The following is a 463,625-nucleotide window of genomic DNA, read 5'->3' on the forward strand; positions in this document are numbered from 1 at the left end:
CCCATTGTCACTAATAGTGAACCATCGGTGCCCTACCTGATTCCACCTCCTCACTGGACAGATCAGAGCCCCAGAGAGGGCAGGTGATCACCCAAGGCAACACAGCATGGTGGTGGCCAAGCCAGCACTGGAACAAGGCCTCAAATGGCATCAAGCCATTTGACCATCTGGAAGACTAAAAATAACGTGTTTCAGAGTATGGGTTCTGGAGCAAGGCAGGCCTGAGTTCGTGTCCTCCCTCTGCAACTTTCATTTATTCAGCAAATATTCATTGAGCGTCTGACACATGCCAGGCACCCGTGCTCAGTGTTGGGGACACAGGGGGACCGGATTCACATGGCCCCCACCCTCTCACAGTCTGGAGGGCGAGACAGTGAACAAATAACCAATGAATAAATAAGATCACCCACTGTGGGAGAGCAAGGAGGGACATACAAGGGGTGAGGCCCTGAGACAGACAGGACAGTGGGGCAGGGGGTCCCCTCAGGGCAGTCAGGGCGGGCCTTTTTGGGGGGCATCTGAGCTGGGACCTGGACACCAAGGAGGACCAGCCACACAGAGACTGCTGCAGGGTGTCCAGGCTGAGAGCTCAGGGCAGTGAGGAGAAGTGACGCCCGAGTGAGCAAAGGAGCAGGAGGGACACGCAGGGAGAGGGCAGAGCCCCGTCAGGCAGGGCCTCGGAGGTCACAGCCAGGAACTCAGCTTCGCCCGCCGAGCAGTGGGAGGTCACTGAGGGTCTGAGCGGCTGGTGATGGGACCTGGCGTATTTTTTCAAGCGATCGCTCTGGCTGCCGCTGTTTGTCAGTCACTCGATGGCTCTGTGACCTTGGACAGGTCGCTTAAGCTCGTGGAGCCCCGATCTCCTCACCTATAAAGTGGGGGTGACAACGGTACCTGCCTCACCGGCCTCCTCGGAGGACGACAGGACAATCCACAAGGAGCACTTGGCAACGCGCCCTGTGCCTTCTAAGTGCTGAATAGAGCTTCTTTTGCTTTTTTTTTTTTAATAGATCTTTATTGGCGTATAATTGCTTCACAATACTGTGTTAATTTCTGTTGTACAACAAAGTGAATTAGCCATATGCATACATATACCCCCATCTCCCCTCCCTCTTGAGCCTCCCTCCCGCCCTCCCTATCCCACCCCTCTAGGTCGTCACAAAGCACCGAGCTCATCTCCCTGTGCTATGCTGCTGCTTCCCACTAGCTAACTATTCTACATTTGGTAGTGTATAAATGTCGATGCTACTCTCGCTTCACCCCAGCTTCCCCCTCCCCCCAACCATGTCCTCAAGTCCATTCTCTATGTCTACGTCTTTATTCTTGCCCTGCCACTATGTTCATTAGTACCATTTTTTTTTGATTCCATATATATGTGTTAGCATATGGTATTTGTTTTTCCCTTTCTGACTTACTTCACTCTGTATGACAGACTCTAGGTCCATCCACCTCACTACAAATAACTCAGTTTTGTTTCTCTTTATGGTTGAGTAATATTCCATTGTATATATGTGCCACATCTTCTTTATCCATTCATCTGTCGATGGACATTTAGGTTGTTCATTGCAGCACTATTTACAATAGCCAGGACGTGGAGCTTTGCTTTTTCACATCACCACGTCCAAAGCTCTCGTCCTTCACCAGCAGGATGTCGCTTGGCCTGAACCTGTTGAAACCATAGGTCCCTCCAATTCCATCAACACCACCCAGCCTCCCACTGCCCTGGGAGCACCACAGCCTCTGGTTCTTTCTACTCCCATTTCTTGGATGAGGCCCCCGAGGCTCACTGAAGGTCAAGACCGGTCTCAGTGCCCCTGAGAGTAGGAGGCCCGCGGACCAAGAGCCTTGGACGCCATCATCCCTGCTCATGTCACCACATCACAAGGTAGGTTCTGCCCACATAAAGACACCGTTATTTCTGCCCTGGGGGTGTCTATTAAGCCCCTGTCAAGCAGAGGTTGCTGGGGGCCCAGTGACAGGGAGCAGCCAGGCGCTGCTCTCAGTTAGGGCTTTGCAAATGGCCTTAGCGTCTGTCAAAGTCACGGCTCCATCTCCTGGGTGCCCGGGATATATAACATGTCCCAATCAGCGCCCGGCGGAGAGGCTGTGAGAAGTAATAATTGCCTTGGCAGGTTCCTACAGCCAGATTTATTATGACATAAAGAAAAAAATTTAGCTCCTGGCAGTCAATAGGCAGCTGGCCCCTCGGTGCTTGTGGAAATCCAATTTACTGGAGTGGGGCGGGCGGGGGCTTCTACCCCACATCTGCTCTGCCCGTGGCCCTGGGCAGAGCCAGGCTGGACCATTCGTCTTCTTGTGCTCCAGGCAGCCTCGTCTGAGAGGCCACTGCCTCTGACACATTTCACAGCATTTGAAAATCAGCGCCCAGGCCACAGATCACCCATTTGGTGTCGCATCAAGGGATCGTCTGGCTTTCAACGCCACCCAGACGGGCACAGAGCAGAGCAGTTAAAGGCCCGGGCTTTGGAGTCAGCCCGGTGCAGCCCGGTGTGTGTTCAAGTTCAAGTCCGGGCTCTGCCGTGCAATGGCTGTGACTTTAGGTGAGGAGATGCCTCCCTCAGCCTCTGTCTCCTCACCTCTAAAATGAAGGGGTAGTGGCCCCTACTTTGAAGAGCTGTCATGTGGATTAAGTAAGAGACAAAGCCTGCAGGTGCTCAGCGACAGGCAATGGTGACCACGTCTACTACCCAGAGACTTCAGTATCATGGTAAGAGATGGCATTTACTGAGGGACAATGATGTCACCAGGGACTCTGCTAGTTCTTTTTAAACAATTTTATCTCCAGACTTCACAACCAATCCTGCAAGTAGGTAATGCTATGTCCATTCTCTAGATTAAGAAACTGAACCTGGGGTGGTTCGGGGACTTGAGCAAGGTCACCAGCTAGGGGGATGTGGGAGCTTGGCTTGTTGATTCTGGAGCTGGTGCTTCTCCTAATACACAACCCACCCTCCCAGCTCCTCTGAAAGGTCAAGTAAGGCCAGACAGACAGGCAGAACCACACCACCCTCCCTCCCTCACGCCAACATTTCCTGAACATCAGCTCCAAGTCCAGCACTTTGCTGAGAAGTGGATACACTCAGATGGACACAGAAACACTTCCTGCCCTTAAGGAACTCAGCACCTTATGGAGGGAAAAGCAGGGCTGCTGACCCACTGCACAGAACACATATGTATCAGTTAGCTTTTGCTGCATAACAAACAATCCCCAAACTTACTGGCTTAAAAGAAAGAACAATTATCTCTTCCAGTTCTGGGAGTTGGTTGGGCAGTTTCTGCTACATTTAATCGTATAAGTACACTCACCTGACAGGTCAGCCAGGCTGGAGGGCCCAAGATGGCCTCATTCACCACATGTTGGTTCTTCTCCACATGCCCTCAAATCTCCCAGTAAGCAAGACAGGTTTCATTACATGGCAGAGTGCCAAGAGGGAAAAATCAAAAGCTGCAATGCCCCTTGAGGTCTAGAAGCCAGAGCTCACTTGATGTCAATTTTGCCACATTCTGTTGGTCAAAGCAAGTTATACTCTGTTGCTTGGCCAGTATCTATGACATACATTTGTGGCCCATCAGGTAAGGCTTAGTGGTCAGTTCAGAATGAGTGTGAGGGGGTCAGTTTCTGCCTTAGCTAAATGGGATCACAACTGTCTAAAAATTGTTTAATTCAGATCAAAGGATGTTGAATTGCGAGGTCATTAGAATGGGTCACATCCTTTAACCAATGGAGAAACTGAAGCAGAGTCAGCCAGTGTGTGAACAGAATCAGTACATCACAGAGCCAGTCTTCATATGAAGAAACTGAGACCCAGAAACAGGAAGTGTCTTCACCAAGTCCTACAGCAAGTTTGTGACAGAGCCAGGAGTGACTCAGGTCCCTGCCAACCAGTGCACTATTCCTCCCACTCCACCCCCTGAGGAAGCCAGAGACTGGGAATGGGCTGGACTCAGGCAGCTGGACAATCATCCCGACGAGATATGTGTCTGCTCTGTCCTATCTCTGTTGTGTTTTAAATGGAGCTCTTTCTGCACACCTGGCACCACATAGGCACTTAACCACTACCTCAGCTCATCATGATAGAATTGTCCCCATTTTACAGATGAGAAACCAAGGCTAGGAGAGGCAGCTGATTTGCCCAGGGTCTCACAGATGGTGGGGACCATCAGCCTGACACTGAAGCCTGAGCTTCCCATGCTGGACGCGAAGGAGCTCAACCTAGATCCAGGCCCCCAGGGGTTGAGAGGCAGCTCTGTGGCCCTCGGAGGTCTCAGGATAAAGCCCCCTGTCTGAGTAAGTGCTTCAGAGGCTTGGCTGGAGAAAGCAACAGCCAAGGTCCCTTGGAACCAGCTCTGCAAGTGGAAGGCCCCTGAACGATGCTCTGGTCCATGCCCCTCCCATTTTATGGATGGAAAATTCGAGGCCAGACCAGGGCCCTCCCGCCGCACTGGGAGGCTGGGGGCAGGTGAGCAGGCCCCAGTCAGGCCGGCCAGACACACATAAGGCTGCTCTGTGGCATTCAGAGAGTACGTTTATTTACAAAGCGCTTTACAAACATCAGCTTATGCCTCCCCACAGCCCCCTGCGAGGTAGGTCAGTAGTCATATCTACAGTTTACAGATGGGGAAATTGAGGCACGGAATGGGGGGGTGGCTTGCCCCATTTTAAAGAGACCTTCCCACACCCCCCTTAAAAAATAAACAAAAAAAGCATAGATCCTCCATCCCAAAATATACCTTCTTTCTCCAAACTCTAGGGGTGCTGAGCACCCCTGATTTAATAGCGTCCCAGTGGCCAGCCTCACCAGAAGCCACAGGGACCTCAACCCCAGGGGCTGTCATTCAGCCTTGCAGATTGTCACTGACCCAGGCTGAGCAGGACCCAGCCAGTGAGGCCTGAAAGTTATAGGCAGTGGGGGCTGAGGTGACTTCATTCTGCAGACATTGGGTCAAGCAGGGAAGGGACCCCACACGGGACAGGGTAGGGGTGGGCAGATCCTGGTTCCGGGAAGCTCAGAGCACATTCAGGGAAGCAGAAATGGAGGGTGGGGGGTGGGGATCATGAGCAAAATATCCCCGGGGCTGCAGGGAGGCAGCGGGTAGAGGAAGGAGCTGAAGTTCCCCCTGGGAGGACGAGTCTGAAGTGCCCACTGGCAAATGAGGGCAGAGTTCAGTCTCCCCAGGACCCTCAGGGGCTGGGCCAGATGGGATGCTAGATGCCAAGCCCCAGTGCACTCTCTACCCATGTCCAGCCAAGCTGGGTGGAAATCCTGGCCTGGCACTTGCTCTACAGGGCCTCACTCATCTCTGCCAAGGGCTGGGATGCAATCCAGGGGCTTGGGCTTGGGTCTCCCAGAGTCGGCAGTTCTGAGCCTGTCACTCTGCCGGGCAGCGCCAGGCCTCTCAGCAGGCCTGCAGGACCCCGCGGAGGTGGGCTGGGCTGCAGTCTTGCTAAGCTCCTCCTTGGCCCGCAGCCTGCCCACGGAGGTGCTGAAAGGCCCTGCCCACAGTGGAAGGGGGCACCAGGATGGCCCAGCGCCCACTCCGGTGATTTCCCTGTGAGGGCTGCAGCTGAGCAGAGCTGGGGGCGCGGGTCTTCCTCGTCAGTCCGGGATGGTGGGCCTGGCCCTGAGTGCGCAGTGGGTGCCCCAGGCCAGGGGCCCCTGCTATCTTGACTCCAGTCCCTCCAGGTACTCCAGGGCCACGTCATAGCAGAAGTGGTACTGATCCTGGGAGAGGGAGAGAAGGAATCACCAGCCTGGTCCCTCTCTAGTACTGGGGCGAAGGGGCAAGCATAAGCCCTGCCCCATCGATGGGGAGAAGGGGAGAAATGGGGGTAACATTTTGGCACCAGAGGACTAGAACCCAAGGCCCAACTGTGGGGGCCAGATAAGGGAGAGGGGTGCTGAGGGGCCTGGCCGGGCGTGGACCGGGAAGTTGGAAGTGGCTGGGCAAGGGGTACATGGCGCCTCACCAGGGTCTCCACCATATTGGGTTTGTAGTTTCTAAGCATTTTGGCAGCAAAGAAAACGTCTACCAGGTTGTGGCAGCGGATCATCTCCAGCACCGTGGCGCAGGCGCAGAAGGTGCCACTGCGGCCGCCCCCATTGCTAAAGGAGAGACACGAAAGATTTGGGGTTGGGCTTGGTGGGTAGAGCGAACTCAAGGGTGAAGGGCAGGGCAGGGCCAGGGAATCCAGAAGGGAGGGGCGGGGCAGGGAACCCAGATGGGAGGGGTCAGGGACGCCAGAAGGGAGGAGTCAGGGAGCCCAGAAGGGAGGGGTGGGGCAGGGAACCCAGATGGGAGGAGTCAGGGAGGCCAGAAGGGAGGAGTTAGGGAGCCCAGAAGGGAGGAGTTAGGGAGCCCAGAAGGGAGGGGTGGGGCAGGGAACCCAGATGGGAGGAGTCAGGGAGGCCAGAAGGGAGGAGTTAGGGAGCCCAGAAGGGAGGAGTTAGGGAGCCCAGAAGGGAGGGGTGGCGCAGGGAACCCAGATGGGAGGAGTCAGGGAGGCCAGAAGGGAGGAGTTAGGGAGCCCAGAAGGGAGGAGTTAGGGAGCCCAGAAGGGAGGGGTGGCGCAGGGAACCCAGATGGGAGGAGTCAGGGAGGCCAGAAGGGAGGAGTTAGGGAGCCCAGAAGGGAGGAGTTAGGGAGCCCAGAAGGGAGGGGTGGGGCAGGGAACCCAGATGGGAGGAGTCAGGGAGGCCAGAAGGGAGGAGTCAGGGAGCCCAGAAGGGAGGAGTTAGGGAGCCCAGAAGGGAGGGGTGGCGCAGGGAACCCAGATGGGAGGAGTCAGGGAGGCCAGAAGGGAGGAGTTAGGGAGCCCAGAAGGGAGGAGTTAGGGAGCCCAGAAGGGAGGGGTGGGGCAGGGAACCCAGATGGGAGGAGTCAGGGAGGCCAGAAGGGAGGAGTGAGGGAGCCCAGAAGGGAGGAGTTAGGGAGCCCAGAAGGGAGGGGTGGCGCAGGGAACCCAGATGGGAGGAGTCAGGGAGGCCAGAAGGGAGGAGTTAGGGAGCCCAGAAGGGAGGAGTTAGGGAGCCCAGAAGGGAGGGGTGGCGCAGGGAACCCAGATGGGAGGAGTCAGGGAGGCCAGAAGGGAGGAGTTAGGGAGCCCAGATGGGAGGAGTCAGGGAGCCCAGAGGCGAGCAGCAGGAAGAGAAGGTTAAGGGGGAGGAGTCAGAGGATAAAAGACTAGCATCCGAAGTGGAAGGTATCTAGGAAGACAGAGCTTCCAAGAGAAACAGAGCAGATTCGAGAGAAAGGAGGCCAGACACACTCCAGGAGAAAGACACTGAGACAAAGCCAGCGACAGAAGAGGGCTGCAGAGCATTAAGCGAAAAACCAGAGAGCAGGATGGAAAACAAACACTGGGAAGACCAGCCACCCCTAGTAACACAGATACACTCCCAGTCAAACCCATGGCCTCTCACACGGAGACCCTCCCATTCCCCCAGTCCCCAGCCCTCTCCCTCCACTGTTCCCTGTGACCTGGGGTGTGGGGTTCCTCTTGGGAGATGGGGGACAGACTAGGCCCTCTGTCCCCTTCTCAAGGGGTCTCTCCCACTAGAACCAAAAGCCCTCGAGGGCCAGGCCCTGCCTGACTCAGCTCCCTGCCCCTGTCCCCCATGTGCCCAGCCTGATACAGGGAAGGGTAAGTGCTGAAAGCATGAAGAAGTGGGAGGCAAAGAAGTGACTGCACCCAGACGTGAGCGAATCAATCAATCTGTGAATGAATGAATGAAAAAAGCTACATGCATGCAGGCATGACCAAAGACCAGAATTCCGTTGGTTTGAAAAGTATATTACCGTATCATGGGCTAAACTAACTATTCTGACAAGACTCTCTCTAATTAAATTGGCAAAGTCAAACATCACACAGAGAGCACTGGGCGGGTGTTCAGGATTGAGTCCACACCCTGGAAAGTGACTGGCTCCTCCGTGGAAGGCAGGGCCAGCCTCGCCTCGGTGGGCAGAGTCCAGGCTGCGCTGCCTGAGAGCTCAGGGTTTGGGTGGCAGCCCCGAGGCCCTCTCTCACGCTGGCCTCTGCCCCGGTCCCGTGGGGCCCTGACCCCGCCCCGCAGCTGAGGGAGGGCCGGCACTCACAGGCAGTGCACGACGGTGCGCCCGTCCCCGCTCTCTGCCTGCCACTTGTCCACCTCGGCCAACAGGTGCAGGAAGGCCTTCTTGGAGTCCGGCGTGTCCCGGTACGCAGACCAGCACAGGAACTGGAAGTGTCGCACCAGCAGGTGCCCCTCCTGCAGCTGGGGGTGCAAGCGATCAGCCAGGGGACATGAGTGCCAAGGGTTGCACGGCCCCCTGGGGACCTCAAGAGGGTCATTCAAAGCCACTCAGCCCCCACCCAGGTTCTCATCCTGGAGCTCCCAGATCACTCACCCGAGAGATGTTCTGCACCCGGAAAACGCGGGTCACCAAGTCCTCGTCCACTGTGCCTGACATGAACTCCACCTCCATGAGGCCATACTGCTGCCGGCCCGGCTCAGGCCAGTACTGCAGGCATGGCTGGGAGCGCGGGCAGAGGGAGCGGAGCGGAGCTGAGCAGAGCCGGCTGGGCAGCTGCCGCTCACACCCACCCCCAGACTTCCCGGGCTTGCCCGGGGCCCACCATTCACTCCAGACTCACCTTCAGTTCCCCCCACATCCCCCCGCTCACCCATCAGACCGCAGTGCACGCCCGCCCCAGTGCGTTTGTACTGACACACTCAGGTCAGCCGAGGCAAACCCTTTACAGTGGTAAACGGACACTCACTGCCGTGCCACTAGACAGCTACACCCAACACGCTCACCAGCACACACACCTACACGAAGTTGCCTTCTTCCAGGGACAGGCCTCAGATCACCCCCACCCACGCCAGCACCCCTGCCCCACGGCCCTCTCTCTTGCTGCCTCGGCCCTCCAGCATCAGCTCACAGACGTGAGGTGTCCCTGTGCTGCAACACAGCTCAGCACCCCGACTCCTGCCCCAAGATCCCTCCGTGCAGTCAGGGTCCTAAATGTACCCCCTCCAGGCCACAGACTCAAGACAGTGGAGGGACACAGGAGAAGCAGCCCCCACACATACATACACGGGTCCTCTGGGCAGCTGGTCCGAGGCCCCAGCTTCTAGCAGCCTTCTAGCAAGGCTCTTCCTTTCTCTGGGCCCCAGTTTCTCCACCTGTGAAATGGTCCCTAGGCTCCTCCCAGACAACACCATGCTCCATCTGCCTCCCTCTCTGACCACGAAGAGAGGACACTACCTTCCTCTTTTGCCTGGGGGCCTGGCAACTCCTTGCATTCAGGCCTTTACATGCTGCTCCCTCTCCATGGATCACTCATCTCCCACCTCTTCACCTAGTTAACTCTACCCTTCCTACACATCTCAGCTCAGATATTACCTCCTCCAGGAAGCCCTCCTTGATCCATCATCCCCCCAGGCTCCTGTCTGTCCCTGTGCCAGCTCCATGATAGCCCTCTCCCTCTGCTGTCATGATCAGTTTTTGTACCTGCTTACCCCTGGACCATGAGATCTGGGAGGGGCCGTGTGTTCTTCTGTTTCCCCAACAGGCTGACAGGGTGTGGCCCGTGAGGAAAGGTGGTTGAATGAATGAGCAAATGGGTGACCAGTGGATGACATCTGTGTGAGACTCCCTATGGGTCCTTCGCCTCCATCTTAGCAAGGGCAGGTCCTTGCCACATGGGATTCCCTGCCCAGGTGCTGGAGCCCATTACCCTGCAGTTCTAGGTCATTTATACCAAGCGCCTGACTTGCAAAGAACCCAGTTAACAATCTTCCCCAGGCAGCCATTAAGAGGCTGTCATGCTCATTTTACAGCAAATCTTCCTGGGCCTCCTGGGATGGGGACCTGGGGAGAGCGGGGGCCCAGAGATCTAGAGAAGATGGTCATGCAGGGTGGAAGGCTGGGCATCTGTACCTCCCAGGAGTTCCAGCTTTGGGAGCCCTGAAAGGAAATGAGGGTAGCTGCCCCTAGGCTGAAATCACTGACCAGTGTCTGGACCAACCTCAGAAGTGACTGTCACCCTCATCATCTTCATCCCTGCCACGTACTGAGCACCTGCTATGTGCTGGGCGTGACACAGTGCTAAGCATACGTCTCACATGGTCCTGACAATAACCCCTGAGAGAACAGGTGCTGTGATAGTCCCCATTTCACAGAGAAGGAAGCTGAGGCTCAGAGAGGTAGATTAACTTACCCTAGATCAAACAGTTAGAAGGTAAGGAGGCTGGAATTTTACTCTGCCTCGAAGGCCCCCATGATGAGCAGTTTCACTGAATGACTGAAAAAGCAGAGGCTCTGGGAGGAGGCAGCCCAGGGTAGGGGGCACAGCTCTGCCACTGCCCAGCTATGTGACCTTGGAGAAGTCACTTCACCTCTCTGGGTCTTAATTTTCTCACCTGAAGCCCATAAGTGCAAAGCAGAGTCCCTGGCATACATCAGATGCTCCATAAAGAACAGCTATTTTTCTCTAGTCTGAGCTCCGTTTTACAGACAAGGAAACTGAGGCTCTGGGAGGAAGTAGGACACATCTAAGGTCCCTACTCAGCAAGTAGGTGGCAGAGCTGGGTTCCAACCACTGACTTTTGAGATGTGTCCTTGAACACACTGAGGTCCTAGGCTGCAGGTAGCCAGCCTGCCCGGCCAGTGGGGCCCTCACCCAGGCGGAGTTGGACTGGTGCAGTTGGTTGAGCATGACGACGGAGGTGCACCCGTAGTCGTAGACCAGCCGCCAGAAGTCGGGCGTGGTGCTCTGCAGCGGGTGCAGGGTCACGATGAAGGCTGCGCTCCGCGTGTAGCTCTGCAGGGAAACCAGGACTCAGTGCCCCGACATTGCCAAGCCTCTGCAACAGACTGTCCTCCTGCCCTGCCCACCACAGCTCTGCCCCCCAAAGGACCAGGCTGCCTCCAGGGGCCCAATTTGGAGGCTGGCCAGCAACTGAGGCCTGAGTTGATGGGGTGAGCCCCCAGACCTCTAATGCCCAAGCCCATGGCCCCCAGGAGCTAAACAGCAAAAGATTCCCAATGGGTGGCAATGGGAGCTTGGGCATGGTAGGCAGAGGCTGGCCAAGCTTGCTCCCTGCCTCAGGGCCTTTGCACCTGCTATTCCTGTTGCCAGGAACAAATTTCCCAAGTGTATACATGGCTCTCTCCCTCACTTCTTTCTGGTCTTTGCTTAACTTCACCTCTTCAAAGTGGCCCTTATTACGAACTCATTAAAAATTGCCACACACATACCCCAAGACCCACATTAAATACTTCTTCTGCCTGGTTGTTTTTTGTAGAAATTACCAGCGACTGACATTCCATGGCATATTTGTTTGTTGACCGTCTCAACCCATTCCCCAAATACAAGGTTCAGGAAGGCAGAGATTTCAGGGTGTGGCCTGTGCCCAGAACTTTGTAGGGGTTTATAACTGATTCCCTTTGTTATAAAGCAGAAACTAACACACCATTGTAAAGCAATTATACTCCAATAAAGATGTTTAAAAAAAAAAAAAAAGATGTTAAAAAAACAAATAAATAAATAAATAAATAAATATTTTTGAATAAATAAATAGCTAGGTCCCTTCCAACTCCACGGATAAAAGGTCTGAGACCCCAACCCTGGACCCCAGACCAGTGACCGGTACTAACTCTGTTCCCTGCTCCCAACCTTGCCCCTCCAGGTGGGCTGGCACCAGCCTTCCCCCCTGTCAGTGCTCCAGCCCCACGTCTCCTCCTGGTGCCCTGCCTTGACCCACCTGTGCCATGTCCCCCTCCCTCTCCTGATGCGCTTCTCTCCCGACCCCCTCCCCAGGACTCACTGAAGGCTCCCTGACTGCCAGCTCCTGAAGGCCAGGCCCAGCCAGACTCCAAAACTCAGGCCTGGGCACCCAGTGGAGCTCCCTGCAGACTTAACCACCCACAACAGACCCCAGCTGGCCCCGAGATTAGCTCACTACAACCCAAGCATCAGGGCCTCCTGGCTCCTGGGACTCATGGTTCATGAGCCAATAGGCTTTGCATGGCTGGGATCAAGTGTGTGAGATATCATGGCCCCAGGGACGCTTCGCCACCTTACTCGCCCATTCCCATCCAAGGCCAGGGAGCCAATGTGACCCTCTCCAGCTCAGAGACTCTCAGGACCTCAGAGAGCCTCCTTTCCATCCCCCCATGTGCAGATGGGCACACGGAGGCCAAAGAGCTAGCTGAGAGGGAGGCCACAGATTCCTACGTCCCCACCCAAAGCTCGCCAGCACCCTCTGCCACCTCCCCAGGGCTCCGGCCCCCTCTCCCCTCACTCCCTTCAGTGGCTGGGGCCGCTCCCCCACTTGCCTTCAGCTCGTTCCAGGAAGCCCCTGGGAAGCAAGTGTGGGAGCTTTCCCTCCTTAGAGAAACCCTACTGTCCCCTGCACCTGCGTGCCGAGGGGCCGTGGCCAGGAACTGGGCCAAGAAAGGCCCATCTCCCTCGTCCCTGCTGTAGGGGAACCTCCCTCCCCACAGCTCTCATTTCCACGTGGAGGGACGTCCAGTGGTGACACACCTGGCCTCGGCCCACCTTCATGCACTCCTCCCATGGGCGAGTTTGGGATGAGGACCAAGCACGCTGAGCTCGGCCCCTCCCCTTCTTTTCCCAGGCCAGCCCGTCCTCAGAAGGTGTGCATTCAATTGCTGCTCTCCCTGCCGCAGTAAAGGCCCAGCCCTGATGCAGGGGGCACGCGTGGGGCTGTGGCCGGACAGCTGTGGCCGGGAGGACGGGTCTGCCTGCCTGAGGGGTGAAGGAGCAGCCGGTCCACTGAGCCACATCGCTGAAGTCACACTCTCCAGTGTCACTGGCTTTCTTAAAACGGTAACATTTTACCTCCACCTGCCTGGCCCCCACACCTCTCCCTCAACTGGGTCCAGTTTGGGAAGGAGTGAGGGGACACTCACAGACTCATCCCCCTCAGGTAGCAGCACCTGGGAGTTATTCACTGGACCCTAAAGCCCCTGCTCTGCTCGCAATGCCCAATAAAGGCGGTGGAGCCCCCTGAGCCGGGAGCAAGGGAAGGGGCTTCTAAACAGCTCCTGAGCCCTCAGACCATGGCCAGGCTGGGCCCAGGGAACAAGTCACTACTCCAGGCCAGGTCCTGGGCAGGCTCTAGCTTGACCACCCCAAGACAAGCTCCCCTGGCTCCAGATATCAAATCTCAAGTCCCAACCCCAAACCCTCCCAGCCTCCCCAGTCAAAGCCCTCGAATCACTCATCCTATCCCAGGCTCTGCCGGGCCTGACCCTGGAGACAGCCCTGTCTGAACTCCACCACCCAGACTTCTATTCAGGCCAAGGGTAATACCTGAGGCGGAGCACTGGCTCAAGTGCCCTGAATGGAAGATCCTTGGGGGAAGGAGGACCACACAATGGGCCTGGTCCCAAGAAAGGCAGAGGGTCCCCCTAATCAGAGCCCTCAGCTCTGTCCCCCTGGCTCCTGGACCTTCCCAGATGCTGCTGGGTGGGAGAGTCCCAGAGCCCACCCCACCCCCGTGCCCTCACGTCCGTCAGGGCTGCGTTGATGTAGTTGTTGGGGTCCCCGTCGGTGGAGATGAGGAAGGGCAGGCAGCGGTCAGGCGGCAGGACGTCCATGCTGCGGTTCTTGTCCCGGTTCCGGGGCAGCAGGGCGATGCTGCACTCCTCCACGTCCAGCGGCGGCGTGACCGAGTTCAGCGTCTACAAGGAGTGGGGAGAGGAAAGGGAGGTGACTCCTGTGTTTGTGGGGCCTCCTCCCACCCCATGAAGGAGATGGGGCTGGGTTATTAGGCCCATTTAATGGATGGAGAAACTGAGGTCCAGAGGGAAGGGAGAGAGGGAGGGATCCAGGCTCCCTGTCTCCACGACGCACAGGGCCTGGACAGAGCTCTGGAGACTGGAGTCTGACTCCTCACCACCTGTGTAACTTTAGACAAGCTACTGTATCTCTCAGCCTCGTTTTCCCTCAACTGTAAAATGGGATAATAATATGCCTACCTCAAGGGGCTGCTGGGAGGATAAGTGAGATAATATCAAGCCTGGCACATGCACAGCCTTCAATACACAGATGGCACCATGAGGATCATTACCAGGTGCTTGCAAGGAGCTAAGCCCTGAAACCCCACATCTTCCACAAAGCAGACTCCAGGGACCTGACACAGGTGGTCACCTTCCTCCATCACGGCCCTGTCAAGGGACACCTGGCACAATAGCAAGCCAGGGACTCTGGGTCACCTCCCCTACCCTCCTGCCTTCATGCCTCATGCATCCTGATTCACGGGGTCTCCATTTCTTCTCTTGTTCTTGGGGCTCCCTATCAGGGAACCCAGTCTCTCATGGTCCTCAGGGCTCAACATCCTTCTCCAGGAATCACAGAGAACATTTCCTGTGACATCACTCTATGCCAGTCCTAGAGCGCCAGGCACCCGGCATGTACCACCGAACCCTCACGGGAACCTTGGAGTAGAAAGGACATCTGGGGTCTCTCCGTACCCAGTGACCATGCTCAAACTTCTCTGGAGAACCAGCCTTCTCCCATCGCAGTCATGTGACATGGTGAGACTGGCCCTGCCCCCAGAACCAGGCCTAGGCCAATCAGTGTGCTCCATCTCTCTGGTCCCAGTGATCAGCTCAGAAACGGGCACATGAGAGTCTGGTTGGGACTTTTATTGGGGCTGTTGGGAGCACGAAGTGCCCTCTTCCAGAGTCTTCTGACAGCAAAGATAACGTAAGCCTGGCACTGTGAGGGGCCAGAGTGTGGGTCTGAGAATGAAGCCAAAAACAGAAGAAAGCAGAACCAAAAATGGACAGAGACTAAATCTTGGCATCATCATTTGAACCCCTGGATCCAGCCATAACTAAAGCTGCACCATCCTGACTTTTCATTTACAAGAGCCACTGAGCTGGACTTTTATCACTTGCAACCAAAAGAATCCTAATGACTACAAAGACTGCAAGGACAATATTAACTATTTCTTTTCTGGGTAAGAAAACTGTGGTTTAGAGAGGTAAAGTGATTTGTTCAAGGTTATTCACAGCTCTTAACTAGGTAAGCCAGGATTTGAACCCAGGTTTATCTGACTTCAAAGCCTGGGCTCTTAGTTTCTTGGATGCACTACGTCCTCCACTGTCTCTAAGTCCTTCCTAGTAACCCAGCTCTGTGCATCCTGCTTGGCCCTCGGTGACTCCTACAGCACTGAGGACCTCCCAGTACTACACACACGCGCACACACACACACACACACACACACTCACATACTCACAAACCACACCTATACACATACACTCATGCCCCACCTGGAACTCCTCCCGAAGCTGGGAGGAATTACTCTGAGGGTCAATGCGGATCATCTCCTTGTAGGTGGCCTTGAATTCGCTGACAGGGATGGTGGTCTCCCCACACAGGCAGGCCTCCAGGATTGCATCATGGATAAAGATGTACTGTTCCTGGAGCAGGAGACGAGAATATGAGGAACGAGGAGGGGAGCAGAAGTTAGAGATTTTAGGGTTGAGGCGGGAGGCAAGCTCATGTTTGAGGCCGGGTTGCTCTGAGGTGGAGTCCAACCACCTGTTACTACAGGTTGGACGCACTGTACCTGAAAGAACCTTCAGGGATGTTTGCTCACTTATCTCATATTTCATCCCCATAACAACCCTACGAGAAGCTCTGAAGGTGAGGGGACAGCCCAGGGTCACACGTCTAGTGAGGAGACAAACCCAGTAAGCATTATGTCTTGACTGTAGAACCTATGACCTTGGCCCAGTGCTGTTTGACGTCACCCAACTGAACACAGTGGAGCTGAGTTTGGGAAGACCCTAAGAGGCTGGCCAGCCAAGTTCAGGGATGGGAAAGAACAAGGGGACATCCTAGGACACCCTTCTGACACACTCCACCGGCTTCGAGCTCCTGCACGAGGGACACTCCTGCTGGAGGGGAAGTGGGGAGAGGGCTGCATCCCCACCTCAGTCTGGATCATGTTGACGCGCCGGGAGCAGAGGGTCTTCACGCAGTTGTAAATGTCCACGACGCCCTCACACTCCGCCATGTCCAGCATCACATCCAGAACGATGTAGCAACCTGTGCGGCCAGTGCCCGCACTGGGGAGAGAGCAGCCCAGGTCAGGTCGGGGCCTTGGGGAGGAAGCCCGGGACCACGCAGAAGAAGAGAAGAGGGTGCCTGGGGCCCCTGGCCATATCTACACCACACAGGGGATGGGGGATACAGGAGGAGCCAGGGACAAGGCTGCTTGGAAGAGTTCCGGTGAAATGTGATAGAGGACAGAGTGGGGGCTGGGCCTTGGGGAAGAACAGGAAAGAAAGGGTAGGGAGAATGCAGATGTGAAACCAGCCCAACTTAGCAGCTGTGACTGGGGGAGAGGAACAAAGGTGCTGCTCAGAGAACATTAATCCAAGAATGTTCTGGTCTCTTGGATGTCCCAAAATCTCCTGCACATCCTTCAAAGCCCTACGCACTCAAACCCACTCACATACTCAAGTGGATCCTCTAGCAGATGTCATGCTTTTGAGCTCCCAGAGCAATTTGGGTGGACTTTTATCAAAACCTTCCTTCCTGCTCCGTGGTCATTGTTTATGTGGCTGTCTCCCTCACCAACTGGGAGCTCCTTGAGAGCTGGGCTGGGTCGGACCCAACTCTGGGATCCTCACATTCAGCACCAGGTTGAGCAGAGTTGAGAGGAGGGGGGAGGACAAAGATGACACCAAGATCTCAAGCTTGAAAATGGCAGTAGCAAAGTGTCGGCCAAGACACACAGCCACCAGATCTCCTGTACACCGCTGCTGGGGGCTTGAATTAGTGCAACGACTTTGGAAAACTGTTTGTAGTACCTAGTAAGGCTGAACATTCACACAGAGCAATTCCACTCCTACGTACATACCTCCCTGGAAGGTGTGTGTGTGTCGGCCAAAAGACATGTAATACAATGTCCTTAGTAGCACTATTCATAATAGCTCAAAGCTGGAAATGCTTATCCACAGCAGAGTGGATAAATACATTGTGGTTTATTCACCCAGTGGAATAGGATACAATATGGATGAACCTTATAAACATAAGGTTAAGGGAAAGTCAGATTCCAAAGAGCACCTGATGTATGATTCCATTTATACAAAGTTCAAAAGCATGCAAAATGAATCTACGGTTTAGAAGTCAGGACAGTGATTGCTCTGGAAGAGAGAAGGTGGGTACAGACCAGAAGGGGACTCCAGGGGCACACTTGCTCAAAGGAAGCAAATGGAACTCAGTCCTGCCTGGTGCCTCGCCAACCCCTCACCCCCTCCATGTCTCCAGCGCCTCCTCGGCATCTGAGAGAAGGGCCTCCCCAGGTCTTGGGGAGCGCACGAGGGTGCCAACCCCGGAGCCAAAGCTCAAAGGGCAAAGGGCCCCTGGTGGTCATCCTCCCCTGTCCTCTGTCTCTGAGCAGGATGGACCCAAGCCCAGTCTCGTTTAGGGACCTCCAACAGCCCCATTCCCCGCCCCTCTTCTCCCCGGGCTTCCCGGCACCCCACCTGCAGTGGATGACAATGGGCCCAGCATCAGGGGGCGTGGAGGCCTTCACGCGCCGGATGAAGGCCAGCAGCCCCGTGGCGTGGTAGGGGACGCCGTGCTCCGGCCACGCCGTGAAGTGGAACTGGCGGACCTCGTGGCGGGCAGAGTAGCCTCTCTGGGGAGACAAGAGTAGTAACAGTCAGAGTCTCTGCTGGCGTCTATCAGACGCTTGCTGTGTGCCAGGCACTGGCGTGAGCATCTCACCACAAGAACTCAGTTCACCCCAACGAGACTCACGAGGTGGGTATTAATGACTCATTGTACAGGCAAGAAAACTAAGGCTCGAAAGAGGAGAAACCACTTGCCCGAGGTTAGACGAGACAGATATCATGCAGGAGTTGGGCTGGGATCTTCCTGATGCCCAACCTGCGTTATTAGTCACCCATCTCTACCACCTGGGTTACACAACAGCCCTAGGAGATCATTTTGACTCTCCGGGTCTTAGTTCGAAGGGGGAAAACTATCTTTCTTCTGAGGATTTTACAGACGATCAAATGGGACCATGATTAGGAAGATCTGGTCATCCCGGGCCCTGTGGCCTTTCATGAGTGACGTAACCACTCTGAGCCTCACTTTCCTTATCTGTAAAATGGGGCTAAGGGCAAAGGCCTAATCCCACAGAGCTTTCCAGGGCTGAAACAATATGTGCAACGGGCTTAGCACAGTGCCCAGCACAGAACAGGACCGGCACCTGGGCTGAGATCCTCATCATCCTCATCGTCTCGACTTCCTCTTGGAGTCGCCAGCAAAGACGGCTACCTTTCCACCTGTCCACGGTGCTCCCAGCAGTTACCGAGTAGCTGCCTTGCTGGGCAGGCAGCGGTGCCCTTCCCACCCTCCACTCCTGGGCTGGGGGAGGTGGGCTCTGCCCCACCTCTCAGGCAGCCTGGGAAGGGCCCCGTGACGACAGGAGACTCACCCGCTCCAGGGCAAAGCTGCGCACGACATACTCCGCTAGGATCTCCGTCTTCACCAGCGTGATCTTGATGTCCCCGTACATGTCCGAGTCCTCTGGCCAGTACCGCGAGCATTTCACCTGGAGTCCCCGCGGGGCAGGCTCAGTGGGCTCCTCACTGCCCCCGGCCCACCACACCCGTCCCCCACGGCCCCACTTACCCTGCCCACCTCCACCAGCTTGGTGATCATGACAATGCTGGAACAGTGCTCCTGCCATACCATGCGCCAGAAGTCGTAGACCATCTCGGGCTTCGGCCCTGGGGGCACAGAGGGTGCTTGTCCCTGAGGCCAGGTCTCCACCCAGGCCCAGCACACGGCGGCCCCGCACCACCACCCCAGGCCAGGAGACTCCTGAGCCCCAAATGGGGGCTTCGTGCTCACCCCACACACACCCCACCAACTGCCAACTCATGCCTGTTGGGCCCTGGGGGTGGGCATTATCAGGGAGGGGCTGCCAGGAGACCCCCCTCATCCCGCGCGCAACCCAAGAGGCAGAGCTAGAGAGCCACGGCACAAGTCTCCAGGTGGGATGGACAGATGGACAGCTGGGCAGGAAGACACAGCCAGAGGGACCCAGGCGGCCCCCAGACCAAGAGGCACAATCCACACCCATGAGGACCGAGTCTGGCTGGCCCTTTTGCATGCAGACAGACAGCTGGACCAGGAGCTACAAGTGGATGGTGCACATCAGGGAAACAAAAACACAAAGAGGGGGCGGAGACGGATGGCCAGATTCCAGACACCCAGTCAGAGAGTGGGGCTCAGACAGACAGAGAGACAGATGGGAGGCAGGCAGATAAGCAGGGAAGGCAGGAAGGCAGGCAGAGGGCACTCAGCACACTGAGGGGCACATGGGCGGAGTTGCCAGGTACCTTGAGTGGCTATGAAGTGGTTTGACCTGTGGTAACCCTGGAACAGGAGAAGAGGGTGTGTTAAGACCCCAAGGAGCAGCCCCTCACTTGCTCAGGCCCCCTCTGCCCTCCTCTCCCAGAAGCTGCACACCCCGCCCAGGGAACTGCCCCACCCTCCTGACCAGGGTGACCCTGTCCTCCCAGTCTCCAAGTAAGGAAGGAAGTACAGCTTAGACACCAGTGTCTTAGGTTTAAACCCATCTTTGCTATGTGACCCTAGGGAGGACACAACTCCTTTATGGGCCTAGAGGGTCTCCTCATTCATAAATTGGGGATAATTATCTGCAATCTGCTTACAACCCGGCTGCTGTTTGAAGACAAATAAATTTTGGGGTGACCCTGCCCTGTTCCTAAAGCCCCAGAGACCCTAAGCAACCCCAGATCCTAGGCTGGGTCTTGTCAGCTATCCCAGCCCCCTTCAGGGCAACCAGAATGGGCAATGTCCCCCCGCAACTACCCCAGTCACCCAGAGCTTGGGTGGCCAGATGAAGGCTTCAGATTAGGAGCAAATGAGCACAGGAGTTGCTCATGGCCCTTAGATAAAATGTGTTTTAAAATCTTTGAAATCAATAATAAAAACAATAACAAATAATTAAAATAATTATTTATTAAAATAACAATACATTTTTGAGGCCCTATTATGGTCACATACTGTGCTAAGCACTTTACCTACATTATCTCCCACAAAAGAGAGGCCAAGAGCTACTTCGTCCTCCATCCCCAGAGCCCTCAGGCTGAGAAGTGGAACCAGCCAGACTCCATTCCCACCCTGGGGCCTTAGCCACCCATGAGGTCCTGCCCACACGAGACACCCAGGGAATCAATGCAGGCAACACGGGACAGGTAAGAAGTACTGCAGGGCCGGTGCAAGAGAAACAACCAAGCTCGGCCACTTGCCTCCAGTTCACACCCTCAATACAGCTCCCAGCAAATCCTCTGGCCCCATGGGCTTCCCAGGCCCAAGGAGCCCTGGAGTCAGACTGCCAGAGTTCAAATCCCTGCTCTGAATAGCTCTTGCTAAGTATGTGCCCTTGGGCAAATCCCTTTACTTCTCTATGCTTGTATTATCACATCTATAAAATGGGAATATTTATAGCATTTACTTCCTTGGACTGTTGTGAGGAGTAAATAAAGTTACATATGCCAAGGGCTTGGCACCATGCCAAGCACTAAGCCAGTACTTAATCAGTAACAGCCATTCCTATTACTACTACTTTAAAGGCCAACGAGTACCCCTGAAGATCTAAATGGTGCGAATGTCAAGAATTCCTGGAGATCTAAATGGTGTGAACGTCAAGAATCCCTGGGCAGACAGTGGTTTACAACAGGGGTTAAGAATCTGAGTCTTGGGTCAAGTTGACCTGGGTCTCTGTTGCAACTCTACCAAGGAGCAGCTGTGTGATTCCAGGCACAAAGCGGGCTCTTCTCAGCCTTTACTGTGCACGCGAATCTCCTGGAGATCTTGTTAAAAGGCAGATTCAGATTCAGAAGGTCTGGGGCAGGGCCCAGGATTGTGCATTTCCAACCAGATCCCAGGTGGTGCCAAGGCTGGGCTTCAAAACACACTCTGAGTAGCCAGGCTCTCTAAGCCTCTGTTCTCCTCCAGAATATGAGGATAATAGCAAGACATGCACATGTTGTATACCTACACGTTCCCATGAAAATGACCAAAACATAGTCAACGTTACCAATAACAAAAAGCCTCCCCCCAGAGTCATTCAGCCCTCACTACTGGAACCTCTCTGGGTCTAGCCTAATTCCCTCCTGCCATCTCCCCAGCCACTGCCTCTGCTTCAAGACCTCAGGGGAGCTGCTGGGCATCTGGGGTCAGAGGGGCGCCCAGCAGAGGTGCTGCCAGGTCTGCCCTCCACACCCAGCCTTAGTCAAGCTGGGGACAGGCTACTCCACCTAAAACCGGTTTGCCTGAGAATCTCACGCGAGAGAGCCAGGGTCTCTTCTGATTCATCCATCTCTGTCCCGCCAGTGCCCAGCACACTGCCAGCACCCAATTGCTAGTCAGTATACAGCGAACAGCTGAACAAGGTTTTAGACAGATGGCCTTCAATATCTGCATATTAACTTTTTAAGTGCGTGCATGTATTACACAATTATATCACATAGAGGACAGTGAAATGGAAAGTTTTAAATGATCAGATGTTAAAGGAAGATAAGGAGACACCTTGAGCACACCCACTTTAGAGACCAGGATTAGAGAGCAGAGGTCTTCACACTCCGGGGCACCAGCATGTCCTAGGGGCCTGCTTGCACCCCTCCCTGGTGCCTCTGAGTGGCAGACACCCGTCCTTCCCTGGCATCTCTGAGTGGGTGGAGCTGGGAGACTGATGACTTGCACGGTGGGCAAGACCCCAGGGCATCCCGATGCCCCCGAAGGGAGAGATCCAGGGTCTCGTGTAAGGGTGGAGGGCTCAGGCTGGGTTTGAGCTAATCCGGAGCCGTGGGGCCATGAGTAAGCCACTCAACATTTCTAAGCCTCAATTTTCTCGTCTGCCAAATGCAGGTCCCAACTTTGCAGAGCGTGATAAGGATGGCATGATGTGCCTGAGGTGCCTGGCACAGAGCAGGTGCTCAGCCAGTGACACTCTTGTTAATGGACATTCGAAGATGAATTAAGCCAAGTCTCCTCGGGGCATTTCGTAAGAGTCTGACGATAACTAAATGAGTAGTGTGTTTTGTGGAGATTGAGACATAAAGTATTGATACAATGACCTATATTCACCACCTCCTAAGGGCGGCGCTAGGGCTGAGTACATCCACTGCCTTCTGTGGGCCTAATATTCCATTTAAGTTTAGCAACTTTACAAATAAACTGTTTAAACAAACTCAAAACAAGGCAGAGGGTGTCTAGAAGCACATCTGGGACAACTGTCATCTCCAGCAGACGCGACAGCCGGGACCTTACACTTTACATATTAGGTATCTCCATGCTGTCTGAAAGTCTAATGATGAATTGTATTTTTGCAATCATAAAAAAAGCAAGAAATATATTTGTAAAAGAAAAAAGAAGATAAAACAGACAAAGTACCCAAAAAGGAAAACAATCCCCTTGGGCATCAACTATTACGAAAATAATATGTATTAAAAGACAAATCAGAGGATTGCTAGATGAATTGGGTTTTTTTTAATTCTTAAAAGGCCCAAACACAGCACAATTTTTGAAAATAAAATACCCATACTGCTCCCCCAAAATAAAACATTCAAATTAGGGCTACATTGAGGGCAAAGTAGCGAGGGTTGAGTTTCAAGCAAACTGATCACAAAGGGATTTGAACACCAGGGCAACTAGTATTAAGGGGACTGCCCGGGGCCATCCTTGCTTCCTGGAAGGCCCTGACCCCCAAGCAGCACGGGCACCCAGGGCAGCTCCTCCCATCCCACCCCTCCCAGGCCTGCAAAAGGTGCGGCTAGTGAGGATTCATCAGGCATGGGGAGCCCGGGACAAGGGTGACAGAGGTGACAGCCGGTGAAGAACAGAGCCTGGGGAGACACCCGGAGGCACCCCAGCACTGCCGGCCCGTCTCAGGGCAGAGGAGATGGAGGGAATGGTTTAAACTGGGATCGTGTCGAATCTTCAGCCCTGGGCGGCCCCTGGCCAGGCTGCTGAAGTGGACGGTTGGTGTTGGGCGCACGAGTGGAGGGGAAGGAGGACAGAGACAGAGAGAGAGACAGCCAGAGACTGTGAGAGAGTCTGAGACATAGCCGGTCAGACAGACAGGAGGAGGAGGAGGAGGAGACGGGGAGAGAGATACTTACTTCACGGTTTATCCGAATCTTAATGATTCCAGTGAGGGAACAGTACAAAGCAAAAGAGACAGATATTAGGCCAGAGGCAGATGGAGGTGGACGGAGCACAGCAGTGGCCAGAATGGGCGATGCCAGCAGGGGCGGCAGAGCAGAGATGGGAGGGCTGGGCAAGAGAGGGGGAGGGGCACGTCCCTGCCGGGGCCCAAGGAGAAGCCGACGAGGACCTTGAGGAGACCGAGGCGAGGCCCCTGTCACCAAAACTGCCCAAGTCTGAGAGGCGAGGCCAGGCCCGGCCCCGTAGCCCAGCCAGGGGAGAGGATGGGAGGTGGGGGAGAAGGCAAGGAATTCTGGGAAATACCGGGTAGCGCATCTGGCCACCAGGAGGGAATGAAGACAAAGGAAAGGAGAGGTCACCTCCAGAGTCCCTGACTACCCGCCTCCCAGATACATGCCTCCTCCACCTCCAGCCGGTCATGCTGCTCCTACCTGGGCCACCCTTCCCTTCCCTCTCCAGCCACCCAAGGCAGAGCACAAGCCCTCTGCTTCCATGCAGCAGGCCACAGCTAACCCTGGCCCTACCACCACCTTGCTGTGTGACGCTGAGGAAGTCATTCCTCTCTTCTGGCCTGTGCTTTTCCATCCAGTCTGAATTTATTTCACTTGTACGCTTATGTGTCTCCCCAGCTAGAATCTATATGTTCACGGAAAGCAGGGACTGTGTCTGCTTGCTCACTGCTGTATCCCTGGTGCCCAGCACCGTGCCTGGCACACAGTAGGTGCTCAAAACATAGCTAACAAATGAATAAATGACTCTCTACCCAACTCGGCTCGCTGCAGGTCAGGGAGTCTGCTCAGGGTCCGACTCCTGGGCCTGTCCTGTCTCACCCTCATCCACACTTGGGGAGGAGACTCATCACCTCTCCTTCACACTCAAGCTCAGGCCCCTTGGCTGCCTGCCCTGTCTCTGGCCCCTCCCTCCGGTCCAGCCCGACCAGTTGCTGCTGTGGCTGGCAGGACAGTCTCATGGTTAGCAGCAAAGGCTTTGGAGACCCTGACAGGCTGAGATTTGAATCCCTTCTTTACCACTCCCTAGCTGTGTGACCTGGGAAAAGTAGCTTCATGTCTCTGAGCCCCAGTTTCCTCACCTGTTAAGTGAGGCCACACAATGCTAACTACTGCATAGGGTGGTGGTAGGGATTATATAAAATTAATTACTTGGTATAAAGTGCTTAGCACAGTGCTTGGCACACAGTACATGGTCAATAAACCTGAGTTATTTTTCTTAAAGTACCACTCTGATCATGGGTAAACACTTTTAATGACTCCCTGGTGCCCCTAGGGAAAAGCCCAAATTCCTCAGCTTGTCATTCGTGGCCTTCAGCCCAGCCCCTGTCTGCCTTCAGCCTCGCTGTGTATCACCAGAATCCCACCCCCAGCCTCTTGGCCCCTCACCGAGAGGGGATCCTTCCTCATATCTAGGCCTAGCTGTCTGCCCTCTTCCCTCCATTCTGCCTCACTGACACCGCCCCCCCCCCCCCACCATCTCCCATCTCTCAGGCCAACTCTGGCCTGCAGGAAGCCCTCCTGACAGCTGCCGCCCACCCTCTCCTCCCCTCGGCTGAGCTCCCCGGCACTGACTGCAGGAGGTGGGGGCACTCAGAAGCCAGCCACGTGAACCCCCATTTATTCCCTGACAGGTCCCGCCCTGCCTGGACAGTCAGCCTGGAGCGGGCAGGGCCGGTCAGCAGAGATGACGGGGCGAGGCACTCACGTCTATGTAGTTGGCATGAATGTAGTCGGCATCAGGGTCTCCCAGCATCGGGTGCAGTTTCACTCGGTGCCGATCGTCTGGAAACACAGAGCAGGTGGCCATGGGGTGGGCAGGGGCTGAACTGGGGAGCCCAGAGCTGAGGCAGTGGGGGAAGCTTCCTGGAGGCCAGAGGTGGGGCACAGGCAGGTCAGCCAGGGAACCTAGAGGCTCAGGGCCAACGAGTAGGCCCTTGGTACTGCTGGAGGCAGGGCAGGCCAGTGGTTAGAGTCTGGGCTGCAGCGTCAAGAAGGCCTGAGGTCCTGTGCTGCTCACACAAGTATATTAGCTGTGTGACCTTGGGCAGGGGGCTTAACCTCCCAAGCCTCAGTTTCCTTATCTGTAAAGTGGGGGTTCTACTACATCCACTTCACAGGGTTACTGAGAGGACTAAGTGAGATAACAGGTGTGATGCTCAGCACACAGCTTGGCATGAGACAGGCGCTCAATAAATGGCTCATGCTGTTCTCCTGCTTCCTGTTCCCTCCTACCCACTGCCCCAGACCCCAGGCCCTCCCCCAGGACTCACAGGCAGGCATGGGCTCCTGCCGGCCGCCCTTGACCTTGTCTTTCTTCTTTGTAGCATCCCAGCCTTCAAAAAAGCTCTGCCAGAAGGGAAAGTGGTAGTTAGTGAGGGAGGGAGCCCTATCCCCTTAAGAGAATGGGAGTGGGACCACGATAAGGGCCAGGTTCAGGGTTAAACTTGGGGCCTGAAATAAAGTCACTGTAAATTCCTTTGTAAGTGAGGGACTAAGTTCAATACCAAGCTGTGTAGGGGGAAGTGAGAAAAGAGGGAAAAAGAGGGTTAGAGTTCAGAGACATTTTAGAATGAGGGTCAGGTTTAGGGCAAATCCAGGTTTGAGCTGGGAAGAAGGTAAGGGTGAGGGTCAAATTAAGTCCAGATGGAGGTAGGATGGGATTCAAGTCAGAGTCCAAACGGAGCTTAGGATGACAGTCGGGGTCAAAGTCAGACTGGGATTTAGGTTGGAGGTCAGGGTCAGTGTTGGTGGTCAGGTTCATATCAGGAATAGAATAAGGATCCCGGCAGGGTCCAGATGGAGACTGAGATAAGTTTCAAGATCAGTTTTCAAGTCAGGGTTAGGATGAGAGTTAGAAACCAGGTCAGTCTGAGGTTAGGATCAAGGTCAAGGTCAAAAAATTAGGTTGAATTTAGGGACTGTCAGAGCATGGGTCCATCCAGGGCTGGGCTGAGGGCTGCCAGGGTCCACAGGGAGGAGCAACCAGGCAAGGCCTTGGCAAGGGGTCCTGGCTGGACTGGGGCCATGCACCTCATACTCCTGCTTGAAGCCGTAGCCCTCGGCCGTCTTCATCTGGTTGATGTGCTGCAAGAGGTCGGCCACACGCACCGCGGGATGCAGCTGTCCCGTGTGGTACGGGGAGCCCTTCCGGCCACACGGACGCCGCGGTGAGCCCCCCAGGAGGCTGCTGGCCTCAGTGACCCCACCACTGCGCTGGTCTCCTGTAGTCAGAGAAAGGGAAAGGGGTTTCTGATACACACGGGCCCCAGCCTGGGGAACCCCAGATGGACTCAGGGGGCCGAGGGAGGGAAGGGAGCACGGCCAGCGTGGAGGACGCCTGGGTTGTTTGCTGGAGCCAAGCAGCTGGCTGGGCCCACCCTGTGTGACCCTGGGTGGCCCCTTCGCTGCTGCATCTCAGTTTTCCCATCTGTAAAATGAGGGGATTGGTTCATATGAACTCAGAGGGCCCTTCTGGTTCAGCCCTGCCAGCTGTGATCCCGTGGTCCCCTCACCCCCCTGGGCCCACCCTTCTGTGACTTCACCTGCTGCCTGCAGGGGGAAGTGCTCAGCAGAGCCCATGACATCCCTCCTTCCTTCCCCTCTTCCAGGGAACAATCTGGAACATTGACAACTCCCAGCAATTACCCCCATTCAAAGATAAGCAAGTCCCGAAACTAGCTGCTGCTGCCACCCCTTCTGCAGATTAACAGGAAGCACCTGAATAGAGGCGTTTCTCCGCGTAAGCATTTCCATTGTCAGCCTGTGCGTAGGCTCAGCCCGTGGGGAAGAGGTGGAGAGGCTCACAGTGCCCCACGCGCCCCAGGAAACTGTCCTCTCCCTCCAGACCACCCACTCCCCGGCTCTCCTGGTCAGCATCCCCAAGGACATCCCACCCTGGTCCTTAGATCAGGTCCTGGGATTGAGAAAACAGTCCTGTCCAACCACACCCACCTTCCAACACTCACTCCCACACGCTGATTCCCTTCTCCTGGCCTGGGTGAGGTGCAGGGGCTTATTCTCCGCATGTCTCACCGCTGTTCTCTGCCCAGCGGGGCCCAGATGCCAGCCCCCTCCCTGCCCTGTGCCTTCACACATGCTTTTCCTCTGCTTCAAACACTCCCTCCTTTATGCCTGGTGAGCTCATATTCATCCTTCAGGTCTCAGCTAAAATGACCCTCCGTGGGGAGCCTTCTCTGGCTGGTGCCTGGCCTCTACTTCCTAGTCATGACTAATAGACAGAATGAATGCAGCACCGGGACGGACACCACAACCCCCCTCCTCTGTGCAGCTCCACTTCCCCAAACTCCAATCTCTGCCTCTTCAAATCAGGGAGACTGCAGGCCCTGCTTGGGTTCCCCTTCCTGTGCTGAGGTTTGAAAACTGCCTCCAAGTAGAAAGGTCATGCCAGGCAAGGATCACCTCATTTGTTTCTCTTCTCTCGGGAATCACAGTCATGAGGTGCCTGGCGCCCGATGTCTGAAAACAACTGTTTGATGTATTTTATCCAGATTTCTAGTTGCTTACAGCTGGAGGGCAAGTCATGTGCCAGTTACACATTCGTGGTCCAATGCCCCAAGCCCTTAGTTTTTCAGATAGGGAAACGGAGATCCAAAGAGGAGAGATTTGCCTAATGCAGTGGTTGTCCAAGTGTGTTCCAGAAAATACTGGTTGTGCCAGATGACTCAACGGTATTCCATTAAAAAGAAGAGAAGGAGGATGAGGAGGGGTTCTACGTTTTAAAGGAGTCAGTGAAATTGTTTTAAACAAAAATAAGTAGGTTTTTTTTCCCTGTTAAACCTCTCAGGGCTTCCAACAAGTTAGTGTGTATTTTAAATTTATTTATTTTTATTATTTATTTATTTTTGGCTGTGTTGGGTCTTCGTTTCTGTGCGAGGGCTTTCTCTAGTTGCGGCAAGCGGAGGCCACTCTTCATCGCAGTGCGCGGGCCTCTCACTATCGCGGCCTCTCTTGTTGCGGAGCACAGGCTCCAGATGCGCAGGCTCAGTGGTTGTGGCTCACGGGCCTAGTTGCTCTGCGGCATGTGGGATCCTCTCAGACCAGGGCTCGAACCCGTGTCCCCTGCATTGGCAGGCAGATTCTCAACCACTGCGCCACCAGGGAAGCCCAGTGTGTATTTTAAATCTCCAAGAGATGGAGGAAAATAGCAATGTTTCACCTCCCTCTTTCACCACGGAAAGCTTGTTTCATGAAACATCCTCAGGGGAACACAGTGTAATATGGCGATTAAGAGACATGCTCTGGAGTCAGACAGGCCTCAGATCAAATCCCAACTCTGCATGTGACCTTGGGGATGTTAATTACTCTCCAGAAATTTCCCTTTTCATATGACAAATGAAGATTAAAACTGTTACTCTCCAAGATGATGATGTAAATATTCAATAAGATAATGTGTATAAAGCACCCAGCCCAGTGCCTGGCACATGAGCACCTGCAGATGGAGCTGTTGACATGATTAGGAGTTTCCAGGAAAGGGAGGAACCTCTGGAGTCCCAGAAAGCCAGGGCAGCTGTTTGACAAGAGGTGGCCTTTCTGTCTTGGTCCTTCTCCACTGTAGGATCTTGGTCCAGGACCTGACAATTCTAAAGACCATCTACCACAAACACACAAGACAACCACAAAGGTGTCAAGAAAAAAAGATTTCTGCTGGCTCAAAGAACTCAGAGATGAAGGGGTCCTAAGTGTTCTTCGTGGAAACCATGCCAACAGCTCCATAGAGAGCTCTCCGGGTGGAGAATCCAATAGCTCATCCCAGAGATCTTGAAGGGTTGGAAGCCCTGATACAGCCTCACAAGTAGGCATGGAATCATCTTGCAATGGGTGAAGACAAGCAAAAAATCCCACTTGCTTGGGATCCAGACAGGAAGCCAGAGCCAAAGCTGGGTGGCTTCCAGCTGAGCCCGAGAGCAACACAAGATGTTCTACAAATAAGACCACCAGAAGACAAAGGATCATGAACAATTATGCTGCCATTAAGACCCTCCATTTCGTGGGGCCCAGAGAAGACAGGTCCTTACTCTTCTCACCCATGAATTACCATGGGATTTCACTCACACTCACACACATACACACACACACACACACACACACACACACACACACTCCCCCCCACTCCGCCTCTCCCATACACACACATACCCCAAGAACAAGCTTACCCACAGCCAGAAGCCCCTGAAAGGGAGGAAGAGAGGAAGGAAAGTAAGAGCCAGCCCTCAGCTTCAAGGTCACCACTCAGGGGCTCTCCCAGGCTCTCCCCAGCTCCACTATGATTGTCGGACAATTTTTGGGAGTAACCACTGGACAGCTGATGTTTTGTGGGGAGGGCTGAAGCCCAGAGGAAAGAACACTGGGTGTGGAGTCGGAGAAGCCTGAATTTGAATTCTGACTCAAGTCACTTGACCTCTCTGGACCTCAGTTTCCTCATTTGAAAATGGAGATCCTCAGACTTTCCTCAAAGATGGGCACTTTCCCCGATTCCCATCCACCCTCAGATGAAGACAGGCCACCGATTATACAATCTAGCAGCATATTATATTTTTCCTTCACTATTTGCAATTAGCAAATAACTTTAAAGAAACACAGTCTGTAATAATAGCTAACAATATCTAATATATTGAGTGCTTTCATATGCCTAGCATGATTCTTAAGTCATTCAATCCTTAGAATATCCCTATGACGTAGGTGCTATTGTTATCCCCCCTATTAAACAAGGAAACTGAGGCCCAGAAGGGTTAAGTTACCTGCTCCTTAAGTGGAAGCATCAGGATTCAAACCCAGGCCCATCTGACTCTGGGATCCTGTTGTCTTTCTCTGTTTTCCTCTCCTGATAAAGGGGCATTTGTGGTGTCAAATAAGAGGCACTTATTTGACGAACCATTTGGCCGGAACCCACTGGTTCCCACACTGGTCAAGAGCTCCGGATGGACAAGGGCCCAGAGGGTTTGAGGGTTTTCATAGGCAAGATCAGAGTCGACGGGGGCACATTCCAACATCTTGGGAACATCCCAGCTCAACATTTACTCAGCATGGGAAGTCCCTATTTAAAACTTCCATATTGAGGATACATCAAAATCAACATGGCTTTCTGTTCTAAACCACAAAACTCTGGCCTCCACTGTTTGGAAAGAAAAGAAGGAAGTGGCGGCTAGACCAGCATGGGGCATAAAGAAAGAGAGAGAAGCCTTGAGACTGAGCTCCAGTCTCCTGACTACACCTTGAGCTTCCCAGCCGTCACACCTTCCCCGTGTCCTGCATCCTACCTTCAGTGCCCCCGCCCTCCTCACCATCAGTCAAATCTCATCCATCTCAGCCGAAACCCTGACCTCCCCTGCCCAAAGGTATATCTTCTCAAGACTATGGCAGCACTAATTGTCCCCACTACCCCCTGGCAATTAGCCTGGTGTGGACTTCCCTGGGTCAATCTCATCTCCCCAACTAGTCAGTGAGTTCCTTGGGAGCAGAACCCGTGTTTCCTGCCTCACTGCATCTCTCCATAAGACTCAGCAGCAAGGCATGTGCCCACACCACCTGCACCTCCCACTCTCCCCAGCACCCACTTGAGTTTTCAGCCCAAGCAAACCTCTCCATGTCATCCTCTGTGCCCACCTCCATGCATTTACACATGCTGTTCTTCATGCACATTTGCCTTTTCCTTCCCATCTCTGCCGGTCCAAATCCTACGCGGTCCTCTAGGCCTAGCATGATACAGCAGAAACAGCAATTTGCAATTCAGAAAGAACTGAATTTAAATCCTGACTCTGCCACCTTCTGCTTGATCTGGACAAGTGATTCTCCTCTCTGGGTCTCTGTTTCCTCATTTGTAAGATGAAGGGTTGATAACAGCTACTACTGTGTGTGTAAATTTAATGAGGGAGGTCACAAAGAGAACGTGATGCATAAATGCATGTCAATGAATTTGAAAACATAAATGAAATGGACACATTCCTAGACAAACATAACTTACTAAAAGTGTCTTGAAAAAAACAGAAAGCTTGAATAGTCCTTTACTCCTTTAAATAGATTGAATTAAAAGTTTAAAATGTTTCCATAAAGAAAACAAAAAAAAGAGATTGTTTCACAGGTGAATTCCACCAAACTTTCAAGGAGCCAATTACTCCAATCTCCCATGATAAGGAAAAAAGAGAAGAGACCTCAATGCATTTTATAAGACAAACAGAATCTTGATACCAGAAACCAGACAAAGACAGTATAAAAAAAGAAAAATTATAGGCCAATCCCACTCGGGAATACAACTTTAGAATCTTGAACAATATTATAATTATACTGAATCCAATAATTCATTAAAAAAATTATGCATGATGACCAAGTTGAATTTACCCCAGGAATTGAAAGTTATTTTAACATTAGAAAATCTAAAAATGTCACTCACCTCACTAACAAACTAAAGGAAAAAAATATGGCATCATAGTAAATCCAGAAAAAAAAGCATTTGCTAAATTTAATGCCCATTTAAAATAAAATCTCTTAGCAAACTAAAAACCGAAAGGAATTTTGTTAATCTGATAAGACACTTCTTCCAAAAACCTATGGCAAACTTCATTCTCAGTGTTTTAATGTTAGAAGCATTTCTTTTAAAACCAGGAAAACAAGACAATGATTTCTGCTATAACCACTTCCATTTGAGGTTCCAGCCAGTGCCATGCAGAAAGATAAGGAAAAAAAGGATAAGAAACGAGAAATAAGAAACAGAACTGTCAATATTCACAGATCCTTTGTACTCAGGAAATCTGAATGATTCTACAGACAAATTAGAATTAATCAGAAAGTTTAGACCCTGAATAGCCAAAGCAATCTTGAGAAAGAAGAACAAAGCTGGAGATATCAAGCACCCTGACTTCAAACTATACTACAAAGCTACAGTAATCAAAACAGTATGGTACTGGCACAAAAGCAGACATATAGATCAATGGAACAGAATAAAGAGTCCAGAAATAAACCTACATACATATGGTCTATTAATCTATGACAAAGAGGCAAGAATATATAATGGGGAAAAGACAGTCTCTTCAACAAGTGGTACTGGGAAAACTGGACAACTACAAGTAAAATAATGAAACTAGACCATTTTCTCATACCATATTTAAAAATAAACTCAAAATGCCTTAAAGACTTAGGCATTTTTCCAAAGAATACATGCAGATGGCCAACAGGCACATGAAAAGATGTTCAACATCACTAATCATCAGGGAAATGCAAATCAAAACCACAGTGAGATATCATCTCACACCCATCAGAATGGCCATCCTCAAAAAGGCAAGAAATAACAAATGTTGGTGAGGATGTGGAGAAAAGGGAAGCAATGTTGGTAGGAATGTAAATTGGTGTAGTCACTATAGAAAACAGTGCAGAGGTTCTGCAAAAACTTTAAAATAGAACTACCGTATGACCCAACAATTCCACTTCTGAATATTTACCCAAAGAAAATGAAAACACTAGTTCAAAAAGAGATATGCACCTCAGTGTTCTTTGCAGCACTATGTATAATAGCCAAGATATGGAAGCAACCTAAGTGTCCAATGACAGATGAATAGATAAAGAAGATGTGCTATATATATATATATATATATATATATATGTGTGTGTGTGTGTGTGTGTGTGTGTGTATATATATATATATATATATATATATATACACACACAATGGACTATTACTCAGCCATAAAAAAAGAATGAAATCTTGCCATTTGTGACAACATGGATGGACCTGGAGGGTATTATGCTTAGTGAAATAAATCAGACAGAGAAAGACAAATATTGTATGTTTTCACTTATGTGTAGAATCTAAAAAGCCAAACAAATAGACAAATATAACAAAACAGAAGCAGACTCACAGATATGGAGAACAAATTAGTGGTTGCCCGAGGGGAGAGGGGTGGGAGGATGGGCAAAACAGATGAAGAGGATTAAGAGGTACAAACTACCAGTGATAAAATAAAGTAGTCACAGGGATATAATATACAGCACAGGGAATATAGTCAATAATATTGTAATAACTTTGTATGGTGTATAATCTATAAAAATATCAAATAACTATATTGTATACGTGAAACTAAGCCAACTATACTTCAATAAAAAAAAGAAAATTTATCAAGGTGTATGGATATAAGATCAACATCTATACATATAAAAATCAACTGCATTTCTCTATATGACCAATACTTAGAAATATGATCTTCTAAAAATGTATCAATACCATTTATGCTGGGAAAACTGGACATCCATATGCAAAAGAATGAATTTGGACCCTTATCTAAAACCATACACAAAAATTAACTCAAAAAAGACTAAAGACCTAAATGTAAGACCCCAAACTATAAAACTCTTAGAAGAAAACATAGGGCAAAAGTTTCATGACATCAGATTTGGCAAGGATTTCTGGGCTATGACACCAAAGGCATAAGTAACAAAAGAAAAAAAAAGACAAAATGGACTACATCAAAATGTAAACATTTGTTCATCAAAAGACACTATCTGCAGAGTAAAAAGGCAACCCACACTATGAGATAAAATATTTGTAAATCGTTCATCTGATAAGGATTAATATCCAGAATATATACAGAACTCCTAAAACTCAACAACAAAAGGACAAACAACCCAATTCAAAAATTCTCCAGATAAAATACACAAATGGCCAATAAACACATGAAAAGATGCCCAACATCACATCATTCAGCATTAGGGAAATGCAAATCAGAACTATGAGATACCATCTCACATCCATTACGATGGCTGCTATAAAAAAAAAACTGTCTTGAACAGAAAACAAGTGTTGGCAAGGATGTGGGGAAAACTGGAACCCTTGTGCACTATTGGTGGGAATGTAAAATGGTGCATCCACTGTGGAAAACAGTATGGCAGTTCCTCGAAAAGTTAAAAATAGAACTACTATATGATCCAGCAATTCCATTTCTGGGTATATACCCAAAAGTATTGAAAGCAGGGCCCCAAAGAGATATTTGTATACACCCATGTTCATAGTAGCATTATTCACAAGAGCTAAAACATGGAAGCAACCCAAGTGTCCATCAACAGACAAATGGATAAGAAAAGTATGTGTATACATACAATGAAATATTATTCAGCCTTAAAAAGAAAGGCAATTCTGGGAATTCCCCGGCGGTCCAGTGGTTAGGACTCTGTGCTTCCACTGCAGGGGGTACGGATTCAATCCCTGGTTGGGGGACTAAAGATCCCACATGCTGTGTGGCGTGGCCAAAAAATTTTTTTAAATAAATAAATAAAATATTTTTTAAAAAGCAATTTTAAGAAACACTTAAGAAAACAAAGGCAATTCTGAAAGACGCTACAACATGGATGAACCTTGAGTACATTATGCTAATTGAAATAAGCCAGTCCCTAAAGACAAGTACCGTATGATTCCACTTAATATGAGATAGAGTAATCAAAGTCATAGAGACAGAAAGTAGAATGGCGGTTGCCAGGGGCTGAGAAGGTAGGGAAAGGGGCGTTTAATGGACACAGAGTTTCAGTTTTACAAAATGAAAATCGATCCAAAGATTCAAAGCAAATTCATCCAACAAAGTTTTCCAAGGAACTTGAAAAGATGATTCTAAAATCTGTAAGAAAGAGAATGAGTGCAAATATAGCCAAGACATCCCTGATGAAGAACTAAGTTGGGAGGGCTTGATGTGTCAAAATCAAGACCTAGATAGCTAGTTTGCTATTGGTACAGGAATCACCAAACGGGCCGATGAAAGAATAGGGAGCCAAAACACAATCCGTATATGTATGGGAATGTGATATATGATAAGGGTGGCACTGCGAATCAGTGGTGAAAATACAAACTATAATACCTGATGCTGGGACAGCTGGTTTTCCCTATAGAAAAAATAAAATCCTTAATTCATATCACATACAAAAATCAACTACAGATGGATAAAGATTTAAATGCGAAATGCAAAATATTAAAAGTTTTAGAAAAAAGTAAAAAATATCTTATGACCTTGCATAAGGAAGAATTCTTCTTTAAGCAAGCACAAAAAATAGAAATCAAAAAGGAAAAGATTGATGAACTTGACTGAATTGAAATAAAAATCTGTTCATCCAAAGATACTATAAATAACCTGCAAAGATGAGCCACAAATTGGGAGAAGATATTTGCAATTCATAAGGGACAAATGAGTCTCATCCCAAATATATAAAGAACTCCTAAAAACCACTAAGAGAGCAACAGAAAACCGAACAGAAAATTAGGTAAAAGACATGAAGAGGCATTTTATGGAAGAAGAAACCTGAATGGCCAATGATGATTTGCAAATATATTCAACCTCACTAGTAATCAGAGAAATGTAAATTAAGACTATAGAGAATTACCATCTTATACAAACTAGTTTGACAAAAGTGAAGAAGCCTGGCAAATTTTGATCTTGATGTGGAGCAATGGAAACTTACACCCTGTTGCTAGGAGTGAACACAGGCAAAGACACTTTGGAAAACAATTTGACACTGTCTTATAAAGCAGAACAAGCACATACTTTATAATCTAGCAGTTCTACTTCCAGAATCTGCTGTGCAGGTGCATCTGGAGATTCATTTAAGAATGTTCACAGCAGCCTCGTTTGTAATAACAAGAAAACTAGGAACAAATCAAATGCCCATGGATGTCAGAATGAAGAAATAAATTGTGATATATTCATACAGTGGAAAGCTATACATCAGAGAAAATAAATGAACTACAGCAAAACATCCACCTGGGTAAATATTGGAAACATGGTGCTGTGTTGAAAAATAGAGAGCAATTTCATTTCTATCAAGCTCGAAAATGAGCAAAATTATATAATGCACTGTTTGGGGACACATGCACATATGGTAAAATTACTCCCAAAAAGGCAAGAAAGTTATAAACATAAATTTCAGGGGAATATTTACATGTAAGAGGGAGGTAGTGGATATGGGAGGGGCACCCAGATGACATTCAAATTCACCAGCGGGGTTCACCGGTGTTTGGTGTATTATTATGACTTTATGATTTTCATAAATGTTGTTTTTTGTACAAATCAGCACTAAGTAGAATAAAAAGATGTGTGATGAAGCAATTTATGACAAGCTCCTAGCATATACAGCTGACTCACTATACTCTCCCTGCAGGCCAGGTACAGCACTAAATGATGAACACACATTCTCTTATTTAGTCTTCCAGCAGCCCTACCAGCAGAGATGATCTTTATCCTCATTTTATACATGAGGAGGCAGACATCCAGAGGGATTAAGCCACTTGCCCCAGGTCATGCACCTAAGGGGATGTGAGATGCACACTGAGGTCTGACTCCCGAGCACTTCCTCTCACACAGCAGGAAAGAGACTGCTCTGATCCCACAGCAGCCCTCCCTCCTCTGAGTCCCCAGAACACTTCCCACAATTAACCTGTGAACTCGCACTCCTCTTAGATGAATCTGTGTCTAAGTCCTCAATTTTCCTAAAGCTCCTCCAGTACAAAGATAATACCTGTGCCTTCTCTGTATTCCCAGGGCTGGTGCTGGTACCCAGCAGGATGCTTAGTACTGTTGGTTCGGAGTGTTACAGAATCATCTGATGTGGGGCTCTGGGCTGTTGGCTCAGAAGTCTGGGGAAGGAGTGCCTGGGGGCCACGAGGAAGGGCCGGGCACTCACCCCGGGGGCTGTAGCCATGGCCGTCCATGAAGGAGAGGCCCAGCCGCTCATCTTCCTGCAAGGTGCTCTGGTCCGTGAAGCTCCGGTCCACGGCACTCATCATGTGGGTCTTCTCCTGGCGGTAGTTGACCGTGGCCTTGGTCATGTTCACTGGCTTCCTGCAGAGGAGGGGTGATGGGAGACATGGGTGCTCAGCTGGGCAGGACAGCAGCCAGAGGTGAATGGGGAGGCCTGGCAGTCAGGGGGCCTTGAGGCCAGGAGCCAGTCTAGAAGCATCTCTGGATGCTGAGGGGGCTCTGCCTCCATCCTTTGCCCACCAGACCCAGTGAGCTGCTGCCTCCCCCAAGAGGGACTGGGTAGGGTCCCTGTCCTGGGGACCTTTGCTGACAGCAAGGGATGGAACAGCAGTGGCCTCAGGCTGGGATCTGCCTCCTAACTCTCACTGGCCCCGAGGGCTCAGGAAAGGGGAGGAAAGTCACTCTGGGTGACTATTTTGGTGTCACAGCAGACAGTCACTGCACCCCAAACAAGGGAGATGCCTGCCCCAGCTCCAGCCCCAGCAAGCCCCATAGGTAACCTTCCTTCCTCCGTCCTCACCACACAGCTGCCCCGGGAACTCTTCCTCCTGCAATGGGGTTGGACTACACTCCTTCATGGCGAAGAGTCTGGCTAGTACTCGATCAGTCTCATAAGTTTTCACTGGGCACAGAATGACTCCAACCGTGACTTCTTCTTGCCCCCCAGAACCCCCAGGATGGTTCCAGCACAGGCCACACTAGACTTGTAAAGAAATCCACGCAGGGTCCCTATTCCCGTCACTGCCCACCACTCCATCCAGCCACCAGAAGCAGCAGAGAGAGAAGGCGAGAGGCCCCGGACCCTCCCGAGAGGACAGAGCTTCTGGAGAGCCCCTGGGCCGGGGCCACACACAGCCCAGGCCTGCAGCCCAGCTTTACAGATGAGGATGGCAGTTTGTGACCCCAGGGAACTCGGAGGAAAGTGGGAGGGAGAACGGGGTGGGGAGGCAAGGGCCACAGCTCCAAGACCGAGGGGCTGAGCAACGGGCAAAGGGAAAGGACTTGGGACCTGCGCTGAGACTGGAGAAGAGCCAGGGCCCCATCACAGGGAAGGCTCGAGATGAGAGAGCCGTTCACCTCTAGGCCCTACAGCATGCAGGGTGTGGGGCAGACCTGAGAGAGGACTTCCGGGTCATGCGGGCTCAGGGACACTGGTCATCCCTGGAGATGAAGAGGCCAGTGCAGGGATCCCCCAGACAAACAGGCAAACTCCACTCAGCCCCTCCTGGCTCAAGAGCCGCCTGGGGCCCAAGCGGGACAGGATGACCTCTGGATGCCCCTCCTGCCAGGACCTCGACGTCCCTCCTGTGCTAAGATGGCTCTGTGTCCACGCTGGGGACCAGTGCTGCCGGGCACTGCGGTGGGCGCGGCCTTCCCCGTCTGGACAAGAGATGGCTCAGCAGGCCCAGGCCTCCTGCTCCCAGCCGCACCCGCGGGCTCTGGGCATCACCCTTACTGTGGCCCAGGGCAGAGCCAAAGACCCCTTTGGGGACAGGTGAGAAGAAGCCTCTGTGGCTGTGACCTTGACCATCAACATAAGAGAGAAGGTGGAGGAGGAAGGGAGGTGAGGAGGGAGAAGAGAAGGGGCAAGAGGACTGACAGAGGAGGAAGAGAGTAAAGGGACAATGACAAGGAGAGAGAGAGAGAGGGAAGGAGACAGAGGGAGGGAGGGACAGGTCAGACACCAGCAACCACAGGGAAGACAGACAGAGGATAGCCCGTCAAGCTGGCTGAACAATGGTGCCCAAGGAGGACCCATCGCGAGCGGATACTGGCCTAGAAGGTCTGCAGCGGTGTACCCCAGGGCTCTGTTCCCACCCAGGCCTCCTGGTCCACTTGGAAGAGGAACCTGAAACACCAACCAACCAGATCCACAGACACAGCCAGGAGGGACACCTCGCACTGAGGCCTCCAGCCGATCTCAGGGTGAGACCAAGCAGATGCCACGTAACATGGACCCTTGGAAAAGTTCTGCATTTAGGTTCAAAATTAGCTGCAAAGTAGAGAGGGAGGGCGAGCTGCCTTGTCAGCAGCTCCTGGAAAAGCCGAGCTGGAGGCTCCACGTGAGTTGACGGGGGTGTGGTTGCTGGAAAAGCCAGTGTGATGGTGGGTGACTTCGATGCAAGAAGAGGGTCCAGGGAGGAGGTGAGAGACCACCGTCCCCTGGGCTGGCCCGGGGCCACCTGAGTCTGCTGTGTAAGGAGGGGACAAGCACAGGTAAGGGGAATGTTCTGGAAGGCTTGCAGGGTCAGCGATCACAGAGGCAGGAAACAGAGCAGCATGGACAGACCGTGGAGTCAGACGGGGCCTGGGTTGTAACCCCAGCTCTGCCTGTCCTGTGGCCTCTGATGAGTCCCTTAAACTTCCTGAGCCTCAGTTTCCTCATCAGTAAAATGGGGTGATCACAGTGCCTCTTCTCAGGGTTGTTGTGCGAATTCTGTGTGAAGAACTGAGCCCAGGGGAGGTGCCCAGGAAACGGTGGGTCTGAGGAGCTGGGGTCACCAGCTGGAGAAGGGCTGGTGGCACCCTGGGAGCCGCGTGCACCGTGCGGAGAGCTGCCATGTGTCTGCCCCACACACGCGCGCACAGAGCTGTGGATCCAGAGCGGGACCCGGGTGAGGACCTTCCTGGATGCGGACTGCGGTCTGACGTCAGGAGGTCCCACCCAGCAGGAGTGGCTCAAGACACAAGGGGCTGCCTCAGGGGCAAGAGGACACAGAGGCTCAGGGAGGTCGAGTGACTTGCCTGGGGTGGCTCAGCAGAGCCAGGTCTGAACCTGAGACTGACCACAAAGCCAGCGCTCCTGACCTCCACACAGGAGGATGACAGGGAGAGGAGAGACAGAGCAGAGGAGGGAAGCTCAGAGACAGGGTGGCCGTGGAGGAGGGGCTGACGCCAGGCCAGGCCGGCGTGGGGGCAGGGGCTCCCCAGGAGGGGCGGGGCTCTGAGGCAGGTGCGCTACTTACGGGTAGTAGGAGTAGGCATAGTGGTCTCTCCTGGCAGCGTGCAAAGAGAACAGCACAGGTGGGCCACGGTCCTTCCCCAGGCCGGGCCCAGGGCAGCACCCCCAGCAGGGAGGGGCCTGGTGCTTTCCGTGCTGGGGGCGGGGCTGGCCGGGGACCGACAGGTCAGAAGGGCCTTCCTTGACCCAAGGGCTGGCCGGGCTCAGTCTCTGAGGACCAGGACCCAAGGTCCCTTCTAGAACCTTCCCCAAGCCCACTGCTGGAGTGAGAAGGAGGTGGGGAAAGGGCCTGGAGGGAAGCAAAGCTTTCACACACAGTCATGCACACATGCGTTCACAAAGAGAAATGCACTGCACGCTCACATATGCAGACACACTCATATGGATACACACGCTTATACACAGAAACACAATGACACACTCATGCACTTACAAACACAGATATTTACACACATGCAGACACTCGTACACATGTATTCAAACACACACTGACACACACAGGTACATACACAAACACACGCTCACACACAGACGCCTGCGCTCACACACACGGACACCCCCACTCACACACTCAAGGTAACTGCCGCACTCTCCCCTGCAGACAGTCCCCACTGCGGTCCCCGTGCCACCCACCCCTGCAGGCCCCTCTGCCCTTGACGGGAGGGACAGCCCTCTGCAAGCACCTGTGCCTGGGAGGGAACGAGCGGCCTCGTCACCCACCCAGACTGCCCCTGGGTGCGGGGTCCATTAAAGGAGCCGGGTCACCCCCTCACGGGCACCCAGAGCACAGGGGGCTCAAGAGCCCTGACCTGACCGCCAGGCACCAGCAGCGAGGAGGGGGGGCAGGTCTGACTCCCAGCTCCCAGGTGGGGAAGCCGGGTCCTGGAGAGTCACGGTCTGCCTGGGGCTCTTGGGGGTCAGCGAGAGTCCAGAGCAGGCCCAGGACCCTGCCCCCAGAGCCAGCTCCCTCCTGCGGCCCCGTCCAGGCCCACTCCAGGGTCCTCCACTCACCCGCCCCACGTCACCCATCAGTGGGGAGGGAAGGGAAGGAGAGGGGAGGGGAAGACTGAGGCCCAGCCAGGGCAGGAGATTGGCTCGAGGTCGCACAGCATGTCACCCACCCCAGGGACAGAGGGGGGGTCCAGGGCCCTGAGCTGTTCACAGAGGCTCTGAGGGGAGGGGGGAGGGGCTGAAGGAGTGGTGTTCTTCTGGTCTCAGCTGAAATATCATGACTTTAAAAGAGCCTTCCCTAAGGAGTCCCCCACAGTCACCAACTACATTATGTCCCCCTTTACCCTCTCTCTGCCCCCCACCCCGACACCCTGGTCTTTTCACAATTTGTAATTACGCATTTGTGCTTTTTCTAGTTTAATGCCAGGCCCGCCACTTATAACCACAAAGCACAAGAGGACGGCATCTTGGTCGCTTTTGCCCACCACTGGATCCCCAGGGCCCAGGACAGTGCCCAGCACATTATATTCCATAGATATTTTATTGAATCGAGTAATCAATAAATGAGGAAAAATAAATAAAAGAACTCTACTTTTATGAGCTTCCATTTCCTCCTCTAAACAAGTGAGGTTAATAATAATCCCCCCAAGGCAAGCACGCACTCAGCCCTTCCCTGCCCCCTCCTTCTGCTGGGTTGGGAGGGGCGTTCAGGAGGACCCAAGTCCCCTGGGCCAGACCCTGGGGATACACAGCCAACAGACAGAACTTCCTCCACCCCCATGCAGCTCTCAGTCCAGCAGGGAAGAGAAATACTGAGCAAAGCGCTGCGAGCATGTGAATGAAGTGCTGGGGTTGGGGGGACCGGGGCAGGGAGGGCTGCAAAGGGAAGTGGGGAGGGTCTCTGGAAGCGGAACCAAGGGATCCAACCGGCCAGGGGCACCCCGGAGTTCCCCAGGGCAGGTGCATCCAGCCTCACTGTCCGCAGGGCAGGGCAGGATGGAGAAGCCGACACCTGCCCCCAGCGCCTCCCATAACCCCCACGGCAGGCGCCTCCTCCCTCCAACCAGGTGCACAGGGTCTAACTGGGAGCTGCCCTCCCTCCGCAACCTCCTAATCTGTCCATTACATCTGTACCCCAGGTTGATCTGAACACCCCCATCCCTGCCAGAGCTGCTCTGTCCCATGGCACCCCACAGTACAGACTAGGGGAGCCCCCAGGAGCACAGTGGACCCTGAAGGCCGGGTAGGATTCGGGGGATGCAGCGAGGTGCTACAGAATGGGACCGAATGGCTTTTAGAGGACCTAAGGAGGGGCGGGGGGGGGTGGGGGGGGTGGATCCTAGAGGCTTCCAGTAGCAGCTGCATAAAGTGGAGGGTTTCCTAGTGAGGCTCTGGCAGCATCTCTGACCCACCCTCTCCTGGGCCTGGCGCTCTCTTTGCAGGAGTGGCTAACGTCCCCTACTTTGCCAATCTTCCCTTGAGGGTAAATTTCTAGAGCCTCGAATACCACCTGCAACCCCCAAGATCTGACCCCTCCCTTACAGCCCTCTCTATCTGCACCACTACCCAGCCCCCAGGGCCTTGCCACTTACAGGAACCTATTGTGTGCCAGTTGTGGTGAGGCCCTTCACGTGCCCAGCCGTGAGGAGGATGGGCTTTGCAGTCAGGCCTGGGTTGTCAGGACCTGCCACTTAGCCAAGTGACATGGGCAAGTCGCTTAATGATAGTTTCCTGACCTGTGAAAAGGGACTTAGACCTGCTTCGTGGGTCAGAATCCAAGAAGGAAAAATTCTCTGATGTATTCCGAGTCCCAGAACAGTGCTTCGTACACAGTAGGTGCTCAATAACTCCTGTTCTAATGGCTGATGTGTATAGAACTCCTGGCACAGAGTAATATTCATTAAATGACAGTTTAAAATATTTTGTCTCAGGAATCTGTACAGGGACTACGGGAAGGGAAAAATCAGAGCCCAGCAATCTGGACTGGACATCCCCACGCCACCCCACCGGTGGCCTGCCCCACCCCCAGACTCTCTAGGAGAGTTTTTCTCCTATCGTTGCCTGGCCTCAGGCAAGGGGGCCCTGGCCAGTTCTCCCTCATCTCCCTGGATCCCGCTTATCTGCTCCTGGCATCCCAGAGACCCAGAGCCAACACACCCATGTGTGCCCAGCCTGGCAGCAGCAAGGGCTACAGAAGCCAGAACCCAGGCGGGGAGAGGGTGGAGCGGGCTCTGCCTCTGGCTCCCTGGGTGACCTCGGGCAGGTCCATGACCCCTTCTGGGCCTCAGCATCTCCATCCCTCAATTAAGGGGCTTGGACCACAGTGTCCTGGGGCTGCCTGGTGGGGAATGCGGTGGGGTGGGGAGGGAGAGCAAAGGGGTCTCAGAAGTCCCCACTCAGCTCCAACCCGAGGCTCAGCCTTCAGCTGCTCCATATACTGAGCTCCCAGGAGAGGTTTATTTGGTGTTTTGAAGATGGGTTCTGCTGCTTTTGAAAGACTGGAAAACCACGAGACTAGACGTCCTTGAGCTACATGGCAGCTCTCAGTTTCTGGGCTCTGAGCCTCTATAATTCTAAATTCTGAGATTCTCAGAATCTCAAATCCTGGATTTCTAAAACTCCAAAATTGTAAATCCTGGATTCTAAGATATGCTGGGATTCACTCTGCCCACTGCAAAATGCACTGGGAAAATGCATCCCTCACAAACACAAGGACTGGACCTTTGAGGCCCAGGAGATGGCACGGGCAGGAAGGAGGTCTCCTCTGAGTCACGGGCCCAGGAGGACTCCTCAGGGATCAACGGTAACAGAGTCCAGGGCAAGCTAAGCCCAAGAGAAGGTGGGGCCTGGGAAGAGCAGAGGGTCCTTGCTTTGAGTGGAGTGAGCCCTGCCCCCACCTCAGGATCAACACCACAAGCCCATGGTTAGGGAGACAAGAGAGCAGAAGACCTTCGGGGGGCTGAGGATTCAAAGTCAGGTTACCTCCACACCTTCCCCATCAGAACAGCCCAGCAGGCACAGGAGGGCGGTGCCCACGCCCAGCACGGCTCCTTGGCCTTGAGCCGGCAGTGAGTGCCCTTGCCTGGACAGTGGCACCTGGCACCAGCCAGAACTGGGCTCCAGCCAAGCCACTCTAGGGCAGCTCCATTTGCAGAGTCTCGGGCTTCCCCCGACCCGGCTTGGGTCCATTCACAGGCCTGATGCCCAGGCTGGCAGCCCTCCACACACCCGCCAGGAGACTGCCTGACCAGCCCCCAGCCTCCTCTCTGCTCACCAGGCCTCTGACGGAGAGAAGCCTCGGGTGGGCCAGGGCACCGGCCTCACTCACCCCTTTCGGATGATAATAATAATGGCCCCCAGGAGGAGGATGAGGACGGCAAGTCCCCCTGCACAGATGCCCAGGATGAGCCCCATCTCCTCCGACCTCTGGGACACCTCCAGGGGCTGTTTGCTTTCCTTGCAGGCAGCTGGGGAGAACAAAGCAGAACAAAGGATCAGAGGGGAGATCAGGACCACCTTAAGCCCCAAGGAATAAACCCGGCTGCACAAACAGGTTCACAAAGACATCTGCCCCTCATCCTCAGCATGTGTCCCGCCTTTCAATCAAACCCATCTCCTCATCATCCCTCACACCTTCCGCATTCCCGTGTCAGAGGCTTTACGTGCCCTGTGCCCCTAACAGGGATAGCTCCCTTCACCTCTCTGTTTGCTCAAATCCTCCCCATCCTTCAGTGGACGGGAGATGGAGGATGTGTGGGGCCTTCAGACCCCGCCCTTTTGCCCTCCTGGGAGGCAATGGGGGGAGAGAATTATGTACCCAGGGCATGGTTAGGGCATCTCAGGATGGGGAACCAACCACATTCCCCATCTGGGAGCAGGGACAATCCCTACACCACAGGGTCCATGCTGTCCCCACTTCTCCCCACCACAGGGAAGGGGGCAGATACAGACCTCAGTGTCCAGTACCCACCACCCCCGTGGCCCAACCATAATGGCTCACCCTCCTCCAGGCCCCTGCCAAGGCCCCTTCTGTGACCATGGCAGGATGAGGGTTTGTCCCCACTGCCCAGTCTGGAAGAAGGAGCCCTTGAGGTGGGGCATACAGGGAGCAAGAAAGGGAAATGTTTCCTGACCCCCAAGCCTGCCGGACCACCCTCCTCTGCTCCCACAGGCCTGGGGACCCAGGGTCCACCTCCCCAGAGCCCAGCAAGTAAGAAACCCGCTACTAAAGGACTGAACCCAGGGGGGACTTACCTTTCCTGGCAATGCGGATGCAATTCAGCCGGGTCTCCTGGAGGCACAGATGGGGGTCTCAGCACCGCTGAAGCCAAGACCTGACCCTCCCCAGAGGGAATCTTAGACAGCGTGTCTTGGGCCTGGTCAGGGCTTTTCTGGTGTGGACTGTTACTAAAGACACCCCACCTGGCAAGAGGGCCTGGGGGGAACCAGGGAGGGAGGGGCCAAGAGGGAAGGAGCCTGCAATAGGGTAATGCCTTAGGAAAGGGGGATGAGATAGGTGGAAACAGAGAAAGAAACAGCATGGGAAGAGGGCTGGTTGGGGGAGGCGCTCAGAAATGAGGGTAGGGCTTAGATCCAGGGGTCTGCTTAGGAGGGGGGCAGCCTGGGAAGGAGCGATCCGAGGAGGGCGGAGCATGGAGACGGGCAGGGCTTCAGGGAGGAGGCGGGTCCCAGGCCTCCTCAAGGTCTGGTGAAAGTGGGAACCTGAGATGGGCCCCCTCTGGAGAGAGAGGAGCCTGAGATAGAAGACCAGGGCCTCAGGAGGTGGCAGGGACCAGGCTGGGAGCTTGGATAGAAAAGAGTCTGGGGAAAAATGGTTCAGGAAGGGGGTACTGCTGGAGAGAAGGTGGCTGGGGTCAGGAGGGCGGGGCTCAGGTGAGTGGGCGGGGCTGGGAGTGGGAGGAGCTATCGGAGGGCAAGGCTCATCAGCGGGGGCGGGATCAGGACCAGGGTAGGGCCTGGTGGGGGTGGGTCTCTGGCCTCTGTAGCAGCCTGCTCCAAGGTGTCGCCAATCCTGCCCCCCAACCGCCCCCGCCACCACCCCGGCCAGCCCCTCACCCCCTTCAGGTGGCTTGTTGCCTGGAAGTAGATGAGGTAGGCCTTCCTGGGCTCAAGCGGTGGGTTCCAGAAGCCACGATAGGTATTGTTGTCACCCACGGTGAAGGGCATGGCCTCAGGCAGACTGCTGGCCGCCAGTTCAGCCCCGAAGTAGTGCACCAGGCCTCGGGCCAGCGCCGCATCGAAGGTCAGCGGCACTGGGAAGCAGTCCTGGCCGCCTGGCTCCCGCCGGAGTCTCCGAGGCCGCTCCTCCTCCACAATAACCTGGTACACACTGGACATGGGGAGGGGAAAGCGCAGTGGTCACGGTTGCCAGAGAACAGGGAGAGCCATCTGGTGGCTAAGGGCGTGGGCTTTGGGGTCAGGCCCAGGAGAGGGCCCATCTCAGCTCTGCCTCTTACTAGCTGGGCAAGTCACTTAAGCTCCCTGGGCCTCAGTTTCCCCCTCTGTAAAACGGGAGTGATTACAGGACTGTTACATAAGGTAGAGGTGAGGAAGGAGGCAAGTTTAGCAAGCAGCCAGTGCCTGTCAGTTGTTATTACTGTAACTAAGGCTGAAAGAATGTGAGCCCTGCTTAAGGGAACCAAGCCCTAAAGCCCCACCCTGACTCCTCAATGAGTCCTCCAGGGCCTGGGAACCCCAAGCCTCAGGCTCCAACCAGGTTCCCGACAGGTCCCTCTAGGCCACAATGAATTCGAGTAAGACATGATGCATTCACTCACCCAGAAAGTGTTTACTAAGCTCAGACATGGGCCCTGTGCTGGGCACTTGGGGGATGTAGGCTTCCTGGAACTGCCCTCCAGTGGGGGAGCCAGTCACTTAGCAGGCAAACGAGGTCACACTAACCCTACATCTCGAGTACCCTCCCAACCCGAGGCAGCCTCGAGACTGCAACTCTGAGCCTGCCATCTCCCAGTCCTGATGGCTGATTTGTGTTCCCTGGTCTGTATTCCCTCTGATTTGTGTCTCCTGATCCCGACTTGTGTGTTTCTATTTATTTTCATCACTTTACTGAATGGCCTTGCTGTGAACTCCTCCAAATCCTCTGTGGAACAAAGCCAAGAGTAAATAAATGAATGCTGACAAATTTAAATATTTCCAGTCCCAGCCTCGGTCACGTCTTGGCATGGGATACCCCATACTGACAGCCTGCACTCTGGCAAAGTAGAAATGCCTTTTCCTTGCTCTCCAGCTGTTTCTTTTGAGCTTCCAAGTTGGGAGGGAATCACCCCAGCACCCTGGGATTTGGGCCAGACAGGTTCATTCCATCACTAACAAGCCCAGGCCCTTCTCAACCCTCCATTTCCCAGGCTGATGTGAGGCCTCTCCTGGCCCGAAGTCCCACCAGGAGATGATAATAATCATGAGCCATGAACAAAGCACATCTTGATCTGGGATGATCCCCATGATGCACCTAAGGGAGGCTCAGAGGGGTGAAGGGACATGCCCAAGGTTGCACAGCCATCAGGCCTCTCCCCTTCACATGGTCCACCCCTCGCCCAGACCCAGCCTTGCCATCATCATCCCTGAGAGACGCTGACCAGGCCTGCTCACAGGATCCCCCAAGGGAAAAGGAAAGGAGAAGAAGGTGATGCTGGTTTCCCAACTCCTCCCAGATTCAGAGGCAAGAGGGCCCTGAGGCTCCCACAAAACGCCAAATGCCCCTGATATGCCCAGACTTTTTCCTGGGGTCTGGGAATCAGCCCAGGGCAGGCTTTGCAGTGGCAAATACAGGGGAGCCAAAGAAGGAGAAAAGAGTGGAAGGGGGGAGGAGTGAGGAAATGAGGGGGTGTCAAGGGCACCTGAGAAACCCACTGCCTTCTTGGGGGGCTTAAGAGGACCCTCCCATGCCCAAATGCAGGCTGTCACCCTCTCCCAGTGCATGAAACTTTATGGTAGGAGGGGGTGGACCAGAGGGGCAGGGAGGCTCTGTGACTTCAAGGAAAGGTACAGGCTTTGCAGACAAACCTGGCTTCCAAATCCCAGCGCTATCGTTTACCAGCTCTGTGGCCATGGGGGCTCGTTATTCAGGCTCTCTGAGCCTGTTTCCTGATATGTAAAATAAGGGTACTAATACCCACTCCACAGGCTGCCACGAGGATAACATGACTCATGCAGGTAAAGTCCCTAACACGATGTCTGGCTGACACGAAGTATGTGCACACATTCCACAAACACGCTCACACTCTTTCACATACACGCTCACACATCACACACACGTCACGTGTCTTCACCACACGTGCACACACACACACACACACACACATCTTGTCTCCAGCACCTTCTCCCCAACAGAAACAGCCACTATGGCATCAGCTTTCTCTGCAAAGAAGTGGGGAGGCCAAGCTCTTGGCCACTCCAGAGAGATGGCCCCATCTGGCTGGCTGCACTAGCCTTCCAGAAAGCCCATCTCTGTGTCTCCCTGGATGGGATCCTCCAGGGAAAATGCTGGGAAAAATAAGGCCCCCAGAGTTCACTTCTCCAAGGTGTCAGAAGGAGGCCCTCTGGAGAGGCCTAAGCAGTCCCCTCTCCAGGCTGGATGTTGTCCAGAGGTCTCATGACAGTCACCACCAGGCACCCTGTGGCCTCAGAGGGGAGTGACTGCAGGCGTCCTGCCTGCCCAGGATCACAGAATGTCCTCCTCCTGACACTCTGAACCCTTAGTGCGAGACTGAGGAAGGACAAGGGTGAGCTGGCCTGGGTGGGGACTCTGGGTCAGAGCAAGGGAGTCTTCCCTATGGTCCTGACCTCCCGCCCCTCCGTGCAGGTGTCCCCACCTGATGGGCGCCCCGCGGCCCTGCGCCGGCCTCAGCAGCACGGTGATGGTGTTCTCAGACTCGCCCAGCGGCGACGGCATGTCGGCATAATCAAAGCTGGGAGCTGGGGAAGGGGACAGGACATAAGCACAGAGCCTGGCCACTGGACCAGGAAGGTCAGGCCTCCAGCCTCCTTGACCCCTGTCCTCAGATCTCTTCCCCTTCAGCCTTCGCCTCCTTGTTCCCTCTGACCTGAGCTTCCCTGACCCCTGACCTCAGCCCTTGGATTCCACCGATCATCGTCTCTAGACTCCTCTGATTTAATGCTCCCCTGACCCCTGACCTCAACCTCTAAATGGTACATTTATCTCAGCAGGAGCCCTCCATCACCACCCCCAGGAAGCCTCACCCCCTACCCATGGAACCCTGAGACTCTGTGCCTCCTCCAAAGGGGCCAGGGCGGGTCGGGCGGGGCTTACCTGAGATGTTGGTGGTGATCTCGGTGAGCGCCGCCTGGCCGAAGCCTTTGCCCGTGCGGGCCCGCACGGAGAACAGGTAGGTGGTGCCCGGGTGCAGGTTGGAGAAGACGTGGTAGGTCTCATTGCGGAGCTTGGAGATGGTACGCCGTGGGCCCGGCACATTCACCGCCGGGTCTGACGACTCGATGCTCTGGTAGCTGATCTGGGGGCAGGATGGGCAGGTAGGCGGGAACAGGGATGGGGAAGGGCATCACTGGTCCCGTAGCCTCCCACCCATCATGGTTCAGGTGAGCTAGGGATAAGGTTGGGCAAAGGGGAGAAGCTTGGTGGGGGGACCGTGGATGCCCCTTAGTCCAGGCCTCTGGGCACCTTCGCCTGTCTCTTCTGCCTTCAGGGCCCCTGTCCCCATAACACATGGGGCACAGACCCCAGCCATAGTGGAAGGAATCCCGATGTTCACCTCTGTTCCTCCGCCCCATACACTTCCCTCTCCAACCTGTGGGCCCACCTTCCACCAGGGGCCCCAGTTGTAATAGGGTCCAAACCCACCTCATACTGAGTGATGAGGCCATTGGGTTCCTGGGGCTCCTCCCACTTGAGGAAGATCATGTCCTCCAGCGGAGTGAAGGTCAGGGACTCAGCCGCAATCCCGCCAGGCACTGCAAGGGAAAGGCGACATGGGGCAGGGAAAAGCAAGCTTTGGAACCAGATACCTGAGTTCAGATTCCAGCTTTGCTATTTCCTAGCTGGAATGCTTGGACCACTCAACCTCTCTGAGCCTCAGCTTCCTCATCTGTGAAATGGGGATGATAATAACACCTCCCTCACCAGAATTAAATGATGTGATGTACATAAAGCCCCAAGGCAAATAAATATCAGCACTCTCATATGGTTCAGCCTACGCCTGAGTACTCGAAAAGGGCAGCTGGCACTTTCATCACTGTGCAGGATGCATTTGGCAGAGAAGAATGAATGCTCCTATTTTGTTCCAGTTGAGTGGTTTTCAGAAAATATAGACATTTGCCAGAAAAATGAAAACAACCGCATTAGAATGGCAGGATTATGGGTGGAGTTGTTTTCTTGTCTAAATATTACTAATTACACAAACAATATGTTCAATGTAGAAAATCAAAATAGGCATAAAGAAAATTAATGGCACCTACAATTCCATCACCCAGAGATAAATACTGTCAACATTTCAGCAGAAGCCCTTTCAGGTACGGTTTTGTTTTTGTTTTGTTTTCTTTTAAGGTATCATCTTAACAGCAGGCTCAAGGAATTTCTTCTAGGAAGAGAACGACCTTTGTTTGGGAAAACACCTTGATAAACCCTTGTGGGGAAGCTGAACTCCTAAGATAGGGGAAAGCAGAAACCCAGATAACAATCAGGGGCAGCTCAAGTGCCTTGTGTTAAAATGAACAGTTAACAAGGTGACACCACTATCCACCCACCAAAATGATAAAAGGAAAAAGACAATTCCAAGTGTTGGTGAGGATGCAGAGCAACCGAAATTTTCACACACTGCTAGTGGGAGCATAAATTGATACAACCACTTGGGAAAACTGGATATATCTACTTATCATGAACACATATCCTATAACCTAGCCGTTCTACTCCTAGGCATAAACCCATCAGAAATGTGTATATCTACCAAAAAAAAAAAAAGAATCTACAAGAATTTTATTTGCAGCACAATTTAAAATAGTTGAAAATGACCCAAATGCCCAACAATAGTAAATAAGAAAAATAAATGTGGTATATTCACATAATGGACTATTCAGCATTGAGAATGAATTCTCTAGAACTGTACACACAACATGGCTGAATCTCTCAAGCATAAAGCTGAGAGAAAGAAGCCAGTCATAAAAAGAGTACACACTGTATGATCCCATTGATGTAATGTTCAAAACCAAGCAGAAATTAATCTGTGGCAATACAGGTCAGGATAATGCTTATCTTTGGAAGGTTGTGAGGGGGAGGGTGCAAAAAGGGGGGCTTCTGGGCTGCTGGTAATGCTTTTTATTGGTCTGGGTGTGGGTTATCCTGATGTGTGCCATCTTTGAGAATGCTTTGAGCTGACCACTTAAGATAAGCACACTTCCCGTAAGTATGATACTAATACTTCAGTGGAAAGTAAAAAATATTAAATAATGAGCAGTTATCAGAGGGAGGGGGGAGAAGAGGGACAGAGAAAGAAGAAAGAAAACCAAGTAACCCAAGTGAGGCCTGGCCAGGGGTGGGGGAGGGGGTGTGAAGCAACCACAACAACGTACCTAGCAGGGGGAGAGGGGAAAGGTCAACAGATTTTAAGAATTGAGCAGTCTGATATTCAGTTTGAGGTTACCTGAGAAGGGTATCAGTATATGCTACCCAAAATATGCCACTTGGTGTAAGGATCATTTTGAGCTGAATTGAGAAGGCAACGTAGGAGCATACATGAGAAAAAATTCTCTGCCCTCCCCCTATTTGCCTAAAAGTAGGACATAAATTTGTAAAGGTGCCCCCTTCCCCTCTCTACCAGGAAGGACAGAAGTTAATCACTGAGAAAACTAGACCCTTATCAGCCTGGAGGAATCTACCTAACAAACTTTACAGACTACCATTAGTTTCCCCATATATTTGACTTCCCCTAATTTGCTGCCCCTAGAAGCTCAAAGTCCTTTTCCTTTGTCTTGTCACTTCTCTAAAAATTCATTGTTCTTTTGTTAGGACACTATATAAGTCCAAGTTCTCACCACCCCTTTGAGTTACTCATCACTGAGTGCTCCCCTGTTATGAGTGATGCATGTGTTCATAAACTACTATTTCCTAGAAAGGAAAAGAATCCGAAAAAATATGTATATGTATATATATATCTTATATCTGAATCACTTTGCTGTACACCTGAAACTAACACAATATTGTAAATCAATTATACCTCAATTTAAAACTTTTTAATAAAATAAATAAATTAAAATAAAAATAAACTCTTGTTTGTTTTTCTCTTGTTAATCTGTTTTTTCTCCGTCTAATTTACAAGGCCCCAACCAATGAACCTAAGATGAGTAGAAGAAAAAAGTTAAGTTTTTCCTTTTCTACATTTGCAATGATTCAGGGTAAACCCCTCTAGTCCTCACTCCCATCCCCAGCAAATCCTCAGCGCATCAGTGCAGGGCATAGAGCACACACGTTGCCTCCGGTGAGTGGGGTTTTCTGGAAATCAAGGAAGGAGTTGAATTTTATATCTGGGATGCTGCTGTGCAGAACAGAAAACTTCATATGTGAGGAAGCAAAACACAAAACAAAACAAAAAACTATTAACCAAGGAGCTTGGGGTTACCTGGGATTTTACAGCGATCTGGAGAACGCTTTTGCTGGCATTAGAGTGTAGCTGTTAAGAAAAACAACTCTCAAACAGATGGCCAGGTTTGAAACCCAGCTCTGCTACCCATCTACTAGCTATGTGCCCTCATCTGTAAAATGGGAATGGTAATAGTAAATAACCAAATAGGGTTGTCGTGAGGATCATATGCATTAATATATGAAAAGCATTCAGAATAGTGCTTGACATACAGTAAGTGCTTAATAAATATTAGCTTGACGTAAGTAGAACAGTGCACCCAACTAGGACAGAACGCCTATTTTTTTCAAGTAGATATGGAACATTTATCAAAATTTAACCATATGTCAGGCCATAAAGCAAGGATCAAATTTCAAAAGACCAAAACTAGAGTATATACTCTGACCATAGTGGAAGTAAACTAAAAATCAATAACAAAAAGATAATTAGAAAAATCCCAATTGCTTAGAAATCAAGCAATGTAATTCTAAGTAACTCTTGGGTCAAAGAAGAAATCATAACAGAAATTAGAAAATATTTTAAACTGAATGATACTGAAGATAGGATATATCAGAACCTGTGGGATACAGCTAAAGCAGGGCTTAGAGGGAAATTTATAGCTTTAACTGTATATATTAGAAATAAAGAAATGCTCAGAATCAATGATCTAATAAGTTTCTATCTCAAAAAGCTAAAAGAAAAGCCAGTCAAATCCAAAGAAAGTATTTTTTTAAAAAAAGAAATAAAGAATAGAAAATATTCAATAAAGAAAATAAACTAGGCCAAAAGTTGGCTCTTTGGAAAGATTAATAAAATTTATACACCCTTACCATGAGAAACATGAGAATAAGAGAGAAGACACAAATTACCAATATCAGGAATGAAAAAGGGAATAGCACTATAGATCCTACCGATGTTCAATAAATATAATAAGATAGTATTATAACCGACTTTATGGCAAGAAATTTGACAATTTAGGTGAAATGATCAAACTCCTTAAAAACGCAGTATACCAAAACTGATACAAGAGTAGAAAACCTGAATATTCCAATATCTGTTTTGAAAATTAAAACTACTATTAAAAAACCCTGCCACAAAGAAAACTCCAGGCCCAAACGACTTCACTGCTAAATGTTCCCAAACAATTAAGGAAGAAATATACCAACTTAACCCAAAGTCTTCAGGGGAATAGATATCAGTATCATTACTTTACTGTTATACAGTCAGTTTAATCCTAAGCAAATAATTTCCTATAGCAATTTCAGTCTCAGACATGCAGCGTCTGTGGGAGGCACTGAGGACACTGGGAATAAGGGGGACTCTTACCATCCTCGTCCGTCTGGAACGTGACCTCCTTGCCCTCCTTGCGCCCCTCGGGGTTAGTGAGGACGAGCCGCACGTGGACATTCCGGTAGGGCAGTAGGTTCTTGATGGTGTAGCGGCTGACACCCTGCTCTATCTTCACACATTCCCGGATGGTCTGGTTGTGGCTGCTGCCCAGGGTGTAGTGATAGCACAGGGACACAGTGTAGGTGTGGCAACGTGTCACGTTGTAGCCCAGTGGTTCCCACTGCAGGGTCAGCTGGCGGGCCTGGATCTCAGCAAAAGCCAGGCCTTTGGGGGCCCTCATGGGCTCTGGGCAACCCAGGAAGCAGAGAGAAAAGGTAGAAGAAATGGGAAAAGAAGAGTAGATGGGAGAGAAAACATCATTCAGCTGACTGATATCAACCTTCCTTTGCCCCCAAGAGTCCAAGAGACCCCCCTAGAAGAGCAAACAGTGAGTAAAAGTGTGTTTGGAGTCAGGCGGGGCCACATTTGAATCCTGGCTCTGCCACTTGCAGCTGGCAACCACTGGCTAAGCTGCTTCACCTCTCTGAGCTTTAGTTTTCTCAATTGCAAAAGGGGATAATAGGCCCTACCTCATAGGATGGCTGTGAGGTTTAAGGTAATACATGCAAAGCATGTGCAATAATGGCTAATACACAACAGGCCCTCGAAAATTTTAGCTATAATTTTTTTAATAATACAGTTCACTTCCTATTTCAAGATCGTGCTGGAGGACGTCAAGAGAGTCTGAATCAACCAACTGCTGTATTTTCCTTAATTTATTAATTCCAAACTTGTTCTAAAACAGCTTATAGTAATATATATGATACAATAGTATAGAGAAGTCAGGATGATGGGGGAAATGAGAGGCAAATAGTTAAATAATGCCAGAGAATGTTAGGAAAATAGAAATGCATGTCATTAGGTTCTATGTGGAGCTAAAGATAAGATTCATATTAGGTGGTGAGTTTCCTGGCTGCCAAAGCAAAAAGGGAAATATAATGTTAGATGATGATAGTGATGATGATGATGATAATGGCTGTTAACATTTATTAGAGGCTTTGTATGTGCTAGGCATTGTTCAGAGGCTTTAAGATGCTTTATCTCATTTAATCCTCTCTGTAATCCAATAGACAGGTGTGATTATTAGCCCTGTTACACACATGTAGAAATGGAGGCACACAGGAGAGATAAGTAACTTGCCCACAGTCGCACAGACAGTAAGTGGTAAAGCTGGGATCCAAACCTGGACAGGCTGGCTTCAGAACCCACACTCTTAACCACCACTACCCCGCCTCCCCATGAGGAATTCACTGTCCAAAAAATAAAAATAAATCACACCAACGCCTCTGGAGAGGCAGCTACCCCAACACAAGGGAGGTGTATATTACTGTGCTTTACAGCCTCTTGATGATTCCATAAAACCGGAAAGTTATCCTCATTTTATAAGTAAAGAAATCAAGGCTTCTGAAGCAAAGCCAGGATGGAGCCCAGGGGGTCTCAGACCCCAGTCCTGCATCTGCATTGACCAGCTGTGTGATCCTAAGCAAATCTCTGGGCCTCAGTTTCCTCATCTATAAAATGATGGAAGAAGCCAAGATTACTAATGATCCTCTTCTCTCTTGCCCCCTGACTGTGCAGGTTCTGTGACACCTTCAAAGTTTCCCCAGTTAGAGGACCTCAGGACACACCTTAATGAACAGGAAAGAAAGCACTACTGCTTGGCCTCTTAAGATCATTAAGTATGACCCTATTATCATTTTTATACGATTAATTTGCTCAGGATGCTGTTTACAAAGATGATGCAAAGAGAAACATCAGGCTGCTCTTTACTTGGGAATGCCTGGGTAGGTGGCACAGCTTTAGACACTGGTCCCAAGGACAGCACAATGCAAGTTTGTTTCCGCCCAGGAGCTTTCCTTCCTTCTCTGGACCACAGGCAAGTGGCAGTGTCCAGTCATACATCAGACCACCAAAGAGAGATTTCAGCACATGCTAAGAGCAAGGCCCACCTCTTGACTTCTTACAGAGAGCCTGGCTCTCTTCTCCCCACAAACGAGGCAGACTCGATCCCCACCCGACAAAAACGTTAAAGGGCTGGCTCCCTGCTCACTGCAACCTGAGGGTTGCTGGCTGCAAGCCCACTTACCACACTTGAGTTTTCTCTCCCATTCCTGGCCCACAGAGATTTTCCTAATGGTTTTCTATATAGTTTTGTTTTAACCCATCGTTCTTATGTGTTTGGAGAGGAGTGGGAGGATTTTGTGTGTGCTCACTCTGCCATCTTGTTCAGAGATCCTTGCTTTATTCCCTGACTGTCTGGCCCTGGTCCTGGCTGCCCGATGTGTCCTGTCCCAAGGTGTCTATGTCTATGTCCATGTCCATGTCCATGTCCATGTCCATGTCCATGTCTATGTCTATGTCTATGTCTACTAAAGCCAAGTACCATGGCTTTATTTGCACTAGTGAGAGTGGATCTCGTTTCCCTGCAGCTCTGCTCACACCATCCCACCCCCGGGAACACCTGCTCTACATTCTTTGCCATCCTTCCAGGTTTGGCCAAAGTGCACTGCTTCCTTCACCATCCGGCAGCATTTAGAGAAGGACATGAAACGTTAAATATAAACCAGTAACACAGGCTGGGTCGGAACTATGACCAACAAGACTGTAAGTGTCCCATCCAAAAGGGGCAGCTGCCACTCAGTTCCAGGTGATGTCGCCATGCAGGACTACAGGCTCAGGGTTGCCAGATCCTCCCATTTCTTAAGAGAAGCCAGAAATTCCGATTTGTGTGTGTGAAATCTCCAGATTTTTAAATACTGGCAACCTACTCAGGTTTCTTAAAACCACTTTGCAGGGCACAAAATGGTAACCTCTAACTTGGAGGATGAAACTTTCACCCTCGTGCTTGGGTATCTCATTCTCCAACAGCTGTGTTAGCCCCCATCCGCCTCGCTAGAAGAAGGGGTCTTTGAAAAGAAAGCTCACTTTTCTTTCTCTCCCGACCCTGAACAAATCTGGGCAGATCCAGCGGCTCAAATAGTTTGTTGACTAAAGGCTGATATGTTGATTGAGGGGTGTGAATTCATGAGTCTCTCTGTGTTTCCAAAAACCATCTGGCACCCAGACACACTCTCTTCAGCTGCCAGCACACACTGGCAAAACAGAACTTGGGGACCTCAAAGCCCCATCTCTCTAAATTCCATATGGCTGTAGGTTACTCAGAGATCAAAGGTCAAAATGGGGCTTCCCTGGTGGCGCAGTCGTTGAGAGTCTGCCTGCCAATGCAGGGGACACGGGTTCGAGCCCCGGTCTGGGGGGATCCCACGTGCCGCGGAGCAGCTGGGCCCGTGAGCCACAATTGCTGAGCCTGCGCGTCTGGAGCCTGTGCTCCGCAACAAGAGAGACCGCGATAGTGAGAGGCCCGCGCACCGCGATGAAGAGTGGCTCCCGCTTGCCGCAACTAGAGAAAGCCCTCGCACAGAAACGAAGACCCAACACAGCCATAAATAAATAAATAAACAAATACTTAAAAAAAAAAAAAAAGAATGTCATTATTGTTCCTATAAAAAAAAAAAAAAGGTCAAAATGCACATTAAAACAAGAAGGTTAACAGTTAACATCTGTTAAATTAGGCCAAAATGTGTTGATTTTAATGATGTTAAGGAGGATTCAATAACCCTGAAACATTAACTGTTTCTTGAGGAAGGGGCTTTGGAGTGGGGTCGGGTGCTCCAGAGTTCAAATCCTATCATCTCCACCTCTCATTAGTTCTGTGACTTCAGGCAAGTGATTTAACCCCCTTTTGAACATCCAGATCCTTGACTAAAAAATGGAGATATAATAACACCTACTTTGAAGAGCAAGTGTGAGAGTTACATGAGATGATCTAACTTATAGTAGTTAATTAATTAATATGTACACTCTAAGGGTGAGATACACCCTTATATACAGCAGCACCCTTTATAGTAACAGTATAAATTAGTGCAACCATTTTTAAAGCAATATATGTCAAAGTCCTTTCTTAAACCACCCCGACTACTCGTCTGAAAGAAATAACTCAAGGAGGAAATAAAGCACGATAAGCACTAAATTTTTCAATACAGTATTATTCACAATAATAGGAATCTAGAGACAAATAGCCCAGCCATATGGAGACACTCAGTGGACTCCTACAGCCAATAAACATAATTATAAACAACATAACACATGTTAACAACACCAAGAAAAGGAAGCAGAATACAGAATGCTTTCTACATCCCAATGACAAGGGTGTGAAATGTGTACTGTAGGCATGTGGGCAGAGAGTTGAAGAAGGCAGGAAAACTAAAACAGCTGTTGGGCTAGGATGGTGAGATTTAGAGTGATTTCTTTTAAATGCCTTCTACTGACGTTATATTATTGTTTTTACATTAAATAATATTGTGGGAGCGGAGTTTCATGGGGACCAGGGAGATGACAACACAGCTGGCCAATAGCAAAACAACTATGGGCCAAGGTGCCTAAGCAAGGAGGGGTGGTGATGCCAGCGAAGAGAAGGCAGGGTGAGTTGTCCGGCTCCTGTCTGCCTGATCCCTGCCCCAGGTCCCGTCCCGGCCAGCCTATGTAAAGTGTTTAGCAGTGCTGGCACAAAGTGGGCACTCAGCCCACAATGGCAGCTGCTGCTGCTGTTCCTGATGGTGTGGTCGTGACGGTGGTGGTGGTTTCAAACACTAGACTGGAAGGCAGGACATTCAAACTTTGGTTCTGACTCTGCTACAGACTCACTACGTAGATTTGGGCAAGTGACTAAATCTCTAAATCTCAGTTTTCTCATCTGTGAAATGGGAACGAACAACAGCTGTCACCATAAAACATGGGTTCTTAACCCACTGTATGATCACAGGCAAGTGCCTTCCTCTCTCTGGGTTTCATCTGTACACTAAGGAGAGTAGAAGAGAGATTCTCTGTGGATCCCCGGCTCTGATTTCTTTTATTCCAAGTACTTGACCAGAACTGGCTTTGAAGAGTTAAAAACTCCATAGCAACAATAGTTGTCATTTACTGAGTGCTTACTGTGTGCTAGGCACTATACTTCACAGGCGTTTAATGCATTTGCATGCCATGACCTGCATTTAACCCAAAACACTGGAAGGTCCCACGGTTCAGGCTTCACTGCTTTTCTCTTTTCCGCCTACACTTATTCCCTAAAATCTAAGGACTAAATCAGGGGTTCTCAACCTCAGCATTATTGACGTTTCGGACTAGATAATTCTTTGTTGAAGAGGCTGTTTATACACTGCAGGATGTTCATCAGCTTCTCTGGCTTCCTCTACCCCTTAGATGCCATTAGCACCCCACCCCCAGTTGTTACAACCAATATGCCTCCAGACCCTGCAGATGTCTCCTGGGAGACAAAATCACCCCCCAGTTGAGAACCACCAGCATAAGAGATCTCATCCAGTCTCATGGATGTAAATACCATCTACACCATGTCTATACTGATGACTTTCAAATTTATATCTGCAGCCCGAACCTCTTCCCTGAGCTCCATACTCGTAAATCCATCCACCTGATAGATATCTCCACTTGAATAGGCATCTCAAAGTGAACATTTCCAACACAGAACTCCTTATCTACGGCACCGCATCTACTACACCTGCTCCTCCCGCAGTCTGCTCCCTCTCAGTAAAATGATAACTCCATCCTTCCAGCTGCTCAAGCAAAACACCTCGGAGCCAGCCTTGACTTCTATTTCCTTCTCTCACTGCACATCCAATCCATGAACAAATGCAGTTAGCTCTACCTTCAAAACAAACTCAGAAAATAAACCACTTTTCACCACCACCACCACTACTTCCTCCCAGCTCCCAGCCTCCACCACGTCCCAGCTGAATTGTTGCATAGCCTCCTCACTGGTCTCTCCTCTGGTCCCCTTGCCCTCCTGGAATCTATTCTCCACAAAAGGACCAAAGTGATCCTTTTAAACATAGTAAGTGATGTCATTCCTGCTCTCCAAACCCGCAATGGCTCCCCAGCCCACCCAGCATAAAATGGCTCTGAGTCCCACATCCCCAGCATGACTTTGACCTTCTCTCCTGCCAGCTCCCCTCTCAGTCACTAGACCACAGTTCTACTGGTCTGCTTGCTGCTCCTCACACATGCCAAGCACGCTATACAGACTTCCTTGCTATTATGTCTGCCTGGAATGCCCCTTCCCCCAGCAATTCCTCCAGCTTCCTGCGTGGCACTGTCCCTCACCTCCTTCGGGCCTCTGCTCAAATGTCACCTTCTCGGCAAAACGGTCCCTGAGCCTTTTTGAAATGACAATTCTCCTGCCCCCACACTCCATCCCCCTTCCTGCTTTAACCTTCACAGCCCTGGTCATCTGACCATCCATATATTTCACTTGTTTACTGTCTCCTCCGCCAGAATGTGAGTTCCATGCAGAGCTCCGGCAGGAGGAACTCACTCACTAGTGGCTTTTGTCTGTCTTGATCGCAGTCTTATATCCTTAGCAACTAAACAGTGCGTGACACATAATAGGCACTCAATAAACATGTCTTGAATGAATCTTCACACTTACCCTGTATGGTAAGGATTATTATCATTCCCATGTTACAAAACAAGGGGACTAAAGCTTAGGGAGGTTAAGTAACCTGACTCAGATCCCTCAGCTAGAAAGTAACTTCCACTGGAATACTCTTACCCAACACCCAAGGGTCTCTCTAAATATGGCATTAAACTATATTTTAGATGGTTCCCGGATCAGCTTTTTAAAATACTTAAGAATACTGATTGGCAAAAAATAAATAAACCTCAACCTAAACATGTAGCTTATCCAAAAATTAACTCAAAATGGATCACGGATTTGCATGTAAAACTATAACACTTTTTTTTTTTTTAAAGGAGAAAATTTGGGGGATCTAGGGCTAGGTAAGGAGTTCTTAAATTTGACACCAAAAGCACAATTCATAAAAGAAAATTTTGATAAATTGGCCCTCATCAAAATTAAAAATGGTTGCTCCGTGAAAGCTCAGGTGAAGAGGATAAAAAGACAAGCTAAAAGCCAGGAGAAAATATTTACAAACTACATACCCAAAAAAGGACTAGTATCTAGAATGTGTAAAGAACTCTCAAAGCTCAACAATATAAAGTGAATAATCCAATTAGAAAATGGGCAAGGACAGGGACTTCCCTGGTGGCACAGTGGTTAAGAATTTGCCTGCCGTATATACAATGGAATATTACTCAGCCATAAAAAGAAACGAAATTGAGTTATTTGTAGTGAGGTGGATGGACCTAGAGTCTGTCATACAGAGTGAACTAAGTCAGAAAGAGAAAACAAATACCGTATGCTAACACATATATATGGAATCTAAAAATTAAAAAATGGTACTGATGAACCTAGTTGCGGGGCAGGAATAAAGATGTAGACATAGACAATGGACTTGAGGGCGTGGGGTGGGAGGGGGAAGCTGGGGTGAAGTGAGCGTAGCATCGACATATGTACACTACCGAATGTAAAATAGTTAGCTAGTGGGAAGCAGCTGCGTAGCACAGGGAGATCAGCTCGGTGCTTTGCAATGACCTACAGGGGTGGGATAGGGAGGATGGGAGGGAGGCTCAAGAGGGAGGGGATATGGGGACATATGTATACATATGGCTGATTCACTCTGGTGTACAACAGAAACTAACACAGTATTGTGAAGCAATTATACTCCAATAAAGATCTATTAAAAAAAAAAAAAAAAAAAGGAATCCGCTTGCCAAGGCAGGGGACATGGGTTCAAGCCCTGATCCGGGAAGATCCCACATGCCGCGGAGTAATTAAGCCTGTGTGTCACAACTACTGAGCCTGTGTTCTACAGCCCACGAGCCACAACTACTGAGCCCGAGTGCCACAACTACTGAAGCCCGCACGCCTAGAGCCCGTGCCCCACAACAAGAAAAGCCACTGCAATGAGAAACCTGTGCACCACAACGAAGAGTAGCCCCTGCTCGCCACAACTAGAGAAAAGCCCGCGTGCAGCAACGAAGACCCAATGCGGCCAAAAATTAATTAATTAATTAATTAATTATTTTTAAACGGGCAAGGACATGAATAATTCACCAAAGAGGATATACAGATGGCAAACAGCACATGAAAAGATGTTTAACATCACAAGGCATTAAAGAAATGCAAATTAAGACCAGGATAGGATATTACTACACACCTCTCAGAAAGGCTAAAATTTTTTTTGAAAAATAATAATAATGACAGCACCAAATGCTGGCAAGGATGTAGAAAACTGGATCACTCATATATTGCTGGTGAGGATGTAAAACAATACAGCCTCTCTGACAGTTTCCAATAAAACTAAATATGCAATTACCATATGATCCATCAATTGTACCCTCAGGCATTTATCCCAGAAAAATATGAAAAATTATGTTCATGAAAAACTTGTAAATGAATGTTCATAGCAGCTCTACCTGTAATAACCAAAAACTGGGACCAGTTCAAGTTCCTTCAACAGATAAATGGTTAAACAAACTCTGGTATATCCACACCATGGAATACTACTTAGCATTAAAAAGGAATGAACTATTGATTTACACAACAACTTGCATGAATCTCCAGGAAATTACAATGAGCAAAAAAGCAAATCTCAGTGCCAAGACAATTCAATGGGAAAAGAACAGTCTTTTCAATAAATGGTGCTGGAACAAGTGGACATCTTCAAGTGAAAGAATGAGATTGGACTCCTACCTCACACCATATACAAAAATTCACTCAAAATGGATCAAGGACCTAAACGTAAGAGCTAAAACTATAAAACTCTTAGAAAAAAATAAGGGTAAATCTTCGTGACTTTGGATTAGTTAATGTTTTTTTAGATATGACATTGAAAGCACAAACAAAAGAAAAAAATAGATAAATTGTACTTCATCAAAATTAAAAACCTTTGTGCTTCAAAGGACACCATCAAGAAAACTAAAAGACAAACCACAGAATGGAAGAAAACACTTGCAAATATCTCTGATAAGGGTCTAGTATCCAGAACATATAAAAACTTTTACAACTCAATAATAAAAAAACTGAACTTAAAAATGAGTAAAGGATCTGAATAGACATTTCTATAGAGAAGACATATAAATGGCCAATAAGCACATGAAAAAAGTTCAATATCATTAACCATCAGGGAAATGCAACACCACAATGAGACACCCCTTCATACCCACTAGGACGGTTATAATCAGAAGACAGATAATGACAAGTGTTAGTGAGAATGTAGAGAAACTGGAACCCCCATACACTGCTGATGAGAATGTAAAGTGGAGTGGTTGCTTTGGAAAACAGTCCAGCAGTTCCCTAAATGGTTAAACATAGTTACCATACCATGTGTGTGTATATATATATATATATATATATATATATATATATATATATATATATATATATACATACACCCAGGAGAAATGAAAACATATGTCCATACCAAAACCTGCACTTTAATATTCATAAGAATACTGTTCATAATAACCAACAAGTATAAACAACGCAAATGCCTACCAACCGATGAATGGATAAGTAAATTATGGTATGTCTACAAAACAGAGTATTATTCAACAATAAAAAGTACTGGGACTTCCCTGGTGGCGGGACTTCCCTGGAGGCACAGTGGTTAAGAATACATCTGCCAATGCAGGGGATGCGATTTCGAGCCCTGGTCCGGGAAGACCCCACATGCCGCGAAGCAACTAAGCCTGTGCATCACAACTATTGAGCCTGCGCTCTAGAGCCCGCGAGCCACAACTACTGAAGCCCGCGCGCCTAGAGCCCACGCCCCGCAACAAAAGAAGCCACCACAATGAGAAGCCTGTGCACCACAAGAAGAGTAGCCCCCGCTTGCCGCAACTAGAGAAAGCCCGTGCACAGCAACAAAGACCCAACGCAGCCAAAAATAAAATAAATAAATTTATTTTTAAAAAAATACTAATGCATGCCACAACATGGATAAACCTTGAAAACTTGTGCTAAGTGAAAGAAGCCAGTCACTAAATACTACATATTGTATGATTCCATTTATATGAAATGTCCACAAAGAGGCCAATCTATAGAGACAAAAAGTAAATTAGTGGCTGCCTTGAGCTGCAGGAATTAGGGGGAAATGAGGGGAGGCGTGGACTGCAAAAGAATACAAGGTTTCCTTTGGGGGAGATGAAAAATGTTCTAAAATTGATTGTGGTGATGGTTGCACAACTCTGTGAATATACTAAAAACCATTGAACTGTACACTCTGAGTGAATTGTATGAGGTGTGAATTATATCTCATAAAGCTGTTACCAAATTAAAAAGCCGATTCAAAAGGTTATACACTGTATGATTTCATTATCTATATAACATTTCTAAAGTGACAAAATTTTAGAAATGAAGGACAAATTAGTGGTTACCAGGGGTTGGCGGTGGAGGAAGGGACAGAAATGATATAAAAGAGCAACGAAGGATCTTTAAGCTGATTGCACTGTTCACTATCTTGACTGTGGTGGTAAATACACAAAGCAACCAACACATTTGATAAACTGTATAGAACTAAATATACACAGATACACACAAATCAGGACAAATGAAACCGGGGAAGTCTGAATAAGATCTGTGGATTTTATCAATGTCAGTATCTTGAGTGTGATTTACACTACAGTTTTGCAAAATTCAGGAAACAGGGTAAAGCGTATAAGGAAATCTCTCTTATATTTTTTCTTACAACCGCATATGAATCTTCTATATCTCAATAAAAATTCAACAACAACAAAAACGCTGAAATCACAGAGTAAGAAAATTGTTCTGTTGTCAATTTCTCTTCTGATTAAACAATAAAGTCTCCCCTGGTGCAGGTGTGCCATTGCGCGTAACAGCTGCATTACCCTTTGAAACAAGCAAAAGCGGACTTCAGGCTCAATTGCCCAGACAAGAGAATCCAGCTAGAATTTAATAACACTTTTATTTTATGGTGTTTAGTTGTTTATTTTATCTAGATGATATAATGTAGAATTAAGAACACAGATTCTGAAGACAGCCGGTCAAGTGTTCCAATCCTTTACTGCTCTGCTGCTTACTAGCTGTGTGACTTTGAGCCAGTCACTTAACATCTCTGTTAATAATAATCTGTACAGAGGTTACAGATTTTACACCTCATCTGTAAAACGGGTATGACAAGAGTACCTAGATCATGGTGTCGTTCTGAGTTTTAAATCAATAAATGACACACACACAATATATGTATAAATGTCCATCACAAAGTGAAATGTTAGCTATCATTATTTTCTTTACCATAACTAGGATTGAGGGAAGGTCACGATGTTTTAGAAAGTTTTAGAAGCACAGATCGAGGCCATACTACCGCTCGGAATGTACCCTTCGCCCCTCGGTTGCCCTGAGTCCACACCCGAGTATCTGGAGAAGGGAGTGGAGCCAGGAGGCACCCACCTGCGCACTTGGTGCGGCTGACGAGGGGCGGCCCGGGGCGGCCGGTGCCGCCGTCACCGGGGCGCGTGAGCAGGACGCTGATCTCGTACTCCGTGTCGGGGTCGAGGTGCCACAGCTTGTAGGTCTGCAGGCTGACCGCGTGCACCTCCGCCCACGGGCCGCGCGCCATGCGGTACTCAATCTCCTTACGCACGATCGGCCCGTCGCCAATGATTGAGTTGGTGTTGAGCTGGATGATGAGGTAGGTGGGACCAGCGCGCAGCAGCTGCGGGGGCGCAATGGGGGTAGGGGGCTCTGCAAGGAGATGGGAGAGAGACGGAGCCCACGGATGCCGCTATGAATCCCTGGCCCTCAGCTCCTCACCCCACCACACCCAAAAGCCCAAGAGCCCCCCTGTTCCCCCAGGCCCCTCACGCAGCCCCCAAGCCCTAGACTAGACTGCCTCTCCCCACTAAATCCCCAGGCCCTAAGGAGCTCCCCACTCCAAAAGCTGACCCCGTCCTCAACCCTCAGCCTACACCCTCTCCCTCACTCCCTTCTGAATCCCCAAGTCCTCGCCTCCAAGGACTGACCGCTTGCCCGCTCCGGTCAACCCTAGGGCCCAATAGCCAGATCCCGCCTCGCCGGGCTCACACCTTGACCCAGTCCCCACGCGGGCCCACCTCTCAGTCACATCCCCTCACCTCCAGTCGGACCTGATCGCGGGTGAGATTGTGCCCCTCCCCAAGCCCCGCCCCGCGGTCAGACCACGCCCCCGGTCAAACCCTTCCTTCCCTACCCGTCCATGGGCCACGCCCCCTGACAAGACTCCGCCCCCTGGTAGAACCTGCGCCCCCACCCTCCGCTCGCCCCGCCCCTCGGAAGCCCGCCCTCTGCAAGCGTCCCCGAGCTCACCTTTGACGATCAGCTCTGCGAAGTTGGAGACGCCCACGCCACGCGGGGCCTGGGACACGCAGCGGTACAGGTCCTGCTCCGCGCGGCGCACGGCGGCCAGCGGGAAGGTGGCCAGGAAGCGCCGGTGGCTGATGTGCCTCACGCCGGCCGCGGGCACCAGTGCCCCGCTCTGCCGCTGAGCGGGGAGAGGGGCCAATGGGTCATGGGCGCCGGGGAAGAAAGGTCCAGATCTCGCTGTGACCCGGGCGAGGGGAGTGGTAAATGTCCCGGCCCCATTTAGCCATCCCTACTACACAGGGACATTTGGGGTTCCTGGAACCAGCTCTGCCACAGGAAGGTGTGGGTCTGATTAAGGGACTGTGGTCGCTCTGCCTTTGATGGAAGGTGTGGTTGGAGGATCCTGGAGCCGCTCTCTGTCCTCGGGGGATGGGGCACCCAAGAGGGCAGAGCAGAGCCTAGGGAGAGCCAGGACGCATGTGTATGGGTGCTGGAGAATAACGGAAGGACTCAGAATTCCGCAAAGGAGCCAGAACTTTTCATAAGAAGTTGGCCAAGGTCCCCCTGCACTCCCACCCCACCCGCCTCACCTGCAGAAGGAAGCGCTCGGCCTCCGCTGCTCTGCCAGCAGCCATGCACTGGAACGAGGCGTTCTGGCCCGCGTTGACCTCCACGTCGCCCAGGCGGGAGAAGTGCGGGGCCTTTGCTGCCGGAACAGAGCCTTGGCGTGAGCTGGGCTCGCGCCCCCTGTCAGCAGGAGCCGCAGCCGCCCGTACCCCTCACCCTGCACCCCAGTGGGCTGGGACTCACCGCAGGGGTAGCTGAGAAGCAGGATGTCATCTAGGCCCATGTAGCCCCTGCGGTCTGAGGAGATGAGGGCCTCAAACAGCACCTGGGGGAGGTGGGAGGGTCCCTGTCATGCTGACATCCCTCCAGCCCTGCCTGGGGAGATGCCCGCAAGAGCCCCCTTTCAGCTCTGCTCCAGCCCCATCCTTCTCAACAAGCAGCCCAGCTCACAGTTACCCCCCATACCAAACCAGCTTGTTGTGGAAGGGGGTGTCAGCACCCAGAGCTAACAAGGTCAAGGCCAGAGGTTCCATCCCAATCCTGGACAGTTACCTTCAAGCCACAAAACTTCCCAGCCAGACAGGGTTTCCAAGTCAGCACTATTCCAACTCACCTCGACCCCAACCATAAACTATTCCTAATAACAATGACCTCTGACACTGAACCAGACTGACCCATCACTGAAGAACCCAATGCTGACCACAGACTGGCCACTGACCTTGACCACAGACTGACTCCTGATGCTGAACACAAACTAATTCCAACCTTGGCCACTTGCTTACTCTGATCTCATGCTGACACCCCTCTACCCACACCCCCAAGCACAGACTGACCGCCGACTGAACCCAGCCCACCTGATATTCATTGGGCCAGAATGTGCTGACAGCCAGCTCAGCCTGGTGCCACTGGCGGCCGTGGGATCCAGTCATATTCCAGACGGCACTGCCCAGGGGACCCCCATTGACACGCACATAGATGCCCAAAGTGCCCGGGCTGTGCCCATCCCGGCTGTACAGGAAGTAGCTGAACTGCACACAGTGGGTGTCATTCTCACTCAGACTCTGGAAGATGACATGGGCCCGCTGGCCTGGAGCATGCTGGGAAGCATTGACCATTAAATAGGAGCCTGGAAAGAGAGGAGGAAGAGGCAGGAGCTGAGAACTCAGGGGAGGACCAGGGTCAGGTGGGCACAGAGGAGGAGGCAGAAACAAAGGACTCCAGGCATTTGGACCCATCTGGAGTCAGGGGCCTGAGTTCTGGTCCCAGCTCTGACTCACTGGGTAAGTCCCTTCATTTCCCTGCATCTGTTTCCCAAAGTAAAGACTTGGAGCAGCAAAAAAACACACAAATCTGGCTGTGCCAAAACCCCTTTCTGGCTCCTCACCTCACTCTTTACGACCTCAGTCCAAGCTTGTGCTGATCCACAGCTTTCCCCACATTCTGAGCTGTCCTGCGAGGCAAGGACTAGGACATTCATCTCAGGAGTCAAGAGTCCGGCACATGACAGGCCCTCAAAGTCCACCTCTTCTGAAGCCCTCCCTCTCCATCCCTCTATGGGTGTCTCTCCTGGCCCTTGGATCATTAATAAAGTATGTATCGCTCTCCCCACCAGCCTGTGATGCCTCAGGGCTCCGCTGCGTCCCCAGCACAGGTCTGCAAGCTGAATGAACTTACAGAACAGAGATGGAATGAAAGGGCTCTAACTTCCCTTCCAGCCCCCACCCCCTCAATCTAAACTCCTGGGATACAATTCTCTTGATTTCGAACCTAGAGAAAGGCAGCCCTGCCCCTTCCCCAGAGATCCAAGCTGTATGCTGGGAGTGAGGGAGAGGGGTGGAGGGGGAAAGGGGGCTGGACTCCTCAGGACCTGGCTGGGGGATTATGGCTTCCCTCCTGTGGGGAGAAGGCCCCAGCAGCTGCTAACGGGGTGCCTGCAGCCACCCAGGGCCGCCTCCCCCCAGGCCTGGCTGCCAGCCCACACAAGCCCATTCAGATCCCAAACCACGAGGCTCCCTGCCCCAGGAGGGCTCTCCAGGGACTCCGCTGGAGGGAACCGCATTCATCTCTGGGAGCCAGAAGCCTGTGAAGAAGGCAGCTCCTGCATCAGTCCTGGTGGGGTAGTAAACAAAACTCCAGGTCCCCATTCCCACCCAGGAAGGGGCACATCCCAGCCCCCACACAGGCTCTCTCGGCCCACTCCTCCATCCTCTCTCCTCTCCCTGGGAGCAGCTGTGTGTGCTCAAACTGACACTTTGTTCTTGCCTCTCCCTCCTGCTCCCTCTGCCTTTCTCTCTTCGTCCCTAGTCTTTTCTCACTCTGCATCCCTCCTCTTCTCTTTCATTTACTCCCTTCATCCCTGTCACCCCTCCTTCTCCTCTCTCCTGCTCTCTGACTCTGAGTGTGAATCTCCCTCCTTCCTCCTCTCTCCACCTCCAACTCTCTTGCCCAGAATGTGAGCACCAACACGGCAGAGAGACTGTCCATCTGGCTCACCACTGCATCCCCAGGATCCAGCCCAAGGCCCACACTACATACAAAATTTCTCTCCCCCTTTTCTCACTGGGTATGTCTCTGCTTGTGTGGGGGAGAGAGAGAAGCAGAGCCCACACAGGGTGGTCAGGACTCTAAGAGGTGAATTCAAATCAGCTACTTGTACCCGAATGCTAACCTGTACCAGGCCAAGGCTGGGCCCTGGGGATATGGAATCGGCCCGCTCGGCATCCTGCCACGGTGGGCACCTTGACAGATCACTGTCACACAGGTCAGACTTTGATACCTCCCAGGACAGAGGTCAAACAAGGAGCTGAGAGCCCTGTGAAGGCGGAGAGGAATGCCCCAGGGAGGGCACAGTGTGAGCAAATGCACAGAAGAGGGGAGGCAGGGGGGCCTCCGGGAGTCGAGGCGAGGGGCAGGAGCCCAGGCTGCGGAGGCTGCCTGTGCCGGGTCGTGGAGGGCCTCTCTCCTGCTGGCTTCAAGTCCTGGTCCCACAGTGAGAACCTTTGCTGCCCCTCCCACACACTCTTGACAGCAGATGCGATCTCGGCCATGCTGTGAGCTGAGATGCGATCTCGGCCATGCTGTGAGCTGAGCAGCAAAGGCCCTGGCCCACTACTGTGACAGGGCAAAGGGGAGGGGCCATAGGCTGTCCCATTCTGGGTCCCCTCAGCAAGCCCTTTTGGTCCTCGCACTATGCTATGTCCTCCGACTCAGCCTTCATCAGTAATAAAGGTGATAATTTGGCCTCCACCTGTCTTATCCTTTTCTTAATCCCCAGTTGCTTCTGTACCCAGTGAAGAGGGGTGCTGGTAGTTGGACCCCCTCAAATATCTCCAACAATAGCATCTAAGCATTAATTGAACCCTTACATGCCACCCCCATGTTATGTACTTTATAGGCATTATCTAATAATCCTATGAAATGGATTATTGTGCTCTCCATTTTATAGTTAAGGAAATGGAAGCTCAGAGAAGTTAGGTGACTTGCCCAAAGTCACACAGCTGGTAAAGTGATGAAGCAAAGATCTGAAGCCCAGCCTTCATGACTCTGGAACCAGTGCACTAGAGGCCATCATCAGGGTAGAAGGCCAGGACTAGAATCTACATAATTAGTCTCCTCTCAGTCCAGTGTTCACGACGCCAAATATTCCCCATCCTGAAACAGGGGCAGGGCAGGGCAGAAGTCGGGAAAGATCCAGGAAGAAAGGGGCAGAGGCAGAAAGGTTTTACACACATCCAGCCCCCAAGGTTACTGCTCTGTCAGCATCTTCAAGTCCTGGGAGACCAGGATTCAGAGGCTCACAGGGAGAAGAGAGCCTCCCTGAAGGTGGAGGATTTAGGAAGGCCTGGCAGGAGTAAGGTGGATCCTGAACTAAGCTGCCATAGGAGTAATGGGAGGTGGGCTTTATCTTACAGTTTGTAAGGGTCTTTGATTACTTGAACCTGCACCCATTTAAAGGTAAAACTACCTGATGTACACAATTGGTCAGGGTCCACAGAGCTCCATATTCAGTGTCATTTGTGTCATTACAGATGCCAGAGCAGATGGAGGCCCAGAAAGATTAGGTAAATGTACCCAAGGTAACACAGCAGGTGGGTAGCATGCCCCGGGAAGGAGACGAAGGGGGAATGGTGATTGAGAGTAGGCTCACCATGGGGCAGGTCCGCAGGAGCCCGGGTGCCAGGGTGGATCCTCACTTGCTCCCACTGGAAGTCATCGTACTGGGCCTGGCTGTACTCACAGGGCACTGCTGGGTCACTCGCCTCCTCGAAGGTGCAGCCGGCTGTGAGGGAAGGGCCTGCTTAGCCCAGGCTAGAGCAGGGCTGCTGGCCAGAAGGGCTCCTGGGGCTACCCTCTAGGTGCCCCCCACTGTCCCTTCCTACCCAGGCCCACCCTCATCCCCTCCGTCTCCTCAAGCCCTCCCCCCACTGCTCCCTCCCTCTAACCAAACACTCCCTCCCCCACCCTCTCCTTCTTTTCATTGTCTCCTCCCAATGCCAAGACCTCCCCACATTGCCCACCCCCCCAGTACTCCCCAGGACCCCCCACTGCTCAACCACCAATCAAAGACCCTCCTCAACAAAAACCAGTTATCATTACTATCCATTAAAGCCTCTCAACAACTCATGAGAGCAAAGCTAGAATTATCCCCACTTTACAGATGAGGAAACTGAGGCCCAAAGAGGCTGTGACCTCCTTAAGGTCACACAGCAGGTTAATGACAGAGGTGGGGTTTGGACCAAGATCCTCTGACTGCTGGTCAGTGTTCCATCACCTGCCCCTCCATCTTTGCAGAGAGGACAGACAGTGGGCCCCAGGACTGGCAGGGTCATGAATGCCCTAAGTCAGCCCTGATGGTATCTCCTTAAAAATAGGAACAATGTCCACTGATGACATCAGGCTTACGACAAGCCCTGCACAGTGCTAAATGCTTTAAGCGTGGAGTCCCATTTAGGCCTCGCCTTCTAAGGAGGTACCACTACTGTATTATTCCTACTTGACAGATAGGCTTAAGTGATGCACATTACCCAAAGTCACCAAACTGAGGTCTCTGCCTGCAGGAATGTGGCAGGCAAAACAGTCATGTGTGGACTGAGGACACATATGACTAGAGGAAGCAAATTCCCATGATTTGGAACCCATATGCATAGTTTAAGTAAGACAGGGATTGAAATGGATGTGAGTCCTTTGGTCGGTAATGAGGTCCATATATCTTAGCTGGCTCATCAAAGCCCTGAGTTGGACGTAATACACTTGAGAACACCACTGGTTCAGAAAGTAACTGCAAACAGGTCCCTGCACTCACTCCTGAACCTTCGTGTTTGGAGCCCCATCAGGGGTAAATGAAGGCATCTGAGACCCGGAAAAATGCATGGACAAGTGGCGAGGAAGCAGGCACAAATCGGGCCAGGCCCTGTCCTGGGTGCCTATCAGCCGCTGGTACTTCTCCCCACTTGACAGATGAGGTGACTGAGGCTCCGAGGGGTGAAGGGATTCATCCACAGTATACGGTGATAGATAAGCAAGTGGGCTTCGGCATCAGACAGACTTGGGATTGAACCTTGACTCTGCAATTTGCCAGCCCTGTGATGGTGATCCTTTCTCATCCTCAGTTTCCCCACCCACAAGTGGAGTTGTTGAGGTTTCAATGCGGGGGTCCACTTAGCACAATGCCTAGCACATGCAAGCACTCAGGAGCTAGCAGCTCTGCACCTGTTCCACCTGAGCCACCTGAGTAACAGAAGCAGGATTTGAATCCATGGCGGTCAGAGGCCGAAGTCCACATTTCTCACCAGAAAAGCCTTCACTATGAGAAGGAGCAAGTTTTAGCTGCTTCCCAGCCTCAAGAAGAGGAGGGACAAGAAACAGAGAGTAACTGGAGAGTGAGTGCCACGTGCCAGGCACAACGGTGGGCATCTGCACGCACTGCTGGTGACCTCACTTTCAGGAGGCTCTGCTGTTTCATCTGCAGCAGGGACTTCTCCAGGTTTTCGCGGATCATGTGAAGCAGCATCTCGAAATGCACAGCCAGGCACAAGGGGCTTGCCACTACTGGTGGGGGGAGGGGGTCTCCCTTTCCTCTTTATGGACCCCATCAGAGTGTAAAACAGTAAAATGTGGGCATATGGCTGGCACCAGGTGGATGGGATGAAATAACAGCAGCCTCTCTCCAGAGCTGGGGCAGGACGTTGGCTGAGCTCTTTGCCTCATTGTGTGAAGAGCCCTGGTCAGCATGTGCCCTATGGCCTGTGGAGGTGGGTTTTAACCCCATCTGTGCTGGGGAGGCCTCAGCTCTCCCCCTAGAAAATGATCCATAGCACAGCAGGGAGAGAGAACATAGCTAGTAGGGATGATCAGGGAGGGCTTCCTGGAGGAGGGGACAGCTGACTTCATTCAGCCTGAGCTGAGTCTGTGCCTGAGGGTCTTAGCCAAGGCCTCCCTGAGCCAGACAAATTACCAGAAAGGGAACCACAGGATCTAGAGTCTTGCTGGGGCTCAGGTCCTTCCTGTTCCTTCTCAAGTAACAAGGCAGCTGCCCCAGATGTCTCACCCATGGCCCTGCAGCGAGCCTGGGAATGCCAGCTCCTTGGCTTCCTCCCGTCCATTCTGAGCCAGGCCACGTGAGCTGCCAGGACTCCAGCCTGACTGACCTGGTCAGAGGGACCCCCAGACTGTCTGACCTTGGCCAGAGTAACCCTGAGACTGCCTGACCCAGGTCAGTGACCCCCAGACAGATAGACCTGAGCCAGAGTGGCCCCATCATCCTCCAGATGACCACGAGACCATCTGACTTCGACCAGAATGACCACCAGACTGACTGACTGACCCCAGACCAGCTGACCATGTCCAGAGTGACCCCTGACTTCCGTCAAAATGGAAGTCCTGCACCTGTCCCCAGCCAGGGTGATCTCCCCGGCTGACCATTCCCATCCAGAGTACCCCCTTCCAGAGGCAGAATGACTCCCTCTCCCTGATCCATGCCCATCCCCAGCCCTGTGTTTCTGGGCCAGGCCCATTCCAGCCACAGTCCTCAGGGCGTAACATCTCTGAGGCCAGGTTCTCCAAGGTGAGCCCCACCCCCACCTGCTCCCCAGCTCACCCTGGGATGGGAACAATCAGCCCTCCTGGATCCTGGGAAAAGCCTCATCACCTCCAGTCTGGATGGCTCAGGAGCTAGGAGTCCCAACGCCAAGTCCCCGCTTCTACTAGAGACTCAACTCCTGCTAGGGGCCGCCAGCCCAGGGGAAAACAAAAATAGACCAGACTTTGTGTTGAGAGCAAGAACGGTCAGGGAATACCTCTCGACTCCATCAACACAGACGTGGGCACAGACATGCACACACACATCAACGCCATCACAAGAGGGCTGCCACTTACCACCATGACCCCCTGTGCCACTGATTCCTCATAATAACTCACAAGGTCAGTACTATTATTATTCCTATTTTACAGGTGGACACCGAGGCACAGAGAGATGAGGTGGCTTGCTCAAGGCCACATCTTAAGTCCCAGAAGCTGGGATTTACACCACCTATCTTTATTCAAGGAGACTAGGCACAAACAAAGCAAGGCCCTGGTATTCTGCTGGCCACATGTGCAAATTCCGTTCCATTCACTGGACATTCATTCACTGACAGTACAAAGCAGGCCCCAGGTTGGCACTAGTAGAGGCACAAGAATGGTCAAGACTCTGCTCTGCCCTCAAGGACCTCCTAGTCTGAGTGGAGGTAAGGGAATGAGACAAAGCAGAGAAGGGTCAAGGCCACAAGGGGAGTCCAGGGGAGGAGGGTGGGTACAGGGGAAAGGCTTCCTGGAGGTGGGTGCATCTGAGCAGAGGGATGGAAGGATGGGTACCATTCTGGCCAGTAGAGATGGAGAGAGGGGCATCTGAGGTAAAGGGCCCAGCAGGAGCGAAGGAAGGTAGTGAGTAAACACAGCTGGTCCAGGGCACAGAGAGGAGCCTAGACTGGCCAAACAATGGTAGATAAGACAGGAGGGAAGGAGGCTGAGGCCAGATCACGGACAGCCAAGTGCCAGGGTGAGAAGTCCAGCCTCATTTTAAGGGGGCAAACCACACTAGGTATTTGAGCAGAGAAGCACCTGGATTCTGATGAGACAAGTGACACATCCTATAAGCCATGAGGAGGGCAGGTGTCTTCTCTAGATGGCAGGATCTGATCTGTAGGATCAGAAGTGGGACAAGCCATCAAGGGGTCTGGAGTCAGATATCAGGAACTGGTGAGGAAGGGGCCTCAAGTCCCCATCCTGGATGCAAATGGCACGCGCTCCAATCACACCGACAGAGATGCACAACACACACAGACACACACACACTCAATGTTCACATACACATACTCTCTCCCCCTAGCCTCGTCTAAGCCTTGGGGACACAGTCTCAGCTGGGCTGGGGACAGGGAGAAAACCAGACCCCTCCGTGGGTACGCCATCTCTGCCAGGGCCTCCCTGAGAGGGTGGGCTGAATCAACCCAGGACCCCCAGAAGCTCCCCCAGACTCAGCTCAAACTGGCCCAGCTACATTCCTCAGCTAATCTCCACAATCTGGCAGGCGGTTGCCTGAGCAACCGTCAGCCGCAATTTGGGAAGGCAGGATGATGGTTTATCCACATCCGGCTGGGCTCCGGATGGGGTGAGGTAAGGGGCAAAGCAACCTCTGCAGGAAGAGCCAGAGTGCGGGAGGGGGTCTCCCTGGAGTGAGGGTCTCCACCCCTCCATATGCTTGTACTTCCATATGCAGACCTGTGTGTGTGTGTGTGTGTGTGTGTGTGTGTGTGTGTGTGCACGCACACGCGTACACGTGTAAATGGCTGTGAGACTGATAGCCTGGTACTGACTTGTGAGCACCCGACTGGGAGGCAGAAGGCCTGGATCTAATTCCTGCTGAGCCTCTAACTTCCTGTGTGACCCTGAGCAGGTGGCTTGTCCTCTCGGAAGCCCTGCTTCCTCACCTGTGAAATGAGAATGGCGACCTCGGTGACCTCGAAGGCTGTTCCACCTCTAGAATTCTGATTCCATTCGTGTGAGCATGCATGTGGGCAAGAATAACTTGAAGGCAGAGAGAGATACTGTGGGGGAGAGGTGAGGGTGAGTGTGGCTCTCAAAGTGTAGGTCCCTCAGGCACTGTGCTGTGAAGTTGTGGGTGTGTGGCTGTACGTTTATCTGCAGAGCTATATGGGCACATTCAGCAGTAAGCATGTGCCTAAGGAGGAGGTGAGTGTACACGGCAGGTAGAGGGGAGTCGTGCGTGCGTGCGTACGTGTGTGCGCGCGCATGTGCACGTGGGCACCACAAGCGTGGAAGCACCAGACTTCCTCGCCACCAGACAGGGAATGGCGTTCTGTGCCAAGTGTGGCTGCCAGCCGCCATCGGTGTTTTCCGAAGACCCTAGGTAAACAGAGGCTGTTTGCAGTGAGATTTTTGTTCCCTTTGGTTTGTCAATAGAACATTCAGTTCCCAAGGGACAGCCCCAGGAGAAACAAAACTCCTCCCAACAGGTTTCAAATTTAGGGGCTGGCATCATACCCAACCCCTGGCATAGCCCCAAGCCTTGCCTGGGGAACCCAAATACAACCCCAAGGATAACACTGGTCTGTTTCACCGTCTGAAGCCACACCCCCTTTCTAGGTAGCCCAACCCAACCCTGGAACCAACACAGGCTCACCCTTGGCCATTCCTGCCCAACCCAGCCCCATCCCATGTTCTCCACCGCAAAAACAGCTCCGTCTCAGGCCTGTCTAACCCCTACCTCCTCCCTTCTTGAGATCAGAGACTGTCTCTTATGCCTCTGAGCCCCATCCCCAAGCCCTGTGTATAGTAGAATGCCAACCGTGGCTGGACTTACTGACCCCATGATCCCAGCTAGTCTGATCCAGGCGCAAGGACCATGACTCCAGCCCAGAGACCTGGCCCAGCCCACTTCACTGCTCTCCTGGCCCAGATCAACACAACCAGACCTTGGCTAGGGCTCCCCGGAGTTGCCCTCCAGAGCCCTGAATAATTGATGCGCAATTAACAAGGGCAGGGCTGGCAGCAATATGCCCACCTTTTAATCACCCAGCATTCAGCAGAGCTGCAACCAAGAAGAACACCCAGGGCCAGTCCACAGGGAGAGAAAGCTGAGCTGATATCCCCTACAGAAGCCAATACAGAACCCAGCGATGCCAACATCCTTCCATCTCTACTGAGAGTAGAAGGAAGCCAACTACAGCAGGGGAAACTTCGGCCAGGCTCACTCCCCATCTCCCGGATCAATATGCCCAGCAAATCCCAAAGTTAACAGCAGGGCTGCCATGTTGGTAGTGTAAGGGGAAGGCACAGGGCGGGGCCAGACTCCATACAGAGGCAAAGGGCTGAATGGAGGGTTGTTCTTTGCAGAGGTACAGCGGGCAAAGGGTACACAGACCCCTGTAGTGCAGACACCGTGAGTCATATAAAAACACAGTGCAGCGTAGAGAGGCAGAGGGCTGTGCACGAACACGTACAGTGCAAAGATCTGGACTTCCTAACGGTCCCGTGGCAAGAGAGGGCTACGTGGCTGCGGTGTGGCGTGTTGCGGGTGCAATGCAGCAGCTCCACTGTACAGAGGCGGAACGCAGTTATACAACGCAGGGAAGCAGAGAAGTGTACACAAACACCCACACAACACCTGGCACAGCACGGCAGCACTGGTCGGTGCCATGATGCAGTGGAGAGGTGCCCCATGCATCGTGGCCATGACCCAGAGCTGCACAGAGGCACGGTGCAGCAGTGAGCGCCTAGTGGTACATTGGGCTCGTGCTCAGCACCAAGGGATAGGTGTACGCAGGAACACCAAGGGGGTATGTCCAAGCCTCACTAGGCTTGGCACATAGTTGGCGCTCCATGAGTTCTCACTGAAAGGATGTCTAGTGGAGGCGTGCAGAAGATGCAGAGATAGAGGGAAGAGAAAGACGTGGTGCAGTGCAGAAGGAACTGCTGGGTGCTCGATACAGTCCCAAGGAGTACAGTAAGTGTAGACTTGAGAGCAGGGGTAGAAAGTGGCACCAAAATGGAATGTAGTAAAGACACCATGTGGAACAGGGAACTCAGTGCCAGAGCTCTGCATCTTGAAATCCAGTAGAACGCACACATCCCAACAGTGAACAGGTACAGTGCAGGGTAGAGGCCCAGGACAGTGACGGTGTGCAGTGCACAGACGCAACACCGGCAACTTGCAAAGGTAATGCCTGCAAAAACCCACGCCAGTCCCGAGCCCAGCAAAATGGCCTCAAGCTGCAGTGTAGCTCCTGACTCCTCGGGCAGTGAGCAGTGGGGGCCAGAGGAACACTGCAGCGAGGCCACCTGAAGCAAAGATGTTGCTCAACTGGGGCTGCCAACAGAAACCTGGGGAAGGACACCAGCTGACACCTCAGTGGCCATACAGGGTGAGATAACCTAGAGCACGGCGTTACAGCGGCAGTGGTACAGTATGACGGGCTGGGCCAGGAGATGCGCATCTCCAGTGCAGTGCAGTGAAGCAGTGGGACAGAAGTGCTGTGCCGGGCAAAGGGGCACTGTGTTTGTACAGCGCGACGGTGGACTGCAGACAGGCTGTGGCCGGCCATACCCGATGCAGTGCAGATGCCCCCTACAACAATGCAGTGCAGTTCAGAGAGGCCATGTGATGCAGATGCAGTGTCGTGGTAGCACGCCATCTGTTGGCACAGTGCGGTGGTGCGTTGCCAGGGACCATGCACAGTCCCAGGAGGGTCCACAAGCCCAACACAACATCATCATCCAAAAGAGTCACACAGCACAGAAGAGAGCCGCAAAGACACAAATGGCAGCGCAACTGCAGAACAGAGGTACAGCACGACGGGACAATGCGGGTGGAGCATACAGACACGCAGGAGAGTCCACACAGCCAATGTCATGTGGAATCCCACACAGCGCAGTCATGCAGCATAGGGCTGAGATGCAGTGCACTGCAAGGATGCAATGCAGTGGCCCAGTCCTGAGGTGATGGGTCCAGGACTCCCCAGAGAGCACACAGCCAGAGCAGTCCGGGGCTTTGATGCAGAGCAGTTCTTAGCGTGAGGTGAAGAGGTGGCACACTTCTCCCTATGATGCACTGGACAGCAGGGGAGCCGGGACCCCCAGAAGCCCTTGTGCCTACCGCTCTGCCCGGCTGGGCTGGCTACCCCATGGATTGGGGGTGAGGCCTCATCTGCCCTGCGGGCTTCCCCCCACCTCACCTCCCACTCCCAGCATCTTCCACCCCAGTGACTCTCCAAGGGCACAGGATGAAGCCACTGCCACCCGTGGGGCACACAGCCAGAACTGAGCACATTGTCCAGGTATTTCTATCTGAGCAGGGCCCCAGCACGCAGGCAGGAGAACAATGAATTCAGATTCTGCTGAAAAGCTTTTGGACAATTAAAGCACATCCCCTGGCCCACAGCCCAGGGCCAGGCAGTGTGGGGCAGGACGAGAGAGAGACGCAGAGGGAGACCTATTGGATTAGGCCCTGGCACAGGGTGGGCGGGAAGTGGAATGAACGGAGGGGAGGGGGTGAGAGGCGAGCCAGACCCGATGACCTGGATGGTCACTCCAGCGCTCCCAGCCACCATCACCCCTCCCAGGCCTGGATTTCATCAGAAGCCAAGAACAAACTTTTCTGAGCACACAGGATGCTGCACTCATACACACACCCTTAATAATAGTTTAGCACATACAGTGGCTTACCACATGCCAGAACCTGTTCTAAACGATACACGTATGTATATAAAACATATCCTCACAGCAACCCCGTGCAGTGGGTTCGTTCCATTATTATCCCCATCTCACAGATGAGAACACTAAAGGCCCAGAGAGGTCAAGTAACTTGCCCAAGGGTTACATGGCTAGCACTGGTAGAGTGAGGATTCGAACCCAGATGGTGTGGCTCCCAAGTCCGTGCTCTCCACCACCACACTCGAGGTACAAACACACAGGCACACATGCACAACCACAAGGGAGTACACACACACACATGCAAACACACACATACACACATAGACACATCCTGAGCAATGTATTTCCCACTCTCTCAGCTGAGACCCAACTGTCCTGTCCAGATAGGTTTCTGATACCTCCCAGTTGTCACCTCTTATCCCCCCTCAGCTGTCCCATATCCCCCTTCTATCCATCCCTCACCTGTCCCCCAACCCTCAGTTGTTCCCCCAACACCACCTGTCCCCTCATTCCCAGCTGTTCCCACCCCCCAGATATATCTTTATTGCAAGTAATCTCCCATCCCCCCCCCGTTGTCCCCCTCCCCCAAGTTGTCACTCCACCCCAGCTGTGATCTTGCTCATCAAATATCTCCAACACCCCTTCCCAACTTCCCTATCCCAATCCCTTCATCCTCTCCACCTATACTCAGCTCCCAAACCTCAGGGACCCCTCTAAGCCCCCTTTTCCTCATCCCTCCAGATTCACCACCAGGTCCTGGGGTCTGCACCCTGGGAATCTGCTCAAGACCTCCTGAATCATCCAGTAACAGCTATCTTCTGAGTTGTCAACCCCAGGGGTCCTCCCCAGCCATTCTTCAGGCAATGGCAGCCCCACCCAGGGCCAGCCAAGGGGGGATACCGGCCCCCAACCATGACTGCCCTCTGGAGCCCCAGCTCCACCCCCACTCCCTCTGAGCCTTCCCTGTGTACCCAGGGGTCCACAACAATGCAAACACTGAGTAGGCACATGCCATGTACAAGGCCCTGGGGACGGGAGATGACAATGACCCAGCCCAGCCCTTCCTCCCAGCCTAGTGGGGAAGGAGACGGAAAACACTGCAGCCCACTGACACATGTGCATGGTGGGAGAAACCTGGCCAACCGTATCGGTTGGCGTCTGGGAAGGCTGTCCTGGGGAAGTGACATCAGAGCTGGACTTCTGAAGGCTGAGCGAGTAGCCAGGCCTCCAGGAAGCAAGACGGGTGGGAGTGGTGTTCTCGGCAGAAAGCACAGCACGTGCAAAGGCAGAGAGGCGTGAAAGGGCCTGGCAGGTTCTGGGATCAACATCGGCCTGGTGAGCCTGGATCATAAGGCGGACGTGGGGAGTGGGGTCAGGGGAGGAGAGGCATAAACATGAAGCTGTCATGGAAAGCAGAGGCTGGGTCATACAGGGCCTTATCTGTCATGTTAGGCTTTGGTCCTTGGGTGCTGGAGAGTCTTCAGCTTAGAACAAGGGAGTGGCAGGATCCTATGCCTGCCTGAGAGGTCATTCAGATCCTGGGGTGGAAGAAGCACTGGCAAGTCGATGGCAGAATGGAGACCAAGGAGGGGGCTGCTGCAATCGTCCAGGCAAGAAATGATGGGGCTGGAGAGGAGGGGACATGGATTCAGCAAAACCTTCTTCAGTGGCCACTGAGCGACAGGCCATCCACTCCTTGAGGTGTCCGGGCCTCACTAAAGATGCTGTAGGCCTTGCACCTCTAGACCAGCACTGTCTATAGAATTTTTTGCTGTGATGGAAATGCTCTCTACCTTCACAGACTGACCAATTCAATAGCTACTAGCAACAGGCGACTCTTGAGGACTTGAAATCTGGCTGGTGAGACTGAAGGACCGAATGCTTATTTTAATGAACTGTAGCTAAGTGGCCACCATACTGAAGAGAGCAGGTAGAGAACATTTCCATCATTTTAGAAAGTCCTATTGGATAACACAGCTCTAGAATGACAAACCATAGAGAAGCAGAACCACTGGGGTCTCCTCCAGAGGGTGCTGGCATTGGAGGCTGTAGGGAGATGAGGAGGCAAGCCCCAGGGAAGGCGGTGTCACAGGCTGAGCTGGCACAGCCCCAGTCCCTGGTCCATAGCTGGGCACGGTCACCGGGACACTCCCCACCCAAACATGCATATCCCTTTCCAGGAGACGCAGACACCTAAATATACAGACACACAGACCACAGGGCACCCCACAGCCAAACTCACAAACACCTGGGTACTCCAATGCATGCGCACCCCACTGCCGGATACATAGATACCCCACACCCGGACACTTGGGTACCCACACCCAGACACCCAGGCACATGGGCAGCCTGGGCAGCCCCACAGCTGGACACAACACGGCTACACTCCCACACACCCATTAACCTGAGGACTCCCAGACACCTGGATACACCCACCTCTGGATCCAGAGACACTGGGATATCCTTATGCTGACACACCTGGTTCCTCCCACATCCTGGTACTGGGACACCCACACCCAGAACCTGAGACACCACCCACCCAAATAGCTCCACCCCCAAACTCCAGGAATCTGACACTTGGATACCCAGACACCCCAGCATCAGGCTCCCCAGGTTCAGACCAGCTTGTCGCCTCCTTACTCCAAATTCAGATTCTGCCACACAGGGTAACCAGATGGCTAGACTCCCTGAGAAGTCACACATGTGTCCTGTGCCCCAGGCTACAATCATACAATCACAACCACACACACACACACACACACACACACACACACTCTGACTGCCCAGATGTCAGAATCACACCTGCACACACCTCAGCCTCCTCCCCGAACCCCACCTGCAGGGGTCAACACAGGGGGCAGCTCTCCTCCCTTCCTGGGCTCACAGGCAGCCAGGACAGAGGCTGAGACAGAGGACAGAGTCTGCCCTCCTGCCGCAGGGCCCTCCCCTCCTCCCCAGACGCTCAGACTGACAGTTGGGACTCGATGCCTCTCACCAACTGCCGAATCTCCAGCACAAAGAGCTGAGACCAGGGGCCGGACAGGCCCTGCCAGCTGCTGGGGGGCAAGGGCAGTGGGGGTGGGGCTCGGGGAGGGGGCCACGGAGGACGGTGGCTGGGGGGAGGGGCTGGCAGGCAGAGAGTTGACCTCTCCAACTCACAGCTCCCAGACAACACTCTCTGCATGGCCTTTTCACACACAACACCATCCCCCAGCAGAATTTTCCAGATTCCTGGAGGGAAACCTATTTCTGTAATCTCTACTTTCAGTGGAGTCAGTGCGCCCCCATCTGGCATCTCCAGCTCAGAACCTGACCCACTGGACATCACTCATTCTTTCATGCTGGGTGTATTTACTCAGCAGGAGTGGGCCAGGCCTTGTACCTGGCACTAAAGATTCATAAGGGAACTAAATACCCAGTCCCTGTCCCCACAGAGCTCATGGTCTGTAAGGAAGAAAGGACAAATAAACTGTAATTACAATAATTACAGTGTTATGGAAAAACCTAATCAACCCCCACCCTCCCTTTTTAGGCTAGAAGGGGGAGTAACCAAGGAAGGCTTCAGAGAGGAGGTGATGTCTAAGCTAAAATCCGAAGGAGGAGCAGGAGCTCACCCAGTGAAGAGGTGGAGTTAGAGAGTTCTAGGGAGAAAATGTAGCTTGTGCAAAGGCCCAGAGAGGAGATGGCAGGAGTGGACATTTAGTGGGTATTAGCAAGTGGGTTAGACTGGCCACAGCATAGGATGCAAGGCAAGTAGTACAAAGCTGATGGGACTGGACAGGCAGGCAGGTGTTAGAGCAGGCAAGAGGACATAGGGGGAGGCACTTAACCCAGGAGGTAATGGGGAGCCTTCAAAGGGTTTCAAACCAAGGCTTCAAACATGTGTTTTAGGAAGATCCCTGACACTATGGAGGGAGGGGTGGAGGAAGAGGCTGGAGCCTTCCTGCCTGTGAAAGATGGATGAGGACGGAGAGAAGGGGACAGATGAGAGAGATCCTGAGATGGCATAAAGGTAGGATGCATCAGGATGCAGGGAGAGCAGCTTGGAGGAGGGAGAGGGTTAAAAGAGGAAGGAGGGCACAAGGTACCCCAGCAACTCTAGCTAACCCAGCCCTGCATGAAAAGCCACCACCCACCCCATTCTAGCTTAGTTGATGAAGGCATGGAAGGATGGCGGCATGCCTGGAGCAAGCAGGGTGTCCACCCTGGATTTCCCCTGACACCAGAGCTAGGAGGGAGGCCGTCCAGGAGCTCAGCACCTCCCCCAACTCTGGCCACTCGCACATCTTCCTGCTGAGTCCCTCCCCCACCCCCAGGGAGAAGGGCCAGCTGCCCAGACAAGCCTTTATTGCCCAATCTGAAACCACTGGGCAGCCTCTCCCTCATTCCTGCTGTCCACAACTCCAGCAACCAAAAGGACAAAATGAGCTAGAACACAGCAGAATAAATTACTGCCAGATTTGCACGGCTCAGAGACATCACCACCCACCCTTTGGGGGAGGGAGACTCAGGAGGCCTTCAGGGAGCTGGGCTGACTCTAACCAACTTGGGGACAAGGGGACATCACACCCCTTCTCCTAAGGGCTTCTGAATTAAGCTCAACAGTAATAGCTACAGGTGCCAGGAACTGTAGAAGTGAAGTGACTTGCCCAAGGTCACAGGGACAGCATGTGGCAGAGACAGATTTGAACCCAGGTCCTCCTGGCTTCAAATCACAGTCTCTGGCTCTGTAGCAGTCCTCAAAACCATCTTTTGTTCCCTGGCACTCACAAACAGAGCTTTAGTTTACAATCTACCAAGTACCATACACCTTCATTATGAAGCCCATGGGGCAGATGAGGAAAGGGCGGCCCCAAGAATGTAAGTAACCCACTCAAGATCTCACTCCCAAACCTCAGTCCTTGACAGTCTCCCCTACTGGCAGGAGCTGGGGCACCTGAGGGTTCTTGGAATCAAGATGATGGTGGCAGGGATGGGGGAGCATGTACCCTTGGTTTGATCTCAGGGTGGGGGAGGGGGACAAAGTTGCTGCAGGACAGGGGGAGGGGTTGGGGGAGGATAAGGAGGGAGGTCGCCTTAGGCGTCCTCTCGGGTACCGAGCGGTCAAAGCTAAAGCTGTGCACGATGGCCTGGGGCCGGGGGGCCCGGCCGAGCTGAGAGCCCGTGGCCGGAGCGGCTGCAGGTGCCCAGGGAGCTCCGCCCGAGGGGCCGGAGGGAGCAGCGGGGCAGCGAACGCTATCGGGAGAGGCCAGTTCACGGAGACCGGCGGCCTGAAGGAGTCTCTGGGGCCGACGTGCTTCTGCCTGTGTCTTGGCTCGGGTACCCGTCTGGGGCGTCTCCCCGTTACTCAGCGCCCCGGGTACCAGGCTGAAGCCGCCCAACTGGAGGGGGTAGGGATGCTGAGGCCGCCACCGGTAAGGGACCGGCCACCGCCGCCCCAGGGGAGGCATCGGGCGCAACTCCGCAGGAGAGGGCCGCAGTCTGGGATCCCAGGCCTCAGGGTAGGATGGGGGGTTGGGAAGGGGGTGGACAGACACACCAACACACACACAGACCACACACGGTCCACAGCACACACGGGTACACAGCTTTAGATACACACATTCAGAAACGCTACACACACACACACACACACACACACAACACACCCCAAAAGACTCCAGACTCCAAAACACACCCAGAGACAGCGCGGTCATACAGCACACAGAAGCACGGAGACACACGCTCACACACGTACACTCACTCACGGCCGTCCCGGCCGGCGGGGAGGCCGCACAAAGTTGCGGAGTCGACTGAGGGGGTGTCCCGGGAGACCCCTGCGTTCGCGGCGCCCCCAGCGCGCAACGGGAGGGGGCGCCGTCCGGCCGCCCAGAGCCAGGCCCGGCCCGCCCGGACTCACCCCCGCCCCGCTGCCCTGGAGCAGCCACGGCCCGGCCCCCGCAGGAGCGCCCGGCCGCCCGGCCTTCCCCTCCCGCCGGCCTCGGCGCGCCCCGCGGGCCCCCGCGTCCGCCCCCCACCCCCGCGCCCGACCCTCCCCGGCCCCGGCCCGGGCGCCCCGCAGCCCCGGCGCCGCCTCGGCTCTGCCGCCAGCCAGCGCCGCGCCGAACTTGCGAAACAACAAACAGCCCGAAATGTCGGAGTCAGCGGCCGCCGGGCCCCCATCCCTCCCTGGCGAGCCTCAGGCCCGGCCCGACCCGGGCGGGGAAGGGAGGAGAAGGGAGGGGGCGCCGCCACGACAACTTGTTCCGGGCCCGCGCGCCCCACACGCACACCCGAGGGACACACACACATACACACACACACCCTGCCACCGCCCCCTCGGGCGGCCCCGGGCCCCGGGCACACGCTCAGCCACGGCCCAGGCGCGCACCACACTCGCAACATTCCCGGACACGCAGCCAGCACGCACGAACACACTCACATCCGTTCCAGACACGCTCCTACACACGCATTCCCGGCACACTTGGCATTCACTCGGACCCGCGCAGCCCCCCGGCGGCGCACACCACCAACCCCAGACACTCCCACACGTACACACTGCGCACACGGCGCACGGACACACACGTTCCGGACCCGTTCCCACGCCTTCACACACGTACACGGATCTCACAAGCACACACACCGCACACGCGTTCCCTGCTCCACACGCGGGCAGAATCCACAGAGCACTCTTCGCCACACGCAGAACACAAACACGCGAGCCATCCTCGGACACACAACAAACAACACTCCGGGCTAGGGCACACAAAATGCCCACAAATGCAACACATTAGCAGACACAACTCCTGCCACACAACCAAACTCAAATGTACAAACAACAGGCACACAATCCTACTTGGCCCCACACACACTACACAGTGGCAGAGACACAAGAGCGCACACCCCATGCCTCGATGCACACAACATTCACCCCAACATACTTGTGGACACACAACACACACAGCACCTCTTCTTGCACGTAACTCAGGACACACACCATTCGCAGGCACACAACAACCTGAGCACACGATCGCACATCCAACACTCAGACACACAGGGAGCAGGCTCGCAACGTTCGGTCACCCAACACTCCCACTTTCTTTCGAGCTACGCCACGGGCGCCGGGGGCTCCGCGGGGCAAGCTGGGTCCGACCGACTCGCGCTTACCTGCCGGAGTCTCGGTCTCGGGCGCGCAGAGCTGGAAGGTGAGCGCCAGGACGAGAGCCTGGGCGCGGGCCATGGTGCGCCGCAGCCTGCCCCGGGGGCCCGGCGCGGGGGGCGCAGCCGCCGGAGCCCGAGCCGGGCCCGAGGCGAGCCAGAGCCGGAGCGAAGCGGCGCGGCGCGGAGCGGGACTGGCGCCGAGTCCAGAGCGGGAGCCCAAGCAAGCGGGGCGCTGACGTCAGGCTCGGCCGCGCGTTCCTCGGTCTCGAGGCGCCCCCTGCTGGCAGCCGCGCGAGCCGCTGCCGGGTTCGGTCGCCCGCGGCCCTCACGCGCCCCTCCCCCACTCCCGGACCCCCTGGAGATCCCGGGCTGGGCCCGGATGCCCACCAGCCTCTGCACCCACCGGGCACCGACATTCTTAGGTGAGCAGGTCCACGCCTCTGCTCACTGCCCGCGCCTAGCTCCCACACAGCTCTCCAGGACAGAGACCAGGGACACCCGGCCTCTCAGTCCCATCCAACGCTTGAATCCCCTCTACCTAGATCCCGTCAAATGCGCATCCATACATACCTCCAAGGACAGGGAGCTCATCACCTACCAAAAGCGGGTGGTGGGGTCTTTGGGAAAGCTAGCTTTTAACGTCGTTCATAGTATTCCTTTACCATCCTTTTAAAGTCCATGGGATCCGTAGTGATGTCCCCCCTTTCATTTCTGATATTAGTAATTTGTGTCCTCTCTCTTCTTTTCTTGGTCTGGCTAGAGGCTTATCGATGTATTGATCTTTTCAAAGAACCAGCTTCTGGTTTGGCTGATTTTTCTCTATTGATTTCCCATTTTCCATTTCACTGATTTCAGCTCTAATCTTTGTTATTTTCCTGCTTCCTTGGCATTCAATTTGCTCTTGTTTTTCTAGTTTCCTAAGGCAGAAGTTTAGACGATCAATTGCAGATCTTTCTTCTTTTCTCATATATGCATTCAGTGCTATAAATTTCCCTCTGGGCACTGCTTTCCCCACATCCCCCAAATTTTGATAAGTTGTGTTTTCATTTAGTTTGAAATTTTAAAATTCCTCTTGAGATTTCTCCTTTGACCCATGTGTTATTTAGAAGTGTGTTAATAATCTCCAAGTATTTGGGGATTTTTCAACTCTCTTTCTGTTATTGAATTCTAGTTAATTCCACTATGGTCTGAGAGCAATCACTGTATGATTCTTTTCTTTTAAATTTGTTAAGGTGTGTTTTATGGCCCAGTAGGTGGTCTATCTTGGTGAAAACTCCATGTGATCTTGGGAAGAATGTGTATTCTGCTGTTGTTGGATGAAGTAGTCTTTAGATGACCTCTATATTTAGTTGATTGATGGTGTTGTGGAGTTCAACTATGTCCTTTCTGATTTTCTGCCTGCTGGATATGTTCATTTCTTTTTTTTATTTATTTATTTACTTATTTATTTTTGGCTGCGTTGGGTCTTCGTTGCTGTGCATGGGCTTTCTCTAGTTGCGGCGAGCAGGGGCTACTCTTCGTTGCAGTGCATGGGCTTCTCCTTGCAGTGGCTTCTCTTGTTGCGGAGCATGGGCTCTAGGCGTGCAGGCTTCAGTAGTTGTGGCATGTAGGCTTCGGTAGTTGTGGCATGTGGGCTTCAGTAGTTGTGGCTCATGGGCTCTAGAGCACAGGCTCAGTAGTTGTGGCTCATGGGCTTAGCTGCTCCACGGCACGTGGGATCCTCCCAGACCAGGGCTCAAACCTGTGTCCCCTGCATCAGCAGGTGGATTCTCAACCACTGTGCCACCAGGGAAGTCGTATGTTCATTTCTGACAGAGAGATGTTGAAGTCTCCAACTGTAATAGTGGATTCAGCTATTTCTCCTTGCAATGCTGGCTTTTAAAAAGTTCTTTCTCTTTATGCCGTGAAATCTGCCCCCCTCACTCACTCTCACTGATTCTAGTCTATCCCCTGGATACACAGCTTAAGTCCATTTGGGCATCTGCCCAGTATAAGCTCTTGTACAATGACCACAAACTAGTTGTCCATTAGTATATAAGACCAGGCACCTTCTACGTGCTTCACCCACATAGACTCATTTAATCCCCACCACTATTATTCTCATTACGCAGTTGAGAAAATTAAGGTACAGAGAAAGAAAGTGGCTTTTCCAAGGTTATGCATAGTATGCAGCAGCACCAAAATTTGAATCAAGGCCATCCGGCTTGAATTGAATAGAAGCTGAGACCTGTCTTCCATCTGGAACAAATCAACGAACACTGGATATTGATTCATCTGTTCAACACTTACTCTAAGCCGAAGTGGAGACATAAAACAGACAAAAATCCCTACCCTCACGGACCTTATATTCCAATGGAAAGACAAGAACGATAAACAACCAAAAAAAGCAAATTCTCTGGTATGTGAGACAGTAATATACTAGAGAAATGGGGGAGAGAAACAGTAAGGGGGAAGGGAATTATTGTAGTTTTAAACAGAGCACCTGCTATATGACATATTCATTATGTGTCTGCACCTCTAGAACATGAGCCCCCTAAGGGCAAGGACTCTGTCTTATATCCCACTGCTTGGTATCTGGCATGTAGTCAGCACTCAATAAATATTGAATGGATGATTGGATAAATGAACGAATGTGGACATGGTTCTTGCCTTCATGAAGCCTACATTTTAGGGGGAGAGACCAATAGCAAACATGCAGAGAAGAGACAGAAAGGATCATCCAGAAAAGGAAACTCAAGGAGAAACATCTGATGAAAAGAAGAAACAACCAAGGACGCTGCTGTTTCCAGAGGACTCTTGCAGGAGCCTCATGGCAGGAGTTTACCATTGGTCCTATTTGGGGGGATGTGGAAACTGAGGCTCAGAAAGCATAAGGCATTTCCCCAAGGTCACACAGCTAGTAAATGGTGGGCCCAGAGCTCAGACCTAGATCAGACTGATTCCACAGCCCTCTGCTCTTTGTGCAGGGGAAGACTATGGGCAGAGACTGTGATGGAGGGAGAAAAAGAACACAAGTAACAGATGGACAGATGAAAAGAGAACATTCTGCTCCACTTGAAAAAGACCACAAGCTTCTATAATCCTTGAGAGAAGAAGGAAGGGAAACAGAAAGTCTTGGCCTGGAGTCACTGGCTCAAATTTAGGGAAAAGGAGATGGTACCACAGACAGGGCCAGGCCATGACGAAATTCAATCACTTTCAACTCATGGAATATTCATGGCACCTACCCTGTGCCAGGCCCCATATTGGGTGCTGGTGTCATGGAGATGCGCTAAACATGGCCCCACTCTTGCCTGGAGGGGGAAATGGCACATAAATAAATAAGAGACTATGTCCTAAAGGTCATAACACCAGTCCAAAGAAAACACAAAGGCAGCAGGGGTTAACTCAGCCTAGGGGGTGGAAAACAACATCAAAGAAGGGATATCTGAACCTGGAGTTTCCTAGACAGGCAAGGCAGGGAAGAGCATTTCAGGCAGAAGGAGCAGACTGAATAAAGGCACAGACATGGAAGTACTGGGAAAGGTGGGTGTCAGGTATGGTTGCATCATAGTCTCTACATTGTCCAATAGCAGGAGATAAAGACAGTGTGGAAGTTGGGGTACAAAGGGTCTTAAATGCAAGGCCAGGACAATTGGACCTGAACCCTTCAATCAGTGGTTCTCAAACTGTGCCCCTGAGAAAACCCTGGTGTTCCTCAAGCCAAGCTGAGGCATCCTACTGTTGAATTAAAACCACAGCCATATTTTTCTAATTTGCAAGAAGGTAGATTAATTACAACGAGTAGAAAGTTTTTGTTGTCATTTTAAGGTGTTTTTTCCTCCATATATTTTTCTGTAGAATTTAGAATGTGTTAGTAGTGTGAGAGAATGTTAGAATTAGCATAGAATCATAATTTTATTTACAAGTTTAATATATCAACAGTTCACAGTGTTCTACAAAGAACTGTAGTTTATGGTTCTCCCTGAGTATTGAGGAATCATGGAAGGACTTTAAGCAAGGGAAAGACAAAATCTGGTCTTTCTCTTAGGAAAAAAAAAAAGTCATTCTGGAGGCCTGAGAAAGAAGAAAGTGGGGAGGGAAAAAGAAGGGAGAGAATCTCAGGAAGAAGGTTGTTGACACAGTTCGACCTGATGTCCTGGGCCAAAAGTGAGGCCTATCAGGATGGACAGGGGACTAAGTCCAGCCCCCAAAGAAGAAGACCTGCTGGGTAATTCTCCACACTTCCTGGCTAAGATGCCCAGGAAATGCAGAGGAAACGATTTAGTATAGAAGATAATGTCAACAGCTCAATGTCACCTAGGGAGTCTTCCAACAGAAGTAGAACTGTGGGTCACTGTGAAAATAGAAGATAGGCAAGACTGGGTATTCGTGTGTGTGTGTGTGTGTGTGTATTGCGGGACCAAGTCTTTCTCCCACCATGGCACACCAACTTTCTCTAATAATAAAACTAAGTACAAACACTTTTTAAGCATGTACTATGAGCCAGTCTAGATGTTTTACATATGATGTTTCTCATTTAATCTTTACAATAACCCCCAGGAACATTTATCAAATACTTTCATGTGCCAAACATTGTGCTAAATGCTTCAAGTGAATAATATCTCACAACAGCCTTGAATCAGATACTATTATTTCCTTCCTTTTACAGGTAAGGAAGTGGAGACACAGAGAGGCCAGGTGACTTGTCCAAGATCAAATGGACTTGTCCAAGTCCAGTGGCAGAGCCAGGACTCAAAGCCAAGTTTGCTAGAATGCAGCACGTGCACTCTTCATCATGACATTTTCTTTTCTTCCTCAGAGGAAAGGCTCTAAGTTGGCAAGTTTGGGGTCAATAAAATCCAATGAAAGGAATTCTTCCTTATCCTTTGAAGTCCTGGTTCAGTGTTTCTCAAGTTTGTTCCCCAGGCCACCTCCATCAGAATATTCTTGAGAGCTTCTAAGGAATGTAGATTCCTGGACCCTTCCCCAAGATTCTAACTCAGTAGGTCTGAGATGAGACCTCAGGTGAGTTTCATGCATATTGAAGATTTTGAGTCACAGGACCGGCTCCAAGAGCACTCCCTGCAAAGGCGCCCACCCCCACCCCAATCCCAAAACACCTCTCTCCTTCAGACTCCAGCAGTGCCCTCTGTCATGTCCTAATATTCAACTAGGGTGTTAGTTACGCTCATGTCTTCCTTCCACTAATAATATGATCTGGCATCTTTCCTGGGCTACACCTTGTTACCCATTGTCCCATTCAATGCTACTGCACCCTGAGCATTCTGAGAGGGGGCTCTCCTTCTTATGATTCCTCCATTGTAATCTGAGCACACTTGGCATTTTACAATGTGCTATCCGGTCCACGACAACATTATTCTGTTGTTCTATCCAATCCTTACAACAATCTTGAAGGAAGTATATTAGCTCCGATGAGAAAGCTGACTCACAGTTTCAGTCACTTGCCCAAGATGGCCAAGCTAAGAAGTGGAGGGTCTAGGATGTGAACCTAAATCTTCAAACACCAAACCCAGTACTCTTGCCTCTACATCAGCTTACATCTACTCTACTTGGTGTAGGGAAGTAAGCTTTGCCACCCTATGCTAGCAGAAGACAGCGGGGATTAAATGAGATAATGCCTTAAAGGGCCTGGCAGAGTGAACACTCAAATGGTGGGGAGGAGGAGAAACTGAGGCCAGAGAAGGTGAAATGTCTTCCCCCCCCCCAAGTCAAACACCAAATCGCAGACCATAGACACAGCCTTATGCCAGTCTCAGATGCTCCTAGTTAGGAGTTCAACTCTGGCAGGCTCAGAATCTCCGAGACTCCCTTAAGTCCCTCCAACGACCAGGCCTCACTCCTCAGTCCGTCTCAACAAGCGCCACCGCGCGGACCGCGGAGGAAGGAGACGGCCTTCTAAAAGTAGCAAAGGGCGTGGTCACGCGACGGGGCGGGGCGCAGGCGCGAGGTCGCTGGAAGATGACGTATCTCTCAGCGTCCGGCTCTGAGTTAACCGGAGGGAGCATGTGGGTCTGCGGGGCGCTCGGGGCGCGAATCCCGGCTCAGCTACGGCGGCGGCTGTTCCCCGTGTCCCGCCGCCGCCGGCCTGCTGCCGCCGCCTTCTCCGCATCTGCCGAGCCCTCCCGGGTCCGGGCGCTGGTCTATGAGCACCACGGGGACCCAGCCAAGGTCGTCGAGTAAGACACCGCGCCGAAATGGGGCAAGGGAGCTCGGGTTCCTGGAGGGTTTTAAGATGGGCTGTGGAAAATGGGGACTGGAAAGGGAGGGACAAGTCCCGAGGAGGAAGGCAGCGAATAATAGGACCGAAACTGTAGCCAGGGCGTGTGTGGTAGCTCAGAAAGTCGGTGCTTGGAAGTTGAAAACCCGAGAGGCACAGTTATAATTGTAGTAATGGCTGACGTTCATTGATCCTGTACTGTGTGTCGGGCAATCCCTGTGTAAATGGATGCTCTCATTTAATCGTCACAACAACCTTTTGGAGGAGGTACTTGATTTAGCCCCGTTTTGCAGATGAGAAAATGGAAGCATGGGAAGTAAAATCACTTGTCCAAGGTCACACAAGCCAGTAAGTGGCAGAGTCGGAATTTTTGAACCCAGGTCTGTCTGACTGGCCTACGTGAGTTCCTACGCTGTATTATATTATGGAAGGAATTTTCAGAATACTTTTTCGTCCATTTGGATCTTCACATCTCAGAAAGTAGGTCAGAGATCATTGTTTCCATTTTACAGAAGGCAGGGGACTTGTCCAAAGTGATATAGCTAATGAAGATTGGAACAGAGACAGGGATCCGTGGCTTCTGAGTCCTGTCCCGTGTGATTTCCTCTCCACTGCGCTGTGTATGTGCCTTTAGTTAAAAAGAGATCCTGTTTTGGAGCCATACAGACCTAAGGTCAAATACAGGCTCAGCCTCTTAGTAGCTGTTTGATCTTGGACAAGTCACTCGGCCCTTGTTACTTTTATGATTATGTCCTAAAATTCTGTTGGATCTTAACCCATGATTTTCACATGTGGCTCATAAAAACAGTATGTGAATTTTCAACGATTATAAATCTGCACATAAGTGATTATAGTCATTCAAAAGCTAGTAGGGTCACTAGTGGCGCTAGGGCAAAAGCATGGTGGGTCTGGAATCAGAAGACCTGGGGTCAAATCCTTGCCTCCCTGTCCTAGCTGTGTGTGTTTGGCAAGTTACTGAGATTCTCTAAGCCTCAGTTTCATCACATTTAAAAATGGAGACAATGTAGTCATAGCTCATAGTGCTAATCAGCTGCAATAAAAGGAATGCTCGTCACCAAAAAACACCTGCATACTCTCCTGCAATCCCTTATTTCCAACTCTTTGATTCCCAGCAAATGGTTTGATTGTTTTCCAAAGGTCAGGCCGACAAGGAATTATTTTCATGATTAAAATACAGGCTAGAGGGCTTCCCTAGTGGCGCAGTGGTTAAGAATCCGCCTGCAAATGCAGGGGACACAGGTTTGAGCCCTGGTCCGGGCAGATCCCACATGCCGCGGAGCAACTAAGCCCGTGTGCCACAACTACTGAGCCTGCATTCTAGAGCCCGTGCACCACAACTACTGAGCCCACGTGCCACAACTACTGAAGCCCGTGCTCTGCAACAAGAGAAGCCACCACAACGAGGAGCCCGCACACAGCAAAGAAGACCCAACACAGCCAAAAATAAATAAATAAATAAATTTATTTTTTAAAAAAATACAGGCTAGAGTGCTGGCTTCAGCAGCACGTATACTAAAATTGGAACGATACAGACATTGGCATGGTCCCTGTGCAAGGATGATGTGCAAATTTGTGAAGTATTCCATATTTTTACTTAAAAAAAAAAAATACAAGCAAGATGTTTTGACAGCCGAAGGGGTTAAGCCTCAGATAATTTCATGGTCATGCACTCAGCCTAGCCACATCCACCATTAGAGCAATTGAAAAGAATGTTGAGAAGACACCGTCAGTCAATAAACCCCAATTTGTATGTTGATCATAGGTAATAAATCACCATGTTGGGAAGACATCTCCCTGAGGATTGCTGTAATGAGTTGGTAAAGCTCTGATGAACACTCTTTTTCCAGGAGTGCACCCCAAACAGGAACGATGTAGTGCCTCTCTCACAGGCTTGCAATTTATGCGTCTGGTGCAGGACCTGCCACAAAATAGGAGCTGCAAAAACATTAGTTGAATCTGAATCTAATTTCTGTAATAAGTGCACCTTTTATTGAGTTCTGTGGTGATGAGGAAGGCATCTCCAATGTGCAGGGACCCTGAGAAAAGGCATGGGAAGGTTAGGCAGCTGAGTGCAGCTGCCTCCTGATTGATTCCCTCCCCTTGGAGAGTCAGGGAAGCTAGAACAGACCGGTCTGGTTGCAGATGCCACTTAGGAAAAAAAGACAACTTGTCTCCTTGTGTGGAACCCTGATAATTTCCAGGAAGTTCAAGACGTGATACTTCCACGAAGCATTGTATTCAAGCTTGGCCTCACATCTCAGTCACCTGTGGCACTTATGGAAACTATGTATTCCCAGGTGCCACTCCCTAGGTACTTAGTGGGTCTAGAACAGCCCTAAACATCTGAGTTTTTAAAGCTCTCCAAGTGACTGGTGCCTAGGCCAGGGTTGAAAACCATTGCCCTGTGGATACGGATTGTCAGGCACGCAGTAATTCTCTCTGCCCCTGAAGGGCAGCTTTCCCTCCTGACCCAGATTCAGGTGACCTGACTTGTTCGTGTATGGACTGAGGCCAGAGGCTGGGATTCTCTTCTTTGTAGTCACGTCTTAGGTGGTTTAGGGTAACCACGCTGTCACAGAAAGAATCAGGTGTCCTTTAAACATCCTGGTGACTGGATGTGTCAGGTTACACCAGGTGGGGTCGTGGTGTCTGAGCAGAGTCGGAGCAGAGTATTCCCCGACCTGCTGTGGTTTGCGATACTTGCACTGTGGGCGGAGCTCTGGGAACAGCAGGGAGGGAAGGAGGAAGAGTCTGCTCAGATCTGAGAGGTTGCAGAACTCCTCAGAATGAGGCCTCCAGGGGCCTCCTGTTCTTGTGTCAACATTCTGAATGTCCCTCTCTTCATTCCTCTTGGCCCCAAACATTCCAGCTGTTCTCTACTAAGGCCTTTTCCTTTGGTCTCTTAGAGTTTCTTTCTTTTATGCCCAAACTGAATCCCCTAAATAAGCACTTGGGCCTTTTTCATGTAAAGAATTGAACTGCTGACCTAAATGAAGCAAGACTGCAGGAGAAAATTACAAAGATGGGAGAATTACAAACATTCCAGAAATATCAGAGGTCCCCATGACCATCATCCCTCATGCAGAGTTCTGGATTCTCTATCACATAATTCCCAGAAACTCCAATGTCCTCTTTCCTTTTGTTCCTGGAAGTCCCATTTTAGAACTTAATGTTCTCTGGATCTTGTGGTAAAAACAGCTCTCATTTATTGTGTACCTACCATGCAGCAGGCATTGGGCTAAGTTCTCCACGTATATTATGGATTTTAAAAATCATAGTAGGGACTTCCCTGGTGGCGCAGTGGTTAAGAATCCACCTGCCAATGCAGAGGACACGGGTTCAAGCCCTGATCTGGGAAGATCCCACATGCCACAGAGCAACTAAGCCCATGCGCCACAACTACTGAAGCCCGTGCACCTAGAGCCTGTGCTCCGCAACAAGAGAAGCCCACGCACCACAACGAAGAGTAGCCCCCGCTCACTGCAAGTAGAGGAAGCCCGCGCACAGCAACGAAGACCCAACGCAGCCAAAAATAAATAAATAGAATAAATAAATTTATTTTTAAAAATTAAATTAAAAAAATAAATAAATAAAAATCACAGTAACCCAGTTTGCTCATTGCTATCACCATTTTACAGATAAGAGAGCTGAGGCTCAAGACACTTGAAAGTCACTTGCCCAAGATCATACAACTAGGATGTCCCTTCTTTACTAAAGGTCCATGATATAGACATAGGCCTGAAGAAACAATGACAGTCATCTCAAATGTTTTTTGAGCATGAGATGGAGTATAAAACTGGGAAGAAGGTAGGTCAGAAGAGAAGGTGGAATTCTAGGTCATTCAGGTGACCCCAAGTCTCTGCTCTTCATAGGAAACGCAGCCCCCTCCCCACCCCCAGGGAAGATGGTAGGAATGCTGTCCTCTGTCTTGTCCCCTTTTCAGGATCCTGACGCTTTCATAAAACAGCATCCTAGTCATCATGTCTTTCTCACCTGCCTGCTGCTAGCACAGAATGAAATGAAGCTGTGAAACCTTTGGCCCAATACCCATTCTGTCTTAGCCAGATGGAATTTGGGGGAGCAGGTGGTGGGGACCCAGGCTGTATAGGTGGTGAGTTCTCACTGTAGGGCACTGTTTACTCTCAGGGGATTTCTTCTTTTTACAGTTGATGCCAGTGTTTAAAACCAAAACTCTGTGCAAGTGACTTGGTTTTTAAACCAGAATTACAGTACTTTGAAAAAAAATTGAGCATTCTGGTTTGGCACCCTAAGAACTGGGATTTGTTTGCTTGTTTGTCTCCTGGAGCTATTTTCTGTGGTCATGAATGAAAGAGGAGAGGACAGAACTCATTGTGCACCTACCATGTGAGCTAGCATTTATTCTTTGAGGGCCTACTAAGCGCTAGGTACTGAAGGTGCAGAGATTGATAATCTGTGGCCTTTGCCCTCAAGGAGCTCACACTGTAGTCCAGGAGATGGTCCAGGGGGTAAGTGCTATGATATCTATGTTTAGAGTCTGTGGACACCCAGAAGACGAGCACCCGACCCTACCCCCTCGGGGTGGTCAGAATGCTTTCTCTGAAGACATGAGGTCTAAGTTGAGTCCCCCAGAAGATCAGGTGAGCCATATACAAGGAGGGAAAGTAGAAGAACCTGCACGGGCAGAAGCCCAGAGGGAAGAGAAAATGTGGTGTGTCTGACTAAGGAATATTTGTTGGGCACCCTCATATGTGATCTTTGAGGGAGGAATCTGTGGAAACAGGCTCAGAAGGGACAAGCCTGAGGTCACAGGATTCAGACTCAAGCTGGATTTCACATCCTGTGACACCTTTACATTACCTTCCCTCTGGACTTCACATGACGTGGCCGGGTTTGGGGCCCAGCCCTTCTACCCTCTTTTCCTCATTCTTGCCTCTGAGGGTGAAACTTGACGGCACACCTCTGAGGGATTGCACGGTAGACGGGGGTTTCCCAACGTGCAGAGTGTCTGGGAGGAAGTTCTTACCATCCGGCCCTCTCCCAGCAGCTCCTGCAAGCACGCTGGCGTGATTCCAGGTCTTTCCCACCCTGGATGGCATGGGAAGGGTCTTCATTTTAGAGAAGGAAAAGCAAAGATAACATGAGGCTAATGTGTGGCTCAAGGGGTGTCATTGGGGACCACCTGCAAGAGCACTGGCCTGGCTTCTAGTCCCACCCATGCCACTCATTGTTAGAATGAGGACATCTCTCCAGTTTCCATTCTTTTCAGTTTTTTTTGTTGTTGTTGTTTTGTTTTGTTTTGGGGGGGGGGTGTTTTTTATTGAAGTATAGTTGATTTACAATGTTGTGTTAGTTTCTGGTGTACAGCAAAGTGATTCAGTTATATATACATATTCTTTTTCATATTCTTTTTCATTATAGTTTATTACAGGATACTGAATATAGTTTCCTGTGCTATTCCTTTCTTTTCATTTATTTTTTGATAAAAGAAAGGGGTTAGCCAAGGTCAGCGGCGGTAAACATGGGAATGCGTGCCATCCCCCCGCCCTGTCTTCTGTGCCAGTGACAAATCTTCACAGTTCCCTTTTCTATGTACCTCAAAACCTACACACCTCTCTGCCTCATTCTCCCCAAACAACACTTTTTCCTGCCAAGACAAGATGAGGCCTCAGCATCCTTCTCAACATTATCCTGCAGCCGTGGAAATGGTTCTGAGGCTTGAGTCCTCTGATCCAACAATTGTCTAGCTCCGACAAGTCTGTGAAGCTGAAGCAGGCGTTGGACTGCCTGCTCGCCAGTGTTTGCTCCAGGGAGCAACGATGTGACTTGAAGTAAGGGGTCCTGGGCACAAGATTTCACCAAGGGCCCCCTTTGCCATTGGTTAGTTACACAGTCAGAGGCCCACCAGGCAGGGGCTGCATGGTCGTCATCCTACCCGTCAAAGAGAAAAGCAGCTGCAGGCAGGGCCTCTGCCCCCTGCTGTGGCCCAGTCTTGCTCTCTGAGGCAGCAAGGAGAGTTAGGCCTCAGCAGACTAAGCAACAGACTCTCCACAGCCCCCTTCAAGCAAGTTTCCTGATGTTAGGAGATGTAGAATATTATGGGGCTTGCAACCTTTCTGGTAATCTTAGTTGAGGAAAGTAGGAGATTGAGAGGGTAAGGAGAGGGTTTCTTTGCCAACCCTGGGTAGAAACTTCCAGAAGTTGCCGTCTGTCTCTGATTCCCTTGCATTCAAAGCGATTGTGCTACAGAACAAAAAGTCCTGAATGGTGGGAAGGCAAGATGACTTGGAGGCAGAGAACCCGGAAGAGGCACAGGGAGGCAAGCGGGAGTGTCCGCACACCACGAAGAAACACAGAACCCGTGAGCTTTGCCCAGGAAAGGCAAAGAGCCCAGGACTCCTTGAGAACCCCACCAGCTGTGGCCACCAGCATCCCCTGCTGGGGGCCGAGCTGGAGAACTTCATTCCTCCACAGTTGCCCAGTTGTGCCCTGCTTATTAATGATTAATCAAATGCCAGAACAGTGTACCTAGCACGCCCAGCACTTCACTAAATCACAGAAGGCGGCTTGTTTGTGACCATGGGGACTGCAGACAGACCTGGGAGAGCCACGTAAGACATCAGTTACCTTCCCCCAGTGCCCTGTGTTGGAACGCACATTCTTGGCTCTCTGTAATGAGCAGAGGAGAAAGTCTCTGTGGCCCATGACAACTCTTCCTGCGCAAAATGACAAGTGACCACTCTGAGGTGATTGAGTGGAAGATGCAAGATAAGTACAAATGGTTGCTAATTAAATGCGGAAGGCAGGAAAGATATCTTAGCAGAGCTGGCTGATGCCCGCCTTACACAGCCAGTATAACTGAGCCAGGCCCCAGAGTACTGGCCTCTTTTTCCCCCCTCTCAAAAGGCTCTTTCTTCTGCCTGCTTTTGTCTCCCTTGTCGTTCATATGGCATCACAGGTGTACAGCCTTTGCCTCAAAGGAGCCATTGTGACCTTATCCAGTGTGGGATCTGTCGAATGAAGGCAGAGGCATCCCTCCGAGTCGCGTGGCGCCACTACTCACAGGGGAAGGGACTGAACAGTCTTGGGAAAGTGACTTGAGATCCAGCCAGGCTGTGTTTGGGTGCCTCCTTTGCGCTCCATAACACAGCCACCAGTTCCTTTGGTGAGTTTAAAGCAAAAAAAAAAACAAAGAAGAAATTGCTATCATTACACCCGAGGTCCAACTCCTGGAATTCAGACTCGGCCCGGTTTTCCTTCCTGTCTCGGCAGAATGGTATCCTTGACGACGCAGTTAGAACTGTCTGCAGGAACAGCAGTGTCTGGTATTGATGGCATTCCGTGGGGCAGGCTGGGGCTGGTCTCCCTGGTGAGACGCAGCTGGACCAACACACCTCCCGCTGGGCAAGCAGCCTGTGTCAGGTCTGTCCCCGCCCTCACCCACCTCTGTCTGCAGCTTCAACTTTCCGTCTCCTGCCCCACTCCCCTTCCCTCCCACTTCTGTGAATGTCAACTGGTGCAGAGCAGCTAGGCTCCCAGAAGACAAAGAAGAGAACTGGGAGCAGGTTGCAGCCCAGTGCAGCACTTTTCAAACTGCTGTTCGGGGTACTCGGTGTGCTGTGAGGGTAGTGTCCTCAGCTGAGTTAACTCTGGAAACTCTGGATTACATGAAGCCACATGGGTTTCTTTACTGGAGGACTTCTCAGAGCCTTTATCACTCTGATGTGCAGTTTGAATCTTATAAAGGGTGTTTAGTAGGCAGCGTTTCCCAAAAGTATTGGACCCCAGGGAATACCTATTAATATCTCCCAGGACAGAGGTTCCACACACACAGTGTAGGGGATGCCGGCTTAGTGTTCGACAGTCTGAGCTTTGGAGTCAAGCTTAAGATCAAGTCTTGCCACTTACTAACAGTTTAACCTTGGGCACGTTACATAACTTCTCTGAGCTTCAGTTCCCATCTGAAAATTGGGGTGATAGCACCCTCCAGACATTTTGAGGACTCAACAGCGTCTTGCATATGAACGCTAAGCACCGTGTCTGGGGCTTGGTAAGCTGTTAACAGTAGTTATCATTTAATTGTACAGCCAGATCACCCAAAATAAGTTTATCTACCATCCTAGACTCCACCTATGCGCAGCTGACTCAGCTCTGTGTGTCCAGCGCAGAGCACCCTCTGCTCCATCCCGTACTGCAGGCCACCTGCTTCGGGCTTCAGATGTAACACCTTCCTCCCCGCTCCAAGCCGCTCTTCCTTCCTCCTATCTCTACATTCAGTTGCCCAAGCCTGCAACTTGGGCTATCAGCCATGATGATGGCCCTCCAGCCATCAAAGACTCCCCAGCCACCCCCATGGAGTCAGTCACCAAGTGATATCAATGCCACTTTTTATTTAAGAGATTCCAGGTTATCAGATCCTTCTCTCCATTCCCACAACTCCAATCTAGACTGCACCTGTGCCTGGCCTACCATCAGGTCGGATTCTTTACCATTCCCTCTGGCAGGAAATCCTTCCTTTCTCTCAGTCCACCCCATAAACTCCTGTTTATCCTTCAAGCTCCAGCTAAGATATCACGCCTTCCGAAGTCCCTTTGGTAACCCTTTGCTCTCCCTCCGGCTGGTCACACACTCAGTCGGCTTTAGCACTACAAGCGCCCTCCCAGTGTTTCCACATGTGAGTCCCCACGCCATCAATCTCCTGGGCAGGAGATACTATTTTTTTCATCTTTAAAGCCCTTGGCACAGTCCCTGGCACTTAGTAGGACTGTTGATAAATATTTGTTTCGTTAAATTTACTTGAATTTTCCAAAAAGTTGCCATCTTCCTCTGAGTGATTCATTGATTTTTTTCAGAGGTATAGCCAGCTGTTTCAAAGGTTTCCTTGGATATTCCCACCTCTGACAACAGCTGCCATTTCTTCAGCATCTACTGTGTATCAGGTACTCTAGCTTTATGTCCATTAACTCACCTAATCCATGAGCTGACTTGTAGTGTTCTCCCATTCCACAGATGAGTACTGTGAGGTTCAGCCAGCTGGTCAATGACCGAGGTAGGATTCACAGCCAGGACTGCCTGTTTCACTCCAAATCCATGCTCTACCCTTCATCTATGAACTGAGATCTACCTGTATTCTTATCCTGACCATGGTCATCTAGATTTTTAAGAATTACAAACGTACTGCAAATTTGATCTGCACTCTCCTGTGAGGAAAAGAGGCATGGGTTTTTGCTTAGATTGAACTCCCGTAAGGATAATCTCCGTTTTTATTTGCACCCATCGTTCAGGGGTATTTTCCTAAACAGCCCAGGACCAGGGAGAGCAAGTACCAGCCTCAGTAGCTAAGTCCCTGGCATATGAGCCCCTCCCCTGGCTCCCTGACTGTTGCTTTTGCACCACATTTTCTCACTAAAGAGGAAAATGGGATAATTTCTTTAAGAAGCGTTCTCCAGCACTGTTGTGGTCCCAGATGCTGTGCTGAACACTGAGTTAAGACTAAAAGTTCTCTGCCGTCCGTGAGCTTACAGCCTAGTAGGGAGACAACACACATTCTGACTTTAAAACTCAGTGATAAGTAAAAAGTACCCTGAACTGAGTCTGAAAGACCTGGATTCAAATCCGAATTCGTATCTGCACTCCAAAATCCAGAAAGCTCTGAAAACTAGCAGTTTTGTTTTTTCATAACTCATTTGGAGGCAAAACCTAATCTGGAGTGAAGTTTTTATATGGTCACTGTTCAACCCACTTAGTGTGAATATTCCTACTTTTTGCTTCAGGAACAATGTGTCTGATGGGAGTGCTGCCCATCCCCCAGGGAGAGGTGCAGATAACACATGGGCCTGAACTCTGGAGGACATCCGGCCCCAGGAGTTGGAAAAGGCATGTGAACTTACGCTTTGTGATCAGTTGAAGAAAATGTATGAAAAGACTTCATCAACTAGATGGTCTTAAATGGCATAGTCACCCCATCTGTGTAATGGGAGCACTGAGGGTGGAGCAAGTGATTTTTTTCAGGGCCAAGAAGAGGGTCAAAAGATGCTTTAGGGGAAGTACAATTTCAGCCAGGTCCTAAAGGGTGCGTTCAATTTCTCACTTTGCAGAGAAGCTGTGGAAAAGGAATTCTGGGCTGAGGGAAGAGCGTGTAGAAAATGTGCAGGAAAAAATGTCTTTAACTAGCTTGAGCATGTGGACTCTGTCAGCTTACAGAAGAACTCTGATTATCTGTCAAACTGCGAGAGAGAAGCGGTACAGATAATATAAAGGGGCAGCTCGTCCACAATCCATTTGCTCTGGGCAGGATTTTTCTCTGGAGTGCAGACTTACATATGTGTTCGCAGAGAAACAGTGCCGTCTGGGCTGACGCCTCCCGCTTATCCTGGTGGGGAGTCTGTGGAGCACCCCCCCTGCCCCCCGGCTCCCCAGGCAGGCCCAGCAAGGGTCAAGGCTGTCCACTACTCCAGGCTTTCTCTTGCAGCCCTCTGCGTGGTGTGGGGTCAGCCCTTCACCAGCCGGCTTCTCTGGCATCAGACTGCCAGGTTCAAACCGAATCAGCCACTTACGACTTTTGGTGGCCTGAAACAAGTTATTTATTGCGCCTTTGTTCCTCGGCTGTAAAATCAGAATAATATGAAAGCTCACACGGAAAGCACTCAGCTGCATGCCTGACTGGTACATACTCAAACAGTAGTTATTATTATTACGAGGACTCTCCCTCCTCCAGCTATGTATAAATACATACATTCCTTAATACTTAACCTAAAAGGGAAAAAAAAGCCCTTTCTGTATTCTCTCTGCCCTGGTCATCAACTCCTTCCTAGTTAACCATTTTCTGTAGAGAGTGTTTTTACTTTGATTTTTTGCAGCTGTTTCTCAATCATGGTAAAGCATGGCCTCCCTTACTTTGGTCATAATCCAGTACAGGGATTCCCAGGTTGGGTCCCCAGGGGTCCTCGTAGGCAGTCAGAGGGATTCCCATGCTAATTTCAGGTACTGGTTTAGAGCAAGGTAAGTAAGAGAGCCAACTCTGAAAGTGGATAAGCCCCGCCCTGACCAATTCTCTTACTCTGTGTAAGTTTCATCATCTCCAAGAGCCTTCATTTCCTGCTTGATAGAATGGGAATATTCATACTTTCATCACAGGGGTGTTACATCTTAGATTATGTGTTGAAAGCCCTTAGCACAGGACCTGGTGTATAATAAACACCTCACAAATGCCTGCCACAATTATTACTACTAGTACAAGCCATTTCTTAGAAATCACACTTTTACCCCAAGTGGAGCCTCAGGTATAATTAAAAGATCAGATTTCAGCAGGAAGTGGGTGGAATTACATCAGCTTAGTGCAGTGACACTGTTGCCTAATGCTAAGAACCTCTGGTTGGCTTTTATATGTGCCTTTGGTAAGTAAAAATAAGGAGAATTATTAACAAGTACATTTGGGCAGAGAAAAGCACTGCAAACATGAAGTCTTAGAGGTGTGGAGAGAGACAGAAAAGGAATCTCTGATAATTAAAAGTCATGAGGATCCATTGGTCTAATACACTGATCAGTCCTTTCTGGTTGGAAGGTCTCCTTTTATTAAAAAAAAAAAAAAAAGTGGCACATGGGCATTGCCACTGGGCAGGTTTTACCCATTAACCAACATTCCAGTGGATAAAGACGTTAGTCCCCTGATGCCTACAGCGCACGCACTGTGAGCAAAGGGAGTTACCACACAGGCTTGAAATGGGAAGAGCTCTTGGAAGTGATCAGGTGCAAGTGGGGGTGATGGTGGCATCACCCCCATTTTACAAATGGAGAAATGCAGGCCTAGAGCAGGGTAGAAACCTGCCTGTGGTGACGCAGCCATCCTGTGATGGAGTTTCACACATGAGGCCCGCAGCTGTCCATCCAGCATCCTTTCTGACAGACCAGATCCTCATCCGGAAGGGACATCCTTCCAGGGGGTGAACCACAGTCACCCAGGGAGTTCTTTCCCAACTCCATGGGCCATCTCTCTTTCCCTCACCACTTGGGGTGCCCCTGATCTGGAGATTCTGATTCAGTAGGTCAGCCCTGGGGCCTGAGAATCCATAATATTAGTATACCAGGTGATTCTTAGCATCTCTAACCACTACTAACCCATGCCCTCAGGAGTTCTAGCTATTTTCTGCCCTAGAGTGGGTGGTGGAGTGGAAAGGTCACTTGGGACTTTCCACTTGCAGTTAATGAGCATTACCCTGTGTCCTGTACTAATTCCTTATAGCTCCTCTCTCTTTCTTAACAACCCTAATTCCTGGGCACACAATGGCAGCTCGAAAATGTTGCTGCCTGACCTACTTAGGGGAGATGATTTGAGCAAAAGACTCCCTGGCTAGCCTGGCTGACATGAACATCTCTCTCTGGCTTTGTGCTTAGACTGAAGAACCTGGAGCTGGCTGCTGTGGGCGGATCAGACGTCCATGTGAAGATGCTGGCGGCCCCTGTCAATCCATCTGACATTAATATGATCCAAGGTAACCTTGGTTTCTGTGGCTTATGTTAATTGGCTTTTTTGCTTAGCCGCCACCTCGTTTTCATTCCTCCCCAGGTGTGAGTGTGAAGTTCCTGTGATTAGCAGCAGCTGTTCTCCAGATGAGCCGTCTACAGGCTTTGTGAGCCCTCTCTGGCCTCCCCTCCCTGGAATGTGAGGCTTTTTGAGTTAGGAAGATTGCAGCGGGGAGCAAACCAACCCTTGTGAAGTGTGCGATATGCTGGGCTCATTTCCTACATTATCTTATCTAATCTTCATAATAACCATGAATCTGAGGTGTATTATCCCCCCCTACAGATGAAGAAGCTCGGGCTCAGAGAGGTTGGTTAGTTACACAGCTGGTCAGAGGCAGAGGCCAGAGCAGGCTGAGGTCTGTCTGACTCCAAAGTCCATGCTCTTTCCCTGCCCAAGCTTCATTGGATGATGCTTTGTGCTCTTCTCCCTTAGGCAATTATGGCCTCCTTCCCAAGCTGCCTGCTGTTGGAGGGAATGAAGGTGTTGGACAGGTCGTAGCAGTGGGCAGCAGTGTGACCGGGGTGAAGCCAGGAGACTGGGTGATTCCAGCGAATGCTGGTTTGGGTGAGTTTCTCCAGGTGTCTGCAGCTTTTCGTTGTTTCAGATCCTATTTCACCCGCGTGGTACACGTTTGTTTATTGTCTCTGTAAGTAAGCAGCGCAGGGTTTCTTATTAAGTCCATATACCCACCTCCAGTGGGGATGGAAGCTGGACCAGGAGAGCAGCAGTTCTGTTTCTTTTGCTCAGGAGGTGATACACCTGCTCTCATCACTGTGGGCGCATGTTGATCAGAGCTATGAGTCTCCGAATCCCTACATCCCTAGGGAATGTAGGGTGCAATGGGGAATCAAATAAGACAGCCCCTTCCCTCCAGGAGGTTAAAATCTAATTGAAGAAATCTCCAAACCAACAACCTCCATAAAGGGAGTGCTGCAAGTTCACAGGAAGCAGAGGGCACTTCTGGCGACTCTGTGTGAGATAGACACAGTCTTAAGGAAAGATCAGGCCTTCATGGAGGAGGCTTCATTGGAAGGGACCTTTGATGGATGAATTTTGGTAGGTGGAGATGCGCCCCAAATTGTGGCATTTAGAGGAAACAAAATGAGCAAAGACACAAAGGTGAGTTTGGGGAAATGGAGGAGAACCCAGTGTAGCCACAGCAGAGGATGAGCATGTGGAGGAGGACTGCAAAAGTGAAGGGGCGGTTACAGAGCAGGTGGGGCCGCCTGGGGAAGGCCCTGCGAAAGCCATGCTGAGAGTTAGGGTTTTCTGTGACATGTGGTAAAGAGTCTTTGGTGAGATTTGTGTTTAGTACTTGGTCGTTTTTGAGGCACAAACATTATACAAACGGATCCTGACAGGAGCCACAAGAGGGAAGCAGGGCTGACATCCATCCCATTGGACATACGAGGAACTGAAACCTTAGAAGAAGCCCTTGTCCAAATGCAAACAGCTAACTAAAAGGAGAGCCCCTTGGACTCTTGTCTCCTCCGTTTTTCCCACTACACTCCAATGGGAGGACCCTTTGGGTTATAACTTGCAGAGAGTCAACTCAAACTTGTTTTACCAGAAAAGAAGTTAATTGGTTTGTGGAACTGGGAAGTGCAAGAGATGGAAGGCTTCAGGCACAGCTGGATCCAGAAACACCAATGCTATGAGAGCTCTTTCTCTTATTCTCATTAGCTCTCCAATGGGATCTCCCCACACAGTGATATAGGAATAGCAACAAATATTGACCACTCCCTTTGTACCAGGCACTGTTGTAAGCACTTTACCTATATTTACTGAGTCATTCCCACAACATGAGGTAGATACTGTTATCATTCCCATTATGCAGATGAGACTACAGTAAATGTAAAAGATTAAGCAATTTGCCCAAGGTCACCCAGCCAATAAGTGGTGGAGGTAAGATGCAGACCCACTCTGATATATACCTTTCATAGATGGCCACCAGCAGCCTGAGGTTTACATCATCCTGAGAGCAAACGAAGAAGCATGTCCTCCAGAATGTGTCCAATACAACCATATCCATCCCCCAGAAGGGCTCTGACCAGCCCTGTCTGGATCCTTGCCCATCCATGAACCTATCACTAGTGGGTGGGCTTAGGCCACTCCAATTGCCCTGGTTGAGTCTCTTGCCAACCTCTGTGGTATAGAGAGTGAGGCCTTGTGGTCGACAGCCCCAGAGGTTAGGAAGGAGCAGTTCTAGAAAGAAAAATGTACCAAGCAAGAGAAAACAGTACCAGGAGTCTACTAGAAGTTCTTTCCTTCTCTGAGATCAGGGAAGTGCCAAGAATGGCCCCACCCTCTCTGAAAGTCCCCTGACAGTGAAAGAGCATAGCCAGGTGAGCAAATTGAGATCTGTAAGGATTCACTGGATACTGACTGGTGCTTCGGGCCAGCCCCTGTACAGAGTGAAGGGCACACAACGTGGCTCAGGCACAGTCTCTGCCCTCAAAGTGCTCTTGGCTGGGAGTGGGAAAAGAGCACTTAATACAGTGCAGTGTAATGAGTGGTGTAATCACAGGATGAACACAAAGGCAAGAGTTCCCTATCTTGGGAAGCATTAGGAAAGGCTTCTCAGAGAAGTGATGCTTGAACTGGGTCTGGAAGACAGTAGAAGTACAGCCAGGGGAGGAAGGGCTTCCCAGGCAGGGAATGCGGCATGGGCAAAGGTGTGGCGATGGGAGAAGGCACGGCACCATCGGCACTGCAGGTAGCTCAGTATGGCTGGGTCATGGGTGGATAGGGAGAAGTGAGATGAGGCTGGAGGGGTCGGCTGGGGTCCAGTTGTAGAGGGCTCGCATCCACCGTCACTGGGGGCCTGATGAAGAGCGAACACGAGGAATGATTTGATCAGATTTGTGCAGTGCAGAGAATGCTCTGGAAGGGCAGAGGGTGGAGGCAGGAAGCCAGTGAGGAGGTGGCTGAGCAGTCCACGCTTCAGACGACGAGGGCCTGAGCAAGTAGTGCTGCAGGGCTGGAGAGACGGGGTGGACCTAGAAGCTTGGTGAGATTGGAGAGAATAAAGGACACGTGCCAGGTGTGTACGTAATTGCACGTGTGTGGGGGGGTGATATCCAGAGCAGGGATTTCTCCCCGGAGGAAAGGTGATTCTTTTAAACCAGGTGCCAGTCGGAGAGGATGGGGATGAGGCTTTTATCATTGTCAGGATGCTAATTAACTCAGTTTATTCAGTAAACATTTTGTGAGCATCTGAGGGTGCCAGGCTCTAACATACAGCAGCGAACAGACATGGTCTTTCTTCTAGTGAAGGCTGCCGTTTAGTAGAGTAGCAGTCATTAAAGAGATAAGTCCTCAACTGGCCAGATCTTGGGCATTTTTCATGCACTGGGCTACTCAGCTGCTGCTGCGCCTGTAGCCAGCTTTTTCCCACATGCAACCAGTCCCAAGGGAGACAGAGCCAGCTAATGTGCGAACTGGCTTTCTCATTGGAAACACTCAAAGCCCCCTGAGGCAGCATGGGGCATAGCAAGCACTGGCCTGGGAATGAGGTACAGGCTCTCCTTCCACCACCACCACCCCACCACCCCATGACCTTGTTTAAATCACAACTACTTTGAGCCTCAGTTTCCTCATCTCTAAAATGGAGCTAATAGTCGTTGCCTTATCTGTCTCAACTGAGGGAATACATACAATGATCTTTGCAAACACTACATTTGCGGTAGACTTTTTTCTTAAAGGGCGAATTAGTAAATATTTTAGGCTTTGCAGGCCATTCCACTTCTACTCAACCCTGCCAATGTAAATAGCCATAAATAATACATAAAAAGTGGGCTATGTTCCAATGAAGCTTTATTTACAAAAACAGGTGGTGAGCCAACTTTGGCCCATGGGCCATAGGTTAGGGACCCCTGTGTTAGATGACAGAGATGGTTAAGGGTCAGGTGCATGTGAGTGCAGAATGGGAGTCCTCAGAACTCGGACCTGGGAATTCGGATCAGAAAAGGAGACCAAGGGGTGTTCCACACCTACTGTGTACCAGGCACAATGACAGTCTGTACAATGTCATCACTTAATCTTTACACTCTAGCGGGAGTGTTATTCTCCGCATTTCATAGATCAGAAAAACTGCAACTCAAAAAGGGTGAAGTGATCATTCAAAGTCAACACAACTAGTGAGTGGCAGAGCCAGGGCTTTTAAGCAGGTCTCTACAACTCCAAAGTCTAAGGGTTTCTACTTTAAAGCCCTGGAGGCTGACGTGGGTGCTGCCCCCATCCCATCCCACCCAGGTTCTCTTAAGAAGACGATTAGGGACTGCCAAGCCCCAGAAATCCGTGTCAAGGGTTGGATTTCCATTGTCCTGCCACTAAGGGGAAGTAGAAAACACCTTTGATTCCACGCACAGAAAGCCATTCACTCAGCGTCTGGCACAGAGTAGAATACAGTAAACGTTGACTAAGATGAATGAGGGTGATAGTTATGAAGATGACGCTGAAGATCTGAAAACCAGGCTGCATGAAGCCCAGAGACAGACAAGGCACCTCCTGGACTCCAAAGCGGTCCTTCAGTTTTTCAGCCTCTTATTTTCTCAGCCAGAAATCTACTCTGGGATTGACACAGCCTATAATAAAGAGTGTTCCTGCCTCCTATCGCCAATTCCTGGCCCCTAAAGCCCACCTTGGTTCTCCCCTCCTGCAACACAATTAGCGGTCTAGGCTGGTCCCTGCTCCCCACACTGGACCACGTAGAGCCAGGGCACTGTCGGAATCCCAGCCACTGGGTCATGAGTCACACTCGAGAGCTTTGGAAGGGTAGGCCGAGGGCCCCTGAGACATCACAGCCACCAGACACCAAGCCAACAAGGCTCCAAGTCGTTTCCCTGAGGTGACTTAGCAAGTGCGCGGCGAGCCAGGGCTTGAATCTGCATCTGTCTGACTGTGCTTTATACAGGATCCCGCCTGCACAGGTAAGGACCTGTCACCCAATGCTCATCAAATCCTGTTGATTCTATCTTCAAAACATAACTCGAATCCATCTACTTTTCCTCATCCCCACTGCCAAAGTCTAGGCAACCATCACCTCGCATCTGGGCCTCTCCGGAAGCCCCCTGATTGGCCTCCCTGTTCCCACTCTGCCCGCCCCCCCGACCCCCGCCCCAGTCTTTTCCACGCAGCAACAAAGTGATCTTAAAGCATAAATCCAATCACCTCAGACTTCTCTAAAATTAGAAGCTTCCTGGACTCTTCCTGGGACTTCCCTGCCAGTCCAGTGGTTAAGACTCCGAGCTTCCCACTGCAGGGGGCGCGGGTTCGAGCCCTGGTCGGGGAACTAAGATCCCGCATGCCGTGCAGTGCGGCCAAAAAATAAATAAATAAATAAATAAGAAAAAATTAAAGCTTCCTATTCACTAAAATCAAATCCGTTCTTTATGCCATGACCCTGAGCCCTTATGTTTTTCAGACTGCAGGCTGTGACCCATTAGCGAAATCAATCCAGTGGGTTGCAAACAGAATTTTTCTTTTGTTAAAGTTGGTCAGAATAGAATAGAAAATAACAGTACATCACATAGAGTAGGGTAAGTATTGTTCCGTGAAACTTCGGCTTCTGTTATGAATCCATGTATGTGTACATGTGTTTATGTATGTACATGTACTGAGTTAGACTGTAACACACGGTTACTGTGAGTCAAGATCATGAAAGTCTGTGTGACGTCCGTCCAGCCTGTGCCACGTCAGCCATGTCTCCAGCCACTCTTCCCACCATTCTCTCCCCTCCAGTGTGCATTCTTCCTGCTCCATTCCTCTATCTGTCCTGCCTCAGAGTCTCTGCACATGCTTCTTCCTCCACTGGAATGTTCTTTGTGGATTCTGAGAGGCTGCATCTCTATCCTTCAACTCTTAGCCTGTCGCCTCCTCAGAGAAGCTGTCCCTGACTCCTCCCATCTAAAGTAATTCTCTCCTCTCTCTCCCTCCCTCTGTCTCTCTCTCTCTCTCTGTATAACTTAGAATTCTTGTACTTGCTTGTTCGTGTCTCACCTGTTCTGCTCCACTGGAGTGAGCGCGCTGTGAACGTAAGGACTGTGTCGTTGTTGGAGGGGCCTGGCTCACAGCCGGTGCCGGATGAGTATCTGCAGAAGGAAGTGGGCAGCCCGGGGAGCTGGGCGACGGGGCAAGTCACAGCCTCAGTTCCTGCCCTGTTGAGTGAGGACTTTAAATTGGACATTTTATTATTCTTTTGTCTAGAACTGGAATGTGGGCTGGGGGTTAATGAGCATTTTTTTCCAGTTTACAGGATTGTTTCACTTCCCATATTCTCGTTTGATCTGTGCAACAGTTCTTGGGGGAGGCCAGTCAAGGCTCTTCTTGCCAGTGTCATCTACATATTAGAATAACCAAATCTCAGTGACTTAGTGCTGTGCTCAGACTAGCAGACCAGCAAAGCCAGGTCCCACACCTCGGCCTCTGACTTTGGCTTTCATGCTTTTTTCCATAATACCACCCGAGTCACCCTGCCTTAGGTGAGAATGAGGGCCGAGTGGGAAAATGGGGCTTTCTCAGCTTCTCTTGCGCTGGTAATGATGTTGCTGTCTCACCATCAGAGCCCAGTAGTTTGAGATCCTCAGCCACTTGCTGTGTGACACTAGCTAAATCTACTGGTCACTGATGTGGGAATAACACAGTCTCCCTAACATAATTATCATGAGGACTCAGACATTCGAAAAGGCTTTGGGATTTTCCTTTTTCTCCAAGTATTACTGAAGTCCGCTGTCCTCGATGCCCGTCCACTGAGGAGGGGGAGTGGGGTTGGGCATGGAGGGGGTCGTTCCTTACTCCCCTGGCCTCCCCCTTCTTAGGAACCTGGCGGACCGAGGCTGTGTTCAGCGAGGAAGCGCTCATCTCGGTTCCGAGTGACATCCCTCTTCAGAGCGCCGCCACCCTGGGCGTCAATCCCTGTACAGCCTACCGGATGCTGATGGACTTTGAGCGGCTGCGGCCAGGTAGGAACCGCAGTGGGTGGGCAGGCTGGGCACTCCTGTCTGGGGTGTGACCCACGTCCCGACCCTGAGGCCTGGGAACTTACCTGCGAGGAAGGCGGCCCCAACCTGGGTGGTGGTGTTGCTTTACATGGAAAGATGTTAGCTTGGATCCTGGAAAACATGCTGAAACCTCATGAGGAGCACACCCTAGAAAACCGCTGAAGGGTCACATTCCCTAGAGCTTGGGATGGAATTCTGTCATTCAGCAAAATCGTATGGAGCTGTGCTGAGCTCTGGGGCTACAAAGCCAGACAACATAGACACAGTCCCTGTGTTTTCAATAAAATGCTGAACTTAGTGTTAGTCTTTCCACTCAGCACTGCCAGAGCACTTTCCAGCCCACATACGTGCCTTTCCATGCATTGCCCCGTCAAATGCACTGGACGTCAGAGCGGTGCAACGAGGTCCACAGCACGGGTCTGAACCCCAGCTTCGCCTCACTAACTGGGAACTGACCTCTCAAAACATCAGACTTTTCATCCGTAAAATGGAGAGTAAGGGGTTCTGAGGGCTCACTGAAACATGCCGTGTGACACTTAGCACAGGGCCTGGCATACAGCACAGTGAAGGTGCACTGCTGTTATCATTCTCCCTTTTTATAAATGAGGAAACTGAGGTCCAGAGAGGTAAATTATTGGCATGAGATCACTCAGCAAGGAAGTGACAAAGCCAGGTGTTTTATTCCAGGTTCCCCTGAAAGCAGAGCCTAAGAAAAGAACTGGGGGCCGACAGTTCGCTGGGGAGGTGACCCCAGGAAGCAGGAGTGAGGCACTGGGGACAGGGACAGGGAAGGAGGAAGAGCCAGCGAAAGCTGATCCTGCCGTGGGCAACCGGGGCCCAGTCCTGCTGGGGACCCTCCACAGACCCTCACAGAACCCTCCTCAGAATTAACCTGCAAGTGACAGGAGGCTGGGCCAGTTACCCACCAACTCCCGTCCCCCGTGGTTGGAGGGTTACCCCACACACCACGCATATCCGGGAGCTGGCAGGGGCCCTAGAGATCACCCAGTCCAGCTCTGTCATGCCGACGAGGAAACTGAGGTGAAAAGAATCCGGAGTGTGGTCACCTTCGGTGGCAGCTCTGCATGAATCTGGCTGAAAACCAGTCCCAGCTTCCTACAGAGACAAATGCCAGTTCTCCCAGCTGTGGCAGAGCAGCCCTAGGTCTCTTTAAGTGCAGAAAGCCAGCAGGTGTGATCAGGGACCTTTGGTCAAGTCCCAGTGCAGCAGATGTTTTGGTCGCCTAAATCCTCTCCCCTCAGACCCCCTCTGATTTGCGCTGCAGCTGTGGTCGTCACATCAGGCTATTCTGACACCACCCACCTCAAGGGCCCATGGTGTATCTCTCCACTTTCCTGCCCCAGGGCTGGTGTGAAACGTGTGATCTTGAACCACAGTAAGAATTACACTTTAAATTGTCATCTAGTACATAGACGTATATGAATATATATGTAATGAAAACCAAAATTTCATGGAATAATATTTACCCTCACTAGGTGTGATGCACGCCACTATTCTATTTTCCTTGATTTTAACTTTAAAAAAAAAAAAAGCTTGCAACCCACTAGGTTGGTTTCATAACCCACTGATGGGTGACGATCTGTAGGCTGACCCTAGCTAAGGAGGATGGGCCTTCTTCCAGAAAGTCCTCTGTCTCTAGCACGAGATCCCTGATGCCTCTCAAAACCCAGATAGCATTTCAGGGGAACAGAGCCCCTTCCCGGACACAACAGCACTGGGCTCTAATGAGGAGCACCCCGGTGGGTGCTTCTAGGGCTCCTGTTTTATGGGGGAGAAACTGAGGTTCAAAGAGGTCAGGACTCATCCCGCCCCATTCACTTTCCGTTACAGTCAGTGGAGAAGCTGGGACTCACACCCCAGTATGTCTCGTTCCAGAGCCCATGCTTTTCCCAGCATGGCCCACGGCCTCCCCCGTTGGCTAAGTCCAAAGTTAGGCTTCGGCTTTGACCACAGACTATCTGGAGGTCCCTGTCTCAGGGGCTGCCAGTTTCTCCAGTGCAGCTCTAATCCCATTTTGAGGCAGTGCATCTTCCCCTCAAGAAGCCGCAGCCTGTTGATAGAAATGGACTGAGATAACAACCAAGTATAAGTCAGGGCTGACCGTGACCATTAACAGAGACGGCCGCAGAGTGCTGTGGGAGTGCACGGGGGAAGAATCTGGGAAGGCTTCATGTAGGAAGCCACACTCGAGCTGTCCTTCGAAGGATATATAGGATTTGAAAACGAAGGGAGACGGAAAGAGGAAAACATTGCCAGCCAAAGAAATAACCTAACCAGAGACTTGAGGACATAAAAATTGGGAGGATGATGAAGGATGCAAAATCATTTACACAGCAGGGTCTAAGTTGCATCCAGTGTGAACTCTTGAGTTGCTGAATCCTGGCAGGCTTCATGGGTGTTGTAGAGGTTTGTGGGGCACGGGAGAAGAGTGAACAACAGTCCAAGGACTGAGAAGGCTCAGCAGCCAGGTCCTGGGTCCCTTCAGAGTCTGAGGACTCCACCTCTGGCCCTATAATAGGATCCTAGGCTGGAAGCCCTTGACTTATTACAGGTCTCAACTTGAGTCTCTTCCTGGCTCCACAGGGGATTCTGTCATCCAGAATGCATCCAACAGTGGAGTGGGGCAAGCAGTCATCCAGATCGCCGCAGCCCTGGGACTGAGGACCATCAACGTGGTCCGAGACAGGTGCGTGGGAAGGCCTGATCCCAGCACACCACTTGGGCCTTTCCGCCTGCCACCCGCGGGTGCCCATGTTTCCACCAGGTGGCGCCCTTGCGTAAGCGGTCTTCCTTTCCTGTGGGCAGGAGCTGGCTTATAGCTGACTCAGCCACCAGCACTGAAGTCCAGTGGCTTTTGGCTATAGGATGAATGAATCTGAAATGTAAAGGGAGGGCAGGAAGGAGAAGGCCCTTAGTGAACAGCTAAGAGTTTCTGAGACTCCTGACTTGTGATAAACCTCATGTTTTTAAAACCACAGTTCACATTTGGGAATGTATTAAGCTGTGTTATTCTTTCTGTGAACTGACTAACCTGGAGCCCTTGTTTCCCTTGCATTTGTGTGATACTTTGAAGTGCACTAAATACAGATGTAAAGGAGATGGGGCAGGTTTGTCATCAGAGAGAGGAAGCCACTTGCTCAGGAAGACACAGCAAACCAATGACAAACTTAGTTTCCCAATTTGTTCTCTCTCCATCATATCATCCAGCTTCCTTAAGCCTCACCATCCACGCACGTGGTTGTGTCTCTTCAGGGAAGCCCAGCCTTGGCAGGAGAACTGATACTCGCTTCAGTTCCCCATCCCCTCAGTTGTGCTAACAAAAAAATTGTTCTGTTTGCCTTGGTAAAGAGGCTCAGAGCCACTCCTGGACCGGAGTGTGTTTGCACAACACTCTGAAGAGCCCCTTGAAAAGAGGGGGAAAGGAAGCAGAGTTTGGCCTTTCAGTAGAAGAAATCAGGAAGTGAAGTGACTCCTCCCTGAGCCCAGATAGTTTCTAGCGTCCTTGGGCTGACAGGAGCAGTAGAAACCTCCCAGTGCTCTCTCACGCCGGTGAGGAAACTGAGGCCAAGAGATGCCGGCATGTGATGAGACTGGTGGCCAGGCCCAGCTTTGCTTCCCACAAAGAGAAGCTCGGGTTCTCACAGCTGTGGCAGAGGGGTCCTGGGAGCCTTCCGTGGAGAAAGTGAGCAGATATGACCGAGGACCTTGAATTGTGTTTGGTTTCCAGACCTGACATCCAGAAGCTGACCGACAGACTGAAGAATCTGGGGGCCCATCATGTTGTCACAGAAGAGGAACTAAGAAAACATGAGATGAAAAACTTCTTTAAGGTACCAGTGATGAGCGACATTGCACCTCCATTCCAGGCCCAACTCCCTGAAGAAAGAAATTCACTTGAATTGGAAAAGCTGGCACTGGCCCCATTCGTCTCCAAAATCCTCCCTCTGTCTCTTTTCGTGGAAGGATAAAGCCCATTCCCTCAGCCAGGGGAAAGCATGCATTAAGTGCCCGGGGCTGTGAGGGGGCAGGAGAGACAGACAAGGTTTAGGAAACCCTGTATGATTGGTAGTTTTGAACGTTAGTGGTGGACTACATCAGCCCACACAGCCGAAGTGAATCTCAGAGCTGGGAGAGAGCTGAGGAAACTGAGGCACAGGAGGGAAGAGAAAGAAAAGAAGTCACATTTCCAAAGCATCTGCTGTATATTTTATCTGATAATCCCCACAAAACCTCTACAAAGTAGGTGCTATCTATTTTATAGGTGAGAAAACGAAGACTTGGAAAAAAAGAAAGGACTTTACTGAGACCACACAGTCATAAGTGGTGGAGTCGGGCTGGTCCCAGGCCTCTCTGAACTCAAAGCCCCTTAACCCTGTCCGGCACACCTAGTAAGTGACAGAACCACATCTCAGCCTCTTGTCACTGAACCCTGGAGGGACTGGACACACACTTGCTTGAGAACACGTGCCTCTTGAGAACATTTCTGAAGCAGTAGGTCAGCACATCTAATATAAACTGAGTTGTAAGTGCTGAGAAGAGGGGGAAATGAAGTCCGTCAAAACAGAACATAGGTGCCCTTTGTCTGTTCTTTCCCAGAGGAGGTGAGTTTTGAACAAAATCCTAAAACAGATAACAGGATTAAGCTGGTAAAGAAAAGGCCCTTCCCAGACGGAGTTGGAAGGCATGACTGTCCCACTTTCTTCTCTCCTTCCTGACACAGCCCTTGGGCCAGGGATGTGCTGTTTATAGCAAGCTTCAAACCCCACCACAGAGGGGTAGCTCACTCACTGCAGGTCCCTTCTTTTCCAGGACGTGCCCCAGCCTCAGCTTGCTCTCAACTGTGTCGGTGGGAAAAGCTCCACGGAGCTGCTGCGGCACTTGGCGTAAGTCCCTCGGCCCTGCGGGTCCAGTGCACAAAGGCGCCCTCCCGGGATTTAGCCAGGAGGACCACCGAGTGACCAAGTCCCAGTGGCCAGTGCAGGCCAAGGCCAGGTCAGCACGATCCGGAGTAGGAAGATGGGACCCACGTCATGTCCTAGTTACCTGGGCCCGCCCTTTCTCAGCCTCCTCCTTTACAGATGACCATCCGGCTCTGTTCTCCTAGGGACCCCAGAAGTAGACTGCTGGGCGCTCTGTGATAGGGGAACGGGTAAGGATTCATAACCTAGGGGCGTCTGAAAAAGTCACTTAGTCCAAGCTTATTAGCTTTTAAATGTTTTATTAGCTTTTAAGAATAGATTCTAATTTTAAAAGTAACATCATGCTGTTACAAAACATCTTGAAAGCATGTAAAAGTACAAAGGAAAAATTAAGCACAAAGCTTACCTATCATCCCGCCACAGAGGGGGATGACATGTTGACAGTGCATGTCCTTTCCTTCTTTTTTCGTTTAATATAAACTTGTCAAATTGAAGGGCGCCTGAAAGGACACTTCCCAACTAGAGCACCAACATTTGTTAACTCATATTTGCTAGCACTCACTAGCCACAGGGTACCTAGATGGCTGAGACACTGAGGGAACCCTCTAGAACTCAGGCTGGATGGGAATTTGGGTCATGTGATCAGAGAGCTGTAGTCACAATCACAGAGTGTTTACCGTGCACCAGACTGTGCAGAGTGCGTGATGTACCCCTTCCACAATCGCCTAGGTGAGGGGTACTGCTCCCATCCCCGTCCACACGAGGCCCAGAGAGGGCTGTCAGCTTGCCCGAGTTGCTGTGGCTCCGAGCATACCTCTTCAGCCCTACTCTGGGCAGCCTCCGAGGCCAACTGCCATCCCCACGTGGCTCGTGCTTACTAGCTGTGGACCTATGAAAAGTTAAGCAATATGTGAAAAACGATCCAGGTCTCAGTCTCTTCATCAGTAAAATGGGGGGATATAAACCCTTTCTGCCTCAGAAGGTGAGTCCAAGGGGCTCTGAGGTCTGTACACAGCACTATACAAATGAGAGGTGGGCCCCAGTTTTCTCATCTGTGAAATAGGAGTCATAAAAGTCCTCCCTTGGGGTTACTGTGAGGATTCACTGGCCAGCACATGTGAAGTGCTCTGACCTGTGCCTGGCACATAGTAAACACCCAGTATACGGTAGTCATTCTGATTAGATCAAGTGAAGTGCAGGTCCATGGAGGGAGGGCTCGCCCCCCCACCATGCAGGAGCTACTTTCCAGAGCAGGTGGCAGTTGAAGGGAACTAAAGACCAGACTGGCTCCCGGCCTCAGGCACAGAGAGTTACCTGCCTCTCTCAGCAGCTTCTTCCATCCTGGAGTTCACAGAGCCTCCCTTGTGTTGTCCCAAAATGTATCTCGGGTCATCCTTGATCAATAAACTCCTAAAAGAGCCAGGGGAGTGGGGAGGGGAGCACAGATTAAGTCAGGCATGTGAAGTCCTAGCTTACGTTTTAAAAATCATATGAGCCCCTCTCCTGTTTGACCGCCGGGGCGGGTGTGGGTGTCAGACAGCAGGTCCTGACAATCGCCATTGTCCTCTGCACCGTCCACACCGTTCTTTAGCTGCGTCGTCTCACTGGAGCGTGTACAGGAGAGGCAGTGTGGCCCGCTGTGGACATGTTGCCCAGCGTCATATACCGACAGTGGAGTAGAGCCCGGCCCGATCTACTTCTGGCTCCACTCATGACTCAGGTTGTGAGCTTTGCTCAGCGGAGTATTTTTCTCTGCGGCTCTTCCGCAAAGCCTGACTGGGAGCTTCACTCTGGGCTCCCAACCCTGGCTAGACATAGAGGTCGTCTGCAGGGGGTGTTTGCTTGCTTGTTTGTTTTCTGTCGTTTTTAATATAGAGCTTTGCTTCCCAATTCATTAGGTCTGGGTCGGGCCTAGGAATCTGTATTTTTGAACCCTTCCCAGGGATTCTGAGAACGAGGTTTAGGAACCAGGGTTGGAATAGATGCATTGTAACTGGTTCAAGAAGGGCTCTGTCTCTACCTGCGACCACTCTCTTCTCTCTGGACCCTTCAGGCCTGGAGGAACCATGGTGACCTATGGGGGGATGGCCAAGCAGCCTGTCATCGCCTCTGTGGTAAGCTGGTGGGGCGGGGCGGGGGAGTGCCGGGAGACAGGGGCCTGGACACCACCGTTGTCTAAACTCAGGCAGTGTCCCCCGGCCCTGGGGGAATCCATACCTTAAGCAGTGCCTGGAGTTTTTGCCCTCAGAGCCCCAATATGTCCTTCCTGTGTTCACAGAGCCTGCTCATTTTTAAGGATCTCAAACTTCGGGGCTTTTGGTTATCCCAGTGGAAGAAGGACCACAGTCCAGGTAAGTGAATGATGGCCCCATTACCAAGGGTCACATGAGAGGGCAGTGCCCACTGCAGAAGTGACCAGCCACTCTGAGCCCTGGAGAGGTGATTGGACGCCCAGGCCCACAACAGGATAAAGGAAAACAGTCTCTAAATACAGCTGCGGTCAGCAAATAGTTATTGGACCAAAGTGGGCTAGTCCTTGGGGCACCATATTGAACAAGGCATCCCCTGCCACCCTCCTGAGGAGCTGACAGTGGGGAAGCCTGCCGTGGAAGACAGCCAAGTAAAGGGAACAGACTCTGGAACCGGCCTGCCCAGGCCCAAATCCTGCTTCCACCGTTACTTGCTATGGGCTCTGCCGAGTGAGCTGTGGGACATTGGCAAGTTACTTAACCTCTGCCTCGGTTTAAATGTCATAATTGTTTAAACTATTGTCAGCTCTGTCTGACACAGGAGGAAACAGAGGCTCAGAGTAGCTAGGTAGCTGGCCCCGAGTCGTCCCCACCTGAGGGGTGTGTAGCCAGGGCGTGAACAGCCTCTCTGCCTCCAAAACCTGAGGCAGCGCACTGCTCTTCTTCTCCTGGAGGACTGGCTCCCCAGATGGTGACCACCACCGCCCCGGGCTGAGCTGAGGAAGGGCGTGGAGTTATCCCAGCGGTGCGGAGGGCGGGGAGGGAAGTGGTCGTCTGAAGGGGGTGTTCTAAGCAAAGAAGATAGCATGTGTAAAAGCCCATCGTTGTGGCCAGATTACGAAAGGCCTTATAATCATCTTTAAGGAGCTCAGACTCCTCGGTCTTAAAGGGAAATGGGAAGCACTGAAATGTTTTAAGCAGGGGATACGATTCGTTGAATGAATTGATGTCTATGAAAAAGTACTTCTCAGCCAAGGCCTTCACTTCTCATCTTCCTCTACCATATTGGGTCCTTAGTGGGAGGCAAGCCCGGGAGGGGACGTTGGTGGCTTCTGCTGGTGCGGTTCTGAGGGAGCCTGGGCTCTCAGGGAAGTCTCTTTTCCCTGAGCAGAGCTCCGCTGTTGCACATCTGTTGGCGTGCCAGGCACCACCCACCCCCTCCCCGTGCCTCTTCCGGCTTCTGCCCCTCTGAGTGATTCCGCCCTCCCACCATTCAGGACCCCCCGTTACACCCAGTCAGGTTCTGTGGGCCGAGCCATCACAGCCACCACTCCGCCTGCCCGTCAGCTCCTGGGGCTGCTCCCCGTGCTTCTGTCCCCACCGTGGCCCTCACTGTCCTGAGCACAGGCGGGCACCAGGCCGCCTCCGCAGCGGCCGCCGTGTCCCTGGCCGAGCCCAGGGCTCTCGAGGCTTCCCTGGAGCCCAGCACCAGCTCCTGCCAGCAGGGGAAGCCCGCGTGTCCCCTCACCGAGCCCTGCGGTTGCTCCCCCGTCTGACACCCTCCAACCTCCCACAGACCAGTTCAAGGAGCTGATCCTCACGCTGTGCGATCTCATCCACCGAGGCCAGCTCACGGCCCCTGCCTGCTCTGAGGCCCCACTGCAGGACTACCAGCGTGCCCTAGAAGCGTCCATGCAGCCTTTCGTGTCTTCCAAGCAGATCCTCACCATGTGATGTGATAATCCCAGAGGAGCCGGAACCACGTGGGAGGGGAGGCGGACCAGCAGGACTGGTTTCGGCCCCCCAGTTGGGGCCTCCGCCTTCCGCAGGCCGCTCCTCTCCCCACTGTCACTTCTGAGTCGGAGAACTGCGAGGCCAGCCAAGGCTTTCCCTGGGGCCAGCCTCCGGGTATCTAATAAAGTCCGAACTCCCTAAAAAACCAAACAAACAAAAACCAATAGGAGTCACCCCTAATAAGAAGGACCATCCCTTGCCAGCTCCCAGCACTAGAAGCCCCCCTTGCCCACCCTCACCTGTCCTCCAGCCATCACTTCCTGACCGCTCTGAAAGCAAAGCCTTGGCGGGGCTGGCAGGTACAAAAGCCAGTAAAACAGGTCTCTGCCCTCAAGCCCTCCAAGCCCACAGAGGAGAATCTTCTAAAAAGGAAGGTTTGACTCAATCTCAGGTGGCCTTCGGCTCAATCTGGGACAGGGGGAGGATCAGCTCCACAGAGGAGTGAATGCCAGGCTGAGAAAGCAAGGAAATGGGGTCTCAGGTGCCTGGACCAGCCTCATGGAACTTCCATTCTAACTGGGGAGATAGACGTTACACCAGTGGTTCTCAGCCTGAGCTCATTTGACCCCCAGGGGACGCTGTGGTTATCATAATTGAGGGGGTGCTGCTAGTGCCCAGTGAGCAGAGGTCAGTGATGCTGCTACAGCATCCTGCAGTGCACGGCACAGCCTCCCTCAGCAAGGGCTTATCCAGCCCAGATGTCCACAGTGCCGCCGTTGAGAAACCCCGCATCCAACCCCTGGTCCCACGACAGTTACCATAGTGATGAGTGTGCAAAAGAAGACACGCGTGAGGTGCTGTGAGCGCCTAACCAAGGTCCTGTCCTAGGCCTCCCTGAGGTGAAGCTGGAAAGTGGGCCCTGAAAAATGAGTAGCTTTATTCAGACAAAGAGAAGAGTTTGGCACTACGTGAGTTTTTGGTGTTTGCTTCATGATCCACTCACTCAAAGCAAAGAACTAGAGGCTTTGGGGTGTCTCCCTCATCACCTGGCCCTCTGTCCCTGAGCTGTAGAGCCTCACTGCGGGGGAACTTACTGAGAGCCTAGCATGTGCCTGAGGCCAGGGCTGCCCGTGAGTGACGTGGGGCTGGCCCGCGAGTAGCTAAGCCTAGCACACAGCATACTCATGAGGCTGCTGATACGGAGGTGTTGGAGGGCCGTGGGGGCACGGCAGCTCTGCCTGAGGGTTTAAGGAAGGCCTCCCAGAGGAAGTATGGTCACAGCCAATCTTAAGGCCCAGCAGGAGAAGGTGTACCAAGCAAAGCCAACAGCACTCGTGAGAGTCTGGCGGCCCTGGAGAGCCTAGCAGTCGGGGAACTGCCCACAGGCAAGTATAGCTGCTGCCCAGGACGCGGGGGGAGTATGAAGACTGAGATGGGAGCAGTGGGCAGCAGTCAGCAGGAAGGCTCAGGACTTGCCCCCAAGACGTGGGGGAGGCACTGAGGGATTTTAGGCAGTGGAGAGATGTGGAAAACTGGCTCTGAAGGCTAGTTGCATGCCAGCACATACCTGGGCCCCGGCATCATCCTCTTGCCTTCAGGAGCATCTTGTGTGTCCTCTGGAGAAAAGGACTCGGCTTCAGCCTGGGGCTGGGAAAGGTCTACAGGTGCCCTCTGGGTAAGATTTGCCACCTGGTACACCTGGGCTCAGAATCAGCCCCAACTCACCCAAGTCCCTCCCGTTCTGTATCCTCAAGGTTAGTGGGATGGATGATTTGTGCAGTTGGTCAATGTGGGAAAGTGCAAAAAGTCTGAGAGGGAGCGGGAGGTTGCCCAAAGCCTACAGGAGTCAAAGTTACGATTAGTTTCTGCAGGGGGACTCCACAGGGTTGGGCTTAGGGGATGTGATGAGCCTGCAGCCATGGAGAAGGATCGGGCCCCTGGTAGAGACTCAGAGTGGGCAGACAGGTGGGAGGAAGGTTCTTAACACCACATCACGGTTAGAGACCTCGGGGGTGTGCAGAGTGTCCCGGGAATAGTACCTCTGGGGGTCTGGAGCTGATTTTTTTTTTTTTTTTTTTTTTTTGGCTGCTCCGTGCGGCATGAGGGATCTTAGTTCCCCGACCAGGGATCGAAGTCACGGCCCCTGCGTTGGGGGCGCGGAGTCTTAACCACTGGACCGCCAGGGAAGTCCTTGGAGCTGACGTTGGGCTTTAAAGGATGATAATATTTTCTCAGGCAGGGGAGGGAGACAAGCATTACAGACTAAGGGACCAGACTAAGTTATAGAGGCAGAACATTTATGTCAGAATCTTCTCGTTTTCCCCAAATACCATTCTACTGCTAAGAATTAAAACTGATGACTCTTAGGCGGGCACGTGGTGGGCTGGAATAAACACTGTTTCCCTGCCTCCCTTGCAGCTGACAAGATCTGGCCCATGTGATGTAAGCAGAGGTGCTAGGTGTCCATTTCTTAGGAACCTCTTTAAAATATAGCTGGCATCCATCCTGTACCCTTTCCTTCGCCTTTCACCATCCTCCTGGCTGGGATACAAACATGGAATTTGCACAGCCATCTTTGACCATGTTGAGAATGGGACAGCAACAAGATCAAAGGAGCCTGGGTCCCTGAGACCCAGAAACGCTGACTGCCCACCTGAGGACTTGAGAAATAAGCTTCTGTGTTATTTAAGCCCCTAGTGTTTGGGCTTTCTCTGAACCTAATCATAAATGATACATATTCTATGATTTAATTTATATTGAAATCCTGTCAATCCATCTGAAGCTGTAAATTTCACAAAATCACAATCTGAATTGTGGCAGTGTGTGATTCCCAGCTAAGGAATTTGGACTTCACCCTACTGGCAGTAGGGAACAAAAGATTTCTGAGCCAGAAGATCAGAACTGTGCTTCAGAAAAATCCCTCTGGCAGCAATCTGGGGGGACAATTTGGAGAAGGGAGGCGCTAAAGAAAGAGATAATCAGAAATTCCCAGATACGTAAAGTCTCCCTAAATTTTGAAGACCAACATAGGGATTACCAACATTTAATGAGGCCAGCAGAGGAAGGGAGCCTGAGGCAAAACAATGTCAAAAGGGACTCTGACTTAAGATGGGTCATCGCTTCCCTACTTAACAAGTACAGGAGATTGTTTTTAATTTTCAGGCTGAATAATCTCTCTGTGGAGTTGGGACAGCTCTTCTGGCCCACTAAGTAAACAATATACTTTTTAAATGGCTGAAGGAGGAACTCTGGCTCCAGGAGACCAAAGGAGGACAAACAGGCATGACCTCCTAAACCAAAGCTTGGGTGCACCTGAAGCCCTGAGGCTTCATGACTGGCTCTCCCTGTTGTCTTCTGGAATCATCCACCCTTCAACTGCCTACAGCCACTGTCGTAATATTGATGACTGTCTGGTGTCTTGGGACACCAATTAACCCTGCTTTCCTCAGGGAAAAAAACCGATGCCCAGAAGAAAGTTTCTTGCATTAACCTGTGTGTGCCAGGCATCTCTGCCCTGGCACCTGGAAGCTGTCAGCAGCTCCCGCCGGCCCCATGCTTATTGGCAGGTACCATGCCGTGGGTAGGACACTGGGCCCAGCTTGGGCAGCTGGAGGAAATGGTGAAAGAAGAGAGACTCAGTCCTGGCACAGCATCTGCCTGCATCTGAAGGCAGGAAGATCGTGGGAAGACAGAGGGCCCACCTGCAGGTGAGTTAGCACCCTCTGAGAGGGAAGAAAGCTTGCCCTATGTCCCTGACCCTTTACAGTGTACGGGCACTTCCACACATACCTGCATTTGATTTTTACAACTTCCCTGTGTCATTGAGGTTTTAATATCACCACTTTTCAGAAGAGGAAGATGCTGAGAGAGGAAGTGAGCTGCTCAAGGTCACATACCAGGAAGCAAGCTGGCACCAGAAGCCAGGTCCCCTGACCCTGTCTGGTCAGCATGCCAGTCAACCCCAGTTCCTCTGGCCCCACAGTTGGCCTTGAGCTCCCTCTTTTCTCAGGACTCCTTGATTTTGTTCAGTAATAATTGACATGTCACTCAATTTCCCTGAGTCTATGTCTCACGGGGAAGCATGAAAAAAAGGAGAAGCAGGAGGCCACTGAAGTAATCCAGGTGAGAACTCATTCACTTATTCATTCGGTAAATAGTTTGAACACCCGATATGTGAAATGCACTGTCAGAAGTGCCAGGGATACAGCAGGAGCCAAAAATCGTGGCCCATGATACCAGGAAGCTTACGTTCTAGTGGAGGAGAAAGACAGTGAACAAGTGAATAAATGAGGTAATTACAGAGTGTAGCAAGTGCTGTGAAAGAAAAAATAAAGTGATATCATAGTGATGGGGGGTACTTGAGAGAAGGTGGGCAAGGAAGGTCTGAGTCCTGAATAAGAAGTCAGCCATGTTGCAGGCAGGGGGAGCAGCATGTTAAAGCCCTGATGTGTGAACAATATGACGAGGCCTGAACTGGCTTAGCTAAGTGGGAGTGAAGTGAATGGATTCGTGAATATTTAGAAGGAAGAATCAACAAGACAGTGTGAACGAGGTGCATGAAGGTGGAACTTTGGCACCTTCCTGGAAGGAGGTGCCACTCCCTGAGTTAGCAAGCTCCAGAAGAGGAGAGGTTTTGGAGACAGGTATTTCGGTGGGCAGGGTTCTTTCCCATCTGTGCAATAGGTTGAGCAGATTATTTAACAACCAAGTTTAGCACTGGTTCTTCAGAATACAGGTACTATGATCCTCACACTTTACAAAATACCAAACGGATCAGGACTGCAGCATAAAAATCAGTTCTAAAAGTAACAGAATAAACCATGGGAGGTTTTGTTTGTTTGGCTGCGCCCAGTCTTAGTTGCAACACAGGGGATCTTTTTTTAGTTGCAGCATGCGGGATCTTCCTTGCATCGTGGATTTATCTATCTGTGCCACATCTTAGCTGCGGCATGCGGAATCTTTAGTTGTGGCATGCAAACTCTTAGTTGCGGCATGCATGTGGGATCTAGTTCCCTGACCAGGGATCGAACCTGGGCCCCCTGCATTGGGAGCGCAGAGTCTTAGCCACTGGACCACCGGGAAGTCCCCAGGGGAGGTTTTAAAAAAAAAAAAAAAAAAAAAATTTAAACCTCAGAGTGAGGAAGGCCTTTCAAACTACAACACATAATCCAGAATCAAAGAAAAATAAAGGATAAATTCGATCCCATAAACATACAATGTTTTTGCATGGCAGAAAAGCACTCTAGGCAAAGTCAAAAGTCAACAAACTGGGAAAAAATATTTGCAACTCATTTGACAAAGAACTGATTTTCCTTATACATAGATAGCTCCTATGAATAAGAAAAATGGGCAAAAAATATAAACAGAGAAAGGAAAATATGTGCCTTAAACATACGAGGCTGACTCCACTCAACATAACTGCAAATTAAATTATCCCAAGATACCATTTTTCAGCTATCAGATTGACAACGATCATAAAGTTTCATAACGTGTTGATGAGGAGATGGAGAAACAGGTGCTTGTGGAAAATTGAGCAATATGTATCAGAACTATGCTTGCCCACACCCTTTGGCCCAACTATTCTACTTCTAGGAATAGATCCTACATAGATGTACATATACAAAGTTACTCACTGAAGCTGTTAAAAGGTTTCATCTATCTCAACGTCCTTTCCTAGGGCACTGATTAAATAAATTACTGTGTATAAAGTGGCATATTATGAGCCATAAAATAGTCCTGAGGAAGCTCCTTTTGTACTCTAATGGAATGATTTTCAAATTATACTGAGTGCAGAACTGTATGTATAGTACACCACCATTTGCTTTACATGTGTAAAACCTCTGTAAGGACATTTAAGAAACATTATATTGTCTGCCTCTAGGCCGCCAGAGGACAGAGATGGGAAGACGTTTCACTGTATATCATTTAAACCAGTTAATGAATTATCCGTTCAACATATAATTTTTAAAGTAAAAACAGCAAAGAAACAAAACTCCTTTGTGGTTCCAGGTAAACTGTGTTAGTGAGAAGGGAACCAATATTTATTGAGCTCCTACCACGTTCCAGTTACTGTTCCAAACCCTTCCACATATACTTTTAGTTACCCTGGTAGTCCATTGAGATGGGATAAATTATTCTAATTTTACAAGTTAGAAAAGAGATTTAAAAGAAAATAGGTTAAGTTGGTCCAGTTAATTTAGCCAGTGTCAAGCCAGTGTCAATCTAGCTCCAAAGTTCCAGCCTTCTCCACTCTCCACACTGCTTCCACTGAAGCAAGTCATCCTATTTTTAAAGTAATATTGGCATTACTTTATTGGGCACTTACGATGTGCTGGGGACAGTACGCCTATAATTCTCAAAACAACGCTGGAAGGCTGGAATTACTATCCCCCTTTTACACAGAAGACAAACGAGGCTCAAAAGGGAGGCGCGTAACGACCCCAAGGTCAGACACTTAGACGGTTAGAAGCCAGGTTTAATTCCAAATCTACTCTAAAGTCGAAACCACTCCCGGATCAAAGGACAAAAGCAGAAACATTCGAAGAGCTATGGGGGAGGTGCGGACACTTCCGGGGAGAAAGGGGAAGCCAACGGGCTACGGAGGGCGGCGCAGGCGCTGGCGCCAAGCTCGCGAGAGAACGTGCCCGGGGCCTAAGGGCCCCCGCACCGCCCGCGCCGCCTGTCGATCACCTGGCCCCGCCCCGCGCCGGCGCGCCTCCGGGCACGCCCCGGCCGGGCGGGAAGCGAACGCGCGCGCGCTCCCTCCCGTTACCCTCCTCCTGCGGGAAGGGCGGGGGAGGCTGGAGGCGCGTGCTCGCGAGCTGCGTGCTCGCGTACGTCGCCGGGTTCGGCTGCGTCCGTCCCGCCGCCCGCCCGTTGCCGCCGCCGCCGTCGCCGCGCTTTCGCTTCGCCGGCCGCCGCCTAGGGGGGCTGGGGCCGGGCCAAGCCGCCGCCGCCGAAGCTGTTGCCGGGATGCCACGGGTGTACATCGGCCGCCTGAGCTACCAGGCCCGGGAGCGCGATGTGGAGCGCTTCTTTAAGGGCTACGGGAAGATCCTGGAGGTGGATCTGAAGAACGGGTGAGGAGGACGGAAGAGGGGCCTGCCGGGTGGGGACGGGGCCCCGGCGGTGGCGGGGAGGCCGCGGGGACGGGAGTGGGACGCCTACCCCGCGCGGAGCTGCCGGCCTGCTCCGGCCCCGCCATAGTCGCGGCGCCTCGGGGGCGCGGGTAGGCCCCGGTTCCCACTGCGCCTGCGCGGGTGGGGGTGGTGGAGGGATAATGGGAGCGATGGTGAGGCTCTGAGTGGGACGGGGAGAAGGAAAACCCGAGTGGGATTGGGGCTCCGGGAGGGAGGGCACAGCTCCAGGGCTCCGGGGAGGCCTGGGTTTTTCCTTCCCAGGCGCTGGAGCCGGAGCCTGGTTCATCTTCAGTAGAGACCGACCTTTCCCGCTCTGAGGGCTGCTGGAAACAAACAGATTTCCTCCTCCCTTTTCACCTCTTCCCCAGTCTAATGGATCAGATGGTCACAACGCATCTCTCCCGGGGACGGGAGCTCTGAAGGGACGCCCTTTTTAGACTTGCCATGTGCTACACTTTTTTGGGCGGGAGACTCTAGTTTGAGTAGTCTAGGGACGGTTTCGAAAGTATCGGCTTGCGGTGCTGAAAGCCTTCACCGTTCCCTCTACAAGGGTAAATTAAAGTCTTAGCCTGCTATCTTTAAGACTGCGTACAGAGTTTCCATGCTGGGGTTTCCGTTCTCCAACTTGCCAAAAAATTGTTTTGTCGTTGTAGAATTTGTTAGAGAATAGTGGCCACCGTGACTAGTCAACTAGTTGATGTAGACGGAGACCTACAGTTAGGAAATTGCTAACTTACTACCCACCCGGGTATGGTCTGTTACTTGTATTCCTAATCTACTTTGGTAGAGCAGGGCCCGCAGGGGCTACAAGTTTCAGGGAAAGCATGAGGAGTCAGCCCTGGAAAAGATATTCAACAGGGAAAACTGTGAGAACCGGGAAATGTTAGGTAGGACTTCAAAGACATGGATATAAAAAAGTAAAAGGAGTGGGGAAACATTTTAGGGTACTAAACCTTGGCTGTTAGAAGAACTCTTGGCTTTTTTTTTTTTTTTTTTAAGATCTACTTTGCAACAGGTCTGATATGGCTAGAGTTTACTCCCCAATGTAATACTAGCAACTAACACTTGAGAAGTTATGAAAGATACCTAAGTTGAACATTTGAGAAAAATTGGAAGCTACAATGTACTCAAACTGTTGGCTGGGTTTAAAATTTTAACAAGTCATTTCAAATTGATTGTTAGGAAGGACCACCTTCTTACTAAGGAAAATGTCCTCCATCAAGTGTTTATTATGAATGCTGATTTCTTTTAGAGTAGAAGGTTTAGGAAGTTACTCATTTTGTACAATAGAGCTCTCAGTTCTTAAACGTACTAGATAAAGTGGGCAGGGGGTTGTTCTTGTGATACATATCATATGTCTGAACAATCAAGTTCAAACTCCCAGTTTTCTTCAGAGCCCAATTAAGTTGACAGAGTAAATTTTGTGGGGAAAGCATGGGTTTTGAAAGCAAACAGGCCTGGGTCAAATCGTAGCTTCACCACTTACTACCTATGGACAAGTTACTTCTGTGATTCTGAGTTTCCCCATCCACCAGGAAAAGGAAGATTAGAGATAATAGTTGTAAAGCATTTGGCTCATAGCTGTAAATGGTAGCTATAATCAAAGGGATTTGACCTTGATCATAAGGAGACATCTTAGCTTAAGTGTTTAGTAACACAGCGTATTTGGTGAGGTCTGTTCTCTAAGGTTACTCAAGTGATAGTGAGCAGGAAATGATGTTAATAGGAAAGCTAATTAAGGGAACAAATATGTTGATAACTGACAAGATGCCTCTACTGTGCTAAATGAAGGGAGGAGGCAGAAAACCAGTTCTGCCCTTGAGTGAATTAAGTGCTTGTGGTTATAACATACACTTTGAGTTAAGCAATGCTTGCTCTCAATTTAAACTCAAGAAGTGAAACTTGGAATGGTTTGTCTGAAATAGGCTTTGAAGTGTGGATTGACTGGGGCTTGAAGTATCTGGGAATAGTGTATGTCATAACTGGTGATGGTAGAATAAGGAAGAATTTTGAGATATAAACAGTCTAGCTTGGATTGAGTCTCATGAATGATCTAGAAGTTTAACAACATAAATCAGAAACAACAACTGTAAGATTTTACACTAAACATTCAAAATCATGGATGGGAGTTCAAATGCTCTGGAGGGAATAATCGAGCAACCTGAGAAATGGTGATCTAAGAGGAAGGATCAATCGATCCTTCCAGGACCCTAAATACGTGGGTCTCTTGGGGAACTAGTCATTTTTACAGTTGTGCTGCTAAACCATGATATGCATGAAATCTGTGATTGAAAGTCAAGGGAGGGCTTCCCTGGTGGCGCAGTGGTTGAGAATCTGCCTGCCAATGCAGGGGACACGGGTTCGAGCCCTGGTCTGGGAAGATCCCACATGCCGCGGAGCAACTAGGCCCATGAGCCACAACTACTGAGCCTGCACGTCTGGAGCCTGTGCTCCGCAAGAAGAGAGGCCGCGATAGTGAGAGGCTTGCACACCGCGATGAAGAGTGGCCCCCGCTTGCCGCAACTAGAGAAAGCCCTCTCACAGCAACGAAGACCCAACACAGCCATAAATAAATAAATAAATAAACAAACAAACAAACAAACCCTCACGCCAACGGTTGGTCATTCTAGACCAATAAAATCATTTAAAAAAAAAAAAAGAAAGAAAGAAAGTCAAGGGAATGAAGAATGAGAAGTCATTTTAGGGATTTGAAGGCAGGTGTCAACAGTCACCAAACAGGTGCACCTCCTGGTAGCATTCAGGAATCATTGCAGAGGAAAATGACTTCTGAACAAAGGACCAATGGTATATAGATGTATTTCAAGCAACTGACTGGATTAGATGGCAGTAGCACAGAGGAGTTTGAAAGGATGGCATAATTTAGCAACATGTGTAAGCTTATAGTCCTGGAAACGTACAAAGGATAGTAGAGCCCCTTGAGAAGCCTTTTTAACATATCTGGATTGTGATTATTAGTAACTGAAACTCAAAAGATTTTGGATGGTTAGGGCTTTGAAGAATTGCTGAAGAGTTCAAATTTGTAGAAGTGAGATTTATCAGTAGACCGTAGCTATGTTGAGCTGAAGGGTTGTAGGTAAAGTTCTGAATTAATTAAGTAGGTGTAAAGCAGTGGTATAATAGAAAGTTGACCAAATGAGGCAGCAGATGAGCTCTCCAAAGGAGATTTAGTATCCAGGAGAACATTTTATGGACCCTCTTGGGATTAGGAGAAGGGAGGTGTATGCAGTAATGTATTGCCTGCTTTTATTGTACCAGGTAACCCTAATCTAGATTGCCTTAGTTTTAGAGAACTCCTGGAAAGATGGTTTAGTTTGGGGCCACGAACATGACGTAAATCTCCCACAACAACATAGGCCACTCCAGATCCCCTCTGGTCTCCTCCATTTGTATGTGCCACACTAACGCCAGCAAGAGCCACGGTGGGCCAGGGGTCAAGGAAGCAACAATATTAGCAGCTGTTTATAGCCTTCCAACTCTGTGGTAACTTTTGCTGTCTTTGATTATTTGTGAATTCTGTGAGCTTTCTCTTTTATTAGTAAATCACTTTTTTCATGTAAAATGTAGATTTTTTTTTTTTAAGTACAGTACTTTCTTTTGCCACAAAATATTGTGGTTTTGGTCTCAGATCTTTATATTTTAATTTTCCCATATTTTAGTTAATGAATGAAACATATCACATTCTAAGATTATTTTATTTGCCTAGTAGCAGGTAAACCCCCAAACCATTGAGGGTTTGGGGGGGGGGTTGGTTTTGGTTTTTTGTTTTAGTTGGTTAAATGTGTGAATTAACGCTCTCCAGGGAAACTTGGCTATAAATTTCAGAACCTTTGTTTCATATTACAGACAGTGAAATTGTGAACAGCCAGAATTTTCAGGGGTGTCCTGGTCTGTGTAGTTGGATTTTCATGATATCTAAGTATTACCAAGAAGTTTTTTGTTTTCATCCTCTGTTTAAAATTCCTTCAAGTAGAAGATACCCCTTAGTTAATTTTTTAAATATGTTACGGCTTTCAGCGAGTCAGGTTGTTGTTCTGTTTGTCCCTGAGCACTGTAGGGCACTGTTAGGCCTGAGATACTGGGATGAATCTCTGCCAACCCCAGAACCTACACAGGGATTTTCTCTTTTGACTAAATCCTTGATGAGAGCTTGTTTTTCTTCTTGTCTTTTAAAGAGGCAATAAGGAAAATATAATTGATGTTCCAAGTTATTGGTTTCTGGTTAATTGAACTGGTAGTTTAGTATTAAAAGCCCATTCTTGGGAATTCCCTGGCAGTCCAGTGGTTAGGACTCTGCTTTCACGGCTGAGGACCCAGGTTCAATTCCTGGTCAGGGAACTAAGATCCTGCAAGCTGCATGGTATGGCCAAAAAAAAAAGAAAAAAGCCCATACTTAATCTATATAACATTTCAAAATAGTATGTATTTATTTCTGATTATAAAAATTTTACATATTTATTGTACATTTTTTTAAATATAGAGGACAAAAATTAAAGATGACAGTATCTGCACTTTGAGACTTTGTCTTTTTTCCGCACGCAGGTGCATGCACTTCTTAAGCCTCCCCGCCTCCCTTTTTCACATTGGATTCGTACTGTACGTTCTGTTTTGTAATCAGCTTCTACCTAACAGCCTGATCCTTTTGTCATTAAGTGTTCTCCCACAACCTAATTCTTAAGGGCTACATAGTATTCCCACATAGAAATACTATTTAATGTACATAAGCAAAACCATGTTGCAAGACATTGCAGTTGTCTTTGGTTTTGCACGTATTTTACACGTATATAACGCTGTGGCAAATATCCTTTATGTAAATCTTAGGGCAGATTCCTGAAAATGGACTTTGGAGTCAGAGTGTATACAGTTGTCCCTCAGTATATTCACAGGATTGGTTCCAGGACCCACTGCAGATACCCAAATCTACGGATGTCCATGTCCCATAGTCGTCCCTCCACACCCACAGGTTCAACCAACCCAGGATATGGAGAGCTGAGTGTACACATTTTTAACTTTTGCTACCTTTTGGTTTCCATGGTATTTATTTATATTTTCACCTGTCGTATTTAAGAGTTCCTATTTTTCTGAACTCTCAACTACTCTTGATCATAATTTTTTAATATTATGACTTTTTAATTAGAATGTCTAAAAATATATATTAGGAAGTTATCTTGCAGCCTTTAAGCCTTATCTTTTTAGCCTACCAAGCATAACAGGTTCAAGAACTTTTTTTAGAAAATAACTTTTTGACTGATTAGAAAATAAATACAGGTGCATTGTAGATAATTTAGACAATACCAAAAGCAGAAAGTAGAAAAGAGGTATCATTAAGAATCCTTTTAACATAGACAAGGTCTTATGTGCAATTTTATGTCCCACTTTTTCTGCTTAATTTTTCTCATATATTTTTTCTGTTACATTAAAATCTTTCTCATAAACATCATTTAGGGCTGCACAAAATCCATTGTATGGCTATATCATGATTTACCCAACCATTCCTTCTAGGCTGTCTCTCAATTCTTGCTGTCCTATATAACCTTGTGATGGATATCACGTGCAAAAAACTTTGTTTGCATTTTAATCATTCCTTAGGACGGATTCTATGAAGTAAAATTCATGTGTCACAGTAGGAGTGAGCATTTTGAAAGCTCTTGATGCGTATAGCCAAATAACTGCCCTGCAGAGCCGTGCCGGTTACACTTGTAGCAGCAGTGCATGAGCACGCCCATCATGGCAGCCTCGTCAGCACTGAGCCCATGGTACTGTTCAGAGTCTTTGCTGATTTAACAGGTGAAATGGTTTCAGGTGTTTTAACCAAGAACTTTTTCCTAAACAAATAAGAAATCATGAGAAACAGGGCTATGGATTAAGTAGCATTCTGTCATTGTTTTATTCATAGTATCGAATGTAACTGTTACAAATGTGACCAAGTTGTTTTTGTACTGAAGTCTCTTGCTGAGGTCAACATACCTCCCCCCAAAATATATTAGGTAGGTTACTTTTTTTCTTAAGCCATGGGTGATTTTTAAATTTCTGTCATTTTGAAAAGTCATTGCCAAGAAACCATACCATGCTGCGGTTTGACCAAACGTTACCACCTTAAACTGCCCTGGCTTGAGACTTCCACTCCTTGTTGCTGGTTTCCCAGTCAGTTTGTGATAAGAGTAAACATCGTCTGTAATTACTTGGCCAAATCATTTTAAATCCCTATTCCTCAGTTTTATAGCTTGCTCCTCCCTTCCTTGTTGATGTATCATGAATAAAAGGGCCACATGAAATATTTTTCCCTTCTTAAAAGGTAGGCACAGGATGTAGACTAGATAAAATATGGTTTGGGTTCCCGATATTTTTGGATACTTCCAAGTAACCTAAACAGCAAATTGTATTTTGAGATCCTCGGAAGAAAGGTGCTCCAAGCATCTGAGAGAATACTATTGGGGGTGATATTTATAAGTTTGTAAGCTAACACTGAAATTTTAAAATAAGTGTTGTCTCTAGTTTGTACTGACGGGGAAACTGAGGCACGGGGGATTAAATGACAGGGCCAAGGTTACAAAATGAGTTATTGACAACTCTGGAAACTGAAGATCTTTCTTATTCACATACCAGATAGAGCATGGGTGGTGTCAGCCAAAGTTGCTCTCCGTGTTGTTTGCTTCCAGAGGATTCATTCCTATCCTTTGGGGCTTGCCTCCAAGGGTGAGAAGGTAGTTCAGGTTCCACAGCCTGAAGTCCTTAGTCTCTCTGCAGAGGCTTCCAACAAGCTGCCAAGTTACTGCCAAAAGTGAGACAAGTGCTATTTTTTTATGACGTTGGCCCGGACAGAGACTGCTACTGATTCTCCTCAGGCTACTCTTTGCAGAGCTGAAGGGTGGTATCAGCTTTGTGATGGCTGACCAGGGTCGGATCTGTGCAAGTAGATGCAGTGAACAGTCTCTGTCCTGTTGTCATAGCTAGGGCTGTCTGGTCTTGGAGTATCCTGAAGGTGAGGGATGGATTGTGCCCTGGATTTGCACGCCTGTATTTTGAGGAAATGCCCTGCATGACCTTTCCTATGTGTTGAGATGAAAGTCTAGAGGTCCTGGAACTGCACCTGATGCCTGAAGAGCCACTTAAAGGGCCCTCCGCCGGGGCCCCCAACCATGTCTTGTGCCTGGATGCCAGATGGGGGCCTCCATGAACACAGACCTCCAAGGCCTAGAGGGGGGGAAACTGGAGGAGGGAGGTTTGAATTCAGCCGTCAGGAGTGAAAGAGGTGAGCAGGAGACTTGGGCAAGGGGGTTAGGAACCACAGACCAGATGAACTGACTTTGAGAAAAGTTATTTCATGTGGATGAAATGAAGCTATTGATCCATTAATGTTTAAGGAATTTGAAACATCCATTAAAATATTAAGTGAATTAAATGACTGATTTTCAAGGGAAGGGCATCCCCAAGAAATAGCATGGGGAGTGGCATCTTTGACCAAAAAGAAAAGGAAACAGGGACCGTGGGGTGGTTATGAGGGACATGGAAACAGCCAGGATGGTCCCAAGAGGCATAATTTCTAAGAGGTTTTAACACCTGTCACCCTGCCTATAGTGTGGTTTTAGAGGTAAGTACAAACTGGTTTTGTTTGTAGCTTTGGTGTGGAATCAGGTAGTGTTGTCTGCTGAGTGTACACCTTTATTTCATTAACTACAAGTAACAGTGATTCTTACGTTCTAGGAGTTTTATTCTAAATTAGCAATATGACTTTCATCTCTTGAGTTTTTTTAAATTGTTTTTAATTTGTGATTGAGTCTTCATGAGCTTTAGTGTGTCATCAGGGAATAGTTGATCTCTTTTCTTGTGAGACCTTTTCATTTACCCTTAGTGTGGATAAGTGTCAGAAAATTGAAATGTACACAGGTATGACTATGTTTGCTCCCCTTTAAGGAAAGCAGCCCTGTTGACTTTAAAAGGTCACAGTGAAACACTTCATTATGACAGCGGGGTTATGGTTGTGATAGTTTGATCCACAAACTATTTGCAAGTATGTTGCTTCCTGCGGGTAGTCCCATTTTATAGGGTAGAAATATGGAAGCAGCCTAGTAAAAGTGAATTTGCTTAGTTCATTTTTGAAAGACTTTTGGATAGTTGAAACAAAATGGCAAATAGGCCCATAGACCAGTTACAAAGTAAGACTAGATTTGAAATTGGTTACAGATTCCTCTCTTGCTCCTGCTTTCTGAAGGAATTTTGTATTATCACTTAGTTTTTAGAATAATGATTGTTTCTGTTCTCTTTTCCTCACTCCAGTATGTGAGTATTCCTTCAGAGATGGGCTGGTATTTTCTTAATGATTTGTTATCTTTCTCTATTTTCCTAGACTGGTGTTAAAATTTTGATAACTGACGTATAGGCTTGGTTCCACTATTAGCTTAGAGGATGTTCACAACTTATTAGCACACATCAGATGCAGAAATGGTATTTCTTGCCATTTAATATTTCTCATAAGATGCTAACATTCATGTGGGCATTTGTCTTCCACAGCATATAATTTGATGTAACTGATTTTCTGTGCTAGAGCTTGTGTTTCTCAAACTGTTTGCTCTATGGACCACTTCTTTCCACTAGTGTGGAGATAGTAGAACGTGGTGATGAAGTGTTGATTTTAGGTTAGGACCTAGGGTTGAAGAATCCCAGGTGTTGGGTAGCCTTTACTTAACTGCTGTAAGCGTTCATTTCTTCATCTATGAGATTATCAGTAAATCTCAGAGTTGTGAACATTATTATAAAGGATTTTGAAAAGGGAAAGAGTCCTGGTGGGCTAGAGTAGTCATGTTAATAGTGGTTTGGAGTTGAATCAGATCATAGATGGCTGTCATCTGCAAAGTACTTTTCTGGTTGCTGCCATAATCTTTGTATAATTGGAAGTCTGTAAACTTTATAGCATTCTTTGATTTCTCATCCATTTTTTTCCCACACCATTCATGCTTATATTTTTTGGTCCCGGTCACCATTCCTTACAAAACTAATTAAATGCATTCTTAAATACATAATACTGTCAATATCCATTCACATCTACCACCTCTAAGCCCAACCTTCCATCATCTCTATGCTGGTCTAATTTTTGCTGAGCCTTAAAACCAAAGACAGATTCCAGGGGTTAATATGGGGCCACCAGAATGGGGATTGCACAGAATAATCTTATTTTTCCTCTATTCTTCTAGTCTGTTATGTTCTGAACCCACACATGTTTTCGGAAGGACCAGATGGCTGACACTGGCTAATGGGAACCAAAAGACGAGTGAAAGTAACCTGGTTGTCACATACTCCAAGCTTAGGGGTGCTTCACCTGCCCCAAGATCAATTTCTTTTTTCCTCTGGAGAATTGACCCAGCTGTATCCAAAAAACGTTAATACAGCCTGGCTTATCTAAGGTTAGATTATCAAGTCAAGCAGCAGCATTTGTTGAATTTGAAAGGATTGTGCTCAGGACTGTGGGAGAAAAGAAACAGCTGCCTTTACAAAGGCACTGTGACCTTGTGGTTAAGAGCTTGGGTTTTGGAGTCAGATGGACCTGGGTTCTAATCCAGCTATACCGCTTAGGAGCTCCTTGACTACAAGCCAGTTGCTTAGCCTCTCCCAGTCTCATTTTTCTCTTTGTAAAATGGGAGTAATAGTAGTAGTAGTAGTGCATTCTTCGCATATGATATGAGGAATGAATGAAATATTATAGATGAATTATTTACTGTGTGCCAGGCACTGTTCTAAATATTAGCCTTTGTTAATATTAAAGAGCTCATAATCAAATGAGAGGATAAGCACAAAGGAAAAAGAACAAGGCTTGAAAGGTCACCAAAACATTATCATGTAAAACATAAAATTGAATAGAAGTGCTAATGCTAAAGACAGTGCTAAAATGCTTAGAGTCCGGCAAGTTTCTGAGACTTCATGAAAGAGAATTCTCAAGTCCGTGGAAGATGGTTGCTGTGATTCACCTTGCGTAATCAAGGCATTCCAGGTTTAGAGAATGACATCAACAAAGATCTTTAGGAGTCAATATAGACCTCTGAGCAAAAGAATGATAAAGCAGCTGACTTTCCCCACTACATTTAAAGAGACAAGTTGACTAAGTAAAAATAGCCATATTCTTGAACGAAGGAAGGTGATCAAACAGGAAGAGGCCGCCCTGGGGGCCCAGCAGAATGAGCACACTGTAGAACTAGGCAGTGCACTAAGTGGGCAGCCAGAGAAGAACAGCCAGAGGCAATGACAGTGTTGTTAGGAGTGAATCAGGTGGTCAGGGGACCAGAAGAGAGGAATCATGAGGTAGGTTTTCTTCTTTGAAGGTGGGGAAAGATCAAGTGCAGACTGAGCTGTGGCCAACGTTTGCAGACCAGGAATCCACACTAGCTCTAAGCAGAGAGCTCTTGGTGTGCGGGAACTGCCAGTTTGCCGACGTGAAAAGAGCCCCAGACTGGGTACTGGTGAGCCCTGAAGTCGCACCCCAGCTCTGCCACTCAGTGAGCACGGGTAAGTCATCCACCTTCCACGGGTGGCCGTGATGGCCCTCCCTCCTCTGAGGCTAAAGAGAGGGAGGCCGGAATGCCCAGAGCAGCCTCCTTCCTGTCTCAGGATAAAAAGGATCTCAGGAACCCACTTTGTGTGGTAGGAGCTCCTAGTGGTGGGTTATAAACAACCCTCAGTTACTGGGATAGTCAAATTGCAACCATAATCAGTGACTCAGAGCAGTGAATGTGACATTGGTTAATTCTACTTTGAGGGCCTGACCACTGCTTCCCTGGAATTTTGCAGACCTTTGGAATTGGGGGCACTTACATGGTTGTCACTCACAAGCTTTCTCTGAGTTGGCCTCACCTGAGCACTAGAGAGTTGGTTGCAGAAGTGTCTTTCTGCAGTTTTCCAAGCACTTTATGCAGAGAGCAAGAATTTTCGTTTTTTATTACTATCCTGTTAGTGTGCCCTAACTTTTTTCACCTCATAACACAAGCTGGCTGAAGCATAGGATCAACACTGAGTGCTTTGAAAGAAAGCTGTTTGATTCCTGTTCACTGAATGCCGTTTCTTTCAGGGTAGATTTAAGGGCTCTGCCCTTAAAGTACATTGCTGTTGACCCTAGTTTCAGGGTTCAAGCCACCCCATGGGTTAACTTCAACAGATGAAAATTTTTCCTTGGCTACAGCAACATCCCTAATCCTGACCAGCCATGGAGAGGTTCGGTTCTTGCAAGGAAAATGAGTGAATGTGGGAATGGCTCACCACATTGGGAAAACAAAACTCACATCCTGCTGATGGTTGGCTGAGGACTGTCATGTCCACATACAAAGAAAAGCATGTGGCACAGTTTTAGGACAAAGGTGAGCAGAGATCCACCGTGGAAAGGGGCAAATTTTTCTTATAGAGAGAACATCCAAGGCGTGCCCCGGCGGTAAGCAGTACTGGCGGGTGACAGCAGGCACACGCATGGAGGCTTGCTTTCCCTCGCTCCTCGCCCCCACCCCCCGTCAGTCAGCTGGTGGTGCGCACCCCCTTAGTCACGCCCTGTCCGGTGAAGATGTTTGGAAGACGGAGATGGCCCTAAGCCATTTCGGGAGGGGTGAGATAGACTCCCCAGCCTCTTCAGTAGGACATACGGCGTGGTATTTGGGACCATTGGTGTAGGTCATTAGATCAGGGGAAGACTATTCAGCAACAACACAACCTCAGGTGGTAATTTTTCTTGGGTGAAAAAGTGTGATTAACATTTTGAAAATTGAAGTCTTGGAGTACTTTAGTTTTAAAAACATGTCATTCCAGTTCTAGCATTTCAGAGTTCTGACTGATAGTCTGAGCAGTACATCAGCTGTTGAGTGAGGAAGACCAGCACATTGGCAGTGGTATAAGAATGGACTAAAGTTTAGAGCAGCCCACGTAATTCAACGTGGCTTTTGTTTGTGGTATCCAGAATACCTGTCTATAGTTGGTAAGAATCATGGTGCCCACTTTTCTTAGAAAATGGCAGGAATTCCTCGGCCATCATTTTTTGACTAAATTTGTTGGGATTAAATGTGATCTAGAGGAAAAGAGTGGGAAAAGGCAATAGCAGAGAAACATTGAAGAAAGGAGTTTTTCTTTTAATTGAAAAAATTTACATTTAATAGTTAGGCCATGCTTTTTGTTCTTTCACATAGGTGTAGAGAGAAAGGTCGAAAGATACAACATCTGGGAGTCAAGCCAGAGGAGGCATATTGGTGGGGGTTTGATTTGTTTTGGTTTTTATCAGTCCCTACCTTAGAGGGATTTATTAATTTGTAGTAGATTCATTCTCCTGAATTCCTTCATCTTCTTCATTCTCATACTAGAATTACTGAAAGATGGTTGTTTTTAATAGAGAAGAGGAGGGGTATCTGCAGCTAGAATTGAGAAATTTATCTGCTGGGTTATGTTTGTAAGGCTTATCTACCGGTCACACCAGAGATATGTCTACATAAATACACACATGCCGACACATAGTGTGTGCACACATGAATGCGTGTATTTTATATCCCTCCTTTGACAAATGATTCAAAAGGAGAGTACTTTTTGGGAGAGGAGATTACTTTCACGTTTTTTGCTACAACGCACAAAGGGATGTTAAGATCGATTTAGAAAGATTCTCCCGTGTTACCAGGAAGAGCTTTGCTTTCTTAAAGGCACTAGAATTTAATTCAGAGACAGTTAAACTGTTTAAATAAAACTAAAATTTTATCCCATTGTTAAGCCAGAGGAGGACTAATTTTCATTTTAACTGTCATACTTTTGATGTTAGGAGAAACCTCAGAGATACGTAGTATAGCTCCCTCATTTCACAGATAAACTAGGATCCAGAGAAATAAAGTGATTTAAATGTGCTTTTCAGAGTTGGTTTATTGCAGAACCAGGACTAGAACCCAGGCCAGTTCCCGCTGCTCCAGTCTTAGATAGAGTTCTGGAGTCATGCCACAGGCTTTGAATGTCAGCTTTGCTGTTTTATTATGCACATTGTTTAATGCGATGTGCCTCAGTTTCCTCATCTGTAAAACAGATAACAGTACCTGGCTCTTGGGTATTGTGATTATTAAATAAGATAACATTGTTTAGTACATAGAGATTACTTAATAAATATTAAGTACCATTTTATTGTTGCTATCTAGTCTTCCTGCCTTATTTGGGGAACCCATTCACTCCACTTACTTACCAATTACTCCAATTACTTACCGAGTGAAGTAATTCTTTCAGTAAAACTGATCTAAATAAACAGTGATGTGGTAGAAGCAACCACACACTGATCTGGTCTTTACTTTGCTCTCAGGACAGGAATCCTATCAGGTATGGTTTATGGTGCAGGAGTATGGTTTAGTCTTCCAGGCCCACCCAGCATGTCAGTGACAGAAGTGACAGTCAGGTTCCTGATTTAATCCTTGGACTGGACTTTGACATTAAAATGTTCCAAATAGATTTTGTGGCTTTTCACAGAATAGTAGCCAAGATTTTTCTGTGAAATAAATTTGATCTTAAGTCAGCTGTTTTAATAAGTTACTAGGATATCCCCAAAATGTGGCTAAGTAACTTGCTTGTTGAAGAAAATGGGGTGTTCTGTGACTTCTTTATTTAATCCTTGTGAGTCAGCGTTGTCCTTATGACATCACATCAGATGAGTTAGGGGCATTGAATGGTTCCGAGCCAGTGTGAACTCTTAGAAGGGCGTGGAGGCCATTTTATCATGCCCGTGTTGGATGTTTTCTCTCATCCCTCTATACTTGGCATCTGGGCAAGTGGGCAATGCAGACCTGTGACCAATCTTGACAACTAAATTAAGGAAGGTACTCTTGGGGGCAGGAGGTATTTTATGATCTATTTAGGAATAAACCAAAGCAAAAAGTAGTTAGATTTTATTTTTTTATTAGCTCTTTTTTATTTTGTCTCTAAAAATGATAGTATAGCTTTCCTGATGACTCACTCTATTTAGGAAAGAAAAAAGTAGCTGCAATATATTTTATCTATTAAAGATTTTTAATGATCATAAAGCACTTTTTAACATAGCAAGTTATTGATTTGGAGAGGCTTTACTTTGTCAAATATGACAATCATGGTCAAAATCATTCTTATTACGCTGCTCGGCAATTCCAGCTTATGGAAGTGTGAAACCATGTTTTAAAGATTTCATAACCCATAAGTTGAGCCAGGTGTCTTCTGAATTGTGTTATTACAGAACATTTCCCATTAAACACTGGGTGTTTCTGTGTTACTTTTCTTTAATGGAGTTGAGATTCAGTGCCTCTTGAAGTTTGAATGCCACTCAGAGACATTTCAGCATAAAGAACCCTCCAAAGTTTTTAGCTGTACATTGTCACCTTGAGAGACTCTTGTTTGATAGAAACTCTTTAATCTTTAGTAAAGGAAGAATTCCTCAATTCTGAGTTCTCTCACTTAGCATGTTGCTGAGTACAGCATTACATGCTGAAGAAACTGGAATAATTTTGGTCAGGCTGGATGAACTTCTGGCAAGTCTTGTAACCTGTCTTTAGTTTCAGTAGGTGTAAACCCGGAGGGAAACTGTAGTCAGTATCTGCCTATATACATAGCTCTGTTAAAGTTTAAAGATGTTGCTTGTAACTTGTATGATTAAGATGGTTTTGGTTTTTAGCTATAGGCAGTGCTCACAAAGCTAGACTTTTCACAGCCACATCAGAGCAAACTAAAAGTTTCTTGATAACAGTTGATAGGGCATTTGTTTAACCTTGCTTATAAATATCTTACAAATTTTGCCTTTTAGTTTTATAAGTTGTACTCTTCAGCAGGCATTAATAGGATTGGGGTAGGGGGTTGTTTTCTTTTGGATATATGTTAAACCACCAAACCTGTTTGCTGGGAAATTGCTAGCACTACTGTGTAAAAGAAGTTTGCACAGTTGTATATAGATTTTAGAGAATTCCAGCCTACCAATACCTCATGGAAATGAATTTGGAATATCATGAGGAAGAGAATAGGACCAGATTTTTTTCACTGGTAGTTTCTAGAATAGTTAATTCACTTGTGACTTATTTGTTTAGGTAGAGAAATGAGAACTTTAAAAAAATTTTTTTTTTCACTGAGGAGAGTCAGGGTACTGTGATTTTTTTTTTTTTTTTTAAACCTGGTTTGTTACTCCATACATGATTTAACAGTTAAGACACAGTGCCTAAATGTAGGTCTAATTGTTCTCTAAGATACCACTTTGGGGCTAAAGCTAAAAAAAGAAAATGAGTTTTTATGTGACTTGAAAGAGCAAATATTCAATCTTGTAGAATTATGTATTTTAATACCTTATACCAAGCATCCCTGTGGAGGTCTTTGCAGTTGCCACCAGCTACTTGGGGAACAGAAGAAGTGGTCTCTGTATATTTAGCCAGCCTCCTATTAGAAAGACAGGAGTCAACCTTCAGAAGTCTCCCTGCCCTCTTGCAGTACCCACGGGCACAAAGCTGAGTGGTTTCTGCTAAAGGGAAGAGAAAGCTGATCCGTAGTTTGCAAAACCCACCTAACCTTTGCTAAGCATGAACCTCATTGCTTTCTCTTTAATGTTAGTGAAGCTGGGTGTCAGAATGGTGCCAACCAGGACTTTGTTTGCTTTCTTCTAGATATGGGTTTGTGGAGTTTGATGATCTGCGAGATGCAGATGATGCTGTTTATGAACTGAATGGCAAAGACCTTTGTGGTGAGCGAGTAATTGTTGAGCATGCCCGCGGCCCGCGACGAGATGGCAGTTACGGTTCTGGACGCAGTAAGCATTTAAAGGGCATTTGTATCAGTGACATGCCTGTTATTAAATGTTAATTTTTAAAGTAATTAATTAATTAATGTTACATTGAAATGTATTGATATTTAAGCCATTTGTTTTATAAATTTATGTATCTTTTTAAATGTAAAATTGCAAATAAACATCTTTAATAATGTTTAATTGTAATTAAATTAATGACATAAATTTCTTGTTTTAATACTTTATAAATATGTTTAATGATGTGTGTTTGTGTTGTTGTTTTTTTTCTCTGTAATGCAATTGTTTAACATAGATTTAACAAAGACCTCAATGTTTTAATTAAAAGAATCCTTTGAGGCTAAGATGACTGCCTGTTCCATTTGCTGACCTTGGGTTACCTTTCCATGCGTGGCTCTTTGAACCATTGTGGCCCTTGGCTGACCAAAAACAGGAAGCCATGTGACGACCGCAACCTTTCCCCATTAGACCTGGGTGGTGAGGATCCCAAGGGTTAGACACAGATGAGATTAAACTGAAATAGGTGCCTGAAAATCTTTTTTTCGTATAAAATGTTCACAAAAACTTTAATCACTGTGAGTAACGCCAGTAACTGATTTAGTAATTTGGTTAGTTATTTCTAAATTGTTAAATTGTTGATAGTTTTTAATTTATGCATGTTAATTTTAAATATAAATATTAATGAATACATACTTACAACTTTGTAAATTAAATTAAATTTTCATGTTAGCTGATTGCTTTTTTTAAAATCTAGATTAGAATTAAGGGTGGGGATAGAGTTAAAATATATACTATTTGGGGTGGGGGTAGATGGTATATTTAAGGGGAATATGTGCTGTATCATTTTTTCTTTTTCCTCCACTGAAGTAATCTCATCTATTTGAACCTTCCAAAGGTGGATATGGTTATAGAAGAAGTGGCCGAGATAAATATGGCCCTCCTACCCGCACAGAATACAGACTTATTGTGGAGAATTTGTCAAGTCGGTGCAGCTGGCAAGACCTAAAGGTTTGGGCCCTGTTAACCTTCTGGGTTACAGCTGGGCAGGAGTTAAGGTTGAGTTAAGGAAAGAGGTTATTTTATGCAGGCCCAGGCACACAGAGAAAGCTTTCCCAAAGCATTTGGAGATTTTCCAATTAAAGTTTCCATAGGAACACAAAAGACACTGGAATCTCACTGCTACTGTATGTTATGGGGCCAGCATGCTAAGGACAACCTATGTTATGTGAAATTTTCTTCTGTAGAGAATGTTACAGAGAGATAACAATGTAGTTTCTCCCTAATAAAAGAAAAAATTGCAGCCAGCAGTTTCCTGCAGTATTAGTTGTAATAGGCAAGTTTGTGTCAGCTTCCAGTGTAGAGCCTCATTGGTGAAAATGACTATCTGACCCATGTTCTTTTCTAAGATTTATTTGTTTTTCATTGAATATTTGTCCTGAAAGAGTTTTAATGTCAAAAAGTACAGTCCAGTGGTGTACTGGCCATGCAGTGTACTGATCACAGCTCGTTTTTTGAAAATGGTGTTGGTTTTTAATCTCAAAAGGGAAAAAACCTTATTGAGCGTGCCTTAACCTGGATGGTCTTAGGAGGGCAAATGTAAAGGTTGCTCAGAGTTTCCTATCTCACTTCTCATTTTTAGTCCATCATTAAACAAGTCATCTCTAGCAAAATGAGTGAGTATGTTTAGGTTCAGCAAAAAGTAGTAACTTATCAAAGCACTTTTACATCTTTTTTTTTTCTTTTTTTAATGTGCTCTCAACAGTCTTTAGCAAACAAAGATAAGATCCAGAAAACGTTAATTCGCACAGTTGGTCTTAGCAGAAGAGCTGAGACTAAAACATATGCTGGTATTTTTTCTAGTACACTGTGTTGGTTGTCAGTATTACAGCAGGCCCTTACTGAGTGTCTGCCAACAAGACTGTCCTCTCTGAAGGAATGACTCCAGTATTCTGAGAGTTAAGGATTGAACATTATGGCTAGAAACTAGAAAGGCTTTCCAACTTGCGGTTAAAATGGAGCCTAGCCAACGTCCTCAGTTGGTTTTATACTTCTGTGTCTTTGGCAGTTTCCCTCTCAGGAAAGGAGAGTAGTCGAGCCAATTTCCTAGGAAGTCAAGGGAGCCTTCAGAGCAGGACTTTGGAGCCCACCTGCCTGGATGGAATCCCAGCTCTGCCACTTATCAGTTATTTTACTTCAGCAACTTACTTTCCTCTTGCACTTCATATTCCTCAACTATAAAATGGGAGAAATACTCATTTCTACTCAGAGTTATTGTGAGAAATGAATGCATTTTTATATAAAAAGCCTAGAATGGTTCCAGGCACAAATGCTAGCTATTAATCACGGAAATGCAAAAATAAAACTAATGTAAGGTGGTATATTGTTAGTTTTTAAAAATGTGTAAATTCATAATAGCCAGTGGTGGCGTTGAGTTGAAATTTATAGAGTAGTGGCATTGAGAATTGGTCGTTTTACCCACGGTGTGGGTGGTGCTAAGAATTTAGGTCCTTAAGTCTGGCTGCTTATGTTCAGACCCCAACTCCTTCACTTACTACCTGAACGACCTTGAGCAGTTTGCTTAATATCTCTTGTATTTCACTTTCCTGTAAAATAGGGATAATGATTGTATCTACCTCATGTGGCTCTAAATAGGACTAAATTAATTAAATCCTACCTATCATCCAATGAACATTCAATATGTTAGCAGCTATTATTATTAATTTGGAAGTATGGCAATATCTCAACTTGCCCAGGATAGTCCCAGGTGTGGCATAACTTAATAGCATCTTCCTTTACTCTTAGATGTATCCCAGTTTGGATGATAAATTATATGGGCTCCCTGCCTTTTTCCCAGAGCCCCCACTCCTGCAAATAATTCAGCTGAAGTAAAGAAATTTTTGCATGAAGACGGTCATTGCTAGATTATGAATAATGGCCAAGGACTGTATATAAAACCCAGAAATCCCAGAAGTCCCAGCAATTGGGAAATCCTCAGAAAAAGTATTGGACACACTAATTATGAAGAATGTAATGTATGTTAAGACATGTAAACATTTTATGATGCAGTGAGTAGAGGAATAGTATCAAATGGCATATAGTCAGTGTTTGTAACTTTGCAAAATAGGGAGAGGAAAGCAATAACAAAAATGAACTGCTATTGAATATTCATGTATTCATTCCACAAATATTTATTATTGAGTATATATTATATATAAACAAACATGGGGAAATTGGCTACAAGACCCCAGATTTCATTTTCTTTTTAAACACTGATTATGTTCTCTTATTTATATATCACTTCAGTATTTATCTGTCATGTTAGTTGTATTCTCTCTTTGGGTTATATTAAGTCCTCAGAGAGAATGAGGAAAGAGGCTTATAATAGTGAAGGGACATGGGTGGTCATTCCACTTTGAAGCCAGAGCTGGACAATATTGTTCTATCGTCTTTTTGTCTTTCGTAATCCATTTTTGAATTTGTTTACCTTTTACCTTAGATATTTATCCACAGCTATACGTGTTTTCAATAAGGATTTATGATGAAATGCAAAAGACCTGAGTTAAATGTAGTAACTTGAGCTTCTAAAGCTTCTGTAAACAAAGAACTTGCCACTATAAAATTTGGGAAATGATAGTTAACTAAAAAAATTTATATTCAAACAAAACTATTTAAAGAAACAGTTAAATTATTTATTTATTATCTCTACTACCCACCTAATGCCTAACACTTCAGAGAACCTCAGTAAATGGTCGGTGTGTAGCTGTAAATACTTAAGAGTCGACTTCATTCTGAGGAAAGCTAGCATTTCTTCCTAAAGGAAAGGGAAAACTTTCATTATGATTGTGTTAGATATTTTCACAAAATGTGTCTTAACCTATTGGGGGGTTTTGTTTTTCTTTAGGATTATATGCGTCAGGCGGGAGAAGTGACCTATGCAGATGCTCACAAGGGACGCAAAAATGAAGGGGTGATTGAATTTGTGTCTTACTCTGATATGAAAAGAGCTTTGGAAAAGTTAGATGGAACTGAAGTCAATGGCAGAAAAATCAGATTAGTTGAAGACAAACCCGGTTCTAGACGACGCCGGTCCTACTCCAGGAGCCGGAGTCACTCAAGGTACTAATAATGTGTTGGCGCTTGCTGTAAATTCATTAATGAGCACATAGATAATCCATTTTCAGTATTCTGTTGAAGTCTCAGTACCATGGTTCTGTCTGGTCCAGTTACTCAGAACTTTGAACTGAACATTTATTTGCAAAACTCTTGAACTCTTTTGTCATGAGTACAAATAGAAGTAAAGTCCTTTCTCTGATGCAGGTATCAGTGACCTTCTCTTACATTTCTTCTTGGGTCCCCTAAATCATACCATTACTGGGGGTGAACATGACCACTCACCCCTTGTTACTCTCCCAGATACTCCAGCTACTCAGGAGTGGAGACTTTGTCTTATTTGGCAGCTGTTTTGCAGATGAGCCAGGCATTTGTGAACAAGACACACATGGTCCGTGCCCTCATGAAACTCAATCTAGTGGAGAAGACGGGCATTGAGCAAATAATTACCATTGTGATAAGTATGTCAAAGGGAAGGTACGCGGCCCAACTCGTCCGGAGAGCTGGCAGAGGCTTCCCTAAGGACTGTCATAGAAGCTGAGACCTAAAGGATGAGTTGGACATGGTGGGCAGAGAGGGGGGATAGTGCCTTTTTAGCAGAGAGAGCAGCGTATTTTGAAGGCCCTGTTGTGGGGAAGGGGGAAGCAGAGGAGCATGGCTTGAGATGAGGTAGAGAAGAGCGAGATCCTGCTGAGCAACAGGCCAGGTTAAGGGTTTAAGAGTAGCTGGAAGTCATTAGTCTAAGCTTTTCAGGTTTTGTTGTTTTGTTTTTTAACTCTTTATTGAAAACAATACATAAAGCATTAGAGAAAATACGAACTTTGAGTCCCCTTATACTTATCACCCATCCAGCTTCAGTATCTTTCATTTTGCCAGTCTTGTTTCATCACCCCCTCCTACTTCATTGTTTGAAGGCAAATCTAGACATCCTGTCATTCTGCCTATAAAGTGGGTATCTCTAACCTTTTATTTATTTTATAAACTTATTTATTTATTTATTTTATAAATTGATTGGTTGATTTTTGGCTGCATTGGGTCTTCGTTGCTGCACCTGGGCTTTCTGTAGTTGTGTCATACGGGGGTTACTCTTCATTGCAGTGCACGGGCTTCTCATTTCGGTGGCTTCTCCTGTTGCGGAGCACAGGCTCTAGGCGCATGGGCTTCAGTAGTTGAAGCATGCGGGCTCAGTAGTTGTGGCTTGTGGGCTCTAGAGCGCAGGCTCAGTAGTTGTGGTACACAGGCTTAGTTCCTCCGCGGCATGTGGGATCTTCCCCAACCAGGGCTCAAACCTGTGTTCCCTGCATTGGCAGGTGGATTCTTAATCACTGCGCCACCAGGGAGGCCCTAACCTTTTAAATAAAATCATGAGGCCATACCACAGCAACACATCTGTATTCACCTTTCCCCAGTTGCCTCAAATATGTATGTATTTTTGTAGTTGGTTTGTTCATATTAGAATCCCAACTAGGTGTACACATTGCAATCAGATGACATGTGTCTTAATTCTCCTTTTAATCATGGCTGCATCGTCCTTCAACCTCTTTTTATTTTCCATCCATTTAGTTGTGGAAGAAACGGTTTTCTGTTCTGAAGATTTTTCCGTAGTTGAGATTTTGCAGATTGTGCTCTTCTGGTATGTTTAGCACATCCCTTTATCCTGTCCCTCATGTTTCCCATAAAGTCATACTTAGGTCTTGCGGGCATTTAGAGTAAGGCCAGTATTTTAGCAGGTGCTTTGTACTTCCTGTTGCAGCACTTGTGTGGTGTCTGGATGTCCCACTTTGAGTGATGATAACATGCATCCGTGTGAGCCGTCCATTATACAGTTCTGCGCCAGCATTGCACCTAACGGTGGAGTTATTAACATCTGCTGAGAATCATTACCTCGAGCCATTCAGCTGTGGTTGTAACATGATGACTTTCTAGTTTTCCGTTCTTTGTGCATTTAAAGGCTGTAGTTCTATGAAGGATGATTTCCCTCTTCCACCCTTTTGCTACCACCCTAAAATAGATTTTTTATAAGAAATGGAAAGTAAAAGTTGATACCTTTATTTACCAATTTTCAGTATATTGAATGTGCCCAGCAACACCCAAAGGTGGTGGTGAGGTTGCTTGTTTAGTATTATTTTGAATGAATTCTTGGATCTTTGCATATTTAATGTTTGATCCATTGCAGTCAATTTGTTTTTGCTCAAATTGTTCTGTCTTTGGTCATTGGGAGCCCTTCAGGTTGGCTTCTGTGTCTTTTGGTTTTGTTTGATTTTTGTGTGACTGTGCTTTACTAAATATTTCCGCAAATTTTTTATTGCAGCATTTTCAAACATAAAATGTTGAAAGAATAGTTCATAAACACTCATATGCTCTCCTTATAGCTTCAACAGTTACTAAAATTCTGTCTTTCTCTCTGTATATTTATAGACACGCCCTATACATTTATTGTGCTGTAGCATTTGAAGGGAGGTTGTGGAGAGTGACACTTCACCCCCAAATACTTCAGCGTGTATCTCCAAGAATGAGGATAAGCACACTTCTGTCTTCCAACCTAAGAACATTAACAGTGATCCCATAAAGTCATCTAGTGTCCAGGCCGTATTCAGATTTCCCCAGTTGTTCATGGCTATCCTCAGAGCTGTGTTTTCTCCTGGCCAGGATCCATCTAGTCATGTATTGCAAGGGGTTATTGGGTCTCTTCAGTCTGAAGCAGTCCCCCTACCTCATCCCCCCACCCCACCCCACGACAATTACTTTTCTTAGCTTTTTTTTTTTTTTTTTAATACTGTCCCACATTCTGAATTTATGTTTCCTCTTTGTATTGTTGTACTTTATCCCCTGAGCGTCCATAAACTGGAAGTTAGGTCTAGAGAGGTGTGATTGAGATACAGATTAAAAATTTTGAGCAAGAGTTCTTTCATAGATGATAGTACCCAGGAATCTTTGGAAGTCTCTTTCCATCATGATGAGAGGTTCCATCTTTGCCTTTCCTGCCCTGCACCTGGAATTGGTCATTTTCCCCAAGGAGCCCTGGTTGCTTTTGGTAGGAAACGACAGAGTCCACAGTCTCGGCTTATTAGAGACTCTTTAATCTTGGAGGGTACAGTTGACCCTTGAACAAGCGGGGTTGGGGCGCCAGCCCTTCACATCCGCAGTGCCCACACTTGTGGATTCAGCCAACCGCAGATCGTGAGGTACTGTAGTGCGTACCTATTGAAAAAACCCCGTGTGTAAGTGGACCCGGGCAGTTCAGACCCATGTTGTTCAAGAGTCAGCTGTATTTTTAAAACAGCTCTCTGGTCTCAGTTGAATAAATAAGTGAAGGGCAAAAGTGTACGCAGGAAGGCTGGTTAGGGGGCTGCTGCGGTACCAGGGAGAGTGGTGGTGGCTTGCTGGGGGGCAGCCGAGGTGGATGAACTGGAGAAGATCGAGGGCAGAATCAACAGTGCAGAAGACAGTGAGGCAGAGAGGGGAGTCGAGGGTGGCTGTGGTTCCTCGTGTGAGGAACTGGTGAATAACAGCGGCATCGGTGGGAATAAGGAAGGAACCCAGCAAAAAGAGCACGTCTGGGGGGCAGTGGGTTCAGGAATGGAGGCACTACGAGTTTCAGGCAGGCCATTCCAGGCGGAGTGTTTGCGGGTGACTGGATCTCTGGGCCCAGAGCACAGGAGAGAGTTCTCTTTCAGCTTTGTGCCTGGACACAGCCAGGGCCATGCATATTTTTTGATAGAAAGGATGTCTGAATTGACTCTTTTCAGCCAGCATTTTGTCAGCAAGTATTAAAAAAGAAAAAACTTTCTCCCCTAGATCTCGCTCTCGAAGCAGACATTCTCGTAAGAGCAGAAGCCGAAGCGGCAGCAGCAAAAGCAGTCATTCTAAGAGTAGATCCCGATCCAGGTAGGTCTTCCTGGTATTCATGCAGGGCCCACAGGCACCGTTTCCCACTTTGGTGTTAATGGTGTTCCCAGTCTTCCCTCACCCCAGGATTCCCAGCTCTGGACTGGAGTCTCGGGGGTTCAGAAAGCAGTCCTTGGCCAGCACAAGCCGGGCTTTGTATTGTGCGGCACAGCTCCACACATAGCTTTAGTCTGTTCTTCTCATGAGCAGCCTGAAAGTACAAAGTCACATGCGGCTTCGCCGTCCCCATGTCTCCCCAGGTCAGGGTCCCGTTCCCGGAGCAAGAGCCGCAGCCGCAGCCAGAGCCGCAGCCGCAGCAAGAAGGACAAGAGCCGGAGCCCCAGCAAGGACCAGAGCCGGAGCCGCAGCCGCAGCGCCGACAAGCGCCGCAGCAAGAGCAAGGACCAGGCCGAGGAGAAGGTCCAGAACAGCGACAGCACCGGCAAGTCCAAGAGCCGCAGCCCCAGCCGGCAGAAAAGCAAGAGCAAAAGTAGAAGCCGCAGCCAGGAGAGGGGCGCGCAGGAGAAGCGGGGCAGCGTGAGCCGAAGCAGAAGCAAGGAGAAGAGCCTGCGCAAGAGCCGCAGCCGGAGCCGCAGCAAAGGAGGCAGCCGCAGCCGGAGCCGCAGCAAGAGCAAGGACAAGAGGAAGGGGAGGAAGAGAAGCAGGGAGGAGAGCCGCAGCCGCAGCCGCAGCCGCAGCAAGAGCGAGAGGAGCAGAAAACGGGGTGGCAAGCGAGACAGCAAGTCGGGCAGCAGCAGCAAGAAGAAGAAGAAGGAAGACACCGACCGCTCCCAGTCCAGATCGCGATCCCGCTCAGGCTCGAAGGAGCGGGAACACGCCAAGTCCGAGTCCGGCCAGAGGGAAGGCCGAGGGGAGAGTGAGGATGCTGGAGCCAATCAGGAGACCCGGTCCAGGTCGAGGTCCAATTCCAAATCAAAACCAAACCTCCCGTCAGAATCACGCTCCAGATCAAAGTCCGCCTCAAAAACCCGATCCCGGTCCAAGTCTAGATCCAGGTCTGCGTCCAGATCGCCCTCCCGGTCTAGATCTAGGTCCCACTCAAGGTCCTAACTGGCTACGACCACAGCTGGAACTACCCAAGAAGTCTTTTGTACATGTTTGGTAGCCGTAGCACAAGTGATTGAAGTAGAACATATGTCACTGCTGTACATTTTTAACTCCCCTAATGGTGTGTCTACAGTTGTTAAGTCTAAGCGCTTCCTCTCCATAAAGCCTCCTGGCGTCAGGCCTTCCTGCTCGACCGAAAGCAGTCTTCTCTTTGAAAACCCCCTTTACTCATGGCCCACAGTAGAATATCCAAAATGCCTTGGCTTTGAGGCCTGGCCTTTCCTACAGGGAGCTCAGTACCTGGATGGCTTTAAGGCTGGAATGATGACATAGGTAGGTATGGTGAGTTCAACCATTTTGCCCTTGAATTGATGCCCTTTGATGTATGCCATTTAGTGAAAGTGCTAAGTCTTAAGTTTCCTACCACTTTGGTTTCATATTTTTGGACTTAACAAAGTTGTGAATAGCACAGTCGAGGAAAATTGATACCTGCAGTAACCCATAGGAAATAAACTGTAGAGTTCCATATTCTGGTATTGTGATTATATTGTTTTATATTAAAAAAGAAAAGAAAAGAATTTTTTTTAATTTTATTTTTCCCCGTCTTGCAAAGTATAGTGACCCCTGTTTCCATTAAATTTGAATAAAGACTATTTTTGCTTGACAAAATTTCATGGTGCTTGAATTGACATTGCATTTCCTGATGCATCTTGATATCTTTTTCTTAGCATAAAAAGTTCATGATATAATGGCTGTTTTGTTCCTTGAGATCACCCATGGGTAGGGAGCCAACACTTTTCCTGAAGGAGTTTTCTCACCCAACAGAATAAAGTCAAGTTTCTTAGGGGTTTATAAATCCTTCCTATCAAGACTCCTATGGCCAAGCTGATAAGTGAATCAATTTGGCAACTCAGAGCATCACCAGATGAGCTCTTCATGAACAGAGTTCTTTCTTCTGTGCTGATTGTTGAATGTCTTGCCATGATGAATCTGAAGTGTAGAATACCTCATTGCCTTAGAATTTGGATTAATCGAAACCAGGAAGAAAAACCATTCAGGATTACCCTTGTCCCACTCACTCTCTGTTACTTGTCTGACCTACCTCTATAGGAGGTTCCAGAGATAGATAGAGTGGTTCTGATCTGGTCTCCACCGTTAAGGGACTGTAGAGAGGCATCGATCAGAGCAGGAGGGAAGCTGGAGGGCCTGTGTGACAGGCTGTGACAAGCTTGGGAGGAGAGAGAGCCCCTTTCCAGACTGCTGCCTGTGGACGTACTGGGGGCTGTTCCTAGATTTAAAATGCTGTCCTGTTGCCTTCTATGGACCATACCCTGTACAACATGCTGGGAAGACACAATCAGTTTCTTGCCCTCCTGGAGTTTGTGATCTGGTTGCAAATGATAAACACCACTGGGGTAAAGTGGGCATTCAGAGAAGGGAGTTGGAATTTCATCTGGGTTTAGAGACATCTCGGAGGAGACAACACTTAGGCTGACCCTTTGGAGATGTTGGGGTGGGAGGCCTTCCTGTTGAAAGAAACATCTGCGGAGCAAAGCCACAGAGCTGGGAAAGCACCAGGCATTGGCGCTCAAGGAACGTGGACTTGGATAATGGGGAAGGAGAAGCAAGGTTGGCCAAGTGGATCATGTTAGAGGACGTTAAATACGAGGAGGAGGAATTTGGCCCTTGAGTTACGTAGAAGATATTTGAATAGAGGATCGGGTTGTAGAGCTGTGCTGTGGAAGGTGGATCTGACGGTAAGTGATGTGAGAGATCGGAGGCAGGGAGACCAGCAGTAAGTGCAGATGCTCTGGGGCCTGAACAGAGGCAGTAACAGGAGGGAACAAGAGAGATGAGCAGGTGACCTGGGGAAAGGGCCTGTAAGAGGTGATCAAGGTGGTGAAGCCTTTCTGAGGAATGGGGAAGATGAGGGTGAGGGGGTTCAGTTCGGGAAACTTGGAATTTAAGGAACAGACGGAAACCAAACCAAGGAACCTCACTTCACCTCCCTAGAGCTTTCCCTGCATTCTTGTGTCATGGTGACAAGGTGATAACTCCAACCAGTAGAATTCCCACTGCCTCTGTCTTAGGTTGGTCTCCAGTAGATGACAAGTATTCAACATTCCCTAATTTTATCCCTGTAAGGATGGGAACGTTTCTTGGTTTTGTTTTTTTTTTCAAGTTTAAAATTTTTTAAGCCTTTCTCTTTTTTCTTTAAGCCTTTTTTTTTTTTTTTTTAAATCTTGGCTGTGCCACGTGGCTTGCAGGGATCTCAGTTCCCCAACCAGGGATTGAACCTGGGCCACGTCAATGAAAGTGCCAAATCCTAACCACTAGGCCACCAGGGAACTCCCTTAAGCCTAGTTTTTAAAAATTCGCCTTAATTTCACACTTTATTTTCCCAAATTCTCTTCCAAGCATTGTTCCTATTCATTCATATTTTAGACAGTTACGTTATGTTTACATCATTTAATAAACTGTCAATATCACAAGCATTGGAAAGTTCTCATTAAATGTTTAAGGCACATTAGTTCTAACCAATGAAATTATTAACACATGTGATCCCTAAGTATAATGGTATAAAAGTTCCATGTGTACATAGAATGCATTTGCAGTCACTTTTTCCCCAGCAATTTAAAAATTCATTTATATTTACTTAAATTCTGAGTGAAAAGAGATGATAAAAACAAGAGATGAAAACTCATCTGAGTTCCAGACATGCACCAGGGATTAGAACTTTCAGAATCATTTTGCATCTTGTTCTCAGCACCATCCTGGGATCAGGATTGTTAGGCTCAGTCACAGATGAAGAGACTCCAGCGTGATGTCCACCCACCCCCACCAGCGTTAGGTTAACATTAGTGCCTTCTGTGAGCCAAGCAATGTTCTAAGGCACTGAGAATAGAATATGAACAAGACGGGGAAGGCCCCCCTTCTCATGAAACATACACTGCTTTTAAGACTGGGATCATAGGGCTTGGCCCATGATGGTCTCAGTACTATATTCTGTGGGCCAGTGTTCACTGTATTTGGCAAATCACTGCAAACAGACTCTCCTGCCACCCCTTAGAAAAAGTTTTCTAAATGCAGCTTGTTCTTGACTGCATTGTTTCCCCATGACAACAAATTGAGCCGAGGGTAGCAGTAATGTTTGTTTGAGACAAAGTTGGGTAATGCCTGTCTCTCCCCTCCCACCCAACCGTGGTCCAGTGGAAGAAAGACCTTGGGAAGCTGAAAGAGGAAGTCCCTGTTTGATTAATTCACCTACCAGCATCTATGAGCTAGGTGCTTTTAAAGTGGAACTATGTAATAATGTACATAAAAGCCGAAGACAAAAGTTCAGGGAGGAGAAGGGGTTTGCCCAGGGTAGCACAGCTAGTGCTAAAATGCATCTCTAGATTTCTCTTTCTTTTTGTAAATTTTTATCGTTTGTGATACAGTTACAAGAAGACATTTGCTTGAAGTCACAACAGCCAGGATTTGAGCTCAGGTTCAAGTCAAGCAGGATTTCTACAAGAAGCTGCTTTCCTTAAACATTTCTAAGTTGCTGCAGGACAATGCCACTAGCCCACTGCTGTGGTTAAATTTTAGTTGCTTTGTCATTCCATCAATACTCAAAGGCCTGCCAGGGAGTGCCCATTTGGCCAAGCCCAGGTCATCATCCCAGATTCTAGATGCCAAAGAGTGATGAGAAGGAGGATGGCTCATTTTAGCTTCTACAGTGGGAAACAGTGCATTAATGCCCACAAAAATGCACTCAGTAAGGAATTTCCCCAAAATAGGAAGCAGCCAAAGACAAATGCCCACTATAATTCAACAGGATGCTCAAAATTCACAAGTACCCTTCTTTCCATACTTAACCTTCCTCACCTCCCCCCCAGAAAGAGTGAAAGACAAAAATAGGAACAGAGAACAAGGTAACGGATAGAAAACAGTAACAAATGTGGTAGATAACAAACTATATCAGTAATCACTTCAAATGTCAATGTTCTAAATAATTAAAAGACTGGCTGTTGGTGGATTTAAAAACAAGACCCAACTATATGTTGTCTTTATATTTAAAATGGGTTTCTTGGGAATTCCCTAGCAGTCCAGTGGTTAGGACTTGGCACTTTCACTGCAAGGGCCCGGGTTCAATCCCTGATTGGGAAACGAAGATCCCACAAGCTGCGCAGTGTGGCCAAAAAAAAAGGCGGGGGTGGGCGGGCGTTCTTGCAGACATAGTAGAAGTAAAGGTATAGAGGAAGATACCATGGTAACACTAATCAAAAGAAAGCTGGAGTAGCTATATTTCAGACAAAGAAGACCTAAGAGCAAGGAAAATTATCAAGGATAAAGAAAGGCACTACATAATGATAAAGAGGTCAATTCTCCAAGAAGATATGACTAATGTGTATGCAACTAACAACAAAGCATCAAATATATGAGGCAAAAACAGAACTGTAAGGAGAAAGAGACAAATCCCCTTTACAGCTGAAGACTTCAACATCTCTCTATCAGTAACTGACAGATCCAGCAGGCAGAAAAATCAGTAAGGACGTAGTTGAACTGAACGGTGCCATCAAGACTGGATCTAATTGACAGTGATAACATCATGCTAAGTATGCTCTCAGACTATAATGGAGTTAATCTAGAAAAATCAACAGAAAGATAGCTGGAAGATCCCAAAGTACTTGGAGATTAAACAACACACTTCTAAATGACACATGGCTCAAAGAAGTCTCGAGAAATATTTTGAGCTAAATGAGACTATAACTTACCAAAATTTATGGGATGCAGCAAAAGCAGTCCTTAGAGGGACATTTACAGCATTAAATGCATCTATTAGAAAAGAAGAGCTGAAATCAATAATCTAAACTTCTGCTTCAGGGAACTAGAAAAAGCAAAATTAAGTCTAAAGTAAGCAGAGGAAAGAAAAATTAGAGCAGAAATCAATGAAATTAAAAGCAGGAAATCAACAGGAAACAAAACGGTAAAGCAGGAAACAAAATCAACAAAACCAAAAGCTGAGTCTTTGAGAAAGCTGATAAAACTTCTACCTAGGCTAACCAATAAAAAAAGAAGACACAATTACGAATATCAGAAACACAGGGATTTGATCAGCTCGCGATGGTGGAGTAGGAGGATATGGAGCTCTCCTCCCCCCACGAACACATCAAAAAAATATCTACATGTGGAACAATTCTCACTGAAAACTGACCAGAGAACTCCTATACAACCGAAGTTGCAAGAAAGATTTCCATGTAACCAGGTAGGACAGACAAAAGGCATAGGGTCGGGACCTCCAGCCCTTGGAGGGATCTGAAAGGAAGAGAAGTCCACAAGGGTGGACCCTCACCCTGGGGAGAAAGCAGGTTGAGTCACAGACTGGCTAGCCCAGTCTGGAGTCCTACAGGGAGGAGACAAGCCCCCTTGGCTACTGGGAGAGCTGCAAGGACAGAAGGGCTAGAGAAGCCTAGACTCTACTCGTGAAGAGTGCATGGGTGCTGGCTTGCCAACAGTCAGAATAGACGGACTCTGCACTGGCAGCTGCCACCTTGCCACATTCCCCAATCCAAGCAGGGCAAACACCCCAGCCCTGCTCACTCCACACCACAGCTTCGTGCACGATCTGAGCCAGCTGGGCCCTGGGAAAGGACGCAGAGACAGCTTGGGGGCCTGGGGTGTGGTCTGGGTGGGGTGACATAGGCCACAATCAGTGCTTATTCCTGTGACAGCACCACAGGAGACACTGCAACCAGCATGCCACATTCAGTCTCCCAGCCTAGTGAACGCTCCAGCCCTGCTCACTCCACACCACAGGTTGGTGCTGGATCTAGGGCAGACAGGTCCTGGGAAAGGACCGCCACAGAGGCAACCGAGATCTCTGGCAGCAGCACGAACATCTTGATTCCTGCAACCACAATGCCCTGACTGCCAGCCTAGCTAACGCTCCGGCCCTGCCCACTCCATGCCACAGCCTTGCACTAGATCTGGAACAACAAGAGGGGAAGGAAAGGGCAGCAACAGCCATGGAGCAGAGAGGAAGTCCTGCCTCTCACCCTGCACAGGCTTTAGATCCTCCAACACCAACCACACCCCCTATCAGCCAGCACACCTGAGGAAAGACGTGGCTGGCATCCATATCAAAACCAGCCCTCGCACCAAAGATATTGGACACACACAGTCCACACAGGGACAGTCCCACATAAAAACACCCCTTCAAGACCACACTAGATATCTTGTTTCTCCTAAATTCACAGAGACAAAGTTAAGTAAAAGAAAGGGCAGAAGAACTATTCCCAATTAAAAGAACAAAAGAAATACCCTGAAAGAACAAACAGTGGACTAAAGCTCACCAGTCTACTAGACCCCAAGTTCAAAAAGGTGGTAATAAAAGTGTTAACTGAATAAAGAAAGATTATTGATATCAATGCAGAGCACTGTATCAAGGAACTAGAACTATAAAGATGAACCAATCAAAACAGATAATTCAATTTCTGAGATAAAACGCAATCTAGAAGTAATGAATAGCCAACTAAATGACAAAGAAAAATAAATAAGTGACCTGGAAGATAGAATAATAGAAATCACTCAATCAAAACAGCAGACAGAAAGAAAAATGGGGGGGAAAAAAATGAAAGCAACATACAAGATCTATGGAATAATAGAAAACATGCCAACCTATGCATAATAGGGGTTCTAGAAGAAGAGAGAGAAAAGGGGATCAAAAATGTATTTGAAGAAATTATGGCTGAAAACTTCCCAAACCTAAAGAAGGAAACAGATATCCGGGTACAGGAAGCATGGAGGGTCCCAAACAAGATGAACCCAAACAGTCCCACACCAAGACATATAATTAAAATGGCAAAAGTTAAAGAGAGAATTCTAAAGGCAGCAAGAGAAAAAGGGTCATTTACAAAGGAACCCTCATAAGGCTATCATCTGATTTCTCTGCAGAAATTTTGAAGGTAAGAAGGGAGGGGCATGATATATTTAAGTCCTAAAAGGGAAAAACCTGCAATCTAGGATACTCTACTCAGCAAGATTATCATTTAGAATAGAAGGAGAGAAAGAATTTCTCAGACAAGCAAAAACTAAAAGAACTCAGCAATACTAAACCTACCCTAAAAGAAATATTGAAGAGTCTTCTCTAGATGGAAAAGAAGCAAGAATCTGTACGAAAAATCCCAATAGGAAAGGCAAATATATAGTAAGGATTGAAGATCACTTACTAAGCCAGTATGTAGATTAAAAAACAAACAAAAAATTATAAAAGCAAATAAAACTTCAATAAACAGTAAAAAGATAAGCATGAAGATGTAAAAATAGGACGCCAAAGATCACAAAATGTGGAGGAGGGGAATTAAAAATGTAGATCTTTTAGAATATGTTTGAACTTGAATGACTATCAGTTTAAAGCAAGTAGATATAGTTATGCATCAACATACATGAACCCCATGGTAATCACAAATCAAAAACAAATAATAGATTCACAAAAACCAAAAAGAAAGGAAGTCAAGCATACTACAAAAGAAAATCAACCCACAAAAGGAAAAAAAAGAGGAAGAAATGAACAAAGAAGAACTACAAAAACAACTGAAAAACAAGGAAATAAAATGGCAATAAGTACATACATATCAATAATTACTTCAAAGGTCAATGGACTAAATGCTCCTATCAAAAGACATAGAGTGGCTGATTGGATTTAAAAGAAAGAAAGAAAAAAAAAAACTCAAGAACCTGCAATATGCTGCCTATGAGAGACTCACTTCAGGGCAAAAGACACACATGACTGAAAGTGAGGAGATGGAAAAAGACATTTTATGCAAATGGAAATGACAAGAAAGTGGAGGTAGCAACACTCATATCAGACAAAATATACTTTTTAAAAAGGTCATAATGAAAGACAAAGAAGGGCACTATATTATGATAAAGGGATCAATACAAGAAGAGTATATTACACTCATTAACATACTCGCTCCCGATATAGCAGCACCTAAATATATAAAGCAAATACTAACAGACATATAGGGAGAAATTGACAATAATACAATAATAGTAGGAGATTTTAATACCCCACTGACATCAATGGACAAATCATCCAGACAAAAAATCAATAATGCAACAGATATCTTAAATGACACAATAGACCAGTTGGACTTAACTGACATCTACAGGACACTACATCCAAAAAAGCAGAATACACATTCTTTTCAAGCATGCATGGAACATTCTCTAGAATAGACCACATGCTAGGTCACAAAACAATCCTCAACAAACTTAAGAGGATACAAATTATATCAAGCATCTTTTCCAACCACAATGGTATGTAATTAGAAATCAACTACAGAAAGAAAAAAATGGGAAAAGAACAATGTGCTACTTTTAAAACCCAGTGGGTCAATGATAAAATCAAAGAAGAAATCAGAAAATGCCTCAAAACAAATGAAAATGAAAACACAACTTTACAAAATCTAGGGATGCAACAAAAGCAGTTTCAAGAGGGAAGCTCATACCAATACAGGCCTCCCTCAAGAAACAAGAAAAATCTCAAATAACCTAACCTACCACCTAAGAGAATTAGAAAAAGAAGAACAAGCAAAGCCCAAAGTCAGCAGAAGAAAGGGAATAATAAAAATCAGAGAGAGGACTTCCCTGGTGGCACAGTGGTTAAGAATCCGCCTGCCAATGCAGGAGACACCGGTTCAATCCCTGGTCCATGAAGGTCCCACATGCTATGGACCAACTAAGCCTGTGCACCACAACTACTGAGCCTACTAAAGCCCACAAGCCAAACTACTGAGCTCTCGTGCCACAACTACTGAAGCCCGTGCATCTAGAGCTTGTGCTCCGCAACAAGAGAAGGAGCCGCAATGAGAAGCCCGCTCACCGCAACAAAGAGTAGCCCCCGCTTGCTGCAACTAGAGAAAGCCCACACGCAGCAATGAAGACCCAACACAGCCAAAAATAAATAAATAAAATATTTTAAAAATTAAAAATCAAAGAGAAAATAAATAAAAGAGAGATTAAAGAATAGAAAATATCAATAAAACCAAGAGCTGGTTTTTTGAAAAGAAAAACAAAAAAATAAACAAATCTCTAGCCAGACTCACCAAGAAGAAAAGAGAAAAGAGAAATAACAACCGATACCACAGAAATACAAAAAAATCATAAGTGAATGCTAGGAACAGTTATATGGCAACAAATTTGACAACCTAGAAGAAATGGACAAATTTCTAGAAACATACAGTCTGCCAAGACTGAGTCAAGAAGAAACAGACAATTTGAACAGACCGACCACTAGAAGTGAAATAGAATCTCAGTAAAAATACTCCCTGCAAACAAAAGTCCAGGACTGGACAGCTTCACTGGGGAATTCTACCAAACATATAATGAAGAAAGTATACCTATCCTTCTCAACTTATTACCAAAAATTGAAGAGGAAGGAACGCTCCCATATTTATTCTACAAGGCCACTATTACCCTGATACCAATACCCAGACAAAGACACTACCAAAAAAAGAAAATTATAAGCCAATATCTTTGGTGAATATAGGTGCAAAAATCCTCAATAAACTATTAGCAAACCAAATCCAACATTACAGAAAATGGATCATACACCATGATCACATTGAATTCATTCCAGGGTCACAAAGATGATTCAACATATGCAAATCAATGTGATACACCATATTAACAAAAAGAAAGGCAAAAACCACATGTTCATCTCAATAACCACAGAAAAAGCACTTCACAAAATTCAACATCCATTCATGATATAAAAGTCTCATCAAAGTGGGTATAGATGGAACATATCTCAACATAATAAAGGACATTTATGACAAACCCACATTGAGCCAACATAGTACTCAACAGTGAAAACCTGAAACCCTTCCAGCTAAATTCAGGAACAGGAAAAGGATGCCCACTCTCACCACTTCTATTTAACATAGTATTGGAAGTCTTGTCTGATAGCCATAGCAATCAGACAAGAAAAAATAAAAGTTATCCAAAATGTAAAGGAAGAGGTAAAACTGTCACTTTTTGCAGATGACATGATACTCTAGAGAACCCTAAAATCTCCACATAAAAACTATTAGAACTAATAAATGATTTCAGCAAGGTAGCAGGATACAAGATTAATATACAGAAATATGTTGCATTTCTATACACGAATAATGAAATATCAGAAAGAAAGTAATTTTTTTAAATCCCATTTAAAATTGCATCAAAAAATACCTAGGAATAAATTTAACCAAGGAGGGGGAAAGCTATATGCTGAAAACTGTAAAACATTGATAAAGGAAACTGAAGATGATTCAAAGAAATGGAAAGCTATCCCATGCTCTTGGATTAGAAGAAGTAGTATTGTTAAAGTGGCCACATACTACCCAAAGCAATCTACAGATTTAATGCAATCCCTATCAAAATACCTATGACATTTTTCACAGAACTAGAAAAAATAATCCTAAAATTTATCTGGAACCATGAAAGACCCAGAATTGCCAAAGCAATCCTGAGAAAGAAGAATAAATCTGGAGATATAACCCTTCCAGACTTTAGTCTATACTACAAAGCTACAATAATCAAAACAGCATGGTATTGAAACAAAAACAGACATACAGATCAATGGAACAGAATAGAGAGCCCAGAAATAAACCCACGCACCTATGGGCAATTAACCTACAACAAAGGAGGCAAGAATATACAATGGAGAAAAGACAGTCTTTTCAACAAGTGGTGTTGGGAAAGCTGGACAGCTACATGTAAAACAATGAAATTAGAACATTCCTTCACACCATATACACAAACTCAAAATGGTTTAAAGACCTAAATGTAAGACATAATACCGTAAAACTCCTAGAAGAGAACAAAGGCAAAACATTCACTGACATAAATTGTAGCAATATTTTCTTAGATCAGTCTCCCAAGGCAAAAGAAATAAAAGCAAAAATAAACAAATGGCGGATGGGACCTAATCAAACTTAAGAGCATGTGCACAGCAAAAGAAACCATCAATAAAATGAAAAGACAACCTATGGACTGGGAGAAAATATTTGCAAACAATGAGACCAACAAGGGGTTAAAATCCAAAATATACAAACAGCTCATATAACTCAACATCAAAAAAAAGAAACAACACAATCGAAAAATGGGCAGAAGATCTAAAAAGACATTTTTCCAAAGAAGACATACAGATGACTAACAAGCACATGAAAAGATGCTCAACTTGCTTGCTCAATTTGAGATGCAAATCAAAACAACAAGGAGGTATCACCTCACACCTGTCAGAATGGTTATCATCAAAAAGTCTACAAATAATAAATGGTGGAGAGGATTCTCACTGTTGGTGGGAATGTAAATTGGTGCAGCCATTATGTAAAACAGTATGAAGTTTCCTTAAAAAATAAAAATAGAACTTCCACATGATCCAGCAATTCCACTCCTGGGTACCTATCTGGAAAACTCTAATTCAAAAAGATACATGCACCCCAATGTTCATAGCAGCACTATTTACAATAGTCAAGACATGGAAGACAAGACACTGAACCCAAGTGCCCATCAACAGATGATTGGCTTAAGAAGATGTGAAAAAAAATATATATATATATATATATATATATATATATATATATATATATATATATATATATATATATATATGATGGAATATTACTCAGCCATAAAAAAGAATGAAATATTGCCATCTGCAGCAATGAGAATGGACCTAGAGAATATTATGCTTAGTGAAATAAGTAGAGAGAGACAAATACTGTATGATATCACTTATATGTGGAATCTAAAAACTAATACAAATGAATCTACATACAAAACAGAAACAGACTCTGAGACATAGAAAACAAACTTAATGGCTACCAAAGGGAAGAAGGAGGTAGGAGAGGGACAAATTAGCAGTATGGTATTAACTGACACAAACTAGTATACATAAAATAGATAAACAACAAAGATGTACTATATAGCCCAGAAAATTATATCCAATATCTTATAATAACCTATAATGGAATATAATTTGAAAAAAAAAAGAATCACTATGTTGTACATCTGAAACACAGTTTTGTAAATCAACTATACTTCAATTTAAAAAAAAAAAGAAAGAAATGAAAGGGGCCATTACTGCTGATCCCATGAGCATTAGAAGGATAATAAAGGAATATTATAAATAAATCTGTCCCCACAAATGTGATAATCTACATGAAATAGAACAATTTCTTGAAAAACACGATCTACCAAAACTAACAGAAATAGATAATCAAACAGGCCTATATTTATTAAAGAAAATGAATCTGGGAATTCCCTGGTGGTCCAGTGGTTAGGACTCGGTGCTCTCACTGCCGGTGCCCGGGTTGGATCCCTGGTCGGGGAACTAAGATCCCACAAGCCTCGTGGTGTGGCCAAAAAATAAAACAAAAATAAAACACTTGCTTTAAAAAAACAAAAAATGTAGTGATAGAAAAAAATATATTAAGAAATTGAATCAATAATAACTTTTCAAAAAAGGAAGCTTCAGGCCCAGATGTTCACTGGTGAATTACACCAAATATTTAAGAAGAAATTATACCACTTCTCAAAAATAGAAGCAGAGGGAATACTTCCTAACTCATTTTATGAGATCAGCATTGCCCCAATACCAAAACCAGACAAAGATATTACAAGGAAGGAAAACTACAGACCAATATTCATGAACACGGATACAAACATCCTCAAGAAAATATTAGCAAATAGAATCCAATGATCTATTGGGTTGACCAAAAAGTTTACTCAGGTTTTTCCATAACAACTTACGAAAAACCCGAACGAACTTTTTGGCCAACCCCATATTAAAAAGAATTATACACCACAACCAGGTGGAATTTATTCCAGCTAAGCAAGACTATTTCAACATTCAAAAAATCAATTACTGTAACTCATCACATGAACAGGCTAAAGAAAAAATGACATGAACATATCAATAGATGCAGAAAAAGCATTTAACAAAATCCAATACTCAAGATAAAAAAACCCTCAGCAAACTAGGAAGAGAGAGGAATTTCCTCAACTTGATAAAGAAACCTACGAAATGCATACAGCTAACATCATCCTTAACGGTGAGAAACTAAATGCTTTCCCCCTAAGATCAGCAACAAGGCAAGGATATCCCCCCTCAGCATTCCTATTCAACATCATACTAGAAGTCCCAGCTAATGCACTAAGACAAAGGGAAGAATAAAAGGTACACAGATAGGGAAGGAAAAAAATTTGAATGGTCTTTATTTGCAAATAACATGATCAACTTTGTAGAAAATCTCAAGAATGACATAAAAACTCCTGAAACTAATAAGCAATTATAGCAAGTATTCAGGATACAAGATCAATATACAAAAGTCAATTGCTTTCCTATGTACAGCAATGAAATATTTGAATTTGAAATTAAAAACGATACCATTTACATTAGCACCCCCCAAAATGAAATACTTAGGTATGAAACTAACAAAATGTGTACTTTCTCTGGTGAAAGAAATCAAAGAACAAAATAAATGGAGAGATATTCCATGTTCATGGGTAGGAAGGCTCACTATTGTTAAAATGTCTGTTCTTGGGGCTTCCCTGGTGGCGCAGTGGTTGAGAATCTGCCTGCCAATGCAGGGGACACGGGTTCGAGCCCTGGTCTGGGAGGATCCCGCGTGCCGCGGAGCAGCTGGGCCCGTGAGCCACAACTACTGAGCCTGCGCGACTGGAGCCTGTGCTCCGCGGCGGGAGAGGCCGCGATAGTGAGAGGCCAGCGCACCGCGATGAAGAGTGGTCCCCGCTTGCCACAACTAGAGAAAGCCCTCGCACAGAAACGAAAAAACCCAACACAGCAATCAATCAATCAGTCAATCAATCAATAAGAACGTGAATTTCTAAAAAAAAAAAAAAAAAAATGTCTGTTCTTTCCAACTTGAGCCATAGATTCAGCGCAATCCCAGCAAGTTATTTTGTGGCTACTGTTACCAAACCAGGTTCGTTTTGCCGAACACACAGCAAGCCAAAAAGCTGACAGGCCGAGGTTTACCTGCAAGGCAGCCAAGCAAGGAGATCGGAGGACAAATCTCGAATCCGTCTCCCCGAAGGTATTTATGAGATAAAGAAATAGAAGCAGGGCACGGGGAGCGTGGGGAAAAGTGATTGGGAAAAGGTGCAGTAATTATCATTCTGCACAGGTGTAACTAGGCTATGGAACTCAGCAAGTTTGGAGGGTGGAGTTTTCGGCCCTATGATGGCAAAAGGAGACGCTCACGCATGCCCAGTTAAAGGGTCGAGGAGTCCTATCCAGTCTTAACCAGCTCAGCTGGAAGTAGAAGCAGCTGACTCCAAGTTCCGAGACGATAACTCAGGCAAACATCTTACTGTGTAGGCTGTGTGCCACCTGGAGGACATGCACGTCTTAAAACAACTATGATTAGTGAAGGGAGGTGAAATGGATTAAACCCACAGACGGCTTCAGTATCAACAAACTGATTTTAAAGTTTACATAGGAAAGCAGAAAACCCCGAGTAGCCAAAGCAGTATTGAAGGAGAACAAAGTCAGAGGACTGATACTACCCACCTTCAAGACTCACCATATTCAAGACAGAGTTGTAGTGGCTAAAGAATAGACAAAATAGATCAATGGAACATAATGGAGAGCCCAGAAACAGACCCACTGATCTTTGGCAAGGGAGCAAAGGCAACTGCACACAGAAAGGCTAGTCTGTTCAAAAAATGGTGCTGGAATACTGGACATCTACATGGAGAAAAATGAATCTAGACACAGATCTTACACTTCTCACAAAAAAAATTAACTCAAAATGGATCTAGACCGAAATGTAAAACACAAAACTGCTACGAGATAACAGAGGAGAAAATCTAGGTAACTTCAGGTTTGGCATTGACTTTTTGGATAAAATGCTGATAGCACAATCCACAAAAGAAAAATGGATCAGCTGTACTTTATTAAAATTAGAAGCTTCTCTGTGAACGGTACTGTTAAAAGAGTGAAAGGCAAGTGACAGAGTGAGAGAAAATATTTGCAAAACACATAGCCAATACAGGACTTAAACCCAAAATATACAAGGAACTTTTAAGTCTCAATGATAAAAAAAACAAAAAACCCAATTTAAAATAGGCAAAAAATCTGAACAGGCACTTCAACAAAGAAGATATACAGATGGCAAATAAGCATATGAAAAGATGCTTAATACCATATGTCATCAGAGAATTGCAAATTAAGAAAACAATGAGATATCACTATACAGCTATTATTATAGAATGGCCAAAATCCAAAACCCTGACAGCACCAAATGCTGGCGAGAACGTGAAACAACAGGAATTCATTCATTGGTGGTGGGAATGCAAAATGGTACAGCCTCTTTGGAAGATGGTTTGGCAGTTTCTTACAAAGCTAAACATACTTTTACCATCCAGCAATCATGCTCCTTGGCACTTATCCGAATGAGCTAAAAAATTATGTCCACACCAAAACCTGCACATGAATGTTTCCAGCAGCTTTCTTCATAATTGTCAAACCTTGGAAGCAACCAAGATGTCCTTCAATAGGTGAATGGATAAATAAATTGTGGTACAACCATACAATGGAATGTTACTCAGTGATAGAAAGAAATGAGCTATCAAGCCACTAAAAGATATGGAGGAGTCTTAAATGCATATTGCAAGTGAAAGAAGCCAATCTGAAAAGGCTACATAATATGAGATTCCAACTATATGAGGCTCTGGAAAGGCAAAACTATGGAGATAGTAAAAGATCCGTGGTTGCCAGGGGTTCAGGGGAGGGAGGGAGAGGGGGAGGGACTGGGGGAGCACAGGGGATTTTTAGGGCAGTGAAACTATTCTGTATGATACTGGAGTGGTGGATACATGTCATGCATTTGTCAAAACCCATAGAATGTACAAAATAGTGAACCCTCGTGTAAATTATGGACTTTAGTTAATAATACTGTATCAGTATTCGTTCATCAGTTGTAACAAATGTACCACACCAATGCACGATGTTAACAATAAAAATAAGGGAGGAGGAGGAGAGGGTGGAGGGGTGTATGGGAACTCTGTAATTTCCACTTAACTTTTCCGTAAACCTATATAGTCTATTAATTTTTTTTTTAAGTAAAAGGGAGTCAACCTAATGTCTTCCGAGTATCTACAAAATCCCTCAGGTGTTTCCCATTCTTCTAGGTCTTTTAGTAATCCCTTCTTGATATTCTGCAATCTATATTCTAAAGTAGGGGTCAGCAAATACAGCCTGTGGGTCAAATCCGGCCTACCGCCTATCTATATGGCCCTTGGGCTAAGAATAGTTTTTACATTTTTAAATGGTTGAAAAAAATCAAAAGATATACTTCCTCGGCTGTCCAGTAGTTAAGACTCCGTGCTTCCACTGCAGGGGGCGTGGGTTCGATCCCTGGTCTGGGATCTAAGATCCCACATGCTGCGAGGCATGGCAAAAAAAAGTCAAAAGAATATTTCATGATACATGAAAGTTACACAAATTCAAATTTCAGGGCCCACTCTTGGCGCCCAGACATGATCGCTCATTCGTTTATGAACTGTCTGTGGCACCAGAGTTGAGTCACTGCAACAAAAATTGAGTAGGTCTCAAATTCTAAAATACTTGCTATGTGGCTCTTTTTTTTGGCGGGGGGGGGGTGGTTTGAAGAGTTTTTATAGTTTTGTGTGGCTCTTTACAGAAAAAGTTTGCTGACTCCTGTGCTAAATGACAAATTTAACCACAGCCTATATAAAATAATGAGGGGAAAGGAAAGAAAAGAAAATTATTTAAAATATATAAACGGATGCATGACATATCCAAAAAGTAAATACAGGTAGAGGCTGCGGTCCTATTTTATTATAACCAGTCAAAAGGCCTCGGTTGACTTTATTCTTCCCTCCTATATATGGCATCTATTTGAATGCCATGCATAAATAATACCTAAGTGAAGCTGATTTTTCAAAGGAAGTTTCTGCAGGCCACCTGTTATCAAGCTACAGAACAATCATTATGTTCCTAGTGCATGAGGACGCCAGCAGGAGCTGGGGGACCCGCTTGGATGATGGGCAAGCATCCAGGAAATTCAGGACAGCCGGCAGCAGAGTCCAACCTGCTGGTGGAGGGGGAATCAAGTTCCCTCAGGTTCGGTGAAAAGAGCATGGCACTGCCTCCCCAAGATGCTCTAAGATGGGGGACTCCCCCAAAGTAGAAGTGGGAGGCTGGGAGGAGGGCAGTCAAACAACCACAAATTTCTGCTACACATTTTCAAAATTTGGTGTCATGACCTGAGGAGGATTCAGAGATAAACCAGAGATGAACCAGACATGGGACTTGTCTTCAAGAAGCTTCACAACCTAAGTGTCCATCAACAGATGAATGGATAAAGAAGATGTGGCATATACACACACACACACACACACACACACACACACACACACACACACACACAATATATATATATACACATATATGTACAATGGAATACTACTCAGCCATAAAAAAGAATGAAATTTTGCCATTTGCAGCAACATGGGTGCACTTGGAGGGCATTATGCTAAGTGAAATAAGTCAGACAGAAAAAGACAAATACTGTATGATATCACTTATATGTGGAATCTAAAAAATACAATAAACTAGTGAATATAACAAAAAAGAATCAGATTCACAGATAGAGAATAAACTAGTGGCTACCAGTGAGGACAGGGAAGGGGGAGGGGCAAAATGGGAGTAGGGGATTAAGAGGTACAAACTATTATGTATAAAATAAGCTACAAGAATGTATTGTACAGCACAGGGAATATAGCCAATATTTTATAATAACTATAAATGAAGTATAACCTTTAAAAATTGTGACTCACTATATTGTACACCTGTAACTTATACATCAACTATAGTTCAATAAAAAAATATTTTTTTAAAAAGATGCTTCAAGAGTTACAGAAAGCCTCATTTTTAATGCTAAAATCCAAATTTAAATTAATCCATGCTTTGTTGCAGGAGTACCAGCTGTATGAGGCAAAAATCCCAGGACTTGAAATGTAGGACGGTTCATTTCACCACTAACATGCCAGGCAAATCAAAGAAAAGCAAAGCCACACAAGAAAAGAAAAAAGAAGCAAAGCCAGCACCTGCACCTCTTGGTGTGGACCTGCTGGGAGTGTGTATGTACAGGACTGCCCTTAGCAGCTTTTAATTGTAAGGGCCAAAAACTAGAAACAGCCCAAAAGTCTTTTCAATAGGAAAATCGACAAGCCATGGCGTGTTTCTGTAACAGAGAACCGCGTGAATGAAAATGAACAAACTACAAACGCAGATGAATTTCAAAAACTAGAAAAGCCAGACACACGAGCACGACTTTAACTCCATGTATACAAACCTCTACAACAGGCCCAACTACACTGTAGCTCTTTTAAAAAAAACTAAACTATAGGATTAGGGGTCAGAAGAGTGTGTACTTTGGGGCGGAGGGAAGAGGGGGTGATTGTAAAGGGCCTTCTGGGGGCATCCCTGGTGGGGATCAGATGGGAGTTTGCTTTAGGAAAGTTTACAGAGCTGGACCTTCAGGTTTTATGCACATCCCTAGAGGTGTGTTATATTCACAATGAAAGAGTTTTACCAAAAGGCAAGTGGAGACTTAATCAGGTCCTATGGGAATCAAAATTCCTTTTTCCTAAGATAGAATACTTATCCTTAATTCACACTTTCCAGGACACCCTGGCATTTCTTAGAGAGTCTATTAAGAACCTGGGGATATTCCTAGGAAATGCAAATTAGAACAACCAGCAGGTACTGCATCACACCTGGTATCTATTATGAACCCCAGGGCGGCTGGGCTGTGATTCTGAGTGATTCTGTGGGGAATCACCGGGAACTGGGAGTGAACCTGGGATCCCCACTCCCAGGCATTCATCCTGAGGTGACAACTCAAAGAAAAGAGCTCCAAGTGCAAAGGTGTTTATACTGGTGTCATTTATAACAGGAAGACCAGTGGGAACCATTCAAGCCCAACCACAGGGGACTCACCACACCCAGGGTCCTCTAAGTCCCCTCTGGGGCCATTCTGCAGCCCCCCAGTCGATAAGCAATTCCCTCCCCCAGTCCTGAGTTTATTTCTATGAAAAATCTTACAAAGGCTTGGATATCAAATATCATTCAGTGAATCACCTTTATTGGGAAGGCTCGAATTACTTGAAAAGAAATAAACAATTCATGACCACACACATCGGTGGCTGCAATGTGATGCTACCTTTGTCATTTAGCTGCCATTAAAGTTGACTGTGGGGTCTTCAATGACCTTTTAGTCATCTTAATGTTTTTCCTCAAGCATCTCTTGGCAAGAAATCTGAAAAGTCTCTCAGAGGATCATCAGTGGTTCTTCCAAACCAGAAACTTGTGCCAGAGCCAACAATGTCACCGTCGCATGGCGAGTGCTCCAGGCAGGGGCATCTTAGCCTGATGGCTGGAGGTGCTGGTGCCCCAGTGAAGAAACTCTGCCGGGACCTGTGACTATCTGAGGACATTTTCTCCTCCTCCTCTTGGCTATCTCTTCTTTACTAGAATATGATTTGGGACATAAGGCTCCTGGGAGATATCAGTAGGAGACCAAGTGAATGATCTAATGCTGCCTCTGTGCCGGCCACGGGCCAGGCTCAGTGAAGAGGGTTACACATGTCAAGTCACCAGCCCTGTAAGGTCAGTATGTTGTCCGAATTTTACAGATGAGAACATGAGAGATTCTAGGAAGGGTGTGACTCTCACTACCTTCTTGCTGTGTGACCTTGGACAAGTGATTTAACCTCTCTGGGCCAGTGTCCTCATCTGTAAAATGGGGATAATAATTCATACCCCTATCTCCCAACTCAGTGTGGAGGACTCTGAAGTCAGACAGATGTGGCCTGGCGCTGCGCCATATGTTGTGACTGGGGGGCGGGGGTGGGGGTCATTTCACCCCAGAACCTGGAAACAGGATATAGTGCAGTACCTGCTGCACCTGTAAGGGATGAGGTCAATGGCCTCACACCGGCCTGGTTTAAAGTGAGTGCTCAGTGACTGAGTGGTTCCCTCCACCTCAAGTGCCTTTCCTGCCCCTTCGAAGCTCACCTTACACCAGCTCCTCCATTGGGGCTGCCTCCTCCGGTCCCCACCTCCCTGCTTGGAGCCTTGCGGCTGGGGAAGGAGGTGCGGGCATTGGGGAAGGGCACTGCAGCCGGCTACGTCCTCCTCTCCTCATCTGTAAAATGCTACGTCCTCCTCTCCTCATCTGTAAAATGCGCGCGAAGCTGCGCTGATGCGGATGCCCCTGGGGCGAGCTGCTCCCTGCACCCCCCGTGCATGTGAGGTGAAGACAGGCGGACAGGGCACTTGTAAGGGAGGGAGCGCCCTGGGCCTTCTGTCCCCTCTGCAGTGGGGAAATAATCACCATAAACGTCAAAGGATGTGCGACCTGTCTGATGAAAAAGCCAACTTCTGCAGGCCTGGGCTGCACGCCCGAGCTAGGGACCCGGCTAGGCAGGCGAAGGAGTGGGCAGGGGCACAGCCGAGCCCCGGGCAAGTAGTCCAGGGCCAGAGTTTGGGCTGAGACCAGGCAGTCCTGGGGTCCTGCCCAGCTCTGTCGGTACCGTTTCGTGTCTCCGAGCCGATTGTAGGGCGGGGACGGGCTAGTGCTGCCCTCACCGGGCCGTTAGGACATCGCAGAGGCTCCCACGCCTGGTGAGCCTGACTCCACCCTCCGCCCCACGCCCTCACCCGGCTTCGTCCCCAACGGTCCAGCCACGCCCTTTCGTGTCCTCCTCCTACCCCGACCTCCCCGGGCGGAATCCTTTATGTCGTAGGCATCCTGCGGTTTGCAGGGAGCTCATCCGTGAGGACCGAAGGCCGGCGACCCCAGGTTCCCGATGAGGGCCCGAGGCGAACACCTGCGCGCCCAGGATCACCGCGTGGGGAGTCATCGGAGAGGCGGGATTGGGCCCCCACTTCTCTGCTCCACGTGCGGCAGCGCCGGGACCCGCAGGGGTAGCCGGTGGCCTGGGTGCAGTGCCGGGGCCTCGCCGCCAGGAGGCGCCCACACAGGCCCGCCGCATCCAGGTTTCCCGCAGCAGCCGGTCCACCGGCTCCCCGGCTCCACTGCCGTGTCTCCTACGTGTTTCTCGTCTCCCCCTGCCTCGGGCCTAGGTACCAAGCCTTCTGCATGGCTCGGAGGCAGAGGATCGCCTCCTAGAACTGGAGTCCTGCCTCACTGAGATGGTGGAGGGTGAATTGGGGTGCCTAGACTCATCATCAGGCTGTGTAACCTTGGACATGTCACTCACCCTCTCTGTGCCTGTTACTTTATTTTGACAATTTACAAAGCACTGCATTCAAGATCTCTGGATTCTGGCACTTGACCCCATGTTGCAGACAGAACTGGCACCAGTCCAGGGTTGCAGTGCAGGGGTGGGAGAAACTGGACCATATGATCTGAGAGCCTGAAGAGCTGCTGTCTGCAGGACTGGGGTGACTGATACGTAGATGGGCAGACAGAGAGTCCCCACTGGTCCCTGGCTTTTCTTGGCACAAAGGGTGGGAGGATGGCTGGCTGGGCACGCTGCCAACCCCAAGGCTCCCCTGACCGAGGGGCCTGCCCTGCAGGATTCTCGCCTTGAATCCCAGGCTCCAGAGGGGCCAGCCTCTGCTCCCTACCCCCACTACCAGTGGTGCGGAGCCACTGCCTCAACTGCAGTGTGATTTGTCACCAAATGGATGTGCCACGTCCCTGCTGTTTCTGTGGCAAGAACTCCTAGCTGTCTCCCAATATCCACTCCCAGCCTCCCTTAGAGCTGAGTGTGGCCATGTGCCCTGGGTCCGGGCTCTGCTCTAAATCACTTCCTTCTCTATCTTCCTTCACTCCTGTCTCTGAAAGAGGAGGTGAGGAGGGCCCCAGGGGACTACAGCAGGGGTAAAGCAGGGGAACTGGGAGGGGTCAGGGTGGGAGGCAGCCAAAGCAGCTGGCTTCGGAGACAGAGCCATAGGACCTGGGAGGTAGGGGACTGCAGTCTAGAGATCCTTTTTCCCATGGCTGCCACGGGCCTCATCACCCTCTGTAGGTGGTAAGTTTCCCAACCCTACACCTGCTCCTGGGTCAGCCTCGAGCTCCACATCATGCCACTGCTCTTCTGTGCTCTCGGAGAGACAATTCTAGGTCCCATACTGATAGTTTGTAAAGTCCTTCCCAGGTATATACAGGTCAAGCCACTCCTCTGCTTTAAAACCTCCCATGGCTCGCAGTGCCAGGGGGTTGAGCCCTACATCCTGAGTCCTGTGTTTGAGATGCTCTGCAATCTGGCCCTGACCCCCTTTCATCCCATCCCCTGCTCCCCCTCTAGCACCTGACCCCCTGTCCACGCCTCCAGGTTGTCTGCATGCTGCCTGGAATATCTTCCCGCTCTGCAGCCTGGAAAACTACCCTGACCCTGAGACCCAGCGGGAATACTCCCTCGTCCATGAAGTCCTCCCTGCTGCCTGCCCCCAACCCCACATGGAATCAGCTGCTGCTTCCTCAGCTTTTGGTGGATGGTCTGTTTACCCCAACCCCCAAAGCATCTGGATGAGGCCAGGGCTGAGTCCTCTCTGGTCCCCAACAGCCAGCCCAGAGGAGGTGGCTACAGAGATACAATCACTAGCCTCAGCTTCACATTTTATAGGTGCAAGAACCACTAGCATGGGGCTCCATCCTCATTATAGCCCTTTGGAGTTGTTGCTACCATTGTCCCCATTTTGTAGAGGAGGAAACAAGAGCCATAAAGAGGTGAACTGACTTGGCTGCAGTCACAGGGTTACTGGGAGGTTGTGTAGCATTGTGGTTAAAACCTGGTTCCATCCCCGGCTCTGCCACTGACCAGCTGTGTGACCACAGGCAAGCCTGGACCTCACTGAACCTGTCTCTGTACATGTGACATGGGGTGATAGCAGTGCCTCACTCTCACGGCTGCCTTGCACACTTATGAAGGTAACAGGTATAAAGGGCCTGGTAGCCAGGGGGAGCTCAGCACGATGGTGACATTCCTGCTGTTATCCCTCTGCCTAGGGGCTCAAGAGGGAGGCTGGCTTCGCTCTGTCCCCAGGAGGGTCTCAGCTCCCTGCCCTCCAAGTGTCACCCAGACTCTTCTCTGGGCTGCAGAGGGCAGTGGAGACGGGGAACTCATTCTCCCTTAGTGGCCCAGAGACACCCAGTGAGAAGCCCAGTTGCCCAGCTGAGAGCTTCCATGGGTGAGAGGAGATGGACTTGGGGTTTGTATCCCAGAATCCTCTGAGGGCCTGAGCCCCAGTGGGACCTGTGACTGTGGGGCTTGAAGCCCAGCTCTGCCATGTACCAGCTGGGTCACCCTGGTCGAGGCACCGCCCCTCTCAGGCCATTGGTTTCCATCCGTGTAAAATGGGGCATCAGCGCTGGGCTTCTGGATTCTACTTGCCCATCGGTTCTCACCGAACTGGCACACCAACCCTTCCTGAGAAGGACATGTTACAGAGGCAGGGGCTGTGCAGGAGTGCTGTGATGTGGCCAAGGGCACCCAGCAAAGGACTGAGTAGCATAGTCAAACCTGGGGCCCAGAGCCAGGCTCTCTCCTCTGAACCCGGGTTCTGAATTCTTACTGAGGTCCTGCTGCAGGGAAGCCACGCTGGCACAGGGCTATGATGGTTTTAGAAACCCCTGGGGCTTGGGCAGGAAATCCAGGGCAGCCCAGCCCCAGCCAGCTGGGCTGTTCCTAAAGTGAAGATGAGAGAAGATGGAGTCCCAGGTCCTGCTGATCTATGGCCCCAGGGTGGGGCTGTGACATGCAGGAGGTGACAGCTGCTCCCTCCCCGTAGTGGCTTCTGGAAAGGACATGGAGCCTCAGTTAGGCAGGGACCTCAGGTCACTGTGTCTGGTTCCCTGCCTTCACAGAGAAGCTTCCGGGCAGCGTGCTGACCACCCTGGCCCCTAGGGGACAGCTCGTCGAGGCCCTTCCTGGTTCAGAAGTGAAGGGGTCCAGGTCACACAGAAGCCAGAGCACATTCAGGAAGGGATCAGTGTCCCAATATTGAGACACTGGCTGTCTACACACCTGCACATCCACAGGGCCAAACCACCAGTGGACGTCCCTCTGTGGAGGATCAGGGGGCACGAATCAGTCTGGCTGTGTGTCGGTGCACAGGTCTCTTTGCCTCTCTGAGCCTCATCTGTAAACTGGGCATAACATTGACCTCCCAGAGCCCTCAAGAGAATTAAAAGGGGTTATGTCTAGGAAGGGGGACCCTTCTCTCCCCGATCACCCCAAATGACCAGGGAAGGTTTCTACAGCCCCCAAACACTGCCCTCTGGGCCTGATACCCATGGTCAGAGAAGAGAGCGGCTGTTCAGTGGACACACACTTTGTGCCAGATGCTGACCATGTGTACTCTAATCTTGAAAACAACACTGGGAGTATTACTCCCTGCTTTTTTACAGATGGGGAAAAGTCCTCTTTACCTCCTGTTGCCTGAGCCGGGGCTCCAGGGGTGGAAATTAGGAGGGGGTCCAGGGGTGAGGGAGTCGAGGGCTGGTTGTGGGCCAGTTGTGGGCAGGCACTGAGGTGGGCAAGGGGCTCCAGGGGTGAGCAAGACAGGCCGAGTCCTGCCCCTCAGAGTTCATGGCCATAGGGAACACAGGCAGGAAGTAGACTCAGTTCCCAAACACTGACTTCAGTTCACCTGTGCGGAGTGCTGCTGTGGGGAGGCTCGTGTGCGGGGGTGTGTAATGGAAAGCTAGAGGAGGGGCTGGGCTGGGGGCCTAGAGAAAGCCCAGGGCAGGTCTGAAGGGTGAGTAGGAGCCAAGGGGACGATCAGGGGAGTAGGTGCTCCTTACAGGAGGCAAGGCAGGTGCCAAGTGCAGAGGCCAGAACACAGAGGATTTGGGGATGGAAAGAAGCTCAGCTACCCAGGAGGCAGGAGAGTGAAGAGGGCCAGGGCCAGTTAGTGGAGATAAGAAGGGATTTAAACTCCACTTGGACAACACTGGGGAGCCACTGAGGGATTGAAGCAGGGAGTGAGTGATGGGTTCAGATTCCGTGTAGAAGGACGCTTGGTGCCTCCCTGCGGAACAGCGAGGAGGGCCTGCAGAGGGACAGGGGCCCTGGGGCGGGAGAAAGGGGCTAATGCGAGATCCCAAGAGCAGGGTCCACCGGACTTGATGGATTAGACAGAAAGAGGAGAGGAAGGAGCCTAAGGTGACCCCCGGTGTAGTTGGCCTTAGGGTGGGGGTGGGGCCGTTCACAAAGTGGGGGGAACGGAAGGAGCAGCAATGGGGCTGGTCACGGGGCCCAGGGATATGGCTGGCTGCTGGAGGCGCGGCGCGCCTTGTGGCCCAGGATGGAAGAAGCCCCAGCACTGGGGAGGGCAGAGCGCTGAGGACGGGGAAAGCCGGGAGGGGCAGGCGGGAGGAGCAAGTGGTAAATGCCAGGGCAGGTGGAGCAGGGGGACAAGGACCGGGAGACTGTCGGGCTTTGGCCTCTAGCGTTGGTGTTTCCCAGGAAGAGCAGTGAGCGGGGAGGGGCAGCGGTGTCCGGTGGGGTGTTGGGGAAATGCTGAGAGGGCGGAGGTGGGGTCAGTGTGTGAGGAGTAGACGAAGTGCAGAGCGAGGAAGGAAGGGGTCTCCAGAACAGGAAACAGCGGAGGCAAGAGGTGGGAGGAGGCAGGAAGGAGGCCGCTGCCTCAGTGGAGCCCAGGCAGCAGCCCGGACGCGAGCTCAGGCCGCAGGAGCCCTGCGTGCCGCGCGGCCTCGCTCTCGGACCCGCAGGGATGAGGCCCCGGGAGCCGAGGCTCGGCCCCACCCACCGTGGCCTCCTCGGGGACCCTGGCATCCTCGCGGTCGGCCCACCGGAGGAGGCCCCGCCCCTAGCGGTGGCCTCGGTCGCTCCGGGGGATGTCCGGTCGCCGGGAGCTGGGAGAGGGGCTCCCGGGGTCGCTGATGCCACCCCGGGTCTCCTCCGCCGAGCCAGAGGGCCGGAGCCTGGGTTCGAGGCCCAGCTGTGCAGTGTAGCTCCGGGACCTGACTCTGCCACGCGCAGCGGGGTTGGGTGGCCCAGGCCGGCGACTTCCTCGAGTTCCCCCTCCCCGCCCCGGGCGCACAGCAGGGTCTCATTACCGCCCATCCCCCTCCGCTAGCGCCCCGCGTGCCGGGGGGTCTCCGCGGCCGGGGGGAGGGGCGGGTTATAATGAATCCCAGGCCGGAAATTCCTCCCGAGGGGCCCGGCTGGGCTGCGGGAGTGAGGGGGGGCCGGCGCTGAGGCTGGCAATCTGCCCGCACCACCCCTCCTCCTCCGAGTCCGCCCCCCGCATCATGGAAACTGGGCCGCCGGCCGACCCCCCTGGCTCCGCTCCACATTCCTGCCTCTGGGGGCGGGCGGGGCACGAAAGCTGGGCTACCCCCTTCGGGCCGGTCCGCAGGGGGAGCCGCGGACCTCCGAACCCGTCTTCTGATTTGGGACGAGCACCGCCTCCCCATTCCAGCTTGGGCACATCTTCGGGGAGGTTAGGGAGACCGGCAGGACCCGCGACACTCCATTCGATTCAATCAACTCTGAGAACCTGGTTCATCTCTATTTACCCTCCCCCCACGTGATTACTCTTCATTAAGCGCTCGTGGGCTTACCCCGGGCTGCGCCCGTATTGTGCGCCCAGCCCTCAACGCCGGAATTTCACCTCTCAGCATCTGGCGAGGCAGACACCATTATGCCCATTTTACAGGTGAAGGCAGTGAGGTTCAGACAGAGGTAGGTTCAGATAGTAGGGTTGGGCGGAGCAGGAACTCCGGCCACCTCCTCCCGGAAGCTCCCCGGACGGCGCTGGGCATCTGTAGGCTCTCAGATGCCCCCAGATTCCTCTCCGGGGCGACTGGAAGGAGGGACTCTGCGAGACGGGGGAGGGCGTGCGGGCTTCGAATCCTGTCTGCTCGCTCAGGCTGTGGGGCTGGGCAGGGGTCTCAGTTTCCGCACGTGGGAAGAGGGCGCCCTCCCAGGCCTTCTGAACGACGTTAGCGGGGGACTCGAGCCCCCGGATCCTCCGAGTCACCGGGCGCGCACACAGCGCTTACCTGCGAGCCTCAGACTTGAGTCGCTGCCTCCTTCCAGCCGTGGGGCCTGGCCGGGCCCTGGCCAGACTGTCCCTGGGGCTCCAGGAGGGCGGGGCCAGGGCAGCGCTAGGCGGGGCCGGGCTAGGGGGCGGGGCCGGGGGCTGGGATTCCTAGGAGACCGCGGCAGTGCCGCGAGCCGCGGCGCGTGGACTCGGACCCGGACCCAGCCGGGTGCGGAGGCGCCAGGTGAGCAAAACTAGGAGCCTGGGGTTCGCCCCCCACTTTCCCCAACTTTTTGTTTAGCCTCTCCCTCCAGATAGGCGCTGCGTGGGGGGTCGGGAGCCCGGTTCCCCCTTTCCCCGGAGTGTGGACGCGCGGGGAGGCGGGACCCCGGAGTGTCGGGGATCCAGCCCCGAGCAACTTCCCGAGACATGGGACCTTCGGACTGTGTCTCCAAGTTTCTGCCTCTCCGGGGTCCCCAGCGTCGATTCACGCCCTCCAGAGTCTCAGGGTCTCTGAGCATGTCCCCATCTCTCTGGAAGCCTCTGCTTCCCTTCCCGCCAGGACCCGCGGTGGCTCAGGGGTGACCTTTCCGGAGCTGGGGCCGGAGCGCCAGCTCTGGCCTGGGGCGGGGTGGTCATTTCTCCAGTTTGGGGCTGGGGAAAGGGCTCCACACTCAGAGACCGGGGTGGGGAACGGGGCTCGCCTCCTCCCAGGACGCTCCCGGGGCTGAGCAGAGAAGTGCCCAGCGTTGGGTCCTAGTAGAGCCCCCGTCCTGTGTGGCCTATGACCCTGGCAGGCCCCTCCGCCTCTCTGGGCCGCAGTTTCCCTCTGAATAGCAGGCTTTGGACGCGGAAGACGCCGGGGCTCTATGCTAGGCCCTGGGCCTTCAGCGCTGCTGTCGGAGGCAGGGATGGGGTGTCCTGCTTTGAGCTTCGGGGGTGCGAATGGGGAGTGAGTAGGGTAACACGGCCTCCTTCCTGGGGCCTCGACTACGGGTTCCGGCGTTGCAGCTGTGGAGAAACCAGACTGGGGCAGTGAGGAAGCACCACTGGACAGCGAGGTGCTAACCCTCCTCTCCTAAGGCCGGAGCGCCCCGGCCGGGGCACCGTTTCCTCCCACATCCTCCCTTCTGTGGGGGCCACACCACACGCAGCCCCGCGACTCCTGCCCGGCCCGGATTCAGTCCTCAGGCCGCAGGCCAGGCCGCACCAGCAGCCGGGAGGGGCTGAAGCCGGGCGGCCCAGACCCTGGGGCAGCCAGAGGTGCAAGGGCGGTGCTGCTCCGGCCCGGACGCGGGCCACTGAGGCCTCGGGCGGAGGAGGCCGGAAAGGAGGCCAGGCGGCTGGAAAGGGGGATGTTTCATCCCGAGGAGCCCGAATTGGAAACGCTGCAACCTGGGGGAACAGCGTTGCCCGGGCTGACGGAGAGCCAGGAGGGGAGCTCATTTGGCAAGGCCCGGCGCCCGGCACCCGCAGCCCCCTGCTTCCTGCGGCCGCTGGAGGAGGGGGCGGCCTCTTCTTCGCGGAGTTTAAAGAAATCCTGGGCCAAGTCTGCCACTTGTTTTGGTCAGAGCGGTCTTCTCGGAGTCTAGCTCAAGTCTTTCTTGCTGCAGCTTCAGTGCTGACTGAGGAGGTCTGGAAGGAGGAGGCGGGCAGGAAGAGGCTGGAGGCCGTGACACCCGCTCCTTCCTTCCCTGCGGTACTTGAAGCGCAGCAGAGGGGAGGTGGGGCCCGTGAGCGACCCCAGCGGACCCGGGCGGCTGAGTGCCCCCTCCCTCCTTTACTACGGTGCAGCCACCTGCGGGGTTGAGCTCGAGCTCGGGCGGGACTTACCCTGGAGACTCCGCTGCCGGGGGCCCCACACCTCCCGAGGCCCGGGACCCGCAAGCTGGCCAAGAGGGCGCAGGCGGCCGGAGCCCCGCAGCCAAGGATGCGGCAAGGAGCAGCCCGCGACCCCCTCCCTGGTCTCCGCCCGCGGGCCCGGCCAACTCCGGCTTCTGCCGCGCGTCCCTGGCTCGGAGCTCCGCTGCGGAAAACCCGAGCGGGGGCGGCTCCCCGCCTCGCAGCCCGGGAAAATCCGGGGGTGGCCGCCAGGGATCTCCAAGCGTCCTGGGCCAGGCAGCCCCATCTTCCCTCCCGGATGTGGGCCCCCGACCTGGCGCTCCGACCGTAGGCCCGTCGGTTCAGACCCTGCTTCCCACCTTCTCTCCGCAGAGCGCCAAGACGACTGAGAGATGACGGCTGGGAGCCCCGGAGACTGCGGGGAGTTGCGGAGGAGCCCCGAGCGCCGCGTCTCCCGCCTGGGCCGCCGCCTGGGCCGCCGCCGGCGCCCGCGCTCCCCGCCCGAGCCCCTGCGGGTGCGGGCGCGGCTGCGGCTGCGCTCGCCGTCGGGGGCGTTCGCGGCGCTGGGGGCGCTCGTGGTCCTGGTGGGCATGGGCATCGCAGTGGCCGGCTACTGGCCGCACCGCGCCGGGGTCCCGGGGCCCCGGGCTGCAAACGCCAGCGCGCCCCCCATGAGCGAGCTGCGGCGCGAGGGTCGGGGCGCCGGCCGGGCCCACGGCCCGCACGAGCGGCTGCGACTCCTTGGGCCCGTGGTCATGGGTGTCGGCCTGTTCGTGTTCATCTGCGCCAACACGCTGCTCTACGAAAACCGAGACTTGGAGACGCGACGGCTTCGTCAGGGGGTGCTGCGGGCTCAGGCGCTCCGACCCCCGGACGGCCCGGGCTGGGACTGCGCTCTCCTCCCCAGCCCCGGCCCCAGGACTCCCCGAGCCATAGGCTGCGTGGAGCCAGAAAGCTGGGACCTGTCCCCGCGTCGGGGTACCTCACCAGTCCCGTCAGTGCGGAGTCTGCGTTCAGAGCCTGCTAATCCTCGCTTGGGGTTACCTGCCCTGCTCAACAGTTACCCGCTGAAGGGCCCAGGGCTGCACCCACCCTGGGGTCCACGGACCCAGACTGGCCATGTGATTATCACCGTGCAGCCCTCTGGTTCCTGCATTGAACATTCCAAGTCTCTGGATCTGGGTCTTGGGGAGCTCCTGCTTAGGGCCCCAGCAGCTCGGGACTGTGCTCACCGAAGCTGGCCACGGCTGGACCGCCTTAGTCTGGGGGGTTACGCCAAGTTGGGAGGAGGAGGGGACTTGGGGGCCCGGGTCTGAGGAGCAGGGGACAGCCTGCTATGAGGCTGCAGCATGGACCATGGTACAGGACTAGGACTGGGAGTCCCAATGTCTAGTAGATGCTTCAGCCACATCCCAGACTGGGGATGGATGCTCTGGCCCCAGCAGCTGCTAAGGCATCCTGACTTGCATGTCGGCAGAGAAATGCCAACCGCACAAGGGTTCAAAAAGCCGGAGAGAATGTGTTTTAACGTGGAATCTGGAGACCAGCATGACTCAGCCTTAGGAATTCCTTCAGCCTCCAAAAGTGGCCTTAGCCCTGGACAGGTACCTGAGGGGGCTGGAGGTCTAGGCCAGGGTGATTAGGAGATGTATCTGGTGTCTTGGCAAACCCAAAGTGGTGGGCAAGGACCCTAAGACTTGGAAGGTAGGTTGTGATGTTACAAGCTGGGACAGGCTCCCTCCAAGGTGGCACTAGTGATAGGGTTTGGGCCTCTGGGAAGACGGGCAATGGGGTGGAGTTGAGATGTTCCACCGCCATCTGGGATGGAGACTGAGCCTTTAACTCCTACCACCTCAACCCCTTCCCCCCCTCAGCCATGCAGGGTATATCCCACGAGGGCTACACTACTGCCAATGCCTTCACACTGAGGGTCTGGCCCCCCCCCAAAGAGGTCTGAGAAGCCCCCTTTCTCTCCTTTGTCGTGGCCTGTGCCACGAAATTTCCTTCCAGTTGGCAAAAAGCGTATGCCAGTTCCCAGAAATCCTTTTATATGTTGAAGCTGCATTTTGGTCAATGTGGACAGCTTTAGAAAATGGCTTGGATTTGGGTCTTCCTGTCGCATGTTTAATTTTTCCCAAGTTGCCGGTAGGAGAAGAGAACTTTAAAAGTTGATCAATCTTCACAGAGTCAGTCCTTTTTTTTTTTTTTTTAAGTTTGTTTATTGAAAAATGCAATACAAGAAGAAGCAAGACCAAACAGTATCTAAACACTACCACCACTTCTCTAACTACAAAAGGCCAAAACGGCAGACCTAATTATTGCCTATTTAATCTAAGGATTTTGCCAATTTGATTCGGCTGGCATAGTTCCTATTTTGTCAAGAAATGTAAACAACTACTTGATATGATTCTTTTTTTTTTTTTTAATTTACAACGCTCCTTCATTTTTGTCACCAAAATAAAACATTTGAGAGAGATCTGTAAAACCAACCAGCCTGGGGCTAAGATCCTGGACAGGTATTTCCCATGAGCCTTCCTTGGTGTTGGTCAGGCCATAGCCCCGGCTCCATTTCCCAAGGTGGACTGTCGCTCCCTTACCCTCAGCTGCCCCGCAGAACACACGGTGGGGGGCTGGGGGCGGGCAGAGGTTCCCTGACAGACAGGTCCCTGCAGCCAGGCTCTGTGGGCCCTCAGCGGATAAATTCAGGTCCTGCTTTGTGGGTGAGTTGGGTAGGTGGGTGGCAGAGACCTCACGTGGCTTGGAAGAAATCTTTGTTTCTGAAGTGAGATTAAAAATAAAATTGCAGTGAGAGTTGTTACTGTGCTGTGTCTGAGTCACTTTAGGAAAACTGCCAAGTTGTTGACACTGGAAATGAACTCTTCTCCCCTCTTCACCATTTCCACCTGGACAGTCTGTTTTTCTTCACACACACGCACACACACAGTTGCAGGAAGAAAAAAAAAGATCCAAACAATTGCCAAACCCCAAATTCTGTAACCAGAGAGGGAGGAAAGGGAAAGAGGCTTGGGAGGACACCCCTCGTGTTGGCTTGTCCAAATCATGGCTTCTCAGTGCCATGAAGGGCATTGGAGATCTTCTGGTCCGATTTATAGACAAGGAAGCAGGGTGAAGTGAGTTGGTGACAGACTGAGGGGAAGTTCAGGCCCCTGGTTTGTGGCCCTAGGCAGTGAAAGTGGCCACACTGACCTGGATGGCACAGAATACTCAGTGTGCCGGGCTCCTCACACGCATGCTGTGCCCTCTTCCTTTCCCCATCTTCATTCCACAGGTTGCAGCTCTGCGAGCTCCGGCGCAGCTCTTCCAGCAGGACAGCTGGCCGTTGGCAAGTGAGCTCACGTCGCATGCCTAGTTGATGTGAGCTGGACTTCCAACCTCACCACCCACCGCTCTGGGCAACAAAGCTCGGGCTTGGGCATGGCCTGGAAAGCCCCATCGTTCCAGACCCTATGCCCCAGGCTGTCTGTCCCTGAGACAGGGCGCTCTCCTTCCCCCGCAGCCTGTCACATATCCCACCTGAGCGCTTCCTGTCCCTGCCCAGAGAGAGCTGCCTGTTGGTTAGTAACAGTCTCAAGTAAGTACTAAGAGAAAAACGCACACTCATGAAATCAGTTCAAACCAACTGAGTTTGTCTAAACAAAGCTCAGCCAGCAGAGACTCCGGACACGTGCTGCTGGCTCCCACTGCCGAGAGCAGAGGCTGTAGACTTCTCTCCTGCTCACCGCCCTGGAGCCCCCAGCGACTGCTGACTGTGACCCGCTGTCCACCTCAGGAAGCTCACTTTCTGTCCTAGAATTAGGATTCTAAGAACTCTTAGGTAGATCTGTTTGTGGGAAGCAAGCTGGAAGATCAGAGAAGCCCTACTGAATAAAAATGTCCCCTAATCTTTACCAGGAATAGTGGAATTGGGGACATCAGTCCTCATTTTCAAAAACAAAAACAAAAAATTAAACCCAAACCCACCACAAACATCAAGCCACAAAACCTGACAGACCTCAGATGGCAAGTGGGGATGAGTAGAGCTGGTGTTTGTACCCCTTGTCAAGTGGGGTTTTGTGGGGAGGGTGGCCCCTAAAAGCCAATTCCCACGCTCCAGAAGCGTATCTGCAGGCAGGGGCCGGTCTGGACCATGATCGCCTCCTCTCTCAGTCACATCCTCTCTCGCCCCAGGATTAAAGAGAGAGGCTCAGGGATGGTCTCCTGGAAATACTTCTTAGCAGGATCCAACTGAGGTAAACCCCACCACTCCCCTGTGTGAAGTGCACATTCCCAGAACTAGAAAACCTTTAAAAAAATCTCGTCAACTTTCTTTGTCCAAATCACCGCTAAAAATGTGCGGTCAGTGCTTTTGGCCCAAAGTGCCTATTTTTCTGTGAGTTTTGGTCTCTCCTGAGATGGGAGGTGGGGGGAGCACTTAGCAGAGCCACTGCTTCTGATGAGGTAAAAGGGGAGGGAGGGCAGGAAGGTGAAGGCCACGGATATGTTCAAACATTCACAGTATCAGATATATCTGAAGCAACTTCTTATGTCTTTGATCTAAAGAAGCTCCAAAAAGAAAGAATAGGAGAGAGGAAGGAAAACAATACTACATTCTTAGCAGAGGCCTCTGCCTCACCAAACCACCCTCAGCAAAGGGACAGGGACATCTTCCTGGGGTCTCTGGATCAGGGCAGCCGCCCTGCCTGACATTCTGATAAAGTTACATCACTGGCTCTGAGAAAGGGCTGGTTTATGAAGTTTCTGCTGCCATCTAAAGGGTATAAACTAGGGGAGGAGCAGGGAAGCCCCATTAAGCTGGCTTTGTCCCCCAACACAGCTGACAGAGTCATTGGAGGATTTCCTGAAGAATGCTGTGGACCCTGTCAGTATAAATGGGGAGAGGCTGGGCTGAAGGGGTTACAAACCACCCCATAAAAAAACAAAAGACTCTTTAAAAACAGTCCAAAGAGTGAAAAGTTGAACAATTTCTGGTATCACAATATAGAAAAATGTATTCAAAAGGATCAGTGATATCTAGAAGACTTTTTTGGTATAAACTCCAAATAGAAAATGAAATTGCTTTTCTGGTGGTTTAGAAGCAATCATCTTAAAAGTCTGAAGTCTGACTATTGCAGGTTAGCTTCTTTGTCATTCTGCTGGTTTTCTCTGGGATGGGAGATGGGCAGGGAGTCGGGGGAGGGGGGAGGGTAGGACAGTTCCTAGAGGAAAGAAAGAAGCAAAGTTTTAAAATCCCGCAAAGGAGACTGCTACCCAGTCCCAGTGCCAAGTTCTTGTGGCCACAAGTGACAATCAGGGCCTGAGCGGTTTTACAGGGCCCCGTCCTACCTGGTGATTGATGGCTTCTTCAAGTTATTTGTAAACTACTTTTAGGCATGACTTTATCTGGAACCCTGGCTCCCAAAAAGCAGCTATCCTGCTTCCAACTCTCTAGTCTGGCCCCAGAGCTTCAGCCCTTTCTTTCCTATCCCCCAAACCCTCATTTCCAGACAGCTAGTGCTGCTTTTCTTGGTTTTGTTCTTCTCCTCTGGCCCTCCCAGGTCTAGCTCAGAGAGACCTGTGACAGCAGAGAGTAGAGCGGCAGGGTGAGGTGGGGGGAGGTGAGGTGGAGAAGCAGGAGGACGCGTGAAGATTCAAGAGGTGGGTGGGATTTACATCCACGTTTGGGGTACCTCTTCCACCCCATCACTGCTGGCACTGCTGAGGGCAGGAGGAGGCCTAGCTGCTTTAGTTGGAGCCAGATACTTAATAACTTCCCACATCCTCCTCCTCAGCCTTCCTCTGCCTTCAGTTTATCAAGTCCCAGTGTGGACACCTCTGGGGGGATGGCTCCACTCCACAAGGACGGCCCATACCTGAGCTCACTCCTCAGAGATTTCGGTTTCCTGATGGACGACCACCTTGGTCACTGACATGTCTGGGTGCTGCTCCTTGGCCTCCTTGATGGCCTGTACGAGGACCTGAGAAAGACAGAAACAACGTCCATCAGGCGGAAAGCAGCCTGGCTGGTGAAAAAGGCAGGGGTCATGGGACACCATTTCTCTGGCAAGTTCAATCTTTCTGTCTACAGAACCAGAGCAGCATGTAGGCTAAGCCAAGCTGATGATGGCCGTACCCACCCTATCCTGCTTAGGGAGGCTCCTGGACTAAAAACACAGACACAGGGAAAGCTTAGAGCTGTCTTCAAGGAATCAGGGAGGACCTTGAGGCGTGACAGCCTGGGTGGCTCTGGGAAGATTCACTCAAGAAAGGGAGTCTAAAGAACAAAGTGCACTCTGTGTTCAGTGTAGGGTAACCGGGAAGCTCAGGACAGGAGAGGAAAATAGCGAAGCATGCTACAAAAAGGAAGAGATGTCTGTGGCTAAAGTAGAGACAAGAAAGGAAGAAAGAGTGGGAGGGCCCATGACATGCCACATACTGGCCTAAGTACATTACTTATTATTATTTACTTGGTCTTCACAACAACTCAATGAATTAAGGTAGTATCCTTAATTTCATTTTTTAGACATGGAAACCGAGGTTCAGTGGTTAAAGTGCTTAACGTTTCACAGCTAGTAAGTAACACAATGGGGATTTTCACTTAAGTCTATGAGACTTTCCTCTTTACCACACTGTTTTTTAGTTTCAGAGGGAGGTGGAAGGGATGACGACCCTATTTTAGTATCTGGAGGAGTTCTGATCATTTTAGAAAAGCTGAAGGGAGCAGAGGGAAAGTCAAAGAAGAACAATGACACGACTATTCCCCTTGGGCTGCAAGTCGCTGAGCCTTAAGCTCAGAGCACCCCAAGGTGGAAGAGCCCAACACAGCCTTTGGGGGATGGCAGCATGGGATTCTCAGTGACAGGCCCCCGTCAAAAAGGACTCTAGCTAGATCTGACCAGCTGACTGTTGACCCTGGCTCTTAAGACTGCTTCTAGGAGGGACGGGAAGAAGGGAAATCCCTCTTTTGGTCTCTTGACTCCATGAAAGCCGTTCTTGGCACCGCTACCTCTACAGGCTCCTGCTCATCCTCCCTCAGCTTGTTTGCTCAACCAGTCTGCTCATGCTTCAAGGCCCAGCCCAAGCCCCCTCTCTGGTTACTCTGGCCTACACCCCTCTCTCTCTGACAGCCTGCACCTTCTTAAAGTGCCCCCTCCTGATCCAGAGTGCACCACATCTTATCCCTTCCACATGTCCCTCATGCCTCAGAGACTGAGGGACACTGGAGCACCTCTCTGAGCTATCAAGTGTGCTTGTCCAATAACCCTGAAAGAAACCTATGATTATCTTTATTTTACAGATGGCAAAACCACAGCTCAGAGAAGTAAAATAACTTGCTCAAGGACACACAACCAGTAAGTTGCAGACTCAGGATTCAACCCAGGTCTGTCTCACTCCAAATCCAAAACACGTTCCTATGCCATCTAGCACAGATGGAGCACGTGGCAGGGTCTCAGATCACATCAGGCCGCGTAGGTGAGTGCAGGCTGGTAACACAGCAGGATCCCTTGAGCTGGGGCAAATAGACTGCAAGGCCTCCCACTTGGGCTTTTTGCAGCCTTGTTGCTGGGAACCTCAGCCCAGTGTTCTCAGCTTTAAGTCTCAACCCTGCTACCAAGGGAACTGCCAGCACTGCAGCTCAGTCTATTTTTTTTTTTTAAGGCACTCAGCATATCAGCATAAAGGCCACAGAACTATTGCTCCAGCACTCCTGTCAATGATTCCAGAAGCATTTACATGCAGTCTCTTCCACCCCTGCTTTTCTGTAGCTTTACTGTTCTAACCTCACCCAGCAGAGAATTGGGAACATTAATCCTGACCTTATTATTTGCTAATTGCTTGAAGCACACAATTAGCACCTAATTAACATAAAAGCATAGAATTTTAGCACTCAGAGGGCCCAGAAATTAGCTAGATCAACCTACTCTCTTTTAGGAGAGAACAAAAAAAAATATGGGAGGTAAAGTGATTTGCCCAAGGTCATACAACAAGTTAGTGATAGATCTAGGACAGAAATCAAGTTCCAGGTCTCCTGAGTTCCAGCCCATGACACTGTGTCCCCTCTAGCTCGCCCCTCTGAGGGTAGAGACCACACGCTGGTTTGATATCGTCTACTGTCTCCAGCACAGGTTTGGGTACATGATATCCCCTGAACAGCACAGCTCCATTTACTTGGAGCCCACCACATGCCCCACAATGTACATCTGTATCTCACTTGATTCTCACAACAACCTTGAAGGAAGATTCTATCTTATAGATGAGGAAACGGAGGCCTAGGGAGTTAGAGCTAGAATATGGTAAGAACTAGGATTTGATTCTAAAGCCCATGTTCTTTGCATTACACTTCCCTGCTTCTCCAATCTACGGCCCCCATCCCACAGACCTCAGTGATCCGATTCTCTTTGTCCTTCTTCTCGATTAAGAGCTAGAGTAGCTGAGAGGGCTCCTTGGAGATAAAGCTGTTATCTTTTGCAAGCCAATTTCGGTGTCCATCAGTGATCCTGCCCCAGAACCTCTCCCATGCCCAGAATCTCAGCATTCCCACCTGATCATGGTCAATATCGGCATCTCCTGTGATCACAATTCTCTTTTCAATCCGGGTCTCTGAAATCCCACCTTTTACAGTCTGAAACCAAAGGGAGGTGACCATATGAGAAAGAAAGAAAGAAAAACCCAAACAGCAAAACAAAACAACAGCAAGAAATTAGTCTGAAAACTATACTCCAAATTTTAATCTGCTGCTGGGTACTGAATAGGGTAGCTTTCTCACACACTTGTTCAAAATCTTGGCTGGACCTGCTAAAATGAGCACACGCCTATTCCCTAGTATTGCTAAAATCTTTAATAAGCTAAACAGAAAGTCATAATTCTCTATTATTTATTTTTCTTCCTCCCAAACACCAAAGAATTTCTGTGAGTAAACAAAACAGGTGTTCCTTTTTGCTCTTTTCCTGTATATTTTGATTGTTTTCAAGAGACAAACAAATCAGAAGACTATGAACAAAAAATGTCATGCAGCTTGAAATTAGGCTCTTTATTTTAAAACATTTTCATATTACTAATGTCAAAAGACCCTCAAATAATCCCCCCAGGGTAGGTAGGTTTCCCTACTTCACAGATGAGGAAACCATGGTCTAGACACATTAAGTAACTGGCTTCCAGTCATCTGTGTGTTGATGATGGAGCTTGGTCAGGAATCTAGATTTCTTATTTACAAGAAAATGCTTTTTCATCTAGTGCTACCGCAAACATGGATTGTCTCTGATTTTCTGGGAGTAGCTCCAATTTTAGATACTTTGTCCCTCTTGCCCCCATAAACAATATTCTAATAATTTCAATATTTCAGCATCCAAACTACAGTTCCCATGGCCTTGATCCTGGACATGACATAAAAATTCTTTGTGAGACCCTGAGTTCTGATTTTTGGCTTGGAAAATATGGTTGCTTAATAATACCAACAACACCTGCCCTTAAACTGACTTTTTTTTAAATAGATCTTTATTGGAGTACAATTGCTTCACAATACTGTGTTAGTTTCTGTTGTACAACAAAGAGAATCAGCCATATGCATACATGTATGCCCATATCCCTCCCACCCTCCCTATCCCACCCCTCTAGGTCATCGCAAAGCACCGAGCTGATCTCCCTGTGCTATGCTGCTGCTTTCCACTAGCTAACTATTTTACATTCGGTAGTGTATATATGTCGATGCTACTCTCACTTCGCCCCAGCTTCCCCCCCCCACCGTGTCCTCAAGTCCATTCTCTATGTCTATGTCTTTATTCCTGCCCTGCCACTTGGTTCATCAGTACCATTTTTTTTTTTTTAGATTCCATATATATGTGTTAGCATACAGTATTTGTTTTTCACTTTCTGACTTACTTCACTCTGTATGACAGACTCTAGGTCCATCCACCTCACTACAAATACTCAGTTTCATTTCTTTCTTTTTTTTTTTTAATTTATTTATTTATTTATTTTTGGGTCTTCGTTTCTGTGCGAGGGCTTTCTCTAGTTGCGGCAAGCGGGGCCCACTCTTCATCGCGGTGCGCGGGCCTCTCACTATCGCGGCCTCTCTTGTGGCAGAGCACAGGCTCCAGACGTGCAGGCTCAGTAATTGTGGCTCACGGGTCTAGTTGCTCCGCAGCATGTGGGATTTTCCCAGACCAGGGCTCGAACCCGTGTCCCCTGCATTGGCAGGCGGATTCTCAACCACTGCGCCACCAGGGAAGCACCCCCCCCCCTTTTTTTTTTTTTTTTTCATTTCTTTTTATGGCTGAGTAACATTCCATTGTATATATGTGCCACATCTTCTTTATCCATTCATCTGTTGACGGACATTTAGGTTGGTTCCATGTTCTGGCTATTGTAAACAGTGCTTCAGTGAACATTGTGGCACGTGTCTCTTTTTGGTTTTTTTTTGTTTTTTTTCTTTTAATTAATTAATTATTTATTTATTTTTGGCTGCATTGGGTCTTCGTTGCTGCGCGCAGGCTTTCTCAAGTTGCGGCGAGTGGGGGCTACTCTTCGTTGAGGTGCGTGGGCTTCTCATTGCGGTGGTTTATTTTGCTGTGGAGAACGGGCTCTAGGCACATGGGCTTCAGTAGTTGTGGTACATGGGTTCAGTAGTTGTGGCTCAGGGACTCTAGAGCACAGGCTTGGGCTTAGTTGCTCCGTGACATGTGGGATCTTCCCAGACCAGGGCTTGAACCCATGTCCTCTGCATTGGCAGGCGGATTCTTAACCACTGCGCCACCAGGGAAGTCCCCGTGTCTCTTTTTGAATTATGGTTTTCTCAGGGTATATGCCCAGTAGTGGGATTGCTGGATCGTAGGGTAGTTCTTTTTTTTAGTTTATTAAGGAACCTCCATACTGTTCTCCATAGTGGTTGTATCAGTTTACATTCCGACCAACAGTGGAGGAGGGTTCCCTTTTCACCACACCCGTTCCAGCATTTACGGTTTCTAGATTTTTTGATAATGGCCATTCTGACCAGTGTGAGGTAATACCTCATTGTAGTTTTGATTTGCATTTCTCTAATAATAAGTGATGTTGAGCATCTTTTCATGTGCCTCTTGGCCATCTGTATGTCTTCTCTGGTGAAATGTCTATTTAGGTCTTCCACCTATTTTTTAATTGAATTGTTTGGGTTTTTTTGTATTGAACTCCATGAGCTGGTTGTATATTTTGGAGATTAATCCTTTGTCCGTTGTTTCATTTGCAAATATTTTCTCCTATTCTGAGGGTTGTCTTTTTGTCTTGTTTATGGTTTCCTTTGCTGTACAGAAGCTTTTAAGTTTACTTAGGTCCCATTTGTTTATTTTTGGGTTTATTTCCATTTCTCTAGGAGGTGGGTCAAAAAAGATCTTGCTGTGGTTTATGTCAAAGAGTGTTTTTCCTATGTTTTCCTCTGAGTTTTATAGTGTCTGGTCTTACATTTAGGTCTTTAATCCATTTGGAGTTTATTTTTGTGTATGGTATTAGGGAGTGTTCTAATTTCACTCTTTTACATGTTGTTGTCCAGTTTTCCCAGCACCACTTATTGAAGAGGCTGTCTTTTCTCCGTTGTATGTTCTTGCCTCCTTTGTCAAAGATAAGGTGACCATATGTGCGTGGGTTTATCTCTGGGCTTTCTATCCTGTACCATTGATCTATATTTCTGTTTTTGTGCCAGTACCATACTGTCTTGATTACTGTAGCTTTGTAGTTTAGTTTGAAGTCAGGGAGCCTGATTCCTCCAGCTCTGTTTTTCTTTCTCAAGATTGCTTTGGCTATTTGGGGTCTTTGTGTCTCCATACGAACTGTAAAGTTTTTTGTTCTAATTCTGAGAAGAATGCCATTGGTAGTTTGATAGGGATTGCATTGAATCTGTATATTGCTTTGGGTAGTATAGTCATTTTCACAATATTGATTCTTCCAATCCAAGAACATGGTATATTTCTCCATCTGTTTATGTCATCTTTGATTTCTTTCATCAGTGTTTTATAGTTTTCTGAGTACAAGTCTTTCGCCTCCTTAGGTAGGTTTATTCCTAGGCATTTTATTCATTTTGTTGCGATGGTAAATGGGATTGTTTCCTTAATTTCTCTTTCTGATTTTTCCTTGTTAGTGTATAGGAATGCCAGAGATTTCTGATTTTTTTTTTTTTAATGTTCCTGATCTTAGTAGAAATGCTTTCAGTTTTTCACCATTGAGTATGATGTTTGCTGTGGGTTTGTCATATATGGCCTTTATCATGTTGAGGTAGTTTCCCTCTCTGCCCATTTTCTGGAGAGTTTTTATCATAAATGGATGTTGAATTTTGTCAAAAGCTTTTTCTGCATCTATTGAGATGATCATATGGTTTTTATTCCTTAATTTGTTAATATGGTGTACCACATTGATTGATTTGCATATATTGAAGAATTCTTGCATCCCTGGGATAAATCCCACTTGATGATGGTGTATGATCCTTTTAATATGTTGTTGGATTCTGTGTGCTAGTATTTTGTTCAGGATTTCTGCATCTATGTTCATCAGTGATATTGGTCTGTAATATTTTTTGTGATATCTTTTTCTGGTTTTGGTTTCAGGGTGATGGTGGCTTCGTAGAATGAATTTGGGAGTGCTCCTCCCTCTGTAATATTTTTGGAGAGTTTGAGAAGGATTGGTGTTAGCTCTTCTCTAAATGTTTGATAGAATTCGCCTGTGAAGCCATCTGGTCCTGGACTTTCGTTTGTTGGAGGATTTTTAATTACAGTTTCAATTTCATTACTTGTGATAGGTCTGTTTATATTTTCTAATTCTTCCTCGTTCAGTCTTGGAAAATTGTACCTTTCTAAGAATTTGTCCATTTCTTAGTGGTTGTCAATTTTATTGGCATATAGTTGTTTGTAGTAGTCTCATAATCCTTTGTATTTCTGTGGTGTCAGTTGTGATTTCTCCTTTTTCATTTCTTATTTTATTGATTTGCATCCTCTCCCTTTTTTTCTTGATGAGTCTGGCTAAGGGTTTATCTATTTTGTTTATCTTCTCAAAGAACCATCTTTTAGTTTTATTGATCCTTGCTACCATTTTCCTCATTTCTATTTCATTTATTTCTGCTCTGATCTTTATGATTTCTTTCCTTCTACTGACTTTGGGTTTTCTTTGTTCTTCTTTCTCTCATTGATTTAGGTGTAGGGTTAGGTTGTTTATTTGAGATTTTTCTATTTCTTGAGGTGAGATTGAATGCTATAAACTTCCCTCTTAGAACTGCTTTTGCTGCATCTCATAGGTTTTGGGTCACTGTGTTTTCATTGTCATTTGTTTCTATGTATTTTTTTATTTCTTCCTTGATTTCTTCAGTGATCTCTCGGTTATTTAGCAACACATTGTTTAGCCTCCAAGTATTTGTGGTTTTTATAGTTTTTTTTCCTGTAGTTGATTTCCAATTTCATAGCATTGTGGTCAGAAAAGATACTTGATATGATTTCACTTTTCTTAAATTTTCCGAGGCTTGATTTGTGACCCAATGTGATCTATCCTGGAGAATGTTCCGTGTGCACTTGAGAAGAGAGTGTACTCTTCCACTTCTGGGTGGAATGTTCTATAAATATCAATTAAATCTACCTGGTCTATTGTATCATTTAAAGCTTGTGTTTCCTTAGTTATTTTCTGTTTGGATGATCTGTCCATTGGTGTAAGTGGGGTGTTAAAGTCCCCTACTATTATTGTGTTACTGTCTATTTCCACTTTCCTGGTTGTTAGCATTTGCCTTATGTATTGAGGTGCTCCTATGTTGGGTGCATAAACATTTATAATTGTTATATCATCTTCTTGGATTGATCTCTTGATCATTATGCAGTGTCCTTCCTTATCTCTTGCAACAGTCTTTATTTTAAAGTCTATTTTATCTGATACAAGTATTGATACTCCATTGATTTCCATTTGCATGGAATATCTTTTTCCATCTCCTCATTTTCAGTCTGTATGTGTCCCTAGGTCTGAAGTGTGTGTCTTGTAGACAGCATATATATGGGTCTTGTTTCTGTATCCATTCAGCCAGTCTGTGTCTTTTGGGTGAGGCATTTAATCCATTTACATTTAAGGTTATTATCGATATGTATGTTCCTATTACCATTTTCTTTTTTTTTTAATTAATTAATTTATTTATTTTTGGCTGCGTTGGGTCTTCATTGCTGCATGCGGGGTTTCTCTAGTTGTGTCAATGGGCTTCTCATTGTGGTGGCTTCTCTTGTTGCGGAGCATGGGTCCTAGGTGTGCAGCCTTCAGTAGTTGTGGTGCGTGGGCTCAGTAGCTGTGGCTCCCAGGCCCTAGAGTGCAGGCTCAGTAGTTGTGGCGCACGGGCTTAGTTGCTCTGCGGCATGTGGTATCTTCCCAGACCAGGGCTCGAACCTGCGTCCCCTGCATTGGCAGGCAGATTCTTAACCACTGCACCACCAGGGAAGCCCCCATTACCATTTTCTTAATTGTTTTGGGTTTGTTTTTGTGGGTCTTTTTCTTCTCTTGTGTTTCCTGCCTAGAGAAGTTTCTTTAGCATTTGTTGTAAAGCTGGTTTGGTGGTGCTGAATTCTCTTAGCTTTTGCTTGTCTGAAAAGCTTTTGATTTCTCCCTTGAATCTGAATGAGATACTCGCTGGGTAGAGTAATCTTGGTTGTAGGTTTTTCTCTTTTATCACTTTAAGTATATCCTGCCACTCCCTTCTGGCCTGCAGAGTTTCTGCTGAAAAATCAGCTGATAACCTTATGGGGATTCCTTTGTAGGTTATTTTTTGTTTTTCCCTTGCTGCTTTTAATATTTTTTCTTTGAATTTAATTTTTGTTAGTTTGATTAATATGTGTCTTGGGATGTTTCTCCTAGGGTTTATCCTGTATGGGACTCTCTGCGCTTCCCGGATTTGGGTGACAATTTCCTTTCCTATGTTAGGGAAGTTTTCCACTATAATCTCTTGAAATATTTTCTCAGACCCTTTCTATTTCTCTTCTTCTTCTGGGACCCTATAATTCGAATGTTGGTGCATTTAGTGTCTCTGAGACTGTCTTCAATTCTTTTCATTCTTTTTTCTTTATTCTGCTCCTTGGCAGTTATTTCCACCATTCTGTCTTCCAGCTCACTTATTCATTCTTCTGCCTCAGTTATTCTGTTATTGATTCCTTCTAGTGTATTTTTCATTTCACTTATTGTGTTGTTCATCTCTGTTTGTTTGTTCTTTAGTTCTTCTAGATCTTTGTTAAATATTTCTTGCATTTTCTCAATCCGTGCCTCCATTCTATTTCCGACATTCTGGATCATCTTTACTATCATTACTCTGAATTCTTTTTCAGGTAGATTGTCTATTTCCTCTTCATTTATTTGGTCTTGTAGGTTTTTACCTTGCTCCTTCATCTGTGACATATTTTTTTGCCATCTCATTTTTTATTTTCTTTTTTTTATGAGTGGGATTGTATTCCTGTCTTACTGGTTGTTTGGACTGAGGCTTCCAACACTGGAGTTTGTAGGCTGTTGGGTAGAGCTGGGTCTTGGTGCTGAGATGAGGACCTCTGGGAGACCTCATTGTGATGAATGTTCCCTGGGGTCTGAGGCTCTCTGTTAGTCCAGTAGTTTGGACTCAGAGCTCCCACTGCAGGAACTTCAGCCCGACCCCTGGCTCATGAACCAAGATCTCGCAAGCCCATGCCGGGTGGCAAAAAAAAAAAAAAAAAAGGAGAACAATAACAAAGTAAAAAATAAAATTAGATTAGGAAACTAACAGATATGTTAGAAAAAATATAAAAATAAAAATATAGATGAAACAACAACCGGAAGGTAAAACAGAGCCACAATAGTAAAAAAGAGGAGAAAAAAAAAAAGTGGAAAAGGCCTTGGCTGTGGAGGGCGGGGCCTAAGCAGGGGCGAGGTTTGGGTGGTGGGCGGGGCCTATGCTTAGGACCCACAGGGCTGGAAAAGGCCCTGGTGGGGGAAGGGGTGGTGGGCCTAGGCTCAACAGAACAGAAGGGACCCAGTGCCCCCTGCCTCCTGCCTCTGGTCTCAGAGGGCAGGGGACCCCCCCTCCCCCACCCCCACCCCCACCCCAGCTTCCTGGGCTCGAGTGGGCGGGGCAAATGCCCTTCGCTCCTTTCCCGCTCCTCCAGTCCTGGAGGACCCCTCCCGCCTGCCTCTCCTGTTCTCTCCTGGCCTTCCTCCTATGCCCCCAGGACCCACCCAGCCCAGAGGGGACCTCTGAGGGCGTAGGACCTGCCCGAGAGCTGGGCAGACTTCCCCGGCCCATTGGGCAGGGGAAACGCTGGGCATGCCCCCCCCTTACCTGAGCCTCCGAGGGTCCCTCCAGGCGTGGGAACCCCTCCCCCTTCTCAGCCACCCCTCAGGGGCTCCAGTCCTGTCCAGCCTCCACTTCTCCTCCCCCCTCAGTCCCCCCACATCCTACCGGTTCACTTGGGGGTTCTTCCCATCTCCTTGGGCATCGGGGTCCTGCACCAGCATTCAGCAGGCGCCCTAGTTGTGGGGAGACGTGAACTCTGCAACTGACTTTTTAAACTGACTTTTTAGGCTGACCTCCACAGCCAGATAGGGGACTCACTGACCAGGGAGACAGACGAATGTGTAAAGAGAACAACCACATGTGACTTTAACGAGACCACGAAGTAGGCAGGGATGCTCAGGGTCTCCCTGGGTTTATTGCTGGGGAAAGCAGCAGGGCCTTTCCACCCCGGACACTGGGAATAATTTGGCTCAGTAAGGAAGAAGCTGAAAACCCTTGCTTATGGACCGGGGTTCTTGCAGAGAGGCAGCAAACTTGGCATGCCACTGGATTTCAGAAGGAATTTCTAGCTGTCTATTACCTTGGTAATTTGAGTTGTGGTGGTGCTGCTGGTGGTCTCAGATGTGATGGTCTGAGCTGTCAGCAAGACTCCTGGGTCCAAGTCCCCGTTGCTGTCGTCAGTCTGCAGAAGGAGACACAACTCATCACCATGCCTGTCAGGAAACCTCATGGGCAAATGTTGTAGATGCAGCTTTGCTCTGCAGCTGCACGTTCTAAAGCAAAAACCCAATTCCCTTACAGTGATCTCTTAATTAATAAATAAAATTAATCCCCTGGGAACAAAGCTCCTTCTAAAATAGTTGGACAAGTCCAGTTTCCCCAGCATTGGGTCAGTGACAGGAGTGGATGAGAAAAAGGAGGCAGGAGTGTAACCACAGGTTCAACAAGAGTGACAATAACTATGCACATGTATACAGCATTTTATAGCTCATAAATGGCTTTCAAAACTTTCTCTTTTGATGCTTACACAAGCCCTATGAATATAAATAGAAAAGGCAGAAACTTATTAGCACTCCCAGGTAAGACTCAGGCTCAGAGAAAGTGAATGATTTGCCCAAGGACTCAAAACTAATCCTCTCCACAAACCTGGAGCTCTTTACACACCACCCAAGGCAGGAAGGAAAGGTATAAACTCTTGGTTGCTAAAGCATGGCTAGGTTCTGAATCATAGGACAGAACTTTCCAGAAAGAACAAGGAAAGGTCCTTGCTGGGGTTTAAGGGACCAAGGAATCTGAGGCTATCTTTTATGAAAATCAAGATGGGAGACTGGAGCACATGAGATAGGAAATGTCCTTTTAAGGTAAAGTGGGAGGAAATACATATAATATCTCAATGACATTTCTGACAACAAAACTTTTATTGAAAGGGATCCTCGTCATTATAGGAGGGGTTTAAAAGTATTTAATGCTGGGCTACACAACTAATCTATACAGAGAACAAGGGCTGGGGCTATTTCTTTTTTCTCCAGAGCTCACTGTACTATGACCAAAGTAAATATATTATCATCAGGCTGAGAAATGACATTAGCAAAAAGGAAGAGAGATGGCTGGCAGGAACCAAACTCAGCCTGATGAACAGTTATCAGCAACCATTTGGGCCATTAGCAGACTCAGAGCTGCTGACAACCTCTGACCAAGATGGAAACAAATGAGATGAGGAGGCTGGAGGCTGCCTACAGCTACATGCTTTTCAGATAAAATACCTGGTACTGGTATTGTACACTGACTCAGAGGGGCATTTAGAGAATTGCAATTATTTTCATAAAGAATTCTGCAGCAGGGCTTCCCTGGTGACGCAGTGGTTGAGAATCTGCCTGCTAATGCAGGGGACACGGGTTCGAGCCCTGGTCTGGGAAGATCCCACGTGCCGCGGAGCAACTAGGCCCGTGAGCCACAACTACTGAGCCTGTGCGTCTGGAGCCTGTGCTCCGCAACAAGAGAGGCCGCGATAGTGAGAGGCTCGCACACCGCGATGAAGAGTGGCCCCCGCTTGCCGCAACTGGAGAAAGCCCTCGCACAAGAACTAAGACCCAACACAGCCATAAATAGATAAATAAATAAATAAATAAATAAATAAATAAAATTTTAAAAAATAAAAAGAATTCTGCAGCAAGCAATGTGCTAGGTTACCATCCTTCTCTGCCGCTTTATATAAGTCATTTGCATTATAAGCAGAGGCCTCCAACTTTTTTATGAGCAGGGCCACATTTCATTGAGCCAAAACTTTGAGATACTGTGGGGAGGGCAGAAGGAGGAGAAGAGAATTAGGAAAGAGAAGGGTCCCTGGCTGGATTCACTTCCAGGTAGGAATATGGACAAAACAAAGAGAGGGAACATGATTGTGTCACCTAAGTCTTTCACACACGTCACCCTCATACCAGGCATATTATTGGCTGGTTTACTAACACTTTCTTCAGCCCAGACATATTTATCTACCTTAGATTCAGACTCAACTAACATTTATTGCACTTGTACTATATGCCAAGCACATAATGCAACTGTTACCTCAATCACACCTCTAAGTATCTGAAGTAGGTACTATTATTATACTCACTGTATAGTTAAGAAAAGTAAGGTCCAGAGAGGTTAAATAATTTGCCAAAGGGATTTCCCTGGTGGTCCAGTGGTAAAGAATCCACTTTCTAATTCAGGGGATGCAGGTTCGATCCCTGGTCAGGGAACTAAGATCCCACATGCCACAGGGCAACTAAGCCCGTGCGCCACAACTACTGAGCTCGTGCGCCTCAACTAGAGAGCCCGCGTGCAACAAACTACAGAGCCCATGTGCCCTGGAGCCTGCACGCCACAACTAGAGAGAAGCCCATGTGCTGCAACAAAAGATCCAGCATGCCACAACTAAGACCTGATGCAGCCAAAAAAATAAAAGTAAATTAATTAATTAAATAAAATAAAAAGAAACCTTAAAAAAATAATAATTTGCCAAGGTTCTATGCTAATAAGTGCTTGAATTAGGACTGAGGGCAAAGACTTCCTATCTGAAGATTGGGGTTCAGGTCCCAGCTCAGACAGTGGCTGGCTGTGGAACCTTGGGCAAGTCATTCTGACTTTTCTGAGCTTTAGTTTTCTCATTTTTATAACAGGCTACCCTGTAAGATGTGCTCTGCCTCCACTGTAGCACTGCTGTGAAGATCAAAAGAGATTTTAGAAATAAAAGTACATTATAAGTTGTTATTAAGAATTTGTGTGCCAATATATACACAATGGACTATTACTCAACCATAAAAAAGAATGAAATAATGCCATTTGTAGCAACATGGACGGATGTAGAGATTATCATACTAAGTGAAGCAAGTCAGACAGAGAAAGATAAATACCATATGATATTGCTTATATGTGGAATCTAAAAAAATGATACAAATGAACTTATTTACAAAACAGAAATAGACTCACAGACATAGAAAACAAACTTATGGTTACCAAAGGGGAAAGGGTTGGGGGGAGGGATAAATTAGGAGTTTGGGATTAAAATATACACACTATTATATATAAAATAACCAACAAGGACTTACTGTATAGCATAGGGAACTATACTAAATATCTTGTAATAACCTATAATGGAAAAGAATCTAAAGAACAGATATATACATGTATGTATAACTGAATCACTTTGTTGTACACTGAAACACAACATTGTAAATCAACTATATTTCAATAACAATTTTTTTAATCCAAAAAAAAAAAAGAATTTGCGTGCCAAGAGGGCTAAACCTTTTTGAAGAGCTCCTCCTCTACTAAACCTAAGAATCTATTTTTTTCTACCTCCCTCCCACCCCCTTCCTCCTCCTTTTCTGTCTCTGAAGAAGGTGGAAGAGGGAGGAGACATTGTTATGACTTCCAACTTAACACTCGTCCCACATGGGGCCTCTTTTCTTACCAGTGTTTTCTCAAAATGGTACTGTAGCTTTCACAGTTGCTTATAAAGTTAACCATCCCTTTATCCTATGACACAGCAGTTCCACTCTTAGGTGTTTACCCAAGATAAGTGAAAACATATGTCCACAGAAAGACTTGCACATGAATGTTTAAAGCAGCTTTATCCATATTTGCCCCCAACTGGAATCAACTGAACTGTCCATCAACAAATGAAAGGATAAACAAATTGCGGTATATTCACACAATGGAATACTACTCAACAATAAAAAACAGTGAACTATGGATTCATATAACATGGATGAATCTGAAAAACATGTTCAGACACAAAAGGGTATGACTATACACTTACATTTATATGAAGTTCAAGAACAGGTAAAACTAAGCTATGATAACAGAAATCAGAGCAGTGGCTGCCTAGAGGGATAGGGATGGACTGGCAAAGGCTATGAAGAAAGTTTCAGGAGTGATGAAAATGTTCTGAACCCAAATGTGTCTTGGTTACACAGGTAGATACATTCGTCAAAACCAATCAAAAATTGAACTCTTAACATCTGTGCATAGCACTGTATGTAAATGTTACCTCAGGTACACATACATGCACATATATGCAAACAGTAAAACCCTATTCTGGCTCCCCACCTCCTCCCGCCATGTCCCAAAATGTAGGAATTATGGATGCATTTAAAAAAGGTTCTCAGGTTTACTTGTCTGGAAAGATAATAAAAACACAAGCAGAAATAATTATAGTAAGTAAACAATAACAATAGCAAAAAATTATCTGGTGCTTATTATGTGCCAGGCACTTTTTTCTACAAATTATTTACAGCATACTGCACTGAGCTTTTTCATTTACCAGTTTATCACGTAGATATTCCCATCAGAAGCTTTTAAAAATAACTGTAAAGAATTACCTTAATTGGATGTACTATAATTTATTTAACCTGTTCCCTATTGATGGACATTTAGATTGCTTCCATGGTAGTGACAACTTAATTTGAAACGCACATTGTGAAACTCACATTTTATCTACATTAACTCATTTATTCCTCTCAACAACCCTATGAGGTAGAACTATTATTAGCCCCATTTTACAAATGAGGAAACTGAGGCACACAGTGATTCAGTAACTTGACTACACACTAGTCAGTGATGGAGCAGGTTCAAACCCAGGAAATCTAATTCCAAAGTCAATACTTTTCCCCACTATACTCCACTGTCTAGTCAATAAGAAGTAATTTGTATCTTGGCTGACTGTCTTAGAGGTATAACAATATAATATCTACCATTTTGGAATAGCCACTATGTGCCAGGCAAATATTATCTTTATCTCAGTGACCTTAAAAAGGTATTTTTCAGAAGAGAAAGCTAAGGCTCAGAGGTTAAGTGAGTTGCTGAAGGTCATGAAACCAGCAAGTGTTGGAATGAAGATTCAGGTCTCTCTAACTCCAAAGCCCACATGCTTTATCTTCTACTTCATAATGCCTCTGTATTTCTCTTACATGCTAGGATATTTAAAAATGACTGCTTCCTTTCCCCTTTTTGTAGGGGCTATACTCAAACCAAACATGGGCTTCTGTGGTCAGGATGGCCCTAACAACTTTTTTAATAATTTTTTTTTATATAAATTTATTTATTTTTGGCTGTGTTGGGTCTTCGTTTCTGTGCGAGGGCTTTCTCTAGTTGCGGCGAGCGGGGACCACTCTTCATCGCGGTGCGCGGACCTCTCACTATCGCGGCCTCTCTTGTTGCGGAGCACAGCCTCCAGACGCGCAGGCTCAGTAGTTGTGGCTCACGGGCCCAGTTGCTCCGCGGCATGTGGGAACTTCCCAGACCAGGGCTCGAACCCGTGTCCCCTGCATTGGCAGGCAGATTCTCAACCACTGCGCCACCAGGGAAGCCCAATAATTTATTTTGAACTATTAAAAACATTTTTTTTATATGCACATGCTACAAAATTTTAAATCTTTAAAATGGAGATCAATGAAATGTTGGTCTCCCTCCCACTCCTAACCACAGCTGGCGTCCCAGGCCTCTTCATCCCAGGCCACCACTGGTGGTTTTTTGTTTTTGTTTTTGTTTTTTTAAGTACCCATTCAGAGTTAGTATATTCACATATAAGCCTATTCATACATAGTTGTACATACAACCCTCTTCCCTCCCATAAACAGTAGCATATTATTTATACCATATTGCACTGCATTTTTTCATTTACCGATTTATCACATAGATTATTCCCATCAGAAGCTTTTTTTAATGGCTGCACAGAATTGCCTTAATTGGATGTACCATAACTTACAAACATGTTCCCTACTGATAGAGAGTTAGGTTGTTTCCATGGTAGTGACAACGTAAAGGGTTCCCTCCCATCTGCAAGTACTTATTTTCTAAACATCCCTGGCTCATTGTGTGCACGATCTTAAAGGAATGTCCCCTGACTTCCTTTGTAGTCCCCTTCACTGCCAAGTCCTGTTCATCCATCACTGTCTCTCCTGACGCAGCTCTTTCTTCTTGTTTCCTCAGGCTACACCTCAGTTCTTCACAAGCATCCCCCCAGACCTCCCGTAGCCGTATTCCTGTCTCTAGGCAGCCTCTCCTTTAACAGGTGCAGCACACAGCTTTAGGAACCATCTTCCAAAAGCACTGCTTTAATTAGGCCACTTTATCACCACTACCAGAAAACTTGAAGCAACCTCTCATTATTTACCAAACTCAAATTCTACACTCTAGACCACAAGAGAGAGACACGGGAAGCATACTAACGTTAATTGAATGTCTATGAACGCACCAAGCACTTTACAGACATCATTTCACTTCATCCTCCCTCAAATCTTGCAGTGGTATGTAGTATTATCCCCATTTTACAGGCAGGAAACAGAGGCTTAGGGAGATTAGCGATTTGTTTAAAGTTATCCAGCTAGTACATGGCTGAGCTAGGATACAAATTCTACTTGTCTAATTGCAAAGCACGTGCTTTCAACTGGCAAGTTACACTGCTTCCTAAAGGTGGATATCATCATCCAGTTTATGGTGATGTGAGGATTAACTGAAAGGATTCATGGGAAAACACCCAGCCGGAGCTCCATGTAGCTGCCTCCTTCCCATCATGCAGGCTTCAGCTAAAATGTCACTTTCTCAGAGAGGATTTTCATGACTATTCTAGCCCCAAAATAGCAACTTTTCATGTTATTCCACATTGTCTAACTCTTGATCCTATTTTAGTTTCTTTATAGCACTTATCACTGTCTGAAATTCATACACTTATGTGTTTTATTGCCTGTCTCTCCTGACTAGAATGTCAGTTCCAGAGCATAGGGCCTGTGTCCACCCTGTACACTGTATTGGCCTAACATATAAATGCTCAACAAATATTTGTTGCAGTAATGAATTAACAGCTCAGTTTATAGAAGGAAAAGTTTCTCTCACTTTTGGCATCTGTGAATAAAAAAAAAGAAAAACAACTCAGAGGGCAGACAGCAGAAGCAAGAAGAACTACAATCCTGCAGCCTGTGGAACAAAAACCACATTCACAGAAAGATAGACAAGATGAAAAGGCAGAGGGCTATGTACCAGATGAAGGAACAAGATAAAACCCCAGAAGAACAACTAAATGAAATGGAGATAGGCAATCTTGCAGAAAAAGAATTCAGAATAATGATAGTGAAGATGATCCAGGACCTCAGAAAAAGAATGGAGGCAAAGATCGAGAAGATGCAAGAAATGTTGAACAAAGACCTAGAAGAATTAAAGAACAAACAAACAGAGATGAACAATACAATAACTGAAATGAACACTACACTAGAAGGAATCAATAGCAGAATAACTGAGGCAGAAGAACGGATAAGTGACCTGGAAGACAGAATGGTGGAATTCACTGCTGCGGAACAGACTAAAGAAAAAAGAATGAAAAGAAATGAAGACAGCCTAAGAGACCTCCGGGACAACATTAAACACAACAACATTCTCATTATAGGGGTCCCAGAAGGAGAAGAGAGAGAGAAAGGACCAGAGAAAATATTTGAAGAGACTATAGTCGAAAACTTCCCTAACATGGGAAAGGAAATAGCCACCCAAGTCCAGGAAGCGCAGAGAGTCCCATACAGGATAAACCCAAGGAGAAACACGCCGAGACACATAGTAATCAAATTTGCAAAAATTAAAGACAAAGAAAAATTATTGAAAGCAGCAAGGGAAAAATGAAAAATAACATACAAGTGAACTCCCATAAGGTTAAGAGCTGATTTCTCAGCAGAAACTCTACAAGCCAGAAGGGAGTGGCATGATATACTTAAAGTGATGAAAGGGAAGAACCTACAACCAAGATTACTCTACCCGGCAAGGATCTCATTCAGATTCTATGGAGAAATCAAAAGCTTTACACACAAGCAAAAGCTAAGAGAATTCAGCACCACCAAACCAGCTCTACAACAAATGCTAAAGGAACTTCTCTAAGTGGGAAACACAAGAGAACAAAAGGACCTACAAAAACAAACCCAAAACAATTAAGAAAATGGTCATAGGAACATACATATAGATAGTTACCTTAAACGTGAATGGATTAAAGGCTCCAGCCAAAAGACACAGGCTTGCTGAATGGATACAAAAACAAGACCCATATATATGCTGTCTACAAGAGACCCACTTCAGACCTAGGGACACATACAGACTGAAAGTGAGGGGATGGAAAAAGATATTCCATGCAAATGGAAATCAAAAGAAAGCTGGAGTAGCAATACTCATATCAGATAAAATAGACTTTAAAATAAAGAATGTTACAAGAGACAAGGAAGGACACTACGTAATGATCAAGGGAGCAATCCAAGAAGAAGATATAACAATTATAAATATATATGCACCAAACATAGGAGCACCTCAATACATAAGGCAACTGCTAACAGCTATAAAAGAGGATATCAACAGTAACACAATAATAGTGGGGGACTTTAACACCTCACTTACACCAATGGACAGATCATCCAAAATCAAAATAACTAAGGAAACAGAAGCTTTATATGAAACAACAGACGAGATAGATTTAATTGATATTTATAGGACATTCCATCCAAAAACAGCAGATTACACTCTCATCTCAAGTGCACACGGAACATTCTCCAGGCTAGATCACATCTTGGGTCACAATTCAAGCCTCAGTAAATTTAAGAAAATTGAAATCATATCAAGCATCTTTTCTGACCACAACGCTATGAGATTAGAAATCAATTACAGGGGAAAAAAACATAAAAAACACAAACACATGGAGGCTAAAAAATACATTACTAAATAACCAAGAGATCACTGAAGAAATCCAAGAGGAAATCAAAAAATATCTAGAGACAAATAACAATGAAAACACGACGATCCAAAACCTATGGGATGCAGCAAAAGCAGTTTTAAGAGGGAAGTTTATAGCTATACAAGCCTACCTCAAGAAACAAGAAAAATCTCAAATAAACAATCTAACGTTACACCTAAAGGAACTAGAGAGAGAAGAACAAACAAAACCCAAAGTTAGCAGAAGGAAAGAAATCATAAAGATCAGAGCAGAAACAAATGAAATAGAAACAAAGAAAACAATAGCAAAGATCAATAAAACTAAAAGCTGGTTCTTTGAGAAGATAAACAAAATTGATAAACCATTAGCCAGACTCATCAAGAAAAAGAGGGAGAGGACTCAAATCAATAAAATTAGAAATGAAAAAGGAGAAGTTACAACAGACACCACAGAAATACAAAGCATCCTAAGAGACTACTACAAGCAACTCTATGCCAATAAAATGGACAACCTGGAAGAAATGGACAAATTCTTAGAAAGGTATAACCTTCCAAGACTGAACCAGGAAGAAACAGAAAATATGAACAGACCAATCACAAGTAATGAAATTGAAACTGTGATTAAAAATCTTCCAACAAACAAAAGTCCAGGACCAGATGGCTTCACAGGTGAATTCTATTAAACATTTAGAGAAGAGCTAACACCCATCCTTCTCAAACTCTTCCAAAAAATTGCAGAGGAGGGAACACTCACAAACTCATTCTATGAGGCCACCATCACCCTGATACCAAAACCAGACAAAGATACTACAAAAAAAGAAAATTACAGCCCAATATCACTGATGAATATAGATGCAAAAATCCTCAACAAAATACTAGCAAACAGAATCCAACAACACAGTAAAAGGATCATACACCATGATCAAGTGGGATTTATCCCAGGGATGCAAGGATTCTTCAATATACGCAAATCAATCAATGTGATACACCATACTAACAAACTGAAGAATAAAAACCATATGATCATCTCAATAGATGCAGGAAAAGCTTTTCACAAAATTCAACACTGATTTATGATAAAAACTCTCCAGATAGTGGGCATAGGGGGAACCTACTTCAACATAATAAAGGCCATATATGCAAACCCACAGCAAACATCATTCTCAATGGTGAAAAACTGAAAGCATTTCTTTTAAGATCAGGAACAAGACAAGGATGTCCACTCTCACCACTATTATTCAACATAGTTTTGGAAGTCCTAGCCACGGCAATCAGAGAAGAAAAAGAAATAAAAGGAATACAAATTGGAAAAGAAGAAGTAAAACTGTCACTGTTTGCAAGAATCCTAAAAATGCCACCCGAAAACTACTAGAGCTAATCAATGAATTTGGTAACTTTGCAAGATACAAAATTAATGCACAGAAATCTCTTGCATTCCTATACACTAATGATGAAAAATCTGAAAGAGAAATTAAGGAAACACTCCCATTTACCACTGCAACAAAAAGAATAAAATACATAGGAATAAACCTACCTAGGGAGACAAAAGACCTCTATGCAGAAAACTGTAAGACACTGATGAAAGAAATTAAACATGATACCAACAGATGGAGAGATATACCGTGTTCTTGGATTGGAAGAATCAATATTATGAAAATGACTATACTACCCAAAGCAATCTACAGATTCAATGCAATCTCTATCAAATTACCAATGGCATTTTTTACAGAACTAGAACAAAAAAATCTTAAAATTTGTATGGAGACACAAAAGACCCCAAATAGCCGAAGCAGTGTGGAGGGAAAAAATGGAGCTGGAGGAATCAGACTCCCTGACTTCAGACTATACTACAAAGCTACAGTAATCAAGACAATATGGTACTGGCACAAGAACAGAAATATAGATCAATGGAACAAGATAGAAAGCCCAGAGATAAACCCACGTACCTATGGTCAACTAATCTATGACAAAGGAGGCAAAGATATACAATGGAGAAAAGACAGTCTCTTCAATAAGTGGTGCTAGGAAAACTGGACAGCTACATGTAAAAGAATGAAATTAGAACACTCCCTAACACCATACACAAAAATAAACTCAAAATGGATTACAGACCTAAATGTAAGACCAGACACTATAAAACTCTTAGAGGAAAACATAGGAAGAACACTCTTTGACATAAATCACAGCAAGATCTTTTTTGATCCACCTCCTAGGGTAATGGAAATAAAAACAAAAATTAAAAAATGGGACCTAATGAAACTTAAAAACTTTTGCACAGGAAAGGAAACCATAAACAAGACGAAAAGACAACCCTCAGAATGGGAGAAAATATTTGCAAATGAATCATCGGACAAAGGATTAATCTCCAAAATATATAAAGAGCTCATGCAGCTCAATATTAAAAAAAAACAAACAACCCAATCCAAAAATGGGCAGAAGACCTAAATAGACATTTCTCCAAAGAAGACATACAGATGGTCAAGAAGCACATGAAAAGCTGCTCAACATCACTAATTATTAGAGAAATGCAAATCAAAACTACAATGAGGTATCACCTCACACCAGTTAGAATGGGCATCATCAGAAAATCTACAAACAAATGCTGGAGAGGGTGTGGAGAAAAGGGAACCCTCTTGCACTATTGGTGGGAATGTAAATTGATACAGCCACTATGGAGAATGGTATGGAGATTCCATAAAGAACTAAATATAGAATTACCATATGACCCAGCAATCCCACTACTGGGCATATACTCAGAGAAAACCATAATTCAAAAAGACACATGCACCCCAATGTTCATTGCAGCACTGTTTACAATAGGAAGGTCATGGAAGCAACCTAAATGCCCATTGACAGACGAATGGATAAAGAAGATGTTGTACATATATACAGTGGAATATTACTCAGCCATAAAAAGGAACGAAATTGGGTCATTTGTTGAGACGTGGATGCATCTAGAGACTGTCATACAGAGTGAAATAAGTCAGAAAGAGAAAAACAAATATCGTATATTAATGCATATATGTGGAACCTAGAAAATGGTACAGATGAACCTGTTTGCAGAGCAGAAATTGAGACACAGAAGTAGAGAAAAAAATGTATGGACACCAAAGGGGGAAAGCGGCACAGGGTGGGGGTTGTGGTGTGATGAATTGGGAGATTGGGGTTGACATGTATAGACCGATGTGTATAAAATGGATGACTAATAAGAAAAATAAATAAATATATATATATATATATATAAAAAAGAAAAACAACTCAACACAAGCAACCGAACTCATTGAAATTACTAACAATGAAGGAGAAATATTACTAAAAGTAGGAAGTAAACAAAAATTTTAAGTACTAAATTCTTACATGATTTTAAATTTAATTGTAATAAATTGATTATAATTATTATAGCCGTTTCTTATTTACACTTTCAGGCGTGGTGCTCAAGTTGATTCCATACAGCACTGTATTTTATATAAGCTTTACAACAGAATCATGAAGTAGATACTAACATCATGCGGGTGGAGGTGGGGTGTGGGGGCATCAGGGCTCACAGACGTTCAACCACTTGTTTAAGTTAGCAAATGAAGAAGCTGGGACCTGGAGCTTCCCTGGTGGCACAGTGGTTAAGAGTCCACCTGCCAATGCAGGGGACACGGGTTCGAGCCCTGCTCCGGGAAGATCCCACATGCCGCGGAGCAACTAAGCCCGTGCGCTACAACTACTGAGCCTGCACTCTAGAGCCCGCGAGCCACAACTACTGAGCCCACATGTCACAACTACTGAAGCCCACGCGCCTAGAGCTCGTGCTCCGCAACGAGAGAGGACGCCGCAATGAGAGAGGCTGCCGCAATGAGAGGCCTGCGCACCGCGGCGAGGAGGGGCCCCTGTTTGCCACAACTATAGAGGGCCCGCGCACAGCAATGAAGACCCAACGCAGCCAAAAATAAATAAATTAATTAATTAATTAAATTTTTAAAAAAGCTGGGACCTGAACTCAGATTTGTTTGACCCAAAGCCCATGTTATCAACCATTACACTAGACTGCCTTCCCTAACTGAATTGGGTGGATATAAGCAATCAGAGCCAAGATAATGTTGCTTTTGAAAAAGTATTTTGGGACATCTTGAGATCAGTAATCTCTTCTGAAAAGAACTGCCCCAGAAAAGCCTAGCATTATTTGCAGCAAGTGATTAGCAACCCTGTGAAGAAAGGATATTTATCATGTTTACTGTAGTCTTTGGTTCTGAAATATCAAACTGTGTCCTACCTGGGCAGCCTCATAAGTGATGGTCTTGGTCTCGGTGTGGACTATAGGGACGTCTTTGGTTGGAATTTCACTTTTCACAGCATTGGCAGTGTCTGAGATGGTGACGGTCTGAGTCTTCACCAGGGGAGGCTGTGAAGCAGTAAAGAAACAGAGTTACCAGAGTCTTCTGAAGGCTGTGGAGAACTAAACTTCTGACATTGAGCTGATCAAAGTGATTGCTGTAATCAAGCAAAGGGCTAGCTCAATCTTTGCCAAAGACTTGGACACTATTCCAAAGTAGCCCTGACAAGGTGTCAAATCATGAACGATATTAAAGAACAGCATTACTATAATCACTTTCATATGCTTAATGGAAAATTATGATATCAGACAGTTACGATTGGTGATATAAAACACTTCAGACTGACCTTCAGAATTTTAATATAAAACTACTTGCCAAATAGCACTCACTTTTGTTTGTCCTTGTGACTGTACCATTAAAATTAAGAAAATCAGCCATATTTCCTCCCCTAAGTACAAATGGTACATGAAATAGCAGTGGCATCGGAACACATTCCCCTGGAATTCATTAACTTCTTTCAAATCAATGTCAGACATTCACTTTGGAGTTATTGAAAAGAAACAGTATTTGGAAAACTGGAGAGAAAATAATCAGTTCTACCACCACCTGGTGATTAATCTCAGAATTTCAGAAGAATGAACATTAGCGAAATATCAAAGGTTTCTTGTCCATCAGCTCACCTTCCCCAAGACTATAAATCACCCTAAAACTACCATTTGATTGTGGTAAAGTTAAGTGGCCATCCACCTTAGCATAGAAGATTAGTACCTATAATCATGGAAGCTCCCATGAGTGGGGTCAGTGGGAGTGGTGGGCTGCGCTATGTGGCTGCAATACAGAAAAAATTATTTGGGGCCTGATTCCTTATTTAAAAAGTCAGTTACCCCTTGTAATTAAGAGTATTTTAATTTTTTGAGCAGGGTCTCAGAACACTGAGGGCTCCTCATCACAGAAGTCTCAGAAATTCACCTCTTTACACAGCCCATACTTGAGCAAGGAAAAGAGGAACATACTTACACCAGCTTCATAAAGATAAACAGCTGGAGTTTACCCCCAAGAGTTTTGTTAAGTCAACAGGGGAGAAAGCATTTCTAGCCTTGGTGTTAATGACTCTGAATAAATTTCTTTGTAGTAATCAAGGATTTCAATTTTATTCTGTGATTTTGAAAAAAAGCCAAGAGGCTACTACCCTCACCACTGCCACCACCACCACCTCCTCCACAGAATAGATTCTGGCCCTCTCCCAAAGTGAGTCATTAGATCTGCACGACTGAATCAGTTACTACCTGGAAACTTCGAATGAGGGTGGGGAACTGGTTACCCACACGAGAGTCAGGAAATGATCCATTTTGCTCTCCAACAGGCTCTCCTGGTATAACATGTTCTTCACTACTCTCTGCTTTTTTTTCAGCAAGTTGCAGCTGAGAGGAAGCTGGTGATATTGAGGACTTTAAGGCACTGGCCTGTTCCTCCACTCCTACACATTCCCCACTTGGACCTCTCGACATTTCCTCAATATCAAGATAGCCAGTTGCCCCCTGCTCCTTCTCTTCTGTCTCCTTGCTGCTTATGGAGAGGGAGCCAAAGCCAAAGTTTTGTGGAGACTCCAACGGGGTAGTCATTTGGCTCTTACTAGGAATTACTGAATGCTTGGGGCCCTCCCATTCAGAGTCAGGGTTGGTAAATGGCCCCTTGGTCATGGCAGCCACCTCCTCTGTGCGAATGCCATTTATATTCTACAAACGAATGAACACATACAAAAGCAAGAAGATTAGGAATACGTGGGGAATACAGTGAACTCTGAGAATCAACAATGATTTCTAAGAGGCCTCAAAAATATTAACACTAATATAAACCAAGAATCTTAACTCCTGAGGTGGTCAAAAGGAAGAATTACTGTTCACAAAACATGTCAGCAGCTTAAATGATTCCAACCTCATTTTGGTCATATTTCTACAACATGGTTAATCTGAGAAATGATTTCGATGTGCTTCACATAGTACCAAGCACTTCGTATTACTATGGTCTTCTCTGTATAACACATACTCTTCATATTTAGAGGAGTCACTATTCCTAAATACCTAACTCATTACTATGCACATGACACAATGCAATTTATGAGTCAATAAAACATATGCTTGAGGAGTCTGGTCAGGTTGAAAAATATTCCACATATCTCCAAGCCATATGTATCATCATGCTGGCCCATAATGGAGAAGCTAAAATCTAGGCGTTGGTTGGCAGAGATATGGAAATTGAGTACATCCAGCACAGACTTAATCCAATCATGGCCAAAGAATTAACTATAATATCAAAAATAGTGAAACATTTCTTTGTAAACAGAATAAATGCGACTGAGCAGCTGAGAAGTATTTCCCCACAGATGAATGACATATCTCCAACCCCTAAGAGAAATAAATCCTGGAAACACAGAGTTCCCTCCTGGGCTAAATGCCTCACATCACAGGGAAAATAGATCTAAAATAAGAACTTTCAAGAGAATGTGGATGAGAAGATAACATCACAGTAGACCTACTCCTAAAGTTTAAAGAAAGGTGCTGTGGGTGGAAGAAAAATAGGAATTCACACTATTAGGAAAAGAATATGAACATTTGAGAAATGAACAATCTAACAGAAGGCACATGTCAGGAAAATCTGCATGTGCTCACCAGAGAGCTGTACATAAGCCACTTAGGTCTGAAATTTTGGTAAGATCAATTTACCACATTACATGCACGCCATAAAGGAACTTAACAGAAAAGGACTCTTTTAAAAAGGTGTTCCTGGAGTAGATGACGTACACTTGGAGCAGCTTACACATTTTAGTGCTCAAATCACACTACACGTATTATACTTCTTAAAAAATCACTGCTGCTCCTTAAGTTGTAAACCAGCCTACATTTTGATGAGTATAAACCAGTGGCCAAGAAGGGTAAGAAAAGATGCACTGCACTCAAGAACTCCAGGCCAACCTTCTAGAAACAGTCAACTCAAGAGCATCTCAAAGTGGTACAAGTTGAACTCACATTAGGCAGGTCTTTCACTGACTGATCATGAGTATTACTTAGGACATCAAAAGGTAGAATTGAGAGATGACAAGAGAAACTGTCTCTGTCTGCAGATGTATCAGAGATACATAAACTACTCTTGCTAAGGGTATATGAATTTCCTCATGTTTAAAATGAGAGTAATACTTGGTTTGGCTCACAGGGTTCTGAAGATCAAATACAATAATATATATGAAAGCATGTAAATTCTGTAATTGTCAATTACCATGTAGATTCACTTAATTCAATCAACATTACCTGAGCACCTATAATAGGCTAGGGCCTGGAGGACACTAGAAAGAGTTTGTTGTTATGTTATTAACACACTGTACTACTTTCTAGGGCACTTATCTCACCATTTCTTTTGAGTCAGACAAGCTGTTATGGAGCTGCCCAAAAATAGACCAGCTGGTAATAAACAAACAGGCTTTTTCAAATTGCTATATGCTAGCTCTAGCATTGTGAATAGCATATCCCCACCCACTCACATGGAGAGGTACTTCATGACTTCTCCAAATAATTTTGTCACAACTGAGAAGGCTGATTAATAACCAGGAAAATACCTAAGATAATCAAGTAAGAGCCAATTTTATACCAGTCTGCTCAAGTGATAAGTAGTGGTCTGTCATCAAGAAGCCATTTGTGAATTAAACGTTGCTTAGGCCAGCACCACCTGGCCCAAAGTTGCCTACTGCTGAGTAAAATTAGATAGATCAATCATTTTTTTCAAAGCAGGAATAGAGAAGACCAAGGGTAAAAGCTGTAGCCACAGTAATATCAATTCAGCAAATATTTACTGATCACCTAATATCTATTAGTCACTGGAAATGAAAGGAAAACTGATAATAGTTGGGTTGGATTACCACTTAGAGCACTCTCACATATGGTCAAATCAGCCGCTCCAGTTGGCTCTGTTGTCCAGATCTCTTGGACAACACAGCCAACTACTTACTGGACACTCTCCCAGGCATATGGAACACAATATGCCCCAAACTAAACTCATCTATTCCACTTTAATATCTCCCTTATCTGTCTACTCTTCTCTATTCCCACACTTACTATCTTCATTCAGGCTCTAATAATGCCTCACCCCACTTACTACTAATGCCCTAAACCATTTTTCTTCTTTTCTTTCTTCCTTCCTTCTTTCTCATCTCAAACCTTCCCTGAACACATCCTCTATTCTGTCGTGAAAATATTTATTTCTAAAATGAAACATTGAAAATTCCATTTTTCTGGTTAAAATCCTTCAGTGGTTCTTCATTGCCTTCTGGATAAAGTTCAGGTCCTTTATTAAGACATAGAAAATACTTTAAAATATGACTCCTACCTCTCTCTCCAGCTTCACCTTGCTGTAACTCCACATACATCCTTCTCTCCATTAATTCAAGACAATTTGCAGTTCCTAGAACAGAGCATGCTTTCTTTTGCCTCCGTGCCTTTGTCAATATCGTATTGTTCCTTCTGCCTGCAAGTCCATACTCAGCTCAGGTCAGTTCTTCTGGAAGTTTCCCCCGGCTGCCTAAAGTATATTTAGATACCATGCCTCTTTTGTTCCCGTTGTACCCTGTCATTATTGGTTTACTCATCTGTCGTTTCCATTAGACTTGGAAGAACTTGCTATGTTTCTTAGCTCTGTTATCTCTCTTGCACAGTTTTTGGCACGTAATAGATGTTCAGTAAAAACTTGTTGAAATTATACCAAATAAATCCAGGAGCCCTAAAAACTGCTTTGCCTTGTGCTATTCAAAAACTAAAAAGGCTTGGGACTTCCCTAGTGGCGCAGTGGTTAAGAATCCGCCTGCCAACGTAGGGGACAGGGGTTTGAGCCCTGGTACAGGAAGATCCCACATGCTGCACAGCAACTAAGCCCGTGTGCCACAACAACTGAGCCTGCGCTCTAGAGTCCGTGAGCCACAACTACCGAGCCCGCGTGCCACAACTACTGAAGCCTGCGTGCCTAGAGCCCATGCTCCGCAACAAGAGAAGACATCGCAATGAGAAGCCCACGCACTGCAATGAAGAGTTAGCCCCCGCTCACTGCAACTAGAGAAAGCCCGCACGCATCAGCGAAGACCTAAGGCAGCCAAAAATAAAAAATTAATTAATTAATTTAATTAATTAAAAAAAAACCCAGAGATGCTCTTTCAAAAAAAAAAAACTGAAAAGGCTTGTTTACAAAGAACATAAGAAGTGGCCCACTTGACCAGACCAGCATTCTGGTCCAGCATTCTATCTCCTACATCAGGAAAATAAGAGGAAAACTAACATTATTGCATGTTCACCGTGTGACAGTCACTCTAACATGTTTTCTCATTTAATTTTTCACAACCTCACTATGAGGTAGTCACTATCTCTATTTTATAGATGAAGAAACAGAGAGGGTAAGCAAGTCAGAGCTAGGAAGTGATGGAACCAAGGTTTAAAGGTCAGTGTTTGATTCTAAGCCCATTTCTTCCCATGGCAACAGAAAGTATCTCAAGTAGGCCCAAAGGACATGTCCTATTATGTTCAAAAGAATATACACTAAACCTGACTATTCTTTTGGGAAGCACAAAGTTGTCCAAAGTCCTCTTAGCAGAGTCTGGTTTTAGTGGCCGACACTATACTTTGAAATTTAAGGAGAAGGCTAGAAAGCCAGAAGAAAAGATTGGGTCAAAAAGAAGATCTATCCCCATGACATAAGACACCCACAATTTGGCATCTAACACGAGTGAGGAATTTTAACTGACAGTGTTGTGCCTTTGGCTATGACCATCAGCATGGACCACTGGATTATATAAGATACTGCACAGCTGCATATACCAAATTGGTCTGGAAAATTTAAAGAGATCTTCTCAAGGATATGAATAAACATATGACTGCGTCTGCACCACCCACAGTGACAGATAAAATTGAGATCTGATGTGCTGCTTGTCTGGCCTGATGCAGGATCTATAAGAAGGATGCTACAATAGAAAGACCAGTTGCCTGTATAAAGTACCACAAGGCTGTCTAGTTGGTTTCAAGAATATGAGAAGGGGGACTTCCCTGGTGGCGTAGTGGTTAAGAATCTGCCTGCCAATTCAGGGGACACGGGTTCGATCCCTGGTCTGGGAAGATCCCACATGCTACGGAGCAACTAAGCCTGTGTGCCACAACTACTGAGCCTGTGCTCTAGAGCCCGTGAGCCACAACTACTGAGCCCGTGCCACAACTACTGAAGCCTGCACGCTCTAGGGCCCCTGCTCCGCAACAAAGAGAAGCCACTGCAATGAGAAGCCTGTGCACCGCAACAAAAGAGTAGCCCCCGCTCGCCACAAGTAGAGAAAGCCTGCGCTCAGCAACGAAGACCCAAGGCAGCCAAAAATTAATTAATTAATTAATTTTTTAATAAAAGGATATGAGAAGAAAGAATGTTAGATCAATATTTAAGTGAGCAGGAACATTATTTGATTGAAAATTCTCAATTTTACTTAAAAAGTCAATGGTTCCTGCTAAGTATGATAATTCAGAAATCAAGAGATTTTTTTTTTCCCTAAAGGCTTTCTCTTGAAAATGACTTATTCGAACGGATTATGTCACAGGAACATCAAACCCTGAGTATGTATGTGACTTTGTGAGTTATAAATAACCTCTCCCTTGACTTAGGGATTACAGATATCATTAAGAGCAGGATATGGGTGTTTTATAGGTATTTTGCTGCTACTCCATTAAATGCAATCCAGAGTCTTTCGTTTTAGGTTATTTTTGAAGGAAGGGATTTATATATTTGAAGAGACTATTGAGAGAAGTACAGTTATACTGACAAGACTCTCTTATCCTATAAGCAACACAATAAAAATAAATCCTGAAAATCTTTCTAAAATTTTGCTACATAAGCAAGAGCCATATAAGTTTTTTTCTGGAGGGCCTATGTGGTAATTTTCCCCACACACATTTTGTCCTTGTTCCTTGCTTAATGAAGTCCAATTTTACCTTTAGATGGCAATAGGAAAACAATTCCTTTCTCTGTCAAAAAAAAAAAGAAAAGGAACCTGCTATTGTCTCATTTTATCTTCCTATACATTAAAATCCTGAGTAGGCAGTTAAGGACCAAATGAAGAACAGCAGCTCTTTCCCTGCCAACCTTGTCATATGATTTCAGGGACATACTTTCATTTCAGGACCATGATTAGATTGTTGGAATAAGGGAAGAAGGCAAAAATGCTAACTTCAAAGACTAAATCCCCCTCTTAATAATATGCTATGTTTTATTTCTTATCAATTTAAAAATTATATTTTCCAATGTGTGTAATTATATACATGAAAAAGACGTCAAGGTATACTAAAATATCAGTAGGGGTAGGATTGCAAATAATTTAATTTCTTTCTTTGTGTTTTTCTGTATTTCCCAACCTTTTTAAAATGAATATGTATTACCTTTGTAATAAAAATGCTATTAAATAATTTTTCTTATGTAGGCTTTTACACTGGTTTCATAATGAAGTGATCTGTAAAACCCGAAGAGTCTGGTAAACAATTTATGAAGGAAGTGCTGATAAATCCTTAATATCCTCCAAGCCTTTGAAAACAGTTAAAAATAAACCTTAATGGTTTCCTAAATGAAAAAGTAGTTAATGGAAAGAATGATAAGAAATGTCAGTAACTGGTAAATAGTATAAAAATTCTCTTTTATATGGAGAATATAATATAAAACTGTAGTAATTTAGTGAGTGGATTTTGAAAGTCAAAGTCAAGGATGATGGACAATCTATCTGAGTGGAGAAGAAATAGCTCAAATATAAGGTGTAGCTTCGTTACATTTTGTTTAATGCTTTCTGATTTAGAAATGGCAGGGATATTCTCAGGAATATGACTAAAAATATGTTTGTATCTGTGAGTTGTCACAGAGTTTCTGTGAATTTCTTATTAGACATCTGCCTCTGAAACAGTCAAGACACTTAAGGAAACTTATCACTCTCTTGCCAAAGTCATGATAGCAACTGGGAATATAAAATATTAAAGTATCCAAGACCTGATTTGAACATTAACTCTAGATTAGTGATATAGACTATAGATAAACACTATCATACTTCACACCAGAAGGCTTTATATTTCTTGTGTGTGTGTGGTTTTTTGTTTGTTTGTTTTGATTTGTTTTGGCTGAGTGCCCTACACCTCAGGCTGAGACCTTCTTTTACTGAAATTAAGTATAAGACAGCAGAATGAAATGACCAAATTCAATAAATAGTTGTTTAATCGCCACCTCAGAAGAGAATCCTCTTTTAGGTGCTTTTGAGATAAATAAAAGAAGGCAGTGAACCATTTTCCAGAGTACTTAGATTTAGCTGAATGAAGGTATTAACAATGATATGTACAGATAGCAGTTAAATATGTCTGCATAATAAACTCAGGGCTGTGTGGTGGTTGGGCAATGGTGGAACCCTGGGGAGAAAGCAAACTTTTATCAGAGCTGGTCAGTAAGCTTAATTACAATGTCTTGTTATTTTTTGTGCCTTCTCACATATTATAACATTACACTAAACACTGAAATGAGCCAGTCAACAATGTTACTGAGTCCACCATTAGCAGAATTAGACAGCTGACAGAACAATTTTAAAAGAAGGAAGAAAATACAGTGATATCAGTTACAAAGCTAACTTCTAATGAGAGTCTTGGAATCCATATATGTTGAATATTAAGTTTTCAGAAAAATCCTTTTCCTTCATATTCTACTCAGTATTTTCAAAGATCTATTTTTAGAATACCTGTGAAAATTTTATCATCATATATATATGCATGTTCAAACAGACATTATAGACAAATTAATAAATATGGGTTTTCTTACTTGCTGAAATTATACAAGGCAAATTTTAAGAGAAGGGCAATTAACATGCTAAGGTAACATTTTATTTTATCAAAATGACTATGACTAAATTGAGAAGCAGGAAACACAAATGATGATTGCAAAAGAATTTTCTTAGTTTGGCCAGACCAAAATACAAATTCTCTCACTAAATTACATAAATATCCTGTCTTAACCCACTTTACCAGCGCCATCTTAAATAGTCTCAAACATTCCCTTCCAAATCAGCAAGAGTTTCACTTTTACATAAATACACTTAGAGGCTCGAGCACAGAAAACCAAAAATACTTTCTTTGATGAAGAACAAATAATTATTAGAATTATAAAATGTCATTTGGTTTGATGACAAGGTGTTTTTGGTTTGTTTGCTTTTGGACACCAATCTAATTTTCCTCAGACCTGGGACTTGAGGTTTGATTTAATGAATGGGAATTTGAACTACTGATCTATTTAAATATCCCCAATAAATACGTAAAGGAAACAACTATTTTCTTCTAAAAAATTCAATTCTTTTTATTGAATGATTTTTAAACCAGGAACTAGATTATCCCCAAGGCCAAACAAAAGCCCTGAGACTCTCTGTCTTAACAATAGGAAAGACCTCATTTCTTATTCCCCATCTTCTGGTTCCTACTGACTGAAAGATCCTATTTCAGGTTCTGGGACATTCTGTGAAACAACCTGAGGGATTTAAGGCAAGTTAAGGGCAGTCCAGTATTAATAAATCAACTCATTAGTGGTTTGGGGATCTTAGAGCACCACTGTTAATACCTAGTTTTATAAATCATTAGAGCCTCACAAATTCCAACCCTCTCCTTAATTCACTTTCTGTAACCTTCATCACATTTTCACTTGGGGACTAAGTGACTTAGGATATAGCTGTGTCATAACAGAATATCACTGGACTGAAACATCAAAGATCTGGATTTAGCTCCAGTTCTCTCACTTAAAAACTGCTTTTTCTTAAGTAGGTCCCTGAGCCGCTCTGAGACTCAATTTTATCACATAAAGCAAGAACACCACTACCTACCTGATATGGCTACTGTGAGGGTTAACTGTTCAGAGTGTTCAAAATGAAGTGCTAAGCAAATACTAGATATTATTCGTCTTTATACTATATTTCTTAAAATATTACTTTTTGCAAAGGAACATGAACCAGAACCAGTCCTTATGGAAGTTAGTGTTTCTTGAGTATCCAAATTAGCCAACCCTATGGATTTAACTAAGGCTGGTCTTTCAGCTTAGCGCGTTCTGACCCAGGTTCTCACTATATTTTAGAGGACATTACCAGGTAGAACTTAGAAGAAAAAAACTGTGATAAAAGATAAGAACTAAAATTGATACACTATGAGGATATTTAATTATTCCTGAGCCAAGATTCTCATGAAGAACACTGGATAGGCCATTTTTAATAGTTTTGAGAACATTTCTGATTAGTCACAAAATTTACAATCATTTTAAAGCTTAATAGATTTATTGCTGTTTCTAAGCCCAAAGCATATCTTTTTATGCTACGACCCACAGATTCTGCTTCCAGAAATTCCTAAATTTTCTGTAAAAAGAGACTCTGAGATTTAGCATACTATCTCTATAGTCACTTTACCCAATGGAACCCTAAATCCACCACATCTCTTAAACTACCATTGGTTTTCACATTCTCTTCATTCTATTTTGCCATTCAGTCAAGTAAACTGAGAGTTAGGACTAGCCTCGGAAATACTGCTTAACGATATGATCAGCTCTGTAATGTCACCATTATCTTTGCAATGACTCTGTGGCCTATGGAAATGCAAATACCTCAGGGAAAGTTAATACATTAAACTTTTATCCGTGTTCCTGTATGTCAGGAAAAACGGGTTTGGGGATTCGTTAGGCTTATATAATTTAAAAAAATAAGTTTTGATTAAAAAAAATAAGTTTTGATAAGAAAAAAGGAGTGAGCAGAAGGTGGCAGTGGGATTAAGGGGGAGGGGTGTGCACAGACACATATACACCCACAGAGCACATTACCCTTGCTTTGCAAACCCCGTAAGAAATGCTTTGTACTGCAAATGCCCACAGAACCAGCAGGAATCGAGGTTATCTTGCTAAGCACAGAAGGAAGATACCCAGCAGAAGAGTCCAGCTCCTGGTTCTTAACTAAAGCAAACAATAAATATTACAGTCACTTAAATTATCAAGATGTATTTAAATAATACCCCCAAATGGTCTGCAACATGCAAACTAAAAAATGTAGTAGACTCCAATCCTGATAAGATCAGTTAATTGCGAGTGCTTTGTTTCCACATACTTCTCTCTAACAAAACAAGGCAAGTTTATGTCTCAGCAAAGACTGGCTTTAAGTGCCTTGGGGAAAAGCTCTAAAAAACGAAATACATGTCTTTATACATTTACTATATTATCGATATTTGTAATCTTATTCCTATTTTGAAAAATTAATAATATCGGTGTTTCCCTTGGTTATAAAATAACGCTAACCCGGTGATTTTTTTTTGTTTTTTAATTTGTTAAGTTAAAACAAATGCTTTTAAAGGGGCACTTGCAATAAGAGATAAATCAGATGTGGTAATGGCTTCTTTTGTAAAAGCCATGTGTAAACAGCACATAAAGATGACAGGTCAAGCAGCAGTAGCCCATTCTTCAGCCGAAAAAGGAAACAAACGAAGAAAGGAGAACAAAAATTACCAAAAAGAAAAACATCCCCTGGCCCCTCCACCCCCAAAACCTTCATAAATAATAGTTTTGATACACTTTTGGTGGAAAACTCAGGCCAACTGGCAGTTTAGAAAAGGACATTAGAATCACAAATGCTCAAGATGGGGATAAACTAACAACAGAGTAACCACGTGGCTAGCAAAAGACGATTTTAAAATTCTATCTTTCCTCTCTAGTGTGTCATTCTTAATCATGCAATACATTTCTCTTCAGTCTAAATTTTCTCTCTTGGCTATATCTTCCCCTACTTTTTTTTTTTTTTTTTTTTAAATAAAGTTGGTATGCTACTGGTCCCTGGCTAGAAGTACGTCTTTATAGTGCTCACTAGCTTCTCCACAAAACTTGAGTCATTTTCATTGTCCATTGCTATTCTCTGGCATATAAAAATTACATCTGGATAAAGGAGCTTACTTAGGAAGACGCTGGCCTTTATTAAATTACGGTTGGTAAAATTGCCTATTTTAGGAAAATCAAAATCATTCTATAATGCAGCCTTTTACAAATGCCAGCAAATGGAATTTGCCAATGACAATTATCCTTCAAACATAGTTTTCATCATTTCCTAAATAGTGCTGTTATTAGATTATCCCCAGAATAGGTGAATGAAAAAGCAAACAGCTGTAAAATCAGTGCCTGATGCAAAATTTTAACTATTAAATAATAGAAAATTTTGCCTTAACACTGCACTCACCAGCAAGGATTCCACAGATCAAATGAGTGTTCTCAAACCTGAATAGAGCTATAGAAATCAAAGTGATTGAGCATATATGAAAAGTTATACTAAACATGTCTAGGAGACCAGACATGACCAGTCAAGTTTATTTCATTATACTAAGAAGGGTTGAGTTGAAGAGATGGAGATGGAAAGGAAGGGGCTATAACCAGCACAAAAACTCTGATCATTTAGTATGGAACACAATTAAATACACTTGGCAGGATTTCTCAGAAGTCCCAATTCCAAAAATGATTAAAGCCATAGTAAGCACTTAAGGCAAATATTATACCCCAATTTGATATCTAGAAAATAGCACCTTGATTCCACAGAACTATATACAACAGAAAACGATGACTAGATATTAATTAGCTGTGTCTTCTCTTCCCAAAAAATCGTATAATAGTGAAAGGGTTTTCCATGTTAACACTTCCAATAAATTCCTAAAAGGAATGTGGCTTTGGAGAAACACTACAAAATTTTGTATTACTCAGACATGGCAACAAGGTACATAATTTGTGCTAGTAAACAGACCACTTCAAAATGTGGAGTGTTGGTTTTAAGTAATCACCTGGATGATACAATAGAATCTAGAACTGTGAGAGTAAGATAAGAGATAAGGTTCACCAAGGTGAAGTAAGAGATTAAGCAGTGGACCTTCTGTTAATTCCACATTATAGGAGCAGCTCTCCTCACGCCCCGCATATCCACACCCACTCCATCCTCACTCTTCAATATGATCAGAGAGGCATTAATAACTACTAATTTGTAGAGTGCTTCTTTTTAAAACAAAAAACAACAAAAAAAGACAAATTCAGCATATTAAAAATGCTTCTAACAGATGTGACAATTACATGTGTTGTAGTGACTGATTAAGTGGGTTAGAAAAAAATTATTTTTAAAACTTCGTATAAATAAGTCAAATAGTTCCAAAGCTGATTTAAAACATTAATACTCTCAGTAGTGAACGCATGTGCATAAGTTGTCTCTGTTTTAGGACTGAGCATAAGACAATTACTGGGCCACCCAGAAGAGTGAAAATATGGGAAAAACAAGAGAATTTTTCTAGAAAGACTGGCTGACAATATCTCTTGCTGATCTGCTGAAGCAGAGGTTCCTTCCCCCCCTTTTTTGGTAGTGGGTCTGTCTATGTGCAGCATTCCTGACTCATTTCCTTAATGATTAGTAGCAACCAGAATCAGATTTGCAATAAGATTTATTCGTAATAATTTTACATATTAACAAAGCATAACATGAGAAAAATATCAAAGAAAATGTTCCAAAAAGAGAAGTTCTTAGCAGATTTCTTTATGCTTAAATATCTTGCTCAACTGCTAATGAATAAACAATTTATTCAACCGTGTATCATAGCTAAAGGATCCTGGACCAGGGGGAAAGGAACATAGATTTAGGAATGTGTTAGAAAGCACCTCCCAAAGCTAATTACAGATCAAGGAATCCTTCAGAACACAACAGTCAACTAGGGAGCAAAGACACCTCCGAAAGTACATAACTTTATTTTATTCTGACTTCTTGGTAAATACTGCCCAAATCAGCCCTGAAGTAGGGAACTCCTCTCAGAGAAATCTTTATTTTGAAAGAGGAACCCTTCTAAAACGTTTCCCTTAGATATCCAACCTTAAATTTATACACTATGGTGTACCAAAAATTTAGAGTGAAAATCATTTCACTTTCTTTACCATGTTCATTAGATATCTCTAAAACCCGGCTAAAGAGAAGGTGAATTTGGAAATTGTTTCTTTATTCCTTAGGGGGAGATAGAGGCAGACCCTTAAAAACCAAAAAGAACAAAGGGGTTAGCTGGATTTGTCACTGAACATGTTAAGAGCACAGTTAACACAGAACAATTTGGAAACTGACAGAGGCAGGTGTGTTGTGGTGGTAAAGATATTTTAGATTATCGTTCAGGTGTACCCTGGCTGCCAGATAAATAGGAATGAGTGCCTTGTCTTTTGTTTTCCATTTCTAACCCTAAACAAGACCAAAAATACTTCAACACTGAATGAAGATGTTAAGGTTGTGACTACAACTCTTCGAAACAGTACAAAGGCAGAAAATCTAACTGATCAGTTCTCTGTCTCTCTAGACCTATAAGAGGGGTCAGCAGCCTACAGCCAGCAGCCAAATCCAGCCCTTTCCTTGCTTCTGTACGGCTATGAGCTAAGAATGGTTTTACATTTTTAAACGGTTGGGAAAGAAATAGAAAAATATTTAGTGACACATACAAATTATATGAAACTCAGATTTCAGTGTCCACAAATAAAGTTTGACTGGAACATATTCATGTTTCTTTGTTTATTTATTGTCAATGCTGCTTTTACTCTACAATGGCAACGCTGAGTACTTTTGACAGAGACTATATGGACTGCAAAGCCTAAAATAGTTATTATCTGGTCCTTTACAGAAAAAGTTTGTCAACCCCTGGTCTATCTGACATACAAAACTCTTGATACCACAAGAGTTTGATACATTTGGTGTTTTTATATCATATAAAACACAAGACAAATGTATCAAACTGCTCTCTGAAATGTATTTTAGATAAACGCAAAATGTCAAATAACAGGTTCTCTTCATGGTATCACACTCCAAGATGTATTTACACATATAAACAAGTACCCTGGTCTCGATAATACATTCTATAGTGAAAACAGTTGATTGTTAGTGTGGTAACTGGATAAGAGCTTTTAATTGAATCAAATTACAAGACATTAACAAGAGAGACTGACACCTATCGTAGAAGTATATGTAGATTCTTTGAATAAACCAAGGACCATACTACAGGATTAATAGGAGAGACAGTGGCTTCCGGGCCGTATATGGGTTTTTTGGGCTACCTGCATGTACTGATAGGGCATGGGGTGATTACTTTGGCACAAACTTGTGTCCTAATACAAGAGATTCTAAGTGAAAAGTTAGACTTTATCCATTACCATGTTACTAATTCTTTAATTCAATTTAACAAATATTAATTATTCATTATATATCTGAGATACAAAGGTATCTTTGGCAAACAAAGATAGATAAAACAAGGCTTCACACCTCTGAGAATCTCACAGTTTTGAGGAGACAGGCAAAACTAAAAGAGATGGATTAACATTTCAAATTTTTAATATCACTTTTTCTAGTGGGGCTCTAAGTCAAAATCAGAATGTTAAACAGAAAGTAAGTTTCCATAACTGTATCATATCAAAGTGGTATAAATCAGATCACGTGGGGGCTATTATAGAGGATGTAAAGGTTAGCCAGGCTGTCAGAGAAGGCAAGCAAAGTTAGAATGCAGGCTCTGGTGGTATGCTGCTTCAGGATATAATGGCAATACAATCTTGTCAACAGATTCTGGGCTACAAGAAGTTTCCAAAGCTACAAAACTATCCCACCCCCTCCCCCAACTCCTTTATCTAAAAAACAAACAAAAAACCCCAAGTGCCTGTGTGATCTATGAAGAAGCTAGGATTTCCAGGAATTCCAAAATGTTCTTTTAGAGAGGGCAAGTCATTGGGTAGGGACATAAAACTGAATAAACCATAGTGAAGCAACCAATGGGCAACGGAGCCAGAAAGAAAAAGAGCTGATAAAACAAGAAAAGCTAGAAAAAGAAAGGAAGAAAGCAGAAGGATAACATGCTAGGAGGGAGACTGGGACAGAACTGGATATCAGATGGTAAGTTATCTGAGGGCAAGAACTGTGACTAATTGCAACGTGAGAGTTACTTTTAACTATGGTGAAGACCTTATAATGTGGAAGATAGAAAATTCTTCAGAATGCCTCCATTCAGAACCAAGAAGTGAAAGCTACAGGGAAACAGACTTTGACTTAATACATGAATGATTAATATCTAAAAATCTGGGATGTCGAAAGACATAATGTGCTATATCTTGGGAGATGTTTAATCACAGGCTGGGAGACCACTTGGTCTCTGAATCTCTAAATGATACTGTACAGAAGAATCAAGCATTGGAGGGGAGAGGAGGTGGATTGGGGGCCTATCCAATCCTAAAATTCTGATAATGCTGCCTCTTTGCAACCCATCCCTGCAATACATTGATTGCCCTAGAGGGCAATGAATAAAGAACGGATAGCAGTAACCATGTTTTTCCTTTAATTCTTATTCTCTGTGTTTTGTTGAGATAGGATTCTATACATATGGAGACTCTTCTTTAAAGAGACAGAACTAAACTGCATCCTTTATTGATTTGGGGGACCTGAAAAGATAGTTGGAACTCTATGCCTTCCTACCTCCTTTAATCTTTAAGATTAGATTTATTCTGTTATTTACCCCAAACAGGATTTTGACTATGATAAAGGGGAGGGTTACCCTCTAGGATATCAATCACAAAAGATTAGAAAAGCATTCCTCACGTAGATGTTTCCTCAACAATCTGTCATCTGTACATTTGGTTAGGCTATTATTAAAGTTATTTAGCTTTCATCCTTTATTTCTGATCTGTGGGAGTAATAAACTACTCTACTTTCTCTTCTCTTTATTTTTCAAGTTCTAGTATGAAAGGAATTTCGTTTACAAAATGAAATACTCCATGAATTTGTAATTGCTGATCACAGCTACCCCTCTTCCTGTTCCAGCCTAACTTTATATGGCTTTCTTACTTTAACAACAACTTCTTAACCGTTTCAGGTGTCCATTCCTAAGGTCCACACCAACATGTTTCTTTTTGCATCATGTTCTGATGCAGTAAAAAGGAGATCCAAGGGCATGAGGGATAACAGCAGCAGAAAGGAGCCAGGCTTACTGATACTATTCCCTACAGTGTAGAGGAGGCAGATGGAGCTATCCCACAGATAAGAATAAGGAGTTGTCTCCATTTCTACTACCAAAATTACAAGCAACAGGGCTCGTTTGAGTGCAGTGAAAAAAAGCAAAACTTCCATGTGTAATAGAAACAATATAATAGTCTTCCGCAATGTGATAGAGAATGCTGTAAAAAAGTTTGGGATTTTATAATTTCTATGAAGACGAACAGAAGAGAAGGAAACTTGGTAGAAAAGTTCTATATATCTTTACTATTCTCAATACTCTTGGCAAGAAAAAAGCAACAATGAGAAAGTGTCTCATATTAGTTTTGAATTTTCTGTCTTCCTTTTGTAAATACATGATCACTAGGTAAAGCCTAAATATAAATTTTGATTGGTAATGCCTTCAAAAAATAACCAAACCTCTAATGTGTAGGATGTCTTACATACTTTTCTATAGGAAATACTACAGTAGTGACTTAGGAATGTAGGAAGAATTGAATTGGCTTATATCCACAGAAATTTCAGAGTAAAACTTACAATAATATTTAATAGAAAGAAATGTACTAGGATCTAGGATGGCAACGAAATCTAGGCCACAGATAATCACTAGTCTCATGTTAGTCAACAGAGTCAATATCTTCTCCCTTCAAAACTTTTACCAAAGATAGAAACAAGTAGTAGAATTGACCCATGCAAACTGAATCTCCTTCATAATCCATGCATTAGCATAAGAATATGGCTAAAAGATAGGTCCAAAATATAGAGGCTGGATTTATCTTCCAGTATGGTCCACTCTAAAATACCATATGGGTAAGATGAATTGCTTAAGAGTACAAGGAATTTTTAACTTTAGTAGTTTTAAGTGTTTGGTCAAATATCAATACAGAGTAGATGGAAATCAACACAGCTATTTAATTGCTTACTTCTTTTTTTAAAAATCCAGGAAGTTAATGTGTTTGTTTTTTTAATTTCCAGTCCCCAAAAGACCAAGAATTTAATGACAACCAGAGCTTCTGGTTCCTGGAACATGTTACAGATTCATTCTCATGAGGTAGGTTTGTCTCTACGTTACTAGGTGGAAATCTGGGCACCAAGTAGTTAAGTGAACTTCTCAGAGTCACCGTAGAAATGACTAATAGCAAAACCAAGGCAAAAACCCCAGACTTTTTACTGGTCTGTAACGATACCTTTAGTCCAAATTGTTTTCCACTCATCAACCTGCTGTTAAGAAGCTGAACCAGGGTAAAACCAACACACAGTTATTTGGATCTGTCTCTGGTACCAAGAATGAAATGAGATGTGAAAGGGAAACCAAGACTATTTACAGCTTTATGTTATACATATTGGCAGCAGTGTAAAATATTTTTCCTCTGATAACTGTGATGGGCATATTTTTTGAGCCTGCATTGGCCAGCTTATTAGTCCAATTCAAAGTATCAGCCCTTCCCCTCTCAACCATTCTCACCCTATTAACAGAAGAAAGGGCCTCTCCTTTGATCATCAATAAGGACCTCTGAGGGCTCCTGCTTCACTTCAGAAAACCGAAAAGTATTGTTGGCTTACACTAGACTTTTAATGGACTTGAAATAACTCCAATACAAAGGGAAACAAAACTCAAGGGGACATTTACAATAATAATTAATAAAATGCTATGTACATGGATGAAAACTGGAAATATAATCTGAAACAGTTATAAAAGTATCAACAAAATCCTAAGATTATTTCCTTTTTAGTTTTTTGAAAAAAATTCAAAAGTATCTAACCAATGCCATAGTTCTGTTATTTCATAAGGAAAGCTCTCATATCTCTATTTCACAGATAAAGGGGAGTACTGATGATGATCACTTTCTGTGTTAAAGAATGGTTCTGCAATATTTCAGGTTAATTTGAGGTCTCTTTTTTCTTATTATGAGTGAATCAATAAATATGCTTAATTACAAAATATTTCTTATAAACAGACATAGCCTGTGACATGAAAGATATACCAGATTTAAAATTTTAACCTGCATCTCACTTCTTTCCCATCTTTTTGGATAGCCTATAATAACAGAGTAGCAGTTTTCAGGAAATACCAGAGAATTATTTCTACATGTCTCCAGAGAAGATAGAATAATAATAGTGGCTGTTGAAGGACAAAAGATTCTTGGCTTTAGGGTTCTCGTTTTTTGCTCTAAGACACCGTCATCTTAAAAACAAAAAGTCTTGTTTAGAAGTTACATCAGCTGGAAGTGTTGAGAAGTAAAGTGCAATAATCTCAGTTTGATAACTCTAGGAACTCAGATTTCAAAACAAATATTTGAGACAACATTAACCAAATCATCCATATTGGTACATTCAAGCGCCATAAAAAGCAAACTACATGCAAGATTTCATTAATACTGAGGGGAAAAAAAACCCAACAGGTTAGGTATCCGAGTTGTGTTGTGAAGAGAGAGCACACGCATATTTACTTCAGGTAAGCCTTAAAAATCAACATGGAAACAGAAGACACATACTTGTCACGACAGAACCTCAGCTCACAAGGCCGTCGATGAAAAACAATTGATTTCAACACACATGTAAGAATAAACAAGTCCAAGGTCTATCAGAAAAACAAAATGTATCGATATCTATTTTAAGCTTATCATAATGGCTAAATATTGCTTCTAGCAATATAATTACTTAACTCGTAAAGAAGTAACACAGTATTTTAATTCAGAGAAGGGTATGTTTACGTACAGACCTTAAAGAAATTTGTTATTCCAGGACTTTTAAAGATGGGCAGAGTAGTCTGGAAAATTCAGCCCTGGCTGGAGGCTAAAGGGCACCAGCACCATTTTCCTTAAACCATCAACATTATACTTGTGAAAAATGCATTTAACCTTTGCAGATCTCTTCTATACACCAGGCAGGATAAAGTTGTTTGTTCCTGTACGTCTCAGAAATACACATAAGAAGGCCACAGAAGTCAAAAGCCCTTTTCCAAAAAAGGCTTTGTATATATTGGTTTGATATCTCAAGAAAAGGAGTGGTTATAGATTCACAGATTAAAATGTATCATTTTAAGGCTTTTGAAAGGTTAGCAACTTGAATTTTTTTCTTAAACTACAGAGCCCATGCCCCACAAATAACTATCGAAGATTAGGAAAATATTCCATCAAATGTTTCTACAGGATATCCTGCTTTCTGTGAAACACCAGAGAGGAGGACATAGCAACAGTGAACAATAAGAACATGCAGGATAAAAGAGTTAAAGCTTTTGGGGAAAGTACCAACCTGCCATATGGGTAAATCAGATTTGCCTAAACTTGTTAAACTTTGGTGAGGAAAACTGGCTTGAGCAATCCATTGCTACTCCTTTGTACCCCATGATATATATTCTACAAAGAGTAACATTTTATTGACAGAAAAATGATCACAGACTCTCCCTTAGGACAGTGAACTGTCAAGATCAGAGGGCATCACACAGGAGATAACACAGGAGAAGCGAACAACAAAGTTCAATGGTTTTAGTCTTGACATTTCAGATGAGCACCCGTTTTCCGATCACAGAAAGACCAACCACCAGACAGCCAATGCAAGAACCACGAGAAGAGACATCACAAAAGGAATACGAGGAGATGAAAAAGTACTAGAGTAGAGGTGGCACTTTTTGAGAAACTTGTGATCCTCAGGGATTGGAATAGAAACCTTGGGAAGAATTTCTTCATTTTCTTGCTGGGGCAAGGCGCTTTCAGTAGATCTCTCTTGCCTTTTAATTTTCTCTTCATCCTGCACTAACAGAGCACGTTCCTGTGTCTGCTTTCACGGTAGAAGATCAAGAAAGACAGAGAAAGATGAACAAAATGACAGATGGAAAATGCTCAAAAATGATACTTGGGGATGTGCAAAGGATTTGGGAAGATCTTTTGGACACTGTATTTTACTTTACTTTGGCAATTATACTGGCAAAGTTTCTATAACACAGTAGGGTACTCAATAGGTAACTGAATGAATGAATGAAGAGTAGAAGTCCTCAAAGTTCAAGGAATCACTGGACTTCCTTAGTTACAGTATTTATTCCTCCTTTAAGGATATTCACACAAATTTTCGGTCATTTCTCATTGCTTTGGTGCTGCCAATTTGTCTTAGATCAATTGGGCAAAGCCAATAATGAAGGATTCTTCTTGCCATCAGAAAAGTTACTTTTATTACAAATAGAATGGCAGAATATAAAATGTTATCCTCATATCTCTTCATATGGACTTAGAAAACTGCAACAGTTCATTCAGTATGGCAATTAGATTTTGCTCAAGGGAATAAAAATCCTAATCCTATACATTTCTAAGACTGCAAAAGAAAAACGAAAGTATAAAAGTTTATACGAGCCTCCAAGGTCTACCAGAAAAAAAAAACCAAAAACCATAAACCAAACTCCCACAAATCTCAACAATTACAAACTCCCTTCTCCCTTCAGAATCATGATTTAAAATAATAATAACGACCATCATGAAGGTTTATACAACACATTAAGCAAATGGTTTTGATACTTTTAAGGAAAATTATTTTTTTCCAGTTGTCCAATTGAGAAATTTTTCTCCCCTGGCAATTTCTGTACTCTGCCATCCAGTCAAGACAGATGTTTTCTATGAAAGGAAAAACTTGGCTCTAAGTTCTCTTAGTTGAGCCAGCCTTCTCTGATCTGTTTGGAAGTTCAACACTGGTTCTTTGCACACCCCTAAGTGATACGTATCAGGGAGAAAGTAGCTGGGGGACTGGTCAGCAAAAAAAGGAAAAAAGGAAAAGAAAGGATGCAAAATTATAATGATTTTTAAAAGAAAATAAGGGGGAGAAGAAAGACAACATAAAAAGAATAGGGTACAATTAAATTCGTTTTTCTCTCCGAATACATATTTATATCTTCATGCAGCTTTTCAACCAGCCATGCGCCAAAATAAGCAAATTGAAAGCTGCAAAATGCAGCAGCGAAAAAGTTATGTGTTAGGTCAAAAGGCGGTGAGTGTGAATTTACTAGTATAGCCAAAAGAAAAAAAAAAATCACTGAGCAGCTGCTGATCAGTTCTGGGGGAATTTTCTGCTTAGTGCCATGACAAGAGCAAATTCTGATTGAGAAGCACAAGTCATAACAGCAGCATTACCTCTGGCCCACCAACCTTTCTTTCCGAGGGAAGGACAGAGGTTTTCTTCACCTGGTCATACACAAATTATATAAAATTCAGTTGCCTTGCAATGCAACAACAATGCTGTCAAAGGTGGCAGAGGTATCCCCAGAGAACAAAAATATTGTCCTAATTATTAAAGAAAAAGTAAGATACGCCAGGAAGTAGAATTATCCTATATAAAAGGTTACCACAATATAGTTCTTACTTATTGCATTACTCATTTAGAGGGGTAATATCATAACCCTAGAGCTAAAGTACTCCCTATTGATCTAATTTAATTTATAAAAGTCATTTCTTTAAAGTCCACAGAATGAAACAGCCATTCCCAAAACTAGCCCTGAGATGGTTTCTGAAGGGTTTCTATTAAGACACAAGATATTTTCTGGAAATGGAGACTGGTTCAAATTTACCAAACCTCGTCCAAGAGGGTACTAAGTTACTTCTCCAAAGTAGCTGAGCATCTTTTATTACTTGCACAGAATCAAAAAGAAAACTTCTAGAAAATATGCAGTTATGGTTTGTGGATAGGGTTAGCCAGGCGAGGTAGCAACAAGTGCTTTATCAGGGAGCCATAGACTTATAGAAAGCAGTCACTGTCTCAGTTCAGGGTATATGCTCCAGATTTGGGATACAGAACTAATGTCCACTTAGATCAGAGAGTGGAGGCTGAGAGGACAGTGAATAAGAACAACTGCATCCTATCAACCCTGGTAACTCTCTCTCCCTGCCCATCATTCAGGAATTCTCCAGCCTTCTTGGTGAAGCTGGTCCAACTCTATTTGGAGAATTGTTAGCCAATTTTAATCACGTTTTGAAAAATATAAAATGTATCCTTTGTGAACCAACTTTTATTATCTTCTCCAGTTCCAGAAACTAAACAGTAAGTTGGATAGTTTACCATGAACTCTGAATATAAAAACAAATTTTTAAAAAATTATTAAGACATCACTTTACCTTTCTTAACTAGAATTGCTATTGTTTTGGGAGGAAACAAGCATATAATTTTAAAATCATTACACTCACTCATTGAGTCACTGTGACTATTTATATACATACTTAACCTGTATAGGGTAAAGGATAAGTAAAGAATTTTTGAATATGTGCTCAAGGTAACTTTTAAGATATTCTCATTACACAGATTCAGGTGTAGGATCTCTAAAATAGGTAATGACAACAATAATAGAAAAAGAACAGCCTCTAAAAGGTATCTCTTCCTCTAATTGTGACTATCTTATAAAACAGTGTATTAAAAGCTTGATGTTACTCATAAAGATAAAATAAATCAATAGTTCTTCTAAAACTGAAATACAATCATTAATACTTGGTATTCTGCATTCTCTGGCTGAGGTCTCCTTGGTTTATTACATAATTGTGGTCAACCATTCCAGACATTTCTAAGTTGTGCAAATGTTCAAACAAAGTTTTTTAAAAATGCCTATCCCTTTCCAAATTTTGACCTTACTAAATTTAGTAAACTCTCTGGTCCTTGAAGGCACAGTTTGAACATGAAGTTCCACTGGCTCATGGTCCATTTGTAAACATACACTAGGCAGAAGCATGCAGCTGCAGAGACAGTTCTCAGGGCCCAGTCATCTACTGGTAGCTCCAAATGGCCCCCATAATTGGACTGAGTAGTCCATATGACTTAAAACAAGTGTTTGATTATGAATGCTTTAAAGCTGGAATGAATTGGTAAGACACCAAAGCTAACTTTCAGCTCTAAACTTTCAGATACAGATTATCAATATACAAAAGCATTTATCTCACTCATTCTCACAATTGGTCACATGGACAAAGTACTCACTCCTTCTCCTGTAGGGATTTGCCCATTGATGTTAAGTGTTCGAAAGGGAGAGTGAGTGGATAAGCGTTTATCCCATTCACTAGGCCGTGGTTCTGGTACAGATTCCATGAAGTTCTTTTTCAGCTCACTGATGCTGGCATGATGTTTTTTGATCTCTTCTTGACTTTTGTCTAAATCCTATAGTTGAAAGGACAAAGATGCAAAACAATAAATATTCAGGGAAAAAAAACACCACCAAGGGGAGCCCATCATAGACTATGGGCACTGGTAGAAAATACACCACATCCAAGATAGATGTTATTAATCCATAAATTACATTCAAATTATAAATATACAATATGGTATATTTGCTTTTTTTTTTTTAACACAGTGCTTTTCTTGGAAGCAGTGAAGCATCGTAACCCTATAGCTCTTAGCAGTTATATAACCTATAAAGAGCGCACTCCTTAATTTTACAACTCTTCTTCCCATTACGACACAGCACTAGATCTCAACTCCTCATCCCAAGCAGGTAATCCCACAACTCAATTAGCCTCAGCTTGATAGGAACTGATTTAGGCTCAGCTCAGGCAGGATGGAGATAGCAATAGAGAGAGAGAAACTGTTAAACGAAGGACATGGTGAAAGATTCAACTCCCACCATAGGTTGCCTTGCCTTGGTGAGTTGCAACTGTACAGTATCCCTCTATTTCTACCTGGAGATAGTTTTGCTTTCTTATCACTAGGTGACTGTTGCTGGGTTTTGGTAAACAGGAATAGCCCTTTCTCGATACAAAAATTTATTACTGAAATTCCTGGCTCAAGCCTCCAGAGCAAGTGGTTACTATCTCTGAATAATTACTCAGGGGTATATAATATAATGGATTTTTTTTTTCTTTGTCAATACTATCCACACACACTAAAAGCCTTAAGTTTTGCAGCTTCTGACAGCTTCACTTCATCCCTCAGTACCATTCAAACCATCTTCCAGTAACCGTCAATGGATGGGGAGTGATTTAATAAGAACTTGTCATATACCTTATATGTCTCCCTGACAACTTAAAATAACTAAACTGTTCCAGCAGATGTGACTACTGGACAACTAGGGGGAAGCTCTCACAGGCGATATTCCAGGGAGAAATGATCAAAACTAGGCTAACAAAGCTGGAAATAATATGAGAAATAACATTCAAGTTTATGTAACAGGAGGCATAAACCAACTTTCAAGAGACTTGGCCAGAAATGATCTGGGAAATACAACGTGAAGACAAAAACTCAAATGTTCTTGGTCCAACATATTTCTTCAAAAAAAACCTCAAAAGATCTATACTTGAAATCAAAACATGTGGGAGCCTGTCACTTGATGACTGCTAAAAATTCTGTGTTTATTATATATCAAGGCAGCTCTGTATCCAAGAAAAGCATAATACTAAATATATCTCCTAATATGCTGTGTGAATTTGGGGATTAGTCTTTTTTTTTTTTGGCTCCGTGGGAAACAGCCTCATTTGGTGTTGGGGGTGGGGGAAAGGAATTCATTTTAAATAAAAATTTGTTTTAAAAGTTTTTCCTGAGGCAATATAGGCTGCAATTAAGTAAATTTTTTTCAAAAGCAATGTCTAAGAGAAAACAGTATAGGAAAAAGAATCAGTGAGGCATATGACACAATTTTGATTCTGGAGATATTCATTCAGAAAATTCATTTAATAGTCTATTCTTTTTATTTTTGCAAGACTGAATGATGTTTATGTGCTTTGAGATCAGTCAGAGAGAAAACTAACCCAAAAAGGGCAATCCTGTAGCTCCCCCATAAGAGTACCTCTTGCTTGCTGGGATGAAATGTGAGTATAGCTCAAGAATATGGGCTTCACCATGGGGAAACAACAGTTTGCACTTTTGTTCTAGCTGAAAGCAAGAAAAGCATGTTTACTAGCTAAAGAAAAGCAGGAACAAGGTCAGTCAAAGACTCAGTAGTAGGCTGAACAACTGAGACCCATCAGGCATGGAAGGCTCTGTGACCTAGCTCCTGACAAAATCAAATCTGCTTGGGCCAAGAACTAAACGTATTTGGGAGGGTTAAAGGTGAGAATGGAGCAAAAAAAAAATGATCAAGAGAGGCTATGATAAAACCATAACTCTCTGGGTTATTAGCCTCTTACTATAAAAGAGTGGTGATTTGTTACTTGTCCTGCCTAGCTTTTGATTGGCTTGGAACCTGAGAAAATAAATGTTTCAAGAAAATCAGCAGCTTCTGAGGGAGCTTTCTCCATCCTTCTTAGCTGGCTCTGTTGGAAACCTGTGGGGGCACAGAGTTAAATTAAGATCTCAAAGGGACCTGTTCCAAATAGAATTTGTCACAGACACTTGCTACAGGTTCTCATTGGGAGATGGAGGAGGAAACGGTAGATCTAAAAATGAACTCGACCTTATTTGTGCCAGAACAAAGCATTAGTGGGGGTGGGGTAGGAGTAGGGGGAGGAGGGAATGCTTTAAAAAAAATCTGCTAGAGTGACAGATAACTTGAGAGAACTTCCCTAAGCGGGGGGAAAAAACTTTTACAATACTAGAGAATGACGGTTAGCCAAACTACTTTGGCTGTTTTCAGATTAGACACTTTCTGATGCCTATCATCCTATAATTTTAGCAGCAATCAAACCAAACACTTAATTAAATAGAAAATATTCTCAAAAGATAGTTAGTAGTTTTAATTTTCAAACACACACTTATTTAGAAATCCCCTCTCATGGCTGTCAATGAAATACTGGGAAAAACGTATCACACACAAGGACTTTGTGAGTCTCAGAAGCCATAACACACCTCATTGAACAAAAGACAAATATATGATTGGTACTGCAGGTTCCAGTTAAGAGGCAGAATTACAGATGGACAAGTCAAGAAATAGGCATGTTTGGAATTGGGAGATGTTACATTGCTGAGTATAAGGAGATCAACTGATATCTGTTATTCTCCCTAATCTCAGAAGCGGAACCATTCAGGTCTAGTTTCAGCTATGTGCTAAAGCAAAGAGATCTAGTTACCAAGTCTGAAATATCCTAGGGTCCAGCCTAAGAAAACTTCATGTTACATGAGGTAAACATATATAAAACACTTGGTATTGTGCCTACCACACAGTACATGATTAATGAAAACTGGCCATAATTTTTATTTTTATCAAAGTACCTTATACCTAGCAGGCACTCAAAATATATGTATTGACAAAGAATAGATGACGTTAAGTAATTACTGGATGCTATTAGAGTTCTATCTAAAAAAGTTTCTTCAAACATCCCCTTTAATAATATTTACCATTACATATGTTCATCTTTCAGGTCTCAGCTTAAGTGTTACCTCTTCATAGACAACTTCCCTGTCCATCTTATTTAGAGCAGGTCCTTTTTATTAGCACAGCATACTATTTCCCTTTCATAGCTTTTATAATAACTTGTAATCATTTTATCAGTATTTGTTTACTTATTGTTTCTCTCTTCCATTTGCCCCTACATTGGATGCTTCCTGAAGGCAAGAACGATTTATCATCTTCCTATATAGTTACATTTCCTTTATACTTGAGTTAAATCCCTGATGTCAGAATTTATACCCATTTCTTTTGGTTCTGTCTTGAGTGGAGTTGTAAGATAATTAGGTCATTAGCTTCCAGGTAAGAGTTTCTGATGTGTAAACATGGCCTGTTTTTTCACAGAATAACTCCAATTTCCTTAATTTTTCCTCACAGAGTTCCTCTAATCTTCTAGTTAGTTTTATATTTCCTTATCCCGTGTGGAGCCTGAAACTAGATAAGTATACTAATATAGGCTTGGTGAAAATCTGACCGATACTGAATACAATGGGAAAATGACCTTACAATTCCTACAGCACATAGTATGTTGCTATTTCCGAATGGGAAAAAAAAAAGTATAGTTTAATAGATTTAGATGGACCCTAACACAAATCCTAGCTTTACTGATTTACCAGCTCTATAACCACAAGGAAATTAATTTCTCTTAGCCTCAACTTTCTCTTTAAAATAAAAATTCCATACCCGTAGGCTTGTTTTATAATTAAACTATCTTATATCATACTAACTACTCATTAAATGCTAGCCTCCCTTCTTTCCTTCCTGTATCTTACTTTTTTTTCCCCTGACTATTCTTCTGTCATTTTTTGGTATCCTCAAAAATTTAAGTCCATTTTGAATTGTGATCATTTCTCCTATTTTTCCACATTCTCCTGATTCAGAAGATGAAAAAATTGTATAAATTTGATGCTTGAAACATACAGGAGTTTATACTCTTGGACAATTCAAGGAACTTTTAAACAGTGATGTAGTTCTTTCTAGAAGTGGGTAAAACAATGGAACCATGGGATGCTGAGGTAGTCCCAATCATATATTTTTTAGATATGTATGAGAGATGGAAACTAAAGAGTCAGAAGTAGAGATGGTTGCATATCTTCATGTTTACCAACATGCAAAAGCATTTTAAACCTAAAATTCTCTCATGCAATGGCATGCAAAACCAAACGCAGCATAGAAAGAAGAAAGGGGATCAGCAAAGAACGCAGAAGGTTACAGGCAACCAACTGAAATAAGCTTCAAGTTCATACAAACCTCCAACATTAAATTGCTATGTCTGATATAAATGTTTTCACCATCTAGTCTCTCTCTCTTTTTCTGTGAAAATGAAAGAGGGAAAAACAGAAAAGCATAAAAAATTAAAATGTTGTTCTTGCGCGAAAAAACTGCAAATTGGCAAACCAAAAAAATATTTAAAATTAAATGTCCATAGCGCAGCATATGCCAACATGAAATGGTCACAGAACCACAAGGACACACAGAGGACATGATTACCACTAGAAAATGGATGACATTCTTCATGAATGATGGAAGAATGCGACGATGTTATTTAAATAGACAGTGCTCCTGGCTTCATTGGCTTCTTACATAACAAGCTGCTTTATGTTCCTCTTTGAGCTGTTTGAGGGTCATCTTAAAATGCATGACTTTAAGAAGCCTTGACTCTCCGTGTTCCATGGAGTAGGGAAATGCTTTAAAACATTATTTAGCGTTTTGGACATTATTTCAAACTTAGTAATACTGCAGGTACGTACAGCTCTAATATCTTCCATAAGAAAGATCTAAGGGCATTTTATACATGGTCAATCAATACTCTATTCAGTAAGAACTGATTCATCCTACTCTATGGTTGGGAAGAATGAGACACAGAACAGCCAAACCCATAATTATTAGCAATACTGGGAGTTGCTGCTATGATGGTTTCCATAATAAATATGCATAAAATATTGTCAACGATTCCAAGCATATGGTACCACTGTGAAATATTTCTTATAAAGTTTAAATATAAAGGATAGATTTGGCCTTCACTAATTATTTCATTGTGTTTAAAAAGATATTTTCCTACTGGAAAGTTTATTTTAATGAAATTTTTCAATATATAGTATAGGATTATAATTTCTTTGGTATACATATGTGTGTATGTATATGCATATATATACATAACATGTGTATATGTATACCTGCTATTTGAAAGTAATTTCGGATTAAGAGAAATCAATGAAAAGAATGGATCACTGTCTTTTTAATGCACTTTGAAAGTCAGCATGGGTGATGGTAAAGTGATTTTGTGAAAGTGAAAAATGGCTAACCTTCCTCATTCTTATCAGATCTTCAGTTTTTTCTGCAAGCTTCTGTTTTGCCATTATTAAAAAAAGAAAGAAAAATGATAAAATATTGGCTCATTGAAGTTTTTTTGAACCTTCAGCTTATAATTTTTTTTTAAGGAGCAGGGAGTGGGAGGGAAGAAAAAATTGGGGAGGGAGGGGAAAAGGAATAAGTGGCCTATTGGCACAAACCTGTGTTTGGTCACCATTTGAGGTGGGTACTGTGACCTCGATGTGGGTTTTTTCCACCTAGATTTAAGAAATAAAGTGGTAAAAACATTTCAGGTTAGTAGGTTTCTATGAATAGCGTCATTTCCAAATCAGCTGCATCTTTAGGCTGCTTGTGAAATAAGCTGATATGTAATCATCATGATGCAGTCTTACAGGGGGTATTACAGGGAAGGACACTGCTCTCAAGAGCAATCTGTTAGTTCACCATCACATTCTCAAAGCTGAAGAGGTAATATGGACAACCAAAGGATCAAAAAAGAAAATTAAGGTAATTGTTCTATTGATGAAGAGAACATTTTTATACTTATTTATTAAAAAGTACTTATTAAAAATAATAATTTAGACTTTAAAAAGTCATATGTTTTTGTTTTGCTTTTTAAAAGTGATGTAGAGGTATTTTAAATAACATAAAAACAAATTTACAAATGAAGATACCAATGTATGACATACATGACAGAAACAAAATCTTTACAGTTTAAAGCACACATAAAATAAACCACATATGACACCAAGCAGGTAAATACAAAAAATTTTGTTAGTTGATCAATATATTTAAGCAGGCAAGTTTAACCCTTGAGTTTATTAGACAACAACACACCAAAATAGACTCAATCCAAATTGTTACTGATGCATGCAATTACTTCCAAGGCTGATTTATAAATAAGCACACACAGGGCTCAGCTGCAACATTCATCACACTGTAATCTCCTCTCCAGGGAGTTGGAGCCCATGTGTTCGGTGGATGGAAAAGATTCATCCTTAAGAACAGGAAGAGAATAACTAAGGCCTCCTGCCTGGCTTTGAAATACCTTTAGCAGCAGTCATTTTATATACCCAAAATGGAGTAAGCATAAATTTAAAAACCAAGGCTGTTAAGAGAAAGCATAATAGAGTGAGCAATGCCTAAAGCACTGGATATATCAAAATGAGAAAAATGTTTTTATTAAGGGTCAATCACCCTGTATCATTACGTTCTTTACAGAACCTCATTAATCTGTGGTTTTGATGTACTCTTTCTTTTTTTTTTTTTTCTTTTTCTGGCCGCTGTGCAGCTTGCGGGATCCTAGGTCCCCAACCAGGGATCAAACCTGGGCCCTCAGCTGTGAAAGCACAGAGTCATAACCACTGGACCTCCAGGGAATTCCCTTGACACATTCTTTTTAATCACACTTGGCAGCATTACCTCAGAATATAATGTCATTGTGCTGTTTTCTCTAGGACTGAATGTAAAGAACATAAGATGATACCAACCTTTGTGACACTGTCAAATCATAAGCACATCTGGCTACAGTCCTTTTAACTACTGGGGTAATTAACAATTTGGGTTATTTCTACTCTGAATCCCAGTAGAAATAACTGGGATTATTCTGGGATTATTGCTGTGTGGCCCTTAACAAGTTATTTCACCTGAGTTTTAAGTCTTTTATTGATAAAATGGAGATAATATCTTCATAGAGTTGTGAATGCTTAGCAAATGGAAGTTTTCAATTATTTTGTAAAGCTTAAATTACTTGTTTAAATGAATAATGACTTCTTGCTTTGGGTCCTTAGCAATCCAACAGTAAGAAATTGAGAGCCTCTACTTCAATCTAAGAATGGAGACCAAGTAGCAACAGTAGTTCTATTTATGCTCCTACAGAGAATATCAATGGAGATAAAGATGCACATGAGGAAAGGTACTATCTCCACACCTGCAAAGTAGGTCTTGTCAAATGACTCAAGATGCCAAAAAGCTATCTCTATCTGGCACCAACTTAGTGTTAGGCAATGAGATTTCCACAATTACAAGGCTACTTTATTACTACTGCTGCTTTATATGGAAAACACGGCTTCAGGCAAATTCCATAATTATTTTCTAACTGCTACAAATAAAATCAACTCAGAGTCACCCTTAACTCCGTCACTACTATTACGGTAACAGAAGGTTATCAGAGGTGGCTTTCAGTCTGATCTCAATACAAGTATCTCAAAATTTATTTATATAGAATTAACTGGCAAGAAGACCCCCAACTGGCACTTAAATGGTGAGCATATAACAGGAAGTGATCTCTCCACTCTGCTGAGGTCCCAAGAGCAAAGGGTACCTATTCTTGAAGATACTTATGTCTGTCAGATAGGCAAAAGAACAAATAAGTTAGCAGAAAGCCAAAGGAATCTTAGCCACCAAAAAGATTCCCTTGCCAATTCCAGTAATCTAACACTTTTCAGTTAGTATCACAAAAGGAAGGACAGTCAAAAGTGCCAGGTGAGCTACCCTAACATTAAAAACTGAAGTAGTCTAACATTAAAAAGGCACTGTTGATACTGAACCTGGTGGTCAATGTCATGCACATTTAGCTAGATACAAAAATGCAACCACCTACCATTCACTCTGGACTCAAGTTGGTCTCAAAGGACCATAAAAACTATATGTCATATTGAATAGTTTTGTTTTTTTTTTAGTACAATCAAAACAGAGCCAGATTGGCCACTGCTCTATAGGTAAACTAGATATTGAACTGGCTCCAAAAGAACAGGATTAATCCATCTGTCAAGGGGAGAGCACTTACCAAGGTCTTACATGGTTTTAAATTTCTTAACAGACATATAAAAGTGTAATTTTTCTTATAAAGTCTGCTTCTATTAATTCCTGTTGTCAACAGTGAGACTTGTATTTACTTCAATAAATCTGAACTGACAGCTCAACTCCATCACTGCTAAAATGTATTTTAAAAAGCTTATCAACACAGAAAAGATCAGTCCGGATACTGTTACTCCTGGGAAATCTACTAATTAAATTGGTGATTTTTCAACAAAGTTCCGTGACTGTGGGTGCAATCAACTCAGAACTGTAAACAACCCAGTAGCATAACCTCCTCTACATAATGGATCTTCCTATTTTTGTAAAGTTTCTTAAGATTTGAACAACCATATAGATGTGCTTTATATAATATCTGGATATTCTTTGGGTATGTTACACATATATCCATTTTAGGAAATCAAATTATATTTTACTCATACTAGCAGAGCTTACTCTGAAAAAGGAATGTGGAGATTCCTTCTGGATGAGTAAAAATTATTTTTAAAAACAGATGATCACAGTGCTGGTGTGTTTTACAGACTCATTTTTTAAGATTTAAGTTGGGGAAAGTTATGGGTCACCAGAAAACTGGGATAGCTTACAGTACTTCATGACATAATTCTATGAAAATATTTTACAGGTTAATGGGAGATACCTTCTTTCAGAAAGAGTCAGGAAGAAATAACTTTGTTAGGATTCGACAAAAACCAGTGCTTTGAGAATCTTCCTGGTCAAGGAGTCAACACCTCTGAACCAAAAAGAGCATTAGCTAGATATTTGGGCTTATGACATACATACCTTCCACACTTCTGTGAGCTCTGGCTCAGGCTGCTCAGGTGGCACTTCTTCCTTTTTCACTTCAACCTGCACTGTTTCCTTTGGTGCTTCAGAAACCACTGCTTTTTTAACAGGTGCACCTGGGACGCTGTCTTCTGCGGCCTGACTCTGAGCAATGGCTGGTGCAGAGGTGGGCCGAGGACTTCGGTCTGCTGAATCAACGGCTGCTGCTACGTGAAAAAGGCACAAGTGAAGGATAAGTGAAGGCAAGAGTCACTGTACTACTTCACAGCCACCAGGTGAAATAATTGTGACTCCAGGACACATACGAGTGTTACAGTGTCCAGTGGGCTATCATACAGAAGGTAAAAAATAAATTATTAGTGCTCTGGCAGGTAACTGATGGCAATAATGGCAATAAGAAAGCTAAAAGTACCCTAACAGAAAAGCTAAAATGTCCTAACGATAATGTTCCATAAAGGGTGGGACAGGAGGCGGGAGGGGGCTGGATGTGGACAGTAAAATACGAAAAAAAAAAAAAAAGGAAAACTCATTTTATTAAAAAGTTGGCAAAATTGTTTAACCTTGTAATCTATTAGTTTCAAGAACCTGCAAGGTAGTCTACGAAGGAAAAAATGGGTTAATTAAGTCTGATTTCTTCTATGAAGGCTTTTAGAAATAAAGATCCATTTATTTATAGGTGATTTCAGGAACCTAAAAATATGTTCTAGGAAAAAGGATTCAGTCTGATTTCGTCTGCTAAGCCTCCTCGGAATGATTACAAAATAGCTTGATAAAGGAATCTTCTTATAAGACATGTACACATTTTGATGCTTCTTTAACCTTGTTGAAAGGCAAATCTTTGAACCAGACACTTTCCTTTTTAATTATTTGATTAAAAAATAAAATTCAATCCATTCAGCCAGTCTATGTCATTTGGTTGGGGCACTTAATCCATTTGCAGAACACTCTCTGCAACAAGATCTTTTTTGATCCACCTCCTAGAGTAATGAAAATAAAAACAAAAATAAACAAATGGGACCTAATTAAACTTAAAAGCTTTTGCACAGGGCTTCCCTAGTGGCGCAGTGGTTGAGAATCTGCCTGCCAATGCAGGAGACACGGGTTCAAAAAAGGAAGAGAGATGGTTGGCAGGAGCCAAACTCAGCCTGATGAACAGTTATCAGCAACCATTTGGGCCATTAGCAGACTCAGAGCTGCTGACAACCTCTGACCAAGATGGAAACAAATGAGATGAGGAGGCTGGATGCTGCCTACAGCTACATGCTTTTCAGATAAAATACCTGGTACTGGTATTGTACACTGACTCAGAGGGGTATTTAGAGAATTGCGATTATTTTCATAAAGAATTCTGCAGCATGGCTTCCCTGGTGGCGCAGTGGTTGAGAATCTGCCTGCTAATGCAGGGGACACGGCTTCGAGCCCTGGTCGGGGAAGATCCCACGTGCCGCGGAGCAACTAGGCCCGTGAGCCACAACTACTGAGCTTGCGCGTCTGGAGCCTGGGCCCCGCAACAAGAGAGGCCGCGATAGTGAGAGGCCCACGCACCGCGATGAAGAGTGGCCCCCGCTTGCCGCAACTAGAGAAAGCCCTCGCACAGAAACGAAGACCCAACACAGCCAAAAATAAAATAAATAAATAAATAAATAAATATTTTTTTAAAAAAGCTTTTGCACAGCAAAGGAAACTATAAACAAAATGAAAAGACAACCCAAAGAATGGGAGAAAATATTTGCAAATGAAGTGACGGACAAGGGATTAATCTCCAAAATATATAAACAGTTCATGCAGCTCAATATCAAAAAAACCCAAACAACCTAATCAAAAAATGGGTGGAAGATCTAAATAGGCATTTCTCCAAAGAAGACATACAGATGTCCAAGAGGCACATGAAAAGATGCTCAACATCACTTATTATTAGAGAAAGACAAATCAAAACTACAATGAGGTATTACCTCACACTGGTCAGAATGGCCATCATCAAAAAAATCTACAAACAATAAATGCTGGAGAGGATGTAGAGAAAAGGGAACCCTCTTACACTGTTGGTGGCAATGTAAATTGGTCCAGCCACTACCATACAGAACAGTATGGAGATTCCTTTAAAAACTGAAAATAGAGCTACTATATGATCCAACAATCCCACTCCTGGGCATATATCTGGAGAAAACCATAATTTGAAAAGACACATGCACCCCAATGTTCACTGCAGCACTATTTACAATAGCCAGGACATGGAGGCAACCTAAGTGTCCAATGATGGATGAACAGATAAAGAAGATGTGGTACATATATACAGTGGAATATTACTCAGCCATAAAAAAGAACAAAATAATGCCATTTGCAGCAACATCGATGGACCTAGAGATTGTCGTACTGATTGAAGTAAGTCAGACAGAGAAGGACAAATATCATAGGATATCACTTATATGTAGAATCTAAAAAAATGGTACAAATGAACTTATTTACAAAACAGAAATCAAGTCACAGATGTAGAAAACAAATTTACGGTTACCAAGGAGGAAAGGGGCAGGGAAGGATAAATTGGGAGATTGGGATTGGCATATACACACTAATATATATAAAACAGATAACTAATAAGAACCTACTGTATAGCACAGGGAACTCTACTCAATACTCTATAATGACCTATATGGGAAAAGAATCTACAAAAGAGTGGATATATGATTATGTATAATTGATTCACTTTGCTGCACAGCAGAAACTAACACAACATTGTAAATCAACTATACTCCAAAAATATTAATTAAAAAAATGAAATAAAATTCAAAACCTTTGGCCTTTAGTCCTTAAAAAAACCAAAACAACACTTTGAGTTCTACCCTATCCTCTTCCAGAGTCTTATCAATTTTTATTATTGCTCCTGTTCTCTAATATATTTAGGGCAGCAGTTCTAAACCAGGGGTGATTTTGACACCTCAGAGAACATTTGGCAATGTCTGGAGATATTTTTGGTTGTCACAACTGAGGAGTGAAGTAGAAAGTGGTACTGGCTCTAGTGTGTACAGGACAAGGTTGCTAGGTTAAGAAGCCCTGATTTAGGGCAAAGATTGTATATAGATTATACAGACTGTTTTAGAGGGAATATACAATATAAGCTTATGACAAAAGCTTTATCTTTTCACAGAGTTAAGAGTTGTTTTGGTTTGGATTACTGGGCATCTAAGTTTCAGATTACTCACTTAAAAACAATCACTCATACCCTTTTTATGATTTTTATCTTCATTCTTTCAGGAACTAAAAGAAAACATCCATATACTTCGTAGTAAGACCTCACTTACCTGGCAATGTCTAGGAATGCAGTCTGTTTCCACATGATTTAATATTTCTGATAACAGATCATTATCCTTCATGTGCTGAGACTTTTAAATTTTAATTATTTTACATGGAAATCTTTATAATTTTTATTACACACTTTCCTGCCTTTTTTTTTTTTTAACATCTTTATTGGAGCATAATTGCTTTACAATGGTGTGTTAGTTTCTGCTTTATAACAAAGTGAATCAGTTATACATATACATATATCCCTATATCTCTTCTCTCTTGTGTCTCCCTCCCTCCCACCCTCCCTATCCCACAAAGCACCGAGCTGATCTCCCTGTGCTATGCGGCTGCTTCCCACTAGCTATCTATTTTACATTTGGTAGTGTATATATGTCCATGCCACTCTCTCACTTTGTCCCAGCTTACCCTTCCCCCTCCCTCCCCGTATCCTCCAGTCCATTCTCTAGTAGGTCTGCGTCTTTAATCCCGTCTTGCCCCTAGGTTCTTCATGACCTTTTTTTTTTTTTTTAGATTCCGTATATATGTGTTAGCATACTGTATTTGTTTTTCTCTTTCTAACTTACTTCACTCTGTATGACAGACTCTAGGTCCATCCACCTCACTACAAATAACTCAATTTCGTTTCTTTTTATGGCTGAATAATATTCCATTGTATATATGTGCCACATCGTCTTTATCCATTCATCTGTCGATGGACACTTAGGTTGCTTCCATGTCCTGGCTATTGTAAATAGACCTGCAATGAACATTTTGGTACATGACTCTTTTTGAATTATGGTTTTCTCAGGGTATATGCCCAGTAGTGGGATTGCTGGGTCTTTTGGTAGTTCTATTTTTAGTTTTTTAAGGAACCTCCATACTGTTCTCCATAGTGGCTGTATCAATTTACATTCTCACCAACAGTGCAAGAGGGTTCCCTTTCCTCCACACCCTCTCCAGCATTTATTGTTTCTAGATTTTTTGATGATGGCCATTCTGACTGGTGTGAGATGATATCTCATTGTAGTTTTGATTTGCATTTCTCTAATGATTAATGATGTTGAGCATTCTTTCATGTGTCTGTTGGCAATCTGTATATCTTCTTTGGAGAAATGTCTATTTAGGTCTTCTGCCCATTTTTGGATTGGGTTGTTCGTTTTTTTGTTATTGAGCTGCATGAGCTGCTTGTAAATTTGGAAGATTAATCCTCTGTCACTTGCTTCATTTGCAAATATTTTCTCCCATTCTGAGGGTTGTCTTTTTGTCTTGTTTATGGTTTCCTTTGCTGTGCAAAAGCTTTTTAGTTTCATTACGTCCCGTTTGTTTATTTTTGTTTTTATTTCCATTACTCTAGCAGGTGGGTCAAAAAGGATCTTGCTGTGATTTATGTCATAGAGTGTTCTGCCTATGTTTTCCTCTAAGAGTTTTATAGTGTCTGGCCTTACATTTAGGTCTTTAATCCATTTTGAGTTTATTTTTGTGTATGGTGTTAGGGAGTGTTCTAATTTCATACTTTTACATGTACCTGTCCAGTTTTCCCAGTACCACTTATTGAAGAGGCTGTCTTTTCTCCACTGTATATGCTTGCCTCCTTTATCAAAGATAAGGTGACCATATGTGCGTGGGTTTATCTCTGGGCTTTCTATCCTGTTCCATTGATCTATGTTTCTGTTTTTGTGCCAGTACCAAACTGTCTTGATTACTGTAGCTTTGTAATATAGTCTGAAGTCAGGGAGCCTGACTCCTCCAACTCCATTTTTCGTTCTCAAGATTGCTTTGGCTATTCGGGGTCTTTTGTGTTTCCATACAAATTGTGAAATTTTTTGTTCTAGTTCTGTGAAAAATGCCAGTGGTAGTTTGATAGGGATTGCATTGAATCTGTAGATTGCTTTGGGTAGTATAGTCATTTTCACAATGTTGATTCTTTTCCTGCCTTCTTAAACTGAGTATTTTGAACTTAACTTTTCCTGATAAATTTAGATGTATAAGCAGTAAAAATTAGGTCATACAAAGGAACTCCATGAATCAGAAGAGATTAAAAATTGAAATTCACAACTACTTCATATACACAACACCAAGAAAAAAAATGCTTGATGTTCTGTAATGATGTCCATTGAAAGAAATAACTCCTCAGAGGATACACAGGAAAAGCAACAGAAACACAAGGATCTACTTTATCTTTCCTTTTCTTTCTTTTTTTAAATATTTTATTGAAGTATAGTTGATTTACAATGTTGTGTTAATTTCTGCTGTACAGCAAAGCGAGTCAGCCATATATATATTCTTTTTCATATTCTTTTCCATTATGGATTATCACAGGATATTGAATATAGTTCCCTGTGCTATACAGTAGGACTTTGTTGTTTATCCATCCTATATATACTAGATTGTATCTGCTAATCCCAAACTCCCAATCCTTCTGTCCCCCATCCCCCTCGAGGATCTACCTTATCTTTCAATGAAAACTCTGTAGCCTCTTGCAAGTCCCTGCTACTCATGAGTGCTCTAAGCCAGTCAATGCAAGAATGGCAGATGGCAGACCAAATCTAACAACACAGGGGAATGTGACAAAATATTTTGCTCACAGTTGTATTAAAGTATCATTATACATGTGTATTCACACCTCTTCTCAAAGAATTAATTCGCATCTGCCTGGCATCAGAGAAACATAGCCCATACTTTCACCATGTGTTATTTTGCCACTTGCATTTGGTTTTAATCCAGTACTAATACTGCAGAGCCAAATAATTTAAGTCTTCAGCATTTCTAGCCCTGGCAATCTGTACTATATGTGAGAAAGTAGGTATAGGTGTAGAAACCGGCAGTTAGAAACAGAGGCAGAAAGTTGCATCATTTGTAAAATGTGAAAGATATGAACTCTACAGGATGGTTGGTATATTCAGTGGATATAAAATTACTTTATAAATCCTACATATAATAACTTTTAATGTCATACTTAAGTCTTTGTATTTTTTTTATGGGTTAATATTATTTCAAGAGTATTTTGGGCAAAAACTAATTATGCACACATTGAAATGCAATTCAAGTGAAACATCACTTAGGAGCTCTGGAGAGAGGCAAATTTCTTTCCTTTTCTCCATAAGAAGGCTATGAAAACTATGGATCACCCCAGAGAATCACGGTAGTTGACTGTGGTTCTTGTCTTTTTAAACAGCTCTATTGAACCATAAAACTCACCCATTTAGACTGTATAATTCAATGCTTTTTAGTATATTCAGTGTTGGAGGTAATGGTTACTTTTTAAGATGTTTTGGTTTTTCAGTTTTATAAATTCATTTGTTAACTATTAAAAGATTTTGATACATAGAGAACACTTAACTTTAAAAATTCAATTATTTCCCATTATTGAAGGTCTAGGCAAAGAAGAATGCTGGTTGTGATAATCTTGTGGACCCATTAACTCCAGTATTATGTTGCTCTTATCAGACAACAACAGAAACTTAGTTATTTATTAGAGCAGAGAAGCGTAAAACTCAAAACCATCACATTGTGTAAAAGGAGTCTTAAATTCTAGTTCTAGCTCTGTTACTTACTAGCACAATTTCTGCTAGTACGGTATAGGTACAATGGGTATGCAGTGGATCAGTGATCCCATTATCAGAGGGTCCACATGAATCATCTACGGATCTCGAAAAACAAACAAACAAAAAACTCAGCTGATGCTCAGTTCCACAACAGACAGATGTGGTATCTAAAAGTGAGGCCTAGGTATTTGTTTTGTTTTAAAGCTCCAAAGATGATATGGATGTATTCCCCTGGCAAGAATCACTGCAACCACTACTCACTGGACGGATGAACAGCTTGGTTGTGTGATCCTAGGAAGTTATATAACTTTTCCTGTGCCCCGGTTTCCTCATGAGTAAAACAAGAATTCCTAAATGCTTCTTGTCTGCTAGGTTGCTGGTACCAAAGAGGAACATATGAAAATGGTTTGAAAAGCAAAAAGTGCAACAAAAATATACACTGAAAAATCCTTGTCGTCATTATTAGCTTATCCTTGTGACTTCACCCTCTTATCGTATGAACTAGGATCGGAACCAGTTTTACTTCTTCAGCTGGTGAAGCAGATGCTTTGAGCACCAGATATATCAGAAGAGAAAGGGAATGTTCATTAAAATGAGGCCCCTTATAAAGCAATTCTTATTAAAGTTTCCCTAATGCACCATCTCTAGCTTAGAGGCTTATATTAATTTAAAAAAAAAAAAAAAAGAGGGAGGCCTAATAGGGGAAAGTCTCTCTATTAAGAGGAATGGAAAAGGATCTAGGAAAAGGAGGGGAAAACAGCTTCCAGAGACATGTTTCCAGTTCTTATACTGAGAAGACAGCACACAGAGGGGAAAAAAAAAAAAAGACACTTAAAAACAGAACTACAAAAGATTTGTCCTACTCAGTTTATATGCAATTCAGATGATTAAAAGATAATATATGTAAAATGTTTAGAACAGTGTCTGGAACATACTAAGTGCTCAATGAATACTGACTATTGACATCCTTCATTCTCCTTCTTCTACAAAAAAAGAAGTCATCATGGTGAAGAATAAAAAATGCAGCACTGGGAGAACAGTTCTAGATTCTACTTCTAGCTCTGTCACTAACTATGTGACCTTAGGCAAATCACTTGAATTCTAAGGTTAGGTTGCTAAGAAATAAGAAACATCAATGGGTATCCTTTTAAGAAATTGGAAAAAGAACAGTTCAATAAAAGGAAAAGGAAAATAATAAAGATACTAGCTGGCATAAACTAAATTAAAAATATATCAGAAGAAAACAAAAGTAAAAGTTGGTTCTTTGGAAAGAGTAATAAAATTAATAGATCTGTAGCAAGATTCTTTAAAAAAAAAAGGGTGGTGGGTTCACAAATTACCAATATCAGGAACACAAAAGTGCTAGAGATCTTATAGATATTAAAAAGATACACAACTTTAAGGCAATAAATTTGAAATTTTAGATGGAATGGACATTTCCTAGAAAAACGCAATTACCAAGAACTAGAACATCTTAATAGTCCTTTCTAATAAAGACGTTGATTCTGTAAGTAAAGAAGCCTCTCACAAAGGGAGCTTTAGAACCAGCTGGCTTTATAGGTGAATTCTTCCAAACATTAAGGAAGAAATAATACCAATCTTACATAAAACTTTTCCAGAGAACAGAAAAAGAGAGAATCCTTCTCAATTTATTTAATGAGGCCAGCATAAACTTGATACTAAAACCTGACAACATTACAAGAAAGGAAAATTACAGGTCTATCTCTCTCATGAAAATCATTGCAAAAAGCCTAAAATGACATAAGAAAAGTATATTATGATCAAACTGAGTCTACTTCATGAATGCCAAGAAGGCTTAACAATGGAAATCAATCAATGTAATCCACCACGTAACATAAGAAAGGAGAAAAATAGGACTTCCCTGGTGGCACAGTGGTTGAGAATCCGCCTGCCAATGCAGGGGCCACAGGTTCGAGCCATGGTCCGGGAAGATCCCACATGCCGCGGATCAACTAAGCCCATGCGCCACAACTACTGAGCCTGCACTCGACAGCCTGCGAACCACAACTACTGAGCCCATGTGCCACAACTACTGAAGCCCGCGTGCCTAGAGCCCAAGCTCTGCAACAAGAGAAGCAACCGCAATGAGAAGCCCACGCACCGCAACGAAGAGTAGCTCCCACTTGCGGCAACTAGAGAAAGCCTACGTAAAGCAACAGAGACCCAACACGGCCAAAAATAAATAGATAAATTTTAAAAAAAAGGAGAAAATCATATTATATCAACCAATGAAGTGAAAAGCATTTGATAAAAGTCATCATTCATTCATGATAAAAACTCTTAGATATTTCCTTATCTGATAAGAGGTAGCTACATAAAACCCAGAGCAAACATCACACTTAATGATGAAATACTGATGCTTTCTCCCTAAGACTGGGAGTGAGACAAGAATATATAAAGAACCCCTACAAATTAATAAGACAGACAACTCAATAAAAATATGAGCAAAATACTTGAACAGGCACTTCAGAAATAATGATATGCAAATAGCCTATAAACTATGGAAAGGTACTCAGCTTCATCAGGATTTGAGTGAAGATTTTTTTTTTAAGCACTTTTCTCCCGAGCAGAGAAATTAAACAGAGGGACAAGAGTTGTAACAGGAAGTTCTAATGCACTTAAAATATCACACAGAAAGTGTGGAACATAAAAATTGTGCTTACATTCAACTAAATAAGAAAAATAATCATCTTATTTTCAAATTTTATTTGTTAAGCACTTACAATGCAGCAAGTACTGTGGTAATTATCAAGACCAACACCAGTTAAGATCATGTATCTTTAAAAAGTTTTCAAACTGTAAAGATAGGAAGAAGGCATCATGGAATAAACCAAGGAAAAAGGGATTGATCTGGATACCAGAAAATGTGAATTCTGTCTTAAATTTGCAGTACCAAACTAGGTTAACTTTGGACAAATTACTTTTTTAAGCGTCAGACTCTACTTCTACAAAATAAGATGGCTGGAATAAATGATTTCAAAACTCTTTTTCTGAGAGGGCAGACAGCAGAAGCAAGAAGAACTACAATCCTGCAGCCTGTGGAACAAAAACCACATTCACAGAAAGATAGACAAGATGAAAAGGCAGAGGGCTATGTACCAGATGAAGGAACAAGATAAAACCCCAGAAAAACAACTAAATGAAATGGAGATAGGCAATCTTGCAGAAAAAGAATTCAGAATAATGATAGTGAAGATGATCCAGGACCTCAGAAAAAGAATGGAGGCAAAGATCGAGAAGATGCAAGAAATGTTGAACAAAGACCTAGAAGAATTAAAGAACAAACAAACAGAGATGAACAATACAATAACTGAAATGAACACTACACTAGAAGGAATCAATAGCAGAATAACTGAGGCAGAAGAACGGATAAGTGACCTGGAAGACAGAATGGCGGAATTCACTGCTGCGGAACAGACTAAAGAAAAAAGAATGAAAAGAAATGAAGACAGCCTAAGAGACCTCTGGGACAACATTAAACGCAAAAACATTCGCATTATAGGGGTCCCAGAAGGAGAACAGAGAGAGAAAGGACCCAAGAAAATATTTGAAGAGATTATAGTTGAAAACTTCCCTAACTTGGGAAAGGAAATAGCCACCCAAGTCCAGGAAGTGCAGAGTCCCATACAGGATAAACCCAAGGAGAAACACACTGAGACACATAGTAATCAAATTCGCAAAAATTAAAGACAAAGAAAAATTATTAAAAGCAGCAAGGGAAAAACAACAAATAACATACAAGGGAACTCCCATAAGATTAACAGGTGATTTCTCAGCAGAAACTCTACAAGCCAGAAGGGAGTGGCATGATATACTTAAAGTGATGAGAGGGAAGAACCTACAACCAAGATTACTCTACCCAGCAAGGATCTCATTCAGATTCTATGGAGAAATCAAAAGCTTTACACACAAGCAAAAGCTAAGAGAATTCAGCACCACCAAACCAGCTCTACAACAAATGCTAAAGGAACTTCTCTAAGTGGGAAACACAAGAGAAGAAAAGGACCTACAAAAACAAACCCAAAACAATTAAGAAAGTGGTCATAGGAAAATACATATCGATAATTACCTTAAACGTGAATGGATTAAAGGCTCCAACCAAAAGACACAGGCTTGCTGAATGGATATAAAAACAAGACCCATATATATGCTGTCTACAGGAGACCCACTTCAGACCTAGGGACACATTCAGACTGAAAGTGAGGGGATGGAAAAAGATATTCCATGCAAATGGAAATCAAAAGAAAGCTAGAGTAGCAATACTCATATCAGATAAAAGAGACTTTAAAATAAAGAATGTTACAAGAGACAAGGAAGGACACTACATAATGATCAGGGGATCAATCCAAGAAGAAGATATAACAATTATAAATATATATGCACCAAACATAGGAGCACCTCAATACATAAGGCAACTGCTAACAGCTATAAAAGAGGAAATCGACAGTAACACAATAATAGTGGTGGACTTTAACACCTCACTTACACCAATGGACAGATCATCCAAAATGAAAATAACTAAGGAAACAGAAGCTTTAAATGACACAATAGACCAGATAGATTTAATTGATATTCATAGGACATTCCATCCAAAAACAGCAGATTACACTTTCTTCTCAAGCACGCACGGAACATTCTCCAGGACAGATCACATCTTGGGTCACAAATCAAGCCTCAGTAAATTTAAGAAAATTGAAATCATATCAAGCATCTTTTCTGACCACAATGCTATGAGATTAGAAATCAATTACAGGGGAAAAAACATAAAAAACACAAACACATGGAGGCTAAACAATACGTTACTAAATAACCAAGAGATCACTGAAGAAATCAAAGAGGAAATCAAAAAATACCTAGAGACAAATGACAATGAAAACACGATGACCCAAAACCTATGGGATGCAGCAAAAGTAGTTCTAAGAGGGAAGTTTATAGCTATACAAGCCTACCTCAAGAAACAAGAAAAATCTCGAATAAACAATCTAACCTTACACCTGAAGGAACTAGAGAAAGAAGAATAAACAAAACCCAAAGTTAGCAGAAGGAAAGAAATCATAAAGATCAGAGCAGAAGCAAATGAAACAGAAACAAAGAAAACAATAGCAAAGATCAATAAAACTAAAAGCTGGTTCTTTGAGAAGATAAACAAAATTGATAGACCATTAGCCAGACTCATCAAGAAAAAGAGCGAGAGGACTCAAATCAATAAAGTTAGAAATGAAAAAGGAGAAGTTAAAACAGACACCGCAGAAATACAAAGCATCCGAAGAGACTACCACAAGCAACTCGATGCCAATAAAATGGACAACCTGGAAGAAATGGACAAATTCTTAGAAAGGTATAACCTTCCAAGACTGAACAAGGAAGAAATAGAAAATATGAACAGACCAATCACAAGTAATGAAATTGAAACTGTTATTAAACATCTTCCAACAAACAAAAGTCCAGGACCAGACAGCGTCACAGGTGAATTCTATCAAACATTTAGATAAGAGCTAACACCCATCCTTCTCAAACTCTTCCAAAAAATTGCAGAGGAAGGAACACTCCCAAACTCATTCTATGAGGCCACCATCACCCTGATACCAAAACCAGACAAAGATACTACAAAAAAGAAAATTACAGACCAATATCACTGATGAATATAGATGCAAAAATCCTCAACAAAATACTAGCAAACAGAATCCAACAACACATTAAAAGTATCACACACCTTGATCAAGTGGGATTTACCCCAGGGATGCAAGGATTCTTCAATATACGCAAATCAATCAATGTGATACACCATAGTAACAAACTGAAGAATAAAAACCATATGATCATCTCAATAGATGCAGAAAAAGCTTTTGACAAAATTCAACACCAATTCATGATAAAATCTCTCCAGAAAGTGGGCATAGGGGGAACCTACTTCAACATAATAAAGGCCATATACGACAAACCCACAGCAAATATCATTCTCAATGGTGAAAAACTGAAAGCATTTCCTCTAAGATCAGGAACAAGAAAAGGATGTCCACTCTCACCACTATTATTCAACATAGTTTTGGAAGTCCTAGCCATGGCAGTCAGAGAAGAAAAAGAAATAAAAGGAATACAAATTGGAAAAGAAGAAGTAAAACTGTCACTGTTTGCAGATGACATGATACTATACATAGAGAATCCTAAAGATGCCACCAGAAAACTGCTAGAGCTAATCAATGAATTTGGTAAAGTGGCAGGTACAAAATTAATGCACAGAAATCTCTTGCATTCCTGTACACTAATGATGAAAAATCTGAAAGAGAAATTAAGGAAACACTCCCATTTACCATTGCAACAAAAAAAATAAAATACCTAGGAATAAACCTACCTAGGGAGACAAAAGACCTGTATGCAGAAAACTATAAGACACTGATGAAAGAAATTAAACATGATACCAACAGATGGAGAGATATACCATGTTCTTGGATTGGAAGAATCAATATTGTGAAAATGACTATACTACCCAAAGCAATCTACAGATTCAATGCAATCCCTATCAAAGTACCAATGGCATTTTTTACAGAACTAGAACAAAATATCTTAAAATTTGTATGGAGACACAAAAGACCCTGAATAGCCCAAGCAGTCTTGAGGGAAAAAAATGGAGCTGGAGGAATCAGACTCCCTGACTTCAGACTATATTATAAAGCTACAGTAATCAAGACAATATGGTACTGGCACAAAAACAGAAACATAAATCAATGGAACAGGATAGAAAGCCCAGAGATAAACCCACCCACCTATGGACAACTAATCTATGACAAAGGAGGCAAGGATATACAATGGAGAAAAGACAGTCTCTTCAATAAGTGGTGCTGGGAAACTGGACAGCTACATGTAAAAGAATGAAATTAGAACACTCCCTAACACCATACACAAAAATAAACTCAAAATGGATTAGAGACCTGAATGTAAGACCAGACACTATAAAACTCTTAGAGGAAAACACAGGAAGAATACTCTTTGACATAAATCACAGCAAGATCTTTTTTGATCCACCTCCTAGGGTAATGGAAATAAAAACAAAAATAAAAAAATGGGACCTAATGAAACTTAAAAACTTTTGCACAGCAAAGGAAACCATAAACAAGACGAAAAGACAGCCCTCAGAATGGGAGAAAATATTTGCAAACGAATCAACGGACAAAGGATTAATCTCCAAAATATATAAACAGCTCATGCAGCTCAATATCGAAAAAAACCAAACAACCCAATCCAAAAATGGGCAGAAGACCTAAATAGACATTTCTCCAAAGAAGACATACAGATGGCCAAGAAGCACATGAAAAGATGCTCAACATCACTAATTATTAGAGAAATGCAAATCAAAACTACAATGAGGTATCACCTCACACCAGTTAGAATAGGCATCATCAGAAAATCTATAAACAACAAATGCTGGAGAGGGTGTGGAGAAAAGGGAACCCTCTTGCACTGTTCGTGGGAATGTAAATTGATAACAGCCACTATGGAGAAAGGTATGGAGGTTCCTTAAAGAACTAAAAATAGAATTACCATATGATCCAGCAATCCCACTACTGGGCATATACCCAGAGAAAACCATAATTCAAAAAGACACATGCACCCCAATGTTCATTGCAGCACTATTTACAATAGGCAGGTCATGGAAGCAACCTAAATGCCCACTGACAGACGAATGGATAAAGAAGATGTGGTACATATATACAATGGAATATTACTCAGCCACAAAAAGGAACGAAATTGGGTCATTTGTAGAGACGTGGATGGATCTAGAGACTGTCATACCGAGTGAAGTAAGTCAGAAGGAGAAAAACAAATATCGTATATTAATGCATATATGTGGAACCTAGAAAAATGGTACAGATGAACCGGTTTGCAGGGCAGAAATAGAGACACAGATGTAGAGAACAAACCTATGGACACCAAGAGGGGAAAGCAGCAGGGTGGTGGGGGTGGTGGTGTGCTGAATTGGGCGATTGGGATTGACATGTATACACTGATGTGTATAAAATTGATGACTAATAAGGACCTGCTGTATAAAAAAAAAATTAAATTAAATTTAAAAATTAAAAAAAAAAATGTGACACTGACACTAAGTAAGGAAATGCTGTTGGGAAAATGGCACCAATAGACTAGCTCCATGCAGGGTTGCCATGAACTTTAAAAAAAAAAAAAAAAAACTTTTCTAAGCTCCCAAAACTCTGTGATACTAATGGTAAAGGCACCAAAGCTCTGACTCTCTTCCTTTAGAATTGTTTTACATGCTTTAGTTTTGGAAACTCAAACATTGCTACAACATTTGAAGACAAATTTTTGGAGATTTCCTCCCAGGAACATAGTGTATAATTTAATAAGAACTGGCCAATATTAGTGAATAGACAGAGACATCAAGTTTTTTTAAAATCTTGAATTGAACTGTGAGGTTTCTACAGCTAGAAAAATAGAGACAGTCAACATGTTATTTCTACAAAGAACAGAGGCATCTTTAAAAGTAAAGCTTTCCTCAGCCATAAAAATAAACGAAATTGAGTTATTTGTAGTGAGGTGGATGGACCTAGAGTCTGTCATACAGAGTGAAGTAAGTCAGAAAGAGAAAAACAAATACCGTATGCTAACACATATATATGGAATCTAAAAAAAAAAAAAAATGGTTCTGAAGAACATAGGGGCAGGACAGGAATAAAGACACAGACGTAAAGAATGGACTTGAGGACACGGGGAGGGGGAAGGGTAAGCTGGGACGAAGTGAGAGAGAGGCATGGACATATATACACTGCCAAATGTAAAATAGATAGCTAGTGGGAAGCAGCCACATAGCACAGGGAGATCAGCTCGGTGCTTTGTGACCACCTAGAGGTGTGCAATAGGGAGGGTGGGAGGGAGACTCAAGAGGGAGGAGATATGGGGGTATGTGTATATGTATAGCTGATTCACTTTGTTATAAAGCAGAAACTAACACACCATTGTAAAGCAGTTATACTCCAATAAAGATGTTAAAAAATAAATAAATAAAATGTTAAAAAAAAAAAAAAAAGTAAAGCTTTCTAATTTGTTCAAAGTACCAAAGCTCACTAACCCTTGAATTGTTGGTTATTTTTGCTATTAGAGAGAAAAGATACATCAGGCATAGTATCTATATAACAATGAAATTTCATTTAGTGGAAGAAGCCATATGGTATCAGACAGACATGAGTTTTTGTTCAAGCTTTGGAACTTACTAGCTGTGAGATCTTGAACAGGTTGCTTAAACTTTCCAGCCTTAATTTTCTCACTGAAAAATGGGGATAAAATAATAAGAATAATAACTCCCCAAAACTAAGATAAACTGGAGGTAGGGTGATTTACCAGACAAGAAAGAGATGCCTGAGGTTGTTATATGAATACGGCAGATAGGAGGATTGAGTGATCATACCTCAAACTTAACATGTCCAAAAGAGAAGTCTTGATTTCCTACATCCCCAAACTCTGCTCCTCTCTCAGACTTTCCCATTGTACTAAATGATCAAGCCTAGGAATAAACCTTGATTTTCTTTTTCTTACCATCTCCAACAATTAATTTACCAGTAAGTCTGTCAGCCCTACTTCTGAATTGTATCCCTGACCAGTTTTCACTGTCTTTAACGCCAATACTCAAGTCCAAACTGTTGTCAGCTCTCACCCAGATCCTGCAACAGACTTCACCAAGATTCTGCTTTACTACCCCTGTAGTGGAGTAGATCTTTGTACTAGCCACGTGTGACTATTTAGGTTTAGTTAAAACTGAGTTCCTCAGTTTCACAGTCACATTTCAAGTTCATATGGCCACATGTGGCTACTGGCTACCAAACTGGACGTCACAAAATAGAAGATTTTCATCAGCATGGCAAGTTCTATGGGACAGCACTGATCTAGACACATGCCAAGCTCACATCTACCTACAGGTCTTTGTACTTGCTACTCCCTCTTCAAGAATGTTTATCCCCCCAGATTTGGGGATGGCTGGCTCCTTCTCATAATTCAGGTTTCAGTTCAAATGAAGCTCCTCAGAGGAACCTTCTAAATTTAGAGCGGACCACTCAATTTGAAACAGCTTCCCAATCTCCCCATCCACAGACACTCTCCATCCCACTACTCTGCTTTATTTTCTTTATAGCACTTATCACTATCTGAACTTGTTTCATTTTGTTTGTTTCTACCCATAGAATGTAAGCCCCATGAGGGCAGAACCATGTCTGTATGTTCACAGCTGTATCCCCAATAACTAGAACAATACCTGACACACAGAAGTTTAAAATAAATTGTTGAACAAAGCAGTAAGTAAGTAAGTAAGTATCTGGTAGAACATGGGTTTTGGAGTTAAACCAACCTATACTCCAATCCACTTACCAGCTATCATATCTTAAGAAAAGTTATTTAATCTCGAGAGCTTAATTCCTAGTGTTGTGATGAAGAGTAAATAAACAAAGCCTACAATCTGCCTTGTAGAGAAACGTCAGAAAGAAAGAAGCATGACTCGTGGTACGGAAGCACGAAAGTTCTACCGCTTAGGTGATTTCTTTTCCAAGTGTGGCTGACCCATTCCTGATTCCTTTAAAGTGAGCTAGGTATTTCTGATATATGTTCCCATAATGCAACAAACCAGAATACGGCAGCATAGTTCTGGATGATACAAAACAAAATAATAATGCTGCGGCCAGAATATTAACAATATTTTAATGACAGCTAATATTTTGGGGTCACATTAAGTGCCAGCCATTGTGCCAAGCATATCATCTCATTTATTTTCTCATGAAAATTCTTTGAGGTAATATTATATTATCATCATACCCATTTTACGAATGAGAAAACTGAGACACAGATAGAGTAAGTAACTCGCCCAAGAAGATAGATCATAAATGCAGTGGTTGAGATTGGAACCAGGTCCGATTCCAGAACCGAAGCCTGTAACTACTGTAACATGCACCTTGCTTTTATAATAGATAGCATAGAGGTGCAATCAGCAATACTCTATTTTGGTTACAGCCTTCTGAACTTTTATTTATTTGCCACCTCTTTCTAGCTGCATAAAGAACTGAATATGGCTTGGGAATCCCCTGGTGGTCCAGTGGTTAGGACTCGGTGCTTTCACTGCCGGGGCCCGGGTTCAACCCCCGGTAGGGGAACTAAGATCCTGCAAGCCACATGGCAGGGCCAAAAAAAAAAAAAAGAACTGAATGTGGCCTATTCATTTCAGTAATGCTAATGCTCTCAAATCCTTGAGACTAAACTTAGAAAAACTGAAACAGATCTTCTGTCAGTATATACAATTATGAAACTTATTTATTTCCTCCCTCTTTTATTTAAACAAAATTTAGACACTCCAGTAATAGGATTGTTTTTTTGGTCTATAATTGACACATGACAAATGATCTAAACTTTTTCAGTGATTGCACTAGTGAGGCAGACCCCTTCCCTCTTTTCTACTTGAAAAATAACTATTTAAAAATGTTCAAGAGGGGTTTAGCTCAGTATACTACATTAGGTTTCACCCTGTGGTAGAGATTCTGAATTCTAATTCCAATTCTAGTGGTGTTCAATCCACCACTTCCCAGCAGTGGGACCTTGATCTAGTTACTACTCTCTCTGAACCTCTGTTCTCCTTTTCTTAAGATGATTCCACTAAATTCGACAATTAGTGAGATCCATTTCATTTTATCACTGAGATTCTTTAATTTGATTCTCTTATAGATAACTGTACTTAGTTTGAATGTGCCCGATCACATCTGATAACCATTCTTCCTTTATCTCTCTCTAAAGAGTTAGGATAACAAGAAATCATTAATATTCAATACAAACCTCCATCAAGGCTTCGGGATGCCCGTTTGCTTGCTGTACGCTCAAAGTGTGGGGCAGGCCTGTCAATCAGAGCACTAGCTTGCCTGGTCTGAGCCTGAGTTCGGCCACTGTATCGAAATTTGGATCCCAGGGCAAGAAATTTGCTTTTAGGAATGGTGTCTGTAGATGTCAGTCTGGGGGGAAAAAACATGATAATCATATGTTATATATATCATCTCACTCTAATGAGGTTGTGAGATTAAAGACAAAATCAAGTATTAAAAAGTTTCACAATTCTCACAGCTTCCTTATAGTTACTAAGACAAATTTCCAATCAAGCAATCATTATTTTAATTCTGTCATTTCTCAAAGCAACATGTATAATTTATTTGTGGCTTATATTAATGATATAATCTTATATCTCTATAGGTAGGGTCTTATGGTTTTCAAAATGCTTTTATAGCACTGTACTATTTTCACTATACCCCTGTAATATTTTCATCATTTTATAGATAAAAGAAACTGAACCTCAAAAAATGTTACTTGCTTAAGGTCATAGCTGTTAAGAAGTTGGGCAGTCACGGTATTCAAGCCCAGAGCTCTTTTTCCCCTCTCGTAGAATAATAATTTTGTCAAATGCACTCCAAACTCAATGCCTGGTATTCAATGCCTATTAAGTCCTATTTAATAGGATATTTGGTGTATTTTCAACTCAGTTAGGAACCCCGTCTTCTTTCTAAGCAGTACCCTGTGCTCTCTTTTGTCATGGCATTTACTACACTGAATTGAAACAATCTGTTTATGTGCTGGTCTCCACTACGAGACTGTGAGCTCTCTTTGGGTAAAAAATAAAAACTATGACTTATTCATTTTGTGTTTTCACTTCTGGCATAGCGCCTGGCATGAATCTGGCATTCAATAAATATTTGCTGAATAAATGTATAAATTGCTACATCAAATACTACCAAAAAGAGAGTATTTTTTTTCTCTTTGGGGTAGTTTAATTCAGCAAATGCTTTCTTTTATGTAATGAAGAATTACATTTTAATATATCCTCTTATTTTGATGCAATGGATTTAAATATGCTATCCTACAAGTAAATGCATTGGCTGCAGCTGAAACCTATACCATAGATATTAAACATTCAAAATAACTCTTTCTTGGGGGGGAGGGGAAAATTAGGAGTTTGAGATTAACATATACACACTACTATATATAAAACAGATAACCAACAAGGACCTATTATATAGCACAGGGAACTATACTCAATATTTTGTAATCACTTATAAGGGAAACGAATCTGAAAAAATATATATGTATAACTGAATCAGTTTGGTGTACACCTGAAACAAACACAACATTGTAAATCAACTATACTTCAATTAAAAGAAAAGGGAAAAAAACCTCTTTTTACTCTTCCTCACCCTCTTTTAAAACTCTGTTTTCTTGGTTTTAAAGAAGATGATGAAAACATAAACAAATATCTTAATGACAATAATTAAGATTCTTTAATCGAATATAAGGTGTAGCCTCATGTTTTATTTGAAATGAGAATTGAAATGTTATTTTCCCTGACTTGTCTTTCTGTCCAGTGTTCTTTAGTGCTAAGTATGATATGAAATTACAAATAGAAGAAAAAGTTATTGTGGTTCTCTCTCTTGAGACCCATTCCTAAAGAGTCAAGTTTATTTATGAACGACATGGCATAAAGTCTGGGATTTGCTTCAAAATAATCTGAGAAGTAGTAGGAAGGAGTGAGTGGGGATATAGATGGAGCAAGATTGACCTTGGGGTTTTAACTGTTGAAGGTGGAGTTTGGGACCAGAGGAGTTCATTACACTATTCTCTTCATTGTGCTATACGTGCAATTTTCTAGAATAAAGATATTTTCTTAAAAAGGCAAACTGACAACTAGCTGGCTCTCCTTTCAACAGAAGTAATTATTTGTCTGCTAGATTTTATGTTCCATCAGGACAGGGACTAGAACTATCTAGTGATATCTTCCCAATGCCTAGTACAGTGCCTACACAAAGGGTAAGCACACAGAAAATGCTCAGTAAATGAACACAAGGGGTTAATTATATGTCCTCGTGAAAAGCAAAGGAGATGAAACTTTCTTCTGTCTTCTGTTTATCTGATACAACTGTGCTTCAAAGATGGTTCTCTGTGCTCCCTTTCTGGGGTTGATTAGAACCAAGATAACGATCAGCTTCACATCTTTAACCTTCTAGTATAAGAGCCCCACAGAAGGTAGTTAAGCACTCCTTAGAGAAATTCCATGTGGAGGTAAGTCAGGGTACCTCTTCCTGACAGGACTGGTTTTAGCTCCAGTAGGGCAATCACAGAGCCTCTGGTAAACACAGGTTCCTATTTCTCATTTCCCTCCTCCTTCTACCATACACAGAAAGGTGCTCTGGGAATGTTAAGACAGTGTTTTTCAACCCAAAGGAGGAGAACTAGACTCATTTTATCTTGCTTAAGATGATCTTACCTGAGCTAAATAAAAAACGGCCAGCCATGCAAAGAAGGAAATTTCAATAGCAGGTTTAAAATAGAAACATGCATAAATAATTTATCCTTGAAAAATACTTAAGTGAGAACAATACCTGAAAAATGTGTGATGCTCTACACAGACTTTCCATAATTTCTTAGCTGCTCGGTAACTGGGAAGTTTGAATCCGATGGTACTTTCATACTGTTCTTGCTATAAATGCACAAATAAACATGGAACATAAAGTATTATTCAACTACAGTGATGCAGGACCAGAGAAATATGGTGCTGCAGAAGAGATCATTGTGAATAAAAAGAAAGTTACTAGTCTAAGGACATAAAATATCATCTGAAATTTTTTCCTACTTACCAAAAGAAATTTACTCACTGAGAGTGGTTTTTTCCACAGCAAGGAAGCCAGGGAATGCATCTTATATCATTTACACATCTTATTTTGTTCAGAAACACACACACACACACACACACACACACACACACACACATATACACTGTATATTATTCTGAGACACAATTAAGTCACATTTTGATTGTCCAGACACTGCTCTTCCTTAGTTACTGCCTGCATTTAGGACACTAGACTACTCAATAATCAGGGAATAGGATAGCAGGTGATTCCTCCAATCAACTAATATTATTATGCAATCGTTTTTAGTAATAGGAACTAAAGATTGTGGCTCAAACCAGATTATTGAATTATTAAATGCCTTTTTTTTTCTTTGATTGATCATTAGTTTATCTAGATACTTCTTTGACTGAAGTAAACCACATCCTGCCAGGGCTACTGGAAACACTGTCCTGCTAGTCTCTTGCCTCTTTTTTTCTGCCTTAAGCATACTTTATAAGATGGAAAGGACACTGGCATTTACTTCTAGTGCCTATTATTGCCAATAACACTATGATCAGACAGTATCATCTATATTTTTACACATGAAGAAACAGAGATCAGAGAAGTCACCTGCTTAGTCTCACAGCTATTAAGTGGCAGAACCAGAATTTCATGGTTGCCACTACACCACGCTACTTCTGAATCATCTGTTGTAGTCACAATACTATACTACACCTCTCAAAATCCAACTGTTGTTCTTTATTGCTTTCTTAAGTAAGAATTTTGCATTTTTAGTATATATTATATAGTTAACATTTAAAGAAACCAAGGACTTCCATTATCATATATATATATATATATATATATTTTTTTTTCCTGCCTTCCCACATTAAAATGTAAGATTGTTGAGGAATGGACTTGAGGACACAGGGAAGGGGAAGGGGAAGCTGGGACGAAGTGAGAGAGTGGCATGGACTTATATATACTACCAAATGTAAAATAGCTAGTGGGAAGCAGCCGCATAGCACAGGGAGATAGGCTCGGCGCTTTGTGACCACGTAGAGGGGTGGGATAGGGAGGGTGGGAGGGAGATGCAAGAGGGAGGAGATATGGGGATATATGTATATGTATAACTGATTCACTTTGTTATAAAGCAGAAACTAACACACCATTGTAAAGCAATTATACTCCAATAAAGATGTTTAAAAAAAAAAGATTGTTGAGGGATGGACTCTTCTATTGATATTTACTGTTCCTAGCCCCTAGAATAGTGTCTGACACAAAGAAAGCCATCAATAAATATTTGTTGACTGAATGACTCTTGGATTTGAAACTCTTTGACTTTTGCTAGGCACAGGTAAATAACTATGGTATAAATAAATGCTTCAGTGATAATCCTTATCTGAAATTTTAAGGCTGCACATTCGGTATTTCCATGTTCAAATAATGAGCCATTTTTCACCAGCAGATGGTGATATATACACAAAAAAGCCTCTTTACATTAGTACGATGCTTTCCTGTTCAGAGCTTTTGCCTCTGTCATCTCATTTGATCTTCAAATCAACCTTGACAGAGCAGGTATTATTCCCCTTGAATGGTAAGGAACACTTTAGATTTATCCAGGGTCTTTTACTTAGTAGGTGGCAGAGTAGGCACTAGAACTTTTTTTTTTTTAATTTAATTCCTACTTGAACAATTTTCTGCTATACCATGATGGCTCTTTAATATAAAAGTTAAATTTGGCCAGCATTAGTATATTCTGAAAATTGACCACCAACTAGTAACTGAGTTATCTGGTACAAAGTTGAACAATCCAACTCTACTAAAAATCTACAACTTGACCCTAGGACACATTCCCAGTAACTACTAGAACCTACATATACAAATAATTATATAAGGTAAGGTGGTACGAAACATAAGTAATTTAACCCCACAATTTAAAAATCTCACGCTACTTAATTTAAAAATATTTTCCACCAAGCTTTTACCTGGAGTAAACAAGGAACAAGTTTATTAATCCAAATTTCACTTTTGGCCATGGTACATTTACCTACATGAAGAGAACTGTCCAGAAAACAAATAGGAAGGAAGAGAAGAAGCATCACGGGACTGATTAGGAAACAAAATATCAGCACCTAAATAGTTAGCTATAGAGAGACCTCATAGATGACATAACAAGGAAAACAGGAATGAAGAGATGTTTTAGACATGGTCTGTGTTTGATTCAGGAGGAAAGGGAAACACGAATTCTGTACCTCTCCAGGCCGAATCTTAATGAAAAAGCTGCTACGTTTGTAAGAAATCTTCAGCACTTTGGGCCAAGGAAAGCGGTTAATTCTCAGCTTATCTTTGTAAACCAGAAGGCCACTAGAGCAGACACCTAGGATGATATCCACTCCCTCCAAGTCCTGAGGAAAAAAAGCGTTAGTGTTTCAGTTTTGAGCAAAGTGCTCAACATAGTCGACTATTATTAGACAATCTGAAGATATCAACAACCAAATACAGTTACAAAGAATACAATGAAAAATAAAGTTTAACCTAACAACCATAACCCATGGGACTATTTGGTCTATGTAAAAATGTTGTTACTATACTACATTTAAAAATCAATGTTATTACCTACCACAAATATCTTTAAAAAGTCCAAATCAGACTCAGTAATTCTATTTCTATAATCTGTTCTAAGGAATTCATTCAAATCACAGAAAAAGCTTTACACATGATAATGTTCAGAATGTTATAAGAGTGAAAAACTGGATATAACCTAAGTATCCTAGCATTAGGGTTAAATTATTGTTCATCCATATAGTGAAATACAATGTGGCCATTAAAACAGTTAAATAGAATTTGGGAGATAAATGGGAAAATAATTATGCTGTAACATTAAGCAAAATAAAGCAGGATAAAATTACATACATAATTTGATTCCAACAATATAAAAAATATACATAGAAGAAAGATGAATACACCAAAATGTTAATAATGGCATTCTTTAGGTGGTACAATTATGAACAACTTTTCATTTCAGTTTTCTATACTTTCCAATTACAATAAACATGTATTATCTTTTAAAAAGCATTCAAATATGAAAAAACTAACACATGTATGTAAGAAATTCAAACAATACAGAAATGTGTAAAATTTTTAAAAAATCTACCCTCCTCTTCCCACACTCTTTAACAGTAACCAGTACTGATTTGATAATTTCCAGGATTATCCTATTTTCTAGGCACATACAATTATGTATGGATAATATATATATATATTATTAATATATCACCTTTATAATGAGGAAAACAACTAGAAAAAAATTAAAATTCAGTCCTTGAGGGTGGAAACTGTATCTAAATTATTGCTGTATCACTCCAAATACTGTTATTGACAACATGCTCAGTAAGTGTTTACACTGAGTTTGTTACCTGCCCACATTATTAATCATAACTTATTACGGCAAATATTAGTAAATTCTTTGCTTCAGATTTATAAAAATCTTGATTCATGTAGGTTGATAAATTAGGAAATTTCAAGGTATTTTAGTAACAACATACACTAAGCTTAAACCTTCAACCACTACTATCAATTATTTCGCTCATTATTAGTGACTGAGGGAACATCTGCTTTTCTTTTGTCCAAGAAACATGGACATACACACATCTTACCCACTGAAGGAATCGACTGCTATGAGGAGTAATACAGCCACCATCACCACCCCTCAAAGCCACTGTGAAATGTCACTCGGCTTGCACCTCATCTACCTTCACAATACTCCTCTCATAAAACTGAGCCTATGCAGCCTCCAAAAAGGCTTCCCTTAATAATTCAAAAAGAGACACTAATTTATTTTTACCATGCCTGTCTGTATATGAAAATCCTAGGGCAGGCATTTTGGTCTCCCAGTTCTGAAGTACTCAAACCTATCATTATCATAGTCAGCAAATAATTACTATGGTAGCTATGGTAGCTGCATGTCCTATACATGTATGTTTAAGTCAGCAGACCACAGGACTTCCTGGAGGCCAGGGCATAGGGCTATGCATACTACCAAATATACATGCACAACTATAATTCTTGTTTTTCTATGATAAAGTGGTCATCCCTCCAAAAACCATGATAAGTATAGGAGTTGACTCTATTCCTTATAAACTCAGTATGAGAGAACTCAGATTTTTATAATTACTGATGTTAAGTATAGTAAGTTTTTTTTTTAAGTATAGTAAGTTATAAATATTATCCTCAGGTCAAAAAGGAACAGTAAGTTACCAATAAAGCCATATTTGCACACCTTTTTATTAAAGAAAAAATTTTAATTAAATATATAATATTAATCATCTATGTCTGTAATTCAAGGAAAATAAATTTCACCTGAGTTAATTTCTACAGCTAACCATTTATTTAGATAAGTAATAAAAAACCAGAGTTATATGCTTCTAGACTGCTCCTTTTCCCAAAATGAGTATAAAGAAACATATTAGTGCCTACGTGTGTTATGTACAAGCACAATAGAGAGAAGAAGAAATTATATTCAGCTTCAATTCGATGACTACATAACAGAATTTCCCAGAAGATGGCCCCTTAAGTTTTTAAAGGCTGTGGGTACAACTACATCTCTCTTTTAACTATATGTTTTGGAGAAACAATTTGCTTTACAACATTTGCTGTAGAAATATGCTGCCTGACTCCTCATGTAATCCTGGTAATTACTGAATTGACACCAGCCTCCAGCAGAAATTGAGAAGCAAAACCTAACAATTTCAGTTCTGGACCTGATCTGATCTTCTTACCATCTACTTTTGAGATTCACAGAAGTTACAGTACCCAGCCCAAAACAATCCAGAGCAACATCTTAAGAAAACTCACTAACATGCAATGAAATTTTATTAGTTATTAGAATGTAAATAAGGAAGAAACTTCAGATACAGATATGCAGGCTGGGAGAAGCCTGAAAGGTCATTTTAGTCCAATTACCCGCCAAATGTTTGAATGTCCTTTTCTAAATTCCTACCAAGTGATTATTCTGCCTAACCTGGAATATCTCCAGTGATAGACAACTCAATCCCTTCTGAGGTAGCCCATCCCATCTTTGAAATAGCTCTGTGAGACAATTTGTCCAACTGGGCTGAAAAGTATTTCCCTGCAGTTTTCATTTTACCGGCTCTAGTGTTATATCTTGGAGCCATAGTAAAATCTTTACTTCACAAGTTAATCCTTGAAATCCATGAAGACTGACATTATATCTTTCCTAAACTTTCCCTTCTGTGGGTTAAGTATCCCTATTCCTTTGCCTGTTTCTCACTGGACATGGTTTTGATTCCCCATCACGCATCCTAGTTAAATTTCTCTAAATGAACCTCAGATCATTCCTTGAGCCCTTTCTTTCTCTCACAGACTCCTCAACCTCCCCGGCCATTTCAGTAGCTGAAGATGAGAGAAGTCAAGCGACATCCCTTAAGTATTCATTGTGTTAGGTTGTATTAGGTAGAACTAGGATGAAAGCTCAAGTTTCCAAATCCCTAACCCAGTGGTTCTCAAATGAGCCACTGTGGTTCCTCCTGTGTGCATTAGAATCACCTGGAGAGCTTGTTAAAACACACTGCTGGGCTCCACCCACATAGTTTCTGATTCAGTGAGACTGGGATGGGACCTGACATGAGCATTTCTAACAAGTTCCTAGACGATGCTAAATGCTGGTTCAGAGACCACACTTTGAGAACCACTACCTTACGCCAATGATTCTCAGATTCAAGCATGAAGGAGGATCATTTGGGATATTCATTAAATCTGGAGACTTAGTCTCTCCTCCAAAGTAATTCAGTAAATCTGGGAGGAGCTCAGGAATCTGCATATTTAATAAACACACCGGGTGATTCTGATATAGGTGATGTTTTCTGTGAAACATGTCTCACTGTCACTCTATATTTTCAAATGTATCTGCATTTTAGGAAATTATCATTTCTTTTGCTCTCGGTGCTATATCTTTTGATCCTTACAGTTGCTTAGGTGTGAAACTTCATTCTGATGGTGGAATTGTAAAAGGGCAATTCAATTGATACACTTAATACACTCGACTGGTTCAACTGATAGACTCAAAATTCCAACAAGAATTACTATCTCCTCTGAACGTTTTGTAATACCCCAGATAAAGGTTGGTAAGAAATATTATATGACACAGGTCTGATACATGCATATTAATAAAGGCCAAAGTTACCATTACCTTTGCTTTATGAAGGTCAACACCATACATAGACAACTTTTTGGCATTCTCAAGAAATTCCAGGTCAGCCTGAGCTGGAGTCATGGACCTTTGATAGAAGAAAAACAAAAAGACTTTCAGTGTCACAGTGTCAACATTTACAATAATAACATTTGTATATTACTTGTACTTTATATAAACATATAAACATATACATACCAATATGTATGTAGATACATTTCATAGTCCTAAAAGTAGCCTATTATGTATGGAAAAGGACTCTTATCACTACCTGTGTCTAAATAATTGAAATATGCCTTGGAAAAAGAGACCTTGGAGAAACAAAAAGTCACCAAAAAGCTATCAGAAAAAAAAAGTTAAAAAATAAAAACCTACTAAATTTCTTTAAAGCTACCTCATCCACCATCAGTTCTGCCCCTCCCTCTCCTTAGCCCTTTTCTCCCACACACATAAACTCCTCCCACTAATTTATCTTGCCAAGGAGGTGACCAAATTAAATCCTCTGAGGGCATGGTACAACTTACAATATCCTCTTAGCTGCCTTTTTCTCTCCCTATCCCTGAATTGAGTTAATATGGAAATTAAACAGGAGGGCAGCTGAAGTTGCTTAACTGGGGATTCTTAATGGGGGCAGGCTTGATGAAAAGAAAATTTCTGGTAACAGATGGTGTCCTGCCCACTAACCTAAACAAAATAAATTGGTTAATAGAGGCATGTAGATAATGGGGCTGCTTTCTCTGTTATTAAGATGTCTTCATTACTAGGCATATAATGAATTAAATTTGTTTGAAAACAATCAGCCTCACTGTCTAAACACTCACTGTGACAGTCTTTCCTTCTCCTTTATAACTTTCTTCTCTTTTGAAAAGTGCTCATGAGCTGTTATGCTGAGCTTTGAAGAAAAAAATATTACTCCTAGTGCTGTGCAATTCAGACCAATCAAACATGGTTTGATTGGGGGGGGTTTTTCCCCCAAGGAAAAACCATGTAAATGTCTATTTCCCATAAGACTGCCAGCCTCAAGCTATATAAAGCAGCAGTGACCTATTCATTTAACAAGAGAAAGTCTCTTCCAAACCCATCTGTCTTTATCCTCATTAAAAAGAACAAAGGGTTCCCTGGAATAACACCCCCCCCAATAAAAAAAAATCTCAGGAAAGAAACTGCAGACTTGTTAATGACTCTGCATCTCAGAATAAAAACTTCCTTCCACAAGCGCTAAACCATCATACCTGAATGCTCTTTATTAATGACTCTGAAATTGAACACAAAAAAGGAGAATGGGAAAATAAACACATATACAAGTCTGTATATTCAAGTCATTAAAAACATATCAGGAAATTTTTGTAGTTTTTTTTTTCCTCATATAAATTATGTACTTTTCTAGTTAAGGTTACTCCCATTCTATGGGGTTTTGGTTTTTTTTTCTTTGTTGTTGTTAGTGTTAGTATTATTGATGGCTTGAATTTTAGGATTCGAAGCTGGAATGGAGCTTGAAGATTATAGAGTCCAACACTTTCACTTTGCTGATGAAGAAACAAGCATGGAGGGATTACATGGTCATAGGCAAGTTATGACTCAGTTTAGGGCAGCAGGCTTTAGCCAGGACCCCTGTCACATCACTGCAGCTGGAATCCTGGCTCCTGAACTTAAGAGTGGTGACCTCAGTCTCCTAACTATAAAGTAAGAAGCATAATAATACCTACTTCCTGAGACTAGTATAGGCAATGATTTTTTTTTTAATCTTTGCTGAATGAATGAATGTGACTAGTAGGATAAAATGAGATAATGCTTGTGAAACTGCTTTGTAAAATATAAATGTTTATTATTATTGCACGCTTAGGTTTCTGATGGTACAGTGGTACATCATAAGCAACTCATAAAACAGAAATAATTTTAATCACTTGAATTTGAAGACAAGTTTTAAGACATTAAATGAAGCAATCATGATGAAATCTTCCCCATACTCCTCCAACTCTAAGGGACATTAACGGGGTCAATCAATTTGAATACAGATTTAAATTTCAAACTATGTAGTTAAATGCTTTTCTAATAAGTAAGCATGCTTTAAAATTGTATTGGGCTTCCCTGGTGGCGCAGTGGTTGAGAATCTGCCTGCTAATGCAGGGGACACGGGTTCAAGCCCTGGTCTGGGAAGATCCCACATGCCGCGGAGCAACTAGGCCCGTGAGCCACAACTACTGAGCCTGCGCATCTGGAGCCTGTGCTCCGCAACAAAAGAGGCCACGGTAGTGAGAGGCCCGCGCACAGCGATGAAGAGTGGCCCCCGCTTGCCGCAACTAGAGAAAGCCCTCGCACAGAAATGAAGACCCAACACAGCCAAAAATAAATTAATTAATTAATTAAATTAAAAAAAAATTGTATTAAGGGCAGGTGGTAAGAAGAGATCTTTAAAACTATGACTTTCCTTGTTAGTTGAAAATAATATTTATATTTGAGGTTTGGTTGATGCTTTGCATTTAACATTTTTTTATATAACTAAAAAAATTTTGAAACACACTTAGAAGTTACCTACAATACAAACAATTTTTCCTGAACCATTTGAGAGCAAATTGTCAACCTGATGACCAATCACTCCCAAGTACTCTGGTGTGTAATTCCTACAAACAAGGACATTCTCCTACATAACCTCCACAGGACTCTGAAAACAAGGAAATAAACAGTAATACATTACTTCAATCTTATCCTCAGACCCCATTCAAGTTTACCCAGTTGTTTCCAAAATATTCCGTATGGCAGAAGAATCCAGTTAAGCCTCATGGAGTTTCATTTAGTTCATCTCTCTTTCATCCTCTTCAGTCTGGAAAAGTTTCTTAGTCTTTCTTTGACTTTCCTAATCTTGAACTTCTAAAGATTATAGGCCAGTTATTCTATAGAATGCCCCTCAATTTGGGCCTGTCTGATGTTTCTCCATAAATTGACCCCATAAGTTATGCATCTTTCACAGGAATATCACAGAAGTGACCCTGTGTTCTCACTGCATCCTATCAGGGGGAACATGATTTCAATTTGTCTCTTCCAGGAGATGTTCATTTTGATCAGCAATGTCTGCCGGGCTTCTCTTCCATGAAATTCCTCTTTACCTCTTTGTAATTAATAAATATTCTGTGGGAATGTATTTGGAAATAGTCTATTCCTTGTCAAACTTTTAATCTATTCACTCATTTATATCAGTATGGACTCAGGGATTCTCAGCTTATTCAATGTAATATAATCAATTATTTTCCTTATTTATTTTAGTGCTTAAATCGTCCCAGATTTGGTTAGTGGGAGCCTTTCTAAGCTGGATTCTGTGTCCCTCTGACCATTTCCCATCATTTTTTGAGCACCTCCTTCTGGCACAACGTAGAGTCAGAGTATGTGAGTATGCGTGTGTGTGTGTGTGTGTGTGTGTGTGTGTGTGTGTGTGTGTGTATACCTATTTACATCTCTATCTATCTATCTACTTATCTATCATCTATCTATCCATCCATCTATCTATTGGAAACAATGAGTTTACATTGAACCCTCCAGTTTTGATGCAATACCACAGGGTTCATTTTAATTTCTCTCTCACTCTAATTTGTATCTCCCTTTACTGACAGTCAGAAACCTGGCTCCCATTATCCTTAATACAATACATTGACTCATTTGATCAACCCCCTGTACATAACCAATCTCTCTTTGCTGCCACTGACCCCTCCTCCACGTGGGTGCCCTCTTCACTGGCTTAGACTCTGAATTCTCCATGCTAGGCTGCTCCCCACACAAGTCCTCCTTACCTCACTCAGGTTCTGACTCCTGGTGTTAGGCTACCCCTTCCATAGACATCTTCTTCACCAGGCTCAGGCTTCAACACCTGTATCAGGTACCATCCCATAGGGATGCCCTCTGCAGGCCTTACCCTCACATGGATGCCCTTCTCACTCTGCTCTGCCTGTGATAACCACAACCACGTGTCCACACGACTGCCTTTTCATCCTATTTGAGCTCTGACTTCTCCTGCCAGGCTGGCCCCCACAATGAACATGCTCCCCACCCTGCTTAGGCCCCAATATCCCCAGCCAGACTGCCTCTCAGCATGGATGACTACCTTGCTCTATCCCATCTAACGGCTTTAGAACACAATTGTTTCAGGAAGTTTTTCTGATTATAAAAATCATTCATTCATTGTATAAAATTTGGAAAATATCTTTAAGAGCATAGAAAAAAAAAAAGAAGAAAATCTCCCATAATCCCACCAACCACAGATACCTGTGCATAAATACAAACATATATTTTACAAATTTAAATCACAAATTAAACTTAAATTATTTTCAACTTAACATTTTAAAGACTATGGTTTTTCCTAAATGTTTGAAGACTCTTGAAAGTAGTAACAAACTATCTGGGAAGAGATTAGACAGCTCTAAGCCATTAGGAGTACTGTCCTGAATTTATTCAGTACCACCTAATAATTTACTACTTGAAACTACTGCAGCTTACAGAAGTACCTAACCAGGGAGCTTTGGCACTGGTTAACTTTCGCTCATTAAAAAGAGAAGTTATAACAAAATTTCCCTGTATTTATTTTGAGCAAGTGGAGTCAGGATATAGAGCCATTCAGTGAGTTCCAATGTTATGTGACAGCCTTTTTTTTTTTTTTTTTTTTTTTTTTTTAATGGGAAAAGTTGCTTTATTCAGGAGGCCAGCAACCTGGGAAGACGGTGGATTAATATCCTAAAACCATTCCCAAGTTGCTGGTTAGGAGACAAAGGTTTTAAAGGCAGTGTGAGGGAGGGAGCTACAGGGTGCATGATCAGCTCATGGACAATTCTCTGATTGGTTGGCATCAAGGTGAAGTTTCAAGCATCACCCATCTTCTGGTTTCAGCTGATTTGGGGTCTACATGCTTGTGGTCAGCAGTTTTCATCTGGCGGGGTTGTGACAGCCTTTTAATAATGTTGTTGCATCTTCTAATTAAGGACTGTGGTTTCAAATAATTAAGTGGGGGACAACTGACAAATTTACATACCATCTTAGTCCCCATAAATGGAGGACAATTTGTTTTAAAGCTTGATTTGCTACTGTAAATTTAGTGTTAATTATAGCTTCACGGTCTCTGTCTAGGCAAAGGGCCACTACTAAGAATTCCATGTACATAGGCTATCTTCTGTTTATCTGAGGAGCAGGGTAGTATTTACTTGTATTTTTCAATGCATAGTAAATGCTTCTGCCTAAGCAGAAGTCTCTTTGGACTGTTAAAATGTCACGTTGTTGGACATAATTAAAATTTCCATTTTGCTTTCTGTTTGTGAGGATTGCCAATCTTTACAAAAAGGAGCAAGTAAATTCCAAGATGACAGACCTCTAAATTTTCTAATCATGGAAATCGATTATTGCTCAATTTCTATCTGTATACCTCACAGAACATCAAGTGGACCATATCCACCTGTCCTCTGAGATCGTTTCACCTATTTGGGTTTAAACTCAGTTAGTTCCAAAGAGCAGTTCTATAAACCCAGACTCACATTCATTACTTGTAAAATGGAATAAGAATCATTGTGCAAAGCACTTTACATGAATTTCTAATTTAACAATCACAAAATTCACATCATCACCCTTATTTTTCAGATGAAAAAACTGAAACTTAGAGAGTTTAAATAACTTACTGAGTCATAAAGCTAATAAGGAGTGGAGCCTGAACTCAAAGCAAGACAGGCGGACTCCACAGCCCAGGTTTTTGTCTTATTGCCTAACTCAGGGGTTCTCAAACTTTTTGACCTCAGGATCCCTTCACTCTCAATAATTACTGAGGACTCTAAAGAGTTTTTTTTTTTTTTTTTTCCACACACACACACTGTATTTTATTTTTACAAGAGATAAATAGACTGACACCAAGCATTGTAAATGGATGACCACAACAAAAGCAACAATGATTGCAATTACCAAACATGAAACACACTCATGCTATGTCATAATATTGACTAAAGAGTTTTTTTAATGTGAGTTATTTCTATCAATATTTACTATATTAGAAATTAAAACTAATAAAATTGAAAACTATTGATTAAATCTTTAAAGAACAGAAAGTCCCCTACTTATGAACCTTCAAGTTGTGAACTTTCAAAGATGTGAATGTGCGTTTGCATGTCCAATCACATAAGTTAGTTCACGTGTCTGGCGTACATTGTCACGTGCTTGCATTCTCTACAAGTGGTTGTGCTTTTGTGTACTTTGTACAGTACTGTAGAGTATAGCAGTACAGTATCTTTATTTCAAGCCCAGGATGTCCAGAAGCAAGCGTAAAAGCAACAGTATATAGCCGATTGTGTTAGTTGGGTACCTAGGCTAACTTTGTTGGACTTACGAACAAATTGGACTTACGAATACGCTCTCCGAACGGAACTCATTTGTATGTAGGGGACTTACTGAATAACAATAAACGACTCGTATTTTAACATGAAAAATTTTTTGTGTGAAAAATAACAGTATTTTCCCCAAATGTAGTTAAGGAGTGACATTGCTTTACATATTTACAAATTTTTTTAAATGTGCGGCTTAGAAGACAGCTAGATTTTCCTACCTGCTTCTGTATTCAACCTGTTGCAATATTTTGTATGGTTGTAATATATGAAGAAACCTGATCTCACACAGATATGTAGTTGGAAAAGGAAGAATTGATGATTAAAAATATTCTTCTTTGATACTACACCAAAACTTAACAATGGCAGTTTCCTAAAGGTTAGTTGCAATGTGAAATCTGAAAACATATCAGTGAATTTTTTGTACCATATTACATTAAAATCCATTGGTCTATCTTGCATTTTGAATGGGCCTTTTATACAGATGCATGATTTTGTAACATCATGCATTTCATATCTGAAAAATACTGGTTGGCTGAGTAATGCAAGTTTTCCAAATGTTGACACATTTCATTGTACAATATTACAAGAAAAGAATCACATTCATTAAAATAATCACCAACTTCATCAGAAAAGTCGTTTAAGTATTTGGAACCTGTCAAGATCATGACGGCAAATACAAATTTTCCAAAATTCTAATTTTCATTTGAAAGCTTGAATTTTGTCATTAACAACAAATACTATCAGTCATTTAGCAATCCTTAAAGGACTGGCTCATTTCATTTTTGAGGAAATGTATGCCAAATAACCAAGTCTGAATAATCATAGTCACTTTTTCAAGTAAAAAAGGTGTTGCATTAAAAAACTGGCTAATGCAGCTGAGAACTCAAAACAATTACACATGTGCTTTTCTTCAAGACAAGTACCTCAGTATGCAGCAGAAGTGCTTTCTGTGTACTTCCCATTAAATCACACAGAATATTAAACAGGATGTATTTCAGATTTAATAAAATCAATACTCTTTACTGCTTCATCATGAAAATTTTTAAGTGAACTGGCAGGTTTAAAAATATTTTATTTTATTTTTAAATTTTTAACTGCAAGTTAAAAAGTAAAAGTGTGGGACTTCCCTGGTGGCACAGTGGCTAAGAATCTGCCTGACAAGGCAGGGGACATGAGTTTGCGGCCTGGTCCGGGAAGATCCCACATGCCACGGAGCAACTAACCCCGTGCGCCACAACTACTGAGCCTGCGCTCTAGAGCCCACGAGCCACAAATACTGAGCCCACGTGCCACAACTACTGAAGCCCGCATGCCTAGAGCCCATGCTCCACAAGAGAAGCCAACACAATAAAAAGCCCGCGCACCACAACGAAGAGTAGCTCCCGCTCGCCACAACTAGAGAAAGCCCATGCACAGCAACAAAGACCCAATGCAGCCAAAAATAAATAAATAAAAATAAATACACGAAAAAAAAAAAGAATCTTGGAGACTGCCGGCAGTCTGTAAAACAACACCATATGAAAAGAGCTGGCCTGGGACTTCCCTGGTGGTGCAGTGGTTAAGAATCCGCCTGCCAATGCAGGGAACACGGGTTCGAGCCCTGGTCCAGGAAGATCCCACATGCCACGGAGCAACTAAGCCCGTGCGCCACAACCACTGAGCCTGCGCTCTAGAGCCCGCGAGCCACAACTACTGAAGCCCATGCGCCTAGAGCCCATGCTCCGCAACAAGAGAAGCCACTGCAATGAGAAGCCCGCGTGCTGCAACGAAGAGTAGCCCCCGCTCACGGCAACTAGAGAAAGCCCGCGTGCGGCAACTAGAGAAAGCCGGCATGCAGCATCGAAGACCCAACACAGCCAAAAATAAATAAATAAATTTATATTAAAAAAAAAGAAAGAAAGAAAAGAGCTGGCCTAATTCAAAGGGTGATCATAAACGTTAAATATGATATTATACATAAAGTGCCTAGCATAGTATCTGGCACATAATAACAGACACACAATAATTAGCTGCTTATAATGTTATGATGATTATGTAACAATGCTATAAAGGAGAATCAAGCATTGCATGAGATTTAGACTATAAAGTCCTCCCAAACCTGAAATTCTACTATGATCAAATAACCATTAAAATAATCATCAGATATTAAAGAATTAATGTTAATTTTATTAGGTGTGATAGTTGTATTGTGTTCTTAAAGTCTGTATCCTGGTATATACTTAAGTTTTTATGGGTGAAATTATATGATTTGCTTTAAAATACTGTCGGGGAAAAATATGGAGGGGAATAAATGACTCAAGAAAGCTACAGGGGTAATAACTGTTGAAGCTGAGTGATAAATAAACTGGGACTCCTTAAAAAAAAAAAAAATCATCAGAGACAGAAGTTAGGTATCAATCATAATCTGATACCACTATTTTCTGCTGTTTTGCTCCACAGCAGCAGTAAAAATATTTTCTTTTACCATTTTATTGATTGCTCAAAGATTACACTACCAGTAAAAATTATTTTTAAATTATTAGAAAAAAAGAACATTTCCCTACAATCCTGACATTTTAACAAATCAAATTATTTTAATTGATTGCTTCTTTCCACTACTTGCTTTTGTATATATATGTGTGTGTAATTATATATTTTATGTATATATATATATATAAATTTCTAGAATCATAATCAGAATATAAATAAGTATATTAAAAACATATTTAAGGACAATACAACATGCTTAAGTTACAATCATCAACTAGTTGAAAGTCATATATTAGTGGTCTTAGATATCAGAGCACTGTAATGTATACGCTCACACTTGAAAAGCAAACCTCGGCAGTTCTCTGTAGAAATAGTGTGACCTCAGGAGAGTAAGGTGATAGTTATAAGACTATTGCTATGTAGGTTGTAGAGTTTAAAGTCCTCATTATGGTTCTCATGACTGCGGGACCGGAACCTACAGGGGGAATAAGGCAACCAGAATTGGGGCACCTTGAGTTCAAACTCTCTCATTTGAGGCATCTCAATCCATGCAATCCTATTGGAACCACTCTAAGGAAAATAAGATGGCTCAACGGCCAAATAGAATACCTGTTCCTACCATGAAAAGCCTACTAAGACCACTCTGGACTTCTCAGCAGTATGACCCTTTGGGGCATCCTAGCCTAACTCATGCTAACATAATTCAGGGTATCACCTCAAGGCCAGGATCAGACAGTCTCCTTAATATGCTAAGGCAGCTTGTAAAATTTAGCTATAACAAGTCACTCAAATAACAATGGGGTGTATGGTAGGAAGAAACACAAATTTTTCCGGGACTTTAATATTAGCTAACATTTATTGAATTTTTACTATGTAAGACGTTGTATTAAGTTTTTACACATATTACCTTTTCTAATCCTATGGATCACCCTATTTCCTCTGAGGTAATGATCTCTATCAGACATATAAGGAAACTGAGGCTCAGAGAGATTAAGTGGATTACCCAAGGTCACAGGCCAGGACCAAGCAGAGCCAAGAATTCAACCCTGCTCAGTCTGAACTTGTTCTTGATCACTGTGTTATACCTCCCAACATTAACAAATTATTTCCATGAAAAAAAAAATTAGTGAATTCAATAAAGACTTTTAAAAATACCTTCAGGGGTTTCATGGGCCCTTTGAAGGCTATCCATGTACATAAACCCCAAGTTAAGAACCTCTGCTCTAAAGATCTCAAGGCATCTAATACAGCATAATACATTTAAAATCTGGGAAAAAAAAAGGTAAGGCAATAATAATAATAGCTACCATTTATTGAGCACCTACTATGTGCCAGATACTGTGCTTAGTGCTTTACATATATTACCTAATTTAGTTTTCATCCAACAATGCAACACCTATTACTCTGATGAGACAACTGAGGTTCAGAGGGTTTAAATGACTTTCCCAAATAAGTGGGAGGGAACTGAGCTCAAGCTGACTCTTTCTATGGCACCAGTTCCTACTAAGGCAAACACTGAATCAATCCCAGGTCAAGGGTTTAAACTTACTGTCAAAGTAAACACAGAACAAATCCTGGAGACATATTTACCTGTATGACTTATGCAGTTCCATGACCTTCTCTTCAAGTTCCTTGGTCTGATTTGGGGCCAGTTTAAAATCACTAACATAATCTGCACCATGGAGTTCTGGGTCATAGTCTCCCAGCTCAGACTGGATGGTATAAGAACCTAATAATGCTAAGGTTGCAAATGAACAGGGCAGACGTCCTGCAACTATGTCCTGCCGAAGTTGAAGACATAAATAATACCTACAGCCAAAGAGAAAAGATGTTACCATGTCAGCAACAAAAACAGTAACAAAATACAGAGAGAGAAAAAGGAAGAAAACGGGAGAGAGAGGTAGGGAGGGAGAAAGAAAAAGAATGATTAAGTAAATATGAGATAATATTAATAATTGTTCAGTGTAGGTAGAGGGTATATGGTTGTTCATTGTACTATTTCAATGTCAGATAGTAATAAAGGCTGCTTGGCCCCCAAATTGGGTCCTTTCTTTTCTATCACGTGGCTTTGCCAAATGCGTAGATACTGCCTTTCATATACAAAGATGACATTACTGATACATTTTCACTAGGATATGAACGTTCTTTGGTATGTTTTTCCTCCAAGATGGGCTTAAATTGCACGCAGCCTTCCACACACTATCATCTTGTAAGACCGATTCCACCTGTATGCTAAACTATAGGGAATTCAGATGGTGGTTGAAACAGTTAAGTCCAACAAACTGAGTGACCCTACATATGTCAGACACACCATATGGTATTCACACCCATGGCCCTGACCTCCTTAGCCCTTGTTCTGACTGGGTGAACCAGTTCAGACTCTTTTACCAAACAGGAAAGCTGGGAGGTATGATTAAATTGAAAACTCCTATATTAATTAGAATCATATCTTTGATTTGACCATAATTAGATGCTGAACAACATATGCACCAGCAACCATTTTTGCTATCTATGATTAGTCACTACATACATCTTTTTTAAAAAGTCAGAGCAATGCCAATCAAATCATAAGAATCTTAAACTCCTCTAAAATGTAGGTAATTAGTACAGAATTTTAGGGATTTGTTTTGTTGTATATATAGTAAACCTTAATGAAGAAATATGAATAAGTAGCAACTCTAAGAGACAAATATTACCTGTGAAAAAGCAATAACCAAGACAATTTTTTCAGGCAGAGATATGGCATCTCAATGTCAAGAATGTACTAAGGATAACTGGACAAAGAATAATTTTTTCAAATGGCATAGACATTTCACAGTACTTAACAAGCAGACCTTTTAATAGTCTTAGACTATTCTTATTTGAGAGAGATGAAAACTGAAGCCTAGAGAGTATATATTTGTCTGAAATCAGATAGTTGACAGCAAAATCAGAATTAGAAAGCAGTTTCTCAACAACCAACAATTCAATTGAACAAACATTTGCCAAATACCTACTATGTATAAGGCTCTATGCAAGATGCTATGGATATACATACGTAGAGTAGTATTCTTTACTGTATACTGTTTTTCCTTTTTCCTTTTTTGCTAATTCAGTATTTATATAGAATCCAATAAAGGCCACTTTCTTAAAAAGGAATCAGTAAGCTATTTTTAAAGAGTACAAGATTTATTTCATAAATTAAGTGGGCTCAGAAATTACTGAGGAAGGTTCAGTTCATGTACCTAATCATACAATTTAAAAGGGGAATAGGAAGAAAAAATAATAACACTGAGACTTTAGCTTTTTTGATCCCTTAAGAAACAGCATGGTGGGAGAGGAGTATTTAAAACAAACAAAAAAACAGCAGAGCTGTTTTGCCACTATATTTGTGTCTTCTCCTTTGGAGGATAGTATGGTTTATAGCTTCCCTGTCCACAGCATGGCATAATACCCATGATAAGCAAGGTTAATTCCCTACCAATTTTCTCCAGGCGAGTCACAGATATTTGAGGCTTTTAGGATCACTTATTTGCAAGCCTGCCTTGAAGTGACCAGAAACTTTTTATCTTAGGTTTAATAGCTCATCATTTTTCTTCAATTCTGAATGAAGAAATTCCCAGAGCTTATGATAATGAGATTACTTATTACATATTTAACTATTAATAAATTATTTACCTTGTTATATCTTCTGTTAACTGTGCTGGGTCAGGTGGATAAAACTTTACATTAAATGTGAAATTCCAAGGGACACCTGTAAAAATAAACACAAAAGAATTTTATGCTTGTGCCTAAGTTTCTGATTGTTAGAAATACCTAAAAATATTCAAAAAACTCTTTTTTTTCTTGAGGTGTCCTAATACTTTCATGCTTTGTGGATGAAATATTATTTTTATTTAAAAAAGAAAAAGAAGAAAGTTGTTTAGACACCATCTAAGAGTATCTCATTTTTTTACCCGACTTAATATAATAGCTTTGTTTATAAAACAATATAAGCAAAATAACATAAAGGAAACCATCCTATAGGTGAACATGTTTGTAGCAATGGTTTTCAAAATGTGATCTATATACCACTCTGGGTCCTCAGAGGTCATTCAAAGTGATCCATGGATGTTTTCTTTTGGTGTTGGCATTATTTATTTGTGACATCTCTCAACATTACCTCAAATAAACAAAAGCATTCTTCCCATTAATATGGGTGAGATTAGGAGATTATTTTAGAAATAAGAAGGAAGAGGCAATATAGGTGGCTCTTAGAAACTATAGCTCTAATGAAAATATTTTAGGTATGAAAACTACAAGAATTCAATCCTAAGACTCATACAAGTGTTTCATATTTTTTATCTACAATGAAAATCAGAGATTGTGAGTAAAAGTTAAGTGGAGAATGAATTTCAATTTTTCCAGCTAAGTGCTACCCCTTCAAGGTTTTTCTAACATGACTGTTAGTTTCCCAAAGAGTAGGGCCTGGTCTCAATCAGAAATAAGTATGATTGATTATGATGCTAAGAGCTACATTTTGTTCAGTACTTATTGCATGCCAGGTAAGCTAGCCCTCTTATATACAGGTAGGTGCTACTATTAGTTCATTTTATTTATGAAGAAACAGAGGCTTAAGAAAATACATAGCTAGTGAATCCAGGGTTCTCTTACTCCAAATCCCATGCTTTTAACCATTGGACTCTACTACCCTATAACAAACATCTGTGTTTCAAACACTGTCCTGTTTTGCATTCACAGCATTTCATCTCCAAATATCATTTTTATTGCTATTGGCTGGCAATGACCATATGCAAATTAAAATTTGAAATAGTTTGAATGTCTTAATGAATATGCACTTTTAAGCATGCTAAAATATTTAATACAGGAGTCTCTTGGAAATGGTTGATATTTTCCTTCAAAATTTGAACTAAAAGGCAAATTCCAGACAATAAAACAAACTTGTCTCAAATCTACTCAATCCTAATGTTTACCATTAACTCACTTCTAATGTTTCACATCCCAAAAACTTTAAATGGAACTTAGAAAAGCAACCCATAATTGTTTCTCATAAAAAGGGTAAGGGGATGGGGAGGCAATATTTACAGTTCAAATACTGTAAAATACCATCTGTTGTTATTATTATGATATGTTAATGTTAATAATCTAATCATTGTTAACTTATAATTCCCATATAGACATTAAAAAAAGGTGACTTCTATGCTACCTATAAAAAATGTATTGGCTAGAGGGCTTCCCTGGTGGCACAGTGGTTAAGAATCCACCTGCCAATGCAGGGGACACAGGTTCAAGCCCTGGTCCAGGAGGATCCCACATGCCGCGGAGCAACGAAGCCCGTGCGCCACAAATACTGAGCCTGTGCTCTAGAGCCCACGAGCCACAACTACTGAAGCCCACGCGCCTAGAGCCCATGCTCCACAACAAGAGAAGCCACCGCAATGAGAAGCTCGTGCCCTGCAACGAAAAGTAGCCCCTGCTCACTGCAGCTAGAGAAAGCTCACGTGCAGCATGAAGACCCAACACAGCTATAAATAAATAAATTTATTTTTAAAAATGTACTGACTAGAGCAAATCAATATGGGAAACAAGACAGCTAAAAGAATGTTCAATAAATGTGAATTCAGCATTTAAGAACTTTAAACACAAATTCAGTTATTTCATAACATATAAATGGCAATTTTTTAATAGTACAGGAAGACTAGCATTAAAGAAAGCAAATCAGCAATAGTTTACAAAGTGTGATTTTTTTTTTCTCTTTGAGCTGATACAAAAAGCTTGATAACACCCACGATTGGTGGGGAAAATAAGCACTTTCTATTGCTGATGTGAGTGTAAACTGGTACAACACTACGGAGAACAATTGAGAATATCTATCAAAACATAAAATGTATATACTCTTTCACCTAGCAATTCTATTTTCATAAATGTATCTAAACATACACTTAAACGTGGTCAAATGATACAGGTATAAGATATTGTTTGTAATAGCAAATGTCTGGAAACAACCTAAATGTATTTATTTGGCAAGAAAAGATACACCGCCACTATATACTGTTAAGTGAAAAAAAAAATCAAGGCAAAGAACAGTGCATATAGAAAGCAACTGTGAAAGTTGGGGGTAGAAAAAAGTGGCTATTGTGAATGGTGCTGCTACGATGCAACTTACTATTAAATGGTTCAGAAAAAAGGTTGTGTGTGTGTGTGTGTGTGTGTGTGTGTGTTGTGTGTGTGTGTAGATAAAGAGAAAAGATAAAATAGTAAAATATTAACATCTGAGGAATCTGGGAGAAGGGTACCCAGGAATTCTTTGTACCATTCTTTCAACTTCTAAGTCTGAAATTGTGTCCAAACATTTTTAAAATTAATAATTGAAAAAAAATTCCTGCCTTCTGGGTACACAGGAAAACAGGAACTATCTCATACACTATTGGTGGGGATGTAAACTATTACAATCAATTTAAAGGAGAGCAATTTGGCTATACCTGGTAAAACTAAAAATAAACATACTCTATAATCTAGCAATTCCACTTTAAGCCTAAATCAGTGGGTTGGTTTTTTTTTAAATTAATTAATTTATTTTTGGCTGCGTTGGGTCTTCGTTGCTGTGCACAGGCTTTCTCTAGTTGCGGCAAGCAGGGGCTTCTCTTGTTGCAGAGCACAGGCTCTAGGCACCCGGGCTTCGGTAGTTGTGGCACTCGGTCTCAGTAGTTGTGGCTCACGGGCTCTAGAGCTGTGGCACACAGGCTTAATTGTTCCACGGCATGCAGAATATTCCTGGACCAGGGCTCGAACCCGTGTCCCCTGCATTGGCAGGCGGATTCTTAACCACTGCGCCATCAGGGAAGTCCTGGTGGGGTTTTTTAAACTGTGGATCATGATCCATTGTGAAATCAGTTTAATGGGTCAAAATCAGCATTTTTAAAAATGAAACAGAATACAAGAGAAAAAAGTCAGAGGAGGAATTCCCTGGCAGTCCAGTGGTTAGGACTTGGCACTTTCACTGCCAGGGCCCGGCTTCAGTCCCTGGTGGGGAAACTAGGATCCCACAAGCCGCACAGTGCAACCAAAAATAAAAGAAAAAGAAAAAAAGAAAAGAAAAAATTCAGAGAATATCACTGTGAAATTTTCTTTTCAACTGAGATGAATTCCAAAATCATGTTTATAAGAAAAGCTAGTCATGGATGATTAACTGTTATATAATTCAATTTGTATGATGTTCAAAAAGGTAAAACAATATTTTTAGGTATACATTCATACATTAGGTAATTTTAAAAAAACATTACAAAATACAATGGAATCATTAACACAAAATTCAGGACAGTGGTGACTTCTGCAGGGGAAGGAGAGGAGGATACATTTAGAAGGGGCATATCCTGGGTTATAGAATTTCTGAAACACAGTTTGTGTTATTTTATATATCAGTATTTTTCAGAAGGTATAAGTATTTCTTGCTTTTGCTCTGTACTATTCCAGAAGGAGGTGGAAGTTGCTAGCCTGACTCAGCCGGGGAGATCTCTCTTATTCAGAACCAAGGAAGTTAAACAAAGCTAAATATTAAGCTGGGAGAAGGGAGAGAGACTGATAAACCTTAGAAGAAGGTTCAAAGGGATTGTTAGGTCCGAGGGAAATTTCAAAAAAACAGGCGAAGCAATACTATCTATTGTACATGGGTATGGATATATGAAGGAAAAATATAAAAACACGGACTGAGTCACCTCAAATTCATGAAAACAGATTTCTACGGATAGGGAGAGAAGGGGATGGGACTAGGAGGAAAACAAAAGAGATAAACCTTACCTGTACTGTTCTATTTTAAATGTAAAAGTTAACACATGTTAATTCTGGGTGATGGGTACATGGGTATTTGTTATATTAGCCTCCATTCTTTTCTATATTTTTTGAAATATGGAAAAAATCTTGCTGGTGAATATCTATTACAAATTTAAGCATTCATACTTTTTTATTCTACTTCTAGCAATTTACTACAGATACATCTAAGTGTACATATACATATATATTCAATACATGTTTACTGCAACCCAAAATATCCATCAGTAAGATTGGCTCTCTCTCTCTCTCTCACTCTCTCTCTCTCTCTATATATACAGTGCTACAACTTTATAATCATTAAAAAAAAATTTTAACAAATGAAATAAATTGATATATGTTAATATAAAGAGTATACAAATTATGTTAAAGATTGATATGTATATTACATACATACAGAACATACATATTTATATTAAAATATATTTACAAAGTATATTATATATAAAATATAATGTATGCATTAAATACATATTTATATTAAAATGTATGTCTATATACACTCAGAACATCTCTGGACAGAACACAAGAAATTCGTTAAAGGACAGGGGAAGAAGGAAGATTTACCTTGTATTATATTCATCTGTATCTTTTAATTTTATACCTCATATTTATATCACCTATTTTAAAAATTTTAAAACTACGTATGACATAATACACAGAAAATACAATATATAACAATGTATAACATAATTGTATTTTTGAAAAGCAAAATTTATATATGCCTAGAAAAAATCCTACAGATCATACCAATTTAACATTGATTATATCTGGAGGATAGGATTTACAGGTTTTTTACTTGCTTCATGATATATTTTCATAATGCTTAAATTTTTCACAATGAGTATATATTACTTGTATGATGAAAACTTTTTTTTTTTAAACTCAAGGGCTTTTTTTTAAAAATAAATTTATTTATTTTATTTATTTTTAATTTTGGCTCTGTTGGGTCCTCGCTGCTGTGCGCAGGCTTTCTCTAGTTGCGGCACATGGGCTTCTCATTGCAGTGGCTTCTCGTTGCGGAGCGTGGGCTCTAGGTGCGCGGGCTCAGCAGTTGTGGCTCGTGGACTCTAGAGTGCAGGCTCAGTAGTTGTGGCTCATGGGCTTAGTTGCTCCACAGCATGTGGGATCTTCCCAGACCAGGGCTCGAACCCGTGTCCCCTGCATTGGCAGGCGGCTTCTTAACCACTGTGCCACCAGGGAAGCCCGTGAAAACTATTTTTAAAAAACCCAAAATCTTTGCAATAGATAAATGTCAACCTTCTCTTTGGCTCAATGAAATATTTACATTTTGATGTTAAAGTTTGTGTTACAGACACGGTTTTTCTTTCCCATGTTGAAGGAAGAGGTTTTATTATTTTGTAAATTTTTTTAAAATGACAAACACTTAGGTTATTTTTCTTAGCAAGAGTTTTTTTTTCTTTTTTTTTTCAATAGCCTGGAAGATAATCTACTAGATAGTCTTCTCCACTCATCATAAACTCTGTTTTAACTTTTCTTCCTAAAGAGTCTTCTTGTACAATCATTTATTCCTGAGTAATATTGAATATTAAAAGTATCTTCATTGAAAGGGGCTTGGAATCATGTTTTTTGTTGTCATGCCTCAAATATTCTGAATATTTTTTACTCTGACTTGCATTTTAAAACAAGATTTTATAGGCAGAGAGCAAATATGGAGAGTTGTCAGGCCAAAGTAGTATTTTGTTTCTCTATCTTAAGAAATATAAATAAATAGGGTCTAAAAGAAAACATTTCACCATAACAAAAGTCTTTTCTTTTAAGAAACAAATGAAAAATAAAACTTGTTTTCAGGTAATACAGTTAAAACTTACTAATCATGATGAATAACATCTATTGCAGTTCCTACAAGTTTCCTCAAAAATAAACTAAACTAAAAGGACATCTAGTCATAACTGGGGGGGTGGGGGTGGGGGCGGTGGGTAAAGTCTCTACCCTTTAGCCCATTGGGCCTGAGGCTACAAAATACTAATCTAGACTTTTTTCAACCTAGAAAAATCTATCCCAGGACACCAGTCTGAGCAGGGTGTTCAGCAGTAATATATGCCAGAGGGCTTGGAGGTAAGAGAAAGCCACAATGACAGAAGGGTCACTGGCAAGGAATTTCTTCTATTCTTTTTTTTCCTTCCACGGTTCCTTACATACTTCAATTTGGAAGAAGACGGTTGAAAAGGGACAAAAAAGAACTATAGAGAAGAAAACATGGAGAAGGTTAGAACTCAATAGTCCAGAACAATTCAAATGGAACAGGATCAGGCAGCAAACTCCCAATCGTAAGCTACTACAGTTTCAATCACTACCATTTTGAGAACTGACTCCCATATCCTTTTCTCTTCTATTCTTTGTTTGTTTCCACCTTCTGTTTCTCTCAATCATTCCTATCTTCCCCCACTTTGCCTAGTTGTAAAAAAAAAATCATCAAGATCTGACCTACATCTCAATAGTGTCTACCCCTGCCGTATCTTTCTATTATGGAATCTCTACCTTCCAAAGGAAGGCTTTATCTTAATTTCAAAGCCATCTGCCATAGTCAGAATTCTAAAGTGACTCACAGCCAGAAAAAGGTTCGAAATCCTCTGACCTACTAAAAAAAAGAAAGAGCTAGAAAAAGGGCTATATTCACTTACCACGAACCTGCTTTTTTATTTCTTTGGCAGAATCCAGCCATGTCTGTAAAAAGAAGAAAAGGCATTCACACAGAGCTCCAAAATACATAAACCACAGAGTACCAGAAGCAGGATTACTGACCATCTCCAATAGTGTCTCCAGGTCAACCTACATTTCCAATATTTTTTGCATTAGTTTCACATAGCACAGTAATTTTGAACAGAGAAACAGGGAGCCAGACAGTTGGGCTTGAATCCTAGCTCTACTACTTCCTAGGTGAGTGACTTTAAGCATCTTTGTACTTCAGTTTCCTCATCTATTAGAGGAAATAAAATGAGATATTAGCAGTAGGGCCTATCTCAGAGTTATTGTGAAGATTAAAAGTTAATATACGTAAAGCTCTTAGTAAACAAGAAATGCTAAATAAGCACTTGCTATTTTTATTATTCTGTAAAGACAAATAGAGATCTATAACCAGGATTATTGATCTATAACCTAGATCTTATTTTTCCCTCCAACTCTGACCTCCAGTCTCATTCAAGTTTTCTATGTCAGCACAGCACCTGGTACATGGTTCGTGCTCAGTTAATGTTTACTGAATGAATAACTATTTTGTTTTTCCTGACTACTCTTGCCCACACTAATTTCTCCCTTCACTATTCTCCAACCCCACTTAAAATCTGCACACCACAAGGGCAAGGTTCCTCAACCCATAGTGGACCATGCAAAACTAATGGCACTTAAAAAGAGCCTCACCATTAACATCTTTCATAGGCTCCTTGAAAAATGTTTAAAGACAAAAATTTCTAAATTGAATTGTCTAAAAGATTTTTATTGACATAAGACATATACAGAAAAGTACATAAAACATATGTATAGATCAATAAATTATCAAAGTGAACATATAAGTATAACATTACCAGCACCCCAGGAGCCCCTTTCATGCCTACTCCCAATTCCCCCACCCCATTCCCCCTTCCAAAACGTTTAGAATTGAATTTTAGTCGTACTTAGAAAAGAAGAGTAAGGGGGGATTACTCCTCACCCTGTACCAACAAGGGCAAAGTCCAAGATGACCACCCCATTTGCCCTACCCAAGGAGTGGGCTTGAACACCACAATCTTACATTTGATTATGTATCACACTAACCGTTATATAAAGATAGTCACCACAACAGATAATAAGCAAAGAGTGAGGACGAGTTTCCTTTTCTCTCCCCTACCCCTGCAATTAACACAGATGATTAAGAAATATATGTTTTTAAAAATACCACTTAATATAAAATTATTCTAAAGTATAAAAACTAAGTACATACTTGTTTAAGTCCCGTCAGAAAGGGCAGGGGGTAACCTGGGTGTTTCTCCTTCCTCTCTCATTAAGACTAAAGAACTTTAAGCTGTTATAGGTCCAAAGGCAAAAGAAGACTTTAAAAGCGCCAACTGATAAGTTTTGTGGAACCTCTGAGAACCCTGCAATCCAGAACTCTTAACAAAGACTACTTTCTACCACTGTGGAATGAACATTTCCCCTACAGAGTGAGGTGACTCCATATTTTCCCTATTTTTAAGAGAAATCTCCCAAAGTAGCCTGAAGCTGCCAAGTTTCTTACAGAGATTCCATGAGCCATTCTATGACTCTAAGGCTAGAATTCCCACCAATCTGACATAGAGAGGGCAAATCCAGATTTGTGCCAATCACATGGGACTCCAAGGTATAAGGTACTTTATAGAACAAAGTATTATTTCTTCAGTATCTAGACCTCCGAATCAAAATCAAAATCAAAAAGTGTGTACAAGACAATAAAAAAGCAGTGTGCATAACAATAGGTACTTTATGCTCAATTTAAATTATTCAATTCGGAGCATTTTATTTAGCCAACAAGTATTTAGGAATGCCTCCACGTGCTAGGCACCAAAGTTACAAAAAAGGATTTAAAAATAGTGCTTGTCCTCAAGGAGCTGTCAGTCTAATGGAAGAGCTGAGTAGTGAACGATTTGTCTTTTCTTAGAGGCAGTTAGGAAATGTTTCTCAAAAGAATGTTTTGGGGGGAAAAAAGGTAAAAAAAAAAAAAAAAAAAAGAATGCTTGGGAGATCTAATTTAGGGTTGAAGAACAAATAAGAGTTAGCCAGGCAAAAAAAGAAGTGGAAGTAATTAGAAAGGCACAGGGTATATAAAGAGAACATGATACATCTGAGTTGCTGAATGTAGTTCATCAAAGCTGGAGCACAGAAGTGAAGAGGAGAGATGTAAAATGAAAAAGAACAGTAAGGGCCAGATCATAGAGGCCACAGTATTCCATGCTAAGAGACTTGGACTTCATCAAGTTACAGGCAAGGGAGAATCACTGAAGGATTTAAAATAAGAGTGACACAAATTTGAGGTAGACAGAGAGACCAAATAAGAAGCTGTTGTTGAGAATGATAATAGTCAGGATTTGTGACTGAGTAAATAGGGTGGGCTGATGATGAGAGTTGGTAAAGTATAGTAGTAAACAAAAATTCCTAAGTTGCTGGCTTGGGCAACTGGGTAGATGTGGTACTATTCACTGAAACAGAAAATGTAGGAAAAGGAATAAATTTTCATGAAGAAGAAAAAAATAGCAAAAAACTGAAAACAACCCAAATGTCCATCAACAATAGAATAAATAAATTATGGTATATTTATATACATACACATTCAAGGTATCTTTGGAAATCCAAGTGGAATATTTCAGTAGATAGCTGGATAAGCAGGTCTGGCACTCAGAAGGTGATTTGAACCAGAGATATAAATTTGGGCACTTTCCCCATATAGGTGGCAAATGAAGCCATGAAAGTAGATAAAAATCACCCAGGGAGCATATAATAGAGTTAAAAGAAAGAAACTAAAGATAAACCTTGGGGAACATTTACAGTTAAGGGATGAAGAGAGGATAAAGAGCTGAGAAGTAAACTGAGAAGAAGTGACCAAGTGGTAGGAGGAAAACAGGAGAGACTGGTATCACAGAATCCAAAGGAATAGAACAGTTCAAGGATGGATAGGCAAGCTCATCAATGCTGAAAAATGGACAAGGAACATGAAGATGAAAAATTGTCAGATTTATCTTGGCAAGGGCAGTTCAGCAGAGTGGTAAGAGCAGAAATCAAAATGCAGTGAGTTATACCAAGTGCTGGTGAGAATGTGGCACAGCTGGAACTCTTAGTGCTGGTGGGAGTGTGAACTGGTAACACCACTTTGGAAAACTGATAGTATCTACTAAAGCTGAACATATACGTGTCATCCACAACCCAACAATTCCACTTCTAGGAATCCAACAGAAATGAATATGACAAGATATGCACTAAAAGACATGTATGAGAATGTTCCCAGGAGCAGCATTCATAAAAGCAGCAAACTGTAAACAAGCCAAATGTCCATCAACAGTAGAATGCATAAATAAAGTGTGGTATAGTCAAACAATGAACTATTATACAGCAGCAAGAATGGATGAACTACTGCTACTCGCCACAACACGGATGAAACTCAAAAACATGATATTGAACAAAACAAAAGAAGCCAGACCTAAGAGCACAAACTGTATGGTTTCACTTATGTAAAGTTTAAAAACAGGCAAAACTAATTGATGGTGATAGATGTTAGGAAGACATCTGTTACTTTTGACAGAGCCTGAGGTAGGAGTACTGATTGTTAGGGGCTAGCGGTAGTGACTGGAAGGGGAAACAAAGTGGGATTCTGGAATCCTCCAGAAAAAAAATCCTTGATTCATTCATAAATAACTTATTCCAAGCAGCAGTAAAATCTAGGAAGCAACTATTGGGTTGGCCAAAATGTTCATTTTGTTTTTTCCGTAAGATGGCTCTAGTAGCACTTAGTTGTCTTCAACTTTATTTGAAACAATTTTGTTAGATTATATGTGACAGCTGTCATATCAGCGTGCATTTAAAAAAAGACTTATCAAAATTGGTGAATTTTTAATATTGAAAATGGAAGGAAAAAAGCAATATTTTCGGCATATTATGCTTTATTATTTCAAGAAAGGTAAAAATGCAACTGAAACACAAAAAAAGATTTGTGCAGTGTATGGAGAAGGTGCTGTGACTGACCGAATGTGTCAAAAGTAGCTTGCGAAGTTTCATGCTAGAGATTTCTTGCTGGACGATACTCCATGGTCTGGTAGACCAGTTGAAGTTGATAGCGATCAAATTGAGATATTAACTGAGAACAATCAACGTTATACCACGAGGGAGACAGCTGACATACTCAAAATATTCAAATCAAGCACTGAAAATCATTTGCACCAGCTTGGTTATGTTAATCACTTTGACGTTTGGGTTCCACATAAATTAAGCAAAAAAAACCCTCTTGACCGTATTTCCACATGCAATTCTCTACTTAAATGTAATGAAAACGTTCTGTTTTTAAAACAAATTGTGATGGGCGATGAAAAGTGGACACTGTACAATAATATGGAACAGAAGAGATCGTGGAGCAAGTGAAATGAACCACCACCAACCACACCAAAGGCTGATCTTCACCCAAAGAAGGGGATGTTGTGTATATGGCGGGATTGGAAGGGAGTCCTCTATTATGAGCTCCTTCCAGAAAACCAAACAATTCCAACAAGTACTGCTCCCAATTAGACCAACTGAAAGCAGCACTCGACAAAAAGCATCCAGAATTAGTCAACAGAAAATGCATAATCTTACATCAGGATAATGCAAGACCGCGTGTTTCTTTGATGACCAGGCAAAAACTGTTACAACTTGGCTGGGAAGTTGTGATTCATCACCATATTCACCAGACATTGCACCTTCGGATTTCCATTTATTTAGGCCTTTACAAAATTCTCTTAGTGGAAAAAATTTCAATTCCCTGGAAGACTATAAAAGGCACCTGGAACAGTTCTTTGCTCAAAAAGATTAAAAGTTTTGGGGGACTTCCCTAGTGGCACAGTGGTTAAGAATCCGCCTGCCAATGCAGGGGACAGGGGTTCAAGCCCTGGTCCAGGAAGATCCCACGTGCTGTGGAGCAGCTAAGCCCGTGAGCCACAACTACTGAGCCTGTGCTCTAGAGCCTGCGAGCTGCAACTACTGAGTCCACGTGCTGCAACTACTGAAGCCCGCACACCTAGAGCCTGTGCTCTGCAACAAGAGAAGCCACCACAATGAGAGGCCTGCGCACCGCAACAAAGAGTAGCCCCCGCTCTCAGCGACTAGAGAAAACCCACGTGCAGCAGTGAAGACCAAATGCAGCCAAAAAATTAAATAAATGAATAAATAAATAATTTTTTTTTAAAAAGATGCATCACTGTGAATCTCAGAACACTAAAGAAAGGTAGAAAGAAAGAGAGAAAAAGAAGAGAAGAAGGGAGGGAGGGAGGGAGGGAGGAAGGGAAGGAAGGAGGGTAAAAGATTCTACTAGCCTAATTCTACACAGGGCAAGAGAGAGGGGAGATCATACAAAGCATCACAAATCAGAATGGCTTTGACCTTCTCAATAGCCAACATTAAAAGCTAGAAGACAGTGGAGCAATGCCTTCAAAATTATGAAGGCAAATAATTTCAAGCCTAAAATTCTATACCCAACCAAACTAACAACCAAATACGACAGTACAATAAAGACATTTTCAGACATGTAATGTCTCAAAAAGATTACATCCCATATGTAATTTCTCAGAAGGAGTGCTCTATCAAATACAAGGAAATGCTAAGACAAAGGGGAAACAAGAGAAACATCACAGGAGAGAAGTACAACAAATCCCCAGGATAATGGTGATGGGAAATACCTGGGTCAACTATATACAAGACAGAGAGAGCAACTCATCCAGACTGGAGAAGTATGACTCAAAGAGATAGCATATTGAAGAAGGACTGTCACCACCACGATGGCTTTTGCTACTGTATTGTCCCTTTAACCTGACAATGCTAAGGAAGTCTTCTCCAAATTCATTTTTGTACAGGATTTACTTGGGCCATGTGCAAATGAAGTTCCTGCTTTCCTTTCTATGTTCTACTTCCTGGATCAGCTAAAGACCTTCATTTTAACCCAAAGGAAAACTCTGCTTTGACCTATTTCCAAGAGCTGGAAGTTAGCCATGATGAATTTAGAAGCAGAAAATATAGAACAGCCCATTACCCCAACCATATCCTGTAAGAACCTGGCCCATCAGACCTGCCAGATGCCCCAAATATGATAAGCTCTATGTTTCCCAGGATTCACTTGTCCACTGACTTCCCCAGAAGGGGTTCTTATAAACAATCAGAGAAGTTGAAACTAGATTATGATTCAGAGACATCAACTTTTTTTCCCAGAAATATTTTATCTAAGGGGGACAATAAAGCCTTTTTTTACACAGCCAGATTTGTTGTTTGCTGTACAATCAAATTCAGCTTTTACATTGGGCACTTTTAACATCACTTTATACAGAAATATATCAATGCATATAAATAAAGCAATTTACTATTTTCTCATTAAAAAATAAATAGGATAGTGAAAACTACTCTAAGGAAATAAAACTTGCTGATAGGATTGAGTATGGATGACACCAACAATGGCAAAAAGTTTTCAATGCAACTGGAAGGTTTTGTACCAATGTGAGCACTGGAAGCTCAACTGCAAGATGAAAGAATTTCCTCTGCTGAATGCCTTTAGATGAGCCAGCTCCCAGCAATTTAAGTATACTTGGTTCATAGAAAAATTACAACAGTTACATTAAACAAGTAGGTACTGGTACTCAGTGACTTCATTTATATGCCAAATTCAAGTATTCTCAAATATTCTAACATAAACCTGAGTGGGGTACACACACACAATATAAAAACATTCGATTTTATCTCACTGAGCTTGTATAACATAAAATCCTTTTCAGAGTATTTTCCTCGATTCATGGGAGAACTTTCTAACTCACAGCTGCAGAAAGTTTTTCACTGTAGTATTAGAGGTATTGTTTTGTTTTTTAATTACCTTCAATCTTTCCTTACTAAGTACACTGTATCTTGGAGAGGCAGGAATAAATACATTCTTAACAACAGTAAATGAATTAAAACAATTTTGGGGGGTCAGTTTCTTATCTTACAAGCAGTCTTCTCACCTTAGAGGTTGCATTATCCCAAATGGCTAGACCAAAGTAGTCTTCTTCCAAAAGATTGAGGTGTTCACATACTCGTTTAAGTAAATCTTGTCCCTTAGCATGTTTCTGCAAAGATACACATACTTTAGTTGAGGTTTCCTCTTATTCCTGCATTTATCACGAAATAACATAAAATGTCACTTTCCAATTTTCTCTTTTATCCTTGGTTACTAACACTTTCAGATGGCTGCACAGTGCAAGTAGAACAAAGTGAGTAACAAAAATCCTGTTTCTTAATTTGTCAGTTTAAATATGCAACACATTTATAGTTGCTTGGAAATGCTGCTACAATTCAAAGCAAAATTCCATCAAGCATCCCCCACCTCCATCCTAAACGTTACATTCTTTATTTTTGGTGTATTTCCTGAAGCCTGCTATGGGTCGCTGTCAGTCAGCATGAGCACCTGACTTAACTGAATCAGCTGTCGACACTGACAATTAACAGTGACTATGGAAATCATTAGACTCTCTATCATTCCCAGACGAAATGTCCCAAGACAATGAGCTATGTCTCAACTCCCTGCAATCTCTTTCAGAAAAATGCATAAAGTATAAGCTTTTAGATACCCTCCAGACATTACCCGTTGCAGTGGCTCTTACAGTGGTGCTACAAATCATTTCTTAATGTTTCTCTACCCAGAAAATCAAACCATTACCAATTTAGGGTACTTGTATTCCTGTTTATAGGGAGGAAATGCCATAACTTAGGGACTGAGATTTAGAGTGAAAAAGTCCCTGCTTTTTCATTTACTAGCTAAACAACCTGAGTCAATTTCTGAACATTAGCTTTCTCATCTGTAAAGTGATAAGAATATGTATACCTGTCCTACCTAACTACTGGAATTGTTGAAAAAAATTAAACATGCTGGACTTCCCTGGTGGCACAGTGGTTAAGAATCCACCTGCCAATGCAGGGGACACGGGTTCGAGCCCTGGTCCGGGGAGATCCCACATGCCATGGAGCAACTAAGCCCGCGAGCCACAACTACTGAGCCTGCACCCCACAACTACTGAAGCCCGCACGCCTAGAGCCCATGCTGCGCAACAAGAGAAGGTGCGGCAATGAGAAGCCTGCGCACTGCAACGAAAATAGCCCCCGCTCGCTGCAACTAGAGAAAGCCCGCGCGCAGCAATGAAGACCCAACGCAGCCAAAAATAAATAAATAAATTTATTTTTAAAAAAATAATAATAAAAACTTTTTTAAATAATAAAAAAAAATTAAACGTGCTAATGTCTTCTGAGAAATACATTTTTTAAGACTTCCAAAAAATTAGAAATCTTTTTTTGGCACTTATAAATGACATGTCCTTCTCTCAATGGGCTGAGCTATTTTTAATGACTATTAGTAATTCACATAGATGTTAATTCATTTTTAGACTTATCCCATCTATATTATATCATTTTCTTCATTTTCTCCCTTCTATGTTTTCACTCTATATGACAGAGATGATTAGGGAATTCTTCACATACAGGTCCCTACTCCCTTATTTATAATTCCAAAATTCAGAAGTTCTAAAAAGTAAAAGGTTGGGCTTATTTATTTTGTTTTTGTTCAAAGCTCATCTGAAGGCAAATTCTGACCTGAACTGTTATGGGCTATTTTTTATCCTTATTTATCCAACTTAGAGTGAATCTTCATATATTTTACCATAGAAATAATGTGTTTGATAATGTACCTACTGCTACACACTCTGCTGGGAATATTATGAAATTTGCAGAGTATGTACTTGTTGCTTTTCTAAAACCCAAAATATTCTGAATTCTAAAACCCTAAATATTCTGAATTCTGAAACACATCTGCCCCCAAATGTTTCAGATATAAGGGACCCATATCTAGATTTTGGTCTGAATGGGAAGAATGAGCGTGGAATAGCTTTCCCCATCTCTAGACTAGCTAGTGGCGAGAAGCAGAAAGAGCAGACCCTAGGTCTTCTCCAGTTACCAGGTGTAGTAACTATTTTAAAAATGCAACAGTGTGTTTTTCTTGATTTCTCTTTCAAAACTTGGAGAGGGAATTCCTATTAGTAAATACAGTGTAATATTTTAGACTACTTATTTGTGTTTTGATATATTTGCATATAAATAATTCAATTTCAAAATAATTTTTTACACACCTAAGCATATGTGAATTATGTTTTATCAAAAGGCTATTATTAGTAATAATCACAATTGCTTTTCATCAAGCATATCATAATTGACAATTACTGCTCTAGTTAAAAAAATAGCTGATAGATTTTTAAGGACTTTTAACTTGTCTTGAAGAAGCAAAAGAATAACTGAAACAACTATGACATTTTTATTCAATCTTGATTCAATTATTTATTCTTTCTGGAAATAATAGAGAATTTTAATAAATGGGATTACTTGATTTAAGTTTTTTATATCCTATCTCATGGAGCTAAAGAAATACATTAAATAAAGCTCATTAAGGTTTAGATCTGGGAGAGCAGAAATGAACAGATAGTAATTTTTTTTTTTTTGATAAATACAGTTATGGGGACTCCTAGACCTAGAAATTGAGGCTATCCTGGGAAATCTAGTCATGGAAGAGCACTCTACAAATAACAAACCAATTTTTTTCTTAAAATTATTTTGGATTATAAAAGTAACACATGCTCAATTCACAAGATTTGAATAAATATAGAAAATTTAGAAATAGAAAAAACTGGAGAAGAAAATAAGACTCACTCATAATCCTTCCACACCTCCACCTCCAGAAAATCACTATTAACATTTCAGCCCATAGAAATATTCATTATACTGGGTCTTATCTCAGGCCATGGCACCACGTACCCAGCCCTACATGAAACAATTTGTAAGAGTTCTAACTACTTGAAATTGAAATGTGCTCACCTCCACAACACATTCATAAACTGTGTCATCCAACAAAGAAACCTTGCAATGCATGTTTCTGTGTCTTCTGATCGATTTCTGGGAAGCTTTTAATTCTCTTTCTGCTATTGATTCAGGACTTTCTTCTTTTACTTCTATTTTAGAGCAGTCTTCAAGTCCTCCTCCTTCCTCAGTCTGAAAATCGGGATCTTCTCTGTGTTCTTCCTGAGCAGGCTACATACCCATGACATCACCAAGTCAGTAACAAAGACATTTCACAAAACATGCCGTATACACGTTTGCCTATAATATTGCTACCAATAAAAACACTAACTGAAGAAGGAAAACTGTTAAAACAAATACGAGTGATATTAAGATTATTTTTCTGTAAGAGATATTATGATCTCCCAAAAGATCTACAGACTCTGCTATTCTCAAAACTTTATGATAGAAGGTAGAATCCCATCTTTCAAATCAATACATGAAGGTTTCAGGTAAACCAGAGGACAGCAATCTGTTGTTCTCAGCACTACATTTTCTCCCTGACTATGCCATTGCCTATTATTAAAACCTATTAAAACTGAAACATCTTTGCCCCATGCTCCTCAATTTTAGTGAGGTAGCCTTATGAATTGCAAAACGAGTTGTGATTTGTCATGTAGTCTAAATTTTATGAATGGGGAATTCCCTGGTGGTCCGGTGGTTAAGACTCCACGCTCTCACTGCCAAGGGCCCAGGTTCAGTCCCTGGTCTGGGAACTAAGATCCCAAAGGCCTCGAGGCGTGGCCCAAAAACAAACAAACAAACAAACAAAAAAAACCCCATAAAATTTTTTGAATGGCTAAGAGGGATTCTTGGGACCATTTCAGAGCATAAGGCAACATATGTATAGTAGGCTAACAACTGTAAATACCAATTAACTCATTTTTACCAGGTATCAACCATGATAAATTGCAAAGAAGATTCAAAGAAGCAAGAGACAGATTGAAATCTGGATCTCCTAGGGCAATCATTAACTCATCCCAAAGTAATACAGGTAAGTGAGACAACATTTTGGCATACACTTACTCACTTTCTTCACAATAAAATTGCTGAAAGGTTCTTAACTAAACCTCACTAATTCTTTTCTTTCAAAAAAAATACGTAGTTGACATTTAGGAAAAAGGATTTAATTATGTGGCTCCTGCTCCTCCTGCATTAGATATTGGAGGTGGTCTACAAGTCTCCTTCCCATCCTTCATGACCCTCTTAAATGTTACCTCTTCATTAAGGCCTTCACTGGCTATCCTCTCTGGCCTATCCCCACTCTACTAGTATTCTTCATGTTAGTACCCTGTTTATTGTCTTCATAACATTTATTACAATAAATAATTAATTTGTATTTACTACTTTTTTTGTCTCTTCCATTAGACTATAAAGTTACCAAGAGTAGGGATCATGTTTGTTCAATAATAATAATATTTAATAATAATCATGAGAATAATAACAAACATTTATATAGAAATTACAATGGGTCATTTACTGTTCTAAAAGCATTACTTACATGAACTCATTTAACCCTATGGGGAGGGTACTATTATTATCCCCCCTTGACAAATAAGAAACTGAGACCAGAGAAGTTAATTTGCCTAGGATCATACAGTCAGTAAGTTACATATCACTTTGACTCCAGAATTCATGATCTTAAACCTCTTTGCCATATTACAGTTTTTATTTACCAATGTATGTCCAGCTTAGGGCCTGGCACACACAGCAGGTTTTCAGTAAATTTGTTGAGTAAATAAATATTAAAAAATGACACATGGCTTCCAAAAAATCCAAGGTACCCTAGATGAAGGTTGGTGCAGTCCTACAATGCAAACTCACTTTTAAAAAATCTGGTATAGAAAAGGACCACTCAAATGAAATTCTACTATGAAATCAATGAATGAGATTTTAGTTAAATCTAAAATTAACTTTGTCATCTGTTTCAACTTCAGTACAAATGCTATGATCTTTAGACAAAACAGACTAGCCCTGATTCAAATGCTAACTAAAACAAGATATGGATTTTTGCATACATAAAGCAAAGGAGAAAAAAAGCAATTAAGAACCTCTTGAAAGTACCAGGCTTCCTGAAAGATAATGTAATTTAACTCTTTTGGTACTCCTAAAATTAAATTAAATTAATGACATTAAGATATGTAGCTTCTCTGCCTTTACTGTTCATGTTTATTAACTAAGTAATAATAACTAACATTTACTGAGTGCTTATAATATGTCAGGCAATGTCTTAAGAGCTTTACATGTTTATCTCTTTTAATCCTCATAATGGCCAAATAAGGTGAACATTATTATCCTCATTGTACAGAGGAGAAAACTGATAAAGCAAAAGTGTCACTTCTCTGCGCCTGAACCCTCTAGTCTGATTCCATAGCCTGCATTCTTAACTATTATACTATAAATAAAATTTTGTTTTCAACCTTGTTTCACTATAGCAAGTACACAATAACAACTTTATCCTAAACTTTACTCTTAGCACTTTTGATGTATAAGTAATCATTCTAGAAATACATATATTTTTTTAAGTCTAATGAAACTGTATAGCCCAAACCTGAGAACTATAATAGAAACATATAGGACTTACATTTTTTACAATGCAGATAATGCCCACATGCTTCAGAAAAAAAAAGACTTTGAAAATAACTCTTAATTTGTAGTTCAATAGGCCTGAAAATAAATGGGATTCCTAGAAAATAGTTTGAGTTACAGTCCTAATATTTTCTCATGATTTTTGGACAGATGACCAAATTCACAACTCATATTTAGTTTACACTGTGACACAATTAAGGCTCCACCCAACTACTGTATGTTACAAAGGTGATATAAAGAGCTAACTTTCCTCATCTATATCCTACACTCTGTGGGAATATGACCTAGTTGGAAAAAATGACAAAGATAAGGCAAACATGGTTCAAACTTATCACACACCTCTGGGTGGTCTGAATCTATCTCATGACTTTTATAAAGATATCCATAAAAGGACCATGTTTGCTGATAAATTACCCCATTTCTAATAATTCCACCAAAATGAACTCTAAACCACTTCACTTTCTTTCCATCCCCCCGCCTCATTAAAAATCCTGGACTTTTTGCATTATAATAGCAAAATGTAAACTCATTTGATACATTTCTTTTCTTTCATTTTCTTTTCTTTGATTTATGCAGTATAAGTATCTTTTTAAAAATCAAGTTACCATACGACCCAGCAATCCCACTACTGGGCATATACCCTGAGAAAACCATAATTCAAAAAGAGTCATGTACCAAAATGTTCATTGCAGCTCTATTTACAATAGCCAGGACATGGAAGCAACCTAAGTGTCCATCATCAGATGAATGGATAAAGAAGATGTGGCACATATATACAATGGAATATTACTCAGCCATAAAAAGAAACGAAATGGGGCTTCCCTGGTGGCACAGTGGTTGAGAATCTGCCTGCCAATGCAGGGGACACGGGTTCGAGCCCTGGTCTGGGAAGATCCCACATGCCACGGAGCAACTGGGCCCGTGAGCCACAATTACTGAGCCTGCGCGTCTGGAGCCTGTGCTCCGCAACGAGAGAGGCCGCGATGGTGAGAGGCCCGCGCACCGCAATGAAGAGTGGTCCCCACTTGCCGCAACTAGAGAAAGCCCTCACACAGAAACGAAGACTCAACACAGTCATAAATAAATAAATAAAAGAACGTGAATTTCTTTAAAAAAAAAAAAGCAAACTGGGCTATTCATTTCAGTAACAGTCAAGTGGTCTTAGTTTGCATTCAATTTCCAATCAGTTTCTCAATCTATTTCAAAAAAAAAAAAAAAAGAAACGAAATGGAGGTATTTGTAGTGAGGTGGATGGAGTTAGAGTCTGTCATACAGAGTGAAGTAAGTCAGAAAGAGAAAAACAAATACAGTATGCTAACACATATATATGGAATCTAAGGGAAAAAAAAAAAAGGTCATGAAGAACCTAGTGGCAAGACGGGAACAAAGACACAGACCTACTAGAGAATGGACTTGAGGATATGGGGAGGGGGAAGGGTAAGCTGGGACAAAGTGAGAGAGTGGCTGGACATATATACACTACCAAATGTAAAACAGATAGCTAGTGGGAAGCAACCGCATAGCACAGGGAGATCAGCTCGGTGCTTTGTGACCACCTAGAGGGGTGGGATAGGGAGGGTGGGAGGGAGGGAGATGCAAGAGGGAAGAGATATGGGAACATATGTATATGTATAACTGATTCACTTTGTTATAAAGCAGAAACTAACACACCATTGTAAAGCAATTATACTGCAATAAAGATGTTTAAAAAAAAAAATCAAGTTACCATTGACTACATGAATTTCTTTAGAGCAGAAACTCCAAAGCATCATGTTACTTATTACTAACAACTGGCTAGTAAGAAATAAAACCAAATGTTCTTAAATGAAAAGTAAAGTGTATAACCTCCCTTCACCTCCCACACATTCGCACACCCTTACCTGTGTTTCTGCACTGCTTAATGAATGAAGATCCAAGGATGGGTCTGTTTTGAGCTCAGGCTCAGGAGCTGCAATTGGGGCCTTTAAAATGATCTCTTCGTCAAGACTGGCTCCAAATTCTATCTCTTTATGACCTTCACCTTTCTCTTTCGCTGACTCTACTTCTTTGCCTTCTTCCTCAGAGACCTGAGATTTAGGCCTTTTGAGAAATGAGGAGAACAGCCGTGACAGGCCCCTGTTTTCTGATGTCCGCTCCTTGTTCTTGGTCAAATCTTCATGTGTTGGAGTGTCTCCATTAGATGTTTTCAGCTTCTGCTCACACTGATTATCTCCCTCGGCTGCTGCTTGAGAAGCCTCTTCCAGCTGAGTTTCCTGTTGACCTGAGTTTGTGGCTCCCTCACCCTCTTCTTTCTGTTGTTGCTGCTGTGGATTTTCAGCCTCAGCCACTAAACTCTTCTCTGTTGTCATGACGTTGCTATTAAAAAGAAGATGGAAAAGGGGAGCTCTTAGAAGTAAAACACATTACTGAAGGCAAAACCCTCACTTGGGTCAAGTGTACCAGAATTAATATTTGTAGGTATTTAATCACCAATAGACAGTACTCCAGTCCATTAAACATAAGACTTTCCATTAAAGCACAAAAATATCTTACCTATACATCCTGGATAAATTATTAATGCCTTGACTTGCTAAAGTTATGACATAGAGAAATTAGCTTAAAATAGTACCCTCTGAAGCCACCTTAGTGAAATGTATCATATTTTAAATTCAAAGCTCAGAACTGGACATAGCAAATACAGTTTTATCCTTCCTAAAAAAAAAAAAAAAGATGTTATTTATACACTGTCCTTTGAGGGTATCAATCTTCAGGTGCTGGATTTGCAGGAATTATATTCAAAAGTCTCTACACCCCAAGAGATAATGGGATTAAAAGGTTCCCCAACTCTTTATTATTCTTTTTCTTTATATTTCTCAGAATGCATAGACTTCATATTAAGAACAGAAATGTAGAATTCTGTTCATTTGTTATCAGACTTGACAACAGCAATGACAAGTATACAGTTAAAATAATCACAAAAGAATTCCTTAGGTTTTCGTGTTACAACAGTAAATTACAACCTCTTGCAGAAGAATACGACTTTAAGTTCTTTAAGACCTTTCTTCCTTCTGACAAATATGATTTTGAATGCTCAACATTTTTAAGAGTAGCAGTGAACTATTACAACAGAGGAAACTAGAGAAATAATAGAGAAAAAGAAACAAAATAGAGAAGAAAAATTTAGAAAGCAAATGTTGATTCAAGTATAAGAGAGGAGAAGGCAGGCTGTAGACCTCACATATTTCAAACTTGTTGGTTTCTAGCCTCTTGATCTCAAAAATCCCAGTATTATTAGTTAAGCCACATAATAATGCCAAAGAGCAATGTCACATCTAGTTTACTAAAGGATAACCAACACACAAGGGAACTTTTGAGCAATTTGACTACTGATGGCCTTCACTTTGATTCACTGCTATACCTAAAAGTACTCCACTCAAAAAGCAGCATTTACATTGTCTCTGCATCTGCTCCATACTATTTAGATGAAGTAATTTCATTTGGATGTTAACAATCCGAATTAATGAACCATATTTAGCTCATTCCCTCCTCAGGACCTTTACACTTGCTGTTCTCTCTGCCTATGATGTTCTTCTCCTAGATATTTGAAAGATGGTCCTCGCCTCATTACTGCCTCTGCTCAGACATCACCTCTTTAGAAAGCCCTCCCATACACACCCTATCTAAAATAATGGCCCTTACTCCTCCAGATGGCCTCACAGCACCTACTGTACTTATTATTATTTACGAATATGTTAACTTATTCGCTTACTGGTTTATTGTCTTCTCTCCCCCCAGCTAAAATGTAAGTTCCATGAGGACAGAAGGGTCCCTGGCACGTTATACGTATTAATAAAAGTCTGTTGAATAAATTAATTTCAATTGAATATACCTGACAAATAAAAACTGCAAAGGTGTTCTCTAAATTATTCGAGTAAATTTACTTCAAATGCATAGGTCCTATGCTAGGTGCCTGGGATACAACAGTAAACAAAACAAAACAAATAAGGTCTATGTCATCATGGAGTTTATATTCTTGATTCAACTTTAACCAGTATAATGAAAGAAAACTTAAGAGAACTCTTATTTACAATATGAGTGAAATCTAAATATTTGTGTGTAAATGGAACAAAACAGGGAAAACAACGGAAGGAAGCTAATGGTACTGAGAGCTATTTCTGTGTCAGGTCCCGGGTAAGGGATATTATCTACATTATTTAAATTAAGCCTTTCAACAACCCTGAAAGGGAAAGTGGAATTGCTTAACCTCATAGTTGAGGAAACTGAAACTCAGAAAGTAATTGGCCCAAGGTCACACTGCTAGTAGGTGACAAACCATTATAAGTGGTATTGAAATAAATAAAGGTATATTAATAAAAGGAAAAGCCTTTATGTGAGCTCTTACTGCTGATCTACTTAAATTATTTTATTTTGAGCATTAAAAATATTTTAAGCAATAAAAATATTTACAAAAGCATATATTCTAGTCTCATCTATTAAGTCATCAAAATTATTCTGCACTAATAAAATATACAATTCAGTCTTTATAACATCACTTAAACATTTACCAACCAATACACATTCTGAATTTGCTACCCTTGAGTGAGGTACGCTTGTACCTAAAAGAAATAAGCTTCTTTTCAATTCCTCCTTATATTAGGAGTAGGCAATTGATTTTTCCAAAATTATTTTTCTTTAATCTCTAAGTAATCAAACTTGACCCAGAAAGAAAACTTGGATATCAAACCACCAGCTATTCTAAAAGAGTAATGATTTGATTTCAGAGCACCAATTTACTTCATACTTCCTTTGCAAAAATAAACAGAGGACAGGCTGAGAATTGAGCACTATTTTCCATGTATTTCAGATATGACTTTATCATTCATCTTACTGAAAAGACACAGAAACCATTTCTATATTAAAATTTTCCTATACAACAGACTTTACAACAAGGTCTCATAAAGATCCATAAAAAAATTACAAATCATTTGGGAACATTTTAGCAGATATGAAAATCACTCAAACCTCACTTCTAACAATCTTGTACTTGTATCTTTCAGTAAATAAAGAGTATTTTTCTTGTGTTTTCAATATTTTCTTATCATTAAAAAAAGAAAAAAGATCTTCTAAGGATATTCCTATAATTGCTTTCACATGAAAGGGTGTTATCTCTAAGAAAATAGCTGAATGAGTTACTCAGTTGTTTAAAAACACACACACACACAGATGGTAACAATCTGTGTGCTATATGAATGCTTGTTAAATTTTAATGTGCATTGAATCACCCAGTAATCTTGTTAAAATATAGATTCTTATTCAGCAGGTCTGGAATGGGGCCTGAGACGCTGCATTTCTAACAAGTTCCCAGATGTTGCCAGTGCTGCCGGCCCACTGACCACACTTTGAGTAGCAAGGCAGAGAAAACCATTATTTCTTTGGAAACATACTCGAAATGCCTGAGAAACAAAGATGGCAAAAAGCTACTTTCAGAAAGTGGAATATGAACAGTGAGAAATACTTGACACACTAAATGCTCAACAAATGTTTGCTGAATTAATGAATGAAGCATGGGCTTCCCTGGTGGCTCAGTGGTTAAGAATCCGCCTGCCAATTCAGGGGACACGGGTTTGAGCCCTGGTCTGGGAAGATCCCACGTGCTGCGGAGCAACTAAGCCCATGGGCCACAACTACTGAGCCTGCGCTCTAGAGCCCAAAGAGCCACAACTACTGAGCCCGCATGCCACAACTACTGAAGCCCGTGCACCTAGATCCCATACTCCTCAACAAGAGAAGCCACTGCAGTGAGAAGCCCACGCACTGCAACAAAGAGTAGCCCCTACTCACCACAGCTAGAGAAAGCTGGCGCACAGCAACAAAGACCCAACACAGCCAAAAAATTTTTTTAAATAATAAATAAAATAAATTTTTAAAAAATGAATGGGGCTTCCCTGGTGGCGCAGTGGTTGAGAATCTGCCTGCCGATGCAGGGGACACGGGTTCGAGCCCTGGTCTGGGAAGATCCCACATGCCGCGGAGTGGCTGGGCCCGTGAGCCATGACTGCTGAGCCTGCGCGTCTGGAGCCTGTGCTCCGCAGCGGGGGAGGCCGCGATAGTGAGAGGCCCGCGCACTGCGATGAAGAGTGGTCCCCACTTGCCACAACTGGAGAGAGCCCTCGCACAGAAACGAAGACCCAACACAGCCAAAAATAAATAAATTAATTAATAAAATTTTTTAAAAAAATGAATGAATGAAACAAAGAATGCAACATATTATTAAATGTAGAAGCTGACGATTAACATTTTTTTTAGAACTCATTTGGTGCTTAATCAAAAGTTAATTGAAATTTTTAACCGCAGATCTGTGGCAATTTCAAGTTGTCTATGCAGCCATAACACTTGCCTAGAGTCAGTTTCTGTGTATCTCTATTGATATGCTCTCTTTGCCACATTTAGGAAGGAATGATCCAGTCATATGAATTAAGAATTAAAGAACAACATCTATCAGTGCAAAACCAATACATTTTGCCACATAACTGGACATATGTAAAAAACAAGCTGAATACAAGTAAAAAAGAGATGAGAACACAATATAAGGAACAAGCAGAAGGGCAAACGAATTCTTAGAACTTATAGAAACCAACCTCAGATAATATCATAAATGCAAGAAAACAACCAGGAAATGAGACAATGCAGATTCAGCAGAGATGCTACAATTCAGTCTATGCAAGGAAAAACAGATAAAAATGAATTATTAAGGGCAGTTTTCACGTTCCTTTCCAGCCACGTACACATGGGTAGCAATGCATTTAGTAAGAGCCACAAGAGCAAAAGGAGGTGGGGTGGATGGGGGATATAAAAAATGAAACCGATAAATCAGGCAAGTATCTCCAGTTAACTCTGAGACTGATCAGAAATAAACAAAAAATAAATAGCAAAAAGAAAAAAATCCTATGGGCCATTTACTAAAAGCTCAAATAAACTCATCCTGACAAATCTGTTACACATGCAGCCAAGTTCTCCACCTTACAGAAGATAGGATGGGTAACCAGAAAAAAAGGCACAAAAAAGTCAAGCAGCAAAGACAGGATAAATGCTCTACAAAAAGGCCCTTCCTTTGTAAATGATACTATTTTTCATTCTGGATCCAAAATCCAAAAGGAGGTATCTATTTACTTAATGTCAGAAAGAGGTCTTCTGATTAAAAAAAAAAAAAAAAAAATCAGCACAGCCATGAAGACAAAGTGATGAGTTCCCATTTCATTTCAATCCTAATCCTCCAAACCCCAGGAATTATACCCCATCTGGTATCAAAGATACACTTGTTTTAACAGTGTACATCTGTTGACTTCAGGCAAATCAGATCTTTAGAAACCTGATACTGAGCAGATTGCAAGGGCCAGATGATATCTTTCAACTTTTTTGTATCTCTTTCTAACATTAGTATGGTCAGTGCTCCACTAATGTTTAAGTGGAAAACTTGGTAAAAAAAAAAAACTACAGTTTGGCACCATTAAGAAAATTTCCCTTACAATCACCATTTAGGGATAAAATTTAATAATTTAATTATTGGTAATACTCCTCAAATTAGCTCACTGAACATCTGTCAGTGTTTACTGGGTGCTAATCATGTATAAGGTTTTGGCTCAGCTATTTGAGAGGGACCCAAAAAAGATAATATACAATTCTTAAGGAGATAAGACATATATACAAATTACTAAAACACAAGGCAGTACCTGGTGCTTAATCAGACAAGGCCTCATGAGTGGAACCAATTAAGCACTAGAGAAGTACAAAGTAAGTACTTTCAACTAGAGTGATCACAAAAGGCCATGTGGAAAGGGCGCTTTTTAAGTTATGCTTTGAAGGATGAGTGTAAGATGTCAATACAAAACAACCTAAAGTGCAAAGGACAAATGAAATTCCAGATACAGGACTGAACTGGCATTAGTAGAATACTGTAGCTATTCAAGAATTAGCAAGTAGTACAGACTGGGTGATATAGGGCTACAAAAGGGAAGTAGAAGGAGATAAGGTTAGATTAGTTGCCATTTAAAATTAATTCTAACTGAAATAATAATAACAGTAGCTACTTTTATTGAGTACCTACTAAACACCATACATTATTCTACACACTTTACCATGTTATCTTAGAACCATTCTATAAGCAGGTGTTTTCACTTCCCAGATAAATATCAATAAACACATTCTGGGAGGTTAAAAATTTTGCCTCAGATCATAGAAGTAAGCCCATGTTTTAATGAAACTATTAATATACTACAAGCTGGTGATTCTATTATAAATTCCCAGTATAGTGTCTGTCTTTCCAAATCTTGGTATTTCTACCCCACTGTTCTCTGCTAAAGAAAACCCTATCTGGAACCCTCCTACACTGTTGGTGGGAATGTAAATTGGTGCAGCCACTATGGAAAACAGTATAGATGTTCCTTAAAAAACTAAAAATAGAGCTACCATATGATACAGCAATTCCACTCCTGGGCATCTATCCAGAAAAGACAAAAACTCTAATTTGAAAAGATACATGTACCCTAATGTTCACAGCAGCACTATTTACAATAGCCAAGACATGGAAACAACACAAGTGCCCATCAACAGACAATTGGTTTAAGAAGATGTGGTATAAATATACAATGGAATATTACTCAGCCACTAAAAGAATGAAATATTGCAGCAACATGGATGGCCCTAGAGAATATCATACTAAGGGAAGTAAGTCAGACAGAGAAAGACAAATATTATATCACTTATATATGGAATCTAAAAAATAATACAAATAAGCCTATATACAAAACAGAAACAGACTCACGGACAAAGAAAACAAATTTATGGTTACTAAAGGGGGGAAAGGGAAGTGAGGGAGGGATAAATTAGGAGTACTGGATTAACAGATACAAACTACTATACAAAAAAAATAGATAAGCAAGAAGGATTTACTGTATAACACAGGGAACTATATTCAATATCTTTTAATAACCTATAATGGAAAATAAGCCAAAGAAAAAAATATATATATATAACTGAATCACTTTGCTGTATACCTGAAACTAACACAATATTGTAAATTAACTACACTTCAAAAAGGAGGAGGGGGAGGGGGAGAGGAAACTCCTATCTGTTAAGAATTTATGGACAGGCTTTCAATCTGGCCAAGACCACCTCTATTCCCACCAATTTCAAGTCCCCAATTCATGTACATATATTTCTCTTCCCATGGAGTGTATGTGAAGATGGAATGGGGAGACAGGGAAAGACAGGCAAAGAAAACAGATTATGAAAGGACTTGAATATCATGCTAAATAGTTCAGACTTTATCCTGAAGGCAGAGGAGAACCACTGAAGGTTTTTAAACAGGGAAGTGGATAAACAAAGTGGAGGCAGGACAGACTAGAAGCAGAGAGAAACTCAACAAATGACTGGGTAAATTCAGGTTATCAGTGAATAAATTCACAATGGGAATCCCTAGGGAAGCTGAAACCAATACTGGGCAGAGAAACTTGAAAAGCCTTGCAACCAAGGTTTAAGAGCTACTGGTTGCCCTTAGTTTCTCTAGCTTATTCTCATTAGCATGTTTCTCAATAACACAGGCAATTTCATGTCTGAGCCCGAAGGTATTTTTATAACATACTTCCTTGACCCACTCTGATAAATGGCTTAGTAAAAGAGGTCTAGCAATAGAACCAAAGTAGAAAAGAGAAGGGAAAAGAGATGGATATCTCACAGGCATCTCAGTACATGTCCAAAATTAAACTCTTGATTCTCTTTTTCCTATCCCAGTAACTGGCTTAATCATACCATCTAGTAGCACTAACCAGAAACCTAAGTGTCATCCTTGGCTCAGCCTTCTCCATTTCGCTTCCCGATCAAATCCATCTGTTAATCCCATAACCTCCAAAACAGAATTAGAATCAGTCTACTTTTCACCTTCTATACCACTACCATGTTTGTGCAAGCCTCTTTCACTTCTCCTTGTATGATCTCAACACCCTCACCTTGTTCCACTTTCCTCCTAGCCTCTATCCTATAGTCATACTAGCCAAGTGCTCTCCTGGCTTAAGTCATTTGTACATGCCATTTCCTTGGACTGGAATACACCCCCACCCCTTCAATAAGGCTGGTTTCTTCTTATGCCTCAAGATTCAGCTTGAATAATTCCTCCTCAAAACAACCTTCCTTGACTGCCCTAATATCTACATAAGTCTCCCCATAAGTCCCTTCCCCATTTCTCTAGCCAGTACCTATTTATTTCCTTCACAGTACTTCTCTCAATATATATGAACATACTTGTTGTTTATCTGTCAGTGTCTGTCTTCCCCAATCCACCACCTCCAACCACACTGCAATATCCATGACAGAAGGACTGTTTTCCCTTCCATGGTATACCTAGTACTTAGAACTGAACTTGTGCTGCTACCTAGCACAGAACCTAGCACAGAACCTAGTACAGAACCTAGTACCTAGCACAGAACACTGTGATAGATATTCAATAAGTATTTGTTCAGTAAATGGATAAATATAAGGAAAAAGAATAACTTAGGTTTAACCATATCAATTATACATATACAGGATGGATGTTATTCAATTTGACAACAGTTCATAAGAAAAGAATGTTAAGGTCTTGAGTGAACACACTCCAACAGAGGTAAAATTCTAAAACAGCTAACAATCTTTAGCTTCATTTCTAGACTTACAATGACCAAAGCACTCATTTGACTCTTCAACATGTATTTTCTGAGAATGTTACAGTGTTCTAGGCAATATGGTAAGCAGTAGGGCTACAACAGTGAGAAAGACAAACATAGTCCCTGACCTCCTGGGCTACACTCTCCATCCAGAAGATCATGGAAAGTTACAATTGCTCAGTTCTCATTAGTTATATTACATCTTAAATCTTACATTCAGCTCTGGGCAGTTTATTTTAAAGCAGCAGTCCCCAACCTTTTTGGCACCAGGGGCCAGTTTCGTGGAAGACAATTTTTCCACAGACGGGGCGGGGGTGTGGGGGTGGTGGAGGGCGGGAGGATATGGTTCAGGCAGTAATGCGAGTGATGGGGAGCGATGGGGAGCGATGGGGGGCGGCAGATGAAGCTTCCCTCTCTTGCCCACCACTCACCTCCTGCTGTGCAACCCGGTTCCTAACAGGATGGGGACTGAGATCGGTCCACAGTCTGGCGGTTTGGGGACCCCTGTTTTAAAGAAACCTGTTTTAAAGAATCTGTCCAAAGAAGAGATAGAACATAATGATGGAATTTGAAACCATGTCATAAGGTAAATAACTGAAAGGTATTGGGATACTTAACCTAGAAAAAGAAAACAGAGAACAGGGAAGTGATTGTTGCCCTCACAAATTTCAAGAGCTGCCACATTCTATGTGATTCCTAAGAGCAAAACTCAGATTAGTCAGTGGAAATTACAAAGACACAGTTTTCATTTCAAAATAAAAGGAAGAAATTCCTAATAATTTGAGATATCTAATAATTTAATGATCTGCTTGGGAATGGTGAGCTTATTATCACTGGAAATATTCAGTCAGAAGCTGAATGACCATCTGTCATGGATGCCAGAGAAAGGGTTCTTCCATTAAGTGGGTCCTTGCATTAAGTGACCTCTAAGGTTCCATGCAATGCTAAGATTTTACAGATAGAAAGGAAGGTAAGGAAGAAAATAAAAGGGACATTAGAATAGTGATGCAACTGGGTTATTTTTTAAAAGGCTGTAGTATAAAGTCAGTTACCATTTGGGTTAGAAGAATAAGGGGGAAAAAAAAGGATAAAAGGCCATTTTACTTCTCTAATCAGAAAACAGAATCCAGTAACATTCCTTCATACAGAAAGAAACAAATGTTCAAGTATTGAAGTCTCAGAAAATTAGCTAGAAAATAGTTTGTTTCCCAATAAAATCAATCTCCTCAAAATGCAGGAAAGTGTCTTTCCATTGTAACTCAATTTAAGTATGCTAATTAGCACTTCTAGAAAAACAGGATAACCATCTATGTAAAATATATAAATGGTAGTTTAAAATATACAAAAGAGCTTCTTTGTGATTCTCCCTTCATCCTCCCAAAGTTATTTGGACCTTAAACTACTCCTTATGTGGACTGTTAAAGAATACTTGCCATACTGAGTGAATCAGGAATGTCACTCAGCATGAACATGCTGTTTTCAACAACTTGATTTTTAATTTAAGTCATTTCCATGGTGACTAACACCATTGAATCAACTCATTCAAAGATATTTTTAAATAAACAAACTCTTACTCATCTCCTTCTAAGAAGACCAAATACTGTATGCTCTCTACTTCCCTATAGAATTCAAGCTTGTACTTAGATGATGTCTAGACATACTCTGAAAGTATACCACCTGGGCCCTCCCAGAAGAATGCACTATCCCCGTGATTACTACGCATCACTGAGGAAGATGTGAGACCAAAACATTCATTTCCCACAGAACTAAGTTTTACTCTCTTTAATTGTCAAAATGTGTTAGTTTAGCCATTCTGAATGGAAACCTTTATTAAATGGATAATGTGCTTCCTTGATTCATTTTAAAAACCTATAGAACATATTAAACCTTTATTGACTTAGTCATCATTATGAACCTCAATTACTATGCAGCGCTAATGTCCTCAAGGGCTATTTTAAAGTCTATAAGGATGGTGAGCTCTGCAACATGGATACCTGAGTACTGTGGGGGTTTTGTGTGTGTGTGTGTGTATATATCTGCCTTTAATAGTTTTCCTGTTTGTTCATTTGCAGAATTAGCTTATATTTCTTGCTGATGTCAAGATGGTCTGCCAATGAGTAGCTTCCAACATCTCCTTTTCTAATCTGCTGTTTGTTAATCTACCATTGACTAGGAAGACAAATTGCCAAGTGTGTTACAATTGTGTCTAAAATAAAAGAAGTGCAAAGAAAGAGTAAGACTAATGCTTCACATTATTCACTGGAATAATTTAACACATGGATTTTGTGAAATCTATTTTAGCCCTTCAAATATAAGCCTACTTTGAGGTTCCCATTACATTGTAACTAGTTGAGACTGTTAGATAAGTGACCTTCAGATAAATCACACCAATATAATGACCATTCTCTTTCTTTACAAGTAGAGATCAAAAGCTTTAATACTGTTATTCATATAAAGTGTTGTATTCATATAAACTCTTTTGGAAAACCAAAAACGAAGTAACAGTTTAGTCTGAAAATGTAACAGAAAAGGAGGAGAACTATTTAACAGCATCAAAAATCTCAAGGTAAATACAAATAAAACCTGAAAATTTCTAGCTACCCAGGGGGTTTAGCTAAGCCTATGGAACTTTTCTTACACTCTTGTTCTTATTTTATTATCTTAGAGCCAATTCAATCTAACAATACTTACTAATTTTAAACTCAAGAAATTCCCTAAGATTTATTATACTAGTAAATTTCACTTTAACCAGAAAACTAGGGTATAATAATTAACATCTGATTAGAGTATAAGTATGAATAGAAATTAACATTGGATCATGGGTTGCATTAGCAGACATTGTGAAGACTGGAAAATAGGCTGTGGTTGTCTCCCACTATTGTTAAATGTGAAAAATATACTACAGTCTACCAGAAGATAAAATGCTTTCTCACACTGTTTGGCACAGAAACAAGATTCAGTAATGACGGACTATTTCAAATGACCCACTATTTGCTAAAAGCATTCAAGAAAATTATTGACTATGCTTGATGACATTTTTCTCTCTCAAAAAGGACGTGCCCTATTATTGTGTACTTAATTCTAAGCAATAAAGAATAATTTATTGGTGACATGAATGTATCAGGAAACTTGGCAGAAAGTAATAATTTCACAAAGTTGGTGGGTTTTTTTTGTGGTTTTTTTTTTGGCCGCGCCATGTGGGCGGCTGGTGGGATCCTAGTTCCCCAACCAGGGATGGAACCTCGGCCCCTTGTAGTGAAACTGTGGAGTCCTAACCACTGGACTGCCAGGGAATTCCCCACAAAGTTTTTATACTGAGAAAAGAGGTAGGTCATAGTCAAATATGTAAGCTTATAATAAACAAATTTTTTAAACACTTAAACAAAAGTAAGGCATGATTGCATGGTCAAGGATTCTACAAGCATATAGAACTTGTAAGGATAAGGCAATTCTAGAAAGTGAAGTTCATTCATTACATTTCACATATATATATCAAGTGCCAGATTCTTTTCTAGGCCCTGGGGATATTGCAGTGAAATTTTCTCTACACAATCAGAAATTTTTAGAAAACATGAGGAAAGTATTAAAGACACAGTCATGAACAGCAGGGAGATTACAGGAATATATGATGAAGTTTTAAAAATAGCATTCCAAAGGACTACTTACAAAAATGATCAAAAGGCTGAACCCCACCAAAGGATGGAGAAAAAAAAAAACCCAAAGCAAAACAAAACAAAACTTCTAAAAATGGCAAAAAAGAAAGGAGGGGGGAGGAAAGAGAGAAAAAAAAGAAGGTCAAATTCAGACTACAGCTTGCGAGAAAAACAGAATATTGTTAACATGTGTCAGAGACAAAATTAACTGTGCTCTTTCAAACCAAACAATATAAGGAAGGGTTTATAATCAAAGATAATTCAGGCTAGTAACCTCACATGTTAAAATGTGTTTATTTCTTCAGTCCCAGAAAAATCTTATTTCAAAGTTCAGAAGTAACTTGCCGAATTGGATCTAAGATTCACTAATAAACCATGGGTCCTCATGAAATTCACAGCTAGTATGACTGAATCAGAGTTCAAAAATATCTCAAGGTAGAAAGACGGACCAAAACCAACAAGGTGAAATTTAAAAGCAAGGTAAGGTTTCCACACTGAAGCTTGAAAAATAATTACAAAGAAAAAAATGTGGAAATAAACAGCCATGAATCAGAGAACAGATGAAGTCATTAATAATAAATTCATAGGATGGAAACTACAGCAGTGAAAATGGACTAGAACTACACGTATGAACATAGATGAATGTCATGTTTGATGAAAAAAGCATATTAAAGAATATATTTTGTGTAAAACTATTTACATAAAATTGAAAAACATACAATATCATATAAACTGCTTAGAAACACACAGGTAACAAAAGTATAAAGAAATGCACAATCACAAAATATAGAAGAGCGGTTACCTCCAGAGACAGGGAGAGCAATGAGACTGGAGAGAGGTACCACAGGAACTCTCAGCTGTATCAGTTATGCTCTACTTTGTAAATTGGGTAATGTTTATCTCTTTCTAGTTCTTAAATATTTTACAATAAATTTTAAAAGAATTACATAATTATATTATGAGGGCAACTTAACTTGGTAGCATTTTTTTTAAAATTTCTTATGAGCCAAAAATGCAATGTGGTTTCTAAAAAGATTAACATATTTTGATAAAAGTGTGGTATCCAGATTATGGAAATAATTGAGCCACCGCATTCCTTATAGTTAACCACAGAATACTGTTTCATTCTGAGCACTGCAATTTAAGCAGGACATTAACCAAACCGAGTGTATCCAATGACCAGAATGATGAGGAGTCTAGAAACCATAACTTTATTTTTTTTTTAACATCTTTATCCGAGTATAATTGATTTACAATGGTGTGTTAGTTTCTGCTTTATAACAAAGTGAATCAGCTATACATATACACATACCCCCATAACTCCTCCCTCTTGCGTCTCCCTCCCATCCTCCCTATCCCACCCCTCTAGGTGGTCACAAAGCACCGAGCTGATCTCCCTGTGCTATGCGGCTGCTTCCCACTAGCTATCTATTTTACATTTGGTAGTGTATATATGTCCATGCCACTCTCTCACTTCGTCCCAGCTTACCCTTCCCCCTCCCTGTGTCCTCAAGTCCATTCTCTATGTCTGCGTCTTTATTCCTGTCCTGCCCCTAGGTTCTTCAGAACCATTTTTTTTTTTTTTTTTTTTTTAGATTCCATATATATGTGTTAGCATACGGTATTTGTTTTTCTCTTTCTGACTTACTTTGCTCTGTATGACCGACTCTAGGTCCATCCACCTCACTACAAATAACTCAATTTTGTTTCTTTTTATGGTTGAGTAATATTTCATTGTATATATGTGCCACATCTTCTTTATCCATTCATCTGTTGATGGACACTTAGGTTGCTTCCATGTCCTGGCTATTGTAAATAGAGCTGCAATGAACACTGTAGTACATGACTCTTTTTTTTTTTTTAATTACAAAAAAAAGAGTATATTACTAATATTAAAAAATATATATTCTAAAATTACAGTGTTTTCCAGAAATCTCTGGGAATATGCAAGCCACTTGGGGACAAATACCAGGAGGAATAGTAAGTACCTCTGGCTCTTTGCTCTGACCCTTGCAGAGAAAGTGCAGGTACATGACTCTTTTTGAATTATAGTTTTCTCAGGGTGTATGCCCGGAGTGGGATTGCTGGGTCATATGGTAGTTCTATTTTTAGTTTTTTAAGGAACCTCCATACTGTTCTCCATAGTGGCTGTACCAATTTACATTCCCACCAACAGTGCAAGAGGATTCCCCTTTCTCCACACCCTCTCCAGCATTTATTGTTTGTAGATTTTTTGATGATGGCCATTCTGTAGAAACCATAACTTTAGATAATCCACCAAAAGAAGTGAGGATTTTTTTTTTCAGGAGGATAATGAGACTGAAGGGAGAAACTATATAGTTATCTAAATATAAAGGCAAGAGTAAGATGAAGGGATAAAATGTGGTGTATATATGCAATGGAGTATTATTCAGCCTTAAAAAAGAATGAAATTCTGATATATACTAGTATGACATGGATGAACCTTGAAAACATTAATCTAAGTAAAATAAGGCAGACACAAAAGGATGACTATTATATGATTCCACTTATATTAGGTACCTATAGTAGTCAAATTCACGGAGAGAACAAGTAGAACAGTGGTTACCAGGGGCTCGGGGAAGGGAGGAATAGAAAGTTACTGTTTAATGGGTAGAGTTTCCATTTGGGATAAAGAAGCTCTGGAAATGGATAGTGGTAATGGCTGTGCAACATCAATATACTTAATGACACTGAACTGTACACCTAAAAATGGTTAAGATGGTAAATTTTATGTTATGTATATTTTACCACAGTTTTAAAAAAGGAGAAGAGTACATTTTCTCTGACTTTTCAAATCCTTGCTAAGTATCCCTCTTGTGTACCCTTGTGGTTCTAATATTTTCATATATATTACACTGTGCTATATTGTAATTGCTTGCTTAAAATGTTTTACAAAGGCAGCAACTATATCTGTCTTGCTAATCTTTACATCCTTCGCGTTTATCACGATTGATACTCAAGTAATTTTTGAATAAATAAAAGCACTTTCTAGATACTTCAGGGGATACAAAAATGAATAAGACATAGTTCATTCATGCCTTTAACGAGTTTATGATCCAACAGAGGAATATATTTTTTGTTTTCTGACTGATAACCCAGTGTTAAAATGGCTATCCCTTCATTTTAGTTAGTTTGGTATCACTATTAAAATCATGTCGGGCTCCCCTGGTGGCGCAGTGGTTGAGAATCTGCCTGCCAATGCAGGGGACACGGGTTCGAGCCCTGGTCCGGGAAGATCCCACATGCCGCGGAGCAACTGGGCCTAAGAGCCACAACTACTGAGCCCGCGCATCTGGAGCCTGTGCTCCGCAACAAGAGAGGCCGCGATAGTGAGAGGCCCGCGCACCGCAATGAGGAGTGACCCCCGCTTGCCGCAACTAGAGAAAGCCCTCGCACAGAAACGAAGACCCAACACAGCCAAAAATTAATTAATTAATTAATTTTAAAAAATCATGTAAATCTACAACTGAAAAATACCTTACTTATCAACTATCTTTCATTGAAATATGAGGTCACTAAGCTTCAAAAAAGATAAGCAAAGTCATTTACCTAAGGTCACTCAGCTAATAGTGACTTTAATAACAAACAACTTAACTATTAACTCGGCTAATAACTAAGCCTGGGAGGTAGGAACATAGGCATTAAAACCTTCAGGCCAATGCTACTTCCGTCATAAGGCCTAATCCCTATGAACTAAATCAGAGTTCCTCTGGAGCTGGGGATAACAATGCACATGATCTTAGCTACAATGACCTCAAGCTAACACCGAATATCCTGAAAGACGCTTTTAATTCAAATACCATGGTCTACCCAAATGGAATGGGAAATCCCAGCCACTGCCCCCAAAACCCTCCAGTGACATTTCATATCGTTCAGAAAAAAAAGCCAGAATCTTTCCCACCACCTCCCCTGCTCCAGCCACACGGGTCTTCCCACTGTTCCTTAAACATGCTGGCACACTCTGACTGCGGCCTTTGTTTTTGCTGTTCCCTCTGCCTGGAAAGCTGCTTCCCAGGTAGCCACCAGGCTTGCTTCCTTTGGGTCTTTACTCAAATACCACTTTCTCAGTGAGGCTCTACTCGACCACCCTACCTAAAACTGGAGCCCCCACTGCACTTGACTTTTCCTTTTTCTACTTTAGTTTTCTCTGTGGTAATTACTACTCCTTAAGGACATACTATATAGTTTTTACTAATTTGCTTTTTGGCCATCTACCCCACTAGAATATAAACTCCACTGGAGCAAAGAATCTTGCCTGTTTTGTTCATTGCTGCATCCCTGGCACCTAGAATGCTGCGCCAATAAATATCAGTTGAAGAAATAAATGAGCAAATGAAAGAAATTTGATATTGATATGCTCAAAGGCCAGAAACTACTTTCCTCATGATAAAAGATGTACGCACATCATTTGGCGAAGGATAAAGAAATTAACAGACTCCAGACACACTCAAGAAGAATACAAAAGGCTTATTTACATATACTTATTTATTTTTGTCTGCTCTGGGTCTTCACTGCTGTGCGCGGGCTTTCTCTAGTTGCAGCGAGCGAGGGCTACTCAGTTGCGGTGCACAGGCTTCTCATTGCGGTGGCTTCTCTTGTTGCGGAGCACGGGCTCTAGGCCGTGGGCTTCAGTAGTTGCAGCATGCAGGCTCTAGAGCACAGGCTTAGCATGTGGGATCTTCCCGGACCAGGGATCGAACCTGTGTCCCCTGCACTGGCAGGCGGATTCTTTTCTTTTTTTTTTAAGCTTTCTTTTTTATTTAATCTTTATTGGAGTATAATTGCTTTACAATGTTGTGTTAGTTTCTGCTGTACAACAAAGTGAATCAGCTATAAGTATACATATATCCCCATATCCCTTCCCTCTTGAGCCTCCCTCCCACCCTCCCTATCCCACTCCTCTAGGTGGTCACAAAGCACCAAGCTGATCTCCCTGTGCTATGCGGCTGCTTCCCACTAGCCATCCATTTTACATTTGGTAGTGTATATATGTCCATGCTACTTTCTCACTTAGTCCCAGCTCCCCCCCAACCCCATGTCCTCAAGTCCGTTCTCTACGTCTGCGTCTTTGTTCCTGTGGCAGGCGGATTCTTAACCACTGTGCCACCAGGGAAGGCCCTGTATTACTCTGCTAAAGTTTCTTTTAGTTACAAATACTATTTTAAAGAAAAACATTTGCTCATAGGAAAATGTTTTTGTAATTTAATTACAAAACAATCAGCTAAATTACTGTGTTGCTGGGATTTCCCTGGTGGCGCAGTGGTTAAGAATCCACCTGCCAATTCAGGGGACAGAGGTTCGAGCCCTGGTCCGGGAATATCCCACATGCCACGGAGCAACTAAGCCCGTGTGCCACAACTACTGAGCCTGTGCTCTAGAGTCCACGGGCCACAACTACTGAAGCCTGCGCGCCTAGAGCCCGTGTTCCTCAACAAGAGAAGCCGCTGCAATGAGAAGCCCACGCACCGCAACAAAGAGTAGCCCCCGCTCGAAACTAGAGAAAGCCCCCACAGCAACGAAGACCAAATGCAGCCAATAAATAAATAAATAAATTTATTTATTTTTAAAAAAAGAATAACAATAACAACTAACTTTAAAAAAAAATTACTGTGTTGCCTAGCAGCAAAAGGAAATTAATATGCCAAAACCTTGAAAATGCTCGTTTATTCCAAATATTTTCTTGTGTAGTCCAGATAGTCTCTAACAAAGGTAACGCTCTAAGGAAATCAGAGTGATGGGGATCGATGGCAAATGGCAATGACCTCAGATTCCCTAAGGGTATATAGTTCTGGGTCAGCTCCCAGGAGTCTGAGTCCAGAGAGAAGCAGACCTAGCCATTCCTACCTAACCTCTAGGTCATTCTTCATTCATATGTGTTCTAAAAAAACTGAGGTTGTGTGTCAGTGCTGCCAAGAGGATCATGAACCAAATCAGATACCCAGAAACACTGTTAACTCACTCTATCTCTACATCTGATTCATTCATCTTCTTCCCTTTGATACAGTCTCTGGACTAAGACCTATTCTTTTAAGTAATATTACCCTATAAGAAACCCTATCAGGAAATCACTTTCCAAAAAATTCTTTTAAAAGTAAAAGTAATTATAAAGTGCTTCTCTGTATTATTTATATGAAAATTTTTAAACAGTATTAGAAAATTCTCATTGGAGGCCAATGAGATTTACAATATCGAAAACGGGGTTTTTTCCCAGAATTAAGTAACTAATATTCTAGGAACCATGCTGAAAACCTAGATGTGGCTCCTATCCTTAAAGAGAAGATAGGAGGAAACAGAAACAAAGAGACTAGTAGGAAAAACTCTCATAACAGCCTTGATGAAAGATCATTATAGCCTGAGACAAGATTGTTGAAACAGAAAAGGTAAATGGATTCTAAAACTACTGAGGAAAGACAGTTTGACAGAGTGGGTTACAACCAGCTTAGGGTCAGAAAATCTACTCACTGGCAATATGACCTTTGGCAAATTAACTTATCTAAGCCTCAGTTTCTCCATATGTAAAATCTTCCCTACTTCACAGTGTTTTGCAAGGATTAAATGAGAAAATGTAAATCACTTAGTACAGTAATTGCTCTTGGTAAATACTAACTTTATGGTAGCAATTATTATTCATAAAGTAATGTGGCCAGGCCTTGGTGACTGACTGTAAGTCATGAGAGAAAGGAAATCAGGGTTAATGCACAGGTTTTTACCAAAGCAATAGATGGAAAAAGTACAAGTTTAAAAGAAGAAATACGTTTAAAGTGAAAGATGGTTATTCTGTTTTTAGACATGTTAAGGAGTCTACAGGACAACCAAAATAGTATAAAGCTGCTAAAGTCATTCTGAGTTTTCAAAAACAATCTTGAGTGTAAACACAACAAATGTATATACTTAACCTTGGATATGTAAACTGATCTAACCAGGATTATAATGAAGCATCAGAGAATGTTAAACCTCAATCAGAACTCATAAATCATCTAGTTGAGTGATTCTTAATCTTTTTGTTGTCATGAGAATCTGATGAAAGAATCTGACCTTCTCCTCAGAAATCTTCAAAAACAAAACTTCCCAACAATTGGTTAAGAACCTCCTGATCCATTCTCCTCAAGGAGCACAGACATACAATTAGGCTGTTACTGCTAATTAGAGACAAAGCCCAAACCCAAACTCAGGCTCTCAGTTCCATGTTTTTTCTCCATTATTCCCAGCAAGTTGACATGATTCTTTCATATTTGCATTTTATTTAGTCAGTCACGCAAAATTAAAATCACACACACACACACACAATTCAGATTTTACTGACTGCAGCTTGTAGCCCTCATCAGGCTTTCTAGATCCAATGGCATTTCCCAATAGTCAACTGTTTCCCATTCGTGCTAACAGAATAGGCATTAGCACTTCGAAAGACGGAGGAGTATTGGTTGTGGGTTGTTTTTGTTACTTCCTTTTAAAAAGCTGTTTTACTTTTGAAACTTTTCTACCTAATGAAAACTGATTTATTTAAATGTCAAGAATCCTATTACGATTTAATTCAATAAATGCTACTGCCACCTACCAAGTACAAGGTACAAAGAACACAAAGATATCTAAGACTCCCAAGGTCATCCGTTAAAAGTAAAACAAATAAATGCCTAAAACTTTAAACAAAGGAATAGAAAACACCTTTATTTGGGCCAACACTTATTTAATTTTACCTAATAAAAAAAAAAAATAGGAATCTGTGGCAAAAGAAACCCATAACCGACTATTGACAGTTCAACATAGACTGTGAGCAATAAATGCTCTAGCAGTTACACAAACAAAAGTCATGAGGACCTCAACTGAGGAGCAATGGGCTTTGAATTCTGATGGACCTGAGTTCTAATCCCAGCTCTGCTTCCTCTAAACTGGGAACTTGAACAAATTACTTAATTTCTCTAAACCTCTGTCATCTCATTTGAAAAATAGTAATGAACTCAGAGGACTGTTGTTAGGATTAAATAAGAAATACATATAAATGTCAGCTATCATTCCGACAGAAAAATTAGATTAAGTTTTACATATTACATTTGTAAATTATATAAATGACAGGTGTATTAGTTAGTAAATTCATTCTGCTACATTAAAGTGGAATATGGTTTTATATCTATACTACGTTATCTATTTTATATGTATACATCTTAATATATCTATAGTAAGTAGGTTTCATGGTATTGTCATAAGTATACTTTCTCTTAAAAATATACTGCTTCAGAATTCAGTATATTTTAATACAGTCTACATGAACAGATTAAGCAAATATCAAAATAACATAAAAACATTTAATACCAAATAAAAAGAGATAGGGTTTCAAAAGATTATCAATTCTAGTTACTGACAAACATAGCATAATATTTGTACTTGGAGTCCAACAATGACAGGCCAGTGGAACAGTGTGGGCCTAACTCTCTCAGGACCAGTCAATATACTTTATTATGTATCAGTAACATGTCATTCTTTCCTTTTCATGAGAATACAAAATAGAAACATGACTTGCCTTTAGCTGATGATTTATGTCAAATAAAAACCTAGATTTTTAAATATCTTGGTATTATTAACAGAGAGAAAAGCTGAACAGAAGTTAATGGCGTGCAAAAGTAAATAGCCATTTCTCTTATAACACATTTCTGGTAGTACCTTAGAATTTTTAAAATATGTGATTCCTATATGTTTAGTGATAGAATAACTGCCCCAACAATAATATCAGGATATCCACATGCAAAAGAATGGATCTGGTCCCCTATCTCACACCATACACAAAAATTAACTCAAAATGCATCAAATCCTAATATAGAAACCAAAACTATAAAACTCTTAGAAGAAAACTTGGTGTAAATATTCATGACCTTAGATTGGGCAAGGGTTTCTTAGATATGACACCTAAAGCACAAGTAACCAAGGAGAAAATAAATTAGACTTCCTCAAAAGTTTTACTTTTGTGCTTTCAAGGACAACATCAAGAAAGTGAAAAGACAACCCACACAATGGGAGAAAATATTTACAAATATATATCTAATAAGGGTCTAGTCTCCAGAATATATAAAGAACTCTTACAACTCAACAATGAAAAGAAAAATAAACCAATTTTAACATGGGCAAAGGATTTGAATAGACAAGTCTCCGAAGAAGATATACAAATGGCCAACAAGTACATGAAAAGATGCTCAACGTCACCAGTCATTAAGGAAATGCAACTCAAAACCACAATGAAATACCACTTCATACCTACTAGGATGGCTATTATAAAAATAATAAAATAAATAAGTAAACAGAAAACAACAAGTGTTGTTGAGGATGTAGAGAAACTGGTGCCCTCATACTTTGCTGGTAGGAATGTAAAATGGTGCAGCCACTGTGGAAAACAGTGTGGAAGTTCCTCAAAAAGTTCAACACAGTTACCATGACTCAGCACTTCTAGGTATATACCCAAGAGAATTGAAAACATGTTCACACAAAAACTTGTACATGAATGTTCACAGCAGCATTACTCATAATAGCCAAAAAGTAGAAGCAATCCAAATGTCCATCAACTGAGGAATGGATAAACAAAACGTTGTATGTATATATCTATACAGTGGAATATTATTCAACAGTACAAAGAAATGAAGTACTGATACATGCTACCACATAGGTGAACCTTGAAAACATTATGCTAAGTGAAAGAAGCCAGACACAAAGGCAACACATTATATGATTTATACAGAGGTGGAACCAGTCTGCTCTCCTCACAAAAGAAGAGCAAACTGATGAGAGTTTCCTCTAAAGATTTAAAAGCACTCTCAAGATATATTGAACTCCTGGATCTGGATCTGGATCTGGATCTGGAAAGGGAGACTCGAACTTGAGTATTTAGTAATTTACACTAGTATAAAGTTGAATTTTTTATTTTTCCTTCATGAAAATATGTCATGACGTAAACATTAATATACATATTCTTGAGAAATGTATTACACATTAACACACACGGAAAGACACAACTTCAGCAGTCAACAGTGTTATGTCACTTCATCCTATGAAGTAGATAGAACAGATATTATCCCCATTTTATCTAAAAAGATAATCTCAGAGGAGTAACATGACCTATTCAAGATCCTAGGATGGTAGAGCTGGGACCATAAACCAGGTGCTCTGATTCCTAGCCTGGTTTAAAATCATTAAATCAGTGTTCTCTAGCTTTAGTGTGCTACTATCTCCTTCATTCAACAAGTCTGTCACTCAACCAATTTAACACATTGTTTATGGGAAAAGAGAACTAATCTCCAAATTATGGTTTTATTAATTATTTATTAAGGTATAACCTATTTATAAACCAGGATATTCTGTAAATATAGAAAATACTTCAAGCACACTTAACACCTTATTAACCTAAGGTCTTCATCTTAAAACCTCAGACACCATAGGAGTTAAAACAAACAGCACTAAACCCACGCACATATGGCCACCTTATCTTTGATAAAGGAGGCAAGAGTATACAATGGAGGAAAGACCGCCTCTTCAATAAGTGGTGCTGGGAAAACTGGACAGCTACACGTAAAAGAATGAAATTAGAACACTCCCTAACACCATACACACAAAAAAACTCAAAATGGATTAAAGACCTAAATGTAAGGCCAGACACTATAAAACTCTTAAAGGAAAACATAGGCAGAACACTCTATGACATAAATCACAGCAAGATCCTTTTTGACCCACCTCCAAGAGAAACGGAAATAAAAACAAAAATAAACAAATGGGACCTAATGAAACTTAAAAGCTTTTGCACAGCAAAGGAAACCATAAACAAGACGAAAAACCAACCCTCAGAATGGGAGAAAATATTTGCAAATGAAGCGACTGACAAAGGATTAATCTCCAAAATATACAAGCAGCTCATGCAGCTCAATATCACAAAAACAAACAACCCAATCCAAAAATGGGCAGAAGACCTAAATAGACATTTCTCCAAAGAAGATATACAGATTGCCAGCAAATACTTGAAAAGATGCTCAACATCACTAACCATTAGAGAAATGCAAATCAAAACTACAATGAGGTATCACCTCACACCAGTCAGAATGGCCATCATCAAAAAATCTACAAACAATAAATGCTGGAGAGGGTGTGGAGAAAAGGGAACCCTCTTGCACTGTTGGTGGGAATGTAAATTGATACAGACACTATGGAGAACAGTATGGAGGTTCCTTAATAAACTAAAAATAGAACTACCATATGACCCAGCAATCCCACTACTGGGCATATACCCTGAGAAAACCATAATTCAAAAACAGTCATGTACCACAATGTTCATTGCAGCACTATTTACAATAGCCAGGACATGGAAGCAACCTAAGTGTCCATCGACAGATGAATGGATAAAGAAGATGTGGCACATATATACAATGGAATATTACTCCGCCATAAAAAGAAACGAAATTGAGTTATTTGCAGTGAGGTAGATGGATCTAGAGTCAGTCATACAGAGCAAAGTCAGTCAGAAAGAGAAAAACAAATACCGTATGCTAACACATATATAGAGAATCTAAAAAAAAAAAAATGGTTCTGATGAACCTAGGGGCAGGACAGGAATAAAGACACAGATGTAGAGAATGGACTTGAGGACACGGGGAGGGGGAAGGGTAAGCTGGGACGAAGTGAGAGAGTAACATCGACATATACACACTACCAAATGTAATAGCTAGCTAGTGGGAAGCAGCTGCATAGCACAGGGAGATCAGTTCGGTGTTATGCGACCATCTAGAGGAGTGGGAGGGAGACGCAAAAGGGAGGGGATATGGGGATAGACGTATGCATATAGCTGATTCACTTTGTTATACAGCAGAAACTAACGCAACATTGTAAAGCAATTATACTCCAATAAAGATGTTAAAGGAGGGCTTCCCTGGGGGCGCAGTGGTTAAGAATCCGCCTGCCAATGCAGGGGACACGGGTTCGAGCCCTGCTCTGGAAAGATCCCACATGCCGCGGAGCAGCTAAGCCCATGGGCCACAACTACTGAGCCTGCGCTCTAGAGCCCGCGAGCCACAACCACTGAGCCCACGTGCCACAACTACTGAAGCCCACGCGCCTAGAGCCTGTGCTCCGCAACAAGAGAAGCCACCGCAGTGAGAAGCCCGTGCACCGCAACAAAGAGTAGCCCCCACTCGCCGCAACTAGAGAAATCCCACTCACAGCAACAAAACACCCAACTCAGCCAAAAATAAATAAATAAATAGATAAATAAATTTAAAAGTTGTTTTTAAAATTTTTTAAAAAAGATGTTAAAGGAAAAAAGAAAATAAATAAATAAAAAATAAACACTACTCTATCATATAGGAAAGCTTCTCTTGGCCCTTATTCAGAGTCCATTACCTTTCTTTTAAGCCTAATTCTAATAAGCTTATTTGTATAATTAAAGGTAGAAGTTATGATTCTACTAGATGTACATACTGAAAGTAAATAACAGTGTATAACGAGGAAGGAGACACACAAAAAGTTCAAAGGTATAGCAATCCTGACCATTTGTAGGGGTAATAAATCCTACACAGATCAAGGTCTTTATTATTGTTCATAATAATCCACAGTCGCCAATAAAAGGATGACTCAGTTCCATATACAGTTGTCCCTCAGTATCTGCGGGGTATGGGTATCCCATGGATACCAAAATCCACAGGTGCTCAAGTCTCTTATATGAAAGTACAGTCGATCCTCCCTATCTGCAGGTTCCATATTTGAGAATATGGAGGGCCATCTGTACTTTCTTCAAGAAGGCAGGGAAGAATGTAGTTCTATTTTCTCAAACTCAAAACCTTGGATTCTTCTATTCCCCTTTTTGTTCCCAATTAGTTAAATCCAATCAGTTGACAAATCCTATTGATTCTATGTCCACAACTATTTGTTTCCATTTTTACTGTCCTGGCTCTAATTCACTCAAGAATATTACAAATAGCCCGCCACTATTTCCAGCCCCTCCTGCTACAAAAGTTATCTTCCTAAAAGAAAGATTTAATCATGCCATTCTTTTATTCATTTATTTCGTTTAGTTGAAAGATCAAACTTTTAAAGGCTCCATGGTTGCTACACTATAAAATCCAAACTCCTTCCCCACAGCACCTCAGCCTGGCTGTGATTTGCCCTCACCCTACTAGAGTGACTAGAATACTAGTCTCTTTTCCCACAGGTCCCACCTGCAACTACTTGCTATTTCCTAAAAGAACCTGCCCTTCCTTGCTTCTGTCTCTGTAATACCCTATACCTGCATCTCCACCTACTGAAATTCTAATCCTCCTTCAAGGTCCAGCCCAAATGCCATGTTTTCCATCAGAATTTCTCTAATCTGTCCAGTCATAATTAATCCCTTCACCTAAATGCCTTTATTTACTTAAGATATATTGGACATTTTTTCATAAATATCCAGCTCATTATTTTTAATAGTTTCACAGTATTCCACTGTATACATGTCACAGGTTTTACTCAAAGGTGACATACATTTTTTTTAAAGCATTAGTTTTTTTAATATGAAGAAAATAAAAATAATCCTGTAATCCCACTGACTGGATAATACCTGTTGACTTTAAAAATAAATAAATAAAAGCAATACGTGCTCATGGTTAGACAACAGCACAGAAAGATATTTGCTAGAATTATAATGGTAACTTCCACTATGTAAAAGGTTAAGGTAATCAAACTAGAGGAGTATGAAGAGGGTATGAAGAATTGAAGGAACAGCACAGGTTCACTAACTGTAAATGTTCACTGAAATTGATTCTTTTTCCCCATCGTGAAACGGGCTATTTTTAAAGACTCATTCTTAAAACCAATGGCCTGTTATAAAAATGTTCTTGTTATGTTTCTGTCAGGCAGATTGAACATTCCTTTCTTCTTTTTTTTTAATTTTGACAGTCTCTCCATATAGAAGAGGGAAAATGGATTATCCAGAAGCACTCAGTCATTAGCAAACTCAATGTGCATACCCGTGAAGATGTCTAGAAACTATTTCAAATGTTCTCTAACTTTCCCTGCATAGCATGCCTCGTGGAAAAGGCTCTTACTGCATAGCGTGGTCCTATCCTGCCAAAACCAGATCCGACAGACCTAAGCTGTACCTACAGGATACACTGCCCGCACCAACTCAAGCTTTAATGCAAAAGCCTCCTAATAGGGCTGACTTATTCCAGATTCAACCACACTCCTATCCATTCTTCACACTACACACAATCTAATCTTTCTTAAGCAATGTTTTCTTCATGTCTTGCCTATAGAATTCTCACTGCTATTTCAAGGCCAAACTCAAGTTGCAGCTCTTCCAGGAAGTTTTCCCTAAACTCTAGCCCTCAGTAATCTCTCTTCCTCTTTTTGGAATTTAGAGAGCTTGTTTATATCACATTATCCAGCATTTCATTAAATTCTGCTTTGTCCTCTATTATTTCATGTATATAACTAGACCGCAAACTCCATGATGGCAGAGTTTGTATCCTAAATGTCTGTATATCCCACAGTACCTAATCAGAGGAACTGCACAGTAGGTGCTCAATATTTTTTGATGATTCTTACTGTGAATTATCTTATAGTAATATAAATATTAAACCTTTACACATAATTCTCTAATTGTGGAATTCCTAAAGTTTATTTGTGGTTATGTGTTGTATAAAGGCAATATTAGTAATTCTGATTGCAACCCAACACAAAGATTAATCTGTCAAGCAACTTTTCAAGAGACAAATAGATCAATCCGTGACAGTTCTATAGTTTCAAGAAAAAGTTCTTGTTCTTAGATCTGCTGAATGAGCTGGCGGTTATTTACTTTCAATTCCTCAAAACTAATTTTTCCATACAGCTGTGTTTACTCACACCATGGCTCATTTATGCAAGAGGTGTAAAACAGCAAAGCCCAGATCTCTCCCTCTTTTCTCTTTATATTTTCCCTCGCCTTTGTTATTTGCCTTTCTGCAGCTTGCTAGCCAAAGCTGTAATTAGTACCCCACAGGAATCCATATTTTTCTAATAAAGAACAGCCTACAGCACAATGACATGTATACACACACAGCCATGTGTGTTCCTAACAAATGAGAAATATTTTGCACGTGCAAGTCTTCAATAGCTAAATTGGAGCACTTTACACAGCAGCTGCAACTGACTCACAACACTTAAGGCAGATTGATTCATCCCTTTCTCTTACTCCATACACATCTAATTTCAAGGAGTGAGACAATCTATCTGAGACTAAGTAAAATTATGAATACAGGTCCTAAAGCAATCCTTAGTAAACTACATTTGTCAAGGAAATTTCTTCTCAAGTTACTACAAAAGTTGTAGTGTTTGTTACATAACAGTTTACAGTGATTTTTCTATAAAGTCATCATTTTCAGTCAAACTGATTAACCGGTGCTTCTTAAGACAGTTAAGCAGACAACATATATATGCGGGATCTCTGGATCCTGTTCTACATTCCCATTCCCATCCAGTCTCCTCTGATTCCTACCCAGCATCACTTTTCACTCAATCTCCACAGCTTGTCACTAACCTTGTCAAGTTCCCACCCACACCCATGCAGAAAATGGAGGAGAACCAAGTACAAGAATATATCATCAGACTGTAAAGAAAATACAACTCACTCCTTAAACACTTAATTTACAATATAAGTAGGAAGAAAAGATTTGCCCCTTCTCCACTATGGCAATAGGAAGGAAAATTCCTCCATTCTTGTACAAATACCCATTGTAACTGTGCCTGCATTAGCAAGTGTTATTACTAGTAATAATAATAACCAACTTACTTCATCGAAAGTAAAGGCCCCAAGGGCCCTCGGAGGTTTTGGAGTTTATAATGAGGAGTTCAAAAAGCCATACGCACCACTACTGACTGTAGACTAAATAATGGCTCTGATATATACTACTGTTTTTCAAATGTATATAGATACTGCTATGATTAATAAACTCAAAATATACTTAAAAGATTTACTAATTTGTAACGTTTTGTCATGTATTTTTGTTAATCAAGAATTACTAAAATTATGGTTAGTATCACATGAAGATCCGCTAAAATGTTTCACCTAAAAGGAGTCTACATAATTAATGGTTATTAATTGAGGTTGAAAATTAAGGTTGAAAATAAGGGTTAAAAATCTTAACCTTAAGATTGAAAATCACTTCATGAGGCTCTTCCCTGGTGGCACAGTGGTTAAGAATCCGCCTGCCAATGCAGGGGACAGGGGTTCGAGCCCTGGTCCGGGAGGATCCCACATGCCGCGGGGCAACTAAGCCCATGCACCACAACTACTGAGCCTGCGCTCTAGAGCCCGCGAGCCACAACTACTGAGCCCACGTGCTGCAACTACTGAAGCCCGTGCGCCTAGAGCCCGTGCTCCACAACAAGAGAAGTCACTGCAATGAGAAGCCCATGCACCACAGGTAAGAGTAGCCCCCGCTTGCCACAACTAGAGAAAGCCCGAGTGCAGCAACGAAGACCCAACACAGCCAAAAAATAAATTGAAAAAAAGAAAAAAATCACTTCATGAGGCTGGGCTCCTTGAATTGGAGCTGTGCGTAACTCATTTTTGTTGCCGGTGACACATAGGAGTTATTTAATAAATGCACTTTCGAACTAAATTGAACATGGCCTTAAACATGGGGACTCTGAATCACACTTCTGCATGTTTTTTCAAGTTAGTGAAAGATTTTTAAGCTCTAAAAGCGGGAGATCTGTGAAGTGTAAAATAGAAATATTAGTATATTGTATGAAATTAGAGCCTTTCCTTAGAAAATGTTACTCAAGAACTAAAAATATCTTAACACACTAACCAGCATGTCTAATCTGTAAGAGTCTACTGCAAATGTGATTGAAATGACATCACTCACCACTGGCACACACACACACACACACACACACACACACACACACAGGTTAATGGAAAGTTCAGAATCTAATGCTTTTTAAAGTGTACTTATCTTTAAAGAAATACCAAACTATTACAGATAAAATTACATGCCTTGGATTTACTGCATAATTAACACGGGGGAAGAAAAGCAGGTGGATGATAGAGATGAAACAAAATTGGCCATGAGTTGGTAACTGTCAAAGCTGGGTGATGAGTACCTGGGGTTCATTATACTATACTGTTAATTATTCTATTATATATGTATACTGTTAACTATTCTATTATATATGTTTAAAATTATCCAAAAATTTTATAAGTTTTTAACTAAATGAAGTTAAAAGAGACTGGCAAAGCTGTGACGGTAACATTTGTTCCAAGTATTGATATTACCTGAAATACTGAAATCAGGAAAAGACTCAAAATAAGTATATTTAGTACTTTTAGAGCTTAAAAACACAAATCTAAATACTATACTTTGCAATTTAAGGAAAGGAATGGCTAAAGTACATAGCTCAGCCTTCCTAAGTCTTTGTAATTCTCTAAGAAAACAATGATATGACCAGTATTTTACCATGCCAGTATCTAGGTCCATACAGATAATTATGTAGATGACCTCAGCTGCCCAAGGCGTTATTAAGTGGTTATAGTGTATATACATATGCTCCTTCTTCCCTTGAGCCACTCTATCAACTTCTTCCTAAATGGGGTGATACAGAAACCACAGCTGAGGTCCTGCATGAAATCTGTCACATTGTTTCCAGGAAAAGACAAGTTATATCTTTATCTTCATCCTAATTTATACAAGAAATTTATTAAAAAGAAAAAATGGGCAAAAGAAGAAAAAAACTTCCAGAGAGCAGCCATTATCTGTAAATACTTCCTTCTGAAATGTACATAACACACATAATTGATAACCTAACACCAACATTATGGATACAGTAGGTTTAAATATACTATTGAAGAAATGGTGGTTATCTTTCTGTGAAGGGATGTTTTCCTTTCCCCTTTCTTGTATTTTCCAGATTTATCATCATGAGCAGGTATCACTTTGATAACTGGAAAAAAAAAAGTGTCCCTATAGTCCAGGAACAGAAGAAAATTTCTATTACCACATTATGTAGTGGATTATAAGTCCCATTACACAATTCAGTTTGGCCCAGTTTAATACAGGCTACAATTTTGTTTTTCTTCTAGTCCTACCTTTGCTCATATCCCCAATATGAACTGGACATCTTTTTCTTTGTTCTCCTCATGAGTAAGGAGACAAAGTCATCTCTGTTTCTCCATAGGTTGACTTCAAAGGGTAGGTAACATTAATCTTCAAATCACTTCCAAGTTTGAAATCTCCTGATTTCAAGAAATATTCAGAAACTAGTGTCTTTTTTTCTAGACCACTTCTGTCTGCCTGGGCCATATAGCTATCCTCTCATTTCAAGTCTTTTCTAACTGATTTGTTTCTGCTCTATTATTGTACTCCTTTCAGTCTCTTGCTTCAATTCCTCCAAGTAACTCAAATCACTTCATTTTTTGGTATCTTTTTTGCTTAATACCTGCGCTACTTCTAAGCACTAATACATTGGGATAATGTAAAAATAAATTAAAATTTCATGAGTCAACCTAATGTTCAACCTGATGTCAGGTTCAACCTGATTACTAATTAGATGTATAGAAGTAGGTTTTTATAAACACATTTTTCTCCATAATTAAAAAGCAACATCTATAATACCATCCTTAGTAAATGGAAGAGGGCTGTATTTCTTCACTTGGTCTTGATATACATGTGCAAAAACCGCTAGGTGCCTACCCTAGATGTCTCTCTCTTTTTCTTATTAACAAAATCCCCATATAATTAAGGGCAGAATGTGCCCAACTAAAAGGCTACATTTCCCAGCTCTCCTTACAGATAGAGGCAGCCAGTAGGCTATAAATGGAAGTCATTGCCCTTTGGCCTTCTCCCCTTCTCCCCACTGCCTTCTTGCCTAGAACACAGATGGCTGGCTAGGGTATAAGTAATCATCTTATGACCTTCAGAATAGAAGCCATATGTTAAGGCTGGTAGAGCATAAATTTAGAAGACTAGGTCCCTCACTTCATGGGTCCAAGAAATTTTTTTTTTTTAATATACACATAGGTTTTACTCTCTAAAATAAATCCATGACTTAAACATTCACACTAAAAAGCATCCCGTTAAACCATATCTAAAACCTGATTATGGACACTTACCACAGAAAGGCAAAACAATTTTTCATTTAAGAGTCTGGTTCTAAATCAGACAAACATGAGTCTGAACCTGTTCAGCCAACTTGCTACCTATGTGGCTTCTTGGACACATAACATCTCTAAGCCACCATTTCTTTATTAAACTGTTGATAGTCATGCATTATTCTGACTATTAAATACTAGTTCTTAGTACCATACCTGGCATTATCTTGTAAGACTGAACATGTATGGTCTATGACCCAGCAATCCTAAGCATCTACCGTAGAGAAACTTTGAGGTGCTCATACACAGCTACACATCCAACACACACACGAATACAAGCGGATATGTAGAAGAATGTTCACTGCAGCATTGCAATGTCTATCATCAGGAAAATGAACACATTGATTGTGCGGTAGTTACACAATGGAATATTATACCGTGGTAAAAGTGAATCAACTACAATCACATGCAGTGACATAAATGAATTTCTTAGAAACAATGTAGAGTGAAAAAAGCAAATAGCAGAAGAATTCAAAATACACCATTTACATAAAGCTCAAAACAAGCAAAACTAATGTTATATTTTTAAGGATATATATAGTGAAATTATTCTTTTTAATTAATGTAAAATACAAAATGCATAGCAGCAGTTATCTCTGAGGGGAAGGCAGGGGAACGCGTGGGGAGAGGAATAGTACTGGTAATGTTCTAGCTCTTAAGTCGGATAGTAGGTTCACAGGCATTCCTTTTATTATTATACTCCCTAAATTACATTTTATGTTTCATATATTCTTTTAATGTATCAAATGTCACATGATAAGCACATAAAAATAGTGTGAAAGGATACTAAGTGCTGATTTAAATCATTAAAAAAAGACATCCCATTCTTGCTCCACTCAAATAGTTGCTGTTTCAGAGTTTCAATAACTAATTTTCACCACTTAGCACAAGTAAATATAGTACTGTCCTTTCCAGCTTTCCAAGAACTGTTGATTTGCTTTGCTTTCTCTCAAAAGTACATGTCAAATTTCTCTCGAAGAAACAAAATTTCCACATTATCTGAGGCATACAAAATACAATTTCTACAGTATGAATAGTATAAAAGCTAAGATGTGACAATCTCCACAAGTATGTTTTATAAGGAATCAGGGGAATGTTTAAAGAGAACATGAAAAAAACACATTTGTAATTATTAAATAACTTCAACTTGTAGCAAACCAAAATGCCTTCTAGTCAGTATACTAATTTAAACAATTTAGTTAGTTATCCAGAATAAATACGAAATATCCTAAAATTAAATATTAAGATCTCCAACCTATTCTGTGGAATCTAAAATTAACTATTTTTAACAGCATCTAAACACTGGAAGAATCTCTAGTTGCATCTTACAAAAAGAAAGCCATTCATCCTCCAGGGATTAAGAAGCCTATTTAAGATTCATAATTAAGCAAAGAATTTAAAGTTACACTCATCCATTAATTTGGCCTCCCCTTTTGCACATATCCACAGCTGCTCTGTGCCCACTCCTGAATAATCATGCATCCTCCCTTGTCTCACTTTTTGTTGTTCCATCTCACTCTGCATATTCTCTCCATACCCAGCATCTTTCCTTTCAGCCATGATGTAGGCTTTTCCACCTCTCTCCTTTTGTGTGGGTTTACTTCACTGCACATTAAAAACATAAAACAGGGCTTCCCTGGTGACGCAGTGGTTAAGAATCTGCCTGCCAATGCAGGGGACACGGGTTCGAGCCCTGGCCCGGGAAGATCCCACATGCCGCGGAGCAACTAAGCCCACACGCCACAACTACTGAGCCTGCACTCTGGAGCCCACGAGCCACAACTACTGAGCCACGTGCCACAGCTGCTGAAGCCCACACACCTGGAGCCTGCACTCCGCAACAAGAGAAGCCTGTGCACCACAAGAAGAGTGGCCCCACTTGCCACAACTGGAGAAAGCCCGCATGCAGCAATGAAGACCCAAAGCAGCCATAAATAAATAAATTTATTTTAAAAAAACATAAAACACCTGAAGTATTCACTAACACTCAGTGTGCCCTTACAAATGTCTTTAATATGTCAAGAGCACAAATGAGGCCAGTGAACCCTTGGAGAGCCCTTTGAGATTTGAACCAGCTAGCCATCTTCTTCATTACTTGATTTTTTTTTTAATTAATTAATTAATTAATTTTTATTTTTGGCTGTGTTGGGTCTTCGTTTCTGTGCGAGGGCTTTCTCTAGTTGCGGCGAGCGGGGGCCACTCTTCATCGCGGTGCGCGGGCCTCTCACTATCGCGGCCTCTCTTGTTGCGGAGCACAGGCTCCAGACGCGCAGGCTCAGCAGCCGTGGCTCACGGGCCTAGTCGCTCCGCGGCATGTGGGATCTTCCCAGACCGGGGCTCAAACCGGTGTTCCCTGCATTGGCAGGCAGATTCTCAACCACTGCACCACCAGGGAAGCCCCATTACTTGATTTTTATTGATCAAAGTTATATGCCGAATACTGGGGAGGGGCGGGAGTACAGGCATGAAACAAAACACAGTTGCTACCATAATGAAATGAAAAGTGGAGTCGCTACTGCAAGTGAAAGTCTAATCAAGTATTATTCAAGCTGCAATTACTTATAGATTACACAAATCCCAAAAATTTCATCTAGTGGAAATCAACAGACCAAAATAAAAAGTGGGTTCTAAAATATCAAATATCCAAAATTTTCACAACATGCCCAGTTACACGAAATTGCTTATCATCCACATTTTTACAAGTTCCAATCCAACTGTCTATGGATAGGTAAGATAGAAGAGACATTCCTGTTTTGAATAAGAAGTTGAAATATATAAACTTCAAGGTTTAAATTTCAATCATAAAAATATTATTTCTATTAGTAAAAAAGCAACAAACATTTACTAAAAATGCTTACTAAACATTATCAAAAACCCAAATCAGTGTCAGCACCATTTTTATTCTTACATTCATTCACAATATCTATTTGAGAAACAGAAACTCAACTTCTTTAAAGACAGATTTTCCATACATCATACCATGTCCATTCCTTTGTCACAGTTGGGTCATTCTGACTGAGTCACAAGTAACAATATAACGGCAGCCTGAGGCCATCTTGCAAAACAAGATTATATTTATCAGCTCTACCACAACATCTCTGGCAAATCTTGACTAATTTTAGATGTCAACCTAATTCAGCCAACCCAACAAGATTTGTATCACTGAAAGCAAATTTATCTTCTAATTTTTACTACCGAATCTATTAAGGAACCCTACTAAAACAGACAATAATTAATATGGGTAACATTCAGCTGTTAACAGATAGTATTCTTTTTAAAAACAAAAAAAAAACAAAGGTTTTTGGGTTGTTTGTTTTATTTTTGGCTGCATTGGGTCTTTGTTGCTGCACACAGGCTTTCTCTAGTTGCAGCGAGCGGGAGCTACTCTTCGTTGCGGTCCGCGTGCTTCTCATTGTGGTGGCTTCTCTTGTTGCGGAACACAGGCTCTAGGCACTTCAGTAGTTGTAGCTCGCGAGCTCTAGAGCACAGGCTCAGTAGTTGTGGTGCATGGGCTTAGCTGCTCCACGGCATGTGGAATCTTCCCAGACCAGGGCTCGAACCCGTGTCCCCTGCAATGGCAGGCGGATTCTTAACCACTGCGCCACCACGGAAGCCCAACAGATAGTATTCTAATGCTAACCTCATAATGCACATCAATACAATAACTATAGCTCATTTTTTAACTTAAAGAAAAACAGAACATTAAATACCTATACCTAATACATTCCACTGGTCCACAACACCTTTCTTCCTTTAGAGTTATGAAACTGCCTTTTTTCCTTTAGAGTGCTGCTATGTTACAATGTAAAAGATACCTTCTTCCATCTATTCTCATTTACAATATTTTGGGTCAGAGAAATAGCTCCTTTAAAAACCATCAGTTTAAAAACTGCCTACAAGTAGTCATTATCATAAACAAACATTAACTAAACTCATATTATGTAACAGGTACACCCTTAAAGATATATACACCATCTTTATCAATATGAAGAAAAAGAAGGAGAGGGGGAGGGGGGAAAGGAGGGGGAGGGAGAAGGAGAAGAAAGAGAAGAAGAAGACGACTTATGTCCCAGATGCAGTTCTCAGGAACACATATTATACAAAGAACTGTCTCCATGTGATTATCACCTGATAACTAACCAAGTAACAATAGGGATTGCATGGACATAAAGCCAATTACAGCATAATCAGAGACAATTTAGTTCATATCATAACTACTAAGAACTATTTTTATTACCCCAAAATTTACAGATTTATAAATAGAATTATATTCTGGTTCTACAAATTCATTTTGAAATCTTGATTTTCTTCCTTAGAATCAAGCGAACTGTTATCTTCAAAAGCTTTTACCAAGCTAACATCAGACTTTCTTTGTTTGTTCCATTGACCAGGGTTGAAAGCTATACTCTTAGCATGTAAGTAGGGAAGGAATTTCTCTTTTCTCTTTTCTTCCAATAAACTGAGTCTCCTATTATTATTCTTATTATAATTTAAAGAACAAAGTAAGACTTCCCAATGAAATCAGTATGAGAGGGGTTGGGGAGATGAAATCCAAAAAGCTCCATATTATCTCAACAAATGAAAATATAAAAGGCCAGAGAGAAATACCATCAAAATGTTTATAGTGTTACCAATGTTTGATAAGATTATGGGTAATTTTTAGTTTTGTATATTGCCCAAATTGTCTAAAACTCCACAGTTATTACTTTTAAAATTTAGAAAGATAAGGCATTTTAAGTCATTTATTTGTATGGATCTTTGCAGAAAACTATCTCTGCTGATAAATTAATACCACAGCTTAAAAATAAATGAATAAACAAGCTATTGATACTTCAGGTCCCAGAAGATAAGTAATTAGCTGAAATGTAAAGGTAATTAGATAAAATGTACGGTTATTTACCAAGGAGTGACAGTGCTGTTAACTCTATTTTTGCATAAACATATTGATTTCCCTGATACTATAGTAACAATAAACAGAAGTATATAACTTTAAAAAAAAATTACCACGGTTTAGGTAACTTTTGACAAGTATCTCTTATAACTCAGTATAGACTCATTAAAAAACAGTTTTTCCTCCAAAGAACACTCGTCTAATAAAACCTGCCTATAACCACCTTCAACTCATTCTTCCTCATCATTTGTCTCCACAATAAAAGTTATTATAATCTGGTATTCTATCAAATACTATGAAATATTTCTAAAAGCCAAAATCACCATCTAGTGATTTTCTTATGTGATTTTCATATCCCATACCTCTGGCTAATGGGTAATTCATTAAGACCTTCAGATATGAAAAGTCCCCAGGAAGAAAAGTAAATGTCATGCTTTCATTTTCTTATCAAGCAACACATTGAATATCCAAATACATATTTCTTGGCATATCACATGTCAGACAGTTGTAAACATTTTCTTTTAGTTACACAACATACAACCAATCTCTGGATATTTTGGTGTCCCTACTTAGGACTAGAATAACTCATCTCATAATTAAACATAACTGGAACCAGACTAGAACAGTTTCCCCAACAAACTTGACTCCCAAAAAAAACACTAATCTTTGAACCAACCAAACATAACGTCAAAACTGGTTATTTCAATTATTTCACAAGAAATATTTTGCTCTCTGATTTCAGGTGATATATTTTAATGTTAGTTACCTAAGTTTCATCAGGGCATTTCCAAGAATTATTCTGAAAGTAATGTCCAAAACAGGAAAGAACAGTTTAAATTCAAGATTTAAGCTCTCCACCCAATTTAACATTTCTTTAAGAACTATGGTAGTTTCGCTACAAAGATAGCCACAAACTCTTCCTATCAAGTATTAGAGTCACAATATAAGGCCCAGTCTTCCCAGCTAGCCTCCAGATGATGAACCACCCCAGCTGAGGCATCAGACATGAACCTAAGGCCATCTTGTATCCTCTAGCTCCAGCCCAGCCACTGGTACTTACACCACATGAAGTAGAGACAGGCTGCCCTAGCCCATACCACATGGAACAAAAATTAACCATTTTCACAAAGCCCTGCCCAAAACCCTGGTCCAGAGAATCATGAACAATAAAATAGTTATTATTTGAACTCACTAAGCTTTGAGGTGATTAATGTATAGCAATAGATAACCTGATACTAGGCCTTCTGAATTAAAAATATAAGAAAAAATCAAGGTCTTAAAAGCACTTACAGGGCTTCCCTGGTGGCGCAGTGGTTAAGAATCCGCCTGCCAATGCAGGGGACGTGGGTTCGAGCCCTGGTCCAGGAAGATCCCACATGCCACAGAGCAACTAAGCCCGTGTGCTACGAGTGCTGAGCCTGTGCTCTAGAATCCGCGAGCCACAACTACTGAGCCCACGTGCTGCAACTACTGAAGCCCACACACCTAGAGCCTGTGATCTGCAACAAGAGAAGCCACCATAATGAGAAGCCCGCGCACCACAATGAAGAGTAGCCCCCACTTGCTGCAACTAGAGAAAGCCCATGCACAGCAACGAAGACCCAATGCAGCCAAAAAAATTTTTTTTAATTTTTTTCTTTGAAAAGATAAACAAAATTGATAAGCCTTTGGCTAGGCTGACAAAGTAAAAAAGAGAGAAAGCTCAAATTACAGAAATCAGGAGTGAAAGAGGGGACAGTACAACCAACTTTACGGGGGGGGGGGAAAGGGTTATACGGGAACACTATAAACAAGTGAACAACTCTATGCCAACAAATCAGATAATCTAGATAAAATGGAATATTCCTGAAACAAACTACCAAGAAATAGAAAATCTGAATAGATCTATAATAAGTAAAGAGATTAAGTTAGTATTCAAAAACCTTCCCACCAAAGAAGTTCACATGCCTTCACTTGTGAGTTCTACCAAATGTTTAAAAAAGAATTGACACCAACCCTTCACAAACTCTTCCCAAAAAAATCTAAGAGAAGGATCATTTCCTAACTTATTCTATGAGTCCAGTATTACTCTGATACCAAAACCAGACAGACTTCACAAGAAAAAAAAAAAAAGAAAACTACAGGATCATATCCCTTATAAATATAGACAAAAAAATCCTCAACAAAATACTAGCAAACCAAATCTGGTAACATATAAAAAGGATTATACACCATTACAAAGTGAAATATATCCCAGGAATGTAAGGTTGGATCAGGCTTGCAAGTCAATCAATGTAATACACCATATCAATAAAATAAAAGACAAATTCTTCATGATCATCTCAATGGATGCAGAAAAAGCATCTGACAAAACCCAACACCCTTTCATGGTAAAAAAAAAAAAAACACTCAACAGACAAGAAATAGAAACTTCCTCAGTCTGATGAAGAGTATGAAAAACCTCCAGCTAACATCAATACATCCCATACATAGGAAGAAAGCTTTCTCCCTAATATCGGGAACAAAATGAGGATGTCTGCTCTTACCAGTTCTATTTGACACTGTACTGAAGGTTCTAGCCAGGGTAATTAAGCAAGAAAAAGAAATAAAAAACATACAGATTAGAAAGGGAGAAGTAAAATTACCTCAATTTACAGATGACATAATCTTGTACATAGAAAATTCTATGGAATTCACACACACACATACACAAAACCTACTACAACTAATAAGCAAGTTCAGCAAGGTTGCAGGATACAAGATCAACATTAAAAAATCAATTGTATTTCTGCTGTACAGCAGAGATTGGCACAACATTGTAAATCAACTATACTTCAATTGTTAAAAATAGTAAAAAAAATCAATTATATTTCTATACATTAGCAATAAACAATCCAAAAATGAAATTAGGAAAACAATTCCATTTATAAGAGCATCAAAATGAATAAAATACTTAGGAATGAATTTAACCAAAAAATAATAATAATAAGACTTGTACAAAAACTACAACATATCAATGAAAAAATTAAAGACCTATTGGGTTGGCCAAAAAGTTCATTCAGGTTTTTCCGTAACATCTTATGGAATAACAGAATAGCATCCCATGTTCATGGATTGGAAGACTTAATAGTGTTAAGATGGCGATATTCCCAAAATTGATCTACAAATTCAATGCAGTCACTATCAAAATCCCAACTGCCTTTTTTTGTAGAAATGATCCTAAAGTTCATATGGAAATGCAAGGAATAACCAGAACAGTCAGAACAATCTTGAAAAATAAGACCACAGTTGGAGGACTCACACTTATTGATTTCAAAGCTTACTACAAAGCTATAGTAATCAAAACACTGTGGTACTGGCATAAGGATAGACATGTAGATCAATGGAACAGAACTGAGAGTCCAAAAACAAAACCATACATTTATGCCCCGCTGGTTTTCAACAGGGTGCCAAGACAATTCAATGCAGGAAGGAAATGCATTTCTGGGACAACTGGATAGACACATGCAAAAGATGAATTTGGACCCTTGCCTCAGACCCTATAAAAATTTAACTCAAGATGGATCAAATATATGAATGTAAGAGCTAAAACTATAAAACTCTTAGAAGAAAACGTAAGTGTAAATATTCATAGTCTTGGATTAGGCAATGATTTCTTAGATAGGACATCAAAAGCATGAGCAACGAAAAAATTTTGAGAAACTGGACTTCATCAAAATTTAAAATGTTTGTGCTTCCAAGGACATCAAGAAGGAGAAACAATAACCCTAGAAGGGGAGAAAATACTTGCAAATCATATATTTGATGAGAGTTTAGTCTTAAGAATATATAAAGAACTCTTACAGCTCAACAATAAAAAGACAAATAACTCAATTTAAAAATAGTCAAAGGAGGGGCTTCCCTGCTGGCGCAGTGGTTAAGAATCCACCTGCCAGTGCAGGGGACACGGGTTCGAGCCCTGATCCGAGCAGATCCCACATGCCGCGGAGCAACTAAGCCCGTGCGCCACAATTACTGAGCCTGCGCTCTAGAGCCTGCGAGCCACAACTACTGAGCCCGCGTGCCACAACTACTGAAGCCCACGTGCCTAGAGCCCGTGCTCTGCAACAAGAGAAGCCACCGGAATGAGAAGCCCGTGCACCACAACAAAGAGCAGCCCCCACTCGCCGCAACTAGAGAAAGCCCGCACACAGCAACAAAGACCCAATGCAACCAAAAATAAATAAATTAATTTTTTAAAAAAATAGTCAAAGGACTTGAGTAGACATTTCACCAGAGAGGATAAACAGATAGTCAATAAGCACATAGAATATTCAACATTATTAGTCATGAGGGAACTGCAACTCAAAACCACGATAAGATACCATTTCACACTCACTAGAATAGCTTTAATTTTTTTTAACAAAAGGAAAAATAACAAGTGTTGGTGAAGATGTTGAGAAGTCAGTAACCTCATACAGTGCTGGTAGAAATATAAAATGGTACAGCCACTATGGAAAACAGTGTGGCAATTCCTCAAAAAGTTAAACACAGAATTATCATATGACCCAGCAATTCCATTCCTAGGTATATACACAAGAGAATTGAAAACAGATATTCAAACAAAAACTTGTACATCAACGTTCATAGCAGCATTATTCATGATAGTCCAAAAGTACAAACAATACAGTATCCATCAACTAATGAATGGATAAACAAAATGTGGTACACCTATATGGTGGAATATTATTCATCAATAAAAAGGGTAAAAATAAAAAAGATGCTGACACATGCTACCACATGGGTGAACTTTGAAAACATTATGCTAAGTAAAAGAAGCCTAACACAAATGACCACATATTATAGGATTCCATTTACATGAAATGTCCATAATATGCAAATCTACAGAAGTATATTGGTTGCCAAAGTCCAGGGGGAGGGAGAAACAGGGAGTGACTGCTAATGTGTAAAAGGTTTCTTATTAGGGTAATGAAAATGTTCTGGAATTAAATAATAATGATGGTAAATATATGAAAACCCACTGAATTGCACATTTTTAAATGGTAAATTTTATGGTATATAAATTATATCTCAAATTTTTTAAAAGGGATATTGGGGGAGTATTTGCATCTGAGGAAAAGAATACTGTACAAAGTGAGAGAAAGCCAAGGATCAAATTCTGTCTCTGCCATGAATTGGTCAAGTCACTCACTCCATATTCTGGGGCCAGATTTCCTTATCTCTAAATGAGAAGATGGGCCAAATGATTTCTGGAGTCTCTTCTGTATTTGATTTCTAATTTTGACTATTAATTACCAAGTACAATAAACATGCAAGTCTAATAATTCAAAAACCCAAAGCACACAAAGATAAGAATAAGGAAAGTGGGAATTACACTTGGAATGTTAGAGAAGAAAGGGCAAATCGGGCTTCTCTGGTGGTGCAGTGGTTGAGAATCTGCCTGCCAATGCAGGGGACACGGGTTCGAGCCCTGGTCTGGGAAGATCCCACATGCCACAGAGCAACTAGGCCCGTGAGCCACAACTACTGAGCCTGCGCGTCTGGAGCCTGTGCCCCGCAACAAGAGAGGCCGCGACAGTGAAAGGTCCGCACACCGCGATGAAGAGTGGCCCCCTCTTGCCGCAACTAGAGAAAGCCCTCGCACAGAAACGAAGACCCAACACAGCCAAAAATAAATAAATTAATTAATTAATTTTTAAAAAAAGAAAAAAGAAAGGGAAAATCATGCCAAGGTCAGAACAGCACAAGAAGGAAATGAGAGATAAACCCTTAAACAAATGAGAAAAGTAAATTAGGTGAGGCCAAGAAAGCTAAGCTAAAGATAGTGTTTGATCAGATCAGCAGTAGAGAGCTATAATAACTCTTAAGGAGATAAATCGCCTACTCAATGGAAGTTCTATTTAAGGAAGATAAATATGGCAGGATGAACTGGAAAGGAAAAAGACCAAGTGCAAGAAGATCAACTAGGTAGTTAATGCACAGGTCTTGGTTTCTAATACCATTCTCCTATAAAAGGAACAGAGTTCCTGAGAGAAATAACTGATTCCAGGACTGGGACAGTAATTATACAAAATAAGCATGGAGCATCCTGTAGTGCCAGAAAGTAAGAAAGTGTTAAAACACACACACACACACACACACACACACACACACACACGTACACTGATGAGGGTATGTCTAAGGAACCTAGAGGCCAATTAAAAGAGCTCCCAATGGCCAAAGCTGGAACAATTTGAACAACAAAATAAAGTAGCATTGAATTATAATCTAAAATATATATAAATACCCATAAATAAATGGTTGAATAAATAAATGGAGAACAGATAAATCCCTGGTGCAGAATTCCAAATAATTGAGGTAGATACTTTGCCCCCAGGGAAGTGGAGCATAACGCCCCACTCCTTAAGTGAGGGCTGTGCATAGTGACTTCCTTTCAAAGAGTACAGTATGGAAAGGAAGGGGGAAAAAGAGAAATTTTACAGTGGCGAAAGACAACAAACTACCTCAAGTCAAGAGCGAGGTCAATATCAACAGTGATAAATCATATTGATAGTATGTACCCTTGTCAGGATATAATGAGAATAGCACTTTACCTTTGTGGTTTCCTCCCAAAACCCTGGTATCCAAATCATGGGAAAAACATCTAACAAATCCCATTTGAGGTACATTCTACGAAATAGCTGACCAGTAATCCTCAGAACAGTCAAGACCATCAAAAATAAGGAAAGCTGGAGAAACTGCCACAACCAAGAGAAGCCTAAGGAGACACTGCTCCTAAAGGTAATGTGTATCCTGGATGAGATCCTAGAACAGAAAGAAGGACATAGAAAAAACTGAGGAAATCTGAATGTATAAAGTATGGACTTGGGAATTCCCTGGCGGTCCAGTGGTTAGGACTCTGTGCTCTCACTGCCAAGGGCCCGGGTTCAATCCCTGTTCAGGGAACTAAGATCCCACAAGCCTCTCAGCATGGCCAAAAATAAAAAATAAATAAAAATTTGCTTAAAAAAAAAAAAGTATGAGGCTTCCCTGGTGGCGCAGTGGTTGAGAATCTGCCTGCCAATGCAGGGGACGCGGGTTCGAGCTCTGGTCTGGGAAGATCCCACATGCCGCGGAGCAACTCGGCCCGTGAGCCACAATTACTGAGCCTGCGCGTCTGGAGCCTGTGCTTGGCAACGAGAGGCCGCGATAGTGAGAGGCCCGCGCGCCGCGATGAAGAGTGGACCCCGCACCGCTATGAAGAGTGGCCCCCGCTTGCCACAACTAGAGAAAGCCCTCGCACAGAAACGAAGACCCAACACAGCCATACATACATACATACATACATACATAAATAAAAAGAATGTAAGCAGACAAGAATAGCATTAAAAAATAATAAAAAAATTTAAAAAAATAAAAAAAAAAAAAAGGCCTTGAACGCCATGCTGGGCACCAAGGACTTTTAAAAAAAAAAAAAAAAGTATGGACCTTAATAATAATGTATCAATATGGTTAAATAATTTTAACATACGTACCATACTAACATAAGATATTAATACTAGGGGAAACTGGGTGTGGGGTATACAGGAACAATCTGTACAATCTTCGCAGTAATCTTATAAATCTAAAACTGTTCCAAAATAGGAACTTCCCTGGTGGCACAGTGGTTAAGAATCCGCCTGCCAGTGCAGAGGACACAGGTTTGATCCTTGGTCCAGGAAGATCCCACATGCTTCGGAGCAACAAAGCCCGTGCACCACAACTACTGAGCCTGCACTCTAGAGCCTGTGAGCCACAACTACTGAAGCCCATGAGCCTAGAGCCCATGGTCCACAACAAGAGAAGCCACCACAATGAGAAGCCCGTGCACCACAACGAAGAGTAGCTCCCGCTTGAGGCAACTAAAGAAAGCCTACGCGCAGCAACGAAGACCCAATGCAGCCAAAAAATAAATAAATAAAATTTAAAATAAAATAAAATAAAACTTTCAAAATAAAAGTTTACATATAAAAAAAGGTTAACACAATTTAGCCTTGGTCTGAGTTAGTGCTTTGTCAGCAAGAATGCAAATGAAAGGACAAATCCAAGACATATTAAAATGAAAGACATGGGCTTCCCTGGTGGTGCAGTGGTTAAGAATCCGCCTGCCAATGCAGGAGACACAGGTTCGAGCCCTGGTCGGGGAAGATCCCACATGCCGCGGAGCAACTAAGCCTGTGCGCCACAACTACTGAGCCTGTGCTCTGGAGCCTACGAGCCACAGCTTCTGGGCCCGTGTGCCGCAACTACTGAAGCCCGTGTGCCCTAGAGCCCGTGCTCCGCAACAAGAGAAGCCACCACAATGAGAGGTCCGCGCACCACAACCCTCAACTAAAGAAAGCCCATGCATAGCAACGAGGACCCAACACAACCAAATATAAAATAAATAAATAAAAAATAAATAAAATAAAATAAAATGAAAGACATAAGAGAACTTGATGACAAAGAGAATATGATGGGTGAAGGATATAAAGAAGAAAAATATTCAACCACGGTTTCAAGTCTGGGGAAGGGAAAATTACTGTTGCTAGTATAAAAAAACAACAACAAAAAAACAATGAAACAGCAAGGACAGGACTGGAAAAATGAGGCTGGCCTTAGAAATGCCTGCCGAATATCTCCCTTACCCATTCCTCCCTTAAACATATTCCTCATCGTACATTTAACCTGTACTGGTCAATGGCAGCACCATTTACTTCCTCATTCATCCATTCACACAGTATGGCAGGCAGTAAACTGGTCACTAAGTATTTGAAAATCAGTAACACAGATATGGTTCTTGCCTTCAGAGTCTTATAGTCTAGCAGGGAAGGTAGAAATTAAACAAGAAATTACAAAGGTACTGAGTATTACAGAGAAGTGCAGAACACTAAGGTTACATAACAAGCAAACCTAATCATAAGCCCTGTCCTACAAACAAAAAACCTGGGTGTCGGCCTTGCTTCACACAGTCAATGCATCTTCAAATGAAATTTAACCTAACTCCTAAATATCTCTTAACTTATCTTACCCTTTCCACTGTCACTGTCTAGGTTCAGGCCCCAGTAATCTTTGTTCTGGTTTAACATAGCAGCCTTTTATTTCTTCTTCCTGCCTCCAGTTTCAGTCCTCTCCCATTCATCCTCCACAGAGCCACCAGAATAATCTTTCAATAATATAATCAGCTCATGGCTCACCATATGCTTCAGAACAAAGTTTAAATCCCTTAATAATGGCATCCATGATTCTTCATGATCTGATTTCTCACTACATCTCTCTCCACATGATGTACTCTAAGGCAGAAAATTACTCAAAGTTCTCCTAACTTGTTTCTCCTTTTTAGGCCTTTGCATTTATAGTTCCTTCTATCTGAAAAACTCTTCACACACACTCCTTTCCAATTGGACTGGCTAATTCTCATGTGTCCTTCAAGAATTTACTCAGAGTCACTTCTTGGAAGGCTTTCCCTTGGCTACTCCCTTGTCCCTGGTAGAATTTTCTTTTCTTCCTTGGTTTTCCTTCTCTGTAATCCCATAATATCCTGTGCCTATCTCCTTACAGAGCTATTCCCACTTTTACGGGTAGTTTCTTTGAGGGTAGGAATTGTGCCTTGTTCATCTCTGAAATCCTGATTTCTAGTACAGTGACTAGCAAAGAATAAAATACTGGATAGATAAATGGTGAAGAGGTGATGACATAAAATATCCAAAAGGAGTTATCCATAGACAGTGAAAAGACAGAAATGAAGTATGGGTGTCAAGATTGGAAAATGTAGATCTTAGAGTCAACTGCTTCAGGTAGTAACAGAATTTCTAAAAATAGATAAAATCTTAGAAAAATAGAAGATGAAATACAGACAAAAAGGCAAAGAGTTTCTCAATGTGTAAAGGGTTACTTTTTATACACTAAAGTAAAACCAGTCTATCTTGGTCACAATTTTCACATAGAAAATTGTCTCTGATGAGAATCAATAACCTATCACTTGTTATACCTGCTTTTCTAGATAATTTAAAATAAAGTAGAAGAGATATCTAAATGAGAAATCATTTGGTTATTTTAAAGTTTAGCAGGACTTCCCTGGTGGCACAGTGGTTAAGAATCCGCCTGCCAATACAGGGAACATGGGTTAGAGCCCTGGTCCGGGAAGACCCCACAAGCCGCAGAGCAACTAAGCCCATGCACCACAACTACTAAGCCTGTGCTCTAGACCCCACGAGCCACAACTACTGAGCCCGCATGCCACAACTACTGAAGCCCTCGCACCTAGAGCCCATGCTCCGCAACAAGAGAAGCCACCGCAGTGAGAAGCCCGCGCACCACAACGAAGAGTAACCCCCACTCGCTGCAACTAGAGAAGGCCCGTGCGCAACAATAAAGACCCAACACGGCCAAAAATAAAGTAAATGAAATAAGTAAAATTTAAAAAAAAAAAGATCTCTCCTCCTATCACAGATCTTGTGTACTATTCATAACCAGGTACAGTAAACCAAGTACGGATCAAATTTCAGTAGAATTTTATTTAGAACTTTTATTTGTAAAACTATATTCAGCCAGAGAGAAAGATAACAGGTAAAAAAAGGTGATGAAATAGAGAAGAACATTTCATGGATAGGTGGTATAATCTATAAAAAAACAGATTCATTTGCAATGACATTATTTAAGCAAGATGGGATACAGCTAAACAGTAAGAACATAATCAAAAATAATTCATGGGGGCTTCCCTGGTGGCAAAGTGGTTAAGAATCCATCTGCCAATGCAGGGGACACGGGTTCAAGTCCTGGTCTGGGAAGATCTCACATGCCGCGGAGCAACTAAGCCCGTGCACCACAGCTACTGAGCCTGTGCTCTAGAGCCCGTGAGCCACAACTACTGAGCCCATGTGCCACAACTACTGAAGCCCGCGTGCCTAGAGCCCGTGCTCCACAACAAGAGAAGCCACCACAATGAGAAGCCCGCGCACCGCAAGGAAGAGTAGCCCCCGCCTGCCGCAACTAGAGAAAGCCCGCGCACAGCAACGAAGACCCAACACAGCCAAAAATAAATAAATAAATAATTTTTAAAAATAATAATAATTCATGGACTTCCCTGGTGGGGCAGTGGCTAAGAATCTGCCTGCCAATGCAGGGGACACGGGTTCGAGCCCTGGTCTGGGAAGATCCCACATGCCGCGGAGCAACTGGGCCCGTGCGCCACAACTACTGAGCCTGCGCTCCGAAGCCCATGAGCCACAACTACTGAGCCCGCGTGCTGCAACTACGGAAGCCCGCGTGCCTGGAGCCAGTGTTCTGCAACAAGAGAGGCCACCGCAATGAGAAGTCCGAGCACCACACGAAGAGTAGCCCCCACTCGCCACAATTAGAGAAAAGCCCACGCGCAGCAACAAAGACCCAACGCAGCCAAATAAATAAATAATTTAGTAAGCTGTTGGTAACTAACAGTGAAGATGGCTGACAGAAAACAGAAGATCATGCAATCAAAGAGGAAAAACATGATTAAAACCAGCCAATGACAGTTCCTCAAAATGTTAACACAGAGTTACCATATGACCTGGCAATTCCAATCCTATGTACATACTCAGGAAAAATGAAAACATATGTTCACACAAAAACTTGTACGTGAATGTTCACAGCAGCATTATTCATAATAGTCAAAAAGTGAAAGCAACCCAAATGTCCATCAGCTGATGAATGGATAAATAAAATGTAGTATAGCCATATAATGAAATCTTACTCAGCAATAAAAAGGTATGAGCTATTGATACACCACCACATGGACAAACCCTGAAAATGCTAATTGAAAGATGCCAATCACAAAAGGCCACATATTGAATGATTCCATTTATATGAAATATCCAGAACAGGCAAATCTATAGAGACACGAAGTATTGATAGTTAGTGGTTGCCTAGTGCTGGGATTGCAGGGTGGGGAATGGGGATTGACTGCTAATGGGTACGGGGGTTCTTTTTGGGGGGACAAAAATATTCTAAAATTAGATTGAGATAATGCCTGCACATACTAGAAAACACTGAATTGTATACTTTAAATGAGGAAATTGTTAATTAATTATATCTCAATAAAGCTGTCAAAAAAAAAAAGCCAAGGTCAGAATACGTATAAATCAGAGAAGATGGATTTTAAAGAAATGTCATTTAAAATAATAATAATTATTATTTCCTATTCATTAATTGTCCACTGTGTGCTGGCACTACATTAAACATATTACATATTATTTCCAGTCTTTTCAGCAGTTCTAAAAGGTAGTAATGTCATATCAAATGTTACATAAATTTAACAAATAAAGAAACTGAGAAACAAGGAGGATAAGTAACTTGCCCAAATACATACAGCTAAACAGTATCAGAGCCAGGATTCTAAACCAGGTCTGTGACTCCAAAGGTCTTTGACTCTATTATACTTTTTCTATCTTAAAACAAGCCAGGAACCTTGTAGCAATAGCCAAGTTCTATATCCCCTTCTGGAATTAATAGTCTGTGATACAAAGGACACTTCTTTTAACATTTAAACTTAGACTGCTCAGAGAACCAGGTGTTCCATCTTGATCACACCAAGTGATGTTTATCACCACTGCCCTCAGCCCAGCTTTGGACCTGATTAAGGACTAGGATCTCTTCAAGCAAAACTCTGAGATAAAATTACAACAAACTTAAAAGATAGCTCCTTAGGTATAAATGGGGTTAAGAATCAAAAAATGGGGAGGGAATATTTATTGAGAGCTATTTTGTGCCAAATTACTGAGTTATAATCAGAGATTATATAATCTGGGGTAAATGGTTAAAAGGAAGCCCCCCCCACCTCTACCCCCAAACCCCTCTGTTTTTTTCTGTGAATGCTAATTAGATATTCTATGAGTAACGGTGGTTTCCCTTAAAGGTTGTATAGACCTGGTGTTGATCACAAGCAAGAAGTGGCTCCTCTCTCAAATATATCCAAAGGCTGGCAAAACAGAGAACCTCTTTTTTTTCTTGGCCTTCTCCTTTGGGTTTAGGGCAATCTGTACATGCTGTAGGCACTCCCAGGTAGAAGCGTTAGTGGAAATGGCTTCTGCCACTGGAAGGCAGACATGTGTGTTGCAATTAAGAGGGGAGCCATCCCAAAAGAAGACCACCAATAAAAGAGGAGTTTTATCTTGTGAGCCAGATTATATAGAAGCATCCTAGTAACTCTCAGCTTATTTCCCTTTTGTATCTCCTAGCCTTTAGCAAAGTACTAAATGTTCCAGCCTGGTCTCAGCTGTGTACTACAGGAGTATTAAGAGAAGACTCACCTCTGGGACAGAAAATTAAAGGAAGGCAACACTCCCTGAGGTCAGCAAGGGATTCCCCCAGGGAAAGCTGAATGTTTGGGAACAAAAGTCCTTGCTGGGAGTTCCAATTATCCTACTCCATGTGCAGAATCTCCTCCTAAAGCCAACTCTGGAGGATACTGGCTTTTATTTATTAAGATAGAAAGCAGTGGGCTTCCCTGGTGGCGCAGTGGTTGAGAATCTGCCTGCCAATGCAGGGGACACGGGTTCGAGCCCTGGTCTGGGAAGATCCCACATGCCGCGGAGCGACTAAGCCCGTGAGCCACAATTGCTGAGCCTGCGCGTCTGGAGCCTGTGCTCCACAATGGGAGAGGCCACGATAGTGAGAGGCCCGCGCACCGCGATGAAGGGTGGCCCCCACTTGCTGCAACTAGAGAAAGCCCCCACACAGAAACGAAGACCCAACACAGCCATAAATAAATACATAAATAAATAAAATTAAAAAAAAAAAAAAAAAAAAGATAGAAAGCAGTTTCTTCCTACCAAAAACAACCTTACTGTAAAACCAGGTCTATCTGATTCCAAAATCCATACCGTTACTCGCTGCTACATCACACTGCCTCCAAATACTATTAATAGAAAACTGTTCAGCAAAAGTATGGGAGAGAATCATTTAAGAGAAGGAGGAGGAAGGAAGAAAGGGAGGGAGGGAAGGAAAGGGAAGGGGAAGGAGAAGGAGAAGGGAGAGAGGAAGGGATTTCTCCAAATCAATAAAAACAACTCATTGTGGATTGAATGTCAAAGATGGAAATATTTAAATTTAATATATGCACTTAGCATATACGAAGAGCAGTACCTGCTATATAGCTAACATTTCATATGTGTTCATCCCTTTCCTCAGAAACAAAGACAAGAGCCAAGTAGAAAAATGCTGTCTTAAGTTCTGGCTTCTGAAGTTCAAGTGTAATGATACAGATACCCAACAATAACAAAAAGCTCTACATTTCCTTATTGAAAAAGTATTCCCCAGGTAAAAAGAACCCAGAATGGGGGTGACTATGAAGTCACACATCAGTTCTCTGTTTCAAACAAAAAAAGAAACACACTATCTCACTTCTCCAACATGTTTCAACACAGAAATATATGCAAATTCACAAATTCATTAAACTGCAAAATCATTTGCTTTTTTATTTGCTCTATGACAATAAGGTATAGTATCTTTTTGTATCTGCTAAAAGGAAGAGTCAAGGCACTTCAGATTTCAGGTGGCTATGTACAAATTCCCCTGCAAAAATACCCTCCCAACGAACAGCAGCCAAACCCCTTCCTGTTTTTCAACCTTGTATGTTTACTTTCACATCTGCCGAAAAAGATAAAAGCAACAATCGGGACATCAACCACATGATCGTGTCCTACCAACCCGGAAATGAAGCTCTGAAGCCAGAGCTGCTGTGAAACGGGTCTTTAGAATACTAACACTCAGGCTTAAAAATGTTACGGTGTAAGTCTGAATCAAATCCAAAGGCAGACAAAACCATATACATTTCTATAGCTATATTTATTTATATATAATAATAATATAGAAACATAGATGCCCAATTTAAGTAGAAAAACGGTATGGGTCAAGATATAAAAATTCTTCTCCTTAACCAAAGATTATTTGCCCCATTTTCACGAGGTCATATTTTATCATACGTAAAAGGGAACTGACATTTGCTAATTATCTGTGGATGGCGGGCACACTGCAACGTTTGTTTTTGTTTGTTATTATTATGTATTCTGTGTAATGTGGGTATTATCCTGATTTTACAGAAAACTGAGGCATAGAAAAGTACTTTCACAAGATCACAATCATTAAGAAATCATTATCTCTGACAGAAGGCCTGCTTCTCTCCTTCCTAACATGTTCATGGTTGTACTAAGTAAAGGTACAGCAGTAAAGAATTCGGCTTTGAGGCCAATTTTCACTTGCTAGTTGTACAACTTTGGACAAGTTACTTAATTTTTAACCTACTACTTAAAATGTAAAATGGGATGACTCACACCTACTTCATAGGGTTGTGGTGAGGCTTAAATGTAAAAATAATGGCTAACATTTATCTGGTGCCAGACACTGTTCTAAATACCTTGCATATATTAACTCATTTTTCATCATAACAACCTTAAAAGGTAAGTATTTTTTATCATCCACATGTTACACAATGAGTAACTTGAGGTACAGAAGTAATTTGCCCAAGGTCACCACCAACTAAAGAGTGACATAACGAGAATTTAAAACCAGGCGTTCTAGCCCTGGAGCTCACACTCTTCAACACCTATGTCATCCCTGCAAAGCACACAGCCCAGACTGTGGCTCATAGTAAGTCATCAATAAACAGTAGCATTACTATTTTACCAGGTATATAATACCACCCAGTAAATTGTGGTTGAAATGTGTTAAACCAAGTAGAAGAGCCAGAATTTTAACCCAGGTCATACTCTGTGCTCTTCCTATAACTATGTGCCTTTCCAACACGGCGCCTCTATTCCTAAGTTTTTGGTGCATGCCCAGTGATTTCTAATACTAGATCACTAAACTTCCTTAGGACAGGGGTCATGTCTTCTACACTTTTGTGACCACATATACACACAAGGTCCTGCTCATTGTGGATACTCAATTAGTATGTATTAATTAAATGATCATGCCACACCTCTGTTAAAATCCTCTCAAGAATTCCCATCTCTTGGGGCTTCCCTGGTGGCACAGTGGTTGAGAATCTGCCTGCCAGTGCAGGGGACATGGGTTCGAGCCCTGGTCTGGGAAGATCCCACATGCCACGGAGCAACTAGGCCCGTGAGCCACAACTACTGAGCCTGCGCGTCTGGAGCCTGTGCTCCGCAACAAGAGAGGCCGCGATAGTGAGAGGCCCGCGCACCGCGATGAAGAGTGGCCCCCGCTTGCCGCAACTAGAGAGGGCCCTCGCACAGAAACGAAGACCCAACACAGCCAAAAATAAATAAATAAATAAATAAATTAATTAATTAATTAATTTTAAAAAAGAATTCCCATCTCAGAAAAAAAATGCAAAGTCTGTAGCATAGCCAACAAGGCACCACATGAACTGCTCCTCCCACCTGTAACCTCTCTGAACTCAACTCCTAACATTTCCCCCTAGATCATCTTGACCCTGCCATGCTGGCTTACTCAATGTTTCTCAAACACACCAAACACGCTTAACCTTTGCACATGTTGTTCCGCCTGGAATGCTCTTCTCCAGATACCATTCAGGACTCTGCTCAAAAGTCACCTTACCAGAGAGGTTGTTTCTGACCACTCTACTGAAAATATCCACCCCACTTCCCTCACTCTTTGTCCCCTTATCCTGCTTTCCCTGATCCTCACTAAAATCTTATATATTTTATCCCTGATTTGTATACTTTATTATTTGTCCTCTCCCACTAAAATGTAAACTCCACAAGAACAGACATTTCTAATCTACTTTTTTCACTGTTATGTCCCAAAGCACTTAGGACAGGGCCTGGTGAATAGTAGATGATCAATAAATATTTATTAAATTAATAAATGGTAGGTATATTAGTTGTCTATTGTCATACAACAAATTACCTCCAAAACTTGGTGGCTTAAAACAACAAACATTTATTATCTCAGTTTCTGTGGGTCAAGAATTCAAGCATGGCTTAGCTCGGTGCCTTTAGCTCAAGGTCTCTCATGAAGTTGCAGTCAAGTTGTCAACCAGGTTTACACTCCTCTCAAAGCTCAACTCTGCCTGAAGAACCTGCTTCCAAGCTCACTTTCATAGTAGTTACTAACAGACTTGGTTTCTCACCACATGGGCCTCTCCATAGACTGCCTGAGTGTTCCTAGGTTATAGCAGCTGGTGATACGAGTGACAGGAAGAGGGCCAGAGAGTACCTAAGATGAGAGTGCCCAAGACAGAAACCACAGCCTTTTGTAACCCAATCTTGGAAGCGACATCCCACCACTTGTGCTGTATTCTATTCATTAGAAGTTAAGTCACTGGTGGACCTCCCTGGTGGCGCAGTGGTTAAGAATCCGCCTGCCAATGCAGGGGACATGGGTTCAAATCCCTGGTCCGGGAAGATCCCACATGCCGTGGAGCAGCTAAGCCCATGCACCACAACTACTGAGCCTGCGCTCTAGAGCCCGCGAGCCACAACTACTGAGCCCACGTGCCACAACTACTGAAACCCACGAGCCTAGAGCCCGTGCTCCGCAACAAGAGAAGCCATTGCAATGAGAAGACTACGCACCGCAACGAAGAGTAGCCCCCACTCGCCGCAACTAGAGAAAGCCTGTGCGCGGCAACGAAGACCCAAGGCAGCCAAAAATAAATAAATAAATAAATTTATTTAAAAAAAAAAAAGAAGTCACTGGGTCCAGGGCACACTCAAAGGGAAGGGATTACACAAAGGCATGAAAACCATGAGGCAGGACTCACTGGAGCCATCTTAAAGGCTGCCTACCACAGTACACATAATAAAAATCTAAAAACAAAACAAAAACACGATGCCCTTTGGAAACCTGATATATTCTTTAAGATATTTATTTAAATATGATGCTCTGATCATTATGCAATCATTCACCCCAATGCTAGTCTTTTCAATCTTATGAAACACCAAAGGGAGTACATTAACTATTAAACATTTCTTGTTAACCAGTGTTCACTAACAGTCATGTTAGAGATAATACAACTAGCAAAGAGAAGTCAACAAAAATAGCATCTGGAGAAAAGAAATTATTGGATGAATCTTTCTGAGTAGATGACAACAATCTTTTTAAAATATAGACTGGATATTCGTTGTTATTATGTAAATATTGTTAATTTTCTTATGTATGATAATGGTATTGTGACTAACGTAGAATAATCTCTTTATTCTTAGGAGATACTGAAGTATTTTAGGAGTAGATTGTCATGATATCTGCAACTTACTTTGCAAGAAAATATGATACACACACACAGAGGCAATCAGAAGCAGTCAAAATTATAACCAGGTTTTAATCTTAATTATCCTGGAACTCACATTCTCACTACAATTCTACATGTCTATGTTACGTATCTAGCTACTGTACTAAGCAATATCTGTGTTTGGGGGGGATGGGGAGGACAATGAAAGACACGATATTGACCCTCTGCCCTCCAGAAGCTGACAACCTCATTGGGAAACACCAGTTTCATGTGCAATATGAAGCAACACTTGACAAATTTGGTATGAAACAAATAAATGCTGCAAGAGTTCAGAAGAGGATTCCAATAAACCTTCAGAGAATAAAATATCTCTGAAACATCTTTCTTCCAACAGTTCTCTTATTCTTGGCATCCTTTCCCTTAACTATTTCTCCTTTACTTTATCTACTTGGCAACAACTGACTGATTATTTCCTACTAACAAAATTATCTGGAAACAATCTAAACATAAAGCACATGTTTTGCCTATTTGGAACACAGGATATGATTTTTAAAATAAAATACTATTCACATTTTCACTGGAAAAAAAACCCCACTAAATATACTATGTGGGTTTTCTTGCCTTCAAAAGCAATTGTGTTATTTCAAGTGTTGAGGATGCCAGAAAGCTTGAAGATTTAAAAATAACCGCACAAAGAGCTCATTTCCAACACCAGATGGAAAGAAATTACTCTAAAGACACATGTGTGGGAGGACATATATACAACATCATATGACACCACGCAAACGGCTTATATAATTATATAATACCATCAAGATTCACAGAACACTGCAGGTAGTAAGTTAGCAACAGTGTCGATTTTCTGAATCATTAAAAACGATAAAAGGGCAAGAAAGTGCAAGTGGGCGGCAGCAATAAAAAAAAGAGCCTTCATTTTAAACTGTCTTCCATGTGTCCCTACTGCATGATGAAATGGCTGGCAGGTAAAATTTGAGGGCTTAAGTCCTTGAAGCTCTTGACAGGTCTGCCTGTGTCCATATGGTCAAAACCAGCAGGGTAAATGAATTTCAAAAATCTGTACCAAGTGTATTATCAAGGTGAAACACTTTTCACTTGAATATATGTAGAATTTCAAACTGGTTAATTGAAATACATGCCTGGGCTTCCCTGGTGGCACAGTGGTTGGGAGTCCGCCTGCCAATGTAGGGGACACAGGTTCGACCCCTCGTCTGGGAAGATCCCACATGCCATGGAGCAAATAAGCCCGTGAGCCACAACTACTGAGCCTGCACTCTGGAGCCCACGAGCCGCAACTGCTGAGCGCGCACGCCACAGCTGCTGGGGCCCGCGTGCCTAGAGCCTGTGCTCCGCAACAAGAGAGGCCGCGGCGGTGAGAGGTCCACACATCGCAACAAAGAGTAGCTCCCGCTCGCTGCAATGAAGAGTGGCCCCCGCTTGCCGCAACTAGGGAGGGCCCGCGTGCAGCGACGAAGGCCTGGCGCAGCCAAAAATAAATAAATAAAATAAATAAATTCGAAAAAAAATTTTTTTTAATTTTTTTAAAGATAAAAACTCTTTAAAAAAAAAATGCCTGACATATAAATTAAAATAGCATTTCTTTATAAGATGATGTACTCAAAGACATACTGTTAAGATCCCATTGTGTTAAAATGATTCTAACAGGGTTACTGAATTTATGTAAGCATTAACTAATAGTTAAATAGCAATCACAACTGAACCTTGGCATAGTACTACATATTCATAAATTACCAAAAGTATACATTTCTGTTACACTTGTTGTGGGTCACAGGCTAAAATTTAACCCATTCAAAATAATCCCATGCTTTAATGTTGTTAAATCACAGAGTTGTTCACTCAGTAACTTTATAATGGTTTAATGCTATCAAAATATAATATTAAAGTGTCTGAGTGAATATTAACATAGAAAGTAACTAAACCTCAGTCTATGTTGGGTCCAGTGTTACAATTCAGCCATATAAAGGGCCTACCAAAAAGTTTATCTGGATTTTTATAGAGGATGGTAGACACAAGGAGCAGGCAGATCTCATTTATAAATCACAATTAACTACAGGAGTATATATTATACTCTATTTTATTTTATCTTATTATTTCCACCTATTTCCAGAAAGAAATTGATGTATTCCTGTCCCTATTAATAGATAATATTATTAGATAATACAGTTGACCCTTGAATAACAGGGGCTTGAACTGCACAGGTTCACTTATACACAGACTTTTTTCAATAGTAAACACTACCGTACTACACCATCCAAGGTTGGTTGAATCCTCAGAGGCAGAACCACATACATGGAAGAACCACATATATGAAGGGCCAGCTATAAGTTACACATGGATTTTCAACTGCACGGAGGGTCAGCACCCCTAACCCCTGCATTAAGGGTCAACTATAATCTAGAATTAACCCGTGCACCTAGAGCCCGTGCTCTGCAATAAGAGAAGCCACCGCAATGAGAAGCCCATGCACCACAACGAAGAGTAGCCCCCGCTCACCGCAACTAGAGAAGGCCCGTGCGTAGCAACGAAGACCCAATGCAGCCAAAAAATAAATTAATTAAATAAATTTATTAAATAAATAAATAAATCCTAATCTAACCCAGTGTGTACACCAGAGTATTTGTTACACCACATTTTACTGAGCACACCATGAACCCACTCATAAAAAGGACACAAAGTAAGCTACCAGTGGCATACCAACAAACTTAAACAACAAAAATTGACATATATATTTGGAATCTGGCTCTTCTCTAACTAAAAGCTATTACAAATGCAATGAATCAACTACCTTCCAATAATTCTAGATTCTCTGCATAAATAAGACCTGTAACTGATCAATTCAGAGGCCTCTTTTAATAGTTTTTATAAGTTTAATCTTTGGGGCCTTTATTCACAGAAAAAAAGCAAGGTTGTTCATAAGAAAAAAGATGTTAGAATTATTATTGTTTAGCTCACAAATAAAATAAGGTGATTCTAAGCTCAAGCAGTTGGGGAAAAAACAAGTCCTTTAGAGGTAGCAATGAATCTGCATTTGAATATACATGTGACCAATCACGAATTTGATGAGACTCTTGGAAAAGTACACTGGCAGCACTTGCACTGACCTGCTTCTTAGATAACAAGGAAACAGACTGTGATCTAAACATACGCTCCTATTGATTTCAGAACCACATTTAGCCCCTGATAGCCACTGATATTCTAAAGTTATAAAATCAGATCACCAATATTAAATTAGATTTGGACATTCAGAAAACAATATAAGCAAGCCCTATAACTCACATCACAAATCACAGACTGCACATTTTAAATCACAATCTACTGATAAGCATACCAAAGCACCTGCAGAGAATTCAAGAATCCTGTGACTTTTAGGCATCGCTTCTGACAAGCTTAACTCTGAAGCCTTCTTAGCAGCAGGAGGAAGGAAACCAAATAGCATTGTACGCACACTATCTCCCATAAAATGAATCTGTTTAAAATTAAGACCATAAACTAAGGAATAAAATGGAAGGCTGGCTTTGTAGTTTCCAAAAATTTTAAACTCAATCTGCATACAAGAAAACATCACACTGGTGAATTTTAAATGTGAGGCACAAACCTGACAAAAGAGAATAACAGGAAAAATACATAGGTCATATCTCAACAAAATGCCACAAATCATTTTTTTTCAGAGGAGACAGAAATCATTTAAAATCATTTGTTAATTTAGATATTAGCTTAGAAATGTTTCTTAAGAGAAAAAGAAAGGATACAAGTACTTTTAAAATGAAAAGAGAAAGTTTTGTGTACTATTCTCTCACTATTATATAAAGTATCACATCATGTTATTTTATATATTATACTGAGGATAAGCCTACTTTAAAACATAGGCTTGGGGGTTCCCCGGTGGTCCAGTAGTTAAGCCGCTGAGCTTCCAATGCAGGGGGCGCCGGTTCAATCCCTGGTCAGGGAACTAAGATCACACATGCCTTGAGGCGCAGCCAAAAAATAAAATTAAATAAAACATAGGCTTGTTTACCATATCTAATACTTGGATACAATAAATATGATTTGAATGTTTAACCAACATTAAGGACATGTTGACCCTTAGACCACCAAGAAAGAGAAGAGATGTAGAAAGCAAGGAGAAATCCACCTAAAATGTAAAACTTTCTTCTATTAGTTTAGTCTATTTGTTGACAGCCAGAGTTGCCAAGTGTTAAACTTGTCAACTGGTAGAGTTCTTAGCTCTGAGTAGAATGGAAGCCTAAGCGATTTTCTTAATCTACCATCAGCCATCATCTACCACTAAGGGCTACACACATTGATGGGGCACTTAGGACCTAAATCCTTTTAACAAACACCAGTTAAAATTCAACTGGCTGGCCATATTAATGAAGCTCAAAGAAAACTAAAAACAAAACAAAAAATTCCATCAAGTTCCTTTCACATAGGGAAATTTTCCCCACACTTCAAATTACTAATATGGGACATTTTTAAGAGAACTGAAAACTGTCAGAAGGAATATATATGACAAGCATAGATGGAACCTCATGGTCAAAGGTACAGAGATGGGAAAGCATGGGTTATTACTGAGCAGTTCTTTTTGGTTGGAAAATACAAGTAATAAAGAGAATAAAGGTAGAAAGGTAGATTGGGACCACATTGTGCAAGGACTTACCTAAAAGATATTTGGTTATAAAACACTGGTATAAATGTTGGAAGAATTTCGGTGAGGCCTAAAGATCAAAATCATTTATTTGTAAGCCTGAATTCAATTATACAAGGAAAAAAAGTGTAGTTTTGTTACTAGAAGAAAGAGGAATCAGAAGGTTAGTATGCTGCTGCAGGTAAGTTCACTTTTAATAGTGGCAAAGATATACCGCACTTCGGTTTCCCCAGGGATATGAATAACGCCTATCTTTACCTTAATTATAACCTTCCTGTAGAAGGCACTCCGAATTAGCACCTTGATACCAAGGCAATCTGATGTTCAGGCATTATATCCATTTTTTTTAATCTGTCATTTATTGAGTGCTTATTGTGTGCCATATATTCTGCTATGTACTCCATATGGATTATATTAATAACACCTCAAGAAACTATCTTATGAAACCAAAATTGGTCAGCTGGCAAAGAACTTATTATCTTTCCAAATTAAAGAAAAGGAAAATGAAGAGTACATCAAGTTTCCATAAAAAGTAAGAGTTAATTGCTACACAACAAAATTGGGATGATAAGAATTATATAAAGATATTTATAATATATATAGCATATATATAAATATATTTGATTTAAACGGTAAAAAATACTGCCAAGACTGAGATATAGAAAACAATAATGAGCAACAGCACTGGGTACAGTATATATCCTCAAGAGAGTATAAATCCACTATAATAATATCCAAGACAGAGACATAACCATTTCTTTCAATCTTCCCTAAAAACAGAAAGAACAGAATAGCAGCTGTGAAATCACCCAGACTACTAAAAAAAGCTCGGCATCTCTTTAAAAAAAACTAACTCCTTATCAGCAATACATGCCAAAAAAACGACGTCTCCACAGACTAGGCATTTATGGTTGGGTACAGTTAGAGAAACAACAGGATGACAGTCGCTATCATGTGGCCAGAAACCTATCCGTCAGCAATTTGTTTCACGTGAGATCACTTTCTCTCTCAAGAGAATGCCCGTTTCTGGGAAGAAAAAACCTCTTTTGGCAAACCCCCACCAGGACTAACAGCCTGGGGATGCATCTCGGAGGGCGAGCCTAGATCCAGCCTCTCCACAGGTAAAGGCAGCCCAGCAAGCAGGAGGAAATACGTCCAAGCCGACAGATGCGCGAACTGAAAAAGGAGGTCACGACGCTGAGAGAATCGATTTAACCCTTTGGTCCCTGGGACCCGGGAAGACTCAGCGGGAGAGCATAGAGCCCTGGGGTTTGGGGAATTTTTTTTAATGATGTGGGTGTCTATGGCGGGAAGGCCTTAAAGTCCTTGCAGGGCTCCCTCCACCCCTCACATTGCGCCTGACTTCTCCAGACCGCCCAGCTACCTCTTCACCGAGAAACCTCTCTGCGGCTGCACCCCACACCTTCGCCGCCCGAAACCTGCAACTCGCCCCCATCTGGTTTCCTTACAGGGCTCCTGCCCACTGTACAATGACTGACAGACCAGACGGTACCGATTTCCCCTCGTCAAAAATGCACCCCGAGCCTAACTTTTAAACGCTCCCCCAGCGCCACCCCCGCCTCTTTCCCCTCAGGCCGGCCGCGTCCCGGCTCCAGCCCCTCGGCCACCGGCGTGCCGAGGGCGTGCGGAGGCTGTGGAGCGCGCTCCCCCGGCCCGGGCCTGCGGGGGGCTGGAGACAAAGAGGCTTCGGCGCCGCTGCGGCCTCCAGGACCGTCCCCTCGGGGACAGCTCCGCGACCCCCACCCCAGCTCCGCTCGCGCGCCGCCGCCGCCTAGCCTCACCGCTGGCTCCGGGGCCCGGGCTCCCGCGCCCGCCTCTGCAGCCGCCAGACGAACAATGGCAGAAGGAGGCGCCGGCGTCCGAGGCTCGGCCCTCTGCGGCTCGCTGGCCCGCGGGCTGCTGGCGGGCGGACTGACTGACTGACTAACCCACCGGCGGAGGGAGGGAGCGAGTGAGTGAGGAAGCGAGCAGGCGGCCCCAGCGCGCGCCCTCCCGCCTTCACTCAGCGAAGCGAGGCCCGCCCGGCCCTTAGCCAGCCCGCCCCGCGCGCCCCTCCCCCTCTATTCGCCACAACATTGTAGTAAATTTCTATTGGATGGCGCCGCAGGGAAGTAGTGGGCCGGGCCCGCGGCCCGCCAGCCCATTGGCTGAGGCCAAGTTCTGGCTCCTCTCATTTCCCCCCCGCCCCTAGGCCGGTAAGTAGCAGGGAGGGGAAGGAAAAAGAGGGGAAAAGGCTAGGGGCTGGCCGCGTGTGCGCAGGCGCAGGTCGAACCCGCTCTCGGGTCCGTGCGTTCCCGGCCCCTGAGGTACCCACGTGGGGAACGTAGCCAGTGCCCTGGACGAAGGTGACGCCCTTTCCCACCCCACCCACCCCAAGGAGGGCCAGGTAAGGGTCTGAGATTTGGAAGTTGCTCCCGAGCTACCCACGCTGACTGTCCCCCAAATGGACCTAGTGACCTTGGGTAAGTCATTCAGCTTTTCTGGGCCTCAGTTTCCCCATCTACTAACTTGACGTCTCTAGGCGCCATTCCAACCCTGACATTCGATGAGACTTCACCTCTCCGGGCAGCTGTGTAAGGCCTGAAATGGATGCTGAGTGTTGTGGGCACGCCAAGATTTCAGCTGTCTTCTGCATTTACGGGTCTCCTAATTCTTCCCCGGCTGCCTCAAAATCATGAAAACTTAGCTTCGGAAGTCTGGTCTCCAGCTGAACCTAGGGTTGCTCTGACAATTGCCTGATGTGCTGTTATTTCCTTTCATTACTTTCAGAGGCCCCTTGGACCTTCATACTCCCTGCCAGGCTGGTGTCTGAACAGGCGAGCAGAAAGAAGGCTCTGTTTTAAGCATGGTCCCTATAAGGTAAGATAATTCTGGTATTCCCATTTTCGAGATGAAGAAACCCAAGCAGAGAGGCTTAGACCTGCCACGATTAGAAGCCAGGCAATCTGACATCGGAGCCTGTATATGACAGCTAGACCATCTCCTCGTATCTAATCACAGCCCCCTCACAACTCAGCTCAGCCTCTAGAAACAGACTACCTGAGTTCAATTCTCAGTCTCCCTAATTGTTTGCCCTACTCTGTGCTTGTTTCCGACCCATAAAAGGGGATAATAACAATTCCTACCTCATAAGAGTTATTGTGAAAATTAAATGAGTTAAAATAGGTAAAGGGCTGGGACTTCCCTGGTGGTGCAGTGGTTAAGAATCTGCCTGGCAATGCAGGGGACACGGGTTCGAGCCCTGGTCCAGGAAGATCCCACATGCCGCGGAGCAACTAAGCCCGTGTGCCACGACTACTGAGCCTGCTCTCTAGAGCCCATGAGCCACAACTACTGAGCCCATGAGCCACAACTACTGAAGCCCGCGCACCTAGAGCCTGTGCTCCACAACAAGAGAAGCCACCGCAATGAGAAACCCACACACCACAACGAAGAGTAGCCCCCGCTCGCCACAACTAGAGAAAAGCCCACGGCAGCAACGAAGACCCAATGCAGCCAAAAATTAATTAATTAATTTAAAAATATATATATGTAAAGGGCTTAGAACAGTGCCTAGCTCACAGTAAGATCTACCTAAGTGTTAATTATTACTGCTGTCTGGAGACTAAAATATGGACTGAGAGGTGTGGGGCTCGCTGACATAATAATATATTGGGTAAGCAATCAATTGCCAGCACCGAGTTGAGCACATTACATGGTTATCTGTTTGAAACATCATAAGAGACCCTTGAGGACCACCTGACTACCCTATCTAAAACAGCCTCCACTTAACACACCCTTGCCCTGCTTTAATTTTGTTTCATGGCACTTCTACCTGACTTTCTACTATATATTTACTTATTTGTCCCTCTCAATAAATTGCTGCAGTTTAGACTCACAAGACTGCAAGCTCCAGGAGGGCAGGAACTTTGTCCTCTTGCTCATCTCCCAGAACAGTGCACACTAAATAAGTATTTGCTGAACGAGTGAATGAGTTATCCCCATGTTATACATAAGGAGGCTGAGGCTTAGTTAGGTCAGGTGACTTGGCCAAGGTCATTCTGTGTACTAGGGGTGAAGCACCTGTTCTCGAATATTCTGGTCCCCTGCCTCAGGTCCTCAGGTTCGGGAGCTCTCGCTCCACCACCTCTGTGCCCCAGAGGCTTCCTTCACCTATCAGACCTGGAAATCTGGTGCCATGAAGGATAAATCCTGAAGATCAATCACAAGACAGCTCACCACTACCACCACTGTGTTATCCAGCAAATACAGGTTCATGAAAACCAATATTCTCTATGCCATGAAGTGCTAGGCAATGACACACTGTACTTAAAGAGGCTTCATTGGAGTGTGTAGTATTTAATAATCATCACCCTGAAAAAAAAGTGGGGATCTTAGGCTAGCAGAAAACAGCCAGACATAAGGCAGATGTAAACCACTCAAATGCCGAGTGCCGTGCAACACCACACCAAAACTGTTGACACAGGCTTTAGAATCTTAAAGGTTTCAAATCCAGTCCTGGCTTTTAATTCTTAGCCTGGAGATGAAAGGGCTTTGTAAACTGTAAAGTACTATCCACACATGAGGGATTTTTGTTATTAGTTAGGTACACACCATCACCTGTTAGGCTAAGTGCCAGATCCTTGAGTATAGCAGGGCCCAACACATAGTAGGGGGTGAGAGGAAAAGTAATGCCCAATCCAAAGGCAGAGAAACTACTCCCTTACTCCTGTGCCCATCTGCCCTCTCAGAAGAGACCTCTGCAAACCAGACATCCGGTCCCAGCTCACCCTGCAGAGGCTGCCACTGAGTACAGGGTAAAGGTCCCAAGCACCATCTCTGCAGCTAATTTCCTAGGAAGAAACTCAGCTCCCTCCCTGTCTGCTGCTCCATGCTCACATCTGGGTGGCAGCTGTGCCATGCATGCTCCAAGCCCCAGGATGGGGTCTCTAGGGGCCATCTCTATCCCGCCTGCCAGCTGAGCCCACCTCTGCCTCCCCCACCACCCCTCCTTTTCCTTCCTAGGGAATACAGGCCCTGCAAGCTGCCTCTCAGCCCCTGGAGCGGTCAAGGGCACTAAGGGAAAAAAACAAAAAAGAAAAAAGACAACATGAAAGGGTCCTAATCCTTCCCCGTTGCAAACTGAGCTCCAGCAAAAAGCAAACACCAGCTGCACAGAAGAGGGTGAAATTAGACGGTGAAATTAGGTGGTGACCAGGGGGGAAGGCCAGGGAGAGTAGATGGGGCCTCCGATGACCTGGAAAAGATGAGATTGGAAGAAGGCGGGGGTGGGGTGGGGGAACAGTTGGAGTCTGAACCATTCCCAAATCCGGAACGTAGGCAGATTAGGGACACAGCTGGCCTGAAGCCCCAGTGGTAGGACTCATGGAAAACATTTGTCGGTTGTGGGGAGTGGCAAGAGATGAAGAGGGCTTTGAAAAGCTGGGCCCACCAGCAAAGTGTTCTGAACAGTCACTACTGAATAAAAACCAATCCTGGTACCAAAAGTACATGAAGAGTAGAGCTTTCCATCCAGCCCATGGTAATAAAATTGCAGTCAATTTAGACCTTTTAAACACAAACGACAAATCAAACAAGCTATAACAAGGTGGAAAATTTGCTGTTTATACAGTGGTATACCTTTCTAGGGGATTATTTTTAGCAGTAGTGCTTGCATTGTTCACAGAAAATATAGTTAAGTAAGAAAAAAAATTTTAATCAAGATAAAGCCATCAATCAGAAATAACTACCATCAATATTTTGGTGGGAGATTTCCCTTCTAGTACCTCTCCTGACAGATATACTTTTTTGTTTATATATATTAAGACATATGAAATTGCTGATTTTATAGGTTAAAATGGTCAAGTATCAGCAATTGCATATGGTTCAGCCTAATGCTTTTTTAAATTTTAGATCATACTGTTTCAGAACCAACTTTTTTCTCCTAACAATATATTATGGCATCCACAGTGCCCTCAAGTGGATGTACCATAATTTAATTAAACCTAAATGTTATTAGACATTTAGGTTATTTCCCATTTTTCTCTCTTTTTATTTCTTTTTCTTTCCCTTTTTTTCCCCATTTTTCTCTCTCATATACTTGACAAATATCCTTTTATCTAAATCATACCCATGATTATTTTTTAGAACACACTGACTGCAGCATATATTTTTTAATTATAACATACACAGCTGCCTGTGCTGGTCATTTTTTGAGATAAAAGCAAAAGAAATCAGCAGATGCAATGAAAGACAATACCATGAATGAATACTCTTTCACATGTGAAAACACAAGAGCATGTTTTGACCTCTTTGATAGAATGCACTTTGCTTACAAAAATTGCATTAAGCTCTGTTTTAAAGAGTTCCCTGTGCACAGTAAAAGCAAAAACAGCTAAGTATGATTAAAATCCATATATTGGATTTGGCAAGTTATGTCCTTTCTGCTGTGAAGACACTCCAAGAAACAAGGGGCAGAAGGGAAGAAAGTCGAAATTGTAAAAGAGGACCCAGTGGACCGTTTAGTAAGGTATTGCTTTAGGCCTCTAGATTCACAAAATATTAGAACTGGATAGGCCCTTAGAGATCATCAAGCCCAAGCTGCTTTTAAACATATTGGGAAATGGGTTCAGAAACTGGAAGAGACTTGCCTGAGGTCACATAGCACAGGGGCGGCAGAGCCCAAACTTGAACCTAAGTTTTCTGACCCCTACTCCAGATTCTGTTCACTGCCTTCTTCTAAGTGCAGCTCCATTTCTCGTCCAAAGCTGGAGGCCAGGCTAAATTGTACAGCCATATAACCTAGGACTGTCTGAGCCGGGAGGGACCTTAGAGATAAGTTATTATTAAAAATAATGACCACTACATTTATTAGATATTTACTATGTGCCAGGCACGTACTGAGTACTTTATATGCATTAATGCACTTAGCCGCATAGCAACCCTGCAAAGTGTTATCAGCCTCAATTGCAGTTGAAGAAACTACAGTCTAGAAACATTAGGTGATTTGCCCAATGTCACACAGTTTAAACAAAGTCCATCTGCTACCACTGTCCTCTGCTCCACACTGCTTTCATATCACTCTCAGGAAAGCACTTTGGAAATGAGATGAAAGAACAACATCAACATCTGTCCCGAGACCCCAGGGAAAGGCTGTTGTGGCTGCTTCTGATTGGAGCCCTGGGACATTCAAGGAGGGACCCAAGAATCTGACCTCCCATGACCCTCCCCAACCCCCTTCTCTCACCAGCTGGAGTATACCTAATGTCCCTGATCCAGCCAAGCCTCCAGCTCACTCAAGCTTAACCCACTAATTCTCTATCCCTCAGGCAGGGAACCCTCTAGGCCCAGAGGGTTTCCCAAGAAACACGGGAACAGGCTCAGTGCCACCAGCTAGCTGAGCCCCTTCTAAACCTGCTAAAGTCAGCCTGGCCCAACCCTCCCCTGGGAGAGGGCAGAGGAGGAGCTATGGGGAAGCAGGAGGAGACTGGGTACCCAGAAATGGCCAGGTTTGACTTGCCCTAAGATCCTCCAAAGCTGCTGTGGCAGGACAGTTCCTGAGCTGTCTGTCTAGCATTTAGCTAGTCTCCATTTCTAAGCCTTCCAGTGACTGGGAGTTTTTCCATGGGGAAAAAAGAGAGAAATGACTACAAATAAGTCCAGCCTCAGCTCTGCAGTAAGTTCACTGTGTGACTGTGGGCAAGTCACTTACCCTCTCTCTTAGTCAGCTCGGTCTACTTAACAAAATGCCATAGACTGGGTGGCTTAAGCAACAGAAACTTATATTCTCACAGTTCTGGAGGCTGGAAGTCCAAGATCAGGGTGACACCCTGGTCAGATTCTGGTGAGGGCTCTCTTCCTGGCTTGCAGACAGCCACCTCTTCTCATGTCCTCACATGGCAGAGAGAGGGGGAGCTCACTGATATCCCTTCTCATAAGGACACTAATCCCATCATGAGGGCCCCTCCCTCATGACCTCATCTAATCCTAATCACCTCCCAAAGGCCCCATCTCCAAATACCATCACATTGGGATTAAGGCTTCAATGTGAATTTTGGGCGGGACACAAATTTTCATCCATTACACCCTCTCTGGGCTCCCATTTCCACACCAATCAAATAGAGGTACCCACCCAGGATATCACACGGGGTTGCAAGAAGGATCAATTATGTGGGAGGTGCAAAGGGTTCTTCAGATTACAAGCCCACACCTGTGCTAAGTATGATTTTTATTGTTTATTTTTATTCTGCTGTCAACCAAGCAGAAAAAAATCCTCAATCCCAAGGCAAAAGCCTCCCTGGAACTGAGGACATGCTAGTCCCCCCTTTCTTCATCCAGCAGACATTATTGAGCACCTCTTATGTGTAGGCACTGGGGATCACGGGATGAATGAGATGAGACCAGTAGCACCAAGAACAAACACCTTCATCATCATCCCATATTCATGTGATGGCAAGAAGAGATAAAAGGATTGGGGGCTTTTAAGGTAAGCAGACCGAGGTTCAAATCAAAGCTCCACCACTGAGATGCTATGTGAGTTCAGGCGAGTCACTACTTCTCTCTTCCTTATCTATAAAATGGGGATGACATCTGCTAGCCATTGTACCAAGTACTCTTCATGCAACACGTCACTGAACCTTTACAACAGCCCCTTGAACACGGTTTGACTCTAATTCCCATTTTACAGATGAGGAAATAGAATCTCAGAGAAGTGAAAAACTTACCCAAGATCACCCAGCTAGTCAGAGTCAGAGTTAGGATTCAAACCCACATCTGCCTGGCTTTATTGCTAGTACCGTCTTACAGTTTACAGATTGCCTGCATTCGGGTAATGGTCATTATAATAATACCAGCATAAAGAGTACTCTCTGTGTGCCTAGATCCTTTACCTGCATTCCCTTATTTAGTTGTCACAACAACCCTATGGAGTGGGTACTATTTTAACCCCATTCTTTAGCTTTGGGACCTGAAGTCAGAGAGGTGAAGCAATTTGCCCAATGTCACACAGCTAAGAAGGGGTATAGTGGGGAAACCAAGTGTGTCTGACTCCAGAACCCTATCCTTGCCCACTATACTATCCTGCCTTTCTTCCCTGGTGAAGCCAAGCAGGTGTCTATCTCTTTACCTCTGTTTGACAAATGAGAAAGCTGAGGCCCAGCAAAAGGTACTGATGTGCCTACGGGGACCCAACAACTCAGCAGCTAAGCAGGGACTTGAACCCAGGCTCCTGAGCCTTAAACATAGGGTTATTTCCTCCACCCATAATACCTGAATCCTGGGCACCAGAAAATGGCCCTGTGAGCTGGACCTTTGGGAACTATACCTCCCCCAGAGGCATGGGGACCCCCCTCTAAACCAGGCTAGGCATGGAGAGCCAAGCATGTGGGGGAGAAGAAACTTTGCAGAATACTGCCTGGGGAAGACAGCGATTGAGCTGGTATGCAGGTGCCCCTAGCTTTGGGCACCTCTGTCTTGGTCTTCCTAAGCCATGGACCCATAGCTGGGAAGGGGGTAGTTATACAGGAAGCCACTCCAGGCCTGGGCCCCTGCTGGCTAGCACAGCTCTTTGCTGTGATTTCTGCTGAAAAACAAAAAGCTCAATCCTCTGGGCCTAAGTGCTAATTACCAATAATGACATAATAACCATGTGGGCCCAACAGCCAAAGAGTCCCAACTAGAAATTCTGCATAGCTCAGACTCAGGAACAAAAGATTTGGGCACTCCAGCTGAAACTGATGCCCTGGCAGAAAATGTCAGAAGCTAAAGGGCTTCAGGGTTGACCCAACCAAGGTATTATCTGGCAGATGGAGATGACGACCACTCATACAATTATTTATTGAGAATCTAGTGTGTGTGTGTGTGTGTGTGTGTGTGTGTGTGTGTGTGCGCGCGCGCTCAATAGTGCTAGACCCAGAGAGAAGAGGCTTCATTTATTCATTAATTCACTCCACAAATATTTACTGAGCACCTACTATGAACCACACACTCTTCTAGGTACAAGGGATATAACATTGAACAAGAAAGACAAATATTACCATCGTCACTGAGCTTACATTCCAGTGGGGGGAGTCAAACAATAAGCAAATATTCTAGAAAATATTGTATGTCAAAAAGTGATAAGTGCTGTGGAGAAAAATAAGCCAGGAGGGAGGATAGGGAGTGTTGGTGTTGTAGTGCCACACTGTTAAATAAAGTAGTCAGGAAAGGCCTTACTGAGCAGGTGACGTGTAACCAAAAAAAATTAAGGAGATGAGAGAACAAGTCATGAAAGGATCTGGGGGTAAGTGTTCCAGGTCGAAGGACCAGCAAGTGCAAAGGCCCTGGGGTGGAAGTGTGGCTGGTGGATTCAAGGACTTGCTGCCTGAGATCATACCTCTAGTCATTAACAGAGCTGGGAGAGAAAAGGCATCAGACAGACTGATCACCCACTGTGTACCTGAACTCTCTTACATCTTAGGACAATTCTGGAGGTAAGGATTATGCTCACTTTTCTCACCACTTTACAGTTGAGGGAATGAGACCCACAGAAGAGAAGTAATGATCCCACATCACACATCTAGAATAGGCAGGTCTGCTTGCCTCCAGCTTTCTCCGGCCTCCCTGCTCTTCTTCTCTATGCCCTGTCTGTGCAAATCCTAAATAAGTATGTGTTGAGTGAATGAATGAACAGATGAATCCTGCACATTCTCAAGCCCTGCCTTCTCCGTGAACTGCTTCCTAACTGGCCTTGGCTGATTTCTTCTTGTCTCTGCTAATCTAAGAATAACAACAACAATAATTCCAGTGTGCCAGCTATGGATGGAGTACTCTACCTGAATTATCTAATTTATCCCTTAAGTACCTATGAGAAGGTGCTAATATTTTTCCCATTTTGTAAGTGAGAAAAGTAAAGCTCACTGAGGTAGAACAACTTGCTAGAGGTCCCACAGCTGGTCAGTGATGAAACTGCGATTTAAACTGAGCTCTGTTGGCCCTTCTTTTAATCCTGTAATGTTAGTAGAAACCTCTGACATCAATCCATCCCCATCCTTTTAGAAAACAGAAAACAGAGGCTCAGAGAGGTCAGGAAGAGCTGGGTGAGGGCCGCAGCCCTCCAGCCCCCAGTCTGGTGGTCCTTCTCCTCTTCCACATTTGGGGCTGTGGACCAGGTTTGCCCTTCTAGGCCTATTTCACGACCTCTGCAAAAGTCTTAGTGTCGTCTTAGCTGCCTGAGGGCAGTTCCAGGGAACTCAAGAGTCCACCTCTGTCCCCTCAGCCCTCAACTGTCTCCACAGTAAAATCAGCTGAGGCCTGGGTAATGCAAGACCCTTCTGACTCTGCTTTTCAAAGCACTTGCAGTGGCATTTGATCAGAGGAGGCTGCGGAAGGGAAACTCTGTCCTCATGTGGCTCCTGGAAGAGAGATCATGCAGGCTTGGTGCCAGGAGGGCAGAGATGGGCAAGGGGCAGAGGCCAAAATCAGGCCAAGGGTGAGGATAGAGTGTTCTAGCCAACTAGGAAGGGGGAGGTGGAGGAGAGGGGGCAAAATATGCTGAGCCTCTGGCCTTAAAACCAGTTTATTGGGTGTCATCTGTTCAACAAGAAACTGTATCAAATACTCCAGGTTCCTAGACTGGGAAGAGGTAGGGCAGAAGAAGGTTCTCAGAGGCAGCAGTTATAACAGCAGTAACAGTTGCTACCTACCACTGAGGCCTCACAGTGCTGGACCCTGGACTAAGTGCTTTATCTACATTATTGCCAATCCTCACAGTAAAATCAGCCCCATTCTACAGCAGAGGAAACTGAGGCTCAGGGAGGTGAAATGATAGCCATCATCCCAACCGTTCACAGGATAGTACAAAAAGGGTCCGGAGACCTAGGTTCCTGCTGCATGACCTTGCGCCATCAGCCACCTGCTCTGATCTGAGGTTCCTGCATCTGTGCCAAAAGGGACTTGGTCACCAGCCTTTGCCGTAAAATCCAAGAGGCTCAGGGATCCAGTTCTGCCCAGACTATGGGGCCTCCCACAGATACAGGACATCACTCTGCTGCTGGCTTTGGCCTCTAGCCCAGGAGGGGCCTCTAGGGTGGGGAGTTCGGGAGAGCCCTGCCCTCAAGACTGAGCGTCCTTGGGCCTGAGGCCAAGGCGAGGCAAGGGGTAGGAGGGAGCAAGCTCAGCAGTGGGCCAGGACCCCTCTGGAGATTTGGGCTTGTTTCTTAATCCTTTCCTTCCTTTGTTGGCCAGAGCTCACTGCCTGGAGAGGCAGGGGAAGCAGTGGGTGGGACCAGAGAGACCGAGAAGTCCAAAACATGATGATTTAAGTAGAGTTGCTTTTGATGGGTGCCCATTACATTCAGACACTGTACAAGGCCATTTGTGGGGATTACCTCATTGAAGCCTCCGCCCTTCCCTGTGAGGAAGGCTGCTGTCCCCATTTTACTGAGGTGGAAACTGAGGTTCAGAGAGGGCAAATGACCAAAGGCCACACAACTTATAAGTGGCAGAGCCAGCAGGGAACCCAGGTTGTTAACTCCTGAGAGAGGCAGCCACTGGGTGTGACTAGAGTGGGGGTAAGAAGGGACAAGGAGGGAAGGAGGGGGGATGGGAGAAGAGGAGGGTGGAAAGGGCCCTGGCAGTCTCTATGAGGGGAGCAGGCAGTTATGAAGATGCAGGAAGGAGAGAGTAGCAAGCGATCATCTCCAAAGTGACCATCTCCAAAGCCCTGCGTGATCTAGGTCTGCTTCCCTGTCCAGCCTCACCTCCCATCACCACCTACCTCTCCCTTTTTGCTCCAGCCATACCAAACTACGTACTTAGGACCCAAGCACATTGTGTACGTTCAAGCCTTCACACACGCTGTTGCCTATGCCTAGAAATCTGTTCCCTCCACTGCCCACCTAGAGAGCTCTTATTCGTCCTTCAAGTCCCAGCTTAGCTATCTCTTCCCCTGAGGACTAGAGTTAAGCACCTGCTGGGCTGGGCTCGCTCCGAAGTGCTTCATGCTTCCTGAAGGGTAAGAACCCCCTCTGAGTTACCTTTGTGCCCCCAGAACCTAGTACACAGTCCATGCTCAATAGATGTATGTTGTCTATACTTGTATTTTATCACTGAGCCTTTGAGGCAGGCAAAACAGGTTTTCTTATCCTCTCTCTCAAGGCGAGGACCACAGGGCAAGAGAGGGAGTGACTTCCAGGGGCCACACAGACATTCAGTGACACTGGCAGGGCTAGAACCCAAGGCTTGTCTGCACCTCACAGCCCCTGTCCGGCCTCCACCCCAAAGAGCTCTCTTCCCTGCTAGACCTGCCAGGTTCACCACGAGGGACCCCCAAGGCAGAAGTAGCGGGCATGGGCCCTGGGGGAACTGAGGCAGAAGGTGGCAAGGAGCAGACAAGTGGCTTTTACCCCCCGACCCAGCTGTGTCCCTCAGCCAGAGACCCCAGCAGGCCCCATCACCCCCAGACCTAAGACCTCACTCTCACCTCTTCCCCCTCCTGCCTGCCCACTGCAGTCTAGCTCGCCTTGCTGGCTCTGCCTCCTGGACAGAGCTCACAACCCCCTACTGCTCCCCATCCCAGGCCCCATACCTCAGCATCACTCACCTGGAGAGTTGCCCCTGCCCCTTCCCTCCTGTCTGTCCTCCGCACAAGGTGATCCTCCCGAAATACAAGCCTGGCCACGCCATTCCCCTGCTTCATAGCCAATGGTCCCCCATGGCCTCTGGGCCAAGTCCCCTAACTCTCCTGAGCCTGTCTCTCCAGCCGCATCCCCCCAAGTGCAGGTCACGGCTCAGTACCTTGGCAAAGCAGTTCCTTCCACTAGGAATGCCCTTTCTCCTGGTCTTTGCCTGAGGAGATGTTCACAGTTCACACTTTAGTGCTTCAATCAAAGGTGGAGTTGGTAGTTTCTGTGTCCTCCTCCCCAACCAGACTCTGAGCTCCCAGGCGAGGAGGCAGTGGGGGCAGAGATGACACAGATTCACCTCTGTGCCTCATGCCCAGCACAGGGCCTGGCACAGATTGGGTATGAATGAAAGCAGATGGCTAGGAAAGGGAGGTACATTCCTACTTCCAAGAGGCCTCCTCCCTCCCTACATGCAGGTGACTTTCAGAACCTGTTAGATTGGTTACTACCTGCCTGTCCCCAGCGGGTTCCTCCCAGGCCTGGTCTCCACTGTCTCAAGAGGGATATCTTTGTAATCCCAAAATAATACTTATAACTATAACTGTAATAACAATAATTACTATCATTGAGTACTCACCGTGTGCCTTACGTGCATTATTTAATCCTCATAAGAACTCTTAAGAGGTAGGTAGTTTCTTTTTTTATCCCCATTTTACAGATAAGCAAACTAAGTCTCTACGAGGTTAAATGTCTTGCCCAAGGTCACACAACTAGTAAGCGATAGACGCAGAATTCAAAGCCAGGTCTGTCTGAGTCTCAACAACTACACTGGCAGGCCTTCTCCTGCTTTCTGTTCTCTCCTTTCTTCAAAACTCTTGGAGCACCAAGCTGGGTGGGGGTACTGTGCGTGTGTGTGTGTGTGTGCGTGTGCGTGTGTGTGTGCGTGCGCATGTGTGTGTGTGTGCGCACACGTGTGTGTGTGCGCACACGTGTGTGAGTGTGTGTGTGTATCTATATATTCAGCAAACAGCCCAGCAGCCCCCACCAATACTGTGCTGGGCAATGGAGATGGACAGACAAGACTCAGACCCAGCCTCTGCCTCCTTTGGGGAAGTAAGAGGATTTCACACTAATAATTGTGGCCTTGGGGTGAGCAGACTTGGGTCTGAACCCCAGCTCCACCCCTAAATAACTATGTGACTCTGGGTAACTCACTTGATTTACTCTGCACCAATTCCCTCATCCATAAAGTTGAGGCCATAATGCCTACCTCATAGGGTCACTGGGAGGACTAGATGAGATAATGTGTCTAAAATAACATATAACAACCAGCCCAGCATATGAAAAATATCCAATAAGTGGCAATAGTACATATGATGATTAGAGAGTCTCAGGATCCGCCGGCCAAGGTGGGATGCAATTCTCCAGGGCCCTCCCTGGAGCCTCCTCAGCCAGGGCCAAATAGTAATAGTGATGATGATTCCTACTCCACCCATTTGCTCACTGAATAATCCTTCAAGGGAAGTATGCTTTATTAACCCTATTTTACAGGTGAGGTAACTGAGGCCCAGAGAAGGTGGTTTACTGAACCAAGTCACACAGCAAAAAATGGCAGAGCTGGGACCTCCACTCAGCTACTTCCACACTGGGCAGAAGCCAGCCCTTATCCCTGGGCCCTGGCCAGCCTGCTGGGGAGTCTGGGGTTCCTGACTCCTAGATTCTAGTTCCACCCAGGTGGGAAGTTAAAAGTAGGAGAAAGGAACCAAAAAGAGGAACACTTTACTTAGTCCTCTCCCAGAATGAGCCCAGGCCTGGGAGAAAACCAACAGTTACCAAGCAGGGCCCTGTGCCCCTCACTTCTCACTGGCTCCTTCCCACGCCCGTGTGGGGCAAGTGCTATGATATGCATGTCGCAGATGAGGTCTCCAAGACTCAAAGAGGTTAGTGACTTATCCAAGATCACACAGCTAGGAAAGTGGCAGTCCTAGGAGGCAGAGTCCCTCCTCATCCCTCCCTCCTTCAGCCCCAGACCTCCCCAGCCACCCCACCCTTCTGATGAAATCCAGAGGCTCTGCTACTCCTTCCCCAGGCCTAAGCAGAGGCCCTGAGTCTCGCTGCCTAGGCCCCTCTCTCTGCTGACTGATGCCTGCTTGGTACTTGACCCTACACTCAGTTCAGAGGACCCAGAGCTCACTTAACAGAGACCTGGCCCCCAAGGAATGCACAATCTTGGGAGCAAAGAGGGGACTCATGCTCACTGAGCCCCTATAAGGCTGGGCACTTCATATGCATTAGCCATTTAATCCAATACAAAGCACAATGATGGGTGCATAGTGATGCTGAATTAATATTTTCTTTCATTTGGAAATATTCATTGCATACCTACTACGAGCCACTCTATCCTCAGTGCTGGGATACAGCAGTGCACAGGTGAACAAACATCCGGGCCCTGGCCCTCGTGGGGCTTACGAGAATAAAAGAATAAACATACTTGTGTCAGGTAGGTGTTAACATTCCCACTTTACAGATGCAAACGGAGACACAAAGAGCCACCCATCAGTGGCTAAAACCAGACGCAAAAATCACTGCATCAGTGTGTCAGGAGTCTGGAAAGAAGTCAGCTGGTTGTGATACGATCCCACCTTCAGAGTTAGGATCTTCACTCAGCTCTTCCTCCCCCACCTCGGGCCTCCCTTTACACCTCCCAGTGGCCTCAGAGCCACAGGATGCGCATTAGAATAAAGCCCATGTGGCAGTTACTTAGCCAAACCAGTACTCACCCAGAAGCAGCCATGGGGTCACGCAGCCGTCAGGGGAGAAGCCGTGGAGTCATCGCCGCAGTGGCACATGGAAGCAAAGGACAGCAGTGAGATACAAGCACAGCCAACAAACAAAGTCTTTGGGGCCCCTCTTTGGCCTGAGCCTGGGCCCGGGGGGGAACCCTGCCCTTCCCTCTGCCTCCGGGGCTCTTTGGGGCAGATACCCTCTTAGTCAGCAGTCTGACAGTCTGATAATCTACCCTGAGCTCATCGGGTCTCCATGGGCCCAGCCCACTGGAGGCAGCAGGATCCCTGCGGACAAACATTAGCTGAGTACCTACTGTGTGCCAGGTGTTGGTCCCTGCCCTCATGGAACCTACAGTCAGTGAGGAAGCAATCTTATAAATAATAACCGAAATACAACTGTGATGAGTGCTTCAAGGAGGAGACTTAAGAACTTGGGTTCATACCCTGGCTCTACCATGTACTAGCTTGGTGACGTTGGGCCTATTTCTTAACTTCTCTGTGTCTCAGATTTTCATCTGTAAAGTGCGGAAAGTATTAGTACCCACATCCAGGGTTGTTGTGAAGATTAAGTAAATTAATATATGTAAAAAATTTTGAACAATGCTTGGCACACAGTAACACAGCAAACTTCATAAATGTTAGCTACTGTTATCACAGGGAGCTGTAGGCATGGGTTTCAGAGAGATCTGGTGTGGGTCAGGCCACCATCTACCTGAGAAGGTAGAGACTAAAGGAGACAATGAGAGGTGAAGCTCTGAGCCCAGTGCCTGGTGCATGGTAACAAATTACTCAATAAATAGTGGTGACATTCTTAGGGTTGTTCTCCAGTGCATCACCCCAGGGTAAAGCATCTCAGCAGAGTTGCTGTCAGAAATGCTCCCTCCCCACAAACACACACCCAGAAGTGCAGCTTTGGACTGAAAAATAACCAGCACCCACATTCTCACCTGATTCCACAAATGCCTCATCTCCTTTGACCTTCACAATAACCCAGGAAGTGGACAAAGGCAAAATTATTACTATTCCCATTTTACAGATGAGGACAGTGAGGTGAAGGGACTCCTCTCTGTGTGTTCTTGGCCGCTCACTTCACATCTCCAAGACTAGTTAAGTGGTCAAGCCAGGATTCCAACTGGCATCTGCCTGGATTTTGTTCTCCAGGTCTTCCCTTCCATTTTGCCCTTCAGTCTCTGCCATACTAGCTGTCCAGCCCCAGACAAGCCTTTGAACCTCTCCAACCTCAGTCCCTTTATCTAAAATAGTTGTTGTCAAACAGCCAGCCCAGGATCCAAGCTGTTCCTGACCCAAACTCTCCCTCCGCAGGCTCAGCCACTACTACCCGACCCCTCCTCTAACCCTTGACCCCATTGCCAACCTCAGCCTCTCACCCACAGGCCAAGGAATGTCTGTACTCAGCTACTCTAAACCCATGCTTTACAGATGGAGAAACTGAGGTCCAAATTGGCCGCATACCCAGGGTTGCCTTTCAGTGCCCAGCTCTTGCACTGAGCATAGGCAGGTGGGGCTGGCCCTCTGGAGAAACTCCCTGTGAGGCCCTGACCCCCAAGTTGCTCCTGCTTCTTTCCTTCCCCCCTCACTGGAACCAGTGGGCACCCACAGAGCCTGTCCCCCACCTCCCCAGCCTGAACATCCCAGAGCTCTGAGCTCACCCAGCAGGGGTCAGGCAGGTTCTGCAGGTAAGGGCGAAGCAATGTGGGCACCTCAGTACCTACGGGGTGGAGTCTCCCCCTTTAAGCTGAGTCTAGGCTTTGGAGGCAGACAGACCTGGCTTAGAATCCCAGCCCAGCCACTTCTTAGCTGTGTGACTTTGGTCAAGTCAATTCACTCCCTGAACTCCTGTGAAATAGGGATAATACCTATTCCCTCACGGGGATGTAAGAATTATGAGGAATACGTAATGTTGCATATTAAAGGCTAGGCACAGAGCGCCATGCACAGTAAGTGCTCGAGAGGCTGCAGTTCCAACTGTGATTCGAGAACACAGGCCAAGAACAGGACCTGGGGGCCCATCACACTCAACCTTGCCCTTGCCCCATTCTCTCCCCCTCCCCTCATGTGGGGTGAGGGTAGTCCCAAACCAGGTCCCGGAGGCTGTAGTAACGGGCACTGGAAGATCCTTAGAGACTCCAGGCTCATCTGCCCTTCTCATTTCACAGAAAGAGAAACTGAGACCCAGGGAGAAAAGTGACTGCCCACAGACTATCAGGGAGTGGAATCCTGCCCCATTAATAAACATCAGAATCTTAGGCCCTGGGGAAATTCTGAATGCCCCATCCCCCAGGGGACTATCATAAAGGTCCACTCTGCAAATCCCCAACAAATCTCAGGCCACCATGACCTCTACGGTGAGTCTTTCATGGGTATCCTATTCAGCTCTTTGGCCAGCTGACCCATATATGTCACACAGTAGGTGCTCAGGAAAGGCTTAGGGAATAACCACATGAAATTACTCTTTGGCTCCACAGCTCTGCTCAGGCTCCCCCTCCAGAGGTCTCTCCCTGCATCTCCCTTCCTCACTTCCACCACAGCCAGCTTCTGTCTCAGGTCCTATCAGCTGTACCCAACTCCAGCCAGCAGAGCTCTGGGCCTCCAGAGGCCTGTACTGCATCAGCATCTTCCCAGCCAGGTTGGGAGGTTCCTGCCCAGCAGAGTCAGCCAGGCTCCCTGTCAGGGTCCACTCTGCAAAGGAGGTGCTGGCCTTGCCCTGCCAGGGGCCCCACCCCCACTGACCTAGGGAGTGGGGCAGCCTGGGAGCTTCTATTGGCACCTGGGGCCTTCAGGAGGGAGGCCAGCCTGGTCTAGGCAGTTCAGGGATGGGCTGAGCAGGAAACACATGCGTGTCAGCCACACACCCAGGCATTCCACCTGCATCCCACATTGCTAGGACCTGGCAGGCTCTGCCTGTCTCTCCTCTATACCCAGAGGAAACCTCAGGGCTTCCTCACTCTATTCCTTTCTTAAAACACCCCCGTTGGCCTGTTCCCAGAACAGTTACCATTCTGGTCACTGCACACGCTTTGCCTCATTTGATTCTGCTAATGCCTGTAAGATCTGGATTACTGACTAAGGAGGAACCTGGGGCTCAGAGAGGTGAAGTGATTCATGCAAGGTCACATAGCAAGGAAGTGGCAGGAGCAGGATTCAAACCCAGTTCTGCTGCATGTAAAGCCTACAGGGTACCAGAAGTCCCCTTCTGTCCCTCCTCTGTGCTCCCTACAGCTTCTGGATGCCCTTCTTCCCAAAACTTCCACCCCCTCTGCAAAGTCTCTCCTCCCCCATTCCTAGTCAGAATTAACAATTACCACCTCATAGCTGCTATTAACACCTTGTTTACATGCACCCGACAGCAGCAGGTATCTGAAGGCAGGGAGTGATCCCAGTAAGTGCTCCTTAGACCTGAGAGTCTGTCACTTCTATCTCCACCCTCCCCCACCCTCCATGCAAAAGTCCTCTGGCCTCCTCCTGTTGATCGCCTGCCCACGCCAGTCCCCAGGCCTGTAACTGGGGTGAAGTTGGGAGCATGCAGTAACCTCAGGGGCTCTGTGCCAGTGCTCTGGCCCCTCCCCGGCCCTACCCTCTTCCCTTCAGTAGCTGAGCAGCTACCCTGACCTGACACCAGGCAGTTCTCACAGGGACTCCCAGCTTCCCTAAGCCCAAGCCCAGGTCAGGCTCTCCCCAAGCCTCCTCCTGGAGAAAAGGACTCCAGAAGCAGAGAGGGGTCTGCCTTCAGCCCCAATCCGGGTACTTAAGGGGGTCACATTCAGCCACTCCCTCCCAGAAGAAGCTGTGGGCCTCGGAGTAACCTCCCCCAGTCCCACGGGGTAGTCCTCCCCTCCCTCCTTCTGGGGCAAGCTTGGGCTGAGGTCGGTCTGGACAAGTCCCGGCCCTCAATTTGCTGGAGGGGAGAAGTCCTATCCTACCCCGAAAGAGGTGGGGTTTCTCTTGGGGTAGGATAGGAAAGTGTAGGCGAGGGCAGAAAACTCTCGGAGAAAGACAGAGGACAGGGACAGGGAGAGACTGGGCAACAGAGGAGATGAGAGACACAGGGAACCGGGGGGCAAGCAGGAACCAGAGCACGACAGAGAGACCCGGCCGACTGGAGACAGAGAGAAGTCCCCTAGACCAAGCCTGGAAGGCAGCGTGTGCGGCCAGGGCGGCGACAGGAGAGCCACCCTGGCGGGCAGAGCCAGCGCCCCAGCTCACGGGTCCCTCAGTCCGGAAACTCAAAGTCAGTTACGTAAGGGCCGGAGCGGGGCGCGGGGCCCTGGGCCCGGGTGCCCCCTCCCGCTGCACGCCGCCCGCCCGCCCGCTCAGCCGGCGCTGCAGCTGGCCCGGCAGGAGCACTCGGGGCCCGACAGGGCGGGGTTGCGGGGTGGGGGGGGAGCTGGGCTGCAGCACTCCTTAGAGACACGCCCGCCGGCACCTAACCCAGGACCCCCGACCCAGACAAGCCCGGGACCGGCTGGGACCGCCAGCGCCAAGAGTCCATCTCCGGACGCGAGCTCTCGAACCCCCTTCCTGTCGCCCCTGCCCCTCCCCGCACTCCGAACTTCGAGACTCCCAGGGCCCTCTGGACCCCCAGTTCGGAACTTGGAACCCGGGACCCCTAGAGCCCCCGATCCCGACCCCTAGGACCAGATCTCTCCCCACCCGCGGGACGGCCCGGTCCCTAGGGAGTGGGTCCATCCGTCTCTCACCCCGTCCCTCCCGGGGTCGCCCCCAGGAGGTCCGGGCTCACCTGGGCCGGATGGGGCGGAGACCTGGCTGGGCCGGGCCGGGCCGCGTTGTCGCCCTCCGCCACTCTCGCCCTTTAAGAGGTTCCTGCCACTTTGCCCCGCCGGGGGCCTCCACCTGCACTGACAGGGCAACTCGGGCGTGAGGCCCCGCCCCCGACCCGGGGCGCCTTCTGATTGGCGCAGGCAACTGCCAGTCAGCGGGGCGGCGTGGGGGAAAGAGCCAGGCACAGCGAGCGTCTCAACCGGGAAGGGGCGGGGGCTGCAGGTGCGGCCTGACCGGACGCCTAGCTCTGGGCGGCAGGGTGCTGACCCTTTGGGTCTGGGGAGGGTCGGGCAGAGAGCTGCTGGATTGGCTGGTGTGGTGTCTGACGTCATATGGCGAAAGTATGGTGCAATTTGCCACGTGGTGCTACCCTTAAGGCTAGAAGGGAGATAGGGAGTTGGTCATAGGGGACCTAGGAAAGTGACCCTGGCGAGAACCCCTTGGTGACCTGTCCCACCTGTGTGACCTCGAGCGAGCCACTTCTCTGAATCTGAATTTCCTCAACTATAAATCTTACAATGTTTCCCTGAGAATTAGCGATATATGTTAAGTGTCAAGGGCAGGTCCGGCACACAGTTGGTGGCGTTCAGTAAATGTGGGTTCTCCCTTCATCCCCATCTTGCCACTCTTCTCAGAGACTTTCCCCCTCCGATTGTCCATCCCATCAGCGCTGGAAGGGGCTTACATAGTCACTGGTCCAAGTCCCCTCCCCTCTTTACCTCATTTCAGACCTGTTCTCACATACTTCCAATGACAGGAAGCTCACCACCTCCCAGTCAGGCCTCCTTCATTTTAAAAACGTCCTGAGACTTCAAAAGCTCTGCCTAAGATTAAGGCCAACTCTGCCCTTTAGGAGTACTGCCCACAGAGAACAAACCTAATCGCTCTTCCATGTTGAGGAATCAAAGAATCATAAAATCATAGGGTATTTCAGGTTGGAGAGCCATGGAGAGCTAATCACTTCTGGGGGCAAATGGAGCATACTGAAGCTCACTGAGGACAAGTGACTTCCTATGACTTCAGTGGTCTTCCTATTAGATGGACTCTGGAATCAGACTGCCTTAGTCTCAGAACCCAACACTGCTACTTACAAGCTGTGTCGTTAAATGAAATAATCCACGTAAAGTACTAAGAACAGTGCCAGTCTCAGGGTAAGCATCCAAAAAGTGTTAGCCTTTATTATGATTATTGATGTTAATGTTATATCAAAGTTATAAATTCATGGTTTGACCCCCCAAATTCACTGAAGCCTCCTCTGAGCCAAGTCTTGTTTTAGTTTTCAGGGCCCTGGTCCCCGCCTTCAAGAGGCTCACAGTCTAGCAGAGAAGGGTCTGAGCCCCTAGATCTGGGGGATGCTTTCTGATAAAGGTGCACAGGCTCCAATGCACCACAGAATCTCTAGTTCCTTTAATCAGAAATCTGGACACTTGAGACCCTTTCAGTCCTTCGCTCAGTGGACCCCACAGGGAAAGCTGACGCACACACCCAGGTTCCCAAGCCTACTGAGGCACCTTTCACTTGTCCACATTCTCACCTGCCCACCAGGTGGTATCGCCCAGTGGTTACGAGTCTGGGATTTGGAGGCAATCGAGTCTAGGCTTTTCATCTTACCAGCTTCGTACCTCTGGGCAAATCACTTTCCCTCTGGACTGATAATAGCCCCAACTTCATATAGAGCTGTTTCAAAAATTAAATGAGAGTATATGAAAATACATAAGCAAATACCCAGTAATGGATCCAATGTTAGTTTTTAATTGCTCCCACATGTATTCATTCACCCGGGAGAAAGCAGGCTGTGAATGCCTTGATTTAGCCTCGGCAAAAGGGGTTTCCTCCCCCTACGCCCCCCTCTTCTCTGCTCCTCAATCGAAGGAACCGGGCGAAGAGAATCCCGCAGCGGCCCAGACTAGGCTATTCTAAGGAGCTGCCGCAGGCCCCGCCCCCTCCCTGATTGGGGCTGGCACTTGGCTCCTCCTCTGCTAGGCAGGAGCTGCCTGGGGGTGACTCAGCAACGCCAACGCCTGCCCTGGCCTGATAACTGTGTGGGCCTGGGAATGCGTGTGTAGTGGGGGAGGCCTCTGTGTTTCTGAGTTTGTGTGTGGGACGTCTATGTGGGAGTGTGCTTGTGATCTTGACCTTGTGTGTGTCTCTCATCTCTGTGTATTGGGGGAGGGGTGCATTTATGGGTGTGACAGTGTGCCCTTGTTGGTGAGTTTGCACAGAGGGTGTGACTCTGTGTTTGTCTCTCTCTGTGTCATATAAACTGGTCCCCCCCCAACCCTGGCCCCACCTCCCACCAGGCCCTGGGGCCCTAGAGAAGTCTGCCCTGCCCAGGGTCCTCTCTGCCTAGACAGCCTGGGTTTCTTGTTGAGGTGACTTGTGCACTTGTGTGGGTGAAAGTCACTGGGTTGGGGGGTGGGATGGGGGGGTGCTGTCACTGCCTGGACTTCTGGCCCCCTGCCCCACTGCCCCTGCCTGTGAAGTCTCCACCTCCCTCCCCTGACTCAGGGAGTAATCTGCTCCCTGAGATGATCCCTGTGGGGGAGGCCTCCAGAGGAGGCGATCACTATTATTTTATGTGCATTCTCTCATTTGATCCCATTGAATCCTTACAGCCAAAAGTGTTCTAAAGAGGGTCTGAGAGCAGAAGCGACAGACAAGGTCACAACAGCTCTTAATAGAAGGCGTGAAGGTTACAGGTGGGGGGCAGATCTCTTCCCCAGGCTGAGCACCGAGTTTGCCTGGGGCCTGTGGGGGACTGATAAGCTTGGGGGAAGGAACCTGTTTGTGTCTCCCCCTCCTCCTGCGTTGCCTGGGCCTCCAGCCAACTCCTTATCCTGCCAGAGCCTGGGCTCTGCCATCAGCCCTGATTGGGTCTTGAGTTGGGTGATAATGAGGCCAGGGAATGGGGCAGGGCCGATATGGGAGCGTCTGTTCCTTCAACAAAATTTAATTGAACACATTATTCAAAACTGACCAGTACCCAGTCTAACTGGGGAAGGGTGTCACAAGACCAGGTCACAAGGAATGATGGACACAGAGTGGGAAGCTCAGGCCTGAGGCAGGGGATGTGGCTGGAATCTGTTGCAGGTTTGAATCCTGACTCCACCATTCACAGGGCGGGTGTATGACCTGGCCGGTCATATTTCTCTCGTAGCCTGTCTCCTCAACAGTCAAATGAGGTAATGGCACTCATCCTGCCATTACCTCACTTTCGTGACTCCAGGACATTATGACTCTAGGGTATTAGACGGGATTGCCATTTGTAAACTGAAAGTTGCTCTCCATACATAATGGACGTTCTGTTGTGATTCACGGCCTCCTGTGATGAAGGCCCTAAAGCAACTGTATACCCAGAGCCCAGAAAAGAAAAAGGATCCCATCTGAGGGATGAGGGAAGATTGCCTGGAAAAGGTGACCTTCCGGCTAGACTTTTAAGGATGAATTTTCTATATGGAAATGGAAGAGGGCATTCCAGGGGGAGGGACAGCCTGCACAAAGGCCTGGAAGTCAGATAGTGAAGGTGTACTTTGGGAACAGAAAATGGTCTGGTATATTTGGAGCACAGAGTGAATTGTGCGACCACATAGTGGAAGGCCTTGAATGCCAGGTTAAGACCAGGGCAGGTGGGACTTTCTTGGTGGTCCAGTGGCTAAGACTCTGCACTCCCAATGCAGGGGGCCTGGGTTCGATCCCTGGTCGGTGAACTAAGATCCTGCATGCCGCAGCTAAGACCTGGCGCAGCCAAATAAATAAATAAATATTTGTTTTAAAAAAAGAGCAGGGCAGGTGGTGGGGGAGAGGGCAGATACTGACATTTGGGGACCAGCCAGAGAGGCTTTGAGATAGAGACAGCCATGTGCTGGCTGGGGTGTGGCAGTCACTTGGGGGACATCTGAGGTGGAGAGAGAGAGAATTGGTGAGAAGTGGTTCAAGGAACCCTCCCCAGGAGGATCCATTTGAAGCCTGGGGCAGATCCCCAGGATGACATCAAGGTGGGCAAGATGCTGCAGAGCCCCCTCCAAGGGAGAGATGGGGGTTGGTAGGGATGGAGAAAAAGCCGAGTCAGATGCCCCAGTCCAGGGAGGGATGCATGTGTGGGCACAGAGGGTGCCCCCCAATAAACACCGAAGGTCTCTGAAGGCCCTGCTGCCCAGCTTTGCTAAAGTGTGGGGAGGGGGCCAATCCTGCCAGGAGACCCCCTTGCCAGGGAAGGTGCCATCTCCAGAAGCCCCTGTTCAAACAGCAGTGGTTGCCAATGATTGGCTTTTTATATATCTGACAGGTACTTCACTAACCTGTTCCCATGAGATCCCCCTATTTTATCTGGGAGAGGTGAAGTGATCTACTTGTGATCACACAGCCAGTCAGTGGCAAGGCCAGGACTTGAAGGCAGCACTCCCCGTTTCCTGAGAGGGCAGGAAAGAGCCGATGGAGGTGTTTGGTGGGAAGGCTAAGATTCTGGCTGTTTGGGGCCAGGAATCTGGGAGGCGCAGGCTCCATGGAGAAGGAAAGATGGTATATGCTGCCACCTTGCGGTCATAGAGCCGCTGGGGTGGCGTAGAGCCCAGCCGCCCAGGCTGCCCAAGGAGACCTGCGCCAGGGGCTCAACCTGTCATAGGGGGGCTGCTTTGGGTGCATGGGGGTCAGCTCTGAGGCAGGGGGTTGTGGTGTTCCTCTCAGTGCCTTTGAGAGGATTAAAAGAGATCATCTTTACTCCTGTAAAGACCCTTCACAGCCTTTACTCTATCTTTACAGTTGGGTAAACTCAGGACCCAGTGGGCAGGTCTAGGATTCTGGGGCCTAAAGATTATTTGGAGGCCTCTCTAAAAAAAAATGCAAAGTTAAGAATAAAAAATGGAGAACTATATTCAATATCTTATGATAAACCATAATGGAAAAGAATATTTTAAAAAAGAATGTATTAATATATATCAAGATATGTATAACTGAATCACTTTGCTGTGTAGCAGAAATTAACACAACATTGTAAATCAACTATACTTCAATAAAAAAATTATTGATTACAAAAAATATATATCATGCAAAACAACACCAAAAAAACAAAAAAGAATAAAAAATACCTGTAGCCACTCAAGGTCAGAGGACACAAGTGGGAAGGAGGGAAAGTCAGAGCGGAAAGATGCAGTGGTCACAACCAATTGAAGTTCATGTATTTTTTTTTTTAGTTTTTGAATTTTATTTTATTTCCTTTTTTATACAGCAGGTTCTTATTAGTTATCCATTTTATACATATTAGTGTATACATGTCAATCCCAATCTCCCAATTCATCACACAACCACCCCGCACCCCCCCACATCTTTCCCCCCTTGGTGTCCATACGTTTGCTCTTTACATCTGTGTCTCAATTTCTGCCCTGCAAACCGGTTCATCTGTACCATTTTTCTAGGTTCCACATATATGCATTAATATACGATATTTGTTTTTCTCTTTCTGACTTACTTCACTCTGTATGACAGTTTGTAGACTCATCCACATCTCTACAAATGACCCAATTTCGTTCCTTTTGATGGCTGAGTAATATTCCATTGTATATATGTACCACAACTTCTTTATCCATTCGTCTCTCGATGGGCATTTAGGTTGCTTCCATGACCTGGCAATTGTAAATAGTGCTGCAATGAACATTGGGGTACATGTGTCTTTTTGAATTATGGTTTTCTCTGGGTATATGCCCAGTAGTGGGATTGCTGGGTCATATGGTAATTCTATGTTTAGTTTTTTAAGGAACCTCCATACTGTTCTCCATAGTGGCTGTATCAATTTACATTCCCACCAACAGTGCAAGAGGGTTCCCTTTTCTCCACACCCTCTCCAGCATTTGTTGTTTGTAGATTTTCTGATGATGCCCATTCTAACTGGTGTGAGGTGATACCTCATTGTAGTTTTGATTTGCATTTCTCTAATAATTAGTGATGTTGAGCATGTTTTCATGTGCTTCTTGGCCATCTGTATGTCTTCTTTGGAGAAATGTCTATTTAGGTCTTCTGCCCATTTTTGGATTGGGTTGTTTGTTTTTTTAATATTGAGCTGCATGAGCTGTTTATATATTTTGGAGATTAATCCTTTGTCCGTTGATTTGTTTGCAAATATTTTCTCCCATTCTGAGGGTTGTCTTTTCGTCTTGTTTGTAGTTTCCTTTAATGTGCAAAAGCTTTTAAGTTTCAGTAGGTCCCATTTGTTTATTTTTGTTTTTATTTCCATTACTCTAGGAGGTGGATCAAAAAAGATCTTGCTGTGATTTATGTCAAAGAGTGTTCTTCCTATGTTTTCCTCTAAGAGTTTTATAGTCTCTAGTCTTACACTTAGGTCTCTAATCCATTTTGAGTTTATTTTTGTGTATGGTATTAGGGAGTGTTCTAATTTCATTCTTTTACATGTAGCTGTCCAGTTTTCCCAGCACCACTTATTGAAGAGACTGTCTTTTCTCCATTGTATATCCTTGCCTCCTTTGTCATACATTAGTTAACCGTAGGTGCATGGGTTTATCTCTGGGCTTTCTATCCTGTTCCATTGATCTATATTTCTGTTCTTGTGCCAGTACCATATTGTCTTGATTACTGTAGCTTTATAGTATAGTCTGAAGTCAGGGAGTCTGATTCCTCCAGCTCCAATTTTTTCCCTCAATATTGCTTTGGCTATTCGGGATCTTTTGTGTCTCCATACAAATTTTAAGATTTTTTGTTCTAGTTCTGTAAAAAATGCCATTGGTAATTTGATAGGGATTGCATTGAATCTGTAGATTGCTTTGGGTGGTATAGTCATTTTCACAATATTGATTCTTCCAATCCAAGAACATGGTATATCTCTCCATCTCTTTGTATCATCTTTAATTTCTTTCATCAGTGTCTCATAGTTTTCTGCATATAGGTCTTTTGTCTCCTTAGGTAGGTTTATTCCTAGGTATTTTATTCTTTTTGTTGCAATGGTAAATGGGAGTGTTTCCTTAATTTCTCTTTCAGATTTTTCATCATTAGTGTATAGGAATGCAAGAGATTTCTGTGCATTAATTTTGCATCCTGCAACTTTACCAAATTCATTGATCAGCTCTAGTAGTTTTCTGCTGGCATCTTTAGGATTCTCTATGTATAATATCATGTCATCTGCAAACAGTGACATTTTGACTTCTTCTTTTCCAATTTGTATTCCTTTTATTTCTTTTTCTTCTCTGATTGCCGTGGCTAGGACTTCCAAAACTATGTTGAATAATAGTGGTGAGAGTGGACATCCTTGTCTTGCTCCTGATCTTAGAGGAAATGCTTTCAGTTTTTCACCATTGGGAATGATGTTTGCTGTGGGTTTGTCATATATGGCCTTTACTATGTTGAGGTAGGTTCCCTCTGTGCCCACTTTCTGGAGAGTTTTTATCATAAAAGAGTGTTCAATTTTGTCAAAAGCTTTTTCTGCATCTATTGAGATGATCATATGGTTTTTATTCTTCAACTTGTTAATATGGTGTATCACATTGATTGATTTGCATATATTGAAGAATCCTTGCTTCCCTGGGATAAATCCCACTTGATCATGGGGGTGTTGATCACTTAACATCCTTTTAATGTGTTGTTGGATTCTGTTTGCTAGTATTTTGTTGAGGATTTTTGCATCTATATGCATCAGTGATATTGATCTGTAATTTTCTTTTATTGTAGTATCTTTGTCTGGTTTTGGTATCAGGGTGATGGTGGCCTCATAGAATGAGTTTGTGAGTGTTCCTTCCTCTGCAATTTTTTGGAAGAGTTTGAGAAGGATGGGTGTTAGCGCTTCTCTAAATGTTTAATAGAATTCACCTGTGAAGCCATCTGGTCCTGGACTTTTGTTTGTTGGAAGATTTTTAATCACAGTTTCAATTTCATTACTTGTGATTGGTCTGTTCATATTTTCTGTTTCTTCCTGGTTCAGTCTTGGAAGGTTATACCTTTCTAAGAATTTGTCCATTTCTTCCAGGTTGTCCATTTTATTGGCATCGAGTTGCTTGTAGTAGTCTCTTAGGATGCTTTGTATTTCTGCGGTGTCTGTTGTAACTTCTCCTTTTTCATTTCTAATTTTATGGATTTGAGTCCTCTCGCTCTTTTTCTTGATGAGCCTGGCTAATGGCTTATCAATTTTGTTTATCTTCTCAAAGAACCAGCTTTTAGTTTTATTGATCTTTGCTATTGTTTTCTTTGTTTCTATTTCATTTATTTCTGCTCTGATCTTTATGATTTCTTTCTTTCTCTAACTTTGGGTTTTGTTTGTCCTTCTTTCTCTAGTTCCTTTAGGTGTAAGGTTAGATTGTTCATTTGAGATTTTTCTTTTTTCTTGAGGTAGGCTTGTATTGCTATAAACTTCCCTCTTAGAACTGCTTTTGCTGCATCCCATAGGTTTTGGATTGTTGTGTTTTCATTGTCATTTGTCTCTAGGTATTTTTTTATTCCCTCTTTGATTTCTTCAGTGATCTCTTGGTTATTTAGTAATGTATTGTTTAGCCTCCATGTGCTTGTGTTTTTAACTTTTTTTTCCCTGTAATTGATTTCTAATCTCATAGAAATCAATTACAGGGAAATTTTTGTGGTCAGAAAAGATGCTTGACATGATTTCAATTTTCTTAAATTTACTGAGGCTTGATTTGTGACCCAGGATGTGATCTACCCTGGATAACATTCCGTGCACACTTGAGAAGAAAGTGTAATCTGCTGTTTTTGGATGGAATGTCCTATAAATATCAATTAAATCTATCTCGTCTATTGTGTCATTTAAAGCTTCTGTTTCCTTATTAATTTTCTATTTGGCTGCTCTGTCCACTGGTATAAGTGAAGTGTTAAAGTCCTCCACTATTATTGTGTTACTGTTGATTTCCTCTTTTATAGCTGTTAGCAGTTGCCTTATATATTGAGGGGCTCCTATGTTGGGTGCATATATATTTATAATTGTTATATCTTCTTCTTGGATTGATCCCTTGATCATTACGTAGTGTCCTTCCTTGTCTCTTATAACATTCTTTATTTTAAAGTCTATTTTATCTGATATGAGTATTGCTACTCCAGCTTTCTTTTGATTTCCATTTGCATGGAATATCTTTTTCCATCCCCTCACTTTCAGTCTGTATGTGTCCCTAGGTCTGAAGTGGATCTCTTGTAGACAGCATATATATGGGTCTTGTTTTTGTATCCATTCAGCAAGCCTGTGTCTTTTGGTTGAAGCCTTTAATCCATTCACGTTTAAGGTAATTATTGATATGTATGTTCCTATGACCATTTTCTTAATTGTTTTGGGTTTGTTTTTGTAGGTCCTTTTCTTCTCTTGTGTTTCCCACTTAGAGAAGTTCCTTTAGCATTTGTTGTAGAGCTGGTTTGGTGGTGTTGAATTCTCTTAGCTTTTGCTTGTGTGTAAAGCTTTTGATTTCTCCATAGAATCTGAATGAGATCCTTGCTGGGTAATCTTGGTTGTAGGTTCTTCCCTTTCATCACTTTAAGTATATCATGCCACTCCCTTCTGGCTTGTAGAGTTTCTGCTGAGAAATCAGCTGTTAACCTTATGGGAGTCCCCTTGTATGTTATTTGTTGTTTTTCCCTTGCTGCTTTCAATAATTTTTCTTTGTCTTTAATTTTTGCCAATTTGATTACTATGTGTCTCGTCATGTTTCTCCTTGGGTTTATCCTGTATGAGACTCTCTGTGTTTCCTGGACTTGGGTGGCTTTTTCCTTTCCCATGTTAGGGAAGTTTTCGCCTATAATCTCTTCAAATATTTTCTTGGGCCCTTTCTCCCTCTCTCTTCTCCTTCTGGGACCCCTATAATGCAAATGTTGTTGCATTTAATGTTGTCCCAGAGGTCTCTTAGGCTGTCTTCATTTCTTTTCATTCTTTTTTCTTTAATCTGTTCCGCAGCAGTGAATTCCACCATTCTGTCTTCCAGGTCACTTATCTGTTCTTCTGCCTCAGTTATTCTGCTATTGATTCCTTCTAGTGTAGTGTTCATTTCAGTTATTGTATTGTTCATCTCTGTTGTTTGTTCTTTAATTCTTCTAGGTCTTTGTTAAACGTTTCTTGCATCTTCTAGATCTTTGCCTCCATTCTTTTTCCGAGGTCCTGAATCATCTTCACTATCATTATTCTGAATTCTTTTTCTGGAAGGTTGCCTATGTCCACTTCATTTAGTTGTTTTTCTGGGGTTTTGTCTTGTTCCTTCATCTGGTACATAGCCCTCTGCCTTTTCATCTTGTCTATCTTTCTGTGAATGTGGTTTTTCTTCCACAGGCTGCAAGATTGTAGTTCTTCTTGCTTCTGCTGTCTGCCCTCTTGTGGATGAGGCTATCTGAAGTTCATGTATTTTACTTTTGTCAATTTTATGGACACATATGACCTTGTGAACACAAGGCCATGGTCCTTCCTAGGGCCTGTGCAAGTGTGAGGCCTTGACTGACAAATAAACCCCATGGTGAGTCCACCCCTAGGCCTGGTGGGGTCAAGTATGAGGTGCCCATGGGAGATTTGGGAATTCTGGAGCCAGAGCAGGATCTGGGTTCATGTCTCCCAGCCAATCCCCTCCACTCCCAACCCCACGCCCGTGCCTCACAAGTAGGCCTTCACCCAGATCTTCCAGAGCTTCCTACCTGGAACTAAGCCCATACTCAACGTACCTTCTGTGTGGCCACATCCTAACAGTTAGGTTGCTCCAGCCAGGTCTGCTCAGGGATCCTCTGTTCCATCAGTCGAATCCTCCTTTGCTTTCCAGGCTTGGAGGTCCAAGCCCATAAGCCCCAGGAAGCCTTCTCTGCCTGCCCTTGCCTCCCCAGACAGTGCCAGCACTCTGCTTGGCACCGAGGTCTTTGGTCAGTACAGAGTTTTGTCTGAGTCTTTGCAGTGCTGTCAGTCGGATATCACCCACGTGTGGTCAGTCTAGATGGACACATCCTAAGCCCCTCCTCTTGCAGCCAGGCTGGGGCATGGAGGATGGGAGACAGAGAGAGAGAGGACTCAGACCCAGAGACAACACCTCTGACATATGGGTCACTACCGTAACAGGGAGCTTACATTGTTTTGCAGGAATTTGGAATCAGCTCCTGTCCAGTGCAAGCTGGCTAAGACTGGTTGGGGCCGCTGACCCTAAAACTGGGCCTGCACAGGTGTCTGATGAATGACCTTTTGACATCAGAGGGCCAAAAACTCCACCTCAGATCATGCTAAGCACCTCCGTTGTTGAACATGCATCCTATAAAGAAGCCATGTCACTCAGATACACCTGTGCAGAACCCTGATTACCTCACCCTTTCCCTACCACCAACCACCTTTCCACACACGTAAGACCCTGCTTCTTTATCCCCCGCCCCTTGCCTTCGGGGAGGCAGATCTGAGATTTGTTCTCTTGTCTCCTTGGCTGCCTCGTGAATAAACCCTTTCTCTGCTGCAAACTTCGGCATCTCAGTGTCTGGCTTGCCATGTGTCAGGCAGACGAACCTGGATCGGTAACACTAGGTCTGCCTGACTCAAGGTGTCAGGCTGTCTTTGCTCAACCTCAGTACTGGACCGTCCGGGCTGAACCATCCCTTCCCACCCCTGACCCACATCTCCCTCTGCTCTCATTCTGGATTCTCCATCCACTCAGTACAGCCAGGATGGTGATGAGAAGCTCCAAGGGGTCCCAGGGGCCCATGGGAGTGGAACAGCAAGGAAGGGGCCTTTTTGGAGTCCCACACTGAACATGGGGAAAGACTGGACTTTCATCCGTTTATTCACTGCTTATCCTCAGTCTGAGCACAGATCCTGCCACACTGTGCACAATAAATATTAGTTGAATGAATGAATTTGAGGCAGCAGCTCAGGGGAGGGGAACCTTCTTGGGTGGGGAAATCATCCCTCCAGGTTGACCTCATCAACCTCTGGGTGCTTCTCCTGGTCCTCTGGGGGTGGGGATCTGGGCTGGGTTTCCTACAGTTCTTTTTTTTAATATAAATTTATTTATTTACTTATTTATTTTTGGCTGCATTTGGTCTTCGTTGCTGCGCACGGGCTTTCTCTAGTTGCAGCGAGCGGGGGCTACTCTTCCTTGTGGTGCGCAGCTTCTCACTGCGGTGGCTTCTCGTTGCAGAGCACAGGCTTTAGGCTCGCGGGCTTCAGTAGTTGTGGCTCGCGGGCTCTAGAGTGCAGGCTCAGTAGTTGTGGCGCACAGGCTTAGTTGCTCCGCTGCATTGGGAGGCAGATTCTTAACCACTGCGCCACCAGGGAAGCCCCCTACAGTTCTTAGTAAAGATTTTCAGCTTTGCTGTGTCTTCCTTCTCTTTCTCTCTGGAGCAACATCCTGACTATCAGAGGAAGCTGCTGTGTGAGTTTGGGCAAGTCACTTCCCCTCTCTTAGCCTCCAGCTCCTCATGTGTTAAAAATACTCACTTTCGGACTTCCCTTGTGGCGCAGTGGTTAAGAATCTGCCTGCCAATGCAGGGGACATGGGTTCGAGCCCTGGTCCGTGAAGATCCCACATGCAGCAGAGCAACTAAGCCCATGCGCCACAACTACTGAGCCCACGTGCCACAACTACTGAAGCCCGTGCGTCTAGAGCCCGTGCTCCGCAACAAGAGAAGCCACCACAATGAGAAGCCCGCATACTGCAACGAAAAGTAGCCCCCGCTCGCCGCAACTAGAGAAAGCCTGCGAGCAGCAACGAAGACCCAACGCAACCAAAAATAATAAATAAAGTAATTTTAAATTTTTTTAAAAAACTCACTTTCAAGGTTTTAAATTATTCAATTGAAATATTTATTATGACTTTCCATGTGCCAGGCACTGTATAAGGCCCATGGATTTAAAGAACAAAGGAGGTAATAGCTTTAAAGGACAGCAGTGCCTGACACATAAAGGGTGGTCAGTCAGTTATAGTTCTCCATGCTCACCCAGTATCTCCCAACAGATTGCCTCCCTCATTTAAGACCCTCTTTCAGAAACCAGTTCCAGTCCACAATTTCCAGGGATGAGGAGAGGGCTGGGCAAGTGGATGAGCTGTGGACAACAGAACAGGAGAAAGGAATAGGAACCAAATAAGGGTGCTAATGCCAGGCATGGCCAGTAGGTGGCAGCAGCGTCCGTGAAATGAGCTTGTCCTCCTGCAGCCTCTCCTAAATTTCTCCCAGACCAGGCAGGCTGCATTCATACAGTGAACACATTAGTGTGAATAAGTGTGTGTCCTGGTGGGAGGTGTGTGTACAAAGAAGTGCGTGTGCATGTGTATGTCAACAATACGTGTACAGGTGCCAGGAGTGAGTCTGGGTGAGAGAACAGAACGTACCCAGCAGTGTGAAGGAGTGTGGCGGGAGGGTTTGTGCACACAGTCAGGTATGTGTACGTGTGGCCTCCGGGTCAGTGTAGATCTATTTGCATGTGGCTGTGTGGTGTGTATGGACTCCCTCCCCCCCAACCCCCAGAGCAGCCTCTTAACCTTTTGGGTCCTGGAGCCCTGGGCACCCAATGAATCCCGTGGCAAAGCACATACTTGACACTGAGTGCATACCCCATTTCAGAGGGTTCTGGAATCACTGTGAACCCCCTGGGGGTTCCCCTGGGTAAGGGAGTACATCCAAATGTTAATAGAATGGAGAACTATGGATGACGTTTTGCCCCTTCTTTTCAAGCTTATTCTCAGTTTCTATAATGAGCATTTTATAATGACCATAAACATCACTGAAGAAAAAAACCCCTGTGTTCCCTTCCACCAGTCTTTCCTTCCCTCTCCTCCCAACCCCTTAGGAAGCAGCTGGGTTCCCCTATGCCTGGACGAGCTGTAGGGCCCAGCAGCTTGCTGAGAGAGGGCAGGTCTTTCTCAGCAGGGGGGTGCCCTGATAGCAGCTGTGGGATACCCAGGCAGGGCCAAGGGTCAGCACAGTGCAGTCAGAGACGGCTTCCTGGAGGCAGCGGAAGCAGCACTGACTTGGAAGTGTGAAGAAGCTGGCACCTGACAGAAGTCTGCCCAGCCCGCCCCATTTCTCTGAGAACCGCCTGCCCTTGGGCTGGGCCTCAGCAGTCCCCTTCCTGTAGAGGGTCCCCCTCTCTCTCCAAGGGATTTTGAGGTGGCAGACAGGAAAGATTGAACTTAGACTCCTAGCATCCTCTATTGGGAAGGAGCACGAGAGGTCATCTGGATTTTTCAGGCAACTGGAAGCTACTGAAGGTTAAAAGCAGAGTGTGTTTCCCCATTAATAATAAGGTGCCCTTGTTACATGCACAGCTGTTGTCTTGTTGGGTCCTCGAGAGAATCCTGGCAAGTTAGTTACAGTAATTGTTATCCTATTTTACAAAAGAGGAAAGTGATGCCCAGAGTGGTCCTGCAGATGTGCTTCTCCTCAGGGCATCTCCAGAGGTGAATTAAAGAATCTCTATGGTGCACATACTCACATAAACGCCTAATGCTCTGGCACGTGCTTCCCTCTCCCCATTCCCCCCTTCTCCCTCCCCTCCCCGCCTCACCTTCAGAGTTGTTCTTCCCAGTCTCAGTGGGAGTCGGCTCTGGGCAGAGCTGCGGAGCCTCTGGGAGGTCTGGACTTGAGTCGCTCCCTGAGTAGAGTGAGGCCAAGCAGTCAAGGCCCCTCCCTACCCCCCGCAGCCCAGTAGCCCTGCCTCCACCGCTGCCCACACAGTCTGCAGCTGGGGGTGGGGTGAGATCCCAGTCTGGGTCAGGGCACCCACCAGAGTTGGAGCTTTTCACCTTGACACAGCAGGGCCCAGGTGGGCAGCCCAGGGCTGGGGTTCGAAAGGGAGGTTGCCCCAGAGGGGAAGAGGGGCTCTGTGCCCTGGTGCTCTCTTAAGGACCCAGTCACACATGGTGGGGAGGAACATCCTGGGCAGGAAGTTCCCGTTCCAGAGTTACTGAGTAACCATCAGGGTGAGGAGACTTGGGGCTTCTATGACCAAAGGCAGGGTCACGGTAGGGCAGGTGGGAGGAGGGTGGAAGCGGGGAGGGAGGTTAGTGGGAGCCCCAAGAGGCGTGTGGGCAGGGCTCTGGAGGACAAGGGCCTTAGATTAGGGGGTGGGCCACAGGGAAGAAGGAGGAGCCAGTCTGGAGGGGTGGGGGTAGGAGACGCTCTAGGAAGTGCCTACAGCTGCCTCGTGTGTCCGTCTCTCCCATCAGGTGGGGCTCTTAAGGACAGTGTAGCATCTCCCTCTGAGACAGGTCCTGAGGGTAGGGCTACACTCTCCACTCAGTGTGAGCGGGCAGGTCTATGTCACCCCCCAGACTGGGCCCCCCTCATGAGGGGACCACAGAGGGTGAGCAAAAGAAACAGCCAGAGATGTGGACACTGAGAATAGGGCTCACTTTATTGGGAAAACAGAAGGTTGGGTCCTTGGTCCCAAAATGGGACCTGGGAGAGGCAAAAGCCAGGTGTTTGAGTCAAGTTCATTTTGACATGCCTGCCTCCGTCACCCCCAAAGGGGGGCAGCTCCAATTACAAACACCAGACCCCCAGGGGGTCTCTGGTTTTTCCCAGTCTCTGGGCAAATGCCCAGGGGATTTTACCAATAGATGTCTGCTTCTGGGATCAAGGAACATGAGGGAAATGTCTCTTTCTCTCCCAGGATGGCAGCACACTCAGAACCCATCAACTCCTGCCTCTGCCCCTCCATTGTGCAGAGGCCCAGAGAGGGACAGAGCCCTGCCCAGGGGCACACAGTCAGCAAGTGGAGGATGGAGAGTCAAACCCACATTCCCTGTCTCCTGGCTTGGGACTCATTCCAAGAGGAGATTCTAGAAGATGAGCCCCATCAGATGGATGTCACCTGCACCAACACCGGCCAAGGGACTCCATCCTCATGACTCAAACATGCAAGCCAGAAGGCCCAGGCCAGTGCCACCCGGGGGCCTTTCTTCCCTCCCAGGCTGTGCCCCAATCTCGGGTCCCTGGGTGGGCAGTCCCGGTGAGGACAAAAGGGGACAGCTATGCAGAAGGTACTTAGAGAGAAGACATCCTCTTGAAATTTGCTTCTCTGATGCATGCTGTCCCCGCTTCTGAAACTCAAGGAGATTGTTAAAAAGGAAAGTTCTTTGCTCCTGACCCACCTACAGCACTTAGAGACGGGGGTCGGAGCAGGTATAAGGTGTCATGTTAGATGACATTAAAAAGCTCCATTTGTTGAGCACTTACTATGCACCAGGCATAGTGTTACCAAACCAGGTTCCTCTGCCTGACACTCCTTCATCCACTCCGTAGAATAATTGCCCTGTGCCAGTTGCAGCGTCAGTTGCCAGGAACACTTGTGTGACCCAAACAGACAGGTCCTTCACTCATAGCCTCTTTGTAAATCTTCACAACTTCTTACCAGATAAGCGTTGTCATCCACGATGGAGGAAATGGGCTCAAAGAGTGAAGTGACTTTCCCAAAGTCACACAGCAAAGACACGGCAGGCAATCAAAAAAAATCGCAGAACAAGCAGGTCTTCCAAGGCAGGGAGAAACTGGAAGAGAGAGCGACCTGCCGAAGTGACAGCAGTTTCTGGGATGGCTGGCCTGTGCCCCTGCTGCCAAGGTGATGAGGCACAGAGCCCGGCAGGAGGACGCTCAGTTCACACCCGTCAGCCGGACACAAGGGTCTCCCTAGTACCACACAGAGTGTGCAATCTGTGTGTGTAATCACAGGGTGTCCTCTTGGGAGCCAGGAGGAGGAAAGCCGAGCAAGTGCACTCGACACACCCAAAACAGCATTCTAGCTGGCCCCGCCATGGACAAGCCGTGTGGCCTTGGGCAAGTCATTCCCTTCTCTGAGCCTCAGTTTCCTCATCTGTAAAATAGGGGTAATAATGCCTACTTCAAAGTCATGCTGTGAAGATGAAATGTTACCCCATGTAAAGTGCCTAGAACAATGAAGGGCCCTGCATGCTGTATTACCTGTTACGCTTACACTGGCCTCGCACTGAGATCCGTGCCTGGGAAGAGCTGCGCACAGGTGGGGCTCATGAAGGTGGTGCCCGTGGAGCCAGAACCGGAGCGACCCCCAAGCCTAGTGCTCCGCTCCATCAGGAGGCCCATCAGGAAGGCACTTCACCAGCCCCTCTCTGGCCCCCATTTTGAATTTCCAAGCTGCCCGCCACCAGAACCACACAGCCTGCTATTCTAGCCCCTGCTAGAGAGTCCTGACCCTCTCCTGTCACTCCCCCCAACACCCAGCACTATGTGCTCAGTGCCCAGAAATGACATAAAGGAAGACATGATGATGAGAATATAAACGATAAGAGAAAAGAGTGTGTGTGTGTGTGTGAGAGAGAGAGAGTGAGTGCGAATGCTGGTGCCAGGATCTGGGGGGATCACTTCCCGGGTGTTTTGGAGCCTCCAAGCTGGCTTCCAGCCTAGATCTGCAGTAGCTGCCAGGCGGGAAGGCACGCAGAGGCCAGGCTAAGGATCTGCTGCTGATGACGGAGGGGCTGGTCTTTGGGTGGAGGCCCAGCAGGGGCCCAGCCTGGACTGTTGCTCTTCGAAGTCCTCTCAGGACATAGTGACCCCTCTCCATCTTGGGGAACATTTCAAGTTCCAAGCCAAACAAACCTCCTTAGACAGCAGCTTCTCTCACCCCCTTTATTATTACAGGATAACCCTGTATTGGGGGCCTACTATGTGCCAGGCAACATCTCTATCCTTCAGAGAGAGCGCTTGGAAGTGAAGTGACTTGCCTAAGATCATACTGCTAGCAAGTGGCCAATAATCCGGCAAAATCAGGACACTTATTAGAAACTGAGCATCATATTAGAGACTGACTCATTCCCTCGTCTTAAATCTAGGAGGAAACAGAAGCTCAGAGAGGGCAAGTCCCTTGCTGAGGTCACACAGCCAGCCGGTTAGCATCACAGCTGAGATTTGAATCCATTGTTGGGGCTTCCCAGGCCATGCAGAAGACTGAACTTGAGGGCTCTGGTTTACTCCCATCACCCTCCTGCCCTCCCCACCCAACCTCTCTTACATGACACTTGACATTATCCATCACTCTCCCCCTCTGGGAACGCCATCCTCCGGTTTCCATGGCAGCACATTCTCCCCATCCTCCTCCTGCTTCTCTGGCAGCTTCTCACTCTCCACTGTGGCTCCTAAGCCTAAGATGCAGGGGGATCCCCAGTCTGGGTCTCCCCATCTCTTCTCTTCATCACTACCCCTGAAAGCTCATCTCCTTTTCCGTCTAGGTCTCTAGCTCTGACCTTACACTGCAGCTCCACTTTTAAGTAATAGCGGCTACTTACCACGTGCTAAGAGCTGATGTGCTGGGCCCTATATATATACATTAATTCATTAAATCCTCACAACAATCCCATGAAGGAAGTCCATTCTACAGATCAGGAAACTGAGGCACAGAGAGGGAAAGCCAAGATCTGACTCCAGCCTTAATTAACCACTACTTCTATTACAAGAAGAGATATGAAATTGTAGGACATTTTGAAACCAGACGCAAAAACTTTCCTCCCACCTCTTGAAAAGAGAGGAGTGGAAATTTTGGAGGAAACCAGACCTACTCCACCGCTTTGAGAGCTCTGTGATGATCTAGAACTACACTGTCAACTTGGAGCTTTAAAATGCATCATGCACAATACACTTTGAAACGTGAAGATTTAGAGAGCTTCAGGAGGAACAAAAGTTCATGGAAAATTGCCCTTTTCCCTCAGATTTTTCCATTTAGCTTTAAGTCTTCAAAAACCTCATCCCAGGATGCCACCTACTAAGGCTCTTCTGCTTCAACAATGCCTGGAATTCACTGGAAACTTGGACCCTGGAGTTCCACTGACTTGAGTTCTGCCACCACCAACAAACGGGCTCTGTGACTTAGGGGTAAGTGGCTTGACCTCTCTGAGCCTGACTTCTTGTCTAAAATAAGGGCAATACTGGGGTTTCCCTGGTAGCACAGTGGTTAAGAATCTGCCTGCTGGGCTTCCCTGGTGGCGCAGTGGTTGAGAATCTGCCTGCCAATGCAGGGGACACGGGTTCAAGCCCTGGTCTGGGAAGATCCCACATGCCGCGGAGCAACTAGGCCCGTGAGCCACAACTACTGAGCCTGCGCGTCTGGAGCCTGTGCTCCGCAACAAGAGAGGCCGCGATAGTGAGAGGCCCGCGCACCATGATGAACAGTGGTCCCCGCTTGCCACAACTAGAGAAAGCCCTCGCACAGAAACGAAGACCCAACACACCTAAAAATAAATTAATTAATTAAAAAAAAAAAAAAAGGAAATAATCTGCCTGCCAATGCAGGGGACACGGGTTCAAGCCCTGGTCCGGGAAGATCCCACGTGCCGCGGAGCAACTAAGCCCGTGCGCCACAACCACCGAGCCTGTGCTCTAGAGCCCACAAGCCACAACTACTGAGCCCATGCACCGCACCTACTGAAGCCCGCATGCTCTAGAGCCCGTGCTCCACAACAAGAGAAGCCACCGCAATGAGAAGCCCGCACACCACAACGAAGAGTAGCCCCCGCTCGCCGCAACTAGAGAAAGCCCGCGCACAGCAACGAAGACCCAACGCAGCCAAAAATAATAAATAAAAATAAAATAAAATAAAATAAGGGCAATACACTTGCCCCACTGGGCTGTCATGAGGATCAGAGGGATAATGTGCGTCAAGCACATGGCATGGGGCCTGGCACACAGAAGCATTCGGCTAAGCCCCACACTCTGGCTACACACAACTTCTTGGGTTTGCCAAGCACTTGAACATTTCCATGCTTTTGCACACACTGTTCTCTCTTCTCGGTGGTCAACTCCTAGTCATCCTTGAAGGCCCTCTGACCCTTTCCACCTCTTCCAGAATTGCTACAAATATAGGTTTCAGTAAAAAGCTAGAAGAGGCACTTCCCTGTGACACCCCCACCCTCCCTGTCACGGAATGCATCACACTGAGATGCAAAGATCGGTTTATGCTTTTGTCTGAGCATGGGCTTGAACTTTCTGAGGGCAGAGCCGTATGTGACTCATTTCCAAGTCCCAGTGCCCAGTGTACACATGAAGTAGTCAGCCCCTGATGACTCCAAGACAAATTTATATATAAGAAGTGGTAAAAAACAAACAAACAACAACAAAAAAAAAACAGGCAGATCTGTTACAGCCACAGGAAATGGCAGTGAGTGGATCCAGAGCAGCCTCGAGACAGGCCTGTCCTAGGAGGGGTTGAAGGGGACACAGTCTTTACATGGAGAAGAAACAGCCCTGGCTCCAATATCACCTCCTTCAGGAGTCTTCCCCGGTTCCTAAATTGTCCCCTTTCTATGACATCTCCACAAGGCACTAGCAGGAGGGGTCCCAAGTGGTAACAAGTGTCCAGGAGTGTGTCCCCTGCCTTGCTGACACCCCGCCATTCAGACACAGAGATCTCTATAGTCCAAGGATCCATTTGGATGGTGAAGGTGGGCTAGGTGGGCTAGGACCCCAGGCCTTGGTAGCTTAGCAGCCTGGGTCTGAGTGCTGGGCACGGCCCCACAACTTCCAGGGTCCTAGTAGAGCCATTTCCTGAGGGAAGGAAATTCCCAGGTCTGGGGCTTCCTGAGAAGGGGACTATGCTTTGCCCACTAAGGGCATCCCCACCCCTAATGTGTCCAAAGCCCACCTTGGTGCCTAAGTGCCAAAGCCCCTGAATGCTAGCTCAGCCCCTGCTGGAGTGACAGCCTCCCAGACAGCGGAAAGGCTTTTGTCCAAGGAAATGACTGTCAAAGGGAAAAGAGGTATATCGTTTCTTTTTTTTTTTCTGTTTGAGACAAAGACATCAATTTCTTTCCATCTGTCCCAAAAAGGGAAGAAAATTAAATTTGTTTTTACAAAGATGTCAGCACACTGCTTCAGTAGGGATTCAGGGTTGTGTGACAGAGAGAGTGCCAGGGAGAGAGGGGAGAGAGGTGGGGAGGTGGGGAGATGAAGCATGCGGGAGGCACAGGGAACAGGCCAGACCCTGATACTGGGGGGAAGCAAAGACCTGGCAGTGGCTGAATAAAATGCCAAACAAACAAAGAGAAAAACTTCTATGCCTAGCTCTGGTGGACCTCACCCTTCGCAGCTTGAAGGGGGCAGCTCGAGCAGGTGGGGGACCTGGGGACGCACACTGATGCTGGCACTGCAGTTATAAAACTCTTCTTCCCCCCCAGTTCCTTCAAAGTCAGGTCCCGGGGAGGGGATGTGGTTCCACTTCACTGGACATGTTGGGTGCAGCCAGATGTTGGGAGGAGGGAGAGAGGATTTCCTGGAGGTTCTTATCAAGGCGCCAGAGACTGAGAGAAGGAAAATTCCACCCTGGTGCTACAGATGCCCCCACCCAGTCCCAGGTGCCATTTACATTCACGGAGCTCTAACTAGTGTGGACCTCTGTCCTCCAGCACCTGGGCCAGAGAAGCCAGGGCCGTGGGGATCCCCAAAGCATCTGCCCTCCAGCTTGAGGACCTAACCTCAAAGCAGAAGCCCCCTCTCTCTGCCACCCCCACCAGCCCTTGGCACAGAGGCCGACGGGCAACTCTGGCTTCGGATCCGCAGGCCCTCCCTACTCCTTGCTGTTGGGACCCTACCCCATCTGAGGCGCTGTCCTGCTACCCTATCCTGGAGCCTCTGTCCTTGCTCCGCTGTCTCATCCCAAGCCTCACAGGGACCCAGTGCTGGAGACACTACTTCGATGCGGGGCATCCCTGCCCATTCCAGGGAAACGACTGTCAAGGAGAGAAAAGGTAGAACGTTTCTATTTTATTTTCTCTTTGTTTATAAAGATGCCAAGTTGGACCTGGGCTCCGCAAGCCCCGCCTCTTTCTGGAACTCGGGGTTGGTACTCTACCGCAAATTGAGGCCCCATGCCCTGCACACAGGCCCTATCTCGTGGCCCAATCTGGAGCTGTAGACGCAGCCTCGCTGTCCTGTCCTTCGACTCACCCCCAGAAGGGGCCCCTCCCCACCACACAGAGGCCCAATCTTGAAGCTCAATTCCACCGTCCTCACTACTTCCCCTCCTCGGTCCTGGGTCACGTCTCAGGCCAGACTCCAATTCCTGCAAGCCCAGCTGCAATTAGAACCCGTGGCTGTCTCGAGGTTGAGGCCCCGCCCCCCGAGCGGGGGCCCCGTCTAGGCGCCCAATCCTAGAGCAACAGGTCCCACTCCCCTAGGCTCGCTAGCTTCCCCAGCCCAACCCAAAGCCTTTGACCTTGAGCTCAGCCTAGAGGCACCGCCGCCCCATCCTCCCCCCGCCCCCCCCGCCCTCCCCAGACCAGAGGTCCACCCCACTGCAGGGGCCCCATCTCCAGACCAGCGGCCCCCTTCCGCCCCACTCCGCGTCGCGGCCCCCGCCCCCGTTAGAACTCCGCATGACCGCCGCCGGGTCACTCCGGAGGGGCGCGCGGCGGGCCGGCCCGGCGGGGTCAGGCGGCGGCGCCACCGCCGGTACCGTCGGACAGGGTGCAGGCGGTGACCCGATCGCGGGCCGTGGCTTCGCGGGCGCGGCCAAAGCTGCCGGGTTCCGGGCGGCCGCAGGGCGTGCGGCAGAGCTGGCGGAAGCAGCGCTTGAAGTTCTCGTCGAGGAAGGCGTAGAGCACCGGGTTGAGGCTGCTGTTGGCGTAACCGAGCGCGATGCACAGGTGCAGCGCGGCCACCACGAGCGGGTCGCGGCGGTCGATGTCCACCAGCGTCCAGACGATGACGAAGATGTGGATGGGGGCCCAGCACACCACGAAGGCGCCCACCACCACCAGCACCATGCGCGTGATGCGCCGCAGACTGCGGTCCTTCTCCTTGGAGCCAGAGAGCAGGCGCACGCTGCGCAGGCGCAGCAGCATGAGGCCGTAGCAGACGGTGATGACGAGGATGGGCACAACGAAGGCGAAGAGGAACACGCAGATCTTGGTCACCGTGTCCCAGTACCAGCTGGGGCTGGGGAACTGGAGCATGCACACCACTGCCCCGTCTGGGCCGGGGAAACAAGGAAAGACAGTGGGTGAGGGGCTCGTGGGCCTAAGGACCTTGTCTCCCTGCTCGCCCACCCTTCTCGGTTTAGTCAAGTCCCACTGCCTCCTCCTGGCCTTTTCTCAAGGTGATTCTTCTACCCGGAATGTCCTCCATCACTTCTGCACTTGGTGAACTCCTACTCATCCTTCAAGACCTCAGCAGGATTGGCCCTAACCTAGGAGGTCTTTCTATATTCTCTCCCAGTCCCTTTATCAGCCTCTATGTACATGGGCAGCAGTGATATATCAGCCTCTGTGTACATGGGCAGCAGTGATATAATGATAATGATATAATTTAGCCCAAGCCCACTAAATGACAGTCAGTCATTATGATAACTGAAAACACCCCACACATTTCCAAAGTAGCTCCAATGGGGAAAATATTGCTAGGATTGACTGAGAGAGCATGAGTTAAGAGCAGGGCTCAGGCCCTGCTGTGTGATGTGGCCTTGGGCAAATTATTGAACCTCTACCAGAGCTCCCATAAAGTGGGACTAACACAGTACCTAAACTCATAGGGTTGTTGTGAGGATTAAATGGGCCATGGCATGGAAAGCATTTAGCACAGTGGGGTTCAAGCACTTGGTGCACTCACAGGGCCAAGGAGCAGAAACATGTGGGAGTCCGGGGGTCAGAGCTAGGGCCAAGGAGGCAGATGTCAGCTTAATGTCAAGAACTTTCTGACTGCCACACTTGTCCAAAGATAAGAGGGGCACCTAGGATGGAATGAGCTCCCTGCTCTGGGAGTGTGGGCTTGGGCTGGATGAGCACCTCAGGGGACGTTATGGGATTCAGATACAGGGCTGAGGCTAGCCCAGGGGACTTCCAGGACCTCTTGGGATTCTGGAATCTGAGGACCCACCCAGTAGACTTGGAGCCTGAGAGTTGTAAGAAAAGGGCTGGGATCCACAGACAGAGTGGGTCCACAGGACATTAGGCTGGCAGGACCCCCACCAATGACTGAACCCAAGGACTTCATTGTACAGATGGCAGAAGCAGGCCCAGAGAGGAACAGCACTTGTCCAAGGTCACACAGCAAGTGGCTTACAGAACTGAGTGCCAATGACACACACTGGGGGAGTGTATGTGTATGTGTAAGAGAGTGTGTGTGTGTGGGGGTTGGGGATGAGGAGGCCCATCTGGCCTGGCCCCAGGAGGGCTGCAGTTAATGGCCTGTAAACTGAAGGCTGACAGTGAGGGCCCAGCTGGTGAGTCAAGTCTAATCACACAGAGACTATATAAGGCACCAGGAGGTCTACCCTTGTGAGAGCGGAGGGTGGCCAAGAAACCTCCCACCAAGCCTGTTCCCTCTCCTACCACAACACAAACCTTCACCCCAGCAGCCAAAAGGAGCAACAGATATGGGGGCAGGAACCTTGGGTTCTAGGCCAGATTCTACCAAATGTCTGGCTATGTGACCCTAAGTAAACCACCTGACCTCTCTGATTCTGTTTTCTTTCGGTCCTATGGAGGTAGGAGTCCCTGCCTTGTCTATCTCACAAGCTTAATCATTCTGATAGCTGCTACTTATTGGGCCTTGACAATGAGCCAGGCTTTGTCCTAAGTCTTTTACACATATAACCTCATTTAATCTTTTCAACACTCCATGACAGAGTGTGGATCAGACAGGTTAGTGACCAGTGTCTTTGGCACCCTGCTAAACTACTTTTCCCACTTACATCAAGTAGGGGTCATGTGACCAGCCATCACTAGGAAGTGATGCGCCCTGACATTTAAAAGTGGTTGTGCTTTCTCTCCACTCCCATATTCATCTGCTGGCCAGATGCCAGCACACTGCATCCAAAACCATCATTTGGAGCCTGGATCCCTGAATGACTGTGTGGAATAAAGCCCCTCCTCCGCTTACTCACATTGGATTGTAATGTGAGTGAGAAACTTCTACTGTGTTAAGCCTTGGAGCTTTGGAGATTGTTACAGCAGCCATCCTGACTGATACAGGTGGTTACTGTACTAATTATCATTTTACTCTGAGGAAATGCACCTGTCATTCTGTGCAGGCCATTCTCTAGGCCTTGCTTTGGTCATCTGGGGCAATGGGGTGGAAGGGAATTTGGGATGGGATTGCAGATCTTGTGGCCCGCACTGCTCACTGGTCAGTGACACCCTCACCCCACTGGCTATCCATCCATCTCCCTAAAGGTCAGTCATCCACACATCTAGCCATCTGTAATCCCATTTATAAACTTCCTTTGGCCAGCGACCCATATGACCACCGACCAGTCATGCAGCCTCACAACAGTCCACCATTCCCATTCCCATTTGTTGACTATTCACAGTCCCACTGGCCAGACATCCACACTTTCATTGATCAGCAATCCATACTTCCATTGGTGAGCCACTTACACCCACCCTGGTAAGTGGCCTGCAAACCCACAGAGGCCTGTGAGCTGCCTCCTGTGGTCAGTGACCTGTACCAAGGCTCCCTCCCTCACTCACCCCGGGGGCGGGTCACGGCCATGACCATGATGGGTACACCAACACCCGAGGCCAGGACCCAGATGCAGATGTTGATCAGCTTGGCCTTGGCAGGTGTGCGTAAGTCCAGGGCCTTGACAGGGTGGCAGACGGCAATATAGCGGTCGACACTCATCATGGTGAGCGTGAAGATGCTGGTGAACATATTGTAGTAGTCAATGGAGAGCACAACTTTGCAAAGCAGTTCCCCAAAGGGCCACGTCTCCATCAGGTACTTGGCACTCTGGAAGGGCAGTGTGCTGGTGGCCAGTGCGTCTGCCAAGGCCAAGTTGAAGATGTAGATGTTGGTGGCCGTCTTCATCTTCGTGTACCTTAAAAGGAAGTGCATTTGTAATTTTTCCATTTCACAGATTTCAGTTCCACACGAAACTCAGGGAGGGAAAATGACTTGCCAAACATCACACAAAAGGTCAGGGGCAGAAGTGGGACTAGAACCCGGAACTATCTGATTCAGCATCACTCCTTTCCACTATAACAGATGCAAAAGGAGTTCTCCGGCAGGGGGTAACTTTGGCAGGAGGTATTGGAGGAAAAACCCTTATCTTCCCAGGGGTTCTAAGCAATATGGTTAAAGATAAAGCTGGGCTCCAGAGGAAAACAGGCCTAGGTCCTAATTCTGCCTCTACTATTTATTAGCTGAGTGACTCTAGACTAGTAAGTTGAACTCTCTAAGCCTCAGTGTCCATAACTGTAAAAAACTGTACAGTCCATAACTGTAAAAGTATGCCTTGTCTATCTCACAAGCTTAATCATTCTGATAGCTGCTACTTATTGAGCCTTGACAATGAGCCAGGCCTTGTCCTAAGTCTTTTACACAACCTCATAGGGTTGTTATAAAATTTAGTGAGATGATATAGCATTTAGCACTGAGCTCAAAGCATGGTAAGTGCTCAGTATGTGATAGCTGTTATTATTCTTCATATATAAGAATGAAGCTGGGGGCTAGACCAGAGCGACCTGACCCTCTGGCCTCTGCCACTGACCTGGCCTTTTGGGAATATGACTAGCCAGCTCCGAGGAAGCCAGGGCAAACTGGCTGGGGCCTTAGACTGCCTGGGTATTCTCCATGGTAGACCAGGGCTCCCAGTCTATGGTCCCATCCAGACCATCTTATCCCCAGGTAGCTGGACTCACCCAGCTGTGGGGAAGGGGAGCAGGTGACAGAGTCACACATCTGACCCAGGGCATGAGCCCAGGTGTCCAACAGATGTCTGCAACAAGCTGGGCACCCAGAGTTCTGCAACGTCCCTCCATGCTCTACGCTGCCGCCCAGCTGCCTGCACTACAGCTGACCCCTTGTCGGGCCAACATTTATAGTCACAACGCCTCTGTACCAGGGCCTGGGCTGGGCACCGGATAGCCTGGAGGAGGCTAAATACACTGAAATAGACCATCCCCGTGCAGTGTGATCATCACAGAAACACATGCACACTGAGGCAGGGGTAAGGATGCCTTTCATGCCCCTGGAATGATCTGAGAAACCCAGGGAAGGGTTGCATGAGCAACTCCTCACATTTCAGAGCAGGAAGAGCCCTGAGAGATTGAGGGGAAGTGATTTTACTACCGTGTGGTCCAAGGACTCCCAAAGGAATTACCGGAAGAGCCTGTGAGAAGTGCAAATTCTTGGACCCCACCCCAGACCTTCTCAATATTTTTTTTTTGGAGGGGGGCCATGCGTGGCACGTGGGATCTTTGCTCCCCGACCAGGGATCGAACCCATGCCCCCTGCATTGGAAGCGCAGAGTCTTAACCACTGGACCACCAGGGAAGTCCCCTTCTCAATCTTAATCTCTGGAAATCAGGCCCGGGAATCTTCATCTTTAACAAGACAACACACACACACACACACACACACACACACACACACACACACACATATGATTCTCACGGAGTTTAGTTTGAGAAACAGTATGTAGCCTAAAGCCCACACAGGGGAGAGACGGGAAACTAACCCAAGGTCACAGAGCGACAGCGGCAGAACCAAGGTGAGAACTTGGACCTCCCGGCTCCCAGACAGTGCTCTCTCCACCCTCCACCAAGGGTGGAAGCACGCTGTGTGCCTCTACTCCTCCGGGCCGGAATCCCCCTGACACCATGCCGAGCCCGGGGCACCCAGGATGAGCACACCCAGTGTGTTTTGAATGACTGAATGAACTCATATCAGCTAAGGCTGTTCCTTCATGAAGGGACTGATTTTTTTGGTTAAAAAAAAAAAATTGACTCCTTCATGGTCCTCCAGGGCCAGCATCTGTCCCACTCCCTCCCCAAATAACTGTCATCTGCCCTGGGCTGGAGAAGCAAAAAGTTTTGCTTGGAGACAGCAGAACTGCAAGTCCCGGGAAGTCTGCCTTCAGCGGGTGCAGGAACAGTTGTGTGGGAGGCCGCCTCAACCCCACAGCTGACTAGTCTAATTTCACTTCTTTTACGCAGAACAATCAGAGGCTGTTCTTTGCTTGCTATTTTGATTTGGGAAGGATCCTTCAATTCCCAGAGGGGGCTGGGACGCTGGGAAGCGGGTGATGAAGCTGCTGTAGCTGGTCCAGGCAGGGCTGAGGCACAGCCGACTCTGGCAGGCGGGGCCCCAGCAGAGGGAGAGGGAGGCCTCCAATCACAGGCCTCCCCACCACCCCCACGGCTCACCGGCTGTCAAGCCCCGTCCTCCTCCCCTCCTCAGGCAAATCCTGCCACTCTCTGGCTCTCAGCCCCGTAGGGCCTCCCCAAAGTTCCTCCACATTCCACAAACTGGCCCTGACCACCTCTTGCGTCTCAGCTCCCAGAACCTTCCCCCTGATGGATGTGCCCCCCACCCACGATCCCGGCCTCTCTGCTGTTCCTTGGACACGTCAAGCCCATCCCACCTCAGGGCCTCCAGACTGCTGCTCTCTCAGCCTGGAACCCTCATCCTCCAAATTTTGCCTGGCTTGTTCCTTCACTTAATTCAGGACTCTATTCAAATATCTCCTCCTCAGAGAAGCTGCCCTGCCCTCTCTATCTTAAGTATCCTCTCTTCCCTCTCTTTACGCTGCTTCCTTCTTCTTTACAGCACGAACCACCCCCTGACTTTCTCTTCTTTTCTCTCCCTTTGCCTCTCTCGCCCACGTAAGCTCCCTGAAGGCAGGGCACTTAGCCCACCTCGTTCCCTGCTGTATCGTCAGGACTACTAATGGTACCTGGCAAATAGCAGGCTCTCAATAGACATTTGTGGTCCAGATGTCTTAGTCCAAGCCCCCTCAGTTCTCACGGGAACCATCACAGCAGGCTCCCTGCCCCACCCTTCATCCTCCACATGAAAAGGTAGATTTTCGCAGGCAGATTCGACTCTACCGCTTACAATCCTTCCATGGCTCCCCACTGCCATCTGGATAAAAACCAAACTCCTCACACTGGCATTCCATCTGGGTAGCCTCCCTTCCCACTGTGCCTGCCCATCACATCCAGTCACATCTGTGGTTCCCTCAGATGCTCGTTCATTCTAGCAAGCCCTCCCTCCTAAGAGACAGCCACTGTGATGGTTTGGCAGGAATCCTTCCAAACCGCATATATGTGGTTTCTGCCAATGTAATACAATTACCTAGTGTTACAGTACGATAATGAAAACACTTGCCCCTCTGCCCTACCCCATCCTCAATTCTCTGTCCTGCTCACCAGAGGCAACCACTTTTAATGTTTTTAATTGTTTTTCTAGTGATTATCTCCATAATTCTAAATAATATGCTTAAATGTCTATTTCTTGATGTATCTGTTTTAGACAGTACCTGTTGAAGTTTGTATTCGGTTAAGCCAGGCTATGCAGCAGCAACAGACAATCCCAAAATCTCAGTGGCTTAACACAAAAAAAGCTTTATTTCTTACCCTTGCAGAATCCATTCAGTGTCTCCAGCACAACCATATTCCATGAGGCAATTCCAGCCTGCTTCAATCTTGTGGCTCTGCTATCTTAACCCAAGGCCTCCTTGGCCACCACAAAGAAGGACAGCCACAGGGTCATCTAAGCTTCATTCTAGCTGCAAGACAGTACTTTCACCTGAAGCTGACTGACCAGAACTAGTTATATGGCCCCACCCAACTGCAAGGGGCTGAGAAGTAAGTAGTCTTTCATGTGCCCAGAAGGAGGGAGAACCAAATATTAGTGAACACAACTAAGATCCTCCACAACCCTCTAATATGGTAGATGAGGATTAACTCTCTTATACTACACAACTTCCTCTCTCCATCCTCCCAATATAGTTCTACCACAATTTAAAAATTTTTAGCTAAATTGATATTCAGGGTTTACTTTTTTTCAGGGTTTATATTCTTTTTTTTTCTTTTAAGCTTTTTTTTTAAAATTTTAGGCTGTGTTGGGTCTTCGTTGCTGTGCACAGGCTTTCTCTAGTTGCGGCGAGGGGGGGCTGCTCTTCATTGTGGTGCGCAAGCTTCTCATTGTGGTGGCTTCTCTTGTTGTGGAGCACGGGCTCTAGGCACGTGGGCTTCAGTAGTTGTGGCTCGCGGTCTCTAGAGCACAGGCTCAGTAGTTGTGGCGCACAGGCTTAGTTGCTCTGCGGCACGTGGGATCTTCCCCGACCAGGGCTTGAACCCATGTCCCCTGCATTGACAGGCGGATTCTTAACCACTGAGACACCAGGGAAGCCCCACAGGGTTTACATTCTTATGACTTTGTAGATACTGTCCACTGAGCCAAATGGCATACTATAGTTACATTTATTTTCTAGTACTGATTTTTGTTTTTCCTGGAGTTAATAATTATCTCTTTTTTTCATTTGCTTAGTTCTGTGTACATATTGATAAATCTCTTCAAACACTCCAGCAGACCCATAAAATGCCTTTTCCATGCAGTCACATAATCTATCAGTTCCTTTTGCTTTTCTAGTGAATCCACTTCCTGGAGCTTCCCTCCTCCCCTTTCAATCTGGGACTGGTTGCTTTCTAGACAAGCTGCACACCTGTTTCCTGGGCTACAAGTCTTTTTATCTTGGTTTATGCCCTTATTTTAGTGGAGCATATCCTCTCTAGTCATTTCCTAAGAAAGGGCACATAGGAAGTAAAAATTTTACACCCTTGCATGTCTGAAAATGTCTTTCTTCTATCCTCACTTCTGATTTCATTCATTCTACACAAAAGAGTAGATTGGAAATCATTTTCCCTCAGAAAATTGAAGGCATGGCTCCCTCATCTTCTAGTTACTAGTATTGTCACTGAGGTATCTGAAACAATTCTGATTCCTGATGTTTTGTATGTAATCTGTCCTCCCCACCCCTGAAACTTTTAGGACCTTCTTTTTATTCCCAGTACTCTGACATTTGTGATGATGTGCCTTAGGATGGCTCTTTTTCATTAGGTCCTCTCAGTCTGAGGTTTATGCCCTTCAGTATACAATGTCCTCTCATCATTTCTTTGATCACTTCCTCCCCTCTGCTTTCTCTGGAATCCCTGGACAATCTGGTAGTCAGATATCGGGTCCCCTGGATTGATCATCTAATTTTCTTATCTTTTTTATTTTCCATCTTTTTGGTCCATCTTCTGGGAAATTTCCTTTTCATTACCTCTCAACCTTTCTACTGACTTTTTTAAACTTTGTTTTGTCTCTCATGTTTTATTTTCCCAGTGCACTTTCTTCTCTTATTGTTCCTTTTTATATAGCATTTATAGCATCTTATTTCATGGATATAATATCTTCTCTACTCTCTCTGAGGATACTAATAATTTTTGTTTTGTATTTTCTTCTGCTCTCTGCATTATCTATCTGCTTCAAACATTTTTCTTTATTTGTCTGCTTTGGCTTCCCTCTTTTGTCCTGGAGACTTCCTTCAAATATCCTGTGATATGTGACTAAAGGTTGGTCTTTGAGTGAAGCACTAATTAACTAATTGATAGTTCTTGGGGTGGGGGGCTGTCAACTGGTGTGCTTCATTCTACGGGGATTGAATGAAGATCTGGCTTTTACACTAGGAACATTTAAATATCAGTGTCTGTAGGTCTCTTCTTTGGGGCCTTCAGAAGAGAATCCTCCTATTTCCTGCCTGGGGAGCACACTTCTGGCTGTCAGGATTCTGGTCAGCTGTCAGAGCTGGAGAAGGGGTCTGGGAAACCTCCATTTTTTTCCTTTGGTATCTCACTCTGACCCTTTCTGTGTCTACTGGTCCCAAGTTCAGTTCCTCCAGGTTAACTTCTCCAAGGAAAACACCCTGACCTCCTGCAGAGCGGAAGGGTGGCCACCTGACTGTGCAGGGTACAAGGGATGGGGGACTAAGGGTCTCACTGCTCTCTCTATAGGTAATCAATCCCTGCCCCTGTTTTCAGCCCCACACCTCACCCCTTCTTAGCCTGTTCCTCCTCTTTGAATTGCTTTTCATCATCCAAATTTGTGTTGCCATACCTTAAAGAACATAAACTGAGACACAAGAGATGAAGTGACTTTGCCCAAGGTCACATGGCCATTAAGTGGCAGAGCTGGTATTTAACTCAGGAAGTCTAGGGCCAACACCTGGTAATGACTTGGCTATTCTGCCCCTCCATGGTTGTTACCTTCCTTCCTCCTCCACATTCCAAAAAGTCAAGGAATGTGAGCTTATTATAAGCTGAGGTTTGTTCACTCATCCAACAGGTATTAATCGAGCAGCTGGTATGTGCCAGGCACTGAGTAACGGATATAGGAGTAAAGATGGCAGTCTGACTTCTTGAAATTTATGGTCTCAGGGAGGGGACAGACACTGAACAAATTGCTGCACTTTTTAGGCAGGGGAGTGATGTGGTTTGATTTATGTGTGTTTCTCAAAAGATCATTCTGACTACTGTGTGGAGGCTAGTTGTAGGGCAGAGCAAGAATGGGCGAGAGAATGAATTTCCTAGGAAGATAAATTACTTATTTCCCCACATCTCAAAATCCTACTGTTGGTCTCTAATTCCTTTTTTTTTTTTCCTATTTCAAAAAGTTGTAGATATGACATTAGACCCTTATATTATACCATATTTAAAAAATAACTCAAAATGGATATAAGACCTAAATGTAAGAGCTAAAACAATAAAACTCTTAGAAGAAAACATAGAGGGAAAGTTTCGTGCACTGGATTTGGCAGTGACTTCTGGGATATGACACCAAAAGCACAGGCAACAAAAGAAAAAATAGATAAACTGGACTACATCAATAGTCAAAGTTGGGGCTTCCCTGGTGGCGCAGTGGTTAACAACCCGCCTGCCAAGGCAGAGGACATGGGTTCGAGCCCTGGTCCGGGAAGTTCCCACATGCCGCGGAGGAACGAAGCCCGTGCGGCACAACTACTGAACCTGTGCTCTAGAGCCCACGAGCCACAACTACGGAAGCCCGCGTGCCTAGAGCCCATGCTCCGCAACAAGAGAAGCCACCACAATGAGAAGCCCGCGCACTGCAACGAAGAGCAGCCCCCGCTCACCACAACTAGAGAAAGCCTGCAAGCAGCAACGAAGACCCACCGCAGCCAAAAATAAATAAATAAAATTAATTAATTAATTTTAAAAAATCATATTAAAAAGCTATAAAAAAAAAGATACTCAACATCATTAATCATTAGAGAAATGCAAATCAAAACCACAATGAGATACCACTTAGGATGGCTACTATTAAAAAAAAAAAAACAGAAAATAACAATTGTTGATGAGGATGTGAAGAAATTAGAACCCTTGTGCACTGTTGGGTGAATGTACAATGGTGCAGCCACTGTGAAAAATAGCATGGCAATTACTCAAAAAATTGAAAATAGAATTGCTATATGACCCAGCAATTCCACTTCCAGGTATATATCCAAAAGAATTAAAAGTAGGGTCTTGAAGAGATATCTGTACACCCATGTTCAAAGTAGCATCATTCACAATAACCAAAAGGTACCCATTGACGAATGAATGGATAAACAAAATGTGGTCTATACATTCAATGGAACATTATTCAGCCATAAAAAGGAAGGAAATTCTGACACGCTACAACATAGATGAGCCTTAAGGACATTGGGCCAAGTGAAATAAGCCACCCACAAAAAGACAAAAACCTCTATGATTCCACTCATATGAGGTACTTAGATTAGTCAGTCATAGCAGCAGAAAGTAGAATGGTGGTTGCCAGGGGCTGGGGGAAGAGGGAAATGGGGAGTTATTATTTAATGGGTACAGAGCCTCAGTTTGAGAAGATAAAAAAAAGTTCTGGACATGGATGGTGGTGATGGCTGCACAACAGTGTGAATGTACTTAACGTCAGTGAACCGTACACTTAAAAACGGTTAAAATGGTAAAGTTTATGTTATGTGTATTGTACCGCTATAAAAAAAGAAGCTGTGGCTATAATCAAGTGCTCTCACTGTGTCTGTTTTCTAAGCTAGAGAGTTTGGTGAGGGAGTCCTTTAGAGCCACTCGGATCTTAGCTCCTCAACATACTTAGCTGTGTGATCTTGAATATATTACTTCACCTCTCTGAAGCTGTTTCCCTCATTGGTAATTTCAGTGTAATCATGGTTTTTAGGAGCCAACACATGTGAAAGTGTCTAGCTTACTAGCCAGCACACAAACAAGAATTAGCAGCCCTTTTGGGTTTATTTCCCCTGATATTTTTTGCTTTTTTTTCTCATAGAATTCAATCCTCTATGGATTGGACCTAACCCTGGGGGTGAACTCTACTGCCTCTGCAATGCCTTGGGAAGCTCTTTGGTTTTTTTCTAGGTCAAAATCCCCTTTAAGCTCATCTTGAATTCCATAGCCACTGGGGAATTTGCTCCCAACCATCCTTCTCACACCCCACAGAGGCTACCCTTATATGAAGCACCAAGTGGCCGACCATGTTGGTTTCAGAGCCCTAAATCCAGTCCATCATCTGTCAAACAAGCCCCCCTGGCAGGGAAGAACACAACCACCTCTACCATTTTCCTTCAATTTGATGGCGACTGGGCATGTTCTCTGACTGACGCACAACCCAGGCCACATTAAATCCACACACGCTCCTGGGTCTCTGGAGAGCTGGGCTTCTCAACCGACAAGGAAGCTCCTAGTAAGAATTTCCTCCCCCAGGCAAAGCCAGGGCAGCGTGCTGACGTCTTAATGCCTGGTGCCCAGAAGAAGGCTGAAACGGTCTCTCCTTTGTACAGGGCCTTGATGGGACTGGTCTGACAGTTTTGGGTGGGTGGTTTGTTTTCTTTAAGCAATATTCTCTGTCTTTTCTTTCATGTACCAGGCACTATGCCAAAAGCAGTGAATGCATGATTTCATTTCATCCTCACTGCAACCCTGAGTGTTAAGACCATGCATGGAACGTCCCCGTTCTACAGAGGAGCTAAGTTAGATGGCTCATACAAAGACACGCGGCTAGGAAGTGACAATGGCAGCATTCAAACTCAGACTTGGTTTCCAGAGCCCACACTTATAAGCACTCGAGTCCGTACGTCACTGTTCACTGTCTCCCTGCCACCTGCCACCTGCGCTAGCTTATCACACGTTGGCCATGGGGAGGGGACCAGTCTGGAGGCCGGGACCAAAGGGAGGGAACTGGTCCAGAGGTGGGCTGCCTCCAGAGCCTTCGCCTGTTTTCACACATTCCTCAACCCTGCGAGGGTTTGGAGATCTGCTCACAGCCCAGGCAGGGTCGGGGAGAGACAGACTTATAAACGTCAGAACGATGTCACAGGCACCACGATGGGGCTCAGTGGGGCAAGGAGGAGAGGTCAATTCAGGACAAAACGTACACCTCTGGTCACAAGGGGGTGGCAACCAGTATTGAGGTACAACTACGTGCCAGGTCTTTCTCAGACATTATTTTATGTACTTCTTACACCTGTGTTTTGTTTTTTTAATGAATAATAAACATTTGTTGGACATTGACTCTTTGCCAGGCACTGGGAAAGCATTTCACATTATTTAATCTTCCTAGCACCCCTACAGGGTAGACAGTATTTATCATTCCCGATTTATAGAGAGCAGTAAAGGAACTTGTCCACGGTTGCAGTCAGAGGCTGAGCAGAGATTCAAACCCCGTGCTCTTCCCTGAGACCCCGGTGCCTTGCTCTGGACTTCAGTTTCAGCTTCTCCCCTGAGGACCCAAATTGTGCGCCCCTCACGTATTCTCTTTGACGAGGAAAACATAAGGTCCCGAAGGCGTGGCGTTGTCTTGGTCACCACTATGTGCCTGGGACTTCCAGCAGCGCCCAGCTCAGAGCAGGTGCTCAAAACACATCTGTTAGGGAATTCCCTGGCGGTTCAGTGGTTAGGACCGGGCGCTTTCACTGCTGGGGCCCAGGTTCAATCCCTGGTCAGGGAACTAAGATCCTACAGGCGTGGCCAAAAAACCAAGAAAACAGAAAACAAACAAAAAAAACACGTCTGTTGAATGAATGAACATCGACGTGTCTGTCCTCCACACTAGACTGGGACGTGCTGCAGGCAGGAACCGTGTCCCCTTCATGCTGTGCAGAGAGGACATAGTGTTTACTGGAGGACTCCCTGTGGGACAGTCAGGAGCCCTGATTCTTGGAAGTAACCAGTCACAGACCCAAGAGCTTTGGGACAAATTAGGACAGCTCTTCCTTCCGCCTCCCCCTCTCTCCCTTCCTCCCCTCCTCTCTTCTATCCTTAACCTGGACCAACCCAGGTCCCCTGAAGGACACCTGGGCCTGACCCTGTCTGCCCTGAATCTGCAGTGACTCAGCTCTGCCACTGCAAAGGGAAATGTTGTCAGATCATTTACCCAAAGCAGCTCATTTGTTTTTAACTAAACTGAGGGGTATTTTTTTTTCCTCTTACGCACAAGAGCTCATGGGGGTCAAAGCCGGGGCAAGAGACCTAAAAACAATAACAGCAAGAGCAACAAGCTAAGAGCACCAACCCTCTGTCTGACCGACCTTATGGCACCTTAGGAACCAAATCAAACAAAATGCTTGAGCCTAGATCAAAACTCATTTGGTCCCTAACAGCGTGGACTGCTGGAGCATTTAGAGTTAATTTTATTCCCCAATGTTTTGTGGAATAAAATTAACTCCCCAATGTTTTGTGAGATCTCAGAAATAACAGCTGCTCACTATAAAAGGTCCAAACAATACAGAATCACTTCATAAAGAAAATTTAAAAACCAACATCAATAGTACAGACTATCATTAACAGACAACAGGCAAACACACAGGCCCTGTTTTATATAAATGGGATCTGGTTCTAACATTATTAAATAACCTGTTTCTTTCTTCTCAAAAATATGCTGTGACCATCTTTCTATATCCACAGATACAAATTAATATAATTTTTGGTGACCGATTGTTATTCTAGTTTAGAGGTCAACAGGCTTTTTCTGTAAAGAGCCAGAGAGTAAATACTTTAGGCTTGGTAGGCCTAAATATTTGATAGGCCTAGTTGCATATTCTTCTGTTTCTTGCTTTTGTTCTTCTTTTTTTTTTTTTACAAGCCTTTAAAAGTGTAAAAACCATCTTTAGCCCAAGGACCATACAAAAACAGACTACAGGCTAGAGCTAGTCTCACTTATAGACACTAAAGCTCCTGAATAGTTACTTAATAAATCCCCCTTTAAAAGACATGTAGGTTGTCTCTGCTTTTTTGTTATTATAAACAATAGTGTGATAAACATCTTTGTGCACACGGATATCTGATGGTTTCCTTGGGGAAAATTCCTAGAATCTCAGAGATAGAAGGAAACTTCACAGTGAGGGCATTCCCTCTGTGGCACTCCAAATGGCTACGCAGCTTCTGCTTGAGTATATCCAGAGACAGGGAACTCACCACCTGTAGGCACAGTCCATCCTATTGTTGGGACCACTCACAGGATAACAACTTCTTCGTTTTATTTGAGCTGAAAACTGCCTCCTTCTCACCTGGCACCATTTTTCCTGGTTCTGCTCACAGAATCACAGAATCTAAACCTAACCCTTCTCCCTTCCACGTGTTGGAAAATAAAGATATTAACAGTACACAGGGGCTTCCCTGGTGGCACAGTGGTTGAGAATCCGCCTGCCATTGCAGGGAACACGGGCTCGATCCCTGGTCTGGGAAGATCCCACATGCCACAGAGCAGCTAAGCCCGTGCACCACAACTACCTAGCCTACGCTCTAGAGCCCGTGAGCCACAACTACTGAGCCCGCGTGCCGCAACTACTGAAGCCCGCGCTCCTAGAGCCCGTGCTCCACAACAAGAGAAGCCACCGCAATGAGAAGCCTGTGCACCGCAACGAAGACCCAATGCAGCCAAAAGTAAATAAATAAAATAAATAAATTTATTTAAAAAAAAAACAAACAGTACACACTTCACCCAGCTATGATGAGACCTGAGTTAGTACAAGTGCTCAGTATGTGTTAGGGGTTATGGCTGGTTGGTGAGCTGCCTTCTCACGCCGTATAGCCATTCCTTGGAGCCCTCATCTCGGTTGGGCCTCATGCATTCAAGAGTGTGATTCTCTGAGTAAAAATGATACCACCCTCTAGGTTAAGAGAGGACCCAAGATGATGCAGGTAAATCACATCACAGGCACTCAGGCCAGGCCTTGTCCCATCTCTCCAGGCAAGTAAGGGAGGCCAAATCCATTTTCTGTGGGATCTATAACCTCAAAGTCATTAATGTAGACACATGTCACAACAGGAAGGGTGGCCTCTGTGGACAAGTTTTCAGGTTTCCGCCCCATGGCTGGCTGTATTCACCATACCCAGATGTGGCAGGGTGGGGGTGGGGGGGAGGGTTCTTTTTTTTTTTCCTTTTTTACTTGTTTTTCTTTTCTTTTTTTTTTTCAGATGTGGTTTTTGCGTATTTATTACCTCACTGACATCACTGCTGGTGGAACACCAACTTAAGCCACACCCCCTGTCACTCATGGTCCCCAGACTGGCCTCCCTAGCTCACAACTTTGTTCCTCTCCTACTTTTTTTATTTGCACCACGTGGCAAGCAGGATCTTAGTTCTCTGACCAGGGATCAAACCGGCACCCCCTGCAGTGGAAGCACAGAGTCTTAACCACTGGACCACCAGGGAAGTCCCCCTCTCTTTCTACTTCTAAGCCGTTCCAGAAATTCCCCGCTCTCTGCACGTCCAGCAGATACCGTCACCACCAAGGCTTTAATAACTGTAGTGGGTTGAATGATGGCCCCTAAAAAACAGGTCCACGTCCCAACCCCCAGAACCTGTGAACGTGGTCTTATTTGGAAAAAGGATCTTTACATATGTAATTAAGTTAAGGATCTTGAGACCACCCTGGATTATATGGGTGGGCCCTAACTCTGATGACAAGTGTCTTTGTAAGAGACACACGGCACACAGGGAGAAGAGAAGGCTATGTGAAGATGGAAGCAGAGATTAGAGATAAGAGCGATGCAGTCCCAAGTCAAGGACTGCTGGTGCCACCAGGAGCTGAAGAGGAAAGGAAGGATTCGCCCCAAGAGCCCTCAGAGGGAGTGCAGCCCTGAATACACTATTTGGACTTCTGGCCTCCAGAACTGTAAGAGGGTAAACTTCTGTTGTCTTAAGCCATTAAGTTCGTGGTAATGTGTTACGGCAGCTCTAGGAAACTGATACAGTAAAAGCGCAGCCAAGGAGAAGCATGGACTTTGGCACCAGACACACCTAGATTTAAGCCCCAGCTCGACCTCTCACTGTGTGACCTTGGGCGAGTTCTAACTTCTCTGAGCCTCTGTATGCTCCTCTGTGAAGTGGGTATAAGCATCCTACTTCTCGAGGGTGTGGTGAGTGTGGAATGAGTTCATGCCTACGATGTCCCTAGCACACTGCCTGGCACACTCATATCGTAGTGGCTTCTCTTCTTGTCCAGATGAGGAAAATGGGCCCAGAATGACACCTGATGAGCTGCCCTGGGGTCCCAGGCTCCTGACTCCTTTCCTGGCCCTTGGTAACCTACTACCATTGGGGTGGGACACACAGCCCTGTGCTGGAACGTCAACACTAGAAGAGGCGCTGATCTAACACTGAGTTCAAACCTCCTCTCCCACTTTACAGATAGGGAAACTGAGGCCTGGAGAGGGAAAGACAAGTGTGCAATGTTACACAGGGTATCGGTTTCCCTGACTGCTGAGAGCCCAAGGTCTTTCTACTTCTCCAAGCTGCCCTCCCAGGAGCTAAGTCTCAGATGAGGGTTCAAGGTGGCTGAGGCCAAAAAGAAACAGGGGCTCCTATCCAAGGCTTCAGAATTCCTGACAAGGCCCTGGCCTACATGCTATGTCCCTGCGTCCAGTGATTAACCAATGTAGGGTGGGTCCATGGATGGAACTGTTCCCATTACTGTCATCATCTTTGCCACCATCTCCATCACAGCAGCTACACTGACTCAGTGCTTACACAGGCCTGATGTATTCTATTGTGTCCTACCATGACATTTACATAGATTATCTCATTTAATCACTCCAACAACCTTATGAAATTGCTACTATTATCATCTTCATACAGAGGAGGAAAGTGAGCCTTGGAGAGTGTACTGGGTTGAACAGTTACCCTCAAAATTCATGTCTACTTAGAACCTCAGAATGTGACCTTATTTGGAATTAGGGTCTTGGCGGATGTAATTCATTAAGATGTGGTCATACTAGATTAGGGTGGGCCCTAAATCCAATATGATGCAGAGACACACACAGAGGGACATGGCCATGTGAAAACAGAGGCAAAAATTGGAGTGATACAGTTGCAAGCTCAAGGGATACCAAGGATTGCCGGCAACCACCAGAAGCTTGGCGAGGAAGGATTCTTCCCCAGAGCCTTCAGAGGGAGCATGGCCCTGTTGATTTCAGACTTCTAGCCTCCTGAACTATAAAGAAAACATTTCTGTTGTTTTAAACCACCTAGTTTATGGTAATTTGTTATGACAGCCCTAGGAAACTGATACAGAGGGGTTAATCATCCTGACAGCCATGGCCTAAAACACAGAAGCAATGTCTGTTAAAATTGCTCCACTCCACAGCTCTCCCAACATAACAACTTTTTTCATCAGGAGTACAGAATGTTGGCACTGAAAGGAAAGATGGCTGATGAGAGCATTTACTGAGCATTTACTATGCGCCAGCTGCCCTGCTAAGGGCCATATGGGTGTTCACTATCCCACTGAATCTACCATCACAGGAGGTGAGCATTATTCTCCCCATTTTACAGGTGAGCAATGTTGAGGCTCAGAGGGATGAAGTAACTTACCCAAATTCCCGCAGCTGGGAGTGGCAGGGCCTAGGTTAGGCCTGGGTTGACTCCAGAACCCAGAGTCCTGACTTTACCCCATCTTCTCCCTGTCTGTCAAGTTCAACCCCTTTGTTTTACAAATGAGGAAACCAAGGCAGAGCTACAGCAGTGATCCCAAAGGCTCTGCCCACGCTGGGGGATAAACAGTTTAAATAAAACAACTGCCAGCCAACCAGGGTCCAGCTGGGGCTCCCTCTATTTGTAGACAAAGGGTGGTTGCTCTTCTGGCTGGCAAAACAAGCAGGGCTGGGCAGCAAGAGCTGGGAGCTACAACCCTGCCCACCATTTCACAGGAGTGGCGAGAGGCCAGAAATGAATTAGCTACCTCAGTTTTGGCAAAGCCTGAGGGAGGAAAGTGGTTAATTATAACGAGGCCCAGCGAGTGTGTCACAAGAGAAGATTAAGGACTGGAACAGGCTATACAGAGCTCCTGAGCCACACGTGAGCAGGGAGGCCGACCAGGGTGCACTCAGCAATAAACAGGGCAGACACCTTGTTCGGTTCAGTTCAAGAACCACAACATGCTCATGGGATGCAGGGAAGAGAAGCTCTTCTCCATCACCCTGGCTCTGCTTCCGGCATAAGGATGGCTGGACCAGGGCATGGGGCAGCCAGACCCAACGGAAGCCCTGAGAAAGCAGATTTCCTTAAGGGTGGCATGTCGGCCCATGGGTCTCTGGAAATAGGACACGTCCCTCCTACAAACACGTACTGACATGCTGCATGAGTGTCAGACCCTAGGCTGGGGCTCCAGCTACAAACAAAGGATGCTCGCTCCACCCGACACCCCCTCATTCGGGGAGAGAGAGAGAAATGAGCGATCAGCGGTTTGAAAAGTGTATGGTCTCTGATGGGGGACACATAGGACACTGTGGGAACACAGAGGAGGCATCAAAGAAGGCTCCCTGGAGGAAAGACTTACTAAGCTGAAAAGTAAGGGGTTTCTCTAGAGGAAACAGAGGCCTGAGGTTCCTACATGTCTTCTTTCCCTCTTGTAGTTGGGGGATTTTTATTATAGATCCCAAGAACCCCACAGAGGGAATTTCATTAACAAAGTGCCAACTAGATATTTAAGAAACACTCAGTGATGCCTCCTCAGAGTCAGGGATTGAGCTAGGAAACAGGATAGGAGATGAAGGGGATGCAGTTCCTGCCCTCCAGGAGCCACCAGTGTAAAATGGAAGTCAAACACAGGAACAAGCAATTACACTACAACCAGAAAACACCCACTTTAAGACCATCAATGTTTGTGTGCGTCTCCCCTTTTCCTATATGACAGGCACTGGATGAAGGTACTTGATTTACATCATTGCACTTAATCCTCACAACAAATGATGGTAGTAAGCACTATCACTGCATTTGGCAGACAAGGGGACTCTGAGGCTCAGAGAGGCAGATAAACTTGCCCAAGGTCACACAGCCTATAGGTTGTAGGACCAGGACTCAAGCCCAGGTCTGTCTGACCCTGTGATGGTAATTCATTTTATGTGTCAAAGTGGCTGGGCTATAGTACCCAGTTATTTAATAAAACACTAATTGAGGTGTTGCTGTGAAGGGATGTTGTAGATGTCATTAACATCTGCAGTCAGTTGACTTTAAGGAGATTATCCATGATAATGAGGGTCTGCCTTAAGAGCAAAACTGAGGTTTCCCAGAGGAAGAAGAAATTCCTCCTGTTGACCCCAGCATCAGCTCTTGCCTGAGAGTTGCCAGCCTGCCAGCCTGCCCTACAAATTTCAGACTTGCCTAGCCAGACCCCACAATTGCATCAGCCAATTCCTCAAAATATATCTTACTGGTCTTTTTTCTTTTCTGGTAGGACCTTGACTCATACAGAGCCGAAAGCCATGCTCTAGGCTAAGGATGGTGCCAGGAAGCCGCACCATCTCCTCACCCGGAAAAGGACAATGACAACCGCCACCACGCTGGGTTGTTTCAGGGGTCCAGCGTGATGAGAGGCAGCGTGATCAAATGGAGAGGGCAGGCCCTGCAATCACTTACTAACCTTGGTGTCCTTGGGCAAAAGTCTTATATCCCTGAGCCTCAGCTTCTTCATCTGTAAAACAGGCAGATAGTTCCTACCTCACAGAAGTGTCGTGAAGATAAGTGAGATTTTGCATGGACGGTCTCCTGTATGGAGCATTGTAATATGGCCAAAACGGATGCTTGGGACTTCCCTGGTGGCGCAGTGGTTAAGAATCCGCCTGCCAGTGCGGGGGACACAGGTTCGATCCCTGGTCTGGGAAGATCCCACATGCCGCGGAGCAACTAAGCCCGTGTGCCACAACTACTGAGCCCGTGTGCCGCAACTACTGAGCCTGCGCTCTACAGCCCGCGAGCCACAACTACTGAGCCCACGTGCCAAAACTACTGAAGCCCAACATATTGTATGATTTCATTTATATTAAATGTCCAGATTTGGCAAATCTATAGAGACAGAAAGTAGATTGGTGGTTACCCAGGCCTGGGGCAGGGCGTGGTAAGGGAGTGACTATTCGTGGTTATGGGGTTTCTTTTTGAGGTGATGAAAAGGTACTAAAATTGGTTGTGATGATGGTTACACAGCTCTGTTGCTATACTTTAAATGGGTGAATTGTATGGTATGTGAATTATATCTCAATAAAACTTTTATATTTAAAAAAGGTAAAAAAAAAAAAAAACCTACTGAAGCCCATGTGTCTAGAGCCCGTGCTCCGCAATAAGAGAAGCCACCGCAATGAGAAGCCCTCACACCGCAACGAAGAGTAGCCCCCGCTCTCTGCAACTAGAGAAAGCCCGTACAGCAACGAAGACCCAATGCAGCCAAAAATAAATACATAAATAAATAAATGTATTAAAAAAAAGAAAAAAACGCACGCTCATTTTTGCCACAGTTGTAATTGGTGAATTCTTAATTATTTTGAGTACTTACCATTGCCAAGTAAATGTCCCAATTCCATAATTCCATGTAAAAAATTGCCCTCAAGTTTTTCATTCTTAGTGACCTTATATGGATGCTACAGTTTGCCTAATCTGTACCCTCCCACACACACACCCCCCAGCCCCACGCCTCACCCCCCAGGGCCACTCCTTGAGGACAATGGGCAAGGCAGGCCCCGTTCAGACCGCTTCACACACATTCTCTCCTTTGACTCACACCCACCGGGAAAAGCGGGTATCAATACATTCTCATTTCGTACACAGAAGAAACCTATAGCCCAAAGAGAAGAGGTGCTTGTCCAGAAGCACAGTGTGGACAGAACCATAGTCTAAAGTCATGTGTTCCGAAAAGCCCAGGCTTCCCACCTCTAGGCCTTTGGCCATGCTGGGCATTACTTATACTTCCTTCTGCCTGACACACAATAGAGTTTCACTTTTGTTTTATTTATTAATAATTCAGTATTTTAATAACTATAAATCAATCCTGCTCCATGGCCTCTCCCAATCCCTGGCTGTATGAAAAAGTCATTTTTCCACATTTGGGATCAGAGGGTATCATGGGTTCGACCTTCTTCACGGACGTTCCTTCTTGGACACTGCATGAGTGGGCTCCGGGAATCAAGGCACCTCGGTTCAAGGCTGATTCTGCCATTTACCCACTGTGGCCCTCGGCAAGTGAATTATCACCTCTGAGCCTCAGTGGCCTCATCTGTCAAATGGAGAGAAACATGGTACCAAGCTCAAAGAATTGGGAGAATTAAATGAGATCATTTATGTGAGGCACTCAGCACAGAGCTGCCCACCTTGTCAGCCCTCAAGAAAGGTCAGCAGTGCTATTTTTGGTGTTAAGTCCGACAAGTCAATATGCCATTCTTTGCTGTTGACCTCTCTCGTACCTGGGATGACCAGGCCCTGAGACTGTGGAGGAAGCGTCTTGTGGCCACCTGCCCCTCCCAGCAGGACAGTCCTCTGACCACGTGTGGGCTCTGCTCCCTCTTCACTGGGAGGAATGGAAAATCACTAGATGTGGGGCATTTCCTAGCACTTCAGGAAGATGAGTTTTTGTAACCAAGGGAAACAAATTACCTCCATCTGTCCTGCAGGGGCATCTGGCCTGGCCGGGAGAAGCAGTTTCTTTCCCTTGGCTTAATCCTTGCCCCTGTTCCCAAGTCCTAGGCAACCAGCCAAAAGGCATCATTATCACCAACAACTTCCTGTTATGGGCCAGGCCCTGTGCTAAGGCCATACATCATCTCCCTTAACCTTTGCCCTCACTGTTCCCCCTGCTAAAACACTTCCTCCTAGCAAGTGGCCTCTGCTCAATTGTCTCCTCCTCCCCAACCTCCCCATCTACATCTGCAGCCCCACCACTCTCTCTCACCATGCCTGTTTTAGTTGACTTCGTTGCCTATAGCATTGGCCTCACATCTATTTCCTTATTGTCTATCTTTTCCCCACTAGAATGTCAGCTCCATGAGGACAGGGACTGTGTCTTGATCATTGTTGCATACCTAGCACCTAGAACTCTGCCTGATACTTAGGAGTTGCTGAATGTATGTTTACCTACAATGTATATGTTTTTCTATCATCCCTATTTCACAGATAAGAAAACAGGCTCTGTGAGGTGAGCCCAAGGGTGGAAAGCCAGCAAGAAGCAGACCTGGATTTGAATCCAGTCTCTGAAGGATATGGCTGCTTCACTAGCTGCTGGCCTTGCCCCAGGGAACTTGGGTTCTTTGGGCCTCTTAGGTGTTTTCAGTGGCCCCCAAGTTGGACTGCCCTGTGTAGGAACTAACGTCTCATGCTCCCAGCTACTCCTGTTCCCAGTCACCCTTTGGCTCTCCCTTAGCCCAGGTAATCCCAAGCATGGAAACAGATGCAAGAGGAGGCAAGGGGTTAGGAAAGGCAAGTTCCAGTCCTGCCTTGGCCACTGACTCAAAAGACACAGAACTTCTCCAGGCCCCAGTTTATTCAGTTGTAAATCAGAGGGGCTGAACTTGATATACAAGATGGCAGAGGACAGGGCAATGGTTAAAAGTGCAGGCTCTACTATTCACAGTAGCCAGCCAAGACATAGAAACAACCTAAACGTCCATCGACAGATGAATGGATAAAGAAGACGTGGTACATAAATACAATGGAATACTACTCAGCCATAAAAAAGAATGAAATAATGCCACCCATGCAGCAACATGGGTGCAACTAGAGATTATCATACTAAGTGAAGTAAGTCAGAGAGAGAAAAACAAATACCATATGATATCACTTATATGTAGAATCTAAAATATGACACAAATGAACCCATCTATGAAACAGACTCACATGATACTATACACAGAAAATCCTGAAGAGGCCACCAGAAAACTAATAGAGCTAATCAATGAATTTCGTAAAGTTGCAGGATACAAAATTAATGCACAGAAATCTCTTGCATTCTTATACACTAACAACGAAAGATCAGAAAGAGAAATTAAGGAAACAATTCCATTCACCACTGCAACAAAAAGAATAAAATATCTAGGAATAAACCTACCTAAGGAGGTAAAAGACCTGTACTCAGAAAACTATAAGACACTGATAAAAGAAATCAAAGATGACACAAACAGATGGAGAGATATACCATGTTCATGGATTGGAAGAATCAATATTGTGAAAATGACTATACTACCCAAAGCAATCTACAGATTCAATGCATTCCCTATCAAATTACCATGGCATTTTTTACAAAACTAGAACAAAAAATCTTAAAATTTGTATGGAGACACAAAAGACCCCGAATAGCCAAAGCAATCTTGAGAGAAAAAAATAGAGCTGGAGGAATCAGACTCCCTGACTTCAGACTATACTACAAATCTACAGTAATCAAGACAATATGGTACTGGCACAAAAACAGAAATATAGATCAATGGAACAGGATAGAAAGCCCAGAGGTAAACCCATACACCTATGGTCAACCAATCTATGACAAAGGAGGCAAGGATATACGATGGAGAAAAGAGTCTCTTCAATAAGTGGCACTGAGAAAACTGGAGAGCTACATGTAAAAGAATGAAATTAGAACACTCCCTAACACAATACACAAAAATAAACTCAAGATGGATTAAAGACCTAAATGTAAGACCGGACACTATAAAACTCTTAGAGGAAAACATAGGAAGAACACTCTCTGACATAAACCACAGCAAGATCTTTTTTGATCCACCTCCTAGAGTTATGGAAATAAAAACAAAAATAAACAAATGGGACCTACTGAAACTTAAAAGCTTTTGCACAGCAAAGGAAACCATAAACAAGAAGAAAGACAACCCGCAGAATGGGAGAAAATATCTGCAAACGAATCAATGGACAAAGGATTAATCTCCAAAATATATAAACAGCTCATGCAGCTCTATATTAAAAAAAAAAAACAACCTAATCAAAAAATGGGCAGAAGACCTAAATAGACATTTATCCAAAGAAGACATACAGATGGCCAAGAGGCACAGGAAAAGCTGCTCAACATCACTAATTATTAGAGAAATGCAAATCAAAACTGCAATGAGGTATCACCTCACACCGGTTAGAATAGGCATCATCAGTAAATCTACAAACAATAAATGCTGGAGAGGGTGTGGAGAAAAGGGAACCCTCTTGCACTGTTGGTGGGAATATAAATTGATATAGCCACTATGGAGAACAGTATGGAGGTTCCTTAAAAAAGTAAAAATAGAATTACCATATGACCCAGCAATCCCACTACTGGGCATTTACCCAGAGAAAACCATAATTCAAAAAGACACATGCACCCCAAAGTTCATTGCAGCACTATTTACAATAGCCAGGTCATGGAAGCAACCTAAATGCCCATCTACAGACGAATGGATAAAGAAGTTGTGGTACATATATACAATGGAATATTACTCAGCCATAAAAAGGAACGAAATTGGGTCATTTGTAAAGACGTGGATGGACCTAGAGACTGTCATACAGAGTGAAGTAAGTCAGAAAGAGAAAAACAAATATCGTATATTAATGCATATATATGGAATCTAGAAAAATGGTACAGATGAACCAGTTTGCAAGGCAGAAATAGAGACACAGATGCAGAGAACAAACATATGGACACCAAGGGGGGAAAGTGGGAGGTGTGGGGTGGGTGGTGTGATGAATTGGGAGATTGGGATTGACATATATACACTAATATGTATAAAATAGAGAACTAATAAGAACATGCTGTATAGCACAGGGAACTCCACTTCGCTGTACAGTAGAAACTAACACAACATTGTAAAACAACTATACCACCCCCCCCCCAAAAAAAGAAACAGACTCACAGACATAAAGAACAGACCTGTGGTTGCCAAGGAGGAGGGGGGTGGGGGAGGGATGGATTGGGAGTTTGGGATTAGCAGATGCAAACTATTATATATAGAATGGATAAACAACAAGGTCCTACTGTATAGTACAGGGAACTACATTCAATATCCTGAGATAAACCATAATGGAAAAGAATATTAAAAAGAATGTATATATATGTATAACTGAATCACTTTGCTGTACAGCAGAAATTAACACAACATTGTAAATCAACTATACTTCAATTAAAAAAAAAAAAGTGCAGACTCTGCGATCAGAATGACCTGACTTCAATCCGACTCTAGGACTTTGAGGATGTTATATCAAACATTCTCTGAGCCTCGAGTTTCCTCATCTAGAAAATGGGGGCAAATGCACTCACCTAATAGAGGTCTGTGAGGATTAAACAGGATAATATATATACATCTCTAAGCAGAGTGCCTGGCACAAAATAAATGTGCAATAAAGAGAATAATCATCCGTGATTCAAAATTCTACGCCCTGGTGAAAAGGTTATTTCGGCAGGGGAGGGGAGTGAGGCCATTTCTACCTCTCCCTGTGTCATGTTTATTGAATGGGACTCTTTGACCTCACAGGACTCTAAAGTTTGAGTTCCTTCCACTGATCAAGAAAGACTTGGGAAGCTACAGGAGAAAAAATTCTTGCTGCACACACCCACCCCGGCCAGAGACAAAGCTGCTGATTTCTGCAGCTGAACTGGGAGCTCTAAATCAATAGAACACGACCCAGACACCCCACCCCACCCCACCCCATGCCGCACAGCTGGTAATGGGGCCTCTGTAGCCTGCAAGATGGTAAATTGCTAATTTAAGCCGGGCTTTCTGCTCTACGCCACGATTATCCCTCTTCCTGTGCATGTTATGATGTCTGGGTAGCCAATTAGATTTCGAGGTCCCAGGACTCCGAGGTTAATGAAATCATGCCTTGCCCTTGCACAGCCCCCGTCCTCTAAAGTTCACGCATCATCCGCCAGGAAGGGGAGAAGGGAAATCTGAGATCACAGAATCTGAGAAGCATTCTTCCTCCAGTCTCAGCTGTGGGGAAAGGAGCCTGAAATTATGTATGTCTATCTTTTCTCCACCCAAATCTCCAGTGCCAAACCTCCACACAATGGTTTGCCAGTGCCCTCTTGCATAGCTTCAGGGACGGGAAACTCCCTATATTACACAGAAGCCCATACCTTCCTGAAGAGCTCTATTAGAAAATTTATTCTAGAAATAATATGAGATGTGCACAAACATATGGGTTCAAGAATGTTCACAAACACATTATTTAGACTGGCATAATATGGGAAATGATGTAAGTCCCCCCATATAGAAGACATTCATACAATGCAGCCGTCAAAAATCATGTCTTCAAAGAATGTTTGATAACATGAGAATACACTCATAATGGTACGTGAAAAGGCAGCTTACAAAATATTATATATGATGTGATCATTATTTCAATATAGTATGATACAGATGTCATTAAAACACACACACACACACACAAACAAACACAGAGCGAGAGACACAGAAAGAGATGGGAAGGAAATACACCAAAATGACAAATCTTTTCTCTTTATGGTAGGATTATGGGTAATGTTTGTCTCTGCTTAATCGTCTCAGTATTTTCTGAAATAACTACAGTGTTACTTATGGTGACTTATGTTACTGTGTTTATTGTAAAAAAAAAAATGTCTAGTATTGAGCTGACAAAGTTTCCCTTTAGCATCCACCCAATAATTCTAGTTCCTCTGGGGCTCAATAAATGTCGATCAAATGAGTGAGAAGCAAGTCTACTCCTCTTCTAAATAGACATAATAATAGAAAATGTTTATAGAATACTTACCAAGTTCCTGGCTCTGTACTGAAGTCCTTCACATGAAGCCTCATGAACATCTCATAACCATGCTATGAGGGTCTATTGCTACTCCCATTTCACAGATGAGAAAACTGAGGCTCAGAGAGGTTATGTATGTATCTCCCAAGCTCACTCTCTTAGTAAATGTGATCCCAGGTCAGTCTGGCTCTGATGTCCAGGCTCCCAAGTGCTGTCACCCCACACAGAGGCCTCGGAGGTTTGCAGACAGCAATCTGCCCTCCTCCCCAGCCCTGGTCCTCCCTCCTCTAACTAGACAGCCCCAGCTCTCGCCTCCATTCCCCATGTGTCCCATGGATGGCAGTGACAGAGTGGACGTGGAGGGGTTTGGGAGTCAGAAAGACCTGGGTGTGCCCCTTTCTGGCTGTGAGAGTCTCCCTCGGAGCCTTCCCACCCTCATCTCTCATACCCTCGCAGGCCTGTCATGCAGCTTGGAGGAGCCTCTGGCACGTGGCAGGAGCGCGGGAGTGACTCCTCTGGATTCTCCCCGGTGTGTCTGTGAGTCACACATGTTCCCCAGGAAATGAACCCAAGACCTGGGAAGCTAGGCCCCGGGGCAGGGCCAGGAGGCTCGGGGACACCATCCAGGGCTGCTGCCCTCCCTGCTCGCCTCGCCAGAGCTCATCCGGCCCAGCCTCCTGCCTTCTGCAGGTCCCACAGCGCTCTGGCTTAGAAAGGAACAACCAAGGCCAGGGTTTCTGGGGTCTGTCCCAGGTCACCCAGCTCTCTTCCATCACCCTGAGCTGACCCCTTCCAATCCACCCCAAGCCCACCCACAGCAAATTTGTCCTCTTGAACTCCATTCTGCACAGACTGCTCCAAAGTCCTCTTCCCCATGGCCTGTGACCAAAAGCTCCTTCATTTCCCAGCATGGCAGCCTTACCATGGGCCCCAAGAACCTGTCTAGTCTCACAACTCGAGCCACAGCACGGCCTCTGGCCCCTAACACAGCCACGCTGGGCCGGACTCCAGGCCCCTCCTCAGTCCTCCCTCCCCACCCCCCCTCACCAGAATGACTCCCTCCAATTCCCTGGGGCTGGTCCATGGAGTTCCTCTAATATTTGCACCCTCCCCCAGGAATTCTGGAAGGTCCGTGGGTGCATCACTGGCCCCAGGGCCTGGCCGCAGCTCAGCACATAGCAGGCTCTCCTGACAACCACGGTGAGGAGGACACCTGTTTGCAAGGCCTTCCCTGTTTTGGTCCTTATGGCCTCTGCAGCCTCACAGCCAGCCCAGCCCCTGGCTCTCTCCATTCTGCCACGGTGAACTTCCCTGCCCTCTGCAGCTCTGCCATCCGATCATCTGCTGAAGCTTTCTTTGCTTGTGCTGTTCCCTCTGCCTGGAATGCACCACCCCCCTCTCTGTGGAGCCAAGTACTGCTCCCCCTTCACGACTCATTACAGACACCACCTGCTCTGGCTGGGTCAGGTGCCCCCCTGGACTCCCTCAGCTCCAGGAAGCTGCAATTGCCCCTGGAGCTGTAACTAACTAGGGGGTCCTGGGGGGTACATCAGAAGCCAGAGGCCATGCTGAGGCTTAAGCTGAGAGTCTGGGCAGTGAGAGCTGAGGCTGGACGGGCCTGCCACGGGTCAGCATCAGCAAAGGCTTGTTGAATGAGTAAACATGCAGACGATGCAGGAAACAGGAAAGGACCCAAGGTGGAAAGTGTAGACAATCAGGTCTCATAGCCACCAGCTCTGCCTGCCTGGAGCAGCTGCAGGGGTGCCCGTTAATCTCGGCATTTGACACATACTGAAGGCCTACTATGTGCCAGGTGCTGTGCTATGACCTTCACATTCATGATCTCACTTAATGCTCCCAATAACCTATCCTGATCACCCCAATTTTGCAAATGCAGAAATGGGGCTCAGGGGAGTTAAGCTGTTTGCCCAAAGCCACAACACTGGGACATGGTCGAGCGGGGATGGAGACCAGCATGACCTGACCCCCAGCCATGACCTTCACCACTGCACTGTGTCACCTCACTGGGATCTCTCCTGGCCCAGGAGCCCTGCATCCGCAGACCCCAATCAGGACAAGAGAGGAGAGGGAGACAAGAAGACAAGGGCTTCACGCTGGGTCCCCAAGAGCAGGACGGGGACTCAGAGCTCTCACCCTGAGCACTTGTCCCAGCAACCCCTGGCACCTCGGTAGTAGACAGAGGGGACACCCAGAACCCTTACTCACCTGTCATGGCCCCACCCCACACTAGGCTGCCAGGCCCAACCTCCCCTCCCTGCTCTGTGCTGCAGTCACCTGGGATGGGAGGGAAAACACGATGCTCTACCAACGTCGTCTTGTCATCTTTAAGACAAAGGTGCTTCTGAGGCAGGTGCTACGATCCACATTTTATAAATGGAGAAACTGCGGTGCAGAGCGGCCATCCAACCTGCTAAAGATCTTAGCAGGTGGCAGAGCTGGCATTTGATACAAGAGTCAGAAGAGACACCAGACCAGGAAGAGCTCAAGGGGCAGAGAAACGCATAGTCTGAAACAGAGTCATGAAGAGGCAGACCGGGCTGGTAAGAGGCAGGGAGGCCCGGTGGGGGTGATGGGGGTGGTGAGAGACACAGCAAGGTGCAAACCTGCCAAAACCAGGGTCAGGGAGAGGTGGAGGCCGGGGACAGGGCAGGCGGACAAGAGACCAGGTGGAGAAGCATTGACTCCAATCTCCTACCGGATTCAGGACAGGCAAACTGGGAAGCTCTGAGCCATGTAGAGGGAAGATGGGGTCACCCATCAGAGATGCGGGGGTCCTTAAGCCCTTCACACTCCACCCTGCCTAGAGGGCTGCCAATGGGAACTCTGAGATGCCAGGCCTGCTCAGGGTACGATTGCACCCAGAAGGAGGGGTTGTTGGGTGTCTGCTCTAAAGACCCACCAAGTCACCACCCTGGCTGAACTCACCCTGCAGGGGTAGGGAGTGTCTGCCTGGGGACCACACATCCCCAAAACTCCTGCTCACACTTCATGGAACACTCAGGAACCATAGGCTGTTTGCTCAGAGTGCAATTCCCAGAGGCCCCTCTCATGTATCCAGAAGGATGAGTGGGCTTCCCGGGCGGGTCCATGGATCAAGGAGAGGGTCAGAGTTGGGGGGGTAGGAGGGAACGGAGAGTGCTTTGTGCTCTGGGATTCTGAGATACCTGTGTTCTGTTTTTTCAGCCCCTCGTCCATGTCAGGCTTCCCGTCACAGGCTCTTCCCTCACCTTTTTACTTAGTCACCCCCTCCTCATCCTTCAGCTCCTCAGAGGCCTTCCCTGAACTTCCAGACCAGGTGAGACCCTCCCCGCATCGTGGGCTCCCACAGCTCCCTCATACTCTTCCACGGCCCTCACCACAGCTACAAACTTAAATCTGTTGGATGGCTGGCTGATGAATGCCTATTTCTCCCAGACCTGAGCTCCATGAGGGCAGGGACGGTGGATTTTCTTCCCCACCATCATATCTCAGCATCTAGCACAGTGCGTCCATAGGATTTTTCTTGAATGAGTTAATTCTTTTCATTCCTTCACATAGAGACCCTCCCTGTTCTCAAAGGGCTTAAAAGGCTCAGACACAACATGTTATTTAATCCTCACCACAACCCCAGATGCATTGCTGTTACTTCCACTTTACAGGTGAAGAAATGAACTTCCGAAAGGTGAAGTCACTAGTCCAAATACACAACAAGTAAGTGGCTTTGAACTCGGGATTTGCACATTGATGCGTCTGCTTCTGGCCCCAGCTCTGCCACTACACCTCCCTGTTTTTCTGCCCCAATGGTCCTCTGGATCTTCCTTTGCAAACCTTCCCCTACTCCCCCAGATAGGTTCAGCTCAGGACTGACAGGCAGAATTCATTCATTCAATCATTCATTCATTCAACCAATCAACTGACTCACTTACTGGTGGGGCTGGGCTCTGCATGGGGTGTCAGGGAACCACAGATACACCAGAGGCTTTTCTCCATCCTGGCTCCCCTCCCTGCACTGCTCTTGGGATTTTACCAGCAGAAGCCAAGCCCCAGGCAGCTGCCCTGTCCCTAGCCTCCCTTTCAGTGGGGAAGGACTAAGTGCAGGGGCCCGTCATTCCCCTCCCCAAGGACGGCAGCCTAAAATACGAGTGCTGAATAATGTGTAGGCTCATCGTCCTTTTGTCTCCATCATTCTCTGAGAATGCTAGGACAAGAGGAGGGACAGGATTCTGCCCCCTCCTTCCATGCAATTCTTTGTTCCCTATCCCAGGCAGCTCTGGAAAAAGTTCTGGACAAGACCAGGGTTCTACTCTGGGTCTGGAGCCAGCTGTGGGACCTAAGGGGAACAGGCCACCTTGCCTCCCTCTGAACTGCAGATTCCTCACCTGTAGAATGGAGGTGACAATGATGGGGATGCTAAGGCCTATCCCACAGGGTTGTAGGTGAGGATTAAATCAGTCGGGCCCAGAGATACAGTGATCACATAGATGGTTGGCCCAGGAAATGTCTTAGCAACACAGGGACCTGAGGGGCCAGCTATGCTGCTTCCAAGATGCATTTGACAATGTGATTTTCGGAAGCTTGGTTGGAGTACCCTAGCAGGCAGAGCCCAGGGCCTGCCCTGAGTGGACCCTCAGAAGTGAGAGGCCCTCCCCTGGCTCAGTGGTAGTGGGGGAGCTGTGCTCATCAGCCCACCAGCCAGAGGCCCCAGGAAAGAGACTGGAGATGGGACCGAACACACTGACACTCAGCTTTCCCCAGATCAGAGCACTTAGAGCCCCCCTAGAGAGCACGAGTGCCAGGAACCTGGGACTCCCTGAATCAGAGTTATTCCCAGGCCCACCTTAGGACAAGCGCCCCCTCACTCTCCTCTGTCGTAGGCACTGGATTCTGAAGAATCTGGAAAGTTACTCATCCGCATCGTACACACAGCTTCCACTTACTGGGTCCAGGCACCACGCCAGCTGCATTATATATGCTCGCTCAGTGACACCTCACAAAAACCCTGTCGAAGAAGCTTTTATTATTCCCCCATTCTATAGATGAAGAAACTGAGGCTCAAAGAGACTAAGTGTTTTATCCAAGTCACAGAGCCAGTTCGTGGCTGGGATTAACACTCAGGTTGACCCAAGTCTACAGGCCACACGACTTCCAAAGGTAAAGTGGGGAGAATCACCGACAAAAATGCAAAGCAAAGATCAATCCTGCCTGTGCTTGGGGGAATTTTCCCACTGTGGCTGGTGATGAGTCACTGAAAGCACAGGACATTCTTGTGCCCTCCACTCTTCCTGGGGGAGCAAAGCTTCCCCTGGAGTCATCGACGCCAAAGCTCCCTCAACACCCACACACCCACGCAATGCTCCAGTATACTGCACCCTGCCCGGCAGAGACCCCATACTCTGGAATTCATACTCCCAACTGAGGAGACTGGGTCTCTATCCCTCAGACAGGGAAACTGAGGCAGATGGGGCAGATGGTGGGGCAGGGGGAATGAGCCCCCAATGTGATAGGCATCAGCCACTGGGCCAAGACCACAGTTCACATCTCCCACCTCAGAATCCACGATCTGCCCTCTGCCTTCTGCCCGGCTTGGTGACACCAGAGCCCAGACAAGTTTAGGATTGTACTCTTGGTCAACCACCGTGAATCACCCATTTCCAACTAACAGTAAATACCAGGGCATCTTTGTTGTTATAAAGATAGGAGTTTCCTTTCAATTCTTTTTGCCAGTGTCTGCACTGGCAGAGCTGGGTCAGGAAGGCTGCTTTTGGGCAAGACAATGATGTCTTAAACTCTCTGAGAAGGTCCCCGCACTGAACATCGATACCAAGAAGCGAACTTCACTTCCTCAGATGAAAGTACAAACTCCACTCCAGCCCAAACAAATCACTTTTGTCTTTTCCAGAAAACAAGACGTTAGAGGAGAGGAGGAGAAGGTGAGAGGGAGCATTTGTGAGGAGGATCTGAGGTCTCTGAATCACGTCCAGAGCTCAGGACCAGAGGGCCACTGGGGAAGGAAGCAGAGAGCGACTAGCTGGCCCACTGTACCCAGGAACCATGGTACCCCTTAACAAACGCACACACAGGTGCACAAACACAAGTGTCCAAAGCCACTCTGGATGCTCTCCTCCTCCGAGGGTTTCAGGGGTCTGACAAGAAACAACAGTCACACTGTCATGTGCTCCTACAGAGAGAATCACAAACTGACAGTGTGAGACAAGCACACACACCAACACTGGGACCCCAGCAGAAGATCCCCAAGTGTGACTTGGTAAGTGACCCTCGGCATGATGCAGACACACAAGCGCTCCTGTGCCCTCACCTGTGTAGTCAGCCCACACACTGCTGTCTCACCAGAGGCCCATGGCACTTCCGGCATCTCTGCCCACCCCTACCAGGTTTTTGGAGGTCCAAACACACATCTGTACTGTCACAAACAAAATCACGCACTCACAAACTGTGACAGACACACAACTGTCCCCAAACTGTCCCACATAGACTGATACAGAAATAGGGGATGCCAACAGATGATCAAATGTTATTAGTTAAACGCGGGCGCGCGCGCGCGCGCGCACACACACACACACACACACACACACACACACATACACACACGCGCGCGCGCGCGCCAGCGTCCCCCTCGCGATGGAAGTGGTCTTTCCGCTGGGCCCCGGGCGCCCCCTTCAGGAAGTGCGGAGGCCCCGGGAGTGCGGGGTCTAAGGTCAGGGTCCCAGGTCCGTAGTCCCCACCCACCCCGGGGCATAGCCCGACGCACCATCCCGCAGCGCACTCACCGGACGATGCCGAACATGACGAGCAAGTTGCCCAGCAGCCCCACGGCGCACACCGCCGAGTAGAGCGCGGTGATGGCGATAGCCAGGGCGAGGGACGAGGCGCTCCGTGCTGCCGGAGGCCCCGACGCATTGGCGCCCGCGCTGGGGAAGGCGTCCGACGCGTTGGCGACGAGCGAGGACCGCAGCTCGGCGTCGGGGGAGGGGGCCGGTTCCATGGCGGCCAGGCGGCGGGCGCCGCGTCCCTGCACGCCGTGCGCCCTGGGCGCAGAAACCCGGTGCGAGAGGCGCGCCAAGGGACGAGGCCGCGGCCCCGACGCCGCCGGCTGCTGCGCCCGGACCGCCCGGCTACCTCCGCGCCCCCTCCGCCCGCCTCGCCGCCCGCCTCACCGCCTGCACCGGCCCGGCCCCCAGCTCCCGCCCGCTCTCCGAGCCCGGACCGCTCTGAGCCAGGAACAGCTGCGGGCTCCTCGGACGCGCCCGCCGCGCGCACCACGTGGCCCGGAGGCGGCAGCCAGTCTGCGCCCGCGACCGGGGGCGGGCGCTGCACCACCAACTTGGAGTGGAGCCAGGGAAGCTACCCACTCCCTCCCTAGGGATGCTCCGCCGGCTCGGGTGCGCCCCCACCCCAGCCGGGACTCACCTCTGCATCCTCTGCCGCTTTGGGATTGGAAGGACCTGTATATGAATCCCACCTCTCACTCCTGCACTAGCAAACAGAGTGACCTTGAGCAAGTCACTTAACCTCTCTCAACTTCATTTTTCTCTTCTGAAAAATGAGAATAATCGCACCACCTCCTTCAGAGGGTTGTAGGGGAGATTAGTAAAATGATGCGGGTAAAGAACTTAGCTCAGTGCAGGGTACGCAGTAAATGCTCCATAAATAACCATTACTATCCATGGCTTTCTTTTACTCCATTCATTTGCTCAACAGAACTTTTTTGGGTGCCGAATATAAGAACCAGGTACTACTGGGGAGCCACTAGTGCATAAAACCAGATGCGGCCCCTGCCTCCTTACAGCCCAGTGGAGGAGAGAGACGTCAATCCCAGGACCACACTGATGAAGGTACAGTTACACACGGAGGAAAAGTGAAAGAAAGCAAGGCATTCCTGTGGCAGGACCTACAAAACCCAGGGGTCAGGACAGCTTCCCTGAGGAAATGACACCTAAGGTAAGATGTGAAGTGTGAGGAGGGACTGACTTAGGGAAAAGCATGTCAGACAAAGAAACCACATGTGCAAAGACCCTGTGGTCAGAGGGATTAAAAGGCCAGGAAGAGGAGAAGGCAGAAAGGGAGTGTGGGGAGAAGGGGATGAGGTGGTGGGCAGGGTCTCAAAGACCACCTTAAGGATCACTCTGGCTGCTGTAGGTGCAGATGGAAGGGGGCTATTTCTGACACCTTCTCCCTAACCTGACCAGCCCAGACCCAGAGCCATCCTCCTTCTTGGGACTCCTTTCCTTCCCAGAACATCCTCCCTACTGCTCCAGCACTGTGCTGAGCCCTTTATCCATGCAGCAACACTTTGGCGTAGATTCTATCATTAGTGTCCCCAGTTTACAGACGAGAAAACTAGTCTAACACTAAATTATCCCATATGGTAATTATTTCTATCCAAGTTTGTTTTCTCCTTCGGAAGACCAGACCTGATTGATCCCTGGACCCAGTGGAGGGCTGGGGTCATAGTGGGTGCTCAGGAAATACTTGTTGGATGAATAAAAGTCCCAAGGGGAATGGAATGGGACAATATTGGGGCTCCTGGGCTCTAGGGTGACACTCTTGGCCCTGTGAGTGGTTGGGCAAGGACCCCTCATTCACATCACTCTCTGGCTTGAGTCATCTGTCTATGTGCAAGGCTCTTACCCTTTCCCAGAAAGAACGAAGACAGAATTCCCAAGTTCACCCTCTGTCCATTCTCTTTGTCCCTCCCAGCTGCTGTCCAAGCCCCTCTACCAGCTACAGCAGATTCCCCACCCCAAGGCTTTCCCACCCAATCATCTAAGGACTCGTCAGGCAGGTGATTTTTGCTCTGTGGTCACATATGCTGCCAAAACTCGCTCCCTTGTCCCAAAGGGGCTGCTATCCACAGAGACTTTTCTGGTGCCGGGGGAGAGACATTGAGACAGGAAGAAGGAGGGCTATTTTACTAGAGTTCTGGCCCCCTCCCAACCCCTCCAACAAGCCAAAATTTTTCCAACTTCAGGACATTTGCATATTCTATTTCTTCCACTTGGAAGGCTCAGCCATTTCCTCAGGCTAAATGCTATTCATCCTTCAAGTTTCAGCTTAAATATCACTTCCTGCATGAAAGCTTCACTGACTGCCCCCCCCATACACACACACAATTAGACCAGGTGTCCTTGTTATTCTCATAGCGTCATGTACCTCTTCCTTACAGAATTTCCCACATATTTATTTGGGCAATCATTGGATTTGTGTGCATCACCTGTACAATAGGTCTTGTGCACTTCTGTACCTCCACCTTAGTGCTTGATGCGTGGTTGACTAGAAAGCTCAATTCCAACTTTGGTGAGCTCCCATTCCGATGAGGGAGACACAGCATTTATAGCTTCATATGGTACCTAGGAATTCTTTTTTTTTTTTTTTTTTTATTTATTATTTATTTTTGGCTGTGTTGGGTCTTCGTTTCTGTGCGAGGGCTTTCTCTAGTTGAGGCAAGTGGGGGCCACTCTTCATCGCGATGCGCGGGCCTCTCACTATCGCGGCCTCTCTTGTTGCGGAGCACAGGCTCCAGACGCGCAGGCTCAGTAGTTGTGGCGCACGGGCCTAGTTGCTCCGCGGCATGTGGGATCTTCCCAGACCAGGGCTCGAACCCATGTCCCCTGCATTGGCAGGCAGATTCTCAACCACTGCGCCACCAGGGAAGCCCCCCTAGGAATTCTTTTAAGCAACTAAAACCCTTTGCATAAACTCTGCAATCACATCTTATTTGGAACTGAAGTACAGATCTTCCTCAGTTACAATGGGGTTACGTCCCAATAAACCTATTGTCAGTTGAAAATATCATGGTAAATCAAAAATGCATTTAATACACCCAACCTACCGAACATCATAGCTTAGCCTACCTTAAACATGCTCAGGGCACTTATATTAGCCTACAGTCAGGCAAAACCATCTAACATAAAGCCTGTTTTATAATCAAGTGTTGACTATCTCATGTAATTTATTGGATACTGTACTGAAAGTGAAAACCAGCATGGTTGTGTGGGTGCAGGATGTTGTAACTGTACCGGTTATTTGCTGTTGTGATTGCCTGGCTGACTGGGAGCTGCGGCTCGCTGCCGCAGCCCAGCATCACAGGAGAGAACCATACCGCATATCACAAGCCTGGAAAGAATCAAAATTCAAAGTACGGTTTCTACTGAATGTGTATCAGCTTTGCACTATTGTAAAGTCAAAAAATCATAAATCGAACCACCGTAAATCAGGGACCATCTATACTAGTTCCCTGCTCCACCCCCCCACCCTTGGCTTTTGGCTGTCACCAAGCAAGTCTGCCTTCACCCCTTGGCGTTGCATTTGGGGCCCTCCCCAGTCTGGACCTAACCAGGGTTTATTGCCGCCCTCTTCTGACTCCACCCCTAACCCCACCCTAATCGCATACCCCAGCCATACTGGGCTTAAGAGAATTTTTTTTAATTGCATTCCACGATGTTTTTGAGTCCCTCCTGGGTAAGGAAATGCTATGGTGGAAAGCCATAGCTATGGTGGAGGCAAATGACAGAAAAAGAGTTTCCCTTAACTTCTGTGAGCCTTAGTTTTATCATCCGTAAAGTAGAGAAGGGCAGGATTTGGGTGAGGATCTGGTGAAACGACAGATGCTCTTCCAAATGCTCTTCCAACCGAGAAAGGGCTGCATGAGCACAAGTTACGAAACCAGGAGCATGAGTAAGACCATTGCTCTCTTAAAGGAGCTCGCAATCAAGAAGCTGTGACAGATATGTAAATGACCAAGTACAAGAGCGACATAATTGCTAAGAAAGCACACGTGCTGTCATGGGCTGCGCCTTTTCAGGGTTTGCTTGCCGAAAGGCAGCAGTCTGCAGCCTGGAAGAGGTTTCTCACCAGAACCCAACCCTGCTGGCACCCTGAGACGTCCAGCCTCCAGAACTGTGAGAAATAAATGTCTGTTGTTGATAAGCCACTCAGTTATGGTACTTTGTTACAGCAGCCCCAAATGACTAAGGAGCTGAATTCCTCCCCCCACCCAGGACATTGGAAGGACACATGGAAACTTGAAAGGCATCTAAAGGGGTTTCCCCAGTGGCCTCCCAAAATGAATACTTTGAAGAGATCAACTCTTACCCGAATGTGAGTGTTCTAGTCTATTTATCTTTAAAAGACAGTCTCATTTCTGTGGTCACAACTCATAAATAATCCTGTTGGCTACCATTTAGAGAGAACTTGCTGTGTGCCACGCACGGGGCCAAGTGTTCTGTGGATTATCTCATTTAATTCTCGGCAGCTCTAGAGGTGTGAGGTCTTTCTACTGTTATTCCGTTTTGCAGAGGTTAGGTTACGTGCCTACGCCAGAGCAGGGATGCCAAGCCAGGTCTGCGTGACCTGCCCAAAAGCCACTCCTGACAACCACACTACTGCCTCTCAGAGCAGAGCCTAGAAAGTCATCACCCCAAAAAACACCAGAACCCATGGCTGCTGTCTCTGCTCAGCAGTTTCCCCGCTGTGGAGGGCGATGAGTCACGTGAACTCAGGAGATTCTTGAGCCCATCCCTGCTCTTGGTGGAGCAGAGAAGATGCAGCCCTCCATGCCTGGGCCGCCAAACGATTCCATTTTCCTTGACCCCATCCTTGACTTCAGATTAGAACAAAAACAAAAATGGATGGGGAATCCTGGGCCAACCCAGGGCATCAGAAGGCGTCAGTGGTAGAGAAACAGAAATTACTGAAGGAGTCGGAGCAGAAAGGAACTCCCCGGGGAAGCTATTAACAATTTAGTACGTGGGACTGTGGCTCCCACCTGCCAAAGAGACACTGCCTGATGGAAATAGTGTGACTGCCTCCAAGTGAGTGAGTGAGCGAGCAGCTCCCCTGGGTTGCCTTTAGTCTGGCTCCATCTGCAAGCCCCAGGAGGAGGAAGGACCTTAGCGAGAACCATGAAATAATAACCACTTGCATTTGCAAAGTACTTTTGACTTTCCAGAGCACTTCGAAATTGATGACTTCGTATTATCTTGACACCATCTGGATAATGGAAAGGTCAGGTTTCATTATCTTCATTTTATAGCTAGGAAGACAGATAGCTAGAGAGCCTGGCTGAGATGATTTCATAGCAAGCCAGCGAAGGAAATAGGGTTGGGACCTTCCGTCTAGTTGCCCAAATCAGAAAGCTGAGGGTCACTCTTGACCCCTCTCTCTTCCCCCCTCCAAACCCCCACCTCTAGGTAATCACCAAGTCCTGTGCATTCTTCCTAATAACCCATGAATCCTGCCATTGTTCTTTGTTTTTACTACTGTCTGCCTAGTCTATGCGTCATCATTTCTTGCTGAAATTATTGAAATAGACTCTGAAATTGAGCCCCTGCTTCCAGGCTCGCTGCCTGCAAGCAGAAACGTGGCTGCAGGATTCTCCACACGTGCACCTCTCTCTGCCTTGCTAGCCTCTTGTACCACCTTCCCCTTCACACGCTATGTTCCAGCCAAAATAAACTCCTTATGGTTCTCCAAATAACCTGCTTCTCTCACATCTGGGTTCATCTAAGTAGTTAAGAGTGGGGCTTTGGCATCAGACTGGTTGCATTGAAAATCCCAGCTCAGCAACTCACTAGTTGCATGTCCTTGGGCAAGTTCCTTAACTTCTTCTGTAAGTTTCATGCAGTGGGAACAGCAAAAGCACCTGCTTCATGGAACCTGGCATGTAGGCAGTGCTCAATATGTTAGCTATTACTGTGATGATGGCGCCTCTGCCTGGAATACTCTACTGCAGGCTCCCAAGCCCCTTTGTCACCTAACCCACTCCTACACCCCCGCCCCGTCTCAACTGAGATGTTGCTTTCTTCCCTCCTCCCTCAGATTAATTTCTATCACGTATCGTCTGCTCTCTTGGGGCTCATCTTCCTCCCAGAAGCATAGTCAGGTCCTGAGTTCCTAGAAAACTATTCCACCCAGATGTTGCCAGGAGGCCTGGGTCTGTCAGGAAGAGGAGGGAATGGAGCTGGAGAGAGAGGGTGACCAAGGCAGGAGACAGTTTGATTCTTTGAGAAGGGAAGGACAGAAGAGGTCGTAGGTTCCTTGAGTGAAGATTTTAATGGTTAGTAAGAGCCTGGAAGTTTTCTTTTTCTTTTTCTTTTTGGCCGCGCTGCGGCTTCGGGGGGATCTTAGTTCCCCAACCAGGGATTGAACTCAGGCCCCTGGCAGTGGAAGTGCAGAGTCCTAACCACTGGACCACCAGGGAATTCCCATGGGCCTGGAAATTTTGCAGTAAGTTCAGGGTCAAGAGAGCAGAGATAGAGTCTCTTGCTTTCGAAGGGACCCCCGGGGCTTGGACAAAAGCACCTCAGAAGGAACCTGAATGGACCAAATGCCAAAGGCTTTGCCCCATGTTTCCTAGATCAGGCAAACCTCAGACAGAAGGACTAGATGACCCCCTGGCCTGCCCTCCAGTGACTGACACTGGATTTTCCCACAACCCTAGTGGATGGGGGCAGAGGTAGAGTTCATTTTATTTATTTATTTTTTTAATTGTTTTTTTTGCACCTGAGTGTCATGGAGGAAATGCATATGCCTGTTAGAGGAACCATCATGAGGCCCAGACCAGGCATCAACAAAAGACAGATGAAAATTACCCTCTTCGGAAGAAGAAAGGTGACCTGGAGAAATTGAAGCTGCAAAATCTCCCTCCTCCTCCTTGTTCCTGGGATTAACCCGCTGTCCAGACACTGTCAACAGTCTGCCCACAAGCCATGTCCTCCCTTTATTTCCTGCAACTGTAACCTGATCAGGAGGTAGGGGTATTCCCTTGATCTGGGGTAAGGGAGCCCTTTCCCTGCCTCAGGGGATGAATTGGCCTAAATGAATCATGGTAATCTGTGGTAGATTGCAAAACGGTCATAATCCTTCATTACTCTCTGCATCTATGCAGCTCTCCCCATCAAGCAATGGAATCTATTTCACCACCCCTGTACCTGGCCCAGCTTATGACTTGCTTTGCCCATAAGAGTACGATGGAAATGACAGTGTGCCAGTCCAGAGTCCAGGCCATAGGAGGCCTTGCCCTCTTCCACCCAATCTCTTGGAACCCTATCACTGCCATGGAAACAAGCTTGGCCTAACCTGCTGGATGAGAGACCTAGTCACTCCATCACCCCAGGTGGCAACCAGCCAACACCAGACATGTGAGTAAGTAAGGCCATCCTAGACCAGGCAACTCCCAGCCGACCCAACAGCTGACCACAGGCACAGGAGGAAGCCCAGCCAAGATCAGCCAGGCCTGGCTCAGATCAGCAGAACTATTCAGTGATCCACAGACTCGTAGCAATAATGAATGCTTATTGTTTCAAGTCCCTAGGTTTTGGTGTGATCTGTTAATCAGGAGCCATCATGATACATAACTTCCTACATCAGTGATTGGTCTGGGGATGGATATGTAACCAATGAGATGTATAGAGAGGTCTGCTTGACATCATTTTTTCCAGAATAAAAAGTAAAGCCGCATCAGAAGAAAACTGTTTGCCCAAACCCCTTGGGATGCTGGTATGATGCCTGGAGCTATAGCAGCCATCCTGCAATTACAAATCAATAAGCATAAGAATGAAAAACCAGTGAGGTTGTCAGTAGAAAGAGAATAAGCCTGGGTATTTGGTGATGTTGTTGAACTCTAAATATCCCGGCTCTGGACTTCAAGACCTTTTGTTTAAGCCACTCCTAGTCATGGTTTTTTGGTTACTTGTAGCTTAAAGCATTCCTAAAGGAGGTACCAGTGTGTGGGTAACATCCAAGAAGAATGACACAAGAATAAGTAGACATGGTTTATTGGCATGACTACAACTTTGTTTGGAGACTGGGAGGTGGAACTCTCTAAGAGTATGGGTTTGAAAACTGGGTTGGCCACATACTAGTTATGTGATTTTGGATAAGTTTCTCAACTTCACCAAGCCTCACTTTCCTCATCTATTAAGAGGAAATGATAATAATACATATTTTATAGGATTATGAAGGAGATAAATGAGGTAATACAAATACAGAACTTGTTGCAGTGCCTGGCACATTCAATAAGCTCTTTTTTTTTTTAATTTATTTATTTATTTATTTTTGGCTGTGTTGCGTCTTAGTTTCTGTGCGAGGGCTTTCTCCAGTTGCGGCGAGCGGGGGCCACTCTTCATCGCGGTGTGCGGGCCTCTCACTATCGCGGCCTCTCTTGTTGCGGGGCACAGGCTCCAGACGCGCAGGCTCAGTAGTTGTGGCTCACGGGCCCAATTGCTCCGCGGCATGTGGGATCTTCCCGGACCAGGGCTCGAACCCGCATCCCCTGCATCGGCAGGCAGACTCTCAACCACTGCGCCACCAGGGAAGCCCAAGCTCTTTTTTTAAATTTATTTTATTTTATTTTATTTATTTATTTTTGTCTGCGTTGGGTCTTCATTGCTGTGCATGGGCTTTCTCTAGTTTCGGTGAGCGGGGTCTACTCTTCGTTTCAGTGCACAGGCTTCTCATTGCAGTGGCTTCTCTTGTTGTGGAGCACGGGCTCTAGGCGCGCGGGCTTCAGTAGTTGTGGCACGCCAGCTTCAGCAGTTGTGGCTCATGGGCTCTAGAGCACAGGCTTAGTAGTTGTGGCACGTGGGCTTAGTTGCTCCGCGGCATGTGGGATCTTCCCAGACCAGGGATCAAACCCGTGTGCCCTGCTATGGCAGGCGGATTCTTAACCACTGTGCCGCCAGGGATGTCTTCAATAAGCTCTTGTCTTAGCTAGTACTATTCTTACAATAATCATGCCTAATATTAATAACAAGAACCCATGTTTATATCAAACTTCCTTTCTCAATCTTGTGAGGCAAAGTGATCCCAGATTTAGATGGATCCATCCCTGGCATTTACCAGTGTTGGGTACATGTGCTGAAGAGTGTGCTGGGGCCTGCCTGGAGTTCATTCCCCAGTGTCAAATTGCAGGATGTGTTTGTTTAGAGTGGGGGGTGATGAGGGGAGGGATTAGAAGGGACTTGAAGGACTTCCCTGGCAGTCCAGTGGTTAAGACTCCACACTCCCAATGCAGGGCGCATGGGTTCGATCCCTGGTCTGGGAACTAAGATCCCGCATGCTGCGCAGTGTGGCGGAAAAAAAAAAAAAGACTTTGCCTTCCACTGCAGGGGGTGCCATCCCTGGTCGGGGAGCTGAGATCCCGCATGCCTCTCAGCCAAAAAACCAAAACATAAACAGAAGCAATATTGTAACAAATTCAATAAAGACTTTAAAAATGGTCCACATCAAAAAAAAAATCTTTAAAAGAAAAGGGGGGTGGGGCTTGAAAGATGAGTGAGTGGCAGCAGGGAAGGAACAGTGGCTGGGAGGAGAGTACGGGACAGGCTCAGAGCTCCCCAGCTCAGTGCCAGCTACGTCTGCGTGAATAGAGGCCTTGGTGCTACAGGCAGAAGGCGAGGGGCCTCGGAGGCCCGGGGCCCCAGCAGCCCGGCCCATCAAGCGCTGCGCAGTGGGGAGAAGGGCCTTCCGCGGACTTACCCTCGAGGACAGTGCACACTACCTCCCCGCCTGCCTCCACAGGATGGTGGAAGTGAACATGCTCCATCTGTCTCCTGTTTTTTTCTATCAGGCTATCATTTTCCTTCTACAGAAAGTAGTTCTTCCCTTTCCTTTCTCTACTTTTTCTTCTCCGCTCATTTCCTTCAGCTCCCCATCCCACCACTCTCACCTCCTCCTGCCCCGAATTTGGATTCCCATTCCCTCCACTGGATCCCTAATGCCACCCACTCCCATCTCTCCTCTTTGTCTAACCTTAGTAATTACTCTCCGGTAGCACTGATGCTGCACTTCTCTCACCTCCACACTACACACTTGACGGTGTTAGAAATTGCTTTCGGTTGACCTCATCAGATGGGTATTCCCCACCGGCAAGTCCCTGGCCTCCTTCTTCCCCCTTCCAACCATCCGTGTCCTCCCCACAAAGCCTGGGCAGGACTCTGAACCAGCGGAGGACACTGGGGGGCTAGACTGAGTGCAGACAGTCTCAGCCCTTGTGGAGAGATCCTGCCTTCAGGGGCATCTCTCCCCCTCCTGCAAAGGGCCCTGGGGCTCAGGGTGCCGGCCTCCTGGCTGGGTCCCAGGGCCGTTTTGGCGGTGAGGCAGGGTGGTGTGGTGAACAAACACAATGTTAGGAGCCCTGGGACTAGCATTCTGCCACCAGATGCACAGAACTGTAGGACTGGGGAAGAAAAACTTAGGCATCGTCTCATCCAACCCTCCCTTCGTTTACAGAAAAAGATGCTGAGGTCCAGAGTGGTGAAGGGACTTACACGCAGCAAATTAGTAGCAAAGTCAAGACCAGAACCTATCTGTGTCTCCTGAATCATGTAACAATGTGCTTTCTCCCACACCAGGCAGGGTGACCTTGGGCAACTGCATCTATTCACATACCAGGCATTTTGGAAGCACTTTTATGTATATGATATGATTTAACCCTTCACCTAACTCTTTCAGGGAAGAAGTGTCATGATCCTCAGTTTACAGACGAGGAATCCAAGGCTCAGAGCAGTTCAGGAACTTGCCCAATGTCATGCAGGGGCTGGATTGCAACCCAGGTCTCTCTGACTCCAGAGACCCTCCTAGCCACGGCACAAAACCTCTCTGTGAAACACTAAGCACCCTGGGCCTCAGTTTCCTCACCTGTTAAATGGAGGAGTTGAACTTCATGGCCCTCAGACCCACCTGCGAGGCATCAAAAAGAACTCCAAGGAGAGGCAGGCTGTTTGCTAGTTGCCCACATTCGTGGGAGAATTTCTCTGTTTTCCCCCATTTGCTTCAAAACAGCTAGCCCCCAGGTTTACACTGAGAGGAGCCCAGGGAAGGTGCCATGGCAACCACAGCGGCTCCAGGGAGCCGAATTCGCCTGACTTGGCCAGACTGGCAAACTGAGTGACCTGAGGCCTGCCCTACTGGAGAGGGTCAAGGCAGAGCCACGGCTAGCCCAAAGGACTTGAATCAGACCACAGGTTGTCCAGAGGAGGGGTCAGCAGCTGCACTCTGCCCCAGAGATCCTGGCAGGGCAGAGAGAGCACGGATTTGTAGCCTGAAAATAAGGTTCTATGACCAGATCAGTGACATATAAATTTGGGGATCTTGGGCAAATCAGTTATTCTCTCTAAGCCTCAAGGTTTTTTTTTCCCACCTAGCACATAGAGTATGCACAAAATAAATAGCAGCTGCTATTATTAATACTAATATTCAAATTTTGAAGAGTTGTATGCCCATCAGCTAATGAACTTGAAATTTCTTTATAGAGAATTTCCTGGTGGTCCAGTGGTAAGACTCTGTGCCCTCACTGCGAGGGCCCAGGTTCACATAACTAAGATCCCGCATGACACACGGCTCGGCCAAAAAAAAAAAAAAAAAAAGCTTTATATACTGCAGGACTGCACAAGTGCAAGATATTATTATTACCCAGTAAGAATATTCACACACCCCTGGCTGTGTAAGACCCTTTATTGCATATAATAACTGAACCAAGCACTTTCCATATAAAAGCCACATTAGACACTATGTTTGGGGAGAAGTACAAAGACTTCTCAAAGTACCTGAATCTTTACAGGCTAGAAGGTGACATTATAAGGGAGGAGTAAGTGTTATGAGCAAGGGTCAGATGGAGGTGTTGGGAGTTGAGAGACAGAGACCATAGATTGAGTTGGGAAAGGCTTTCCTGGGGATGTAGCCATTGGGTAGGCAGGCCACATCCTCACTGTACCCCGGACTGCAGACACCTCTGTTAAGCATACACCTCCTGGGTTATAGTCGTTTACAGCCATTGTCTCTGTGGTTGCAAGTAACAGAAACCCACTGCAGCTAACTTAAGCCGACAAAGGAGACTTATTGTATGGGAACGGGGTGTCAGAGAATCCATAGTCAGGGATGTAGACTGGCTCTGGAAAGACCCTGGGACCAAGAATAGAATCCCAGGAACTCAATCTCTGTTTCTCACCTCGCCCCATTCTTCTCTATCTACAGAGCAGCCTCTTCTGCAGCTCCAGCCAAAGTGATGGGTCTGACCACCCGCAGCTCCTAAATTCTCAGGTTTAACACTCAGCCTGGCACCCAGCAAATAGGGCAACCAACTATCCCGGGACTCTCTTAGTTTTTCCACGGCAACCTCTCAGTCCTGGGAAAATCGGGAGGGTTAGTCACCCTGACAATAGCTGCGCAAGACATATTGAGTTCATAAAGGTTCTAGTGCCAGCTACAAGCAAGGGTAGTGTCTGAACCCCTATTCAGTGGTCCTGAGGGAAGGAAACCTGATTGGTCCTGCTTAAGTCAGGTGACCTCCCCCCCGACCAATCAGCCAGGGCCGCAGAGTACAAATATGGCTGCCAGGGGTGAGGTCATTGGTTGCTGGTCCAGATAGATCTCCCGCAGGGTGTCAGCTGTCATTTCTGTCTTCCCTCCAAATAAGGAACTCTTTAGGGAAAGGGACCATGCCCTATTTATCTTTGTATTCCCAGAGCCTAGCACCTGTCTGACAGAAACTACATAATAGGTACAAGATTTTTCTTTACACTTACTGTTCCTTCTACCTAGAATGTTCTTCCCCCACTCCCCACGTGGCTGGGGTCTCACCTCAAACACCAGCCCTGAGCTCCAATCTAAATTACATTCCTCCCCCACATCACTATCTTTCACATCAGCCTCTTGCAAACAGTTATTACTTCCTGGTTTTCTTCCCAGCGCTTATCACCACCTGAAATTATCTTCTTCAATTTGCTGGCTGGAGTTGTGTCTGTTTTCCCAATACTAGTATGTGCACTCCAGAAGGGCAGACACCTTATCTCTCTGTTCATCACTGTGTCCCCGGTGCTAAGTCCCACTACATGCCCTGTTGTAGGTGCTTAAGAAATTTTTGTTGAATAAATAGATGGACAAAATGTAGAGGAGGGGGAGGTACATTCCAGGTGTGATAACAGCACCAGGTGAAACACAGCAGAGAGAATTAACTGCAGTGTCTGCACCTTGAACAGGAAGTAGCTTAGTTTGGCTGGAGAGTAGGGAGCACAAAGGGAAGCAGGCAAGGATTTGATGAGTAGGTTAGTGGGTTAGGGTCAGATCTTCACACCCGAGTGTCCAGCTCTTAGCTTATTCATGCCTGCAGGAGAAGGTTTTAGGTGAGGCTCTCCTTTCTGTAAAAGAATAAGTTCTTGGTTGCTTCAGGTCACATAGGTAGTGACAATTTCTATCAAAAGAGACATTTTGTAATAATGTCAGACAGGAGCATTTTGTAATGATGCCAGACACGAGCAAAGACCTTTGTGGAATGTAAAATGCTTGCAGGAGAATGTCTTCTGTGCTCTGACAACAGCCCTAGGAACCACACAAGGCTGGCTCTGGTCACCATTCCAAGACGCCTTGTGGTAGGGTGGAAAGAACAGCTGCCTGCATTGAGTTCTGAAGACCTGGGCCTTCTTTTTGCCAGCTGTGTGACCCTGGCAAGACTCTCACCCTCCTGAAGTTCATTTGTTCATTCATTCATTCACTCTGCCACTCATTCAACCAATAGTTATCATGTGTCTATCGTGATGGTTAATTTTTTGTGTCAACTAGGCTGGGCACAGTTAAAAGATATTTGGTCAAACTTTATTCCAGATGTTTCTCTGAGGGTGTTTTTGGATGAGATTAACATTTAAGTTGGTAGACTTTGGGTAAAGTAGATTGCCCTCCATGATGTGAGTGGGTCTCATCCAATCAGTTGAAGGACTGAATTGAACAAAAGACTAACCTCCCCCAAGCAAAAAGGAATTCTCCAGCTTGACAGACTTCAGACTTGAACTGCTCTTCCCTGGGTCTCCAGCCTGCCAGCCCAACCCAAGGGTTTCGACTTGCCAGCCCTCATAATCACCTGAGCTAATTCCTTAAAATAACTATTTCTCTCTACATATACACATCCTATTGACTCCGTTTCTCTGAAGAAACAGCCTATTCTGTGCTTAGTTCTGAAGATAGAGCAGTGAGCAAAATGGACAGCCTGTGGCCTCACTGAGTTTACATTCTGGAGGGAAGACGAAACTAATAAGAAACACAAGGGACTTCTCTGGTGGCACAGTGGTTAAGACTCCACACTCCCAATGCAGGGAGCCTGGGTTCAATCCCTGGTCAGGGAACTAGATCCCACATGCATGCCACAACTAAGAGTTCACATGTCGCAACTAAGGAGCCCGCCTGCTGCAACTAGGACCCGGTGCAACCAAATATAAATAAATAAATATTTTTAAAAAGAAACACAATATTAAGCACATTAATTAGAGATGTTTACAAGTGTGTACAACCCTAGGGCATAGCTCTCCCTGCCCTGAAGTCCAGGCCAGGTGAAGAGCTGGGCAGAGCAGCTTTTAGGCAAGAGCCAAGACTCATTTCGGTTTCCTCTTTTGTAAAATGGAGGAAAAACTATCAGTTCCATTGTCATAGAGGATGTATAGAATGAGCTCATTTTTGTTTAAAAAAAAAAAAGAGATGTGTCTAGCAGGATGGAAAGAATTGTCATCTTAACAGATGGCAGCAGGTTCCTTGGGGAGAGGATTGTCTCTCTTTAAGATCACACTTTGATGGGAACATATTGTATATGTATAACTGATTCACTTTGTTATAAAGCAGAAGCTAACACACTATTGTAAGGCAATTATACTTCAATAAAGATGTTAAAAAAAAAAAAAAAAAAAAAAAAAAGATCACACTTTGATAAACCACTTGAGGGGGAAAGTGTGCACCCAAGGGCATTAACTCTCAGACCAGCCTGTGAGAGAGATGCATTAAGAACAACATGAGGGAGGGACTTTCCTGGTGGCGCAGTGGTTAAGAATTCACCTGCCAGTGCAGGGGACATGGGTTCAATCCCTGGTCCAAGAATATCCCACATGTCGCGGAGCAACTAAGCCTGTGCGCCACAACTCCTGAGCCTGCGCTCTAGGGCCTGCGTGCCGCAACTACTGAGCCCGCACGCCTAGAGCCCATGCTCCGCAACAAGAGAAGCCACCGCAATGAGAAGCCCGTGCACTGCAACGAAGAGTAGCCCCCACTCGCTGCAACTAGAGAAAGCCCACGCACAGCAACGAAGACCCAACGCAGCCAAAAATAAATAAATAAATAAGCAAATTTATTTTTTTAAAAAAAGAACAACATGAACTGGGGTGGAAGGAACAAGGAAAGGAAGGAGGGTGGGATGGGCGCCCTGACAGAGGATCCAAGGACTTTTCTTAACAGCTTGTCAACATTCAATTTTATTTGTATTTTTTTAAATATTTATTTATTTATTTATTTGTCTATGTCGAGTCTTAACTGCAGCACGCAGGATCTTCATTGCGGCATGTGGGATCTATGCGGAATCTTTGGTTGCAGCATGCAGGATCTTAAGTTGCGACATGTGAACTATTAGTTGTGGCATGCATGTGGGATCTAGTTCCCTGACCAGAGATTGAACCCAGGCCCCCTGCATTGGGAGCACAGAGTCCTAGCCACTGGGCACCAGGGAAGTTCCCAACATTTAATTTTAAATGGTTGTATTCCCCATCATTGTCCCTCCTACCTTAGTAATGTTTGCAATATGTGTACACCTGGCTTCTTATGAAGGGAGTGTTTCTGGAAATGGAGGAAAGGAGCTAAATTCCAGGTCTCAGTCACCATCTGGTCCTGTTGCCCCAGGGGTTACACACGAGAACAGCCAAAAGGATACAGAGCAGAGACTAAGAATTCCGGTGGAGGGCTTCCCTGGTGGCGCAGTGGTTAAGGATCCACCTGCCAATGCAGGGGACACGGGTTCGAGCCCTGGTCTGGGAAGATCCCACATGCGGGGGAGCAACTAAGCCCGCGAGACACAACTACTGAGCTGGTGCGCCTAGAGCCTGTGCTCCGCAACAGGAGAAGCCACTGCAATGAGAAGCCGGCACACCGCAACGAAGAATAGCCCCCACTCGCCGCAACTAGAGAAAGCCCGGGTGCAGCAACGAAGACCCAACGCAGCCAAAAATAAATAAATACATTAAAAAAAAAAAAGAATTTCGGTGGAGTTGGCAAGGTAGGAGCCAGATGTGACTGGGCTCATGTAGGCTCCCTGGGGTAACTCAGTTCTGAGGCGGGAATTGGAATTTCCAATGGGCATGGGAGGAAGGGTTCAAACCCACCTTATCTTCATCTTAAGACCCCAGCTGACTTCTGGGTCACCTGGATATGAAAGCGTAAGAAAACAAAGTGTGAAAAGCTTGCCACCAAAATGCTAACGGGGGCTATATCTGGATGATGGAATGATGCCATGATCTTGTTTACTTTATAGATAAATGATGATACATAGATAGATGATAGATAGATAATCTTTATGCAGCTACCTAAATCTTGTATAATAAGCAGAAAAAATCCAACAAAGCTATTTTCCTTTTCTTAGAAATCAGTACAACTCCCGCTGCCAGTCCGAGACACCAGCAGGGGACGTGGAGAGGGGCCGGGAGGACGTAGGCTGGGTGCCCTTCCTCCACTGCACTTGGAAACAAGACTCATCTTGCTCTTCAAGTGTCTGTGAAAACGAACACAGAGCTCCCAGGGAGGCTCGCAAGTTGCCCATCTCTCCCTTCTCTCTTTCCACAGTGAGGGTGAGAGGGACCCGACTGTCCTGCTCTCTCCAGAGAGCCAGCTCCTGGCCCTTTGCCTGTCAGCCCCAGAGCCACCTCCCGCTCGCCCTCAAGGCCAGGAAGGTTAACAAGGGGGGGTGTTCATTTCCATTTTTTCCCCTCCCAGCTCCATACCCAGACCTGCATCCCGGAAAAGGCCTCCTCTCTCTGCAGGCTCCAGTGCCCTCCTGAAGCCCCCAGCCCTTTATGCCCACCGGCCCTGCTGTCAGGGAGAGCTGCGGCCAGAGGAAGCCAGGCCTCTCCCACCTGTCTCCTGGAGAGCCCACCCGGCCCCCGCCCCGGTTCCTCTCTGCAGCCCAGACTCCTCCTCACCGGCTTCCACCAGCCCCCTCGTCAGATTATGGTCCAGGTAGAATCTGCAGAGGGGCTGGGGGTTTGAAAGGGAAACACAGGTTAGAAGAACCTAGAGTTAAAGGCCACGGTACATTTAGTGAATGGTCCAAGTGAGAGAAATTGTTATCAAGATGGTAACAGTTGTCACCTGAGAGTCCCGTTTTCCGATCTGCCTGGCTCCCCTTCACTTTTTTTTTTTTAAATACATTTTATTTATTTATTTATTTCTGGCTGTGTTGGGTCTTCGTTGCTGCGCGCGGGCTTTCCCTAGTTGCAGCGAGCGGGGGCTACTCTTCATTGTGGTGTGCAGGTTTCTCATTGTGGTGGCTTCTCTTGTTGCGGAACGGGGGCTGTAGGCGCGTGGGCTTCAGTAGATGTGGCACGCGGGTTCTAGAGCGCAGGCTCAGTAGTGGCGCATGGGCTTAGTTGCTCCGTGGCATGTGGGATCTTACCGGAGCAGGGCTCGAACCCGTATCCCCTGCATTGACAGGTGGATTCTCAACCAGTGTGCCAGCAGGGAAGCCCTCCCCTTCCCTTTAATATCAGAACCAAATAGTTCCATCTCTCCTTCTGAACAACTGCAGGAACTCCAGTCTTCTTGCCAATATTTCTGGAGAGGAGGTACTTAATAATAATAACAATACCAACAACAATAAAAATAATGTCCTGTGTTTGTTGGGTCCTTATTAGGTCAAACCATATGAATTTACCTCTCTTAACCATATCTGAACACAAAACAGCAATTTCATATGGTTGAATTGAAGTCTACGTGACACGCATTATACATACAGCAGAGCAGTCCCCGCTTGTCCTTGGGAGGTACGTTCCAAGACCCCCAGTGGATGCTTGAAACTGAGGATAGTACCAAACCAGATATATACTATGTTTTTTCCTATATATACATACCTATGATAAAGTTTAATTTATGAATTAGGCATAGTGGGACTTCCCTGGTGGCACAGTGGTTAAGAATCTGCCTGCCAATGCAGGGGACGCGGGTTCGGGCCCTGGTCTGGGAAGATCCCACATGCCGCGGAGCAACTGGGCCCGTGAGCCACAGCTACTGAGCCTGCGCGTCTGGAGCCTGTGCTCCGCAACAAGAGAGGCCGCGATAGTGAGAGGCCCGCGCACCGCGATGAAGAGTGGCCCCCGCACCGCAATGAAGAGTGGCCCCCGCTTGCCACAACTAGAGAAAGCCCTCGCACAGAAACGAAGACCCAACAAAGCCATACATACATACATACATACATAAATAAAAAGAATGTAAGCAGACAAGAATAGCATTAAAAAAATTAAAAAAAAAAAAAAAAAAAAGAGCCCGTGCAGCCAAAACAAACAAACAAACAAAAAAGTAAACAAATTAGGCATAGTAAGAAATTAACAACAACAGGGACTTCCCTAGTGGTCCAGTGGTAAAGAATCCACCTTCCAATGCAAGGGACACAGGTTCAATCCCTGGTCAGGGAACTAAGATCCCACATGCTGTGGGTCAACTAAGCCCACACGCCACAACTACTGAGCTCGCACACCTCAACTAGAGCCCACGTGCCACAGACTACAGAGCCCACACGCCCTGGTGCCTGCGCGCCACAACTAGAGAGAGAAAACCCGCACGCCACAACTAGAAAGAAGCCCAAGCGCTGCAACTAGAGGGAAGCCAGCATGCCGCAAAGAGACTGCATGCCATAAGGAAAAAAAGATCCCGCATGCCTCAACAAAGATCCTGTGTGCCGCAACTAAGACCCGACGCAGCCAAAAAAAAATAAGGGAAATAAATTAAATAAATAAATATTTTTTTAAAAAATTAACAACATTAACGTATGTATGTGGAACCTAGAAAAATGGTACGGATGAACCGGTTTGCAGGGCAGAAGTTGAGACACAGATGTAGAGAACAAACGTATGGACACCAAGGGGGGAAAGCCGCTGGGGGGTGGGGGTGGTGGTGTGATGAATTGGGTGATTGGGATTGACATGTATACACTGATGTGTATAAAATTGATGATTAATAAGGACCTGCTGTATAAAAAAATAAATAAAATTCAGAAACACAAAACAAAATTAACAACAATAATAGCGCAATTATAATGATATTTTGTAATAAAAGTTAGGTGAATGTGGTCTATCTCTCTCAAAGTATCTTATTGTACAAATTTAATGCTTTTTTTCATCTTAACACTTATCATGCATTGTGACCACAACTTTTGCAGTTTGAGGTGCAACAGCAAAGGTAGCGGGCTTCCCTGGTGGCGCAGTGGTTGAGAATCTGCCTGCTAATGCAGGGGACGCGGGTTCGAGCCCTGGTCTGGGAAGATCCCACATGCCACGGAGCAGCTGGGCCCGTGAGCCACAACTACTGAGCCTGCGCGTCTGGAGCCTGTGCCCCGCAACGGGAGGGGCCGTGATAGTGAAAGGCCCGCGCACCGCGATGAAGAGCGGTCCCCGCACCGCGATGAAGAGTGGCCCCCGCTTGCCACAACTAGAGAAAGCCCTCGCACGAACCGAAGACCCAACACAGCCAAAAAATAAATAAATAAATAAATAAATAAAAAAGAAAAATAACAAGTGACAAGTGTTGGCAAAGATTTGGAAATAAAAAAAAAAAAAAAAAAAACAGCAAAGGTAGCACAAATTTGGGGACTTCCCTGGTGGTCCAGTGGTTAAGACTCCACGCTCCCAGTTCAGGGGGGCCAGATATGATCCCTGGAACTAGAGCCCGCAAGCATGCCGCAACTAAAAGAGCCAGCATGCCACATGCGGCAACGAAGATCCCACGTGCCACAGCTAACACCCAGCTCAGCCAAATAAATAAATAATTTTTTTTTAAAAAAAAGGTAGCACAAATTTCTTTTTCCTTCTTCACAA

General features: G+C 44.8%; 6 protein-coding genes and 4 long non-coding RNA genes across 47 annotated transcripts; 5 read left to right on the forward strand and 5 right to left on the reverse strand.

The window, feature by feature from the left end:
• Window positions 1-4,527: 4,527 nt before the first annotated feature.
• PTPRU (protein tyrosine phosphatase receptor type U) lies at window positions 4,528-86,860 on the reverse strand. Of its 2 annotated transcripts, none has more exons than XM_082347431.1 (30): window positions 86,644-86,860; window positions 70,940-71,071; window positions 67,647-67,918; window positions 67,036-67,117; window positions 66,816-66,931; window positions 66,229-66,403; window positions 65,335-65,628; window positions 53,886-54,194; window positions 49,790-49,899; window positions 49,241-49,442; window positions 48,783-48,885; window positions 46,006-46,279; window positions 45,184-45,220; window positions 44,258-44,396; window positions 36,940-37,097; window positions 26,302-26,492; window positions 25,542-25,617; window positions 24,977-25,053; window positions 19,405-19,441; window positions 18,701-18,789; window positions 18,495-18,611; window positions 17,536-17,690; window positions 15,975-16,110; window positions 15,310-15,459; window positions 13,540-13,713; window positions 10,685-10,825; window positions 8,407-8,532; window positions 8,116-8,273; window positions 5,990-6,125; window positions 4,528-5,744 (listed from the first exon to the last, which is right to left on the reverse strand). In XM_082347431.1, exons 1-30 carry the CDS (start codon window positions 86,714-86,716, stop codon window positions 5,682-5,684), a joined length of 4,302 nt encoding a protein of 1,433 aa, XP_082203557.1. In that variant the 5' UTR covers window positions 86,717-86,860; the 3' UTR covers window positions 4,528-5,681. The 2 variants fall into 2 exon arrangements, with proteins under 2 accessions (XP_082203557.1, XP_082203556.1); XM_082347430.1 differs by having other exon boundaries at window positions 18,692-18,789; window positions 86,644-86,858.
• A 5,735-nt stretch (window positions 86,861-92,595) lies between these two features.
• MECR (mitochondrial trans-2-enoyl-CoA reductase) lies at window positions 92,596-126,977 on the forward strand. Of its 4 annotated transcripts, XM_082348503.1 has the most exons (12): window positions 99,880-100,022; window positions 101,710-101,796; window positions 102,631-102,733; window positions 105,251-105,348; window positions 105,813-105,944; window positions 112,199-112,342; window positions 114,986-115,088; window positions 116,130-116,232; window positions 117,212-117,285; window positions 119,375-119,435; window positions 119,600-119,672; window positions 121,087-123,998. In XM_082348503.1, exons 3-12 carry the CDS (start codon window positions 102,636-102,638, stop codon window positions 121,242-121,244), a joined length of 1,044 nt encoding a protein of 347 aa, XP_082204629.1. In that variant the 5' UTR covers window positions 99,880-100,022; window positions 101,710-101,796; window positions 102,631-102,635; the 3' UTR covers window positions 121,245-123,998. The 4 variants fall into 4 exon arrangements, 3 of the variants coding, with proteins under 3 accessions (XP_082204631.1, XP_082204629.1, XP_082204630.1); XM_082348504.1 differs by lacking the exon at window positions 102,631-102,733; XM_082348505.1 differs by lacking the exons at window positions 99,880-100,022; window positions 101,710-101,796; window positions 102,631-102,733 and adding an exon at window positions 92,596-92,816.
• LOC309608640 lies at window positions 117,292-121,190 on the reverse strand. Its single transcript, XR_014233028.1, has 3 exons — window positions 121,112-121,190; window positions 118,636-118,731; window positions 117,292-118,210 (listed from the first exon to the last, which is right to left on the reverse strand). It is a non-coding gene; the product is annotated as an uncharacterized lncRNA (long non-coding RNA).
• Window positions 126,978-128,022: 1,045 nt separating the features above from the next.
• Window positions 128,023-153,875, forward strand: SRSF4 (serine and arginine rich splicing factor 4). Of its 2 annotated transcripts, XM_082348280.1 has the most exons (6): window positions 128,023-128,323; window positions 144,004-144,146; window positions 145,036-145,148; window positions 148,042-148,256; window positions 152,049-152,138; window positions 152,399-153,875. In XM_082348280.1, the coding sequence occupies exons 1-6, from the start codon at window positions 128,217-128,219 to the stop codon at window positions 153,207-153,209; spliced, it is 1,479 nt and encodes a 492-aa protein (XP_082204406.1). In that variant the 5' UTR covers window positions 128,023-128,216; the 3' UTR covers window positions 153,210-153,875. The 2 variants fall into 2 exon arrangements, with proteins under 2 accessions (XP_082204406.1, XP_082204407.1); XM_082348281.1 differs by lacking the exons at window positions 128,023-128,323; window positions 144,004-144,146; window positions 145,036-145,148 and adding an exon at window positions 146,785-147,172.
• Window positions 153,876-167,112: 13,237 nt separating this feature from the next.
• Window positions 167,113-184,936, forward strand: TMEM200B (transmembrane protein 200B). Of its 2 annotated transcripts, XM_082348582.1 has the most exons (3): window positions 167,113-167,299; window positions 171,208-180,520; window positions 182,491-184,936. In XM_082348582.1, exon 3 carries the CDS (start codon window positions 182,511-182,513, stop codon window positions 183,432-183,434), a length of 924 nt encoding a protein of 307 aa, XP_082204708.1. In that variant the 5' UTR covers window positions 167,113-167,299; window positions 171,208-180,520; window positions 182,491-182,510; the 3' UTR covers window positions 183,435-184,936. The 2 variants fall into 2 exon arrangements, with proteins under 2 accessions (XP_082204708.1, XP_082204709.1); XM_082348583.1 differs by having other exon boundaries at window positions 167,113-179,975.
• EPB41 (erythrocyte membrane protein band 4.1) lies at window positions 184,335-387,280 on the reverse strand. 32 transcript variants are annotated; one of them, XM_082347467.1, is made up of 23 exons: window positions 387,047-387,274; window positions 306,558-307,015; window positions 302,068-302,280; window positions 299,175-299,279; window positions 292,125-292,167; window positions 285,331-285,406; window positions 283,264-283,482; window positions 272,858-272,945; window positions 268,902-269,054; window positions 266,416-266,513; window positions 263,831-264,003; window positions 245,160-245,368; window positions 241,763-241,819; window positions 240,501-240,563; window positions 235,916-236,092; window positions 234,088-234,138; window positions 232,640-232,750; window positions 213,183-213,632; window positions 211,836-211,964; window positions 198,933-199,034; window positions 190,658-190,738; window positions 187,989-188,093; window positions 184,335-187,334 (listed from the first exon to the last, which is right to left on the reverse strand). In XM_082347467.1, the coding sequence occupies exons 3-22, from the start codon at window positions 302,119-302,121 to the stop codon at window positions 187,995-187,997; spliced, it is 2,538 nt and encodes an 845-aa protein (XP_082203593.1). In that variant the 5' UTR covers window positions 302,122-302,280; window positions 306,558-307,015; window positions 387,047-387,274; the 3' UTR covers window positions 184,335-187,334; window positions 187,989-187,994. The 32 variants fall into 32 exon arrangements, with proteins under 32 accessions (XP_082203593.1, XP_082203619.1, XP_082203623.1 ...); XM_082347493.1 differs by lacking the exon at window positions 232,640-232,750 and adding an exon at window positions 241,556-241,597 and having other exon boundaries at window positions 234,103-234,138; window positions 387,047-387,272; XM_082347497.1 differs by lacking the exon at window positions 213,183-213,632 and adding an exon at window positions 241,556-241,597 and having other exon boundaries at window positions 387,047-387,265.
• Window positions 320,571-331,213, reverse strand: LOC309608692. Its single transcript, XR_014233066.1, has 2 exons — window positions 331,103-331,213; window positions 320,571-331,044 (listed from the first exon to the last, which is right to left on the reverse strand). It is a non-coding gene; the product is annotated as an uncharacterized lncRNA (long non-coding RNA).
• Window positions 349,932-363,965, forward strand: LOC309608687. The gene is made up of 2 exons (XR_014233063.1): window positions 349,932-350,042; window positions 350,487-363,965. It is a non-coding gene; the product is annotated as an uncharacterized lncRNA (long non-coding RNA).
• A 147-nt stretch (window positions 387,281-387,427) lies between the features above and the next one.
• OPRD1 (opioid receptor delta 1) lies at window positions 387,428-443,943 on the reverse strand. The gene is made up of 4 exons (XM_082348421.1): window positions 443,568-443,943; window positions 412,464-412,813; window positions 401,540-409,966; window positions 387,428-398,024 (listed from the first exon to the last, which is right to left on the reverse strand). The coding sequence occupies exons 1-3, from the start codon at window positions 443,780-443,782 to the stop codon at window positions 409,425-409,427; spliced, it is 1,107 nt and encodes a 368-aa protein (XP_082204547.1). The 5' UTR covers window positions 443,783-443,943; the 3' UTR covers window positions 387,428-398,024; window positions 401,540-409,424.
• LOC309608695 lies at window positions 412,744-427,406 on the forward strand. Its single transcript, XR_014233068.1, has 2 exons — window positions 412,744-413,207; window positions 413,309-427,406. It is a non-coding gene; the product is annotated as an uncharacterized lncRNA (long non-coding RNA).
• Window positions 443,944-463,625: the final 19,682 nt, after the last annotated feature.

The sequence above is a fragment of the Balaenoptera borealis genome (genome assembly GCF_965194805.1).
Source record: "Balaenoptera borealis genome assembly, chromosome: 1".
NCBI lineage: Eukaryota > Metazoa > Chordata > Mammalia > Artiodactyla > Balaenopteridae > Balaenoptera > Balaenoptera borealis.

Bases quoted from the DNA above. Each gene is read 5' to 3' on its own strand.
- EPB41 (XM_082347496.1), bottom strand. The intron at 266,514-268,901 runs GTACAGAATTCG...GTGCATTTATAG, and splicing joins TTAAGATTCGGCCTGGAGAG to CAAGAACAGTATGAAAGTAC. The intron at 213,633-232,639 runs GTTTCTATTCCA...ATTCGTTTGTAG, and splicing joins ATGAAGAAATTCTTCCCAAG to AATATAAATGGCATTCGCAC.
- SRSF4 (XM_082348280.1), top strand. From the start codon at position 128,217: ATGCCACGGGTGTACATCGGCCGCCTGAGCTACCAGGCCCGGGAGCGC. The intron at 145,149-148,041 runs GTTTGGGCCCTG...GTTTTTCTTTAG, and splicing joins GCAGCTGGCAAGACCTAAAG to GATTATATGCGTCAGGCGGG. The intron at 152,139-152,398 runs GTAGGTCTTCCT...ATGTCTCCCCAG, and splicing joins AAGAGTAGATCCCGATCCAG to GTCAGGGTCCCGTTCCCGGA.
- TMEM200B (XM_082348583.1), top strand. From the start codon at position 182,511: ATGACGGCTGGGAGCCCCGGAGACTGCGGGGAGTTGCGGAGGAGCCCC.
- OPRD1 (XM_082348421.1), bottom strand. From the start codon at position 443,782: ATGGAACCGGCCCCCTCCCCCGACGCCGAGCTGCGGTCCTCGCTCGTC. The intron at 412,814-443,567 runs GTGAGTGCGCTG...CTTCCTTTTAAG, and splicing joins GTCATGTTCGGCATCGTCCG to GTACACGAAGATGAAGACGG. The intron at 409,967-412,463 runs GTGAGTGAGGGA...TCCCCGGCCCAG, and splicing joins GGCCGTGACCCGCCCCCGGG to ACGGGGCAGTGGTGTGCATG.
- PTPRU (XM_082347430.1), bottom strand. From the start codon at position 86,716: ATGGCCCGCGCCCAGGCTCTCGTCCTGGCGCTCACCTTCCAGCTCTGC. The intron at 71,072-86,643 runs GTAAGCGCGAGT...CTTCCCTCACAG, and splicing joins CGAGACCGAGACTCCGGCAG to CCGGCTGCACCTTCGAGGAG. The intron at 65,629-66,228 runs GTGAGCTCGGGG...ATCTCCTTGCAG, and splicing joins CGCAGAGCTGATCGTCAAAG to AGCCCCCTACCCCCATTGCG.
- MECR (XM_082348505.1), top strand. From the start codon at position 92,599: ATGACGTATCTCTCAGCGTCCGGCTCTGAGTTAACCGGAGGGAGCATG. The intron at 112,343-114,985 runs GTAGGAACCGCA...CTGGCTCCACAG, and splicing joins CTTTGAGCGGCTGCGGCCAG to GGGATTCTGTCATCCAGAAT. The intron at 116,233-117,211 runs GTACCAGTGATG...CTTCTTTTCCAG, and splicing joins AGATGAAAAACTTCTTTAAG to GACGTGCCCCAGCCTCAGCT.